The sequence below is a fragment of the Drosophila hydei genome, unplaced genomic scaffold (assembly GCF_003285905.1).
Source record: "Drosophila hydei strain 15085-1641.00,03,60 unplaced genomic scaffold, DhydRS2 tig00008119-arrow-pilon, whole genome shotgun sequence".
NCBI classification, from domain to species: Eukaryota; Metazoa; Arthropoda; class Insecta; order Diptera; family Drosophilidae; genus Drosophila; species Drosophila hydei.
The window spans coordinates 1,700,256-2,228,373 of NW_022045830.1; the positions used below are offsets into that span (position 1 = coordinate 1,700,256).

Consider the following 528,118-nt stretch of genomic DNA (forward strand, 5'->3'; position numbering starts at 1 on the left):
GCCGAATTTTAGACAATTTTTTTTTTTTTTAATTATTTTAAAAATATTTGTTAAAACGATGCAGACACCAATTTTATTTTCTTTTAAGAGGAATTAAACGGAGTTGAATAGAAATTAAATTGTAGAACAATAGCTATAATGATATAAAAAAATATTCAACATTAAGATGGAAGCTAAAGGCTGCGCTACCCCGATGATGCGCAGCGTATAGGTATATATGATAAATAATGAATATATAATCTAGATAATATAGATGTTAAATTTTGTATCTTCTATCCTCATTAAAATATATTTCTATAAATATTTGCCATATAAATGTTTTGGTAGGAATCAAATAAATTGAAGAACTCAGTTTAAAGCAACGAATCAGTGCTAAAATACTTATAAGCTTTATATAGCTTTATATATATATAAATATTTATATAAAATATAATACATATAGTAAATATCTTAAGCCTACTCCTAGCCAATTAAAAACTATTCGCTGACAAAGTTGCTTGAGTAACAATTAAATAACGTTAAGTATACGCCCCGGCTAACCAATGCGTATAGTGATTTCTTATTTGTCTTATTATTTTATTTGCTGACCCCGCCCAGCTAGTTGTTTATTAAGTGCTTTTCCTTATTCCTTTGCTTTCTCAGTGTGTTTTTTTTCGTTGTCCCCAGCTCCGATTCTATAAAATGTCAAATGTGAACGCGGCTTTCATATGAAATGACGCAAGAAATGAAAGCAAATTGCCAGCGGGCGCTTTGACTGCTGCTTTTACAGCTGCTGCTGCTGCTGCCTGCTGCCTGCCTGCTGCTCGTGCTGCTGACCAAAGGGCAGCCGTACAATGTCAAAGCGTGACCCAAGCTGTGACGTCACAGAACAGAGCACAGAACAAAAGGCGACTGTTGCTAAATTGAATGGATGCATGGAAGCTGTGCGTCCTTTCCAGTCCATAAAGCGCATACATTGGGTGGCGGCACTAATTAAAATGGAATTATCAGTAACAGCACATCAAGCATACGCCACGTGCCCCACAATGACTTGATGCATATTAATGCACTGTCGATATTACGCATCACTAGCTCGCAGCAACAACAAAGAACTATCATCATGATGTGGCTGCTGCCGATGTCGATGTCAATGCTGATGCCGATGCTGATGCTGATGATAATAATGATTTAATTATGTTCATTATAGCGTAAACACTTTTAATTGGGCTTCCTATTACAGCAATCAATGCGTTAAGGGCGAACCGGAGCGATACAGAGAGAGAGAGTTAGAGACTCTGTCAGCTGCCTCATGGAATTTCAGTGCGAGACAGATTATGGCCACAAGTGCGGGCATTTAAATGGAAATTTAATTGGCATCTGCTGCAATTATAGTGCACACAGATACACAAATACAGTGTGTGATTTGCAACAATAATTACAATTAGGTCCGCTATTATTTACATTTATTCTGCGCCTGTCAATTAGTCCCAAATCCGTGTAATTGCAAATCAACGAATTGCGAATTGCTTAATTAAAAAACTTAATTAATTTATATGCAAATAAATAAATAATTGCCCAGCAAATATAATTTCGTTATTCACTCATAACACATCTCGCTCCGTGGCAACTGCTCTTTAATCTGTGCGCCCAGCTTAAAGTTGGCCTGAAAGCAAAGTCGCGCATACGCCGCGTATTCCCATAGCAGCAAAAGCAGCTCAGCTTACTCCTTTATGCCTTTTTTTACTTTTATTTTACCCTTGGCTACGTTTTTTTATACCCAAGCAGCGTTTTAATCCCAGCACAGCAGAGCGCACACACACATACACACGTGTGTGTAAGTGATTATCTGTATGTAAAAAGCGCTCGGAAATGGCATACGACAGCGTTGAATATTTGCATAGATATATGACTGACTGTGAATAAGTTATGTTCTTTAACTCTTAAACTGAACCAAAGTGCTCATAAGAGTTGTGAAATTGTTTTATTATCTAATTATATTCATGTTTAATTAGTTTAACTCCACTTTTTCTGGTTTAAGATTTCAATTTTAAGGCTGATTTAAAGTAAGCTCATAAATCCCTTTAATTTTTAAGTTAAGCTGAAATATATATATATATATATATATATAGATACATAGATATATACTTAAGTGGGACTATAATAAATTTGTAATTTTACGAATAACGAATTGTCGGTGTGCTGCAATGGATGACAATTTCCATCTGTTCTGTCCGAGTGCCCTAAATACGCATCTCGCTCTCACTCAACAACATCCCGGACTGTAGCAATTTTTATATCTCTCTCTCTCTCTCTTCCTCATAGCAAGAGCATTACAGGATACTAGCCAGAAAGAACAACTGCGAGAGTTCTTGTAGACTAGAAGATGCTGCTGCGATCTGCGTTTTCTTGATATGCGCCTGAGATAGTTCATATATGTATATGGAGCGACGGACAAACAGAGCTAAATCGACTCATGTGGTCTGCCCCTTCTGCCCCAATTTTGTGCCAATTGCATACATTTTAGCAAGGCCAACAATGAATCAGAGCCAATCATGAATCGAGAAACTATGCAAGCAGAGAGAGATGTATCCAAATATGTATACATAAATTTCCATCCACAATCAAAGTTTGCCTAATGTCAGCCTTTTAACATACTTGATAAACAACTTTTAAAAGGAAATATTTCTAAAATAAAATTCCTTTTTGAAATAACTTCAAAGTAGTTTTCACAGTATGTTTAAAAGTTGATCAGGTCAAATAATCTGGGCGTACATCTTATATATGTTGTCTCCAATCGAATACTAGAAATCAAAGTCTACACTGAAACGCAACTCTCAAATCATATTGAGTGCAATACAAAAATTGCAATTAGAGTAGAAAGAGCATTGAGTACAATACTAAAACTTTAAAATTATTTCCTTCAAAAATATTTCGATTGTCGATAGATTTTTATTCATTGTTCATTAGGCCTCGAGTCGGCCTGATGCACCGATGCACTTGAGTCAATGGAATGTTCAGCAAGCGAGCCACATTCAACAATATTTTAAGCAATTTTAAACTTCGTAAAGTTTATCAATATATATATATATATATGTCGGAGAATGGGCGTGATTCTAATGCATACTCCATTTAACTTTCTGTTATTGAATCACACTTAAATGTTTCTTCTCTTTTCATATGTCGACTAAGCCTCTTGTCTCGCACAGCTTCTCTGCTATATATACTATATCATCTGAATACATGCTCTAAAATTGATTATTTTATTAAAATGAAAATGAATTCGAAGACAAGTAGAACTCGAACTCGCAGCAGTCTTAAAGTATTGGGCAAATCTAACCGAGTTTCAATAGGGAAAACCATAAAATCTAATGAGCCTGCAGTAGACAACAAATCGTATTATTATCGCCAGGCAATGGCCGCAGGGCAAACAGAGCTGAGAAATAATAAAAGTAGTCAGCGCAGAGACACATAAAAGAAAAGAGAAGGCAAAAACATAAAACTAATATTAAGCAATAGCAATGCGATAGTTGCCGCTCTCTCCCCATCTCTCTCTCTCTCTCTATATATAGCTTTCTCTCTCTCTGTATCTGTTGTTTGTTTCTCTATTGCTGTTTTTGTTAAGCTGTCGTCGTCCTTAAGACAATGATGGGCACACGCCATTCCAATGCCCCCCAAGGACATGCAATAAAATTGCGTTTTAATGCTACGCCAACTGTCGAAGGATCTGCCATTTGCCTCTTCTTCTTCTTGTTTTATACAACAGCAGAAGGTTTTAAAAGTTAGTCATGAAATGTACGTAATGTATCTAGATATATCTCATCTATCTAGAGTAGATATAGTGAAATCAACTGCATCGAACTATCATATATATATATAGATATTTTAGCTATATCATATGCTATATATGAAATATATATATATGTATATTTATCTTATAGCTTACATCGAGACATTACTCTTCATTAATTCATATCTTAGTATAAAATATATTACATAAAATTTTTAAGATATTTTCAACTTTACAGGAAACTGGAAACAGGAAAAACTGTTATGACAAGAGTGCGAAATATCAAAAGATTTTCCAACTTTAATGATACTTTTCATTACACTCTACTTTCTATAAGAGAGTTATAAATTAAGATCTAGATATACCTATAGAAGTACCGTTAAGCTTCGGCATTTGCTTCGTTTTCTCTTATTTATGATGTCCTTGCTGAACGACTCAAATATCAGCAATGAGCCGTATACGACTTTAGATACCCTACACATACGCTACATGCTCCATGGCCTTAGCTCAAGCAGCATGAACTTAAATTTTATATAAAAATTTTTTTATTTCTTTATTGTGTTTTGTTGTTGTTTTTCTTTTTGTTTGGTTCGCCTGCTCGTTTGTCCTTCGCATTGTTTAATGACATTTTATTTGCATATTTTTATGGCAAATATGAATTTTATGTGTTGCTCGATTTCAGAACACGCCAGCCAAATGGACAAATCCACCAGCTCCGCAGCTCAAATCGCAAGCCCCAAAGGAAAAGCGTGGCAAAGAAACTTTTCTGCTTCTTCTTATATATGCTTATAATATATAGAAATATATATATATATATATATATATATATATATATATATATATATATATGAAATAAATTCGAGCCGAACAAAATCTCGTGAAGTGAAGCAAGCGCAAATAATTTTTGCCAACAACAACAAAGAAAATTATGTGAAAAGCGAGTAGGAAATGGAAAAGCTCTGGCAAACAAACATAAAAGTGCAGAACAATTCTCAAGTGTTTCAGGCCATAAGCCTTGCGCCTTGTGCCTTTGTGCGCTTTACTTTTGCATTGGCATTGAGCAAAATACCTCAACTTTATCGCTGCTCGCTTATGAAAGAGAGGGAGAAAGAGAATGATCTTCTGAGGCAGAAATACTCCCACGCTTCAGCTCTCCATTGTTAGTTAATATTTTGACAATTGATTCAATTAAATATGTGAAGCGACATGCAATTCGGATAGTTGAGTTGAATGCATTTGGGGCGAGATGAGGCGCTTGTTATATATACCATATAAAGTGTCTGTATCTAGCTGAATGGCGGACACACGCACACACACTCAGAGAGAGTCCGGTGCAAATCTCCGCTTAATTTGTGCACAAATGATTTGTCTGTGTCCGCACGCATTTCCATGCACTGTGCTTGGGGCAGAGTCGGACTGTGGCATGTTGCAACAAATGAACGCAACTGCATTGTGCGCCCGGGGAAATTTCTGTGGTCACGAACTTCTCTGACTGACATGATGAGCCGCTGCCAAGCGGAAGTCGACTGCAATTCCAATTCCAATTCCAGCCTGAATTGTCACTTAACTCGTCGTATTCGAGGAAACTCGACTCGAAACGTTCTTGATTTACTTTAAATTAAATTAAACTGTAAACTACAATAGCGCATTTTAGCGTCTGCCCCAAAGGTATTTACCATATTTCGATGCATGAAATTTTAATAGAACTTTGTTTTGGTAAACGATTTGGATGCAACTGAAACAAAAGTAAATGTTCTTTGTCGTTGTTTAAGATATATAAATAAATATGCATTTATTTATATATATAACATGTTTATTTTTTTTTAAAGACATTTTACAGTTTTCCAAACTTGAAATTCTTCTTAAGAATCTAAGATTATAATAATTCTGAATTCTGAATTTTGAAAGCTATTTGAATATATGCAACAATATTTGATTTAAATTATTTATAAAAAGCTGTAAATAATTTTAAAAATGAATATCAATTTTGAAAGGTATTTGAATATATGCAACAATATTTGATTTAAATTATTTGTAAAAAGCTGTAAATAATTTTAAAAATGAATATCAAGTTTTCGCAAATTTCTCTATCGAATAATTTTTCGATGGCCGCAATATATTTTTTCTTTTTTTTTTATATTCAAATTTACATTTAATTGGCATATTTTATTAAAAATTCTATTGAACCGAAAAATGTTTTTATAGACAAACATATCCATCATATTTTGAAATCAAAATAAATTCATTTTGCTTTCTGAAAATTTGTATTTGTGCCACATAAATCAAAGCTTATGAAATTGCTGTTGCTTTGCTTGAAATGTTGAGTGCGTCTATAAACAAATCAAATTATTTTGAAATGCTCGTTGAGATTCCACGCCACAAAAATAAAAAAAGCGCAGCAAACAAAGCAAGCAGAAATTTATTTATTTAAGAAAATCCAATGTTTTTATTATTATTTTATTATTGTTTTTTATATATATTTAAATATTCTCTGCGCCTTGAAAGCGGGGTCATATTGGCTTTTACTTAAATTTGTTTAATGCAAACGAAACTATAAAGATATTTTGATTGAGGAGTAGCAGCTATGTCAGTCCGACGGACATAACTGTCTATCTGCCTGTCTGTCCACCCATCCGTCATTTCACCTGTCCTTACGTAGATGTTAGAACTATGACCTTTAATATCAGACACAGATCAAGTTTTTTTGCCATACCTCCCCAAATATACACTATTTTAAATAATAGAAAGGGTATCTTCTAGTCGAACATTGCACCGTACTTAAAATGTTGACTTTTGTTGCTGCATGCACATAAAAATCCATATAAATCTCAATCTAAAATGCAGTCTCCGCACAAAACGAATGACCACATCGACGACCATTGCGTTTGGCCAGATGTGTGCATCTGTGGACATTCTACGGACATGCCAAACCATATAAATAAACCCCTGATTGCAGTTGGAGAACCGCAGCCCAGAATACAATAGAATAGAATTGTGCGGAATAGAAGCTGAGTGGAAACAAATTCCAAATTCCACACGCAATCGCATGAAGTGGGTAACTAAGCAGCGATTATCATCATCGCCATCATCATCATCATTGTGCTGATCATGATGATATGACATTTTATAGTATGATGTGATATGCTACGGCTAGTTATACTTAGTTATAGTTACGCTTTTTGTTGCTTTAAGTGTGATAAATCGACAGTTGAATTAAGCAAAATTTGTGTGTGACATTTCATGTTTTGCCCCACTGACAAAATAAAACTGAAGAGCGGGCATATACGACCGATTATATACACTACTTGATTGGGGGCTCTTTTCGTACTCAAGTCTCTAAAACTTATAAAATTTATAAAACAACATTTATTTTGAGATCAGAAAGTTGCAATAATATGGAAAAAGGAATCTTTTTCGGATATATTCTAGATATATAGATATTTCCAAAAATATATCGTCTTTGAAAGAATGTTATCTTTTTTAAAATATAAGAGGAGATAAAGATGATGAAAGATGATTATTTGATATGTAGCTGCATTAAACGAGGAGTAATTGGATCACTTATTGTCTCTCTACCTCACTCTAGTTCTCTCCACGTCGCTCTTGCTGTCTGATTCTTTCTCAGTGTCTCAATCTCCTTCACTCTTGAGTTCGCTACGCTTTTCTCTGTATCTCTATCTTTTTGTCTGTCTGTCTCTTTGTATATCTTTCTTAGCCTCTCCTTCGCCGTCTCTGCCTTTATCGTTCTCCCTGTCTCTGACTCTCTCTCTCTCTCTCTTTCTTTCTTTATATATGTTTCTCGCGCTATACTTAAATTGTGGCAAAATGCGACACCAAATATCATATACCCTGCACAAGAGTATATAAACTACAAAAAATGTAAACAAATTTAGTAAAAAAACAAAATAAAATAAAATGATTTCCCGCTGATAAAAAGGTAAGCAGCAAAAGGAGAAGGAGAAGAAGAAGAAGCAGAGCAGCAGCTGCCTAATGTGTACTTTAGCCTAAATAAAAAAATGTCTTTTCATCAGAATTTCAAATGTTGCGCGCTGTCAAAGTGTGTGAGTGTGAGTGTGTCAATGTGTTTGTGTGTCTGAGTACAGGTGTGTGCGCGAGAGTCGCCCGAGCGGAAGTTATGGAGCCTACGTGCCAAAAAAAAAACACACACACATACACAGATGCAGGTATATATGTATGTATATAACTGTGTCTATATGAAATTTCACTTTCGCTACTGTGGATGGTTTTTCTCGTTTTTCCTGTATTTCTCGACAGGTAGCACAAGCGGGCAGACATTGAGGCAGCCATCGCGGCAGCCACTCGATAAACCACCAATACTTGCAGACTCCAATGTATGTGTATGTGTGTGTGCGCCTTACATATACATCAATGTGTATATAAACAGGCGAATTATGAATTTGTAGGGCACTTTCGCCTGACTCCCGTGTCCCTCTGTGTATGTGTGTGTGAATGTGTCTGCGTGTGTTTGCTGCAAATTGCTAAAGTCTTTACGGATCAAGGAACTCATCAAAAATCGTTAAATGCAAAAAATCGGCATCACAATAAGCCGCGCTCTCTCTCTCTCTCTCTTTCTCCCTCCCTCTCTCACTTTCTCTCTCTTATGGTATCTCCAGCGATTCCCCCACTTGTTAGGCAGCGGCAACAGAGCAGCTTTAAGTCGATAACATCCGTCCCATAGAAAGGATTTACTTACCTTGAGCTTTTGTGCGTTGCGTACTAACTTAGATCTCAAGGGTTTCTCTCTCACTCTTTCTCTGTATGTCTCTCTCTCACTCACTGCCGAACTACATGTCACTATTCAAGTATTTTTTTATTTGATTAATTTTGATTATTTTTATTATGCGTTTATTTGCTGTAAAAATTTATTTTTTTTAATGAATACACTTTTATTTGGTGACACCGAAACTTTTAATTCCACACAAAACACAAACTTGATGTCTTCGTGTGTTTGTCTGTGTGTGTGCGTGTGTTTTGATATACACTGCAATTTACTTGCGATTGTTTTATTTCTTTTTCTTATTATATTTTTTTTTTCTTTTTTGCGCACTGAAATCTGTCGTCGATTCGCCGCTGGGTTTGCAGTTGCTCGCAGAGCTTCTGTTCACTACACGACGATGTCTCTAGCTAAACTGAAGTGAAAAACCATCGCAATGCGTACTTTAAACTGTGCTACAAAACATACGGACTATGCGACCTGCGCTCGGGTTTTCTCTCCGTCGGTTCTCGTTCGCTTTCGCTCTCACACGGCTCGTGCAACTCGGGCAGCGAGCCCTGCATAGTGTGACTAAATCTATGTTTCTTCAGGCAAGTCAATTTTAATAATTTTTTTTGTAAAAATATTAAGACTTTAAAGTCTGTTAAAGAAAAGTTTTTATTAAACTACTTCAATTTAGATGTTGAATTTTTAAAATAAATACCTAAATACCTAAATAATATAAAAAAAATATATATATATATAATATAAAATATATAAATATATAATATACTTGCAATTAAGTTTCCTATATATTTTCAAAGAAATGAAAGTTGATTGAATTTATGTAAGAAGTATTTGGGTTTTTAAAAAATTTCTTAAATTTTGCTTGACAATTTGATCATTTTTCAATCATTACCCCACTGTAAATAGTGCCTCTGACTGACTGGGCATAATCATCGTTCACGCTTATTAGGAGCAACGGTCCCGTTCCTCTGACACTAGGTCTTGGTCTGCATGCTCTGCTCACAACTGTTATACGACAAGTCGGTGCGCTGTTTCCGTCTCCATCGCTACGCCTTTCTGTATTATGGCCAAGAAGCTTTTTTTCGCATGCTCTCTTTGTGTTTGTTGTTTGTTTTTGTTGGCAACTTTTGGCAGTCGTTGCCGCCGCTCGCTCTTTGCCCCTTAAATTTTGCGGCTTTTGCTGCTGTTGTTGTGGTTGTTGCTGTTGCTGTTGTTATTGCTATCTTCGTTGCTCGCGCTCTCTTTCACGTGTGTCTTTGTGCCTAACAAAATTTCATTATCTCTAGTGGCCGTTTGTTTATTTATTTGTCGAGCATTTTACGTTTGGCTCAAGTTGGGGGACGAGTGAAAAGGAACCATGCAATCGCATTATTTTTTGTTGTTGCCTGAGTAAATGTTGTCAAAGCTTTATGGCTAATATGCACACACATACGCATCCTTAAGTACTAGTATATATATGCTGATACATTCAGTGATACCTCAGTGCTGGCATCATTAACTATATTTCGAGTTTGTGCACATTTCGAGTGTGTTGTTACCACTGTAAGGCCCCCAAAAATCGATCGCACGTTGTCCGGTTTTAGTAGAAACACACGCACACACAAGTAACGACACTCAAACACACACAAACACACACATATGCAAGCACTCTCACAGCATTTGTAACCTTTTCTTTTACAAACACAAACACAAATGCAAACGTTTTCAGCTGTTTTATGCCGCTAATTTATGCTACATAATTTGGAATTTCGGTAATCAGCTGTTGATTTAAATGACACCAATTGAGTAGCTGATAAAACACATTGATTAAATAACAGTTATTGCAGCTCTTTGATATCTGCTTGTAGTTTTACTGGCCTGTTCCTTCGAGTATCGAATCAACAAAATATTTCTCTTACACAAATGCCGCACACACAACAAGAGACGTGGACGACGACTCACGACAGAATGACGAACGCTTAAATCGCAGTTGTCGGCGACTGCGACTGCGGCGCCAGTAACGGTCCAAAACAACAGCTGCAAATCGGCGTCGACATCCGCGGGATACGACCACAACAACAACAAGAACTACAACAGTTTCAAAAAATGCTCTGGGGACTCTGACGACAAAAAAGAGACGGAAAACAACTGTTATGAAAACATTAGATGCAAAGCTTTCGGCTTCAGCTGTGTGCAAAAGCTTAGCCTTCTTCTATTAATATAACGTATAACAGTCTTGCAGCTTGCAGCTGGTTGTGTGCTTTTGCCTGTGCACAAAGCTGAAAACATTTTGTAAGCTGTGTGACAAGTTCGCATAGAAAACCAAAATGCTCCGCGAAGTGTGTATTTTTTTTTTTTTTTTTTTTTTTTTTTTTTTTTTTTTTTTTCGTTTTTATTTCTTTATTTTGTTGCAGCTTATTGTCTTAGACTCTATAGCGCATTTAGCTCTAAACCTTAACTAATGGGAGGGCAGATATGCCAATTATTCTGCACTTGTAGCTACTATCTTAATTAGTTCTAATATTGTCTAGAGGATGCAATCTCTTCAGTCTTCGCCTATTGTTGTTTATAGCCAGGTTGCTTGCGAGATGGTTAGGATGCGCTGCAAGTCTGTCCGCGTATCTTGAACTGTGTCGCCCAATGAGTTCAGCAACTGTGGGAATTGCTAAATCCCTATGTAAGACTGAGTTTCTTACAAACCAGCTGGCTCCAGTCCATCTGCGTAGTGCTTTATTCTGCAGGGTCTGAATTTTGTTCCTTGTAGTCTTCGCCGAGGAGCCCCATAGAGAGATACCATATACGAAGGTTGGGACAACTATTGCCTTGTAGATGGCGGCCTTGCTGCTGTAAGACAACTTGCTTGAAGCTCTCAGCATCCAGTCGAGGGTTTTTAGCTTGCTTTTGCATTTTGAGGTTACTTGACTTATGTGCGCTTTAAAAGTCAGCCTTCTGTCAAGAGTGATACCAAGGTACTTTACTTTTGAGGCTTTGGGAATAGTGGGCCCCAATGCAACGCTTGGGCAATCTCCTCTTCTAGTGGCGAAGGTAGTATGTACAGACTTTTGTGCATTAATGGTGATACACCACCGTTTTGCCCAGCGTCCGAAAGAGTCCAGATATTTTTGTAGTGAGTCTGAAGCTTCTTGCGCAGATACGTGACGTGATAAGATGGCGGTGTCATCTGCATAGGTCGCTATGAGTACTGCATCTGTACTTCCTATATTTGGCTCGGGAGTTGGCATATCTCCTGTGAATAAAGTATAAAGTGTTGGGCCTAGAACACTACCCTGTGGTACTCCAGCCATAATTGGTCTAGTCAAGGATACTGTTTGCCCCCTTGACACTTGGAAGGTTCTTCCAATAAGGTATGAGGATAGCAACGCGAAAAATGGGGCTGGAAGGGTGGTCCTCACTTTCTGCAGCAGTCCCAGGTGCCAAACTCGATCAAACGCCTGTTTGATGTCTAAAAAGACGGCAGAGCAGTACATCTTTTCTTCAAAGGCTCCAAGGATATGGTGCACAACTCTGTGAACCTGTTCCGGTGTTCCATGCTGTCTCCTGAAGCCAAACTGATGGTTTGGAATGGCCTCCTGGCGTCCCAGATGTGTCAGTACTCGTTCCAGAAATATTCTTTCGAATATTTTGGAGAGTACTGGCAACAGGCTAATTGGTCTGTACGACTCAATTTCTCCCACGGGTTTGCCAGGCTTAGGAATCATCACAATCACGGCGCGCTTCCAGCAGGCTGGAAAGTGCCGGATGCGGAGCATGGCGTTGTACACCATAGTTATGTAGTCTATGGTGGAGTCAGGCAGTGCTCTAAGGACTCTGCCGTTTATTAGATCATATCCAGGGGATTTTTTTGCCTTCACTCTTCTGATGTGTTCAAGAACCTCTTCTTTTGTACATCCAGTTATCTGGTCTTCAGCTGGGAGGGGCGAGAGAACGATGTCTTCTGTTGCTTCGATTTCTGAGGCCTCTGCGGTAATCACCGGCGTGAATTGGTCTTGAAGGTGGTTTGCAAAAGCCTCAGCTTGAGCTTCGTCTCCAATGTGCCAGGAACCAGAAATGCTCCGAATGGGATGACGTCGTATTGGCTGCCGTTTGAGCTTTCTTGTAAATTTCCATAATTGAAACTCTGCGTCAGTGGGCGATTCAGCTCGTACCAGCGCATCGCTGATACACCTCTTTTGAAGCAGGGCGAGAGCAGCTTTAAGATGCCTCGTGGCTTCGTTGTACATGGATTTGGCATCAGGCGTGCGTAATCTTAACCAGCGTCTCCTGGCCCATCTTTTGTGTATTAGTAGGTGTTGGGCCTCCAAGGTGAGGGGGATGTTGTACGGAGACTGTTGTCTTGTTTGGCAAGATGGTGGGGCGGCTTGGTGCGCAGCTTTGACTATTTCTTCCTGCAGTTTGTTTGCTGCGTAGTCCACGTCTTCAGGAGTGTTAAGTTCCATTTCTATGTGCAAAGAGTAATGGAGCTCGCGCCTAAAGACTCCTAAATCTGATCCTGCTGGCAGTAGTTGTTTCCTAATGGGCAAGGGCTGTGGCTGCGCGTGGATTGTGACTATTAGTGGCAGGTGGTCAGAGGATAGGTCCAAGGATTCTTCAATGGTCAATTGCCGGTCACAGATGCCTTTGTAGACAGCGAAGTCGATTGCCGAGGGCCTGTGTCCATTAATTGGGTAACGGGTGGGGGCTCCAGTCGCCAATATGCTGAATTGTAAGTTTTGAATCGCCTCAAATATGACTTCTCCGCGACGATTCGCACTATTGCTTCCCCAAAATGGGTGCCATCCATTCCAGTCGCCGCCGATGAGGGTCTTATTCAACCTTTGGCCTAGAACCTGTTCCATGTGATGATCACACAGACCAGTGTTTGGCGGAAGATAAATTGACGCAACTTCGATCGCTCCAATAGACGTAGGCAGGGTGATGGCTGAGACCTGCATTGTTGCGTTGCAAATTGGCAGTAAAGGTGTATGCGGTATTGTTGCTCGTATGAGGATTGAGGATCCACCAAAGCAGTTTGCTCCTTCACCATGAGCCTGATAGTGTTCGTATCCGAAAATTTGTGTAGTGGGGCACTCATGAGTTTCTGTTATTAACATTATATCTATGTTTTCTTGTGAGAGAAACGCAGCCAGTTCCTGAGTCTTGTTTCTCAGGCCATTGGCGTTCCAGATACCCACACGTAAAGCCATTATTTGTAGGCAAGCTTGGTTATGATGGCCATTAAACTGTTTAGCATGGTTGCTTGTTGGGATTGTACTTCTCGCATCGCTTTGAGCTCGGCATTAATTGCGTCAAACTGACGTTGTTGTTGCTGAAGCATTTCAGTGAACAAAGTGTCACTTGTGGTATTCTTATTTGACGGTCCACCTCTAGCGGCCTGTGCGTAAGAAACACCACTAATAGGCGTTGCAAAGCTCGTGGCTTGGGTAATGCTCCGGGGCCTTGTAATTTCGGAAGCAGTACTCGGACCCGTAGACGGTGTTTGTGTGGGACTCCTTTTTTGTGCTGGGGATTGCAATTTGCGCAACCGCTTGTATACTTGGCAGCCCTTATAGTTGGCTGGGTGCTGTAACTCACAGTGCACACAAGTTGGTGCCTGGTCCTTTTCGCGGGTGCAGTCTTTGGATGCGTGTTTCCCGGCGCAACGCACACATCTGGGAGCTTTGTGGCAGTAGCGTTGTGTGTGTCCAAATTCTTGACAGCGATGGCATTGTGTCAGGTCGTTGTATCTTCTTGGCAGTTCCACTGTGCAGCGTTGCCTGCAGACAACTCGAATGTCCAAAATTTCTTTGTTGTTGGGGGCCTGAGCCACGTCAACAAAAAATATATTTAGCGGTGTTTTGTCCATACGGCTCAGTGGGTTGTGCACATTTGTAATTGTGTGGCCTTTGGTTTCCAATTCCTTTTTAATTAGTGTTGTATCAGTGCTGGAGTGAAGCCCTTTGAACACGACTCTATATGGTTTGTCCTCCTTAAGCTGGTAGCAGTGGAACTCCAATTCCAGCTTAGTAAAGTGGTCTATAACTCTGCGATAGTCCTCACTGCATTGGGTTAATACACCTATGTTATTCTTCTTTGGCTTAATTACGTATGATTTAGCATCAATTACTTTATCTATTATCTGTTGAAGTAGGGCCACAGACTTGATGTTTGGACACCATATGGGGGGCGGACGAGGTTTCGGTGTAGTTTGCTGGTCGGTCAATACTGGGGCTTCTGGAGCTACAGGTGATTCGCTGTAGTCTTCATCTTCTTCTACGAGCAGTGAAAATCGATTTTCTGATATTAATGCTGCATTGCTGGTGCTTGGTTCGTCGAAGATGAGCCTTTTCTTGATGGTTTTTGGTGAATTTGGCTGTTTACGTTTCGTGTTTTTGTTGTTAGTGATGCCTTGCACGGAGGCGATATCTATTTTTGAGTTTATTGGCATGATGGAGGCTTGCCTATTTGCCATCACAACGTTAAGCTGGGCTTGCATTTCTGCATTTACCTTTACAGCTGTAGCGAGGTTATTGACATTAGATGTCATCGCGGATTGTGCTTTTGAGTGCAGGCGCACTCGCGCCAAGCGACGAAATTTCGTAAATTGCAATTAAAGCAATTGAGTTACGCGGAAGCAAGCGATAAGAAAACGCTGCGTGTGCGGTTTTTGTTGCTGTTGCGTTGAAGAATGCACCGCAAAGTTCTATTTTTAGAACTCTGCAGCAGTAGAGCTTAAGCGAAGGCTGTTCGAATTCACGTCTTTACAGGTCGAACGACTGATCGCGATTGCGAAGTGTGTATACCCTGTAAAATGGTATTTTATTATGTTTAGATAACAAGCTATATCTCTTTGTTATCTAACAATGGGCATTAAATTAAATTAAGCATATTTACGCAAAATATACATATGATTACATTTTTGTTCGATAAATTATGGAATTATGGTCAAAGTTCTTCTTCTTCCCATCGAGTTGTCTCTAACTCAAGATACGCGGTATTTACTCTAAGTCTTTAGTCAGAAGCTTTTAGTGAGTTCTATGCATAAATAAAGCTCTGCATACTCTTAGGCAACGCGAAGCTTCTACATCTGCAAAGCCTGGCAACCCTGTCAACCACTTTCTTATAACTTGTTGCGCCAGTTTTGTTATTAGTTGTCGCTTGCATCTCGCATCACTCGCACGTCGCACCGGCCGCACACTCGCTCTCCGTCTCTCTCGCGCTCCATAAGGTGGGTCTGTTGTTTTTATTTACCTCCTTTGCATTACTTGGCGTAGGCGCGCATCAAAAGAAGAAAACAAAAAAAAAAGGAAATTAAATGTATTTATAAGCGCTACACGCATTCTAATTTTTCGTTCATTGAAATACAGTTAAGAGTTGAATTTAAATACAACAAAATTGTTTATTAGGAATTCGTTCACGCCTTAGCTAATTTGCATAATATTCAACGCAAGATCGTAAATATAAGCAGAAAAGAAAACCAAAACAAAACAAAGCTGAAAGAGAATCGTCAGACCCGAATCTTTACCTTGTAGTTGTTCTAAGACTACAAGAATTTCAATTACCAGTTCATTAAATAGGCTGAACATTTAAGTATTAGGAAATTTTTCTGGAATATTTTCAAGTAAATTGGTCTTGGGTCTAATAAGACTGTGTGGAACTTACTTGTACTTTATGTTAGATGAATTACGTTAAGTATGCGTCACACAGTAAATTGTGCATATTACACTAGCAGCCTTACCTCGGTTTACTTACTTAGCTATATAGGCAGATATATCGTCATATCTATTTACGTCAACAACACCAAATCTGTTATTCGAATGTTTGTCACGCAGTTTTCAAAGCCAAATTCTGTGGTGAAAAGTGAAATTTGTAATTAAATAACAGTTGAAATGCATATAAGCTAGATATATATGTATATATATAGATAGATAGATAGATAGATAGATATATATATATATATATATAGATATATATAGAGAGATATATAGATATTAATATAGATATATATATAAAAGGGACTTACCTGTAAAATTCCTTATCTAACTTTTGATGAAAGATTGAATCATTGAAATTGATCTATAAAAATGATGATACACATATTTTTTAATATATATATATTATATATTATATATTATATATTATATATAAAATATGTGTATCATCATTTTTATAGATCAATTTTAATGATTCATATATTATATATATATATATATATATATATTATATTATATATATATATTATATTTTATTATATATATTATATTATAACAAAAATGAAAGATAAGCTTTATAGTATAGATATAGTATAGAGCCACTCTGAACAATTTGCTAACATATATTTTGAAACTTCTACTTCTCTTATCTTATTCCTTCAAGCTTCTCTCGTTCTATCATTTCGCATTTCTTATCTTTCAGCTAAACAAATAAATCTTTTATAAACGCTTCAAGATGGGCAATCCAGTGTGGTTTGTTTTCTGGCTTTTGGTCTTCTGGATCATTGCCTTGGCTTTGGCCTGCATCTGTTCCTGCTGCTACATCGTCGTCTATACACTTGTTGTGTGCATTCCGGGCTTGTCGGTAAGGACATATCTACATAGACAGACGATGACATCACTTAACTATTCATTATATAAATTATATCACAGTCTGCCCATATTTATATATATATATATATATATATATAGTTTAGTTGCCGGGTGCGAATCGCTTATCGCGCTTTGTAGATTTTTGTTCCATTACTCATTACTCACAAGAACTAAGCCAACTAGTCTTATGATAAAAAACAAAAAAGAACCCGCAAAAATCATAGCAAACCCCTGTTTTATGGCCACCTCTAATCACGCCTTTTCTATGCTTCATACAGGGTGTAGCCGAGGTACTGCTGCAAGGCCTACAATTCCCGCATTATTGTGCAAAGGCCATGATGGAGTGCAAGCCCCCATTCTAAGCAACTTCCCCATTTGTTATTATTACTGCTGTAATCTAAGTATAAATTGTTCACTTTATCAGACTTGTTTTATTATGATAAATAATAATTATTTAATATATTTGTAAATGGTCTTTTCTTTTTTTCTATTATGTTTTTTAATAATCAATCTCTAAGCGATAACGTAGAGATAAGATAGAATGCTCATGAATGGAGTAAGGTCTTATGCTAAAACTCGTTTTTACATGTAAGAACGCTGCAGTCGGATACAGCCGACTGGCTAATGCTCGTTCACGATCCAAAAAATGTTAAGTGTGCATTTCAAATAGAATTAAAGTTTTACGATTTTCCATATAGTTTATGGATCTTAGCTCTAAAATTGCCAAGGAGGGGAGATTATATACGAATATATATTGTACACGAACAGACGTACAGACATTGAACACAACTAATAGACTCTCTTTTGAGTTCGTGAACGAGCATAAAGAATTTTCGCTACAGAATCTCTTGCTAATGATAGAGAGGAGTATGAACTTTGAACTGTTATCATTGAATGCGCCTCACTTGGTGGTCGAGGCAACTGTTGCATTCTGTTGACTGCCACCAGGTGCATCCAACGAGGGTGTCGCTGCTCCAACTGCCGTTGCTGCCGGATCGATCATTGAGCCTGTGGGCAATGCATCGCGTTCGTTTAGCGCGCGCAGCTCGAGTTCACCAATTAGCTGCATGACGCGTATTTTGCCCTCGGTGGCCAATTTGGGCGGCAGCCCTTTGACAGTGGCGCAAATGCTGTCAAAGAAGAGATCCAGCGAATCACGCGGCGGCGACTCAATTGAGGTGAGATGCTGCAGTTGATAGGACTGCAGCTGCCGTGAGGCATACGATTGCATCTGCGGCTGCCGCAACGCACTGTAGCACCCACCAGCAATGGGCGTTATGGTTGCCTTCGAGGTAATCTCATGATTGCTAATGGGCGTGCTCGTGCTGCTGGTCATCTTCGCCAGTGCCGGTGCTGTCACCTTTTTAATTGTGATGCGACACGGCTGGGGCGTGGTTGTTGCCGGCTGGGCGGCTGGCATTAACTGTCCATGCGGCATTTCGTTGATGGTTACCTGCAGTGGCAAGTAGTCCAACAGGCCGGAGTGCTGGGAATCCGTTTCCGAAGCGCGACGTTTGCTGGTCGGCTCGTATACACCATCAGCATCGGCATCAGCGTCCCCATTTGCATCTGGCTGCGGTACTTCATTATCTGCTGTCTCGTCTTCGTCCTCGTCTTCTTCCTCTCCCTCCTCCTCGCCCTCACCCGCCACGTCGTCATCTTCGTTGCCTGGCTCTGCCTTGCACAGAACACTGCCTGTGGCAAACTGCATGGGCAAGAGGCTCTCGTCGTTGCTCTCATCATTGTATTCCCACTTGATGCCATTCGATGATTTCTGCGTTTTCGATGTGAACGATTTGCGTTGAGCATTTTCCGAGTGTTTTATGCTGCCCTCGTGCTTGCCCAGATCTGACCGTTTGGCGCTCAAGCGACATTCGCAAAGGGCGCAGAATACAAAATGAGGATCCGTTTCATCGAGTATTATCCACGGATATAAAGATTGATATTCGGGCTTTGTTTTCGGTCGTGGATACTTGAGCAATGCGCATGGCCTGCGTGGTCTGTACTCTGAGCGCAATGCATCGCTGCGATAAAATCGATCCAATATATATATCTCTATATGTAATGAATCGTCTAATTTTATTATTTACTTACAGTCTTTCCTGTGTTAATTGTAAATTAGACATTTATTTCTGTTTTCCACATATATAAACAAAATCCATGCAGTGTGGTCGCGTCTGTAAAATAGAAAATTTCTTAAAAAATACCAACATACCTATACCAAATAATGCTATAAAGATGGCGCTACTAGTGACGTAAGCTTCATTTGTTCTACTTCATTTGTTCATTCATCCCCTAACCATAGAGAACAACTTTTCGTTTAATCACTTAGAATTTAATTTTGAAAATAATGACTCAAATTACAATATACTGTTGTTTGTTGTTTTTTAAGGCGCATTTGATCACATCAATATTTATCTGTAGCATTAACTTATTTTGTATTGCTCCCTGTTTTGTTACTTATAGGTAGTTCATTTTGTTCAATTTCTCTTTTTTCAGTCCCTATCCTCTCGCTGCTGTCATATACCGGTTCGATAACATATGGATAACTGATATTTGATTTGATATCGGGATTTGCTTTTTCATCTTCGCAATCGCAACGATTATCAACGACTGCCTTACCGCAATCACATGTCCTTTGAAAATTGCATAAATTAATAATATAAATCAGTTTCTCGACATACGTACAATTTACTTTCTTGATCCTTTTGGGAAGATTTATTACCATTTATCTTATCCATAATATTATTGCCCCAAACGGCTTTCTCTTTTTGAATACTGGTAATCTAAAATGACAAAATTTGCTATCGATAGTTTTTGAAAATTATTTTTTTGACTGCGATCTCACCTGCTCTTCGTTTCGTGCCTCGACCTTCGGTATTGCCGTGAAGACCGCTGGTATCGAAACGACCATGGGCTCCACTGGAATGTGGCAAGGGTCCTTGCGAGAAATGACGCAATCTGCGCATCATATTGTCCCGTGAACCATATCTATAACGTTCCGGCATCTCGCTGGATACATATCGCTTATGTGAGGTTGACTTGTCTGAGGTTCTTCGGTTTTTGGACTGCTTATCGTCGGCAGTGCTCTGTGTGCCAATTCGCTTCATTTTCGTCTCATCGTTAGGATACTGATGTCGGTGATGATTCAGATTTTCAGTTGCTGTGCCTGGTCGATAAGCACGATATTCGCTTGCAATCATCCTGCGAAACACTTGCGGATCGTTTGCTCGTTCACTGCGTCGCAAATATCGGTATTCATCGATTTGATTGTATGGTCGTCGATGGGATCGTAGATCACTGACTGAGCCTCTGTGGCCAACAGGGGTCATATGACCCGATAGGTAAGATCTTCTCTGCGGACGCATACGATCTCGGCTAGGAGGTGCAGCTGCCCCACGATCCCTAAGAAACTCCATTTTCTCATCCTGATAGCCTGAGGGATCGCCTAAAAGCAAAATTATAATTTATGGGTTTTTTGCATATTCATTTAGATTTTGGATCACCGTGCAACTGATCTTCATCGGTAGCGTTGAATGGTGGGAATAAGGCGGACGTGCGAGCGTCTTGAGCGGCAGCCTGGAAATTTAGATAGGGCGTGCTAGTGCCAACGGCCCGATCGTTGGCATAGCGAGGACCATAGCCAGCGCCATAAGTATCGGGCCCATTGATGAATCGTTTTTGATAGTAGTCATCTGTCAGATCAGGAAAGAGTGTGTCCCACTGTTGATTGCAGGATGCTTTAGTACATTACCATTTTTCTATACACACAGATACAGGTATGCTTACCATATAGAAGATTGTAAATGCTATAAGGCAGGCAAGCAATAGTACAGCGGTGAATTTGGTGAACTGCAGTGCCAGGAAGACCAATACGCCTACGACAACCTCAACCTGATGTGCGCCAATGAATTCCATGGATTGGCGTATTTCAGCAATGTTTATGGATTGTAAATATTTAACGAGCTTGTCAGCTGTATCGCGCATCACCTGGTATGCATCACCCATTCTGCATGTACGAATTAGCTAAGGGAACTGTTTTATGTGTCAACTACATGAAAACATTTTTTTTGTTAAGTCTACGGAATATCAAATTAAAAAAAAGAGCCTGTCGTAATTTATTTTTGAATTTCTTTCCAAAAGACTAATGTTCTATAACTATAAAATACCAAAATACGAATACTAAATGAAACACTGAAATTAAAATACACAAATGCCCATGCCGACTTATCGAACTCCTACCATTGTTATCGATAATTTGCCAAAACATGTTTTGTAAAATTAGCAAATATTATAACAACAGCTTACATTTAAACTGGAATCAAAAATTAGATGCTACGTCGCACAATGGCCGAATTTGACATTAACGCCGGCCTACAGCATGTATTAAAACGTATCGAGTCGGTGTTGCAAAATCGTCCAAAGGTACAATTACAATTGATAATACCAGTAAACAAACGAAGGTCAAAAATGATTTTTCTTATCAGGAAATTAATACACCGAAACCTCTACTGGTGGCTGTAAGCAAAACAAAGCCCGTTGAGTGTGTTATCGAGGCATATAATGCCGGTCAGCGTCATTTTGGGGAGAACTATGTACAGGAGCTAGTGGAGAAAAGTCAACATCCAGATATTTTGACACATTGTCCAGATATCAAATGGCATCTGATTGGACATCTGCAGAGTAACAAAATCAACAAGGTGCCTTAGCTAGTCACTCAATGTCGTCATATCTCTAATGTGCGTAACATCTCCCTAACAGGTACTTAAGCTACCGAATCTGTACATGATTCAAACGGTGGACAGCGAGAAGCTCGCCAATGGAATCGATGCCGCCTGGGCTAAGCGACAGCCCGAGCCCACAGAGCCGCTGCGCGTGCTTGTGCAAATCAACACCAGCGGGGAAGATGGTAAAAGCTTTACGAGGAAATAGTAACACCCTTGATTAACAAACACTTTTATCTTAATCCATGCAGTTAAGAGCGGCATTGAGGTCAGCGCTGCGCCTTCTCTTTATCAGTATATCAGCAGAAATCTGAAGCATCTGCAGCCCGTAGGAATTATGACAATTGGCGCGTATGGCTTTGATTATAGCAGTGGACCTAATCCGGACTTTGTGGCTCTGATGCAGGCGCAACACGACATTTGTAAAGCCAATTCATTGCCAGCTGATGCGGTGCAAGTGTCAATGGGCATGTCCAATGACTATGACCGAGCGGTACGTAGTAAGCCAAGCAGTGGCTTTGTTCGACTTGCTGTCATATATAAATATATATGTATGTATGGTTTTTGTTGTTATTCTTTCTCTGCAGATCGAAATGGGCAGCACTATAGTGCGCGTTGGCACAGCTATTTTTGGACATAGGCCCAAGGCAAGCGAGTGAATAGCTAAAGGAATGTGGTACATAGAGAGCTGACGCTCTCTTTCACTCGCCATGTAGAATTTTAATGGCTACGTTTAATACAGCTGCTTCCCAATGACGTCCATGTCGACCAGGCTAGCAAGGCATAGAAAAAAGTTCGTTTATTTACCATATATTGATATAGACGCCATATACTTAAGCATACAGAAATGTTAAGAATTGTGTATATACAAGTTTAATTTGCCTTGTAAATATGTATATTTAGAGTATCTTGAGATAAACAAATATTATGCGTAGGTTGCGCCTTTCCTGTTACCTTTAGTGTTGTTATTCTAGTTGTAATTTTGCTATTTTCATATTTCAGATTGTAAAATGCAAATGTGCGTCAAATGTTTGCCTTCAGAAATTGTATACTAGAGCGCGATGGATTTCAATCTTCTTTTCGGTATCTCTTGAATTTCTGCACTATTCTGCATTATTTTTAATTTGGCATAGAAGAAAGGCATTCATCTTTTTCATTCGCTTGGCTTGCAGCCAATGCGTCGCCTGGTTACATGCCAAATGTTGAAACACTTTAAGATTTTGTTCAGAATCACTTTCAAAATGGCAACAACAACTAAATACAATTTCAATTATGTCTACGTGATGATTTATCAATGCATTTTTGGACAGACAGCCGTCTTGGCTGGTCTTGAGAATTCAAAATTCTAATCGTTGCCTTCTGTTTGGGAATTTGATATCCATCAAATAGTTTTGTTAAATTTTTTCATTTAATGGGGCATATTTATTAAAGGAATCGTTATTGAATATAAATAATAAGAACATTTTTAAAGAATTTTTTTATTATTTTTTCTTGCAGCAAATTATTTGTATATTTTCGAAAACTGTACAAAAACCTTTAGCCAATCATAACATATTTTGTTGTTATTTTTTTTTATGTTGAAAACTTACTGAAGTAAATTCATTTAGAATCAATCGTTAAACTGGCCATAGCTGATAGATGGGGGCTTGAACTCTAAATAGGTTTTTCTCTAAATGAAAGATTTTTGAACTTTACGTTTGTGGAATAGGTAAAAATGTATTAATGTTTTGTTTATTTAATAATAAAAATAAATGATAACCAAACACTCAAAAGAATCTTAGATCTAAGCTAAATCTTATTAAAAACTATATCAAATTGTAAACCAACCAGACAATAATTAAGGAATAGAAATTATGTATCAAAAATATAGTATATTTAAACATATATTAAAATAAAATATTAATAATTCTTAATTTTTTTAATTTTTCATATAGTTTATCAATTTAAAACTGGAAGAAATAGCCAATATTCTATGCAAAAATGTCAAAAATTTAGTTTTATATTATATATTTATATTTAATTATTTTATATATGATAAATCTTAAAGAACAGTGGGTTCTAAAATTGAACCAAATTAACTGCAAAAAGTTCTTGGGTTTACGAATATAAAATTCTAAACATGGAACCCTAAAATAAAAACTAAAGTAATAAAATTATTAAAGAAAATTAAATTAAAAATAAATATTAAAAAGAAAGTTAAAATAATATTGGTTAATAAATTTTGACAAAAAGGGATTATATTAAAAGAAATAAATTTAAAAAATTTGGTTTATAAGAAAATTCTAATTTTTAAAAAATATTAAATAAAATAATAAATAAAATAAAAACATAATTTTATAAATAAATAAACTGGTGTATATTTAAATGAAAAATTAAATTTTAATAAATACTTATTTTATTTAACAATATTAATTAAAAAAAGAAAGTTTGTTTCAAATACTTGATTTATAGTAAATACTTAAATTTATAATATTAATTAATATTTAAAAAAAATTTAATGCATGTATGCAGTTAAGATTCAGGTTCCTCTTGGTGATACCAAAAAATATAAGCGTAGATATTTATTACAAAACTATAATAAATATATGCAATAAATCTATAAGAATTTAATTCACCTAATTTTCATTAAAAAATTCTTTAATTATTATCCAGCAGAATTTTAATATATATATATCATAGTGAAGTTCATTTAACTTGTTGATAATTCATGTATCTAAGGATATTATGCAATATCAATGGAAAACTTATATGCAGAAAAGACAAAGATGATGTTGGAAAATCCGATTTCCTTTGTTATGTACGAGACATGAAATAAAGTATCGAGATGTTTTTGTGGCTTTGGAATTCTCAGCGCTCTTCTCTCTTTTATATTGCACAATATGCAAACACACGAAATGCCAGCTCGTTGAAAATAGACAAGGTAAGATGCGAAGATCGTGTATATACAGCCGATCTATACTATATAGAATGCTGGTATTTGCGGACATATACGATGTATGGGGATGTGTGGGCAAGGGACGAAATGTAGGTGATTGCAGAGCAAGAGGACACCTTCGACAAACGCCTCAAGAGCAAAGATGAATAATACAAAACAAGTTTTGCGTTGGCCATTGGGAATGTATATAGACAGCATAATAGGCCGACGCATAGAGAATACATATCTGTTCATAATACACGAAAATAAATTTCAAAATTCAACAACTGATGTATATACCAAATGCTAAGATATATACATATATCTATTCAAGCAGAGAAACAACCGTTAAAATTAGATTTTTGATTAGAGCAGCGACACGATGAGTAAACATTTCGAACCACCGAGCCAGCAGCCAGCCGCCAGCAGCCAACGGCCAACGGCCACCGAGCCACCACCCGCAACCCACTCGGCGCCTGGGCGCACCTCGCCTTGCAGATACTAAAAAAGGCAGCACGATACAGATACAGCAATATGGCTATAGCTATAGCTACAGCGAGACGATCGTTGCCGAAGTTCATTTTCGTCGCTCGGGCGAACGTTCGGCGTCGGGTTAGGAAGAAGAAACGGCCAGAAAAAAGTTCTTAAAACATCATTGTCTTGGCGATAAAATCAGCCAGAGTTTCAGTGTGCTCTGACCGCTCGACTCGATTAGACAACACATCAAAGTTCAGCACCATGGTAAGGAGACTCGGGATCTAGCACCAGTAAAGGACTCGCGATCTATCCATATCTATATCTAAAGATCAATAAGTTGTGCAGTGTTTGAGTTTTGCTATGATTTGAGAATATTATTAAAGTAAAGAAAGTGAATATCGTTAAATGACCTCAATGACTCACCCGTTTGTGGATTATTGTGCCAACGGCCGATGGATATGCCTATATCTATTTCTATTTAGTTCAAGAATGGAAAATCACAAATGAAAAACTATTTTTATCGTGTGTGAAAAGTTTACTTTAAGCACACGCACGCGCGCACACACACACACACACACTTACGTGAAATTCTATAAATGGATCGGTCGGAACAGTAATATGATCTAGCCGAGGCGAGCGGCATATAGCCAACGAGCTTACGTAATGCGCGTCGAATATTTTTAGATTGAAGAAGTTTGAGGAGAACTTATGAAATCTTTTCGAAATGCTTAATGGAAATCTTTGTTTCTTCTATCAACTTTCAGGCGGATGAGAAGAAGAAGGTTAAGAAGAAGAAGACCAAGGAAGAGGGTGGTACTTCAGAAACCGCTTCTGAGGCAGTGTCGGAGGCAGCAACCCCCGCACCAGTTGCAACTCCTGCCCCAGCTTCTGCTACTGGTTCGAAGAGAGCGTCGGGCGGCTCGCGTGGCTCAAAGAAATCGAAGCGCGCCGGCTCCTCGGTGTTCTCTGTCTTCTCCCAGAAGCAGATTGCCGAATTCAAGGAAGTGAGTATTTAGCTAGAGACCCACTCAGCCAGAGCTACCCCGACCTAGCCATGTCGCATCCATGATACCATCAACAAGACCAAATCACCAACCACCTCTCTTTCTCTTTCTCTCTCTCTCTCTCTCTCTCTCTCTCTCTCTCGCTCTGTGTGTCGCTCGCGCGCTATTCCATTCTAAACTGCGTTGTGAATCAGGCCTTCCAACTAATGGATGCCGACAAGGACGGTATTATTGGCAAGAACGATTTGCGCGCTGCCTTCGATTCCGTTGGCAAGATCGCCAACGACAAGGAGTTGGACGCCATGCTGGGCGAAGCCTCCGGTCCAATTAACTTCACCCAATTGCTGACCCTGTTCGCCAACCGTATGGCCACCTCTGGTGCCAACGATGAAGACGATGTTGTTATTGCTGCCTTCAAAACATTCGATAACGATGGTCTCATCGATGGTGATAAATTCCGCGAAATGCTCATGGGCTTCGGTGACAAATTCACCATGAAGGAGGTCGATGATGCCTTCGATCAGATGGTCATTGATGACAAGAATCAAATCGATACCGCATCCCTGATCGAAATGCTCACCGGCAAGGGTGATGAGGAGGAAGAGGAAGCCGCCTAAGCAGCAGCCGACCCACAGAAACAACACACATCCTAACTCTTAACTCAGCATCCATATTACAACCAACAACAACAACAACAACAAAAACAAAACAAAACTTTTAAAAATCGTCAAAAAAAATAATAAACGTAATTAAAAGAAATGCTCGTTTTACATATGTAAATCTCAGATATATTTATATATAATCTCTTTTTGTTAAACAACAACAATAACAACAAGAACAAGAACAAGCACAAGAACAAACACCAAAAATAATACTCTTAACTTCTTCTACCAAGAACCACGCCTCATTTTTAGGGATAGTTCAAAATCCAATTGTCGAAGCGCCAACTTGTTTCAGCTAGTTTTCTAGTTGATTTTATTATTAAATTTTACACGTAAAATTTATAAATAACTGCAAAGTCTATATATTTTATTTAAAAACAACAAAAAAAGCAAAAAATGTTTTCATTCGCTATTCACCGAGAAAATAGAAAAGTTTTGACAAAGGAAAGCGCAAAAGATGAGCAGGCCAAGTGGGCAGCCAAACCCAGCAATAGATATATATAGACATATATATATATATATGCGTGTATATTTCGATATATATATATCTATATATGAAAGTATACATAGTTCTTTGTAGGCCTTGGCCCACATCTGTTAGTTAGTTTGTTTTACAGGTTAAGGAGAGAGAGACAAAACAATTCGTTATCGTTAGGTTACTTTCATCTGAGAGCCAAATATTCTATATATATATATATATTTATTTATATATATATACATCTATAACTAAACATTTGAATACATTATAATACGCATATATCTCTGTCGTTCGTTAAACAATATTTATATACTCTATATATATATATATATTTTTTTTATTTTGAAAATATGAGAGTTAGCTTTATGAAAAGAACGAAACATTTTCTATTTCATTCACTCAAATTGTTTTATTTTTCTTTCTTATTTTTATGCCAGTTTACATAACTTAACCAAAAGAGAAAATAAAAACAATTTTTTTCAAGTTTATGCGTTCACAGAATAGAACAAAAACAAAAACAAAAACAAAAGTATCGAAAAGTTATTCAAATGCAAAAGTTGCTTTAATTTTTGAAGAGTTCACGTTTTCATGTTTTCTGAACAAGCCACATATATATCAGTCTATATATGAGCAGACTATACATATATAACTATATATATATGTACATATGATACCACATGAGGATTTACTTAATGGGCGTGCTCGAATTTCAGTTCGATCCGCATTAGCCCGATTCTATAAGCGCATGTTTGGCGACTATTTGTCGCCCATATCCAGTATAGTGTATATACCATATACATTTTTCGAGAGCAAAAGATACCCAACTCACCCCCGATCCCGCTAGGACAGAGGCAACAGCAAGTAGCCTCCGAGGCATTGCCGGCTGCATCAGTACCAGAAAAGTGGAAAATAGCAAGGAAATAGGCAGAAGAACTTTTATAGATGACACGAGTGTCATAAGCAGTACACAATCCCAAGTACTATAAGGTCTCATTCAACACAACCTAAGTACCAAAACAACAACAACAACAACACAAAACAATCTATAAAGAAACACTAAAGTAATCAATTCTATATGCAACAAGTTGTTAAGTGCGAAATCTTTACTTCAGTATAAACTTAAGTTATATGGCAAAGGAAAAAATCTAAAAAAAATTTATAACAAAAACTTTTTTAACCCGGTCAGAAATATTAACAAAAACATAAAAAAAATTGAGAACTGTTTTTATATAACATTGATGATGATGATGTCGATGACTTTATGGAATAAAACAAAAGCGAGTCGTCTAAAAAAGGAAAAACATTTGGCTTTCATTTTTTAGTGGCTGCTATGAACTAATTATAGCGGGGTAAAGTGGGCTGCACATTTTGCTTATTAATATAAATATTATTTATATATAATAAAAAAAATGTTACACAAATTTTAAATTTTATCTATGTTATTTAAGAAATAGCTAGATTTAGCGGAAAACTTCTGCGGCTGTCAGCACTGGTACGCATACGTTCTGTATACGAGTAAAATAAATGCAGCATTGTATAAGACAACTATGTGTAAGAAAGGCTATACGAAAGTAAAAGGCTTTAGCTTTGGTTAAGTCTTGTATAAGAGCAGCAACAGCTGATTGAAGCCGATTCATTGAGTTGAGTGCAGTATAACAAAATATCAAGTAGTATAAGACAAACTCCAGCTGTACGCAGGGAGTCAAAGCGATTTAACTTATAGCAAATATAACAATTCACTCATATGAGCAACAACAGCTGATTGCAGTCGGTTCGTAGTTGAGCTTAAAAGTTGAGTGTAGCATAACAAAATATGAAGCATTATGAGACAAGCTACTGCTGCTCGCAGGGATTTTTCTTATACAAATATAACAGTGCTCTATTTCATTTTCAGCTGGTGCTCTCAGTACCTAGTATAAGTCCTGTATAAGAGCAGCAACAGCTGACTGCAGTCGGCTCGTAGCTCAGTTGAGCGTAGCAAAACAAAATCTCAACAAAAGCCAAGTTTAAAGCGAAACGCGTAAACAAACTCAAAAGCCGAACTCAACACAGTTGGGCCGAAAACAAGAAACGGTTTAAGCCAACAATCGTGTTGTTTTCGACCAGTTTTCTGTTGAATTGCGACGTGTACGGTTTTTCACTGCCTCCTCAGTGCGCACGCATGCGCTGTAAGCTATGAAAGTGCAGAGCGCAACAGTAAAAACAACTATTTAGCAATTGCTTTAAGCCTCCTAAAATAGAGAAACAAAATAGTCAAAAAAGTGTCTAAAAAAGCTGCTGAAGAACATGCCGCATGGCGGTCAGCGAGTGGGCTCAATAACCCAGCTTTTATGCGTCATTGTGGCCCATGGAATTGCAACACAAAGCGGCGGTAAGTCCACACATATATATATATATATATATATGTATATATGTGTGTGTGTGTTTATATATATAACAAGCTATTACAAGATATGCGGAACAGCCTTGTCCAATCACCTTCGATTCCCACGCATTGTATGCAAATGCACTGAAAGAAAATTGACTGAGATTCCAGCGTATGCTGCATTGAGGCGAAAATGAAAGTAAGAAAAGAGCTCTAATTGCGTGCTACCGACTGTGAAATACCCTGGGCTTTACTTGGCTTAAACCGAGTATTATGCAACGATTAATTTTATTCAAATATGAAATATTTTCAGTCTTTAATCGATATATAGAAATAATTTTTTTGGTGTATAACTAACTAAATTCTATATTTATGTATTGATAGACTAGAAAATATCTTTAAACTAAATTTAAGTTGTTAATTTGCTGCTAACACAAGGAACCTTCGCACTATGCGTAGAGTGAAAGCCGATACTTATCGATTTAGTGGGTTATCGACATAAGAAGACAAAGCTGCTATATATAATATACCGGGCAGAGTATTTAAGGAACCTTAGCAAAACATCAACATTCAGCAATGGAAGCTTGTTCTAAACGAAGTCTTGGCAAAAATTCGATAGTTATCGATTTTGATTAATATAAAGAAAGAGTATATATCACACCAAGCTTGCAGTTGCATTAGTAAGACCAATTCGAGTATACCCTAGGTCAACTCGTTGATTGATTACAGGGTATACGACTCTGCAAACGCGTTTGATTCACACTCGTTTTTTTTCTTGACTCATCCGCATGAATTTTGTTTTGGTCTCCTGCTTCGTAAGCAGCCGGGGCACAGCATCTGATTGCCTACATCTCGCAGCATGGACTGCACGGAGAGATCACGTTTCGACAGAGCAGTCCAGAGCTGGTGGAGATCCAAGCCAATCTGGAGGCGACATTGCAGTATCCGGAACAGGTGTGGAGCTGGGCTGTGCGAGGCTTTCCCGTGGATTACACGAACATAGAGCCCGATGAGCGCTGTCAGCTGGAGCGTCTGGGCGCCCAAGTGCTCAGCTTTGATGAGGAGCTCGACTATTTGGTGCTGCCGGGCAACGAGACGGCTCGATGGGAGCACAAGATGCAGCTGATCGGTGATCACGGCATTTGGGGAAAGTCGCTGGTGCTGACGGAAATCAACTCGAACGCACGGATCTGCGCTACGATTACCACGGTGCAGAACTCCATGGAGCACATGGCGGAGGCGCGCTTCAATACGCCCGTGGCGGGCTCTGTGTACTTCCGCTGGCTGGCGCCGACAGATGGCGCCATCGGCGACACGCTGATCTACTCGGATCTGTATCACATACAGGCACAGCCCGAGGACGAGAAAGCGTTCACGCAGCATCACTGGAAGATCTTTGTGACGGACATCTTCAAGCTCGACCATCATCGCAGCGAGGACAACTGCAATTTCCTGCAGCTGGTCTTCGATCCGCAGGGCCAGGGTCCAGGTCGAGGCATTGGCGACTTGGATTCGCGTCTTGGCCGAATTGGCGTGGCCAAGAACGCGTTGCGTCGGCCGCAACGCAGCGTCTTTCGGGATGCACAGCTGGCGCTGCTGCCCTCAGATCTGACCATACCGCATCGCACGCTCTACCTGATGCTCTACGACAATCAGCATCCGGACAACTATCTGGCCTGCACCAAGATACGACACGTTCAAGCTTTAAACTACAAGTGAGTCCCAGCCTAATACGACTTTGATTGGGTAACTGAATATTTCGATTTGTTCGCCAGAACCTTCATCAACTCGGGCGGTGTTAAGGGCGAGGTCACCTTTAGCCAGCGCTCCAAGTTCGATCCCACGTTCCTCAACTTCACCCTGTCCACTCCACATGCTCCGCATGTGAGTCACAAGTTTGCCGCAGATGTAGCCGCCTTTCGCATTCACAACCTGCCGCCCGCGCCGCAAAGAATCGGCCAGCCGGACTACTGCGAGACGACGGGCGAGCTGCTCAATCCTCGCGAGCTGAGCCTGGAGCATGCGCCACCACCCGGCTACGGCACCCAGGAGCAATATGCTCTGGGAGATCTCAGCGGCAAGCTGCAAGGGCGCAACAAGCAGTACTTTCATCAGTACGTCCTGCCCGGCACCAGCTCCGAGCTGAGCGGCCTCTACTGGGATCTCTATCTGCCGCTGCAGGGTCGTCACAGCATCGCCCATCGCAGTCTGGTCATCTACACCTATAACCGCAACGATGTCCACAACATAACCAAGAATATTTGGGGCTGCTCAACGCTGAATCAATACCAGCGGAATGGCATCTACCAGCAGCCCATGTTTACGGCGCAGGTAAAGCCTTTTGGGGATTATTCTGTGATTGATCTAATCATTCACTTCCTTTTAGGTACTGTTCCGCTATCCGATTGTTGGTCGCGTCATCTTTCGCCAGGCCGCCGAGCAGCCCTGGCAGGATACGACGGTGCTCTTTGAGTATCTGATACAGGCGGATGGCTCCACGCAGAACAGCACCTACGAGCACCGCTGGGCAATGCATAGCAATCCGCCGGGCAAGGATTTCTATGACTGGCAGCAGCGCTGCCTCTCCACTGGCGCTGTCTTCAATCCGTTCAAGGTGGACTGGGGCAATCGCAGCGTTGACGACTACTGCCAACCCCAGCTGCCAGCCATGTGCCGCTTGGGCGCGTTGGATGCGCGTCTGGGCAAGCTGACAATAGCTGGCGGCAAGCGCAGCGCGCGGCAGCTGAGCCGTCGCATGTTCATCGATGGGAATCTACCGCTGTCGGGCAGTCACAGCATACTGGGCAAATCCCTGGTCATCTACGACGACAATGGGCCAAAGGCAAGAGGCGAGCGACTGGCCTGCTCCAGTCTGATCGGTCACTATCGTCGCAAGGTGGTGGCCAAGGACTGGTATGCCAACGGCGATGCACTCACAGTCGCCGGCAAGCTGGAAATAACGCAGCAGTCGGAGTACGACATCAGCAACGTGGAGGTGCAGCTCAAAGGACTGCAGGACAACAGCGGCTATCACATACACATGGTAGATCATCATCTGTCTTACCTTGGGCTTAAGTTACTCATTAATGCGATCTTCTGCAGACACCCGTCGAGGCCAACCTGGCCTTTCCTTGCGAGGCTTCCACGCTGTACGGCCATTGGAATCCCTTTGCTGTCAACCCAAAGTCCTCGCCACCGCCCAAGCAGGGCACCAGCGATCAGTATGAGATGGGCGACCTGAGCGGCAAGTTTGGACGACTTAACGGGCTCAGTCAATACGAGGATGCCTACAATGACACGTATCTTCCCCTATTCGGCTACACCAGCATCATCGGACGCTCTGTGATCATTCACAAGCAGCAGAAAAATGCTCGCTGGGCTTGCAGGTAATTGTGTGAGAGCTATCAGATTGACTGAGTCATGGGTTGACAAAGTGACAAATTGAGTGGGTGGCCTGTGGGCACATTAATTGAGTGTAGGTCTAGTTGGACAGCCCATTGACTAAGTGACAAGCTGATTTGCTATAAGTAGCATCAAGTATTGTATATAAATATATAATATTTTATGTCAGCACGCTGGAACGAGGCTATAGTCCAAGTGAAGCGCGTGAGCTGCGTGCCATCGCCTCATTCCATCATCCCACGGGCTATGCCTATGGCTACATAAAGATGACACAGCTCATTCACAACGATGGCAGTCAATCGGAGACTGTGATTGAGGTCAAGCTGCGTCATCCGGGCAAAAACGATCGCAACTCCACGCGCAATCACAACTGGCAGATCTTTGTCAATCCGGTGGGCGTTGATGCTGCCGTCAAGCCAACCATAACACGTTGCGTAGCTGGTGGCTATGTCTGGAATCCGTTCTACACACAGCTGGCCGATCCCTTGAATGTAGGTTAACAGTGTGAATAGGCAGAAGAACTTATCGAAGACTAACTTATGCCTTGCTTACAGCTCGATCTCTATGAGCAAGAGTGCGGACCGGATAATCCGCTGCGTTGTTATGTGGGCGATGTGGGCGCCCGCTTGGGCACCATAGGTGAGTAGCTGCAAGTGCCTGAAATATTATAGATTATTTCAATGCCCATTAGATCTTGGTGGCGAGCGCGTGGTGCTCACCGATTCCAACTTCCCGCTGGAAGCGCCCGTTGGCGCCATTGGCCGTTCGATTGTGATCTTTGGACCGGATCATTCGCACGAGCGTTTCGCCTGCGCCAACATCGAACCGGATCATAATGTCATCAAGTACATCAATCTGCAAAAGCCGCCACGTTTTGTTGTGTAAGTTCAATCATTCAATCATTCAATCAATGTTGCCATACATGACTGACATCTGCTCTATTTACAGCGCTCAATTTCTGGAGGAGCTACGCTCGGTGATGGGCATTCCGGAGTGGATGCTGGATGTGGATGCACGACGCACAAAGGAGCTGCATGGCGGCGCCTGCATACAGATGATCATACACTTTAAGGGACCTCTGGCACATCGCCTCGAGCTGGATATGTCGCGTCTGATAGCCGCCGGCCGCCTCGATGCTCCGACTCTCTTCATACCGGGCTATGTGAATACCAAACGCAAGGCCACCATCTCCTATCGCACCTGCGGTGTTAGGGATATCAAAGAGAAGCGTGAGTACCGCATGTCTTAAGATTAAAGATATTAAATATAACTCTCTCTGTGTTACAGGCACCAAAACCTTCAGGGGCAGCTTCTCGTCTAGTTTAGCGCCAACCCAGCCAAAGTTTTATGTATTAGCTGTGACAGTCATCAATTTAGTTGTTATTCAACTTTTGTAAATATTTTCTATAGCTTAAGGAAAAGGTTAATAATATCATCTTTGTATTCCAAAATTTTATATATTATTATATAAATATATATTTTTATATTTAACTTGAAAAGGAACTAAAGTTTGAGCCGCTTGGCTTTACGGGTTTAATATCGATAAGATATGCCTCTCTCTATGTATAAGTAGATGTAGACTCTATGGGAAACATCGGAGTTTTCAACTGATTAAAAGTCTTGAGCTGATTGTAGATATCCTGTACGTCCTTTAGTCCTAAGACATCTTTAAAAGAACTATCAACAGGTTGCCATCATGATAAGCCACCCTCTAGAAAACAGTTGCTCGCTTGGCCAGCAACCCCCAAAAAGTGAGCTGAATTCGATGTGTAAACCTTTTCTGCGCCTGCGCCGTGCCCAAGTCAGACTCATCGATTTTTCCGCTCAAGATTTTTCACAGTCAGTTTTCGGGGCAAAGTGCAGTCGAACGTGTTGTCAGCTTAGCAGGAGTTAAGATCGAATAATGCAGCTAATTGCAATTGGGGTATTCATAAGTCTGGTGCTCGGCTGCAGTGCAGCTATAAGTGGACCGTATCTGTTTTGGGGTCACGAGAAGGTATTCAATTTGCAACCCCAAGCGTTAGTCGATGCCAGTAGCAGGGAGCAGCCGCTGACGCAACTGTTCAAGGATGTCAAGGCGATAATAATTTGCAGCGCAGCTGGCCGTGGAGCCCTACAGCTACAACGCCAACATTGAGGTGTGTATCTATGCATAGCTTGCATGACTTTTATGTAGAGCAGCAACCGATCTGCCTCCTTTGCGCAGGTCGCATGTCTTAAGATTAAAGATATTAAATATAACTCTCTCTGTGTTACAGGCACCAAAACCTTCAGGGGCAGCTTCTCGTCTAGTTTAGCGCCAACCCAGCCAAAGTTTTATGTATTAGCTGTGACAGTCATCAATTTAGTTGTTATTCAACTTTTGTAAATATTTTCTATAGCTTAAGGAAAAGGTTAATAATATCATCTTTGTATTCCAAAATTTTATATATTATTATATAAATATATATTTTTATATTTAACTTGAAAAGGAACTAAAGTTTGAGCCGCTTGGCTTTACGGGTTTAATATCGATAAGATATGCCTCTCTCTATGTATAAGTAGATGTAGACTCTATGGGAAACATCGGAGTTTTCAACTGATTAAAAGTCTTGAGCTGATTGTAGATATCCTGTACGTCCTTTAGTCCTAAGACATCTTTAAAAGAACTATCAACAGGTTGCCATCATGATAAGCCACCCTCTAGAAAACAGTTGCTCGCTTGGCCAGCAACCCCCAAAAAGTGAGCTGAATTCGATGTGTAAACCTTTTCTGCGCCTGCGCCGTGCCCAAGTCAGACTCATCGATTTTTCCGCTCAAGATTTTTCACAGTCAGTTTTCGGGGCAAAGTGCAGTCGAACGTGTTGTCAGCTTAGCAGGAGTTAAGATCGAATAATGCAGCTAATTGCAATTGGGGTATTCATAAGTCTGGTGCTCGGCTGCAGTGCAGCTATAAGTGGACCGTATCTGTTTTGGGGTCACGAGAAGGTATTCAATTTGCAACCCCAAGCGTTAGTCGATGCCAGTAGCAGGGAGCAGCCGCTGACGCAACTGTTCAAGGATGTCAAGGCGATAATAATTTTTGTGCGCAACGCTACAAGCCGCCTGGAGGGCACTAAATATCCCAAGTTTGAAAATCTGGTGAAGAGCAACGCGTGGACATATCTGCCGCAGCGCAGCCTGGCCGTGGAGCCCTACAGCTACAACGCCAACATTGAGGTGTGTATCTATGCATAGCTTGCATGACTTTTATGTAGAGCAGCAACCGCTTGCCTCCTTTGCGCAGGTCATCAACCTCAGCGGACTGAGTGAAGAAGACGACGCTGAGCTGCTGACGGGTTACAATGATGCTATAACCATTTATGGCCATGGAGAAGTGCTGGGTATCTTAGCCAGTCGCGAGGAAGAAGCACACTATCTGGCCAAGCGCGAGGCCAAGGACGAGGCGAAGGAGGAGGACACAAATCGTGCCACCACCACACAGTCGACGCTCACTGAGACCGAAGTGACCCAAGTCTATATTGCTGAGGGAAATAAGGCTGTGCTGATCTTAACCGGACCGCCCGAACTACGTCTGAGCAACGAGACACTGCTGCTGGAGGAGCACAACAAGCACATCACCTTCGATGATCAGCGCTCCAAGGGCTACGGTCGTCTGAGCATCACCTTCATGTACAACAGTGAGAAGTGCACGCTGCGCTTCAAGTTCTCGCTGCTGCGTGGCACCTGGCATATGCGCAACGTCGAGGTGGAGTACAGGGACTACAAGGCTGTGCTGCCGGCTATTGGCAATGAATATACGCTGCCATCGGCGCCGCTGGGATTCTCCTTCCGCTGCTCTTCCGAGGAGCTGCTTTTTAGCAACAGGAACACCAATGAGACACAGATGAACCTGGTGTTGTCCGACTACCAAGTGCAGCCCTGGCTAAATGGACGCAAAGAGTTTGGCGATGTCTATGACTGCGTTGGCTTCATCACGACACCTATTTTGGCTGGCCTGCTAGTTGCCGCCTTCCTGCTGGGCATCCTCTCATTGGGCATCACGGCCATGCTCAGCATTCATACGCCTAATCGATTCGAAAGCTCCCGCAACAAGCAGCTAACCTTCACTGTGCAAGAGTAAAGCTGCAATCCGCCTGAGTTCGTGAACTCCAAGCTGCTGCAATATGTTTGCCCTGATTACATTTACGCCTGTTAATCCGCTGGCTTTGTTCACGTTGGCCATCGAATTGTTTCTCATACATTTGCTCTTCGTGCTAATTGTGCTCTATATTTATGTGCTCTGGTATTATTAATGCAGAGCCATTCAAATTAAACACAAATATATACAATATGAATACTCCAAGCACGTAATTTGTTAATTTAAATGCAAATCTATAAACATTTAAAAGCTTGAGCTTGACTGATTTTATTTGATATCGATAATATACTGCATTTTAGTATTAAAGCGCGTTAATCTACTAAAAAATGCCAAATATATCGATATATCGATATTTTTCAGCCCTATCAATTTAGCGCCTTTAATGCTTTTGGTTTTTAAACAAAGTATCAAAATGCTTTAGATATTTGTTTTTAATATTTATTATATTTGCTTATTTTAAAAATGTACTTAAATATTTTATGAGTCATGACTTAAAACCAGAACCATCTGAACCATAAATAAATTAATGACAAACATATTGTACGTCTAATTGTAGTTTTCACTGTAGTCAAACAACTGCTTGGGCTCCTCCTGCACAAAGTTCTTCTTGGAATCACGAAAAAAACACTTGGATCTATGGAAGTGATGCCGCAGAGTGTCGCAATGTCCATGTTGACGATTCCATAGAAATCCACTGAAGGAGCTAGGGTGGTGGTGGTGGTAGTGGTGGTGGTGGTGATGGTGGTGTCCATGATGATGATGTGATGGCGCAGACCTCTCCTCATGGCAATGATGGCTCACCGGGCCAGAATGTGGCGAGTTTTCCCTCCAACAGAACATTTCTGAACTAGTAATTGATATTTTCTTTTCGTTTTGCTCTAAACGTTTCGACGAGAGAACTCGAACTGAGGCATAAACAAACGAAAAAGCTTTTAAATACGAATTTGTTGGCTGATATCATTTCACAGGTTCTGATGTAATGCAAAGTATTAGGTATGTAAGAGCTTGTTTATTATATCAACTGTGTGATAAGGTTGACTGATCAAAGACTTCATAAGTGTTGGAATTTGTTTATTTATTCACTACTGTAGACTAATAATAGTTGCCTTGTCTAGTACTATTTCGTATGAATCCATAACTTTTTACTTAAAAGTAAATTTTAAAAAAATATTTCAAATTAAGTTTAATTTAAAATTAATTTTACTTAAACTTAAATTTAATACAAATATTTAAGTATTTTTTCTTCCGTTTTCTTTCTTTTGCCTGAAATTGACTTTAAGTTGTTTCGACCTGGTTTACTCACTGACTATATTTCTTCATTTGTTTACCTGCCTTACCTTTATTTTAGCTAATGCGCCGCCGAGTGTTGGAGATTGTGAAATTGGCAAATGTTTGTTTGCTAATGAAAAAAAGTGAAATGCATTGCGGCTAAAAACTGAAATGAAGAAAACAGAAAAAAAAAAGAATTTGAGATCTGGTTGCCTTAAAAGGATTGCGCTTAGCTGGAAATTCTGGTTGGCCACTTTATCAGTTTTCCTTGACTCTTATTTTACTTTTCTCGTCGTCTCGAGGCAACTTACTTTCATTGGCATTGGCATTGGCAACTGCAAAGCACGCAATTAAAGCCGCATAAATGTTTTTGCCCACATACGCGACTCATCTGGCAATTGGTTTGTTGCAGATGCCTCAGCTGCGTGCGGCACTTGCCCCATTGGGGCAGCTGCCCAATCCGTACTGGCCCCGCTTTGATTTATGCATCATTAAGTCACGCCAATTGCTCGTTTGATGCGCGATTTTGTTTGCAAAAATCTTTACTTCTATACACTGTTTATTAGGTGACATGGGGTATATACGCGTAGGTTACATATGAGTTTTGCCAAGGAATATGGGTTAGCTTTAAAAGTTTGCTGAAATTTATATATTTTACTATATATATAGATATATAAAATGCCATTTTTCAACTTTTGTTTCTAAAAATATTAGTTTGGGTTATAAAAATTTTAGCTTTTTTTAAAGCAGTTTTTAGAATAATTTAAGCTATCTTTAGATTGGACAAATAGATGCTGCAATTCAGTTCAATTTTAAGACTTCATACTTTTAATTTTTTGCTTAAAATATTTTATATATAAGTATTGCGTAAATTTATAATTTCTTTATTTATTTTAAATATTTTACCATATATAAAATAAATAAAATGTTATCCATAAAAAATGTACTTTAAGTTTTTAATTTTATGATTTATGAGAACATACATGATTTATGTAATTAAAAAATATTTAACATTTGGTTTCAAGTTTGTTTTTTATTAATTTTTTTATTTAATTTTTTTTTTGGTATATTATATTAAAATTCTTTTTTAAGCTAACACACTTTCCCATATATATATATATTAATATCGAAACCTACGTTTTAAGTTTACTAAGTTATTTATTTCGCATAAATTTGGGTAAAGGTATATACTTTAATTTAAGAAGTTTTTACATAAAATATTTATTTTTATATAAAAAAATATTTTTGTAATATTCCAGTAAAATGGCAAAAATTGTCAAAAATGTAATTCCCAATGAGAGCCGTCAAAAAGGAACTAAATTTGTGGCATAGTTTAATTCGCACTATTTCTAGTTACACGCTACAAACAGAGCGTGTTGCAGTCGGTGACTTTGTGGCTGCGTCGATTTTTATATTGATTGCGAGCTGGTGGCCGGTTTTCGTATTTAATTTCTACGACTGACATACGACACTAGCCGCTGGCTTTGGGCCACCCGATTTTATTTTCATTTTATTTCACAAACTGACCATTCGAGATTTTCCCAAAAATTGCTGGCCCCCAGCTGCGTTCGCGATGCGTTTAAAAAGCTTGAAAAAGAAAGAAAAAGAAGAGGAAGACAATGTGATGTGATTGGTTTTTGTGCAGCATCCGTTGCGCGTTGAAGCCACTGCCTGAAGTTGGAGTTGAAGTTGCAAGTGAGAATCGTTTTTGGGGCCGAGTCAAAGTGTGTCAAAGTGGGTCGACTTCGAATGCGTTCACTTTTCTCGCTTACTTTTACTGTCAACCGAACGTGCGGCCCGATGCAGTCGGTTCAGTGACATAAACAACAACGTGCGGAGGCTTGCCACAAAAGCAAAAGTTGCACCTGATTCTGTAATAAGAATTGCGAATCGGCTCGTACTGCAGCCAGGCTGACAGTCGGCCGCACTAGCAAAATCTCACCTGGCAACTGGGCAAAAGTTTTGTGAAAGTTGTTGTTGCCTGCAAAGGAGACGCCACAACAGCAGCAGCAGCAGCAGCCGTCGCGCTACTTTAGCCACATATCAGCCAGATGATATGCCTGTCGAGCTGCGATTGGGAATAGGATAGCAATGGATTTTCTCCATCAATCGAAATGGCTTGAATTGCCGCGAAATGGCCAGAAAGCGCGTGTCTCTTGGCCAGTGCCAAGTGCGTCGCTTCGCCAGTTCATTTTCACCTCTCGCTTTAGGCATTGCCAGCTTTTACAACAGCAATTGCTTATTATATAAGAATATCTCTTGAGTACCCATAGCTATGAATATTTTATCAATCATTAATAATCTTTTGGCTATAAGACAACAACAGCTTCAATCAATTGCAGAATTGCGAAATAATATTCATCAATCAATCAAAATGCCAGCTGTTAGAATCTCTCTTATAAAATGATACTGTCTTTTCTAGTAGCAGAAGGTAAGCCATATTGTTCAACAGCAATGAAGTATTAATGATGAATCAATCAAGCATCAATCAACAGATGATTGAAGTAGCCGAGCAGCAAAAATCTCTAAGCTAAGTATATAAGAAACTAAGCTAAGTTATTAACTCAATCAGTTTTAAAGTAGAAAAAATCCAACCAATCAATCATGCTTCAATCAAACTGGCTTGCAAAAGGCCAAAGGCTAGTACATTGTAGCTATTTTTAAGCAGCGTTTTCAATTATTGCATTACCCGAGAATCTTATAGATTAACAAGCATCAATCGCCTATCAAACCATAGACAAACTTCCAGCCAGAAAACAAATGTTTTTGGCCATTTCGCTTGCCACTTTATTTTTCAGCTCTCGCAACATTTATTTACTATTTCAATAATCATCCGCATGTTATATAAGAATCTGATCTACATCGAGCATAGCCACGAATTGATTATAATGCGGCATGAAATTGCATTATTATTACGCAGCATCCGACAATTTGAGCTTTGTATCTGTATCTCCATCTGTAGCTGTTGCTGTTGCTGCGGAAGCGCATCGTGAGATATGAGGCACAATTCACTCTAGATTACAATTAACAAGACACCTTAATCAATGCAAAGGGCATGCAACGAGGCAGCTTGCAGCAGCGGAAATGTATTTCGTATTCCAAAACTCGTGAACGTCTGTCTATAGGATTTTCAGCTCTTGTCAGCTCACGAATCAGTTATGGAAGAAACTTACTAACTTTTGTGTGTGGGAAGAAAAGTTGCATTGAGTCAAATGATTTTGGACTTAACCCACTGCAAAGTCAAGATCTTCATATCATCATCACAGTTAATCGTTAAGTATATACACCGAGCAGTAACCGAATAACCAGCTTGGCATATATTCTTCATTAATAATATATATTTATGCTAATGTGATATTCGGAAATTCTAATTTATTTATTGAGTATGCATCTATAAGTAGAGTGCAGGCGTATATTATTATAGGCCTCAAGAAGAGACTTAGAAAGGGGCAAATAAAATAAAAGAGTGTGAGAGAGTGGATATAGAAGAGAAAGCATAGAAAGAGATACTAAAGGTAAGGTGACAGCGAGAGTAAAGAAAGAGAGAGATCGGGGAAGAGAGAAAACTTAGTTTGGCAGAGAAAGAAACAATGAGCGGGAAAGAGCATGAAAAGAGACGATGACAAATAGAAAGAAAAATAAGAGATATTGAGAGTGAGAGAGATAAGAGGAAAGAGAGGGACAGACAGAGACAGAGAAAGAGAGAGAGAGAGAGAGAGAGAAGAGAAAAGAAACGAAATAATGGCAGTGAGAGTGAAAGAGAAAAAAGAGAGAGAGACATACAGAAGATGTAGATATAGATATAAATATATATAGGAAGATGTAGAGGAAGATATCGAGCAAGGCTGAGAGTATGAGAAATAAATATAGCAAAAGAGAAGAGACAGGAAACAGACAGAGAAAGAGGGACGAGAAGAGTGGCACTGATGCGAAGAGTCAGAGGGAAGAGCTAGAGCGAGAAAGCAAAAAGAAACAGAGAACTTTTCTCTAGACAGACAAAGAGGGAGGGAGCGGAGAAAAAGAGAAATAGAGCGAAAAAGATAGATAGCTTGACATGTATAAAGAAAGGAGAACGAGAGACAGAGATAAATTGATGTAATGAGATATATGAAGAGACATGTAGGCAATAGAGTAAGCTAGAGAGAGAGCATTAGTGAAAAATGTGTGTAAAAATATAGATGAGATGCTTTTGATAAACCCCAGAAGAGAGTAAGAGTAACAGAGCAAGTCTTGATACCACGAGTATTGTATATGCAAAGCAGACATACGAAGCGTCTTGTTGAGTAATGCGAAGACAAATAAAGCAATTGTCGTGGGATATTTAAATATCAATTAAATGTTCACTTGCCGTTAATAACACTGATCGTCACAATGTGCGTTGCTTGATGAGAGTGATCCGACTCTGAACTTTTCTTCGAGTCTGACAACAATTTCGTTGTATATCTGAAGTCGAGTTTAAGCTATTACTTGACTAAATAAGCTTTACATGTTTCAATTTCGATCAGATACTGAGTTCATTTTTTATAAAGTTTCAAAAAAAGTATAAAATTTTGTTGCATGAGTAAAAAACTTGTTTCAAATACAGAAACAACAGAATAATTTTAAATATAACCATTTCACTTTAGACCAGTACCAAATTCCTTGTTGTGCAGTGTAATATGTTTTGTTTTTTTTTTTTTTTGATATAATGTCTATAAATAGATAAATTTGTCTAGCCATAAAATTACGATTGAGTCTGTTGTTATTGTGAAATACGTAAATGTTAATCGGCACGATTTAGAGCTTAACGTAGACATAGAACATATATAAATATAGATATATATAGATTAAACGTAACGATTAGATAATACTTAGTTTAACTGTGACTGTAGACTACTATGTTGTAGATCAAAATTAGTGAATGAAAAAATACTTTGTTTATATATTAAATATACTCGAAACGTGTCACACAAACCTTATCAAATTAGGTTTCTGTGCTCCTTACCTATTCTCTCTCTCTCTCTCTCTTTCTTTCTTTTTAATGAACTTTATTATTATCAATTGGTAATTAGTCAATATGATTATGATGAAAGCTATTGAAAACCTATTAAAGCTCATCGTTGCTGTTGCCTTATCATGGCCTTATACGTGTGATGGACAAACACTTTGCAATTATTTATAATAATTAGTTTGCTCAATATTTGTGTTAACATTTTATGATTATTGCAAAACTTTTCCGAGAAAGAGAAATCGCCAACTGGCGCTTGCCTCTCCAACGGGGGGAAATGCAACGAAAACACAAGAAAAACAAAACATCAAATGCCACGCGTTTGGGCGAGTGGCTTATAGAAATTTCGATGTCGCCGTTGATGCCACTAACTAACTAAGTCAACTGGTTGCATGTGTGGTTGCTGTTGTTGTTGCCGCTCTGACGCGCCGGTGAAATGTGCGCAGGCGCAGTTGATATAAAATTCGCAGAGCTTGAGCAAAACACGCGAGTTGACAATTTTATGCGTTTAGTAAATCAAAATCGCTAATTACTTGATTTGGTAAGCGATTTCGAAATGCGAAAACAAGCACTAACACATAACAGTCACATTCGCTGGGAAAAGCGAACGACTAGCCTATACCCTGTACACTAAGCTGAGCTGTTGTACTAAGCAAGGTATTTGACTAACAAATATATGTTGTGTGTATCCTTAGAATATGAGCTGGAAACAGTTTTTAAAAATGAAATATGTATTTTTGATTTTTATTTTATTTTTTTTCAATTTTTTAACTGTATTTTAAATAGATTTTAATTTAAAACCAAAATGAATTGACTAATAAGAAGGTTAATGACACAAATATTAGATCAGATTCCATTGAGAATCATAGAGAAGTTGTGCTTTGCTGATGCTGTGACCACCAGTTTAAAGTCGAGTTAAGCCCATAGCAATGATGGCTCATTGGCTCAAAGCGTGGCGTCTTTAACGTGGAACAGAACAGAATAGAACATATTTCAGCTTCTAATAGAAATTATCAATAATTTGAGAACATGAGCGAGAGAAATTACACTCAGGTATAAAGAAATGCAAAAGCTTTTAAGCACGAATTGATGTGATCATTATTCATAGTGCGAAGTCGCTGCTATGTGAAAGCTCATCTTAGTCCAATAAGATAAGATAAACAGAGTTGTTGTTGCGTCAGGAGCATGGTATAGACGGCCACCTCTGTAGTGGACTGCGGGAGAGCCTTGAGGATCGTCAAGATGATCGATTCACACTTGCAGTCTATGCTCATAAGAATTTTAAATAAAAGGCGTGGTTCTTGACAGTGGCATGCAGTACATGCATCAGAAGATGTAGCTCACACACTTGAGTGCAGCACAGATTGCTGTCACCTAAACTCAGAGAGCGTAGTTCTTAGTAATATATAGAGAACTATAGTAATCAAGCAGCTCATAGTTCAACTTTATTTGGCTGTAATATCGAAGAAGTGCAGATTAAAACTTATTACATTAAACAACATTATCCAATATATATTAAAATTTGAGCTGGGCCAAGTCCTATATACCCCACTCGACACGCATTCAGTGAGCATGCGGGACACACACCAAACAAATAGAAATAATAAAAAATAAAAAAGAGACAATTAAATAAATATCGAATGCACATAGTTGCTCTGCTTTAGCGTTGTTAAACAGTTTCACATAAATATTTGCACTGTCTGCAGCCTAGTGAAATGCGTTGGCGAAAAGTGAAATGCGTTTTAGAAAGGAAAAGGAGCATGCTGGGAAAACTCTCAACTTCAGCTGCTGAGCCGCTGAGTGGAGCTGTTCGCGCAATTAACGCGCAACCTTGACTCGGTAATAGCTTCATTATGTAGGGTATGCATGTGCATGTGTGTGTGCATGCGTGTGTGTGGCATACCCCATTGAACCGCTGCTCCACTGACTCTGCCCCCTTTGGTCTGTTTGCCAAGATGTGCGTCTGTTTGTTATTTTCATTTATTTTGTACCATTTTTATGGCTATATCAGTGACGAAACTTAACGCCCTGTTAATCCGACTAAATGTAAATGGCGCTGCGGCAACCCTGGCGCAAATAAATACCTATCGGAGGGCACCCCACTCAGCTGCCCGCTCACCTAGCTTCACCTGCTTCAAATCTATTTCAGTTCGTTTAATTGTTTTTGTTTCTTTCTGTTTTTTTTTCTTGGTAGTTCGCTGGGTCTTTCAATTGCGCACGATTAACGCGTAAATAAGACGTGAAAATTTTGCAATTTTCCCGGCAAGGCTGATGTGGTTTTCCAGAGCTTTTCGTGCCTGTGGCCATGTGCGACTGGCATTGAGCGTTAATCAGTTGAGCTAAATCTCGCTGCCGATGGGAGTTAACCAACAACTTCTGTTCGGTCTACTCTCTAGCCAGCAGCCTCCATTCGCACATGTCTCGTTTGGCTAAAATGAAGTTGGCTGCCCAAATGGCAATTAAGACTAATTGGCCGTCCGCTGATCGAGTCTGAAAGTGCAGCCCACCACAGTCGCTGTTTTGCATAAGCTTCAACTTAATGAAAGGTTTCTCAAAGTTGCATCATAACTAGAAAATCGACTACTTGAATAGATGCTTGGATCACGTGTGCCGTTTAATAAGATTTTTGACTTCAAGTCTTAAGTCAGCTTAAGAAATTAATAAAGTGTTTTGCATTTGCGACTATGGCTAAGACCGCGAACATCAACCTAAATACCAAATGCCTTAGCACACATAACTTTGGCCACTGCTTCAACTCTGTCCATCATCGTATCGCATCGCATCGCATCGCATTGCATTTAAGATTAAAGTTAGCGAGAGTCGATGGAGTCAAGCAGCTGCGCAAATCTTCAAGTGTAAAGCGAAAATCAAGGCATGAAAAATTTTAAATTATGCTAGAGAAATACCCTGGGATTCTAGATATTTGTTAATCAGAAAACAAAATTAAAATGAAATAAAAAAATATATTATATATATATATTTAATTTAATAATATTTTTTTTAATACATTTTTTTTAATTTTCGTTCGTTTAAATTTAATTTAATTAATTTCCCTGCTTTTTTTATTATTTTATTAGCTGTGTAATTACCCTAGAAAATACCTCAAAAGCTTTGCTAAATAAATTAAAGTCTCTTCGTTAAGTTTGCATATTATCAATATGCCCCGTTAATTCCTTTTCTATGCTGCATTAAAGCAAACAAACAACGGTCATTAGCAGTTGCTTGTATTTAAGGCGCGCTCAATTCAAATTGGCCACAGCTGCTGCTAAGAGCAACAATAACAACAACAGCAATAGCAAACACACAGCTGTGCGCCTGCGCTCACACTCACTCTACACTGCGCCGGCACTCACTCTGCGCTGTGCACTCTCTCTCTCTCTCCCTCTCTCTCTCACTTCGACTTGAGCGCTGTTTAGCTGTTGGCACTATTTCGGTCATGACATTCGTTCAGTCTGCATTTGACTTGTGCTACGTTCGGTTGGTTAAGCTGCGCTCTGCTGACATTCTCTCTGCGACTGCGACGGCGCCTGCGCAAAACGTCAAGTGAAAGATTCGTCTACGCTGACAGTCGTTGTTGTTGCTTTCATTGTGAGTGCGGGTGCATCTTAACGGTAAATCGTGTAGCGAACGCTTGCGCGGCCGTGACAAGAATTTTGCTGTGGCATTTGCCACAAATGCTCGAAGAGTTAATGAAGTGCAAAAATGTTTGTTGTCCCCGACATTGTTGTTGTAGTTGTTGGTGTCTCCAAATTGGTGTAGTTGCCGTTGTAAAGAGGCTGCCGCTGCTGCTGCTGCTGCAGCAGGCGCTGTGAACAATTTGATTTGCGGTTTGCAACGCCTGACCCAGGCCTTGGCCCTAACCCTAATCCTAACTAATCAACTGTCAAGTGAAAATTGTGAAGAAAACTTCAAGTCGAGTGGGACTGTAAAAGATCAGTCTGCCTGCCCTTTTAAAACCAGCGAAAATTCACCGTAAACAACGTAAGTTTTATATGAAATTTTTCAAATTCCAAACTCAAAATTTCACTTAAAGTTTTGTGACTTTTTGTGATTTTTTGTTTGTTTTGGATAACGCTTTTGTTAAATTGTGAAGCTTGGTTTTCAGTTCCCAAAGCCAACTTGATTAGCGCTAAGGGCGCGCCCAATTAGCGGGCCAACCTGGCCAGGTAATAAAAGACAAAAAGGCAGACGCTTCGTCTATTCTAATTGAATGAAATTAACCCACTTTTTGGACGCTGTTGAAAAACTTTTTTATAAAATTGTAGCGCTCTTTGTGCTTCTTTTAAAATAATTTCCGCGGGCCCAAAAAAAATGAGATTATAATATATCTAGAAGCTGCTAGTGGGTAGTGACTGACTAGCGGCTACCCTGCTTTCCGATTTAAACAAGATTAGGTAACTTGGTTATGGAACGGTACTTATCCATTTTCGAGGAGATTTTGAACTCATTTATATACATATAATTATGCATATATATTATTTGCCTTTTGCCTTCCTCCATTATACCCTGTTTTAGGTAACTTTCAATGTTTAGAGCGCATGTTTAATGAACACCTTTTTTTTGTTTGTTAGCCGCAAGCAAACACGCCAGACAGCTGCCAAATTATGATGAGCTGTAACCCAGTCTGGCTAGTAAATAGGTAGAACGTAGCCTCAAGCCATGGTCTAGCTTTGCCGCTTGACCCATCTGGCTGAATGGCTGACAACACCTCTTGGCTAAAAAGAAAGACAGCAGCAACAACAGCATTTACCTTTGTCCCATGCTTCTCAATGTAATCAATCAATAAAGCTTGTAAGCCACGCTTACAACGCAACACTTTTGGGCCAAATTCTAAGGTCGGCTTAAATGGCCGGGCTCAACAGTTAGTTTTTGGCTTTTGTATCCAAATTTGGAGCGTGGCAAGAATTTCCTTTTGCTATGCTAAATTTCTGCGTTCTTTCTTACAACAAATAAATCTGCGTTACCTGCGCATTGTTTGGACGTTTGTTTTGGGGTCAATTTGATGTTGGGCTTGATCTCTGCTTGCCAATTGATTCACAACTTAGCGGTAGTTCCTCTATTGAAGTGCATTGTTTCAGAGAACTTTGTGGAAGCTTGAATATTTATATGTCTTGCTGAGCAGCAAAAGTCGTTACAGCCAAATCAGTTTGTTTAACTTTCCATGAAGACTTCTTTTTGCTACTATCATGATAAGATCATATACAGCTCTCTTGTAATCTATGCTTGACACACACAGATTTTGTACTTAGATCTAGATAGTATGATTTCTAACTACTAACTTTGGCTTACTCCTAATTTAGACAACCAGTTAAAGTCTCTAAAGTTATAACTTATTTAGTATATGGATCTTATTGTACCAGTTGAGATAACAATGAAAATCATTTCTTTGCTTATCAAAAAATCACAATTTTATATAAAGTCAAATTCCTCGAGAAGTTCAACTATTAACTCTAGTATAAAGATACACTAAAAAAAATCTTTAAAAATATATTGATTTTAATTATTTTTCTTTTATATTATCATCATGTATATATACAAATAAAAGCCTCGTTTGACTACTATAACATAAAACTATGATTTGAAAAATTATAGAGCAAACTAATTTTTTTTTTAATTTTTATTTTAGAATTTTAAAATATTTTTTGGTATGTTTTAGCTTTTTATATTACGAATTTAGCCAGTACGAATCTAGGCAACGGCTTACGCTTTATTTTCATTTCTTAATAAATTAATAAATTCTTTATTTATTAAACATGCTAGAGAATATTTTTTTTAGGGTTTTAATTTTTATTATAGACTTTAAAGTTATTTTTTTTGGAATATTATTTTTATTTATTTTAAGAATCTTGACAATATTGACATTGATGAGTAAAACTTTGAAGGAAAAAATTATTTTTTTATTTTTACTATATAATATTATATAATTATAATTATAAATATAATTATTTTTACTATATCAATTCTAAATTTTAGTAAAAATATATTTTTAATTTTTAGTTTTATTTAGCTTAATTGAGCCAATCCCTTGTAAAATGTATTACTAATTATTATTTTTATTAATAAAATTTTTCATTTATTTATTATTATGATAGGTTCAAATGTCAAGCACCTTATAGCTTCAATTCAGTACAATTATTAAGCAAATACTTTTTTAGGAATTATTTTTTTATTATATTTTATATTATTAATTTTCGAAAATATTTTGAGACACGCACAGCACTCGCAGTTGAACTAGGCAAGTGTATTAAATGTAATTTAACTGTACTTCTACTTTTTTGGCATTGTTGCCTGGTAATTGCAGCAGGTGCTCTGCTCAGCCAATTGCCAGATATTCTGTATGGGAGTAGAAAAAGTTAGTTAATAGCCGGCGCACGGGAGCGCCAATTGCTGCTCGCAGCTCGTTATGGACAGCAGAAAAAATAGAAAGAAAAAATGGATATATAAAGGTGGCTCGATTGCATGCAAGCGCCTTTGGTCGGGGCAATTAGAAGTTTGTTGGCCTGCGAAAATCACATAGAAAGGCAGCAACAGCAGTGAAAACAATAAAAGCAAACATAACAAATTGTTGTAATAATAGTCGTAAAAAAGTAAAAAGAAAAAAAGTTATGTTTGTTTCTTTTTGCTTGAACAACAAATCATTTCACATTTCCACTTGGGCTCAACTCTGGCTTAGACGCCGTCTGCGGGCCGGGTTCATTAAACCGTCGCCAGCTAAGCCGCCTGGTGTGGCCAGCTCTAGCAGCTAAAATGGACCGCAAAGTTCTACAGCTTTGGCTTCCGTTCTCAGCTGCGGCACTGTCACCAACAGCAGCTGCATGTGCGCTTACATAACACACCCCCCGCCCCCTGCCACGCCTCCTCTGCCTAGCTCAGCCGAGCGTGTCGCGATCTCAGGTGTCATAGGCTTTGGCTTTTTGTGGGTTTTTCTCGCCCATCTCTCAATTTGTCGCCCATTGTGGCATAATTGTATTGCAATCGTCGCGCAGCCCTTTCTCTGGGCCCATCCATCTGTCTTAGCCCTAGAGCTGCGTGCGTGTGTATCTGGAAATCTGTTTGCTTAGCCGCGCTTTGTGCCGGCTCATGTTGGCCTCAGCTTGTTGTTCTGGCCAGGTAGCGAGGAAGTCATCTGCATGAGCTCAGCAACAATCGCACACAGTCTGTGGCTTCATCTATGGGATTTGCGGGCAAACATGTAGCGGAAAATCAGCAGTCACAGAGATAGAGAGAGGGAGTGAGAAGGGGCGAACATCATAGCGAGATAGACAGCTAGAGAGTCTAAGAGGCAGGCGCCCAGTGAAGTTGACAAATCCTGTGCAACGTTTTGGCCACACGTTGCGGCATTGGTTCCCACACTGTGCCCACTGCTGCTGCCTGGCAATTTGTCAGAATAATTTCTATTAAAAATTAAATATAATTAAAGTATTTCTCATACTGGGTGTAATCGTCGTGTGACAGGCATGTGCATGCAATTCACTTAGCTATATAGAAATATATCTGAGTTCGCTTAGGCGCATCTTAGAGATCTAGCATCATGTGCTATGTAGAACTGCATTATGTTTGATCGATAAATATCGACATCTAACTTAACTTAACTAACATCTAACTACATAACTTATCTGTTTTGAAAAATATGATTAGTACATATTGATTGATTGTTATCGATTGTTATCGACTGTAGTCCTACTATCAGAAATTCTGATCTTTATGACTAGCACAATCACTATACCATAATCTTTAATGTCTGTGCTCGATTTGGTCTGGCTTTAAGAAAACATCGATTTTTCATATACTCAGTTCGATTCTTTAGTCTTGCCTTCTCTGCTCTTTAGCTCTCTTCTCATCGCTGACCTTCCGTTCCCATCGCTTCTCTTCTTCTTCTCTTCTCTTTTTATCTAACACTTCTCTTCTCTTCTCTTCTCTTTACTTCTTTACACTATGCTCATCTTGTTTTTTAACGCTTCTCCTCTTCCCATATTTAACTACAGCTCGCCAAGACATGGTATCTTTTAGTCGGTCAACGCGAGACTCTAACATGTTTATTAATACATAAATCTTTGGCAGATTTCAACTTGTCCATAAAATAATTTTCTCACCGAAACACACCTAGTTTAGGCGCTAGTCGGAGCCGAAGTAACGGCAAAGCGCATTTAGAACGAAACCGAACAACAGAGGAAAAAACAACATCAACAACAACTGACAACAACAACAACAGCTGACAACAAGTGCCCCCTCGGGCTGTGAAAATGTGTTGTGTAGGGGATAGGTGGGGAGTTTCAATTAAGGCGTCTACCTGGCCGTTAAGCGGGACCAGGTAATGCACAAGTCTTGAACTCTTTTGGGTGGGTCACTTCCAGCCTTGGCTGGAGGCGCTGCGCTTGGCTGCCTCTCATATGCAGAGGCCACAAACAACAATTGTTGCTAAGCATAAAATGTTTAATTCTTGGGAACACACAGCCACAGCCACAGCCACAGACGTATTACCCCAGCCCAGCTGCCCAAACCTCATCTGCAACTCTCTGTTGGTTCGGCTTCAGCGCGCTTTGGCGCTCGAATTCCATGTAAATATGCGAGTTGCATTCAACAAAACAGGTGAAATATGCTTGGGGGCGGGGAAAGATTTAACAAGAACTTGTTGTACTTAAAATATGAAACTTTCCTAAATACTATGCTAAAGCATGGCTAAAGTCTTCTTTACCTGGCCTAATGGGTGGCAACAAGATGAAGCAAGCTGTTGTTGTTGTTGCTGTTTCTACTTCTCATGATCATGCAAATGTTTTGCTATTGCCTGCATTGAAAGCAGTTTGGAGTCTAGTTTTCTTTTAAATTATGCAGAATGATTTTATAAAATATAAAAAAAATTTTAAAAAAAGAAATGTTACGAACATAAGCGCATGATATATATATTTTATTTATCTGATGTAGTTATTTAGAAAAAGTAGTTAATGATCAAGGAGACAAGGAGATTCAATATTAAGTTCGTATACTCAGCTCTACTTAGGAGTTAGCTTAAAAGTGCTTAAAGTGATAGAAAAAGTCAGCCTGAGCTTATTAAATGCATAAATACATACGAGGTCGGTTCAAGAAGTATGCCGAAATTATATATTTATTTATGAACATTTATTTTGTCAGCTTTATAGTAATCCCCACCAGACACTTGCACCTAAGCAGTTCTAGCAATTATTCAGTACAAAAATCTTGCTCAGCTGCTACTGCAATGCCATCGGCATCTTCTTAATCTTAACGAAGTCCTTCGATCTGCCTTTTCAGTTTTGGGTATAAGAAAAATTGGCAAGGGGCCAGAGGCCAGATAAGAGAAATGCGTTAAGTGCGACATCATTGAATTGTTTGGGCTGTACCGATGCATGTCTGTACAGGCTGACTATAGTTAATGCTTTTAGAGAGAGAGAGAGAGAGAGAGAGAGAGGGAAAAAGGAAAAGAGACAGAGAGAGATAGAGGGATATATATACAGAGAGAGTGACAGACCAAGATAGAGAGATAGATAGATAGATGTCTGTACAGGCTGATTATATTTAATGCTTTTAGAGAGAAAGAGAGAGAGAAAGAGGAAGAGATAAATAGATAGATAGAGGGATATATATACAGAGGCACAGACAAAAATAGAGAGATAGATAGATAGATAAAGAGAGAGAGAGAGAGGGCTTCGAGGAACTCTATAGCTTTATATCTTAGATTTTGGTGAATCTTAAAATATATACGAGTAAATGAAAATTGAAGAAAAAAACTATTAAATTCTATTTTTTATAATTAGCTTCAAATGTAGAAAATTGAGCGAGTAAAATTCACATAAGATAATTTTTTGTAATTGAAGTTTCAATGTGTTCTGCATAATCAGCAAATGCTTCTTTCAGTTTAAGTTTTTTTGTATTTCTGCTCTTGATTAGGCCTGATGAGCAGCAAATTGTGATTTATGATAGATAGACACAGTAGAGTAACATATTTAAGCCTTGGAAATGGCCAATTCGCATAGCTTAAGGCAGAGAGAGACAGAGAAGAGAATGCAGCTGAGTAGAGGGTGTCTCTTAGTCAGGCACTTGCTGTTAGACTTACATAAGAATTCATTGATCCATTGAAGAAAGTGGCAGCTGCAGTTCAATCAGGCTATATCAACTGATAATGATCTCTGGTATAAACAAGCCCAGTTCATACCAATCTCCCTCGTACCGGAGTGCGGCTTAGGTATTTGCACATGAAATATGTCCAATGGGTTAAATGCATTATTTAGCATTATTTATGGCTGGCTACACATTTGAATAGCTGTTGAAAATGTGAAAAGTTTTCAGCTCCTTTGATAGTTGTTAAGGTTTTCTTTCTGTTTTTTTTTTTTTTAGTGGCTCATTGTCTGCGCCTTGTTTTCCTAGTTGTCATTTGAGCAGTGGAAAAACTCCCACAGCTGCAATCAAAGATATGATACGATATGTTGGCTATATACATACATATATGTATGTATTTGCTGAACAATTGCTGCGACTCGTTAGCTTGTGTGTGCGTAAGGCCTTAAGTTATGATAAATTATGTGGCCACGCCCCCGTTGGTGAAAGTGGCAATTGTTGTGCCTAAGCGAATTCTTACCCAGACAGATTTCCTATTTATTAACAATTGTATACACACACACACACACACACACACACACACACATGTGTATATATATTTATTAATGTTTTCTTTCTGTTTACAGCAGCAACAACGCACAGATTCGCGCTTGAGCCAGAGTTCAGTTTGGCAGTTTGCCCACGCCATGTCCATGGAGCCGAAGTTGTTGTAAGACGCAGTTGCTCTCGATTCTCATTCACATTTGTAAAAAATCACGCGCATTCGAGCATATCATATTAATCAGTTAGTTAGTTGCATAGCCAGTAATTAGAGCCGGCCTCGTCGACAGGAAACAGCTGCTGCTGAAGAACCATCAGGACGCCATCTACCAGAACCAGTGCCAGTCTCTGTGCCTGCCCATGGCGGACAGTCGGGAGCGCATTCGAGGACCGTCGCGCGATGGCCGCGAGTTTCTGACCAGCCCGCGTCAGGTGCTGCGCCGTCTGATGCTGCTGTCGGAGGGGCGCCAATATCGCGAGGCGGCGGGCGTGGTGGGTCGCTTGGGTCCCTCGGTGCTGCACTCGGTGATCGCGGAGCTGCCCATTGACTTGCTGCTGGAGCATCTGCCACACAGCGCCTATTTGCTGGAGTCTTTCTACACGAGGTAAGACGCAGCGTCTCGGGCTGTCCATGCAACTGCCCTCTACCTCTCTCCCTCTCTCTCGTTCTCTTCCATAGGCTGACCACGCTGAACAGCACGCCCAAGCCGGACGTGCCCAGCGAGACCGTGGTGTGGCAGCTCGTGCGTCTCTTTGCCAATCCACATGAGTCTGGGCTGCGGCAGCGCTGCTCCAAGCTGATGCAGGCCTTGGCCCAGTATGAGCCCGCCCTGCGGCAGGCGCTGCGCGAACGTCGACGCAGCTTCGACAATGCCGTGCAGGGCTTGGGCGTGCATGGACTGACCACAGATGCCTCCGGGCAGCTGATATCGTTGCACGTGGCGCTGAAGACGGAGCTGCAGCGGCACGTGGACACCTACAAGATGGCCATACACAAGCTGGAGGAGCTGAGCATGGTCACGATCAATCAGGATCCGGCACACTCCTCCCATCAGCGCCTGCTGGCCATCAACTATGGCGACATCCAGCAGCGACTGATCGACAACAAGACCCTGCTGACCATGCTGGACAAGCCGGCGCTGAAGCAGCTCTACACGCTCGTCGAGAATCTGAGCACGCGCGTCGAGAACGACAAGGAAGTGTTGTCCTGTGTGGGTCAGGTGAAGCGCCTGGATGCCCAGGCGCACATCGAGAAGCGCCCTGCCGCCGGCCTGCTGATGAACTTCTCGCGCGGCTGCGAGGTGGTGCTCCACATGATGGGCCCAGAGAGTGTGCCGCCCAGTCCGCTGGCGGCCAACAAAACCACAGCCGCTGGCAGCGCCGGCGGCAGCAGCTGCAGCGATGGCTACCACTCGGACGACTCGGCCAGCGAGGATGGCAGGTAAGTCGCCCAGCTCAGCCCAGCTCAGCTGGCGCACCTGCTTAAGCTTGTTGCTGTTTTCTCTGCTCGAAATGGTTCTTGACATAATTTCTTTGTGCGCGCACCCACGCGCACTCATCTGCCTGCTGCCTGCTGCCTACGCTCTCATCTGAAACTTCTTTCCACAGCGAATTGGTGTCACACTATCGAAATCTCTACATCGAGAATCGAGCAGACGCCCTGGAGGCGTTGGATAGCTTGCCCCAGCTCAAGCACGTGCACAGTCTGAAGGCCAAGATACTCTTCTCCATGATTGTGGTAAGTGAAGAATTTAATCAGAAATTTCATTTCTCAACATTTTTGCTGTCTCTGAACAGCTGAAGCCAGTTAAATGTATTATTTAGCAGAAGTTCAAGCTTAGTATGAGTTGGAAAGTGATATTATTAGAACTTTAAAAGTTTCTTTTTTTAACGAAAAAAGATTTTTTTTAAAATTATTTTTTAGCTCTAAATAAAACAAAATCTAAAGAGTTTAAAGAGTTTTTTGCTTAAATAATAAAGTTTTTCATATATGCAAATTTTTAAAATAATTATAAATATTTATATATTTTATTATAATGCTAAATATATTCTTAATATAATTAAGAGCTTCAAGAACTGAATAACTAATCAATTTGTATATGGCAAAGAAAAGTGGTTAAAGAGGAATCTGTTGGCTAATGCTTTGCTAGACTCTTAGCAAAAAACGTTTTATTTATAATAAAATTATACAATTTATTTTATATATCTTTTTCTATAAAAAAGATATTTATATTTATAATAAAATATTTATTATTATTTATAATAAAATTATACATTTTTTTTTTAAATTTTTCTATAAAAAAGATATATAAAAATGTTTTATTTATAATAAAATTATACAATTTATTTTATATATCTTTTTCTTTAAAAAAAAATATATAAAATAAATTGTATAAATTTATTATTTCTATAAAAAAGATATATAAAATAAATTGTATAATTTTATTGTAAATAAAACGTTCTTGGCTTAGATCAATATATCAGAGAAATGATTTATGTGAAATGTAAATAAGCAACGACTGAGAACTAAGCAGATTTGGAGCCGTAAGAAATTGAAAATAGAAATCGTTAATCAAATTTGAATGGTCGAAGAAATACTTCATTAAGTGCGAGTAAATTAAGAAATATTTAATATTTGAAATATTTACAGTTTTTAAAAGCTAAAATGCAGTTTTTTTATCAGTTAATTTTAATTAAATTAAATTGTAAAATAGTTTGAAGAGTTTTAGGAGCTGAAAAGTTAGTTCAAGATTGAGTTAGAGATATAAAAAAGTGGCTGCAAATTGTTATTGCAAAATATCAATTTGCAACGCAACGCTGCAAGCTTGGCGTGGCAGCTGCTCGAGTTTGGTGGCACTGATTAAGTGTTATAGAAGAAAGTAAAGCGCCGCGGGGCTGAGAAATTACGTTGCCGATTGAGCTTGCTTTTGGCGGCTGTCGATAAATAACTTTCGATCTTCGGCGCTGAATAGAGACAAGTGGTTAGATGGATGAATGACACCGGCAATTGGCCGGATCAGCTGGTCTGGGCCGGTCTTTGGCCGTGGGCAGCTATTGAACCATCGGTAATGATTGGCATATTTTGAAACCTTCTTTTTCTTCTTGTCTTTCTTTCGTTTTCTCATATTTTGTGCAGCTTTCTTTTCGCCTGTGCCACGGCATGCGGGAGCGCAAGGTGCTAGAGGTGCGCCGCGTGCTCAACTGCCCGCTGGATAGCAGCAGCGAGACGACCCTGGCCCTGGACCGCTCGGTGCGCCATCATCTGCACGAGACAACCGACAGCTTTCCGCTGGGCGAGATCGAACGCTCCGTTTTCAACCAGGTGCTGTCCACGCTGCACGAGTATCCCTGCCTGGAATCCTGTCCGCCGCTGACGCACTTCGTCAGCGCCTGTGTGCGACTGGCCTGGCGCATGATCAACCAGAAGGCGCCCTACTATCTGGACACTGATTTCAATCTGGGTAAGCTATATATATCTCAGCAGATTTATTGATGATATTTATTAATGCTCGCCTGGCTCTTTAGGCTTTCTGCGCCCCGAGAAGCACGAGCGTCATCCGCAGTCGGATCGTCGCTCGGACCTGATCAAGGCCTTCCTCTGGCCCGCTCTGATGCAGAACAACCAGTGCGCCTTCAAAGCAGTCGTGGCCACCTAGTTGCCCACTTAGCTGCTTAACTAGCTTAAGTTACGCAATTTGTACATAATTTATCTTACTCATAATTCCAATAAACATAACCTAAACTCTAAGCATTAGATGTAGATCTTTAGGCTAGGCGTAGCTGATGGGCTTCAGGCGCACGCTGTGACTGCGCTCCTTGTTGGTGCAGAGGAGCGCGTGCTCCGCATAGAACTCGATGATCTCGCAGGGCGAGCTGAAGTGCCGCTCATGCTGCTTCCACTGGCCAATGGCGAAACGCTGGCGTCCATCAATCTGGCGCACGAACAGATGGTAATACTGACCGGCCGCCCAGATGCTAACTATGTACTTGATGCACACGTCCGTCGCCTTGAAGGGACGCACCAAACAGGCGCCATCCTCACGCTCGCAGAGCATGCGCTCAGCCATGCTGCGATCCACGGTAAAGTAATACAGCTCCGTCTCGATCTGACGCTGCTCGATCTCCACATAGTTGGCATCAGCATCATCTGTGTTTGTATAGATGTGTGAGTGGCAGCAGCAAACAGCTTTGCGTTTAAATTTATAATATTCTAAATCTGTTTAAGCAGTTGAGTCTATGCAATGGCAATTGCAAAAGAATTTTTTAATGAGAATTCTTTTTCTTTTATGGTATGGTGAACAGTAGCAGCATTTGCCGGCTTTAAATAGATCTTTCCCCAATATTATATACCTATTCGGCGACATCAGTCCAAAGTTGCTTAGCTTTCTTAACTGCATTAACTTTACCCTTTTAGCTACAGCCAAGCAAAGCTTAAGCTTGCATAACTCCAAAGAAAAGCCGAAAATTGTTTGTTTTTTATCTCTAGTCTAAATTCAACCATTTCTACTCTTACTATTGCTTCTTCAACTCTAGAAGCAACAAATATTTAATCTTCAGCTTGTCCATAAATTTAGCTAAACCAAGAACTCTTCCACTTTTCTTAGCTACCAAAGTTCGAGTCAACTGTTATAATCATTCTACAGAAAATAGTTAATATGGAACAAAGAAAGTTCTAACTATAATCACATATGTAGGTTTAATCTGCAAGTGTCTTAACAGCTCGACATGCCGAAGATAACAAACTTTATTATCAAAATATTGCGCTCAGAACTCACCCACTATGACATAATCGTGTGGTGCTCGCCGTGGATCGTCATCGACGATCGATTCTGAAACTTGTTTGTCCGCAGCGCTGTCGACGTCAGCGTCGCCGTCGTCGTCGCCGGGCTGGCGCCTGTAGCCGCCACAGCAGACACAGCAGCTCCGTGGATAGCCAGCGGCGCAGCTGCGATCCGTGAGGCTGTTGTAGAAGCGCGCGAACAGATTCTGCAGAACCGTCCAATAGACACGTGCGCACCAGCACATGGCGAACTCAACGGCTGAATGGAAAGGCGCCAATCTCTGCTTAGCTCAATTTGATTTCTGGTTCTACGCCGCTGCCGTTGCCGCTGCGCCACATCTTCGCGAAGTCTGAGCAAAGACTGAACCACAGTGCCTGCGCCCAGAGCGGCAGTGTCTGGACTACTGCCAGAGTGCCTATTAATTAATATGTGCTTAATGCGCAGCTCAGCAGACGGAACTATGTGTGTGTGTGAGAGTGTGTGTGTGTGATGTATGTATATATAAAATGACTATATAGATATGATATATTAACAACAATATTTATTTACCCTATAAAGTGTTTAATCAAAGAAAGTGTTTTAAGTGTTAAGCAAAATCAATCAAATATTATTTTAAAAATCTTAGATCTGAGCGGACCTATTGAACTCAAACAAATCTTGACAAACTTAATATATATACTAGAAAACAAGTAGAATCTTCAAATTTAATAAATCTGCTAATTTCTTTGAAGGCCTTTATCTAGGGTAACTGCTAGTCCGTCAACACAGTCTATGTCATGCTCGCATTTTCTGTTGAGGGAAGCATTAAAGTTGGGCTCTCGTCGTTGCTATTTTTTATTGCTGGTAACCCGATATGACAGTTGTCACAGTGTTTGCCAGCGCAGCCAAGTGCAGATCGTGTCACTTGGTTCGACTCGGTCGCAGCGCATTCCCACAACCAAACACAATTTGTAAACAATCTCGCCATGTGTGCTTAAAGGCAGCTCCCGAAACAACACATGCGCCATGCTCCCCAGCCCCAACCTAAGCCGCACCCCAACTATTGCCCACAACGAGTTACTCATGGCAATTTTCTGTTTGGTTCTGCTACTCAATGGCATTCATTGAACGTGCAGCTCTCCTAGTAGTGCCAGATCCCAAGTGATATTGTTTCCGTTTACATGTTCAGGTTTCTGCAGAGTGCAGACATGCTGGAGCCAAGTGGCTGGCATGTGGCGCACAATTAAAAACTCAGTGAATATGTCAACAAAATTGTTTAATTTATATATTTAAAGGATACAATTAAATAAGAACCACAAATAAGCTTATCTTTTTAATACATGTTACTGAATATGTGAAAAAGAAACTTACTTAAAAAATGATTATTTATTACTTATCAATATTAATATTTTTATAATTTTAACACTACACAAACAATTTAGCTTGCAACTCTTATACTGCTTATAATATATTTTTAGCAGAGCCACGAACCTGCTGCTACAAGGTTGTCGTTTAACGACGAGTGCACAAGCTTAACGAATGCAAAGCACAATCAAGGGCAAGAACCTTAAGCACGTTTAGCAGAGCTTATGCTTATACAAGTATAAGAGTAACACAAATACAGCATGGACACACACCTTTAGTGCAGCCCTGTACGGCTGTGTAAATAGCTAATAAAATTTAAAATAGTTGACGTTCAAAATTAAAAATTCTTAAAAAATATTTGAAATTTATAAAAAGTTTAATTTGGGGATTACATATATAAGTAAAGCAAGTTTCCTCTTTAGCAAACATAAAGTTTAGGCTAAGGTATTATCAACAAAACAACAACAACCTGCGTGAAGGCACATCACGTGCGTCAAATGTCAATTAAATGATTTATCAATGTAGTATTAATAACAATGCGATATAATATGATCGCGAACAGTAGCAGTTGCGACGCTGTCAATTAATATGCGACCAACAATTTTGATTGAACCGCTAACAAGCTGGGGCCATCGACTGCCGCGGTCAACGCCGGCGTCGACAGCGATCATAAAGCAACAAAATCGCACAAATTGATTTTGGCCATTTGCAGAGTCGTTTGATTGAGCTACGTACCGGGCTAGGCGTTGCGTGGCGGCCAGCCCCAGGGTCTGCCCGGCATGAGGGCAATGTCAGTCAAGGTGGCGCCGCAGTTCAAATCGATCTGAGGCAACACTTATATTGTGGTGCGGCAGCAGGCGGCTCCCGTTGGATCTGAATGGGTTGCCCATTAATTTCAATCAGTCAACCAAGTGTCGATGCTGATTGAAAACGCCGACAGACTTATTTATGTACGCATCTCGATGTCAAAGAACTGTCACAAAATAAACGCATTTATGGCTCAATTATGCGACAGTTCTCAATGTCCCCAAAATTTACAGTGGCTCGCAAGTCAAAAATAAACACGGCGTATGCTTAATATTAGCACACACAATAAACATTAACATGCACAGATTTGTTATTGTGCTCGTCGCTTCTGCTTGTCTTCTATGCCGTATGCAAACTACAAATGACAGCAGCTCGCAACGAGGCAGCCATAGAAATGAACGTCCAGAACTCACCACGCGCACACACACACATGCACACATACATTTACATTTACTGAGTGCACTATTCAACATGCATCGAAGGTAACGACTGCGACTGGATTCGGGTTCGGGTTCGTGTTCGCTTGCGGGATTGTTATGGGCTCTGCTCGCCTGCTGCCGAATCCAGTCGATTACGCGTCGTGTCGCAGTCGCTGGCAGCGTTATCGCATTTGCTATCCGGCAGTGGCAGCGGCAGCGACAGCGACAGCGACTGCGACGTCGTATCCCAGCAAATTGTTTGCGCATTTTGCCAGCGAGCGTTGGGCAGCGCGGATGAATTTCGCACCAGGCGCGAATAAATCATAATAAAAAAACCCAATAAAAATATAAAATAACAAAATAATATTAGCTCAACTTCAAGCAGCGGCTCATCATAAAAATTCAGATCCCGATTGCGAATCAGACAAAATTCACAACAATAATTTGTCAATGAAACGCGATCCGAAAAGTTTTCCATCAAATCTTATAGCCGTATCAATCGCCGAGTGTCAATTAAATTAGCGCGCCAATATCGAGCGAGCTTCGAAGCCAAAGCCAAAGCCAGGCGCAACAGGTGCCGCTCTCCCGCTCTGCGTGTGCGTGCGTGCGTGAGTGCGTGAGTGTGTGTGCAGGTGTGTGAAACGCCATTTTTTAAGTCAAGTGAAAACCAGCTCTAAATTGTTTTTCATATAAAAAAGTGAAAGGTGGGCAAAAAGTGCATCAAATTGTTCGTTGATCATTTATGAATGAGCAAGGAAAATAAAGTTAGAAAACTTTAAGCAGGTAAAAATTCTGAAATTTACAAACAGTTACAAATACGAATAAGAAAATGAAGAATGAGAATGTTTTGAAATGTGAAATTTTGCAGTCGAAAATGTTGTGCACTTCAAAGTGTAGTATAAAGTGTGTAGCTATAACTGTTTATATATATAATTAATAAATATATTACATATATATTTTATACATGCACTCATACAATCCAATGACCCAAAGTTATTTTACTTTACAAAACTTTATTCAGTCAAATGTTTGTCGTTTATTTGAACAAATAATTTGAGCGTTTTTATGACTGAATATAATATATATATAATAAATATACACACACATATATATATATGAATTTCTTGGAAAACACTTGAGACTTTTAGCTGGCTTCAGCCAGCTTCATCTCAATTCTCGGCAGGCAATTCCAATTATAATTAATACATTTAAGACTTTAAACAAATTTAAGCTTGAGCTTGATTTTAGTCTAGCTCTCGCTTCCACTGTTTGCCAGCTCAATGACTTTGAGTTTGGCCAATAAAAGCGAAAATCCATATGAAATTTTGTATGCTGAGCAGGGTGTTAATATTTGAATACATGGAACATATGCGCTGTCCAAAAACAGTGAGAAAATCAATAAAACTCGTACAACTTGGCTGTAGAATGTGTTTTATGCTCACAGTTTATATAAATACACACACAGGTGTATGTGGCTATGTGTGTATATAGGTATATTCTAATATAAATATTTATATGGCTCTCGGTTCGCTTTTCGCTGACCTGTTGCATGACGAGGTGTGCGTGTGGCTGCCCTTATGGTTAGCTGATATTTTATAAATTAATTATGTTGCCCGCTAATTGGCTCTTCCGTCCGGGGCACTCAGCGCGTGCTGTTGTTGTTTTAGCATTCGAAAAGAAAACAACTGAAAACTAAATCTACTCACGAGCCGCTCATCTGAACGAATCGATGTTCACCTGTTGCAGCCAAGGCCAAGTGGCAGCAGCTGCACGTGGCGCATGCAGCACAACAACAAAATGGGAAAATTAGGAAAAGCTAGGCAAATTGAGACATGCCATTGGCAAAACGAATTGCCGCCCGCTGCTCATGAATTATGGCAAAAGCATTCGCATTACTCGGAACAAATCGGGCATTACATTGTCGGGCCACAAAATCATCTTGAAAGCGGCTGCCGTTCAGTTTATCTATCCATATATCTGATCAACAGATGCACTCGCTGCCCTCTAACCGCAATTCGCATGAATTCGCAAATGCATGGCGCAGGGGTGGGAGGTGTGGCAGGCAGATTGGCTCTCAGGAGGTAGGACGGGCGCGACGATTGGTGGGAATCGTTGCAATCGTCTTTTGTTGATTGCGCCTTTGTGTATAAATTAATTAAATTAAAAGTTTCCGGTTAAGCCTCCAAATGCCTCAATGCGAGCTGCACATGCAGCCGAGCACATGCAGCACGGGGACAGCGCGCGCGAGTGAGAGAGAGAAGGAAAGAGAGTGAGAGAGGGAGAGGGTTAAGTAGCCAAGCTGCTTTGCAGATACAATTTAACATTTTGCATTTGCTGCAGGGCGCATAAACTATATATGCATATATTATTCATATTTACAGATATATAAATTAATATATATATCTTAAAAATTTCATTTATCTGTTTATAAGCAATAAATATATAAATATGTTTATAGATAATTTAAATTAGATTTTTATGTTTAAGAAAACTTTGATATTCTTTTATACAGTTCTCTACAGACTTCGATAGTTCAATTCGATTGCTTTATGAATGCATAGACCTTGATTTGCCAGGATTCACTTCACAACTTGCTCAGAGTTGCCTGAAGAAAATGTTGGCTAAGTATAATTTTATCAGCAATGATTTTGCGCTTTATTAATTTATCGAATAAGTATGCTAAAAATAATGATGTAATTGTGAGTAACTTTTGAGTCAAAACATTTGTTTATTTTATCTTAAAGTCGCTTATGTTCACTGAATACAAATGAAATTTATTATTAATTATGTACGGAAATGCGAATGATCTGTTTGATTGCACGCCATCAACATCAAAGGCTTGACTTGGAATATATAATATGTATTTAAAGTCAATTAAGATTTTGCCATGCTGCTCGCTTGATTTGTTTGCCAAGGCAAAGCAATAAAATCGTTTTAAGATATTTATTTGGGCACGCATTGCCTGCCTCTCCGCCTTCCTTTTCCACTCTTTGCCAATGGCTTCTTCTTCAAATGCTCAGCTGATTTTCAGTGATTTAAAGCCCTTCAGCGTGCGCAACGGTGCGAATGCGCAACGTTGAATATGTTACACATACGCCGCGTAAATATCAATGTTTTTGGCAAAAGGCGAATCGATTGCGTACAAGTTGGAAAATGTGATTTTGCGATTTGTTTGCACTTTGTGAGTGGCTGCCAAAAGCAAAGCAAGCGAAGTGGACAAATCTGATTTGTGTGCGATTATTTGAATTAAAAGTAAGTCACGAATGCGTAAACAGTCGACGCTTTTAGCATCTTCACCCCTACGCAAACAACAGGAAGCCGAAAAAAAATGATTATGAACGAAATATATATAATATATAAATATATATATATATATATATAATTATGTATATGTCGTCAGGTTGAGCGCCAAGTTTAATTAACATTCAATTAGAAAATAAACACGACGCTAATTACTACTGCAAATTGGAGCGCGGCTATGAATCAACGAGCGTCTGAAATTGTCGCAGATTTATCTGTGAGCGAGCCACGCCCCAACTATGCAGCATAAAGCTGCCCTCGCCAGAGCCGCCCCCACCCCAAACACATTCCTGCACATGCAATTAATGTGCAGTTGACCTTGATGTTAACTAAAGAGCCAGTGTCAATATTTTGACAGGCCGCACAGTTGACCCCTGGGATGGAGGCGGGAGATGGGAGATGGGAGTGAGAGTGAGAGTGGGCGTTATGATGGATATGCGAGCGACGCGTCGCAAATCCCCATGGATCACATTTTACTGTCCATCGCGCAATTCGTATTGTTGTTGCGTGGGCGTTAGCGAGCGCGTGGGCGTGGCTCAGCTAATGTTGACATCACTTGGCCATTTAATGGCACCCTTTATGGGCACTTTAACAGTGCCTGCAACACGGCTCGCATGTGGCCTGTGGCCGAGACATCAAGTCGCATCGCGGCCCTGTTAAATGCCACTCTTAAGCTGACCCCAGACACACACTTGCACGCACACCCACACACACACACACTCACTCAGAGTTGCGACCTTTGCACTGCTCTTAAAGGAAATGCTCTAAAAGCTGGAACTGAAACTGAAATTAGTTTTATTTAACAGCTCCTCAGAGGGTGGCAGAAACCTTTGAGTGCACTTTAAGGTGTTACTTAAATGTTTATTTGTTTTGTTTATTTGCTTATTATTGCTTTGAATATGGATGAAACGAGCCAATATGGCAGACACTGCTAATTCGATTCGATAAAAACTCCGAAGTGCTAACAGAGGAGTATATAGAGTGTAAACGTTCAGCCTTTTATGAGCTCATGTGCGATATTTATGTACGAAAACTGAGTTAAGAGAAGTCAAGTGATATGCGAATGGGTTAAAAGTTGAAGAATTTGTTAAGAATATCTTCTATGTCAAATTAAGTAGCTGACATAAGCTAAGAACCCTGCTCATAAATGTGGCTAGAAATCTGTCTGTGAGACTAACTATAAACAGGAGTGCAAAGGCCACTTTATGGATGCTATAACAAACAAAGCTTGCTCCATTTGCCAGTTGAAACTATTCACATTTTTATTGTTATTTACAATTTATGCCTGCTCATAGTCCCTGAAGTATTCCCAGACACTTTATGAGCTGCGGTCAAAGAGCCTGTTGCACGAAATCTCAATAAACAAAGAACATAGAGAAAGAGAGAACATATCATGACATATGTGAGCCTCTGTTGACTGAACTCTGAGAAATTGAAACATATTTTTACTATGTTATGAGCAGGCATTTATGATTCATTTAAAATTTATGCAATGTCAACTTATATTGATATATATATATATATGGCAAACAGAAGTTATCGTTGCTCATCAAAAGTAAGGCCAATTACATTTGTGCTCGCAGCAGCTGCTGTTTCTAGGGGCGCATTCCCTATTGGCACGCGCAATTGCATTAAATTTGCATTGATCACAAGTGGAATAGGAGCAGGCACCAGCAAACACCAAGCACCACACACCACATAGCAACCACCCACACGATACACTCATAACTTTCCATTTGCCTGAGCCTGTTATAAACTTTCATAATATGCAATAGACGGCGATGCAGCAAAGCGAATGGGATTAGAGTCTCCACATGAATGAAAGAGTCTCTCTCTCTCTCTCTCTCTCTCTCTCTCTCTCTCTCTCTGTGTGTGTGTCTGTGCTAGCTAAAGTGGATTAGTTTGTATGGCAAATTGTGTCTGCAGTTCCCATGCTAAGTTCTTATTAAGATATTACAAAAATAAACAGCGGGCAGAGGCGAGAGGCTTGAACTTTGAGGGACCTTGAGGCATGTCAACGGCGCATCATCGTCGGGCAGCCAGTTTTTGGCAGCTGCCCCACCGCTGCACGTGGTGCCTCGGGCTCGGACTCAATGTGCTGTGGCAAATGTGACATTAAGCGAGCTCAGTGCACACGTTGCACATTAATTTTATTCGAGATAATTGCTGTCACACGGTCACTCGCTCAAACGGCCAATCGCTCAATCTGCCAATCAGTCAAGCTGTCAATCAGTCAATCATGCTCAACTGATTCACTCTGTCTGCTGGCATAATTAATGAGCGCGCTCATAATTATGTGCGTTTGATTGATGCCAGACGAAGCAGCGCCCCACCGGGTAGCTATGGCTACAGGTAGCGCTCGATATGACAGCCACACATGTGTTAATTTTGCTTTTCACATAGCGCAATCTATCACATTATTGATTTATTCAATTAAAGCCACTTGCAGCTAATCGATGACTCAGCCCAGCCCCAGCCCCAGCCCAAGCACCAGCACACGCACACAATTGCTTGGCAAACAGTTCTAAAAATTCAGAATAACCGGCGAGAACAGCTGACGAGCCACCCAGCTACCGTGGCGTACCTGAACAGGTGCACGTCGTCTCTCGGGGCAATCCTTGGATCGCACGTTAGAGCTGCCATATTGAGACTGAAAAAAATTAATAAATAAATTCATACTTAAACGAAATGCCATTAAAATTATAATTTGGTCCGGCTCTATGGGCAGGGCATTTGTCTTTTGGCGTGTGTGCTGTTATAAAAATAAATAAAAACAATAAAAATATATGATATTCCAATCGAAACGCGGCTCGTTTAAATGCAAATGCCTCGCAAATTGTGCCCGGCTGCCTGGCAATAAAATGTATTTAATGGCACTGCGTCCGTTAAAGCGCAACGCAAAGCTGAGATTAGCCGACCAGGTGGGCCGCCTCCCGCGCACACACCTGTCGCTCGACACGCTGCCTGCATTAATTTTGTGTGCAACTTTGTGGCAGAGTGTGAGCATTCTATGCGAATCACATCCGCAGGAAATGAGCAACTTCGGCGGCGACACAAACTTATTAAGTTTCAACTAAGTGCGGCACTTGCCGCAATGACACTTTTTTAACTACGGCGAGTGCCAAAGGATGCCAAAGCATGACGACGGCTCCACTCGCAGGAGGTCACGTAGTTCTCAAGCCGTTAATGAACAACGGCAACAGGCCACACATCATTAGCTGTCACTCAGTCCCCAAACGTTCCCATTCCCATACCCATTCCCGCCTGCGTATCCGGCTTCAGCTGCGGCTCCAGTTACAGCCATTGGCTCGAGCCCACTTTTGGGCATTGTAATTAAATTTAACTGCCGCCAATGCCAAGGCATTGACTTATGTCGTCACTAAATTGACAACGGCCAGTGTTGACAAACATTTTAAGAGGCTTCACATGTCGCATTCAAGTGTTGGCAAATATTTAAAGAGAGTTTACACGATGAAAGTCTTTTACTCATCTTAAAGATATCACCAGAAAGGCAAGTCAAATAGCAATTCAGAAATGAAGTTTAATTTAGCTTCCATTTAGCTCCAAGCCAAACTATTGCAGCTTATAGAACGCTTAGTATTTATAATCCAAATCTTTTTGGTGTTATCCCAGGGTCGAAGCTCTTTGCCACATTATTTAGACGTGAGGTTGACAAAGTCGGACAAAGCTGTAACAAATGCGTATTGTCAAGCAGAAAGACATCACATTAACTGCCAGGACATACGCGTAAGCTGACTTGTCAGCACAAGGATAACAAGAGCTTTGGCTGCGGCTGCGACTCTGACTCTGACTCTGACTCTGGCATGCCCATACACATTTTCACGTATGTGGACACGGCCAGGACCAGCTGCTGCGTAAATGGCACCGCCCTTGGGTTGACAGTGAGCCGCAGAAGTTGGGAAGAGGCCGAGCAGGGACAGTCGACAGTCGACAGTCGACAGTCGCCTGGCAAATGTAACGAGATGCGTGTCATTGCGCCAAAATCAACAAAAATGCAAACGATGTGTGCGCTGTCAACGAGGTGTGTATGTGTGTGTGTGTGTGTGTGTGTGCGTGCCCCCAGGCCAGCTGCCAGTTGGCAGTTGCCATTCTGACCATGTGTAAGGGCAAGTCGATGGAGCGCTGTACATGTCAATGAAAGGCCAATTCGCAGTTACAATGTGGGCGCCGTTGTAAAACAAGGCAAACATCAATAGAATCTTTATTGGTTTTATAAATATTTGTTTGGTTTGCCGCTGTTGTTGCTGTTGCGCTTAAGCAGCCCTTCAAGCCAAGTTCCGCCATCAAAAAGCGCCTTAGCTGCGCTGCTTATGCAAAGTTACGACTTCGTTCGGGCATTGTCCTTGACAGCGGACATTTTAAGCGGCTTTAAAGCCAGTTCGAGAGTTTGACATTCGGGGGTCATGAACGATGATGGATTTACCCCGTGACTTTTGCACTCCTCTCAAGCGTAAGCCAAATTCAATCACAGATCCTTTTAATATGCCGCCAACTTTTACCCCTGGCCGCTGCCGTTGAGTCTTTTTTCTTTCGAGTAGTTGAAGCATAGAATATTACTCATACGCACTCGAGTACGGCGACCTGCCCCTGGGAGCAGCAAAATATTGCCGAATATTGTGAAATATATGTGTAGCCGCATGTGGGCAGCGCAGCTACTGTTTGAGGCATGCGGCTTGATTGATTTGAGTCCCCTGTCAAGGCTGGCTGCACTAAGAACTAATCAATTTGCTGGACAGCAGTTCCTTACAGATTCACAGATTCGCATCTGAATTGCAAATGAGAGCAGCCTCCCCAAGCCCCGACCCGGTCCAGGGCAGCCAAATGCAAAATAGCTGACAAAATAACTTGCGGTAGATAAAAAATTCATAACATTTAATTACGTGCAATTTACGAATATGTTAACACCGCAGTCGATAAGCATTTTGCTGTTGGCACTTTGTCGCTCTATTAAACTGGCGATTGATACATCTGAGCGATTGATGAGCGACTGCTGATAGCAGACAAAAGGCGAGGCGAGAGTGCGGAGGGACGGACGGGCGGACGGGCGGACGGGCGGACAGCTGGCAGCTAGCCGCAGCAATTGCCGAAATGGTAATGGCCAAATGCCTTGCTTGACTCTACCCAACTGGCGTTCACTTACTCACTGTTCGACACAATGTGGCGCATATTTATCTACGGCCAGCCGACGGCTCGTTTATTTGCCCAACAGCCTGCATGACATGGGAAGCGCGTCACATGTGCCCAGCACATGTCGCCACCTCAGCGAATTGTGGAGGTGGAGCGAATGCGAGCTGCTTTGATACCTAAATGATGGGATTGTCCGAAGCGACATCGTGATGTCAATGCGCACAGCTTACAGCTGCGGCTGCGGCTGCAGTTGCATGTCCACACGTGCTATACACATGCCCCAATGGGGAGCTCTGTAAATGCGTACTTCCGACATTGATAAATACCAAATGCAGCTCTGATTCAGCGGCGATAACAACTTCGCCCGCACGCACGCACTTGGCCTGCCGAATACTTTATACACTCGCCAGCAATAAAAGCCAAATATTGCCTCTGCCCCAGAAGCCAAACAGTTGCTGGTGTTTTATCTATCCGTTTGCCGAGAGGACAAATTTTCGCAGCTGATGTAACAATATATGCGAAATAAATCTAATAATAATTCTAAATATAAGTTTATTGCAATTTTTGAAACCGTTTCTCTACACGTTGCATATCTCATGGCATGGCCCAAGCACCCTCTGCCTGGGCCTGTCAAGACTAGCAAATAGTGTTTCGCCACTACTTTGTGCTGCTTTTTATAGATTATTGAAACACTATATGTAAATACATATGCTTGCATTACAGCCGCAATGCCACTTCTGATAACAATAAATGCATGCATGAGAATGCAACCAAAGCGTCATAGTCTGCATATATAGACTTAAACGAGTCAGCATTAGTAAACACTAAAACAGACGACTTTTATGACTACAACTCGTAAGCGACTAGAACTTTCATTTATCAACTGAGCAATCGATTTTAAAGATATTTCAAAATAAAAAAAATCGATTAATCCAAGATAAATGCGAGTTCCCGCTCGACGAAGGCAAAGAAAACAATTTGCCGTCTTTCAATTTGCCACTTCTCTTGGCAACGCGTGGGGCAAGTCCTTGCGAAAAAATGTGCTTGAACAAAGCTAGAGTTTCACTTCTGCTTTCCTTTGCGTCATTTTCCTGTAATTAAACGGTAATAAATGACGTCGTCGAATGACTGTGCACAAGGCGAAGTCGACCGACTTCCTTATACCCAGTTGAACTGGGCAATAAACTTGACACTTCAATCTGCACTCAAGCTGCAAGCTACATACTCACTATAAATCACTTTCCTTGATATCCTAGAGATTTCCTGAACTGATTTTCATTTAAGGCTTCTCGACTTTTGAGCTGTAGTCTAAATGCTCTGCTCTGTCATCGACATACTACTTACGTTACACTCTAGAATCTTTTACAAAATCTACACTTTAGTCTATATCTTTTGTATATTCTGTTACTATATGGTTATATGCTATATATACTAAAGGCTGTTTTGATTTAAGTCCTCAGTCTACTACTACTACACTTGCCGGAGTTATGCTCTACTCTTTTCTAGACTCGGTCTCAGCCTTACTTTTGTCCATTAACTGTTTTTTCTCTTCTAGACTGATATATACTCTCTATTCTACATCTTTTGAATACTCTTAGATTAGTCTACTTTCAGCTCTCAGCAGCACTCTACTATTCACTTATTCATTGTAGTAAAATCTCTACTTTGTAGTTTACTATCTACTTTCTCTCTTGGAAAATCTCTTCCAATTTCTTATCCATATGTTTTCTATATTATGTGGTTCTTATAACTTCATTCCTTATTAATTTATGTCTACAAAATATACGAGCTCCTTTATAGATTCACCCTTACACTCTATATACTGTTATCTCTCTACTCGTCTAGTCTAATTCTTTTCCTCCAATCATTGCTTAGCTACATCTAATCTCTAAGCATCACTCAGCTATTGAGTTACTCTCCTTACAGTCTCCACTCTCTACTTTTTAGTCTCCACATTGCTTACGCTCTACTCTCCGCTCAATTCTCCACTTTGCCTACATCTTTTCTCTGCTCTACCATCTTAGCTACGTTTTACTACACCCCCCACTCCAAGTTCTACTCTCCAACGCTCGATAGTCCATTTAAGCATTCTCGCTTTCTTTCACTTACGCACTTCTATATATTTGCTCCGCTCTTCTTACGTGTTTTCTATGTGCTTCCACCAAGCAATTGTGCGGAAGATAAATGATCAACTAATTGTCAAGTTGACAGAGCAGGTGATAAATGTAAATGCCGAGCAGAAAAAACAATGAGGAGCTGAGAGTTTCTCAAGCAAGCAATTGATATTGAAATCAATTTTCTGCTAAATTAGCATTTTGATTACTTTGAATGGCATTTGTTATTGTAAACTGCATGACAGTTATTTATATATGCTTATTAAAGAGAAACAGAGATTTGTTATTTTTGCAACCATTCGGTTTTGCATAACTGGAGCCTTATCGCAGCAGTTGAATCACGAAAGCGCGACAACTGTGTTTACCAAGAAGGCGCTGTCGCTATCGCTACGCACAGTGATTCAGGCAAAGAGCTGCAGTGGAGGTTAGTAGGTCGTGGGGCTGCTGAAAAGGGCAGCCAAGCGGAGCCCATTTAGATAAGTGCAGTCAGCTGGCTGTAATATTTGGCAAAAAGAAACGATGGCGATAATAAGACAGGGTCAAACAGCGCCACTCGAGCGTCCTTGAGAGACATTTGCAGCTGATTTGGACAGCGTTTACACTTGAAATTGAATAGCTTACAGATGGGGCAGAACCCTTTCGATTATGTTCGTCGTGTTCCAGGGAAAGGGCGTGACATTGTCGTCTGCCTTAAAAAGTTTTCGCAGTGTCTGCTGCTGGCCTGCTGCATGGGGGCGTATGATTTATGCGCGTTACACATACGCAGCGTGTGCCACATGCAACCATAATAGCTACACGAGGCACTGGCAACGGCGCAGCAGCTGCCTTGAGCTGGCCCAGCACAATGTCCACTGGGACAAGAAATTGATTTGCCGCTCACGTATGGCAATCACATGTAGCTCTTGTGTCCTAGACGACGATTTTAATTATGCTTGTCATTCAGAGCTGGCCCTGGCCCTGGCCCTGGCCCTGGCATATCAAATGACTTCAAAGAAATCATAGCTGCACAAACTCTTTGAAATTTCTCGCACGCAATTTATTAAAGTCAAGTCGATGCGGCCACAAGGCGCTAATTGTATTAGCCAAATTATAATTAAATCAATACCAGACGCCCAGCCGAAAGTCAAGAACTAAGTCCATTTGCTGATTGTACGTAGAGTGGAGTGCAAATACACCAAGTGCCATTTTACAATTGAACTAAATCGATGACCCATGCCCCGTTACAGTCAGCCCTATTCCCGCGTGGCTGGCCGCCCATTCGATGTGAATTAATTAGCCGAAAGCCAATTACGCAAAACGTTGACTTACGCAAAATGTTGGCCAACAGCACGCAATCAAGCGGCCCAGTGGGAGCTGGCGTGCAGGACGCGTCACGATTTGCCCAGGACCCCTAAAACAAAAAAACCAACGAACGAACGAACGAACTGAGCTGAACGCGAGACGCCTTTATGACAACATGTCCGATAACCAAAAGAGTCGCGTTAATTTGACAAGCCGCTCGCTCAACGTATGCTCGGGGCATACACTTAAAGTGTCGCTTTGCCAAGATGATGAAGTGCGTCGCTGTGGCGGGTGGAGCGACGAGTCAGCGCGACCACAGTTTGCACTTAGCTGCAAGTGGCACACGTGCGCGGCAAGGAGCAGCCAATTAAATGGAAAATGTTCTCATCGTTGTCATAGCTTGATTGATGCCGCAGCAGTTGGCTAAGTGGCAAGCGCCAAGTGGCAAGTGCCTAGTGGCATGTTGCAAGCTGCAAGCTGCGAGCTGTCCGTGCTTAAACCCTAAACGCTTGCCACTCGCCTGGCCATTCGTTTGGCGCGAGTTGCTGTAAACAAGCCGCACGCGAAATAGATACAGAAACCAGATACCGAACCCACAACAATAACGGTAAAGATAGCGCCAACAGCTTAATTGTTGTACTATATCTTCTTTTTTTTATTGATACCCTGTAACTAAGGGCACGAGTGCAGAGAGGATTAGAGGCATGCATATTTGATATGCCGAGCATGCATAGAGCTTACCAAGGCAGATCAAGCTGGCGTTGTTTCAGCTCATTATCGATATATATCGATTTAAAATGTAAGTGAAAAATGCATTTCATTTCTAGGCATACTCAGTTAAACAGTCTTACTTGAAACACAGCCGCACTGCTATGCATAGGGTATCCTTCAGTCGTGCCTATTTGCTTTGACTGCTCCTAGCAGCTAGTTGCTGGCGCTGCAGCCTTATCGAGTTTGAACATCGAGCGTATTTTTGGCAAATATTTATCAATTTATTGTACTAAAAAATTGCTACAATTACTCACGTATAACGCCATGCAATAGTGTGTGTGTGTAAGCGTGTTTACATGTGTGTAAACGTGCCGAACGATGATTAATTTTGCTCTCTTGTCTTCCACAGCTACAGAGAATGGCTCGTGTGTGAGCGGTCACAAGGGGCAGCAGCAGCAACAGTAGCAGCCGCCGCAGAGGAAGGACAATTTGTGGCGCGCACACACACAGAGAGCAACACAGCTGCAGACATGGCAAACATGGCGTATGCGCAACGTGCAACTGCAACTGCAACAACATGTGTTATTTCAGTTTATTTACTGAGCAAATCGTGTCAATTGAGCCATACACGCTCCAAGGCACAGCATAATTGAAACTCTCTGCAATTGCCAATATTCAAAAGAGAAAAAAAAAGGAAACAAAAAAGAAATCAGAAATTAAATCAAATTTATTTAACGCCCCAATTCGCCTCTGCAAACATGTCCGAGTTTCGGTTCTTTTCGTACACCGACTTTGCTTTTCGAACGAATCACTCGCAGAACCTGATCAATCTGCCCTTTACCCAATACCATGCGGCTGACAGCACGCAGGAGACGGAGCAGCCCGATATCGAGCTGAACGTGCCCTACACCGTCTTCGAGGTGCTCGTGGCCATCATCAGCATCATTGGCAACCTGATGGTGATCATTGTCTTCCGGCGCGAGCGCAAGCTGCGCCGTCGCACCAACTACTACATCGTCTCTTTGGCCATGGCGGACTTCCTCGTTGGCTCGCTGGGCGTGCCCTTTGCCATATTGGCCTCGATTGGTTTGCCCAAGAACCTGTACGCCTGCCTCTTCACCGTATCGCTGCTGGTGGTGCTCTGCACCACATCCATCTTCTGCCTGGTGGCAGTCTCCGTGGATCGCTACTGGGCCATACTCTACCCGATGGCCTACTCCCGCAATGTGCGCACCCGCACAGCCATTGGTAAGTCAGCCTTCGGCTAATGCACTTTCCTGTGTGGGCAACAATGCCACAGCTAATAGCCAACAAATGAGCATATTGCATATTGTGTTGGCCATGTTTGAGTTGCAGCTTTCATAAAAACAAAAGACTGAAATGAGAGCAAAGCAAGGATATTCAGATGAATTGACGCAAAAACTTGTCTGACAATAGCTTGCGGCTAATCAACTAGAAATTTAAATTTGCAATAGGAAAAACCTGACATGATAAAGAAAAGCAACAGCAACTTTAGTGAATGGAGGGCAAAGTAATAGGAGAAAATAATTTAAAAGGATATTTAGTTATTGAAGTGGCCAGGCACAAAATGTGTGTATGTCGAACTCAGCTGTTTAAGTTAATTTTAGATATGTTACTATATATAGCTAGCAAGCTGTAGAGATAAAGGTCGAGTAGGCAAGTGAATTTGAGCATGAAGCTTTAAAGTGAGCACAGAGGCATGCCAGTTTAGGCTGGCAGAAATATAGAGCATGGGTTAGGATCTATAGACAGTGGACAGGTTTACAAGTCAGAAAGTAGCAGCAAAACAAGTGACAATGAAGAACACTAAGTACTTACTCTATAGTCACTATAGGCGTTACTTTTGTATATGAAACTTACTTGGCGAGGACTTCAAGGAATCAAATTTAGATTTAGAATAAAGCTGACTGGTTTGTGAGAAACTCAGTTCTACATAGGGACTCAACAATATTTACAGAGCTCATTAGGCGACACAGCTCAACTCTAACCAACTCGCAAGCAACAATAGGCGAAGGCTGAATCAAATACGCACTTTAGACAATTGCAGAATTAGTTAAATTAGTAGCAATAGGTGCAGGTAGATTATGGGGCCTCTCAGTCTAAGACAATAAGCTGCAATAAGCAAATATAAATTTAAAAAAAATTATTATTAGCAAAGTTACATCCTATAGAATAAAGAACATCTTTGATTGTCAAAAATGGTAGTAAAAATAAATAAATAATCAAGTGAGCAGGTAGCACACGTGGGTTAGCAGCTGCACGTTGTGGCAAGTGGCATTCGAGTGGGCACACATCGCACACGAGTTCAAGCCGTGGAGCAGCATGCATTGAGACACGAGGAATTAATGAGAAATCGATTTAAACGAATATGGAGGACATGTGGCTTAATTAAAATGACATGCCACAAAGCTGGTGCTGGGCGCAAAGCAATTATGAATTTGTTTGGCATAACATCTTGCATGGTGCGGATGGTGCTGGCACCTATTAAAGAGCTCCGGCTCTGGACTGAGGCAAACAAAGGCAGAAAGGAAAAGAAACAAAAACTTTTCTATTGACATAATGGAAAAAGAATTAATTGCTTTTAATTACATATCTAGAGCTGTGCGAAGTTGGTTTATTTTTCGGGTGACATGGCGTGTGCGTCATTTGGCTAAATGCATGTGGTTCAATGTACTGTTAGGAGTGGAAGGACTGCACCACAGACAGACAATGAGCAGAGTGGACGCAGCGATGGCTGGCATCAGTGCACCACAGTTGAGCTGCGTAGTTCTCATTAGCATTTTGTCAGCTGGCAGTTGAGTCATGATTGGCTCGGTGACGTCAGCGGGGCCAAGGACTTGTGTGGGGCTTCTCTGGCTGTGTCTGCTATGCTAATCCAGTGCATCCCTTTTACAGTCATCATATCCGTGTGCTGGCTGGCTGGCGCTATTGTGGGCTTTCTGCCGCTCTTCGGCTGGCACGCGGATGTGCCCCACAATCAGACATGCCTGTTCGTTGAGGTTATGGACTACAACTATCTGGTCTTTCTGTACTTTGCCACCATCATCACGCCGGCACTGCTCATGCTGGCCTTCTACACGCACATCTATCGGGTGATTATCAAGCAGGTGAGTCCAGCTTCTGCTTCTTCTTGTTGAGTGCCGTAACACGCTGCTCTGCTGATCGCCGCAGGTGCGCCAGATTGTGACCATGAATCCCGCATCGGATCTAAGCCGACGCTCCTCCACCGCCCAGATGCAGGTGACCACGCAAGGGCGCGGCGGCCACACAGGCACCATGCTCCGCGTGCTGGGCGCAGCACGTAAACGGGACGTCAAGGCCACGCAGAATCTGTCGATCATTGTGCTCTTCTTTATGATCTGCTGGATACCGCTGTACACGATCAACTGCATCAAGGCCTTCTGTCCGAACTGCTATGTGCATCCCAAGCTGACGCTGTTCTGCATCATACTCTCCCACCTCAATTCGGCTGTCAATCCCGTGCTCTACGCCTACCACCTGAAGGACTTTCGCATGGCACTGAAGAACCTCATGCTGAGGCTGATGGGCGTCGACATCGATCAGCAGGCGGAGGCCATACATCGCTTCTCGCTGGCCAGCCAGCACCGCTTACAGTCGATGGACTCCACCATGCGCACCACGCAACCGCGCATGTATGTGGGTGAGTGTGAGTGCGCGTCGTCTGCTTTAAAGCTTATCGAATGGCTGGCTAATGATCCTCTGCTTTATTCCAGACTCCCCCATCTGGCTGCGCCAGCAGCAGGAGGCGCTCAAGAACTCTCAGCTGCTGCCCAAGTGCGGCGTGCTCACGCCCTGTGTGAACAACATCAATCAGACGGTGGCCGCTGCCGTGGCCGTCACCACGGACATTGAGCGAGACATGTGGAACATTGTGGAGGCCTCCAGCGGCGCCGAGCTGGGCGAGATTAGCTACGAGTTTCCCAGTGCCAAGCGGGAGAGCGATCATGAGAGCAGCGCCTCTGTCTCAGTGCCGGCGACTGCGCAGCCAGCAGCGCAGCCAGCGTCGCAGCAGCAGCGCTGCGACAGCGCCTTCTCGTACGACAACCAGAACTACTCGACGGGACCTGAAGACGGCATCAGCCTGCCCGATGATCTGGACGACTATGAGGATGTGTTTGTGCCGCCGAGCGGCAATAGCAACTACCAGGGCGTCGATCCCGTCGAGCTGCGTCGATCGTTGGCCTGTGTCATGCGCGAGAAGTTGCGCAGCGACGACACCGACTACTACAGCCAACAGTGCGCACTGCAGGATGCCCCCAGCGGTGATCAGGAGCAGCCGTCGACGTTGGAACGAATAAGACCCTGCTCCACGCGCACTTCCCCTAGCAACGGCGCACTGCCGCAGCAGCTGCGCGCCAAGCTGCTCGCCGGCAACTCAAACAGCGATCACTGCCTGACCCTGCCCAGCACAGGTGCCAATAGCGCCGGCATCTATGTCATCGATGGCGCCACGAATCCGCTGTCGCCTGGCCACAAGCCGAAGTATCGCAAGTCCACGGCACTGACGCGAAACTCGCGCAAGAAGAGTCGCTCCTGCAACTGCACCAACGAACAGAAGCAAGCCAGTCCCAGTGAAGTAAACAACTCAACAGCCGCCCAGCCCAATCATAATCTCAGCACTAGACATTCGGAGGAGTCGCCGGCAGTGCAGCCGAGTCACGAGCACTTCTTCAGTCCGCTAAAGTCGGTGGGCAGCTTCATGCAGCATTCCAATCTCTTCAATCTCTTCCAGCCGCACACAACGGCGGCCACAGCCTCAACGACGTTGAGCATTGCGCCTGGCCCAGGCTCAGGGACAGGAGCAGGGGAAAGCGCTGTAGCTGGATCCGGTGCTCCGGTGTTAACTGTGCCCAATTCACGACTGACCGTTGGGCCATTGACCTCCACGTCGGCCTCTTCGTCCTCGTCCCTAGTCGCTGCCAGCGTTGAGAGTTGACCAACGGTCAATGCTCCTCCAGTGGCAGGCAAAGACTAGGCAAATACTCGCAAGACAAAAGCTTTTAGCATAAGTACCTAGTTTTCGAGTTTCAAACGACTCCATCATAGATCAATGCCTGGAACAGCCGGAAGCGGAAACGGAAACGGAAACGAAAGCATTTCCAGCTCCAGATGTTCCTACAGTTTCAGTTCGATTTAGTGAATCATGAGCATTTATTTTCCAATGTAATTATCTTTATTTCTTTTGTTTAATTAGTTAATTGTTTGGAACTAAGCTTAAAGTCAATTTTAAGTAAATTACCATATTGTGCATACTCGTATTTTTTCTACATATATAAGTTTTAAGCTGCTTAGAAATCTATTGATGTTATCTAAACCAATGTATCCTATATATATACATATATATGCATGTGTGTTTAACTAAGTATACTTGGAACGTCTGTGAAAATCCATATATATAAATATATATAAATGTACATTTATTACTATGTGTATATTCAATGTATAGTTGATGATCAAATAAAATATGAAAAATACCACAATACGCGAATAAAGCATATTGACCAATTTTATGTTTTGGTATTTTTTAAGGTATTACGTCTGGAAAGCTGGGGATTGTTACCTGCAACAGCTGTGGCATTCCAATAAGCTTGCTAAAGCTTTATGCCTTGTCGTTGGCATTGTGTCTCGGCTAAGCTTTGTTCCTCAACTTGTATAAGATGACCAGAGATCAAGTATTTTAATAAGCACATATAGTCAAAAATTCAAATGCAAATTACATTTGGCATTCAAAGCATTTACCTGTCTGCCTCTTTACCTATGGCAGCAGACTGAATCCAATCAGCATAGATTTGCGTCGGTTTGTGTCTCTGCTAAATGATTGTTCACTTATATAAGAATAGTTCAGAGCAAGCATCGCTCAAACTGCTCTTCAAATTTTATGATAAACAAAATGATCATTACAGCTGAGAAATACAAATTTTTACAATGTTGAAAGGAATATACAGAATTTCACCCACGAAGCTAATTCAAAGCAGAATAATTGAGTCTAACGACAAGTCTGGAGCTATTTCACTTTCAATCATGGACATGAACCATTCAGCGACTAACTTGACGCTGGACGCACTTAAGAGTGTCGTGTCGCAAGCTCTGCTGGGCAAGTTCACAGCTGTTTTTCCAAAGCTTTTCAAGTGCCAATGGAAGACATATGAAGGTCAGAAGAAGGTTAGTTAGTACATCATTTGATTACATTCGAGGTGGGTATGTGTCGTCCGCTTAAAGACAAGGAAAAGTAAAAGTAAACTTTTCCCGGCGATTTATCAATCAAAACTTTAACATTTACTTAGCATAATTCTAAATTTTTCCTATCTAATATTTTAATGTTTGATTTTTATTGATTTCCGGCGTGCAGCTATACGCGAACTTCTCAACAGACTCCGACAGAAACATGAGCAGCCGTAAGTTTTGCGTGGGTGGCAACTGGAAGATGAACGGCGACCAAAAGTCAATTGCCGAAATCTGCAAGGTGCTCTCCGATGCACCCCTCGATGCCAACACCGAGGTGGTCATCGGCTGCCCGGCAATTTATCTGATGTTCGCCCGTAATCTGCTGCCCTGCAGCATCGGCGTGGCCGGCCAGAATTCCTACAAGGTGGCCAAGGGTGCCTTCACCGGTGAGATTTCCCCAGCCATGCTGAAGGACATTGGAGCCGATTGGGTTATCCTGGGCCATTCGGAGCGTCGTGCCATCTTCAATGAATCGGACGAACTCATTGCCGAAAAGGCAGAACATGCTCTGTCCGAGGGCCTTAAGGTAATTGCCTGCATTGGCGAGTCCCTGGAAGAGCGTGAGGCTGGCAAGACCAACGATGTGGTCGCCCGCCAGATGTGCGCCTATGCCAAGAAGATCAAGGACTGGACCAACGTGGTGGTTGCCTACGAGCCCGTGTGGGCCATTGGCACCGGCAAGACAGCCACGCCCGATCAGGTAAGTCACTGGCTGGAAATTACTGCATGTGATAAGATTCTAACGACGCCCTCATCTTGCAGGCCCAAGAGGTGCACGCCTATCTGAGGCAGTGGCTGGCGGAAAACATCTCGAAGGAGGTGTCCAGCAGTCTGCGCATCCAGTACGGCGGCTCCGTGACCGCCGCCAATGCCCGGGACCTGGCCAAGAAGCCCGACATCGATGGCTTCCTTGTGGGCGGCGCCTCACTCAAGCCAGAGTTCGTGGACATCATCAATGCCCGCAAGTAAATGCATCTCACGCCGCATTTGCAGCAGCTCGTCAATTGCCCGCACAAGAAATCTGTTGATCGCATAGGAAATATATCGCATTACGCAAAATGTTGTTGTTGGCGCTGGATTGTTGAAATCGAATGTAATTCAAAATTCCTTGTTCTCAAATGATATTCATAACTTATTCACATTTTGGCATTCATAATATATTTCGAATTGCTACCATAGAAAGATTTGAATTACACTTATTATATATTTTAAAATTTGGACGCTAAGACCTCAAAATAAATGTTAAAAATACATATATAATATATAAACTTACGTGTATGAAGATAAGTGCCAGTGAGCTATACATATATGAGACTCGGAATCGTCAACAGATTAGTTTTATAGTCGTTTGCACTTTGATACATGTGTATGGACAAAATACCTCTGACTCCATAAAAAATATTTATTTTAGTTAACATGAAAGGCGTAGATCTAACTGCTTTCGTCTATAGATTACTTATTATTTAAAAAGCTACAGTAACATATGTACAATTAGAGGTAGTCCGCTGGACTGCTACCACATAGAAGGCAGATAGAAGGTTGATCAGGTTATGTCCCAGTCGAGGTTTGTCGACTTGGCTACTCAGTAGGCTGTTTGGGTCACAGTTGTGATGATGTCCGATTGATGTTGCTCTTACTCTATATTTGTATTCGTAATTAATTGGGCTTTTCTAGCCAGAAAATTTTGTATTTTTATTAAAATAAAGCACACAGATTGTCAAATTATATAGAAAAATTAACGGTAGTAAGAACCCCAATCCTTAAGAAGCCATACGACTGAAACGCATTGTAATGGAAGAACATACGCAAACATACGACTTCGACTGTATTTTGAAGAAGTCTACTCTCAAGCGCATTGCTGGGCAGCCAAGTCCTTTTAGTTATATGATTTCGCCGTATAAGGATTACTTCGAACTGAGAGAAGATCGTATCCAGAGCGCTGATTTTCCTCCAACCCCGCTGACCAGATTCGTGGCGAATCCTTACGAACTAGCTGCCTCCCTGACCTCCAGAGGTATTCGCGTAGCGATCTATGAAAGTGGACATATTTTGGGTTGCGGCTGCTTGAGACCAAACGATGATATCCTGCGCCCGCTGACAGAGCCTACATTCTCGGCAAACGGCTCATACACCGTCGATGTAGAGCAAGATCAGACACGAGTAGCTCGCATTGATCTTGATATTAAGTTTAGCTCTGCCGATCCCAAACTGAAGTGAGTAGCTCATGTCAATGCACAATTTTTCACAGTTTCTAAATTAAGATTTCGTTTAGCGAACAAGCGCTTCCCTTTGGCTGTTATGACATCTGCCGTACGTATGACAAGTCCATCAATCCACGTGACCTCATCTTCCTGCTGGGCCGTTCCAAAACTAGCGCTGTAGCTACGGCCGTTACAGACACGCGTCTGATGTCATTTCCTGAAGATCCCTTCAGCTGCCTTCACAAAGCGCCTTCGTTGACTGGCTGTGGATGCGTGGTGCGCGGCACGCAGCCATTTTTGCCTTCAGAACTGGATCGGAGCAAGCAGTGCGAGCGTGCCTTGCTCGACAAGCTACTGATCGAGTTGGAATACGATAAGATGATCGTGCCCTCACCACCACCTGAACACGAGCTGTCCAGGCAGTTCAATTCTTCCAGGAAGTTCAACTACCCGAGTTACGTTAAGTGCAGGCCTTGCAAAAGACCGTGAGCAGAGATCCACTGCCAGTTCGATGCAACTTCGCGGTGATCACCGGATGATCAGCTGTTGTCCTATAAATTTGATGACCAGCTTTGTCTCCACGGCTGGCTACTTGACAATGGCAATGCCAACGCTCTGGCTGTGTCTCTCTTAACATACATCGCCAACATAAAGAATGCCTGCAAGGAATATAATGATCGAGTGTATAAATCTAAATTTATTATTTATAAAATGCTTTCAGCATTTTAAGTAAAATTAAATTTCGAGCATTCACTCAGCGTAGTTTTTATTTTAGGAATTTATAATAAAGCTCAAAATAAATATGTGTAAAAATAATTTTAAAAAATATTTAAAAAAATCTAATTTTAATTTACTTGACCTATGTAAATAGCTTATATGGTATATAGTAGTCACAAGAGTCTTCAACTACATTTTAGGACTTGATAATATAGATTAAGTCCCCATCTATATACAAAGGTTATAATCTGAAAAGAAAGTTTCAAGAACCCAAAGTCTCTTTGAAATACATCAATGCTTAGCTGAAAAAAAAGTTTTCTACAGATCCATATTTCTATAAGTACCTTCACATAGCTATACATGTTTATATAGACACACTTCACAGATAACATATTCTCTCAAATAGATTTGAACTGAGCAAGCTATTTAGCTGATATATGTAAAATATTATTATCTCATATTATTTCAATTCATATCAGATCAGTTTTTCTAAACAGCAAATTTTATATGAATGGAAAAAATTCTTTTTTATTTATATATAAATTACCATAAGTCGTATGTGCTTTTGAGGAATCGCAAAATTCAGGAGCATTATTATGGATGTAGTTAAGCAGCAGTACTCCTACGACATTATCTTGCTACAATCAAGTCTGACAGTTCCTCAGGAAGAGGAGAATCCGTATACGTATAGAATTCGCCTATATAATGACTTTGTAGAACTGACCGAGGATCGGTTGTTTGTCGACCAGTTTAATCGCAATCCGATAGGTAGCTTCGTGGCCAGTCCCTGCAACTTGGTTGGTTCCCTAACCACCAAAGGTATCAGCGTGAATGTCTACGCAGATGGTACGCTGTTCGGCTGCGGCAACTGCAAGCCGTCAGATGATCTTCTGCGCAACCTGGCTGATCCCACCTTTTCGAGCAAAGAGGCCATGACCGTCGTCCTGCGGAAGGGCAAAAAAATTGTGGGTCAGCTTGGGATTAAATTATTTATCGGATCTGTCGATCCGGATCTGGAGTGAGTAGCGCCTCTCAATTGTGCTGCGATCAATTAACGCTTATTTTTCTTTTCGTTTTTGTTTCTTGCAGCACTCGTCTGCTTCCCGTTGGCTGTTATGATATTTGCATGCCGCAGGACAAGTCTGTCAATCCGCGTGATGTCCTATTCACGCTGGGCCGGTCCGGCAGATGCGCGGCCAACGCCTGCATAACGGACGAGCGCCTGATGACCCATGCCGGAGCACCCCTTGGCTGCAAGCACAAGCAGAGCGAGCCAACTTCCAACGAATGTGGCTGTGCGGTGCGTGGTGCAAAGCCGCCGCCAGCCCAGGATGCAGCCAAGGACTGTGAGCGCAACATGCTGAGGAAACTGCTAGTGGAGCTGGACGTGGACAAGGAGCGTGTGCCCACGCCGCCGTCAGCCCACGCTCGATCCAGAGAGTGCCAGTGCGCGCGTTACGATTCGAGTACTGACAGCAGTTCGTGTGACTCCAGCGGAGAAAGTCTGTATGCAGATGCCGTGTTGCCGCCACAAGGACAATTAGAATTTGATTCGGAGCTCACTCCACAGCAGCTGGACGAGATACAGGAAATGCGCAAACGCGCCCTAGGTGTCGGCGTGGGCTTCCAAGCACCTCAGCTAACCACCGCCAAGTACACGCCGCCGCTGCTGTGCACCATGTGTCATGCCAACATCACGTGGCTACCGAAATTTTCACCCTGCCCGTACTGCGGATACAAGCGCTGCGACCTGGACCTACCCAGCGAGGAGCCGTTCGACGAGACGGCCACCGCAGCGGACGTGCTGCGCAATCATAGGCTCCACACTCGGGTGAGCAGCGAGGCCAATCAAAAAAAACGCTCCGCTTGCAGCAAAGACGATGCCACGTCGCGCAGCACTTCGAAGACCACGAAGGCCTGCAGCTGCAATGCGGGACGCGTCTGCACTCGCTGCCGCATCCAGCAGCTGTGCGATAATGTAGTCGTGCCGAAAATCAAGACGCCGGAGCGGGGGCAAAGCCAACCGCCGCCTAAGAAGACCCCATTGACGCCGTCGCAACACCGAAAGCAGCTGCTTAAGATATTTTCCGATATGCATAAGATGTACGGCGGCAAGCCGTCTGCCAAAGAGGCTGCCAAAGAAGTGGAAAGGGACTGTGAGGCGATTATACGCAAGGCTAAGAAAGGTCGCCGCCGATCAGCCGTTAAAAAGGGGCTCAGGGATATGGACCAAGGTGTACCGATCGCCAGGAAGAAGAAAACTAAATGTATGAAGCGAATGAACAAGCGTCGCAAGTCCAAGCGGTAAGTCACTTCGTTCGATCCAGAGAGTTGGAGCTACTGATCACAATCCCTCGCATTTAGCTATACGTTCTTGGTGCGTAAGGATCCGACTCGGACCTTGAACGCACATAAAAGCTGCTCACATGGCACCGGCAGAGTACCCTGCCATATGGGCTGGATGTGGACAAAGAGCGAGCTGGCCACCCAGCACAAATGCTGGAAGCCGGGCGCAATCAAGAAGCCAATACGCGAGCTAATGGCCTATTTTCTGAAGGACTACCCCGCGGACAGAATTGTAAACTCACGCTTTCATTATCAGACGCGCAAGGAACTCGAGAAGTACGAAGAGGACGAGCCTCTCATACAGTATCCGACGCTTCACATAGTCAAGAAGCACGACGAGTACACCATCACGCTGCGGCCGCTAAAGGATCCCAAAACCCTGATGGTGGCCGCCAATCCATATGCGAATATGAAGCCAGTTGTCTTTCGCATTATCAAGGACCCGATCGCGACGGGCAGGCGCAACATCAAGCTCAGTCTCAACGAGAAGGGCTATCAGCCGTGCAGCTGCCATCTACCGGTGTCTCAGTGCTTCTGCCGCAGCTATGTGGATCAGAAGATTCTCGCCCATGAGGTAAAGCTATTGAGCGAGGAGCTCGGCTGGCAGGACATAAGCGACAACTTCGTCTACTCCGATCTCAGCGAGAGCGACAGCGATAACGAATTGGAGTTCGGGGTTACCCCGCCGGCGGGCGTAGTGAAGCCGGAACGTTGTAGAAGACCCGATCGGGTTAACTGTGAGACGCAGTACAATGAGAACGACTGGGCCGCGGCCACCATGTATCCCCATCCGCAGAGCGCTCTGGTGCAGTACGGCGGCTGTGTGATGGGCGAGCGTAAGGACAGATTCCCTTGGATACTGGGCAAGGGCTTTGTGCATCAGGAGCCAAAGCCACCGAAAATGATTAACAGACGCAAGAAAGAGCGCAAATCCAAGAAAGATAAGTCCAAGAGCCGACTAAAAGGTGGCTCCGAGGCTGTAATTTACAAAGGCGGATTCGACCCATACAGCGGCAAGCCCACCTGGCGCAAGTCAAACATACCTGGCTACAGTGAACTGTCCAATTACAAGGATGGACTAGCAAGCATGCGTTAAGCAGAAAAAAAAGAACTGAAATTTTAAGTAAACTGAGAAATTCAAGAATCTGTTGTATTCATGATCTAAACAAAAATAATATGAACTTATCTGATCAGCGATGCGGAGCACGAGCAGTGCGCAGATTTTAAGTTAAATATTATATTTTTTATGTAATTTATGAACTCTTCCAAATTAAAATCATAAATCAATCTTTATTTAAAACGAAGTTGTGTGCGACTTTCCAAAGCCAGCGAAAATTCACAATTTGCACAGCGATATCTGATTTTGGCACGCATTTCTCTGAACTATAGCCAGGTTAACTAGCGGAATAATATAATTTGAGAGAAGTTGGGTAGGAGAAGCGATAAGCAAGACATGAAATGATTAAATTATTAAAGTTGTCAGCAGGTGCGAAATGGTTATGACTCGAAGCTCAGCGGGAATATTCCGAAGAGACTCAACTTTGTCAGCTAAGATTAGTTTAGATTAGATCTTTAAATATTGATTGGGTACGGTCAATCCTCCATTCCATTCCTTTTCACATTTATTGAATGGATCAGGGTGTGCCATGGATATTTGTATGTGACCTTTTTGGAGCAGCTCGGAACTTTGGACATACCCTATTGAAATTTCGACGCGTTGGCTTCCAGGCTTGAGCGAATAAAAATTTATAGCGTAGAAATTATATTTCGTTATTTTGAATTGAAATTAACTGTGCCCAAAATAGGTCCAAATTATAATTTATATAACTTCAGTTGAACTTATTTCATAGGTAAGGCGTAGCTTTCATCATGTCGAAGGCGCCATGCTGTTGGGCATCAAATGAACCGGATAGGGACAAGGAGAACTATATGCGCTGTTCGACCAGGCAGTTGCCACAAACTAGCGATAAAGATAAGAAGGGTAAGCCGGACAAGAACATGTGCTGCGGCCCGGCGTTTCGTTTGCAAATGGCCAAGGAGGCCGAGAGGGACATCGGCGCTGAGATCGATCAAATGTGCGGCCCGAAGGTCAAAGGCAAGAAGACGGCCAGGCCCAAAAAGGACAAACTACGCTGCTTTACGGCCAATATGATCTGTATGAAGCTCGATATGCCCGGCCGCGACTTCGAGGACTTCGATAGCCTGCAAATGAACGTTCAGATATGCAAGGGCTGCAATCCGGTCTTGTGCTCGAACCGCATAAATGTCAACTGTTTGCCAAGTGAGCCGAGCGCTCGATTCACCATGCTGGCGGAGTGTCTGGATAAGGCCTTAACCGAGGGCATCAATCTGTCAGTCAAGTACAAGAAGAAGGAAATCGGTAAGTCCTTGAGGTAAACGTCCTGGTGAATAAGCTTTAGCTTGGCATTGTGCGATTCACAGGTCGCGGTTGCTTTGTCCCGCCGGACAGTGTCATTCTACGGATGATAAACTCTTTTAATGAGGTTGTCTACACCACCGAAGTGGAGCTGACATGCAAGGGCTGTACGGTGGGCATATGTACGGTGCGCCTCTCGATGCTCATGCAGTGTCAGATCATCGATGAGTAAGTAAGCTCCAAGGCTGGAGCCTGGAAGCCAACATAAACGCCGATAGCGCGATTTCATAGAGTAATGGACACGGACATGGACCTTTGCAGCGATGACGAAGCCGATGATAGCGGCGACGACGACGACGACGACGACGACGCCGACGGCACTGGCGATGGCGGCAATGACGACTGTTTTGGCGATCTAACGGAGGGTAACAACGACAGCTCCGCCAGCTCCTCCGACCCATGCCAGGGCTATGTCAGCATTAAGCGATCAGACGATACAAATGACTTCTGTGAAACGTCCAATAGAAACAGTAGAATTATCGGTGGCGGGGTGAGTAACTGCATTCGTTTCAGGTCACAGCTGATCGTTTCGGTCGGTTCTAGTTGCAAGCGGAAAGGCTGATTGACGTGGCTGGCCCCTACAATATCTACAGTGTCGACAAAGAAGATGATAGCTGCTTGAAGATTACGGCTTCGCCGGGACCTGGCGGCCAGTTCTCGTTCCCGAGTCAATCCTATTTGGGGAACGGCAATATAAATCGCATGTGTCCGCAAATTGCGCCGCCAGACTTGAAGCAGATGGGCGTGAAGCCGGAGCGCACGTGCCTCATGTGCCAAGCGGATGTGTCCTGGCTACCACAGTTAGCGGCGTGTCCACAATGCGGCTACAAGCCGATGCCCACGCACATTGAGAAGGAGTATGACGAAAAAGCCACCGCCGAGGACATTATCGTTGACTTTTTCCAGAACAAAGGCAGCGAGAAGAAAAGCACAGACTCCAATTTAAACTGCTACAACGAAAAGTTATCCGACTCGAAGACGACGGAGGAGGCATTCGATGCGATTGTCGGTGAATACAAGTCCCTGAAGCGTAGCATCAAGAGATGCAAGAGTATACAGCCGTGTCCAAGTGCATTGAAGAAGCTGCCCCCAGATCTGGTTAGTATTTTTACGGAGATGAAGAAGCTCTTCGAAGTTGGCAGCGACAGTGCGGACAAGAAGCTAAAGATACAGCAGATCTGCGACGAGGCTTGCAAGTTGGCTAAAGCCTCGAAGAAACATCGCAAGAAAAACTCCACGCGCAAAGCCTCGGGTTCCTGCAGCGAGATCAAAAAGTCAACGAAGCGCAAGACGGCGCTTAAAGTGAATGTTAAGTCCAGGGTGTATGCGCCCATGGATACTTTGACCCATCCGCGGCAGGGTCATGCAAATTGTCACCAAGACGGCCATATGGTGCCCGGCCACATGGGCTGGCTCTGGACGGACAATCCGTTGGCGAAACGCCCCGGCTGGCGCCCTGGCGCGATAAAGCGGTCTATACGCCAGCTGATGGGCTACTTTCTCAAGGACTTTCCCGTCGACAGTGTGCCCATTTCGAAGTATATGTCGTATCAGAAACACAAGCCACAGCCCTGCAATGAGGTGGAGGAAAGGCCTGACGATTTGGTGCAATTTCCCACGCTGCACATTGAGAAGAAGAACGATGAATATCTCATCACGCTGCGACCGCTCAAGGATGCAGAGACGCTGAAGCGGGCCGCCAATCCGTATGCGAACATGAGGCCAGTACAGTTTCGGATCGTAAAGGATCCGGTGCTGAGGCAGGTGCGCGATATGAAGCGCTGCCTCAAGAAAATGGGCTACAGCAAGTGCAAGTGCCACAGGCCCGTGATGAGGTGCTACTGCCGCAGTTTCATCAACAAGAAGCAACTGGTCGAAGAGGTGCAGCGGCAGTGCGCGAAGCGCAATTTGCCCAACTGCGAATACGATCTGGTCCTCTCCGATACCACGGACAGCGAAGCCGAATTCGACTTTGGCGTAACGCCGCCAGCGGGTCTAGTGCACCCAGAGAGACTGAAGACCACCCATGTGGTGAACGTGGAGACGCAGTACAATGAGAATGACTGGGCCATGCCCACGATGTATCCGCATCCGCCCAACGCCCAGGTGCAGTACGGTGGCTGCGTTTTAGGCGAGCGCAAAGACCGATTCCCATGGATCTATGGCAAGGGCTATGTGCATCAGGAGCCTAAGCCTCCCAGGACGCGCAGTCCGCTCAGGAAAACAGACAAGAAACCAGCCAAGCCTCGCCAGAAGGGCGGACAGAATAGCGACACGCGACCAATGCCGACCCCAGAGAAGAATCGCAAAGATGACGAGCTTCGCGACGACCGACAAAGGCGCCTGAATCAGGCTGCTTATCCGCCGACAGCCAAACAGTTCAAGCCGATCACATCGAAAGCTTCCCTCAGCTCGAGAAAAATTATGTTCTCAACAAGTAAAACAGAAAGGTTCAGTACGTAGTCGTATAGAAATTTTTATTGGATATTTCTTTTAAGTTTTAGTAGTTAAACATTCAGAAAATATTGAATTTCGCATTAAAAAACTGCACAATTTTTTATCCAGTCCACAAAAGTTGGTTTTACTTATTTTATTTAAATAAATTGTCGAATATGCTAGAAGCAATGGCAAGAGGTGAGAATCGCAGAGTAGAGCAGAACCATGCAGAGAATTTTCACTAGACCAGGTTCTAGCTCTACCTTAGGCTCGCTCTATGTGCTGCAAGCAGAGGTCTAGTAAGCGGTAAGTAGAAATGGTTATTAAATTGCAAGGAATCGCAGAGCGTGGTCTGATAAGAGGTAAGTAGAGTCCATGCTCCATGCTCCACGTTCCAGAACAATCGCTCTTTGTATGCTACAAGCATTGTCTATGAAGAGGCAAGTAGAAATGGTAATTGAATCGATGAGAGTCACAGAGCATGGTTTAGGAAGATGTGAGTAAAAATAGTTAAATATGAGAATAGCAGACAGCAGAGAGTTTTCTAGCTCTAGCTTAGGCTCGCTTCATATATGCCACATATGCTAGATCATGCATCATAGAGTAGAGCCAGAGCATGGTCTACAAAGAGGTAGGTAGAAAAAGTGATTGGTTTGCTGAGAGTCGCAGAGAGCACAGAATTTTCACTAGCTCTACCCTAGGCTCTATATATACGTATATATACTTCAAGCATAGTAAAAACAGTTGGTTTGATGAGAATCGCATAGGAGAGCCAGAGGATGGCCTAGAAGGAGTGATTGGTTTGCTGAGAGTCGCAGAGAGCACAGAATTTTCACTAGCTCTACCTTAGGCGCTATATATTCTACAAGCATAGTCAAAAAAACCGTTGATTTGATGAGAATCGCAGAGTAGAGCAGAACCATGCAGAGAATTTTCACTAGACCAGGTTCCAGCTCTACCTTAGGCGCTATATATGCTACAAGCATAGTCAAAAAAAAAGTTGATTTGATGAGAATCGCAGAGTAGAGCAGAGCAGAGCACGATACAGCCAAAAATTCTTGCCACAAGCTCTACATCAGGTATATGCTACACACCGACTCTCATGCACGCACAAATAAATACATTAAGCTGAAATTGGGTTCATCTGCATGTTGACCTTGCGCACAGCCCAAATCGGGGCAGGTAAATAAAGCGTTCTTGCAACTTGAGTGTTACCCAACTGTCATTGGTTGCATAAAATGTTTATCTAACCTTTGTGGGGCGCATGATATAACAGTAAAGTGTGCGCACACAAATTGCAATCACACACACACACGCAAATACCAAATTAATAATCTGTGCTGCCGTTCGTTGCGCTCTGTTGCTGCCACCAATTGTTGCCAGCGATTTGACAGTCAGTTCCTTAGGCCATCGACAAAGCAAGCGCAGTCGCAATCGCCTGGTCTTTGAGATCAATTTGCATGTCATCAGCCAGCTGATCCCATATAAATCCAACAAATTCCCAACTCTCCGCTTGAAGCGCAACTCTGCGCCTTGGACGCATTCCATTTAATTGGTGCGCTTTAGTTTTAATGAATTTGTCGCACGGTATCTTGATGACAGACGCATGAGCCATGAAATTCGCTTGGCACTTACATGACATTACATACCACATGGCAGTGGCACTGCTGAGAGACGGCCGAGACATCGAGACTCGCTACAAAGACCTGGCTGGCGGCTAGGCCTGCGCTCAGTGGCAATTGGAGCTCGGAGCGAGCAGCACGTGCAGAGCCGTTCAGAATGCGTCAACAGTTGGCCTTAAGTCTGGGTCTGTGGGGCGTCGTCTTTCAGCTGCTGGGCCATGAGGCCACGCCCAACGCCTACCATTACTACAACAATGCGAGTGTCAGGCAGCTGCGCTTCCGCGACTTCGAGCCGCGCGAGGAGAGCGTGGCCGGTGCGCGGCGTCAGGCGCGCGGCTTTCACTTCAATGCCAGCGGCGAGGATGTTAGCGTCGAAATGGAGTTCATCGTGCCCTTCGTCCAGGTGCCCGTGAGGCGCAGCATGCAGCTGGCCCGTGATGCTGTTCAGGGCCTGCTCAATCTGCGCACCGGAGCGCTGCTCAACACGGCGCTCATTGTGGCCGCCGGCGCCCTGATAGCCGGAATTGTGCGTTTGGTGCTGGCGCCCCTGGTCTTTACCTCTATTAGCAATGCGAATGGCTATGGCTACAGCGCCAAGCAACACGACAGCCGACGTGGCAGTGAGTAGCCCCCAGCTAATGAACGTGTTCAGCTCTAATTGAGTTCTGTCTCTTCCTCCCCCTCTCTCTCTGTTATTCCTCCCTTCAGTGCGTAGTCTGACGCATTTGCTGGAATCGCAACTGGACGAGCACAGCATCGATGTCTCCGTCTGTGCCCAACGCGCCATTTGTCACTACTTGCAACAAAATGCGGCACAGCCCAGTCGCAGCGGGCCAACTGCCTCCAGGCTCATCGACGTCCTGGCCAAGTGAGCACTGACTCTAGTTACCAGTCTTCCATTTAGCTAATCCTCTTATGCCCACAGCTCTCGCTGGCTGGACACCTATCTGAAAGGCACAGCTGTCTACAGCGCCATTAATGCGGCGCGCAGCAGCCGCAGCTGTGCCCACGCCTATCGCAGCTGCAGCTGGCCCCAACTCTCGGGCAGCATCTGGCACAGATCTTGGCCAACTATGCTGCAGTACTTGAATGGATATCATTTTGCCTAGTTCCTAAGTTGTTAATTATTTATTTTCTTAACTTATGGCAGACTAATAAAACCAATTTCTATTTATGGAAACTATTTGCTGTAGTTTTAATGGATTGTAGAGAATAAATTGAAAATATAAATATTTAAAAAAATAAATATTAAAATTATATTATATCCAATTTATTTGTTATACTTTTGTTAAGCTACAGCAAGAAATTCAGAAGAAATTTTAAAGCACTACTTAGAAATTTATTTATTAAAAAATGAAATTGATTTTAAGAATAAAGAAATTTATTTATTAAAAAATGAAATTGATTTTAAGATTAAAGAAATTTAATTATTAAAAAAGAAAATTGATTTTAAGATTAAAGAAATTTTTTTATTAAAAAATGAAATTGATTTTAAGATTAAAGAAATTTATTCATTAAAAAAAGAAATTGATTTTAAGATTAAAGTAATTTATTTATTAAAAAATGAAATTGATTTTAAGATTAAAGAAAACTCTACTAAACATGTTGATATCTTTAATATCTGTAGGAATTATTAAAGGCAAAAATAAAAGCTTAATTAGTATTATTATTATTTATCAAGAAAATGTATCGAGTTTCGAATTCAACAGAATTTTTTAGAGTAGAAATTTAAAAATGTGATCTCTTTATTTGTCTAGATTATATGCAATCTGGAACAGGTTCAGCAGTCAAGCATGCTGCGAAATCATATCGTAGGCAAACCTACTTTGTTCGTTAACAAAATCTTTAAAGTCTATCTTGATGCCCAAAAACATGCCACTCTTTCAAATATTCATTCTACATATTCCAAGCTTTTATTAGCTGCTTTCAAAACCACTTCTAAATCAATCTCTTGAGCCATATCCAAACTCTTGTTAGCGGAAATGCTCCGTCTACTTATAATGATGGGAACTTACGCCAGTCTGTGTTTCATGTTTACCTTAGTAACGGCTGCTTCCTCAAAACAAAACGTTGTCGCACCTCGGCTCAGTTGAAGCTTATGTCACGCCTGCGCAACAGCAGCAAGTGGAGCAGTTGCGCGCCCCAAATTATCACAGCCAAGAGGCAACCAAGCGGCGACTGGCACGTAACTAACCAAGACGCCGCTAACAAAATGGATTTCAAATCTGCGACAGCAACACAACGGTGCAGATCGCAAGACGGAAGCATGCAGTTCCTATGCCTGGTTATATCATGCCTCGTCCTGTCCAGCAGCGCGGCGGGCGAGTCCGAAGAGTCGCAGCAGGAAAGTCAAAGCGCCACAACTTCAGGCAGCCACAAGCAGCAGAAAGCCAATCAAGGCTTTCGTCTCATATCCTTCGAAAGCGTTGAAAAGGACATTGCGCTGGGTCTCAACTATCTGATGCCATTCGTGGAGGTGCCGGTCAAACGCAAACGCAATGCGCCGCCCCGAGTAAGTAGCTCCACGCAATTGTTTAGCTTACAGAAAATACAAAGTATTTTTTACGAATGCCTGAAGTTGACTTGACTTGGCTTGCGTCTGTTTAAAGTCTGAAACAATTTGTGAAAAATATTTCTTTGAGTATTTTAAGTAGTTTCCTCATCGTTTCTCTGTGTGTATTCGCCTCCATCTCTCCATTCTCTCTTCTCAGCCACTGGTTATCGTGAACTCCGCTGCCATCCTCAGCTGTGGCCTGATGGCCGCCGGCGGCTTAGCAGTTGGTCATCTGATACGCAGCATGGGTCTGGAAACAATAGTGCCCGATGGCAAGAGTGAGGCCTCAGCTGAGCACGCAGCGCGCCGCCTGATCGCTGACGAAGAGAGTTTTCTGCAGCTCTTCGAGAACTTTAAGCTGATTTATCGCAATGCTAGCGGAGAGCGAGTGGGTAAGTCGAATAGCTGCCACCAAATAGAAGTGTCTTACTGATGCCAACCTCGTGCACAGAGACCGGATTGCCCAGCCTGATAAACACCATCGAACGCACCTTTCTGGAGAACGACATCAATCTGCCCATGTGCCTGCTCAAGTCCATCTGCACGCTGACCCACCAGGCGGGCGAAAGTGTGCGCACTGGCCAGGCCTCCGACATGGAGCTGATTCTGGATGGCGTCGCCAGCTGGTCCTGGCTGCTCTCCTGGCTGGAGCAATCGGCGCTGCGCCAAGCCATCGAAGCGGGCCGCATAGCCAACTCGCATTACTGCCAGCACAAATATCCGCTGTGCAAGTGGACGGCGCCCGAGCAGCAGCTGCTCGAGCTGCTACACAGCAATGTGCGGTTCAAATGAGTTGCGGAATGTCTAAGAGTTGCTTCAAGCGATTCAAGTGAAGGCTGCCCCAAAATCCATTTTGCAATTGAAATTGAAATTTGTTGTACGGCATCTTGAAACGAATTCTTAATTTATTTAATCAATATTATTAGCAAGATATAAATGTGAAAGAACATAAAACAAAATCGAGTTTGAATAACATACAGTATTGGATAGCGAATTTCTAACTATATAGACGCTGCTTTGTGATCGATAATGGACATCCTTTTAAAACTAAAAGCTAAGCACATTCAAAGAACAAACGAGAGACGAATTGAAAAGCATTTAAATTGACATCAAAAATAATTGAACTATTGGCAAAAGTTAGTATAATTTTTTTGTTTTGGTTTTTTTTAACAGAAATGCACAAAAATTGGAGATTGAAAATCAAAAATAACTGAACTGACGAAATCTGCACGACTTAATTGTGTAATCATGTATTTTAACATTTGAACTTAATTCTTGAACTTAAGACTAAAAATTATTTGAAAAGGATTTTGCAACTTTTCATTATTTCTTTATTTTTTTTTTTGCTGGGGTTTGTTTTAAAAATGTTCAAAAAAGTTTTTCTGGTTTTTTATATTTTTTTTTGTTTTTTTTTTTTTTCGTTTATTTCACAGCTTTTGCATGGTCTTCGCATTGCAACCTTCACCAAAAATTTCTTTGTTTTTTCTTGAGCAAAATCTATGAAGTTCACTTTTTTTTATCTTTTTCTTTTTGTATTAACTTATTGTAATAAAATTTTAATTATTGTTTTTTTTTCTGATTTTTCTTTTGGGTTTTTCTCAACTTCTTTGTTACATGTAGAAACATTTGGACTAAATTACATACATGTATTATATATTCATCTGTTCTTGGCAGTTAAAGTTGCTACAAAACTATTCAAAATATGTTGAACCATTCCTGTTTTTTTTTTCTATTTTTATTTGTCAGTGTATATATTTGTATGTGTGTGTGTGTGGGCGTGGTCGTTGGCTTTTTAATTTCTAATTTTACGTAAGGCTCAAAAATCAATCTTTTGTTTATATTTTGATTTCACTTCTCTTCGGAAAACACTTTAAATGCCAAACTAAACGAAACCCAAAAAGAAAAAAAAGAAAAGCCTACGTAAAAAACAAATGCAATGCCTCCCCTGTCTGCCTGCCTACCTCACCTAATGCTACATGCGCTTAGGGTATCTCCAGGTCGTCAAAACCGTCAAGCTCAAAGCCGCCCTCGGTCATGTTGTAGTCATCGTTGCACAGGTCCATCAGGTAGGGTGTGCGCAGCAGCGGATTGCTGCTGTCTATGAAGGATATGGATGACTTGCGACTGGTCGCATTGCTGCCCACTTGCTCCAGCTGCTGGCTGCTCTCCTCCTGCTGCTGTGGCGGCGGTGCCGCTGGCACAGAGGCCACGTCCATATGCTCATGGCGCAGCTGCTTTTGCGGCGAGCCTGACTCGCTGTTGACCAGGCTGTTGTCATCGATGCCGCTGTCACTGCAGGCATCCGTGTCGCAGGCGGTCAAGGCCGGCGGCATGGAGTCCTCTAAAGAGGCCACGGAGCTGGCATCGCCATCGCCCACAGTGCTGGCCAGCGGCGATGCTGCCATCAAGACTGGCGATAGCTGTAAATTGCTGCCACTAATCAGCGGATTGTGGCGATAGTTGCGCAGCACCGAGGCAGTTGCCGTGTGGCAGTGTAGCGGCATGGCGTACTTGAAGGCGTTGTCCAACACGAGAGCGGGCGGCACCACCTGGTCAAGAGAGTTGTCGTCGATGATCATGGGCACTGCGGCGTCTTCATTGATATTTGCCTGCATAGCGAGGGGAAGGAGAAGAAAGGAAAACCAAAAAAAAAGTATTAGTTCAATATATGTTTCATAAGTTGCCCCAAATGATGATTATAAATTTATCGATAAGTCTGAAGTGTGCTCTATGGAGCAGAAATCGATAAATTTTTAATTCAAAATTAAGGGAATAGCAGCAGAAGAAAAGGAATAGAGCTGGATGCCTAAAGCCATTTGAGATAAATTTTTATTAAGTGTTATCGATAATAATCGATTAAAGTTCTAGGCTGTTATCGCTTAGCAACGAAAAAGAAAATAAATATAGTGTGTAAAGCAGACAAATGAGCTGCATTGTCTTAAAGAACGTTAAGTAATCGATATTTATCGAATCTTAAGATACTAAAATATATACAAATATTTTGTGCTTTACATTTGATGCCCTTCTTCTTATTTTTGTAGTTGTAAATGGAACGATTTGTGGTTATTTCTTACTATAAATTAGAGCTAACTAAGTGCGAGTACAATCTATGCAAATTGAACTTAAATTAAACGCTTAACTTAATGACAGTTGGGGAATCTTAAGCTTATTAAATGCCTAATTCATATTCAGAGCAAAGAGCGTTGTGCTTAAGGAAACCAGTCGAGAAATCAAGCCTAAATGGTGCAAGCACAATTTGACGTCTAAGCCACAGACGCAACACAAATATTTAAAGTCACGAGACAGGACAATGGTATATACCCTCCCCTCCCCTCGCCTCTTTCTCCACGCCCAGGGGAGCACAAAGGGATAAGGGCAGCTCCCAGCAGCCAGCAGCACTTGAGTCCATCAAGAAGTCGAGCACGAAAAGGAGGTCGCCTCAGCAGCTACTCGCTATAAATCATATTTTAATGATGGCCCAGCCGGAATTCGTTACAGTAATAGAAGACGACAAAATGGGGGTTCTGAGGGAATATGATTATGCTGTATTCTGGTTACAAAAAAAGCGAAAGCAAGACCACACACAAAAGCAGCGTCAAATGCCACAGGAAATCAAGCACATATCAATCTTCGAGTGCGGAAGGGGCGCGTTTTCAATAATGAGCGCAAATGATGAAGATAAAATTGCCAAAAAAAAAAAAAATAAATAAATAAAATAAAATATAATAATAAGAGAAAGTGAGTGGTTGGTGGTGCAGCTAAAGCTGACAGTGTCTATGGTCAAAGTTCAAGTGCAGTTTATTGAACCAAGCGCTATTTGCACTGCTTTCACAGCGCTAATTGCAGCGCAGCAGCAAGGCAACAAAAAGCGAAAGTGCTGTAAGTTGATCGATGGGCAAACATGGCCCAGACAAAGGGCCATATCGATGATGAGCTCCGAGGGGGCTGGCCAGCTGTCAGCAGCAAGCAAAATCACAAATCTGCGCCTTTTGGCGACACATTAACAGCTGCCTAGTCACAGCACTGCACCGCTACAGATACAGATACAATAGATAAGGCAACAGATACCGATACGTATCTATAGATACAGACACAGTTGCCTCTATTGTCACCTCCCACAGCGCACAACGAATTTATATAGAGAATAAAGCGTTGGAAAAATGTGCTCGGCACGCGCCTACAGCACAGCGAGGGGCGTGGCTAGGTGCCCCACACTCGATGCCACCCGCCAAAGCCGTAATAAATGCCAAGCGCATTGTAATAGGTTTATTGTATGATATATTGTTTGGCGTGCGTCCACGTTGGGCTTAGAGCCGAAAGCATCAAGCCATCGACATCGACATCGACATCGACCTAATATGCCACAATAATAAATTATTAAAGCCCAAACAAAAAGCAGGTTTAAGCCGAACAGGCACATTACAATAATTGTTTAGTTATCCTTAGGGAGCTGCGCAGCAAGTCAAAACGAAGGAAATGGAATAATGCTGCGAAGCGTGAACGACTATTAGGTACTGCTCAAAGAGTAGAGAGAGAGGGAGAGAGATGGAAAGAGAGAAAGCTAGAGAGAGAGAGAGAAATTAAGAGAAAAATGGAAATATAGGGAGAGATATAGAGATAGATAGAGAGAGATGGAGAGAGGGATAAGAGAGATAGAGGAGAGAGACATAGTTATAGAGAAAGGGATAGATATAGAGAGAGATGGCGAATTTTCGAATACTTTTGGATGTATTTCTCATATTTTTAGATTAGATTGTTGAAAAGAATGAATCGCATATCAGTTCTGCTTGTTCTATAGTTTCCAGAGCCAAGCTATTTACAAAAATTATATACAAAATTTATAAAAATCGATTATTATCGATTAGGCTTTCAGCATTGTCTATTAAACAATATTAATTATAAAATTAATTTGTATTATGTATGAAAATTGATCTGCATCTCTGTTCTCAGCCTCGTCAAAAGCCTTGGCAATCGATTTTTATCGATTTATTTTATTAAACTTCAACACTATTAGAGTATGGCTAAACTGCAAATAAATGATGGCAGAGTCTTAAGAAGTTGATAGTGAATATCTCTTAAGCACTTGCTAAATAATTTGACGAAATTCCAAAAGCCTTTGATAAGCCCAAAATTCTCATAATAAAACCCGTCATTGCATAACTTTCTCAGAGAACTCGTAAACAGCTAGGCAGCCGAGTTCCTCTTTGAGTTCTTCGCAGCTCTGCTTGTCACATATTAACACACCTTTGCTGGTACTTAACACCTTCGAATCTTTGCCCATTATATCCATTATATTTGCTCAACAGATTTATTGCCTACAGGGTATATAAAAATATATCTGCTGAGCTTGGCAGCGCTTTAAAGCCACATTTAATTGGTTTTGCCAATTTCATTTTCATTTCGGGAAGCCCTTCTTTTATTATCAGCGCCCTTGGTTCATTGACATTACGTGCCCAAATGAAATGAGTCACTTGGGCGCCTCTTTAAATGCACAGCCGAGCGCAAAGTAATTAAAGCTAAAAGTTTTCTGCTACGCCTACTTCGGCCCTCTTGAAGCAGCAGCTGAAAGGAAACGAGAACAAGGCAAAAGTTGGGGCTCGCTCGCCTGCTGTGGTGTGTCACAATTTTGATGTTTAAATTTTGCAAAAGTGGGCGTCCGACATTTGCCGCTCACGTTGCAAGTTGCGTAATTCGTGTGGCAGTCACCAAGCTACAGTGCTACAGCTTGAAGCGCACTTATCGAGTCACTCACTGGGCACACGAAATTGATTTCTACAGTGGGACTCTCGCCTCGCTCTCTCGCGATTTGGTGCCACGCACGAAAGGCTTGCTTAGCGAGTTGAAGGGGTAGCAAATTCAAATATTGTTTATCAAAATCAATAAGCAGTCAAGCCGAAAGCGTGCAACAATGCGTCGTATACGTAATGACACTTTGTTCAAGCTTCGCTTTGAGAAATGTCTGCAAAAATTTGTGAAATTAAATTTTGTCTTTCCCACACATATCACAATCTATAAAGATTTAAATGCGCTACACATACACAAATGAGCACACGCACACACACACACAGAGACGTGCTATCTATGGCGTGTGTGTGGGTGCATGGATGTGTGTGCTAAGCATACTTAAGTGCGCAGCTTGTGGCTGAGAGCTGAAAGCTGAAAGCTGACGCCCTTTGGGAAGACAGAGAATGTTTTTTATGTTGAAGCCGCTGCTGAAATACCTTAACAAAAATGAAGCAAGTAAATAAATATTCGAATTATGTTATGATAAGATTGAAAGAAAGAAGAAAGTGCTTAGAATCGCCGAAAGATATGTTCAGAGAAGCGTATAGAACTTTTCAGCATATCTGCATGAAAGCCTCACCTCCTGGCATCCATATAATATCTAATGTATCAAAAACTAATAGACTAACTGTCTGACTAATATGTTCAAATTTCTCTCTCTCTCCCACCCTCTTTCATCTATCTATTTCCATTTGCTTATCAAAATACAACTGCTTCACTGCAGAGTATATAAAAAAATGCTAGCTACAGCTAATAAATGGCCAGATGAAGTTGTGCGATTGGCTTTGATAAGCGAAAGTTGGGCCACTTGATTAGGCACAGAATAATAGACAGGCAGGAGTCTGGGAGGATGGCTGGCAGCATCATTTATACCAATCAGAAGATTTCTCAGCAGGGCGTAGCATTGGCAGATTAATCAAGTTTGAGCCATCAATAAATATGTATGCTGGCAGCCAAATACAATAATATTTATGCACATAAATAAGCTCAAAGTCAGCGAAGCGTTGAAGCCCGCCAAAAACCGACCCAATTCGAAAAAAACACAAAGTATTTCTTTTTCTTTCCTTCTTTTTGTTGTTGTTGTGTTTAGCTGATTTCGTGTTGTAGTTTTATTTTTGCTAAAATATTTATTAAAAGTTTATTAAAATACTTTCATATTCATACATCATACACATATATCGATCGTATCATATTGTTGTTGACGTTGCTCCTGTCCCTCGCTTTTAGTTACTAAAAGCTGCGACGGCACACAGATGCATGTGCACATGTATATGTATATGTATATGTATATGTATACGCTTATTTAATATAATATTGCATACTTTGCGGCATTTAAATACTAGATTTTCTTTTCTTATCCTTTGTTTTACATTTGCTTTTGTTTTTGCATTCATATAAAGTATATATTCCATTTATTGGAGTCAAATTCAAGGCTAGTTAAATTTATGCTACATTTTCTTTTTACTATTCACGTGTAAAATTTGACTTAGTTGGAGGTATTTTCCGGTTAGTGTTTCACAACAAATAAAAAGGCAGAAAAACAAAAATGAAAATGTGTTAAAATTGTCTTGTTGCGGGAGTTTTGTATAAGCTGCTTATCAGAGAAGGCCCAAGAGCAAAACAGAAAAAACGAAAATCTCCTCAATTTATGCTCTGTTCAGACAGCAAAGGAGAGTATATAAGGTTGGGCAGAACTGGAATCTAGCTGAATATATATATATATATAGAGACCATCATGCTCTATAGGAAACTGTGAGCTTGTGAACAGAGTGGCGTGCAGCCGGCTAGACTCTATTTTCTGTTTTTTTTTTTTGGTTGGCACAACAAATTTGGTTGCCTCGGGCAAATAAAAACTAATGCCGCATAAAAATTGCTGCTCATTTGCTTATGCGACGCGTCGACACTTTGACAAATGAGACAAAGCGGGCGGCGGGCGGCGGCCGAGGGCAGTCCAAAAAGGTTCTAATACTATTTTAAACAGCTGTGGCTGGCTCACAACTTTCGGCTTCAGTTTTGCTCATTGCCACATAATTTGCAGCAAATTAATCAAGTGTGGACAACGTGGCGTATGAGCAACACAAGAACTACTCAATTGAACTGAAGCGCTTAATGAAGGAGTTTAAGCAGGACTATATATACTCTATATATATATAGTTAAACTGAATTTCATGTCGAGGGCCATTAATCAAAAAATTGAGCTCAAAATCAATTGCAGGGCGAGCAGTTGAGGAGGAGTCGGAAAATGTGCTTTGTCAGCCTGTCGCGACTTGAGTTATGATGAGTCAACAAATTGGCCAAAACGGATATGTAGCGAGCATGTTGTAACATGTCTGTATTATAGTGTATATAGTATATATATGTATGTATATGTGTTGTATATATATGTATATTTATCAATTGGCTAGCCTGTTCTATATTGTTTGGATTCTCATAAAATTTTGCTAAAATTTATTTTCGTTTTCAATTTGAGTTTCGCTTTGATTTAGTTTGGTGCTCTCCATATACATATTTATATATATATATATATATTTGATCTGATCTGAAACATTCTGAGGTATTTCTGCTGTTTATTCGGCTACGGCTGGACAATACACACACATATACTAGAGGCGCATGTATGTGAGTTTATATGTATATATAGCTATAAAAATTACACAACATTTAGTTTAAGTTTACTTTGCGCTAGTTGTTTAGTTTAGTTAAGTTTAGTTAAGATTGCTATGCTTGAGTTTTTTCTTAGTTCAATTTTCAATTTTCAATTTAATTTATAATTTTTATTTTGCTTTACTATAAATGCGAGTCACATACAACAAGATTGGGAGGTAGTAAAAAACATTTCTTTCAATATTTCAATATTTCATTATTTCAATTATTTGCGGTTATTATTACAACATTTACTAAAGGTGTATTCAACTATCCAAAGTTTGCTTTGTAGATTTTAGTTAAATAATTCGTTATTGGAATAGTTAGTATATGTACTTTTCGACTTCATTTAGTATATAGGTATTAGTATATGTATGTATTTGTTATACACGAGGTATATAATTGCCGCATGAGCGAGTGTTGGCTCGCTCACACGCACACGTACTTATGCATGTACTGAGGTATATGTGGTATATTTGTTGTAATTGTATGTACTTTCTGTTTGATACTCGATCTCTCATCGCTCACTCATTGCCAGTTGCAATCGCTCGAAGGCTACCCGTCGCCAGTTGCTTGCGTTCGTCAGAAACTGTACTCGTTACATTTTACAAACGAATTTCATTCAAGTTTAACTCAATGCAAGTTTTACTAGTTCATTCTTGTACTCGTTACATTTCTACTCAGAGTAACTTGTGATCGCTATTCGTTACAAGCTTCACTCGTTACATGTACTGTACTTGTTCGAGTCGAAATCGTTATAAACTCAACTCTTTACAAGTTCTACCATTTCAAGTAACAAGTTGTACTCGTTACAAGTTAAGTTCATTTGAGCTGAACTCGTTACATTCGTTACAAGTTCTCGTTACAAGTTGTATTCGTTACATGTTATACTCGTTCGAGCTGAACTCTCTGGAGCTTTTCTTTTCCTAGAGTTTCACTCGTTACAAATTGTATTCGTTACATGTTATACTCGTTCGAATTGTACTCATTATAATTTGCTTATTATAGATCTCGTTACGAGCTGTACTCGTTCGTCATGTACTCGTTATACATTGAAATCGTTACAAACTTTACTCGTTACACGTTGTACTCGTTACATGTTAAACTTGTGCGAGCTGAACTCTTGACAATTTGTCTTTCTCTAGAGCTGCACTCGTTTCATATTGTACTCTTTACAAATTGCACTCGCTTGAGTTGCACTCGTTGCACTTTCAACGCGACACAATACAATTTCTATTCGCAGCACTCGCTCGAGTTGCACTCGCTTCAAGTGGCGATCGTTCGGATTGCACTCCGTTTCGATAAAGCTATATCGTTCCTGCCCCCTACTATATCGTTCCGTTCCCATTGCCGTTCATTCTCTCATACGTAACGCGAAAAATTTCAACTAAATCTTATATGAATAGATTTGTATATAGTTATGCAAGTATGTAGGTAAGTATGTATGAATGTATATATGCAGCATATGTTTATGAGTAGTCGCTATATATATATATGTGTCGTCTATATGTATATTAATGCTAAACAAATTTGACTTGATCTTGAGGGTTTACTTATATGAGGTTTAGTCGTATGTTGTCTGTGCTTAAATATAGTTTAGTTAAAGCCACATCGATTAATATTTAAGAGCCTCTCAATATTCTCTTTCTGCTAGGCAAATAGCTATTGCAAAAGGTATGCCTGGTGTTTGCTTTGCACTCGCCTCACCTTCCACTCGCTCGCTCGCTATGTACAAGCAACTCGTTTCATAGAACTATGTATTGTAGTTGTAGTATTTTAGGCTTTTTATTAGCCGTCTTCAAATCGGTTGCGTTTTGTATATTTATATATATATTTATAAATATATATGTAATATAATAATAATTTTGAGAGTTTTTGGCTCGCAGTCTTTTCGGGCTATAATTATTTAATATTTTCAACTTGCACCATTTTGCAATCAGTTGGGATCTCTGACATTCTAAATGATTATCAAGGAAATACTCTTTTAATTGTCCTGGTATTTGTCTAGTTACGATTAATAGTTAGTTTCGCTTAACATCTACGTCTAACACACCATCCTATATAGAATTTACTTTTATCTATTTCATTTCTTTTATCGGGATTGCTTATCAATTTTCGTAATTTTGCTATCGATTGAGTCGATTTCTTTTTCAACTAATTTTACTTAACTAACATCTAAATTTCCTATGCAGCTGAGAACACACTTTGTTGTTTTTTTTTTTTTTTTAAATTTTCAATTTTTCGATCTTTGACAGTTTCGGTTCGGGAGGTAGTTACGGTTCTCTGACGCGAGGTAGCTTCGGTTTAGTTTCGACGTGTTTCTACATTTTTCTAGCTGCTATAGAAAGCTTTTTGTAAATAAAGCAAAGAGCATGAATGAAATTAAAGCAAATAAAAAATAATTTTATTCTGCGCACAAAAGTAGGCAACAGCATATTTTAGACAGCAGCTAAGTGCCACACACGCACACGCCCACACAGTCATACACAGCCAATGCAAATTGGGTAACAGCCGGGCCTAAATATGTTGCAGCAGTCGTTGACATTTACAGGAAGAGGGCAGCTGAAACAAAAAGACAACAGCAAGGGCCGGCAGCAGGCGTGGGAGTATAAAGTGGGCCTACAAAATGAGCGTAGCTCGTGTCGGCCATAAAAACGGGGCCATGAAAGACAAGAAGCGGCAGCAGGAGCGCAAATATAGGGAAAAGGGAAACACTCAGAGAACGATACACAAAGAGAGAAAAGAGAGAGAGGGAAGAGAGTGAAAGAAAGAGAGAAGAGCGCACTGAGTCAGAAAGCCACAGTCAAAGTGAGAGCACATCAGCTGTGCTGTGTGCTCTGGCCAAAGAACAAAAGTGAAACTGAAAGTGAAAGTGAAAAGGCGCAAAGCACAAGGAAAGCTAAAGAACTAAGGCCTAAACTGCCATTAAAGGATAGACACAGATAGGCACAGTGGGTAAATGCGTATTGGCCCTGGCACCAGCAGCTGTAAAATCAATACGCGCGCACTCATCTGCTGGGGCCTTTTCATGCCTCCTCGGTTAGCCAATAAAATATGTTAATTTTATGAATGTGTAATCGAAACTCAATAGAAACAGGTGGGTAGGTGTCAATGGCTACGCCCACAACAGGCGTAGGGGCACGAACACGCGCTAGCAATCTTTTTTTATTTAAAACTGAAGTATTTTTTGGTCATATACACTGTTCGTTAGCTGATTGAGGGTATATTTGGCTGACTGTATGTGCAAGGGTATTTGAAGTGATGTAAGGAAAGACTCCGACTCGGAAAGACAGCTAACAGCATAGTAATCAATAAGAGTCTTAGACACGTGTGAACAGAGTATAGTGAAGTCGGCACAGTTTTTGAGTGTTTTTTGTTTTCTTTATATCGAAATTGAAATATTACGCAGTTCGATGTAGCTCTATAAAGACTTTGCGTGTAAACTGTTCTCGTCTAGGATATTTATGATTACGATTTGAAGGCTGCCAGCGGCTTTGTTTAGGCTGTTTAGCAATACACACCCACACACACGCACACACACACACTCACAAATGTTGGGCTGGCACGCGACACATACGGAAAACAAAGCTTAATTAAAGTCACAATGAATAATATGTTGGGCACGCACCACGCACCACACAATGAGCCACCGCGCCACTCCGGCAAAGTGGGTCAGCGTGTGGTCAGTATTTATGAAAAATCAATAAAGCCTTTTAAATCAACACTTTAAAAAGCCAAAATAAATTAAAGACAATCAACGAAACCAAATAAAATAAATAAAATAATAAACTTTTTTTTGGTTTCTTTTGTTTTTTTTTTTTTTTACTTTTAATCTAAAAAGTGCCTTAAAACTTAAAGAACTTATTAAATTAGGTGCTTCAAATTGTGCTACGTCTTTGTTTGGTTTATTTGCTGAGACTAGACCATGTTGCAATGCTCGAGAGTTGAATGATATAGCCAAAGGGGACGGCTACAGCTTATAGCAACTGCTGCGCTTAGAATTCTCAACTGCTTCAAGCACTGAGCTTTCAGCTAACAACTTAAGGAATTGATTTTTCTGCTCTCCAAAACATGATCTAGACTCAAAATGTTCCCTGTTCCCGATTTCAATTTTAATGCAATTTCTCAAAAAAATTCCTTTTCTAAAATAATTTCAAAAATTTTCAAAATTAAAAAACTATTTTCTTCGCACCGAAAAGTATGCCATATATGTGATATTTCGTGATTTCGCAACGAAATGGAAATTCGGAACAGAGTTCTATTGGATTTATGGCTTAGCTACGCTGCACTAGGAAATGCCTTAGGAATCTAAATTTCTTATTTTCAAATTTAATTGCTAATAGTTTTCTCTTCTCTAGTTGCTTAGTTCGATAGGTATATGTTTAGTTTCGTAGAGCTATAGCTAGGTAAATCTGCCTACAGCCTGATTTTGTTGACTTTTTAATTAATTTAAGCTAGTTAATTTATTAATTTAAATTTAATTTTATTAATTCTTGTTTTTATTTTTGTACCATCCAGCGCTCGAATTTCAATTTTTTTACTACATCATTTTCACAATGTTTACAATTTACAGGGTATATATATATATATGCCACTCCCAGCACTTTTCGTCTTTTTTTTTTAACACAAAGTGATTTGAGGTAGAAAAAACTGAATTCGAATCAAAACGCTGTCGACGTAAGTTTTTCCAATTTTCCTTGAGTTTCCTGCTCTTTTACTTTTAACAGTTATTTAAAGCTGGCGCTGGCTCTGTTTCTGCTGCCTGTCAGTCCAAAAATGCTTACACATTTAACAAATTTCGAATCGAAATATTATTTAATAATATTTAATAAAAAGAGAACAAAAAACGCAATATGGCTATCACAGTAAACAAATGAAGGGGCTAAGAAAAAAAAACAAATTCAATTTAATTTATGCCATTTTTCTTATTTTTTTTTATACTTGCAAATATTGAGTTTTTTATTTTTTGTTTTTTTTTTTTTTTGCTTTCAAAATTGTTTTTAATTTGCTTTGCTATTTGCTGGTGTTGTGATGCTGCTGGTAGTCACTGTAGCCCAAAACGCTTCGACTTATGCAAAAACTAGGCGCTAGCTTTATTAAATGTAAATATGTCTGTGTGTGTGTGGGGGTGTGTGGGTGTGTGTGTGTGTGTATCTGGTAGTTATATGTACAATAAAAATATATATAGCATATAGTTAATATGCTCAACAAAATATATATAACAACATGGCCTTAAAATGAAATCAACAAATAAAGCAAATTAAAGGGAAAAGGTTTCTAAATAAAATCGGGCAAATATATATATATATATATATATATAAACATATATATGTGTGTGGGAAATTAAAAATTAAAACTGAGGCTTAACAATTAGTTCAATGATGCATTAAAAATGACTATTTTAAATAGTCTACTAAAATATATATATATATATATATATATATATATATATATATATAATTTTAAAGTCCACACGGCTGCTGCTGCTGCTTAAACTAGACTAAACATTAAGCAATAACTCTATAAGGTAGACACTATGACTATAGCTAGACTATATGTATACATATATATTGATTAACACCTACATATATATACATATATATATATATATATATATATATATATATATGTAAGTATTTATTTATGTTACGACTATGGCTAAGCTTGGACGCACGCCAACTGCTGCACGTTGCATGCAACATTTGGTGCGTTAGCTCGGCTTTAGGTTCTGGGTAAGTTGGTGGGGTCGGGTCGGGCCGGGGTGGGGATGGAGGTTGCAGTAGAATTAGGTATTTTCTTATGTTTTTCTGTGGGCTTAGCGGGAGGGTTTCATTTCTTGTCTATAAAATCGTTCCATTTACAAAAGCACAAATTGTAGAAATGGGCTTGTCCGTTCGCATTGTACACTAACACACACACGATATTTCAGTTTGTGGCTGTGGCACGCATCCAGCTCTAGACCTTCGCCAGCTGCTTCTTGGGCCGCATCGGCACAATGCAATAGCCGGCACTTACATCACATCCGCTAACCAACAGATTCTTTAGCACAGAATTCGACTGTTGTTGTTGCTGTTGATGCTGTTGTTGTTGTTGTTGTTGCTGTTGCTGCTTCTGTTGCTTGGCATCAGCTGCTGTAGACCAGCGTTCGCTTGCGTGTCGCTTGTTAGCCTGCTGCTGCTGCTGCTGCTGCTGCTGCTGCTCCTTGCCCATTAGCTGCTGCAGCAGCTGTGGCGATTGCACCTCCAGAGTCAGCGTGCCGCTCTTCAGGCGCTTCGACTCCACAACATTGCCTGCTGCTGATTGGCTGTTCAAATGACGCTTATTGCCATGTTGCTGCTGTTGTTGCTGCTGCTGCTGCTGCTGTTGCTGTGGCGACAGCGTTTGCAGCAGCGTTGCCTTTGTTGCTTGTTTGCTTTCCACCAGGCGTATGGTTGCCTTGGTGCCATTCAATAGCCTCTTGGCAGGCAGCTTGCCTGGCAGCAACAGCTCCTGCAGCTCCTCCTCCGATTGCTGCTGCTGTTGCTGTTGCTGTTGCTGCAGCTGCTGCTGCAACATTGTCGCATTGCTTTGTATTGTTATCAATGGCACTGCATTCAATATGATATTCTGCTGCTGCTGCTGCTGCTGTTGTTGTTGTTGTTGTTGTGGCAACTGTTGCTGCTGCTGCTGTAGCAGCGGCAACGTTGTCACCTTGCTGGGCGCTGGAGAAACCGCGGGACTGCTGTTGGCCATAGCCACATTCATTTGCAACAAATCGCTCCAGTAATCCAAATTGTTGGCTGAAGAATTGTAATCAAATGAAATAAGTTAAAAAATTTAAGAAATACAAGAGTCGTCGAGGCATTCAGTTAAGGTTCAGATACCCAACAGTTGCAGCGGCGGATGACATCTTCCATCGAATTCATTCACAATATACGTTAGATAACTGTTCACAATAACAAAAGCTGAGTCAATTTGTAAAGGGATCAAGAATGGGCAACTTTTTGTATGACTTTTTACTCACAATAATAACTTTTGTGCTAAAAATCGATAAATATCGAGTAGTTATAAAATTAATATGCAGTATATCGATTCTCTGCCAAGGTTTATTGGCCTTTGTTGGCTGGCACTAAAAGCTAAAAACTTCAGGCTAAATATAAATACCTGCGCGTATAGCAAACAAATCGATAATTATCGATTATCAATTTTATTTTTCATTTTGTGAATCTAAATTGATCTAAATTATTTCAAGTTAGTTTGAAGATTTTTTGGAGTTAAAAGCATGAAATGTCTGAGCTTCTTAGAAATCTTAAGGCACAATCAGAAGGAAGAATCACTTTTAAATACATATAGATTCATAGATGATATGCATGTATAGACTCTGGTCGTAGGGTATTCGCTGATTAACCACTATTAACTAAATCGCTCCCCATTTCTACTTAATCTTCTTTTCTCACCCGGAATTTATTGGATGATTGTGCGATCTGCTGCTTCGCCTGCTGGCAAACAGACGAGCAATTAATTCCTCTTGCCCATGACATTGATGCTAATTTAAAACAATAATAATCTTCTATAAATTTTTATTTTTATTTTTTATTCGTGAAAACTTGCATGTGTGCCAAAAAGTGAAAAATATCTGTTTATAAGACACGGAGGTAAGGGTATCTATCTCTATGCAAATATATCTATATATATATATATAGGTATTTGGAAAATATATGCTGAGATATGGCCACTTTATGCTAGGCATAGCAGAAAAGAACACTCCGCAGACATCTGTCTAGATGCCAAAACAAAGCGGCCAAATCATCTAAACAAACGACAGGCAGCGTCTGCCCTGACAGGGCCAGGCCTTAGACCCAGTCAAATCAATCACGGCTACCTCGTGCAGCCGCTGCGTGACATGTGTCAAAGGTAAAAGGCGTGTCGCCCGCCCATGGCATGTGTAAAAATTACACAGTGCTAACTAAAGAACAACAACAACAACTGCCTGACAGTGGTAATTGTGGCAACAGTTTGGGCCCGAAGACCCCAACATCAATTAGCTCTCACCTTGAAGCGGAGGAGAGAAGAGCTATATAGCAAAGCATATAGCCATAAGAAAATGAACTGCCCTGACATATGTCTATCTGTTACGAAGACTCAATTGAAGAGTCATTATGAAACTTAGCAAAGGGGCTTGGGCAGCTACGATTATTAGGCAATCCAAGAGCTATATATAAAATAGTTTTGTATAGGGAACATAGTTGATATATGGCTATATAAATGTTAAGTTTGCTATATATATATATACTTGATAACTCTATGCATCCTAGTCTCTAGTGTCACAAATCGCTTGACAAAATCGAAATGCCCGCGAAAGTTGTCCAAAGAAAAACTAAATGCCAAATAAATGTGGAAATTTGTGGCAATGTTTTCATCTATTTTTACACACACGCACACACATGTATACATATAAATATACATCATATACTCTACTATATATATACTTAGATATATATATTAATGTATAAGGTATATGTCTCAAGCATAGCAGTGTTTTAAGTCTATTAATAAACACGCATAGCTACAATTTAGGCCTCTCCAAATGCAGTAAATGTTGGAAACAAAAAAAAAAAAAAACAAAAACAAAAATTGTCAAATGTGTGAAAAATGTTCGTGTGCGTGGAAAATTGTTGAGGGAAAATCTTGAGCTACATAATTAGCCGGCAGCAGGCTGTCTATTGTCGCCGCGTAGGTGTCTTTGGCTGCCATAAAAAAAAACTATTCGACTCGACGTGAGGCGCTTTAATTGTGATCTTTAGACATATTTATGAGTTCGTTCGATATTCGATTTTTAGCCTTCCGCTGCCTGCTGCATATTTCTGTTGCCTCTCTCGCGCACTCGATACTTACAATCTTTGCTGTAATCATTGTGAAATGCATCCTCACTGGGGGAATATAAGCTGGCGGACACTGAGACGTCGAACTTCTCCTTTTTGCACTGCCTGCCAATGCTCAGCAACATTTGCTGCTGGAAAAATGTTGGCTGCTCGCGCTCCAGTTGCTCCTCCTCCTCCAGCTGCAGCGCCGGCTGCATTTGCTGGAAGCTGCGCAAGTCCTGCTCATTCTGCTGCAGGCGATCCTCGCCAGAGGCATTGCCCAAAATTGAGAGCGTGCCATTGCCGGTGCCGCAGAGCAAAGCTGCCAACTCGCTGGAGCCAGTGCTGTAGACATTTGAGTGTTGCTGCTGTTGCTGCTGCTGCTGCTGCTGCTGTTGCTGCTGCTGTTGGTGTTGTTGCTGCTGCACGGGCGATGGCGACAGCGACGACACTGTGGAGGCAGGCGAGGAGCACAGCGAACTGGAAAAATGTTGCTGCTGCTGCGATTGCTGTTGCAGCGGTTGCTGATAGCTGTTATATTGCTGCTGCTGCTGCTGTTGTTGCTGCTGCTGGTGCAATTGTTGCAAATGTTGCTGCACGCTATCCAAATCCTTGGGCACCATGGGCGGCAAATCATCCGCCGGACACCACATGAGATCGCTGCTCTCGGTCAGCAACGGCATGTCATCGCCCATGGGTATGTAAGGCGCGCGCATGCCAAAGTCAACAAACGTGAAGTCGTCCTCCTGGGCCAACGAGTTCGGGCTGCACAGCGACGGCAGGCTGCTGTCCTCGGGCGTCTGTAATCAGAGAGAGAAGAGTCGAGATTAAGATGCTGTTAGAAGCTGTTGCTGTAGCAGCCGCTGCTTACCTTAGGCGAGTGCAGATGCTGCGAGCAGCTGGTGTCGTTCGATTCATCGCGATAGTTGAACAACGGATCAATGTGGCTGCTGTTGCTGTTGCTGTTGCTATTATCCTGCTGCTGGCTGTTGCTGCCGTTGCAGCTACTACTGCTGCTGCTGTTGCTGTTGCTGTTGTGGCTGTTAGTTCTGCTGCTGGTTGTGCCTGCGGCGATTGCTGCTGTGTTTAAGCTCTGACGATTGCTGTTGTAACTGTTGTTATTGCTGCTGCTGTGGCTGCTGCTGCCGCTGCCGCTGCCGCTGTTGTTGCTGCTGCTGTGATTGTGATTGTGGTTGTTGTTATTGCTGCTGCTGTTGCTGCTATTGCTGTTGCTGTTGTTGTGATAGTGCGTCGCACTGCCCGTGGTCGAGCAGGTGGTCGAGTCCAGCGAACTGATGTCATCGGGCAGCAAACAGGAGTTCATCAAGCCCACCAGAATCTCGCCAAAGGGCTCATCCAACGCATTGTTGACAAACTGTTGCGACAAGTCATCCGGTTCCTCTTTCAGCACTACACAAAAGAATCAAGAAGCAGAAGCAGAAGGCAAAGTACGTCAGTTAGATTTAGTTTGCTTTTAATACATATATTTGATTTAGGGCATGTGTGCAGTTGTCAAAGAGGTGTCAAAACTTGGTGCTAAGTGCAGACGTCTCCGAAAACAAAAGTTGCTGTTAATTAAAGCCACAAGACGGCAGACACCCGGCCAGACTGTACTGGCGCCGCGCACTACAACTGACAGCCCCCCAAAAAAAAAAAAACAACAAAATTTCATTTCTTCCAATTGACAGCTTCCAATTGAGTCTAATAAAAGTTGTTCTCTTCTCTATTTTTTTTTTTTTTTTTGGCTGCTTGAATTAGTTGATTTATGCGCTACAATTGCTAGGCTAGGGCAAAGATTTTAATGGCCTTTTTGACAGGCACTTTTTTCGTTGCTCGGTTTGTTTGTTTGTTTGCCTTATTAATCAGCATCGGAAAAGTTTTGCAACTGATTAAGGTGTAGCGTTGACGTACGACCCATGGAATTGCAACAGTGGCAAACATTGCTTCGAATGCACTTAGCCTAGTGAGGCCTAACCCCAACTGGAAGTCAAGGCCCCAGAACCGCAAGATCTGAGATGCGAGCGGCTTATCGGCATTTGCAATCAAGCAGAGATTTGGATGCGCGTCACGACAAAACTTCAGTCAACAATCATAATACCATATATATATATATAAAAATTTATATATATATATATATATATATTTAAATATATGCTATGTACGACGCTAGTGGGAGCGGTTAACCGGTATAAACAGCTCACACGTTTTAATTACAATATATACCTAGAGCTATATATTCGCATGTATATATTTGTATTTTTATTTAGTATAACTAGTTGGGGTTGCCATATTTACGACATTGTTTATCAGGCTACGAGAGTTTTCAGATATATAAATAGCGCTATTCAAGCGACTTTTTCATGTCTATTGATATACACAGTTGTGTTCATTAAAATAGTAGTAGTGCTGCACTACACTGAACATAAACTAAATAAAATCAACTTTTTCAGAACAGAATGCATATATATATTGGTAAATTTACAGACATATATATATAAATACTTCTACAAATTACGGCTGAATTTTCACTCTACTGTTCAGTTGTTTGTGCACTTGTTTTGCCGGCAACTGCGAAAAGCAACAACAAAACGTATCTTATCTGTGGCTCAAGTTCTAAGCAAACAATATTCTAGTTTTTCCAATAACTTTTAAGCACCAATTGATAATTTATACTATATTTATTTTATTTTACAATGACCAACGACAACAAACGCCAGGCATTACAACAGAGTTTAAATACTCTTCAAGAAGTGCCTTAAAAATCAATTTCAAGCTTATTTTGAATAGAGAAAGCTAAAGAAAGGCTGACAAGTCGAAAAAATCTTAGTAAAAATAAAAATAACAATTTTAGCTAACTGTAAGGCTAAAGCTAGTAAATGGAAATTGAATGAGTTTAATAAACAAGAAACTTCTTATAAGTGGCTACGATTATACTGTGCTCAATAACTGATTAAGAAAGTCTATAAAAAGATTAAAAAAACTTAAGCTCGAAAGACTTTCCAATGATTTACTTATCTGTGTAGACTTTCAGATAAGTTGCATACGAAATATGTTCAAGTATATATCGATCTCTTGAAAATCAAAAAATATATCGATAATTGGAAATCAAATTTAATTTTGCACGATCTAAACATGAAACTATAAAGTTTTAAGTTTGCAAGTTCAAAAGACTCACTCAAGTATTGATACTCTGCAAAAAAAAATATATATATATATCTTATGATATGATATATATTAGTACTGCCTCTGACATACACTGTAACAAACTCACTAAACTCAAATGCCCACTTTTAATATAAAACGAATCAAAACAGCTAAGGGCTCAACAAAGCTTTGGCACACGATTTGCTGCAGTTTATATATAACATATATAGCTATATACATATATATACACATATATATATATTGTATAAAATATGCACTCGACTTGCCATATAGGGACTATCTCACACACACACGCTGTTGACAAATTAATTAACAATGCAAACACTTAGCCAGAGGGGCGTCTAGTTGGGGAGGTGGGGATCTACACCTGACCCCCTACAGTGCGACTTATAATTATGGCACACAAGTGCTACTCGACGACGACGACGATGGACTATGCGGAAAAGCAAAAACAGAAGAAAAAACAAAAATATGAAAAACTACAAAATAACAACAACAACAATAAATTAACAAGTGAAATTATGGCACACGATAATACAAGTTGGCCAAGTGGGTGCCATAGAGCCCATTTGTTAATATTAGCAAAGTGTTTTTTTATGATCTTTTTATTTTTCGTAATTGTTAGTGTAAAGTGCAAGGTCGAAGACCGAAAAAAAATAAAAATGAGAGGGAAAAACTACAGCGTTCAATGCAACAAATTTTAGCAGCTGAGCGAAGGGGCTGAGGCTTTTACTAAAGCACCAGCTAATTAGTTGATCTGTGGCAATAAAAAACAAAACGTCGACCAAAAAAAAAAGCACCAAAAAATAAGTGACTGTCATCGCATCTCGTGACGTGCCCCAAGCTGCAGTAGCTGCACTTGAGCCACATTCGATGCACTTGAAAATCTGAATTCGAAAGTTTTCTAGAATAACCATTCAATGAATAACGAGTACTTGTTAGACTAGCACACATATATACATGCATACATATACATATACACATACACAGACACACACACACACACACACAACACACAACACACGCGAGCTATGTCTAACGCGTGACTTGGCCCAGCCAACACTCACTCAACAACTCGACACAGTTTCAATTTAAATAAATCATCATAATGATGAATGTTGATGATGACGATAGTGATGCGGATGATAATAATGTTGTTGATCAACATAATAATGACGTAGTTCAGTCGCATCCCAAACAGGGAATACGGATTAATGTAAATCAAAAGAAAAGCTCAGAATAAGAACGGACGCAAGCACTTAACGTGAAGCAAAGATGAGGAAAACGAAAATAAAAAATAAATATGAGCAATGTTAGCCGACTACCCAATACTCTACAAGCAACTTACAATTGAAATGACTCAGCACTTGGTATTATGAGCTCAAAGATATAGGCGTAATGCATCAAATATGTGCAAATCGTTGTCTATCGATCGATATCTATATTTAGAACTGTATTTATATATACATAAATATATTTATCTATATCATTAACTGTTACGTATCCATATTCATATCTAAGTAAATATATATGTATGTTATATTTACCTACTTCGAGAACCCATTCAATATCTGTATTGATATCTTTTATCTATGCATATCTATGCCATATTCAAATACTGATCGCCATCCACTTATGATGTATGTATATCTACGATATATATGTATATATATATATCGATATCTATATTTTTAACTGTGTCGTTATTTTTGTCTGTATCTTTATCTATCTCTGTGTCTATTCTATATTTATATATCATTATTCATAGCCATATCTTAATCTCTATCTTTCTACACATTTCTCTTTCTACGTTTCTTTATCTTGTTCTATGATTTTATTTACCTTTATGCTTTTATTTATCTATTCTATATTTATATTATATTCCTATCCATATCCATACATTTATCCATATCCATATCTATCTTAATCTCTATCTTTCTGAATATCTGGAAACGCATTACTCTTTCTACGATTTTATTTATCTCTATGCTTTTATCTATTCTATATTTATATTCATATTCCTATCCATATCCATATATTTATCCAGATCCATATTTATCTTAATCTCTTTCTGAATATCTGGAAACGTTTCTTTAAATTTATCTATGCTTTTATTTATCTCTTTGGCTATTCTATATTTAAATCTATATATATCCCTATCCATATCTATCTCTATATCCATATCCATATATTTACCCATATCTTGATCTCTAACTATTTATATAGCTAGAAACATATCCCTCTTCTAGGTTTTTTATCTTTATCAATATCTTTGTCTATATTTATAGGTACATCTTTATCTCAAACTATATTAATATATCTTTTACTCTCCACATTTTTATCTTCACATGATAAACATCTGCATCTTTATCCATATTGAAATATTCTTTTATATTTCTATTTCCTATATTTCGCTATCTATAGGCTTATCAATATATAACCATAACCTATACAAATAAGAAACATTAGGTTCGCAAACCTATAAGCTCTCTTCTCACACTGTGAACAGTGTATGGGAACTTTGATAGCATCTTTATGTAAGCGTCGCTGTGTTCGCCTCCCCTCCCCATTTAAGAGCTTGAGTGCGCTAGAGGTCGCGATTAGGCACCTACTTGTGCGTCTGTTTATAGCGTATCAGCGCGTGTTCTGGATGCGGAATTAGATGCCTACGCATAGCCGTAGAAACGTAGACTCGTAGACAGAAAACAACGGAAAATAAACTTTGATTAGACCTAGCCATGAGGCAATAATTGGAAGATAGTTCGATGGACAAACGTAAACGAAATGTAAGAATTACGAGATTTAGACACGTCTATTGATTGTCTGCGCAATGAAATAAGAAATGTGTTATACAACAATTGCTCGAGTCATCAAGCGATCAGCCGGGAATCAAATTGTTATAACTGGCAAATTCTTTTGGTTATCTACAACGAAAATAAATATAATAAGTGCTTCCCTGTTTATTTACGTTCCACGTTAAACCAAAATAAATATAGACGCTTCGAACAGAAAACAAAAACAAAAACAAAAAGAGAGAAAAAAATGGAAAAAAGTCGAAGCAATAGAAATAAAAAACTGAAGTATTTGCGGCGTCTGCAGCCAGCACAAAATGTCAACAGAAAGCAAGAAAAATCTGTGTGGAAAAAAATAGAAGGAAAAGTCCGGGGAATGCACAGATGGTAGACTAACAGATGCCCTGTAAAAGGGCTGAGTGAAAGACTTTTCAATATAGTAATACGAAAAGGCTGGACAAACAGTTATCGAACTGAGCATCGATATTTATCGTTATAAAAGTGCAACGCAATGAGTTAGTCGAGTGACTACTGTGGGGCTTCCCGATCATAAATCAATGTTTATCGCTATTGATTTGCAACGCAAAGTTTTAACAATTTCTATGAAATCTTATCAAGCTTTCAAATCGGATATTTATCGTTATTGAACTGCAGCACAAATTGTGAACATTCATTATTATATGGAATCTAGACTATAAGTGCACATAGTTATTCCAATCTAATCAAAATCATGAATCGATATTTATCGATATTCAACTGCAGCAGATTCATCACACTCAACACTTGAGTTTCATCTCCACAAATTTCAGCTCAAAATCGATATATATCGATTTATAAAACTAGACTTGGGCGATTTTCACAGAGCTGACACGCAACGTACTAAAATTCTATTAAAATCACTATTCTATAATGCTCCCTATATATTGATATGCTGCAGGGTATAGAAAATATAACCAATTACTTATTTGAAGACAGTTTCCAAGTGAACTGCAGCAGCACCAAAGAAAAAAAAAAGCACGCGCTAACCGAAAAAGAAAAAGAGAAAAAAAATGAAAATAGAAAAATCGAAATCCGATGGCAGCGCACAGAAAGGTAGCCGCAGGCTGCTCCACAAGTGTGGGCGATCATTGCCGCTGACAGATGTCAGAGGCGACACACAAGCTTGGGAATCTACGGCCATAGAGGCAGCTGGGCAACACGCGCCAGCAAACTGGACGACAGACACCAAATCGCTTAACCATATTAATTGGCTCAAGTGAGCGAGCGAACGTACGAGCGAAATGTATTTGCGGCTTTTGCGGGTTAAACGCGGCGTATGCGTAATATTTAAAATGATTATGACAAGCAGCAAAAAAGCAAAAACAATGTGCATACTAATAGTAATAATAATAACAACAAATGCACGTAATACGAAAGAACAACAACAACAACGAGAACGACGAAAAATGCCAACCGGCAAATGTTGATGCACATTTATGCACATAACATTCATATATATATATATATATATATATATATATATATATATAAATATATATATATATATATATATGTGTACACTATGTGGCATAGCTGAGTGTATATATGTGGCTAGTTTTGCTGCATTTTGTTTACAAATTTGTTGCTGTTGTTGTCGTTGTTGTTGCTGTGCATTTGCTGCTGTTGTCTTTACAAATAAATCGTTTGATTTGCGCAAATTGCAAGCACAAAACGTCGATAAGCACTCGACTAACTGACAAACTGAACGAGCAGCTGACTGACTGACTGACTGATTGACTGATTGACATTTTAACCAATTAAAATTGCCGCATAACGTAACGACAATGCGTCAAATCGCATCAAATAGCGCACGTCAAGCGCTTGCCCAACTTTTCTATATACAAACAACTTAGAAACGGGCGCGACTCGATGAATATGCATACTTAATATATATATACATATATTTATATATATATATTTATATATATATATATATATACATATATACGCACACATACATATGCATACACACACGACAGACGCCTGACTTCAGCCTTGGTCTTTGGCAAATGCACATTTTGGATTTTTTCTGTACCGGGAAATTGGACTCGGGGGGTTATCAACTTAACATCAATTCAATAACAACAAAAACAACAACAAGAAGAACAAGAACAAGCAGCAAACAGGAATCAAAAATATTTACGCACTTTAGTGCCTGCGTTTTCTAGTATTCTTTAATCAACTACTCATAAATTTAATGATTTGTTATTTGATATTGCAACTATAAATACATATCTCTATATCTTTATATATATATATATATATGTATATATATATTATCAAAGATCTGCTTCTAATCAAGAAATTTGCCGTGCAATACGGTCACACTTGTCTGTGTATTTAGAGCTAATTACTTGACTGCAAATGCATTTCTTTTGCCACAGAAACGAGCTCATTTTAAGACTGGCTCTGGCTCTTACAGTTTGCGACTATCTGGGCACACTTTAAATTAGGTATATTTGCAGGCAATCTGGCCACACTTAAAACTGTAGTTTGAGTTCTTTAATTTACTGTTTCGAATAGGTAGGTCACAGTTTTAACTAGTAATTCACATATTTTAGTCACACTTGAAAGTTTAATTCTCAAAAATCATATTTTTTTATAGCTTGAGTAACATTTGAGTGCGTATAGAACGGTTTAATTATATTCTCAGACAATCTGGTCACACTTCAAGCTGCAATTTTATTATCAATTAAATTTTTAAGTTACAAAAAAGTAACTTGGCGGAAGCATCTATATTTAAATAAAGCAATTTGAGATTTGCTTGTTTTATGCTGGATGACAACACTAGATAAGCTGGTCACACTTAAAGTGTACTTTGCATATGAATATATAAGTATGTTATTTTTAATTATTTATATATATTTATATAATATATATTTTTATATATTTATATAAAATTTTTATATATTTTTATATTATTATATATATATATATACAATAAGCAGTAAATTTTATTTGATAACTATATAAAATAAATCAATTAATCGTTTTTTTCTAAACAAGCTACGGTCACACTTATAAGCTTGTAAGCTGCAAACAGCTCTACATTCTATCAACTTATGTGTGTAATATGCAATACATATAAGCTATATAGTTTATACAGCACATCTTGTGGGCCTTGTATAGCTCTAAATTCTATGTAAATAATACTTATTATATTTTTATATGGAAACCTAAATGATTATTTGCGGTCACTGCATTGCAATATTTCTTAAGAACACAGCTTGAGTTGTCGAATTCTAACATTTGGTAAAACGAAATTTGTAATCAATACTCCCTTTCTCTCTCTCTTCATATTCTTATATATATAAATTATGGCAAAAACATTGACCTATTGCTAACAAGCGAGCATTACGTATTGCTTCTAGAACTAAATGATAATGCATTCGACTGATAATGCAGATTGCAGCGCAACTAACGTTGGCTTATCACAATGCACTGAGCACCCAGGGGGAGTTATCTATTTTAGGTATATATATACTGTTATATAGTTGTATATATAGCTTTTTATAGCTCTAGTTAGGCTTTCGAGGGGGGTTATCTACTTGCATAATGGCAACTTGTTAACTTTATGATTGTTTATTGTTATTGTTGCTGTTGTTGTTGTTGTTGCTGTTGTTGTTGCTGTGTGTTAAGCATGTTAGTTTGTTCTACTTACTTGTTAAACCTCGGCCTTCATCAGCGAACGATAAGAATCCTTTATTCATATCTTGTGTTTGTTGCTGTTGCTGCTGCAGTTGTTGCTGTTGCTGTTGCAAGTTGCTTGAGCTTAATATGGCAGCTGTTGCTGTTGTTGTCGGCGGCAACGTTTGAGCAGCAATTGAACTTTTCTTTGCTGCAGCAATTGTTGGTGTGCTGCGTATGAGTGAGGCAGTCACCGATTTGGGACGTTTCTCTTCGATGCGCAGCAAATTGTTGCTGTTGTTGTTGTTGCTAGTGATGTTGTTGTTGTTGTTGTTGTTGTTGTTGTTGCTGAAGAGCTGTGCTGTGATGGTGCGCGGTCCGGGCGAGTTATTTTCACGTTTGATAAGCAACTCGGTTTGGAGTTGTTTCGATTTGTTAACTAAAGCTGAGGTTGTTGTGTTGTTGTTGTTGTTGTTGTTAATAGTTGCTGATGGTGGGTTAGTTGCAGCAGCAGTTGGTGTTGTTGTTGTTGTTGCTGTTGTGTTTGTTATTATTGTTGTTGTTTCGTTTGCAGTCTCAATCACTTTGGGTTTGTCCACCAGTTCTAAAGTTGTTGCGGCTGTTGCTGTTGTTGCAGTTGTTGCTTTAGTTGTTTCGGCAACTTGTTGTTTAGCAATTGTTGTTTTGTTGTTAGTTTCAGGTAGTTCTTGTTGTTGTTGCTTTGCCTGTTCCTCACTTGCCGCCGTTTGTTGCGCAAGTGAATAAATCTCATGTTTGTTCTCAAGATTACTGCAAAAGGCGATGGATGCACAACGATATCGTAATGATAATCATATCAAATGGGTTTAAATTTTTTCATTTTTGTTTCTTTGTTGTTTTTTTTTTTAAGTTGCACTCGTTTGTTACAAAACACAGCCCGATTAAGAAAGCGAAAAACGCGCGAAGTTTCGTAATATATTTTTTTTAATTTTATATAACAGATAATTTATATATAACAGTTTTTTATATATGATGAAAGTTTTTATATAAAATAAAATTGTTTCTTTTAAATTTTGTTAGTATTATATATAAATTATAAATATATTTATAAATAATTGTTTGCTATTAATGAGCCTGTGTTTTGTGAGTTGCTTTCGGAAAATTTTTGTTTTACTTTTTTATTTATAAACGATAAGCCCTTAGCGGAAATGGACATGTCTTACAATCCGCTAGCCAAAAAAACCTCTTTCCTGCCCCTGTGCTACCCTCTCTAAGCGCTTATCTATAAACGGGGCCAAGACGAGACGACGTCGTCACGCGATAAGCCCCAGTTGGTGGGTGTGTCTGGCAGGCTAATTAAAGCGTTACACTGCTATTGATAACAGCACAGATCATGGCAACAGAGCAATATATACATATTTTATATATAATCTCCCCCTCTATATATATATATGTATGCTCAGCAGATTGTTGCAACAAGCATACGCTGCGCCCGTGACTAAAGCATGAAAATTCTGTGACTTTTGAGTGTATCTGGCATTCGACTTCGAATTCGCGCTCGCTCTTTGCCGGCAAATGCTTGTTGATAAGATAAGTAACGTACAATCGGCTTCTACTCAGCTGTTGGCTTGTGCATGCGCACAGCGTATGAGCCTTATAGCGTTAGACACGTGAAAACGTCGTGAATTTCGGACGTGGAATCACCCCCATCCCCCCCACCGCGAACAGCTAAAGATAAACGTAAAACCTAGAACTTGAAGTGCAAATAATATACGATTCCAAGCAACAAAAAAAAACTTAATTATTAACTTTGAAAGTCAAAGTCAACAAGTGTATAGAATATTCCGCTTTTTTGGGGGCTCGTCTCTTTCTGGTGAAATAGTGAAATAGGTACTACGCAGTATGGGAGATACATTGGGTTTTCGACGGGTACGTGAGGGTCTGATTATTGGCATTGACAAAGTGTGGCGTGGGCATACAGATGATTCAATGTCAAGTTGCGTTTTGTTGACAATGGAAAATTATGGAAACTTAACTGTACACCAAATGATGCAGCAATCCATACATTCACACACACACCTGCATTCATACACACAAAAACAGTGAGAGAGAGAAAGGGAGCGAGCTATGCCGGAAGGCAATCAATGGTACAAAAGCGCTTGCTACAATAGCCGCAAAGCTAACAAGCAAAACGAACACAGCAGAACACACTTAAATAATTGCTTCATCTATATTCCTCTTCTTCTTCTGGCTTTTTTTAATGTACTTTCTGCCGGTTGCAGCCGGTTTGAACCCACGTTTTCGGCTTACATCATTTTCATTCAAATTGCCAAAAATTGGTGAGAGAGAAGAAACAAAGCTTAAAATCAATTAAGTCTAAGCCTTTGAGCTTTTAATTGAAGCTTTGTCGGCCTGTTAAAATGTTCTGTGACGAAAGCAAACACCTCAAGCAATGCTGATAAGAGCAACAAAGAGTGAGAGAGGGCATCTAAACTCTTGAACTCTGTGTAACACACTCAACGTACACACACACACGCACATGCACTCACATACACTCACACAGGTCCAAGTCAAAGTCGAGTCAGTGTAGCAATTGATCGCGTGATGTTAGTGCGTCTCTCTCGCTCACTCTCTCTTTGCTGACACACACATGCACGTGTACAAACAAATGCACTCACAGAACTGCAAACACTCACCGGCACACTTTCCTGCTTGCGCACAATACAAGTTGAATGACAAAGAGAGAATGTGTGTGTAAGAGAGGGGCAGATCGCAAGAGCGCGACTAAACAAGATGGGGGTAAAGTGTAAATAACCGCAACAACAATAATCACTTAGAAGTGCATTAGTAATGCATTTAATGTCAATTGGTAATGGCAAATTGAAAATTAAATAAATATATATATGTAAATATACATTTAAGGTATGCTCATAGCACTAGCGGCAACTAGATGAATGAAGTATTGTAGTTGATTCAACTAAATTAAAGCAACAATTTTATTGTGTAACAAACTGAGTCGAAACGCTCAGATACAAGGAGACACATACGGTGTCACAGAGAAAGAGTGAGGGAGAGAGCAGCAGCAGAAGAACAAAAAGAAAAGAATATATATGTATAAAACAAATGAATTCTGCCTGACTGAAGCTGCGGCGATGTTGTATAGCTGTCTCTGCCGTTGCCTCTGCCACTGTCACTGTCGCTGTCGCTGCCTCTGTCGCTGCTGTTGATTTCAATTGCAGAGCAATAACGGAGCAGCATCATGTGAAACTCAACTCAACGTAAAATGTCAGTAATTGCTTTTGACGAACATGTTTTTTTTTTCTGGTGTGTATGTATGTGTGTGCGAGAAATGCGTGCATGTGTGCGCGCACATAAAAGGCAATGTGTATTAAATTGAATGAAAATAAAAAGCAGTAGGCAAAAGAGGCAGCTACAAAAACACACGTACATACATATATACATATATGTATATGTAGGTAGGTATGTATTTAATAGAAGCTGAATTAACTAGACTATAAACAGCGGACAGACATGACACGCGAATTTTGGCCATAACACACACACACTCACATACTAATGCATGTTGTGTAATCAGCATATAAGCGGACTTGTATATGCATAAGCATGCACACACAACCACACATTGTATGCTGCTATGTGTATGTGTGTGGGTCTATTGACAAGTCGATGCTAAATGCTAATTAAGCTGCAATTCAATTAAATTTCATCAACAAATTAACTCGCTCAGCATTTTTATGTAATTGCAAATGCAAACGCAAATGCAGCTAGGTTCCCAGCTAACCCCCTCAGCCGAAAGCGAAACAAAAATACAAAAAAAAAAAAACAAAATGAAATGCCAAATAGCCAAAATAAATAAAACAAACGCGAAACAAAATGAAACGCCGCCGCCGCCGTGGACATTACAGAGAGCCACAGTGCACGCAAAAGAGAGTAGGAGAGAAAGAAAACGAAACAGAGAGCGACAGATCGTGCGTTTCGTTGTGGGGGTCGCGCGACGTCAACGGCAGCGCCAGCGCCAACGCCGACTAGAACGCAGATTGCAATAAAAATTGTCGTCGTTATTGTTGTTGTTGTTTTGCGCTTGCAACTGCCGCTGCAGCAGCGCCGACCGCAGCAGCATTCGCTTTGTAGGTTAGGTGCGAGTGTTGTGTAAAAGTTTTTTTGCAAACTTTTTTGGCTTGATTTTTGTAATTGTTTATTAATTAATATGCATTGCTTTATGAACCGTTTTTCTTGTTGTTTTTGCTTTTCGCTTTCGCTGCCGCGTGTAACAAACGTGCGCACTTGTTTTTTTTTTCTCTTTAAATCGAAAAAAATGTTGAACATTTTCTTTATTTTTATTTATTTTTTGATAATCTTTTTGACACACACACATACACACATACATATAATTGCTGTATATATTTTCATGTGTATGATTGTGTTTTATTTTTTTTGTCGTTGTCAAATTCACGCATAATAAAAACAGTTTATTTTTGTCAAAAATAAAAATATAAAAATTTTGTTCAACTAGTTTATATATAAACATATATATACATATATACATATATATATATGTATATATATACACACCTATATATATAATATATATATATATATATATATATATATATATATATATATATATATTATTTTTTTATTGCTTAATTGCAGTTGAATTTGTTGTTTATTTTTACAGCCACAAATTACTTTTTTTTTATATAATTTTTGTGTTTTAAACAATTTTTTTACCTTTTTCTATTTAAAACATTTATTGTATAGAATTTTTTTGATATATATAAATATATATTATTATTGTTTTAATTATTTATTTTTTTTATTGACAACGGAAATGCAATTGAGTTTTATTTACAGCGAAAGTTGAAAAATAGATGGCGTTTATTTGGTTTATTGCTTTTTACTTTTGTTGAAATTCTGTTTTGTATTTATTTGCACAATTTGACGTTGTTAAACAAAAAACAATTTATTAACGTTTATTCTGTGCGTATTTTAGTCGTTTTGTTTAATTCGATTTGGCCAAGTTCGCCGAGTCCAGTTATTTTAATTTTATTATTATTCTTTCTTGATTTTTTTCTTTTTGGTGAGAATTAAAGTTTAGAAGTGCACACGGAAAAACTCAAGCGCCTGACTGCGCCGCTTGCCTGCACAGACGACAACGTACCAAAGACGAATAAGTGGAATGCCAGCGCAGCTGAAAGCTTGTAGCCGTCACCGCTGTGTGTGTAGCGGCGCTGCTAGCAGCGAAAGAGCGCAGCGTAGAGCTGCTGTTCTAAGTACTCGCGAAACAACAACAACGCACTCAAAAGAGCACAGCGCCGACGCAGTGCCATTGAGTGCTTTCACGCTGACTAGTTTCACTCATTGCGTGCGCGCAATTGAGCGCAAAATATTTGCCATTTACGTTCTATTTTGCTTTTTTTTTCTGTTTTAGTTTTTTTTTTGCACATGCTCTCGCGCTCTCTCATACTCTCACTCGTTTATTATTGTTTGCATGTCAAACAAACGCTGCTTCTGTTGTGGTTCTTGTTGTTGGTGTTGTGGATGCTGCCTGGTTTGCAATTTCGCATGCGGCTGCTCAATTTGCATGTCTCAGCAATTGAGAGCTTTACGCTAATTGTTCGCTGTTTTTGGACAAACCTGACGATAAAGCTGACTGACCGACTAAATAACGCAAATACAAACACCCACAAACACACAAGCAGACACAAACGCGTACATACACATACTACACTCAAGTATTTTTGTGCGCTGCGCGTTTAATCTAACTGTAAACCTGAACTATGCAACGCGCTGATAACATGATAAGACGCCCAAATGTCAATTAACATGTTTTTTCATTTATATTATTTATACATTTTGCTGTTTGTATATTCGAAGTCGCAACGCCAAAAATTATGCCACAAAAACAGCTCGTTAAACCATTTGAAATTTACACAAAAAACACATAAATACGAAATTTACAACCAACTTCCACAATTTACCGTTTATATTGATACGTGCGTACGTGCGTGTGAGAGAGAAAGAGAAGGAGACTGCGGAATTGTCGAAGCTGTGGCATTTTCTAAACAGACATTCGCTAATTTCGTCATAAAACTAAAGCCATTGCGTGTTGGCCCTTAAAGCGAAAAACACACGCACACACCCACACCCAGCCACACATACTTTCACACGCACACGAACACACACTCGTACATAGCGCCAGCTCAACAGCCCAGCAGTAAAATTGTGCGTGCGAAACGCACTGAATTTCAACACTTTTTCGCATGCAGCTGGAATTAATTGAGTTTTGTCGTTGATAACAAAATGATTAAAAACTTTATTTTATTCAAATAAACATCTGCTGCGAGCAATAACTTAATTAAACACTAATTGCTTTCATTAACATTCAATATTCCATAGAATTTCGCATTTCACACATTTCGCAATTCATTCAGTATATGCATTGAGTTTTTTCTTTGATTTCTGCTTATGTCAGACAAATCCATTCATTCATTGGAGCAGATCGACGAATGTTTTCAACTCTAGAGCCTATAGCTCACGTGTGGGTAGGCGGTGGGTGTGGCGCGTAGAAAGACAGAGAGCGAGAAAGGGAAAGGCATGAGAACCATTTAGAGGCATTTTATGTGCTGCCTTGAAAATGTAATAAACTGTCGACTGTGTGCGTGAGTATCTGTGTATCGCGACCTTATGTATCTGAGTATTTGTATCTAAGTATCTGTATTGCGAGTGTATGTATCTGTATGTGTATGAATATCTGTATCTCGAGCATCTTAAGTGTCGAATGTGTGCGTGGGTATCTTGACTATCTGAGTATGTGTATCTAAGTATCTGTATTACGAGTGAATATATTTGTATCTAAGTTAAAGTTTGTAAATATCTGAGTATTTGTATCTGAATTTCTGTTTATCTAGCCATTGTATTTGTTTCTGTTTGTGAGCGTGTGAGTATCTGTACCTCATGTATCTGTATCTGTTTGTCTCCTACTGTATCTGAGTATCTGTGTGTAAAGTATCTCCATGTGTATCTGAGTATTTAAAGTATATGTATCTGTATCTCTAACTAGAGTATCTGTGTCTCGAATCTACTTGCATCTAGGCATCTGTGTGAGGCATTTGAGGCCCACACACATGCCCATAGCACATGCATGTAAATATGTATGCGCACTTTTCACTTTCCACTGCAATTTCGCCAGCCCACTATTTTTACGTAATGCTGATGAAAATTTTATGGTCCTGTGCAAAAATATGTTTGCAGAGTTAGTAAAGGAAAATGTTGCTGCTTGTAGGCATATGAAAAGGGCAAATGTGGCAAGCAATAGCATGAATACTCTTGAAGTTATTGGCATGATAATGTTTATATCATAAATTATTTCTATTGGGATTAGCCTAGCTCGTAATAGCAGCATTTGCACCAGATACTTGGAGAAACTGTTAAATATAGCAAATAAAAACCTATTTTTGGCAACAGTTTTGTTAAAGAATTCGGCATCAGAATTCGGTAATCAGATGTCATATAGATGCATAGTCCATGGCTAACTTTTTGTTGTGATGCTTCAGCTCTACTATGGATATATAGTAGTTGACTCAATCAGCAAAGTTCCAATTGGTTATGAGATTTCTCAGGCATACAAAATATCTATATTAACTCAGCTCTGGTCACGTATATATTACTATATATATGGCAAATGTAGTATATAATTTGTAAACTCAGATACATCCTTAGCTATGTGGAACACACGTTTAAGCAAATTGTTTCAAATTTCTCGCTGCAGCCAATGGAAAAAGTTTTAAGAAAGACAAGCGAAATAAAATAAAATAGATAAATAAATAAACAAAAAGCAGCAAAAACTGAAATAAATTTGAAATGTTTATGCAGTTTCCCCTGACGGAGACAAAAATAAATGAGCTGCAAAAGGCGACGAGCAAACATATTCCAATTAATTCACAAATTTATAGAACAAACAACAAACAAATGTGAAAGAAACAAAAATTTCATTTAAATATCAGAAATGACAAAAAGCCAAAGCTGCATTTTGACTAGATTCATAATATAAATATGTATACAAAATATTTATAAATATATGAGTGTGTTTATAAGTTATAAAACACTAAACAAGTGTGGCTTAAACACGTTTATCAACTTGTTCGGGGATAGAAACAATTCTCGAGTGTTAAAAATAAATCCAAACTGTGCCAACAAATCGAAAGGCAGCGAAAACCATTCGCAGCATCTGCTGGAATTTTCATGCAGCAGACAAATCATTTTCTTTTTGTATGCCCATTGTAGGTGCTCAAATGGGGTATATTGTTATATATTAATTCATACAGTTAAAACTCTTTCTCTGTCTTGCTGTCCGATTGAGCTCAGCTGCTACAAAATCTATCTATCAGCTCATAGTAATAGTATACACCACAAATAGATCACCATTTCATTATTTCAGCTATTTTTCTTACTATCGATAAATATCGATTAGTGAATTATGATGCAAACCAGTAAAGTTAGAGCTACCAAATTTAGTCTGTACATTATTTATTATGAATACAATATTTTGTAATATTTTGGAATATTTTCGACATATATATCTCCGTTATAAATTGAAAAAAAAAAACTTTTAAATAGTTGATCTTTGGGCTTAGATATATAGACACACTACGACAACATATTTATGATCTGAACATATCACTAAGATCGCATATATAAAATCCAAGTTATTTAGAAGAGCATAGAGCCTGAAAGCAGTAATAGGAGCTAAAGTTGTCTTTTTTGAATATGTGTGTGAATATATATACGTATATATAAATATGCATATGTATAGAAGATGTATAGGGTATCATCTAGTCCAGCACTGCCGCCTGCAGCTCGCTTACTCTTTTCAGCTTGTTCGCCCCATGTGAACATTTCGCATCTTTCAGTTTATTTTTGGCCACTGCAACAGCAGCAGCAGCGCACTTAGCACCATTTATAAGAGCATCTATATAGAGCATATATATATATATATGTTTATATAAATTGGATCCAGCAGACAATGTAAATCAACTGTCCGACTTCAATCAGCTTAAAAGCTATGCAAAAGCAACCGAGCGACAGTTGCACAGAAATTCCGCAAAGGGAAAATATGAGAATTATTAAAAATAAATCAACATCGCTGATAAAGCAATCTATAAACATATAAATAAACACACATGCAGCTGTCTGGCTGTATGTGTGTGTGTGTGCTTTTGAAATTATCATGCCTCATGTTACACGCCGCTCCTCAAGTGTAGCCTCCCCCAGCTTCTACTTTTTGCCTAATCATGCAACGTCAGCGACGAGCCCCCGAAATTATAAAAGTTAAACAGCCAGTCAATCTGTCAGTCACTCAGTCAATCAAACAGTCAAGCAGTCAAGCAGTCTATTAAGTGTGATTCGTAATACAATTCAAAGTCAACAAGAAGCCTTGACAAATGTTAGATAAGGCAAATTGAGCGCATTACGAGAAACCTTTTCAGAATCTTAAACAAAGGAAATTTAATCGTTTTATTAAAAAAGAAATATCATTTAAGTTTCATCTAATAATAACTAATCTCTTGGCAAATTAATGAATCATGTAGAAATTGAAACACAGTTCAGATTGAGCTAAAACTATAATATAGCTTCTACAATTATCAAGAAAGTTGTTAAGGAACTAGAAAATATGTGTACTACACTGGCAGATAAGATCTGAGATAGTGACTGATCCAAAAATAGTCAACATTGAACCATTTCAAGTATGAAATATATCAGACAAATTTCCTTCAAATTCCCCTTTCTCTTTTCCCCCTTCTCGCTCTCGCTCTAACTCTGGCTATAAATTTATTTTCATCTCTTTCTATCTCGTGCTCTCTCTGCCTCGCTGTCTCTATTTCTCTTACTAGCTCTTTATCGCTCTCACTCTCGTCTCTTTCTCTTTCTCTTTCTCAATCTATAAACCTATCAATTTCTATTTCCCTTTTTCTTTCTCTCTCGTTGTCTCTGTTTCGCTCTCTTTGTTTAGCTCTCTCTCTCTCTTTTTCTCTTTGTCTTGCTTTCACTCATTCTATTTTTCACGTTATTTCACTTTATCTCTCTCTATCTCGATCTCTGTCTTCTCACTCTCTCCCTTTCTGTTCCCCTAACTCTCTCGCTTTATCTCGCTGTTACTTGCTGTCTACATCTCTTTCCTTATCTTAAGCTCTCTTTCTCTCTCAGTCTCTCCCTCTGTGTCGATCACTCAATCTCTATCTCTCTGTCTGTTTATTTCTCTCTCCTTTCTTTCCCGTCATCGCTCTATTTTTAAGACCTTTCAGACACTGAGGAAATAGAAACTTTGCAAACAAATTGTTGGCGTAATTTGAACCTTTGAAGTTAAATGAACTTTGTGGAGTAAAAACAGAAGAAAAAGAGGGTTCTTAAAGCTGGTACCTAATGAGTCACAGATTGCTTTAAGATCTAGTGGATTTAGAATCTCAAAAAATATATATCTAACTATATAAAGGAAATGGAAAACTGAAAAGTGATTCATAAGAAAAATATTTTACAATATAATAAATAATTTATATATTTAAGTAAATCTCGAGAGAAATGCAATTGTGGCTGAGCGTGGTCAATGAAGGGGGCGGGGCACATCGCACTGCCCACTCGAAAGACACGCGAGCTTAGTTGTTCTGACTTATATTGCTTGGATTTTGTCTAGACTATAAGGTCAGAATCTTTGCCGATCTCACACCTTGTATGGCTCGCTATTGGCATGGAAATGGACGCCCACAAATGGCTCAGCTTATTGAGGCGTGGGGAAGAGCGACACGAGCAGGGCGCAAGGAAGCAAGGCAAAACGAAAAACAATTTGCGCAGTTGCACATTCGACTCAATATCCGCTTGAGTTGCACTCGAGTCGTTATGGCGCAACATTTCCTAAGTTCCGCTCACAATTGCACGACGCATTTTATTTGAAACCATTTGCTTTGGTTTGTAATTTTGCAAATAATTTGCGAAATGTGTGCGTTGATTCATGGGGGTAAACGTTGTCAAAATCACGTCATCAATTCAATGTCGGGGCACGCACACATACAGCGGACCAGAGCCAAGCAGACACCTGGCAACACGCGAGCACTTGGCCAGTTGTAAGACGCGGAACGCGGAATTCCACATAAAAAGCTGGCGTCGACGCGCGCGTCGCTGCTTTGGTCTACGTGCGTGCTGACCAGGCCTACAAAAACGGGAGCTGCAACTCACATTAAAAGCTGCAACAGGCGCTGCCACGGCGTACAAAAACTCAGCGTCAGCAAAAAGCACTCAAAGAGAGTGCGCTAAAGAGAGAGTGAGAGCGAGCGGGAGAGAGCACAACATGTTTTAAGCTCTTAGCACACCAGACTTTCGATCAGATGATCGACTGACAGACCTGAATGCCCAAAATGTATGCCGGCCGGCATCTGCCGCTGCCGCCGTCGCTGCTCTTCCCGCTGCAGCGGCGCTGCCGCTGTCGCAGCTGCTGGAACTGGTTTTCACTTGGCAAAAAAAAAAGTAGCAAGACAGCAAAAAGAGCACGAAAAGCAGCCCGTCAGTGATTTGGCAATATACAAAAGACAACGCACAGCTGTATATATGCAAGTGTGTGTGTATTTTTTTTCTTAACTGGGTGTGCGTGCGTGTGCAGTGCAAAATACGATAGGCTAAACAAAGACGCAGGGCAGACGCTTAAAATTGCAGAACATATGTAAATGTGTAAGCAACACCTAGACACTGTTAAATACCCTGTAGAGCAGCAGTTAATATAGCACATTCCATACTATTAAACTATAGAAAAAGTTTGAAAGTTGTACACTATGAATTAATTGATATTTAATTGTGCTACAATAATGCGAAATTAATGAGATGTTGTTAACGATAAGCTTAGCCAATGAATTACAGCGCACAAACCATATACGCTTTTGTAGGGTATACTTAGAGCGATGCACAAAAATCAAGTTTCTCAATACAAACGGCAAACGAAAACAGAGACAAAAAGCGACAACAACAACACAGATGATGAGATATTGGGTCTCATATAACAGGCAGGGCTGAGCGTTGTTGTAGTTGTTGTTCTTATTTGCGATACATATGTATGTATGTCAATCGGTAGGGCTGGCAGACAGCTTTTAGGCAAGCCGGATAAAACGGGTGTAACGGGTGTTTGTATATAATCTATACGATTTCTGGTACGCTTCCGCAGCTACTGTTTGTTTATGTGTGTATGTTAAAAGTGTGTGCGCGTGTGTTTGTGTTTTGTGTTTTGTGTGTGTGTGTGTTTGTAATTCCAGCTACTCAGGCAGGACTTGAACCACTTATTTGCGTTTAGATATTGTATCTCAACATGAGCATAACACTTAATTTGACGCCTCGCAATGATAAATGATCAGAGCAGGCAAAAGCTGCATCCAGACATACATATATCAAATATCTGAATATGTTCTCGGCCAAGCGAACAGGTGAATCGCCGGCGCGTGCTGCTTGGCTTGTTATAATGCGATTGATGTCAGGCGAATCATAATGAAATTTGATTGATTGATTGACTAACAAATTGTTGGCAATTCGCGTATGGCTTCGACACTTGGTATTAAAATACTAAACAAAAGTCACTTGAGCTTTGACAATTTGGAAACTGATTGATAACACTTGATTGATTCACTCGCTTCCAAGTTGCGAGCTTTACTTCAATTGAATTCTGAAGATAATAAATCGACTCTTAAGAAACTGTTCAAGATACATATATTTAGAAACTGCTTCGCTTAGATATTGAAATATTTCTTTTTATGTGACATTACATTGAACCAAGCCTACTACAACAACTGTTAAAACTGGGCCAGCTACTAAGCCCGTCTAAATGTATCTTGTATTTGTATCTTTGTATCTTTTGCGGAGTATCTCTCAATGGTTGCTCGATGCACACCCTCAGCTCTAACTGTGTTGACATTTCGCTCAAAGCAATAAAAGCCCACAAAAGCCAAAGGCAAACAGGAGTCGAGCACTGCTCAGAAATCATGATGATGTTGATGATAGCGATTAATTTATTGTACGAGCAGCCCAAACACAATGTTCAGATAGTTGGCAATGTTTGCACAGAGAAATGTATCTAGAAATGGGTGTAGCTGCTGAATGTTTTAGCAAATCTGTTGACAAGAGTGAAAACAGGGCTGAAACAAGCAGCAAGTGTTGGCGTTGACTGGAAGACCTAAACATGCAAGTACCCTGGAAATTGGACGGAAGTATGAAGTATGGAAGTAGATTACACAAGGTAATTATTAGCAGTATATAAAAGTGAGTTACTCCTTATCTTTATATACCTTTAGCTAATCTATATTCCAAATTTGTTGCTTAAAGTGCCTTTAATACACGAGATATACTCAAATACATGAAGTTTGCTATAGCTTAGAATCAATTTTAAGACAATGATTACATAATTTTTGAGTGATTTGATAGGACTGTGTTATGGGAGCTACTAAATATATAAATATAAATGTTCAGGGAAATAAATCAAGATAAATAGCCGTAGCATGGATTCTACGAAGATTAGATATGGAGTCCAAATATATAAACCAAATGTCTTTCAGTCATCAACTTCCAGTTTCAATGTTTATAGGGTATTAGGATACCATAAATACATATTAATGAAATAAAATCTAGGATCTAAAGCAACTAAGGGAATCAGCGTCAAACATAAAAATTCTGGACCTCATCTAGATGTGTTAAGCATGACTCTTAGTGTATCTACCTTTTACGCATTCAGTTACACTGTATGTTAAGTCGAGTCGGTGTATAAATATATATATATTTCATATAAATTTCAATAATTACAACGAGAACTGAAATTAATTTTGAAGCCGTATAATTGGCTTTATTATTTTTGTTTTGTTAAAAAAGCTACAAAATACAACAAATTAGTAACATAATGAAACGGTTAATTAATATAACGAGCTTGTCTACGACGACGACGACAACAATAATAATAACAACAGCGGACAGCTGACACGCAACAAGAACAACAACAATAAATAAAGTCGCTTCAATTTTAGAATAAAAAATTTGTCGAGTTCGTGTTATGATTGATGATGTCGCTAATGTCTCGCTGCGAAGTACTCACAAATATTATTAATAATAATAATAAAAAAAATATGTCGGAAAATGTAACGAAACGCAGGAAATTAACATCATCATTGCGGCCAAAAAAAGTCAAAGTCAAATACCCTGCAATGCCCCTGCCGCGCTCGTCTATTCGAAAGCAACAAAGTCATCAAATGAATGAAACTGTTGGTTAGATACACTGTGAGAAATTTGGGTATGTATGTATGCAATTATTAAGAGTTGTATATGTTTTTAGTTTTCGATTTGCTCAAATATTGATTTATAATTAAATATTAAATAGCTGAAACTCTTTCAAGTTTTTTCTAAACAAATAAATTTATATCGATAGCAAATTGTTTGACCGATTACGTATCGATCTATATCGATCAAAATAATGTTGGATCGATTTATTAAGCATAGGAAATCATATTTACATATTAAAAGAATAATTCTTCTTAGCTCACAAACTATTTGCAGTGTAATCGCTGTTGGATTGTCCGAATGTTTTTCAGTTTATAGCATTTTCATTCATTTCACTCCGAATGTGAATTAATATAATATTTGTGTTACTTACACAGGGCAAAAACAATAACAAGGCCAGTAGAAACAATAAGAACGCTAGCTCCCAGCCAGAATAGAGCTCGAATAACGACCCGGCGGCACGCAATGGCCAACAAACAGGCGAGAAGAAGAAGCAGAAGCAGAAGACTTCTGGCTTACTGCTTGGCTCATCAGTCGGAAATGGGGTGTGGCACAAGCAGCTGGCAGCTCGAATTGGCCAGCTCCAATGACTTATCATTTAAGCCATCTAGTGAGTAAGCGACACAGCGGCAGACAGACAGCGAAGCGGCCTGGCCGCGAGGGCTTCTACAATGTTTCTTAGCCTACTTATTGGCGTATTGACACGCAATTCGAGCATCTTCTGCACAGACATAAACATTTAATGCGCTCAAATAAATAACAAGTGAAGCTAATCGAATGTCAGCTGTTTGACTAACAGATACTCTGTAAAAGCAGACAGAAGGAGAGAGGGAGAGAGAGGGAAAAGGGGCTTTAATATGAAGAAAAAGCTGCACTAAACGTGAAGCTTTTCAAGTTTATTAAATAAGCAAAAGCTACAAGGCAAGCCAAAGTTTATTTGTTGTATTACAAGATTAAACAATTTGTTAATTAATTGAATTCATATTATTCCAGAAGAGATTACAGTATTTGCCTATGGCATGACCTGAATAAACAATCAGTAAAAGCTAATTTGTTTTATATATCATGTATATATATCATCTTTGAATCAAAAAGCTCCGATTAAGCTTTCATTTAAAGTCCATTAAAGCTTAGTATATACATTCCAACCGCAACAAATATAAAATTTGTTTTTAAGATCGACAAAGTTTATTAAGGAACGCTTTATATCAAGCTTTAATCGCATAGGCCAAAAGCACATTTAAGCTTTAGTATGTATTAAACTATACTAGCCTATTGGGATTTACAATCCAAAACCTAAGCTATAGTTATTAAATGCTTTACTATCTTTAGTGGAGCTTTTACAAAAAGCTCATTAAAGCTTCTATACATATATTTCCTTCTTAAAAGCTGCTGAGCTTAAGTGTCATACAATTCATGCCATTTGCCATTTGCCACTTACCATTTACTAATGGGTATCAAGTATACGACCCATTGGGCAATTCAATTGCCCTTTTAATAGCTCTAGCCATAAAGCTAGAGACAAAACCGTGTGCTTTGTTGTACTTGAAGCTCACGCACGTGTGTAAAAAGAGAAGGAAGAGGGAAAACAAATGCCAAAGCCATTTTGATTTATGCCCGCATGTGCAAAAAATAAATATGTAGTGCGCCAAAATATTAATAAATTGAAGAGATAATAAGGTCAAAGCTTGCAAAAAAAAGCAGCGAAATGAGTTCAGGAGTTAAACAACCGAGCCCATGTCCTGCAAATGACAGCGACATGTGGTGGGCCTCCATACTAAAGGCTGTCCACTTATTGTTGGTCGATTTGATTTTGGCCAAGTCCATCAAGCACATGTGCCTCCATCAAAGTGTGGTCCTTAAGGAAACGCCTGTCCCAAGGATCAAACTGTCTTTCCTACATACAACACACTCTCGCTCTCTATCCCTGTCTACGCCTCTCTCTCTCTCTCTCTCTGTCCATTTGTTCGATTTCCAAATCAAATAACGCCCACACAATGCTCTAGCATATAAAAGTAGCCCACGTGCTCGTCTGTTATTCTGGCTGCATGTGACTTCATGTCACAAATTATGAGCATCTTTTTCTAGTTTTCTGTTTTGTTTTGTTTTGTGCGTTTTTTTTTATTTTCGGACAACTGGAAAATTTTCGTGTCACGCGCAAGTGATTCGCCCTATAGCTATAGCTACTTACATACATGAGCCGCCAGCTCACTTTGCTCTCGGTTTCATCATCAGCACAGCAATAAAATCAATCTGCATACACACATTGACAGAATTCATGTGACTTAAATAACAAACAGCTGGCGTGTGCCAGTGTATGTTCGACTGGAGATATACCCAGTAATTTGTTGAAAATTATTCAAAGTAAACTTTTAAGAAATTTCAAAAAAAAGATTGAAGTTTTCACATATAAGTTTATGTGCAAGTCTACCCCTACTTTTGTTTCGATATATTCACTCCTCTTTTTCGATAACTAAATTGTTAGCTCAGTCTGTGATTAGCTTAGCTAATTAGTATTATTATTGTTTTAGCTTTATTTGAATTTAATATGTAAAAAAAAATATGTTATCGATATGTCGAAGAATTTATATTACCATTATTTATTTGTATTAACTATGGAATAATTTAAATTTAGAAACACAAATGATGCTAATCTTATTTGAAGCAAATTATCAAACTATTTAAAGTTGCATTTTTGGATAAAAATTATATATTCAAACAGCAGAAAGTTATCGATTGTCAATTTAGCTACCGTTTTTAGTGCATTTGATTGTTCTGAAGGTTTAATTTAGCTACAGTATTATATAGCATATATATATCTATATTATTTGACAACAAATGCTAGTTGCAGTTCTAAAGAAAAGTATCGATAACAAAAGTTTATAATAACTAAAAGTACATATGTATCGATGCAATATTAGATTATGTGAACATGAAATATATTTGCATAGATAGTTTAAGCTGTTAGCGATAATTTTATCGATACTATTGAATAATAAACATTAGCTATTACTTATTCTTATTCTTATTCTTACTTTTCTATCTCTAGATATATTTATATAATGTGTCTTCTTATATTATTAGCTCTCATATCAACACATACTTCAAATAGTTCTTAGAAAACAATTCTAACAAAATTATAGCCCATTCAATATTTTATAGGGTATGCATAATAAATTTCAAATAAACCACATACAAAATTCGTTTAATTTTTCAGGCTTTTCGGCTTTGTGTAAACAAGTTTTATTGAATTGCGCGAAAAAAATACGAAAAAAATAAAGAATTTCCTAGTTGGGTTAGAGCGGAGTGGACTATAGTCAGTCCATATAGTCTATATAGACGAATTATTAGTAAAAACTAAATATATGCGAATGAATTTTTGTCACATGTTGCAAGCCAAACGTGAAAACGAACGTAGAAAATGGAAAACGGAAAATAGAAAATTGAAAATGGAAAAAGGGAACAACAACAATCAAGATTTATGTTTAGATTTTTTTATACGAACAGCTCTTTTTTTGTCGCCCAATGCTAAGTGCCAAATTATCATTAATAAAAATAGCTTAATCGTGCGGAATTTGTTTATATTTTATTTTTCATACTCGCTTAAGACATTAAGAACAAGTCTATCGGCTTTAGGCCAGCTGCAAATTTCTATATAAATTTATAAAATTTTGATATTTCGACCAGCTCTACAGATATATCAACAAAGTTTGTATCCAACAATTTTTTAAATATTTAAATATTTTTCAACTTTTGAACGAGAATCGTGCAGTCGGTTGTACTCGACTGCAAGGTTCTTCCTTGTTTTTACTTTCGTTTTGTAAATTTGCTTAGAAAAGCATTTTTTTTATATATATTTTTATTATTAGGATAAATATTCTTTGCTGCTCTTGAACAGTTGCTAAAGCCTTGGCATTGCTCCAGCTCACGTAGTCCGGCCCGGCTGTCCTTCAGTCCGTGACGAACCCTAAGCGATTTGTAAGTTTGAAATGACCAAAGCCAAATGTTTTCGTTCTTTACAAAGTAAATGTGCGTTTCCTAATTGGCTTGAGTTAAATCTTTCGGCCAGTTTTCATTAGGGGTATTCCAGCGTGACATATAAAGTAGCTTAGCACTTGAATAAAAGATAATCTTATCTTGTGATACTTTAAAACAGTTTTCTATGCATTTGATATATATAGAATAGAATATATATATCTGTTTTATATATAGATTAGATGGAAAATCTATATATATATTTTTTTTCTTATATATATTATGAAATATATATATAAATTAATTATTTGGGATTTTTAAGCAAAATTTTTTAGAAAATATAATGAAGTATATTGAATGGCATATGCCTTGAATTTTTATATAATATAAAAAGTTTATCCGAATTTCTAAAAAGATTTTTTAATTAATATTTTTTATAGATTTATAAAGTTTTTGAATTATTTTCTTCGATTTTGCTCACACTTAAACTTAATATAAAAATTAATAAACAGTACCTATAATTTCTAGTATATACATATATTATAGATTCTAAACTAATTGGACTTTTAGACAAATACTTCTTATTTTCTAAATATATACCAAATATTCTGTTAATATATATTTCTAGTTAATCTGTCAGACAAATTTTCCAAATTATGAAAATGCAAATGGAAAAAAATTTCTAAGTCTTTGCAAACATATTTAATAGGAATTTAAAAAGTTTATTTATGACCCATGTTATGATATTCCGAATATTTAAAAGAAATATCAATTGCTTAGTCGCTTGACATGGAGACATGCATAGATATATACAGTCTATATATATTTTAATTTTTATAGAGCGAAAATAGAGAAAATATAAATTTTCAAGATATTTTGTAACCCTGAGCAGCTTAGGTCTAAATTTAGGGACAGTTCCTAAGGCTTTAATGTTAGGCATAGTTTGCGTGCTTTCTGCGTCCGCTTTACACTGCCTACCAACAGTTCGCGACCCCTACCCCACCTGATAGACGTTAGACATCCTGTAGTCCTGCTGGAGCCACGCACATTTTCATTTTAATAACTTTCGATGTGCAGAGCGAGCAATGTGTATGCGGGCCGGAGTACAGTTAGGGTTCCGGGTACGGATATGGCTTCCGTCCCACTTTTTGTCTTGCGTAATTTGCAATTACGTAGAAAACTTTGCTACGACAGCAGCCTAGGACAACAACACAACAACAACAACAAGTTGCGAGTTGCTTGTGTGCGATAAGATAAGGCAATCGACAGGACCCACGACCGCAAGGCTAGGCAAAAAAAAAGGATAATGCGAGAGAATTGTAAATGAAATAAAAGAAATAGACGAGCACATAAACAATTGACACAGCAAATCAGAGCCTGGCGGCCCAATGAAAAACTTCACAAGAAAGCAAAAGAAACTGAGGGAAAGTGCAAAGAGATGGGCTGCAAAATGTGTGTTCCGGCCAGAGGCAACGCCTTCAAGCGAAATTGACGTAATTCTCGTGCAGCTGGCAGTGCCGCAGGAAGTGGGCAGCGAAAAGATAACTGCAATTGCTAACATAAAATAACTGTAATGCGTACACGTGCCCAGCGCTCAATCAGTTTCCTATCTCGCTCTCTCTCACTCACTCTATTGCTACAACAAGAGCACACACACACCCAAAGCAACTCACACACACACACAGGTGTGCGGCTGGCGTCGGCGTCAGCTGTTCGGCTGCAGCGCTGCGACAAGGCAAACATTGTGTTACCCAGGCTCCAAGCCCGGGCACAACGACAACAAATTTCACTCAATTGCACAAAACTTGCTCAGCCTGCAGCCTACTTTTAGGCTCGACCAAGAGAGAGAGAGAGCGGGAGAGCGGGTGAGCAGCAGAGAGCGCTTGTTATGGCGCTCTCTGCTGTGGCAGAGCATGCGGCCTATGCGAGACCTTGAACTCGAATTTTTTTCCACTTTTTTTTATTATTATTTTCCTTCTTTTTTTCTGTCAGCTCTGGCTTTCGCTTTCGTTGTGCGTTCGGCTGGTGTTATGTAACACGCGACAGAGAGCATTTAGGCTGTGCAAAGGCCATGAAAAATGAGCGCAAGCAAAACTTTCACTTTCAGCAGTCAACGACACGCGAGAGCAACAACAAAAAGAGAGTGCGAGAGCGACTGTGTGTGTGTGCGCTTGAGAGGGAGAGGAGAACACCGTTATAGTACACAAGAAAAGGGAATATGTACGAAAATGTGCGACGCAATAATTCGATGGGCAGCAAAACATATGATTCCGTGTTTGTTGACGTTGTTGCTGTTGTTGCTGGTGTCGTTCACTGAAGACGTCATAAAAAGCGCTGGACAAACAAAATAATTTGCTTTGTAATCCAGCGTGTCAGAGGGCAAGGTAAATTTGATCACTTGTGACTAGCCCAATGAAAATTTTGTTTGTCAATTGAGCTGACACATTCCATGAAAATCAAAATAATTACCAAAACAACTTTAATTTAAGAAACAAATTGTACACACAGCAACACACACAATCATATTTATATAGGAAGAGAAACGAGAGAGAGCGCCATAAAAGGGCAAACAGGCGTCTAAAAATAGCCCAAAAACGAATTGAGCCATAAAATCATAAGCGTGGGCGCTTATGTATGTAATAAAGCCGCTACTGTTGTTGTTGTTGCTGCTGCTGTAATTATTTCTGTTGGCGCCGCAACTTTAAAAAATATTTATGTAAACAGAATTCACAATTCCTTGGAGCTGCGACAAAATGTGCCGTAATATTATATATATATATATATATATATATATATAGATATATATATATATATATATATATAGATATATATATATATATATATATATATGTCCTGCGGCGCTCAACGTGGGCTCCCACCAGGTATACACACACGCACTCACACACACTCTTATAAAAGCACACACCTACATCAACAAACACACACATTTAGAGTGTCAAGCACCGCCTGACTTCTGTCTACTTTTCTTGCTTTTCCTTTTACGAAAGAAAAATAAACAAAATAAGAGTTTTTCTTTGGCATGAGGAAGTTCCCATACCCTCAGACTTGGCACTCACTTCTGACCAATTGTATGTGTGGCAGATATATATATATAGCTAGATATGTATAGCAGATATTGATATATCTATATATATGAAGGGCATATCAAGTAAATAAACATGAAAAGTATATAAAGAATATAGAAACTATATAAACAGATATTAAATATTTATTCTGCTGTTTGAAAGCTTTTATAAGTTATCATAAAAAAAACTTCAAGTTAATAACAAAAAGCGTTTTATACAACAAGAAATTTATTGAATGATATTAAGATTTTAAAGGTTTAGTCGCAAAATTTATATTCGTCTTGATTTTTTTTTTTTTTGCTTTATATTGCATTATTTTTTTTTTTTTAAGTATTGTATTTTATTATGTAATCATTTATTCATTTTAAAATATTTTTGTATTTTATTATTAGTATAAAATAATTTTTTTTATTTTTCTTATTGTTTTTATTTAGTGATTAATTATTTTTTAAAATATTTTTTTAATTGTTTTTTTTTTCTTAGATATTGATTTTATTACTATTTTACTATTTTATGATTTTATTATTTATTCATAAGTTATGTATTAATTTTTTAATTATTTTTGTTTATTTTGTTATTTATTGATTTTAAATATTTTTTATTTATTCAGTTAATAAATTTTTTTAATATATATTTTTTTACATTTAATATTTATTTGTTTTTTACTTCTATTCATTCAAATTAAATAATACAATATGATACATAACATATATATAGTATGTCTACCTTAAAATAGTATAGAATATGTATATATAACTTATATAATCGTAACTTATATACCTCCTACAACGGCACAAATTACCTCAACAAAGATAACCAACTCTTTTTTACATGCTTTTTCAGTAATATATATATTATATATATTATATATATTATATATACACTTGATGAGCTCAACACTGGCTACGCCTCAGCGCTACATATTTCATTACAAATTCATAGTACTCTCTAGAGTATTGAAAGCACCCCATGCTTTACCTGCGGCTGGCTACGTTGCCTCGATTTCAGTTTCTTTTCAGCTTTTAAGTGTCAATTACATTGACGTTTATTCAAATATGCGTTGCCAGGATATATTGTGGCACTGCCATTGGCATTTGAATATGGAAAGGAGGCAGAGATCCAAGGCAGCCGCAGCTGAGCACGTGCGTGCCACGGCCCGTGGCCTCCACCGCCCCCCTACCCGTCCTGCATCGTTGCGTGTGAAGAAGTCCTCAAGTTGTGATTTTGTGCGGATTTATCGGGTTTTATTGTGCGTATCCCAAAGACCTTGGCATTTCCAGCGCAGATATGTTAATATGTACGAGCAACAACAACAAGAAAAACATAAACTTTTAAAGCCGTCGCCCAACAGAGAGCGAAAACAATCTAAATGCCGAATTGGCTTTCAACATGGCCGTAGATTGTAATTTTTTTTTTTTGCGTACATCTTTTTTAATATCCGAATTTTAGTATTTCAGAATGAAGCATGCTTGAGCTTATTTATTTTGCATTACAGCGCATAAATTGCGAATTCTCTGCCCTTTTTTGCAGTCATCAAAAATCTGCGCTACGTTTTATGGCCAGTGGCAAGGGAAAATACCATTTTGGGACACGCTGCGCTATCAGCGTCAGCAACAGGCCAATCAAAATGCAATTTCCTAACACATGTGTCTGTGTGTGTGTGTACACATCATCTTTTGATGTCCACGCAGAACAGGTGGATCCTATGTAAATGTTGGTCACATTTGCAAAGATTTTGACTGATTCGCCGAGCCACGAATTTTTCCCTTCCATTTCACCCTGATTTCTCAGTTGGTTATTCACATATAATCAAAATGCAAACAAGCTGATTTCGCTCTCAGCTGCTGCCACACGGCGTCTATGAATTTGTCATTTGCTTTTGACTGCTAAACGAATAACGCACAATTCCTGCCACTGGCTCTACCTCCGCATTACGCATCACGCATACGCACCGTTGGCCCGTCGGCTGTCACAATGTTGTTGTCGCTGTTGTTCAACTTCATCAAAATAGAATCAGCTGCGTTGCTGATAAGCAAACATTTAAGTACACACATAAATACTCGCACCACGAGCCCCATTGTCGCCTAAAAGGCTACTACATTATGAATGCCGCGACAACTCAGCCGCATTCGGCTGAGCGCGTGAGTGCGTGCTCACGCACGTGAGTGCGTCAGCCTTGCGGAAAGCAAGTGAAAATCAAATATTAGCAAAAAAATTAACATACAAAATTTTGCTGATATTTTTTAGTATATATTTTATATATAAAAAAAGTTAAAATTGCCTTTTTCGTGCCTCGTGCGCGTACTTAAAATATTTTTTTTTTTTTGATTGAAAACATTTTATTTATTTTCATTTATTTTAAATTGTGTTAATGAATTCAGTTTGCACATCTCATGCATATTAAAAATCATCAAACAGTAAAAGTCTCTTGTGATTCGTGCGTGGGCGTGAGTCGTGAGCAAAGCAAATTTATGAGGGCAAATATTTTTTAGATTTATGAACATCAGATGCTTGTTTTTCGCTACAGTATCTAATAAAGTTTTCAAGTGAATCACTTTTAACATGCAAAATCTACAACAGCTATCGATAATCAATATCGATAGGCATTGAATGGATCTACAATAGTTAATATGTGCATATCACTGGGAAATATAAACTCTATAACTATGTTCTGGCACAGCATAGCAATAAATTGTAGAATTTTTGAATATAAATTGAAAAATATTTCGACTTACATTATTTTTATAAATAGTTATCGATAGTATTTAATGTACCTAGCAACTAATGCCTGCACAACTCTACTAGGCTGCCTCGCATCTCTAACCTGAAATCAAGCCAGGTTTGGGCACAAAAACACGTAGCCCAAATGAAAGACCAAATAGAAGGCAAAAGTTTTGGGCACACAGCGCACAGGCAACTCGCAAGAGTGTGAAGAGAAAGCGGCAATGCCTGACTAGAAGATACCTAGCCTCCAACTCCTGCTGTTTATTTAACACTAATTTTAAGCGACTCAGCTATACACCTGTTACATAAATGTAAAGCAAAGCATTATAGCCGCATCATGCAACTTCCAATGGGTATTAAAAGGAGAGCGAAAGTGAGAGAAAGACATAAAAGAGAATGAAAGCCTGTTAAAGTTGAGCTGTGCTGTAAGGCGTAAACAGGCGCACGTGTGTTCAATGTCACTGTGTGTGTGTGTGTGTATGTGTGTATGTGTGTGCGTGCTTGCCTGCTTTGGTAAATAAACCAAAATGGCAGCCACGGGCGGTATTTATATGAGCACACAAACACACTCACACCCACACACACACACACACCGACACAGTTTTGTTAAAGAGTTGACTGTATATTTACTGTTAATTAACCTGACGTCAGTTGCTGCCTTTGGTCAGCCGCTTGTTAACCAATTCGAACGGAAATCCTGTGCTCCTCCATCGAGCTGAAGTTGATTCGAAGGCTTGAGCCTTGAGCACTTGGCTATTTGCATATGTACATAATAGATTGTTTGGCTTCTTCTCTCTTTGTTAAATAACTTATTCACTTAGCCGTATTAATGCCACGGCATTAGAAGCGGTCTCGATTGCCCAGCCACACAGACACACATATTGCGCATACGCCACGTGGCTTACGTGATAGACGAGTAAAAGCAAAGGCATTTCATCATCAGACAAACTACAGCGAAAGTTCATTGATTTAACTTTTATTTTTATATAAGACACCAGAATAAGGAATTTGTCATATAAACTAATGCGAGAGCGGCCTCAAAACTTCACTTTTCTAATTATTTAATAAAATTTTTTTTTTTTTGTTTCATGTGTAGCAAAAGTTACACGAAATTTAATGGCCAAGCGCAAAGCTGGTTAATTTTTGGTTGTTATCTAAAAAGCCACTTTAGATTTTCATTGATAACATATCGATAACTTTAGATAAGCACTAATGCTAATATCATGCTGATATTCGTGCGGACTATTTGTCGAGTCTAGTTGAAATTTGTTTCATTGACCAAAAGATAAACTGACTGATAAGCAAATAACTTTAAGGTTTATGAACTGGATACCTTCTCCATAAAGCCTCTAAATAATATTTTAATGCTGAGACAACAGCCTAGGCATGCTTAGACAGCTAGAAAGCTCAATTTTCTAGTTTGCCATATCTTTATGGCAGAAATTTTAAAAAATATATTTTTTTAATTTTTTTATTCCACTCAAAGCTTTGAAAAGTGCGTGAAAACTATATTCAAAGGCCAATTTTACTGAATTTTGTATTTTAACTCAACTATTAAAAGATCTATGAGTTTTTAATACATATGCCTAATATTATTATATGTGCCTATATTTCTAGATTTAATCATATCTGCAATTCACTTGCTAAAGTAGAATATAAAACTATTAATAAATAAAAAAAAAATAATGTAAATAATAAAAATATAAAATAATTATTAAACAATATAATATAATAATAAAATAAAAATAATGATTATAAATAATAATAACAATAATAAAATTATAAATAAAAATATATAAAAATTATAAATAAAAAATATAAACATTATAATAAATTTAATAATATATCATAAAATATTTAAGTAATAAATTTATAATATAATAATTATAATTAATGTAATAATAACAATAATTAGTTATTAAACAGCCCTCGCAGTTAGCTTAATACGTGCTGCTGCGCTGACTACGTGACTAGATAAGCCTATTAAGAGACATTCTTTGCCAGGCAGTGAGCAAAAGTCCAAAAATCCGTAAAACATGCAATTCGAAAGCAAAAAAAGGAGAGAGAGAGAAGGAGCATGAGTGTGAGAGAGAGGCAGGGAGTAAGCACGCATGTGCCTTTTGGGGGTAATTGTGTGGCCATAAATCTTAAGTCCGCGCCTATATTGGCTTATTGCACAGATCCCCAAGCATTTGCCATTTAGTAGACATCAAATTAAAGCGCAAGAGAGTCAGGAAATAAAAAAACTCAATGCGTTAATTCCTGTTCAAAAAGTAAGGCCCTCACTCTGTGTGTGTAAAAAATCGATTGATTTGAAAGAGAGAAAAAAAAGCAATTAAGGTCAATGCTGGGCTGCGCTGTGTATCGGTGTTGTCCTGCTTGGCTGGGTCGTAACTACCTCAACTTTTTCAATTTGCCTTTGTTGAGCGCCCGCATCGAACAACTGACCGAAGTTATCGCTCGGAAGAAATCGAAATTAGCCCCAAAGAAAAAATAAAGTTAAGGGCAGGCCAGGTTAAACACAGAAAGAGAGGGCGGACGAGGCTCAATAAAAATTCAAATAGCACAAACAAAAATCAACCCAAAGTAAAAATAAAAAGTGCCAAACAGCAAAAGGACACAAAGTTTTTCCCTTTGCTGCGAGCGAACATTGTGCAATGAAGGATGTGAAAGATACGGCAAAAAAAAAAACAAGGAAAGAAAGGATAAACTAAGCAGCAAACCCACAACTCGATAAAAGCCCACAACAATTTTGACCAGCAAACAAAAATGTTGCTTGATTGAATTTGGCTTGGGTTCGTCAGGTTGCGCATACGACATGTTGTACAAAATATAGCTACATATATATTAAATATATATATTTATATATATATACATATTTACCACAAAGCTTCGATGCGAGTCTAATTAAGAGTCGCGACGCACTTTAAATTAATTGAATGGTCGCTTAATAGGATTTCGCAGTGGCTTTTATGGCAACTGTAAAAGGACACGTTTATTGCTCCTAAAATTATGCAATGATTTTTTTTTGGCTTTTTGTTTTTGTTGCTGCTTAATTTATTGTTTTAATTTTTAGCCGCAATATTGCCGCCCGCTGTTGCCAGCCGAGCAGGCAAAAGGCTCTTTAGCCCTAGCTTACAAAACTTTCGCTCTTTTATTTGGCCAAAGTGTTAAGAACTCGTGTAAATTCCATTAATACCACAGCAAAATGAAGTAAGGGGAAGCAGGCAGAGTTAAGCCCAAGCCACATTCGATAAATCAACAACGAACAACGAACAAGGAACAAGGAACAACGACAACAACAGCTACGACAACAGACCCTAAAGGCAGCTCGCTCGCACGCTTAGCTTAGCCGTCGAAAATTATGCAACACGCGCTATAAATATGCAAATTTTTTTGGTGCCTCACCAAACTTATCAATGTTAATTACGGCGCCTGACAATTTCTGACTAGCTCCGAATACCCTGTAGTCGTCTTAGTATGCTGAAGTCTTTATAAAAGATATAGTGATGTAACTACTTTAACTGAAGAGTATCTAGCAGTCTAATATGCCTCTTTTCAGCATTTAACTTTTTCTTGTGTTACACTCTGCTATACTCCTATGCCTCATAGCTTTAGATCTTTCTCCAATCCACATCCTTACGCCAGAAATTGTGTATATAACAGTCAGCTATACTCCTGCATGTCTACTGCTAGAGATATTAATAGATATCTCTCTTTGGCTCTTTTTTCTAGCAACAGAGTATCCTTTAGTGTGCTATACTCATCCACACATTGTCCTCTCCTCTACTATCTTCTAGCTTTTATCTCTGCTTTAACAGCCTGTTAGACTCATATCTCCCTCTCTCTCTCTCTATATCTTTGCTAACAGTGTATCTAGCAGTCAAGTATACTCTTACATATCCAATACTGTACTCCACAAGCAACTAGCTTTCATCTTTTTCTATGCTTGACTTCCTTATGTTGTATCAAGTCATCTAGAACACAATAATTCTAGACTCCTAGGGCTGTCTATGTATCTCTCTTTCACTCAACTAAGACTATTTTTGTTACAAACAGAGTATCCATTAGTCTGCTATGCTCAACCTCACATTGTTCTCTATACTCTCTTCTAGTTTTTATCTGCTTTACAACTGCTCATTCTTAGGCAGCTTCTCTCTGTCTCCCTCTCTCTCTCTCTGCTAACAGTGTATCTATCCGTCTAATATGCCCCTACCAACTTTCACTTATCTCCCTTTCTCAATTTGCATAATTTTTGAATTTTTATGAAATTTGAATTGCGCTAATCGAGTAGAAATTGCAAGGGCTAAATGTGGCGACAATTACAACTGCGACATATCAGCCATAAATAGCTTTGTAGAAGCCATGGTCATTACGCATACTCATTGAATGTGTTTGATTTGCAGTTGCCACGGCCTTGAGGCGCTGCCAAAACTCATTAGCCAAGAAATGTTGCTCATTAGCAGCAGGTAAAAGTAATATGTGGCACGCACACATAGCCAGCTCAATGTTTGTATGACCAGAACGTGTACTACCTTATAGATAGTATACCCAAGGCAGAGGGCCTCAAGTAAGAACAGGAAAATCAACTAGAAAATTGCGCTGTCAATGTTTTTCGCGTTTCATTCGTTTCTGTTTGCATTTTGGCAGTGCCACAGACCAAGAGAATTGGTCTCTTGTCTCTTCCGTTTTGCGCTGTCGCAATTTTATTTTTCAATTAGGCAAACAACAACAGCAACAACGAGTAGAACAATAGCTGCCAATAAAATTTAACATCACTCAAATGCACACACGACTGAATTGTTTAGAATTAAAGCTGTTCCCAAATTGTTGAAAAGACAATGATGTTTCCATTAAACAAAATCAAAAAGTTATCGATCATTCAATTTATCAATTAAGTCGAAAAGATATCAGGGGTATTCCCATAATCATTTCATAAGTATCTTTTTCTTTTAGTCTAGCTCAGAGAAGACGTCAAAGCACAGAACAAATATCGATTGGCAGCAACGATAAGAAACGAATTAAGGGTATTCCCTAACTTGTAAAAGCAATACTCCAAACTGAAATATTTGTTGAATTTCAAAAAAGTATTTGTTTTTTAACCTAATTGAACTTCATCAAGTGATTAGCCAGGAAATTTGATAATGAGCTTAGATAACTATAAAGTATGGGGTATTCCCTATCATATCAACTGACCAGTAAATAAATATATAAAATATGCTATTGAAAAATATACAAGATATCAGATTTTCAGCAACTGATATTAAGAATTACAGATAAGATTAAGTAAGGTATTCCCACACTTGTAGCATTTACTTCCGATATGCAACGCCCGCATCAACTGTTTAGTAAGACATTATAATTCAAATTTTAGCAATAAATGTAACACGTATTCCCGTAACTCTATCTAAATAATTAACTTCAATTAACAAGAGTTATTCAAAGGCTAAGGTAGAACAAAGTTGACTGTATTCTCTAATGATGATGACCATGCTGAGCCCAATAATTATATAAATAATTTAAACAACCGAAAAAACAACTGACAAACGATGACGGCACGTGGTCATCAGTTTTTTGTTTGGTTTTTTTTTTTTTTTTGTTTTCGGTTTCTTTTTTTTGGGTGGGTGGGCAAACAAAATACAAATATAATAACCCCCGTCACAACATTCAACTGAAATGGCAATTAAAAGCACATTTTCATGTTGCGACTCTCTCACAGAGCAACACGAGAACCGGAAATCGGCCAAAACAAAACAATGCACAAATATTTGCTCATTAACGCTTAATTTTAAGAGAAATAAATACTTAATGATTGAATACTTACCCGCTAGCTGAAACAGAATGGGAAATGCGAGGGAAACCAGATATAGACAATGGGAAAAGCGTGATAAGGGTCATGTAACGACAGCCACAACAGCTAAGCAGACTTTCGATTCATTAAAACTGGTTTATATAATCAGAAGCAGTCGATAATATGTATCGATCGTGTGTCGATTAATATTTAACTTTATATAATTCTGCATAAATTATATATCAATTAAAGAAGATATTTTCAAGATTGATATTTTTTTCTAAAGCTGCCTATCGATTATTACAGCTATCGATTTTGACTATTTTATGAATATAATTCGACTTTTTCGTTGTTAACTTTTCAGCAAATTTTGGTAATTATCGATTGAAATTTTATTTCGATCATAAAACTATCGATTTATATATTTTTTTATATTGATAAGTTTGAATTTTTGAAATTTTCTAGTCCATACTTTTAGTAAAATGGTATCGATAGTTAACTTTTCAGCATATGCAACTTATCGATAAATAAGGCAATAGATTCTGACTCGCTATCGATTATGAAATTATCGTTCTATAACTTTTTAACGTACTGATGCATATTTTTCACTATTTATCATCATTTTCTGCTGAATAAATGCAAATTCTTTTGTCATATGTCAGTTATCGATTAACTATCGAGTTTTAACAGCCTTTTAAAATTTAAATGCAATGCAAACTGATTTTAATTGAAATTTTAAAAGCATTGCATAGTAATGGAAAATTTCTGAGATACTTGCGGTTTATGTCGCTCGACACGTTGAACGCATTAACAATCTCCATAATACAGGCACACATTAACAGATACGAAAAACAAGCTTTCCATATATACGTAAATACATATATATGTATATATTATTCATAAATGCGTGCGGCATGTCGAAAAGGGTATATTAAAAATAAAAAGACGAATTTTAAGTGAGGCTATCACATAAATATGCATAAAGGCGAAACGGGTGGGCTGAAGCTTGGGGCTATGCTTTGCCGAAAATATTTTGTAAGCCGCAGTAAAAATGTTAATTTTCTTTTCTGATTGAGTATACGCCACGTTGTCAAGCGCGAATTCAATCAATTGACGGAAATTTTAAGCAGTCGAACCTAAATATTCTAGGAAATAAAATATGAAAGCTTGATTGACTGGAAGATACTCTGTACTGAAGTGGAAGTAAGTGCAGGAATACGCAGATACCCTGCTTCTCCTTTTGAATGCGATGGCAGGCTATTACATCTTAATACTTGGCCTAATAATAATTGAAAAATATATAAAAATAAATTCGAAATTTTATGGCTCAATCAATTTAAAAGCTATACGCTTAACAGCTGCAGCCTTACCTTCCGTCTTTATGAGTACAGGGTATCAATAAAGACAGATTAGCAAATCAAATCAAATCAATTCCGATGACTGCGGCCTGCCGCTGACTGACACAATTATTTGAAAGGAAATACAAAAAGAAAAATAAGAAGAAGAAAAAAAGCTGAGTTGGAAAAATGTTGTGTGCGTCTTTATGGAAATCTTTGTCCCTGTGCCGTTTGCAGTTCAATGAAGCGACTGCGGAAGCTGTGTGGATGTTCGTTAGCTGTGGCAATGGCATGCCAGGACAAGGCGTGCTTCAAATTGTGAGTGTGTGCGGGTGTGTGTGTGTGCTTAAATATTTTGGCAACGGGAAATTAAATACGCTTGATTAATTATAAATTTGAGGCAACACAAATTACCATCATTTAATTAAAACATACAAAATTTGAGACTCCCTCCCGCCCTGAGTAATGAGCAAATATTTGGCATTGTTCTACAGGCAGCTCAAATTCAGGCTCATTAATAGTCTTACATTTTATATATATACGTATATAACGGTTTGGTTAGTTAAGGGAAAAAACTGTTTAACGAATCGACTCACCTGATGACATAATTAACGCAGACAACACTCTGCGGCCTTAGCTTATCGTAAACAATCGTTGCCTGAGTCACGATCCAGCAGTAGCCGCCATATTTGCCCAGCAAACGATAGCGACACGTCTCGCCCTGTCCCTTGTTCATAACTGTAAGATATAGATGGAGAGCGATATGCATTAGTTAAATATATACGTTTTATATAAATCAAATTACATTAGACCCAATTGCGGCTGACACCGAGCACCATAAAAGCAATAAGAATTTTTTACTTTCAAATTGTTTTGCGGCTGAACATTTCAAATGCTGAGACACACTTAACTTGATGCTTTTGTGTATATAGTGAAAAAACCAGGGCTGGTTGACTCAAGTAAACTAAAGCCGGGCTTCAAGCGTGTTTAAAATATATATTTTTGGAATATGTGTAACTCAGCTTTCAGGCTAAAATGTTTTATGATTTAGCTTAAAGTAAACAAAATACTAAGACAAATTTAATTCATTATCGATAAATATCGATTTTTGTCTTTAACTGATTTATCAGTTTTTTTTTTATTGCTTGAAGATACTCACAAAAATATCTGAGCAACTTTAATTATTTTTAAAATGCGTGCTAAAATCTATAACTACAGAAACTAGCTGATATTTTTATATAAGCAAAATGTATTTACTTCTATGAGTTAGTCGTAAAAACCTTTCTCGAATTATCTTGCACACTTACAGACCCTCATTAGCTTTACCCAGCCCTGGTTTTGGTTTACAGATTTAGTTTAAAGCAAATAGACGCAGGTTTCAAATGACGCGTTTTTGGTTTGTTTTCTTTTTTGGCCAAAAGGCAGCCAAGCATAGAAATAAAATAATTGCTGGGCCCACATAAAAACCACTCGAGTTGGTTGTACTACATGCGACATCAGAGAGTTGCTAAGTAATGTCAATTTATATATATATATATATATATATATATATATATATATATATATATATATATATATATATATATATATATACCTACATTTAATGCTCCGCTTAGGTGTCAAACAGTCATGCTTATGGGGCATATAAGCTCAACAATAAAGACGCTTTTAATTAAAAGCGAAGAAAAATTAAATCAAATCAAATAAATATGTGTGTGCGCGACATTAAAGCTTAGAATGTGGGTGTGTTGGTGTAGGTGTGTCTAGCGCTGTGTAGGTGTATGTGTCGGTGTGTGTGTGTGGCTGATGTGACAAAGACACTTGCTGCTCTAAGCTCAATAAAAATTTAATTCGCCTGCCAAGCAGCGCACAAGTCAGGATATAACATGAGAGCAAGGAGTGCACGACTAGAAAATACCGCGAAGAACTCAAAGAGGTGGGGAAACGAAGAAAGTGTCCAGCTAATGGAACATGCTTTTAAAGCATCTATTATCTAATCAAATTTTAAAGATGGTTTTTTATTAATCTGGGTCGACTTCAAGTTAATAATAAGAATGTTTGTTCTGAGTTTTATAGACGACTTTCACGTCTCTAATTTATGATCGTTTGAGCTGCAATTCCTGATCAAAAGGTTCAGTAACGCCTCCTTCTGTCTTTTACATACATAACAAAGCGCATATACCCCATTTGCCCGTTTGTAATGGATACAAGGCATACAAATATACGTGGCCGCTGTGCTGATGAAAATTCATAAGCCAAAGGCAGGTACAAACAGCACCTGGGCGGATGGCGATGGGGCGCGTGCACATAGCAATTGAAATTCATGGCCTTTAATGCGTTTTGGTAGAAAAGTTGTGCGTTTTTATTAGTCCAACTTTCAATGATGGCCCACGGACAGGCCAGGTAATTGCCGTTGCCTAATTACAGGCGCAGCTGCTGCTGCCGAATAGAGACATCAACTTCCTGAATGGCCATACATATAGCATAGATATAAACGCAAATAGCTGTACTTAAATTGAATTCGTAAACATAATGTAAAAGCCGCCGCCACAAATCCCAATGAAAGATGAGCGAAAACTAAGGCGTCGCTAGCTTTTTGCCATCATTATGGCATTTAACTAGATACAGCACTATATATGTGTGTATGTATGTGTATATATAGAGAGATATATGCGTGTGTTTATCTCAGTCGCGCATTCACTCAGTCATTCATTCAGTTAATTTGAAATCAGCAGCAGAAAATTAGTTTTTCTTTTGTGCCAGCGCTTGCGGCTTAGTGGCCTCGTGTTAATTTCAGTCAAAAGCAAGCGCCGCGCACAGCACAGTGGTGCCAAGTCTATGTATCTGTGGTGCAAAAGCAAACGTTAAATATATCTTGAATAAATTACACAGATTATATTAGTCAGTAAGTTAGGTAGTCGCTGTCGCAGGACTGAAAAAACTCGGGACTCTAGTCGGGAGTGCCTGACTTGGAGTTACCCTGACTACTTCCTAAAGCTGGAGCTGTATCAAGCATTATAAGCTGGATACAGACATTATGTCAGTTGAAATGAAGTAAGTTAGGCCTAAACGACTGTATACGATTGCTCTTATCGGGAGCGCCTGACCTGGAGTTACCCTGAACACTGCCTTGAGCTACTCTATGATTAATTGCTTTATCTGTGGAGGTAATCAACAGTTTGTTAGCTGCCATACTTAGAGCTCATAGAATTAATATTTTTACCGAAGTGGCAAGCCAATTATGGGCATAAATATATACTTGAAATTATAATCTAAATTTTAGAACTCAATTCAAGGCTCTTTAGCTAAGCGCAAGCCAAAGTTTCACTAACAACATTGGCACTAATTCCATATATATACATGTGTTGTTAAGTTACTAAATTTGATTGTACAGGTTCTACACTTAATACTAAAAATAAAAAATTAATAAAAAAAAAAATAAAATAAAATAGTAACAAAAGATATATGAGAATGTTGATTACAGCTTATGAATGAAATTCTCATATAATTAAATATATTTTTTTAAATAATTAAAAAAGAAATAAAAACTAAATACCAAGAACTTTTTTGCCTTAAGCAAAAATTGATCAATACTCTCGAGCCACTGTGGCTCTACTCTCAGCCACAACTCCGCATAATTATGCCAGGTCATTAATAAGGCAACATCGAAGAGGCTTGTTAGCAAAGTCATGCCCTGAATGTGAACCATATGTGTGAGCAGTGTAAGCCCGGCGAGGCAGGAGATAACTCTAGCTGCTGCTCGCCTGGATTAGGATGCGCACAAAAGTATGCAACATGAAATTGTGTGCAACATTCCAGGCACGCGGCGTCTGCTTGGCCAGAGCCAGAGCCAGAGCCAGAGCCATAGAGCTCAGACGCTTTGGCAGTGTTTATGGAATTAGCAAAGTGCAGCTGCTGGCTGCTGGCTGCTGGCTGCTGGTTGCATTCGCCATGAACTTGATTTGCCCTTAGTCAAGGACTTTTGCGCTGCTAGACAAGTTTCAAGGCAAAAATATTAAAATATCTACGCGCGCACAGCGACAAAAGATCATTTATCTAGAATTTTTAGCAACACATTCCAAAGACGGCAGCAGTCACAGAATTTATGAACACACACAGATAGAGAGAGACTGGAGGAAGAGGTGGAGGTGGAGGTGGAGCAAAGAGACGATTGCAGACAGACAACGAGCAGCCATTTGTACAAATAAGCAAACAGTAGTTGCACTGCAGCAGGACGAACTCAACTGAACTGAACTAAACTTCATTCCGCATTGAGATTGAGATGAATGCAAGACAAACATTCAAACCACATTCGAACCGCATTCAAGGTTATGCATCAAAGTTGAGCAAATAGCAGGTTGCAGCCAGCGCTGCTTAAGCTGCAGCTGCTTTTCAAGCTAAATCTAGCCGTTTTAGAGCGTTGTTATGGACATCATTAAAAAGAAAAGGCAAATTTAGCTTTGATCCTTTTTTAAAGGAATGTTAAGTATGCCTTTTTCTGCGTGTTAAATTTATAATAACTTCACTGAGGCTACAGAAATTTGAATTTCAAGTCTAGAAAATATATTTTCGATATATAAAAATATTTTCTATCTATAGCTAAACACATTTTAGACATGCCAATGTCATTCCTAAAGCCAAAGTAATGAGCAGTCGAATGGCAAATCTTATTGAATATTTCAACACTTATCGCTGTTATCGATAACTCAAATAGCTGCTGATATATATCGAAAATACTATGAAACTTTTGGATTCAGCTCAACACTGAGCGCAGGTTGCATAAGGACAGGATGCACAGGATGCGGCCAGTGGGAAGCTGAGCAGACATGCTCGAATACACGACTAAATCCTTGCAGCAACATAATACTAAATCATCGTCAACACGCGCTGACCAGAAGCCGCAACAGCAACAGCAGCAACACCAACAACAATTGACAATGGCAGTTAGAGCAGGCGCTAGTTTGCTTTCATTTGATTGCCCTCCAGCATGTGTGAGTGTGTGTGTGTGTGTCGATTTCAATGTCTGCTAGCAGCAGGTTTTACTGCTGGCCTGGGCCAAGACGTTGGCTGGCCAAATCGCATTGGCACAAGTGGATAAGGAAATAAATGTTTGGCTTGTGCGCAAGGATGTGCGCATAAATCAAGGATTTGTTTGCGGATTGTTTCTGCCCAAGCAGCCCTGACGCCCCCAGCTGCAGCCGTAGCTGCCACAAAAGGTAGTTGACTTGACTGCCAGAAAAGGAAAGCAACAAAAAAAAAGCAAAACAGAAAAGAACTTGCGTAGCCATTGACCTTTGGGCCGTACGTGGCGTATGCGTAATCTAATTTAATTGAATTAAGCCGTGACATAAGCTGAAGGCAGCGCTGCTTTAAAGCTCTAAACAACTTTAAAGTTATGACACTCGAGCGTAAATATATATTTATATATATATATATAAATATTTTAGCCAACTTATGCAAATTGTCGCACAGCGACTCGATTGCAGCTTATTGAAAAGCATCTTCAGCGCTGTCATCGTGCTGCTGCTACTTCATAAACGCCCGCTGAAGCGTTAAATTGCATTCGCTACCTTTATTGTTGCTGTTGCTGTTGTTGTTGCTTTTGGCCTGGCCAAAGAGCAAGCCGTGCAAATCCGTGCAGCTCAGCGTGTGGCAAATGACATGAAAGGGTTTTTCTTTTCTTTTCTTTTCTTTTTTCGCCGTTCTTTGTAAAGCCAAAGAGCGCCTGGATTTGTGGCAGCCTTAAGGGCGCTCGTCCTTTGCGGCCATAACTCAAAATGTGGTCAATACATAAAAGTTTTTTAAAGGCTTCAACTAATGTGTATTCTAACTCTTTTTTATAGCCAGCTTCCAAGCAGGCATAAACCTTCATTGTCTGAGTGTCTCAATGCAATAAACGTTTATTTATTAACGTATTTCTATCAAATATGATTTATATTTATAGTTCGATTAGATTTTAAATGTTTAAGGACAGGCGTGCATATATATATATGTATATATTTTTATTGAAATCCGAAATATTTAATGTAGCTTTAAATTGAAACTGAAGTTTGATAGCTGCTCAGCATTTGTAGCCCAATATTAGGCAAATAAATAGCCAAATAGATAAGCAGAAAGTTTTTTATTATATATCATAAATATATATATATATATATATATATATATATATATATATATATATATATATATATATATATATATATATATATTGGATTATAGTTGCATCTAAAACAGATCTTATGTTTCAGCAGACTGTCGCTTAAGATATTGCCCATCTCATTTAACTACTTTCAGACCAAGAATTTTCTACTTTAGACGAGTGTTATGCAGTCGTTGATGCTCGACTTATTCTTATTCTTTTCTAACCTATTCTACAGAATTTATTTAAAATTTCTTAGACCAAAAAGCTCTGCATCTCTTTTGCTTTGCCCGTCAAATTTTCTCCAGAAACTCCAGCCATAAATTCAAATTAGCTAAATATGATTAAGCTTTAATCCCATTAGAAATAATCTAATTAAATTAAGAAGCAAAATAGTCTGCAGTTGCTTATCAATTTTATGTTTGATATCAGTTGCCATTTGACATATTGAATTGAATTCGTGAGGCGTAATAAAAAGATGCGTTTTATCAAATGTGTTTCATCACTTTAGAGCGGGTCGTAAAATGCGCTCAAGCAAACAGCTATTGAGAGCCGTCAACTAACTACGAACTTTTGTGGCTTTTCGGAGCTGGCATATTTTATGAGCCTGGGCGGGCGAATGTAAAGAGCCAGAAATTAATGGCAAAACAGCGCAGCGGGCGGCCAATGCCTAGAGACGAACAGAAAGCGTCAGGATATGCGGTCTGTGCTTGACTGCGGTTGCTGCGGCTCTAGCGCTGGCATTTGGCCACGCATGTTTTGCGGCGCATTTGGCCTGGTTTCCTTGCCAACCGAACCGAACTGGATTGGACTAAGAGAAACTAATAACGGTATGTCCTTGTCGAGTGGGACCGCCTAGTGGGTTAGGCTTTGGATGTGCGACAAGTCACAAAGTTTACGTCCTGCGGTGAAGCCATTAAAAACTACTCAAAATATAAGCTGGACGGCCATAAAGCTGCATAACTATAGCCCAAGATGAAAGCCAAGGCACATTTGTGGCCAGGTTCAATATGAATTAACACAAAATTGTTTCATTTAAACAAGTTCAAAATGGGATTCATCAGAAGCTGAAGCAGCAGAGAGCGAGAAAGAGAGTTTAGCTCTTTAAATTGATTTGCTTCCATAGATGATTTCATTGAACAAAATTTAAAATTTGTTCGAATCCAGAGCAAGAATAACAACATGAATCATTTGGCATTCCCCACAATTTCACACACACACACATAGAGAAAATCTGTTCACACCAAGCGGAAAATTGTCTATAACTGAGAATTAAGCATTCAGCCATTGTCGCGCATTCACTGAAAAGAAAAACACGCCGAGCAAGGAAGAAAAGTTAATTGAAAACAAAAGTCAAAGAATTTGCATATTTATTTGAGTTTTTCTTCCTCTCGACAGGGCGACGTGCCACAGTCAATATTTATTTATTCGCGAGTCACATTTAAATCATTTAAAAGAAAGCCAAATAAATAAGAATACAAAAGCATGTTGAATATAATATGCTAAGAAGCTGTACTAGGGAATACCCTGTAAATGGAAAATTAAATCAAAATCGATTGTCATCGATTCTAATCGATTTTTATTGATTGTTATCGATTTCAATAGATTATTATCGATTGTTGTTAATTCTTAATCAATTTTTATCGATTCTAAACGATTGTTCTCCACTCTAAACGATTGTTATCGATTATACTAGATTTCTATCGATTCTATTCGATTGTTATTGAAGTATTAAGTATCTATTTAACTGGTGTTTAGCGTTCGTGTACGCATTTTTTATCGGAAAAATTACAATTAAAGCAACTGAGCCACAAATCCAATATGACTTTGCAATATATATCGATAGTTGAAGATATTTATGATTAACTGATTTTATGGCACAAATAAAATTATTATTTATGATTAACTGATTAATAGTATTATTAGTTTGTATAAGACTAGCCGTAGAATCTCACTAGTTTCAATCGAATCCACATTTTAAGCTGACTTTAAGGTTGACAGTTTTTTCCAAAAAAAAAAAAATATCGATAATTGCATAAATTTAATATGTTTTCTGACTATTCAAATTACCAATTATTTGCCACACAATTTCGACAAGTAAATACAGTTTTAATTGACTTTTGTCGCATGACCTTTTACTTTCGAGCTTAATTACGATAATTGGATGGTCCAACTGCAGTTGGCTATTTGGGGCCCAGCTTATATCTTGATATAGCTAAATCTTTAGTAAACTTCAACTTCGTTTGTGCTTGTGCTTACTAATTAAAATTTAACAAAAAACAAATGCGGGGTAATTGAAAACTTTTTGCCAGCGTCTGCGAGAAATCGGCAACTTAATCATTTTGGCCAAACGCCGCTAACGCTTCCCGTTCAAATAAGACAAAATGTTCGCAATGCTGGCAGAACGAGTATTTAAATTTCATTACATTCATTCACTGCCAGCCCCAACCTGCCTGCCCTGTCCGTTTCTATGCGCAGGGCTCATTAATTCGGTTTGTCGGCGACACTCAGCGCATAGCACGCACCTGTCGAAAATTGTAGGTGTCGGTTCTTTTCTATCTCTCAGCTGCACCCACAATTTTAATTAACTCAATTTGAGCGTGAAAAGACATCATCAACGCGTCTATGCCAGTCCAACAACAGAGAGAGTGAGAGAGAGAGAGAGATAGAAGGAGAGTGAGCGAAAAGGCCAACTAAAACAAATCTCATCTCCATGGAGATAAGTACGCGCACAAGCACTTTTAAAGGGTATCTTTATAATCAAATATATTAACTTGATTTATACCAAACTTTTGTGTAAAAGTTAGACAAATTGTCAACTTTTTAACAAGTGCAATTAGAAAAGACCAAAACTCTTGCCTGTTAACTTAACAGCTTTTTTTATGTTAGTTTATAATTATATTACAAACTTTGTGCTATGTTATGTCGGTACTGCTATTTACATTGATCTCATATGAAGTAAACAAAACATAACAATATCGCATGTTAATCTAACAGAGTCTGTTGTATGTTGTATGCAGAATTAATTGCAGCAATAAAGGCTTAAGCTTTACAGAGCTGGGTTTAATGTTAACATGTGTGAATGTCAAAACTTGAGCAGTTGCTGGTAACTTATACTTCATATGTTAAGTTAACAGTGATATTTAGTACTTTTTGCCTTCTACTGTTAACATAGCTCTGTAATGCAAACGCAACTTGACTAACATTTCTTTAATTATACACGACTTAAACTGCAAACGCAGCTCAAGCCAGCTCTGTCTGTTAACTTAACAGTGCTTGCATATTCATGTTAAATTATTGACTGCAAAATTCTTTTAAGATATTCTCTCTAGTTACATTTTATAGACACAAAATCTATGTCGAGTTCCATTAGCAAGCAGTAAGCAGCTGTTTTCTTTATAAATAGTCAGCCAATCGCTCTTCCTGTTTACATGGGCCGTCAATCAGCGCGAATATGTTAAGTTTCGGCACGTAGCGTGCCACGATTTCTTTTCCTTTTTTCTTCTTCATTTTTTTTTTTTGCAGTCACTGTTAGTCACGCTCGCAGTCACAGCCCAGTCACTCCACCAAGCCAGGCAAACAATTAAGTGTTGATGTTTGGTCATTTTTTTCCTGGCTGCTATTATTTTATTTTTTTTCTTCGTTCGCCTGCTCCTCGCCAGCTGCAACTTTATTAAGCAAAATTTAATGGCAGCCCGCACCCGTCCCTGCCGCATCCGGTGCTGCCGTTTTTCATTAGCGGCGCCAACTGACTTGCAACAATTGTTGCATGAAGAAGAAAGCGTGCAAAGTTTTACAGCCATATTCTGTGCTGTTTCTCTTCTTTCCTTGCGTTTTTTTTGCTGCTTCATGTTGTTCAATTAGTTTGGTTCGGTCATGTTCTTGTCCTGTTCCTTGTTTCTGCTTCTGCTTATGCCTTGATGTTTATTTGTCCATTTGCCAAACGTCTAATTGGACTTGCTTAAGATTTCTACAGAGATTTCCAACTAGTTTTCAACTTCTCATTTACTTGACTTTTTCTGTAGCTTCTTACTCTAATAATTCCCCGACCAAGTTGGATGACTCTGCCATATCATCGTCATACCAAAAAAGCTACTTGGCTTGATTTATTAATTTTCAATTATCCTGTTAGCTGACACGCGAAGGCTAAAATATATATTTTTATAACTATTTACTTAATAATGTACAGCTGTGCCACGACAGACCGTCACAATATTGATTTGTGCGACAGAAATAGTTATTCATTACGTGGCAGATCACATCAGGTCAACTTCTAATGGAATAAAGCATATTATTTACTGAATTATGCATCTTAATTTCAATTATCATATTAACTTCATTATCGATAAATCATATTTGAAATAGATTTTTTTTATATTTAATTTTCAAGTTTACTTTATCCTTTGCTAAATTTGATATTTACTTTTAAATATGACCTTCCTATGTGATTCTCATGTATTAAACTAAGACTTTTAGTGGACCATTTTTTAAATACTTAAAAATGTATATCATAAATTCTTTTAAGCTGTATCTCTCTTGTCTCTTTTTCTCATAATTTTTTTCTCTGAGAGAGTGAATATTTTGTCTCACCATTTATCTACTTGGTTTTCTCTTCTATTCTTTTCAATTTTGCTCTGTTCTGCTTTATTTTGCTTTGATGTGTACTGTACTCTTCTCCTCACTTCTCTCTTTTTTTGTTCTCTTTTCTCTCCTGTTCGCTTCCATGTTCCCTTCTTTATTTACATCTCTGCTCACTTTTCTCTTCTATTATTTCTGCCTTCTCTTATATTTACTCTTCTATATGCATTTCACTTTGCCTTTCTTTTCCTCTTGTGATCTTTTCTCTCCCCGCTTCTCTCTTCTGTTCTTTCTATCATATAATTACTCTTCTCTGTTTTGTTCTATTCTTTCTATTTTTCACTATGCTCTATAGCCTTCTCTTATTTAATTCTGCCTCTTACTCAACCTCTACCTCTTCCTCTTCTCCTCTTTACTTTTTCCCTTCTCTTTATTCTAATTCTCTTCTTTTCTTTTTATTCCTTACCTTCTTCTCACTTTTGCCTCCTATTTTCTAAATCTTTTCGTTTTAGCTGCTCAGTTTTTCGTGACATTCCTAAAACCCAAATTCAAATAAAACTTTAAAGCTCTGCACAGAAGTTTTCTTTATTTCGTTCTTTTTTTTGTATATCAAAAAAATCTAAAATTGTTAAGCTGCTCAGCTAATTTAATAATGCAAGAGTCTTTTACTAAAAGAAAAGGGATCAATGCCATAATTTATGCATGGAAAACTTTTTCTCTTTTGTAAGCAGCGTATGAATAGAAGTAAATAAATAGAAATAGGTATATATGCTTGTCACTTTGGTAAATAGCAATAATTGCCAGCTGAAGAAGCCAAAAAGTATGCAATAGTTGTCGGCAGTCGAGGACCGAAGTGCTGAGGCGCATAAAAAATGGAGAGCACAAAATTTTATGATGCGTCTAAATGCGTTCAATGCAAAAGTGTTGCTTAAATGTCAATCTATCTGTCTGACTGTCAATTTCAGCAATTGAAGGCAGCAGCAGCAGCAGCAGCGGCAGCGGCAACAACTCTAAGAGACGACAGCGTCTAAATGCGTTGAAGGAAAATTTCATTTGCAGATATCGTGCTGTCATTTAATAAACGAAATGTGAGCGGTTGCACAGACAAATGCAGCGATGCAGTAACAGATACTGGCAACACTTTTCACAGACACACACACTCGTGCACAGTCTTGCTTTTGGGGCCATGTCATGTTAAGGAAACGCGACAGACAAACAGCCAGCAGCAGCGTTCAGAGCCACAGCCGGTGGCGAAGCCATCGTGTGGCATCCACAGCGGGGTGGCGGCATCGCGTAGGTGAATGCACCCATTGTGTAACTAAACCATAGCGAGACAGCCAAACGAAGGCAGCTCAATCTAGATGGGTGTGCGAGTGTGTGTGTGTGCGTGTAAATCCCGCTCGTCGCACACTAAATGCCAATTTCAGAAAATGACGCGGAAAAAAAAACGACGAGAGCTGAATGAAAACGCAACGCAGCTGACACGCAACATGTGCAGCAGGCTACAGAGTCCACAAAAGTCCACGGAGGTCCACATAGACAGGCCAATACAGCTCGAGGCGGCTTTTTTCTGGCTGTTTTGGTACAGGCAAGAATAAAGCGAAATATATAATTGACAATGACAGAGCGCGGACAGCGCCAAAAAATAAGAAAAGAAAAATAATAAAGCAAAGTAAGAAAAAACAACAATTTAAAACGATTTTCGTGTAAGCACATTAACGCCCTCTAAAAGGAAACCAAAGTAAATAAACAAGCCAGGCAAAAAGTAGAAAACTTAAGTGTGCTCGACCACATGTTACCCTCTAATGAGCTAAAATGAGCTAAGAAAAAGATCGATTTGTGCAGCAATGAGGAGAGAGCTGACAGGATGAGGTTTAGCACGAAGCTAGAGCTGGGATAGAGGGCCACTAAGTTGCCAAATGTAAGCAGTAATGCATCAAAATAACAGGGTATATATCTAGAATATTCTGAACAAATAGTTTGCAAAGCAACTTAAACATTTAGTTATCTAAAAACTAAAACTTGAGCTGAAACTCAGCTTAAGGAACTAATTTATCATAATAATTATACATAATTTACAGGGTATTTCAACACAAATTTGAGCAGTGTAAGTGCAAGTTCAAGTCTAAGTCTATACAATATCAAAATTAAGATTATTAATGTCTGCTCATTTGCCACATTTGCCATAGCCCTACTACAGCCTTATGATTACAGGGTATTGAAAGCCAAACACAAGCAGATAAGCAGCTAAAATGAGAAATTGATATAGATGGCGGCGCACGCCGAGCAAAACAGATTATATATATACTATATAAATATTTATATATTGTCATAATTTGTCTGGCACAACGCTGCGTATGCGCAATGCGCAACAGCTCAACAGCTCATTAAAGCAATCAAACTTTTTCACAAATTGGCGCCCACAATAAAGGGGCGTGCCAGGGCGGGAGGTGTCACAAATATTTCGACAGCTTACACGCTTGTTTAAGGCAGGCGAAAGCAGCAAGCAGAAGCAGCAGCAAAAGAAAAGCCACAAGCGGCTTTTGATTGATTGAGCAGCAGCCATCAGAGTGCCGCCTCCATTGGGACAAGGACCTGCTGCTGCTGCTGCTGCTTGACAGAGTCAAAAGGCTTTTTGTTAAACAAATTGTGGGCAAAAAGGTTTCTTCAGAGCTGGGACAAATGGTCTGTTGCTGCGGCTCAGCAGATTATTATATTTCGTTTTTTTTCTGCCTTCTCTTTTGTGTATTTGATTATAAAGGGATTGTATGGCTTGGTGTGTGACGCTCTCTGTATGTGTGTGTGTGAATTGAGAGTCAATTAGGTGTCAATAGGGGAACGAAGTCCGAGAGCGACAAAAAAACTGTTGCATAGTTTAAGGCGCATCGCTTTTGACAACTTCTTTTCGCTCAGTTGTCACACCCTTTTCGCTTGCCTAAGCACATTTATACGTTTTGTCTGGCAAAAGCAATACACACCAATACACACACACAGAGCACAACCTCCACAGAAAATAAATGCACAAAAAAAATAATAGCAAGAAAATCTCCGCCCGGCAGCCAAAAACATAAAACTTTGCGCATTCATTGGGATTTTTTTTCCCACTCCCCCACACAAACACACACTGTAGTCCCCTCCCACTGCCCTACGCACCCCACCCTTTGCCATTTTTTCTTTACTGTTGCGTTTGTTCTGTGCTCGACAATTTTCGGTTTGTGTGTGTGTGAAAAGTGTGCGCTTTTTTAATTTAATGAAAATTTTCCACTTCGCCGATTGACATTTTGTGTCTTTTGGCGCTATCTCTATACACCCAACCCTCTCTCCAGCGCCCCAACCACCGCTCAGTAACTGCTTTAGTTTTGGCGCTTGCGGTGCAAAATGTGCAAAGTTGAGCCACACACAGCAGCGCGAGTGGAGATCCACACGCCGTGGGGTTTGCAAATAAACACACAAATTTACTTTGCTTGGCTGTCGTCTTAAATGCCGCCCGCCAGCGACGGCAGCAAAAAGTCATTCCGCACGCTGCGGCGTCGGCGGCTCTAACAGTTACGCACAGTGCTGCAGCTGCACACAAAAAGTTGATGAAAAGCGAAGAGATTACAAAGAAGAGATCAAAAGAGAAACTTAGTTAAACTATCATGACTTAAATTAGCCTTAGAAAATATAAAAATAAAAATTAAAAATAATAAAAATTAAAAATAATAAAAATGAAAAATAATAAGAATTAAAAATAATAAAAATAAAAAATAATAAGAATTAAAATATTAAAAAAAAAATTAAAATAATAAAAATAAAAAAAAAATAAAAATTATATAGAAAATATTCAGATATTTACAGTTTTTTCAAAATTATTTTAAAGAATCTTATTTCAATTTTAAATTTCTAGTTAAAAATCTGAGGACATATATAAATCTTCCGGACAACTTTGTTAGTTCTTGATTTAGTTAAGCAAAATTTTGCTACATGAAGCAAAACTGAGACAGTTTAAGATATTATATTGTTTTAATAAATTTTACTTTACTGTCACACAAATGATGATTCATGACTAAAAAACAAATGTTATTGAATATGTAAAAAACTAGATGTTATCGATAACTATAAAAGCTGCTGAAATATAGTTATCGAAAATATTATTACTCTTGTTTGGTCAGCCTTTACTATTAAAATTGATAGAATTGATTTCGATGTTCTCTCATCCCAATGCACAAACAATACTTTTCGAGATTATTAGTCGAACTTAGATCATAAAGAGACGCATACATTATGATGGCATACAAATCGATAAGTTATTAATTTTGTGCGTTCACAAAAATAGTAGTGCAACTGAGTACCAAATTTTGAGATATATATATATAGCATATATAGTATTCGATAGTATTATTCATAAATAAATAAGTATAAACAAAACTGTAGATATTTTCTTCAAAATTTCCTTCAACTTTGCTCCACTGTGCGCACAGCTACTGTCACAAGTTTGGGCATTGCCTTTGTTTGGCTGCAAGTTTTTGGCGTGTAATCAAATGCATATTTGCATGCAGCAGCTTATGCACCACCCAGCACCACAACACGTTTGCCTTTTGTATAATTTTCTGCAAGACTTGCGAAAAACTTGCAAAACGGCAAACTTTCAACTGGCAGGGCAGCAAAGTATGCAAAGAAGCTGATAGCAAAGCAGCAGCGCAGAGGAGTTGAGGCAACAAATCTGAGAGTGATGCAAGTAACCAAAATCGTTAAGAGATGCAACTATATCTAAATATATAGAGAGAGCTAGGATGGAGCAACGTCATTGAACGCTGTCCGGCGAGTAAAGTCAATTAGCCAAGAGTCATAAAAGCGTAGAAGAATCGAAATTAAGTTAAGCAAATCACATTAGGCGAGCGAGCGAGGGAAGAGCTCTGAGTTAATAAGAGCGCGCGATGTAAGGGGTATCTAATGGCCTGGCATGCCATGCAGTGCACGCACATTAAATGTTATTAACGCCATTTAGAGCGTCAAAATGCAGTCAACGCATTTCTCTTGCAGTTCAATAGAATCGTTATTTAATTTTAAATGCCAAGAGGGTCGAGGCGCAGTCGGAGCTGGTCTTGCCACATTTGTTAGTTGCACAATGTAATTGTGACGTGACAATTGCAAACAGCACGTATCGCCTTGTCCAGGCTGCAAAAGCTGGCAAAGCCTTTGCGCTCTTTAAAGCGCATCAAAATTTGCCAAAGTTTACAGTTAGAGCAGGAGGTGCATAAGGTGGGGGCGCGGCTGCGAGTCTCCTTCTCGGGTACTTGCCATTTACATTCATCATCATAAGTCACTGCCCGACCAACTAGATGCAGCTAAACGAAATGAAATGAAATATTTGCCCAGCCAAGGATTAAGCAGCTACTGCAGCTGTAAATAGAGCTGTAAAGGTAAGCTAAAGCAACAGCAAGCAGCAGCAGCAGCTGAACAACTAAGAGTTGCCACGCAAAGCTGAATATAAGAAAAAAGAATTTTTACAAATATTTGATCAAATAACAGTTAATCGATAATCGATATTTATCGATTTGGTAGTTAACAAGAAAAGTTTTTAAAAATAAAGAACTTACAGATAAAGTAATATAACTAAAGCTCCTTACACTATTTACTCTATTTATTATAAATCATATAGAAAGTGTATAAATCGATATTTTAATCGATTATTGTATAATGTTATAACTTACATAAATTGCGTTTTTAAATTTGAATTCTGAGTGTTAAGGAAAAACCAAAGTGAACGCATTGAAGGCATATATATTAAAAATCTTAAAAAGTCATTAAAACGAAGAAAGTTTTAAGATCGATATATATGAATTTTGTAAAAATCAAATAAACAAGCATACATGTTATATATAAAATCTACAAGAGTTACTAGCTCTCGTCTAGTCTAACTAGACATATGATTAATGAACCTCAAGTTAACTTCCTCTCCAAGTTACGCACATTTCAACAACTATTATTGTGTACAGGGTATACAAAGCACTGGAGAATTGCTGGGAACAACAAGCTTTTCCACTTGCCAAGTCCAAAACTGTGTTGTTCTTGCTTATTTTTATGAACTTAATGAAATAAACAGCGCAACTGCGCTATTGCGCCACGTTTTGGTGGATGCAGCCGAAATGTGGTGCATAAGTCAAGGCGCTGGCGCTGTTGCTGTTGCTATTGCTATTGCTGTAGCTGTGTGGCAGGCCACCATTAACATTTGCCCCACGTACCGGCAACGCAAATGCCAACAAATGCCAGGAAATTGCCGGCATATTTAATAAACACTGGCAAAATGAAGTGAATGCTGCCTGGCATTTCGAGTCAGAGCTGAAATAAAGCGCCCAGGGACCAGTGCGACCCGCCACCCCGCACATAAATCAACAGGTTAACAGATAAGACGTTCGCTCTGTGCTCCTTCTGAGCGGCAGACGTACATTCATTAACATTAGCCAAATTACTTTGAGGCAGCACAAAATGTAGTTCCCTATTTATAGTCTACCATTTGGCAATTACATAAATAATAGCTGAAAATAAATACTCCGCCAACCTACGTGAAACGTGAATGCATACAAAGCAGCTAGCAAATAATTTAATAAGTATCTAGCTTTAGAATCCAGTTTCTCCTAATCTGGTTGAAACGTGGGAAGGTGTTGAAAATGTGGATCTACTCTTTATCTGCTTAGGTAGCTTCTTAAATAATCATATATTATGTGAGTTTAAGTCTTAAGACTTAAGTCATAAATAATCGAAACTTCATATCGATTTTAATCGATTTCAGGGTTATCGATGATTTTATATAAACACTGTAGTATCTATATCCTATATCGACTAGTGGCTAGGAATATGTAGGTGAACTGTAGGTGAATTGAGTTAGCTGACTCGGTCTGTTATCTACATTGAAATAAAAATATTTACTCTGTTTATAGAATTTCAGTATTCAATTTAAATTATAAACTCAAAGACATGTAAGCCAAGTCAAATACATTATATATATATATATATAAACATAAGAAAAAATATATTTATCGATTTTCTAGAGATATAAAAAGCTTCCATTATATATATATATTAATATATATTTTAAATAAGCAATATCAATAAAAATATATAAAACTCTGTTTGAAAAATAATTATCAATTTATAGAAAATAAAAAATATTATATTAAATCAATTTCGGATGAATCTGAATGCATGAACTATACACAAATTTAATTTCTTTGATTTTCCTAGTCAAATATATCACTTTTTAAATAAAACGAAACCCATCAAACAAAATCATAAACTTTGCATAACTCAATAAATAGAATAAAAGTGACCACAGCAACAAATAAATTTGGGCAAACGAGTTTTTGGCCAGCATCAAAGTCGGTGGCTTTTATCGAATCCCTGCAGACGAATGTCTTATTTTTGGATTTACGACTGGCGCAACTGATTGACCGCATAAGACAGACAACTATTTGATTTGTCTGAAATTGAAACTGACATTTGATAGCACGGATGACGAGAGAAGGGGCGACACTAGAATTATGGGGCTCAAATACGGATGAGAGATGGAGATGAAATGGAGTGGACAAATGGTGTTAGGGAGATTTTTGAAGGATCTGGTAATAAATGGATGCATTTGATGGCTTTCTATTAGCCTTGAACTTGTGTGGCTTACAGAGCCCGCAGCTGCGCTCAGCTGGAAAGTAATCTTGTTTGTGGCTCCGCTCGCACAGGAAATTCCGCATCCGGCAAAACTTTAAGCCGCCTTTCCGCTCATGCAATTTTAATTTGTCAAATGCAACGAGCTTGGCTAAAATTAACTGGCTGAAATTTTACAATCCACACGAGTAAGGATTAGAAGCCGGCGACATCATCAACAGCATCATCATCATCATCATCAACAGCCAAGGCAAAGGACACCGCTGGCAAGCCAGCAACGTCGAGCCACTCGAATTGGACCATTAGTTTTGACGGCATTAGTTGGCGCTCTCCATGGCCCAGACGAACAGCCAGACAAACCAGCTACCTATATAAATAAAACAGCAGCAGCGAGCCCAAGCTGAACTCGGCCCAGGACGCGACGGTCTACTACGCTCGACGCTATTCTGCCTTGGTCTGGTCTGGTTAGCTCGATCCCACGGCGAAATTATGCATGTAATAAAATGCGGCGACGCATCAGCAACTGCAACAGCCACGCCCACTGGTGCAATGTCACGCCCACTCTTGGCGCGTTCGCCCCCAAATTTTAAGTGCATTAACATAAACTGACGGCCAAGCGCAACCTCCCCTCTGAAAGCCACTAAACCAACAAGCAAAAACAAGTAAAACCGCTGCAGTGAGCTCAATCGACTGCATAATACTCGTTCGCTACAAAAAGAGCTGAGTATGAAATGGATAAGCCGCGTCTCAATTGGCCAAGTATATTAAGTAGAAATCTTTATCTGCTCAGCTTTAAACATATATAATCAGACTATATATATCATCTAACTATATATATGTATATATATATCAAAGTTGAACTCTTTAGTCGCTAAACAAACAGATAGACAAAACCAATATACTCTCTTTTTACTTTTTAACGCGCATAAAAAGATAAATAAACTTTTGTGGGCGGCTGAGCGCGGGCGTTCAACGTGGATGGGGCTTGCAGCTGTAGGGCTGATGAGTGCAACGACTTGACAGCGTCAACAGCATCGACAACTGACTTCGAGAAGTGTGCGTGAGCAGCGTGAGTCGTGAACGATATAAGTAGAAAAATATGGCAAGAATAAAAAGTCAACTAAAAAATAATTATTATTTAAAAAGGATTAAAATTGCATAAACCTTTCAAAAACTTAAGATATATTAAGGAATTTGTAGGGTATTCAAAAAGTATTCCATATGAAAGCCTTTCGAATACAATGCGCTTAGTATATAATACAGATATATAGCATTTTTGAAGGAAATAAAAAAACAGTTAATTAAAATGTAATTTAATTTAAATTATTTATATTGAAAAAAAAAACAAATATTCCCTATTTCTAATATAATATATTCCCTATTTATTAATATAAGTTCCCAGATTCTTTTTAAACTCGCTTTCACATATTATATTTGTTTAAACTCAGCTTTTGTATAATGTTTCTCTGTTTATCTTCCACAATTTATTTTATGCATTTTAAAATTCTAGCTTTGAATCTTTGATTATCAATAATTTCAGTTAAAATGTTCATTTTTTAATAAAAAATTTAATTTTGGACTCTAGAAAAGTGGACTTCAGTGAAGCTTAAACCTAATCATACTTTACTTCAATTTGTCGTGTCACGCTGTCATCTCTAATCGATACAATTTGACAGGAAGCGTTTTGCCCGCACAGACATGACGGCGTTTTAGACAGGAAGCGCGTCTAGGTGCTGTCTGTGTGAGTGCGTGTGTGTGTGTGTGTGAAAGGCATTAACAGACTCGTAAACTGCCAAGTCGCTTGTTATGTTGATTACATCAACCAACCGCGCGCGAACTACCAAAAAATAAACTGAAGACTCAAGAGTTGCACTTGAAAATGCAGCACTAAAGCGAGCAGCTAAAAGGGGCAAGTAACAAAATGTTGTCCAGCTTTTTTTTTCATTTTTTTGGCAGCATTTAAAGTTGCTGCTGCGCCGCATTGCATGCAACATTTGGCGCTCTTAGCTGCTGTTGCGTACGTGTCTGTTGAGAGTGCTAAAAAATAAACACATACGTATACAAATGCCAAATAGTTGGCAGTTTCTGGTGCTGCAGCAGCAGCAGCAGCTATTGCCAATTGCGTCCACCCTAACAGCTGCAGCAACTTTAGCTGCAAGAGTTGAAAGTTGAATGCCTGACAAATGCCGCGGCAATGCACCCGCTGCAGCAAATGCCACAGCTGCCACGCCCATCTGACCCCCTAGCTAAATAAAAAGTTTTGCTCACGCAACAGTCGATCTCTCTCTCTCCCTCTCTGTCTATCTCTTTGTGGCAAAATCTGCTTTTGTTGGTATTGTTTTTTGGTTGCAAATTTATTGGAACATTTGCCACGCGCGCCACTTTTATCTTTCATCTTTATCTGGGCGGGTTTCTTTATTTATCTGCCACGTTAAATTTACTTTTCGCATCTCTAGCTGCTGCTGCTGCCGTTGCTGCTTTTCATAATTTTTCGCCTCGAGGCCAAATTGTCGTCTTTATTTGCAGCATGGAAATGCTTGCAGTTCCTTCTTCATTTTCATTTCCATTTTCTGTTCTTTTTTGCGCTCATTCAAACCATTTCGCATTTCCATTTCAATGCACATCAGCAGCAGCAGCAGCAGCACCAGTCGCAGTTGCAGCTAAACGTGGCAAACGTTTTGAGATTTCCAATTGCTCGCCCTTTTGCCATGACATTTGCGATTTTCCGCACATTTTGTATTTTATTGAACTGTTTGTCACAGCCAGCGCAAGTGCTTTAAGCCAGAGCCACGAACCACGAACCACGAATCTCGCAGCCATTCGTTCATATGTTATCATATAAGCATGTCAACTTTATGAAAATCAAATGGAAATAAAAGCGAACAGCGCCCATAAACAATCATATGGCAAGTAAGCTTTCAAGCCAACCATAACAGAGAGCAAGTAAGCAAAGCATTTCCAGCTCTAAATACTCTAACTTATATAAATAAAGAATTATTTCTACAGAATATATATAGAACAATTTCTATATATATTCTTTTAATTATATAAATAATTTAAAATATTTATATAGAGATTGCTTGCGTTATTAGCAGATCTATATAAATGTATTCGATTTTTTAGATATTTAGATAGTTTCTTGAAGATGCTATATCTGACTATTTGAAGAAGTAAATCTATAAGAATAAGATTATCATTACAAATTTCTTAAATTACATGAATACAAAATTACTTCAAAATATTTAGAGAAAATAACAATATTTTTTTAATTTAATTAGTGAAGTAAATTTATAAGAAAACTATACGAAATAATGATTCTATTATATCCAGTCCTATATATTATATATAATTAATATTGAAATATCACAGAAACAGAAATCTGTGTTAAAAAGCTCTGAAGCTGAGAGAATTTGCAGTCTTAATGCTCTTCAAAAACAAAGAGAATGATCTGATACCTGATCTTCACATGAAGATAAAACAAGTAAAAGATTTATCAACACTATATCTTAATATATCTATATATCAGTCGGAAATTCTCATATAAAAGTGATCTAGCAGCAAAGCTATTAACACATTTGATGACAAAAATATAATGCCCTCAACAAGACGCATAACTAGCATAAAGCTTCAAAAATGTGGGCGCATATGGTTGGGTGGCTGGGCGTGTCAGCTGCTTAGCCAAGAAGCCGAAATGGCTAACTGTGCGACTGCAGTGGAACTTCATAAAAAGAAGAGCAGAGAAAAAAAAAAGCATCAGAAGAAACACACAAAAATGTATGAAATACTTTTACGACTTTCGAAGACATTTTTACAGCTCGCTGGCAAGTTTTCTGCTAACGATATGCGATATGCACGGCAAAAGCCGGATGCGGAGCAACTGCAGCTGGAGTTGGAGTTGAAGCTGTAGCCGCATTCCAAAGCTAAACGACAGTCCAGTTGTGTCCAAGCTTGAATGCATGTCGCATCATAAAACCGAAAGTCATTTCGCACAGAACGTGCCTCCAAGAAGCCAAACTCATTGCAGCCAATAATAATTCCAATTGTAGTGCAGTGACAATTTCTTTTCTCTCTCTATATTTATATATATATATATATATATCTATGCTCGCTTATAGAGTGAAAAGAGTATATTGACTTAAAAGCATCTGCAAGCTAGCTCGGGTATAGCTTCATTTGCTAAAGTATTTGCAACTTTTGGATACGCCCGCTAAAGGCGTGGCAAATTGGTATTAGACTATAGCTTCTACAACTATATATAGCTCTATATAGTACCGCAATGACAACATCTGTTAAAGTTCCATATTTCGCCTGTCTACTCTCTAGATAGACCAACAAATTTTATGCCTAATCAGATCTAGCTATCTAACCACTTCACAGTATATACAAGTATTATGCAGTTGGTTATGCCCGACAGCTGCATTCCACCTTGTTGTCTTCTACAACTTTTGCAAGCAGGATGCGCCCGCTTACTAGGGTACAATGTACCCAACAATGGTCAGCAGCAGCAGTAGCAGCGCTTTTATTGCCCAGCGTTTGGGATTTTAAGTGCAGCGGCAGCAGCGTACCAAAAACATTATTTGGTCAATGTAGACGACATGACGCGGCCATTAAACGCAACAAATAAGCAAACAATGGCTAAAACTTGCAGCGGGCAGCAGCGGCAGCAGCAGCAGTTGTGGGTTCAACTCCACGCCTCCACGCCAAAAATTAGTAAAGTGCTTAAGCGACAGCGGGAGACCGAAAATGTTGTAAAAGTCCAAAAGTTTCTTAAAGCTGATGCTTCATATTTAAAGAAGAAATACAACCCACATGTCTGCACTGTTTAGGGAGCGCAAACAGTTGAGTGCACTGCTTGCAGCACTGCTTGAAATGAACTGAGTTGCGTTTATAATCGATTGTTATCGATCAAACCAAATAACTCTTCGAATAAGATTAAGGAAACATATTAATAATACATAATTCTAGACTCGAATGATTCAATGCGAAAATTAAGTCGTATTTAGCGAGATATTGTGGTTCCCAATGGCCGCAAGTTTCTAGACATTGGATTTGAATTGATCGAAGTAACACAAAAAGCTAGTGAAATGTATAGATTATTTAAAATGTACTTGCAGCTGAGAAGTTTTGCTGCCCACACAGATCGTATGATTACTGATATAATAGTGATGTGATCGATAACGATAACAATTTTTAAGACATATTTAAATTATGTTGTTTAAGAAACCATACAATAAAACATGTGCGTAAGAAGTGCCGTATTTTTATAAGCTGAACTCACTGCAAGCTTCGTTTCCGGGTATCTCTTAGTCGAACACACCCAACTCTAGCACTTTTGCTTTGTTCTACCAGAATTTAATCAAAACTTCGCGATTTATTAATGACAAATTGCATTATGATTATTATTACTGTCAAGCAAACGTTTATTATGTCAATTATGGCGCTTGGCCAAGACACAAAGAAGCCTGAATTGCAAACCCGTTCCACAATCTGCTAAATGACCATTCAGCTAACTATGGCGCACGATAAATTATATATAATTTGGATACCTTATTTCTGTGGTCCATGTAAATTAATGACGTATAAATTAGCGAAGCATTAGCAGTAAGAATTAATATTAATTCAAATAGAAATTCACAAGCTCAAAATATATTTTATTTGCCAAGACAAATATGCAAAGAATTGATAAATCAATATATAGTAAACATTATTGGCAAATTAAAAGAAATTGTTGTTTAATTAGTCAAATAATTAGCTTCATAATTATTTTCTTCTACAAACTTGTTTTCTACAAATTTGTTTTAATTACTTTTTAATTGTACTTTAATTGAATCTTATTTGAATGAATTTTTTTTATAATTGGCTCCTACATACTGATTAGATTAGACTTGACTAATTAGCTTCAATAATATATGTAAACTAATACACTAATTTAATGATGACGGAATAACGAAATATAAAAAAAAATATAGATAAAGTTGAGCTGCGAAAGTTTTTGGGCGCTGAAGCAGAAACCGCCTAGAGACACAGCCAAAGCTGTCCGTAACAATTTATTTATTTAGTTTTTGCAGAAAGCTAATTAGCAACTAAAGTGAAATTAAAGCAAAGCCAGGCAACGACAATGGACTTATGCAGCAGGACACGCAGCAAGTGGACGAGTTGGAGTTGGGGTTGGGGTTGGCTAACGGTGTGCTACAACTAATTAAATGCAATAAGCAAGCTGGCAGCAGGACACGCCAGGATATGGCAGAACACGGGCGTGACAGAAAGCGTTGGAGGATATACAGTAAGAAAGTATTGAAGATTGAATACTCTTGCAGACATCTATAAGATTTGCTATTTATATTTATCATAATATAGATATGATGAGGAGATTTTACAGCTTTGTTGTGAGGTGCTATGGATATTGCAAGAAATTTTGCTGTTTTTTTGTAAGAAAAAATATTTCATATCTCAGTTCTTGAGAGTTGATATTGCAAAAGCCTGATATTTATTATTTGATCAATAAAATAGTAGTTTGATGATATAGAAGATTGCTTGCTTTGTAGTTAAGCTGAGTGTTCATGGACTCTAGTTTTACTGGCTATAAAGTTATTTTCTATCGATAGCGAAGACGAATAGTAACAAAAATAATGAATGGCTGAGTTCTTAAAATAACTCTACGAACAAGCTGTGCACATTTTGGATTGTTTATACTTTTTGTAGATTAATAATAATCAACAAAGTCATGACTTGCTAAAAAAATATGATTTTAATTAGTCAGATTGGAGCGGATTGGAGATCTCTAAGCATGAATATTGCTTATAGAACAATTTTCTTTGTAAGATATGAATATCCTATAGTTATGCAATGCTTAGAAGAAGCTTGTTTACTAGGTCGGAAGAGAATATCAAAGATTCATTTCATTTTTGACATACATCAAATCTGCTTTCTATAGTAAAGTTAGCCTTATAAAGAGTTTCATATAAGAGTTCAGCTAAACTTATAGCTCTCTACTTCATAGATAACAAATTTCACAGCAAAACTCTGATACCCCGTTGCAAGAGTATACAAAGCGTAGCGAGTGACAACTTTATTTTGATGCGGAAGGACATTAACAGGACGCGGTAGTTGAGAGACGGAAATGGAAGTACGCCCGTACGCTTATGCTACGAGGCACAAACTAACGACGAGAACGCGTTTTAATTTGTACATTAAAGTAATTAGTTTAATATTAGTTAGCTGCAGTTAGTTTTAATGAACAAGCGACTAAAATAAAAAGAAACTAATGCCGTTAGTCGTGCACTTACCGCTCTTAAAGGTGGCCATCAGACGCTCAGAGTCGGCGCCATGCTGGCATTCGAACAGTGAAGTCTCGAGCAGATCGTCAGGCCGATAGCCAAGCAAGGCGAGCATTCTAAAGATAAAATATTGGAAAATTAGCTAGAGTATACGGCAAGGTATTCATATAACTCGGCTCACTTGTCATCCACATAGGTGAACTTCATGTCCAGACTGTGCTTGGTCAGAAATGTGCTGGTGCCCAGCGGTATTTCAATGTTTGAAGGATGCGGTATGGGCCGACCAATCGCAATAAACACGAGCTCTCCTTTGCCATTCACGCGCAAATGTCCGGTTATGTGAATAACCTGCAACCGAATGGAAAACGTTTATTAGAAATCAATTATCGTAAGCGATTTATTGTTCCAGCGATCACCTTGTAGGAGGCGCTTTTGATGTTGATGCTGCGCCCACGACTGGTCAGAGTGCACTTCATGCGCACGAACAGATCACGATGATGTGTGCTAATGCCCGATTCCACTAGCTGCTCATCCTTGATCTTACCAACAATGCCTTTGCGTTTGAGATTAAGAGCCTCTTTAATCTCAGCGTGATCGCACTGATGCGTATACTCCCAAATCTGTTGACCCAGCGTATCAATCTGTGAAAAAACAACTTTGAATTAATAACAAGTCGATTTGACTATATCGCTTACTTTACCTTAGTTATGCCCAGATAGTCTATTATGTTTTCCGAGACATAGATGACGTCGCCCTCATTGGATAGCACCAGCAGAAAGCCATCCATGGTTTGCTTCAAGAGTTCACTGGCCTCGGCACACTTTAGCCAATCCTCTTCAAAAAACTCCACTTTGGGCTTCACCGCATTGCCTTCGGGCACTGTAAGATATTGATTTATATATATATATCAATGTATAGTATATATATGATAATGTATACATGCAAATGAAGCTTACAAAACTTTAGCATCTGACGTATCTTGAGTTGGGCAATTGTAATTCGCATTACAGATGCCTTGTCCAGCTGATTGACGTCTTCGGACTTCAGCGGCAATGCCATGGATAGATCCATAAATATTTCCGTCTCCTTGGAGCGACGGCAGCGTGCCGCATCCCGTGACTTTTCCTTGCGCTTTTCATTATTCCTGCAACGATTAAGTATGCGAAAAATGTTAAATGGAAAACGCCAGATCTGAACCGAATCACGTAGACCACTCTTGACGTCGTTACATTCAGTTCGCAAAAAATTTACATGGCACTCGGTAACTATTGGATCGGAGAGGTGCGTCGCGAGGAGCAAAGCAAAATGCGTATATTTCAATTGTTGCGATTTGTTGCGTTTTTATTAGATTTGATTCAATTGGCGCGGCCAGCGAGCGAACATAATTTTTCAATTGAGCAAAGCATTCGCTAAAAATTTATTGGCAAGGCGAAGGTGGCAAAGTTCATGGCAGCAGCGCCAAGCACTCGACCGAGCGGAGCGAACAAACCCTATAAAAATTGGTATAAATCGACTTTAAATTGATTCGAAAATATTTCATATATGTTTCATAAATGTTTGCCATTCCTTATATATAAACCAAATGCTTTATTCACAAATAGAACCAATTCTAATATTGTTTTTGAAAAATGAAATAAAAATTATAATAAAAACTATTTTTATTTTCATTTACATTACTTCAAGAAAAAATGGTGATACATAAGATTCCATTTAAGTAATAACAGAAAAAATGAATATGCAACATTTAGGCGTAGAATCGATATAGTTAAAAAGCTTCAGATATCGTGAAAATAATAACAGAAGAAAATAATAATATAAAACATATTTTGGATAATGAATTTTTAAAATAATGAAGATTAACTAAATAAAACCACAGAGAACTTGGAACTTATAATTTTTTACAATTTCTGGCAAATTTATATAAAATTTTAACGTCTCGCAACCAGTTTTTAATTAATTTTTTATAAAATATTTAACATCCACAAATGATGAAAAATCAAATTAGAAATTAGAAATAAAAAGACAAAAAAGCCAATCAAGTATAAAGTATTATAAAAAAGGTTTTTGATTTAAAAAAATATTGAATGCAAATTTAATAAGGACACGGAAACATTAAAACAACAAACAAAGGAGAAATATAGAATCTTATAGTTGAAGTTCTATAATAAGAACTTTTTTTGCCTGCTGAACATTCATTAGCTTTGCCTTACACACAAAGGTTGCCCTTTTCATTGACGTAGCGCATTATAAAATATTATCAGAGACTACAAAGTACGACAAACACAATATGTGCTTAAGAACCTTTCACTTTTAGCTGCCCTCCAACGCTGTGGGCCTGCATCAGCGCCGGCCAAGTGGGTGTGCTTAGTGGCTTAAGATAACCAAGAGCCAGGCTGACAGGGCATTAAGTAATTAGATAATAATGAGACAAAACCTTGGCACCATTGAGGCGAAATAATACCCACAAACAGCAACAGCAACAGCAACAACATCAACTGCAACAAAAATCACATAAAATGGAAATTTTTATTACTGATCTTTAATACGCGCGTTAAGTGGGGGAGTTCATCACTGCAAAGTGAACGAACCAAGCAGGTTTTTTTTCAAGGGTATTAATCAGCCTTAAACAGTATTAAGTATTATGCAGATAAGAAAGTATGATGTTTATAAGAAAACTAAGCTAAACAAACAAATAAGTATGCCCAATGTCTTATCAATTGGGCCACGAAAATAGACAAAGAATAATAGTTCACATGACAAATTGAAATGGTGTGGCAGTATATGCGCTTTATACTATATATATATTTGATATATGTATACTATAATCATTTTAGAGTACACTGACCTCACACAAACAACAATTTTGATTATAGCCAATTTCTGACTAAAATATACTATATATTTCATATGGTTTGCCAAGAAAAACTCGTGAGCTGTCGCTAAAAACTAAAACATTCAATTAATTACTAGCTAATGATCGTCATAATGTTCATTATGCTCATAAGCATGCGAAATAGGGTCAAACGAAATAAAACTATTTTAATGATTATATAATGATTTTTGCGGGCATTATGGCACGTAGCTAAGCGCGAAATATTCACGGAAATTTGCTGAACATTTTGTGAAATTCTAAAAGAAATTAAAAAAAATGTTTGTCATAAAACATAGAAAAAGAATTAATTATCAGCCTGCGCGGCAGAATAAAGAAAATATCAGTATTCGGCTATAGTCGACTACACAATGCTCGCTCAACAACTAAATATCTTAGGACTTGCCGCATCTACTCATAGCTCTCTCTAGAACTCTGGAGAGTCTTACACGAGCTTAACAATCCAAACTTGTGACAGCTGGCATTCTAGCTATTCAACAGTGAAGTATATATAGCTTTCCCTCTTTTCGAACAGTGCCAACTATATAACCTAGTTTTATTTATTGTGAGTTACTATATTCGAGTGTGTATTTGAAACTTCAAGTCTCTGCCATTAGCAACAACCCTAAAGAGCGTATCTAATACAATTTTCAACACTTAATCAAATGAGGCATCAACGAGTTGACTTTACTCAACTCATGAACAGACGAACGTAAAGCAGTCTTAATATTGCTTGAAATCAATATACCTGCTCTTCACGTCATGAACGAGTGTAAAGAGAAGAAAGCAAAACAAAACAACGCCGGCGACGAGCTCTTGACAACAAGCGTTACATGTCACAGATGTGCGAGCTACTTGCCACGCCCACAGCCCTATTCTATATTTCTTTTGTATAGAGCTTTACGTGTCAGCCAATGCCTCGATATCAGTTAGACAGACAGAAAGAACGAAAAAAAAGAAAGACAAGTTATTTCATCGCATTACGCATACGTCGTGTAGCCAAACAAAATGACAGACTAAAACTGTTTGTAAGACTCTTCAGCTATTTGTAATTCCTTGTTCCAAAATGGCAATTGGCAACAAATACATGAGTTTCGAAAGGTTTCTCGAAAACTCTGACAAACAAATGCGAATGCGAATGTGAATGCTCTGCACATTTATTGATAAAACATTCCTTTACGTTGCCGACTGCTTATAGAAAGACAACTAGCAGATACCCCGTGCTTAGAAAGCACTCATAACTTAAACCATATTAATATAATGGAATCTAATCAGACTAAACTACACACAGGAAGTGAATGCTTCGGCTTTGACTTTAGTTAATCTTCATTGGGTTGCGACTCTTTTTAAACTGAACTACTGAAAGGAGTAATAATTATATTTTAACTATATATAACTATAACTAAAGATTAACAAAGCAATGAGTAATCGGCATACGTCAGAAAAGTTAGCTATTCGAAGTTCGAGAGACTCTGGAAAGTTGACTTTTTTATATCTTGTTTTATTGTTGATTAGCAATAATTAACAAAGTCTTGACCTCGAGACTGCTAATTTAATGTATATATAAAACTTTATGGAATACAATAGTATTTATTATAAACAATACTTTATTGAATTTTTTTATAATATATACTATAAATCAATGTTATGCCTCACAAACTGAAGGCTCTTCATCAATGAATAAATCGGAAGAGTATATAAAATGTGTAGTAATACAATTTTGTATCTCAATTTGAATTTTATAAGATATTCATAGTATAACATAATAATATTGTTATACTATTAATAAGCGCAATTAAATTCTAGAAATATTTTGAGTTAAAAAATCTTTTGATGCTGATAGAGCGAAAAGAATTTTAAATATTTGTAAGCTAAAGTATATATATATATATATATATATATATACACGTCGTGTCGTAATACTGCGAAATTAAAGTAGAGTCCGTTTTCTTAGTTTTCCAATGTCTAGAGTTGTTGTAAAAATATTGTCCAAGTAAATTCGAGTCTTAGCAACGCGCTTTTTATTTTTGAATTGTAGCCTCAAATGACAAAGAGAGAGAGAGAGAGAGAGGGACAATGATAGCTGTTGCTGAATGTACTCCCGCGTGTTGCTAAGTGAGACTGAGATGGCTAACGAAGCCTTTCAGAGAAGTGACTAGAAATTTTCTTTCTAACAAGTAAGAAAGCTCTAGTCGGGGTGCTCGACTAAGAGGTACCCTGATCCCAGTCCTATCTGCGTTTATTAATATTTTCCGTAGTTAGTATCGAGTATTCAAAAAAAAAAAAGAAAACAAATAAAAAACGGCATTACGAGACCAGGATTCTCACCTGGATTGTTTGCGCAACATGCACCAACTCTACCAACACCGCCACTTCATAATTAAACAAATAAATAACAATAAAAAACGTCACATCACCGCGCGAGGCTTGAACCCTGGACCTACCGCTAATGGGCGCCGTCTCTACCAACGCAGCCACTTCACTGCTTATATGTTGCAAACTTAAACTTCGAATAGCAGCTAATAATTCAGCACAATTCAATCGCAATTTGACTTGACCTGCGCGTGCTATACACCTACAAAAAAGTTTCAAGTCTCTAGCTCTTATAGATGCTGAGATCCACGCGTTCACACATACGGACAGACGGACGGACAGACAGGCGGACAGGGCTCAATCGACTCGGCTTGTCGTCCTGATCAAGAATATGTATACTTTATGGGTTCAGCCACGCCTCCTTCTGCCTGTTGCATACATTTGCACAAAACCATTATTTCCCACTTTCAATGGGATCAAGGTACAAAAATGTTCATTGCGAAAGACAAAACTCAAAATTACAATAGAAAATAATCAATTTACCACAAACCCGTCATATACATTATATACATATATCTATAGATGCATGCACAATCGTTGAGTATATGCAGAATTCGTGTCTTATTTAGCCCCTATATTAAACAGAATAACGTGAATATAATAAAACTAGTTTCCACATAAGACAATGGCTGGTTCCATTAAAACTATACTCCATAATAAAACGCAATCAACATAAAGCTTTAGTATGCACTTTAAACATCATTGTACAATCCATCTGTCTACATATATATTTATATTTAATCTTCGAAATTTTCCAAATTATTATTCCAACTTAACATTTCATGAATTATTATAATAAATTGCATTTTAAAGAGCTTCGCACAATCGCAAAAAATCAACAATAAATAAATGCTTTTGTTATAAACATTTCGACAATTCAAGTTCATAAAAAGCAAGCAGTTCGAACGTATTGGATCGTAACACCTTATCGCCATGCCCCGCCCCACAAGCGAGCGACTTTGATTATGCATGCTAATAGCCTGCTTAAGCGACTGGCAGGGTAAATGCGGGACGCATGCGGTTGGGGTATTCATTAAAACAGAAGTGAATTGCTTTTAAATATTCACAAAGCGACTGCAGTTGCTTGTTGTTGTTTTATTATTATTTTCTGTCTTTTTGCTTTTGTTATTTAATTGTTGTTGTTGCTTTGAGCGTTTCCGGCTGCGCTCAATGGCAATAGCAGCAGACTTAGGGCATGAACTGAGCACGTGCGCTATTATATGGAACATATATTTATACATATGTAAGTATTTATATATATACAAAATAATGTAACGAAATCTTTGTATATGCATAGTTCCAGACGATATATATAAATATACACATTTATAGAGCAAACTTATTTGCATATACCCATAAAACGTTCTATCAACGGCATCTTAAATAGTTCAAAGCTTTTAAAAGAGCTCTACACGTATTAACAATCAAAGCTTTTACTGCAAATAGAGTGCATAAGTGTTTAAAAATTAAATTTATTCATTTAATTTAGTTTAAAAAAAAATGAATTAAATTTAAGTTTTCTATAAGCTTCTATAAAATTATCAAATCAAGCAACAAAAATAAATATGCATTAAAATAAACACAAAATAAAATTTTAATACACAAATTTGTTTATGAATAAATATATGCCTTAGGGTCAGCAATTAAAACAAAAAAAAATAATAAATCGTATTTGAGCACAGCTCTAAGCCTCAGTTTCAGAGCCAAAAGTCTGAGTACAGCTTACGTTAAGTAATTGCAAATATATAAAAACATATATATATATATATATATATATATATGTTTATGTACATTAATGGAGCTTGGGGATATTGCAATAGATAAGCAAATATTATGGCTAAACGTGCGGCTCGTTTGCGGTTTGCTAAACGTAAATAAATTCTGTGCAAAACACGCGCAAATGAGAGGCTCAACTAGGCACACAAACAGAGCGAGGTGTGTGTGTGTGTGTGTGTGTTAGATACGAAAGACTCGCACGCCGACGGCATGTGAAATGAGAATTGTAAGCAACTACGTCAATCGCAAAGCAATTAATGATACTTTCTTTTTGTTTTTTTTTTATACAAAAAAAATATATATATAATAAAAAAATTTTAATTTTTAATAAACTTTGAAAGTGAATTTAAATTTCAAAATATACATTTATATTACATATGCTGCAAACAGAACCAACTTGATCAATAGCTCAGACGACACAACAATGTTGGTCGAAAACTATTTGCACAAAAATTTAGTGTAGTATTTGAGTTAAGAATCCATGATTAAATCCATATTTAGCTCAACTGCAGGGTATTTCGTCGTCATGCGCCACATAAGAATCATTAAATCATTTCATGCTTTAACAATAGCCATCAATATATGCAGGCAGCTATCTAATTTGCTACCAAACAATTTGTTATGCCTTTGTTTTTTACTGTGGATCATAATTCTTATCAACGAGCGATAAAAATGGCTTTGATTTCCATTTATTCTACATAGATAATTAATTAATATATCGCAATATATTTAAAAAAAAATTTTAGAGCTTAGCAAAGGCTTTTTTAATATCACAAATAAATGTTTTTACTAAGATTAAGCTGAGTCAATAACAAAATTATGTAGAAATATGCCTTTATATGCATATATAGAATATATATATATGTATATATAGAAAGAAAATATATATTATATATCGTAGAATTATTTGAGCCAATTATTATTATTTATAGAATGTGTAAATAGAAACTAAGCCAGCTACATTTTATGGCCCATTTATTATAGTATGAATTTGGTCTTTACCATTCAATCTTCGATAAATTCCCATGTAGAACCAAACATATGTTCCAAGTTTCTCAACTTTGGTTACTATAGCTTTCGAGCGAAAGCAAACAGCACATGGGTCACATGTTCTTCCAAGATAAAAAATATATTTTGAAGTTCCGTTTTCAATTGGTTCAAGAGAACATAAATGAATCTATAAAAAATAGTCTCAAAGTTATTTTCATTTGTCTTTGCTCTAAGTCAATGTGAAGTATACGACTAGAAGATGCTCTGGATTTAAGTTAAATTTTTACCATATGTACATTAGTCTCTAGCTCATGGCTAGATTGATCAACTGTTGATTCTAATTATACATAATATATAATGTTTAAACATACATTTTAAACATACATTTTCAGATATATATTTTCAGCCTTTGTTCTTCTATTAAATATTTTGTTGGCCTACATAAGTCTCAAGCTCTAATTGGTTCTGAGATTGACACATTCATACATACGGGCGGATTAGCTCTTGATTCTCATCAAGACAATATACACTTTATACATTTTAGCAATTTGCCATCATATTTGAGATATACCCACTAGCCAGCTGCAGTTATTGCAGGGTATGAATATGTTTGTGCAGGCACATAAATATGCGCATACATATGTCTAAATGTGTATAATAATAGTACATTGAGCGCGATAAGAGGTGCGCCCACTCTGGCTACTTAGCTCTTCGTGTGTGATAAGCGGCCAATGCTGTCGCTTACCGCTTCGTTATGGAGTCTAGAACCTAGCGGACTATCAGATAGTCTAAAATATATATAGATATATATATATAATATATGAACAACCGACCAATACATTTGTATATATTTTTAGGTGCATTTAAGACTCTCCTTAGGGTAGCATAAAAATTCTTAGAATTTTTGAAAAAATTATATATGTTCCGTTTGTGGCTATTCGAATGATAAATACCCTGTAGACAACTGAACACCAATTGTGCTAACCTCGCGCAACATCTTCTCTCCTCACTCACTTTATATTTTGTACTGTGATGAAATTTGGCAGATCAACCTTATATAACAAAGTATGGTTAGGTCTATGAACTGCTCTAATTTCTGCACTTACATAAAATCCTCGATATCCACAAACTGCGTAAATTGACATGGCTCCGGTTGGCTCGCACCGTAGCCATAACACTGCTCATAGCCCCACGGCTGATTGCCGCGACAGGGCACAGAAATGTTAAGCAGTTGAAGACCTGGACGTGCATAGGGCAGGCTCGACTGCTGACCGTAGGCCGGCGGATATGGACAATAATCGGAGGTATTTCGCTGGTAGGGATGAAAGCGCGTCGCAGACGAAGATGAAGTCATTTCCAGGCTCGAGCAGTCGTTGTACAAGCCAGCACCACCAGCATAGGCGACCGTTGATGGTGCTGTTGTCGGGTTGTTATAGAACCCACCATTATTGAAATTTACGGCGGGCTCATTGATGAGCCTACGGCCGTAAATCAGACCATCAACCGAATTTTGTTGCTGTTGTTGTGGTTTAATGTCTGGCTCGTAGAAACAGTTGGCATCGTCGCCATAAAAATTATTTTCAGTGCACGAAAAATCACAGTTTTCCCACGAGTTGCATGAATTAAACATTTTAATTTTCAATAACAAATGGCCCAAGCCATGACACACGAAACGCACAGAGATACCAACTTAGGCACGATTAAATCAAATTTCTGAAGAACTAAAGAACCGTTTGAAAAGCACAATTAAAATGAACAGAAAATTCTAATAGCATGAAATTCATATTTATAGGAGTTCGCAGCGCAAATAGCAATATCAAGACTGATAGCAAAAGCACCCCCACACTCACACACTCATATGTGCACTGCGAGAAATATCATAGCAATTTTTGCACTTTCGTAAGGTGTAAATATTGTTAGAGTTATGTAAAAAATTATACTTAAAATTATGTAAAAGAAAAGCATAATACTTTCTTCTCCTATTTTTCTTTTAAATTTAAAAAAACAAATTTTTTTATTTTTTAATTTTTTTTTATTTAAAAAAAATTTTTTAAATTTTTTTTTATTAATTTAAAAAAAATTTTAATTTTTGTTTGGAAATTTTTGTGCTTTATTCAGGTGTTTTTTTACTTTTTCAGTTAAGCCAGTCAATTGAGTTGATTATTGGGGAGCTTAGTTCAAAATTACTTCAATAAACTCCAAATACTACACCTTTTCTGCCAGTGTATGTCATGAAAATCCCTAACAACAACACAGCAATTGGAAAGAGTGAGTCGCTTTCGATGAACTTCACAAAAGTTGGTACAAAAAACACCGTACTAAATGCTAGACATTAACATCACTTATCAGTCGCTATCAGCACAACAGATAGCTGGCCGAAAGAAAGAGACACAGATAGAAAGCGAGTGAGATAGCGTTAGCTGTTGATAAGATAAAAGACAAAACAACAAGATACACGATGCCCGCTTCCAGCCAGGCCAATTATTCATGTGCGAATTGACCAGAGATAAGGCAAAACTGGCTATAAACAAATCAAAAAAACAAAAAGCAAAGAGTAGAAAAAATAATAAAACAAATTAAAAGTGGGCACATATGAATTATATACTTTTGCTTGATTAACTTGGCCAAAAGCGTTGCATACTCTACAGCGCAGTGAACCTTTTGCTATCTCTGTCTATCTAGCTAATTAACTCACTCGCCATCACCCTCCTTCTCTCCCTCTCTCTCTTCCGGTCTCCCTCCCATTCTATTTCATTCTGATAATTCGCTTTGCTTATCTATGAAGGACTCTGTTCTAACAAAATATTTGCATACGCAGCCAAACTGCAGCAGCTTTCTAGTATACTCGCTCACGAAGTAAAAGGAGTATATGGGTTTTGTGATATATTCATATGACTGTCTTTATGTACAGATCAGCCTTAGATTAGGCATCCACTTTCTGGTATCATCTACCAGATAATCCAAAAAACTGTATGGCGAGCGAGTATTCTGCGGTCGGTGGCGCCCTACTGTACTGTCTCTACTTGTCTCATATGCTTCATAAATTAAATAAAGCTAACAGTTTACAAATCAAAAAAAAAGGGCTCTTAACTTTAGTTGCGCGAAATCCGACTCGTCTTTTATGCCAACCACCGTTGCCAGCTCAGATAACATAATAAAACATAATATTGTCAAATATTTGCATTGTTTTTGGCTGAAAGTGAAACGTGATAAGAAACAAACAATAGAAAAAGCACTCGGTAGCAATTAAGTAATGGCAAATGTACCTTTACCTTTGTGATCCGCTTGACAAGCTGATTACTAAGCGACGGTGGTGAATAACCGCTAACTAACTTTGATAGAAGCGCGTACATTACATAATTACCAAACAGCTGGCAATGTCTAGACTAGTCTATGCCTTAACTATCGTCTTATTATTGAACGAGATCTAGGTCAATAGTTAAATGACATTTTAACAATCAAGGAAATAAGGAAGTGAGGCAAAGAAAATTCCGAAGTCTAAATTAAAATACGATTTTCGGAATAGTTACGAAAATATGAAATTTAGAAAACATACTAAAAATACTGAATGTGATATATAAAAATGGCAAATGGTATAGAATATTTAACGGAATATCAATATGTCATGAAGCATACGGAATACAGAATAAGGAATCTGAATAGAAATAGCACAACGAGCTACGGAACACGAATAGGAAAGCGGAACAGAATACGGATACTGAATGCGAATGAGAATGAAATACGGAATGCCGAATACTTATACGAAATATGGAATACCAGAATACGGATCATGGAATACCAGAATACAGAATATGGAATATGGCAAGCAGAATGAAAAATGTGGAATATGAAATACGGAACATGGAATACGGAACATGGAATACGGAATAAGAAATACGAAATAAGAATAGCCGTATGAAATAAAGCGTACCAACTATGAAATAGATAATTGACATACGCAATTCAGTGATTGAAATCAAAAAGCCTTTCTAATAACATAAACAAGTTATTGGACTAATACAGCAATCGATAAATATTTCATTTGTTCAAAACCTGTAAACAGTTTATCAACTCTAATTAAATCTGAACAAATACAATTGTAGTAGATCTACAACTATTACACTATATTATTTAAGAAAGGTGCCCATAATTAAGCAAGCTATTTAATATAATTAATGACTTAATTGCTAACGCCAAAACAACAACTAGTTAAGCATTAAAATTCCTTTAGGGTCAATGAGTTAATTCTAGCAACAAGCTCTTCACAGCTGAGCCTTACAAAAGTTGGCGATCGTTGAATTTTTTGTCGAATGAGGTCACGCATGGTTCGCTCGCTGTAAGATCGCGTGTTGTTTGACGCGCAAAACCCGGCATCATCAGACGATGCACACAACAGCAACAAGTACAACAACAAGTTCAACGGCAACCAAAACAAATTGTATTTGCAAGCCAGCTGCGCTTTAGCGAAACCTGAAAGAATTATGAGTATATTTCTGCTATATTAAATACGTGCGCCTGACAAGCGCAAAGGCTCAATAAATTTACTTTCCCTGTGATACACAGTATCACAATACAAAAAGAGAACCAAAAATAAAAGTTATTATATAGTAAAAATAAATCGGCAGCCCAAAAATCCAAAACAAAGAGCAGCAACACATTCCGAGACAGCTGCACATACAGATACAAATGGCAGAGACACAGAAGCACAGATACAATCAGTGAGTTTGCCCAACTAGGAAATACTCCATAGGTACATTCGAATTTATATTTATTCAGCCGTTAGTTTTTAAAAATTTTCAAATTATACAATGTTATCCAAAGAATAATATAGAAATATATTTATTTTTTTAGAAGAAACTATATCTATTTTTAAGACATTTAAAATCAATTTAAATATAGATTTGAATAAGCTTGTTCAAAATCTTTATGAATGAAATGAATCAACTATAGCTAAAATTTCATATATCTAGTTCTAGTATGCTTCAAGTTCAACGAACTCATACAATGGACGGAAAGGTAATTATATGTGCTTAGCCACACTTCCTTTTGCCTGTTACATACTTATCAACAAAAACAATATACCCAGCTTAAGCATTTTCAATGAGTTCAGTGTGAAGGAAATATCGCGTGAAGCTGCTGCAGTTTTTGTGGTGCGACTGCTGCATAGCAACAGCAGTGTATTAGTTGAGTGTCTCGCAGACCTTAAGATTATGACAATAACAACAACAGCAGCAGTAGCGGCATCAACTATATGTTTTTATACGAATAAAAAGAAAATACAACAGCCGAAGCATACAGACACACACACACAAACACATCATATGCATGCAAAACAAATACATACACACACACACACTTACAGTTACCCACCCCGTTCGCCCGTTGCCCCCTGCCGTTAATGTCGTCACAGTTTAGTTCGATTGCGCAAAAAAGTAGGTCGTCGTGGCCAGACAGAGGCTGCCGCGGCCAGCAACAACATATAAACAACAGCAAAGAAACAACAACAACAATATCTGCCTTAACAACAACAATAAAGCATATCATTTTAAATATTTAACATATTGTGCTGCTCGCAAGCTTGTGTTAATTTTATGCGTTTGCCTTGCATTGCTATTGAAATACACAAAAGTTTCTATTTCTATTTATTGTTTTCCACAATTTTGATATCAGTAAAAAGCAACAAAATTAGAGGGTAGCATAGGGTATATGCTACGTGTGAAGAATGCATAAGAATTGTGTTTATTATAAACAACAACAAGAGGTAAGCAGATATTTCAGTTAATTCTAAGATTTTTTTCAAAACAATTTAAATTAATTTTAATTTCCAACTTGAATACTTCTGGAACATTTTTGAATAATATATAAATAAATATATAAATAAAGAAAAAGAACCATATCTCTTAATTATGACATTTATAGCCACATTCAATTAATCATGTCAATTGAAAAATAATTATTCTTCAGTAAAAAATAATTTTAATGATATTCGTAGCATATATTTTTTCGATTGTCTGTTAAGTTGAATAGCTTGAAAATCCGATACGTGAGTTTAAATATTCTATAATCTATGTCGACTTAGCAATATTTTTAAATAATTCTTTTCCATTTTTATACAATTTTAATCGAGGCTGAGATGTCTAGCAAAGTGAAGTAAATCAATTCGAGCGAACAGACAAGTGCGCAACGAGGTCGTGACTAGTGATGACAGCGTGAGAGGCATGATAATGTTTATAAAACATATATATGTGTAATATTTATAAATATATATACATATATATATTAAGACATTTATATATTAAAACATTTTCGAAATCTCTAGCAGGCAGCATTTCACAAGTTTTGTTTTAAGTACATGTTAAATATTATATATTAAGTATTTGTATATATAATCTATATACTCTGCTGATTAAATTTCAATAGGAACTTTACAGCATTACTTTAAGTACATAAGAAAAAATTAAATAAGTCAAAAAAATTTGTAACTTAGCAAACAACAGTTTTGTGTCAATACTTTTGATATTCCAAAACGTTTTCGATATCAATAAATGAATAATATACACACGTGATCTTCGTTTTTAGCTCAGTATGAGATGTCAGGCTCTCAGAGTTATCTAAAGCAGCCAAAAATTGATAACAGAGCATTAAACAAATTGAATACAAACTTAATCAATGCCAGAAACTAGTTTAGCATGGAAAACTGGCTGCCGATTGAGCTCAGCATTTGTTTTTCTTTACCGCTTGGAACTGTTACAGAACCGCTTTTCAGCTAACTGAAGTCACGTAGGCCAAAATAAAATCGTTCAATTTAATGCAAATCTTGCATATTATTATACTATTTAAAATATAAGTAAAAAAAATTTGATAAATTTTACATTTTATGCGGTGAATACAATGTAAATGATTTAAGCAAATGCGTGGCCGTTACTTGAGGGGCAGGTCGCAGACACGCCTCAGGAAAATGCCGAAAGAGGGCAGGCAAACAAAAATAAACTTAAAAATAAAATTAAAAACAAAAACTGAACAACAAGTTGAGGGGAGAACTCGCAGCGAAGATACTTAGTAACTAAGTACACAAATCAGTCTAGCAAATCTCAAGTACTAGCGCTTTCTATGCGCTTTTCACATATATCAAATGCAATATATAGAAAACAATTTATGGAATATACGTAGTCTTTTGCTAGAGTCTAGATAAATATACAGGGTATATGTTTGTCGCACAATTACAATTGCAGGGTATCACAACTGTATAGAAAACCAAAACAAACTGATAAAACAAAACTGACAACAACAGCAAAACAATAAAACTGGTTACACGTTTACGTGGCTGCCGACAACAGGTTTTTCTTTCTTCTTCTTCTGCATCTTTTGTTTAATTTTTAAAAATAAACCAAACGCCAAAAGGAATGCGTAGCCCGAGCTGTAAAGAGGAAATCCAAAGTGCAATGAGGCGGACCAAGAGAGAATATGTCTAAATATAGAATAAACGTATCCGACGAAGCCAATCAAGGATAATTAAATAAACTTGTTATTAACCGATAAGATTTCCATTGAAGTATGGGCGATTCGTCACTCGACCAATAGCAATAACTATGAACCAGAAAAAAAAAGAAACGTGCCGAAAGAAGGAAGGCATGGCTAAATCCTTGACAATAAGAATGGAAATTAATTCGAAACATCAAAAAACAACTTACGGAAAAGTTTAGTCCGTTTGTTTGGACCACCAAATCCTATTGACCCGCGCAATTATAATTTGGCAATTTTGTTGCTTGTTGCTTTTGGGTTTTAAGTATTTCTTTTATTTGCATTTGGGTTTTATTTGTTGCCACATTCAAGGTAAGGTCTCGGTCAACGCGTTCTCTTTTACAGTCTACCTTCGCTAAAGTTGTATAATTATCGCAAATGCAAAAGTCAAGCGTGATTAATGATTACGATTTAGATTTCTTAAATGTATAGGAATATTTGCCCCCACCCTCTGTCAATCTCTTGTTTGCTGAATCATCAACACGTGTCAAAAATGCAAGTATTATATAAATGAATATTATTTACCCATGTGTGATAAGCGTATGTACTATGCAAGTAAAAGAGCATTTTTATTTCATCACAAAAAGTTGTTGAAAACGTGTGTATGTATGTGTATATATACTGGTATTTATCGATTAAGAAAGCATTCTACTATGCCATTTTGAAGCCCTGTAGCCGTCATGGGCATATGTGAGAAGCGAGGCAAACTCTGTAAACTATATATATTATTGATCAAGACGACAAGCTGTGGCGATCTAACTATCCATCTGTCCGTCTATCCGTCCAACGAAAGTTATTCAACACTGAAGTTCTCATAGTAGAGCCCATGAAGCCCAAGCGCAACAAGTGCTTATGCGTGTGGGTGTGTGTCTGTTGTTGGTTATATATGTAAAAAAGAATATCACTTCTTCACAGGGTTCAGGATAACTACTAGTCTGACAATCCTTAGTAGTTTATTACTATAATAACTTAATTTGGTAAGCGAGATCTAATAGGAAATCAAACTCTTCCAAGCATATTAAATATCTACGAAGTAACAAATACTTTATCGGATTGATTGATTGAAAAAGAAAAGAAGAAAAGAAAATTATGAATTGAAAGCTAATTCAGTGTGTTGTTGGAAATTCTCTGAAATCGATTACAAAACAATTCAGACCTTTGCTTATATTTTATAGCATGTTTGATCAATTTTGGTATATAAAATTGTATTCAGCTAAAGTTAATAGACCCGTTTTTTTGGGTATCCCAAATTTTCCTCTTAACTGCAATACGATCAACAATTTCCAATGGTGTTTGGGAAGAACAAGAACAAAAGAAAAACTTTAATTCAGCACGTTATTTAAGGTATCCCCTAGGAAAGTACTTCCGAATATCAAAGCAACCTTGTTGCCTTTTTTCTTATATACTTGTGCATAGACTATGAAAATATTAAGATATGATCTTCGTATATATTTTTTATACTTTTGACATATAAAAAAAGCTTTCACTATAAGTAAGTGAAGGAACGGTTTTTGGATCTGAGAATCCCAAAAGGTCTTACAGCAATATCAGCCCTATATGGAATCGATAGCATTAAAGCTTAAAATTCAACTAGGGTGCGAATTAGGGTGTGCAATTGCTGTAAATAGTTAAATCCCTCAACCCTATTGAGCGTATCCGCAGCTAACGTCATTGACGTTAGCGTCGATAGCAACAACAGCGGCGCTGACGCTAACGACAACGCAGCTAACGGCAGCAGCAACAACAACGTAAGCAACAGCAGCAGCAGCAGCAGCTGAAGAAAAAAGAAAGCAAAACTGCTTATGCAATAGGCAACAGCCCATCAGACAGGCAGATCACATGGCAGGAGCTTAGATTATTTATTTGTCTGTCTGCTAGAAAAGGGTGAGGGTCGACAAAGTGGGACTAAGCATTAGGGTGACCATAACTCACCTTCGTTTCTCCTTAGGCTTGCCGCTTGCGGTCAAGGCAACACCTGCTGCTGAAGCAGCAGCAGCAGCCCCACCGCCAGCTGCAGCAGCGGTCGGTAACTTGGCTCCAGCGTTGACAGTCAACGTCGCAGCGGCAGCGGCAGCGGCGCTCCGTTGTTTTTGAGCCTCCGCTGCCGCATCAATTGTATCAATTATCGAGACCATTTTCTACGAAATCTTTAAGCCGAAGCAGCATTCAAATATGTAAATCTGATGTTCGTTGTTAACTACTTCTAATTTTCCTCTTTTTTATTGTTGCAAATCACTGATAATATGGTATTTGTTGTTGCTTTTCCTGTTAATTGTATTCCTACAGTTGAGACTCTTCGTTATTGCTTTTGTATTTTTTATTTTATTTATTTTTTTAATTTTTAAATAAAAACACTATTCAAATGGAAGTACACTGTATATTTTCGAATTCTTCTCCGCACGTCTTTCATATGCACACCAATACGTAACTGCGTATATACGTATTTGATTGTGTGTGTGCGTCTGTGTGTGTGGCGTATATTTTTGTCAGTGTGCAGCACAAAATTTTTTAACGCACTGAAAATGACATTAACAAAAAGCACTATTGTGAAATTTAGGAAGCTATAGCTTGTGGTTGAGAATATACAGATTTAACTATTTATGCGAAAGCAAAATGCACAACACTCACTTCACTGGCGGCTGTTGGTTATTTGACTTTCTATTTTGTTACTGATTTCGAAGCGCGCTCGAACTGCAAGACACAAGGTTATTTACTTGTTTTGATTTATATTTTTGGCCTGTAGCTCAAACTAATTGCACTGCAATCGTAATAACTATTGCACTTTAAAATTTTGCACAGATTTGATATTAAATTCACGTTTTAAAGTTTCACATCTGAGATTTATTAGCACATTATGCATTTTACAATACGCTTAATAACATTTTCGTCACGGTTTTCATAAGTTTTCTTATTTTTCTTATGGTGGTCGGCCGATTGTGTGTGGTGGTCTGTCGATTACTAGACGACAAAAATTACCAGTAACAATGTCACAGTTGTTTTTGTTAAATATTTTGGAAAATACCAGAAAAATACTGTATGTTAAACAAATAAAGCGCCCCCTTAACAATTAAAATAAGTAAAATATAACTTAACTTCCAATTGTAAGCATAAATATAGAACTAAGTTTTAATTTTAATAATTTCTTGAAGATAAATTTCAAATCTTAACCAAAACTTAAACAAATGTTTATATTGAACTTGGTCCCCGAGGAGCTAAATCAGCTGTTATGGAAAGAAACAAAATATTAACAGCTGATTCAATGTTATGTTATTTAACGGAAACAATTCGAACAGTAAATGAAATAAAAATATATATAAATATGAGGTTTAACTATTTTGATGATTTATTTTATTCCACTTTGGACACGGCATTTGTGGTTGTTATGTGTGTATCAGTTGCTGCTGCAGCTGCAGCGGCTCCAGCACCTCCAGTAAGTTCATCAACGTCTTTGATATTGGTGTTGCTGTCCGAATTCATAACATCACCAAGGGCATCATCATCATCATCGCCGCCATTTGACTTGTTATAGACAGTAGGGTATTGCTGAAAGCAGTCCTGCATCTTACGGAATGCTTCGTAGCAATCGGAACCCTTCGGTTCCGCCTCGCTATAATGAAAACACGAGAACGCATCTCGAAAATCTACGCCGCATGGTCCAGTAGCCATGCCACCCAGACATGGGCAGCTCCAGTTAATATTTCCATCTTTTGTGATGAGACCCTGCGGAGGTTCTGGTGCTGGCAGTTCGATAGTACTAGGCGTCGAGTGATCTTCTTTGGTGGCAAAGATTACTTTATCCTTGCCAAATACTTTACAATAAGAGAACGCCATGCTTTAAGTATATTGTAGTCTAACTAATCTTCTTCACAATAATCTTCTCCGATTAAATGCTTTTTGAAGTCCAATGGGGTTCGAGATGTTTTCAACACTTGAAAATGACAGGGTACTTCCTGGTAGTGGCCAATTAATGTGATTACCGTATGGATGCGCTTGTAGAACTCCTCGGGAACGCGGAAAACAACGCGTCGCTGTTCAACGCTAAATTTCACAATATCCAAACTTGTCTTGCCGCCTATTTCACCAAAGAATTTCTCCAAAGAGTTCAAAACGCAGCCCCGAAAATAAATAGGCGTAAGTTCAACGTTATCAAAATCCCGAAATTTCCTACAAAATAAAAAAATATATACAACGTTAAGTAACACTGGCACAACCAACATGCACGTGTGCTGTTAACTGTGACAATTTACTTTGCCGCATTCAACTTACAGTTGTACATCGAAGTAATGATATCCAATCATACTTCTATTAAATATACCGTTAACAGAAGAACCTCCGCAATTGTTCCGCTTTTTATTGATTTAAAAGCTGCTGAACGAGTTGTAAATGCCGGATTTGTATTTATATAAGTGCTATCGTTACAGTACAGCGTGTTTCTTTCTGAGCGTTCCTTGCTTCTTCTTTAACTTTTTGTATGCTTCTTCTTTTGATTAAATAAACAAGTAAACAGCTGATGAATGCGACGGTATTGTGAATGGTAAAAAAATATCTATAACATTTCACAACAAAGCGCGCGTATTTTTAATAAATGTGGCAGTAAACATTTTAAAATTTAGAAATTCATCTATTAAAGCAGACAGGTTTGACGTATTGCTCATCTGTAAGAAAAACGAATAAAAATGGAGCAAAAGCAACGCACAGCACAGAAACAAGCTGATCTAGCCTCAGCCACAACGGCCGCTGTTTCGGATGAAGAAGAGGAAGATGGAGGACCACTGGACGTCCTTAAACTACAAGTAAGCGTGTAAATTTTTGTTAATATAGTAACATATATAAACTAATCTTATCTTGAAGGGTAGCAACATTAATCCCAGGGACATAAAACTACTGCAGCAGGCCAGTTTACATACAGTGGAGTCGGTGACATATGCGACGCGTCGTCAGTTGCTGAATATCAAAGGTCTGGGCGAATCCAAAGTGGATCACATTATGAAGGAGGCGGCGAAGTTGATACCTTTAAGCTTTACCAGCGCACGCACCTTTCATCAGATGCGCTCCGAAGTGGTAATGCTCACAACGGGCTCCAAAGAGTTGGACAAACTGCTTGGCGGTGGCATTGAGACGGGTTCAATTACGGAAATCTTTGGGGAATTTCGTTGTGGCAAGACCCAAATCTGCCATACGCTGGCCGTAACCTGCCAGCTGCCTATCAGTCAGAATGGTGGCGAAGGCAAAGCCTTGTACATTGATACCGAGGGCACATTTCGGCCGGAACGCTTGTCGGCAATTGCACAAAGATACAATATGGAGGAGGCGGATGTCTTGGACAATGTGGCCTGTGCACGTGCCCACAATACGGATCAGCAGACGCAACTGGTTCAAATGGCAGCAGGCATGATGTTTGAATCGAGGTGAAATCAAACATATAAGCTTTATATATAACTCCTTTTGATATATATTTACTTTTAGATACGCCCTAATCATTGTGGACAGTGCGATGGCGCTATATCGCTCCGAGTATATTGGACGCGGAGAATTGGCAGCGCGTCAAAATCATTTAGGCCTGTTTTTGCGCATGTTGCAGCGCTTGGCGGACGAATTTGGCGTTGCGGTGGTCATAACGAATCAAGTAACCGCGCAAGTAGATGGAGGTGCAGCATTGTTTGTGGCCGATGCAAAAAAGCCAATTGGTGGTCATATCATGGCACATGCATCGACGACACGGCTATATCTGCGTAAGGGCAAAGGAGACGCGCGAATCTGTAAGATCTATGATTCGCCCTGTTTGCCCGAGTCAGAGGCCATGTTTGCTATATTACCCGAGGGAATTGGCGATGTTAAGGAAAAGGATTGATAGGGTTTGACTCGAAAGCAATTAAATGTTTTTGATATAAATTTATGAAGAGGAAGCTAAGCTAAGGTTAATTGTAAAGACTTTAAGTTAACATTTTTTGTATGGGATAGGCATTTAATAAATATTTTACAGGCAAATATAATTGGTTCGATTATTTATAGCTCTCTCTAAAACTAATTCACGCAGCTGTATCGCCTGCCCACTGATACTTAAGTGGGTCTATTAACAGTATTATTATTTCATTAACAGCAATGCGAGCAGCATACTGGCCACTGTTAAAATACCAATTTCATGCGTTTCAGTTCACAGCTGCTCTAATTGTGCAAGTTCCGCGCTATGTAGACAATAATACAATAATCAAATTGTAAACGAATGGACAACAATTTGAATGAGAACAATGCTGACCCTTTAGCATTGGAAACGGAAACAGAAAATAGTATAGAATATGATTTTACTAGCTTCATTGAACCAGAAATCATTATTGAAGATTGCGCGGAACTGCGACGCATTAAGCAATCTACTCTGCCGGCCGAGAATGAACAGCTTACTTTAAGCAGAGTTCAAGCTGAATCCGATGTCGAACCACTCTTTCGGATTACACCCAAAATGCAACAGCGCATAAAGCGCATGAAGCAACGTATGTTGGCCACAACGCCGAAGCAACTGGCCGAGCGTAAAGCTAAAAAGCATGAAGAAGATCGTCGATATCAGACGAAACGCAGATCTAATGACACCACAGAGCAAAAGTCAAACCGACGCGAATATCAGCGTATCTACGGCAAGAATCGTAAACCCATCAGCTTTACCTAAATATATATAAACATCTAATAATAGTATTAAAAATACTAGCTTTAATAACCAAAATCTTTTATTCAATATACATTTTACTGGATAAACCAAGAAACTGGAATAGATTAAGAAACTTTTGAAAATGTTTTTCAATATTCCTTAATTTGTATAGAAAATCTTTAAGAATTAAGTTTAAGTGCGATCCTTTGATACTGAACTTCTATTCATATAAATTTAATCCGTTTTACAACTTAGTTTTATGTTCACAAAAAACATTTTGATACAGCTTATGGAATATATAAGTTTTTTTTGTATCTAAACTTCTCATATAATCCTACATTTATTATTGACATTTCGAAAACTTTTCAGATATCCGTGTCAATATTTAAAAAACCTATGGCTTATGTATTTGTCGGCCAGTTCTTGTACATCGTTCTTCAATCATTCCACTAATCACCAAATGAGCCTCGATCTACAGCTATTTAATGCAATTTTAGCCCTGAACTCATGATCTCTCTGCTCTGCTCTGTACCGCTATTTGGCTTTGTACACCACTAATCACGATACATGATCATCAATCAATCAATCAGTAAGGTGTTTTCATAAATTCACTCTTGTCTAGTTGAACTATTTTATCCTTGAATACAATGTGTACTTTGTTTGTGGACATCAATCATTCATTCAATCGGGAAATTAGGTTTACTTCCACATATACACTTTTAATAGTATACACATACATACACATATAAATATAATTTACAGCTTGCATGGATGATCGACTTCTGTACCGCTGCTTGAGCTCATACATCGTTGGTCAATCCGTCAATCACTTAGGCCAGACAAGACACAGCAAATAGATATCGTCAAGTGTTTATTTATTAATACACATATTTTCATAGCTGTGTATTTAAACATAATAATCTATGCAATTGTATTTAAAGATTGTGTGTGTGTGTGTTTTATAAATTTGTTTGCGGATTGCTGATGCAGCTCTCTTAGACGTGGTTGTTCATACTGTTACAGATAGCGCCCGATGATGTAATTATAATTAAAAAACTAATTGCAACCAGTTCAATTGATTCAAATTTCAATTTCAACGGCTCTAATGAAAGTTTAGAATAGTAATCGGTGCTTCACATTAAGCTGTTCGCTTAGGCGTGAATTTTGTTTTTTTTTTTTTTATGCTTAAAATTAACTGAAAGCAGAAAGGGAAAATATGAAAATATTAAATAATTAAGGCAATTGGATTATTGGGCTGTACCTTAAGTAATTGTTAGCTGGAAACAGTTGATGCTTTCAGTTTTTGACCACCTCCGTGGATGCAGGGGCGTTTTGCTCCTTGGTCTTAACCAAATTCTGATAGCTATTCTCGCTCATTGAGACGCGCAGATTATCGTTAATATTTTTCGTATAGTTTTTGTAGATCTTGACCTTTTCGCAAAAGTCTACCCAGAAGTTCTCCTCCGGCTCGGTTTCTGGATTGAAGAGCGCCTTAAACCCATCGTATATGCCCGTAGAAACTTTTCGTATGATTTGCGCCTTCTCCTTGAACTCCAATTCATCCGATATATCCATTTTCCATAATTCCAAATTGCCAACATAGCGACGTAACCGGCGCATTATATCCACACATTCCGGATTTCGCAAGAGCATCAATTTATTCAATTCAATGTCCTTCAGCTGCTCCAAGATTTCCAGACATCTGCCCACATTGGCGCGTCGTAGTCCAAGGCATTCCCGCAGTTGCTGCGATAATTGTATAAAATCACGTTCCATAAACAAGGCATCCTCCTGCTCGATGAGCTCTTCAATGAAACGCACGGCCTCCTGCTTGGGTATTTCATTGCGTACCGGCTCAATGATAATACGTTCCGGCATTGATTCCGCATCGATTTGTCCAGACTCCAATTTCAATTTCAACTCTATCGCCTCCTTACGCGACTTTTCCATCCAAGCTTGCTCCGCAGCCGGACTATCGAAGCTGGCGGGCTTTTTATAGTTCATATTGATGCCCAGACATTTCGCCGTAGGCATATATACCATCAGTAGATTGTTCTGTATGACCTGCAAGAGAACATATTCCATAAATATTTAACACATATAGACAGACATATTATATTGTATATACTCACATTTGAGTGCCGCGCACGCTTCTGCATGGGCGTCACCGCAGCCGTCGGCTTCGCTTTCTTTACGGACTTTTTGCTGGCTATGCCTTCTGGGGGAACACGTTTCTTTTGCGGCGGTGGCGTATCCACTGTATCAGTGCTAGCATCCTCTGTGTCGCCATCCACATGCCTTGGTGGCGCCTTCGTTTTACGGCCAGTTGCAGTTGTCACCCCTCCGCCAGCTGCTGCGGCTCCGCGCGCTTTTGGCAGCGGCTGTGGTTGTTGAGGCTGCTCGCTGCCCTCCGCAGCTGTTACTGACTCCGCTGATGTAGCCGTAGTGCTGGCAGCAGATTCTGCTGTTGCATCTGGCGCCGATTCCATTGTGCTCTCATTGCCCTCATCGTTGGCGCTGGCTGGCAAATCGATTGGCGCCGAATCCTCGCCACGCAACGCGCTCTCAATTTGATCGATCGCATCGCTAAATTTAGCACGTTTCATGTTCTTGGGATTGGCGAACTTCTCCTTGTTGTCCGCATAGATGAAAAGATCTTCGATTTTTATATTGGCGGTCTCTCCGGTGCCATAAAAGTAAACATTATACTTTTTGTTGTGGTACTTTGTTATTTTTGCCGGCCACGCTGGATAGCCCTTCACTTTTGCGAATACCAAATCGCCGATGTTAAACATTTTGCCCGCTTTTTCCTTACCCATTCTAATAGTTGAATATATATTCTGATAAAAGATAATTTGTGCAAATTAACAGTTTTGTTTGCGGCCTCTTCCTGGCGTCTGCTGCTATTTCTCTCATGCGCTTTGCTCTTCTTCTTACGCAGCAATATTCTCTATCTCGTTCACAATTTCTTGTGGCTGTACACGAACATCGAACAGCTGTTTTCTCCACGTTAACAGCAGTGTTAACAGTAATATAAACAACCTAACATTTGCTTAACTGTTATTAACAGTAGGCGCTATAAAATTTGTAGGAAACAAACGTTTGTTTTTTGACTTGCTAAATTTTGTGTTACTTCATAAATTGAGCTAATCAATTTGAATAAAAAATTAACATGGATCTTAAATAAAAATACTGATTAGTGATTAACAGAATGCACAAGCACAAGCATGTGGCAACGTCCAAACAAATAACCGTTAAAATGAAATTTTGGTAATCAAACTGCAAATATTTTAAATCTTTAGACCACAAATAATTGAACTAAATAACTGAATTTTATATGGCAAAGTTATTTTCAGAGTGTATGAACCAAAAAACTGAAGTTTTGGCATAAAATTCTAACAATTTATATAATAAAAACATATAGAAGATTGAAATGTGAGGTTCAGCAGTAAAATGTATATTTATATAGTATACATATCCACAGGTAGAAATTGGCGTACACGCTAATACACCTTACGCACTCACAAATCCACCACGACAACAACTGAAAATATTTCGAATTGTCTTTCGTATTTAGCGCCCAATGAGTCAGTCGACTTTTGCTCGTCGTCAGAGAAAATACGGCTAAAGTGAGCGCTATAAAAAACCATATAAACTTACACACTGCTATATATACAAATATATATATTTATAAAAAAATTGTGTTTACGCTACTACGAGAACAAATTCAAAAGATACGAAATAGTTTTGTTTTTGTCTACGCTCGTTCTGGAATTTGTGGAATTTTTATATATTGTGGCGTCCGATCGGGCAACGGACTCGTAAACATGCAAGAGTTAATTACGGTTCCCAATTTGACGGGGAGCCTGGCAACAGATACTCAAAAGAAATTGCGAAGCATAGTGGACGACATTAACAGCATCTCGAAATCGGTATTCAATGATAATGACACTAGGGAAAAGGAGTGCCAAAGGTGAGTCATGCAACATTACCTGCGCTGCACTCAATTTAAAGCGAAAATGTAAATAAAATTCAATTCGATGCGAATCGAGTCAAGGTCGCGCTTATGTCATGGCAACACAAAGTTCTCAGTTCTAAAATGGATAACTGGGCTTGATATAGGTGCAAATATATTATATATATATTAATATATACATATATGTAGTTATGCCAGGCATTGGCTTTGGGCTTGCGTGACTAAATACCATTTATGGCTTATTGCCATAAATTGTTGGACATAACTTTAGGCCACATTTTTAAGCAGTTAAATATATTTTATATTTTCTATAAAATATATCAAATTATATAAAAATATATAAAATTAAAATAAAATAATGGTTCAACTATTTTAGAGCGTTAAGTACTTAATATATTTTTATGATTTTCATAAATTTCAAAAATATTATATTGCTATGAGCCAATATTTATCTAAGCTTTTACTATTTGTGCTATTACTTCAAAATATTATATTGAAATAATTCGTCACATTTAATTTTTTTTTTACCTAAACTAATTTATATTTTATTTTTCTATAATTATTAAAAGTATTCTTTCTTAATTTTTTATTCAAATCTTCAATTTTGTTTATTTACTTTATTATATTTCAATATTATTTTAAAAAATTTTCAAAATATAAATTTATGTAGCTTTGATTTTTAGATATTTTGTATATTTATTTATTTCTCTATAGTCATTTAATATTTAATTTTTTTATTTCTCTATCGGCATTTAATATATTATTTTTTAAATATTTGAAGCCATTTATCCCTTTGTATATGATTTTAAATTTCACGATTGTTATATTTTTATATATATTATAAGTAAGCGGTCGCTTGAAAAATCTTAATATGTGTAACAAACAAAAAAATTGAAATTAGAAAATCATATATAAAATGTGAGAAACTTAAAAGCAAACACCTCCATCTGCATGAATGGTTTAATGTGTGTGTAATGAAGCATATGGTCAGGTTTTCAGCTGCATTCGAATTGTGCCAAATTTTTATTTCTATACTTTGTGCCAAATTCCATGCCGAATACTTTTACAGATGTGCCCTATCTATACGAAACGCATTTCATGAATATATTTCAATATAGAAAGCCGATAAAAAAAACTGCCAGCTATAAAAAGATGTAGATAGAGGGTATGTTAAAAGAACCCACAGCTTAAGGTTCTTTCAAAATTATAAGATAGATATACAGATAAGAGCTATAAGATATATATAAAGCAACTGCAAACATTATATACAGATTGTTATATATTTGATGATTTATTGCTTTATGTTTAATATGAAAATTGAATACTGTTAAAATTATCCTTAAAAGTGGTAGAGTTGCCAGATTTCTTATATAACTGCCCAAACATATTTTGTATGAAACAGTATACACTTTCAGAGTTACCAGACTTCAAATATACCAGCCCAAAGCGTGTCTTAAAAACAGCAAGAGCGTTTAGAGTTGCCACACATCAAATATATTTCAAATGTAACTGCCAATGGAAGTGCTGCCAGACTAAAAACTTGAAATTCAGTTAACTGAGCTGGCCAGGCTCTAAAATATATTCAAATATATTTAACTGACAAGTGGAGAAAAATTGTTGGCAAATATTTTACAAAATGTGGTCTTCTGCACACGTTAATTATTGACAGCCCTGACTCTGACAATCGAATTCAAGGACAAAATAATTGCTTAAATATTTGAGAGGAATCATCATTTTTCATATCGAGGCAGACGAAGGTCTATTCTATTCTGTCTGCTGCCTGTCAAATGAAAAACAAAAAACAACGCAAAAATTGGCAAACAAAATTGGCAATTTTTGCAACCTTGAAGTGCATAGAAGACGAAATGCCTAAATGAATTTATGCACTCAGATATATCCGCATTGTATCCACGTATAATTGTGCACTATAAAAATGTGAAATTCCTTTGTGGTCCACATATTTTATAGAGCTTGTCTAGGAAATGGCCTGACTACAAGGCTGCACTCATTTGAGATTATAACATTAACCCATTTCCCTTTGTCATCACATGATTTCACTTATATATATATATATGTATATATATATATTATTAGAGTGTCAACAACAATAAATGTTGTATTTTTTTTCTTTTGGCTCGCCATAAACATAAATTTTCTTTTAATTATAGATAAAATCACAAATTGTTATTTGCCAGCGCTGCATTTGTTTTTTTGGGCACGAAAAAAAGCATAAAATATTTGTGGTACTTTTCACACGGCAAAAAAGCAAGTATAAGAATGTGTTTGAATGTGATCGACTAGTATATGCCCAGTCAGAGTATATTTGAGTTTAAATAGTATATTTTATTATTCAAATGTTACATTAGTTTTGCAAAAATTTGAAGATGTGTAAAACTTGAGCTGCTCGTGGCGTATACTTGGTGGATTTCATATACAAAAATTTGATGGCTTAATATTTGAAACTGAAGCTCGAAATGGAATTTAGTCCACTACATGCATACTAAAACCTATCGGTTATTTTCTAAAAAATCAAATTCGTATATTGTTGACTCAAATTTCTTACACTCCTTGAGCTCAAACAACATACGAACACTGAAACAGACACACCCACGCATAGTGCTAACTCCACTAGTCTATTGAACCCAATCAAATCAGTTGAGTCTTCCACTGCACTTAACATAGATGTGTATCATTGCCTGTTTACACATTCCACTGAGTTCAGGGTATAAACAATATTTTTAAATATTTTTGCCGATCTATATATACATATATATGAACATAATTTGGCGCGGTCAAAGTGAAAGTGTCCGATGATTAATTTTGGCAAAGTTCCAGCGGAATTTGTGATTATTATTTAATGACGACGAAATGTCGCCAGGCAAAAATATATCCATTGCAACTATAAATAAGTTCGTCTGTTGTTGTTGTTGTATTTTACATTAACATTCCGCAACGCCTGAGTTTTGCATTTTTTTTTTTTGTTTTTGTTGGTTGCGAATGAATCTGTCAAGTCAAAGCTGTCATCACTTAAGGTAAAAGCGAATTGGCCAAGTTAATGCCAAGTGCTTGAACAAAACGAAACGATTTTTTACATTAACCATATATAGAACTTTTAAGAGGTATATATAAGATAAGATTCTGTAGCCACTTAACTGTCAAATGTTCCAAAACATTGGAAGATATAGTTGCTTCCACTTATCACGCCCTGCAAGAGCATAGATATATCTACTATATCTTTTTTGGTTTTGGGTTAACTATATATATATATATAGTCCAAACTTCAACTCTAACACCCTTACCACGGTTTTAGTGGGCGTTTCTTTTTTCATTTATTTATTAAAAACTAAATAAAATAAAATAAAACAAAAAATAAATCTAACTATATTTAAAATTCAGAAATATATATAAAAAAAATATGTTTTCCTATAAAAAAAAATATTTGGCATAATAAATAAAAAACTATGTATTATTATATTATTAATAATATAAATAAAATTAAATAAAAAATAAATCTAACTATATTAAAAGTTCAGAAATATATTGAAAGCTTGTTCAAGTCTTAGAAATGATTTTATTTTGGGGTTCGACTCACAACTTTACTTTAGTTAAAACTATTGCATTTTATACACGTAATTCTTGATAATATTTATTTAATTTCCCTTCGAATAGGTGTTCAACACATTTTTTGATATGTCTAAATTATCCTCTCTCTCTTTTTCACCTATTGAACACCTTTATAAATCAATTCTATTTATATATGGCGCATTATCAAACCAAGAAAAATAAAAAATAAACTCATTCAGTGAACTAATTATAAACAAAATTCTTATAAATATATACCGTTAAATATAAAGATATGCAGAAGAGAGAAAGGGAGAGAGAGATAGAGAGACGACATCTGTTTAATGTCTTCATATGTTTATTATTTTGTAGTATTCGACGTAGGTGCTGAAAAAACAATGACGTGCATAGATACAGATACAGTAGATCAACCAGATAAATACAGCAACAACAATGCCAAGAGAGACGTTAATGCCCATTCATAAAAGCTTGCCAGGGGGCAGGGAACTGCGCTGAGATTCTATTTGTTTTTCATTTTTAAGCAACTCAAATATGTATATATTTATATATATTTTATTTACGTCTTAAGTTTGCTGAAATTTGATTTTTTATTTTGCCGAACGACAAAAAGATGAAATATGTTTTTACTGTTGACAGCTTGTTTGATATTTAGGCTTTAAATGCTTAGCAATTAGTTGCTAAACATAAAATAGCGGTATATTTAGGGTATGCATATAGCATATCCGGTGACTAATTGTTATTAAAGATATTATGTAGGTTTTGTTTTAAGTAATATATATATTTTGTGGTCAGGTGGGATGCATTAATTAAGGAATTGAAATTGGATTCTGAAACTAAAAAGTTTTTGACCAAAGCAGAGAAAATTTTTTAATCAAAAATATAATAACATAAAATTATTATAATAATTTAATTTAATGTTTTCAATTTTAAGATCTATAAAATATATAAAATATTATTTTTTCCAAAATGAATGCATTTAAAACTTTTAATTCATTTTATTTGATTGCAGTCAAACAAAGCTCGAGGATCACACTCCCTATCCGGGCATCTCAAAGCTGACGCCGGCGCTCTATTTGTGCGGCGCGGCAGCTGTAGTGCCCGCCCACCTGGACAAGCTGGGCGTCAGCTGTGTTGTCAACGTGGCGCCCGAACTGCCAGATACGCCGCTCTCCAGCTTAAGCAATCCGCTGTATTTGAGAATCAATGCACAGGATCGAGCCGGCGTCAATTTGGCAGCCCATTTCGACGAAGTGGCCGATTTGATCGAGGAGGTGCGGCTCAGTGGCGGCAGCTCCCTGGTGCACTGCGTGGCCGGCGTGAGTCGCTCCGCCTCACTGTGCTTGGCCTACCTCATGAAATACGCTGGCATGAGCCTTCGCGAGGCCTACACGCACGTCCAATCCATACGACCACAAGTCAGACCCAATTCCGGGTTCTTCCAGCAGCTGCGACAATACGAACAGGAATTGCGTGGCAGCTGCTCAGTTGAAATGATCTACTTTGCCTCATTGGACAAAGAAATTCCCGATATCCTGGAGCCCGAATACAGAGCTATGGAGGATTTCTATCAAAGATATCGAAGCTCGCTCAAGAAACGTTAGCTCGCCTATAACTAAGAGTTCAATTTAATGATTTTTGTGATATGTGTAGTAATTTTTTTTCAATTCTATGTAAATAATTTATATATATAAACATATATTTTTATTAGTTATAGAACTTAACTCTATCCGTATTGCATTAAGAATGTCCAGATAAATATATGAAAATGCTGAAATATTTTAGAGAAATATAAAAGATTTTTGTTTGTTGTTTTACTATCTAGTTGGGAAAGTGAAGATATAGATATGAATAGGTAAACGAGATGTATATATATGATATGACTAAAGAAAAACTAAACTCAAAAGCTAAAAAAAAATTTTAATTATCTGAAATTTTTTGTTAGTTAAAATAATTATAAAAAAATTTAAGAATTTTTAAATATTAATATTCAAGCTTTAGGAATAGTACTATATTTTGTAAACTTATATGTTAATAAATATAATATATCCCACTTAATGCGAATGCTCTCCAAGACAAGTTTCCTATATAAGCCTAAATAACTCAGCTTCAATAGTCAAAGCCAGCTTTCAGCAATTAAGAAAAAGTTAATAAGTATACATATACATATATAATATAAAATATATATAAATAATAGTTGTATGAGTACACAAATTAAATGCATAGCTTAATTTCAAATATCACCCAATACATATTTAAAGACAAAAAATCTTTGCAAATACATTGAATAAATTTATTAATTTCGTAAACATCACGCAAGTCGTATATACATTAACAGACATAATTCGGTTACATCGTAAAATGTTTTGTATATACAGTTATTTAATTTAACTAGTTAAATATGTTTTCTTTTGGGCTTATTAAATGCTCACATTTATTGTACTCGCGCCTAGCCAGACAAATTTTTGACAAATTATTGGCCATTGCCGTTGCAATTTCGTTGGTTTTCAAAGCCAAAGTCAAAGTTCAGCTTTTACAGTCTATCATGCAATTACCAAAACGAAAAAAATACATTTATGTGTGGATATGGTATATGAAAGGTCTAACTTTTATCGGTCTGCGGGCTGAATCCATATATTGACGGGCCAAAAAAACTTGGCTCTCGCAATGCTAAGGAACAACCACTTAAATATGACTTAAAAACGAAAAATTTGCTAGTTAAGGGCAGAAGGAAACATTTGTGTACGTATACATTAAGCTTATTCAACTAGATTAGTTATAGTTGTAGTTTACGTAATACGTAAGACATAGTTCAGCGTTGCATTGCCGTCAACTGTGGCTGCAGCTCGCGCTGGCTCATCAACTTTTTGAGGTTCTCGTATGCCGTATTCATGATGCCCCAGCTGATGAAGGAGCGACCCGTATTGAATGCACAGCCCCGATAAAAGTTGCCAATTCGACTCTCTCGCTCCCGATAAATCCTCTTGCAGGCATGCCAACTGCCCTCAGTTATTTGACCCATCTCGCTCTGCAGCGACACCTTAATCACATTTAGAGGATAAAATAATGTGCTAATACTAGCACCGATCACGGCACCAGCTATAAATTCTTGTGCAGTTCTGCTCGACACCGATTTCTGTAAGACATAACAATATCGATTAAAGTAAATTCTTTAATAGACAATGTAAAAGCTAAAGCAAAGCTGCAAAATTGAATCTTAGCTCAGTGGAAAAATTTTTATGAATTTTACATGAAGTTCCAAGGTAATTGGCTAGATAACATATGATTAACTCGAATTGTTGCACATTTATCTTCAATTTTGCAGCTTTCCATTGATATATCTCAAACTACTTACCCTCTTCGGTAGGCGAACGCTAGCCTCCTCACGCAGCATGAAAAACAATGCGTTCGATAAGCCGTTGCGCCAAAATACTGGTTCAATGCCTCTGTATAGTTCCCGAAAACCATAATTCGTGACAACATATCTGCAAAAAAATAGAATAATTAATGTGAGCACCAAAAAAAAAAGAATTTCTTTTGCACTCACCTAAACGCATTCGGCGTATTGGAGAAGTAGCGATGGAACTTCGAGTCGGCCAACAACGTCTGCACGCGTTCGAATGGCAATAAAATTGATTCGGCGCTGCCCGCGACAACGCCGGCAATTACCTTGGCGCCGTAATCATTGAAGCGATAATCCTCGACTAGATATCGTCGTGTACCATCAAAAACGCCAAACATTATGGACAAAGATATGGTCTTTTGTGCCAATGGTGGCAGCATGCCGCGATAGAGAAATCCGAGACCCTCGTGACGTAGCTGCAACATCGCCGAGCTGACTGGTACGCCATGCAGCATTTGTCGAAAAATTAGTTTGTATATGGGGTATGTGACGCAGATGTTGACAAAAGCCGAACCACAACCGCATGCAAACTCCTCCCATTGGAAGGCGCCAAAGAATCGATCCAGAAAGATGTTTTCATGGCTGGCAGAACGAACATCATATGCTGCTTTTACTGACGTTACTGCTGTTGTTGTTGGTGCTGCCGCTGCTGCTGTTGCTTTTGTTGCTGCTGCTGTTATCGTCAGCTCCGAATTAGCTATCTCGCTGTCGTCCTTATCCAGAACGCCATCGACTTTCATGTTGCTGCAGTTGATGCCGTTTCTGTTGCCTGCGTCGCGTACGCATATGCTACCTTGTTACCATTGTTTATGGTAGTAGCCCTCAATTACACACACTTCCTGTAGAGTTTGATCTCTTTGTTTTGGTCTTTTCATTCACATTGAATTCGTTTAATTATATAATGAATTGAAAGTTATAGTACGGCGAACATGCAGTGTGGTCGAGACTTGCGCATAATTATATTGGTGACATCATCGTTGACACACCGTACTTATAAGCCGTTCTAACAGTTTCTGATGTGATTCTTAATTACGAAAGATTTATTTTTTGGCTCCTATTCCTGTGTATTTATAAATAGTTCTCAGACACTTCCGATCGCAGGTAACGCGACAACACTGTTTTTTACTTCTAATTCTTATCGATAACTCGATAACATATGCATGTGCTGATTGGCTTAATAGTTAGGAGTACAAGCAACTATACGATTTCTTATCTTTTATAGACAATGCTTGAAACTATATTAATTTTGAAAATATTTTAAAACTTAATGATTAAATGAAATAAAAAAGCACAAAATCGCATTAAACCTAGTATATATTTCATGTGTATCTAAGCTATTTATAACATACAATCATAAGCCTACGTTTTATGTTACATAAAAATGTATATATATATTTTTATTTACTATGTAGATGTTATAGTCAAATTAAAATTCAATAATCAGAATATCAAGTCTGAATGATGGGTTGTGAATGTCAAACGGAAACATCAGTTGGCAGCTCTAATGACAGTGTCAGCGCTGACAACTGTCAAGCGCGGCCAACTTCGCGTCTTTTTTCTCTCTTTTTGACGTGCTCTTAGCATATAAGCGGTTCGTACAATTCTTAAAATCTATAATTTTCTTAAACATCACTTTAAAGTGTTGATTTAATTTAGATTAAATCGTTTACTCAATAATTCCAAATGTGAAAGACGCTAAAATTTCAATTGAACAAAGTGATCTTAGTGTTTACTTCAGTCAAAGTTTGTTGACATTCAATAAGAATCGAATGCTAATAAGGATTTGTTTTTTAATTACAGCTCCAAAATGACCATTCGCCCAGCATACCGGCCCAAGATCGTTAAGAAGCGCAGCAAGCACTTCATCCGTCACCAGTCGGATCGATATGCCAAGTTGTCGGTAAGTTCAATATGAAATATAAGCAAAGGATTTCAATTATTAACTTTTATGTATTTGCATTGTAGCACAAATGGCGCAAGCCCAAGGGTATTGACAACAGAGTACGTCGTCGCTTCAAGGGCCAATATCTGATGCCTAACATTGGTTACGGTTCCAACAAGCGCACCCGCCACATGCTACCCACTGGCTTCAAGAAATTCCTCGTACACAATGTGCGTGAGTTGGAGGTGCTGCTGATGCAGAATCGCGTCTACTGCGGTGAGATTGCCCATGGTGTCTCCTCAAAGAAACGCAAGGAAATCGTTGAGCGTGCCAAGCAGCTGTCTGTGCGTCTAACAAACCCCAACGGCCGCCTGCGCTCCCAGGAGAACGAATAAGCTTAAGATTGGAGTTCACTTACCAGAGTTTTTTATAAACGTAGTCGGAATACAACTATTTGAAACGTTACAAGTGAATATTTCTAATAATTGTTTATTTGTGTCTGGGTTACAGTAGATTTATACATGCTCAAAGGTTCCCTTGTTATAATCAATTATTTACTGGGTTTTCCTTTCCCGTTTAAAAATTTGAATATGATTTGTTTTAATCGAACTATTTTTTATTTGAAATATGCAATATTTATACATAGAAGCTTTTCATTTGAAAAATAAGTCATGTCAAGAATTTATTCCAGCCTATAAAAACTAGGATTATTATGCTTCAGTTTCTTAAATTTTTAAAATTGAAAGTTGAATATGCGTTAGATTAGGGTGTTTAAATGCTATTTATTTTAATACGACATCATGATCGATTTGTAAATGATGCTCCAGTTCCTTCTTGTTCTCATAATTCGTGCTGCATATAAGACAGAATCCGGCGGAATTGTCGTCATTGTCAGACATTATAACTGTGACAGCCTGCTCGGATTCATCAACATCGACCTGTAGCTCCTCAACCACCTGATCATCCACGGGCACCTCCTCCCGAACGCCATAGACCACATCGCCTTCGTGTGTCTTCATATGCATCTTAAGTGTATAACGTTCCGTAAACGATTTTGGACAGACGGTACAGTAATGCCGTGGCCTATTCTCCTTGTGGATGAGCGTATGATGATTGAAAGTTTTTCGCGATTTGAATGAGACATTGCATATACTACATATAATTGGGTTCTCCTCCGCCTCGTGGCGCAGGCGATGATTGTAGAGGAGATTGTCCTGTGAGAATCGCAATCCGCACTTTTCGCATTGATATTTTTTCTTGTCCCAGTGCATACGCATGTGTCGCAGCGTATTAACTGGCCGTGAGAAACTCTTGGGGCAGTAGCGGCACTGTTTCTCTGTTTTCCCCTCGTGAACATTCATATGCAATTCCAGATACTCTTCGTCGCGGCGTATAATTCCACAGATTGGGCAGACGTGAGCCTGTGTTTTGTTATGCTCCTCGCTGATGTGCTTTTGCAATTGATAGCGAGCATTGAAGATTTTACCACAGGTGCTGCATTCCTGTTTGACGCGCTTTGGCATAAATTTACCTTGGTCTTCGGACTCATCCTCCATTTTGACGGAGACAGCATCGGATTTACTTTCGCACAGGAACTCTTCGTCGTCATCATCATCATCGTCGTATTCCTCCTTTATTTCCATATCCATATCTTCCTCATCTTTAACTAGCTCCTCAAATAATGCTTCCGCTTCAGCATCATCTTGTGCGGTTTTATCCAATTCCTCGACCAGTCCATCGTCTTCGTATTCCGATTTTAATGCCGCTTTCAATTGAGTTGTTAGCTTCTTTTGTGTAACCATTAAATTAACCATTATGGTATCATATTCGGCCAATTCACTAAAACACCGCGGGCAAAGTTTTGTATTTGTGCTAAGTTTGATTTCGGTTTTCATACAGTTAGCGAGGTGAGTGAGCACTAACGACACCGATTTGTGTGACGAAGGCACCTTGGCTGTGAGCAGTTCATAATTTGCAGTGCCGTGTATGTCAACGGCACCGCAAAAGAAGCATGTATTCATGGTTTTTAAATAATTGCCTTCGTTTGTTTTTTTGTGTGTGGCAAATGTTTACAAAAATCGCCGTTTGGATTTAGGGATGTAAGTATTTTAGGGATGGACCGATATGATAATATTTTAGCGGGTGCGAACACTTTTAGAGATTTCTTAACTTTATTAATCAACCTTTTCTAGATACCTAATTGTGCTTGGGTGCAGCGTTGCAAAATAATCGATGACGTGCCGATACTTTGTAGATCTCATAACGATAGCCATTACCCAACATTGGCCTAACAATACTATTGTAGGGCTGCCACGCTGCGGCAAAAAATCTTATTTATAATTTTCCATATAATTGACATAAATGCAGATAAATTTTCCTATTTCTTTATTGTTAGTGACATTAAATTTAAATCGTAAGTCAGTTAGCATACACTTTGTGTAAAATTGTTTGGATTATGGTCATCGGTTTTAAGTGGGCACAACCCTGAACCATTTTTAAATAAAGCAAAATACGTTAATTTCACACTAGAATTATTTTATTTAACGTTTACAATTAATCAATTACATTTTTCGTATTTTTAACCTGCAGCTTAGCTAATACGCAAAATTTCAGTCAAGTGAAAACTTAAAAGATCACTTTCATGATTTAATGAATTCAACGATTTGTTTACAATAGTATTTTCCCTTTCCAGATTATGGAATGAATGAGAGAAATTTTTTAATTTCGTTGATGTCGTCATGGGCTTCTCATTGTTGCAGACAGATCTCTGGTACACTAGTCTATCACAGAGATCGCGTAGTTTTGCTAAAACCGAATAAAAAATTTTTAAACGTTTTACAATACGTTTGAGATCCACTCGAATGGATACATCAAGGACGGCCTGACATTCGCGTAAAATGGCAATAAAATCCTGATGCAAACGCTGGCCTTCGGCACTGTCTTTGAGCTCTTGACAGTTCACCTTAAGCTGAAAGTGTTCGAATAATACATTTCCCATTTGGGTTACTTTCAGTAAATGGCCTTTGGGATAGAGTTTCGCTGCATTGTCAATACTCTCGTCCAATATATCCAAATAGTTGTTGAGTAAGGCTCGACTATCAATTATTTCATGAACTACATTACGAAACGTCACAAGCTCCTCTTTGAAATGATTTTCCAGAATATCTGCATGATAAGACGCAGCGGACGTCGCTTGGAATTGAAATGCGGGCACAATGCACGCATCCAAAGATTCCAACGAGGCCAAGCAGCTTCTGATGATTGTCTTCGTTTTCACATCCTGTGTAAAGGCTATGGCAAAGACGCCAATCTGTTGTATGCGATCCACATTGATGTCAAAATCGCAAATCAGTTTGTCCAAATCAATCGAAGAATCGCTCTGCTGAAAAGCATTCTTCAATTCACTCACATATGTGGCCTCCCCCAGGCTGCTGAAGATCAAGCGCAATAAAGCTTCATTAAGATATGTTTCCACGGAGTAGAGAGCTCTTTGCAGAGACAAGGCTTCCAATTTGCGTTCATTTCGATTATATTTCTCAAAGTTCTTCTCAAAGGCGGCACTTTCATCCACAACCGTTTCACAAATGGCAATCAAAGCCTTTTTGTCCGACTCGAGTGCGACATTGGCAAAGGCTAAGGCATGCCTGACAATATGATTCACTTGACCAACTAGCTGAAGGTGATCTTCAGCATTAAAATTGTCATCCTGCTCGACTATGTCGCTATAGCTCTCCAATTTATCGAGCGCCAAGTCCAATAGCTCCACAAACGACAAATCCTCCAGTTTAACTGAAGTGCTGGCTATAGCCTCCTCATTGAGCTGATAGATCGAAGCTTGCAGCCGACGCAAACACCACTCGATGCGATCCCGGAAATGTGTTCGAGTTAACAACAGATGGGTGCCACCTGTCGCTCCTAGCGACTCCTCCAGATTAATGGTCCGCTCCAATTGAGTAATACATGTGATGATTTGCGTGAAACATAGATAAATTGTCTCTACGTGTATTTTACTATATCCATCCACCTCCGTTTTGGGCAAAAAGTTTTTCAATTTAGTCGCAAACTCGTGAAATGTGGCACAAAACTTATTTAACGACTCAAGGTTTGTTAACTTTTCAATCAACTCCGTGCACACATTCAGTTGCAGAAATAATTTATCCATAGCCGTTGAACACTCGAAACTCAACTGAAGCCGAATATCGTATCTGCTTTGGCTATATATAGAATATATGACCGATATTGGAATGTATAGGCAGGTAAGCTACTGCCCGACCTGCAGCTGGTTGAAACATCTGCCATTTTATGGCAGTCTACCTATTGCTACCTGTTTCACGTATGGATTATACGCTGGTAAATCCATTCATTGCCAATTTAAGCTAGCTAGAACTACATATATATACAACTTAACCATTCTTTTTCAGGATCAACTTGAAATTTCGGCTTAAACAATGAAACATTCCGACCAACTTGAAACAGTTGGTTAAACATTCTCATTTACTACTATTTTTATGAACACAAATGTATGTTTCAGCCAATCACATATTTTTTGGCATAAATAATTTTGAAAAATTATGCAATTTTAAACAGTTTTAGATGATACATTTTTATTATTAACTTACTTTCATCATAAATAAATCTAGCGTTTTATTAAAATGTATTTTTTGTTTTTGCAGTTCTTTCATTAATTTACTTTCTAAACTGATTTAATTTATAACATAAATTATGGAACAAACTTTATTTTACTTTGTAGAAAATCAATTTGAAAAGAATGTTTTTGCTTTAGTAGATTCGATAATATAAGAAAAGCCACAGCTTGATCTCAATGGCAGCTCAAATCAGTTACTTAAACAGTCTTTAAAACCCTAAATATATTTCAAATATATTAAATAATACACACAAATTGTCTTCATATGCATGCACTAAAATTGAAATGAAAGTAGAAGGTGTTTAGAGATTAATCGCATGACTTTCTGTGGCAGATTTTGTTGACTCAGCTGGCAGATGGACACGTTTGTGCACCTTTAAGGTATATTTGTCTACGAAAGACTTTTCGCAGTCTGAGCATTGATAGCGTGGGCGATCGGTTTGATGGGTGCGCAGGTGATGCTTGTAGGTGCGTTTCGTTTTGAATTGCTGATGGCAAACATCACAGATCAGGGCATGCTCCTCGGCGTCGTGCCTCATTAGATGATTGTACATAAGCCAGGATAATGAGAAACGCTCGCCACATTTTTCGCATTGATATTTCTTTTTATCCCAATGCACTTCCATGTGGCGCAAGACGTTTCGTTTATGCGAGAACTTTTTCGAACAGTAGCGACATTCCAGCTCCGTTTTGCCCTCATGCAGATTCATATGCAGATCGAGAACCTCATCGTTCTTCACCTTAATGCCGCATATGTTGCAGGTGGCAAATTCATTCTTCTGGCAATTGTCCGTTTTAATGTGCTTTTCGAGACAATCCTGATTTGAAAACAATTCACCGCATATGTGACATGGTATATCTAAATTATCATCGCCATCCGAATCGTCCATGCTCTCCTCGCTCTCGCTAAATGGAGATTCTTGGTGTGGCTCTTCGAAATCCTGAAAATCTTCATCTGGCTCCTGCTTAACGACCTTCTGCGGAGATTCATTTTCTACGATTCTTGAGCGTATTTCCTGCGGTTTAGGTTTAACGGCATCTTTCTTGGGCTGCAAACATGGCGCTTTCTTTTTGCGACAACTTAGCAAAGAATTTGCAATCTGTCGCTGCACTTGACTCAGGTTCCGAACGAGCCGGTCGTAATTGAAGAGATATTCGAGGCAATCATTGCAAGCAGCCGATGTGGGTGTTAGATCCAAGCGTTGATTAATTACCTTTTCAAAGTATTTCAGTATGTCTTTAATGGGCTTAAATGTGCCCGGGACTATGCAACCTAAAATAATTAGTATTTATATTGCAACTCTTTCATTTGTGGTTCCTCAAACTTGCCTTCGATGAGCTGAAAGACGCCAACAGACTTGACCTTGCCACAAACAAAACAGAACGGACGTGTTGTGCTCATTTTATATGTATGTAATTAAATTTAATTATCCAGTGGTTCTTTACTTGGCATCTATGTATTTGCTTTTTAATAACAAAAAACTTTTTCTTGTTCCCGAGTTCTGTACACAGAGGATTGCCGTCAGCTGTTTTATTTTTAACAGCGATAAGCAACTGCATTAACATTTCCACCACCTAACAGCGTGCAATACTATGGCGAAAAAGTTATCGATACTTGACTGAAAGGATCAGTAAAGAACAGAATACTATCGTTAGCTGAGACAAGAATTATTAATACATCCAAGTACTATCTCCTTTTTTAACTTCTAAATGGTGATTATAGTCACTGTTAAGGTAGAATCAAGCGTCAAATATGAATTTGGTTCTTTGTCACTTTTCGAAAGTCACAGTTACTAATTTTGTCTGCGATATTTAAAGGTATTCGGATCACAATATTTGTCATTTCTAGAGAAAATGCTAAGTGTCTTAAATAAATTGCGAAAATCAGCTGTTTTACGTCCTAGCGGTAAGATATAAAAAGTATGAAGTTGGCCAATCGGTTGTACTAACAAGGACTTTTTTCATTTTCTGAAGGAATACGTTTACTTAAAATGACTGAAAAAGCTCTTGAGTCAATACCTTTGGTAGATGTAGACAAAAAAGGTATTTTTAAATATGTTCTAATTAAAGTTATTGGCCACGAGGATTGCGTCGAAAAGAACGAAAAACTTGTAGTTCGTGGATATGCTGATTGCGAATTTCATTGTAAGCCTTCTTATTTTGTTATTTTTTGCTATTAGAATATAATTTGTTCTTATTCTATATGTGCCTTTTAGCTGATATCTATGAACGCACAATGGCGGTTTGCAAGAAGACCGGCTTGGACTCCATATGCTTGGGCGGGGGGCGCATTGAACATAACCCCGACAAGAAGTATATGAAAGTTTACGGATTTTCTCAGGTAAATTCATATAGTAATTTGCTTTTTATAAATATATAATTATATTTATTTTTATGACAGGGTTTTGGCAAAGCTGATCATGTGGAATCAAAACGAATTTTGCAAACGAAATATAAGGACTATGAGATCGAAACGACCGATGAGGGATATTAATTATTTTGGTTTTTTTTTGTGTGCAAATTCGAATAATTTATAAATTAAAATTGTATTTCTTTTGAGCAAAAGCTACCCTACATTAAACTGTGTAATGCTTAGGGATTGTTTATTATGCAGATTTAAGAATGAAACTTTAAGTTTAGCCTTGCGCCTGATTTATTCGCGTCTGTACGAAATATATAGTATAAGGGATTTGAAAATACCTTTATCCTATCAAATACTGTCTATATTTGAATATAAAGATAAACAGGTGTCCATTTTTTTTCAAACAAAGTAACATAAGAAAAATGTTTGAGTAAACTTGGTATCGTTGAAATTATAAAAATCAGTCGAGCTAAACAATTTCTACTATTTAGACACAGATTTGAAAACCACCAAAATTGTGCTCACACCTTAATTTGGAAAATAAAATAATAAAAAATGAAAATGCCACAGTTAATACTTCCAATTCGTAATGTTTTAAATAATCTTTGTAAGTTATGTATATAAGTGTATCTTGCTTTTCGTATTTTTAAATTGCTTTCAATGTTTAGCGAGGAATCATGCAACTAAGACGACAACGCAGAATCTTATTAACTATCCAAAAGTGAAATTATTAAGTAATGGTAAAATTCTTTATCTGCTGATTTCAATTTATATGCACGGTGAAACTCTGTTTTCCCGGACAATTGTTCACGGAGCGCGTGCCAAAAAGCATAGTAAGTTTGTTTTTTATATAGGTGTATTTCAAAATCTAATTGCAATTCAATTCTTAGTATACGTTTATGACAATGTAAGAGATGAACTGGAAAGCCTTGGTTTGTGCTCTAGAGCTTTAGGTGGTGGTATTATGGATTTCGACCCGCAGGCACGCACGATGACAATTCAGGGAAAATGCGAAGTAAGTGTTTTAATAAATGTATATATACATATATGTATATGTATAACATCATATTAATTTATAGACCTTTGGAAGAGCTGATCATACCGTTACAAAACAAATATTGTTGGGCACACCCAAATATAAGGACTATAAAATTACTGTTGGTCGGTAAAAATGAAAATTTTAGTAAATATCTTTTCAAATATTGTTTAAAATTTGAATTAGCATGAAAATAAGTAAACAAACATACTGTGCTAAGCGCAATTCTGTCTTTTATTCAATTGTATATGATTTCAGTGGAGATGACAAAAATTTCGCTTCAACACGTTTCGAGAAACAGTGGAAACGCGACAAAACTCAATTGTTTCGTGCGCTTACAACACTGCTTGATAGTATTGAACAATTATGTTTTTCGGCAAGCAGAATTTAATGCTTTGATATTTGTTATAAAAATATTCATTATTCAATTAAATAAAATTCCGAAAATGAATTGTTGCATTTGCCAGTTCTCTGTGCGCAACCCAAAAAACATATACGAGGAGACGATTGGAAAGCCGCCCATTTTAATCAGCGACTTGGTCGTGCAATGCACGAAGGGCACGAACTATGTGCTCGGCGAGGTGGGCTCGACAATATGCAAGAAATGCTGCGAGAAGTTGTCTCGCTATCACAAATCCCTACAAATCGCGCGGAAACTGCGTCAGGAAATTCTCGAACTAATACAAAGTCCATTTATAATCAAGGATTTCAAATCGGCGATCTCACGAAGTGAACACAAAAGCGATGACCCTGAAAAATTTGATGGCAGCATCAGCGTCGAAATGGTCGAGACTGTGGATGCAGCTGATTTGGATGACGGAACAGATGCGATGCCAGTTGTTAAGCCGACAATTGTGGATCCAACGGTGGTGACGGAGGAGGAGGAGGAAGAGGAGGAGGTGGAAGAGGAGCATGATTTTATAGAGAAGAATTCCGATTGTGAGGAAGAGGAATTCCAAGCGGTTGACTTGGAATTAGATATTGAGAATGAGATAATTATAAATGAAGAGGTGCCTGAAGCAGACTTGGACGATGATGAGACGAAGCAAACAGCCGATGAAATGGAAATGTTTAGAGAGGACAAGGATATGTTAAGTGAGTTCGAGGATCAAATGGATGGCACTATCGAATACCTAATCTCAGATGCAGAGGATCAGGACAGTTCGGGCGACTATACGGTAAACATACAATGTCCAAACTGTCCCGAACAGTTCAGCAGTCGTCGAGCATACAATGCGCACACGAAACGTGAACATTTCCCTGGCTATGTGTGCGATCAGTGCGGCAAGACGTTGCAATCCTATTCAGGATTCATTGGTCACTTGCAGAACCATGAGCCAGTCAAACAGTTTGAGTGCCCCCATTGTGGCGAGCGTTTTAGTCGCAAATTTCGACTGAAACATCATATGGCATGGCATACAGGCGAAACGCCGTATCAGTGCGAGGTCTGTTCGAAACGTTTCGTTCATAAGGTGGCGCTGTATAAGCACAAAATGATCCACGACAGCGAATCGAAGCGGCTGGAGTGCCAGGTCTGCGGCTTCAAGACGCGCACCAAAGCCCATCTGGAGCGGCATACACGCTCCCACACGGGAGCCAAACCGTTCGCCTGTCCTGTATGCAATAAGCGTTTCTCCCAAATGTACAATATGAAGGCGCATCTTCGAGAGCACGAGAATCCGGGCAGCAATCGACACAGACGCTTCCACTGCCCCAAATGCACGCACACGTTCATCAATGAACAGAACTATTTAAGTCATTGCCAGCGGGACGATTGTACGCCAGTCTAGCGTTTCACATGATTTTGTTTACAAATTGTACATATGCACTATGTTTACTATGTGCTGGGACGGCTTTCACAATTCATACAGCTAAATAAAAATAAATTCGATTCAAATGTCAATTTCAAGTACTTGATTTGTTTGTTTTTTTATTAGATCTACATGCAGTTTGCTCACAAATAAAATATGCTTTTTGTTTACTATTATAAATGTATGCATTAATTTCATATTTCTGCGATATTATGTTCGGTTTCTTAAAAAAATATTTATTGTATTGTTTATTTTATTATTTTGTATTTTGTTTTTTGTTTTTTTTTTTGCTTTTGTTTTTGTTTTCGGTTTTCTGATAACTTATACAAGTATAACTAATCAATTAATATTTTAAGCAATTATGCAACTATTGGAGCAATTAGCACTCATCGTTTATCAAAAGAAATTTGTGTCCAATGGTATATATATATATATATATATATATATATATATATATATAAATATATAATATAGACGAAAGCACAATATGCATATAGATATATGCATAGATGTGTATGTGTGTGTGTGTTTGTTTGTGTATATATATAAATACATAAATTCAAATTTACATACATTCTAATATGTAGTACAATAGATTATACAAAAATAAAACAGATTATATTTTGATTTTTCGTCAAGTTGAATAGAACTTTGTTAATATCATCATATCATAAAATGCACATTATAAAAATATTAACAAAATTTATTGCAGGCAGTCCATAGTTAGTAAAAAGTAACAAACAAATCCAAATTCAGGAATACCCATCAAATTGTTTTCTTAATTTTTTCCATCTATCAATTATTTAATTTGCATTTTTGTGCTGTGCTCAATAATTTCTATTGTTTGTGTGTATGTGTGTGTGTTTGGTACGTGGGATATACAAAGTTTTTGACTTAATTTTCAGGATCTTCGTTGAGTTTATGTGTTAACATATACAAAATATCATAAATACATATATACGTAAATGTACGATTCGCGTTGTTCGACTTATAACAAATACATATACATATACATATACATATACATCAAATTGATTTCGGTGTTAATTCATTATCGTTAATCATATGTTTATTTAGAAAAATACCTCCAGATGTTAAGGACGAAATGATGAAACACATTGCTCCTCCCCACCACTACCCCATAAGCCCGCTTCCCCCTTTCCCGTTCCCGTCCCAGTCCCAGTCCCAGTCTTCCTCCCCCACAGATCCCCCACGTACAATAGTTTGTGATGCTTGCAAAAGCCTATTGAATGTACAGTTAGTTCTATTTAAGTTTTGATTTCTGGGAATAGCTTCTCGAGTTTGTATCTCTAAGATGCACGTACAAGCCATACATCATTCTTAACTCCCCTCCCTCCCTCACATTTCATAATTTAGCTTAAATACAAAATCTATTCTTAATGCTTAATGTTTAATCGGATGGTTTGACAAGACCCATCGCTTTGTCTCCGAACAACGGCAGTATATCGGAGTCATTAACAATCTCTTCCTGAATCACTGGACTATCAGGGTCTTCACAATGCGTCTTAAAAAAGAATCTGCAAATACCATACAAAAAATAAGTAAATTGTTAAGCTTGGAAACCCCTCAGTCAATGTATACCTAAAGTGTCCCCTTCTGGGCAGAAAGTCCTTGAATTGGCGCAGGGTCGGCTGAGTACCGGGTATTTTAATTCTGTAAGGAACTGGCTCTTCGCAGAATGAGAACACAACAACCGTCTCCGGTGGCTTGATAGGCAGCGGCGGTGGACATGTTGCAACAGTTGCAGGCTGATGATGATGCATTGTACTGCTGCCACTGCTACTACTGCTGAAGGAAGATAATGGCTGTTGTTGCTGCTGCTGCTGCATGGCCACCATATGGGATTGTAGCTGCGGTTGGGCATAACGACGAGAGCGACGCGGCTCGTCTTCCAGTCTTCGTTTTCCTTCCTCCAATTTTGATGCCGAACTTGAACCAGACCGGGAGCTGCACAAAATATCAAATACAACAAAAATTAAATATATACAATTGTTTATCAATCTGATTCTTTTAATCTACCTTGACTCCTTGTATTTCATGACTGTGTCAGCAGAGTACATGCTTATGCCGCTGTCTGTGTTCATCGAAGGCCATTTATTTGTTAGCTTCCTAGAGCAGGAACTGGAATCGGGCATGGATTTTGAGTGCTTCATTGAGTGTCCACCTGTAGACAAGAACACCAATTAGATCAACTTTATGAATCGATAAGATGTTTGAACAGAACTCACTCAGACTCATGGCACCATCACTGACCATGCCGGAGTCATGTGTTGCCGTGCGTCTTCTCGATGGTATAGGCGGGCAGGGTGACATTGTGCCGGGCGAGCGATGTGGCGTCTGGTCTTTCCACACACGCGACACATGCTGGTCCAAAATGTCTTGGTCGTTGTCTTCATCGAGTGCAAACTTTTCGCGTATCGCCTCAGCAAAAGCGCGATCGCTGGCACTCGATGAGGTGCCGGGCATGCGCTGCAAACATAAACAGATTTTAGTCATAAATATATTTTCAATATATATATATGCATTCAACTATTAACCTCTAAGCGTGCACGTTCCTCTAAATCGCGTTTGCGTTTCACCTCCTCCAGCTTGGGTATCAGCAGAGCCAATAGTTCATTTTCCGTCAGCGGTCTATGCTCGTTTGAATGTAATCGTTGCGTGCGGGGTATAACCTGTAAAAGTTATTGCTAGTTAATATATATAGGCATAATGATTCAAGGTTTAGCTACTTGAAAGCTGTTCGTTTCCTTGTTCGCCATGGCGCTTTGCCGTATGGCTTTGCTCTCCGTCGAGCTGTGTCTGCGCTCTATGTAAGGGCGGCCATCCCTGCAAGCAAATGAAATAATAATGCGATGCTCAATATTAGTTTATAATTGGAATACAAATGTAAATCACTCTTCTTAGTCTTCTGAAGCTGAAGTCGCTCGCTCTCTCTCTTTCTCCCTGTTACTATTTCTAAACTCACATTGAACAGCTGGACAGCGACATGGTATCGGAGTCGGTGCGGCCGCCGGAGCTAACGCTCGCCCTCTCCGAATCGACGCGAGAGTTTGGTACAAAGGATGTATTGGTGCTCGCAGTATACACATAACCATGAGCTCTATTATCATGCAGAACACATTCATAAGGAAATGGGGAAGGAGCAAATGATGGATCCATGCAATGCGGCGAAAAATTTTTTGGTTTTTTTTTTATGTACAATTTAAGTTCCATAATTTAAATAAATGTTTATACAAAAAATTAAGTAGAGAAATAATCCGTGTTGTTGTTGTTGTGTGTGTAGATGGGTGTCGCATTTCATGGTTGTGTAGTTGTTGTTGTTTTTTAAGTGGGTTCGTGGGTTTGTGATCGTACAAAAATGTTTTTGGTTTATGAAAATAAAAAGAAAGCATTTAAAAAAATTAACAGAATTAATAAAAGAATATAAATGAATATAGGCATGTATATTAGAAACAAACAAAAAACTATTTAAAACTTAAGTTCAGCTAAAGTAAACACTAAAAAATTGATATAAACTCAACTTAAGACTAAATTGCTTATAATTTTATGCAAATATACAAATATAATTATATATTGATTATTAGTTTGAAGTTATTTACTCCCTTCTTACAACGCCTTTCTACGCAATTCTCAAAGAATATAATTCTTGAGTTCCAAATATTTTATACTTGTGGGAAACGAGAGACTGTATTGAAGAACTAGCTAACAGAGAACATTTAATGCGTGGACACACTTAAGAGTATTAACTTAAATGCCTTAATTTGCTATACAATTCAAGAATATAATATTCTAACACTAACTCATGCTTAAAATATTATTAAATATTCTTATTTGAAATTCCCTTATGCTTTAGCTGCCTTTTAAATAATCGAGCTGTATATAATTTAAAATTTCTATCTTAAAAGTTACAGTTCTTTTTTTTCGATTACCCAAGCTAACTGAGCCATTAAGCTTAACAATAAATCTAAGCTCGCTAGAAGACAACAAGTCTTTAATCCAAATGCCTTGAGTTCATGCAGACGGATCTGGTCTAACACCAATATATACCTTTCGTTTCATGAAGGAATAGATTTTGGAAATGCCTTTTTCTTGTTTCCACTTTAAACATCACGATTTCAGCCATTTTGAATAGCCATTGTTAAAAGCTACCCTTAAAATGAAACGTCATTTACACAGAGCAGTAGATTGTTAACAAAATATAAGGAAATACAAACTGAATGATGAAAGACCTATGGAAATGTTGTGCATATAAATTTGCATGCTTTTAGTTTGATTATTGACTTAAGCTAAATGGGCTTTAATAATACTCTATGCTATAATATACATATTAAATTCTACGAACAAGCATAGATAGATATTATGTGGAGGGGGTTTAGTTTCTATGGTATCAAATTACATACCCGGGAGGTCTAATTTCCAGTCTTCTTTTCTGAGTTGCTATCAGAAGATCGCGCGTGAGACGCATAGGTAAATCGATATGGGCACGACCACCTCCGCCCTCGACGTGCACCTTCTCGAAATCATCGCATAGCGACAGCACCGAATCCTCATGCAGCGTGGGCAACGTGGAGCTGCGCGGCAGTGTGTCGGTGGCACTGATCGAACCACTGGAGCTAGCCGACGTTGATGGACCATAGACACTGCCACTGGCGCTGCAAGTGCCAGCTGGAAGCGCTGCACCGCTGCTCATCGGCAAATTGATGAAGACGCCTGGTGGAATTGATGCACCAACTGCTCCGCCGCTAGCCCCACCAGCGCCCAATAGTTGTTTGCTTGCTGCCGTCGGCAGAGCACAGGCGCCGGCAGTGCTGCCATTGTTGCTGCCACAGCTGCCGCCGCTGCCACTGCTGCCCGCACTGCCTGTCGCTGTGGCGCCACTGCTGCTGCAGCGCTCCTGCACAGCGGACATGAGCTGTATGTACTGAATGTATAGCTCAGAGCAGAGGAAGCTCGGATAGATGTTGTCCCGTATGGTCGCCTCCACATGCTGCTGCATGGGATCATAAATGTGCGGACTGAGCGGAATCTCATTCGATTTGATGGCCTTGATTTGCGTGCGCAATTCATCAGATATAGACAGTTGGCTCTTGCGCAAGAATCTGGGAAAATGAAGAGATTATAGTTTATATTATACTATATTATATTACGCAAGAGCTAAGGCAGGAATGAAATGGGATTATTATTATTATTATTAATTAATTATAAGTTTTATTATTATTATTAATTTTAATGTTATTTTTATTATTATTATTATTATTATTATATTATTAATTTATAAAATCTAATTAAATGTAGCTTAATGCTCTCACCTATATATGGCTCCGATTATTTGCTTAACCTTCTCGGGATCTGTTTGCTGCTTCAGACCTTCGCAGGCAAAGTAGAAATTGAGATGATCATTGTAGGCGGGCGCCTCCTCCTCCACATATTTCTTGAACAACTCCACCCCATCGCGATCCTCGAGCAGATGATTTAGCGTGCGGGCCCAGTTTAGATAAGATGGAGGTGAGTTCTTAGAGGTGTCTATTACCCCTTCGGTCATCTGTACGGATCACATAATAAACATCACTTGTTTAGTTGCGCTTAGCGTGGCACTTACCTTTTTAACTCGGCTCTCTTCTCCGGGTACAGGTGGTCGTGGCCCACTACACTCATTATCACCATGTTTCCGGAGTCCCAATTGATGGCTCATGCCACTCTAATCTTTCCTTTCCTTTCTTTTGCCGTGGATCCACACTGGACTGTTGCTGTGCTGTGTGTTAATATTTTATCTAGTCCTAAGTTCTAAGTCCTAATACAATCAAACGTGTTTTAACAAATCACAAACGCCAGATATTTTAGAAATATTTGGGATATGGAAGATGCTCTTGGTGTATGTATATCGTTTGCGAATTTGGAAGGCAGTTAGACAAGGCCTGAAAGAGAAACCAAATCAAAACATTCAAATTTAATTGATTTTTCAAATAGATTTAATTAAATATATATAGAGTTTGAGGTGCTTGGAAATCACATTATTGATATGATTATATCAAGGAGAAAATATCTGGGTAATATATTTTCCAAAACTTGGCCTATTTTTTTATGGGCAACATTTTTAGTATAATATTTGTCTCGCCTATATAAACTCTATATTCCAATTTAGTTTTAATTTTATAAAAATGTTTTATATATATATATTTTTTTTAGTAAAAATTTAAAAACCAAAATTTATCGATTCTGAATGATGAAATAAGTATAAATAGTTATACTTTTAATGCCTTAAATCGATAAAGTTTAAGCTTCTAATTTCATATTTAATATTATTGTTAAAAAAATTTTTTATTGTCTAGTATAAGACAGATTGCAAATAAAAACAGCAATTAAAAAAAATATATATATATATTTGATATTTCCAGTGCTTCGATATAAATAAAATATATTTTTTTATTACTTATTATAATTTTATGATTCAGTTTCAAGATGATTTCATCTTTATTTTCTATTTTATTTTTACGAAAAATACTTTTTTTTTTTGGTTTTATTTTACTAAACTTAGTCGCATGATAATATTATATCAAATATTATTAAGACTAAGGTTGCGAGATTTACTTAAAGAACAGTATAAATAAGAAAGGTAGCTCGTTAACTTTGATAATTTTGTATATTATTATAATATATTTAATAAAAAAACTTTCGATTAGCGAATACTGCATTCAAGCAGAAAAATAGGGTCAAATGCGTGTTAAAGGACAATGCAATTTGCAGAAATGTGAAACTTTTAATTGACTGCCTTCATTAAGCTATGTGCTGAATAACTAGTCAAACTTATGTGTATATAAAGGGAAAACTTAATAATAAGAAGAAGAGATGCAGACTATAGAAAGGCTCAGAGGAAAGCGGCTGCATTGCCCTCGAGCCATATGGCTCGAAGCAATTCCCATTTAGTTGTATATAATTTGATATATCGAAGAAAATTGAATGGCGGCCATTTTGAGAGCGTTTTTGATTGGTTCACGTTATCGACCAATACAATATAGCAGTCAGGGCAGGGCAGGGCAGGGCATGGCACATGGGCCATGCCAAAGGGAAGGACAATAATCCGTGATGTACGAAATTTGAAAATGGAACGCACACACACACACACACACACATACATATATATAGCAGGATTTGGCGGTGGTGGTTGCTCTGCTTCTGTCTGACGCGCATGAAAATCAACAAAATTTTTTTTCATCTTCCGTTCGGCAGTCAAAGCAACAACAACAACAACAACGACGACGACATAAGAGCGCTCTGTCGTCGCCAACAACAGAGCAACGACAACAGCGGCAACAACAATCACAAATAACGAAAACAGCAGCGGCAGCAACAGCAGCATCAGCAGCAGCAGCCCTTCCCTCCACACACACACACACACGTAGTGATAAAAGCGTAATAAAGGGGGATGAACGTCTGCTGGGACAACAAAGAGAGCGCCAGAGCCAAGGAAACTCATCAAAACGCCATTTGCATAGCACTCCATTACAGCCAAAAGGACAAAGCAAAAGGCACAATTAAAAACGCTCAACACGAGGCACACGCACACATACATACACAAAGCGCGCCGACAGAGACAGCGCGAGATAGGCACACACACACACATAGACACATCTATAGCTAGATATCCATAGCATGCGCCAAGCTCTTGCTGGCCACTTGAAGCCCACTACTACTACCCTGCCCCACTCACACACTCTCTCCCTCTATCACACTTTTTCTCTGTCTCTCTCTCTCTCTCTCCGCACCTTGTGGTCTCTTGTGGCCAAGTCCCCTGCAGCCAAAACTATTGAAAATGCGCGTCGCCTCCTTGAAAACGCGCAAAAGATAAGTTGATGATGGCACAGCAAGCAAAGCCCAAATCCTCAGCCACGCGAAATGCCAACATCAAAGGACATCCAACTGGCTTTTAAGCACATAATAGCTGCCTGCAGTGCTCTAATGCAACAAAGATGCCCGTGCAACGTCTAAGGCAGATCTACTAACTAAGCCAGCCTTTTTTCTTCCCAAGAAGTTGCTTAAAATAAGATTTTGCTTAACTAATTTCCTAGCCTAGAGTTAGGTTTCATTAAGAAATTGAGATATTATAAGAGTATAATCTCTGATAGATATATTTGATCTAAACTCAGCAGCATCATCATAACTTTCTCTATTTAGTTCGTTGTTAATTTGCGTAGACTTAGCCTATACTTATAAGAATATCTCAGAGGCCTTTGAATTAAGTTACGAAAGCTTTGCTAAAGATAGATTCCATAACTCTACTATATAATTTGGTCTACATTTATTATATGCATATCATATACGCTTGAGAATATGCCTTTACAGTCAAATCTGCTGGCTGGTATAACTAGTAGACCGAAAGGCATACTTTCTAGTTAACTTAAGTAAGAAATTGAGTTTTTATGTGTATATTGAAAGATTTTATATGATATAATAATCTGCTGCTAATGATTGGGCATAGTATTATATAGTTAAGAAAACATTTCTGAGGACAGATTCCATATTTCTTTTTAGTATTATATTTAGTCTAGGTTTTACTAGTAAACTTAATCGAATAGTTTGTGTTTAACTTAATTAAACTTCTTAATGTCTGTCATATATTTTTTAAGATTTTTTATGATATTGTTAAAGAGGTTTTCCTCATATGAAGTTTACTTCAGATATCTTAGAAACACTACAGTTTACAAACTTTAACAGTCTCTTTCTAAATTCATTTAAAGTTATGTCAAGATATCGTCAACATGCTTCACGTGAACAGAACTCTATGAGCGTAGCTATAAATTTAATAGATCTTTATCTTACAACAAAATACCTTATTTATTATGAAAATTAAGAAAAGTTTTTCAATTGAAGTTGTCTTGATATAGTTCTTTAAGCTATATCAGTTTTTTGATTACTTATATATAGATCTAATGAGCTTAATGGTTTTCTCTGTCATCAGTCTTAGGCTTGCTTTTATATAACTTCTAATCCAAACAATAACAATCTACAAATTAACAAACCAAAACATAATTCGCTACCTTCAACTTGATATAAAAGAAATTAAAATATATATAAGACTAACAATTGGTATATAAACTTTATTCGCAATACAAAATAAATTAAAATTGAATGAATTGCCCAATGGCTGCAATTGAAAAGGAAATCAGTTTATTAAATTGTTCTTACGATATAATGATGATGTGAAACTTATTGTGGGCAACGAATTCTTTTGTATCTTAGTTCCAGCCGGTTGAATGGCCGAGAGATTAACAATAAACCTCAAGGCGGAGCCGGAGGCAAGGCACGGAAATTCCCCTCGCTGCCAGACAACAGCAGAACAATATTTTATTATCCCTATTAAATTATGTACGCTTCACAGGACCAAATATATATATATATATTATGTGTGCACTTATTATGATTTCATAATGATTGACAGGGGTTTCGAGTTGGTAAAACGATGCGCCGCTGCAGCAGCAGCAGGATGCGGCAGGATAACGATTGCCGCAACGATCCCATCGCTGCTGACTACTTACAATGTGCCCGAGCAACATGTGCTGTATGCAAGGTGTCTTCGCCAAGGATCTGTTAGCGATACAATGTCAATTGGAAGGTGCCGGCGTTTAGGGTATTCACAACTGAGCCCAACTGTTGACAAAACCACACACAAAACACGAGCCACGAGATGTCCTGACAAACGGCACAAAGCTAAAGAGTCAAACTGAATCCTGTTGCCGTTGACAGCAGCAGCTCAGCAGCTCGCAAAACTCGGTTCACAACTACAAATGCATCCTGTTTGACACTGCATGTATGTGTGTGTGTGTGTATATATAAATGGCAGTGTATATAAACACTTTTTTTTTGTATTTTGGGGGTTGCCCATGTAGCTGCCTGTCAGTTGGTTAGGAGGGTGGCATTTCGCAGAGGGTGGCACGCAGCCGATTGCGTCTTTTTCGGGCACAATTGTTGCATGCGCGCATTAATGTCCTTCCAAAGGGTATCTTAGCTATAATACACAATATGTAAAATAAGGAAGAACTATTTGTAAACAACAACAGAAACTGAGTAAAATTCACTCACATTAAAAGTGAAAGCTTGGGGCATAAATCTTTTCGGCAAATATATGATATTAAAGGTGAGGCAATCCAGCCATATGCAAATTATAATTATTTATATTATCTTATTGCATTTTCTTAATATTCCTAGAAATAAATATTTATACTCGACATAATTTGAATAGATGTACAGCAAATTTAGTGCCTATATCTTAATATTATGTCCATGACTTATGAGAAGTCTATCAAAACTATGGCAGCCATTTGTATCGCTCAAAGAATCTAAAAAATCCAATTTCGTAAATCCAGCTTTAAACATGTTTGAAATATGTTTCTATAATTTCAATATGATATCGATTTTAATCGATTTTATGAAAGAAAGAAGTTATCGATTACTTATCAAATCATTTATCGAAAATTCGCAAATGAAAAATCTTTAAAATATGTTTCTACAATTTCAATATATCAATTTTGATCGATTTTATGAAATTTAAAGAAGTTATCGATCATTTATCAAAATGAACTTGGGCTTGCCTGTGTATAGGAGACTGTACGTATAATCGACTTGACTGTTGATTTCAATGAAGATTATAAGCAGAATATAGACAGACGGACATACACATAGATAGAAGAATAAGATTAAATCGATTTGGCTGCTGATTTGATTCTGATCAAGACCCCATATTGTAATATGTGGTTGACTACGCATCCTGCATTTCCATCTCAAAATCTAGAGTCTTGCATCTTGAAATTACTTAAGTCACTAATATAGTGGTAAGTGTTATAAATATTTTCCTTTATTTATAACACTTAGGTCTCATCTTATGTCTATATCATATGGCAATTTCCTTGTCATAGGCAAAGGGTATTTCAACTTCGAATGCAAGTCTTTTTCAATTGGTTTTCAATATCGAAATGGTATATTTTAATGCGGCATTAGATGATTGAGTCTAAGAACTTGGAGTACTTGATGCTCCAATCAGTGTGGCTGAGTCATGCAGAAGCTGCGCCACTTGACCAGCTGCCCCACACGCCGTTACGCCCACACGCCCACACGCCCACAAGCGCCGACCAGCTCAACTGAGTGCCCGAGCGACCAACATAATGATGCTTCATGTACAACAAACACAAAGGATGTTCATTTCAAAGTGTCAGTGGTTGCGGCCTGGCTCGCCGATGTGAGCAAAAGAGACGCCACTACGGAATAGAAAGTCGCTCTGTGGGCCTGTGTGGGTGTGTGTGTGTGTGTCTTTGTGTGTGTGCACAACCAATATGCGCAGGTCCAGTGGCTATGTGTTCGTACATACAAAGAAAGAATGAAGAGAACAAGAAAACCAAATCCAAACAATTCGAACAGAGTTCCATGTAAAAGCTGTGAGGGTTGCATTTAGTGCACCCCAAACCACAACTATGAAGCCACCCTCGTCACTAATAGTAAAACTCTCCTTTTTATTAAACAAAACATTTATTTCCAATAACTTTTGCAAACAGGGCGGAGCAGATGAGAGGGGCCCTGGGCGGCATTGGCGCCGTTTTGTTTCTAATGAGGTTAAAGGCAAATTGCCGACAAGCGCCATTCGCTTTGAGCTTTGAATGTTGAATGTTGAATGTTAAGTCTGATTCGAGTCTAGACTGCAAAACTAAAGGGGGCCAACAAAAACAAACAACCACACACACACACACAACAACTTGCATATTCTGAGTGCTGCAATTGACCTTCGTGCGTTTGGCTTGTTTTAAACAAACTTTGTTTTCAGCTCTGATCAAAGGCAATTGCAATCCTTTCATATACAAACAAATATATATAAATAAATAAAAGAATATTTAAAAATAAAGTTGTTCTGTTTGAAAAGGTAGTTTATCATATGAAAAGTTGTTAATAATTTAATATCTCATTATATTACTTCTATGATATACTCTTAATATATTAAAGTGAAATGAAATAATTAAATTCCTATTTAGAAACATATATGCATATTCCTTTTACAGATATGTAAAATGTATATATATATATATATATATATATATATATAAATATATATATAATATAACTTTGTCTAATCAGCATAGTAAGCTACAATCATACAATTCTCAAATGGTTATAGATTAGCAAAGGCCTAGACGAGCCTGCGATGATAGAAGCGGGAGGTTCTCGCAATAGCCAAATAAAAAACCTGCTCAAATTTTGTATACTAAAATTTTGTAATCAATCGTAATCAATCAAGTTAAAAATGTACCACAAATGATCTTGTGACTTTCTTGTTCCCGAAACTGAGGAGAGCCCTTATAAGGACGACACTACGCTATTGAGGATATAAACAAAGAGGAGCTGAACACTCAAAGAAAATTATTTATGAACTGTTCAAGGCTTAAAAAAACACATTTGCTCAAGTCAGTCTAATATTTGATGAATATTACTTTGAGGGCGACAAAATAAATATGTTAAATAAATTAAAAATTTTGGAAAAAGCCTATACATCTTATCCGTTATAAGTAAAGTTACACGCTCAGTTGAAAATATTTTAACATTATTTTATTATTTATTTATTATTATTTATTATATTATTTTCTTATATCACAACATAAACAAAATTTTGGGATTGGTTTTTTCTTAAAAAAAACTTATTCATTTTGAATTGCTTCTACTAAGTTCTCAAAATCTTCTTAAGATCATACCATATCGCTCAAAATTGATCGAAATCCTATTCTAGCCATATTTTATTAGTATTTATATAATATATTTTCTATTCATATACTTTAAAACTTGGCAAACGAAGTCATTATAAAGAACATTTTATTTTTAATCAGCATAAATGTTTATTTAAATTTGTTTATTTAAATTTGATATTAAATATGTATTATTATTTACATCTATACTCACATGTGTAATTTGCATTTAATTTTGTGTGGATAAAAGGAGATTTTGGGATTCTAAAAACTGCAATTTCTACAAAGAAAATAAGAAAATATTGGTTTTGAAATTAAATTCAAATTATTAATTTTTTTTCTATTAATTTGTAACTTTAAATTACTTTATTAGGAAAATTTCTTCATTTTAAAAGCATTTATAGCATAGGAAAAAGCTACAAGAGCATCAAACCTAGGAGACACCCTAATCCTTGTGCAGAGTTGCTAACTAAGTTTTACTATGGGGAATGAATTATTTAATACATTTTGTTCTAGTTGCACTTTCTCAATCATCCATTAATCATTCTACTATTTAAAATATGTTTTTTGCACATTTTTAGTGTCGCGAGGGATGTATAAAAGTCACAAACATTTAAATTATATGTATTTATTAAAGGACCTTATACCTTAAATTTGCAATAGATATTTTTTTGAAACTATTTCTGCGTATGGAATACAGGAAACATTCAAAATTTCAAGTCAACGGACAGACGACCAATCGGACATGGCTATATCGACTCAGCTCGTCCTCCAGATCATACCTTAAAAGTTGTTTAAAATATTCCGTTTACATTCTACTCGTTTAAAACTAGATGCAAAATAATTTTTTAGTAATTTCCGATCCACTTTCTGTACTGTATAAGATTGAAGAATGGAAAAACCAAATTTGGTGACTTCAAATATGCATATTCCAAAATAAAGTAAATTTCATATTGATTTCATAATCAGAAACATAATATTTAAAACATCCTAAGAGTGCTTTAGTGATAGATTTAAGAGTTCTATCGCTTGTAGGTTGACACGTTTGTAATTATGAATATAAGATAAACAAAATAAATAATAAATGATACTTTAACTAGCTCTAAATTATTAACAAGCCACAGAGGGTTACATGTTTTATAGTCCCTCATAGTTTGTATATGTACATGAATCTGAATTGATTTAGAAACGTGTAACAATCAAAGAAAGCAATAAAATTCCTCTTGAAGCTGCATTCTTTTTCTTCACTGCACATCAAATTGAATAACCCTTGAAAATATGGTTTGATTTGGGTTTGAGTTTGAGTTGTGTTGTAGCATATTTGCCAAAGGGTGAAATTACAAATATTTCTCGCACGACTTCGTATGGCTAATGCGCAAATCAAATAATTCAAAATATATTTTATTGAATTTTCTCACTCAGAAATTCAATTTAAATGCCAACACGAGAATACATTTTTGTGGTAGTTTGAAATAAGCTAAAATCGAATATTTTGAACAAAAAATGTATTGGTAGGACTAAATAACTGGCTATAAATCTTGAGCCTTTTTAGCCAAAAGACTTTAGTTGTGGAAAATATAAATGCCCAGAAGACATACGATTACTAAGCTAGATTGTTTTTTTTGCCAAAGACAATAAAGTTGGGATGCTCCAGCTACCAGACATGGCTCTGCGTGACTTTTTCATTGACCAAATAGAAAGAGAGCCTTAAAGTAAATAACTAAAGCCCAATTTCATTTTTCCGACATTTCTTTTCCATCAACTGAATAAACGCAAAATGTCATTAAACTGTCTATCTATAAAATTTCAGCATGCAAACATAAATTCAAGTTTAGCTATAAAGGATAGAAATAAAATTTATCTGTTTATTAGTTTACGATTTGAAACAACTTCCAGCATTGGAAAGCGGTTTATGAGCATATATTTGATCCATACATTTTCAACATAATCTTTCTATTTATTCTATAATTGCAGACTGGTTCTACTGATTATACGGGAAATTCCAAATGTTTTTATTTATAAAATTCGATAAATCAAATTTTTAAAAAAATATTATTCTAGATAGATGCAGATTTTGATGTTGATGTTGATCTAGCTCAAAGTTTTGTATTTTATGTTGAATTAATTTTAACAAACTTTTAAGTTTTAAGGATCTTTAATTTGGTCTGGGTTCATTATTCATGTTCATTACATTACACAACTCAAACTAAAAATTAAAAAATTTCGCTGCGGGCGAGCTTTAAGAAGTCAGTTAGGTTCAGCTATCATTTCGACTTATCTCTATTTGTATGAACATAATTTAACTGTCTTTACATATTTAGCTAAGCTCCCAACATATAAACACACATCTATACATACTGCATAGAGACAATTAAGTGCTTCTTGCTAAATTATAAATTATTAAATGTAAATTGAAATATTGGATACGTACATTCGGATTCCTTTTAAGCCATTTGTTTTGCTTGATAGCGAAGGGTCCTCGTCGAGCGTAGCAAATGCATTGATGATGGTAACGAGAAGTTGGAATTGGACGGGTTTATTATTGTTGTTGCTGTTGATGTTGCTCTTGCTGTGGCTGTAGCGGCTGGACGTGATATCGATGGCAAATGCGACAAGGAAGATTTCATTTTGATATAAATGCTCAACAAGGGATTTGTTTTCTAACTATAAACCGTTATCACTCGGAAATTGCACAATTTAATGTTAAATGTAAAATGGGCTAAGAATGTTCAACAAATGTGCCAATAAACGTAAACAATGAAAAGCAATTATAACAAGAGTGTTTTGGAGAGGCACGACAATGGCAAACAATCAAATTAAATGCTAAAAACAAGGCAAAGGACGAGCAACAGCTTCTGTTTCAGTCGCACTCGCCGGTTATATGTGGTAAGGTATTAGTGATGGGTGTCTTTGCAGTCACCAGCACCGATGGACGCGGACTCTGATTTCGTTAGGTGTTGTTGTTGCTGTTTTTGTTGTTATTTGTTGCGATTGTCTTTAAGTGCATTTTTCGTTGCACGACGGACGTATATTTTGTATTTAAATCACTGTGGTGTTGGCAGGAGTAGAAAAAGTCTCGACCAACTCCTCTGGCAACTCGCGGCCAGAGAGAACGTAATGAAAATCGTAATTTAAAGCATTTTTCATTTTCAGCTTCACATCCAAAGTTTTAGAAATATAGGTTGAAATTAACTAAAACATTGCTCAGCACTTAACACTTGCTTTATGCATATGCCTTTCAGTTGCTGCGTTTTGTATTTTCTATTTATTTATTTGCGTGTTCGTCTCTATTTTGTGTATTTGTATTTATGTTGCCTCGGTCCTGCTGCTGCTGCTGGTTGTGCTGCTGCTGCTTTTGTTGTTTGATTTCAATGGACGTTTAGTTGCTTGTGGGTAGTTTTATATTTGTAAATGTTTCAAACGCGTGCACATCATAGTCGGTTCACTGTTATTAACAATTTGCATTTAATGGCAAAAACAAAATATATATTTATTATTGAGGCAACTTTTGTTTGTTAGCCACTTTGAGGTTAGAACAACAGAGTTGTGTTGCGTCTGGGTATGTTGTATTATATCGATGTATCGATACGCACAAGCAAACATTCCGAAAGTATAGCAGCGCATTTTGTGCAACAGCAGTTTAAATTAACGATACTTTATATATTTTGCAACACTGCCCAGCAACTTTATTACTAAAAAAATGGTAGGATTGAACGTTTTTTGTACAAAAAATAAGCACTAGGCAAAAATGTAAAACAGTCCGGCTAATTGCAGCACTGTCTGCAAATACATACAACTCTTAAAATAATTTTATTATACTCGATACTAATAAATGTGTGTTACAGAAAATGTTAGTGTTTTACTTTCTGTTAACTAGCAGCTGTCAAAGCCCACGCAAAAAGTAGGAAAATAAACAACACCTCGAATAACCAAAGAAATACAGCTCTATTCAACTTAACTCAATTAATTAATTTGAACGCTGCAAAATGTCAGCTCATGATATAAAGTTGGAGGTATGTGTGGATTCAATAAAATCAGCATTTGCAGCTGAAGAAGGCGGCGCTGCTCGCATTGAACTTTGCGCTGCCCTACAGGAGGGTGGCTTAACGCCCACCATTGGAACGCTGAAGACCCTCAGAGAGCTGCCATTTACTTTGCCCATACATTGCATGCTGCGTCCACGTCGTGGCACTGATTTTGTCTACAGCGAGGAAGAGATGCGAGCTGTACTAACCGATATGGAATTGCTGCGTACTCATGGCGCTGACGGTTTTGTCTTTGGCGCACTTACTCCAGACCGAACAATCGATGTGGACAAGTGTCGGCGCGTAATGGAGCGTTCGTATGGTCTGCCCGTGACCTTTCATCGTGCTTTCGATCTCACAGATCATAAATATATGCACGAGAATGTTGAATTGCTAAAGGAACTGGGCTTCAAGCGTGTGCTAAGCAGTGGCTTTCGTGCATCCGCCGCCGAAGGCGTTGAAGCCTTGGCACAATTAATAGCAAAGCATCATCGTGACATGATTATAATGCCAGGCGCCGGCATAAAGGTGTCCAATGTAGAAGAGATTCTAACATTCAGTCGGTGCTTAGAGTTTCATGCATCTGCCCTAGACACGGCTAGCGAAGATTACAGTGCACCGACGACTACGCGTATGGAATGCGACGTAACCATGGGGAAACAGGACATCGATCCGTACTATGGCACAAATGTCTATGTAGTACGCAAAATGGTGGTAATCGCCAATGCCATGAGCTGCAGATAAAGGACAATCACATATCATTTCAATTAGTTTATGCTAGGCGTATTTAGAATGTACATACAGACATGTCCAGTAGTGTATTAAATAATCATAAGTTGCCACAAACGTTTTATTCTATATAGCATACAGATGTATGGATATATATTTTTGAATATTTTCGAATGCTAGTCATAGAAGGCTATCGATATATATTATATTTATCGATATTTATTTATATATTTGTAAAATATCTATCGATTTGTTTACATTAACATTTAAAAATGTTTAGAACATAATATTTGGTAAACTTACAAACATTTAAATTATTAACGTGTCAGATTAGATTCTATTGAACCTATGGATACGGTAGACGATTGTAAAAAACTTGTTGGCTTTGACCAGCAATTGGATTACGTGGAGCACATATTGCAAAAGGCTGACAAGTATAATAACGAACTTGCGGCCCAGATCGACAATTTGAAGACTCTCGTGCAAAGTAATCAAAGTCTACTTGACAATTTGCAAGCGAATGAAATGCACATGAGAACTTTACTGGAAGACAAGCAGACAGCCGACCTGCATGCTGAAATGATTAGGCATGTTAAACGCTTAAAAAAAAAGGTATAAAGATATGACGGCTTGCATGGCTGTATGTAGCAGGAAATCTGTATATCCTACATAAGAAATCAAGCTCTTAGTTCCATGGATATACATATGCAAGGGCTATTCGTCATTCAAACTAATCTAAAATTCTTTGATATATTCAATTCAATACAGTTTTTAAGCATACCTGGAGTACAATATTTCTGGCCGTTTTTCTACTCTTCTTTCCCATCTATCTATTACAATTTTTTGGCCTTTTCATCATCCAGTTTCATCTCTTTTACTTTCATCGCATCTCTTCTCTTTTCTTTTTTTCTCGTCTTATATAGCCAATATTTTCTGTACTCTGCACAACTAAAACTCCTTTTTTATTTATCTATTATTCGATGATTTGGTCAACAGATTTTCATCTCTTTATCCTTGTTTGATGAGCTTGAGTCTGAGGAAAGTTCTAATGACTGTGGGGAGGGTCTGGATTCAGAGTCTAGTCTGTCACAGGAAATAAATGAATTGGGCGCATCTCTCGTTTCCATTGGAAATGAGATAACTTCACTTAGTGTGGATAAACTGAATGAGATACGAGAAGCAAGTTTTCTGTCACAGTCGTCTTGTAAGGGGTCCAACAAAGAACTTCGTTGTTGGACCCATTGCAGGACATCGATGAAGTATGATTTGCAGGCACAGGAGCTGATTGAGTTACGTAATGCAACTGAATTGTTATTCCAAGGCTTTAACCAATCAGACTCGTTAACAGTGGAGCTAATATATGAAAACCATATATTGGAAAGAGGTATTATTGCTATGATACAATTGCTATTTTAAATATTATTGTATAACATTTATATAGTTAAAAGCATCCTGTATAAAGTTCAGCGACTAGAGTTAAAATCCAAAACACTCATGAAAATCAAAATTCTTTTAAAAAAACTTCTAAGATCCTTGATTAAACGAAAACAATTACATCTTTCAAATGGTCTAATCAAATTTGCCAATAATATTTCACCAAATACTGAATTGAAAAATTGTTACTGTGTGCCAACTCGGAGAAATTTTTCTTATTATCCATAATCAAAGCTATTGAATTTCATTATCCATAATTATGAATATATACATTTCTCTTAAATATAATAAATTATATATGTATCTACATAATATAGAATGCAAAAGAAGCATTTTTTCTACGCTTTTAAATGACGCTAACTAAATTCGCCCAAAATAAAAAGTACTAACGGAATAGTTTTAATCGATTTATAGTGAAAGGTATCGCCTTTAATAATCGTGCAGCAAGCTATCGAAATAAAACCAAACCCAATTTAATTGAACCGACTATAAATTTCGTTTGCTCAAACTATGTACATTTTCTGAAATTGATATGGAAATCAATAAAATAGTTGATAGTTTTTTTTATACAAGTCTTAAACAGTTTATTTCATAATTTGTGAATATTACCGCTCATATTTCTATACAAATGGTAAAGAAAATAAATTTGTACATTGAATTCTTTTTACAAATCGTCCTATTTCTTATCCTTAGCTTGCAGTTTTGAGTGAATCATGTCCTTGAATTGTGTTAATATTTTATTCTCGCGCTTCTGTCGTTCCTCCTTGCTAAACATGGCCAGGGCGCGCTTTTCATCCGCTGAATAAAGTTGATTTTCCTTACGTATACGCACAGCTTCCATGCGGCGATGCCGGCTGCCGCTCATCACATAACCCACCGATTCAAAATTGGCAATCTCATCCGATGTGAGGCCGATTTCTCCACGTCGGGGTATGCGTTTGCCCTCTGCGATGTAGGCAGCCATTGCAGCACCTTCACCCGGCAGCAGAGCGCGTCCAAAGTCCTTTTGATTCAGGCTGCCGCCAGTGCGTAGGGACGGACCCACATCTTCCTCGTTCTTGGATCCACTCGCCCTCGACTTGGACTTTGTTGAACTGGATGAGTACTTTTTCTCGGAATCCGATTTGCGCTTCTTTTTCTTCTTGTTTTTTTTACTTTTGCTCTTTTTGACCTTCTTCTTTGGTGGCTTCTTAATCCCATCCGCTGTCTTTTCTAGCCAAAGCTCCTGCTCATCCTCATTCTCAGAGCTACTGTCGTCATCGCTTGAGCTCTCTTCGCTACTGGAGCTTGATGATGATGAGCTTGAGGAAGATGTGTCGGATGAGCTGCTGGAAACGCCTTTGCTCTTTTTCTTCTTTTTGATTTTCTTTGCTTTCTTTTTCGACTTTTTAATTGATTTCTTACTTTTCTTTTTCTTTTTTTTGGGGCCCACATAGGAACCCTTTACGAATTCTACGTCATGGTTATTAGTCCTCGTCGGACTTGTGCCCCAAACTTCTGGTACGCCTTCCTCGCCAATGCGCACACGTTGTGCCCGCCTTGCACTCAAGGCCTTTGAATCTCTGGGATGACCGCCGCCTCGGTGTGAGTGGTGGCTACGACTAGGCCGTTCAGCCGGATCATTAATGAAGCTACGTTCAGGAGCACGTCCTCGAAATGGATTGTTTTGTCTATCGTTGTTTTCGTGGTAGCGATCGTTGGGCCAGCGCTCAACAGATTCTTTTCTCTGTTTCACTGGACTTCGACTACGGCCGCGATCTCGACTCCGACTACGTGAAGTGGAACTGCTTGTACCGCTACTGCTACTATTCCTGCTTCCTGTGCTGCTGCTGCTGTCAGTACTTGATGAGCGGGAGCGCGCACGCTGACGTCGTTGAGGAGACTCTCGTTTCTTTGAACTACGTCGCTCTTGCCGCATAGCCGATTTCTCATATCCATTTTTGTGCGGTCGGTCTTTTTCTCGCTCTCTATCTTTAGATTTTGCCGGTGGCTTGTGTGTTTCCCGCCTGTTGGTACGTATATGGGACCTGTCGTCGCGCCGATCTCTTCGTGGGCTCCGCGAACGGCTTCTGCTACGTGAACGCATTTTCTCCAAATATATTTAATATTTGTTTTGCTTGCACATGAAAATAAACTTCTGCAAAACGTTTGGCTTTCTATGTTGATATGGTAATAATCATCGATGTTTACAATCGAATATCGATATTTAGACATGCAATATGATAAGTAAATATATAAATTCACATTGCTTTCCGTGGTAGACTCTAAATAACTATAAAAAAAATAACCAGTAATACAAGGTATGAAGCATAAATGTACAATGTTTATTCAGCTTAAAAAAACAAATTCGAATATTTACCATTTCGATGTAGATATATATCATTTTCAATAATATCGAACGCCATATATCGATAGTGCAACACATCCGAACAGTATGGCTGTTAGACAAATATTAAAGTGGGCAGCAACGTTTACAGCTGAATGATGAATACTGAACTTCTTCTTGCTGTGTAGTGTGACGTGTACGCGTAGCGAAAAATCAGTGATTTTTCTTTATACAATTTCACAATTATATTTGTTTTTTAACTCGTTTCTAAAGTAAGCAGCACAAAAAATGGGTTCATTTCGTCGCGAGAAGGATGAGGAGGAGGACGGTAAGTAACTGGCAAACATCGAAATAGTACTAACAGTGCCGCCGGAGCGCCAACAAAACATCAACTGCAAACTAATAACTGAAGAAGGTGCTCTGCTGGCAGCTAAAAAGAGCATAAAACCGGAGCACAATAATATTAACACACTCATATACACACACACAAACAGAATAAACTCGAACAACACACTCCACAAAAATTGCTTTCAAGTTCTAATGATATTTATTGCCTACTGCCGGTTCAACAAAAACACAAAATGAAATATTTTATTTCGAACTTGCAAAACAAACGGAAAACAGGTCCAACGAATGCGTACCAAAATCTGGAGAAGACCTCAGTGCTGCAGGAGACGCGTACATTCAATGAGACGCCAGTAAATGCACGCAAATGCATCCACATACTCACCAAGATCCTCTACCTGATAAATCAGGGCGAGCAGCTGGTAGCCAGAGAGGCAACCGACTGTTTCTTTGCCATGACCAAGCTGTTCCAGTCCAAGGATGTTGTGCTGCGCCGCATGGTCTATTTAGGTATCAAGGAGCTGAGCTCCATTGCCGAGGATGTGATCATTGTCACCAGCTCGCTGACAAAGGACATGACCGGCAAAGAGGATCTATATCGTGCCGCTGCCATACGTGCCCTCTGCAGCATCACAGATCACACAATGCTCCAGGCCGTCGAACGTTACATGAAGCAATGCATTGTGGACAAAAATGCGGCTGTCTCTTGTGCCGCATTGGTCAGCTCGCTGCGTCTGGCCAATACCGCCGGTGATGTTGTCAAGCGCTGGGCAAACGAAGCTCAGGAAGCCCTGAACAGCGATAACATAATGGTGCAGTATCATGCTCTAGGCTTGCTCTATCATATACGTAAAGCGGATCGCCTAGCCGTCTCCAAGTTGGTTAACAAATTGACGCGTGGATCGCTCAAGAGTCCCTACGCAGTGTGCATGCTGGTAAGTTAGACAGCGTTTTTATTGGATTAGCCATATTAAAGTACTTCTTTGAAACAGATACGCATTGCCTGTAAACTTATCGAGGAGGAGGACATACCTGCAGAAGAGCTTGCAGATTCGCCTTTGTACACCTTCATCGAATCCTGTCTGCGTCACAAAAGCGAAATGGTCATCTATGAGGCGGCCCATGCCATTGTCAATATGAAGAACGTAAATCCACGCCTGCTCTCGCCGGCGTTTTCCATATTGCAACTGTTTTGCAGTTCAGTTAAGGCAACGCTTCGCTTTGCTGCCGTTCGTACCCTAAACAAGGTGGCCATGACGCATCCAGCCGCTGTTACCACATGTAATTTGGATTTGGAGGGTCTGATTACCGATACGAATCGCTCGGTTGCTACGCTGGCCATTACTACACTCTTGAAAACTGGCGCTGAATCCTCAGTGGAGCGTCTGATGAAGCAAATCTCCACATTTGTAGCAGAAATCTCCGATGAGTTCAAAGTGGTGGTGGTACATGCAATTTGTGCCCTGTGCGCCAAATATCCACGTAAGCATACAGTACTGATGAACTTCCTAAGTGGCATGCTGCGCGAGGAGGGCGGTCTAGAATACAAGACATCCATCGTGGACACCATTATAACAATAATTGAGGAGAATGTCGATGCCAAGGAGTCGGGTCTGTCGCATTTGTGTGAGTTCATTGAGGATTGCGAGCACGTCTCGCTGGCCGTACGTATTCTCCATTTGCTTGGAAAGGAGGGACCATTTGCAGCCACGCCGTCTAAATACATACGATTTATATACAATCGCGTTATTCTGGAGAGTCCAATTGTGCGCGCCGCTGCAGTGACTGCCCTGGCTCAGTTTGGTGCCTCATGCCCCGCCTTGCTGGCCAATATTTTGGTGCTGCTCGGACGCTGTCAAATGGATTTAGATGATGAAGTACGTGATCGTGCCACGTACTATCTAACTATACTTAACTCGGCCAAGCCGGAACTGTACAAGAACTACATAATTGAGCGGGAGAACTGTTCGCTGGCGCTGCTCGAGAAGGCGCTGACAGATCACCTGAATGGTGATCTGCAAAATCACTTTGACATTTCCATTGTGCCCAAGGCAGCGATCGTTAAGCCTGAGATCACCAATGATGTGATGATGGTAACAAGTGCACCGCGGGCACCAAAAATTACGCGGGAGGAGGAGAGTGCCGCACGTTTGGCTCAGCTGCCGGGCATACAAGTGCTGGGACCCATTCATCGAAGCACAGCGCCTATACAATTAACCGAAAGCGAAACGGAGTATACCGTGCAGTGCATCAAGCATATCTTTGCTCAACATGTTGTATTCCAATTTGATTGCCTTAACACACTCGCCGAGCAGTTTCTGGAGAATGTGCGTGTAGAACTGACGCTGCCCGAGGGCTATACAGCACGTGCCGTAATACCCTGTCCCAAATTAGCCTACAACGAATTGCAGACAACATTCGTAATTGTCGAATTTCCGCCAGATGCGAGCAGTTCTATAGGTAAGAATAACTTGCTTTCTACAGTACATAAATCTGTTTCAATTTCTATTCTATTTTTGTAGCTACATTTGGCGCAACTTTGCGCTTTGTGGTAAAGGACTGTGATCCTAATACCGGCGAACCCGACTCGGATGAGGGCTACGACGATGAGTACATGCTGGAGGATTTAGACATCACAGTCGCCGACCAAATACAGAAAACGAAAAAGAATAACTTCCAAGTGGCATGGGATGCTGCCGATAGTGAAGGTCTGTTTAAATATATATATTCTCATTACTAAGAAACTTAATTTCGTATGCAACATTCATGTTTCCATTTACAGAATGGCTGCAAGCCGAGGACACATTTGTACTATCTGCTGTCAACAATTTGCAGGATGCCGTAAACACTATTATTAAATTACTGGGTCTGGGCGCTGCAAATCTTTCCGAAAAAGTGCATGAGGGCACGCATCTGCACACCGTACTCTGCTCGGGTATGCGGTAGTCAACATTGAGCATTGCCATTTTATACTGACCTTAATCTATTTTCTGCAGGAACCTTCCGTGGCGGGGTCGAGGTGCTCGTGCGTGCCAAATTAGCTCTGTCTGAGGGCGTGACGCTGAATCTGACTGTGCGTAGCACAGATCAGGACGTGGCCGAGCTAATAACGGCAGCTATCGGATAAAATTGCGCACCATGCAGAGACCTAATCGTACAGCTGCGTACTCTGCATATAATATGATTATGAAAAGTATATTAAAAGCAAAAAGTTTAATGTAATCAAAAAATATATAATGTTATAGCTTTAAGCGAGCGCCGCCCTAAAACAATGTCAACTTTTTCAATATTTGCTTGAACGAGCGAAAATTGGCCACAGTTCGAAGTTGTTTGAAAGCCACAAAACAATTTCATCACTTCTTTTGGGTATTTGTTGTGCGAGTTTCCAAAAACATAAACTCATCCAAATCAATTTATATTTGTATTTGTTTATAATGTTTTAACCTGTGCGTTTTTAGCTTAAGTATTCCAAAACCTAAATACATTACAATATATGCAATAATAACTAAGAAATGGAGTCTATAAACGAACTAAAAATTGTTGAAATTTACTTAATGTAATCAATATACCTTAGAGATTTGCATGGATAATACTTTAGGAGATGTATGTTAAAATGTATATATAGAACCACTCCACTAAAGACTAAATGACTTGAAGGGATTAAGAGGAATATATATAAATATAGTGGAAATATATCTTAACTGAAGCTTCAATTGTATGTTTGAAAGATTGTAGCTATATAAATTGGTGATCGATGATATTACGGGCAGAACAATCAGTTTGGTTAGGTTAACTACGTTGACCAGGAAAATTCTAGGTAACTTAAAACCGATAGAAATTTGATCTGGAATCATATTTTGAAACAACGTATCCCACAAGTTGATGCTTTGATTATCATGGCATATTCTCCTCATAGTGAAAAGCATTTAAGTTTTCAACTTATTTTGTATGTATTTTTTTGTTTTTTTATTTAATTATAAATAACTTAAGTTGCAATTTATACAATGTTTCCATTCTGAATTCACGCGTTAACTTTTAATGCTTAAATTAGTTCTGTTTTGCTGCATTCATTTAATAATTTCTTGTGCTTTCCTATTTTTTTATTTGTTTTCCTTTTTTTATTTTTTATTTTTTGTTCTCAATCGATTTCACTCGCATTTCTGTGTTCAGTTTCTCTATCTCGATCTTTAATAATTTGTAAATACATTTTCTCATCAGTTCAATCGATACGTCAATACTCTTTCGCTTAGCACACATGTTTAATATTTTTGTTTTATTTTTTCTTCTGCTTTTTGTTTTAAAATTTTATGCAAAATTGACGCAAGAGTAAAAAAAACTCCACACGAAAGACTTTTCTCAGACACTTCGAAATTTGCTGTACGTTACAATTTGCATGCTCATTGTCAGATCGGTAATTAGTTTTAAAGATATCTTATGCATATATATAGAAATATATATATAAATATATATATACATATATATATAAATATATTTGTATCGCACATGCATGCAGTTCACACACTTACAACTCTAATAATTCGAAAACAAATTGTAAAATTAACGTTTTGTGTTCGCTGCTTCTAAGCTGCCTGGTCTTATCTTCCCTTTTTCTTTTGCTTAACACATTAACGTAATTTCTCTTTTTCCTTCTTGGAATTGCCGTTTTTTTTTTATAATTTTACTTTTTTTTTAAATACACACCAGAGTAGATTGATATTTGCTTTCGTTATCATCTTTACAAATTTCGACGGTATCATTCAGTGTGTATTTCATTTCATTTCTTATTTTTTGTATTTCATTTTTGTTTTTTTTTTCATTTCCGTTACGCTTGCTTATCTCGCTTTCTAGGCAGACAACAACGTATCGTCTCACATGCCATACAGATATAGATTTATATATATATATATATATATATTTATACATATATATATACTATGCTATACTATATTACAAATTAGCATACATATTTTTGTTTCTTCTTCTTAAGGTTTGATTTATCTTTTCGGTTTTTTGTTTTTGTTAAGGATGCGCACGTTGAGCCTGGCCGAAGCGAAAATTCACAACACGGCTCCGGCCATATATATAGATATACATATATATATATAGTGAGTCGTCGCACTTAAATTGATGGTTTCGTTGGGGACCTTTGACTATTGTGAGCGCATATTGTGTATGATGTATGTGGGTAGCCTAAACTGCTTAAAATCTACAATTAAAATAGTTAATGCTTGGATATATTTATACAGAGTGAATGAGTGCTAGCTGGTGGTTGTTGTTTTTGTGGTAATCATCGTTGTTGTAGTTGATTGGTGGTTCTTCAGCACTTGAACTTGACCATGGGTATATGCTTGGAAGACACACATTTGTCACAGCACCACTCGGCAAACACCTCCTTATTGAGCATTTGAAAGGCCGCCTCGGTTAGACCCACGCAGGTTCTACAAAGTCCCAAATATATTAGAGGTGAACCGATTTACTGATTGGATGAGGATTAAATCTCTACTTACCTATGAAAAAAGAAATTACAACCGGATTCACAGAAAACTGCCTCGTCGTTGTCGTTGACCTCCTTATGGCACATGCCACATGGATAAATGGGCGGCGCATTAGGATTCTGCGGATTGAAGACCATTGGCTGACCCGGTGGATACATTTTGCCACCGCTCATTGTCATGGGTTTACCCATAGGGCCTCCCATGTTTCCCATGGGACCGCCCATTGGGCCGGGACCCATGTTGCCCATGGGGCCCGGACCCATAGGACCACCGCCGCCGCCGCCAAACATGTTTGGCCCGCCCATCGGACTGTGTCCGTGACCGTGATGATGTGGATGTGTATGTGCATGGTGAGGTGGCATTCCGTGGTGCGGTGGTGGTCCATTCATGCCGCCTGGTCCCGGACCCGGACCCGGTACACCGCCCATATGACCGTGACCCATATGCGGACCAGCATTGCCGTGTGGTCCCATCATGTGCGGATTACCGCCACCGCCGCCACCCATATGAGGTGGCATACCACCTGGACCACCTGGACCATGCATGCCCGGTCCTGGTCCCATCATATGATGAGGCGGCGGACCGCCTGGATGTGAGTGATGCGGGTGCGGATGATTCATAAGCTGCGGGTGCGGTGGTCCTCCAAGATGAGGTGGTTGTTGTGGGGGCAGCATTTGATTCATGCCCATGCCCATAGGGCCGCCAGGCCCATGAGCACCTGGTCCGCCTGGCTGGCCAACCATATGGACGCCCATGGGACCATGCTGCTGCTGCTGCTGCTGCTGCTGCTGTTGTTGCTGCTGTTGTTGTTGCTGCTGTTGTTGTTGTTGCTGCTGTTGTTGTTGTTGTTGCTGCTGTTGTTGCTGCTGCATAGGAACATTTGGGTTCATTTGCTGGCCCATCATGGGTCCATTATTGTTGTTCATATTGTTGTTGTTGCCCGCTGGCGATTGCAACGGACTGGGCCCCGCATTTGGCATACCCGGACTGGGACCGGCACTATTTAAAGAATGATGCGGTGACATGGCGGGCGGCGCTGGTGAGGACGTAGGCACTGATGTGGTCGCTGCTACCACTGTGGACGTCGTCGTCGATGTGGATGCTGATGATGCAGATGACGATGACGCCGCTGGTATTGGACCGTTCGATTGCATTGTATTGGGCACACCACCCAAACGTCCACCTGCCGCCGCTGGCGACAGATGTGGATGAGGATTTTGATTGTTGTTGCTATTGTTGTTGGGATTGTTGCTGCCATTGTTGTTGTTGTTATTACTATTGCTATTGTTGTTCGCCGCATTGCCGCCCATCATGTTGCTGCTGTTGTTGCTGTTATTGTTGCTGTTGTTGCTATTCGCTGGCGACATGCCACCGGGTCCAACTAAGCCGCCCGGCCCAGGACCTGGCCCTGGCCCTGGTCCACCGGACATGTGACTGTGATTCGTTGGTCCATTACCCAGCGGACTGTGCAGAGGCGGCGGACCCATTTGTCCATTGTTCATGTGCGTCTGTTGCGGGTTTTGTGGCTGTTGCTGCTGTTGTTGTTGTCCGGGTTGCTGCTGGCCACCCGGCCCGGGCCCAGGACCAGGTCCAGGTCCCGGACCCAACGGACTCCCAATTTGATTACCCATAGGCGAACCCATTGGCAACGAGTTCATAGGTGAGTTTTGTCCGGGCATCGGACCACCAGCGCCGCCCATAGGAGAGCCTTGCATTGCACGCGGATTGGGCCCATTGGGTCCGCCCATGGGCGACAATCCACCCATGCCCATATGATGTGGGGATATGCTAGGTCCTCCCATGCTACCCATTGGACTCATTCCGCCCATGCCAGCCATTGCACCCATTGGACTGCCCATGGGAACTCCACCGGCTCGCCCGTGATTCATATGCGGCGGTAGTCCAACGCCGGGTCCCATACCATGCGGATGCGGATGCACGCCAGGTCCTAAGGGGCTCATGCCACGCATAGGTGGTGGCCCACCCATATGATGCGGTCCGTGTGGCCCATGACCCATGGGGCCGCCTCCAGCACCTGGATGATGCGGATGCATATGAGGATGCATGCCCATGCCCATGCGCTCCTCCCAGTGCGGATGCGGTCCAAAGTGCCCACCAGGACCGCCGGCACCGCCCATTTGATTCATAGCCGCCATGGCAGCAGCTGCCGAACTAGACATAGCTGATACCTGGGGGCTATCATCGAACGGATTGGACGCGACGATCGTATCACCAAAGCCACCCATTGGTGGCGGTGGTAACAGATCTTGAGGAGTGGGCGGCGCCGATTGCTGCTGTTGCATGGAATTGGCAGCGGCAGCCGCCGCAGCTGCTGCCGCTGCAGCAGCGGCTGCCGCAGAATTAGCCGCATTCGATGTTTTCCGCCGTTTCTTCGGATTACTCGGCGCCGAGATGATATCCGTCGGTGGCGGGGGTTTAAAATCAGGCGGACAGAGACCGCCCGCTGGACCCGGCAAACGATATGGCGCCATACCGATATTGTGGGTCATATTCGAAGTGTTTTTCTTCCGAATGGTGGCAGCTTTTCCTTAACAACGGGGCGAACGAAATATTTATTTAATGGCGTCGTTGATCCGTGGGATCACGACGCGTCTATTAAAAGAAAGATTGCCTGGAAAATGTTGTCCTCGATGCTTGCCGAACTGGGCTGCCAACCTGTGTGCCAAAAAAATATAAGGGCCTCGTTGAATGTCGTGTTGTTATTTACTTAAAATAATGCACTAATTTACCAACGAAAAGGGTCCCAAAGAATGTTGATCCGTGTTGATGATAGAAGCCGCCAGAAATGCGACTACCTTGGCTATTTCAGAGCTGGCAACTCTACGCGCGCATGTCGTCAGCGTTGGCAGCGTCTGAGCAGCGAAGCGCCAAGCAGCCGTAGCAGCAGCAGCACCTGCAGCACAAATAACACAATGGACTGCACGTTGCAATAATTAAGCGTTTCTTGATTTTAATGTGATATGATTAATTGATTTTGATCGGCGCACTCCGTAGTGGATGATTATCTTTACTATTATTTGCTTGCTTTTTTAATTTCAATTTTCTCACTTGGCGGCTCTTCTTCTTGCCACCGATTTTATGTTCTTTTTGCACCACCACCGCAAAGCAGCGGCAGCAAATTTGCTGCAATTTTTTTTTATTAATTACACTACAAATGGTGAGCGCATTTTTAAAGGGTTTGCACGTTTCAAATTTTCTAACATGCAGTATTGCCGTTTGCGCACGCAAATTTCTATCGTAGTTTTTGGTTTTTTGTTGATGGCCGCGGTGCCTGGCTATATTTTTATAGGTAAATTGGTTGCTGCGTAACCATTTAAAAACAAATAACACATATTTTTGGCCCTTTGAATGCCACACTTTGTCATTTGTGCATGAATGCGTTCAAAATTTCTGCGTAACTATAATATTTTGATAATTTTCGTATGCAAAGCGTCGTGGATTCTAAAATATAAATAATTTTCCTCGCCTGTCAGCCAAGGTGACCGTATTTTGACAACATGCAAATACCAAAATTCCATTCTTTGCTTTGTACCTAAGGTGACCATTAGTCTGCGCGTGTATAGCTCATCGATAGTCCATCTATATTATATCGATAATTAGATATTTACCTTAATTCAAACATTTATATTGCTGTCTGAGTTGTAATCAGTATGAAATAAAAATGAGGGTTGGGTAGTCTTTAGCTAAGTATTAGGCATATATAACAGAGATAAATAACACACTTTCGAATTCCCAATAGAACTATCGATATTGAGATAATTAACAGATATTGACTCTCATCACTATTAGCAGAAGAGTGACGCGTAAAATTTTGGCGCTGGTGGGTTTAAATTTTTTTAGCGACCAAAACATTTAGTGTAACAAGATGTGGAGCAATTTTGAGGCATCTGCAGTGGAGGATGAAACCATTTCAAATGCCTTCTCTTCGCGCAGTGTATTCAAAATAAGCAGTGAAGATGAGGTAAAATTAATTTGTAATTAAATAAAAATAGTAATAAATACAGTTGTTTCTTTGGTTAGGTTGCAAATTATCCTGCGATTCAGGCTGCTGTGCAAAGTGGCAAAATGGTGATATCCATCGATAAGAGCCTTCTATTGCTTGAAGATGAGCTGATAGCCAAGTGCAGCTTTCTAAGTTTTGGCGCAAACATCGATGCAATTGCCATATCCAACAGCGGAAATCTTATTGTGTGTGGACTAACTGATGGGGAAGTGCATGGCGTATATATAAAGGGCTTGCTACTGTTTAGTGTATGCATTAAAGTGGAAGATGCTAGTCTCAGCAGCGGCACCTTTACGAGCATTCAGCAATTGGGATCGCACTTTTACTTCACATGTAAAAATGGCAGTGTCTACTGGTGAGTGGAACCCCAATCACTCCTAAATACCACTTCACTTAACCAGATTTTCTATTCCAGTCTGAGCGAGATCAATGAAGCTCATTTAGAATCACTAGCCAATGTCATGTTGAATGATAATGAGAATATGACAGCACTTCTAGATGATGTCACCATTGAGCGCACATCCTCTGGTCGAGCTGCTAGCTGCGTGGATAGTGCGCTGCTGCTCAAGCTGCCAACTACACATGCCTATGCGGTCAACAATCAGGAAACACCGCGTGCTGATCATGATTTGATTTTAACTGGCACGCAAGACACTTTCAATTTTAAAACCGTTTCCAATGATGTGACACGCATCAATTTACCCAAGCACTTGGGCAGCATCAAGAACATTTACAATGTGGACATCTATGTGTAGGTTCAAGTTAGGCTTATTATATATAATACTTATGGCATGTTCATCTGCTTACAGAATTGCACTGACGGAATCGGGTCATCTGTTGGAGATTTGTCCATTTACACGCACCTTCAGCTTCACTCAATCGGCCTTGAGTCGTGCGCTGCTCATAGAGGATTTATTGGTTATGGAGTCCAGCGACGAGCATGTGGAATTCTTGATACTTACCAAGCCCACAGCTGACGGTGAACGTTTCATAAAATTTATCGAATATCCTTGTAAGTTTTGAATCATTAATTAATTCTAATTATGACTGATTGTTTTTTTATTGTTTAAGCGTTTAAATGCAAAAACGAGGTCGAAGTTCCACTGCATGCCTGGCTTATAAGGCAACCCAAAAGTGCCGTCAATTTGTATTATCTAGCGGCTAGAGCAGGTAAAGAATGTGAAATCCCTTCAGAGGTGGAGATGATGATGGTATCCGAGACAGATCCCAGTGATCGCTTTAAAAAACTGATAGCCAAGGGGCGCCTGGATGAGGCGGAGGTACACCATTTAATTTAATTATATTGATATAGATAATAATTAATCATGTTTCCATTTAGGACTTTGGCATACAATTTGAGCTATGCCTGCAACCCATCTATGAGGCCAGAGCCAAGCGTATTCTTGTCGAACTCTGCAATGCCAACGCCCACAGCACACAGCCCAATGAGTTGGAAGAAAAGTTTCAATTGCTGCTCAACCTGCTGGGTCAGATTGAAAGCAAAGCCTTTATTAAAAATAATCGCATGATTAACTTAAGCTCGCGTCAAATTTTGGAGCGTTACCTAAAAGAAATTCGCAAGAGATTGGATTTTGAGGTGAGAAATCACAAAATATACTGATAAATATATTTATATAATATTTGCATACAGGACGATGAGCAGCATATGCTGGAAATAGATGAGCAGCTGCATCGTCTCAAGACGCTTGATATCATCGATCCCTACGAGTGCAACACTGAGTGGCAAAAGTTTGTATACAACACGAATCTGGTGAGGGTGATCAAGGGAATGTTTAGCACCGATATGCCCACTGCTTGCCTGATTTGGCGTCGTCATTCGAGCTGCGTTTTACCGCATCTAAGCGAGGATGAATTGCGCACATTGTTGGGCTTCATACCTAGCACAACAGAGCCACTAAACGTGGTACTGTGGTTGCGTCAATTTGTGCCAATGGTCAGCAATACTCATCCCAAAATTATGCCATTTATAACGGACTGGAGCATTGAGATGACACGCAAGCTGCAATATAGCGAACACTGGCCCGATATTGGCTTAGAATTTGCTAGCAATATCTTGGAAATATTCGAAGAAGTTAAATTCATCTACTCGTGGGTTTATTATAGTTATTGACATAACTATTATTACCATTTTTAACTTATATATACATTATTTTGTAGTGATGTGGAGCGGCAACACGAGCGTAATATTGGCAAGCTGCGTGATTTGGTCAATGCGCTGCAAGACTTATCAGTATTAAAGAAGATCTATAAGCTTGGTTTTACGCTGGATAACTATATGGAGGACTCACTAGATGGCATTGCATTGCGCATATTGCAGCGCGTGCATTTAGATAATATACAGAGTCTAGTTAAGGATTTTCTCTATCCCATTTATCAGGAGAAAGGCCGCCAGCCATTAAATGCCATCAAGCAGTATATAGGCCAATTGGTGTCCAATCGCCAATCGCTTAGCAATTGGCTTGAGCGTGCTATGGCTTGCGTCGAGCTCCTGCATAATGAGGATAGTCGTCTAGAAAGCGCTCTGTCGATACTACAGAATGCACCAGTGCCTTGGCCCGAAACGCTAGCTCCTCTCATAAAACTGCGCAATTCCACTCATCCACTTAGCATTAAGATCAATGCCGAATATGAGATTCAAGTGATAAAGATCATGAAAGTGAAGTATGGCTGGCCAGCGGATAGTGCTGTTGACATCAATCTCGAGCTATTTATGATGCGCATTGTCAAACTTAATTTGCCGGACATGTTGCAGGATATACGCACGTTGACCAGAGCTGCACCAGAGATTTCGACGAGTGCTAATTTTAATTGTTGCTATCAGATGGCTCGGCGTGGTCAAATTGAAATGGCCTACGAGTTCTTCAAGTCGTTAAACAGTAAAAATAATGATAATCAATGCAAAGATGTTGTTGACATCCTGACCAATATGCTCGAGATGAGCTCCGGTTCATTTGTGAATGAAGCCAAGATACAGGAGCATATTAATCTGTTAGAGTTGTTCAAGCTTACGCTGCCCCATGTGGACCCAATTTATATGCATCGGTATTTTCTCATTAAGCATTGTTTCCAACTGCGCCAAAAGTTCAATTTGCAGTTGCAGAGCAGCAGTGAGTTGATACCATTGCAAAAGCGTATAGAGCTGCTCCATAAGGGTATCGAGTTGATCATGTCACGTGCCCAGGCAACTCTGAATGTATGCGCTTTTATAGTCAACGAAATGGGTGAGCTATGTGCTGCTCTCAATTTGGAAAAAGTGCAAGGACTTTTGTGCATTAGCCAGCGCATGAACTGTCTGCAACTCAGCTGTGCCCTGGCACACCATATTCTGGAGTTCATCGACTGTGTGCCAGCAAATAGCAACGAATTTATAAACTTTGCCATTGAGTTGCTGGCGCAGCAAATCAGTGAGGCCAAAACTAATGGCCATGGTAAGTTAACTTACACTGAAAGTCGGGGTAATTGAATTGATTTATATATTGCCTTTTTTTTTTATCAGATACCTATACATCGCTGCAGCAGCTCAATGATACTGATCCTTTGTGCTTTCCGCTGGCGTACGAGCTGCTTACCGAAGCTATGTTGCATGAGCATCGTCGCCAACGCGATCTTAACGAGCTGATTAAGTATGTGCGTGTTGCTGTCATACACTATCCAATGGATGCTATAGAGACGCACTATTTGGGCAAAGAGCAGAGTATTAATGATCAAATCTGCCGTGCATTAGATGGGTCTCCGATTGCCTTGGGAGAGACAACGCTTAATTTCTCCATGGCGCTCAACAACTCCATTGAAATTAAACCTGTTGTAGAGCCAACATCAAAGAAACGTTACTCGGTCTCCATGTTCGAGGAGATCGATGTGCAGCCACAGCAACAACCGCAACAGAAGGTAACATCAGCCCAACAAAATTTTAACATAATTTCACAATATGTATACTTTATAGAAACGGATTAGTGGCAGCTTGCCGATTGTGAAGTTTATGGCTCGTACGCTGCTGCTCATGATAATTGAGACGGATTCAAATAACTCGTTGCTGCAGCAACTGAAACAGCTACTACCAGAAAATGTTAAGAACGATGTTGATGGTGCACGCACTGATTTCTTCTTATCGTTGGAGCATTTGACCAAAGCGAAGGAGCATGATGTGTGGTACATTATGTCCCAATATCTGCTAGAATATCAGAAACAGAATCAAAGCAAAAAGATCATAAATGAAGGCTTCATTACCCTCCAATTGCGACGCATTCTACGCAATGCAATGAACAACAAGGATGCCAACCTGATTGGTAAAACTCTTTAACTACCTAATAACTTAATTATGTTTAATAATAACTTAATTGTATTTAGAGCTTTTCACCATGCTAACCGCGGACTCCGAGTCGCGTGCCCTGCTAGATAAGCTATCCATGGATATAAAAACGGATCAGCAGAAAATACACTTCCTGACACTTTCCGCCATGTACCATGAGCACATTGATGAAATGAATAATGTGGAAATATTGCGTGCCAAGTATGTAATATAATATGAATTTTGTCTGCTTAAGTTTTATGCCTTTACCTGCTTCTCAACAGACGAAACAAACTGTATTACTATTTGGAGTTCTGCCAGCAAGATCCTAGTATTAAAGGCAAATTCAATGCTGAAATGGACAACATTGATCAATTGCTAAAGGAATTCCATAATAAGCGACTTAATGTGCAGCTGCTGGAGCGAATGAGCGCTGATTTTGGTTTGGACTATCAAAAGATGCTCATCACACAAATATTAAGTATTTTGAATGCCCAGGAGCTAAGCTATGAAATCAAGATCAATGCGTTTGGCGACGAAGAGCTGGTCATATTGAGCAGCGTGCAAGAGATACGTGATATGTGTCAGCCGTACATAAACGAGATCAAGAATGTGGATCTCTTTACAGCCAAACTGAAACAATTCATTGAAGAGATCAACATCTATTTTTATGAACTGTATCTATGTGTTATTGAGATACTCATATTTTTTGATGCGGCGCCCAAGCAGATGGAAACTTGGATAAATATATTGCACTTTCTGCGACACAAGATGAACACACGTCGTCGTAATCGACCAGGTCAACTAGAGACGGACATGTGGTTGCAGTCTCAGAAGGAGAACGGTGTGCTCCCCAAGATTGCGCGCTATCGCCTGCCTTTTAAGCCGATTGTGGAGAAGCCTTTGAAAGACATACTTGGTGGGTGCTTATGGCACAGCTATCCATAAAAATATATATTAATTTTATATCTATAATATTCCTGGTACAGATAGTGAGCTTAATGTGGACAACTGTCAGAGCTGGTTTCCTCTTATACTTATGTGCATTGCCCTGAAGAACTCCAAGGAAATATCACAGAATTGTGATTACTTTTGTATGGCAGCCGTAAAAAATTCCATAGCCGAGTACAAATCGAAAAACGATTCGGAAACTTGGAGCTTACATCCAACCAATAATGCATTCCTGAAGTCGGTAAGATCTTTAACTAAATTTTGTTTATTTACAGTTTGTCCTAATCGCTTCTCAATTGCAGATCCTTCGCTTGGTCAAGAATGTACACAGTCCGAGCAAGGTGTTCCTAATCTTGTATTTCGTTGCTGGCTATGCGCCAGAGGGTGCAGATCAGGTGGAGGCATCTTACGAGTGCTGGAAATATGCCATGGAACACGATTCGCTGACAAATGATCCCAAATGTCAAGATCAGCTGGTGAAGATAAAACGCAGATATCCCATGCAAAAGACACAGCACTTGCTCCACGTTTATGGTATGACCGATGAGAAATTGTTGCGTCTTGTCGAACATCCCACAGAACTCATACACTGCCTCTACCATCATGAACTGATACTCAAGTCTAGCAAGGTGGATATCAACGGCCTAGTCAAGGAGATTTGTGCGCTGCACGATCTCATCCTAGATGCCATACAGTTTAAGTTGCTCCAGAAATGGTTGTCCGTCACAATGGAGACCAGCGATGGCACCATTATGGAGGAGACCTTCCTCGATGATCAGAACTGGACAGAGAATGGCACCAACGGAAATGGCGGCGATGAAACAGGCACTGCCAGCGAGAATGTTGTACGAGCATTTTACATACTCAGTAGCTGGCCGAAATCGGAGGCGGTGCATTTCCTGGTGGGGCTCATCTTTAAGGGCGGGTAAGCTTGAAATTAAGTATAACTATATCATTTATTTATTATTGTTCTTCCATTCCAGCTCTGTCAACACCTCGACACAGTTGCAGATGTACGAATGCTACTCCAAGCTTAATGATGGCAGTAATTCCTTTAGCAACACCATCAGCCAGCGACAGTTTATAACGATCAAGTGTGTTCATGAATTGAAGGCGCTCGGCTACAATTCGAATATAGAGAAGTTTGCGGATAACAATTGCGATAAGATTAGTATCTTAAAGATGCTTTGGCAACGCAATGCACAGAATCCACTTTCGCTTGAGGTAATGGCTGACATTTGCCTGGGCTTCGATATACATTTGCCCAAAATCTGGAATGGCATACTGAAGCGCATGGTTATATTTAATATGGTTCGTGAGCTAAATGCATTGGTCGATGTGCTCAGTTGTAAACGACAGCTGTTGCATCTCGATGGACTCGCCCTGGCCTGGGACTGTGTGTTGTCGCATCCGTTCAAGAATGCAGTGCAAACACGCTCCAATGCACTGGAGGAGCGATTGCAAAAGATGCTGCTACGTCTGCAGGGCTGTCCGGTTGTACATGCTCTGAATCTCTATCAATTTGCCGAGCTCTGCATGCTCATCCAGCGTCCACATATGGCAGCTGTTGTACTTATTTTCTGCCAAAGTGCTGAGCCTCGCGAGAAGATTAAGAACGTAAGTCGGAATCCTGAACTAGTTTTATTTTTCCTAATCTCTAAACTAATTGCCTTAACATTACAGCTAATCACGTCTAAGCCTATGGATAATTTACGCCAGCAGATTCTGGACTTGGAGGATGCAGGCTTGCTGCCCATGGTTCTTAACTTCGCGCTTAAGGAATTGAATCTCTAGAATATCTTAATTTATTCAGAATATTATATATTAAATGTATTCTTGTTTACTCGAATATTGAAAATAATATCGAATATGAAACAATGTTAAATATATATTAAATATTAAACAATATTAAAATATTTAATACCTTCACATTTTGTAAAATCTATATAGAATATAATAATATTGAGTATATTGTTTATTTGAATATTAAATAATATTGAAATATTGAATACTTTCACTTTTTTTAATATATATTTTACTATATACATGTACATCATACTGTATATATATATATAATATATAGGCTATATATAGATATAGATATAGATAAATATACATTTATTGATTACATTCAATTAGTTTTAATAAAGTTCACTTATTTTATTATAGATTATTTTAGCAATCATAATCAGATTTAATTTATTGTTAACGAGCATCGACGGAATCGATGACGTCACCAGGCGTTGCTAATAAACCGTGGTACAAATATGACAGATAAGCCGCTGAACGCACTAATTAAATGTATGTGTATGCAAATATTGTATTTACTAAATTGTACATGCTTGTTCGCTTATAATTTAGATTAGATAACAAAAAAACAGACAGCTAATCGACATTATCACGCTCACTTAAATTTCCACGAGCAGCGCTTTCGATACATTTTGTACGAATAGCATCGAACCACTGTGCGAAAATCAGCTGTTCGTCAGTTGAGTATGTACACACATAACGGAAACTAGTTTATATCATCAAAAACTGAATTTTTTTTGGATTTAAATTTAAATTAAATAAAAATGCTGCGCACTTTAGCAGGGACAAAAAGATGCCTAAGCCTTGCCAGTGGGACACTTATGAAAACGACTTCTAATCAGCTGTGGGCTCCAAACAATGTACCGTCCATTACATCTACCTTAAGATTGTAGGTAAACAATTTTATTAAATGATAGCTTTTAAAGAAAAGAAAATTTTGTAGCCGTCATTATACTACGCCCACGCACATCAGTCAATCGGTTCCTGACAATTCGGGCACCATGTCGGAAAGTATGTGAATCTTAGAAGTCCACAATAAATGCTTGCGTTACTCTGCTAATCTCTTTTTTTCTTATCTCAGTTAAGGAAGAGATGATGAAACGTCTGGGTCTGGACCACGGTTATCAGCCCCTGCCAAAGTCGCGCAGTCATCTCCTCAAGTATCATCCCAAGTTGGAGGAGTTACCACCACGTTCAATGCAAGACTCATTTACCTCGGCCATCATACCACTCAGCAAGAATCTAGCGCTGCAGGATAAATATGTGACATATCTGGGCAACGTGCGCATGGGTCGACTTCTGGAGGATATGGATATGTTTGCTGGTTTGAATTCAATGCTCTGCTTGAATCTGATAGGATAATCAATGCTCTCCTTTTCAGCCTGGTGCTGTCACAAACATGTGCTCATACCCCAGCTGCCGGCGGATATACCTTTGCCGTACACTTTTGTGACGATTCTAGTGGATCGCATTGATTTCACTAATACGCTTGCCTCCGGCACCCAAGATGTACGTCTGTCCGGGCATGTTTCGTGGGTGGGCACCAGTTCCATCGAGGTAGTCGTTTGGCTGGAGCAGTTGCAAAACGGCTCCTATGTTAAATTGACGCGTGCCCTCTTCCTAATGGCCGCACGAAATGCAACTAATACAGGAGCGGCACCGGTCAATCCCATTAAGCCGGCCACCGATGAGGAGTCGACCATTTTGGCTGGCGGCAAGGAACGGAAAAATCAACGTCAATTGCTTCGCGCCCAGTCCATTTTCAAGGTAGAACCCAACGATTCGGAACAAACACTCATGTATGAGCTGTACAAGCGCACAACGCCCAGCGACACTATGGAACTGAACAAACGTATCTTGCCGCCAAACTGTCGCTGGATGTCGCATTCGTATCAGATGAGCACCATACCCTCGTTTCCCGAACATCGTAACCATCATAATCGCGTCTTTGGTGGCTTTCTCATGCGTTGTGCTTTAGAGATTAGCTGGGCAGCTGCAGTGCTTTACTGCCGGACACGTCCCAAACTAGAGCACATTTCGGACATTAGCTTCGAGAAACCCGTGAGCGTGGATTCGTTTATTAAGATGACGGCCTATGTTGTGTACACGAACATGAACTATTTACAAATCATGACAGTGGCTGAAGTGCTGGAGCCGCACTCGGGCAAGCAGGTAACGACCAACACCTTTTATTACACCTTCTTGGCCCCGGACAAGGTGACCGAGGTGTTGCCGCTGTCCTATCACGAGACCATGTGGTACATTCAAGGACGTCGAAAGTTCGAAAACAACATGGGACTCAATGGGAAAAAGGATAAGGATAATGCAATATGAGGAGGCTATGCTGACGAGGCAATACAAAATATATAGAGGGAAACTCGTGAGCGTTGATTAGCTTTGGAGCAACCAAAGAAACATTTGGACTCAAAATTAATTTTAAAAGTAATATAACGTTTTTGAAACTATATTCTATTCAATTATTATTTAATGCTTTAATTACAATTGTATAATACTTATAAACAAACAGTGAAGAAATGAAAATCACTTAATAAATAAATCCCGATTTATAATCGATTCTGTTTTCAAATAAAATGTGCGAGGTTCAAAACGTTAACTACCCATCAGATATTATAGAGTTTTACCAGTAATTACAATAAGACCATAAAAATGTCTTCAGCTTCCTTAATCGTATATCCAAATATATATATATATGTAAACTCTTGTTATCAAAAACTAAATGTTTATATTTAAGCTATAATGTAGCATTTTCATTGTCAGATTTTCTTTTTAACATTTCAAATTTAAAATTCCGTATGACGCGTCTAAGTCTGTGGACTCCTAGAAGATGGCACTATCTGATCAGGTGAGTCATAGGTTGCGGTCACTGTAAGCTTTTTCATACATAAGAAAAAAACCAAGTAGGACTCCAACGCGATGGTCCCTGCACTGTGATCTAAGGCATTATTACATGGATGAATATTTAAAGCAGAAATCAAATCATTCTTCTGGCACCATCGATGACAGTAAGCAGCGAAAGCTATTAACACAAACTATATCCATGCCATGATCTATCTCCCACGCAGTAGTGATAAAGTTAAGAGAGAGCACAGGCGTCGAGATTGGATATAATCTTGTGCCCAAGTCGCGGGAGAACCTGCTCAAGTACCACCCCAAACAGGAAGAGTTGCCTACGCGCAGCATGAATGATTCCTATACGATAGCTACGGTGCCGCTAGACTCAAATGAGCTGATACGGGAGCGCTACGTTAATCATCTGGGTCTAGTGCGTTTGGGACGTCTGATGGAGGATATGGATATGTTTGCAGGTGAGCAGCCTAACTACTATATATAGATGTTTCGTTTTTAACATGTCCAACCCAATTGACAGTTTGGATATGTCATCGACATATCAAGCTACCGAACCTGCCGAAGAATGTGTTTCTGCCCTACACTTTTGTCACAGTACTCGTGGATCGCGTCGATTTTAAAAACACAGAGAATTTAGAGCTGGACAAGCGCTTAGAGCTGAGTGGGTTTGTTTCCTGGACCGGCAGCAGTTCCATGGAGATAACCATCTACGTGCGTCAGCCGCGCAAAGGTCAATATGTGAACGTTACCAAAGCTCTCTTCATAATGGTCGCCCACAACGCCACCAATACGGGCTCCGCTCCAGCGAATAGCCTTGCTCCAGCCGACGAAATGGAGCAAAAATATTGGGAGGCGGCGAACGAGCGACAAATGGAACGCAAACGGGCTAGAGGTGAAAGTGTGTTCATCACACCCCCGCTGGAACATGAGCAAGCCATCATGTATCATGTGCTCAAGCGAACCACGCCGCACAATACCTTCGAACTGAACAAACGAATATTGCCTCATCGCTGCCGTTGGATGGCAGATAGCCTGTGCTCGACACTGTTGAAGCCATACCCGCAGAATCGTAATGCACAGAACACGATCTTCGGCGGTTATCTGATGCGTAAGGCCGTCGAGCTGTCCGTCGTTATGGCCAGTGTCTATGTAGGGCACGCGCCTAGATTGAAATGCGTTTCGGACATCAGCTTCCTTAAGCCTGTTATGGTCACCGATTTTTTGCAGATGAACGCCCATGTGGTATATACGTCGCACAATTATCTACAGCTGATGACCATTGCACAGAACTTCAATACGGATCGGCGAGAGCATACAACGACCAACATATTTTACATCACCTTCAAGGCGGACACCATTGTGGATGAGGTACTGCCGGGCTCGTATCGTGAAATGCTCTGGTATATACATGGACGACGCAAGTTCTTGAGCGCACTCCATCTTCAGATGCAGTACCCTCTGGCCAATAATAATGAAGGCGAACTCAAGGATTCACCGGCTAAGGCGCCTGCAAAATAATTAAGGCAACACTTAGATTGTTCTTTTCCTCATACCTCGACACTTAGTTCCGGTTCTGTAATTTTTTATTTTCTTTTTACAAAATTGTTTGTAATCAGCGGGGCTTGTACAAAGTATTTAAAAAGTCCTTAAAGTGAAGTTTTGCTTGGGCAACGTCGCTTAGAAGCGCAGACGATGTGGGTATTGGGACGAGTGCAAAGCAAACATGTTCTGCAAGTACTTCGTGAAGTATTTACCCTCTGGATGAGCCTTGATCACCTTCAAGAGGGCGCTGTCTACCTCCTTTTGGTCCTTCTTGCGCTGCTCGTTGGGCACAAAGCGCTCCTTCTTGGCTGCGAAGATATCGGCCTCGCCCGACTTCTTTTGCTTCTTAGCCTTCAGACGACGGAAGTAAGCGTCGTTCAAATGCTCTGGTACCTTGTAGGTGCTCAAATCCACACGCGTTGAGGTGCCAATAACGAAGCGCTGCGACACACGACGCAGTGGGCACGAGTTGATAGCGAAGGGACCAGTGACCAACAAAAGCCCGGAGGTCAGAGTCTTCAGCAGGACAACACGTTTGCCCTGGTGACGACCAGCCAACAGAATGAGGATAGTGCCGGGCTGCAGGTTGCGGCGCGTATTGCGCTTATGCTCACTGAAGTTGGCCTTGCTGGGACGCTTCTTAACGAACGTCTTGGTTGGGAAGTTGGCCTTGGGCTTGCGCAGATAGACGGTACGCTCACCACCGTTCTTGGGGCCACCGATCTTCTTAACCTTCTTGATGGGCACCTTCTCCTTCTGGACGACGGGGCTCTTCTTACCTTTCAGGCGGTACAGCGCACGGCGCTTGTACATCTATACAACAAAACAGAGAAATGTATCAAATACTAGCTAAACGCATTGTTCACACATGATGTTGCTGTCGACGAAGAGGCGGCGCGTCATAGCAAATGCCAAACTTTGTGAGCACATTTTCTGAATGTGTTTTAGAATGTTTTTACCTGGGCTTTGGAGTAACGCAGAATACCACCCTTGAGGTATGAGTTCAGGGGATGCTTCTTGCCTTTTTTGGCCGATTTGGCGACCTTTTTAGCTTTTTCGACGGGTGCCATTGTGGAGAACACGTGTACACAGCACAAAAATTATTTAGAAAAGGAAGGTTATGTGTCACGGCATTGCCAGCACCAAGCAAAAACACTGCATGCGTGCTATCGATAAGATTCTGTGCAGCTGTGAGCTTATACGTTTTCCAACACTTGTTACGATGCCTATCGATAATGAATCGAAATAGCGTAACATCGATTTACACAACAATTGCTTTTTGATCAATGCAAATGCAAATGAAATTCAAATTTTTTTTTACCATTTAATAATACTTTTTTCCATTTATTTGTTGTCATGTGTATATAATGATTTCAATCACGGTTTTTGTTGTTCTTTTACAGCTCCTTAAACATTTATACACAATCTTCAATTAACTTAATTGTTCTTTTTTGCCTGCCACGAATCGTTTAAAACTAAATACAAACTTGAAATTTAGAATAATTTAAATAAATGGATGATAGATAATTTACAAAATGAATTGATTTTTTAGAACTACAAAACCTGTCTAGAGATAATGAAATGTACAATTAAAGATCTCTTTGTCAAAACTATAACTAAAAGTCTAAAAATTAATTTAAAATATAATGCGGAAGATAATTTAGTACATGCTTTGCTCGTGTTTTTGTACTACTAAGTGAAATAATTATACAATACTAATATAGTTTCCTCTTCTTTAGTTAAAATGATTCGTTATTTGTTTTTGTTTTTCTTTTTCAACTTTGCTTGCAAATATTTAACTAACTCCGCGCTAAAAATGTGTAAAATTTGCTAGTTTTAAAATACATTTACAATTAATGTCAGAATAACCGACTGGCGGCATATTTGTAGAAAGTCTTATGTCTATACTTCCATTTTGTTGTTGTTGTTGTTTGTCTTATTTGTCACTTTGCCATTATTTAAAGTTAGACTAAGATTAAAAAATATATGTATAAAAACAAACAATGTTTTCTTTTTTCATGCAGCCTGGCAATGAACACACAATTTTCTCTTCCAGCTTCGTCGCTTAAATTTTAAAAATCATTTACACTCGTTTCATTCGTGTATAATTTTTTGTCTTTAGCTTAAAAAATATGAGTATTGCCATGAACGATTTAGAAATTGTTTGCCAAAAACAGTTAAAACTATTGCACATTGATTTAAAAGTTAAAAGTTTTGTACAACTATCAATGTTTTATTTACATTTGCAGAGTGTGCAGAGTGCGGCTTGTCAAGTATCTTTTCGTTACTCTTCTAATTGTACTCACATTTCATCAGAGGAGAGTTCGTGAGAGCGTGAGTTGAGTCCAAGTGGCAGTTGGAGCTTCTGCTAGTCTGGTTATAGCTACACACACACGCACGCACACACACTAGCTCACTCATACAAAGGTAAATAAAACATTTGGATTTGTTGCAAATATTTCAATCAGAAATTTGTATGCCACTGTGCACAGTGACACGCGCATTTTATTAAAATGTACAGGAAATGTTAAAATCGAATTTGAATTTTTTCGATTTGGCATTTTCGTTAAAATTGTTGTTTTCTTTTGTTTAAAATGTAGAGAATTTTTAGAAAAATGTTTAAAACCTTTTGTTTTTCTTGTTTTTGTTTTTGTCATTCTGCGGATAGTTTTTGCCAGCTCAAGTTAAGAGCTTTCGGGTTCTTCATAGTTGTTGTTCTGCCGTGTATATATATATACCTTTATAATGCATCATAATTTTTTCTATTAAACAGAGCGCGGCGCTTCATTTGAATGGAAAACAAAAAAGACAACATATTGTAAGATATAGTTGCTTAATTTTTGATTTGTTTTTTTTTTTTCTTCCTTGCTGGTTTGCTATAATAATATCTATAGTATAATATTTAGTACATGGTTTTTTGTTTTTTTTTTACAAGTTTTGTTTTGGTTTTTAATAAATTAAATAGGCATTAAATTATATAACAAAAAAGAAAGTGAAATGTGTGTATAGATAAAGATATATATATATATATGTATATATAGAGTGCATATTTTAAAAGTTATATGCATCTATATACACACACATATTTATAGACAAAATTGATCACTGTTATTATTTTTTTGTTTTGCATTGTTCTAAATACATTTCATTTCAGAAAGATCTTGTGTGTTGTTAAATAAATAATAACAAATTCCACTTAGCTCAAAGTAATTATGAATGTTTTTATATAGATTTTTCTTTCGTTTCGATTTGTTACATATATATATTTATAGAGCAGAAAATGATCGACTACACACTCAACTACATATTTTGGGTTATTTTATATATCTGTTACGATTTGCTTAGTCATAGTTTTGCTTGAATTCTCAGCGCGGCCGAATTTGATGTTGTTAGGGGTAAAGTTTGAACAATTAACTTATATTTTAATAGTCTGTCTATATTTAATGATTTTTTGTACTTTTTTAGATTTTTTGTTGATTTTTTTTCTCGTTTTCTTTCTTTTTTTAGGGTCCAGTGTAATGTTTTTTTTTTCTCTTAAAGTGTTTTACAAAACAAACATGGAAAACAAAAAGTTACTTTTAACTTATTTGAAATTGGGTTGATGATACTTTTTTGTTTTTTTTTTTTAGTTTTTATAGTTTTGTTTCACAAAAAATTGGTGTTCCATTCCGTTAGCCTGTCAATTTTGCAATTTTGTGGGCGTGTTTCTTTATCAATTTGCATTTATATCGTTTTCCTTTATCGATCTCAATTGGTCCGGAACGACATCAATCTTTTGTATGATGGTCCGCATCATTTCTATATTTATGTATATATTTTTTTTTTGATTTTTTTTTGCTTTTGTGTTTTGAACGTATTTTTTTTGTCTTGTCGCAAAATTAAATCGAAAAATTATATATTCGTGCCGTGTCCTATGCCTGGCTTTTGGCTGACCTCTCGCATTTTTCAATATTTTCTTAAATGGTAGAACCAGCGTTAATTATATATATATATACATATATATACATGTATATATAGAGAAGTATACATATATATATATATATATATGCATATGCTAAACAAATTATGATGCATCATTTCTTTCTTTTAGCATTATATACACACACGCACACCCATTGCTAACACACAAGCACACACAATAGAAGCTCACAAAAATGTGGAGCAGTTACTCAGTTGTTGTTTTTGCTGTTGTTGTAGCTGTAGATATGTCTAATACACTGCTACCACAATTCGTGGCACCTGTTGCTGCTGCTGCTGTGTTGCCTAGATGATTCCTGCCTGCCTGCCTGCTTGCTGCTGCTGCTGCTACTTCAATCCGGCTCCCCAAATCTTGCCTGTTGTTGTTTGTTGACTTTTGGGTGCTGCTTTGCTTCGTTGCTGCTAAAATTTGCTGCTGCTGCTGGGGGTAAGTAGATGCTACTAACATTGTTCGAAAATTGGAATAATGGGTGAAGTGGGCCAGTCCTCTTCCTCCTCGGAGCTAATACTCTCGGTTCTACAACAAGAAGAAAAACAAACAAAATATTATATTAATTGTGTTATTAGTAAAATAACTTAAATAACTTATTATTTAGTATACTTCAACCAATTTCCATTGTGACTATCTTATAATCGAAAAAAAAAACCATTATATCATTATTTTTTATTACTAAACTCTGCCAACTCAAGTTGAAGGTCATTCCATTCGTTTCAACTGATCAGCTGATTCAAACCTTTGCACAAGTGCAATCAGTTGCTTTGAAGCAGTGCGAAAGTCAAATAGTGCATTGAACTCAGAGTTTATGACTAAGTGGACTATATATATTATATGTGTATGCGTGTGTCTGTATACAAATATATATATAAAAACACCTCATCAGATAAGAAAACAACACAGCTGAAGGCCCACAAATTAAAATTTAAAAAATGTTAAGTATAGCATTGAATCTTTAATACCCTTGCCAAAGAAAAAAATCAGCCAAAAAATATATCTACATAATTCATATATATAGAGATTATTTTTTCGGAACATGACAATGTGAAGGTCTCAATGTCAAGTACAAATGGATTTTTTTTTTTTAAAAAATATAAACTTTTTGACATTTTGTTTGATTTTTAAAAACGAATTCTATACCAATTTTAACTATTCAATATTAGAAATGTGATCAAAATCATATTAAATAAATATTTAAATACTTAATGTATATATATTATTTAAGTTATTGTCCTATTTTATACGTTCAATATGCTTCAATTAGTGCTTGAAATGTCAAGGTCTTCAAATGTTATTGAGAAACTTATTTAAGGCAAAATAAATCGATGGTCTGACACCCACGCCGCCCCACTATTGACGCACATAACGGCGAATTCCACACTCGAAGCGAATTCTACATTTGTGTGGCGAATTTCATAATTTCACTAAAGTAATTTTAACAGCGACCCTCGTGCAATTCCCTCTCTCTCCCTCACACGCTTTACGCCCCCTTTCCTCGCTCTGCCTCTTGCCGTGCCTCTCTGATAAGATTGTTGTCGAAAAAACCAGCACGCACACAGTCTCATGAATGGTCATATAACTATGTGTGTATGTATGTAGCTATATGTACATGTATATAGTATATATGTATATATATACATATATATACATATAAGCTGTCTAGCTGTAGGTGTTGCTGCTGTCGCTGTCGTTGTTTTTGTTGTTGTTGCTCCTTCTGCTGTTGTCGAACCACTTTTGCCAAATGCGACGAGTTGGGCAGGCAAAACCAGCCAATGGGTCTCATGATTTTTCTATGCGTATTGTTGTTGTTTGTTGTTTTGCTGTTTGGTGTTTGTTGTTGTGATAATAAAATCGCGTCAATTCTAAAAACTTGTTTACGCGAAAAAAAAAGCAAAAACAAAAACTCAACACATACTCACTCGCTTACATACAAATTAGTCCAAAGACTACAAATAATAGTGCTAAAAATAAATAACGGACCTTTTCAGCTACTAGACTAACAGAAATGTTCTAGAAGAAACCTCGTCGCTTATCGAAGCAAAACTGGAAACTCTATAAACTCTTCTTAGTTGATGACATAGCAAACTTTCTATATCCTACTATAATATTGATAAGATGCATATATTCATATCTATCTTGATTTCACTTACCTTGAACGCAGGCCTTCGTCGAGGGCATTCGATATGCCCTCCTCAATGGTGGGCAAATCGGATGAGAAGCGATTGATCGGGCGCAGGACGCGCAGCGTGCGACTGGATAATTTCCAGACAAGCCGCTGCTTGTAGGGCGCCTTATTCTGTCCATTGTAATGGGACAGAATGCCCGAGACAATGCTAAAGCCGCAGGTAAAAACGCGATCGGGTATCTGTAAACGTAAGCAATATATATTTTATTACTCTCCATTTTCATTCGGAACCTTAATCGAACATACCCTCATGTACTCCTGCAAATAGAGTATATACTCAAAGACATGCTTCAGTTCGGGACTGCCGCGTGTGTACGACTCCTTAATATGGAAATCCAGATGCAGGCAGATGAGCACAAGAGCTAATGTCGCTGGCGTTATCACCGTCGTCTTGACATCGCACAGCAAGATCTCCAAGCGATTCTCCAGTTCCTCCAATTTAATGAGTTGCTGATAGAATTTGAAGAAATCACCGCCAATTTGCTTAGCCAAATTGCGGAAGAGTGCGTAATAGATGCGCAGGTAGCTAACGGATGTGATCGGGGCATGCCCCATCTGTACGCCCAGTTTGTTGGCAATGACCCCAGCCATGCGTTCCAGATCGCCAGCGGTACAACCACACTGTAAAAATAACAATGTTAGACAATTGCGTTTACCTGATGTGTGTGTGACATACCTGAGATATTGTAACCAAATCGTCGGCAGGTATGGGCTTCAAGTCCAGCTGCTTAATGGCCAAATGGAAGGAGGCAACACTCATACAGGCCATATGCTTCGGCTTGACAGCCATGCGATCGAGAAAACGATCCACCAGGCTCATCGCCGAGAACAGTACATCCGATGGCAGCTCGTACCACATCTTCAAACAACGCAGCACGTATGCCGATCCATCACGTCCGCCGGCAGTTACCTCGCGCTGTAGACAGATATATTTAGATATTACATATTTGATATTGATATTAAAACTGTTCCACATATTCTTTATAAGATTAGATTGACAATTGGCAAATTCATCAGATCACTTAAGTAGTTAGTCGGTTTATCAGTGAGAGAGCTTTATTAATTTGCAAAGAACTCAATCAATTCTTATCGTTCAAGCAAGTCAGATTTCCCAATCAATCAGTTAGTCAGTTAGTCAACGTTGATATTGACATAAACTTACCCTCGACTCCTTGGGCAGCAATAGTACTGTATGATATTTATCCTGCAGTACATCGTACTCCTTCAAAGTCTCGTACAGCTCATCCGAGCTAAGCGCATGTAATTGATCCTCTAGCTTTTTGAGCGCTGTTGGCTCAGCTCCTGCTGACCATCCTCTTTGTCCAGCTGCTGCTTCTGCTTCCAGTGGTTGTTGTTGTTGTTGTTCGTACTTTTGATATTCCAAGCCAGCAGCACCCGGTGTCCCATACCGACCCTCGTCCGCAATCCTCATCCAATCAGTTGGCATCTCTGCATTATGATCCACCAATTCGATGCCACCACCGTTCATTGATTTGCCCCGTAAAATAGCCGCCGCTGCCTGTGCCGATGTGGATGGTTGTTCATCATCGACCAGGATTGCATTGATGCTAATTGCATCCATGTTGTTGTTGGCGTTGTTGTTAATGTGGTTGCTATTATTGTTGGAGTTGTTGTTGTTGTTGTGGGGCAAATCAAGTGATGGCATACCCGTTGAGGACATCAACATCGATGACCGCTGCTGCATCAACTGCTCCTGCTGCTGCCGCAACGCCTGCGTATGCTGCTCCGCCTCCAGCTGCTGCTGCAATTGGCAATACAATAGAGCCTCCTCTTCCTCCTGCTGTTGCTGCTGTTGATATTGCGCGTATTGCAGTTGCTGGTGCTCGAGTTGTTGCTGGTGCAGTTGCTGTTGTTGTTGGTGGTATTGCTCTTCTTGGGTTAGAGTATTATCCAAACCACTATCAACGACGGCGTATTCGGCGGCAGCAGAGTAGCGTACAGGGACAGACATTGTGAGGGCTGGCCTAGTACCTGTATATGGCAAGGTTTGTTGTTGTTGTTTTGTATAATAAAACAGCAAAAAGATACAAAAATCTCTTTGCGTTAAGGCCAGATATATGTATATATAAATGTGTCCCTTGATCAACTTGTTTGATATATGATTTTATTTTCAGCAAAAAGCCCACAAAGTAAAATTTCAAGCCAAGTTCAATATTTTTTTTTGCAGTATATCAGCGAGTGCACTTAGAAAAAAAACTAAATGCTCTCTCAATCTGCAGCTCGAAATTCAAGACTAAAAATGCAGCGCTTCAGGGACTATATAGATATCTATAACTTCTATATATAGTAACTATATTGTTATAATCCACTGCTGGCGCGAATGCAACCGAAAATAAAATAAACTGTTTGCTACTTGTGCTGCACACACCGGTTCGAGTAGCCCAGAGCCGAAATACAAATATATATATAGTATATATCGATAGCTCTGTTAATAGCCGAACAAAAACCTTAATGCAATTCTTTCAACAATTTGCAAACAGTTAACAAACAAAACGCCCTCAACAATGCAATATATACATATATTGAAAAAAATATATATGAATATGTATATATCGTGACAATTGTGCTCTGTGTACAAACGACAATAACGATGACAATTATATTTCTTGTCTATCAATCAGTCAAAGCGTACAAATTGTCTTTATCTTTTTTGAAACAATATTTAGTGAAATAATATATATGTATATATAAATTATATAATTTCTAGCATCAATGTGGTTTATTATGTGTTCGCTCAATGCTTGGTACGATAATAAACGCTAGATGCTGAAATTGTTTACAGTATATTCAGTTCGTAGTGGAACTGTTTTTGGTTCTTTGAATTTTTTGGAAAATTCTCTCTTTTTAGCTAAAATATATAAAAACTTACACGCTGCAAAATTATGCAAGCATATTTATTAATTGTTAAGTTAAATAAATAAATAAATATATAAATAATAAAAAATATATTTTTTACTGTGTAAATGCTAAATGTCAAATGAAGTTCATTAGTGTCAAATTATGCAAAAACTGAATTGAAATGTTATTGTTATTTTGGCAAAGAACATTGCTCTTTGTTTGGCTTGTTTTTTTTTTTTTTTGTTTCTATATATTGAACTGTTTACAATGCGTTGAACGAACTTTGAGCGTGAAAATCTGAGCATAACAGTCGAGTGCACAGTGTGGCAAGCAGTTTTGACATTGGAATATATTTTATTTATTTCTGACCTCAAACACATCAAATTGCTTACATTTTATTCAAATCACGAAACGTAACATGGCTGCAAGTAGGCGGGAGGTTGGGGTTGGGGTGGGGATGGGCTGATCGCTGTCTCAAGGCGAACCACATATAAATAACCTGGGCAATATCACTAATTTATTCAAATTGCCTAAGAATTTGAGACAATATAATATATTGACTTCCCTGAGTCCTCTACATTGATTGATTTCCGATTGAAAATGAAGAAAACAAAAATAAAGAACACAATACAAAAGCTCACTGCGCACACTTGAGTAAACAAAGTGGCCGCCATCTTGTTCCAATTCAGCGTTCACCTTACAGCTAATAATATGAAACATACACACACACGCATAAGAGCAACACACAGAATCGGATACGCTGGGATTGAGAGATAACAGCAACAGCAAATGTGCCAGGGCTGGGTAAGCTTTCTCTAATGCTTGACGGCTATCAATTGCGATAGAGGAAGCGAAAACAAAACATTAAATAATCCAAACACAGAAGTAAATGATAAATGACAGACTAACAGAGTTTCGAAATTTGAAGCTGTGCAGACGAGAGCTGCTTGAAAGTGTGAGATAAATGTTTATGGCATTGTGGAAAATAGCTGCTGTTGCTGCCGTTGCCACTGCCACTGTTGCTGCAATTGACTCATGAAATATTGTAAGTAGCAGCGGGATATGGTGTCGAAGAAAATGTTCAATTGCTTGCTATTTATAGTTGAAAGGGAAATTTTAATTGTAAACATACATCCCTGACGAAAAAAAAAATAAAATAAAAAACAAGTGTTAACAATGTGTTTCAAAACAGTTGTCATTAACCTGGCCCATTGCTAGCAGCTCAAGACCCCGTTTCACAAGGCTGAACATAACTGAGTTAAAAATACCCTAATGAGCCATAATTCAAGTTCGAATTAATTTTAACTTGTTTCAAAATGTTGTGTGTGAATCAGGTATATACTATACTAATCAGAATGTGTTGATCAATGCGACTGAACTTTCGCTAAGAAACTGACCAAGCCTTAATCATATTTTGAATGTGAATCAGACAAGCCATACCAATGAGGGCACAATCAACATATCTGACGCATTTGTAGATCTTATAAAACAGGGCAACCAAAAATATGACCAGTTTACGAAAACAAACATATCACGCTCTTTTTTTACTTCCGTTCAAGAAACGAAATAGTAAACCCACTTGCTGTCGATCCATCCACAAGTGTTTCAATTCAAGGTCGACCAGCTAAGAAACTAGTTTTCGATAGTCATAAGCATGACGCTGCAGCCCTGCACTGATGCCCAAAGCTTAAAAAGCAACAAGCTAACGGCACCAAGTCAAAGTTCAACTTAACGCTCTGATGAGCATAAAGCTGCACACAATGCGTAACAGTGCAAAAGAGACAACAGATCAGAGAACTAAAGCTTGAGTTGTCTGTCATCTTATCAAATTTGTGTGCATGTGTGTATATTGGTGGATGTGCTTACTTGGATTAAGCTGACCAGCCTACAATTAGTGCGAGTGAGAAAGAACAAATGTTCTCCACTGATCGCATTCAAGGCTCAATCATATTTGTATAAAAACTATTTACACATATACACATATGTAAATATCTGTTTATACCATATTTCCCAATTCGATTCGACATTTTCAATTGATTTTTTTTTTAGTTTTTGCTTTTTAGTTTCTCGCTTATATATGTGTATTTTGTTGTTGATCTTTTGGGCAACGAAAAACAAAATATATTACGCGTGCCGCTGACGCAAAGCACGTACACACACATACACATGCTTACACGGATACTTTGATATGGTCGCTCATTTGTACGTATGCATATTTATGTGTCTGTATGTACAGGTATGTGTGTAGTTGTTTTTATTTTTATATGAGCTTTACCTAGGCTGCTGGTGCTGTCAGTTGTTATTGTTATTAACTGCTCGAACAACTTGGCCAACATTTGCGAGTTTGTAAAAAATTTCACTTTTTGCCTATTTTCGTAACTACAAAACGCGAGTTAAGCGAAGACGAATGCCAGTTAGGGGGTGTGGTTGGGTCTGCTCAGGTGTAAAATATGAAAATATATCGGAATGTGTGCATGTACATAAATACGTTTATTGTTGTTGTTCAGTGAGCACAGACAATAAACTTTAACTAAAAGAAAATGAAAAAAGTAATCAACGGAGAGAGAGCGAGAGACAGGCAGAGCAGGGAGAGACGTTGCTGATCTGATACATATTTATGTATATGTATCTAGAAAACACATATTACAACTGTTTGAAAACGAAAGTAAATTATGCCTGTGTGTGTGTGTGTGTGTTTATTTGTCTATTCTCTATTTGCTTAGCTAAAGTGCATGAAATCAAAACAAAGGCAAGTTAAAAGCTTGCAAAATATTTTTCATCATTTTTTTTGTGACGCTGTTTAATTAACAGACGCTAACGCAGACGCACAAACGCAAGTGCGACAGGGACGTGAATAGTGTCAAATAACACCTGCACGAGCGAGACAGTATATGTTATTCAGCAGTTTTTTGCTTTTATATGCTTTTCGTTTTGTGCTGGCGAACGGTTATTCATTTATCAGCGCTTAATTGATGTTGGGCTGCGTATTTAAAATTGCCGAAGGTCAACAAATGACAAGAGACTTGAAGCTACTGTTTAAAAAGCACACACTAATAAATAAAAAAAAAAGCCGTAAAAAGAGTGCAAGCAGACAGACCGCTGTAGCAGCAGTTGCATCAGCCGCTCGGGAAATTTCTGCGTTGCTTCTCTCACGCAGCATGCAGAGCTGCTGCTACGAGTCAAACGTGACGCCAAACAGGTACACAACAGCTGGAGTTGCCACCCTGCGTGAATTGGTTTGATTAACGGCATGTGCCAATGCCACTATTCCTTGTGTCTTAAATAAGTTGCCAACCCCTTTTCTTAAAAAGCTTAAAATAAATAACCAACACGTTTGTAAGCGACTTTAATTTTGATGAAATTAACAAGCAAAATTGTGCACCGAACTGTTAAGGGCTGTCAACCAGGGTGTAAGCAACCCCAACCACCACAAAAGCTGCCCGACCAGGAAGCCACATAGACGTCGCGACGTCCAAATTTGGTTTTCAACCCCACTAACAGCACAAAGCACACACACATCCAAACTAACAGCTGTATACACATACATGCGCATACTCACACTCACACATATGTTTGTAAATATTAATAGAGTACAGTGCGAAACGCAGACAAAGCGGAAACATCAAATGTTGCCCGATGACAGGGCGCAGGCGCAGCAGCTGTCCTGTGGCATGCGTTGCGAGATAAATTATTGCATTTCCGAGGAATGAAGTGGAAACAGTTTGGTTTCTATTTAATGTAGCCAATGCTCAAAGCACTGTTCCGTTTTTGTATAAACAAAATTTAAAGAAAAACTAAACAAATAAGGAAGAAATGGGATTTCATTTTATTCTCTCTCATTCTCTCTCCCGCTCACTGCATGCATTTGAACTAAATTTGTGGCTCCAAATCACGCGTTCAGTTTCGTGTTCCGTTCGCAAGTTCAGGCATCGAACTTTGTTTCACACTAGCTCAATCCCAATGGAACTATGTTCACTATCTACGTATGAATGTATTTCAGCTGCATGTCTGCTGCCTGTCTCGACAATCTGTCAATGGACTCGACTCACTTAAATAGAACGGACGTATACGAATACATATATTTGCATTTCTATTATCGCACGACATCAATGCTTTAAATTAGTTTTCATTATCGACGACCGAAACGAGAAATGCATTGAGGAATTTTTGTTCATGGCAATTGTCATTACAATCGCGAACTGTGTTCAAATTTAGAGGTAAATTGGTTTAGTGCTATTTTATGGACTGGGCTAGATAAGCCCGTAATGAACCAACTTGTCCGCACTTTGTACCCGAAATGAAATGGAAACAAAGAGGGAAAACTATAGGAACAGATAAGTGGGCTTTGAATATATATGTATGCATATCTATCAGGTTTTCAGTGTAATCTAAATTGTTAATTCCATTAGATGGAGGAAAACGTACAGCGGATGTAGCAATAACATAAATTCATATTATCGCATATTGTAAATTGTTATTGCAGACATATTGGAATGATGTCCAGCGAAACAATGACAAATGGACAAATGACATAGGCCGTTGAACTAGGAATGCCATTAAAGATGGCGTACGTTTTAAAGACATTCCATTGAGTCTCATATCAATGCGATTCTTGTAGCATTCCATAAAACAATTCGATCTTATCGACCGCCCACAGTATTGACTCATACTCATACGTAGAACCAGTATCAGTTCCAATTGCAGTTCCATACGCAGAACCAGACAATTGGCAAGCAGCTGCCAGGGCTGAAACCTTGCAGCTGCCCTGGAATGCCTCGGCGCCTTTCAATTGAATTAGAAAAGCAACATCAATAGAAAACCCAAAAAAGAAACAAAAAAAAATTGAACTAAGAACCAGCAACATTCAAAAAGGGGTGGACCGAACAAAGTCGTTCCTAGCTTGGCACGAGTTGACACTCATTGTTGCCAGAGGCAACTCGAGTTACCTATATGTTGTACGTGAATATAACGGAGGGGTTGTAAAGCCTATTTCAACTGGGGCCTTTATAAATTAACTTTCGCTGTGTGCATTCTAAAATGCTTATTGAGTTCATTTACGCTGCACAGTGGTGCTGCATAGATAAGAAGCAATGGTCAGCTATTTTATTTTTGACTATGCGTCACTTTGGACTTGGTATTCGGACAAGTGACAACAGCTGTCAAATATAGTTTTTTCAATATTTTTTTTTGGCGGTAGAGTCCGGTTTCACTTGAGACTGTCGCGACGGCAGTTGCTTTAAAATTTGCCAAGTAACGAGATATTTTCGAAAAACAAAAAAATATCTTGATTAGTAACCGAAGATACATAAACATAACTGTGCAGCAGTACAAGTGAAATTTTTTTTTATTTCACAGATACGGAATTACGGGCTATTTAAGGGGCGGTTGACCGCAGTCAAGATCAAGATGGTAACTCTCTCTCTTTCTCTCGCTCGGAGCCTCTATCTAACAACAGTTATATACTTACACATAAACACATACACAACCGAGGAAGCTACAAATCAAACAGTGTAAAGACGCAACAATAAAAAAAGAAACGAAATGCGCGCCAACGCCTCAGAGTCAACAAAAAAGACGCTAAAGATGTTGGGCAAAGCAAAAGTATGTTGAAAAAATGTAAAAAGATGAGCGTAGGTAAATGAAGGGATGAGCAAAGCAACGGTATGCACAGCCAAGCATCTCCCACACAAGCACACACACATACACTCTCTGACCAATATAAATCATTTGTGTGGGAGCCCTTATGAAGGTTATTTGTTCATGGCTCAAAATGAAAAATAAAATATAAAATATACCATAAAACAACAGAATATGTTTGCTGCGACGACATCAACAAATTGAAATCAACAAATATGACCCAGAAAGTAAAATATACAAAAAAAAAATGCTGAAGGTGAAATCAAGCAGAGAGAGCCAGAGCAAGACAGAAATCAATACAAACAAAAAAAATCCAAAACCACAGTCGCAGACTTACTGAGCTTAATTATTTCTATAAGTTAAGCATAGCTTTAAAATAAAGAGTTAAAAGCCTAGCTAACATTTTGGGGCTTGTAAATATGCGCAAGTATAAATAAATTTTTCAATTGGCTGACGCAATTTTCGAGCTTCCACCAATACATTCAAAGCTTAAGCATTGGTATTGGTATAAGAATACAAAGCGAAAACCAAATGGGAACACGAACATAGCTCACACACAACAAACTCTTTGTTTGCGCACTGCGAGTGTATATGTTGAGAGAGCTGGAGAGAAGCTAACGATACACTTTGGAATTGAAACACTTCCACTGGTTGGATCTCTCTCGCTCAGTGCTTCGCTAACATTAAACGACAATAAAACTACTATTGCACTTACTACGCACTATATAAGGTTAATTCGAAATGCATAGAATGGTGTATTGCATTAATTAAATTATTCGATATAATTATTGTGCGTAAATCTTTGGACAACTGTACTAGTGGGATACCAGCAGTTTCTCTTTGTCTCTCTCACAACCAACCTATGAATAGCAGCTCCACTGTACCACTCACACATGCACACACAGTCATATATGTATAACACTTATGCTCGAACAGCTGGGAGACGAATTGAGAGTTGAAACAAACACGTAAATTGTTTCTACAATTTTTTTCATATCTGCTTTGCATTTAAGTATGTGCGAACACAGATGTAACTGTGTATGTATATATACACTTACAATAAAACACAATTGACAAGGAACACACAAATTAGGCCGTTTTCTGATTTAACGCAATGAAATTGTTGCAATTTTTTTTAATAATAGTTATGCTTACGTTTTTACAGCCATTTTGTTGTTTTTATGTTGCGCAGGAATGTTTCGAGATGAGTTAGTTACTTGAGAATCTTGGCGAAAATTTGATTATTGCACTCAAAAAATAAGTGTACAGTTTGAAGTTGGTTCTTTTTAACTATACTAAGTTCTTTGTTGTTAACTAATTTGTACTGCAAACATGTATCACAGTGAACTTGTTGTTTTTGTCATAGTCTCTCGGTTAAGCCAACATTTTTCATATTCTTTGCAAACAGTTTGTGGATCGATTTTTCCCACGCACTAATTTAAAAGTGGTAGGTTTTTCCCATCAGCTGCACATCTTTACTCTGTTATTGTTTTCTTAGTTACGATACTTAAGTAAAGTTAAATATACATTTGATCTTGCATGTATTTAAATGAAAATCCAAAATATAACACAATTTGTTAATGCAAAATCTCACACACACATTCAAATACAAACACACGCGCACTCGCTCAATTACAGTCCAAACGGTACTTTACTTTGTTGCTTCCAAATGTAAACTGACGTTTCAAACAGAGGCGAAAAACATACATTGGCAACCCAATGAATATGTTGCCTCACTCGTTCAAATGTTGCCTCACTCGTGTTGCTACGAAATGAACGCAATGGAAAGAGTAAGCAGATGTTGCTCAGTCGTTCTGAACTGCTTTGGCCCGAGTTGAATATGTTGAGAAACATTCAGTGCAGTATTTAAATACTGGAAATTTGACTAAAATATGTACTTTTTAAGAAAATTGAATTGCCACTTGTTAGAGGTTGACTTTCTTTGGTACACTGGCAATATTGCAATAGTCAAGGTGGCAGCCTCTTAAAGCGCGGCTCGTTTAAAATTGATAGTAAAATTACATCAAAACATTGAAAATGAAATCAGATTAGTATAAATTGAACAAGCATATTTCAATTCATTATCTTTCATACTCTATTTTATCAACTTTTTAAATTATGAAATATATAATATTTTTCAAATTTTATTATGAATTTTTCCGATAACAATTACAGAATCATATTTACACGGTATATTTATGTTTATCTCACATAGTTTGTATACATTTTCACAAACTATTGAAAATAATTTTCTATTTTTTATCTGTTGCTAAGCAGTTTAGTGAATGAACCAGTGGGGGCGGGGAGAAGAGAATTTTGCTATTTCACATACACTCATTCACACATACACGTAAATATGCTTCAGTATATGTGCTTCCAGAAACTTGCAGCAACAAGCTTCACACATAACTACTCGCTAGATTACCAGGTTTATTGAACGTAAATCTGTAATGTGAGTCTCCATTGACTACTTAAATTGTAATATAAATAATATTCAATGAAATTAAGAATTGCAAAGTAAAAAAAGCAATAACCTTCGGTTTAAAATTTCGTCACAGGCACACACACACATAAACACACGCACACTAGTAATCTTATTGGAAGAAACGCGTGGCGTAAGGCACTCGGCAAACTCAGTTAATTTAACGCTAACAAAGTCGTTTTTGCATTATTACACAGTTTTTAATTAGTAATATTAATAATTTTTTTAAATAACTTACCCGGATGCCTCTGCGTTTTAATCAGTATTTGTCTTCTTTTTTCTGAACTGCGACACGACCAAATATATGTAAATATCTAAATGAAATGAGCTGTCGAAGGGCTGGCAAGCAGCCTGCCGGACGATTCAGTTCTTTTGAACCAGTTGCGAATGAACCTCAAATTGCTGTTCCAAGAAAGGCTTGCGAGTTTAAATAGGGGTTTTTTGAGTGTTCGTTAATTTTATATATTTTGAAAATTGAGATTTTGCTAAGTTTAATAATCGACTTCAGATTAAAAAAAATTCCGACAGTAAAATTTCAGAAATCGTAATGTTAAGAGGGGCTGTTAGTATTATTTATGGTATTTTTTAGACTATAAATAGATAAAGGCAAGATAATCTTACGATGCAGTTGTCATTGACAAATTGAAAGTCAAGGTGCGTTGCCTGCATTTTACTGTATCTTTAATCAAAATGAGTTTTAAAGCACAACCGAAAGGTTTCGCCACAAAGTCCATACACGCTGGCCAGGATCCAGAGCAGTGGAACAGCGCCTGTGTTATACCGCCCATCACATTGAGCACGAATTTTAAACAGGATGCACCAGGAGAGCATCGGGGCTATGTTTATTCGCGAGGTGGCAACCCCACGCGCAATGTCCTGCAGCAGTGCCTGGCAGCGCTGGATAATGCCAACTATGGTTTGACCTTCTCCTCCGGCCTGGGCGCCACGACCGCTGTCCTGGCCATGCTGAGCCATGGCGATCACATAGTGATGGGCGATGATGTATATGGCGGAACAAGTCGTCTGGTCCGCCAGGTGGCAACGCGTTTTGGTCTAACGGCCACATTTGTGGATGCCACCCAGTTGGAAAGTTTCCGTGCAGCTTTCAAGCCGGAAACGAAGCTCGTTTGGCTGGAATCGCCAACAAATCCGTTGATTAAAGTCGGCGATATTAAGGCTCTGGTGCAGATCAGTCGGCAAATGGGCAAGGATGTGATTGTTGCCGTGGACAACACTTTTCTCACCTCCTATTTCCAACGGCCCCTCGAACTGGGCGCCGATCTGGTTTGCTATTCCCTGACCAAATACATGAACGGCCACACGGACGTCGTCATGGGCGGCATCACAATGAACTGCGATAAGCTCCATGGCAGATTGAAATTTTTGCAAAACTCAATGGGCATTATACCGTCGCCCTTCGATTGCTATCAGGTGAATCGCAGTCTGAAGACCTTATCGCTGCGCATGCAGCAGCACCAAGCGAATGCACTGCAAGTGGCAAAGTTTCTGGAATCACATGATTTCGTGGAGAAGGTTCTACATCCCGGTTTGCCCTCGCATCCACAGCACCAATTGGCACTGACTCAAACGTATGGCTATAGCGGCGTCTTCTCCTTCTATATCAAGGGCGATCTGAAGCAATCGCGAGCCTTTCTGAAAGCTCTGAAAGTCTTTACCCTGGCCGAGAGCCTGGGTGGCTATGAGAGCCTAGCGGAGCTGCCCTCTATTATGACCCATGCCTCGGTGCCCGCCGAGGATCGCAAAACCTTGGGCATTACGGATGCCCTGATACGCCTCTCAGTGGGTCTGGAAGATGCCGACGATTTGATCGCTGATATTAAAAATGCCTTGGATGTCGCAGCTAAAGCTTGACTTCAATAACCTTAAGATTATAGTATTTCATATATGTTACACTCCTTTTTGTTTATTAAATGAAGCTATATATTTTCTATGATCAAGGTATCTATTCAATATTATAAACTATTCAATTGTAGTCAATAAAAGAGATATTTTTGAAATTTTTTAAAATCTGCAAGCTCAGATCTGAACTTCATAATATTAAGTCTTGTGATTGGGTACATTAATATCAATTTTTATATAAAAAGCAGGTTTTTTTGACAGGTGTTTCTATAATATATGATATTCTATACCATAAACACAGACATATATTTATTTCAAGAAAAAACTTAATTTTTATCTAGTGTATTCTATGCTTTATAAACTATAAGATATATTTAGCATATTTAGTCTTTAGGTTGGTTTAAAGAAGCTCAAAAGTGTAGCTTTTGTTAAATATCTCTTTAAAATATACGATTTCTTATTAAACAAAAGAAAATCAGATTTAATCAAATGGAAGATACTTATATGATATATAATATAGCAAATTATCTTAAGCGAAACTTTGATCTAAATATTTATATAATTTTTAAATGAAAATATGAAAGATAATCTGATAATATTATAGCAATTAAAATATAAATATGATATTTAGCTGACAAATGATGTAATCAGAATAGCTCTAGATATATATATATATATTTAGATTATATGATCTATAGACAAAAAAAACTCTAAAGGCTACGATAGCTGATCGAATTGCTCTATAAACTAAACAAATTATTTTGAGACTACGTATACGATTGTATACATACATACATATATATAAATATATATATGTGTATATAGTATATGATATACATGTAGACAAGACTAGCTTGGAGCTTAGTAACTATGTATATGTATGATTTATGCTCTACGTAAATAGTTTATTGTGCGCTATAATGTGGTCCTGGCGTGGGCACGCTTTTTAAAGGCGAATCGAAATCAGCGGGCGGCTGATCCAGTATGGTGGGTGTGGCGGCGTCTGGTGTTACAGGTGTGCCAATGCGCTCCTGCAGCGTCTCGTATAATTTGTGTATGTGCTCATTGTGCGCCGTCGTTGGCTGCATGGCCTTCATCAATGTCGCCAAGCGACCAGCGGGCAACTTGTTGTAGATGTACCAAAGCAGCTTCAGCATGTGTCTGGAGGTGACATTCTCGCGGGTCAAGCCGGCGAAAATGAACTCATCGAAGAGTGTGGTGCAAAAGTCTTCGGTGGCAAACTCCTCGCTCATGGGTATGAGTAGAGCGATCAACGAATGCAGGAAAGGATCCTCATAGGCACGATCATCCTTGCAGGCAGACAATATGGCCAGCACTCGCAGTACGCCGACGCGATCCTTGACCCTAGCCGTGTGTAGCGTATAGTACATGGCCAAAATACTGGCAACCGAGCTCTCTTGAATGTAGGCCTCTACGGCGTCCGGCGCCGGACCCGAATGTTCAATGGTCGTCAATGCGGATTCACGCTCATCGGGCGGTAGCTTGCCATGCAGACTCCGGCACTGATCGTCCACCATGAGCGACATAAGCGCAGGCAGAAACTTGGTCACCACCTGGTTATCAAGCTTCGGCTCCTTAAAGTCCTGTGTATCGATCATGAACCAGGCGCTTAACCCCAATGCCAACATGCGTAGTAATAGAATCAAAATTTGATTATCTCGCGGCATGCCCTCATTGTTGATCAGATGATTCAGAATCTTGATGGCCGAGGTGGCCAGAAAATTGATGGCATACGGATCGCACAGAGTCATCGAGAGATCGCCCAACACCTGCTCCTGGCCCCGCTTGATGTTATCCAGAAATCCTTGAAGTTCCCTCGACCGTTTGATATCCACATTCTTCTCCCGAATGCAAGCGTCCAGACACCACGTAAACTTGTGACACGGATCAATCGAGATGATCTCCTGAACCTCCAGATCGTGAAGCGCCATCAACAGTTCCGCCCGCAGTGTACAATAATGAACATTGCGTGTGCGCAAGAAGAGAGTGCGCAGAAACTGGAGCACCATATCATAAAGCTTCACGCTATTGCCAATCATGTTGGCTAGCTTTTGGACAACTTCGCCCTGCCGACGCACTTTCGGCGTGGGCTGGAAGAACAAGTTATTCAGATTGGTATGATCAAATAAAATGTGCTCCTTTTCACGAATATATTGCGAGAGTAGCGGAGACACCTCATCACCAAACAGCGATTGGTTATCGCGCCATATTTGCCGCTTGACTTCGGTGTCCGTGTCCGCATAGAGTTCGCGATCGCGCATCAAAACACGCAAGTACTTGTCATCGATGTGCTGGGTATTCCGGAGTATGGCCATCACAACAGGACGTAAATACTTGACACGTACCACGGGAAAACTCTTGACCAACAGATCTTTGAGTTTCTTTTCACGTTCACGTGGATCCTTCTGGCCTAATTCGTTAATGTGCGCGATTAGCTTGTCGCGCAGTTCCTCCATAAGAGATGTATGAAAATCCAGACGTCGCACGCCGTGCAAATCCAATAAAGGCAACATCGGTCGCAGGGAGGGTAACAAAACACCATTTTCCAGTTGGAAACTTTCGATAGCTTTCAGTGGATCCGTGCATGAGGTGAGTGCTTCGCGTAGAAATGCCTGACCCGGTATATTAACATCCTCCAGTCCGGTGCCAGTGCTTTTTGCAGGCGTGCTCATTTTTTTACCAACAAAACAAATTATTGTCTGTTTCAGTCAAATAGCAAATGGCAGATTGTGAAACCAGGGCTGCTCTAACTACCAAGTGTTAGGAATGTGCATTATTCCCGGTTGAACACTTGGATGGGTGCGTGTCCTATCGCTAACTTGTTTGACAATGATTTATGATCCAAGTTTTTAAAACTACATACAATTTCTTTAATATATAAATATTTATATACACTTTAATAATTTTATATTATTATCAGTCAAATTTTTCTATATTCATCTTATTTAAATATATATTTTTTTTTTCGTTATGTTTGCGATTTGTGCGGTGTCTCAATTTCCAATCAACAGTGACTCTGACGGGTACCCGTTACACATAGAAATAGCACCCATCTCTAAAAAGAGCATAAGAACAGAAAAGCAAATTGGGTGGAAAACTGGCTATAGATGTGCGGAAAATTATTTAGTGCAATTTAGCAGTCGAGTATTAAAAACGCTGTAATTAAGATAAATTATAAACAGTGCAAGGCAATAGAAACAAATTTATAAGTTAAAAAACACCACTCGCTAAGTGCGTGTGAGTGTATATGTCTGCGTCTGTTGCTGCTGCCGGACGTTCAGTCATAGAAGAAGTGGCAAGAGCAGAGGAGAGCAGAACGAATGAGTGAGGAAGAAGAACTTCTAGCTGCAAAGAAAAGCCTTGCTGTTGCCATAATTACGGTAGCTTTGTGGGAGTTCAAGTTTAACAGCGCGCGCCTCTAAGTGTGTGCGTGCGTGTGTGTGTGTAATCAATTTCGATGTGTGCGTAACACCCCCAAAGGCGCTCTCTTTAGCACAAGTTGTAAAGTTACAACAACAGCGAGAACAACAATAACAATAACTGCTTGTCAGCAGGAACAAGGGGAAAAGAGAGGAGAGACTGCCGTTCGCTGACTTGTCGTTTGTTTTGTGCGCACATTCGCGTGCTTCTCTTTGTTTCGGCTGGGGCGCTGCGCTTTATTATTTTTTATTTTTTGTGAGTGCAACGCTAGCGGCGAACAGCTTCGCTTTGTGGCCATCAGCTGGATACGGATTTTGTGACGGCGGCGAGACCAACAACGCCGAAGTGGATGCACATGCACGCGGTGGCCTGGGCATTGCCCAGGACTTTGGCATGGCCGGACCGGCCGCTGGTCCGCCGGCACATATGTATGGCGCCATAGCGCAACAGGACAGTAAGCGCAAACCTATTATTATATGTGCCTCTATTATATGATACGATCTCTCCCTTTCTCTTTCGCTCCCAAAGTAATTGTTCGGGATATGGTGCAAATGCCACCGCCGCCGCCGTCGAATGCGCCCACATCAGCGGATGCTTGCCTGAGCATCGTCCATTCGCTAATGTGCCATCGGCAGGGTGGGGAGAGCGAGGGCTTTGCCAAGCGCGCCATCGAGTCGCTCGTTAAGAAGCTGAAGGAGAAGCGCGACGAATTGGATTCGCTGATAACAGCAATTACCACGAACGGCGCCCATCCAAGCAAATGCGTCACCATACAGCGCACGCTCGACGGCCGACTGCAGGTGAGCGTCAGCGTCAGCGCCAACAACAACGTCGGCGTCAGCGTTAGCTTCAGCTTTAGTTTCAGTGCCGCCTCTTATCGCCCGGCGATGTGTGGGGTCTATATGTTTTTATACCCTGCACCCATTCATTATGTGTAAAAGAGGTATATTGCAGTTGTAGCCATTTATGTAACAGGGAGACTAATTGAGGACTAAGTTTCGTTTTCCTTAAGCAGAGAGTCTATAATATTAAGTGCGCAGTAAAGATATAAATTATAATAGCCCAAAACATGCTCATATATCAAAAGTATATCAAGTGATAGCTTATGATCGATCGATAAATATCAAGTTGACCCAATAACGATTAATTTTGAGTCTAGTTATAGATCATATCTGAATTTTAACTAATATTTCATTGCATTTGTTCCCAACCATAGATCGAATTGATTGCCCTTTTGCTGAAGAGCAGGGTATTTTAAAGTCATGCACCCTGTTTAAATGTACTTTATGTGTTTTGTTTGTTTACGTTGTGGCATTTCCGGTTGCGATATGCGACGCGTATACGTGTTTACTATTTCATTCGATTCGAATTGATTTTAATTTAATTTTCTTTCGTTTTACGTTTTCCCGACTCTTCGCGGACTACAGGTGGCCGGCCGTAAGGGCTTCCCGCATGTGATCTATGCACGTATCTGGCGCTGGCCAGATCTTCACAAGAACGAGCTGAAGCATGTTAAATACTGCGCCTTTGCGTTCGATCTCAAGTGCGATTCGGTCTGTGTGAATCCCTACCACTACGAGCGCGTCGTCTCGCCGGGCATCGATCTGTCCGGCTTGAGCCTGCAGTCGGGACCCAGTCGATTGGTCAAAGATGAATACTCAGCCGGCTCTCTCGTTGGCAGCATGGACATCGATGGCAACGATATTGGCACAATACAGCATCATCCCACGCAAATGGTTGGTCCGGGCGGCTATGGCTATCCGCCACAGGGTCCCGGACCCGGTGAATACGGTACGGCCAGGCATTATAGTAGACAAACTATATGCATTCATATTTCTGAAACTATAGCCATGTAGAGATTGTTGCTACATTTGGTTTATGTTGCTTATGTTGCTTATTTTCCATTTCATTTGCTATATTTTGGTTTTATTTTCATTTTCGTTTTCTGTTGATTTCGTAGTCACCGACGCTAATCAAATGAGTGCAATGTTTGCTGCCGGTCGTGCAATACCAAAAATTGAGCCAACGGATAGCGGCGGGCCTGTGCGCAGTTCGTGGATGTTGCGGCATCCGCCACCGCCGCAGCAGCAACAGCAGCAGCAGCAGGCGGCTCCACAGCAGCAGCCACAAACCCAATCCCAGCCAGCGCCGCACGCACTTTGTAAGAATTTTTCGTTGCTGAAATTTGGGTTTCTTTTTTTGTTACATATTTTGCTCCTTAAGTTTTAAGATTGATTGACATTGGAATTTTTGCATTACAGCCGTACCTCATGGCATGCCGGGCATGGGTGCCATGAATCCTGGCTCCGGTCCCGTTATGGCGCCCCCACCCCCGCCCACACAAGCACAGAGCGCACAAGGTAACGGCGTACATCATGCCCAGGCCAGCTCACCCACAGATCCTGGCACGATGGCCATGCAGCAACAGCAACCGCCGCCGGGTGGCGGACCCAACGGACCAAATGTGGCCAACAATTCAAGTGGAGGAGCTGCTGGCAGCGCTGGTCAGTACTATGGTGCGCCGCCTGCGGGCGCACAAATGCAAAACGTGGGCAACGATGTTAGCAAATTTAGCAACAGCGGTAACAGTGGCTCCGGACCAACCCCCGTGCACGCCCAGCAACAGAATGGCTATGTACCGCAGCCAAGCAGCCAGGGAGCTGGCGCGAATAGCTACGGCGCCTCCCAGCCTCCATCCGCACAACAACAGGCTTCAGCTGGCAATCAGCCAAATGCGGGTGGTGCTGCACAGGCCAGCGGTGGCGCTGGTGGCGGTGGAGCAGCTGGCACCTGGACGGGACCCAATACACTCACCTACACACAGTCCATGCAGCCGCCTGATCCGCGCTCCTTACCTGCCAGCTACTGTACGTGCAAAGAGCAGTGTTTAAAGATTATTACCTTTGCTAATTATTTATTCTTTTTTTAGGGAGTACGTCGATGCCTGGCGATCTGGCCTCGCCGCAACAGGCGCCTCCCCAGCAACAGCAGCAGCAACAACAGCAACAGCCACGTTTGTTGTCCCGCCAGCCGGCGCCAGAGTACTGGTGTTCCATTGCCTACTTCGAGCTGGATACGCAGGTCGGCGAGACTTTCAAGGTGCCCTCAGCCAAGCCCAATGTAATCATCGACGGCTATGTAGATCCCTCGGGAGGTAATCGTTTCTGTCTCGGCGCGCTCAGCAATGTCCATCGCACTGAACAGTCGGAGCGTGCTAGGTAAATAGTTGGCCTTCATAGTACCTCAAATTGTTATTAATATGTATAATAAATTGTCAGGCTACACATTGGCAAGGGCGTGCAGTTGGATCTGCGCGGCGAGGGCGATGTCTGGTTGCGCTGTCTTAGCGATAATTCTGTGTTCGTACAAAGCTATTATTTGGATCGCGAGGCGGGTCGAACGCCGGGCGATGCAGTGCACAAGATCTATCCAGCTGCCTGCATCAAAGTAAATGCTGTTACTAATCAAAGGAAACTTGAATTTATAACTTTTTAATTGTTAACAGGTTTTCGACTTGCGTCAATGTCATCAGCAGATGCACTCGCTGGCCACCAATGCACAGGCCGCTGCAGCAGCCCAAGCGGCCGCCGTGGCGGGCGTTTCCAATCAGCAAATGGGCGGCGGCGGCAGAAGTGAGCGGGACATGTCTCAAAGCTTAGTTAACAGTTAGCTAATATATATTTATTTCTGTTGCAGGTATTACTGCTGCCGCTGGCATCGGTGTGGATGATCTGCGTCGTTTGTGCATATTACGGCTGAGCTTTGTGAAAGGCTGGGGACCTGATTATCCGCGCCAATCTATTAAGGAGACACCCTGCTGGATCGAAGTGCATTTGCATCGCGCACTGCAGTTGCTCGATGAGGTGTTGCATGCTATGCCCATCGATGGAGCCGCTGCTTAAAGTCGGACCACACACAAACAAACACACCCATACACACAAGCATATTTATTATTCATAGCAAGCAGCACACCACGTCTAAATGTTAGTTTTAAGCATAAAGTTTGAGCAGCTATCGATAAGTTCAAGTTAAGCAAAAGCAAAACAAAGAAAAAAATGGGTATGAAATATTTAGTTTTGATTTGCAATTACGATTTATGAATTATGTTTGCCTTTAATTATTTAATAATAATTTTTATAAAAAATTGAAACAAAACAAAGCGCTGTCAAACATTAAGCCAACTAGTTTTATGTATCATACATACACCCACACAAACACATATATATATGCATATATGTATACATATAAACATTTGATAACTGACTTGGGCAATGCCTTTCCTGCCACATACACTTCGTAAACCCACCCTACCGTATACACACACCCACACACACAGCATTACTTACGCAACGACTACAGCCAGAGCAAAGATAGTGTGCAACATCTTGAAGGCAAGTAAGGCAAAAAAGTAGTTGTAATATAAATGTAATAAACAGCATAAACTTAATTTAATTATTAATGGTGTCAAGAATTTAGATATTTCTCGGCTCTTAGCTGCACCTGTGCATCTAGCCAGGATAGCCAGTCATCCGTTATGAGACGCTCGAGTGTCACTTCGTGGAAGACCTCCACGCGACGCACCTCGTTAAACTGAAAGCTTTTGAATAAACGCAGCGACACGGCATTGTCCATGTCTATCTTGGCTTCGAATTTGCCTAGGGGAAGCTGCTGTTGGGCATATTTCAGCATTAGCAGCATTGCCTCGCGACCATATCCTTTACCACGCGCCTCGGGCGAAGCTATCATTATCTCAGCCTCGGCCACATATTGCTGCGGCTCATCGTCATCTTGGCGCACAAATAGATTTGTATCGCCCAGCATGGCGGCAATCTCATCGTTTGTCTTCGCATAGGTCTCGGCGCACAGCACAATGAATGTAAGCTTGTCAGTGTCCTCGCGCCAACTCCTTTGCATTTCGTACTCCTCCTCTAGCGTCAGCTCTTCGGATGCTGTCAGGCTGCGCAGTGTGGGACTGCTCATCCATTCGTGATATTTAGGAACGTGTCGGGCCTCGTAGGGCACCAGCACGACGCGTTGACCAATTAGTTTCGTGTGCTCATTTAAGCGCATTGTAAATTAGAGAAATGCGAGAATCCAATGCAGCATCCCGTACTTTTTGTAAATATTTAACAATAAGCAATAACAACAACAATAGCAATTGAAACAGCTGAGCTTTAATCGAATCATCGAAGCAATATATCGATATTTACAATAGTCGCAGCGTTGCCAGATAACCACAAGACAGCTGATTCCCGCGAACGACGCGAATCGTTGAGAAAAATAAGTAAACAACTCGTTTAATTTGGAAAATGATTTGAAAAATGTCGACACGCTGTCGTACCTGTGGCAAGATTATTTACTGTGTGAACGCAAAAAATTTATTCCAACAGCCCGATAACATTATGCTACATCAAATTGCTGCATTAACTGGAATTTTTGTACGCATGCAATTCAACTCAATATCGAGTGAACAAATTTATATTTTGTTTATATTTTTTTATAGCTAACCGAAAATATGGAATTTCCTGCACATATTTGTGGTCCCTGCGAAGTGGCATTACGAGAAGCGATCGTGTTTCGCGAGCGCATTATAAAAACCCAAAAGGTGCTTTTAAGCAGCAGCAGCAACATTGTGGAAGCGTATCAGAAACTCGACTTGGATGAGGTGGATAATCTAGAGTTGGAGGAAGACACCGAAGACACTGAGCTACCGACGTCGTACGAGGAACCTACGGAATATGACGTCTATGGAGAAAATGACAATCTGCAGCAGCTAAATGAGGCAAATGATGATGGACATTCGGAAGAGTCTGGACAGCATGTCGAGATTGATGAGGAACCGACTGCAATTGCTCCAGATCCAATGCCCAGTATACCACGCAAACCAGGCAAGCCACCCTCTAAGCTCTATGCAACTGTGAACTTTGCAACGAACGCAAGGAATACACCTCGCATCAACTGGAGCAAGCTGTCGGAGGAGGAAATCGTCGCACTCAAGCGCGAGCGGCGTAAAAGGGATTGCATCTGCGAGCTGTGCGGCCGACACTTCACCTGCCCCAGCAATTTCAAGGTTCATCTGCTGCGGCACACAGGCGTAAAGAATTTCAACTGCAAACAGTGTCCCCTGAAGTTCTACACACCGCACTTGCTGCGGCGCCATGAGCTGGCACATCTTTGCGAGAAGCCCTATCCATGTCAGTACTGTGGCCAAACGTTTGCCGATCACAGCGGAAGGATTCAGCATGAACGCAAGTAAGGGCAAACAGTGTGTTTCCTTTATGAATCTCAATTGATTTTGTTGAAATATTTCACAGCCGTCATACAAATTATCGCCCATACAAGTGCACCAAATGCGAAAAGGAATTCGCGGTTAGCAACAAGCTGAAGAGGCACATGCTTAGCCATTCTGGCGTACGAAGTTTTCCGTAAGTAAATCAGCTGGGCTGCAAGGCAAAAATAATCAATACATAGTGAACTAAGCAAAGCGACTGCCAATGATCGCAGTTACAAGTGATCCCATGATGCGTAAAGTAGCTCCCATTCTGATATCCTAAGCTTCATATACCTGTGTATGCAAGTATGGGTGTATAAAGTACGCGAATCCCAGCTTGCATTGATGTTTTAATCCTTTATCCTTCCGAACATGTTAATTAAAAAAGTATTTTCTTAACTTTTCTATAGCTGCGACATATGCAAAGTATCCTTCATGCGACGACCGCACTTAAATGCTCATTATCGCTCCAAAGGACATGAGCAGAATGCACAAAACTTCACAGACCTGGCTAATGCTGTGGATATCGATATAGAAAGTGTCTTGCAGTGAAAGCTATTCCTAATGGAACTTAGTTTGTAAGTTCAGTTGAAGAATAACTAAGCTTAACTAGACTTAGTTTTAGTACAATTTATTAAGAGGAATTTATTATTGGCATGTAATTTAAAGCATTGATTAAATATACTAACCAAGAAGTCTTTATATGAAATAAGTATACCTTTAATATTAATAAAATTATGAACAAAAAATTGTAAAGTCTCGAATAGTTCGAATTTCCCGCCCTCTGTTCTATCAGGTAGAGATTAATTCAAGTCTAGATTAAAAAGCATAGTACACATAGTTTTCAAGTCGAAGATATTTATAGCATAGTATGCATATACATATATATTCGTGTAGATTGTAACATAAGGAAATCGTAACAGCTCAAAATGAATTCTATGCACATCTTGGACATGCCCGACGACTGCTTGCTCATGGTATTTCACAATCTGGATTTGATGAGTCAGTGTAACTTTGCGTTCACCTGTGCGCGATTTAGAGTGATCTACGACATGGTTTATAAGCAGCATTTCCGTTGTTTCACGTGGTACGAGCCCACGAACCATTGGACTACGCTGGAAGTAGAGGAGTTCTTTCAGCTGAACGGTCATAAGATGCGCATGCTGGCCGTATCGGATTTGCAAGAGAAATACTTTGAGCTGCCGCTGATTAGCAAGGCCAATCATATGATCAATGTGTGTGTATATCTCAAAAATCTGCAATCCCTGATATTATCCATAGATCATAAGCTTGTCGATATTATTATTGAAGTATGTAAGCATTTGCACAAGTTGGAGAATCTTGTGGTCGACTGTGCCTCCCATCCCAATTATGAGTTTCTCGTTCTGTTGCCATGTCTGAAGAGCTTGGATATTAATTATTTTGTCAACCCCCATGACAAGGTATTCCAGAGATTCGCTGAGCTACGTCCAGATGCCTTAGAACATGTGCGCATTGGCTCGGAAATCACGATGAAGCAGGGCAAGTATATTGCACATCTGCGTCGCCTTACACTGTTGAACGTCTACAATCCCTGCTATCATTTCTTCAACGGAGTTGTCCTTCAGTTGCTCAATTTGCGAGTCCTTAGCATAACGTCTGCCCAAGAATTGCGATGGCATGATTTCAGGCATTTGGTCATGCATCTTACGTTCCTTTCTACTTTATACATTATTCAATGCTCAGATATAGGCAACGAGTTTATATTATTTGTTATTCAACATTTAAATGCGGAAATGGAGCGATCAGTCAATTCCCGTCGCTTGCCTTTTCATTTGGAACTGTCCGAAACTAGCGTAACGGATGATATAAACGAGGTAATGTTTCTGTTTATTCTTGTTAGACTATTAGAGCTCAACTGAATTTTGCAGATTGAACCCATTAAGTCATCACATTCGCTACTCAAAGTTGTTCTGGTTGGTAATCTTCACTTAATTATTATCTGTTACACTAATTTAAAATAAAATGTTTCGCGCCTTAGAAAAACATGGAAAATTATGCTAATTAGAATTGTTGGCGGCTAAGCGATATACGATTAACTTTTAAAAGTTGGAAAAGGGAAATATGAACAAGGTATCAAAACTCAAAGTCAGACTCCTAATTGAAATCAACTTATATCGGAGCATGATTAACACGTAACACAATATATTTTTTAAAACATATAATTATATATTTTGTACGTTGTATTACTTATTAATAAAAAACATAGAAATTCTATGTTTACATTCCAATTGGTAGTACAGGGAAATTTTAACAACTTGGCAGCACTGGCAAACATTTTAAACAGCTGCTTGTTGGCAGAGTCTCAGCGTGGCCAATAACTCGAGTTTCACTTAAAATCTGTGGTTCATTATTTAATTAATTAAAATACAAATTAATAATTTAAAATATTGTATTGCAGTAAGCTGGAAGTAGTTTAGTAAGCTTTGAATTGGTTACCTTTGAATATGAAGCGCCTTTATGATAATTTAATGAATTAGCAGGGAAATCTTAGCAATACGGCAACGCCGTTACCGATCAGCTGTCTTCTTTAACAAAATGTCTGAGCGTGTCCATCGTGTCGGCATTTAATACATTTTTGTAACTTATTTTTATAAAACTAGTACACGCATATATAAACATAATTTATTATTAAAATAAACAGTGAGTCAGTCAGGCTAAGCAACTTTTGCCTTGGTGTTTTGTTCAGTACAGAATCCATTGCGAAAGCAGCTTCTAGATCGAAGCCGGCTACCGAAAATTGCAACAACAAAAATATATACTGCAAGAAAGAAAAAAAATAATGAAAACGTGTTATGCTGATGCATGCTCTAAATATGATGTGAAGTGCGTTTGAAATACGAGCAGAGAGGAGCGAACCCTCGGCGACAAAGCGAACGATTGAGTTTTCTAGCTTAACCAATGTGGCACCTCCAATGAAAAATCAATTCGAAATCGTTGGATGTTCTCAGTATTGGTTATTGGCCAGAAGAGCTCAAACACAGCTATAAGAAACCAAACAATAAAACCCATGATATAAACTCTTAAATTAAATAACATAGATTTTAAGCACATACATATATCAAATGGCAGAGACTAAATCAAAGCAAGCTGAAGAGCCAGGACTTATGGCGCCACAGACCCCATGCAAGCGTTTGCGTTTGGACGAGGAGGAGCAGGCATTGAAGGTGGCTGGTTTCTCGCTCAGCGCCATTGAGGAAATGCGTCAGACCCGTGATGCTGAGCTACTCTCCGAGCCAATGGATCAGCAGCTTAGACAATTTCAGGTGTTGGACGAAGTGGGCACTGCCAGCGATGATGATGAATCAGGTAAGCGATAAGAATACACCGAGAGATTTACTATATGTAGAAGAGCAGGCCTGTGTGTTGACTATCCAGGGCACATTTTGTTTATTCATAAAATTGAAAGAAACAGCTTCTACATGTCTTATCTGTATCATTGTCATCATTTATCATTGTGTAAACAATATGCCATGGAATCTGATAAAATCCATGTACAGTGTAAATCTGTCATAATGAACACATGCCGCACCCTAAGCAGTCTAATTCAAAATTGTCCGCTTGAGTATGCCTTCACTGTAGTTGCCAACCAGATTCACTTTGTGGATGTTTATCGTTAACATTCTTAGCCTGCTCGCAACTGCAGCTCAATGTGAAACTTGTATAAGCTCTTAGCTTAAAAAGATGCGCATGATACCCATTTTGCGCCTGGAGCATCACCAAAGACTAGCGCTTGGATCAGGTTTAATTTATACACTTAAGTCAACTCCTTAAAAACTAATGGTAATTTACATTCCGCAGATGATAACTGCGGCAAGCGACGCGGTGATGATGATGAAGATGGGGAAGACTATGATTCTTCGGACTTTAATGATGAAGAAATTGAAAATCTATTGGACGAAAAGCTGCCCGAAGATCTACGTGAGTCCAAGCGTCCAAAATACGAGCAGCGTTTTAAGACTGTGCTAGAAGGTAAGTGGAATTTGATAGATTATAAATATAAAGCTTGGGTTAATTCCATTTTTATATATTCTATTAGAGAAGCGCCATAATCACTTTGAGGTGCTTCCAGAGGGCTGGGTACAAGTGACTCATAATAGCGGCATGCCCCTCTTTCTGCATCGGAAGACTCGTGTCTGCTCAGCGTCGCGACCATATTTTTTGGGCACTGGCAGTGCGCGCAAGCATGCCGTGCCACTGGGCGCCATACCGTGTCTGAACTATCGACGTGCACTAGACGATGAAGCGGAGGCGGAGCACAAGGGTAACTCGGAGAACACGGCACAGCCTTCTGCAGAGAGTAGCGATCAAGATTCGCCCCCTGGCGTTTGTCCCGTGGCCCATGCCAGCGCACCTGTCGTGCAGCCTATGGAAGAAGACGACAGCGAGAAAAAAGACGAACCTTCTATGGAGCCCAAAGCTGACCAAGCAGCCACTGAAGCACTGCAGGCACTTATACCAGCTGCCAAAATCGTAACCGTCAATGAGAACACACAAAAGGAGTCGGTGACACCGGAGGAGCTGAATACCTACTGCCAGAAACTCTTCCGATTCAAGGAAATACGCGTGCTACGTTTTCGCAGTTGGAATGCACGGCGCAAGTTCACGAAGAATCGGAAGCATATAAAGAATATTCAACGACCAACGCTACCTGATGGCACCAAGCTCATCAAGTTCCCCATTTTGGCGGCCAGCGGTTCGGAGGGTAGTACAAATCCGCGAGGACGCAAAGAGTGGATCATGAATCCCAATGGCAAAAGCTTTGTGTGCATATTGCATGAGTATGTGCAGCATGCGCTAAAGACGCAGCCCACTTATGAGTTCAAAGAGCTACAAAATGCTGCTACGCCTTATTCAGCAACCGTCTCGGTAAATAATCTGAAGTATGGTACAGGATATGGCACCAGTAAAAAGCAGGCCAAGTCGGAGGCAGCACGCGAAACACTGGAGATACTCATACCAGATGTTAAGGATAAAATAACGGGAAACAATAAGGATTCGAAGACAGGCACTGCAAAGAAACCCCAAAGTGATCTATCTGTAAGAGCCTACTGCCAAAACAGTACATATATACAACTAAGAGCTATTTCTCTTTGTCATAGGTCTTCGATGACATTCGCATTGAGGATCCACGCGTCACCGAGTTTTGCAATAAGACTACAGAGCCCTCGCCCAATGCCATTTTGTTGACGTGTCTGCAGCGTAATTACGGTAGCGATGTCCAGATCACCCAGGAGATTAATCGCACGGCTAATAATAAAAACGAATTCACCATGACTGTGGGCAAGCATACGGCCAAGGTGGTCTGCAAGAACAAACGCGAGGGCAAGCAGTTGGCATCGCAGGCCATACTACAGGTAAAAACGTGGCGGCTTACCTGTGTACTTTAATGCAATGCGTAAAAGGGATATCAAGAGTACATAAAGTGATCTATAATTATCCTTAGTTAACATTTAAGAAGGGCTTAGTTTATAAACATTTTCTATAATACTTTATATTTCTAATACTATATATTCTAAAAATCTATAAAAATTTATTGATTGTTTAAATATTTCATAGATAATGCATCCGCACATTCAGACATGGGGCTCGCTATTGCGCCTTTATGGCAACAATTCGATCAAAACGTTCAAGGAAAAGAAGCTGGAGGAACAGGAGATTACTGTGCTGCAGAGCAAGGCAGCTGTTAATCAACCCAACTATGCTATTCTCGATAAACTCAAATCGGAGATGCTAAAACTTAGCGCCAAGCACGAAGGCATCCAAACCAAAGGCACCTTTGTGCCGCCCAGTGATGTGGACCTGCCTTCATCCTCCGGTTCAAATTTGAACAATGTTGAACTATAGTTATATTAAGGCCAATGCATCAACATAATCATCATTGTCGTCATTAAGCTTATTCGATTATCTAACTTGCATGACAAACTTTTCTCAATGTGATCCATCATAATATGACAAAAACAAAAGAAACTGAAAATTTTTGTGTTTAGCTGCAAGACGAGCTACGTATACTCTTTCATGGTTACGACTCTAATTAATTCCACATAATATATTTATATATAATATGCCAAAAACTGAATAAACAAATGTGCGTGTGTCACTTATGCATTAAACGTATTTTATATAGATGCATATACATATATGTAGAAATTTATTTCTATATTTTGTTTTTGAATACAATTATAAATTCTAAAAAGTTTCATTCGATTCAAAATTATTGTTTACATATGAGCGATGTTCACTTGATATTAAGATTATCTAAATTTTACAAAATAAAACATATAGATTAAAATGGAGGGTTTACAGATTCATTTGGAATATTTGAAGCTTTTTATTTGAAGTTAAAAAAGACTGACTTCTCTTAAACTCTAAAAAAATGCCAATAAATTACATTGAAGAGCTAAGAAAATATATATATTTAAAAAATGATATATGTTAACGGCCTTATAAAGATGAGACGACGTTTTGCAGGTGGGTTGCCCAGCAAATTCAAATCCATTTAAAAAATAACAAATTTTCCTTTAAGTGTTTGTTGGTATATGTATGTATGTCTGTATGTATGTGTGTCGGTGTATTAATGTGTGCGTGCAATTATTTAAAAGACAATGCAGCCATAAATTATGCTACATTTTCATTTCATTCTAACGTTTCGTTTTTTATCGCATTCCTCGGACACACGTACACACATACACTCACACACATGCACACACGGCACGCGGCGAGCTGAGACACGCGGAAGCGAATTCGCCGCGCTGGGCAGCACTTTTCACTGCGCAGCCAAAGAGCGCGCAGCATCAACGAAATACGAAAGAAATTTACCGTTTCTCCTTATGCCATCCATCGCCAGTTTCTTCAGTATTTGTTCGTTGCGCGTCGAGTGCTAAACTAGGCAGCTGACCGCTCCAGTGTGCAGTGCCGCCGCCGATTTCCGTATTAATTAAATCACATTTAATTGAAAACAACACACATACACATACACACACACGCATAGTGCGTTGCATCAGGTGCCAAAGACAAAAATTGCGTCTTAATTGTCACACCGTATCTCATATAAATTGCCGTCAATCGTGTGAGTGAGACTTAAGTGTTGCCAGATTTTATGGGCAAAGCGGCATAATAGCTAGCGTTACACGCGTTCGCTACAAATTTGCCAAAAAAAAGTGGGTCTCCCTTAGGCGAGAAGGAAAAAAAATATAAACGGGTATACATTTCGTTGCGGCTGCCGCTGCCCCCAGCCTATATTGTGTTGTTCCATGTATCATCGTGCACACATACACACACGCACACACACATATATATATGTATATAGCATAGCTTTGTGCTTATTGTAGAGTGGTCGCTGCTCGGCCTGCACTATTCCAAAAACAAAAAACATGTAAATTATGTAAAGACGCGTTTTGGAATTTCAGTCAGCCCAAACGTCCGCATCTAAATCACCAATGACTACAATAACAACGCTAGGCTACAACAACAAGGACAACAACGTGAAAGGTAAGCGAAGCGCATCAGGCGCCAAGTGTCAGTCAAATGTTGGAAAATTCAATAATCCGCCAGAGGGCGCCAATACAGTTCCCTCACCCGTTGCTCGCCTCTAACCAACAGCCACACACAAACACACACACACACACCCTTTGCAGCCAATAGCATATCAAATGTATTCGCTTTGCATTCGTTGTCGTCTGTTGCGTCGGCCAAAAACTAGGTTGACTTTGGTTTTCGCCTTGTTGCCAATCCGCGCATTTTCTGTTTTCTGGTTTCGATTTCACTTTCCAGTTAATTTAATCTAAATGCAAGTTCAACAATATGCCATGCTGACACATTTTGCGGCTATTCTTTTAGCTAATTATTCGTGTATTTCATTAACCAATCGATGGTCCGAATCGCAAAGATCGCATTTACTGAACTAGACAAACGGTAGAATATATTAGAATAAATACTGTAGTTAATTGAAAATGAAAGTAAAATGAAATTTCTTATAGGTGTCTTTCCAAACTTCCTTTGAATTGGCTATTTGTCATAGGTTTTCCCCGAAATGTAATTAACGGTCGTTGAACTTTGATCATCGTTTTGTGTTTTTCTAAATCGAAATATTATCAGTCCAGTCAGCTTTACTATAACAGATAGATTATATATCTTTCAGTACAAATCTACATTTTTGATAGCTCACGAGTGCAAAAAATAAGTGGTTGACATTAAAGAAGCTGATAAGATTTGTAAAATAATTTTAGTTTTATAAATAGAAATCTATTTTTAACTAAATAGTCAGGAGAGTGTTTAGGTTTGACTGCTGGAAGGCTGTTCTCTTTTAGAGTTCAACTCTGCTCCGGCTCAGCTTTGTTGTTATTAGCAGTTTGCTCTATTGGTGGCTCTGGCTTCGATTTGGGCTTCTTTCCGGAGATAAACATGCTCTCTAGCACACCGAAAGGTGCCTCCATCATGATGTAGACCACGTAAGACAACAGTAAGACAAAGCCAAAGCCGCTCCAGAAAAGTAGCATCTAACAAGCCGAAATATAAAGTAAATTCTTTATAAGTTAAGATACAACTTACCACATCGTAGTTGGAGAAAAATGTGCCCGTTCGCATGCGTCGACCATTGAGTTGTTGTATGAAAATGTGAAAAACATAGGCAGAGTAGGAGATCCTTGACAGCGGCTGCCACAGCGGACAGGACAGAAAACTATTGGCCAAGCCACCGTAGCCTCTCATGCAGGCAAAGACCACCCAGCACAAGCTGAGCGGCCAAGCTATGCGGGCTAGCGTATAGTAAAGAGCCTCTTCCAGCATATTCAATGGCGGATTTCGATAATTGGCAAATGGATATAGCACAAATATGCACGTGAATATCAAAGCCAAACTGATGATCCAACCCAACCAGACCTTAATGCGATTCAGCTGAAAGTTCTGGCTGCGACTCACATGCAGGAAATATCCAAAGAGTACGCCGATCAGCCAGGGAGCTGCATGTATGTGGGTGGCATAGTAGAGCTTACGTTGAGCGAGGTCTGGAGTGAGGCCAATTCTGTGGAGATAACATTCATTTTAATGTAATTATACATCTTATCATATATTTACTCCATATGAATGGGATATTTCTTAATCATCATTGTGCTGAAGAGGCAAGCGGAGAGCATAAGCATAAAAACAAAGATTCCAGCAGCAGCTTTCTTGCCCCATTTGTACAAGGATATCAGAAATATGGGAGAGAGTATATATAGCTGCATATCCACACCCAAATACCAGCTGTGATTGATGCACTGCAAATGGGGGTTAGGTCAACAGTTGGTTAAGGAAAAGTTAACATATGACGAACTTACCAGATCTGGCGTCGCATAGTTTTGTAGGAACAGTAAAGTCCAGAACCAAGTCTTCTTACAATGATTATAGTCATCGAACTTAATGCTGTTGAATAGAGGGCCATCACCCATAAATGGTAATAGGGTCATATAGACCAGTATGGCCAGAGCCACGACGGGAGTCAGGCGCAAATAGCGATGGAGATACATCATAGGAATATTCAGGTTACCCTTTGTTCTACGATAAAAAACAAATTGGTAATTGATTGATGGCTTTACTTCATACTCACTTTTCGAGAGAACGCATCGAAATCACAACCAGCAGCAGGCCACTGAGGAAAAAGAATGTGTCCACAGAGAAGGCTGCATGTAGCACAAAGCTTGAGAAGGGCTTCTCGAACCACTAAAGAGCCGAAAGCAGAATATTTGAATGGCATCAACTACATTATTTAAGCAATCGTTAACCTTACCCATTTCAATTGATATTGGTTGATATTCGGCGCCATCAAGGCGAAGAGGTATTGGTGGCCAAACAGTACCCAGATGAGGGACATGCAGCGCATGCCATTGAGACAATCGATAACATTTGGATTCGACCTGGGCTGAACGAGGCGAAACAGCACCCGGGAATTGGCGCGTGCTGAAAAGATCTTAATCAAGGCCGGCAGTTGCTCTGCAAGAGATTAAGTGGATTGCAAATAAATATACATGTTCTAATCGAGTTTGATTCACTAGCAAATACTTATATCTAATATTGATTTGAGCTGCTAAACTTGCTTCTGCATGCTTACTCACAGTTTTTAGAACTTCTGAGACTTCATATACTGAACAATTCAGATTTGATACGGCAGCATATCATTTGCATGATTACGAATATTATGATAGTTAGATAAGATAGATAATTAGATAAGCTGTTGTCTATTTCGGGACCATATATTTAGCCTCTCTAAACGAAATGTATGCAGGGTATTTGTAGAATATCGTGATGGCTTTTGCACTTACTTTCATCTTCACAGAAGAAATAATCGTAGATTGTTGTCAAAACGACGGCAGCAAGCAGCAGTGAGAGTATAACACTGTTGAAGCCAAAAAAGTATTTTTTGAATTGAATTTGTAAATATTTGATTGACATACTCACATAGTAAATATAGTTAGACCATCGAGCTCTACCCGCTCGTTTGTTCTGCACGTGGCTTCTGTGACCAAGGGCTTAGTGACTTTGATATTTAATAGTTTCTCCAGCAGTGGCTGTAGAAATTTATTCATATCCGTTGCGGTACAGGAGGCGGGAAAGCAAACAGCGGTCCTTAGACTAATGCCTAGCTTGGCTATGGGCAAGCCAGCAAAACAATATTTGCCCTTAATAGTGTGACCATCACTAATAGCCTTGTTAATCCCAATGCACTCATCGTAGTTGCCAAAGTCTATTTGGTTGCCATAAAGTACACCCTTGGGGAATGTGCCCCATGCATCTAACACTACAAAACTAAAGAAGTCAATTTGAATACTTTGAAGTCCATGTGATATACATACTCTTTAAGGCCCACATGCTTCTCGAGCTAAGCCCACTCATCAGCTGAATCATATCAGCCAAACAGTTGAAATCCTGCTGGCTGGGCTCACGCGTGCTAGGCATATTTAAGTCTGCTGTAGTTATATTCCTGAAGTAATGTGAGAACTCCATGGCAAGCGGACGCAGTTCCATAAATTGTTCATAGCTGTCTAGGGAATCGATTTCATCGAATTCCAGCTCCAAAGAACTGACCATAGCCAGTCCAACTAGCAGCAGCGCTGCTATTATTTTGACCATGTTAATGATTAAATTGATTTCTGAGTATTGGGCCGTTTTGCTAGTAAACAAGTATTATATATGCCCACAAATCCTAACGCCATTCTGATAAGAGTTCAGCTTCGCAGAAAATAAGCGTCTACCTAAAATGTGGCTGATAAGTTTGAAGTACTTGGTTGCTGGCTTATCAACGCGTGCAACCAGTTTCATCCATTTAAAAGTGTCATTGCGATACCCCGTATTAAGAGTGAGGGAAAATGGTCTAATCTACTTATACATAGATGTGATGCAATTCGATAAATATCGATTTTCAGCTGATTTACTTATATTGATGACAGTAAATGTTAAAAATGTTGCTTCGTAACTTAAGAAAATGTATAGCTCTATGCATTTCATTTCGATAAATATCGATTTTCAACTTTCCTTTACTGTGCAAACGTCGAGAAGGAGAAGTGAAAATAGATTCTATAAAACTTAATAATATTATAAAAATATATGGAATTTTTTAAAGTTGATTTATATCGATATATCGAGGAGTATCCTCACAATACAATCACGAAATTGAGAATATTTGAATCTTCGCGTATAACTCTATAAAATGTTACTTACCATTTTGAGCCAAGTACAAGTCATCTATTAGTCGTTCATCCTCGACTCGAGTTCCCTAATTTTCATATCAATTAATGCGTAATCAGAAACAGAGTAAAGTTTATCTAATCTGAACTTGTCGTCATAACTAATCTCTGCATTTGACACTATATAAGTAGTAGGAACTTTGTTATATCAGCGAGCGTCTCGATAGATCAATTGTCTAAGTGGGTTGACTCACTATGCCAAGCGCGTGTTGATTGCGATTTATCTTGGGAAAGTCGAAAGATAACTTTAATCGACAATATTGCTTTTCCATTTGCAAAAATATAAGTCATGTATTTGATGTATTATAACAATAAATCTAATAATATAATAATAATCTAATCTAATAATAAATAATAATAATAGAATATCAGATCAGATTATCAATATAGCCATATCATTCAAGTCCTCGGCAAATCTGCTTTGATTGCTTCTTACTTTTAATAAGGCTAATCAGCAAATCTTTGGTTTGTGATAATCAGACAACTCTTAGTAAACCTGATTACTTTCTATGCAGAAATCAAAGTTCTTCAACTCTTTTTTTTTGGTTAGCTTCTGACTGTTCTTCTAAGTTTTCTATCTCTGGAATTGTTTCTGTTTCTGCAACTTTATTTAGCTGTGGAATTGATTCTGTCTTCGTTTCTTCTGGGACCGTTGATTTTGGAGTAGTTTTGCGTTTTGGCATAAGCATTCCCAGTAGCAGAGCGATGGGCGCTTCCGTTGTGCAGTATATCGCATAACACAACAGCAAGGTGAAGCCAAAAGTCCCCCAAAACCTCAACATCTGCCAAAGAATTATATATTTGAAGGATTGGAAATCAGCTTATTTGAAAAATTCCACTTACCATATCGTAGTCGGAAAAATATGTATTTGTTCGCGCTCGTCTACCATTAATTTGTACAATGAATACGTGAAAGATGTAGGCGGAGTAAGAGATCTTTGACAACGGCTGCCAAATTGGGGCAGACAGGAAACTGTTGGCCAAGCTACCATAGCCTTTCATGCAGGCAAAGACCACCCAGCACAAGCTCAGGGGCCAAGCGATGCGGGTAAACGTATAGTATGAAGACTGTTTTAGTATCGATAAAGACGGACTCGTCAACTTGGCATATGGATACAAGGCAAAAATACATGTGAACATCAGAGCCAGAGACACAATCCACCCTAGGCAGATCTTTATGCGATTCAGCTGAAAGTTCTTGTTACGATTGACATGCAGGAAATAGCCAAAGAGTACGCCGATCAGCCAAGGAGCAGCATGTGTATGCGTGGCATAGTAGATCTTACGTTGGACGTTATTGGAAATAATTCCATACCTGTAAAAAAGTAAACTAGATATAGTACAAAAAAGTAGTTATTCAATAGACATAGACCTACTCCAGATGAATAAAGTACTTATCCGTCATCATAGTGCTGAAGAGGCAAGCGGATAGCAGAAGCATAAAAACAAAGATTCCTGCTGCAGCTTTCTTGCCCCATCTGTACAAAGATAGCAGAAATATGGGAGAGAGTATATACAGCTGCATATCGACAGCTAAATACCAGGTATGATTCAAACACTAAAAGTGGAGAAAACTAATTAGAATTTGATTTCCAATTGAAATGAGATTTTCTCACCAAATCCTTGGTTGCATAGACAGTGGCTCTGTAAATTATAAATTATAATTTAGCCAGCCCAAATCTAAACTCACTATGGAGATAATGCACTATGGAGATAAATGATTATGTGAAAAGATATGGTTAGACCATCAAAGGGTTTACGATCGGAAGTTCTGAAGGTATTTTCTTTAATTAGTTCTGCATTGATATTGAGTCCTACAAGCTCTTGTAGCAATTGTTTCAGAAGCTTATTCATATTAACGGCCGAGCAGGAGACGGGTAGACAGGTAGCCACACTCAGCTACACTGAAGTACTGAACACGGGTATCTTTGCACGGCAGTATTTGTTAGTATCAGTATTTGCCTTGAATAACATAGTTAACCGATATTGCTTTATTAATGGCAAAGCACTCGTCGTAATTGCCCAAGTCCACAAAGTTGTCAGTAAGTATGCCCTTGGGCAAATTGCACCATGCATCGAACACTAGTATCATTAGAAGTCAATTGAAGTTCTCTCTCCTGTTAAGTGCGGACTTACTTTTTATCGACCACAGTTTACCAAAGTCCAGCCCAGCTGTTATCGGACTCATATCGGCGAGACACTGCAAATCCTGCTTGTTGGGCAATCGGCTGTTTGATAAATTCAAGTCGGTGGCTGTTATATTTCTAAAATGCTGTGAGAATTCGTAGGAAAGCGAATGTATTTCCATAATCCTTCGATAAGCCTCAATGGGAATCAAATTAACTGCTTCCAGCTGCAAACAACCGACCAGCCCAAAGTGCAAAAGTATGCCAATGGGTTTGACCATGTCAAATGCGTTGCGAATTTGTGATTGATAAAGTTTTGACAGTTGTAAGCGTTCTTATACATAATAAAGCGATAAGCATGTTGTAATGCAGCTTTAATCAAGAGACGGAAGCAATCGAGCTGATACCATATCAATAATTTAGTTATTTTTCCATATTATTCAATATGAAACTCTTGCTACTCCTTACACACCTATCAGTTAACTGTCTAACTACTATTCTAGTATAAAAGGTCTGTATACTGCTTACAGTCTATCAGCTAGTTGAGCACTCTAAATTAATCGTTTTCCAGTTATTTGCTAATCGCTTATGATTAACTAGCAACGGCTTTTGCGAGTACTTTCCGAAAAACAATTATTAACAATTATTAACAAAAATAACGTCATTTTGACTGGCAGCTTAATAAAAGTATTTCCACGGAGCCAATTAGCAATCTCTTATATTTCAAAAGAAATTATCAAGTGTGCGAAAATTCCCATGTTTCTGTTTATAGTATCAATTGCAATGCTAACTTCGATTAATGAGTTATTTATAGGAAGATAAGTGTATGATGTTTAAGTGTTATATTTATTTATAGTAGGCTTCTTCTACTACGTTCATTTGTATACTCTATAAAATCAATTTATTTAAGAAGGGTGGAATACTTTTCTGCAAGCTTATGTGTTAAACAGAAGAAGGCGTGGCCAAGCATAGAAAGTGTATTTATTTTTTACCTCTATCATTAGATTAGATTACATCCGTTTGTCAGTCCGTTTGTAAGTTGTCACCTTGTTAACAATTACAGGGCACAAGGTACTGGGTACTTGGTACTTGGTACATGGTATAGGGTACAGGGTACAGGGTGCAGGGTACAGGGTACAGGGTACAGGGTACAGGGTACAGAGTACAGAGTACAGAGTACAGCGTACAGGGTACAGGGTACTGGGTACTTGGTACTTGGTACTTGGTACTTGGTACTTGGTACATGGTATAGGGTACAGGGTACAGGGTACAATGGAACAGGGTACAGAGTGCAGGGTACAATGGAACAGGATAGAGTGTACACCGCTAGTGTGTCACTTGCTACTGTATGTCTTTGTCGCAAGGTCTCTTGACTCAATTAGTCGCCTACCCAATAGTAAAACACATACCTTATCTGCTTATGATTATTAGTAATCAAATGTTACGTTTTCCTTGGTGAGTCTATGACTGATTGATTGAATGAATTGAATTCTATAAAAGTACATATACATACATACATACATATTGCGAATGAAAAGCAAATAAATTTGTCAGAGACAATGAGTATATTGATAAATTAAATCTAAATATATTTATATCTATCTATACATAGCAGAATTGGAAGTGTGTATGGAAATGTCGTAGTTAATTAATACTTTTCTTAACTGTTATTAAATCCCCAAATACCTTCAAACACTTTTGTTGCCTGGAAACGTCGTCAGACTTTAAACAAAACGAAAACACAAAACAGTAAAGCCCAGACTCAAAACCAAAACCAAAACCAATATCAAAAGATGCTTTCAATAGAAATTGTGAAAATGTAAATAGAAACGAAAGTCTGCAAAGCAGAAGACAAATTTGAAATAGGCTTTGCATATCCTTCGTTGACTAAGCCGATGTGAAAAGGCGCCCCTTCGATTGGTACTGGCTGGGCTCAAGCGTAATATTATCACAGGCCGCGAAAATCAATAAACATTAATCTTGACGTGATTTCGCCTTTATCCAGCGCCATTTGCGTATTTGCCCGCCGCTGCTGCTGCTGCTCCTGCCAGCTCGATGAAAGATTGAAGTTTAATGGAGGCTGGCGGAGCACAGCGTCAGTTGCCGCCTTGTCAATTATCAGTGTCAATCGAGCCCGATGCCACGTTGTCATTGGGTACACAATCTCAGGCAATTTCAACAGTTGAAAGATGAGCCATAACTAATCTGGCCTACAATTACCAAGCTGCTGCGTGATGCGGCAGCGGCAAAGGATTTCGCCGTCCCTGTTGACTTTCAATCCTGAGATCCATTTGTACAAGGCCGCAAAGTGCTCGCCAACTCAACCGGCTTAGGAGTTGAATTTTGGCCAACGTGTGCAGATAGCAAAGCGCCGAGCTCAACATTTGAAAAATGAAGTTGTTTAAGTTTTGGTTGGAATTGTGAAAACAATTATAGAATTTGAGCTCTTTAGCTCTTCCAAACTAACTCAGCTAATGCCTGTACAGAGTCTTAGAGAGTAGCTGAGATTAGATAAAATTCTAATTTCCATACCACATTTTAATATCTTTTGCCTCTCGTTTAAATGTTCATTAAGTTTCCGTTTTTCTAATGATTGTTTTGACCTTTAGTCAAACTATTTACGTTACTTTAATTGTTAACTTTTTAATGCCCTTTGATGATGGGAATTCATTAAGGCATTCATCAAACGTTGTTTATCATTAACATTTCATATAAACACATCGGCTAAGTGTCTTGGGCTAATTCACCGCAAAAGCTTGAGGTAATTTGAGATGGCTCCCATGTGGAGCAGACGGCGTATCTAGGCGCTTTGTTGTGTCACCTTCAACAATTTCATAATTAAACTTTTGCACAAAGGACGTGGATATTTACCTTAAAGAATTCTAATTAAATCATTGAAGAACTTTCTCAGGACTTTCTGCTGATTCATGTGTCCTGGCAGCTGCTACTTTTCCAAGCTGTGCCAAAGTTTTCTGCCTCGAGTCGCAGAGCCTAAGGAATTTGCTTGATTTGTATACCCTATAAAATGTCTGCAAGGGTAAGCCACACACATGTATAACTCACATGTGCTGGCATCTCAATCCCTGACATTGATATTGGGCTTCAGTTCAAAATCTTTGCATTGGTTTGAATGTATCTTCAGTGCCTTAGGCACGGGTTCGAACCGTGAACAGTTTGCACTGGCTTCGAGTTGAGCTGAGTTGAAATTTGAATCTATACTCTTGGTAAGAGTTCGAATTACACCTTTTCGCATGCATTTGAGTTCAAGCAAAAAGCTGGGCAATAGTTGGAACACAATAGCCGACTTTTTAAATGCCCTTTCATTGCCATTAGGGTAACTGCGAGTTTAGCAATTGAATTCTACGTCTTTTGCCTTTTCTCTTTTTAGGTAAGAGAGAGAGAGTGAGTTTTTTCTGTGTCGACTAATTTGTGGTGTTTGCTTTGGACTTTCGGCTTCGGCCGACGCTCTTTTAGCTTATGCAAAGCCCTACATGTGCCGCAGCTCGAGCCTGAGCCGCTGGGCGGCCGCCAGTGCGTCGGACTTTGGCTTGGAACGGATTGCGGGGCCTACAGTGAGGCAGCCAACAGGCGTATCAGTATTTCACGTCGCCACGCCACGCACGCACACACAGATACCATGCAAGATTCATAGAGTCATAAATCTTTAAGTATTGAATACCATTTTTGCATATACTACATAAGTAAGAACTCACGCCGAAAACTTTATCCGGTCGAGCCTCCACTTCTCAATGGCTCCACCCCCTTCCACATTTCAACTCTCTGCTTGAGGTGAAAGCAAACAACATGGCGCCGGAATACCAACGCAACGGCGGCGGTGGCGGCAGCGGCAGCGGCAGCCTATGTACACTCGGTCAAGCACATTGGCTGCCAATTTAGCGTAGGGTCGTCGTCAAGTAGGGTTGTCGCTCGTTTGCTGGCCAGCCAGCACGAGCCCGAAGCTGCCCAAAAATCCACCAAAATAATGTTGTAACTATACACACACATAAGTCGAGGCCCGCATATAGGCACACATATGCTTGCACACACACACACACACGCACACTCGGCGGCGCAGTCATTGAAGCATTCGAATTCGAGGGCCATACTCGCATTCATGAAATGGAATAACTAATGACTTTATGCTAGAAGCGTGTTTTGTTAATTGCATTTGCTAAAAACGAGCCACAGCTGTAATCGTGGTGGGTTAAGTTTGGTGGGCCAAGTCCGAGTCGGTAGCTGGCTATATACATATACATATATATATATAATTCGAGCTCTGGGCAACTTGGTAGCGCGTTTGCTCTTCTGGCATCGTGAGTTCAACTTGTTATGGTTATGGAGCATTAAATGCGAAAAAAATTTCAATAGACGCTGCTGCGGCCACCAAACTTAACGAAATGAAAGGAAGCCAAGCGGCAAAGCCCATAGATACAGCAACCACAACCGCAGTTAGAGCGACAACAGCAGCAACAACAACAAGTCGAAGACCGCGGCTAATGAAACCGCAGTCGAATCGGAAATGGGAATGGGCAACTGTGAGTGGGAATGGGGTAAGCCAGCTGGAGAATAAGATGAAGAGAAAATCGCTTCTCAAGTAGCTGCCAACCTAAGCGTTGCGCTGCGTTGCACAGTGGGCAAAAACCATGAATTTGTTATGAGAATCGATAGCACGAAAGCAACGTCGACAAGCTCATCGCAAACCATAAGTAATTGTATACTATATTTACTTATTTATAATCATATCAATTAATTAACTTTTTTCGATGAGAAAATCGATAAGCGATAACTCTAATATGTAGAGCAATTAAAATTTTCGATAATTTTTATAATTAATTATCATATATAAGTTCATAACACCCACTAGTTAAGCAAACACTATTAAACGACATTGATTATCGATAACAAAATATATCGATTTCAGTTGATTTCATGCAAATATTTCTAATCGATTTATTTATGAAGCCTCAGTTGTTAAGCTTACAACTAATATCACGCAAAGTAGTAGCAATCGATTTATTTCTTATCGATAACCGATAAGACTAAGAGATTTTAATACACTTACACAAAGTGAGATATAATTCTGAGAAAACAAAATTCAAAGAGCTTAAAAAATATATGAAAATTAATTTCAGTTGAATATTTAATCTATGAAATGTATTTTGAGCCACTGTGCATCACTAACGGCTAACTGAGTATCTTTTTGGCCGCCAATAATGGCGACAATTTGCCAATGCATGCGATAAGTCGTAAGGAAGTCGGAGTGTGTTAACGGTTGTGTGTGTATTCGTGTGTGTGTGTGCAGAAAAAGTATCGACAGCAAAAAGTGTTAGCAGCTTGTTAGGAACTGTGTGTATTTTGGTCTGTTTTGCTTGGTCACATTTCGAGTGGCTGAGCCCAAGTCTTGAGTTTTTGTTATTTTAGTAAAGCGTCTATAAGAGGCATACATCAAGCTACCGTCATATAAGTATTTTCCTTTTCCCTCCATCTCCATCTCTACCTCCCTCTCTTTCTATCTCATATTCGTTGTTTGTCAAGATTATTCAAACAGAATTTAATCAAGCATATGATTGCTCATCGAGCTCCTCGTATTTGCATATAGCACATTCATCTCACATGGGGACTTTTATTGGAACTTATGTTTATGCGTCAACAAGTCCAATTAGACTGTTGAGAGCATTAGCTAAGCCATTTCTAACTAAACACATATACATCACATACATATGTATACATATATATGTTATGTGCACTAAATACACTCTGCTGCTCAATAGTTTGAAATGCTAATTGGCAGGAGTCTGGTTAATTTTAAATACACTGCTTGCATAACTACAGGTGGGTTGTATCGGTTGCTTAACTTAGCTACGATTAAATGATATATGATATATGATATATGATATATGATATATGATATATGATATATGATGTATGATATATGATATATGATATATGATATATGATATATGATATATGATATAGGATATATGATATATGATATATGATATATGATATATGATATATGATATATGATATATGATATATGATATATGATATATGATATATGATATATGATATATGATATATGATATATGATATATGATATATGATATATGATATATGATATATGATATATGATATATGATATATGATATATGATATATGATATATGATATATGATATATGATATATGATATATGATATATGATATATGATATATGATATATGATATATGATATATGATATATGATATATGATATATGATATATGATATATGATATATGATATATGATATATGATATATGATATATGATATATGATATATGATATATGATATATGATATATGATATATGATATATGATATATGATATATGATATATGATATATGATATATGATATATGATATATGATATATGATATATGATATATGATATATGATATATGATATATGATATATGATATATGATATATGATATATGATATATGATATATGATATATGATATATGATATATGATATATGATATATGATATATGATATATGATATATGATATATGATATATGATATATGATATATGATATATGATATATGATATATGATATATGATATATGATATATGATATATGATATATGATATATGATATATGATATATGATATATGATATATGATATATGATATATGATATATGATATATGATATATGATATATGATATATGATATATGATATATGATATATGATATATGATATATGATATATGATATATGATATATGATATATGATATATGATATATGATATATGATATATGATATATGATATATGATATATGATATGATATATGATATATGATATATGATATATGATATGATATATGATATATGATATATGATATATGATATATGATATATGATATATGATATATGATATATGATATATGATATATGATATATGATATATGATATAGGATATATGATATATGATATAGGATATATGATATATTACTTCAAACATAGAGCTAATGCTAATTCTTTCACAGAGCTAGAGAATTTGCCAGTTGGACGTTTGCTGAGCTCTTCTAAAGGCACAGCTAAGGCGATTTTTAGGCAGAGTTGTAAAGTTACTGTCTAACAATAAACCAAACCTTAAGCAGAAGTTGTTCTATTATTAGAAAACTCATCAATCATCTTCCTTACTTTTAGCACTAGAATCTCGTTAAGCCTTTCAAAAGCTAAAGGCAATATGAAAGCACTTATAAACTCCTTCACTCCCGGTCTAAGGAGTAAGCAGACTCAATCAAACTTATGTTTTCTTTAGCTATTAATAGATTACTTCAGAGCATTTTGCAGTCGCCTGGACTCGATTAAGGTTTGCTTGCACTTGATATAATTCAAGAACTTATTTGAAGCCACAAATTAAACATTTAAATAACCATTTAATAAAGCTTAAAACGCGCCAGAGCAACAATATTTTGATTGGTCAAGTCAAATGAAGCATCCAGCGGGAGCTCCTTTGCCTGATGCTCCTTTGCCTGATGCTGGGACACGTTGGCCACAATCACGTCGCTGTTGGTTGTGTCACTGTGTGTGTTTCTGTTTGTGTTTGTTTGCTGTGCAGCTTTACACGAGTGCTTGGAACAGACAAACATCCGTATATCCGTAGACGTGTGTCTGTGTGTGTGTGTGCGGAACAGTCACGTCCACGTACCAAGTACCCGTGCCAGGACGTATGCTGTGGCAGCAACAGTGCCTGGCGGGGCACTTGTGTCAGCGCACGGCTCACTTGCTCACTCGACGTTCAATTTGTGTGCTTAAATTCATTTCACTTTAATTACGTAGGTATTCCATTTAATATTTGATGGCCAGGCGTTGCCAACTGCTCAATGTCTATCATGTCAACGTTATCCTTGTTGTAGTCTTTGCTGCTGCTGCTGTTGTTGTTGGGGACACGTTATACGCTTCATGTTACTTAGCATCCTGTTTTATTTCATTTTGTTTGGCATGTAAACATTTTTACAGTAAACTGAATTAGGGTATTCATAAATTGTTGCGCATGTCGAACATTTAGCATGTAGCCTCACACCTTTGCCTTGAATTGATACCCCACGGGCGTAGTTCGATACTTAACGGTTATTAAAAGGATACGTATGTACACTCAGCGAAAAACATGTGCTTTCAACTGTTATAGAAGGGGATTTGGGATTTTTCTTCTTGTCTAAAAACTTTTGTATTGATGGGAAGCTTGAAAAGGTTTTGAAACTTAAATCTATTTTAGAATTCTTTATTGTTCATTTCTTATGATCTTAATATTATTTTTTGTACAAATACTAAATAGAATATTTAATTTAATACCCAAATAGCTTCTTTATTAATCTTACTTTTCATACTACATTTTTTAGTCTTTTACAATTTTGGTTTTACAAAATGCAATAAAATAATTAAATTTATCAAAAAAATTTCATACATATTATAAAATTGGCTATACTAAGGAAATTCCCAAGATATTTCCTTTCTAACTACTTAATTCAATATATTTTTAGCTTAAATGCAAGTTTTTTTTTCATTTTAAAAAATTTCTCTTAGTCTAAAGTAGTTAGTTATTTTTCCAAGTGTGGCACATGACCAGCTTTATCCACACACACATACACACATATACACATGTATGTATATATATATCCGAGAGCTTAGTCGTGTGAAAAGTTTGTTGTGCTTGCAATTAATTTTTAGCTGTTGCCATCTAGAATCCTCCGCTCGCCTCGCCCCTTCTGTGTGCCTGGTACGCCCCTGGCTTGTTTGCTAATGATGTCGGCGGGGTAAACCTTTTAATTTTGTCATTCTGAGGGTTTTGCAAATTGAGCTGCCTGCACGAAAATCCAAATGGCATATTGGAAATTTTGTAAACGCATCCGATGACATAAAAATACCTTAAAGGCGCCTCTAAATAGGCAGCAACAATCGGGGACTGGGCGGTCAAAAAGGATGGGAGACTCACATTGACAAAGTGGCACGAGATGCTCATCAAATGCCAAGCAAATGGTGTAAAATGCCTCATTGAATGCTTTCCCGACGTCTCCAAGCACTACTTACCTTCTATATATAAACATATATAGATGAATATATATATGTTTGTGTGTATGTATGTAAGTATATAAATTACTTTTGAAGACCCAATGAAAACCGCGCTCTGTCTGTTTGTCTGTCTGCCTCGTATTGGGTGCAAAGTGGGGGCGTTCTGATGAGCAACGTTTTTTTTTACCAACGCTTTTCTTCTTCTTCTTTGTTAAGAGCGACCTACGTTGGCCTCGATGGCAGCGCAATTGCTTTTTCGGCAACGTGGCTAAACAGAGATGCCAAAATTTTTGTGTGCACAAAAATGGCTAAAGAAACAAAATAAGCTGAAAATAAGAAAAAAAAATATAATTATAAAAATATATAAAATAAGAAATAAAATCAATAAATAATATATTAAAAACAGTAATTATAATTAATAATTATTTTTATAATAAAAAATACATAATTAAAGGCTGAATAAGTAAGTTTATTTTGTTTCACAATTTACAATTTATTCCATATACAAAAATTGCAAGCACAACCAAAACACCTATGAGATAACTAAAGCAATTTTTTCTCATATAAGTAAAAAAGAAGCCAACTTTTGGCCGAAAGTCAGCTGCTTTAGCAGCTCTGGCTGTCAATGAGGCTACCAAAAACACAGCCGCTGGTCGCTAGGTGGCGCTGCCGCGGAGAACGTGCGTTTTGCTGAGATTTGTTATGCGCTGCGTTTGAAGCAGGCACCACCCAGCCTAATGTGCGGCATGTATATATATAAAGCGGTATGTGTGTGTGTGTGTGGGTATTTGTTTTACAACCACAGCTAGTGGGGCGTATAAGGGCAGGTGGAGAAGGCGGACTGCTGGTTGCTTCGGCGGGTCACAACCTTGCAAGCAGCGTCGCTTTTTATGTGACCATTTCCACTGTGCTGCGACTGCTGCGTTCGTGTTCATTAACGTTGCTATTACATTTTAACACACCGAATCGGAATGTGTCCCGTTGTCGTTCCAGTCCTGCCCCCTTTAACGCTACTCCGCCTTGCGCCGTGCGCCTTGCGCGTTCGCCTTCGCCTTTTACTTTCATTTGTCGTTGCGTTCATTTGTTGAGTTTTTGTGTTCTTGAATGTTGAAATATCCTGTTTAACTTTATTTCATTTTTCCACAGCATCCGACACGTGCCTGCCACACGCACGCACATGTATGTGTGTGTGTATTTGTACGTTTGTGTGTGTTTTAGTTGGTATGCATAAATTTTTACGTTTGTTGTTGTCTTATCAGATCATTTATGGCGACTGGGGTGCGGGCAGCCAGAGGGGCCTTGTTTTTGCTTCTATGGCTGCTGGAAGGTCGCCACGCATTACTCTTGTTATTTGCATGTTGTAGAAAAATATCAATTTGCGCACCTCCGACGCCTACGTCGTCGGCAACGACGCTGGCAGCGACGCCAGCGGCAAGCGTTTAACATTTTCCGCTATTTGCAGGCCTTTTGTGTTGTTGTTTTCGAGCAACATTTATCAATGGCCCGCACACTCAAGCAAAACTCTCATATACGGGTATCTAAATGTTGTGCAAATGCTTGCCAAGTGCTTCCATTTGAATACATAGAAAATTTATAGCGTATGCCGGCGACGCTGCGTATACGCAATTTATGTAATTCACAACGCTATTTACATAACTATGAGCACTTTACGCGCTATGTCCTTGCCTGTTTACTGTCCTCCAGCTGCATAAGCAAGACAAAAACCAGATTCGAGCCTCCGCTGCAAGCTTCTGCTCTGTGCCGCTATAGATTTGTTATGAGCTGGAATATCGTCCAGCTTGCTATCATTAAGTGGTCAACTAGCTTCAGTTCAGCTCTGAAATTTCTATGTAAATATGAATTTACTCAAAATTGTACAAGCGTGCAATTTTTTAACTTCCCATATAAGCAACAGGAACTAACTTTATATATATATATATATATATATATATATATATATTGTGTGTGTTCACACACATCACGCTAATTGAAATATATGGTAGAGGAAAAGGATATGAGAAAAAAGGGTAGAAAGTGATAGAAAGAGACATATAGCGTCATAAAGTTAAAATTAGTGCGAGACTTTGAGCAGAGATAAGGTTAATTAAATTGCCAGCTTCAGCTAGATAGACAGAATACGTTAATCAAAGTAAGTTTTTAACTTGCTGGCTTCATTAATGAGAATCTCATAGTAGGGCATTATTAAAATATATTATACCTCATGTCCACTTGCGAGTGCAGTTGTTAATAAACTTAATTATACACACACCCACACCCACATACGAACACACACACGCACACACACACATATGCACACTCATACATATATAAGAATGCTCTTATACATTTTTCTGTATCTGCAATTGAATGCATTTTGCATGCAGACATGCATAATACGCATCCATGCAGTAATTTGCATATTTCTGTAATTGGTAAATAGCATTTTAAATAGCATTTTACATAAATGTTTGAAAATGAATTGGCATTCAATCAGCTGGAAGATGTTCTCCAGCAAGCAGATCCATTTATGAAATCATTTATAAAATGTTTTTAAAGGAAATGTTATCTAAGTAAGACTTTACCAAATATTGGTATTTGTGTGTGAGATTTTCTCAAATAAAGTTAGTTAAGATATCGATACTTATCGATTTGAGTAATGTGTTAAAAGCTGACTCATGTGAGCATATAACATACGATAGGTACATATCTAGAGCTCATATGTTTATATTTAATCTAATAGACGAGCTTAGCAACATCGTCACAGCGAGTCAGCCTAATCTGATTAACTTTATGCCTGTTACAAAGACACTCAGCAAACTGGATATACCCTCATTACCAAGAGCAGCGACTATTCAGTGCGGAGGCATTCCATATTACGTGGAAAAGCTTCCTTATTTTCATTTTATGCCCTTGCTAGTTGGGCAGAGCATTATGATGATATGTTCTGGCCAAACTGGCCGCTATACATAAAATCCATTGGCCGAGCACTTTTGGCTACTTCATTTTTATTTGAGCTTCCTCTTGCCGGGATTTATCACAGTCGGTCTTTTGTTGCCGCATTAGTGCAGATGCTGAATATGAAGCAGCCGCAGCAGCTGAAGCAGCAGCTCTGACTGAAGCTAAGGTAAAGTGCAATTTCGTTTGTTGGTGGCATCTATTTTAGCTGTTGTTGTTGCCATTTGCTTGGTGCGGTTTATTCCCACGAGTCACGTAACTTCCGTTAGCGTCTACGTGGCTGGACCAAAAGCACCAAAACAGCTAACAACAACACGAAGAAGCGGCAGAAGAACCGCTGCTCGTTTGGGGCATTAATAAATTTTATGCTTAGCAGCAGCCACCAATAACTTTGCCGATAATATCTAACAATCAGCCTGGCTAGGCGAGCAGCCAGTGCTTTAAGCCCACCCAGCAGTCATTCAGTCATTCGGTCAGCCAGTCGCCCGCCGGTCAGACGTTCAGTTAGCCCAGTTTGTACCCCTTGATGCCACATCAACTCGCTAAGCAGTTACTGGCCAAAACATTTTCGCCCTCATTTTCCTGTTTCCTGCAGTTTCATGGCCGAGTCGCGTTGCATGCCACACACACACACATACATAATTTGGTAAGGGGAGTCCAAGCGACTCTAATGAACACCAGCAGCTACAAACACAGCTTTCAGGCACACACACATATGCATAAAAGCGAATTTATGTCGGCTTAGCCGAATTTCAAATACCTTTGCTTGGATCTAGCTTGGCTGAGCTGAATGTACTGAGACCTTAGATAGCATATTTTTATAAGAAAGCAGAAAATTTTGATATTTATTATATATAATTTTTTAATATAATTTAATAATAATTTAATATAGATTTAGCAAAGTTGAAGTATATTTTAAATATAATTTTAGTATTTTTGTAGTATATTTTCAGTATATTGTCGGTATATTTTCAGTATAAGTTTAGCAAATTTTCAATATATTTTCAGCATATTTTCAATATATGTGTACTATATTTTTATTATTTTTTTGGTATTTTTCGGTATTTTTTCGGTATTTTTTATGAAATTAAGTAGAAACTATGATAAGCTTATAAATAAATCCTTAAAAAACTCACCAGAGTAGATTATATGTATTATTATTATTATTCAAGCCATATATTGATGTCTATCGCATTGGGGTTTATGAAAATGCTTTACAAATATTGTGACAAGAGCATAATACCTTCTTCAGTAGAGTAACATTAAACCACTGCCATCGTAAACTAAGCCAACTATTCATGGGTCGTATACGTAATGTGTCTGCTTGGTATTTGTCGGGGCGACAGCAAAGTGGGCGTGGCAGCAGTGGTTGGCTGCCTGGCGCTTGGCAATTTGGCTGAGCAGAATTTTCTTATGTTTCTCTTTAGTTTTTTTTTATTTTGTATCGATTTAATTAATTTTAATTAAGCCACAATAAATAAAATTAAATTGTATTTATTTTATTTATGTACAATTTGAATAGATTTTGTAAAGACGCGTATGAAGCGAAGGTCGAGTGTATGCGGTTAATTGTTGTGGGTATTACGTATTGTCATAGCCATGGATTGACTATGCGTCCAGCAATTGAATACACTTGAGCTCATTATGTATACGCAGCGTGTGTTCTGTTCTGTTCTTGTTGACCTAATTAAATATGTATATATAGACATGTGTCTGTGTCTGTGTGTGTGTATGCATATATAAATAAAATTCATTAAAAATGCCTTTTGACATTGATGCTTATTTGCATATATAATATATAATATATATCAGAATTTTTACGCTACGTTTTATGCCCAAGACTTTTATCCTGTTGGCTGAAGCACATGTCGTTTAAGCAATACGCTCTTATAAATGTATGTGGCCGCGTTAAGGGGATGAGCTGGGTACGCGCTTACGTATTTACTGAGCATATTTAGTCAACATTGAGGCAAAGATACAGCTGCAGACAAAGCGCTCTGCCGCGCAGTTCTCTTATCGATATTTGCCAAATAATAAAAACGCAAGACAACAGCGAAAGCAAGTATGTGTATTTATATAGGCAAAAGTAACAAAAAAGAAAGCAATCTGCGGGTTGACGAATGCCAAATACTCTAATGACAAAAGTCTATTTGAATTGACGCAATTCGTATCGCTTAGGCCAAGTTTTCTATTGCCATAAATCATTCCAGCTTTGCATCTACTTTCGCACTTCATTCCTTACTATGGAGACCTGATTCCATCTAGAGTCAAATTAGTTGGCCAATAGCATGACAAAGCTGCTGTAGCCTTTTGTGGCAAAGTGTATGCCAAAGACAAACACAAACACAACTGATAAGGCAGACTTAGAGCCCAGCTACATGACATATTCCACTTGCTGCTGGCGCGGCTCAACAGAGCACCCATCTGCTGCTGCTGCTGCTGTCTTTGCCTCTGCTTCGATTGTGATTTGTGCAAGGAGCACAAGGAGCTGTTGCTCCTGGCCTGGTCCTCAGCTGGGCCAAAACACTTTTGATAACGTTTTCTTTTCTCGGGTGAGAAATTGCCTGTCGCCAATGCTCGTCTTCTGATATACCGCATACCAATTTTTAAAGTGTCAAAAAATATCCGCTTAAGTATGTAAAACATAAGCATGTATATATACATATATATATGAGTATATGAAAGATATATGTAAGTGTATTTGTGGGACGCATGAATATGTAAACAGATGATGGCCGTCGTTTAGTTTCCTTCGCTCTCTTACATCTTATTTGCCCGATTTTGGCAGCCCTAACAAAACAAATGCGTAAGAAAAAAAATATATAAATACTTTTATATATATATGTATATATGTATATATATTTGTTGCCTTTCTTTTTGTCATCTCTTTTATTTTGTGTTTGGTACGCAAAAAGTTGAAATCAACATATTGATTTTTGTTCTTTTGTGGGGCGTGCCTGCAGCTGGATCACAGCATGTAGATACTAACCCACACACATAACCACATGACGTGTGTATCTTGTATCTTGTATCTTTTGGCTGGTTTGAACAAATTTGCCAATTGCACAGATACAGCTCGTTGCCTAGATCTAACAGCCATTTTTTACGCTCTCAAAAGCAAAATTTATTAAATTTGTTCATGGCGGCAAATAGAAACCGAACCAATCGACCAGCCTTTGCCTTCAAATTGTCAATATATTCCATTTTGTGTGAAGTGAATGAAATATAGTTAACTAGCTATATTTGACTTACCTTCGATTGTTGCCTATAGATCAAACAACAAAGTTATTGGAGTTGCGTTTCTGAACTATATTTTTTATTTGCAACTTTGTTGTTGACTTGTGACTCTTAGCCAAGAGGTAGCTGAACAAGCTGATACTAGACTTCTCATAGAACTTCTATTAACAACAATGTACAGGGTATCTAGCCGTTATCTGCTCGCCAGCAACAAAGTTTCTAAGAGCCCCACTCACTACACAAAAGTTTCTCTACCTTTAAATACACAGATATATTCACACATTACTTTCCTATCTGTTGCCTACCAAAGTTTTTAAGCTCTGCTTTAAGTAGTCTTAAAGTACAGGGTATTTAGCTGTCTTCCGTTGGCCGGCAAACAAAGTTCTTGTTTGTTGTGTGTGCTGGAGCCTAGTTTCTAGTTTCGCCCACAGTCTTGAGGCTCTGCTTTAAGTAATCTTAAAGTACAGAGTATTTAGCTGTCTTCAATTGGTTCTTGTTTGTTGTGTGTGCTGTAGCCTCTATCCCTATATTCATAGATATATTTAGACATTGCTTTCCCACCTATTTCGCACCAAAGTTTTAAAGCTCTAACTTGTCTTAAAGTACAGGGTATCTGGCTATCGTCAACAAAGTTCTTACTTGTTGTATGTGCTGTAGTTCGTTACATTGACTCAAAGTGAAAAGTTGTTCAAAAATGTATTTGCTAATGGTCAATTTTGTGCTGCACGGCAGAGAAGTACCTAACATACATGTGTACTCGCATCGCTCTGTCTGTGCTGTAGCCGTATTTGGCTTAAACTGTGCGGCCATGTCAGCTGGCTATACAATTTCATTAGCCATTGAAAGGCTTTTACAAAGGCAAACCTTTTTCTTTTTTTCTCTTTCTGTTTTCAACTGTGGTGCAATGTGGTGCGGCAATTCGCTTTATCCTCATGCTCTCCGTTTTGTCGCGCATCCTTTGCACACACAGACACACAGCCAGTTATAGGCAAATAGCAGATAAACGGCAATTTAACAATGAAAAATTAAAGGAAAATACAAAAGTATTTTCTTCGTTCTTTTTTTCGTTTTTCATTTGCCCTTTGCCTAAAAGAAGCTTATTTCTCATTGAGCAGCGGGCGGGTAATGGACCTGCCAAGTAATTACAGTTGAATTGTGACTTAAAACAAAAAAATAGAGCGACAAACAGAGCGACAGAAGGAGAGAGAGAGAGAGAGAGGGAGAGAGATAGCTTGTGCACAAATATGTTTTCTATTTTTTGTCTCATTTTGTGCATATTTGCGCTCTGCCCGACGCTCTATAACAAATATTCCAGGCTGACCATTTGTCATTGCTGCTGCAAATTTCTCGTTTTGTTTTTTTTTTGCTTTTTCCATTGTATTTTAAGTACTTTTTTTGTTCTTTCGATTTTTTCCTTATGCTCGGCTACGTAATGTTTAATTAATGAGCGAACCATTAAATATTGCAATTGCTGCACATTAAATATGTATAAATGAATAAAGAGAAAGCGGCGGAGCAACAGTGACACAAACAACAGCATTCGGATTGCGACTGATCGACTATCAGATACGCTGTAAAAAAACGACATCTACAACTTAGATAGACTAGACAGATTGATATTTAACAGTATTATAGATCGATATTTCAGTTTTGGAATGATTTCTCACTATAGATTACTATTGATATCTGTTGATGAATTATGAACGTAGTTTAAATATCGATACATTGGTATATCATTGCTATTGATATATACTCTGCAGTATTATTGATTTTTTATCGGTTGAAAGTGATAATAATATTCTATATAATTGATATACGATTGCATTAGTTTTTCCTACCAAATCATTCTTTTGATGTATAATTAATATAATTGTTATCGATTATTATGGATTCATTATATTGTTCTATAACAATATGCGTTTATGAAAATCGATTGCATTAGTGTTTTGTTATCGTATAAATATTATGTGTAGTTATTATATGCTATCATCGATAAATAAGATCGATTTCACCATTTATTATTGATTGTCGATTATGCAAAATTATATATATGGATCAATTATAAATATTCATCGTGCTTGATATTTGCCAAACATTGTTATCGATTATAGTTATGATCGACAATATCAACTGATGTCGACTGATCGATATTCATAATTTTGTATCGAATATTTGTTGAGATTGACTCTTAATGTGCCTCTGTGCCTGCTACACGCTTAACTGTTATACCCATTCCGCACGCCACTTACAGGATATAACATATTAATAACTTAAAAATGCGCTCAAGAAATGCAAAACAAATTTACAACGCAAAGAAGTATGCTAAAAGCCTGGCGAATCACATTACAAAGCGATTGCTGGGGGAGCAGCGGAAACAGATGCCCCCATATGACCAGCATATATGATACATATATATATCTATACATATATATATAGATATACATATATATATATATATTTATGTGAAAGAGAAGGAGAAGCAAAAAATATTAATGGAAAGCCCGAAGGAGACACTTTTAAAATGTCATTAACATGCACGTGGCCCACAACTGAGACTTTACTGCTGACTTCTTACCATAAATCATTGCATATTTCACGGCTTAAATGTGGTTGCTGTTGTTGTTCGAATGCCACTTGGCTGGTTGTGTCAACTGGGTATAGCTAATACATACACACACACACACATAACTATATACATATAAATGTGAATAGGTTTAGCGCACACGATTGCGAAAATGTTGTGCGTGTGTGCCTGTGTGTGTGCTCTCACAATTTACAACGGAACCGAAAAGTTATGAAACTCATTAAAACACGAAACTAATTCAAACGCCCCGGGCCTAATTGCCGTCACATAGCCAACGTAGCTCGGCTCGGCTCGGCTCGGCTGGGCTTGGCTGCGGTGCCGCTTTAGCCCGTGGGGCAACAACAGAAATGATTCCCAAAAATTATTTAGCGTTAATTTCCATAGAAAAATATTCCGCGTCAACAGAAATTAAGTGTCCCAGCTAATTTAGCAATGCCGTCCAGCGTGAGCGCCAAGCTCCAACTGCGCGGCTCAGCTCCAGCTGCTCCAACAGTTCCAGCAGCTCCGGCAGCTCCCAACTGCTGACGCAGTCCAACGCATTGGAATACTTACAATTTTAATTTGAATAATTTTGCAGGCTTTAAACGTAAATTACCCTCACATTTCGCTGTAGTATATACAGATATATTATATACACTGTTCCGAAGGTGTTAGGTGAGCATATTTGCCCCGGCACTCGACAGAATTCAGAGACTGAACGAAGAGCTTTAAGAAGAGTTAAGCTTGTTATTCGGGCAGGACTAATACTAGATACTACTAATTACATGCTAGTCACGCCCACTTTTGGCGAACTTAAAAGGGCGTGGCATGGCATGCCGTAGGGCCTTGTGTTTTGGAAGTTCGCACATCAAATGTTTTTTTTGTTAACTCTTTTTAGCGCTGGCTTAACTGCAAACAGCGCATTAGACAGTCGCTTAAACTCGACCGCGCTGCTCTTGATTTTTTGCTCTTGCCCTTTTTTTTCACATTTTTTTTTTCATTTTTTTTTTGCATAAGCATTTTGAGAGATTAAACTTGGCGTACTTGAATGTTATTATACGTGGCAGCAGCGGCGGCCCTGCGCCAACACTTTCATTTATTATTATTTTTTTTTTATGCCCGGGTTCGCGACACCCAAAAGTAACCTCCCAACACGCCGTCCCCTGCTCACCACACCCGCAACAGCAGCGCCCAATTGTTGCCCCACAAAAAAAAACCCCCAAACCATGCAGAAAAAAATCACACATCGTTAGCTCAGCATTTTTTTTGTATGTATGTGTGTGTTGGTGTGTGCCCTTGTGCCCGGCTTGGAGTCTCATAATGTGGAATTTTCGTAGCATTTTCCATAAAAATTGCTTTGCTTGGCAGTTACAGCGGCCGAGGCAGAGGCAGAGGCAGCCGTTCGACGAAGACTCAGTTGAAGGCATAACTGTAGCTCCGGCCCAGGGCTTGTCTTCTGTTAACTGTCCCATTTGAGTTTGTGGATACATTTGAGAGAGCTTGTACACACACACACGCACATAATATACGCGCGCGTGTGTGTGTGTGTATGCTCAAAGTTTCTTTATTTAATTCAGTGAACTGTAAAATGTGCTGAAATGTTAGATTATTGCTTTCCAGCAACAGCCAGCGCTCTTCTAGTCTAGTAGAGCGCCCAACTAGCGGCCAGAAAGAGAATGAGTGAGAGAGAGAGAGAGATGCTTTTGCTCACAGTTGTCACACACTTTACTTGGCTTCGGCCCGCTCCTAGCCCGTTTCTAAGCGTTCCTTTTGTCGAATTTCGTTATTGTTGTTGGCGCGTCTGTTTCTCTTTCTACTATAACAATTTCGAACTGCACTCCTTTGACAAGATAATACGTTGATAGCCCCAAACCCAGCCCAACAAACTGCCCCCTTTCCAGCTTTCAAGGGGGCCAAAAAATTGGGCAATTTGCTTACACAACCAACAACAAGCACGGCAACAGGAATAAGCATACAAGCAAAATGCTCCAGGATAACCAGAAGGAGAGAAAACCAAACAAGTAAACAGAAACTAGTCGGGTATGCCTGACTAGCAGTTACTCTAAGCCAGCTGAAGTGGAAGCTGCAATATGTGATTTTCTTCTTCATTCAATTTCACTCTCCATTTTTGATGACTTTTGAAATTTTCTATTTGGAAATTTGAGCATCTGTTTCTGATTTCAATTGGAAAGCTGTGAGGGAGGCATGTTATAAAACATATATTTAGAATCTTTATAGACTTAACCAATACTTCTATACCAAATGCATACACATCCATACGAACCGACAGGCAGGCAGTCAGGATATGATTTCTTTAGCCTGTTTGCGTACACAAGCCCCGTTGTAGACATTTTAAATGGATACAGGGTATATGAGGGAAAAAAAAACAACAAGAAAATAGAGAAACCCAAAAAAAAAAACGTTAAAGAAACAAAAAGTAGCAACAGTCCAAGTTGAGTTGGGTGTTGGATACCGATTTTGGTTCGGCAAAAGGTTTGTGGCACGTGTTGACGCTCGCTGCCCCGCTCGCTGGCACGAGAAAAGAAAAGAGGAAAAACTCAAAGAAAATGCGTAGCTTTTCAATTCAGTTCGTAAGTAGCATAGACGTGCGTCTCTAGAGAAGTCAAAGCAGGCAGCAGAGAGAGAGAGAGAGAGGAAGAGGGGAGAGGGAGACAGAGATAGAGTGAGATTGGCGTTTGCCTTCATCAATAAAGTTAATTTAAAATTTATTTAATAACATTTTTGATAAGGCTGAGAATATCCTTAGTGCAATTTTCAATTGCTGCGATAACTAAAAGGATAATACTCGGAATTATTAAATAGGGACAAGTAGAATAGATAGATTGATAGATTCAACAAGTTAACTGATATTATAAGGAATAAAAATGATGTGGGAGTATCCCTGATAAAAGTTTTAATAAACTACTAAAGTCAGGCATTAGAGCACTCAGGCTGCTTAGTAGTAACACTGAAATACACAAATAATATGTGGGAGTATCCCTACTGCTGCTAAGTGATTTAATAAATTAGTAAATCTGTTAACGTTTCGTTCAAGACCAAGGCTTAAATGTAGAAGCAATACAATTTCATTAATGGGTATATTAAAATGTGTAATATTTAAGACTAGGGAATAGCCCTAATGCATATATTTTCGATAGTCACATGACTACATAATAAGAAATATGATAAAAAATCAATAATAATAGATCAATTTTTCAAGTTATGCTATAGAAACTGACCTGACTATCAGTTTTGTTACTATCGATAACTTTTGGCTCAGCTTAAATATTATATCGATCATTTTAATTGCCCACGAAATATTAAGATTTCTAATTTGCACAAGCATTTTCTGTTTTGAATCGAACTTCATAAATACGAGAAACTGGACAGAAATCGAAGGGAATATCCCCAACGATACAAAATCCTTTAAATGGATACATTTTGCCATGGAATGCACTACAACGCAATGCTTTCACCTTCTAAGCTGCTTATGTACTTAGTTTGCGGAATAAACTGTAAAGTAGAATATATAGAGAGGAAGAGAGGGGGCGCAGCATAGGAAATGCTACATTTTAAGTAATTTGTGTGGCTATTTGTTCCACTGTGCACGCTCTGTAGCTTTTAGCTCTTTGGCCATTCGTTCGTTAAACGAGTTTATGAAAAATTCTGTGCAGGCTCTGGCGAAATATTCGTTAGTCCCCATAATCTTAATGACGAAACTTAAAAAATTTACGTGAGCTGCCTTGAATAATGGCGGGGCGTGGCCGCGTTCCCTGGGTGGGGATTACCTGTTAACAGCTGCCAATGCGATGTGACGGCGTGTGGTGGGTGGCTCATGACTTGGCTGTCAGCGATATTTGCCACAGTCCAAAAAATATTGCTAGCTGCCGGGCATCTCCGAAGCCAGACAAAAAGCATTGTGAATTGGGGTTGACAGGAGCAGCAGCAGCAGCGGCAGCGGAGGGTGTGGCACCGGAGACGAGGCGACAGATAAAGTGGCAAGCAGATTGGCTCCTGACCGGACAGACGCCACGAATGGGCATGGGCATGGGAATGGGCATTGGCTTTGGCTTTCGAGTGGCAAATGCAGCGCTTCGCATTGACGTTTAAGTTGAAACCGGCGACGGCAGCCAGCAACACGCGCGCGAGGTTCGACACTCACTCGATTCTTCTTCTTCTGCTCCGTCTTCTTCTTGTTGTTGGTGTAGGTGTCGCCACGCCTCCTTTCGACGTGGCAGCCATTGCTGTTTATGTCCTTGCCACGCTGTCTACTCGTCTGTCTGCTCGTTCGTGCCTAACGAGCTGCACTCCACAAAAAAAAACCAAAGAAAATACACAAAATAAATAACAAAATACAAAAACAATTTTATAGAGACGACGAAGACTAAATACACTGAAAAAAATGATATGAATGAATATATTATAAATAATGAATATATTATATATATTTCAATTTTTGAAGTTTGAGGAAAGCGGACACTTATGCCTGAATAAATTTATTTTTAACTAGTAATTAATCATTTTTTAGACATATAATTTGGGTATGATAATAACAAATAATAAATCTTATAAAAATATAAAATTTTATAAACAAAATTTATTTTTGTTTAAAAAGCTAGTTAATCTTGTTAACATAGCTCTAAAAGTCTTCAGCTCTTAAGCTATTTAACTTTTGTAAGCTAACTCATATAAACAGCAGCTTCCATTGAGATGAAGACTAAGATTCCATACAATAAAAATATTTAGAGAAGGTTTTGTTATTTTATTCACAACTGGCACGAACTGCCAGCTTCAAGCTTCGATGAAAGCTGCATGCAACTGTTCAGCTTTTCGATTCAGACTTTGAATATATATGCAATTCAAATATATATTTCATATATATAAGTTTCATATAAATATTTCACATATCCATGTTCCATTGAAAGCTCCATCAATTTTAAAATAAAACTCAGCCGCGACTCGTTTGGGATGTGGTTTACAGAATATGATTGAAAATGAATCGTTGGAAATTGCATTCGAATCGAATCTGTTTGCAGCGCTGATTGCTGTCGAACCCCTTTATATATAAGTGCAGCGTTGTGTTCTGCTAAGATTCACGTAATTCGTAACAAATTGTAAATATCCTGAGCATAGTGTATAGCAAACGCTGCTGGCGCTGCGCAGCGTAGACGTTGGCGACGGTGACGGCGATGGCAATGGAATGGATAACCAAGTTGCTGGATGCCTCGTTGATTTCGCTTGATTCCTTTGGCCCCGGTGCGTTGCTGCGAGGCTGTCGCCGTATTCGTTGCCGTCGCCATCGATGTCAGTGCCTGCGACCCAGCCCAGCACAGATCCAGGCCATGTGGTCGTGATGGTTGCCTTTGCGTGGCTTGCCCGGCTGATTGCTCGCAATGTAAAGTTGTTGCCGGGCTTGTTGTGCTCGCCACAGATTGTTGATGTTCGATTTAATTTTAGCTGTGCTGAATTTTGCGTTATTTATTTTATTATAATACCCTTTACATTTAACGGCACGATAAGGCATATTGACTTTGACATTAATTGCTTGGCCGTGTTTTGCCATTGTTGTGCGAGCCCCCCAAAGGCATGTCCCGTTACTGCCACTTGAGCACGGCTTTTATTGGCGGTCATTAACGTCGCCCACAGCTCCACAGCCAATCGAGCCGCAGCCTTGTTGCTCGTGCTGTCAAGTCTCAAAAACAATTGAAGTTTAGTTTTATAATAGTCGAGCTCTGGCAAGTGAAGAGAACTTTCATTCTGCACAATTCGATTGCTGTTGCTGTCATATAAATATTAATTATAATGTTAATTTAACAAAGTAATTTCTTCGATATTTTAGTGAGCAAACAGGCCGATTGGCATAGAAAATACATTTCTTTTATGCTCGAATTGAAACTGATTTAAATTAATTTATATGTGAGTCTAATGTCTGTGAGTTTGGGCATAATATATAGCCTCAATAGACAAGACTCAATAAATCACAATGTGCCAGAGAATATATTACGTATACGTTAATTTGCTCAGTGTAATATATTGAAATCAGATACATTTCTCATATAGTAGTTAAGTTTGGCTGAATGAATTTTCTGCTAGATAAATTGATAAACAAAAGACACAGCCTCGTTGACGTCGCAAGCAGAGGGCATCGATAGTTAAATCACATTAAAACTTAACAAAGAAAAATAAGCTTGAAGCAAAGACCACTGGCATAACTTGAAGTATGTGTAACCTTAAGGTTATTTACATATAAAATGAATTTAAAATATTAAAAGGAAGCATTAAGGCACTTGTGCGCCTGTGTGATTGACAGCCTTAAGCTCGACCATCAGAGCAATTGCTTGAGGCAAAAAGCTGAAAGCTGCAATCTGGTGTTGCTACCAAAAGGGCCAAATCGATCAGTTGCACTCGCCAAATTTAGTTTACTTAAGCTGTCAACTGTTGAAACTTTAAGTGCGGAAAAAATGGAAAAATAAATTAAAACAATTCACGGGAGAAAAACTGAAATCCAATTAAACAAGTGAAACTCTTTAGTTTTCAATTTAAAACACTTTTAACTGGAAGTCTTTCTTCCTCTCTTCCTCTGTCTCTCTCTCTCTCTCTCGCTCTGTATATATCAATTTACATATACCCATTTCACTTTTTAGTTTACGTCTTCTTCCTTTCTCACAGCAATTTTACTGTTCAAATTTAAATTCGTCAATCAAAGTCTTTTAATGAACTAACTTTTCAGCATGCGCTGAAAAGTATGCTATAAAATATTTAATTTCTGTAATGAATATCTTTGCCTATTTTCTACTGGTGGTAAAATATATTTTATATATATAAATATATATTTATAATAAATCAGACTTTCCCTAAGATATTAAGTTGCCCTATCATAAGCATCATCACACAGCAGAGCTTAGAAAACTTTTTCAGTCTTTGCATAAACGAATGCTACGATACATATAGCCTTCTACTCGTACATATATATATCTTATATATATGCTTAAAGGCAAGTTGAGGTCTATATTGGTTCATTTGGTGTGCGTTAATCTTTAAACATGACATTGAAGCTGGTCAGAGGCGACTGGCAGGACCAGAGCCACAGGCTCGTGTTTCACTGAGGCGCACGAGTAACTTGAGTTGTCACACATACACAAATAAACACACGCACACAGTCATGAATATTCATGGCATTTGTAGTTGTATTTGCCTGCCTGCCTACCTGCGTGTATTTGTATTTGTATTTGCAATTGCTTTGCTTTGCTTTACTTCGCCTTGTAAGTAAATACATGGGGCAACCTGTGCACACACACGTGCGAATAAGACACACGTGCCTAATCACAATGCTGCATTGGAATAATCTTTAATCGACTCGACTATTTTTAGCTGGAAATGATTAACAGGCAAAATAATATTAAGGCGATTAGAGCAGCGCGCACCATGACAACCTTTTCGATGCGCCATGGAATCTGTGGCCAAATCTGATCAACTTCCTGGGATTAGCCTCGACAATGCGAATGCCAAAACTGCTTTTATTCGACTGTATGCGTGTGTGCTGGTGTGTGTTAGCATGTGGCATTTACAGGGTCTTTACAATTTAACGCACTGCCAAGTTCAAATACACAAAAGCTCTGCCATCGACTTGTCCCACAACATAAAAACAATTGCAAACGGCTATGATCGGCGCAGCAATGCGCTGCTTATAGTTTGCAGCAAAGCTAGAGAAACTCAACCACCTACGAGTGTATACGGTATCAATCAGCTCATCGGCTCATTAGCTGTGTTTGACAGATTCAATTGTGACGCGGCCAGCCTCTAGTAGCGCATGACTTAAGATAAACACATGTGAGCTAATGTAGATATCAAGTTTCGAGTTTTTAAGTGCACAAAACCTATATACTCTGAATGCCAGAGACAAGCAGAACAGCACAAGCAACGGCACCGAGCTAAGCTGCCGAGCGCCGGCAAGGTGGGACGCTAGGCAGGATTCAATGCACACGCCTCCGTTAACAATAATTTACGCAACTTTGCGCCTCTTTTGTAAAAAGAAATAACTTACAAAAGCGCCCCAGCAGCATGCGCATCCAAGGGGCAAACAAAATGCCGCCCAAGCGGACCACGCAAAAACTCATAGTAAAAGACCATTAAATTATCCAACTGTGGCTGGTGTTTTCGGGGGGTTTTCACAGAACAACACTAAATGCGTGTGTGTGTGTGTGTATGTGTGTGAGTGGAACATTTGTCAAATTGGCGAACCACAAGTTGGCAGCTTTAAGAAGCCGTCAACAACAAAAACAGCAGCAACAACAAAAACAATCGCTCAATATTTTATTAGTCTAATTTAATATTTGTTTCATTTGGATTTTTTTTTTGCCTTTTTTGCTTTCGACAGCCACATTTTTTTCCGTCTTTAATATTTATTAAAAGTCATGTGCGTGCCGCCACGCTGGGGAATTACACGAAGCTCTCTTCTTCTTTCTTTTTGCTGAAGCGTGCAAAGTCCACAGCTAAGCAGCGTCTTAGTCTGAGGTTTTACTGACTTTTGGAACAGCCGCCTCAGTGATATGACGTGAAACCATTCGCCATCAACTGTCCAGCAGCTGTCTAAATGTCCGTCTATCTGCTGTCTGCTGTCTGATGACTGCGGCGGCTGCGGCGGCTGCTGCTGCTGCTTCGACGTAATTTCGTTTTTCTGCGTCACAAAGAATATTTTGCATTTATTACATCGAACGCCTTCATTACATCCACAAAGAACTGACAAGTGACGAGCGCGTTTTAGCGTGGGCGTTGCACAGTGGCACAAGCTAGCGCAAACGTTGGATGAAAATGTTTAAGGGTAAGGGAGGTATTGTTAAAATGGTCTTGGTCTATGAAATTAAAATGTTAATGGTGCAACAGCTTTGTATAACAGTTGTATATATTAGTTTTCTATAAATTTTTTGTATAACAGTTCTATATAATAGCTTTATTTGAAAGTTCTGTATAATAGCTTTATATAACATTGTTGTATAACAGATCTGTATACCACTTTATAACAGTTCTGTATAATAGTTGTATAAATGTGTAGATCAACTGTTGGTAAAACTTGTGTATAAAAGCTACGTATAACAGTTGCATATAACAGTTGTATAACAGTTGCGTATAACAGTTGTATAACAGTTGCGTATAACAGTTGTATAACAGTTGCGTATAACAGCCAAAGTTTTTAATAGTTTTGTATAAGAATCAGTGTCGTATAACAGTAACGACAGTAGACGAGATTTGTGTATGAAGGATGCTGTAGCACAGCATATACATACATATACATACATTGACTTGCATGGATGAATAACATATCTGATGCCACAATTTTAATTTGAATACCAAAGTGTTAATTCATTCAGATCCTTGTGAGGCGAACTCTTCCGTTTGCAATGCGCATTTCGATAATGATTAAATCATAAGATTGTAATTAACAGATTTTCGCCTTTATGTGACACGCGAAATGGGTTTAATGAATCTTATTTACCTTAAAATTGAAATCAATACATGGCCTTATTTAATAAACGTCGACACAGGCTGCTTGTTGAAGGACGAAATTGCACTGCAAGAAACGCAACTACAACAGCTATGTGAAATTTATCCACTGTGGCGACGTCTTCCAATCCTTTCCCCTCGGCGCCCACAACCCTCCCCTCGCCCCAACCGCTATCAAAAGCAAAGGCACATTCCAAAAGCCTGCCTCTGCCTGTCATTTAGTATGTAAATTGAGATAAATCGTTTCTTGTGTCTGCCACACACACCCACACACATACAACAATAATATGTACAGCCAAACAGCCAGGCATATACATATTATATAGCAGCTTATATATGCATGTCGATACATGGGTGAGTGTTCGTGTGTGTGTATTTGTATGGCCAATGTAATATATAAGACTGTTGTAAGTAAGTAACACGTCCTTATGCCAACAACAATGCCAGCAACAACAACAACAACAATAGCAGCAGCGGCAGCAGCAGCGGCAACAGCAACTGTCGCTGATGTATGGCGAGTGCGGCATACGGCGCGTATGAGTTATTTCCTGTACCAAGCCATTTTATTATTAAAAAACCAGAAGCGGCCGTCAGCAGGCATAAGAAAGAGAAAGAGAGGGAGAGACAGAGAGAGAGAGAGAGAGAGAGAGCGAGAGGAAGAGTCAGCGCGCTAGCGTGCGAGCGTGACTAACTTTGATGTTTGACTGAAAGGCAGGCACCATTTGGGGCGTGGCGGCAGCTGCTGTTGCTGCAACTTGTGCTGCTGCTGCTGATGCTGCTGCACGCCACTTGAAGCTTTAAGTGCATAATTGACTTAATTAGCCACCAAAACGACGTTTGCTGCTGTGCTGTTTGGTTGCTCGCGCGAACTGCTAGTGCTAGCAGCTCCTTCGGGGCGCTGCCTCAAGGACTTAACTCACATACACACAAACAAACAAATATATATTTGTTTATGTATATATAATACAGATTTACACTTGACAAAAAGTTAGTCTTCAATATTATTGACCAAAGAAGAGCAATACTATTTTGGATGACTCTATTTCGGCAAATCTTTCAGGAGGAGCTGCTGATATTTTCCATAACTTTTGCCATTTTAAGTCTAATTGGCAAAGCTTAGTATTTGCCTTTATAATATTAAAAAAGTTATTATTTAAAGCAGTTTATTTTTTCACAGCATTTTTCTTGGCAGCTTATCAATATTGTCAAAAATAAAATAAATTAAGAAATACAAAAAAAAAGCAAAAATTCCTAAACTAAACAGAAAATAACAAATATTTTCCATAGAAAATAAAATATAAGCAAAAACTTAACGGATTTTAATTGATGCGGCTTACAGCTTACAGCATAGCCAGCCTTAAGCTTGCAATTGCCAATTTAGTTTTCCTTCTATTTCCTATACAACTCCAGCTATTCTTCCATAATCATCGTAAGCTCTTCGTACATATTTTCACTTTCCACTTGCATTGAATTTGATTTGAAGTTTTTTTATTCGATAATAAAAGCAATTACGACCTTGAGCTGCTTAGGCTTAAAAGCAGCTTACATGCCAGATTGGCTTATAAAAAGCTTCTTGGGCTTCTGTATATTGCATTGTTTTTCTTAATAAAAGATTTAAGAAATTTGTTTGCCAGCTTAAATAGTTTTAAGCTGCAACCGCAATCCGAAAAACGTTCATAATTGAATTATTGAAAACAATTGTGTTATTTTTCGCAGTGTATCTATATATATGTGTGTGTGTATGTAGGTATAATAGCTTTAGTCGTTGGCTTCCATCAGTGCATTATGGCGCTGCTCTTGCTGCCGAACTGATTAATCGCCCAAACGCTTTGTAAGCACTTTGTATATGCCGTTTGCCACCATCATCGACCCCATTTAACAGTCCGGCGACCGGAGACCTCGCAACAAATCACAAAAACTACACGAGCTCTTGTAATGCGCTTATAAATTTTGTCTGCACAAATTTTGCCCCTACACACACACACACACACAGACAGTGTGTGTGTGTGTGCCCCAATCAAAGGCCGCCCACACCCCACCTCCTCCATTATCGTGCCCCAATGCTGGGGGAGTTGCGTAAAAGCTATCGATTATTTGTATAGTGCTCGTAATGCAACAAATGCAAAACCTGCAAAATTTTCCCATTTTCCGTCGACTTCTTCATTTTATTTTTACGTTTTCTTTTCACTTTTTGCGTCGTTTGGTTGCTGCTGCCACGTGCCGCACTGTGTCAGCAGCCCGAACTGTATAAAAAGGCTCGACTCTTCAGCTTTTTTGTTGCCAATTTCAAATTCTTGCCCAAGTTTAAGTTTAATTAATTATTTTTACAATTTAACTTTTATGTCAGCTTTTTGTGTGTGGCGCCGATGAAAGGAAAAAATTATTAAAGCTCTTGCGACAGTCAGCGACATGCCATATTAATTGGCATAATTGAACAAAGTCTAAAGTAGCCATTATAGAATAATATATAGAATATATATGTATATTGGCTAACTTGCTAATTATTCTCGATGTTGATATCAGAAGCAACAGGCGAATAAATGTATAATTAGTCCCCACAGACTGGAGTCATTGACATTCTGCAGCAGAGCTAGCTGAGGCAGCGAGTGCCTCCCCCCCGAATAATCTACTTCGTATGCAAAAGCTAGCACAGCTGAGCACAACATAACTAAAGGACTCAACTGATTAGCTGCTACACACATTATTGTTTCAAAAGGTAACTTAAGCTGGCAAGCTTAGAACACAGCTAACAGCTCCAGCTGCTATTTTATGGAAAAAGCTAGCATACTTATTGCAGCAAAGCTAGACAGCCAGCAGCGAGTTTATTTCTATTTCTATTTCTTTTTATATTTCTCTCTATATTTCTTACTCTTTCTCTCGCCCTTCTTTCTATATATATTCCTCTCTCTCTCTATCTCCCCATAACTCTCTCTTTCTCTTTCTCTCCCTCTATCTATCTCCATCTCTCTATATCTCTCACTCACTCTCTTTCTCTCACCATCTGCCTCCTTGAATCTCTCGTTATATCTCCCAATTTCTCTTTCATATTCTCTCACTCTTTCAGTTTCCATCTCTTACTCTTTGTTCCACTCACTCCATCTAAACTATTTGTTTATCTCTCTTACTATTTGTCTCTCTTTTTCTCTTCCCTTGCCTCTCTTACTATCTCTTGCTTTTCATCCCGTCGTCTATTACTATATTTATTTTTAAAATACGATCTTTCTCTGTCTTTATATATATCTCAATTTTTTTTCTGATAACTTATTAAATTTCAATCTATTCTCACTTTCTTGACTCAAACTCTCTCTCTCCCAATCCTCTCTCCCTTACCTCTAATCTAATTCTATGCAACTCGCTCTCACACTGGCGCACTTCCTCATACTTTCTCACAGATTCTACATCTCTCTCTCTCACTCAATTTCCTTCTAATATTCACTCTCTGCTTTTTCATCTCCATCCCTCAGTTCCCATAAAACAAAAGAAAATCTAGATTTAATTTAAAAATTCACCAACTATGACTTTCTCTTTCAGTTTATTCACTCTGCCTATCTCACTCTCTGTCTTCTGTTTTCACTTTACAGCTTACACTCGTGTCTGATTGCTTTGGTTTCACTGTGCTACAGGTAAAGGTAAATATATTTATACCAATTTAATTTTCACAGCCGCTTCCGTTGCCGCTGTGCTCGTGTCTGTATGTGGACGTGTATGGGCTGTAAAACTTTACACACACACAGAAATAAATTTACAGGACTGAGTTCATAGAAGGCGCTCATCTGCATATGTGCGCGTGTGTGTGTATTTTTTTGTTTAGACAGCGGTATATGTGGGTCGGTAATTGCTTTGCTACGAAATAGAGCATAACAAATTTCACGTGGCGCAAGTTTATGCGGCGGACCCAGCTCGCTTTACAGCCGCACGGGCCGCAGCTTGAGCCGCTGCAAAATCCGGCCCGAAAAATTAAAGCTAACAAGTAGAAATATTCCCAACGGGTATACATGGCGCCGGCATACTCTGGTAATATTTTAATTCAAGCTGAGCTCAATTGAAAATCATTTTCTGTGGTTCCTAAGCTTGCGGAGTAGGTCGGAGTAGTCAGTCTTAGATCGTTGAAGAGCCTCGCCTGAACATAGTACATTGATTAGTATATTAAAAAGTGATTTCAATCTTAAATCGAATATGCCCGCTTCCACATTTTTCAAGCGGTATATTTTCTGTGGACCTCGTCAACAGTTTGTTAGCGCGTTTGTGTGTCTATGCGCCGCCTAATCGAAGTTTCACTTAGCAAATCAACAAAGTTGTTGCCAGTTGGTGTTGTTGCTGGCGGCTGTTGTTGTTGTTGTTGTTGTTGTGCACACCTAGGCATGATTAGCATTCCGTGCGAAAGCCACAACGACGCAACAATTTGCAAAGTGAATTAACATGCCAACGTCCACGTAGTTAGCCAAAATCCAACATTCCCACCGGCCCGGCCCGGCCCGACCCATCCCGACCCGCCCACTCACAGTCAGCCCAGTTGGCGACAGTCGACCAAAAAAGGGACACCAAAAGCGGCGACATGTTCAACTTTTAATACAACATTGACGTCAGAAACGCAGCCAGTGTTGGGCAACGAGCTGGGGAATTGCGCGCATTATCTCGGCCTGCCAGCTGAGGGCGGTTGGCTGACTGGTTGCTTTCGGTTTGGTTTGAGTGGGCGGGCACTGACTGGCTAATTGGCCAACGGCAGCACAAAATTATAATTTGCATTTATAATTTTATTGACAATAAAAAGTATTTAATTTTTGGCCCAAAAATCTGATGGCCTCGTGCTGTGTGAGCTCTGAGCTCAGAGCTCAGAGCTCGTTTGCCATGCTGCGGGCGTCAAACCAGTTGCCAACAAGTCAACGCTGTAACTAATGCTCTGCCTTACAACAATAACAACAACAAAAATAGCAACAACAAAAATAGCAACAGCAACAATAACAACAACAAGGACAACAAGCTCGCATTGCGCCAGAATTTGTCATGAAAAATTAAAAAACAAACTGAAAATTGCATATTTCGACAGCTTTTCAGGCGTTTGCTGACGAGCATAAAAGTGGACACTGTATGGGCGGGTCTGTGCGGGGGCGGCTCTGGCAACTGAAAGGCTAGCGGAAAACTCGAAAATCCTCTTAATAATTCATAAAACTTTAGAAAACTACTTAACTCTCTCAAACTACTAACTGAATCAAACTAAACTAAAGCAACTGCTGGCGCTGATGCGATTGGTCCACGGCAGCTAGCTGCTAGCTGCCCTATGGAGGCCAAGTGCCTGACGGGGGACAACTGAAGGAAGAACAAGATTGAAAAGCTAGACGAGGCATGACGAACATATAATACTCTATTCTTGCCACAGACGCTGCAGCATAGGGGAATAACAATTTGATGTGTCTTATTATGTTAACGCTAACTGAGGCTCATTCAATGAATTTTTGAGAAATTTACTGAGGTTCAACTCATAGGCTATTCTATATATAGACCTGATATAGTCATCACATGCAAGGCTAAAGTGTTTGAGCTCTTTATAAGCTATTCTATGCCTCTATCAGTCAGGTAGTCAGGTACATGGCAAACTTTCTTTATTCAATTCGACACATTTGCTCGAGGATTTCAAGTTTCAAGTTTTATGACAAACTGATATGGGATCCAGATGATATCACTTTGGTAATGTCCGAAATTTAAGATATGTTTGCAGATAAAGTGAAATGGATATAGAGTAGGTAAGCGAGATAGAGGGAGGTAGGATATATGTGGAGAGAGTGAAAGAGATGTAGAGATAGGGATAAATATATATATATATATATATAGAGAGAGAGAAATATGAAGATATAGGCACATAGATAGAGAGTGAGGCAGAGAGACACAGAGAGAGAGCGAGATAGAAATAGAGAGGCAGATTGAAAGAACGTATAACTGATACAGAGAGAAAGAAAGAAACAAAAAGACAGCGACATACAGATAGAATGCTAGAGATGAGCATGTTACCTACATCAGTAGATATATAAGCGTTACACGCTGTTTAACATAATTCCTATGCCCATAGCAAGTGTATAAAAAAAAAGTAGGCAAATAAAGTGGGCGTGGCACTGGCAGTACAGTTACAATTATAGTTGCATCCTCTACATCCTCAGCTTTTCAACTGCTGCGCTGCTAAGAGAGCTGCCCGCCGCTGGGCAGTCGTAAACTTGGCCAAGTTTGTCGCCTTCAGAGTCGCAACTGGGCTCAGAATGATGAGGCCCAGCCCGGCAACAGTTCATCATATTTACAGCTTTGTTAAGTTATTTTAGCTTGAATCTTACCCGTTGCATGAAAAATGCATGAATGCTGCCAGCGAGCAGAAGCCCAAACAAATTTAGTTGGATCTATTGTTCGGATTGCCTATTTATAAGCTAATCTAAAACGTGCCAAAATACGTGTATATATATGTGTGTATATATATATATATATGAGAAAAGTTGTCGTTCGCCAAGTTTTGTGCTTTTCAATTCCTGGAAAATGCTTTTAGCTTGTCAGCGTAGCTTAGCTCGCTGCTGCTGCTTCTTCCTTTGTAATTGAAAAGCCAAAAGCCTTGTCTTCAACTTTATGCACTACACTCAAATGTTGTTGCTTTGCAACAAGACTGAAGAGAATACAAATATAGATAGCTGATATACTCTGGCAGAAATGTGCAGTATTTGTGATCAACTCATAAATCTATAGAATTCGTCTTTAGATATTTATATTTGGGATTATAATGTAGAATACAAAACAAATTCTTTTATAGTAAATTTATATATATATATATATATATATATATATATATATATATATATATATATATATATATATATATATATATATATATATATATATATATATATATATATATATATATATATATATATATATATATATATATATATATATAGTTAATACAAGTTAATTTCAATAAGTTATAGCTCTAGCATTAAGTGAGATAGTGAAGCTTGTTAGATGAATGAGGGGAAAGATGGCTGATGCCTTGCTGGATAGAGTCGTCTCAATTCGTTGTCGACTAATATAGATATCTTATAAAATTTGCTTAAAATTGACTTGCAATTATCTTAGAAGCAGAGTGAAGCTCGTCGCAGATAAATATATCTTTAAAAACAAAATATGCCAAGAACATTATTCTAGACTAAATCAGTAGATCAAGCTGTGGGCTTGCCGCTGAAACCTTTTAAAAGACTTCACAAATTGAGTGTCTAATTAGCATAAGAAAATTCAAAACATATTTGTCTTTCTCGATTAGGCAATATTAATCAAAGCCAAGCCTTATCAACTTTGATAAACTTTTCTTGCTCCTTCTGTTAGGGTATATAACAAGTTTGGTAGTGAAAAATGTGAAACCACTTTACTAAAACTCCATAAACAGAATTTGAAATGAATGCCACTTGTACATAGATGGCTTTGGCTATGCTCTATCCTGCTGCGTCCTGTTGCCCTTTTCGGCGGCAGCTGCTGCTGCTGCTGCTCCTTGGGCTCTTTCATTGAGCTGCTTCAACTAATTGGGTCAGCGGCTGTTGGTCATTGACCATTGCAGTTGCCAGCAATTTAAGTTGTAATTAACTCAAGTCTCCCATGCACACACAAAACCCCAAAGAAATTCCAATGAATCAAGAGAACAGTTGCCAATTAAAAAAATATTCTCTCCTCTGGCTGTAAGAGTTAATAAATAAATCTGAAAGTTATCAAAGAAAGCTTTTCATTAGAGCTTAGTCAGCGCAGAGCAATTACACTGTTGCTTAGATATGATGCGATAATGATTTAATTGACAATTGTTTGCTTAATAACAATGAACAATTATAGTTTCTATGAAATATATATTTTATATTCAATTCAGAATTAACTGTGTTAAGACAACGAAAGTGTTGTTAGTGCCAAATTTATTGGCAAGATTTATTTGAATTTAATTTATATAAAACTGAAATTAAACATATCAATTATTTATATATAATTCTTGAAACCTTAGTTAGTAATATTTATTACAAATTAATTTGTAGGATACATGGCGCAGGAATACATGGCGTATACGTAAAGTGTTATTTCGCAAAATTCATTAAAATTGAATTAACATATTAATTTTATAATTATTCAACAAATATATGTATCATTTTAAGTATTATTTAGAAATATTTATTAAAAATTTACTTATATACATACATACACTTTAAATAAATAGCAGAAATACATGGCGTATACCTACTTTAAGTCTGATTTTGTGAATGTGATTAAAAATTCATTTTTATACAAATTAATTCAAATTTAAAAACCTTTTAACATTAAATAAACAACTGCACTACATGGCGTATGCGTGTTTAAAATCATTATTAGACACAGCTTCATTGAAGTTAATCTATTTCATTTTAATACTGCATTTTCTTCGCTTTTAATGTAATTTTTAATTAACTAGAAAATCAACCTTTTCAACGCCGTCGACTGCTCTGTAATTATTTGACACATTAAACGTTTTGTGATTTATCCGATGTGAATTAATGAATGCGAACGAGCGCAGAGATGGCAAAATGGCAGAGGCGAAAGGTGCGCCAGGACAATGAATATAAAAAAAAGGTTTTCAGAAATTTTAAGCGCTTGCAATCCCAGTTCCCAGGGGACACATTAGAGAGACATAAAAATGAACAAAACAAAAATAAAAACAAACCAAAAAAGTGAGAAAAAAAAAAACAAAGAAAGACAAAGCAAATAAAAGTTAAATAAGAAATGCTTGAAAAGTTTTCACACTCTCCTCGGATGGTGGATGAATGTTATCAGAGTCTGAGTCGAAGTTGATGTTGCAGCAAACATGCCATGCCACATTTCTCTACTCAGTACCTAAGTTGCAAACGGGGTATATTAGATCAGCAGTTCATGCTGCTTCGGTTGCAAATATCTCTCCAATCTCGACACAGTCCCCACTGGGGCGTATGAAGATATTACAGAGCAACATCGCAGAGTATCTTGCAGTTGTTCATTAAGCACCATTTGCACCTTTTTACTTCTTTGTCTGAGTGTTTTGGACTCAATTTGCAAATTTCGAAATGTTCCAACTTTGTGACCAGCAAACGGAGAGTGCTTTTGGGTCTTGACCTGAGCTGTAAATGCTGTTTGGCATTCCATGTTGTTTTATATTATTTTTTTGTTAATCTTTTAGCCTGCCCTCAGTGAGAGAGAAGGGCTATAATGCTTTTGTTCAAATATGTTTTGCAGGTAAAGGTTGATCTTGTAATGCCATAGACTAATGCCCAGTAAACTTAAATGGGCTTAACTTTATACTATATACTATATATTATTATATTTATACTATATATTAAAAATCGATAAATATCGATAATAAAGCAATAAACTAAAAGCATAGCTCCGAAATTAAGTGATCAAGGAACGCAAGATTTCTGAATATTATTATAATATATTATAATATTAAAGTATCGATAGCAGCTGAAGGCTGGGCATCTGCTCGTTGAGCACTCCCCACTGCCGCACTCACACTTGACCGTTGTGTTGTGTTTTCTTTAATAGGCAGCACTTAAAAGCCGTTTAATATTCTTCCGCATTGCTTTGGCCGCATTCAGGGGCTGCACCACAGTGCCCAGCGGTTAGGGTTATGAACCCAATGGGTGTCTAAGGAAATGCAACTAATTTTTGGGATAGACTGCATATGAAATTTGCACAAAAACAGCACCAGCTGCTGCTGCTGCTGCTGCTGCTGCTGTTGGGAGTGGAGTGGACTGAAATCCTGTGGGCTCGACCATGTCAAGTAAATGAATATATGAGTATGCTATACGAATAACTGCAGTTCCTCAAAACCGAGTCAACATCCTTTTTGGTTAGCAGCATAACGGAGGCAGCATTATTATTGCTGCTGCTGCTTGTCGTTGTTGTTGTTGTTGCAGCTGCTGCAGCTGCTGTTTGCTTAACACACTTCCACTTTACTCAATGGCCGCTGCAGTGCACCACACTTACACACACACACTGTCACACACACTCATATACATACATATTCATACGTATGAATGAGCTATGTAAATTCGAGGTATTTCATTAGACTTTGCATTACGCCATATTTCAAGTCACTTTTTCAAAAAGCAATTTCTTGAAAATAATGGAATTTGACTTCAATTAATTATACAAATTAAATTTCATGACTTTCTGGAAAAGGAAAATATAATTTCAATTGCTGAAAGTAAAAATATATATAATTTATACATCATATATAAGTCATATATATTTATACTCTGCAAGATGAGCGATAAAATTATCGATTGCCATAACTTTCAACACACGAAGTTTTATATATATTTATAATCATATATGATCTAGACAATATACTCAAAACATTTTAAAAAACTCTCGTTTATCGATATACGCCGTCGATTAACCTATCGTTTAAATGACAATAGACTATCGATATATCAACTGATACCGCAAAACAATCGCTATCGCTAGCCTTAGCAACATTTGAGGCGCACCTCGCTTAGCCAAATGTACTTACGCATGAAGTATGGATGCATACATATATACTCATGGAGGTGTATGTATCTCTGTGTATGTATGATAACTGTGTGTACTGTTGTAATAGACGGCTAGCCGTTTCCTTTTGGCCGCACGTTTGTCCAAGTTCTTATCTTTGTCGAGCAGCGCTCGACATAGCTGCGCTCAACATTAGCCTTAGCCTTAGTCCTGGTCCTGGTCCTGGTCCTGGCCCTGTTGTAGCATGCTTCACCTTCTTCTTCAACCATCACAACTACTTCTTCTTCTTCTTGAACATTGTCGCCATCTTATGCCACAGTCGCTGTTGCATCTACCACTTCCGGTTGCGGTATTTCACATTCTGTCGCACGTTTGTTTGTATTGTAATTGTTCGTCCCGACGAAATATATTCGTGTGTGTGTGTGTGTGTGTCTATATATGCATACAAATAACCGTCGTGTATGCACTATCAGTGTGTGTGTGCGTTGTGCTTGTGTGCACAGTTGTTGTGCTTATTGTCATTTGCCTCGCGTTGTTGTTATTGTCGCTGGCTCAACTGCTCCAGCTCGTCATCCAGCTGCAACGTTGTGGTTATTATTTATACCCTGTAAGTACATAAAATCTCCCAAAAACGAGAGTCTGATGAAAGTGCCCAAAATTATGTTACATATAGAGGAAGCAAGACACTTGACTATCATTTTGTAGACCTAAAGCACATTTTGGTCTTTAATCGATAATTATCGTTCCCTTCTATTACATCTTATCAGCGTTGCTCGGATAAAACCTGAACTGGAAGCACGAGAAATGTTTCAAGCTAAGAGCTGCATACCATCAAAACTTGCCAAATTATTTATAATCGATAAATATCGATATTTAATATGTTTTCCTAAACATATTATATAGATTGTAAAAAAAAAGTTTTTCTATTTAACCAAGTCTACTAATATATCGATATCAATTTCGATATTCATGTTTCATACACAATCGATAAATATCGATAGCTTTATTTTTATTTTTTCATAAGTCAAAATATAGAAAGAACTAGAAAAACAAAGCAAACTGTTGGCTTTGTGAGATAATAATTTACAGGGTATTAATAATCGTTCATACTTGACCCAAGCACAGTTGCTTATTGTGTTTGTTGTGCGTTTTTGCGGTTGCACACAAATATACTGTTGGCTGGCTGGCCGGCTGGTCGTCTGGCTGGCTGCTTGGTTGCTTGGCAAACCCAAAGCTAGTGTAGCCAGTGCTGTGTACACAGAAGAAGCTGCCGCCCGCTGCCCTGCTGCTGCAGCTGCCTTTTGGCTACCAAATTGTGCCATGTCGCTGAGGTCATGTTCATGTCGCTGGCGTCGCCGTTGACGTCGATGATTTCTGTGAAGCAGCAGCAGCAGCAGCAGTTGCAGCTGTAGCTGGAGATAGAGATGGTGCTGGAGATGGAGATGAAGATGAAGCTGGAGACGGCGTCAACTCAAATGGTTTTCAGTTGTATAGCTGCCAAGAGCAGCGCAGCTGCAGCGTCAGCTCAGAACGGAATTGCAGTGTGGCAATCCACGAGGAGTGCGAGTCGGAGCCAGGCCAGCCAACACAATGGCAAACAATTGTAAGCGGTGACAAGGCAACAACTGTAACCAGCTGGGCGGAGTGTGCTTAAAGCGTTTTTCTTCCTGCTGGCCTGGCCTTCCAAAGGCGAATGTCCTGTCACAGTTGCTGTTGCTGCTGCTCCTCCTCACGTACAGTGCGCACACTTTGCTGACAGATAATTGCATTGTGCTGTCCATGTGTGTGCGTGTGTATGTGTATTTATGAAACCATTTCCATTTCCGTAGAGCAATAAAACTCGCAACACGGTCACTAATCTGCGCCCGAGGCGGCCAAGTGTCATTAATTTTATTTTTCTGTGACATTTTCCGATTATATGCGGATTTGCTTGACTGCCAACTTGCTGATGCGTCTGGTCTATACACCCACACGCACACACAGACTCACACCAGTCGCCAGCCCAGTTTTGTGCACAAGTTTTGCAGTTTACACTTGGCTTGTTGTCCTTGAAAGATTGAGGCGCCTTAATGTTCACAAACAAATAGGCGTGCGATAAGAGCAGCTTGCTCCACTTTTTCATCATCTTATTTTTTCTATAGTTACCCTGTGCTTAGTTGATTTCGGGTATGCTAAGCTAATGCATATTGTAGTGAAAGTTTATAATCTAAGCCGGCTGTTGATTCATTCATGTTTCCCTTTTACTTTTGGATAGAATCTTTCGAGAATTCTATCCATCTGCACCCCTTGAACTCAGAACCTATGTGAGCTACAAGCTTTCAATTTTAAATGTAGTTTGCACATGACTTGCTTACATTATGTATACTAAAATCTATCAATAACTCTGCTTATTTAACTTAGTAATCGATAACTAGATATTATATGTTTGATCTTATCTCCAAGATATAGAGATGTCATCAGTGTCTGCAGTCATAATTATTGCTCAGATAATGTATATTAAAAACTATCGATAACTTTAATAATTTGCCATACTTATCGATAACTAACGAATATAAATTTTGATGCTATCTCTAAGATATCGTCAGTGTCTGCATCAATAATTGTTGCTCACTTAATTTCTGTTAAAAACTATCGATAACTGAACTAATTTGACATACTTATCGATAACTAGTTACCATATACACCATCTGGGTATGTAATTCTGTGTATACCCCAGCTCAGCTCCGGAGCTAGGGTAACTGCACAAGGTGCACGCTCGAGATATCTAAAGATAAAGCTTCAATATACGCATTGAAAATGATCGACTTATAAAGAAAGTATATGCAGGCGTATACCCGGCTCGTCACTAGTTACAGGGTAACTGTGCGCAGTGCAGGCTCTACTCTCTAGTGCTCTTTTATTTGCGTTTTTTTCTGTTAGCGCTTGTTTTGCCTTTTCGTTAATGTTTGCTCAATTTAAAAAGTTTTCTATCGCCATTTGCATTTGCACGCACTTTCGCACGTGCCTCTGCCTCTGCCTCTGTCTCTTAGTTGGCACAGCGGCGGCAGCAACAATGCGAATGGGAGGTGTTGCCATGTGGCACTGGCAGTGGCAGCAGCAGAAGCTAAAGCATTTGCATACGCACCGTGGTACGAGCTGGACGTTGTCAAAGTAAAACTTTTCTTATATAAATAAATAAACTTTTTTGTTGTTGTTGCCAAAAACTTTGTTTAGTTTTTTTTCTCATTTTTTGTTATTTATTTTTTGCACTTTGTCAGTTTTAATTTGGTAATGCAGCGCAGCCTCCGTACATAAGCTTGGCGCTCGAACAATATGTAAATATATATAGAGATACATATAGAGATATGTATATATATATTTATATATCTTCTTTTTTTTTTAGCTTGTTTTGAGTTTTTTCAGGTCCGCCCCTCTAGAATTTCAATTTCATTAGTTTAACAAATGAGCGGGGCGTGACAAGTTTTAATTTACATGCCGGACCGCAGCTGAAATTGCATGTCAATTGAATTGCGGACGGTGGAAGTTTTGGGGCGGTCGGATCCATGTAGTGCCAAGCTTGGGTTCAAAGTGGGTCATATTGTGGTGTAGTTAGTGTTAGTATTTCATGCGACACATGTGTATTTAAATATTAACAGCTCTTAAAATTGATGATGGTTAGGGCCCGCCAGCCAACCAGCCAGAGCCAACCAACCAACTGTTTTATGCCTCTGTCTACTATTTACAACTTTACCTGTGCATTATTTACGAATATACTGCAGTTGAGCATACCAAATGCGGTCTCCAGAGAGTAAATGTGAAGAGAGAGAGAGAGGGGAGCAAGAGATAGAGAGGCAGAGAGTATTGAAGAAATATTGAAATTGATAAATGCTGTGGGATTTGAGCCGCCCACTTGAGGCTTATATATGTATGATGAATCGAACTAAAGCGTGAGCTTTTAGCTTTGAACTTTGCTATGACATATCTGTAAACATATATATTATTAAATATATATATTATATAAAATAAAAGCTAGACATGTTTTCGAAATTCATTCTGAATATCAGCAAATCTGGTCTCTAAAATTATATTTATTTTTTCTTATGCTTCCCTATGGTCCTACAAATTTCAAATTGAAATAAATAGTTGTCAATATTCCAAGAACATACACTCAAGCAAAGCTCATCAAGAACTCGAATATAGTAGCTTGATTGTTTTCTTTAGAGTCACAGCGATTAACATGTAAATAATATTTAAAAAAGGGCTGGTCTTTGAACTTTGTTTTAGACAAACTGACTGAAAAATACGAACTCTCCAAGGGCAACAGCTTTCAGCACTCGGAGGCGAGACAGGTTCATTCAATTGAATTTTACGATTTGTTTTGTTTATCAGCAAAAAAACGTGCAACTCGGATGGCCACTTACCCCAACACATCAAAGATACCCTTGATATTCTAAGAATTATTTCCCACGCGCTCGTCGCTCTCAACTTAACCTGACCAACAGATGCCTCAGCGTTGGGTGACTTTAAGCAATTGTCATTGGTTGAGATGTGAGAAACGAGTATATTGGGTTTCTTGCACAGTTCATTGTGCTGTCTGTCTGCATGTCTATATAAGCCAAAGACCAGAAATTTGGCTATAATTTTGAGTAGCCTTCTCCTTTAAAGACACACCTATTTGAAGCTACTTGAAACTAAAATAAATAAAATAAATAAATAAAATAAAGAACCTACGCGTATTGGAGGCGGGACAAGTGTGTAAAAAACTAAACAACGTTTGTGTTAGAAAACTAGATTTTAGCAAGTAAATTTAATTAAACTAATTAATAAATAATAAATAAAATAAAATAAAAATAACTTTCTTAGTTTTAGCACCAGAATCAGCTAGGATCTTGCATGCGTTGAGATAACTCTTGAGCTGCTGTGCATAGAAACGTTTTAGGCTTATGGCACGCCTATTAACTCGTGGCGTGAACGAGTATAATAAAGTCAGCTATGCCCAAGAGCTCAGTTGCCATAGAAGCCAATCCGCATTTAGGTTCATTTCGACAAGTCAATGTTAAAAAGAGTATTTATCCTTCAGCAAGAATATTGTTTATACATTATTATAAATTAATATATTTGTGTCAGAAACTTGACTTAGGCAACCAAAATTTTATTTGCACTTTAAATTCATTCAGCCATTGTTTCAAATTAAATATTTCGACAAACTGTGCAGAAAATCATGTTTACACTTCAGTTGCAGCTCATGAGCTGGAGTTAATGATGCGTGAGGTTTGCGCAAAGTCTAGACAGAAGAGTAAAAGTCAAAATTTATGTATACATATATAATTGCAATAAATGCAGCATACAAATTAATTGTATATGAATTAATTAAGTTAAGTATACGCCCCGTTGCCTGCATGCATTTAATTGAAAGCATCTCGAGCGTCTGCTTTGAAGAACAGTCTCAAATGCCAATTAATATTTCATCTTCCGCTCATGTCAATATTAATTTCAAACGTCTTTCATAAATGCTTATCCATCGATTCACGTATATATAGCTGTGGAGCTTTAGCAGAGCGCACACAAGTTTCTATGATTTTGCTGAAATCTCTGTGGATTTCATTTCACGCATAACTGAGAAAATCATAAATGAATGGCTTTGTTTTTAGTAGATGCTTTTGTGTTCTATAGAAATAGCATGAAGCTGTCTGGCTTGCCATATATATGTGTGTGTATATACCCTGTAAAGGTGTTGCAAAGGTCTCAATAGTATAAAAAAAACTGATGACAGTAAAAGGATTTTAAGCATAACTCCATATGAGTTAATTTTATTTTTTAATTCAAGTAATACTATTTAAGCCCTTTTGAAATCATTCATATAAATGCAGCTGGAAAGCGATTTATACATTCAGAAAAAAAATAAAGTCAAAACATTTCTTTAAATGTTTTTCCTTGCAGAAAAAATACATTAACACAAATCTCATGTAGTTTCAGCTCGCTTATATAAAAAATTTTTCCAATTTACTTTAAATTTATTTAAAATAAAAACTGAATTCAGTAAAGTGAAAGTTGTTAACGAAATTCAATTATTTTAATCAGCTTTTCAGTTTGTTTTTTTAAGTTTTGAGCTGGACTCACAGTTATATTGACATTCTGTTTACGGGGTATAGTCCAAGTTGAATACTTTTAGTTGAAAAGTTTTCAATATATTTCCAACATATTTGTTAGCTTTATGAATTTTAGCAAAATTAATTACTTTGGCACAATGGCAGCCATGAAAATTGTTGTTGGCCGCACAAGGAAATCCAATTACCAAATACAATGCGAGGTATATGCAATTTGCCCATTCGCCCATTGGCCCATCGGCCCAGCTGACCCGGTCAACTGCCAAATGCCAAAAGCCGAACGAAAAGTGATTTTAGTTTAAGAATTTCCGGTTAGCAACTATCTATCGATGTATATGCCTGCACTTGGCATGTTCGATTCCGAATACTTATAGAGCATAGCTGTCTTATTGATCTGTATCAGTTAATTGATTTGCTTTACGAGTTGCTGCGGCTGCAGCACTCTTTCCACATATCAACTGAGATCCTATCATAATATTTTTTTAATATTCTGCAACCATTTTGTCGAATTCGTTTCATTTTGTTTCTTATACTTCTTCTTCTCTTTTTTTGTCAATTGGCCATTGAATTAGCTTTTTGGCTTTTGCGGCCCACTGTGCTACATTTATGAATATATCAACGAGGCGAGGAGAGGCCAGGCGAGAGCGAGGCGAGGCGAGTCGAGTCGAGTCGAGTGTCTGCCGTTGCGGATCTGTTCAAGTGTGTATGTGTGTGTGAGTGCTCATAAAGCTGCACAAATAAAACTGTCGACGATTGTAAGGCTCACACAAACACACACACATACATACAGACAGACAGTGTGGCATGTGGCAGCCACAAAAGGCAGCGGGTAAAAAATCAGTTTGAATTGCCAGAGCAGAGGCGGCAACGGCGGCGGCAAGGCTGGCTATGGGCAGGGCTTGGGCTGAAGAGTTGCCGTTGCAATTGCGCTGCCAACTGCTGCACTGGCACAGGAAATATTATCCGCATTGCCAGAGCATCTTAGCCAAGTCAGAGCGAGACAGCTGCATAGAGTGAGAGATGCGCCATGAATGAGACGGAGGCTGAGACTGGGGCCAGAACAAAGCGCAAAAGCGGCCAAGTGAATTTCTCAAATACAAATTCAAATGGCAAATTGACAAATGAACCTTCAGAGCATTTTTCGTTTTCATTGTATGTGTGCAGGTATGTGTGTGTGTGTGTGTGTGAATGTAGGTGGGTAATTCAGCAGTTTTTGCAGCATTTGCCTGCTGCTGCATGAAGCAAATTTTTACTTGTGCCTCATTTTCAAGCTGCCGCTACCGCTGCTGCTGCTGCTGCCGTTGCTGTTGCTGCGTCTCTTTGCAGCGAAAATAAAAAAAAATTTATGAAAAAAAGAAAAGAGAATGAAAAAAACCATTCGACAGGCTTTTGATGCTGATTTTGTGAAGATGTCGAGTGGGTAGCAGCAGCGGCGGCAGCGTCGACGGCGAGGGCGGAGCAGAGCGTGGGCTCAGAGCTGTTGCGCCGCATTGTTGCTCTGTGAAACACCCAGCAAACAGCTCAAACCGCCCGCCATTCTTAACGTGAACAACGAACTACAAATTGTTGTTGATAGGCCATTTTAAAGCTTTGGCTAAAGGCCGATCCCATTGGCCCATTGTTTGGCATTTCCATTTACTGGCCGAGCTTCGGTAAATTGAGATTACCAATGAGCCAACTACAATTACAATCAACAACAACAACAACACAATGCACATTGTTCCTGAAAATGATGCTCTAAGTAAAGTCCATTTTGTTTTGCTCTTTGTCTCCCTTTGCAACGGTCTCGCATTCTTTAAAAGTTTAAACGGAAGCATCTGAATCAGCTTTGTGCCTGGCCAACACTGAAAACTAATCCGAATGCCGAACACTGCTGCAAATGACGTTTCTTTTTTCATCCTGCTCAAGGTTTTTGTTGCTGAAATAAAAGGCGCCCGATGGCCGAGAAAATGTTGAATGAATGTAAAAGAAAGATTCTGTACTTAATTTTATTGCAAGAGCAAAAGAAACGATACGTAGATTGTTGCAGTCAAATCAAGCTCAAACCTCAAATGATTTTAACCAAAGCCATTCAAGGGGAAATCAGCCAAGTCCAGGAAATTCAGGGTTCGAATCACAGTGAGGTGTGTGAATTTTGTATTGCTTTAGTTGAAGGTCAGAGTAGCTAATAACAAGGTTAATATCTTGTTCTATAAGTGTAAGAAATATAATCTCAAACGCAATGAGAATAATAATGATATTGCTCTATCTTTAACTAAGTCATTATCTTAGCTGCATTTGCTATTGCTGCTAAAAAAACTTAAGCGTTCTTTCTCTAGCTATCTCCCACCTGGGAACTGGGCGTTATTCCGCCTTCTTTTTCAGCTTGAAGCACTTCTATAAGCTCTAACTGAGCATTGTCCTCAGAGCTCTAGCATCCAGCTCCCACCTTTTCCGTCGCAATAGCGAAACTCATTTCCCATCAACTTTGTCTTTGCTCATTCGCTCCACTCTTATCTCTACTTTGACTTCCCCTAAAAGGTTTCTGACAGGTTGGTTCTTTCTTCGCTCCACAGTAAATTTAGCTTTATTCCACACCTTTCCCTATCTTATGTATTTAGCTTTTCGATAGATTCATAACCAAAGAGTATTCGTCCTTAAGTAAGACTTCTCATCATGCTTTCTGTATTTAAAATATTTGCTCACATTTGACAATTTTTACTTATAATGAAATAATAATAAAAGCTATAAAAATAGAAATAGTCTTAGTCTGAAATAAAATAAATAAATAATAAATTATGTTCTCTTTCGAGTAATTTGTTTTATAATAGCCTCAAGCTAACTCCAAGCAGTTGCAAAATGCTTTTACAATCGATAGCATTAGGGGTGTTCCTTAAGTCTCAACTGTTTTTTTTTGCCTACTCTAGTCAATACGAAACTTATTCGAACTACAAATATTAACTCTTAGATTTTGTTTCTTTTCTTCCTTTAAGCTGGTCAACATTTGCTTGAGCGCACTGAGGCTAACTAAAAGGAGACATAAAGAGCGGCTCTGCGCGTGTAGTGAAGCGAGAAAGAGAACTCAATAAAAAACAAAAAGGAACAAGAGCTGAAAACTAAATTCGATAAGAAACTGTCGCAGTCGAGTGCAGCGGCAAAAATTTGCCTTCTGTGTGCCAGAAAAGTGGCCAAAGTGCCGAGTAATATGTAATGGAGCCCCCTTTCGCCAGCGACGGCAACATGATGTGAAACATGGCAATCGAATCAGCCAAAGCCATTTAGAGTCATCAATTGGCGAGGTCGCGACCGAGACTGGGGTCCAGGTCCAGGTCCAGCGGGCAGAGGGTCAGACGCAGCAACAAATACGCAGCGGGACAAATGCACAGCATGGCAGCGAAATGGAGAACCAAAAGCAGTGGCAGCAGCTGCAGAGAGAGGAGCAGAGGGAGCAGCAGCAGCAGCAGCATCCGGCTGCCAGGTAAGTGGCACATAAAACAAAAGCTTGAACCAAAGGTCGTCAATCATTGGATTTTTTGTTCAAAGTAAGAAAGAGAAAGAGAGAGAACAGGAGAGTATTATAATTTTGTCATGAACTGTGTAACCTTTAGATGTGATGTACATTTAAATCTATAGATTTATATGCCTAATTGATATTGCATTCAAAATATTTGAGACTAGGCTGTCTGCCTCTCATTCAGACTAAGCCCTCCGCTTTCACACAAGTCCGCTTTTACAAGTCTTTTCTGGTTTTTTCTTTTTAAGTTCTAATTATTCTGCGTAGTTCGAACCAACAGCCCACTAATGCAAGCAATATATTTGCCATATATATAATATATATTTTAAAATATATTTTTTTCAAAAGTTCAGTCCGCGTCTCGTCAAGCTAATTGTTTAGTTAATAAAAATTAATTTTATTTAAAAAGTAATACAAATATGAAGTTTGAGCCACAGACTCGAAACATCTAAGCAATAATTCATATTAAATCAGTATACTATATAAAACCGTATGTTGTCTAAAAGGAATATTTTATTTTCAAACTTATTAAGAACAATCTTTATGCTAATGAACTTCTTATATGAAAACCCAATTAGCTCTACACAAGATCACTTAATCAGGCTAGCCACCTGTAAGCCTTACGGCAAATATATCCACAATATAACCTTTTTGTGCAGGGTATTCCATCTTCGACTAGTCGAAGCTAACATTTTATTTCTTTAGTGTATTTATTTCGCTTTAACTTTATCTTTGCCATTTAAATTGTGCCCTCACTCAAACACTTTTTTTGCAGCCTGGCAACAGCTGCTTTGGCTCGTGTGCCTCACCAGCTTGGTTGGTTGGGTGTGGGCGGAGGACTGGTCGCTGAGCTGCGCCTCCAACTGCACCTGCAAATGGACCAATGGCAAAAAGTCAGCCATATGCAGCTCGCTTCAGCTGACGAGCATACCGAACACACTGAGCACCGAGCTGCAGGTGCTGGTGCTCAATGATAATCATATACCATATCTAAATCGGGAGGAGTTCTCTGCCTTGGGTCTGCTCAACCTACAGCGCATTTATCTGAAGAAATCCGAGGTCCAATATATACACAAGGAAAGTTTTCGCAATTTGAAAATACTCGTGGAAATCGATCTGTCGGACAACAAGCTCGAGATGCTCGACAAGGATACGTTTATGGGCAATGACAGACTACGCATACTCTACTTGAATGGAAATCCTCTCAAGCGCTTGTCCGCCTACCAGTTTCCCATATTGCCGCACTTGCGGACTCTCGACATGCACGACTGCTTGATCTCCTACATAGATCCTATGTCGCTGGCAAATCTCAATTTGCTGGAGTTTCTCAATCTGAAGAACAATCTGCTGGAGAGCCTCAGCGAATACGTGTTCCAGCACATGGGAAATTTGAAGACCCTCTCCTTGGAGGAGAACCCCTGGCAATGCAATTGCAAGCTGCGTAAATTTCGCAATTGGTACGTGGGCAGCCGGCTGAGCTCCGTCAGCCTGGTGTGCAAAGGACCGCCGGTGCAAAAGGATCGTACCTGGGACAGTGTCGATGATGAGCTGTTTGGCTGTCCGCCACGCGTGGAGATCTTCAACAATGAGGAGGCAACTAACATTGACATTGGGAGCAATACGACATTCAGCTGCCTGGTCTACGGTGATCCACTGCCTGAGGTCAGTTGGGAGTTGAATGGCAAGATTTTGGACAATGACAACGTCCTGTTCGACACGGAGAGCATCACGTCCGATAAGCTCTGGAGCAATCTGACCGTGTTCAATGTAAGCAGCCTCGATGCGGGCACCTATGCCTGCACGGGTAGCAATCTGATTGGATCGATGACCCAAAATATTAGCATCTATCTAAGCGAGATTGTGCAGCATGTGCTTGTTAAGACACCGGAGACATTCTGGTATTTTGGCCTGATCATGGGCATCTTTGGCACCGTCTTCCTGCTCATCGCCATCTCGTTTGTGGTCTGTCTGTGCAAGCGTACGACGCGTCAGCATCGACATGCCAACAAGGCGGGCGTCAAGTCGAGCGTTAGCTTCAATGATCAGGAGAAGAAGCTGCTGGACTCGAGTGTGACCACCACCACGAATGATCGCGGCGATAGCTATGGCATTGACAACAATCCCAGCTCGATCAACAAGACGGACTCCACGCTGGGCTTCAATCAGATCGAGATACACGCTGTGGAGAGTCATCGCTCGGGCTTGGCCCAACAGCAACAGCAGCAGCAGCAGCAAGTGCACGCCGCTGGCCAGGGTCAGGCTGGTCAGCATATGCGACAGCAGCTGATGACCGTCAAGGATCCCACCTGTGGACTGATCAGTGTGCCCACCTCTATGGCCAGCTATCAGCATCAGCATCAGCTGCACTCGCATTCGCATTCGCATGGCCACGGCCAGATGTCGGAGGAGTTTCCACTGAATGTGGGCGTCTTTCCACCACCGCCGGAGTTTTGCTCCAATATTGTGCCGAACCCCACATTTGGCAATATATTCATACGCGTCTCTGTCACCCAGGATATGCTCGACGGCGCCGACATCAACATGTATCCAGATCTGCTCAACATACCCAAGCGTTTGCAGGATGTCCAGTGCACGGCGGATGCCAATGCTGCGGGCAGCAGCAGCAGCACCACCAGCGATGGTCAAACTGTGGCACAATTTGCTACGCTGCCACGGCACACGACCCGCCGCGGCATACTGAAGAAGGACTCGTCGTTGCAGCCGGGGGCAGGAGCTGCAACAGCTGCCACGAATCTCTATCCCCATGACGAGATCGTTACGTACAATCTGGAGACGGGCGGCTATCATTGCGGCGGTGGGGGCAATAGTGACATGGAGCTGCCACTGCCACCGCCACCACCGCCGCCGGCTGTCACCGCCGTGGTGCAGTGCCATCATCCGACAACAGCAGCGCCAACCATGTCCGCTGCGAATTGCGCCAGCTGTATCAACAATGCGCCCACATCCGCCTGCAGCACGCCGCCAATTGTGGAGGCGACTCCGTTGCGTGACAGCTCCGCCTATCCCAAATACGATAATATGGGACGCCGCATCACTGCCAGTGGCGGCTTGGGTAACTCGACGCTGTCGCTGCCAGACGAGAACGAGACGCTGTTCAGCGAAACGACGGCCGATTCCAACATGACAGAGGCGGAGACTACGGCACAGGATCATCAGCATCAGCTGCAGCACCAGCATCAGCATCATCATCATCAGCAGATGCTGCAAACGACGGAGCCGGCGCCGGGCATGGAGAAGGGCAATGCTGGTACTGGTGCTGGTGCCGGTGCAGGCGAATTTGTTTCGCTCTAGTATTATGGCACACAGGTGTAAAGCGCGCCACCTGTCGGCCAATAGTTTCGTTGTTGCCCGCTAGCACCAGTAGCCAGCGCCATCTGTCGGTCAATAGATTGTGCTCCCAAACCCAAAACAATCAGCTCACAGCGCAAACAAAAATTCAAAAAGAAAAACTCCACTGTGGCAATCGTTTTGTTTCATATCAGCAAAATTCTTCTCAAGTAACATTTTAATATATATAAAAAATACACCAAAAAAAAAAAGAAAAAAAAACCAAACAATACAAAAATTAACAGAAAACTTAACGATCTATTGACTGTCGCAGTTGCAATTTGAAACAGAATGCGCGAATGCGAATCCAAGAGCAATTTATGTAGAATCAAAAAAGTCTTTCGAGAATATGAGAGTGTTATGTTAGCAGCGTGCAGAAATTAATAATGATTTTTAAAAACCATAAAAAGCCAAAAAATGTAGTGTAACTAGATGTAAAAACGAAATACATATAGAATCCATGGTAACCCATTCCTAAATTTTAGATGCAATCCACTGAACAGCGTTGACATTCGCCCCGCATGCCAATTACCAAATCAAAATTTGTCATTCACAGCTGATTGGCCAACGGGGCGAATGCCAAATGACGATTCGAAATGGTTCCAGTGGCAATTGCCATTAAAAGCGTAGTTTGTCTTATTTGGTAAATGTTTAACGAAAAGAAAAAATGAGAAAAAACAAAGCTAGACCAAAAACTTAGTTCCATAAGTTGTACAAAATTGGTATGTATAAAGCATATATATATATAGTTATACATGGATATAGTCAATATAAACAGTTAGAAATTTGTTTGCTCATTGTATAATCCACTATAGCCACATGAATATATATATATATATATATATATATATATATATATATATATATATATATATATATATATATATATATATATATATATATATATATATATATATATATATATATATATATATATATATATATATATATATATATATATAAATACATGTATATATATATACTAGATATATTAGATTTTAGAGTTCCCCTACCCCAAATATTATACCTGATATATATAATCAACTGTTTTCTAAATATACGTACATATACATATATAGTTTTTAGCCATGCCATAGCATACTTATAAATATATACTGTACATTTTAATTTTCATTTATTTATATTATGTACATAGTAGAAGAATTTTTAGAGATTTTTTAAAATCAAAAATATATATAAATTGATTTTAAATGCGCCCCGCTCAATAAGAACACGAAAGTTGCCAAAAAGAAAATGTTTTAAAGCTCAGTTTTAAATGTTAATGCTTTTAACAATGCATCATCAGCACATTTAGATAAAAAACATACACATACACACATACATACATTAACTTAGTTTCTAGCTCTTCCAAAAAAAAAAAAAAAAAAAACAAATAAACCAAAATTGAAAAATAAAAAAGCCAAAAACAATTGCGTACCTCTATCTAGTGGAACTTGTTAAGTTTTGTTTTTTTTTTTTTTTTCAAATAACATTTTGAAATAACATTTTATATTTTTATCACCAAACAGTTTTAAGCTGTGCGGATTACACTATGCAACAAACATTTGTTTATGCTTTCACACATTTTTTAAAAATGTATATAGTTTTCTAACATGTTTTAGAGCTGCAAAAGCTAAACGATTTTAAATTATTATTTCTCATTCATAAATATTTACTTAATTCATTATAAAATAATAAAAATTGTATTTTCATAAATATTTTCTTGAAATTGACTTCCAAATTAAGTAAAATTAGCTAAAAGGTTGCCAAACTGCTGAACTAAAACAAAGAACTATAAATGCCAATAAATCAAAGAGCTCATATATATAGCTATAAAAAAGCTAAAGGCTAATTGCTAAAGGCAAAATTAAAAGGCCAAAAATATGTATGGCAAATGTTGAGCTATAAAAAAAATGATTTCGTTATTTGCAGACTCCAAGAAGTGAGTTTTTATACAATCTGAATGCATTTTGACTGTTGCATAATAATTTCAAATTAATTTTATCTGTTTTTAAACAATATTTAAGAACATATATTGTATATAGATAAATGTATAAAATAAAAAAGCATAAAAATTGAACTCCCAAAACTAGTTGAAAACTAAAAAATTTTACTATCTCTAATGGAATATGCATGGGTGTAAATCATATTATATATGTATGTATATCCTTTATATATACGTATGTATATATATTATATCGCATATATATTCGTATAGAGTAGGAATCGAAAACGAAAGCAAAGGCAGCAGAATAATTTTTGTGTAGAATGTTTACAACTCGAGCTTGGTAATGTAAATGTAAATTATTAATTTAATAACTAAATCTAAGAGCATAGAAAAAAATTTCCAAAAAAAAAAACAAACAGCTGAATGCCAGATACACATATATAATTATATATATCTATATATGTATGTATATATATATAGCACAACTGTTGTTTAAATATGTAAAGGTAATTGTAAGGCGGATTTACTTACTGCATCAAGGCAAATACAAATAAAAACAAAATGGAACACTGCAGTCGGGCTAACCGACTACATAATACTCGTTCACGCTGAGCTAGATATGTTAGAAAATTAATGTTTTTTCGATTTTCGACTAATGAATGTCTATGTTTAGAGGCGCTCCACATTGATCTAATTGAACAGCTTCATGCTCGTAGCTCTCAAACTGTGCATGATATGGTTGATTCGTAATTTCCATTTACCCATCTATATATATAAATAGAGTGAGAACCAGAGCTCAACAGTAACTCACTTTAGCAAAGAACTATACAAGACTTACTTAGTGTTTTTTCCTGGTAAAGATATAATGAATGTAAATTTCAAATTTCAATCAGAGCGCCAGTATACCCCTTTTCGGCTTCGTAAGCGAGTATTGAAACTGAAATATAAATGATTTATTAAATAATAGAAGGCAATACACATACTATGCAAGCAAATATTTACACAGCTCCAAAAACCACACACACAACGGCGCCCCCCATTTTTTTGGTATTTTGTGGGCCAAATGCTCAAAGGGATTTTTGATTTTTGATTTCTGATGAGAAAAACAAATGATTGCACATTAAACAAAAATGAAAAATGAAAGAAAAAAAAAACATGAACATATAATAATAAGAATAATAGGAATTATATATTATATAATGAATGAGTAAAAATCAATAGCGATAAATGTCAGTAAATAGCGAATTTTTTCCCTTCAGATCTCATAGATGCTCCAAAAAGTTTTAATATATAAATGCATATATATTTATATATACATATATATATATATATATATATATATATATATATAGCTGCTGCACGTATTAATATAAGCTCTGTGTATAGTTGAGAGATTTTTGATTTTACTATATATATATATATATATATATATATATATATATATATAGTATTTTATTTTTGCTTACTATTGTTGTTGTGGCTCTATAAGACATGGAACTGATATTTAGCTTTTGGTTCACATCACACTCAAACTCATTTATTTACCATTTCTACTTGCATGACTATGTCTATATATATACAGATATATACATACATATATATATAAGCAAAGATTTGTATTGCCCCCCGTTCTTTGAAATCGTTTCAACTAATTAAAAAGTGTTGCTAACCACCAGAATGCAAACAGCACAGTCAAACACAACTAAACTCCGTAAACGTCAACATTCAAATACACACACACACACACTCACACACACCCGCAGAGAGGCATTGCGTATGCTACAAATATAGTTTTAATTACGTTCTTAGTTCGCTCAGCATACATACATATATACATATATAGCAAAATACCCTTCTATATAGTCAAATGGAATCAGCTCAACAACACAATGCGTATGCGAACACATTGAAGGCCAATGAGCTGCACACTAGAGATGAGCGCGTGTCGTGTGCACAGCTAACACGAGCACGAGAAGCAAGCTCAGAGCAGAGCAGCATAGAATACGAGCTTCAACAATATTGAGATATAGCAGTTTAAAATCATATATTATTTAAAATCATGATTATTTAAGACTTATGCTTAAATAAAGCAAATATTAAATATTTATAAATATTATAAATAATTGAATAGGAAAATGATTTTCTTAAAATCTTTTCAAATACTTTTGTATTTTCGTTTTACTTTTGTATATTTATTTATTTAATGTATAAGCTAAATTGCTTTTAGAACTGACTTTCTATGCTCTCTAGCTATATTAATATATTTTTGAGTATATATACATATATTTTAACTCTTGCATTTATGGTAATTCCACAAATTTCTATATACAAGCATTTGTTTTTATAACAGTATTTGATATATATTTTTTAATATTACATATATCACTTCATACTTTCACCTAATCTATGATTTACATTAGAAATATTCCAAACCGTATTGACCATTGAGTCGTGAGTCGTGTCACGATGCTCATCTCTAGTGTACACTCTGAACTCCCACGTTGCATGCAATTACACAAACAAAACGCAAACATGCAGCATGCAACATGCAGAATGCAACAGAAAGGAAAATGAATTACAAAAAAAAGGAAATTCAGCTTGCAGCAAATAAATAAATTCAAATGCAAAATTGTAGTACAATATTTTTACCTTTTGCCAATGTCGCTCGATATTACGTAAATGAAAGAGGGAAAAATTAAAAAAATAGTTTTGTATTTCAACTTCAAATTCTAACAAAATTACAAAATATGAATGCATTTAAACATTTGACACGACTTCAAATATTATGATCACATTTCAAAAATATGAAAAGTAAAATAAATTAAAAAAAACATGATTCACACACATAGAGAGAAGAACATGACAAAATATTGCCAAAAAAAAAAAAGAAAAAAGGAAAGAAACATATAAATAAATAAATAAATATATATAAATAAATATATGTATGTATATGTATGTATGTATAACTCACATACATGAAGATAGCATTATCCTTTGGTATAGATTGTCAAGCTTTACTACACACTATATTAACATAGATGGAATAAATATAATAATAATATAATAACAATGAACACGAACGGAAATATGAAATAAATTGAATAAAAACTAAATTACATGTGTGTTCGCTTTTATTCACATTTGATTGCCGATTGTTGCTGGCGCAGTCGGCAGTGTTCGACTGACGGACGCCCTGTAAAATAATGTAAAATAAATTATTGTATCAATTTACAATGTTTTACAATGTTTAGCTCTCTCTTAACTCTTATCCTTATCAATATCATTATCATTATCGCTTTCATTATCATTATCATTATCATTATCATTATCATTATCATTATCATTATCATTATCATTATCATTATCATTATCATTATCATTATCATTATCATTATCATCATTATCATTATCATTATCATTATCATTATCATTATCATTATCATTATCATTATCATTATCATTATCATTATCATTATCATTATCATTATCATTATCATTATCATTATCATTATCATTATCATTGTCATTGTCATTATTATTGGTATTACCTTCAGATGGATTTATGACAAAATTCATTATTCCCTTAGCTGACCCTCGTCTACAGCTCTATCATACAGCTCGATCATCAATTTTAATGAGTATATGACATACCTGAATAGCTGTAACAATTTATTGTCTCTGTGGAGTATGTTCTGGTAATGAATCTAGATAACCCGCCCCGCCGAAATTCTCGTAATCAAAGCAGCTCCTAACAATGCGCACATGGCGTATACGCAATAAATTTGAGTTAAATTTAAATTTAAAGCATATTTTATGGCTTTAGAATATAAAACCAGTCTGAAATTAAGCAGTAAAGAACTTAAAATTATGATTAAATTATGATATATGTCTGTTGCATAGGCGTTAGGTAGCTGCGCTCTTATTTATGTCGTGCTTTATTAGAGTACTTAGCGAAGGTTATTCTGGTAATTCGATGCGGACTTTATGCTTTATGTAATTACGGCTGCGGCGCGCTGTTTAGCTCGACCTCGACTGACTTTTGGCAGTACTCGAACGGTATTTGAATAGTTAAAGGTCCGTAATTGCCTACCTGTTTAATATCCTGGCAGGAAAACGCACGCATTTGCACAAATCTTCCGTTTGCATATGCATGTGCTGCTCATCACTTGATTTGGTAAACAGGAGCTGCTGAGTGGGCAAATCAATTTTAGTTTCTGTCGCTTCTGTTAGTCTTTCAAATGGTGCTTGCAACTGGCGACTTCCTGTGCTGCATATCCTTGCATAGCCATGCATATCCTTAGGCTAATCTGCATAATTTGGCTGAGCAAAGCGCATCCTTTTTCCGACTGTCCTCACTTGTTGATCAAACTCAAACAGCAGCAAGTGTGTAGAAATTTCCGTTCGATTCGTATTTGGACAACGATTTCAAGGATTTCGAGGATTGCGCCCAGCCCGCCCAATCAAAGCGGCCCATGCAGCCCCCTTTGGATGCTTAATCTCCGCCGTTTCCATGTGGCGCAGACATCAAATGTGGCAATAATGAGACAGCTGAGAGAACGCGCCACTGAGAAGCGCATAGAGAGGCGAGAGAAGCGAACGAGTAATAACATTTTCATTTTAATGCACTCAAAACACATTTAGTCAAAGTTGCCAGCAGCTGCCTCCAAATGCCGCCAGCATCCGGTGCTGCTGCTGCAGGAGCTGCTGCTGGCGCTGTGGCGACTGCGGTAAAGTCAAACCACGAAGTCAGTCAGAGCAGGATACACCTACACCCCATCATTCCGACACCCTCAGCCACCAGCCACCCGCCACCCGCACAGAGGAGGCCCATCAATGCCTTGGCTTCATTTGCGCTAGCTAGCGCTTCCTCTAGAGATTGTCGACGCATTGAGCACGTACCGTTTGCAACCGCAAAAACCTATATGCGCACGCCCACATAGGCAAGCCCACCCGCACACGGAGCGGCAGCCAGCATCTTCTTCTGCACCTTTCTTTTTCGCCGCCCACCCGTTTTCCATTTACATTACGAATGTAACATTCATTTTTGACAAGCATAATTTGCGGTTGGAGCCGCAACAGGAGCAGTCACTGGCAACTCTGGGACTTGGAGTTGGGCTCGGATTCAGGCACACTGAGAGGCATAGGGACAGGGACAGCGAACGGGCAATCGTAACGTTTGGCTTATTTACAGCTAGCAGCGAGCGGGCACTTTTCTAATGCAAAAATGATGCACTGCACCACATGGAGCAGCCAGCAGCCAGCAGCCAGCAGCCAACAGCCAGCAGCCAGCGAATGTGGCCAAAACATACACTCGCTGCATCTGCAACAGTCAGAACCTGCGCCTGTGCCTGGCCTGGCCTGGCCTGGCCGCAATGGCAATGAAAATTTAGAAACCAATATTTGAAAGAGCGGGCGGCGCAGGAGCTGCAGCTCGAGGCGCCTGCCAAGAGCAGGCAGCAATCAGGAGCAGCAGACGCAGGAGGCCGGCAACAATGAAGAGCCTGCAAAATAAATCTGTTTGCCAAACAGTTATTGCTCCTGTTACATTGCGCCGCCCCAAAGCAGCAGCAGCAGTGATAGAAGAGGAAGAAGCAGCTTCTCGTTCTGGCTATATAGTATGCCCCTATACTTGGCAGGCGCTCAATAATTGGCAATGGCTACACTAGGCAAAAAGTAACGTAGCATTTGCTTAGCCTTGAAAAGGTTATTTAAATGAAAGATTCAAATTTCTGATTTGAAGAACTTTTGCCTTATATAAAATATTTAAAAGCCTAAAAGCATTTAAGAACTTAGCACATAAGATACTCTACGTCTTTTTTTAACTTACATTTATTTTTTAATTTTTTCTTATTAATTTAATTCCTTCCTGAACTCGAATGCATATAATCATACCATATATATATATTTTTACTTATAGATCTACTCAAAGGACCACCTACTTTTGTTCTAGTAACGATTCATAGTTAAATGCAAATAGCAAGTTGTAATAACCGTTTAAATTACCCGTTTCGAATCGGTTCAACTGCTAAGAGGCCTAACGCCTTGACATATTCGCAAGATTAAAGTGTTCATGTCGCCCAGCTGAGATGCCTGACAGCGGCTTACCCTCACCATAAAGCCATATTGCATAAAAATTGCATTCAATAGGGCAATTTTCGCTGAGTGTAGAGTGTCAGCAGCGTGGCCTTTGTATCTAACTCCCTTTCTCTGTCGCTTCGTCTCACTCTTTCTAGTTGTGCGTCACTCTTTTGCCTGCTCAGGTGCAGCTAGGATTTCTATAAATTCCATTTAAGCGATTATGCAAGTCGTTACGAGCCGAAAGCTGCCTGCAGCTCGAAGATCAACAAAATGAAATGCAATACGTTATAACTGACAGTCCCTACGCCTCCCTCCCTCTCTATCTCTCTCCTTTCGGTATCTCTCTCCTACTCTGAGCACGTGGATAGCTGCATGCCTGAGGCTTAGTTTTGTTTTTCGATTCGGTATGCCCTTAGCTTATGCTTAAAGGTGCATTCAGAACTCATCCCCGATTGAGCATTGATTAAAGTGTTTCGCTTGCAAATTTATGTGGCAAATATTAACCCAATTGCTCCCCAAGGAACACTCCAGCAGCAGGGCCAAAAAAACCAAAATACAAAACTTTGCCCATGCACAAAAAACACAAAACAAACACAAATTCAACGTTAGAAAATTGCAATCGGGCATAGCCGACGGTGACAATGCCTTAGCCGTTGAAACGAGCTCAGTTGGCTGTAGACTAGACGGAGCTAAAAGGTAGATATAAAGCTATCAATATGAAAATTAGAATATGGCAGTAGGGTATGCTCGACTGTAAAATACCTTATACGAGCTTTTGTTTTGCAACTAAAACGACTTTCAATAGTTGGCAGTAAGTGTGCTAGCGTAGCTATATAGATAGATATCTGTCAATATCAGAGCTGAAATATAGTGCAATCAGGCATAGCCGACTGCGATAATACCTTATGCCATAAGCTGAAAAGAGCTCCGAAGACTTTAGATATAACTTAGATTGTAAATAAAGATATATAACTAACAATATCAAAGTATAGCCAACGGGTGTAACCGACTATAAAATACCTTACTCGAGAGTTTTTATTGTCATTTTTGTTTAGCTAAATGAAACCAAATAGATAAATACTCCATTGGTAACACTCAGCTAATACACATTATCCAATAAACTAGCCTTTATTCTGCAATGCTAAATAATATATAATTCATATTCCAATCCCTAGTTTTATGCAATCCGAATATGCTTTCTTTCACTTTCTGTGCACACCAATAAAAATGGCGCGTCGAGTAAGTTTTTTTTGTGTTTGTTTTGGAACAGTTTTCGGTATTTTTTGGAATACAAATTGTGTTCGTAATCTCCATTCATTGACATGTTGGCCCGTGCAACAGCAGGTACGCTCACATCTTGTATAACAACATCGTCTCGCATGTATTTATGCCAGAAATAGGGGTCGACTGAGAGTGGGAGACTGACTTAGTTCGACCTTTATGCATGGGTTTATGTGTGGCAACTTTCCTTTTTGGGCTCGGCCCATCGCTTGCCATGAATATATGAGAGTTGTTCTATTTATTTGATTTTTCATGACGCTAAAAGTTCTTCGGAACTGTCAAAATCTAGTCGATTGTTTACGGCGACAACTTAACCGAGAAAGTAACAACAAAAATAACAATAATTGAGCTGGGTTTGAGAGCTCTCGCAATTTGCTAAAGCTCTAGATGAGTAATACCATAGAGGTAGAGATCTTAAGATATGTTTTAGGGTAAATATGTAACGATAATAACTTAGAACGTTGATGAAGCCAAAAAAAAATACTTTTGACTTTCAAAGAATTTATCTATAGAAAAACCGAAAAGTTATTAGACTTCAACTTTTATTAGCATATGTATGTATGCATACATACATATACATATGTATGTTTATGTACATACTTACGGTATATATATATCATAAAATATTTTATCAGACTTCTTTGCTAATTGCAATAAATAAATCACATCATAAAGACTCATATACATATAAATAAATATATGTACATATATATGTACATCTGTTAAGTCATGCAAACATCTGTTAATAAAAACTAATTTGCCTTAATATGTAAAAGCATATAAAACATATATGAGTTTATACACACACTTTACAATTGATATATGTATATCAGCATGCACAAACATATATGTGTGTATGTCCGTATGTCTGTATGTCTGTATGTATATGTACTTTTAATATATTATCATAATCAATGATGAGCAAACCAAATGACACCGCATTGACACACAATTGCGTTTAAGAGAGCCGCCTAAGAGCTGTGGCCGCAGCACGCAGCGAAGAGCGTGAGAGCGAGCGGGATGGAGAAATGAAATGAGCGTAAGCAGCGTCAACATCTGACTGACACGGGCGAAGTGTGGCGATTGCGGCGAATTCGTTTTCAGTCACTTTGCCGACGACGCATCGAGTTTGGTGTTTTTTTAGTGCGGCTAAAACTATAATAAAATATTCAACAATATTGTAAGAAAATTTAATAAAAACACCATATTATTGAGTAAGCATCGATAAGGCAAACGTAGCAACAACAGTTGAAATGCGTGCTCTGAAAAGCAGCTAAAAACAATAAAGCAAAGATTGGTAAGGCAAATTATAATCGCTTCGTCTGCATATGTACATATGTATGTATGTAGGTAAGTGTACGCACATACAAAATGTGCAGAGCTTACGTAGAAGCGCATATAAGAGTATGTAAAAATGACCATGCATAAGAGATGTACGTATTTTTTATATCTTGTGTACATTTTGCAGTTGCACGTATCACAACAACAAGAGCAACAGCAACAGAGTGGCAACCACAAGCACAACAACAGCAACAACAGAAGAAAAAACCAACTGAGAAAACACAATGCAGAACGAGCCACAAGCGTGAAAGCAAAGCGGAAACAACAACAAACAATAATAAAAGAAGATTTTTCTACCAATTAAAAATACATACACAGTCCGAGACTGTCATATATATATATATATACCTGCATGTGTATTGACATGCAGCGATATTAAATACAAAGTCCTGGTATGTACCATTCACTATTACCTTTAACCATTACCCCTTCCACTCCCCTCCTTTTATGCTCTCTTCGCTTTGCTGGCAGCCTAGCAGAGCAGCGAATTGACGAACTCGTTGCACAAGTTTAGCGAGTACCAGCTGCAAAAACGATGACTGGGATTTTGCTCGAATGTTGGAGATTATTTCCCTACATTTATAACTAGGCATTTATTGTTATTTGAATATGTACATATTAAGCCAGCTGACAGCTATAAAATCTCACAAAATAATGGCAATGTAAAATTGAACGTTTAAAGGAAATTTTTATATATTTACTATTTAAATTAAGTACTATTATTATTATAATTAGCGTCATTACTAAAATCGAACGATCCCTTATATTAATATACTGTTGAAAGTCCGTGCCTATAGTTATTTGTGTGATGCAATTTGTTATTTTGCATGAAAGATGATATATTCTTGAACACTATCAGCTTTCCAGTTGTACTTTTAGGGTTTCAATATATCTTCAATTATAAAGATATAGAAGTATATATTATATATAAAAACGTTTCCAGCCTTAACGTAATGATAAATGAAGTTAGTAAGATTTTGAGATATTTTCGAACCCATGCCTCTTCTATATCATAAATGTATTCATGTTCATATTGTTATATATAAATATACCCCATTATGTAATGCATCTATTTATACGCATCTATTTAATTGACAGTCAATCACAAATCGCAGATGGACAGCAGCGACGACGACGACAGCACCACGTCGATACCGCGGCCCATCTATGAGGCGACCTCGGCAATTGATAGCCCGCCTCCAACTTTGTGGACAGGTTCAGCTGCCCAGGAGCGGGAATCGTTGCCTAATAAGCGATTAAAGTATGTAGTTAGCTCTCCTCCGGGCTCGGCCAATGGCAGCAGCTCTTCCAACTCGAGCGCCTGGAAAGACACAGCCGCAGCAGCTGGCGGCCACGCGTCGCTCACGATGAAGCTGACCAAGGTGGCGACACATCAAGGCGAAGCGAAGCCCGCAAGCACATCGACGCCCAAGCAGGAGGTGAAGGTGCGCGTGCCAAAGGAAATGCTTGCACTACAGCGCTCCCACAACGAATCCCAGGTGCTGACGGGTTACGTCTCCGACAGCGCTAAGATGAAGCGGCGCAAATCGCGTGCCGTTGCAGAGCATCTAATCAAGCAATCTTCGACTAGTAGCAGCAACATGTCCACCACGCTGCCCAGCTCGACAAGCAGCGGAAGAGGCGGCGTTAGGGCAACGCTGAAGCGCAGCAAGAGCATACACGCACCTATGTGGGATTCTGTTGAGGAATGGCAACAGGCGACACAGCTGCCCAGTAAACAGTCGAAGAAGAGACGCAACTTTTCGGTGGCCTGCGATCCTGGCGAAGAGCCGTTGACGGAACTGAGCACCAACGAGGAAACAGAAGAAGAGAGCAACAGCAGCAGCACGAGACGCTTTCGTTCCCGCAGCAAGACCGTCTCGTTGAGCAGCGGTAATCAGCGATCGGAACCTCAACGAGTCGATCAGCTGGAACAGGAAAAGGCAGATGCGGAAGCGGAAGCCGAGACGGATGCGGATGCGGATGGTGGAGAGTGGCGTGCCAGCTCCACAGCCGATACGGATCCCAATCTATCCATGTATTCGGATGCTACGGATGAGACAAAGATTACGGGGTCTGGCAGTGCAGGAAGCGGTGATGCACGAGAAGAACTGCAGAAAAGACTCGACGAGATCTGGCAACCAGCACCAAGGGTAATTTATCGCTTATATCTAATATGTACAAATATCACGCAATGATATCCCTCAATTGCAGAACGGATGGGATCCATTCTGTTGGAAGTGTCGAGCATGTGGCGCACTGATGCCCTGCTCCAAATGCCTACGCTCCTTCCACGCCTACTGCGTGCGACCTGCATCCACAAAGTTTGACAGCACCTGGAAATGTCCCGAATGCCAGCTCATTGAAAGCGCGCCTAAACGGTAAATGTTTTGGTACATTTTGAAGCTGACACCAATTGTTTAATATCCCCTTATTTGTATGCCATTTAAAGGCCACGTCGCAATGATGTATCCGTGGATCTGCTCAGTCAGCTGTTAACCTATGCACTGGAGCGCATGAAACTTGTGCGCGGGGTGAGTGAATATACACACGCACATCACACACATACTTATACATCTTACATTCATGTATAAATATGAACATATATTACTCGCTTTCCGTAACTGATCGCAATTTTCATTATCTCTGCCTTCGTTTCGCATTCGTTCGTTTTGTCGTTTGAAAACAACACGCGAAATATTTACGCGCACACAACAACAATTACATAAAGAGCCGTTCACTTACACACACTTACACATGCATTTGCGTGTATGTAGGTCTTCAGTTGCGCGCTCTCTTTGCTGCCATCTCCGGTGCTGGCTTTCTCTCTCTCCCTCTCCCTCTCTCTCATAAAGAAAACGTGTAGACACCTGAACTGTCTCGTTCTCGTTGCTTTCGCTGGGTTTTTATATAGTTTTAACTTCCCCTCTGCTGCTGGGGTTCTGTCCATATAAAATATATTCGTAAGTACATCGTGATGATAAATAAACACATGGATTTATTCTTAATGACAACAATAATTACAAAATGTAGTCAAATAATATAATATAAAATGTATTGCAAGGAAATATGTGAACACTCTTTAGGAAGTCACGTACATTTCGAATTAGATTTCGATTGGTTTTGCAATCTTTGTAAATTCCGTTAACATTCCAATCATCAGACAGAAACCGTTCCTATTATATTTTGTATTACGAGTATAAAAATACGTTTTTAATGTAAAAATAGTAATTAAAATCAAAATCATTTGTTAATTATTTCACTTTTCTAATTAAACCTCAAATGTAAATCCCAATTAAAATTAGAATTTGAAGTCGAATTATGTACTGTAAGAATTTCATGTCTATGTTAACATTTTGCACATTTCTAAGCAACTTTATTAAGTCTTAAGATTATAATTTGGGGCATTTCTAGTTGTTGATGGGCGCAATATTATGCTTGAACATGAAACAGAGACTCGAACAAAAACACTCCATAAACTTGCAAATTAATGCCCCACCCACTGGGCTTTCGTGGCATAAAATGTGCGAGAAATGAATTAATTAATTTAATGTTTGAGCCTTTAGCTAGCAATGAGCGTTAAAAACAATTACAAAGTGTAAACCGCAGACAAATTAACTTACATTCGTACATACTTACAGACATATATACATACATATTAGCTGATGTAATGTACGAGCATAAATGTACATGTATATGGGTGAATGGCAGCAGGAAGCAAACAAAAAAAAGGCAAATCAAAGAAGCAGAGAAATAAGCACAAAAGAATTCAGCAATAGCAGCGACGACAGCAGCAGAGGTGGTGGTGCGGCGACGCCAATGGCGCAATATTTTATTGCCTGGGATTGCCGCCTCAGCTACGTTTGCTGTGTAATTTGAGGTTAGTTACGCTCACACACGCACACGCACACTAACGCATAAGTGAGTGGAGTGAGCGTACATACTGGCATTTGGCTGGCTCTGCTCTGGTTTGCTTGTGGTTGTTGCTGTTCTTGTTGCTTTTGCTGCTCTTCGCTTGTCAAACTTGTTTGTTTACAATAGAAATTGCGCCACTCTCTTCGCCGCGACTCTCTTAGGCGGCGAATTGCTGCACAGCTGTCTAGCTGCTGCTGCACCAATACCGCTTTTTTTTTACCGCTTTAATACTCTGTTCACTGCAACAGAATGGGGTAGAATGGTACATCTGCACTCAAGTAAATTAACTAATAGTTTTCAAAACGGAGTCTCTAATTGGTTTTATTTTTTCAGATACACAAATTGCGTGCACCACAGGAAGTGCTGCCGGATTGCTATAGCAAATACTTTGCAAATCCGGTGAGCTTTAATAGTTTAGCGGAACGCATAAAAAATCACGTGTTTAACAGCGCCGACGAGTTTCTCAGCGAGGTGAAGTGGATGCAGCACAATGCGCTCATTTTAGACTCTGGAGGTGGGTGGCATGAATTTCTGTATTTTCTTGAAAGGATAATTCGTTGCATTCATTGGCAGATGTCAAAGTGGAGCAAGCTTCTAAGGCAGTAGTCAAGGTGTGCCGACAGGAGGCCAATGAGATAGATACCTGCGCCGAGTGCTATTTGAATGCCAACTCCAGTGACGAGTGGTTCATTAAGGTGTGCACCCAGCCACATTTGCTGCTGTGGGCCAAGCTGAAAGGTTTTCCCTACTGGCCAGCCAAGGCCATGGGTTGCGGTCCAAATGCAGGTGTTAATGTACGCTTCTTTGGCAAACACGATCGCGCCAATGTGCCCGTCAAGGATTGTTTTTTATATTCCGCACAAGATCCCAATACGCAGACGAGTCGACGATCCGCACGCGATCTAGCCGAATGCATACGCGAAGTGGAGGTGCACATTGAGCATATAAAGAATAAAATTGGCACCTTTAACTATGCGCCGTATCGCTCGCCCTACGATCCGCAAGAGGAGCAACAGCAGCTTGAGCAAATGATGCCGGGCGTCAGTGATGTCATCAACAGGCAATTGGCGCCGGCCAACAAGGCCCCACTGCAGTTCCTCATACGCAAAACCTCAGGCGACAAATTGTCCATTGTAAAAAAAACAAAGGCCACCGAATCGGGCAACGAATCAGATCAGTCAGCAAGCCCAACCAAGAAACCAATCCACGATGCTGAATCGTCGTCGTCGCAATTGAGTAACGAACACTCGAAGCCGAAGAGCAGCAACTACGAAGTGATACCCAGAGCTGGCGATGATTTAAGGGAATCTCGCAGCTGCACAGTTGTTCTCAAGCGCAAATCCCTGGAGTCCTGCAAGGCATTAGTAAAGATTTCGTCAACTCTGCCTGGAGACCCATCGCCCACAATTAAGCGCAAACATTCACAGAGTGATGCCAGCAGCGAGACGAGCCAACAGGGCACCAGTTCGGAGCAGAGGCGACGCGGAAAACACGCGCGCAAGGCGGCGGCAGCAGAGTGCCAGGATAATGATGAGGAGACACAACAGCCAACTGAACAAGAAACGGAACTGCCTAAAGTGGACAACGAGACGGCAGCTCCAGCGGCGGGCTCATCTGAAGCAAGTCCAGGTGTTGAGTCGGTGGTGGAACTGGTGCGCAGACGACACGGTGTAACTATAACCAAGATTTCCCGGGATCAACAACAACAGCAACAGCAACAGCTGCAGATTCAACCACAGCAATTACAGCAGCAGCAGATCCAGCAACAACAGCAGCCGCAGCAACAACAGCAGCCGCAGCAACAACAACAGCAGCCGCAGCAACAACAACAGCAGCCGCAGCAGCAAATACAACAGCAACCACAGCCGACTCCAACCATAGCTGCAGTCCAGCCGAATGAGACTGTAACTGTTAATGAGGCGGTAGCCAGGCAGCGTGCAATGGAGCGACAGCAGCAACAGCTTATTAGCAAGGTGGTGCCCTTTGTGGAAATCAAGAAAGAAGTGCTCTCTGAGCCAGAGGAAAACGAAGAAATTCCCGATGCAAGTGCAACACAGCCAATGGCAGTCGAGGAGGAACCGCAGCAGGTGGAAAATGCACAACCAGCGCCTGAGATCAACCTGCCCGCTGCAGTACCACCGGAGCAACCCGAACCACCACCAGCCGCTGCAACCACTGAGACAGTTAACATCAAGCAAGAGGTGCTCAGCGAGGAGGAAATGGAAACGGATCAGAATAAGCCACCCGAACTACCCAGTAGAGAAGCTCAACCTGTCTCAATGAACTCAGTGGAAGCCACGCCACAACCAAACGTAGTTGCAGCCGCGCCTGAAGCCTTTGTGCGCTTTGTAGGCGATACCACAATACAGAGATTGAGTCAAAAGCAGACGCCCAAATTGCCCGATACGACGACGACTACGCCGACGGCAACAGCTAAGCGAGGCTCGTTGCGAGGTGTGCCTCATGGCCCGTTGCCCGCCTCAGCGCACTCACCAACCTCGACACCACCACCGGCGCCGTCATCGCCCACACCGTCGACCGCGTCCATGCCAGGCAACAGCCAACGAACAGCTGCCCAAGCCTCACCCAAGATGCAACAGCCAGTGGGTCAACCTTTGCGCGTGAAGAGCGACAAATCGTTGAACGAGACAACACCACAGCCCGTTCTACCATTACCAGCTGCAACGCCCACCTCAAGTCTGCTCAAGTCCAACATGGTGGTCATACCCATGGAACCGCGCAACACTAATGGTGGTGGCGGCAGCATTGGCAACAGCAGCAGCAGCAGTGGCTGCAATATCAGCAATTCCAGTCTGATGAGCATACCAGTGCCACCACTGCGAGCCGTTTCTAAGAATACGTTGCAAAACACGAATGCGATTACATCTATCACGGCTGTCCCAATTCCAGCGTCTGCGTCTACATTTCCCAGTAGCTCGGTGCCCCCACCGCCACTGGCGGGGCTAACCACAGCGGCAACGGCAACTATTCGGCCAGTGACCAGCGGCACAGAGTCTGGTGGCTTGCTGGCCAGCGCTCTGAACGGTCTGCCTAGTGATACCCTGGTTAGTGAATCGACTCCATCGGAACCAATCACACCCGGCTTGGCGACTGCACTAAGTGAGCTGCTGCTGCGCCCTGGGCCACCCAAGCTGACGATGCGTCCATGCGGTCCACTGCAGTCGGATGGCTCCAACATATATCCAGCACATGCTGGACCACTCTCCACCAGGCTAAAAGAGAATGCGCACAAGGTGAGCTGCGGGATGTTGTATGTAAAGATATTTCAATCACAAGATCACAGAATCAATCAAAAGTCTAGCAATCAATCAAATTGTAATGTAAAAGTTGCAAGTTAGCTAATCTGATTTAATTTCATGCAGATTACGGACTACTTCATCTCAGTCATTGAGGACACGCTTAGCGATCTGGCAGGAGGCGAGCCCAGTGTGCTGCAGGCCCGAATTGCTGGACTGACGCTGGAAAACGAGCGTATGAAGCAGCACTACGAACGGCAGTTGGCGGACTTGCAACGGTCTACAGATCTGATGATCTCCGAAATGCGCAAGACCATGGAGCAGGAGAACAAGCGAGTGATTAGCGAGCTCCGACAGCATAGTACGGTGGAGCGGATGAGAGCCGTGGATGAAGCGAAGAAGAAGCAATGGTGCGCGAATTGTATGCGCGAGGCACAACTCTATTGTTGCTGGAACACCTCATACTGTGACTATCCCTGTCAGCAGATGCATTGGCAACGACACTCCTCCAGTTGCGGCCAAGCAGCCACGGTGCAGACGCAGGCGCAAGCGCAGGTACAGGTGCAGCCTCAAGTACAGGTGCAGGCGCAGCCTGAGGTCACAGGTCGTGGCAAGCATAAGCAAATGGCCAACACGACACCAAGTCCCAACCCGCAATTGAATAGAGCTACCGCCGTGGGAGCACCTAACAAAAAGTGGACACATCAGCCAATGATATCACTAGTGAATCCCGTGCCGCCCGCCGCCCCCGAAATGCTCAAATTGCCTAACAACACATTTCTGCGGCCTGTCTCGCTGCCCTCCACAATGCCCGCGCCGAACAACAGCACCATTGTCACTCCAGTCACCCTCATCACACCCGCCACAACCACTCATCTGGGCAATACCACCATGACGAATCAGCGCAACACTCAAATCAACTATGGCGCCAAGCAGACGCAGCCAATTCCCGTGCAGCATTACAATATACACGTAAATTAAATTTATTACACTTGCAATTCATTATCTTATCAGTTGCTTCTACTTTTCCAGTTGCCCATCACCGTCAGCAACAATGCGCAGTTTGGACACATTACGGAGCAGCACCAAAAGCATGTGGCCAAGTCTACGAGTCGAGGCTCTCTCAAGGGCAGCAGCCGCGCCCGCAATTCTAACAATCCCATCAACAGCAACAACAATGCCCAGGCTATGCGCCACAGCCAAATAAATAAGGGCTATCAACAGTGAGTAACAGCGCTATCGATCATAAAGTCAAGGCCATAAAAATATATAGTTATGGTGCGACTTAGAGTTCGAATCCACATCTAAACTTTCTTTACTGTTCGTGAAACAGGTTTTAGACACGTACGACGCCCAATTGATTTGTTTAGGTTTTTTTTGGCAAAGGCTTACATATAGCAATCAGGCAGTGTAATGCATTTAAAGATAGGTATCCAACTCTCTGAATTTCCAAATCATATTTTTAGCTGGTTCTTTCCAAGTCTCCATCACATTATTTTTGTATAGCTTCTCAATTGCAGGCAGTAGCTATGTGTTGCAGAACGGATTACTATATCATGAAGATAGCTTAGAAAATTATTATATATTGACCAAGCCTAGAGTCTAGCTCAAATCTACACACATTATTGTTTACAGCACTATTTTTCAATATATAACTATTTTTATTCTGTTTTTCTTTCAGGTAACAATTACTTCAAGTGCAATTGTTGGATCCAATTGCAACGAACCGTAACACAAGCTAAAACTGGCGCAACTGTATAAATATTGTTTAAACAATTACAATTATATTCAATTAGCTAACTAGGATTATGGAACGCAAGTTTTATTTTATTGACATATATATACACACATATATATATATATATTTACATATTTACATATTTACAAATTTGAATAGTTTTAAATTTGAGCTCACATAGTAATATAAATTATGTATAACCATGAGATGGACTTATCTAATACTTATGTCACCCAACGGGCAACTATTTTATAGCTCTTAATAGTTTATAATAGTATAAGATCATATATCGTGAGTCAACGCCAATCGAAGGCATCTGTACATTCATCTTATGTTTCGACTCGTTAAAAACCTTGAAATCTATATTGCATAAGTAACTAGAATATAGCTCTAAGCTGAATAAAATGAAGACATGTTCCAACGGTCATTTGACAACTGTAAAATAACTTTATTTTTATCAAAACACCAAAAATCGGAGCACTCAAATATTCTTAAGGAATTTATATTAATCTATATCCAATTTCTTAAAGTTGCCCGCAATGCCAAACAGATCGGAAGCGTTCTTTGGCTTGCCCGGTCTCAACTTTTCGTTGACTTGATGACGCGTCTCGTATTCCAGTATTTGCTTTCGATTGTCTATCATTTTGCTGTAGTATATATCTGTTTAGGAATATGTAGAAAAACTATAGATGTATATATATTAATACAGTATGTATTGTATGCAATGCTACCCCTTGACACTTTGGTCTCTTCGAGTGGTCCACCATAGTCCTTTGGCAGCATCTCACGCGGCACAAATTTAAAGAACTCATTGATATCGTTGTGCAAATAGAGGATGCTGGTCAACTCCTTTTTCATGAATGGATTCATTAGCGCCAATATCTTATCCATGAAGGGCACAATGTTGATGAAATGGAAGCCGATGAGACGTATGGCAGCCGCTTCCTAAAGATACAGGCAGATATAGATAAAGATACACATAATTTTGTACTACAGCAATCAGATACGTCATACAATAGAATTGAGTATATTTAAGGTCTTTGAAGAATTTAATACAAGCTTAAAAGTATGCAACACTTTTTGCAGCTCACTATTCACAAGCCGAAGGCTCTTCGCTTAAAATAATCAAATAATTATATTCTTAGCAGAAGAACGCCTGTTGTGCCTTAATCACTCTTGTAACTAATGCTAGATCTTTATATACTATAAGCATTACGTCTCATGGAATCTCTTACCTGCAAATAGAAAAGAAACTTCTTCATCTGCAGCAAACCAATGCGTGCCACGTGGCCCAAGGAGCAGCCCTTCAGATCTATGACGATCACGTGACCCGGCTGTATGCCATCCTCGTACATCCAATAATCAAAAACCATGCAGTAGCTGCCAATGACAGTTAATCATGCATGACAATATATGATTCGTTTGTTTTTTAACTATAAATTTTTTAATTGACAATCATTAAACAGCAAATTGTTGCTTCGCATGTATCTGCAACAGTAACTGCTTGTGTAACTGTAACTATGTCTGTAAATGTATCTGTATCTATGCCTGTGTTTGTATCCATCGAATGTATCTATATCTAAGCCAATGCCTCTCTATTTATCTGCATCAGAATTAATATCTGTATCTAATTCTGCAATGTGTTTCGCTGTAAATTTATCAGCCCCTAGGCCTATATGTTTATCTAAGTGTAAAGGTATCTTCATTTGTGCCAGCAAATGTATCTGTATCTGTATTGTATCTGTATCTATGACTGCATACCTGTGGCTGCATATGTATCTGTATCTATGCCTATGTTTGTATCTATATCTGTTTTAGCAATTGTATCTGTATATATATGTGTGCCAAAAATGTATCTGCTTGTATCTATAACTGCATATATAGCTGAGACTGCATATGTATATATATCTATGTCCAATTTTGTATCTGCGGCCTGCAAATGTATCTGTCTCAGTCTCTGATCATGCCATGTTGCGTGCATGTTTTTTATAGTTTCAGTAGTTGCTCTGACGTTTTCACTAGCTTCTGACTTGAGGCACTTTGAGCTTTGACTCTCAGATTAAACCTATTTTGCACCTGTCATAATTATGACTGACAATATTCGAAGCTGACTTTTCAAGTGCACGTGGCCCACTAATTGCTACTATTAGCACTCATAATTGTTTTTGGACATTTCAAATATCACTAATATCGCAGAATATACTACAACTAATACAAAATTGAAATTTATGACAGTGCAATAAATAAATTAAAATTTCCTATTTGCTTTTAGGCAATATAGCAATATATAGTACCCCTCGATTCATTATCATTTGGAAGCCCAAAAGAAAAGAAATACTTAAACATTTTTAATCTTATCTCTGTCAGTTTTAGGGTATATTAGTATCGTCTATTCCTATGAACACTTGGTAAGCTATTCTGAAACCTTTTTTGATGATGATGAGTCAAAGTTGACTAAGCATTTATCATCTATATACTATATATATGCACAGTACGTCGATATCAATGTCTGTTAGGGTATTTAGGATTCGATAAAACTATTTTTCTTGCACTTACAGTTTCATGACATCGGCATAATTGAAATTGGATGCATTCAGATCCTCCAGCTTACCCACTATAACACGATAACCCTCCGGAGTGGCGCCTGGCAATGGAACGATGGAACTGCAGATGATATAAGTCTATTGCAGGTAACAACATATAGGTGAAGTTAATATTTCGTACACCGTTTTCATGGCTCTTTTTAGTTGACTAGACTCGATATCCAAATTCACAAAGAAGTCGTCCAGGTGGGTGCGTGCCGTGAGATTTGTATCCAGCACCTGCTTGGCCATTTCCATGCTGTATTTGCAGGCGTGGAAAAAGTGCAGTGCCTCCCCCTCGGAAAAGTGGGGGGAAATGTGTGGCTGGGCATGTATCCAATCGACAAATTTCTGCATCTCCTCTCGCTTGATCTGCGGAAAGCGCGCGTACTGTTCATCCAGGTCGGCCAGTTTCATCGTTCAGTAAATTTTGTATATTCTCTGGATAATGGAAAATTGAATTGAAGCTGCGTTTTTCGCCCGCAACGTTCGGCACTCGAATGAAATTGAAATTAAAATTGAAACTGTTTTTGCTTTCGCAAAGTGAAACTGGTTGCGCGTTCCCCCTTGCAGTCGCTGCCTCTGTCGACGTCGCTGCCGCTGCCTGGCAAATTTGATTTTCCTCTGTTGCTGTTGTTGCCGTTGCCGTTTGAGAAAAGTGCAACTGGCTTTAGCAAGTTGCCCGCTCATTTCACTTGCATGAAAATTCAAGTTTTCCTCGGCAACTATTATTACTTTTATTCAGTTACGTAATACGTACAAACATGCTCGTATGTGCGCTGCTGCCGTCTGTTATTATTATTCATCACAAACCATTAAAATTAAGAAGCGCGTGCCATTTACTATTTTAGCTGCTTGCAATCGGCCCATTCGATTTTCAAAACTTAACGCCTGAGTGAGTTAGGCAAGACGTGTCCCTGTGTCAGTAAATAACAACTAGTATTTTGCTCCTTCTTAAATAATAACTATTAAGTTTGCTTTTTAGTGTATATATAGAGTATATCAATATCGATATTACGTTCAATATACATATATCGGATGGGACATTGACTCTATCAGTCATACATATATCATATAAAAGCCTAAGGCAATTATCAATAATAAAATTTTTATTTTTTTTTTTATATAAACACATTTTATATATATAAATGAACTGATTTAATATATAGGTATTATGTGCATATATATATTTATATATATATATATATATATATAAACTTACATTTAATTTCTATTACATTTAACAGAATCCAAGTGCCACATGATCCTGGTTTTAAAATTTAAAAAAATATATTTTTTATGGAGCTCTTCTTTGCAATTCGCATAGATTCTAGCAGGACTGTCCATACGGAAGGCAGAGTCTTTGTTCATTTCTAGATATATACAACATATGTAAGTGTGTTATAGATAAATGTATGTATAAATAAATGTATGTATGCTTGATAAGTCTGTATGTATGTATGCATCAATGTATGAATGTAATCTGTATTAATGTAATGTATAATAAGCATGTCTATTGATATGTATAGAAGTACGTATGTATTTATGTATAATGCCAGAAATAGTTTCTGCAATTTTATAGCCCACCTATGCGATTCTCATTAACATAGACAAGCAGTCATTGGTAGATGAGGTATTTTAGTAGATCAAATTTTAAGGAAACTGAACAATAAAAATGTGAGTATGATTTACATGATAGATAATTAGTGTTGAGTTAAGTCTAATCCAAGACTATGATAATACAGAAAATATCTACTATATCCCTATATATATCTAATATAGCCACACAGAGTTATCAGTGTAAACAAGCAGCAGAAAATAGAAACAAGTCAAAGCCCAGTTAACTTACACTTATATACATATGTTCACCAAAAATAAAAGCCAACTCCTTAGGCCAAGCTATTGAGCTGAGCTGAGCTGAGCTGACTCCAGAGCTAGACTCACCTCATTTGTTAAATAGACAAAAGGCAATAATCCGCTGGCTGGGGCACTCTTCATGCATAGCTGTTCCCAGTTGTAGACAAACTCTTGACATTTTGGCAGCAGCCAATGCCATCGAGATGCCGTGCCACCTAACTGCCATGCCACTCGGTTGCTCGGTTGCTCGGTTGCTGCAGCGGCAGCTGAACCTGTCTCGATGTCTGCAAACAGTGTCTAACGTCAGTCTGTGTGCCAGTTTGGCGTGTCTGAAATTCCAACGGATTAGAAGTTGCGCGTAAAGAGCAAACGGCATTTGCAACCAACGGGGGCAGCAGCAACAGCAAAAACTTCAACTGCAACTGCAACCAGTTTGCAGTTTGCCAACGGATGAGGCCTTGCAGATTCTGGGATCGAGTCGCAGGTGCCAGCCACGGTGTCAGCTACATTATGTAGATGCCTCGCCAAAAATTAATTACCACAATTCAAGAGGGGGCAGCAACAGAGATAGAGAGAGAGGAAGATAGAGAGCGGGTCTTAGAGGTAAGCCCCCTTTTGACTTGTGACTGACATGAGTCACTTTTGCTACCAGCCAAACTCGACTGACCCCAAAAACCAATTGCAGGAATGCGCGCAGACCACGATGATGACAACATCACTTGTTATACCCTGCATTCAATCGTGAATGTACTGAAAAGAGGGCATGCTCGTTTCATGTGTGTGTATGTAACACATTGACTGTTGGGCCATTACTTGACTGTGTATCTTACATCTATTTTTGATTATTTGCCAAGTCCATAGTCTAGTCTTTCATACTCAGTGTCTGGAGCTTATCTTAAAGCAATTATCTGTGATATAGATGAATCTATATCGATAACTTCTCTATTCTAGATATAGTGTATTGCCTTTAGTTTATAGAAAGATCATAAGTATCAGTCAAGAGTTGGAAACTAAAGAATTTTTCTTTATATAAAGAAAAAGTGGCGAAGCAGAAGCGAAACTTGAAATCTTTTTACAAACATAGCCCAAAATGCTTGTGATTCGGTTCACTATTATACATCAAGGATACCAGGATTTAAAATCCTGCTCATCTACTCTACTCATACTCAACAACTGAACTCATCATTAAGACTTCAAGAATTCAATCTTAAAATTGGTTTAATCGACTTGGTTTTTAGGAGTCTCTGAAATTGCAGTGTTTACAGGGTAGCTCGCAGTCTAGCACTCACAAACTAAGCTCACTCTATGGTTGTTGCTGTTGTTGTTGGCAACGTGTCTCGTTTCAAGTCGCCGTCACGCAGCGGATCCTACATGCGGCTCCTTATTTTGGGGCTTGGCTTTTGGGCTGCGCGCATGAGCGAACGCTCTTGCCCTCCTTTTAAGGCCCTGCCCCTGCCCCTGCCACTACGCTGCCCCCGCCCCACCACCTACCACTCCCCATTGCTAATGCCAGTTGCTGTTCTTCATTTTCTTTTGCTTTTGCTTTTGCTCTTCTTGCCATTTTTCACGCATTTGACTGCATTACTTAACCTCAATTTGCCTGGCGACGTGCCGCAAGTTGCTTGCCTGCCCCCACACTCTGCACCGCCCCCTGTTGCTGCTGCTGCTGCTGTTGTTGTTTCCGTTGTATGCCCCAGCACTGGCATTGGCGACAAATGAAGTTGTCGCGCCGACCACGCCTACCCCGCCGCACCACCTCCCACAGCCGCCCACTTGTAAGTGTTGTCCAGTTACTTTGGCCACTGGTTTTGCATTTCTCAACAATTGTTGCCGATTGCAACGGATCCTGTTCCCCTGCCGCTGCCCCTGTCCCTGTCCCTGTCCCTGCCCTGCCCCCTCCGCTCCTCTGCTCGTCCATTTCAATTGGCGCGGCGACCTGTCTGACTCATTTGTATGGGTTGCCCTACGTGTGCCTGGGCTGGCTCCACTGCTGCCGTTGCACTTGTGTATTGTGCTGCTGCTGTTGCCGCTGCTGCCACGCGTTTGCCGCAAGCCCGCTCTATATTAGGCAATGCTCGAACAAGCTATACCCTGCACTAAGCTACGCTGCACTGATCGTGATGATCTTGAAAACTTAATTTTAGGCAAGCTTTCTTTACTTTTTATATAATGATTATTTTTAATAATATATATATTTAAATTAAAAATATTATTAGAGTATTATCAATTCATCTTTAATATATTAATCAATGCATTTATCAATCTATATATATTTCTATTAACCTATATATCTATATATCCCTATATCTATCCATCTCTCTTTCTATTATATATATTTCTATAATCTACCATATTTTAAAATATAAATAAAAATATATTAATATAACATATTTTGATCAATATATATATAACATATCTATCTATCTATATATACATATATACATATTTCTATCCCTATTTGTTTATATTTATCCATTAGTCTATATTGTATCTATCTATCTATCTATATTTATTTTTCTATATCTCTCCTTCTTTATAGCCATAAATCTATTAGCTATAGCTAGAAAGCATCTACATGATAGTATCCGTTTTTTATATTATTATGTTATATGTATCCATATATTCATATTCATTCATATCTTTCCATTAGCATTCATCTTTAGATCGTCTCAACTATTATCCTGACTCGATCTGCCTTGCCTTACTTTGCTCTCAATGTCTACAGGGTATTCAAGTTTCGTATCTGATGCCGATTTACCGCTTAGCCCCTTTGCGCCACGTTGATAAGCAAAACTCGTTTTGCGCCACATTTCTTGGGACTTTTTCTGTTATTTTAGCGGTTTTTGTTTTGATTTCTGATTGCCGTTCGAACGTCTTTTCAATACGCTCTTCTCTTCGCTTCTCTTATCTGCTCATTGTTGCTTTTCTGTTCATTGTTGTTGTTGTGGTGGCAAGTGCCGCTTGACAAATTGATTTTGATTTGTTCGGCTTTTTATTTGGATTTTGTTGTTGTCTTTTGCTTGCCACTTCCTTTGGCTTGAGGTTAAATTTTTATCCTCTAGCTAGTATAAGGATTGTGTATAAAAAGAACTTTATTCATAGTATAGTTACAGTTCTAATTGACTTACTTTCGACACTCAATTGGCCATTAATGTTGCTTTATATCCTGCCTTTAGCTTCTTTATACAAAATAACTCTACATAATTGAGCTCGCTAAAGTCAATTAGTTTTAATGCCAAGCGGAAGTTGAGCGCTTGCCACGCCCTGTAAAATGAGCAACAGCAAGAACAACAACAACAACAACAGTTAAACAATTTAATAAGCATTTAAATTAGAAACCAAACAAAACTATCAACAATTCAACTTTCTCTATCTGTTTCCCTCTGCCGCGCTGAGGGCTAAAGCCAATTCCAAAAAGCAGAAAATTTTAAATGAAAACAAATAAGAACGTTATAGACCGTCGCTACTGACTGCATAATACTCGTTAGCTTATTTAAAATGCATAATTTTCGATTCATCACATTTCATGATTTTATGCGTAAACCAAGGCAGCCAACAAAAGTGGATAGATTCAGCTCTAAGACTGTGGCAAATATAGCAAATGTAGCAAATATATATATATAACAGCTTCAGCTTCAAATGGGGGATATACCACAAATACTTAAATATTATTTAAAAACAATTTACATATTTAAAACTTCAAGTCTTCAAATAAAACTTATATACTCTTATCGTTTTATGAACGCGCATTAAAAATAAAGCCCGTGCATTTACACGGTCATTGGCATCCTGTTTTCATGCAAGACCAAGCAACAGGATGCTCACGAAATTAATGCCCAACACTCAAAAAAAAAAGAAGAGAAAAACTGAAAAAAAGCAACAGCAAAGAACGTGCAGCGAGGGTCGCTCAGGAGCAACAAAAGCGGCAAATGCCACTCTGATTGACAACAGGAAAATAATTATGAAAATATACAGGAGAGAACGACTTGAATATACCCGCACCTGACTGAGAGGTGGCTAAGTAGCTGTGGCTATAAAGTAGCAATATAGCAAAAGTATCTAGATGGATATAGATAATAGTTATATACATATATGTGGGTTGAAGAAAAATTAAAATAATCAGTATTTTATTGCAGCTTATTGTGTAGACTAAATGATATTCAGCAAAAGATTTGATTTAAGTATTTAAGTTAATATCAAATAAGCCGAAAAATATAATATAATACATCCGATCTAAGCAATAAAGTCAACTATCTATAGCTATATATAAATACACACAGCTAAACTGCTTCTACAGCCTAAGCTACCCCATAGACTATTCCGGAGCAGGTACAACAAGTCAACAAAGCGACGCATTGGCTCAGCTTTTGCCCCGCCGATTCGACTGTGACGTACCGGGAATGAGAATTGCGGGCATTGAGGCTCAGACAAAAGGGCAGGGCCCAAGTGATAAAGCGACCTTTTAGGGGAGCCAACGAGGATCACAAAAGGAGAGAGAGAGAGAGGGCAAAAGGCAGAGGCAAAAAGCATTAACGCATTTTGAAATAATTGACGGCAGTCAGGACGAAGACGAAGTCGAAGTCGAAGTCAGAGTCAGAGTCAGGGTCTGGGTCTGCTGTGGCTGGCGAACAAAGAGCTGGCTGAGCGTTTGTTTGTGCGCAGCGATGCGTTCCCGAAATCCTTGAGACGAGCAGCACTTACACCTGATGATGAACACTGCGCCGACACCTGAGCCACCACCTGAGCCAGCGAACCTCAGCGCTCGAGACGAACGTTAAAAGATACAAAAAGAAAAAAATGTTAATTAGATAGTCTAGCAACCCTCCAGCTAGGCAGCTGGATGAACAGGTAAGAAGCAGTTGATGTGGTGGTGCATGGTGGCTCTACGTGGCTCTTGCTGCCTCTTTTTTTTTTGGTGGTGGAATCTCAGTGTCTTTGCGAGTGTGAAGCGATCGTTTGAATATTTAAATGCTGTCGTCAGGGGTGGCTAGACTGCAACCGTCAACAGGAAGCAGCCAGGAGGAAGATGCAACACGCTACATCGCGACGCGGCACGTCAAGTGGCAAGTCCTAAGCGGACGCGCTTCAGCAGATCTTACGACCGTTAGCCAAGGTCTGCAAGGAGCAGTAATTAGTGGCAAGCACAGTTGCTCTTTGAGTATAGCAATTGCATATATATATATATATACATATATATCTACATAAATACACTTGAAGAAAAACTGCTTAGCCTAATACTTTAGTCTGTCTTAAAAGCAGCGAAGCTGAACTAATTTTACAGTAAACCCCTTTTAGTGCATTTACTGTAATTTTTCTTTTCAAATATGGAATAAAAAACTCTCTAACAAAATTAATGCAGGCCCTGAAATTGGTTAAATTTTTGGACACAGATATTAAAGTTTGAATTTTAATAGATCCGTTTGAATCTGGAAATCTAATAAACTTATTTCTCATTTTTATTATATTTTACAAACCAAAATTTGAGCTCTTCAAAAATTCAAACATTAAGATTTAATGAAAAAACTATTAAAATAAAAATTAAATATATTAAAATAAATATAAAAAATGTTTAAGAAATTTAATTTAATTTGAAAAATAAGTCAAATCAGGTTCATATCATGCTCCCTAACGCGTAACTGATGGAAGTTTGAACAGTGATAGTAAAGATTCTCTCAGCGGAGTTTGACCAAATTTGGGATCTCTCAAAATTTACTTTTGAATGATAATTTTTTTATTAAAACGTTTTGAACTGAAAAATAATTTGAAGTAAGTATTTAAGATCTGGAACGTATATAGTAGTATATAGTATGCCTCCAACATTTATATTACGCAATCTACGCTTAAAAAAAAAAACGAAAAAAAATTAGCGATTTTTATCGATATAAGGACATGGAAAATTAATCGAAAAATATAAACTTTTAAACATTTCAAAAAACTCTAGCTTCTGTGTTCATGCGGGCGGATTGTGCTGCCACGCCTCCTTCTGCCTGCTATATACATTTTCACAAAACTTGAGTTATAATTATAAAACTGACAAAAAAAAGAATAAAAAGTAAAGTTCAAATTAAAAGGAAATTAAAATCACGTGCCAAAAGTTCTTAGAACTGAAACTAGCTTCAATTATGCTCCGAAAGTTTTAAAAATTTTCCTATTATGAGTCCATTATATACCCAATTAATTCTTATTTTCAGTATTAATCCAGCTATTAAATCTCAAAGAAATTGTGCTTCAATTAAGTTCTCGTGTGATTTCTCTATGTGCACATTGATCTACAATCTAGCTGCATATCAACATAGTTATAAATTCAATATTTCCTGCACTTTTGCCTTACTTTTTATCCTATCTCCCTCTCTGTCTGTCTACCTCTTTCTCTGTGTGTTGTAAAGGGAGGGGAAACAAACACTTGACAGCGCCGAATGAAGGACCAGAAAACCAGAACCAGAAAACCAATTGCAGCACTCCCTAGCGCAGGGCGGGGCATGGGGCATGTGGCATGGCAATTATGAGATCCCATTGCCCGGATGGTGAAATTATATTGTACAAAAATTGGGAGCAGAAGAGAAAGCATTAAGGAAACAAAGCGCACAGCGAGAGACACGCTCGAGACCCGCTCGAGACTTAAGTGGAGCCGCAGTCAGGAGGAGCCCGTCGCCCAAGTGTTGAAGGCGAGTGAGTGGCATGCATAAAGGAAACTGACAATTGATACATTCATAACAGCAAATATCCACAGTCACATCTCTCTATATGTGCACACACACACACATATGGATATGTATATTAATTTAAATGAAGAAAAAGTAGAAATTATGCGCTTGATAGATGCCAGCCAATTATAAAGGGGATCAGAACGCGCCGAGAGAATGTGGCCATCAATTAACTTTCCCATTTCAAGGATCTGCAAAATTAATACATTAATCACAAAGCCAGCCGAATTGGAATATCAAGGAAACTAGGGAATTATGAGTAAATTAAGCTGAGGCTGATTATGTTATAGAAATATCTTTCGTATGATATTATAGAACAGCTCTTTAAACTTGCCTTAAAATATTATAAAAATATATTTTAAGCTCATGTTCTTCTAGATCTTTTAGTCAGTCTCCTATGAGACTTTTTGCAACTTCTCTGACCTTCACTCAACAATGTATATTGAAGCTTACTATGAAATGTTTTCTTCACACTCATTTCGTATTAAATTGTTAAGTCCATAAATTCCAACAGAGGAGACTAAGACTAAGCCTTCCCTTAGTCTTACTTTATCTAATCTTATATAATATTACAATATATTATAAATAAATTCCACCTTCTCCTAGCGTGAATTTATCTAGTCTTATATAATATTTAAATTTATTTTATTATTTCAGTTCAGATCAGTGAGATCGATCTATAAGCTTTTCCCTCCTCGTTGCTCATATATTTTAGAAATCTTATAAACTTAAACAGGCCAAACAGACTTCTTTAAAGCAGCCTGAACTATGTGAAGTTCAGGGTATTTCCTAGTTGGGTACTCTCGACTAGAACTCTTACTTGATCTTACTCTTTCTTTCTTCTGTCATGCTTCCAATTTAATATAATATTAAAATAAGTCTTATATATGTTTTATCTCGGCTCCCAGGAATCTCGCATATTTCAAATAATATATAAAATTAAATAAGATTGGAAACAATATCTTGAGATTAAGCAGAAGGGGCAACAGTTCAGTTGAAGTTTGGATCGATTCGAGTATTATTTCTAAATGCCCTCTCCATGCACAGCTGGCAAGCTTTCCATAGAATTCACTAGGCACAAAGAATGCGCGCTCTCTGCTGGAGCTAGAGCTGAGCCAGGCAGCCGGGCAGTCGGGCAGCGCCTCGGGCTGAGTATCCATATCCATTAACATTAACATTGTAACGCTTTGTGCTTTCGTTTCGTCCGTGATGCGTCGCTGCCCCTGCCCCAGCCCCTTTTGTAGTTGCGCTTGGACACAATCTAGGCGCTAGCTCACACACACACACACACAAATGGAGAGAAACAGAGAGCAAGAGGAGAAGGCAGGAGAACGCGGTTCGTTGAACTTCTCGGCTGTTGATTTGCGCCTAGTTTCTGGACGCAATTGCCGCTCCGTCCAAATCGGGGGTTAGATTCTTATTTTCCTGTTGCTGAGGATGATAAATAATGAGACGATCTTCTTCAACTTCTTCCTCCCATACAAACACACGCACACACTCTCTCTCTCTCTCTGTCTCTTTGTCTGCCTCTGTGAAATTGTATACAATGAAAAATCTGTTAATCACATTATTTCACACTCCCTCCAGACTCTGCGCCTGTCTCAGTTCCAGTCTCGGCTCCAGTCTCGATCTTTTGTGATGTTCGGTTGTTGCAATCTCTTCTAGAGCTCATCTGTTTGCACTTATTGCAAGCATTCGTTTGACCCAAATCAGCTCAAAAATATGTTCCCAATAAGAGTTTCACAATCTGGATCTAATCTAGGCGGCGGTTCAGCAAAAGCTTTCGAAATTGTCTTCAAATATTTCATTTCTTGAATAGGTAACTTGAACTGAACTGCTTATTTCTAACGGTTTCTTATTAAGACATTATGACAATACTTCACATAGATATAGATTGATCTAAATCTACTCATATTGAAGCAGCTTTAGAGTAGTTTTGGTAAAGATCTTAAAGATAATAAAATGTGATATATTATTTAACAGTTCTTAAAACTGTTTCATAAATCTAAGATCTGAAATAATATATATAAATATTTTGTGATATTACATCAGAAATTCTATACTAGTTTAATCTGATCTTTTTTTTTAAGGTTTTACAAAAAAATTAAGAAATTCTTAAAACAAATCTAAAAATGTTTAAAATGTTAGCCATATAATTCTGCATACTTTCAAGATGCGATTGAAAATTCGTGTTTGATTGAAGACTGAGAATAACAGCTATAATAATAAAAGAGATCTTATGATGCATACATTTCCATCTATCTTTTATCTGTATAAATTATAAGATACAATATGCTTACATTAAGCTATATAATTTTAAGATTCGAGAAATAATAACATCAGAGTACTTCAAAGTAGACGGGTAAAGAAATTGTCCAATTTCTCAGGATCAGAAAGAGAAGTCATGAAAAGGTTTGCATAATTTTCAACAATAACAAAATATTGTCATAACTTTTCGGTTAGATGTTATCATAGGAGCCTCGCGGTCGTTGAGTAAATTACGTAGCATAAAACCAGTGAAGCAAGCAAATTTTCACATTTGCTACGAGGAAAATGCACGTTAAGACAATTTTCTTAGAGGGCGTGGACGATCTCAGCTATAAGTATATATACATATATATATATATATGTAGAACAGGGTAAATAGATGAGCTCATTTATAAATTTCAATAACGCGAGGAGGCGCATGTGGCATGAGGCATGAGGCAACCCTCAGTGGCAAAGTCAGCGGCGCATGCACCGTTTTAATTGTTGCTGTCCAGGGGCAAGAAATTTTTTCTCTTTTTTTTCGTTTTTTTTTTTGTCGGGGTGTGTTCTACGGATGTTAGTGCTGTTGTTGCTGTGAGCTTCACAAGGACATGGTCATGAATCCCACATAATATTTGCATCTCATTTCCGGACACTTGGGCGCAGTCGAACGGCGAGGGTCCGGCCCACGAACCAAACTGCGGGCATTCAACATACCCTAGACGTGAAAGCGAAACGGAAATGCCCACACACAAGAGCGAGGGGTGAATAATTACATTGATTCCTTCTTGCCCCTAGCACGGCGCATTAGTTGACTATTTTTACAAATTTTTTCTATATAAACTGCGCTTGTTGCAGTTGCTGAAAAGCGTCGAAATAAATTTCTGATCTCTCTAAACTTAAAGCTGACCAAAATCAAATTCATTTCTAATGCTCTAACTTTTTGTGATTTTAGGGTTATTACTAGCTATATATACTATTGATCACTGATCAAGAGAATAGTTCAATATAGTCTAATTCATCTAACTAACTAACTAACTAACTGTAATCATCAGCTTGAAAGGCAAAGTCTTAAAAGTTTGTCTCAGCATATTTTGTATAAGTTCCATCCATGTTATATTCCGTATAGCTTTCAATGATATCCTATATCATCAACTGTATCAAAAATTTCATAAATTATCACTCTTATATGTAGAACGAGTATAAAGCAGTCGACTAACTTTAACATTTCTAAGAAATTCCACATTAGAAGCATGGGACAACTCATAATGAATCTTACCTCTGAAAAGATCTACTAATATTACTATATCATATCAGATTTATACGACATATTTCGGCAAGTGTATTTCAACTTCGTTTAATTGAAATAAAAAATAAAAAAACTTTTCTAGTTCTCATTAAATTTGAATGCATTCGTTACGCTTGCGAGTTTTACACATAATATGTACTGGGATTTTGGATGTGGTGCGCTATGCGTGAACCTGTTACAGTTGCAGAGAGTAGAGGGTGGGGACAGTTGGTGGCATTTGGTGTAGGTGGTCCGGCTGACAGTTTCCCATGACTGCGACAATAGCAGGTCAGCATATTGTGCAGTTAAATCATTTGCCTGTTTGGCATTTCGAACCTGTTGCGTAATGCTTTACTTGATTTTATTGGGGTAGCGCGTTATTTTAATAGCCCTCTGCACTTGCTACATGCTAATGAGTTGGCCAAGGGACTTGCTCGACATACACTTTCCCATAGCAGGTTCAAGTTTTGACTTCAACATCGAATGTACATAAAACCGAAGTGCATAATAATTGTAAAGCCAAACAAGTTGATTTTTAGCTTGCATAGAGTAACGCCATCTATTGTAGGATTAATTTACTGATAGCTTGCAAATGAAATTCACTCATTTTTCTGCCTTTGCAGTGACCAAATTAAATTTTTGGTGGCGCCATCTATTGACTAGCAGTTGCAAAGCTATTAGCATAAAAAGCCTGAGACTGGGTTTTCTGGCTGGCAAGTGGATACAGCACACTTCCTCTTCTTCTTTTTTGTTATCAGCCAGCAGATCTATTGAAATCTTGTTTTGCTCAAATTCATTGATTTCGGAACGGAATTTAAAGTCGAAAAAAAAATACATTAAGGTAAGTGATATACGCACATGGCAGACAAACTTGAAGCAGGCTTAAATGCAATTTAAAATCAAAACAAATTATATGTATATATATATATATATACATATACATATCTAGTGTGTTCAGCTCTAGGCTAACATAGGCATATATTTCTCACTCTCGTTTTGATTTTGAATAAATGATAGATTGCATTTAACTGGAGTTTTGTAAACGTTTCAACGATTGCCAGGCTATACAGAAAACCAAATTTAATTTCATGGATGGTGCAAAAGAAACCCATTAATCATAGAGTACCCTGTGGGGCCCACACACTCACCTTAAGGTATACAAGCTGATAAAGTCCCTGGTAAAAGTCAATGAACCATGCGTACAGAACAAAATACAAAATCTCTGGACTTTTTCGGCAACAGCTCGTCAATAGATCAAATGCCCACTCGCATTATTAATCCTCAGCGCAGAACAACATGATGCGAGAAATAGAGAGAGAGAGAGAGAGAAAGAAACCAGCACACACACACATACACACACTCTGGCACCACAGGTTGGAATGTGGATGTGGGCAGCGCGCTAGCTTCCCATTCCCCCACACTCAATTCTCCATTCCCAATTTCAATTCCCATTCCCATTGTAGGGTTAAAACCCACAAGCGTTTCTTTTTCTCTGCTTCTTCTTCTGCTTCTACGACTTCTTTTTTTTGGAAATCATCAAACAATAGAAAGCTAGACGAAGCAGCAGGCGAAGAAGGCAGTCAGGAAGAACCGCGAAAGAAGCGACAACAACAAAAGAGGGACCGGCCGTCCGTTTACGGTCATTGAACTGGGCCAACTGAGGAGAGAGTGGACTGCGGATAGCGGGGAGAGTACCAGAGTAGAGAGGAGCAAGATCTCTACTTTCAAGACATTGTAACAGTAAAATATAAAAGAAAACGCCTCGCACAATGCGTTGCAACCTGTACCAGTTCGGGGCATAAGGCCTGGCCCCAAATCAAACTCGAGCTTAGGACTCCGCCCGCAAACGCTTTCAAATATTTTCCAATTTGTCGCCTGGCATAAAGCCCAGCGCCATAAATGAAGACACGCCCACAACAAGCCAACTGACTCACATTGGTACTTCATACCGCAAATATTCGAAATGCATGAAAATATCTAAAAATAGAAGGGAATGAATTTAAGATTGAAGAGAATCTCAGAAGTTAAGTCCCTGAAGATAGTCAGAGTAGTTCTCTTAGCTTATATATATACAAATATTGTAGGCTTTAATTAATCAGCTTTTCAATCAATTATAAATCAGCTTGTATTAAGGAATAAAAAGCCCACAATAAAAATATAAAAAAAATTCAACTTTAAATAATAATATTTCAATATTTTTTTAAAGATTTATAATAATAATATTTTAGTGTTGAATATTTTGTTAATTTAATTTTCATATTAATACTAATTTTCATTACTATTATAATTAAATTAATACTGAAAACATTAAAATTAAATAACAATTATTTGTTAAAATTATTTTTAATATTTATTATTATTTTTTAATTTGAGCTATTTTTGTAATATTAATAAATACTTATTTTAATGTTATTTTTTAATTTAACTCCAAATTTATTAAAACATTATTAAATTTATTGAAATATGAATATGAAAAATATTCATCGATAATTTGATCAATTTGTTCAAATTTGTACACTGCGCGAAATTTCTATATGCTTCAGAAAAAAGCTAACTGTAGTGAATCCAAAATTCAATTTACCAATCAAAGCTTTCGAGCAATTAACTAAGTCGTTTGCTTCACTGTGCTTAGTCCGTTTGGCGAGGGGCCACCTGACTTGTCGTCGCCAGCCCAAAAGTGGAAAGTAACTTCTGCTCTTCTGCTGCTTCTTCTTCTTCTTCGTTGGGTTTTCTTCTTTAGCATGGGACCGCCAATTTACATGCGTTCGCGCCCGTCCACGTCTTTCATTCATACTGTATTTGTAACTGTATTTGTCTCACACACATATATGCCTGCGTATGTATGTGTGTATTTTTATGTTAAAAGCGTCGCCCATTTCTTTATTATTTTGTATTTTTATGATTCGACGTTCGAGCTAAAAAGAAAGAAACCCTTTCTCTCCCTTTTGCCATGGCCGCTTTCGTCTTCGTCGTTGTGGACGTTGCATTCTTCTGATATTTTTGGGGATTGCGTAAAAATATACCGTTAGCTGGAGCTTGATATGTAAATTAACGCGTGGGACATGTGGCCCAATGCCCAATGCCCAACGCGAGTGGCCACCAGCAGCCATAAATACAAGGCCTTCGAGAACCTGCCGCGAGCAGACCTGAAGACAGGCAGTTACCCAGTTGAGCACTTACTCGTGATTACTCTATATAAAATGCGTCGTAAGGGTATATTGGCTTTGCCTTGCAATGAATGCACGCTTGCGAAAAGACTTATAATGCATATTCGAGCTACGTTACCTTATAGTGCTTGCCGCACACACTGGTGGGCGCAACAGAAATCCACAAATGTGGATAGTGTATCGTGCGGTCGGCTAAGCTCCACTGCAACATTCCTAGTTTTTTTTTTGGCCCAGTTGAAGCTCAAAGCTTTGGCATAGCATCCGCTACAGCTCACGGCGGCTGCTGCTGCTGCTGCTCCTCTTCCTCATTTGGTTTGTAGGTGCGCATCCGCCTTCAATGCTAGCTAGACGAGATAGCAGCAGCAGCAGCGACAGCATCTCTGACTTGGACTTGTTTTCGAGTTGCTCTTTGTTGATGTTGTTCGTTGTTAGTTTTGTTTTTCCTTTGTCGCGTCTGTGTTCCCACTCATTTGCTTAATTTCAATTTCGTTTCGTTGCCATTTATGGCACAATGACCATGAACGGCTTTTTCAGCTGTTGATTTCGTGTTGCGGAGGATGTAACTGTTCATTAGAAACACGATAGACACGATGGGCTGCGCCCGCAGATAAAAGGCTTTATATGTGATGATGATATCAACAGTCGCAGCAGCAGCGGCAGGAGAGCTTTTCAACTAGTAAAGCACCCTTTTATCTTGATTGAAATCAAGCTTTTTCCTGCCAATTCAGCTCGCGTCACATGTCATCAGTGAAAAGCTTTCAACAACTGTCTCAACCTGAATTAAATGAAGCCACAAGCTTTGTCTTGACACATTTCATTTCATTATCCAATTAACATAATTAGTTATCATCAATCAATTAATAATTCGAAGCAGAATCGCAGCAGCAAGCGCATAAATCAGAAGAAAAAAATAAAATAAAAGAGAAACAAAAACGAAATACACTTGTTGCGCCCATTATTGAAAACGAAGCTGAAATAAATGTGACTTGGCATTCTACAACACCCCAAAAACCAACAGCAAAAACAACAACGGCAACGAACATGGAGAGCAACTGCCAAAACAATAACAAGCCACAGACAGAGGCGGCGCTCTCCAACTCTACACAAACTCACACAGCGCAGGGCTAAGCTGCGCTGAGCTAAGCTTTGCGCAGTGGAGACTTGCTCTCAAGGCTTGGCAGCGACTGCGCAGCGGCAGAGCTGCTGAAATTGTATTCGTGTGGCCCGCATAATGTAAAGAGTGTGGCGACGCCGTGAGGCTTGGCTGGCTGTTGGCTGTTGGCGTACGTAGCTGCATTATAAATCTCTAACGAGTCGCTCGCGCGCGCTCAGTTGACGCTCAAGAGCTGTGAGTGAGCGTGTATGCTGTGCTGCCCCGACTGCGCGCACAATTGTGTGAGTGTGAGTGTGTGTGTGGTTATGTGTGTGCGAGGTTGTGAGGAAAAGGGTTCTTGAACTTAAAAGGGGTCAAAACATAAAATGAAACTCGAAATGCCTTTGCAGATAGACAAACTTAGTTGCGTGTAAGTATGTGTGTGTGTGTATGTGTGCGCTTGCTTGTGTGTGTGTATGCGTGGCTACGTGCCGGTGGTTTGGTGCTGATGGTGTCCGTTGTTTATGCTGCCGCTGCCGCTGCCGCGCTGTCGCTGCCAGCTAGCTCTGCCACTTCCTCCATTTGCCTTTTGTCTATTCCATTTTCTATTTGATTTCTACCTGTTGTATTTGTTGTTTTTGTTGTTGTTAGTTTTTTATGTGAACTGAGTAGCTGAAAGCCTGTTGCTCCCCTTTTACACCGCCAGCACCTCCCTCGCTTGTAACACACGCACAGCGCTGTCTCATTTTATAGGGTTAGCTGGAAATCATGCTTGAGCCTGAAACTTTATAACTTTTCTCGTAATCAACAAAACTTGAGCTCATCTTTATTTTTAGCTGGCCCCATACACTTGCGCGCATGAGTGTGCGTGTGTGTGAGTGCGTGTGTGCGTGGAGGATCTACAGCCATTGACCCAAAAATAAAAACCCAAAACAAGACAATTTTTTCGGGAGTTTCAGGAGTTACGAACCTGGCCGCCGCCTACGTGAACCATTTGTGTAAACAATATTATTTATGACTTTATGTTTACTCTCCCTCTGCCTCTTCCACTCTCTCTCTCTCTCTCGCTGTTCTTCTTCGTTCTGCTTCTTTGGTATTTTGTTTTCCATTTGTGGCTGGTTTGTCTATCGCAGGCTCCTCTAGGCTCACCCTGCCTCGTCTCTGTCCTTAACTTTACGCTTCGCTGCTTTCCCTTACCTTCTGCACTGCTGCTGCTGCTGCTGCCGCCGCTGTTACATCTTCTTCTTCCTCTTCTTCTGCTATGCGATCGCTTTGAATCTCGTTTGTCAATCTGGGTTGCTGCCTAGGGCGACGTCGACTGCGGTCAGCGACCTGACGTCTGCTTGCACGTGTTGTAAATTAGTTGAGGATTCCATTTAGAGGGTTTCCATGGCCAGGAATATTGATGTTTTGTTTACCTTTGCTGCCCAACTAAGGTTCTAATTTGTTTAGGCTAGACTCCAATGTTCCTTTATTATTCAGCTGGTTCTCTCTATTTATCAAAGATATTCGAAATAACTGAGATGTTTGTAGCTATTCTGTCCTTGAATGTCGGCAAATTCAACAGGTTTTATTTTAATTTACCTATTATATATTATATATATTACAATAATCTAAGCAAATTTAACTTTGCCGAATATTTAATGCAATTTGGGGCTTATTATATATAGTTTTGATGGTTTAGCTAGGCATCTATAGGCATATCATAAGAAAAAACACTTTTCACACCAGCTGAATTGTACAAATGGCACAAAAACCCAAGAAGAAAGGTAGAGAAACTCGAGAATGCCACAGATAAAAGACACAAAGTTCAAGATATATGAGAATATCCCAGTTGGGCGAAGGGTTTTCGCTGTTAGCTTTGGCCTGTGGTGAGACCTTCTCTCTCTCTCTCTCCCACCCTCTCTCGCCCTATCAATCTTTGAGCTGAAAATTATATTGTAAAGATTTCTAAATTATCGACTCAGGTGTGTGTCTACTTCATTTTTTGGCAGGGGGAGGATCTGAGTTATTGTGTGCGCACGACGTCAAGCAGCGCCTCAGCTGAAGCAGACGGCACCTGATTCAATACCAGCAGTAGAAGTTGAAGCACAACAAGAAGAAGCTGCACAACAGCAACAGATATTTCACACCTTGCGACCCGTTAGAGACAACACGAAAAAACAAACCGACGAGACGACATGGGGATGGCGGGCAGTGGGGGTCGGACGAGCGACAAAGATCTTCTAGTTTTTGAGGATCTAACAACCGGTTGGAGACTGGAGACTGCGCCACGGACTGTGACTTGTGATTACTAAATTAGCACTCTCCTGATTGGTGTAACTGCCGTGCCACACCTGCCCCCGCCCCACAAAAACCTACCTCGACATGTCTAATTGCTTGTAAAAAAGAAAAGAGAAAGAGCTGAAAATGAAGCTAAGCAACTGAGAGCAAACCAACTGTGGCATACTCTGTACAGAGCAGTTAAAAGAGGGAGAGAGAGAGATAGCTAAAATTAGCTCCCATATTGAATTCTGAATCTATATACCCACTTCAACTAAAGGCAAACAGTGTATAAACAGACCTAAAATCCTAAAAATATTCATATAACAATATAAAATCCAAGAAATTCAAAGTGTTTAGCTGAAGCATAAAGCCCAGACTGCCTGTTAGGCAAGCTAATATACCCTGTTTGCCAACCGGGTATAAACAATATAAACTGTCTTTGCATCTTAACAATAAAAATATGATAAATTTGAAGACTTTGGCTTGATTAGAATGAGCAACTGAGCGACGCACTAATATGCCCCTTACAGAGTTAGCAAACAGTGTATAAAACAGAGGCAGAAATTCCTTTTTAATTAGCAGTTGCTGCGCAGCCGCCAGGCCTTTTGGTTTTGTCATCACAGCGGATCATTTCCATCAGCCCAAGACTTGACCAAAAATTATGTTGCGTCATAATTGCCGTCTTGTGGGAACTTCCGATGCGCTGCACACACACGCACACACACACTCGCCAGGCAATCTCTAATGTTTTTCAACTTCTTTTCTAACTTTGCTAATGACGTTTTTCGGGCTTTAAATCCGGAAGCATTGTGTGCTGTGGCCCCTTTTTTTTGATCATCGGATATGACGGAGCACTATGAGAGCCAGGCTGAGACTGTACCTGCACCTGTACCTGCTACGGGGCGTGTGAACCAAATGCATTAAGCACTGACCAGTAGCCGGATCTTAAGGACCATTTAATTACCATAAAATGCTCAAGCTGGTTGCCTAGGTGAGCTGCTTCCAATTACGCAGCGTGCATAATTTTCACGCGCCTTGACCTGGGCTCACCCCTGCGATTATCCTGTGAAAATTGAAATGAAAATATCAAAGGCACCTGCGCATGCAGCTCGTTATCCTGTTTGCTCCCCGCCCGTCACGCTGTCACAATTAGGGCCAACAAGTAGCGACTTTCACCCCTCAACAGGCAAATCAAGACACAGTCAACTGGTTTCGTTAGCCAGCTTCGAGAGACCAAACAACAAAGTTTCCCATGATCTCCTTTTTGGCTACTCAATTGGCCCGAAAAAATAACCAGGAGCCGCGCATGTGAACGTAATTTTAAGATTTCGTTTTAGTGTGATTCAACTTGTTATACCCTTGACCCGTTCAAACTGGCTTAATAGGGGGGTATGCTCAAGTTGAGGCAGTTGCGAATCGATAAATTATATATTGCTAATCGGCATGATCAACAGATAGCTAAATTAATATGCTCAACTCTTTGGCTCTGCAGGCTACATCTGTTTTTCAATAAAGTAGATGGGTCATGCTGACATCGATATATGTTAATGAACATGTGTATGTTATCGATCAATGTTGTGCTGATGAAACCGATATCTGCAGCTGTTAAGTTGGTCAGTTTTTCTTAATGACTTCATGATTATTGGTAGGCAAGCTTACTGCTTATTTTTGGCAATATCGATTAGTCCAGTCCAAATCGATAACTATCGATTTGCTAACACAAGATATTTATGTATTTCTCATCTGGCTCTGTAACTAATGACTGCAATTTCAATTACATTTCTAACTACTTAAGCGATAACAGTCAGCCTTTATAAGAAATCGATATTTATCGTTATTTAACTCAATGCATATCTCTCAGATTTGAACAGCATCTAAACAGTTTTCCTTATATATGAGTATATAACTCTAAAATTTCAGCCTAAGCCAAAATCGATAACTACCGATCAGCAAAGCAGACTGAAATCGATAACTATTGCTATGCAAAACTAACTCCTTATAATGTCTTAGATGGTTTAGCTTATTGTAAGTACTCTTGCTATTCCGATTACAGGGCATTAGCAAGTCGAGCCCACTCTACTGTTTAGTTTCTGATTTTTCAATTTTAAGTGCCTTGGAGCTGCTTAATGTACCTTGACGTCGCATATCCTTTAGCTTCGCTTCAGTTCGACACAACTCTTTGCTCTTTTCAGGCCTGTCAAACATCGATACACACACACACGCACAACATTAGCCTCGGGTCCACTTTTCGTTATTTCTTTTGCTTCAATCATTCTCCCACGTTGCGATCCTTGTGGCAGGATTTAGATACAATTTGATATTTATGTATCTCGCAGTGGCTGCTCAATATTTCCTACCCCCTACGCTGCTTTATCCCTCGTTCGCAGCGCTATTTACACGCAATCAGTTTCTTAAGTCTGCTGGGAACGTGGATCCTCGACTTCTCCCCGATCCTCTTCAAATAGGCTGCCATATTGACACAAACACCTGGCCATCATTACAAGCAAATATTTGAACGGGTTTGTTACGCTCGAAGAAACGACGTTCGTTCGTCATGTCTCGTCATATTTGTTGCTTGATTTTTCAGAACGATCCTCAATCATTTTCGTTTTTGTCCTTTCTCATGTGACCTAAATGCTTTGCGTAATTACAGAGTCCACAATTGTTGCTCTTCAAGCTGAGTGTCTCAAATTCGGAATGGTATTTTGGAACTGGTTTCGAATCGAACCGGTTCAAACTAGCTACTGCACATCTAAGATCAGCCAAAGTCTAGTCTCATAGCATGATTCGAACCCTGAACCGAACCACAGACAATTTCTCTCTCTCCTGACAGCCCTCTCAAGGCTGCGCTTATGAGAAACAATTACTTGAGAAAGATAAACTGAATTGCCCGATTGCCCGATCGCCCCCCAAAAAAAAAAAACTGTGTTCCCTTCCCTGGCTGTCTTCCCTTTTATTTCAGAGGAACGAGGCGGAGCACTTGAAAACAAAGAGCTCGCACTGTGTAGAGATGTTTGTCCGTGGAACCAGGCAAACAAGCAAAAGAAGAAGTCAATGTGTATATACTTGGCATACAGCATATCCTGTACCCTTGCACAGACATTGACTTTCATTATCTTTTGCGCCACTCACAGGGACAGGCACAGGCTTGGGCATGGGGACCAGGCAGGGACAGGCGCAGGAGCCGAAGGGGTCGCCAGTTGCCTGGCAAATATGAGGCTGGGGCGGCTTGGGGCTGGGGCTGCGCTCATATGAAATCTCAAGCACCAAGCAGCGATCAAATATTCGATATATATACACTTTGGAGTGGTATGTGTGTGTGTGTGTGTGAAGCACCTACCGTAGCGAGGACGTGCTGCAAACAATTGGCTCGCCGCCACAGGGTGCAGCTCGAGGAAGGCCGCAGAGTCAGCCGAGTGTGGCCGAACACAGATACAGATACAGATACAGATACACACGCAAGACTGCAGATACTGAGTGAAAAATAAAGAGCTACAGATACAAATGCACACATATAGATACATATTTAAAGCTGCAGATACATTAAGTGAAATAGAGATACAAAAAGATTCACCCACAAGTACACAGATTAAGATACAATGCTCAGCTTTATGTAAATGTAGATACTTATACTGTATTTTTACAGATGAAAATACACAGTTACAGATACATTTCTGCGTATTCAGTTACAAATTGATCTAGAGCCACAGATACTGATCAAAATGCGTAACAGTTGCAGATACAAATATACAGCTACAGATACAGATACAGATTCATCTATACATTGTAATCACCACACAGATACAGATACATTTACAGTTACAAAAGATAGACATGCTTATATGAATATTCAGATACAGATACAAATGCACAGCTGCAGATACATCAACATATACAAAAGTCCAGATACAAGCACAGATACAGATACAAATCCGCAGCCACAGATACAGATATGAAGGCACAGCTATAGCTTTTGCCATCGCTTTTGTTAGGGGGATCTGCAGAAGTTATTTATTTTTCATGCCAGCCTCGAAAGTCAGAGGATACTTTTATCGCCTTCGCCTTCGCCTTCGTCTTCGCCTTCGCAGTTGCCTTTGCCTGTGCTTGTGCCTGGAACACAGTCGGGGCTGGGGCCATTGATTTGCATTCCAAAGTGTGTAGCAAGGCGAAGCCCAACCCAAAAAGCAAGCCCTACAATTCTTCTGCGCCCTCTCCTCTTCTTTCTCTGTCTCTCTCTCTCGCTCTCTCGCTCTCTCCATTGCTGCTTGAAGGGTAGGCGACAGACGACTCGCCGTAATTGTAACGTGCGAACTGCACAGCCCGTAAAACTTTTTTATGCATACCCTGTGCACATTGAATGTTGGCTTAAAGAGGGTATATTGGCTTTGTGCTATTATGTATTTATATTAATATAAAAAAATATATATAATATATATTGTATATACAAAACATATGGAGGTAAAGGCTATGAGAAGCTTATTGTAGTAAAGCGATAAATATCGATTTATATGTATAGCTTACTACTTGTTTGAAGCAGCGGAGCAGTATGATCCAATTCTAAACAAATCTTTGTTGCTTCTCAAATTAATTACAGTCGATCATACTGTACTGCAGCTGTTGTTTCCCCAATACTAAAAGCTTTTTTATTATCGATAAATATCGTTTTTGTTTAGCGGAATGAAAGCCCAAGAGAGAGTCAAGTTCTCTGTTTCCCTAAAAGCTTTTTTATTATCGATAATTTTCATTTTTGTTTATAGGAATGAAAGCCTAAGAGTTAAGTCTTTTCTTTTTCATAGATTTTCTGCTACATTAATTAGATTAATTTTAATTAGATTCAATCAAATTTAGTTTAAGAAAAGCTTAAGAAACTGAAATAAGATAAAAGATAAAAGATATAAGATATTATTTTTTTTGCTATTCTTATTTGCAATCTGTCTTATACTAGACAATAAACAAAGATATAAGATATAAGTATATGTGTATATAAATTGGTATAAGGATAAAATATAAATAAACATAGTATGTTTAGATAGAAGTTGATACATATATATTTTAGGCTTATATAAAGTAAATTATACATATGTATGTATATAATTCAGATGTAATTGTCTTGCATATGTAAATGTATTCATTTGCACAGCGCGTGGCTACAGGGTATGCAAGAGTTGGCCCCTCAGAAACAAAGCTCTTTCAGTTGTTTCTCTTTTTGCGCCTTTTCAATTTGCTAAATAATATGTCATTCGAGGAGGCGATCAATCCTTGCAAGCGCATGTATATATATATATATATACAATATATATATATATATATTTATGTATGTATATGTGTGTGCACGTTGAAACGGGAGTTGAATTTTTTATTGCAATTCGTTTTAATTTATATATGTTTACACATAAATATATATATATATATATATATATATATATATATATATATATATATATACATCATATATACATATATGAGGCCTTGCGCGATATTTGAATATTTTATGGTCTCTGGCCAAGTTTTGTGCCGAGTCAAGAATTAATGAAATTTCAGCCAAAATTTATATCAATTTTGTATTTTAGCTGCTGCCTGTTGCTGCAGCAAGAGTTGCTACTGCTGCTGCCGTTGCTTATCGCTTGCATCAACTTGCATTTCGACATTTTCCTTTGAAATTTTCTCAGCGAAAGGTTGAGGTCCAGCTAATTAACCCGACGCAGTTTCCTGCACATAAAACATTTGTGGGAAACGCAATAAAAAAATGTATTTTGATTGCGTTTTATATACGCATTTATCTCTCATGCTCTCTCTCCCTCTCTCTCTCTCGTTCAGGAGTCGCAGGAGCAGGAGAGCCAAAAGAAGCAGAAGCGGTAGCAGTTCTGTTAACAGTTTTTATGACTTTGACAATTGACCCGATGTTAAGCTGACCACCAAGGTAGAGGTTGGCAGCGGCAGGATCGGTTCAGTTCGGTTCGGTATGGATCGGCTCGGATTGGTTGCTGCCGCAACTTGTGGCAGCTACCAAATAAGCTGAGGCCAAGCTGCACGCTTCCTGAGCCGCATTTGTGCATTTGAATGTTTCATGTTTACGACGCGCTCTTTTTTGTTGTATTTAAGGCCAGACATGGCCATGACAAGCCAAGCAGAGTAATCCTTTCCAAGAAACATAACGCACTGAACATGAAATCCATTTGTAAAACATGCTGTTGCCGCAACGGCAGCAACTGTTGCTGTTGCTGTTGCAATTTGAGTTGCTGCCATGGCAAAACCGGGCCAATGCACCGCTTTCAATTGACAGCAACTGCTGCAATCCCGGCCATCCTTCTAGTTCTTGATCGTGCCCGTCTCGGTGTGGCCATACCTCCCAGTTGGCAACAGCTACCAGCTGCTGACTAAGGCATTAGACCTCGCTAGACCAACTGCGCAGCCAGCTGCAGTCAGCCAAGCAGCTAGCGCCTAAACAGCCAACCAACCAACCATCCATCCAGTCATCCATCCATCCAAGCAGCTATCCAGCTAGGCTAGGCAGCCACGCTGACTACACTGCGCGAAAGTGCATACAAAGTCTCAATTGATTTTTTTCTGCTGAAATATTGAATTTTAATTTATTTCTTTTTGGGCACAAAAATTTTTGAAACTAAGATTTTATATCTTTTTTTAACAGATATTGGCTTGCTATATGAAACTAATTCAATTTCTTATTTGTTATATAGAAATATATTAAAAATTAACAAAAATAATTTATTATTTATATATGTATTATATAAGTGCTTATAGAGAAAAAAAATTTTTTATTATATAATATATTTTTGGCTTTAAACGAAACCTGAATGGTAACTAGAAATTGTGTAAAATAAAAATAAAATTTTATTTTTAAATTTTTTATATATTTAAATGTATTTTAAGTTAGTTGAGTTATAAATTCCTTAATAATATATATCATATATTATGTATAAATATATATAATCGTGTGAACCTATTGCAAAAAGCAGTTAAGAGTAAGTAGTTACAGATATTAGATAAGGATAAAGTGCATATGGAGGACTAGAAAATAAGCAAGTTTATTTTTTAGGATTAAAGGGAATATTTTTGAAAATTTATAATTATTACAAAAATTTAATCTAATAACATATATATAAAAATATATAAAAAAAAAAAAAAATATATATATATATATATATATATATATATATATATATATATATATATATTAAAAATAATATAAACAATATAAATAGGAGATATATTTAAGAGAGCTTCATACTAAGAATATATTTTTTATTAAGTAATAAAAACACTGAGTAGATAACCTAATCTTCTCAGGTCAATTACTATTTTGTATAAAAATGAGAGCTAGAAACCTGTTGCTATATTAAAATGCAGCTGAACTATCCCTAGTATAAGCTAATGTCTATAAAGTCTTATTTTGCCTAGCCAAACAATCATGCAATTTCTCGCTGTGTAATAGTAAAGCTTGGAGCGGCGACTGCAGCCCGTTTGCTGTTTAGCTGCTCGAAGTTGAATGAACCAAAAGAGAGTAGGGCACAGACAAATGCGGCTGCAGCGGCAGTCGCCGCTCTCTCCTGTGCCACTCGTGCGTTTCCTTCAGCAATTTTGCAGCCGATTTACCAGATGCCAGTGTGGATCGCAAATGGGGCTTGGATCGCGGCCTAGGCGCTTGTGGTTGCGATTCCTTCTTGGCCGCCGCAAAATTACGTATACGGTGGTGGTTGTGGCTTCCTGCGGTGCAGCACACACCACCAACGGTCCCGCAAGCGCACAATTGGCAACTCTTCGAGTGCCCAACTGAAATAGCCAAGAGCTAGACAATTTCCTTGGGAAAGCTGGGGTTAGCATGAAAAACCTTTTAAGTGCTTTCCCAGGCGCTGAACCGCCAGCCAATTGCGGCATCCTGAGAACCAGCAACAGGTGAACATTTGCCTGCACCACCAACAGCCCACCTACGCCCGCCCTCCCTGCTGGGTCTGTGTCACTTGGCTGCGCAGGCGAGGAGCTTGCAGAACCCTTCATTACTCGAGCAATTGCTGCGGCAAAACTGGGGCTACAGACGCTAGCACAGGCATAAGCAGGGCATTCAACTTGTTACCCACACACACACACACCACAAACACACACACACACACACACTCACACTGACTTTTCACACAATATTTTCCAGCATTTTTGTTCGCCCTTTTTCTGCTGCTTTCCTGCGCTGTTGCTCGTTATTGTTGTTGCTGCTGCTGCTGCTGCTGCTCTCTTTGTGCATGTGGATTTTCTTTTGCCCTGCTGTTGCCTTTTTGCTGCCTCGCATTTGCGTTTGCGCACTATTTTCCATAACAATAAAAAACAACCAGTTGAAATCCAGCAACAAAACTTTGCTCGAACTGCAGTTACCCTGTAACTAAGCAGCTCTTAGAGCAATTTAGATATTGTAGTACTAAATACTGTTTTATGTTAGACTTAACCAACTCAGTTTTTTGTACAGGGTATAAACACACACACACCTAGACACACACAGCAAGCGGTAGAAGTTCAGCTCAAGTGCCTTTCTCTAAGCAAACGCCGTTTGAGGGCTTTGCTTTGTGGGCTGTGGATCCACAGCTGGACCCACTGCCATTTGCTTGGCTTAGCAAACAACAGCAGCAGCAACAACAGCGCATTATCTGCAGAGCAGAAGCCATTTGAGGTAGCTTCACACACACTAAGAGACATCAACTTAATATGCACAACATAAAGTTGAGCTCAGGCAAACAAAGTTGACAAATTTCTTCACTTATGCACTTAAGAGCTAATCTATCCTGACAGAGATAAAACGGAACCCACTAAAAGGCTTCAGGTAATATATGTAATATATACATATATATAAATATATATATATATGTATATTATACAATCATTTTTATAAGAATTTTCTACTCAACAAATTTTTTGAGGTCAGAATTTTGTTTGGCAAATATAAATATTTTTCACTTTAAAAATGCATTAATTAATTTATAAATTAATTATATTATATAATGACTTTTATTTGCTATTATAAATACATTTATTTATATATAATTTTCTAATTAAAAAAAAAAATATATATATATATATTTAGAGTGAAACATATTTTTATGTATAAACAAAATTTTTACCTAAAAAATCCATTGACTCGAAAATGCTTATAAAAAATATCTATAAAAAAATGAATATATAAAAAAATTCTAAGTTAAAAAAATATATTTTATATAAAATTGGTTATTTTATAAGATGCAAAAATTTATTTTAAAACTGTTTACTTATTTAAAAATACATAAATAATATAATTATATAAAACGTTTCCAGTTTATAGGTAAAATCAATTAATTAATAAAATGTAAGCTACATCAATTTATTAAACAAGTTATAGTGCATATTTGTTTATGGATTTTAATGCATATATATACACATATATTTTTCTTATATATATATAAAATTATATAAATTTCTTCGGCATTTTTAAGCTGATCTGATTTCTTAACTTGAGATACCCTTAAAAATATCTTTCAAACTTTATCAAAAGATCTTTCATATAAATATTAAACTAAAGATTTTACAGACAACAAAATCGGTACCAAATATAAAGTGATCCAGCAGGGGAAGCCAAGTTCCTAATACATAGTTTCTCTAGTTAAAGGATTCCATATGCAATGCCAAAACTTAGATTAAGTTTTTTGTTGAAAAAAAAGGCAAATTTCGTATGTTAAAAATACATTTCTCAGACCTGTTTGCTACACCCCAAGTTGTTTAGTTCTTTATTTTTGGAAGTCCACAAATGCAGTCAAGTATTTCTCAGGCCACATTGAGACTGTACGCAAGACCAAGTCCAGAAAGGAGATCACGAAAACGAAACGAAGAAAAGTAACGTATAAAAAGTGAAGTAAAGCAATCAGGAGATGGTGGCGAGGACGAAAGGATTGCGCAAAGGTAAACACACATAAGAATTGGATAAACAAGGCTTCGTCATGCTATGCAGGTGTGTGTGAGTGTGTGCATGGCTGTGTTTGCTCACAAGTATCCCTTTTTTCGTGGGAGCCGCGCTGCAGCAGGCAACGACCAGGCAACAGGTAGAGGAGACCACAAAACTGGTTTCGCCAGATTCCAAGTCCCAAGGAGCGGCCCCTGACTTTCTGACTGTGACTCTGACTCTGGCTCTGACTGGAACTGGCGACTGTGTGAGTGGCATACAAAGCAGAACCAGTTTGATCCTCTGGCCCAGCGAATGAGTTGGCGTAAAAACAATTTTAATGTCCTTCTACCCAAGTCCATAAAGTCATGAATAATCGCCCAAGACATGTACGTGCGTGGAGGATATGCGCAGCAGAGTCCCAAAGTGTTTCAGGCTCTCTTAAGCCAGTCGGCCAGGCAGTCAGCGCTTCAAGGTCCAGGCCCCCACGCGGCCAGCAACTGCTGCCCCTACCCCACTGCCCAGCTTATCTACCCCTGACGCTGCATTTGCCCCCGCCTCTGTGCCTCATTTGTTTGCTGTGCCGTGCACTTGGTCTGCCTTGCTTTGTTTACTAGACTCTGTCTTCCTCTTCATCTCCCCCTGCCATGGCTTCTCTCTCTCCCTGCTTCTTTCTGTTGAGCTACATCTGAGACTCGTTGTTGGCGTCGATCCTTTATACTTTTAGCATTTGCAGTGTAGACTGTACCTACACTGAGCACAACTGATCATGATCTGACATTTTGAATATAATTGAATATTTACTAAGGACATGCATTGCATACATGATCAAATCAGTTGAAATTAAAGCTATTCATAGTTTCAATTCAGTGATCTTGAAGGCTCTGTTCAATTGCTCATTCATATAGATCATACAGATGATATGATCATATGATCTTAAGCTTATATTCAAATGTAATTAATGATCAAAGAATAAGTATGAACTCATGCTTAGCATGATATCGGTTCAGCGAACATTCGAGATCATTTTTCTTAGCTCAAATATCATACATCAAATTATTATTAAGCTATATAAATATAAAAAACTATTCCAACTGTCTTACTCAACTCAGATATAGTCACATATGAACATTTTTAGAACACGATCAGTAAGTTGCTTTCGATTCCTTGGAAATCCTTTAGGATAAACACAAATGCAAAGCGATCAAGAATAACTACAAAAAAAGAGAGAAGGAAAACAAAAATCAACAGTGACAAAAAACTGAACAGAAGATCAAATACTTATTTGAGTAAACAATCAGCGCATTCCAGCGAAAAAAAGGGATACGCGAGCCGAGTCAGCAGAGAAGGCAATGGAAAGGGGGGGTAAACAGGAGTGGGAGCAGGGGCAAGCAAAGAGCAAAGGCAAAGATACAAACACACACAAGAAAATAAACCAGCCTGGCGAGCAGCGAGCAGCGAGCTGCGATTATGATGACGACGATGAAATGTTTACATTTCCCCACACGAAGCCAACGCCAAGTGAAATCCAAAGCCCCCAGACTACAACAACAACAACAACAGCAACGGCAACATCTCGAAATAAACTGAAACCCTTGAAACCAACTCCTGCACAGCTCCTTAGCAGCAAGCGGCAGGAGAAGTCACAAGAGATCAAGTGAAGGGTGAACCAAGAAAAATCCGAAGAAAAACAAGAAAACGTTTTTCGATTCAGCTCGCCGAACAACTAATACCCTTATAAGGCATCCGCATTTCTTATCACTATGATGTCTACTTATAACATTAATTTATTATCATTATCATTATCATTATCATTATCATTATCATTATCATTATCATTATCATTATCATTATCATTATCATTATCATTATCATTATCCTGCCTAGTCGAATCTGAGTCGTCCTCACTGTATGACAAATTCATAATACCCTATGTAAAGGGTATAAAGAAAAAGGATTGTGCGCGGCGCAGTTGCAGCGCAGCGTCCAGAGGTGACGGCAGTTCATTGAACCAGGCAACAGGCCGGCAGGCAGCAGGCACCAGGCTAGGCACACACACACACACACTTACAGAGGTAGGCAACGATCTGTGGCAGCCACATGCAATAGGAGGAGGACACAACTAGCTGAAACTGCAACTGCAACTGCAGCTGAGGCTGTTGCTGTGGCTGTGGTTGCAACTTGGACTGGGGCCTGCCCGCGTTGATTGTGTGTGGCCAAGGAGTTTTTCCTGCTTTTCTTATGGCATCCTCCTCAGCAGCAGCAGCAGCAGCAGCATCAGCTTGGTCGTCGGGCCATAAACAGGCGCAGGCATCGAGAGATCTGTTTTTTTTTTTATTATTACAGCTATTTGCGGCAGCAGGAAGGAAATTGCTCTCCATGCATTTTCTCTATAATCCTCCGCACGCTCAGTTGGCGTCGACGTCAGCGCCGGCATTTTCCCCTATGTAAAAATAGATAAAAATGCAATTTAGCTGCGCGTATCTTTTGTGGATGCAACAGCAGCCGCAGACGCAGCTCTTGGCGGCAATTTGTGCATAGACAAAGGAACAGGAATTTGCCTCTAATAGCTTTTCTTTCAGCTGCACCAACCGAATGGCTATGTATCTATGTAGCTACGTATCTGTATCTGTGAATGTAAAAGTATCTTTTTTAGCTGCCTCCTCTCTCTCTCTTTCTCTCTCTCGCTCGCCGCTCTCCTTGCTTGATTAATTTGCATATAAATAGAATAAGTTTTTTTTTTTTGGTTGCGATTGAACTAATTTTAGGCATTCCAAGTGGCCCAATCGCCGCATCCGATTCGTATCCCAATTGCGGCTCGCATATGTCGGAGAAATCAACAAGAAACACATCATATGGCCAAAAGGGGAATTGCTTAAAAGGCCCTTCAAACTGAAATGGCCATCAATTAAAGATCCATTTACATTTCCATGTGGATCGATCCTTGAGTTAGCTACTTGAAGTTCAAATAATGAAGTATTAATATCAGATGGATATATTTTAATGGATAATCAGCTACAGCATTATGTTATGATTCAGTCATAAAATAGAGGAAAGTTAAGCAGCTAAACTAATTCCGATGACATTTACTTACCAAGAATAAGATTCGATTTTGCAGAATAGCTCTTTAACCACAGCGCTCATAGATATAGAAATTTATGAGAATATTTTAAAGTGCTGATATGACAGGACTCTTCTAGTTGAAGATTCTGAATCAGCACGTATAAATCCTTTGGGAAGGAAATATATTTCTGATTTTAATTAGTAAATTCTGCCGACGTTTCCTTTCATCAATTAATCGTAGTATCTCAAGTAATATATATAACTCACATTTATTTTATATGACTAGACGATCAAAGTGATCATATCATTTTTTAATTTGACAATAAAATTCAATTAGTCCAACCAAAATACCTGTTGAAACTTTCATGAACATAATCATTATAAACATGAATATTTTTTAATAGAGTAAATTAGATGGACTGATCAGTAAATGTCAATTGAATAATCAAGATCAAAGCCAACAGTTTTTTTTCCGACTAAATCTAAGGAAAGGAAGCATGCTAAAGACAAGGAGAGAGACAATAGCTAGCCTAGATCTATGAGGCTCACAGCTGCCTGGTGATTCCACACGATCTATGATCTTCCATATGAATTGCATTTGCTTAACTTATTGAAACTTAAATTCCAATAATTTATCACTCGAGCATCATTAGTCCGGGCTGCATTAAGAAGTTGAGAAACAAACAAAGCTAAATGTGGGAACTTTGAATAGAAATCGAATTCCGATTTCAATTTCAATTGCAAACGCATTACTTATCCTGGCCAAGGAGAATTGCCTCAATGGCAACTGCGGGTACTTGTATTTATGTAAATGTATAAAAGGAAATCATTATTAAGATTGACAAGCCCACACAATGTATAAATAACAATTTCGCCTCAACCCCTAGACGCGCAGAGTGCGGCCCACATCGCGGGTCTCAAGTGGACGCAACCCTCGGAGAAGGCAAACTGCGCCGACTCGTTACAGAAATAGCGCACCAGCATATGATCAGCCGTTGTTCGGTAGTTCTCCAGCTCCTTTTCTCACTCCCGCCCTTCCTCAGCAGCGCGCTAGGGGTTAATTCAACCCCTAGAAGAACCTGAGACTATTTTTTTTGTGTTTGTGTTTTTGTTAACCGCTTAACAGATTTTCTGAGCGTGGCACACAAATTACTCAACACCCAAAACAATTTAAAGACAAGAGGGTTCTAAGAAAGAGTGCTCGACTAGCATATACCCTGTCATGTTGGGGAAACTATTGAAATTTAAATTTTCAATAAATGGAATTTGCATATGGAATCTGAAGCTGAATTAGAAGTATCTATTTACTATAATTTTGATCTATCCTAAGCTAAGCTAGCTATAACTAAGCATATCTAGTCTTAAGTGACACATGCTTGAACTGCAAATACCTAAACTATAAGAGCATTTAGACGAATGATTATAATACGAAAACTTTCGCAATAAAAATTATATATTATTATCGATATTTATCGATTTTTATCGACAGATATCAAAGTCAAAACATTTACTCAAGCAATCAGTTACATACTCACACAAAACACCAATATACCCACTTGAATTCACATTCAAATTGTGCAGGGTACAACTGTTTGTTAAGTCCTGTGGGCTCGAGTTTCAGTTTGAGCGTGGGCGTGTTCGCTGTGCGCTATTCGTGGAACACACGCGTATCGCAGCACGCACATCTCGAAACAAAGCAGATCCTTTCACTTTTTAACCTTTTGCCTTCTGCCTTCTGTTTTGTGGCTATTCATGCCGCATTGCTGATTAACTTTTGCTGATCTTTTGATTTCTCACAGCCTGCGTTTACACCTTAATCCTCACAGCAGGACCAAACGCTTTGTTTGTCGTCGCAGTTTTGGGCCTTTGTTATCGGCTTAAGATCTTTCTTAAGATCGTTCATTCAACTTTGCGGTCGATTTGGTAGGATCACGCTGACTGTCTCATAGTGCTGATGATATTTATATACAAAACTATTTTCCGCTTATCTGCAGCTCAGTTAATTCTCTTTTGTTTGTAAATATGTTGATCGTTGAGTAGTTAGAGACTGATAGGCATGAGTGTAGTAAGGTCAAGACTGCGTTTAAGCTAACACATCTTTAGCTGTAGATTAAAATACCAGAGTTTTGATTGAGTTTATTTAGGGCAAGCATAAATTGCCTACATTTTTGCTTCTAAGATACTTTTATGTATAAGCTCTGAGATCATCTGAACTCAATGGAAATGATCATTTGTGTGGGATGATGGAAGCCAAGTAGCTCTCCTCTAAATATATTTAAATGGTATAGGGCTTAGCTATAGTTAGGTATAGATAGTGGACTATATGATATTTATTTATAAAAGCAAATTATTATTATTATTTTATTATATATTATATATATTATTATATTATTATATATTTTGCTTAGCAGATTTTTTGTATATTAATATTACATAGTATTCATGTTAAGCTATCTAATTTAATTAGTTAATGAATCAACCCTTACAGAGCACGAAGTATAGAGTATATATTGATAGATCTACACTTTATAGAGCTCATTAACAGCTGCAAATATGCCTTCCTTATGGCTAATATATTGACTGAAATGCTTACTGAATGCCTTCAATTCAGTTCCCATCCATATCGATCCTGCCCACATCTTTGCCAATCTTTTCGACTACCGTTTTCGCTATTGCTGCCCACTTCCCTGCTCGCACCTCCCTTATCCTGCATGATGTTGCTGCATTAACAGCCGTTGAGCAGGCGGCGCGTGTTGGACGATGATTTCGTTGACGAATAATTTACACAGAGGCAACCTCTCATTGACCTCAATTAAGGCCAATCAAATGCGACTATCCTTCAGTGGGCCCGCAGAATTTTCATCTTTTTAACTCAGGGCTGCGCGCGCGACTTTTTATTTTTGAATTGTTTGGCAATTAACAAATTGTATGCGAGCCGCCGGGGGTTGCAATCAAATTGATCCTGCTTCGCAGCGTCACATTCCCAGTTGCAATATTTATTAGTTTTTCATTTGCCAGCGCCGCATTTTCCCATGGCAACAGCAACAGCAACAGCTTGAGCGGCTGGGAAAAATAAAGAAATCGTGCATTGAACCCTTTCCACACACACGCACACAAACACACACACACACACACACACTCATACGCAGGGAGCAGTAACACTTGGTGGCACGTTGAGCAGCCTGGGCAGCCACTTGGCAGCTCCACATGCACCCATTTCCATTTGCACACACTCTTTTTTTCGATACCCTGTAAATATGCAGAATGGAGTATAATAGTTTAATGAAAAAACAAAGCAACATTTGCAAATGGCCAGTTGAATTATATACATAATGCAGAATAGCTTATTGATCGATATATATCGATTACCAAAACATAAATAAAATAAATATAAATAATTAATAATTTTATTTATATAATTTTTATATAATTTATTATTTCCAAATTTGTAACTTTGTTTACATCAGTCGCAGCTTTGTATTCGATTGCTTAGTAGCCCATTTCAGCATTTTCGATATCTATCGATATACAATTTTATATTATCTAACTACTCTTTCATATATAATAGTTAAAGCTCTAAAAAAAAGTTGGGTTAGGCTTTTGTTTGCCTCGAACAAATTTATGTTAGACACTAGTTACTTACTTGGTTGCCAAAAATCGATAAGCATCGATATACAACATTGCCATTTAAAGCTTATCTTTGAACATAAATCGAAATGAATATTTTTATATATGACTCGCAGTATGAGCTTATAATCTATTTTGTTAACAATGTTTTCCACTTTCCAAAAAAATCGATATACAGTCCAGACTCGAATATGAGTCTATTTTATATATTGTCCTATGTGAACAATAAATTTAGCACGTGATTTGTTGTTAGTCAAAAGCAAAACAATTTTATCTTACGTATTTGCCAGTGCCTATCATTTGGTGAAAATCGATAAATATCGATAGAGAATTCCTGCTTTTTACGCTCATTGAAGAATATTTAAAGATTCTTCCTTAGCTACACAAAACAAAGTCATCTAATTCTAGACTTTATTCTGTGTTCTTTACTTGTATCAATTATAATTACAATCGATAAATATCGATATTGCATTGTAAATCTTATCTTAGCCCTTTAGTTATTTAAACTTGTTAGCCTAATCCGATATTCTATTTGTATCCGATTACAGGGTATCTACTAGCTCTCACTCCTGGCCAAGCACCTATTGACTTCTCTTTTTTCTGCTGGCTCATAGGCGCAAAAAGGGGGCCATTGTCCCCGTACCTATTGGCTTTGCCACCTCTACTCGTTCTTGGCCCCCTTCCCAACGACTGCTAATGGATTCTTAGCGGCCTCTGGCATTATCATTGTCCAGCTCCTGGGCGAATGCACTTTGGCTGCCTGGCCAAAGGTTTTCCTGCTTGCCTATCGCTTTTTCCATTTTCCCTATGTTCGCTTTGGAAAAACTCAGCATTTTCACAATTTCCACAGTTTTCCTGCCTCTTCTATTTACCCATCGTTTCATGTGTGTGTTTGTTGCTTGATTTTGATAAGCCGCTGCGGGTCTTCCGCCACGCCAGAGGATTTCCAAGGGGCAATGCTCGAATTCGTATTGCACGTATTTCTCATATTCCAGAATTCGTTTCTTTCCGTTGCTCGATAACAGCATTTGTTTGTTTGCCTATTGGTCAACGCCCCCGTTACGCCTCCCTCTGGCCTTATCAGATAATTGCCAGGAGAAACCTCAAAGCTGGACAAGGCTCTCCGCTGTCAGCCACAAACATCATTTTATTGAGCAAATATTTTTATAGCAGTCGGATTCATATAAGAGATAGCAAAAAAAAAAAACAAGAGGAAGAGTGAAAATAAAAAGTTTATCGCGTTCAGTTTATTGATTTTTTGTTGCTTTTTATTTTTGGGAATTCAGACAGTTCCAGGATACAGAGAGAGAGAGAGAGAGAGAGAGAGAGAGATTTATGGGCGTCTTTGTATGTAGATGACTTCTATATAATGATACCCAGTAGGAAGTGTCTAAATTTAGTAACTACTAAAAGTATGTTGGGCTTACTAGTTAATAAGGCACACATGCTGAAATACGTGACAAAAGAATGCGTGTGGAATGTGTGTGGAATGCATGTGGAATGCAAGCTACTGCAGCACCTCTGCTATTTTCATGCTCTTTTTGCTGGATTTTCATGTAGAATACGAAATACGTTTCATATTTAAAGAAGAGAATACTTAAGTTTGCCTGACAAAAACACCTGAGAAAAGATTGTCGAGGCAGCTCAAAAAACAGCTGTCTATAAATATAAAAATTCTTTGCTTCAGTAGTTAAATAATCTACAATTTAGAAATGTTCATATTTTTTTAGGCTCTATAAGCCTTGCCTGGGCTTATCAGCAGTGCAGCCAGCATGGACATAGCAAATCAGAAAATTGTATATAATTTATAGAAACAAGAAACATGAATCACAAGCCATGAATCATCTCAACTAATTTTCTACCATTTCAACATTCAGCTTTAAGCCTTTTAGTTAAGTTGAATTTGTAGGTTCTTCAGCGACATTTTTGTCAAAGCAACGCTTGCTACATGAAGTCCAGCTGGGTTTATCGCACACACACACATTTATGTTATAGGCCGAAGTAGTCAGCAGCAGCAGCAACAACAACTGCAACTATGAGGCGCAGGAGTTAATCATCAAGCTGATAAGCGTTCTGTGTGCGTGTGTGTTCGTGTGTGTGTGTGTGTGTGTGTGCGTGAGTATTTACCAGGACGCCTGCATTGTGTTTGCGGCTTATCATTTATGTTTCATTGCTGATTTGACTTTTATCAGCACGTGTGGCTTATCAGCAACGGCAACAGTAACAGGACTTATCAGGACAACAGCGGCCCTCAGCGCTGATAAGCCTGTATGCCCTGACTAACCATAATATAAATGTGTTATAAAACATGTGAGTCACATACGAAAATATAGTCAAATTATTACACTCTTGCCAACATGGGCTCACTGTACTACTGTCTACATTCAAGGTTTTCAGCTAGTTTTGATAGCAATTTTTATAAATAAAAAATACAAAATCTTAAGTTTAAATCTCATATGAAAAATCTACTATTTTATATATTTTATATTTTATATATTTAAGATCTTGTATTGAAAATTTCCTTTTTAATGTAAATATATAGAAGAAATTTTTTTTAGAACTGAATATCATTTAAAAAGTATTTTTGAATGTAAAGTTTTTTTTTTAAGATCTTAAAAAATTACATATCTGCAAGCTTCACTGTGCTCCTAACCCAGATGCACACTGCCATCCCAGCTGATAGCTCTATTATATATAAATTTTTCTTATAGATTCACTTTAGACAGTGTGTTTAGTCTTCGACTTGCCCCACTGAGCCACTTGCAATGCCTTCTATTCATGCAAATCTATTGATTTTCGATATTTTGGCTCTGTGTGAGGTCAGACATATGGCCGACATCGTTGTCAACGCCAACGCTTACCTTGTCGACGGCTTCCTATAGCCGAAGAAGATCCCCAAAAAAAACAATATGAAAAGCCAAAAAAGAAGAAGATGAAAACGTGCTGCGCACTTGGCTGAGTGCTCCAATTATTCACGATATGCAGTTGCAACATTTGCGGCATTTCTTGCTAACTCAGTAAACCCAAGCCGCTGCTAGCCAAGCCCGCTCTGACCCCTGCGACCCCTTGCACTGGCCAGCCCCCTTGCCGCTGTGGAAAATTTGGGTCATTTGGCGTCAACATTGGGGCAAAAAGAACTGCGACAGCAAAAAAATGCGCTGCCAGCCAGAAAATCGCCCCAAAAAAAACTAAAGCTAGGCGTGAAGCGCACGACACCATCCCCCACCCTCTGCTTCTGCCCCTGCACTGCTGTGCTTTACCTTCAGCTGAGCTTTTTGTAGCTGGCCCCCTTCCAGTGCCCCTCCCATCGGCCGACCTTCGAGGCAGCGAGGCTACAACTTCTGCTTAAGCAACAAATATCGAATAATGCGAACAACTTTTGTCCCCTTCTGACTTCGTCTTCTTCTTCTAAAGCTTCTTCTTGTTTATCTGCTTCTACTTCTTCTTCTTGTTTGTTTGCCTTGGCACTCCGCACATTCTGGTCTGCAACTACAGCGAATTTCTTTGCAACATTTTCGTTTTCCTAAACCAAGTCTTAAATCACGTAGTTATTGTCGATTTTTAGCTAGCTACAACTTAACCCTAAAAACCCTAGTAAAAACTTTATATAAAAAAATAGCATATGTCAGAGTATGTAATAGTTATATAAAATATGAAAAGTGTTTATGCTCCTGTAATTATTGTTATTTATTTATACAGTCGAATAAATGAATATTTTGACTCAAACCTAAAATAAATGCAATATTGAAATCACATTAAGATTGCAGAAAACCAATATACTCGCTTTTACATTATCAATAGAGTTTACAAAATAAAGATTTGCTTGAGCTTTAGCGCGCTTTTTAGCTCTAATTCAATAGCAGCCAACTTAACCAGCGCAGCTAACTTAACAGCTCAGCTTTACCCCTCCTTTCGCCCTCTCTCTCTCTCCCTCTTTAGCTATGTCTTATGCATGCAAAATTGGATTTCATAATGAATTTAATTTGACTGTAATTCATTTGAATGCATAATAGCTAAATGTATAAATACATATATATGTATATATATGTGCATCGTTTATGATTTCACTTGCATATTACTCATACGTCGCTTGTGACGCCACTTGGTGCACATTGTTCCGAGTATTCATGAATGAATGTGTCAAGCAAAAGAAAAAAACGGCAAAAAATTTAAAACCAAAACACAATGAAAACAAAAACAATTACAAAAGCTCTCGATGTAACTGTCAGGTGTAGAATTTTGTGTAATTTGCCAGCATTGAGTTCGTCACAGTTAGAAATCTAAGAAATCTCCAAGCCTTGAGAGTGGAGAATTCCAGCTAATGACAACAACAGCAATAACAGCAACTGGTCAACACTTTAGCCTGTCACCCGAAGTGGTCACAAAATCGATGAATGAATGGGCAAAAGAGATGACAGCAAAAAAGCAAAAATATAAAACCTGAAGCGCAAAGCAAATGCAAATGAAAACAAAAACAAAAATAAAAACAAATACAAAACTCAAAAAAAAAAGAAATAGTTGCGATCGCTATTGAGTGTCTGGGCAAGCAGATAAAAGCGAGCAGAGCTCAACAAGATGCCAAAAGTAACTGGGACTGGCTAACACACATACACACACACACATACAGTCACACGCATTAGCTGTACAAAGCCACTTGGTTAAAATGAGCGGCTCAAGGTCATCACGCTTGCAATACCACACAAAAACAAACACCAACAACAGTAACATGCAGACTACAGAGCTTTGGCATCTAACTGCAGCGACAACAACAACAATAAGCAGCAGCAGCAGCAGCAGCAGCAGCAGCCACAGCAGCAAACTATTCACAGTCGCACTTGCTGTCGACGCCAACGTCAGCGTCGCTGTCTAAAATGGCCTCGAATCAGCTGCAGCTCCCAAGTAACTGAAAAACAGGCTTACGAAATCACGAGTTATTTGAATTGAATGAGCCGAAGTTGTAGTTGAAGTCGCAGTCGAAGTCGTAGTCGAATTCGAAGACAAAGGCAAGCTTCAGCACTTGTAATAGTTAGACACACACATACATATACTCATACACATGCACATGCGCATACATATTATCCTCAGGCGCTGGTAAATTCACACAGTTTTTCAATGAAGCTGCAGTTAAACAGCGCAGCCAAAAACCGCAGCGGTTGTCGGCAGAGCTGCTGCACTTTACACTAGGCTTCAACGTATATGTGTCTGTGAGTAGAGTCAAAAGCGAAGATGAGAAGGCAATTACAAAATTCATAAACACAATACGCTCGCTCTCAGCGCAGTAGTTATTTTCGCTCTCTCTCTGTTTCTCTCTCCAAGTCCTACACACAGTGCTGTATGGAATGCTAGCTGAGAAAAAATATATAAAGCTTCCATCAAATGAACCGCAACTGCTTCGCATCATTGTGGGCGTCATCAAAGTTGCCGTTCACTTGCAATGTGGGCGGCTGAGACTGTGACAGCGACCGCGACTGCGACAGCGGCAGCGGCAACGATAGCAGCAGCCACTGCGGCAGAGGCGGGTGGCTGCTTAGTGGCGTGCCTTAGTGGCATTTGTGTCATTTGAAGTTAATTGCTGGGAACGAACGAGAGGCCGCACAACGTGGCTGTGACCGGATTTGTGTCACTCTTAAGGTTAACTTGTAATTATGATTATTGCATTGCCATTTGTCTAGCTGAAGCTGGTTCTTGGTTTCTTCTCTTCTTCTGTCCATGAATATCGAAACTTCCAGCAATTAAGCAGCCAAGGAAGTCAAAAGCTTTTACACAATACCAAACTCACTCTGTCCGTTAGATGTTAACCTTATTATTTTTCAACAAATTAATCAATGTGGGCAACAAAGAAGGCAGCTTACTTGACCCTAACTGGAGAGTGCGAAGAGTTGAGCGCACCAGGTTTTCCGTTTTGTGGTTGTTTTCGTCAAAAAAAGAAAAAAAATTTAGCGTCAGCTTTTTTTCCAACAGCAGCGCAGAAGCTTCCAGGGCAGCCCAGGCCAAAGCCAAGCTTCAGCCGAAGCATAGCCATAATGGAGTGTGAGAAAACTGACTGAGAGAGTCGTTCAGCGCTTACCGTTAGCTGTTAGGCGAGCGCTGCATTAAAAAGGGCGCGCTCATTACGTGTAGAAAAAAAAGCACAAAAACAAAAACAAAAATGGCTGCCAGTTAATAGCAACAACAATAGGAAACGGGAATGTGCTATGCAGCTGGCCCAATGCATTCCAGTTGGAATAGCTTTTGGGAATCGAGCGATCCACAACTAGCAGGAAAATCTCGCGCACACACAAATAGACAGAAAACTCCGTTAAGGAAAACCAACTTAGTCTCACTTTTTGGGCTTCACATCTTTGGCTAGTTTCACTGAGCCACGTTGGGCCTGGAATTCAGGTCAAGCATTTTAATGCGTTGCAGCTTAGGGAGCCCTCTCATATTTTTTTAGTATTTATGTTGGCAACAAAGTTTGCTGTGGCCATTCCCTTTACAGTTAGGCACAGATACATAATTTACACAATCATCTGCATATTTTTTAGGTGTAACATAGAAATGGGGGTTATCTAACAACCCAAAGTTGATAGATCTGAGTTATATTAAAGATAAAAAGTATTGCTAACCTGAAATTATATTTAATGTTTTAAATAATTCATAATTTACTGTTTTTATTTCGAAAATAATCGGCAGAAAATCAAATGACAATTGCTCCACTGTATGGACTAGCAGCAAACATAGCAAGAAGGAAATTTAAGTTTGGAAAATGGGAATAAATATATATCCCACCTTACAATAAAATTCCTGTGGCCTGCATGCATTTACCCAATTACTGGGAATTATCGAATGGCTGACTAAAAGACCAGACGTATGCTAATTATAACTCTCCAAATGATCCAATGAGGTGCGTCATTCCACAGGCGAAGCCATTTAATTTAATTCAAATCTTATGCGTTTCATATGTTTTAGCATCCATTCGAAATCGAAAATAACAATAAACAAATTGGGTCTAGAGATTCCTTGATGGGCAAGTTGACCAATGGGGAAACCAGTTTAGCCAAGCTTCAGCAAAAAATCCGTATTATAAACAAGCCAAAACGAAAAGCATATAGACTGCTCGTCTAGCAAATACCCTATGTAAATATATATTATATAACAGCTTTACGCTTTCAAATAAGGCCAATGAAAATTAGACTACAACAAATATTTCGATAAAATATTAAATATAAATATTAAAATATATAAATAACAGGGTATCAAACATGTCTATGCAAACAGCAATACATTGGAGAATCCCACGCAGAATACCTATTCTTTGTTTTTTTCTTGCTTTTGAAAACGGATTCGATTCAACGTTGACGAAGTGCACGATTTTGGTCTAATAAATAATGGGACGAGGGACGAGTGGGGCAGAGCTAGAAGGGGAGGGACGACTGGATAAATAATTGAGAGACAAACGCAAAACCCCTACGCACAGGCAACGAAGGTTGATCTACACACGAAGCAATCGATAGGGAGGTGGAGACTAAGAGAGACAGAGAGAGAAAGAAAGAGAAAAACGCCTTCATACGACACACTGTGGAGACTTTTTTTAATTAAAAGCAAATTTGGATGCCGCTAACCCACAGCAACAACAACAATAATTAAACAATTAATTTATATCAGTTGTGGGGAAAAAACAGCTCGCGCAGCCCACAAACCTGTTGATCAACGTTAGCCCAGTTATAGAGGCCATTATTTGGCTGGGCAGTACCCAGGGACTTTATCGCCAATAGAACCAATTGGAAATGTTTAAAGATACATTATTTTAAGACTGGGCTATACCCAAGTATATGAGAGTTATGCAATGCAGCTGCAGAAGCTATGAAAACTATCGAATTATCTAATTAATACTACAGGACATTGTAACAAATCCCAGTTTATATATGTGAAACAAGAGCCTGTATTTTTATAAATTATTTAGACTCATCCAATGTACTTCTATAATTTATAGAAGTTTTACGAAACCAAATGATCAACAACTAAAATATTTACCTGTTTTTATATAATTTTTCTAATAATTTTTACTTCAAATAAAATTTTTTCAACATTTCCTTTAAAGCATAAGAATCCAATGTGAAATCCCTACCTTCTTATTAACGTGCTTTTAAAAGCTACCATAATCCAATTGGACAGCGAGTCTTTAATCAGATGAAAGCTTTCATATCAGCTTTCAATTGAACGCTAATTACAGGGTGTCTATCAAATATACTATGCACACCCTTTGACGACGACAAGTTGATTCATCGTTTAGCTTGCATAATGACAGACTCTGACGAAATAAAGCTATAAAGCAATTAATTTTAATTTATATTGCAATTGTTTAGCTCTTTTAACTAGAAAGTTAAATTCCATGAAGTAAAGCCAAGTCAATAGTATTTATAATATATATATATAAATATATATCGTATTCAGTTTATATCTTTAAACTTGAATTCGTCGAATTACTTCTAGATTCCAGAATATATAATACAGTCAATTTCTTCAATTAGAGTTACGTCTAAATTGGTTTTTGATATAATATCATTTCTATCAAAGGGTAATTTGGACTAGTAGAGCAATATGATCACATTATAAGATACCCTGTTTTTATTTTTAAACTTTTTATAAATATTTTTGATTTTATTCCCAAAGTTTAAATATGCTGGAACTGTGTTCATTCAATATATAAATTATTGATTCTCTTGATCTTATAGTTCTGGAGACTTTTCTTTCTTTCTTTGTATACATACTTCTCCGACTCCCTATTACAAAAAACTGTATACCCGCCTGTTACACAATTCGTAATGCGTACAGGGTATAGAGCGAGAATGCCCAAAGGAATTTGCTGGGCATTTTGATTAACGATTCGTTAATGATCCTTGCGTTATCTAAGTCTTTGCTCGCTGTGGGTAACGCCCCAGTATTTAAATATTGAAATACCATTATAATAAATAGCATTAATTGTGGACTCCGACAGAAATGGGACGTAGGGTTCCCCCGTTTGTAAAATTTGTATGCACATAAAATTAAGCTCAAGTGTGAAGCGGGGAAAAGTCAATTTGATTTCAGTTTCAGTGAGACGCGCGCCAGCGAGCGGGGCACGCGTTCTGATCTAAAACCCGTTTTTTTTATAATGGGATGGCATTTATAAAATAGAAGTAGCGGAATGCGCCGCGTTAGAAAATTTCCCTGTTACTATTTATAGCGTAGATTGCTTAGCAAAAAAAAATCAAATTGAAAAAAAGAAAAAAAACAACAACAAAACTTCTTCGAGATGCAATCAATTTGCAAGTGATGCGAGAAGAAATAAACAAACAGAGCAGTAAGCTAAGAGCCACCCACTTGTGAAAAGAGCGAGCGGGAGAGCAGCGTGAGAGCGCAGTGTGGAGAGCGCAGCTTTATGCTGAGCATGCAATAACTGCTAGCCCAAGTAGAAGAAGCAATGCCGACGGCGGCAGAGCGAAACGAGGACGAGCAGACGCGCTGCCACGAAAACTGCATTGTTGTCATATTTCGTAATACGCTGAAGCAACGACAGCACGAAAGTGATGGGGCCAGGGCGTGGGGGGCCAGGGGCGGTTTTAGAGGCAGCGGCAGGTCACAGCGAACAACCAAAAGGAAGCCAAATTGGAGAGCGTGAGCTGCTGCGGACCAGCGCTCACTTGATTTCGACATGCGCTTATCAGGCCAGCAAGAGAGAGAGTCCAGAGCGTAAAGGGCGAACAACTAGAAGAGCGCCAACGCAGCGGCGACTGTTGCTGCTGCTGCTCGCCGCACTGTGCTTGTATTAGTGAGCACCAAGTCAAAATGTCAAGTTGCTGCCGTTCGCTTGCTCTCGCTCTTTCTCTCTCTCTGTTTCAGTATTTATCTGCTCTGGGCCGACTGCGGCGTTTTAGCACTTTGGTTGGTTTTGCTGGCCGCCAAGCCAATTCAAACGCTCATTCCATTTCATCCGCTCGTCCGCGTCCGTCAACATCCCACTTAACGTTTTTTTTTTCATTTCGGTTTCTAGCGCACACGAAGGCTGCGACTCGGCTTTACACAAACACACAGACACAGTATTCACTCACACACACACACACACACAGAGCCATTTATCACATTTGAAAGCCGCCATTACAAAAACACGAAACGGGAGCAGAGCGTAGACGACGATATTATTATCCACCCAGCGGCGACGACATCGATACCAACACCAGCAAACGTCGTAAAACAGGCGCGCGTGTTCGTCGTCGTGGCAGCCCCTCGAAACCCACAAACAGACAAACACACACACGCTCATTTCTACTGTACACACACACGCATACTAAGGCCCAGTACCATCGGCTCCAACCAACTCTTCCGCCCAACCGTCGCTTCTCTCCTAACCGACAGCCCAATTCTGCCGCCCTGTCCGCTCACAGTTCGGTTTTTCGTGATCGTGCTCTCGTTCGTGCCCGACGTCGCGACGCTGGCAGCGGCAGCGACAGCAACAGCAACAAATATTAACATTCAGGGACAACGACAACACGGCGACGGCGTCTGCGTCGACATCCCTACGTTTCAGTTCTGATTGGAGATTCGTGCGCCGCCGTTGCTTGCACGCGGCAATTGCTCAGCTCAGCTGTGAACTGTGTATTGAGTTATTTTCAATTCCGTTTTCAACCTATTCACACTGTTGCAACTCTTGCTTGACTCTGCCTTTTTGCAATAACAAAAGAATAACGAAGAATAATACGATAAAGAATAACGGCGAATAGAAGAAAACCAAAATCTGAAACAGTGCCTCAAGTGTTTGTGCTTACAGTTATTTTAGCAAAAAAAAAAAAAACAAAATAAACTTTCCAACCCAACAACAAATAAGAGACAGTCAGGAGCGGATAACAAAAGCTGTCAAGAAACGGTAAGTTCACAGATGAAAAATGCAACAAACATTTACATATATATAGACATAAATTACACATGTATTTATGTATGTATGCAGGTTGGTGTGTTTGTTTGTATTTGTATTTGCAAATGAATGAATATGTTACAGTAAAAACGTCAGCAACATGTTGCGACCTAACGAAATTTTTCGCCCTCTCTCCACTGCTCCCTCCACTTTTTTCCTTTTCATGCGATCTAGCTAGGAACAGGTCACCAACTTGTGGATCGCTGACTTATTTTGTGTTTCCTAGAATTTCTACAGGCACTCGCCTACTTGCATTTCGAATTGAACTTATAAAAACGAAATCTTTGTGTGATATTGTGAACATATGATATTTGATATATGATATGTAACTTCAATTATCTATAAACTTTTCGCAACTTTTTGAAAAACAAATTTATGAATTACAACAAGAGAAAAGTAAACAAATAGAAAGGAAAGTAAAAAATAAATTATTTATAGTGTAAATAGTTTAACTTTATGTTAATGACACTTGAGATAATTCTGGCTAATAAATATTGCCTACTATATATTTAAATTCTAGGGAACTTTTTGAATTTCAGTTTATCACCTATAGTTTAAAAATATATGGTCTTTTATTAATATTAAACTATATATTTATGAATACATGAGTTTTTTAGTAATATAATGAATTTTGGATACTTTCATACATATTTAAAACGTTTTTAATATTTTAATACATTTTTGTATTCCACCTATACCTTATTACATTTTCCTTAAAATTAAAATAAAGCTAAAATCTAATATATTTATCATTTATTTACCAAAATCAGATTTCTATCGTAGTTCAAATTTTTCAATTAGAAATACATTTATATATATATATATATTCATAAAGTTGCTCAGTTGTCTCATAAAATGGAACATTAATATTATTATCCAAGCCTCATTTTATGCATCCATTTCAATGCACAGTGAAGGCAGTCGGGCATATTGTATCTCATACTGCTAAACAAGTATCCGTACATACAATATGGATAGAAAGATACATAGATATATAGATACAAATTGGATTGTTGTTGTTGCTATTCGGTTTTGCTTCAGTGATCTTTGTCATTTTCCGTCTCCCATTTCCTTTTTGTTTTCCAATTCGCCACTGCACAAAAAACCCAAACAACGATCAAAATCGGATCCGAATCGGATCGCATCGGATCGCAATTCCCAGCCCCATTCGTCAATCGTCAACAGTCAGCTAGGCCGCACCCCTTTGTGCTACAAAAAAACAGAAGTGGAGCAGGGGGAAGGGGGCCTCTATTAGTAGATCCCCAATCCGCGTGCAGTAGCTGGCTGACACATTCCATTGCCTGGGCCTGTGAGTCCATGTTTATAGGCAATAGCAGAAACAATTAGATCAGACAAGTGACTGGCTATGCAATACCCTGTACGTAGCTGCTGTGTACTAAGCACAACTGTAGTAATCTCTTCAGTTCAACAGACATAAGCTCTGAGATATATTTAAGCTATGCTACAAATTTCATTAAAAATTATTAACCTGTTCACTAGCAGTGCTGGCATACTTCAAATATATACAGGGTATACAAGCAACAGAAACGCGTAATTTCTGAATGAACTAAGCGAATGTATGCGAGTGTGTGTGTGACTGAGCGAGCAGGCGAACTATGCGTTGAGCAGCATAAATATATGCATGCGTATATGCATAGATCTACAGCTCTCTCACTCTCTCCTTCTACCTCTCGCACGCGCGCTCACTGTGCAATGAAAGCTCCTATTGCAGTTCCCAGCAGCAGCAGCAGCGACGCCGTTGTCACTTCCGCTGCGGCGTCATGGCAACCCTGGCGCACGACTAGATACAACACCTGTGCGGACCACACACACACATGCAGCGGCACCAAATACAAATTATGCAAATCACATTAAAGTTGTAGAAAAAAATACAAATCCCAATCTCCAATCTCCAGTTGCTTTTTGTCAGCTTAACCCACTTCACACCAACAGGCACACACACAATCACATAATGTTTCAATGTGTGTATGCAGTGTGCGCTAAGGAAACCAACTCAAACAACAACAATAACCGCACAACTAATCACACATAAATATTGCTGTTGTTTTGTTAATGAAACAGAGCAGCAGTAGCAGCAAAAACAATAATAGCGTCGTATGCTCTCTTTTCCGCTCTCAGTGTCTCTTACAGAGCTTTTTAGTAGCGCACACTTTGCGCTCAGCACACGCGCAACAAAAAAATTGTTCTCAAATTATAACTGTTGTTCAGCCGGCGATCGCGAGCAATTAAAAAGAGCGCATAGCACAGACGCGCCAAGATGACTAACACTTTTTAACGTTTGAGACTGCTTTGCTGCCTATTGCACAAAAAAAAAAAAAAACAAAAACAGAATAAAAACAAAAACATGAATGGCAAGTGTAAACTAACACAAAAGCCGCCCACACATACAATGACAGTTGTTCTATTCTCCTGAAAACTGCTCTACTCTTGCGCTCTTGGTCCTTTTGCTACCACAGGGACTTTTTATTGAGTACGATTTCCTGTACATACACGCACACACACACAGATTTTTCTCTCCTGGCAAATCCTACTCTTGTGCTCTGGTACATTTTCTTTTCTTTCTAGTTACTGCAGCCACTTTTTTGTTTGACTATAATTTCCTGTATTTATTTATATATAAAATATATATGTATATTATTCATGTGTCACACATCACGGCTCCCAATTTCTGTTTTTCCTTTAGTTATTGTTTTTTTTTTATTTCAGGCGACGCAGCTGTAAAGCTCCTACCTAAAGAAATTCACTCAAAAGAGCAAAAAATTCCCAAAAATAAGAACAACAAATTATTGACAATGCGCTTTGCCATTCGCTGCTGCTCGTTTCTTCTTCTTTTTCTTTTTTCTTTTGCCTTCGGCTGAATTCTTTAGTTACTTTAGCATTGTTGTTGCTGAATGCGCTTCTGATTTTTATCACTTGACGTGCTGCGCTTTTATCTCAGGCAGCGCATCATACGCAGTCACACACAGGCATAAGTATGATTTTTTAAAGGTTTTATGCAATTGTTTCAGCGCGATATTAGCCCTCAAACTTAACTGTTGCTCAACAGCAGCTCGCAACAAGGAAAAGCAACAACAACAAGTTCAGCAGCAACAGCAGCAGCAGCGGAATTTAAAAAGTGGAACACAAAAAAAAAATACAGTCCAAAAGCAGGCAAAATAAAAGAAAAGGTCAGTGACCAAAATATGTTTTGCAATTGAGCAAAAACAACAACACCACAAGTAAAGCTTACAGCTGAAAAGAATGTAGCAAAAAGCAAGCGAAGTGATAGCAACATTTTCGAATTTCTAAAAATTTTTCGCTGCCTCTTCGCTTTTTCTCTTTTTGGGCAAAGGAAGTGGGCCAAAAGTTATCAGAAAAAAATGTGCAACGTCTGCCGAAAGGATTTCGACATGCTAGTGTCCAAAGCTTAAGCTCACAGCAAACAAAAGCGACAAAGACAGAGAGAGAGTGTGAGGGAGAGAGAGAGAAAGTGCATGAGTTTCGCACATCCGTCTGCAGCCTATTTGTTTTGTAAGCGCTTTAATTCAATTAACGCCGCCGACGTCGCAGCCAGCGCAGCTCAATGTCCAATGTCCGCGTCAAGTATTCGCCCAGTTGTGGCCAGGCGAAAAATCGTTTCCTATTTTGCATGCGATTGGTTAAAGCAACGGCGAAAAACACTGAGGACTTATGCATGTGTGTGCCTGAGCAGAAAAAGGCAACATCAGCAAAAATAAACATTCACACAGACACACACACGTATAAAAATAAGCAGCTACGAAATGCAAATGAAATGTAATTGAAAGCGTCGCTGTCGCTGTCGCTGCCGCTGCCGATGCTACCCTTAAGCTCTGGCCAGGGGACATTGTCCGTTTATGGAACACTGACAGCTGAGTAGGTGGAGGTAGGGGGCGAGCCGTTCACAGTGGTTGACAAACGTAATGTCAATTAGGATGCTTGACTATTTTGGTATTCATGCCGAGCAAAGCATATGTGTGACACTGTGCAACACGCACAAAGCAAAGAGCACATGACAATAAGCAAAAGCTGTTTGTTGTATATTTAATCCTCTCAAAGAGGATTTTTAACGCTGCGTCGCTGCCTCGCTGCCTTTTGCACACGACACCAATACACATGCCTACACACACTCACACGCAGAGACTGCCAGGTAGACAAACTGAATAGCAACTGAAAGCAAATATATTTTTCCTCGGTCATCAAGGAGCGCGCACAAGAGGAAAGTACCTCAAAAGCACTCAGCGCAAATATCCCAACACAGGCGCAGGCACCAATACAAACATATACACATGTACACACTCATATGCACGCACAGTGCGCGATAAGCTTAATTGAGTGCGCAACTGTTGCTCCGCCTGTGGCTGCAGCTAAGGTGGAGCAGAGCAGCGAACAGCAGGCATACACAATTTTATCAAGGGGCCAAACGTCGACAGCACACAAACATACAACATACAAGCATAGTGCACACACACTTAAGCAATCGCGCCAGGAGAGCAATAAGGAGAATACAAAAATATATGCACGCAGGCAGCGAGAACGCAGCGACACGACGTCGTCAATTCGCCCCCAGCGCCAACCCCAGCGCACGAAGAGAAAGCAGCGAACGCTGCGGCGGTGCTGGTGCTGCGTGCTTTTATTTCAATAGTCGCTGTCTCTGCTGTTTCTTTTGTTTGCTGTTGTTGTTGTTGCCGCCGTGCCGTACGATCCTCATGTTCGCCGCGTTCGCTTCGTTCACAGATGGGCGGTGCGGGTGGATATGCAGGCGGCATATATTAAAATTCTTTGTGTGTATGTGTGTCTTTGCAGTTACACATCTGTTTGCTTTCCCGAGGATTTCTTGCTGGACGCAGTATTTGGGTCAGATTTTTTAAAAATATACATTTCTAATTGCCATGCATAACGCAAGGAAGCAACACACACATACAGTCATTAAATATTATGTGTGGGCAGCTTTGCGTCATTGGCAATCCCAAAAATATATGTACATACATGTAGGTATGTATGTAATTAAATATGTCGTCTTCCGGTGTGCTCTCACGCTCTCCAAAAACGTTGTTTCACTTTCGCTCTGGCCAGTTGCTATCAATGCTAATCGCAGTGCATAGAAGCTTTGATGACCACACACTCTTCTGCTCCTAGCAAAAAATAATGTTCTTGCTCTTTTTCAATTCGAAAATTCGTTGCAATTGGCGAGCAGCACTTTTATCTTGGATGTCCATATCACTCGTGCATGAATGTAAACAATACATGTGCACGCCGCTCTCTCACTCTGTCCTCCCCTCTTTCTACATATCTCTCTCTCTCCCTCTCTCTCTATGTGTGCATGTGTGTATGAGTGATTCCTTGAAGCGCGCGTTATCAGCGTTTTGGTTTAAGAAAACCACAAAAATATGATTTCACTAAATACGCACATACTCACATATACACACACGCACGCATACACACTCACATATCCCTCTCCTACAATGGAATGCGTATGAATAGCAAATGTTATTTAACAGCCAATGTTATTCAAGAGCAGCGTATAACAGCTTTCAAAGTTTAACATTTCATAGCCTGTTATTTGCCATAATAATTACATTAATGATAACATTAATCAGCCACGATCTTTCTCGAAGACTTAACGCTTGTTTGTTGTGCTGTGTTTGCTGAACTATGTCAAACTTGTTGCCTGCTATTTCTGCTTGCCCCTTCTCCCTGTCTCTCTGTCATTCTCTGTGATAAACGCATAGCGAATGGTTGACCCGCATTTCCATGTCTAAATTAAGGACAACACCATAAAAAAGAAGAGAAAATAAAAGCTCTCAAGGCAGAAGATCAGGGCGGAGGGAGTGGGAGGGGTAGGTGGCTGCAGCTGTGTGGGCCGAGGCGTGAAGCTGGCACAAAAACAACTCATAGATCAATAAACCTGACAGGCCACATGGAGTTCAAGAAGAAGAGCTGTTGGGGCAACTGCCTGCAAGAAGAAGCGCCCTTCTCTTAGCTGTATGCACGCGCGTATGTGTGTGTGTTTGTCTACAACATTTTATGGTTGACAAAATGTCAGCGAAACTACAGTCATAAAATGCAGACACTGAACAAAATTTGGACCTTAAATTGTTATATTAATTGTACCCAAATATGAAAATTTGAAATCTTGTATATAAAACTAAATTTAAATATTTTCTTTTCTATATATATTTTTTTACATCAAATCAAAACAAAAAAAAAAAGAATTTCGAACAAAATTGTTTACAGTGCATCTATGTGCATATATCATGCATGTTGTAATCGAGCCTCGCTATTGGCATAGCTCAGGCAAAGTTGGCCACCAGCCATCGATAGTTGGCCAACAACAGCTAACAAATCAGTCAACAGCTTCAGTCAACGATCCAGTTGCCGATCGTCGTGTGGAGACCCACTCAACCGACAGCCTCTCCTCTAGTGTAACGAGTTTTTTTTGTTTACAAAACTCTAAGCTCAAGTCGGTTCATCCCATGTGCCACGCCCCCTTGTTACGGCCGCAGCCCTAGGCGAGCGCCAGTTCAGGCCCTACAGTTAGTGTTGTCTGCGCAACTCCTCCGCAAATGGCACCAGCATAAAAAACACCTTAACATGAATACATTACATACTAAAGCCAATACAATGGGTCCGAAATGTAAAATATTTGACAACAAAATGTATAATGTATATAAATTGAATTTGCACAGATAAGACTAAAGATAACAATCAATGCAATTAGTTTAAAGATAAATATAGATAACATAAAATATATGTATAGAGAGAAAGAGACCGTGAGAAATAGAAAAAAGCAAAATTAATATTTCTCAAATATTATCAAATATTGATCTAAATATATGAATTGAGTATTTGCATGCAGGGTAATTGCTTGTCGTCCATGCTCAGCTGGTTTATGTGCTTTGCGGTAAACACAAAAATTTCCCCCGAAGGAACTTACATATTGTGCCCACCTTTTTGTTGTTCCCTTTATTGGGAGAGTGACCACTGTGCGACATCGTGGCTGATCTCTGCTAGGTTTTGGTGTCTATTATTAAATTTCTCCAATTCATACAGCTATAAACATGTGTGTATGCGTGTGTATGTTTGTGTGTGTTTGTGCCCACGCATACGGAGGCTCAGTTACATTTCAATGACAGTTGCGGCCCATCGGACAGCGCTTAGAGCTCTACAGTGCGAGCTTAGGACTTTGTTATGTATGTATGTATGTAAGTCTACACTAAATATGTTTGTATGTATTTATTTATATGTGTGCCTGTCTACATGTGTTTTCTTATGTGTTGTGGCATTGGGCAGCCCACATGTCCATACACACATGCACATGTGAGTCTGTGTGTGTGTCTGTATGTAAATGGGGGCTGTTGCTGCTGCTGTTTACGTGGCGACCTTTTTTGTTATTGTTGTTTTGAGCCAAGCTTTTTTTGTTATGGCACTGTTGTTGTTTCTTCCACTTTGCCTACGTGCAAAGGAATTTCTACACTTGCGCACCAGCGTCAACACGAGTGAGGTAAAAACCGACGACGCCAACAACAACAACGGGACTTTATGACGAACGTCGACGTTAGAAAACGAAACGAAGACGAGAAAAAAAATTAACGTCTGTGCTTGTGTGAGTGTGTGTATGTGCGCTTAAGAGCCAAACGGCTCACACAATCAGTCAACAAATTGTCGCTGGAGGAGCGCTGGGTGGAGGAAGCATTAGAAAATCATAGAGCAACAGAGGAACCAGAGCCAGAAACAGTTGGCGGTTAGCGGGCCACAACGACAGCGACGGTGACGGTGACGGCGACAGCGACGTCGACGTCGACGTCGAGACGAGACGAAACGATCGTCGTAGCTTGAAGCAGTTGTTGGCTGGGCCAAAATGAAGGGGAGGAGAGGGCGCTGCTGGCTGGCTGGCGGTACACGTGTTTGGTGCCAACCTGCGATACCTGTTCCGCGTGACGGCAGCAGCGCCAACGGCAGCGGCAGCAGCAGCAGAACCCTGCCAGTTAGTCAGTTGCCGCAGTCATCAACAGTTGGCTGCCACACACACAAACTCAAATAGAAATACCCACACACACACACTTATATATCTATGTACATATATTCATCTATATATGTATATGGATATGGACATGTTCGTCTAACGCTTTTGTCGCGCGCAGCCAACTCATTCACTCGTTTTTTCGATACCCTGTTCCCAAAGAAAACTTTAAATAAAGGGGTATATTGGTTTTATTATATGCTTATGCTTTTTTTTAACAATTAACAATAAACAGCCAACGTCATTAAAAAAAATTAATATAATTATTAAACAGGGTAACTCCTAGTCGCACGTGAAGCTAGAGCATTCTTCTATTTTTTTTGTTTACACAGCCAACGGCACTGTAGGAAATCAAATAGACCCTGAGAGCTTCCAACGCAGCGCGCGCTCTCTCGTACACACGCACACACACATTCACGGATACACAGATATATTAAGAGAGCAGCGCAAGTTCCATGACGGTGCGGTCACAATCGCAGGCTGGGCTGCCGCACGACAACACTGATCGGCTTTTGATTGTGGGGGCGATGCGAGGCTGTGTGGGCCATGTGTGTCCCAAGTGTCACGCAGCAGCAGCCCCCACATGAAAAAAGACCAATAGACAACAACAACAGCAACAGCAGCAGCAGCAGTGGAAGCTAGAGCATCAACCTACTTTTCGGCTTAAGATATTGAGTAACACGTTGCGAGCCTAACCACATAGAACCAACTGTTGTCGTTGGCTGCGGGGAAATAGATTTGGAAGGGAAATTAATTAAACTCATATATGGGCATTTTGCTCTTAAAGGCCGAACCCAACTCTTATACACAAAGAAAGGCTTTAGTGTATGAAACAAGAACATTTAATGGGGAAGTTACAGCGCTTACATTTACATACACACATAAACAGACATTAGATCAGCGACTAAGTAGAACAACAATAAAAATAGTAACAATGGGCTGCGATCGTTCATGGTAAAGCTCCACCATAAAAACAACAACTCACAAGTAGAAAAAAAATTAAACAGACTGCAAAAAAAAAACAACAACAAAAACCAACCGACAACACGCAATAGGGCAAGGCAAACAACAACAGCACTAGCGGCAGCGGCAGCGACGTCGGCAGAGAGCTGAGCTGAGCCAGCAACAGGAATTTACGATTCAGTGGCTACCTTGTTGTTGTTGGTGTTCGTTTGTATACATACACGCATACTTAAACATGCATTTAGCTGTATTTGTTGCTATTTCACCTGGGTTGGGGCGCTGCGTATGTGTGTGTGTGTTTGTGTGCATGGATCTTCGCCTAGGTGTGCCTGTGTGTGAGAGAGAGCCTATTAGGCAAAGCATTCGCTTCCGTTGTAAGAGCATTAAGCAAGGGCAGCGGCGGGTTCCGTTACGCCTAAAGAGTGTAGAATAGACAAAAACAATAACAACAGCGACCAGCAGCAGCACGTATATAGGTGTGTAGGATAAGCAAAGAGAAAGAGAGAGGTAAAACATTTGGCAGCTTAAAAGTTGCTAGCAAGAAAAATAAACTAAGTACAAATAAAAACAATCCAATTGCGCAGCGCTTATAGGATTCCAATTTGAAAATTCGTCATTCGCCTGTACGCTTCACTTGTAGAATTTACAGTTGCTTACGTAATGCCGCACCAATACACACGCCTGCCTACACACAAACGCTCCTTCAAATGCACACATACATGAACGCACACATACAGAGACAACTTAATTTTTTGTTGTTTGAGGCCTGCGTCGCTGGCTCAAGTTTCCACATGTTTTTCCAATTGCCGCAAAAGCCAAGCCAAGCCAACCACACACACACATACAGTTGGAAAAACCAAAGGCATTGGCAGCGACTGCAGCCCAACCCCAATGCAGCCCGACAGCCGCCCAACCCAAGTGCCGCCTATTGCCCTTACAATTACAACCACACAGAGTGAGAGAGAGATAGCGATAGCGAGAGAGGGAAAGATAGAGCGACATAAGCGGCTGCTGCGGTGCGGCACCCAATGTTTCTAGCTTTTTCTTTTTCCATCATGTTTTTCTTTATAACCCCGTTTCGTCAACGTTGTTGGCACGTCCGTTCGTCCGTCCCCTCTTCCTCCTCCACCTCCCTCTCGCAGGCCCCATCGCGTGCAAGGGAAATTAAAAATTCAAAAAGTCAAAGGCGCAAGCAGCGAACCGACGTCCGACTGCGCGAGTGAGCGAACGCAGCGAAAACAACACAAGTGTAGAGATATAGACAGAAAGAGCGCAAGAGAGCGTCGATTGACGATTGGAGACTTGGGGACTCGGCCATTAACTGTTCGTTCCTTTTGTGAGAGCGTAACGTTGACTGCGCCGCTAGCAGTGCAGCTGGCGTACAACGACGACTGTGGCCGACGGATGTAGGATTGCTGTCCATGTGTGTTTGCGTGTATCTCTGTGTGCGTGCGTGTGTAGCAAGAAGCTAATAAGCGGGCAAGTATAAGAAGAAGAAGAAGCAGCAACAGCGGCAGCAGCAGCAGAGGCCTCGGCCGTCGCTTGGCTCGTCGTTTAGGAGCCGAGGATCGTTCAGTCAGTGTATTGGTGTCAAACGAGACGGACGAATTTGGCGGCAAAGAGATTTTCATTGCGTTTCGCTCGTTCGTTCGTTCGGTCGACGCGCCCCTTCTCCCACTCTATCTATCTCACTCGCACTGAATTGTGAAAATTTCCATTTGAAAATTTCGGGCAACGACAAGAAAAACAAGCGATTGTTGCAAAGTTAAAATTAAACAAAACGTGCAAAAACAAAAAGTAAAAGTTAAGCAAAAGGAAAACAGCAGGCGTCAGCAGTTAACGGAAAACAGCAAAGAAAGGTGCATACACGAAGAAGATAATTGTGAAACATGTGAAAATGATTTTGCCAACCGCCCCCCATTGAAATTGTTTCAAAAGTCGCGCATGTCCCAAAAGTGCCTTAAAATACACATGCATACATATATGTACATAAATGTTGTCATGATTGTGTATGTGTGTGCGTGTGTGTGTGTGCTGCCATCGCAAGGGGGTGTAAAAATAAGCGCATGTAAAGTGATCTCAACCCCGCCTCCCACCCCTTAGCAACGAACGCTTATCATGCTCCCTATCCGTATGCGCCTGCGTTTGTGTGTGTGTTTGTGTGTCTGATTGTGTGTATGTGAGTGTAACTGTGTGCGTGCGTGCGTGTCGGGGCTGCGCAGTCGGCTTCCTGCGCGAGGACTTTGACTTGTTCACTTTATTCGTTTTGACTTCGCTCATTCGCTCGTGAGGCCTGCACAAGTGAGGACGTGTCAGCGGCAAACATAACTGAAACCTAGCTCGTCAAAAGAAACTAAATAAATACCATTGTGCATAAAGTAAGCAGCTCGAGTGTTTTTGTTCTTTATAAATATTACAACTAAATCAACACAATTTCAAAAATTAAAGAAATAAAATAAAAACTATGCAAGTATGTGAGTGCACAAACAAAAACTATTTATTAATGCCACTGCGCTAGATCAGCAGAGCAATTTTTTTTTACTGCTGCAAAAGCTACTATGGAACTTTAAAAGCTCTCTGCTGTCGTTCGTTTAAGTGTTTGTGTGCATGTGTTTGAGTGTGTAAGAGAGAGCGGCAATGTTTTTATGTAGAAATATGCGGCAAGTGTCTAACATTTACTCTCGCGCTCTCTAAGAGAGACTTCGGTTTGAGTGACGTACGGCCCATTCAATTAATTTGGACAAGTGCACTACGAAACAATAACAATTACTACGAAAATTGCACTAACAAAAACGAAATAAAAAAGAAAAAGAGCAAGAGCAAAAGCATAAACAAAATCGAAAAACGAAAGGCATGTGTAATAATTAGACAGCAAGTGAAATTGTAAAATTAATGATTTTAAATTAAGTGTACAAAGCAGAGTCGTGCGATAAGATAAGAGCGAACGTTGGCAAACATAAGCAACAAGTGCAAGAGGGAAGGAAATCAGCTAGACTCTATGAATGTGTGTGAGCATGCTAAGGAGTTCCAATGATAGCAAAGAAAAAAGAAGAAAAAAGGCAAAATGAATCAAGTGATAAGTGCTATGAACAATATTTTTCAATGTGTGTGTGTGTGTGTCTCCATATACTTGGATTTGCTGGATCTGGAGCGTTCTACCAAGATTTTCTTATGCCAGTTCAGCTATTCGAAAATTTAATGACTTTTGCTGCTGTGTAAACTTTTGCTCATTCTCCTTTACACAATTTACGTGCCTGTTGCTAAAGCTGTGTACGTGTACGTGTATTTATTTGAGTGTGCTAGTGTGTGTGTGTTTCTCTGGCTGTGTTCGTTTTAATTTGTTTCTCTAAGCTTCCACACCCTTTGGCAAGTTTTCAAGTCTACAGACACTCATACATATGGACGCGTCGTCTATAACAGTTGTCGTCCCACATAAGCAAAATAGCCTAAATAAAAATAAGACCCCGAAGCATTTATTGACTATGTATCAATATTAGGGGGAAATTCAATGCAAATATCCTTGCTGAGTAGACAATAATGGTAAATAAATTGAAGTGTTTGCGTTTGGCGGAATATATTAATGGTAAATATATCACACCACTTAAACAAAGGTGGCCAAGACCCATGTTTTGGTCAAATTTGACACTACTCAAATATGACAAGTTATATTACATTAGCAATTTGTATGGTCTGTAACATTTAGATTAAAAGAAAACTTAACTATTACATACAATTTTCCTGTGTATGTATTCATATGAATTTTCCTGTGCCTTTTGCATGCACGTCGGTTCTACTGGGTAGAGTAGGCACTCATTGAGAGGCTTTCGCTCCGCGCTGTGATCGGTGCGTGCGTATGTATGTGTGCATCTGTGTGGGTGTGTTACTGTTGTTGCTGCTTTTGTCGCTGCTGTTCTTATTGTTATTGTTGTAATTTGCCCATTTGAAACATTTGAAATTTCCATTTAGATTTCCTCATTTAGTTTTTTTTCCTGCCTGCTTGCCTGCTTGCCTGCCTTACAGTCGCTGCCTGCATAATATTCGGACCTTTGCCGTCTATTTGACCTGGCGGGTCGTCTGTTAAATTAAATTTGGTTTGCATTTAATTTATGAGCGACGAATGACGAAGCGTCAAGCGCTGAGCTAGAGCTCATTGTGACCAACCCCTACCCCCACGCCGCCCTTTCCCACTCTCTCAAACTTATTTCCATTTTCCAATCCTTTTGTCATGACATATTTAGGCTTGAGACATATGAAGTACAGTGAACGCTTGCTTGAGCGAATAAATCTTTTTAAATAATTACTTCAAACTTTCAAAGTGTTTAATGAAAAAAAGTTAAAAATAGAGCTTATTGTTGAATTGATAACTAATTGGTTTGCATTTAACTCGGTTCGTTTTGCAGAATTCTTTGATAATATCACCAAAATGTTAAGCAACTGTTGAACTAAAAAGAACTTCAAGGATATTTGTTAAAGTAAAATTGCATGCAATATATGAACGAACGGCATAGAGGAATTTATAAGCCGATCCTCGACCAAAACTTAAACGCCCAATTGACGAAACTGTTAAATTAAAACCCACACAAAACGGCTTCCAAATGAAGATGGCATCTCAACGATTTTGTTTGCGCTGGAATAATCATCAGAGCAATCTGTTATCCGTCTTCGATCAGCTGCTGCACGCTGAGACCTTCACAGATGTGACGCTGGCCGTCGAGGGTCAATACCTAAAGGCACACAAGGTATGTACGATAAATAACTTTACTTATATCAAAGCTAAAACTTACTGTGTTTTCTCTCCCTCTCTCTTTCTTTTACTCTCTAATTGAACAAATGACAGATGGTGCTATCCGCCTGCAGTCCATATTTCAATGCACTGTTTGTCAATCATCCGGAAAAGCATCCGATTGTCATATTGAAAGATGTGCCCTATTCGGATATGAAATCCCTGCTGGACTTTATGTATCGGGGCGAGGTGTCTGTCGATCAGGAACGCCTAACCGCCTTTTTGCGTGTCGCCGAAAGTCTACGCATCAAGGGCCTTACCGAGGTCAACGATGACAAGCCCACCTCAGCGGAAAGTGCACCAGCGCCGCCCCAACTGCAGCGCATACAGCCGTACCTGGTGCCGCAGCAGCGCAAGCAACAGTCCAACGTCTTGGCTGCCAATGCTGCAGCGGCCGCCCTGCAGGCTGCCACGCAGCAGCAGCAGCAACAGCAGCAGCAGCAACAACAACAGCAGCTACAGCAAACATCGCTGCTCAGCTCAGCGCTGATGCCCAAACGCAAACGAGGCAGACCTCGCAAGCTGTCGGGCAGCTCGAATGGCACAGGCAATGACTACGATGAATACGAACGTGAGGGTATTATGAATGTAAGTATCCAAAAAGGAAAAGCTATGAATAGAAATCTATATTATATTATATTATATAGGCTTAAAGTTAAGTTGAAATATAACACATATTTTTATAAGTTTAATTTAATACTTAGTAATTTGCCAGATTTACCTATTTTTATAAATTTTAGATTTTTATTGGCTTAGTAACAGAGTCTAACTTGTAGTGCATACACTATTTTATATAAGCTTTACTAATTTGCAACTTTAATTTGTCAATAGGACTCGGATATGGGCAATGGCAAACTGTGCACCGACTCGTATTCCGGCAATGATGAAGGCTCCGATGACAACCAACAAGAATCTGCCCACCATGATGAACTGAATGTAAGTGTGACCTCTGTGTGCTTCACTCTCGCTGAAGATTGCTTAAATTAATCTTTGACCACTTGAAACAATTTGCAGGAAAGCCGCGACTCGTTGCCAACAAAGAGATCAAAGAGCGGGAAAGATCAGCGCATGGCACAGCAAGACGACAACAGCACTTCCGGTGAGTGGAAAACATTTTCAGTTTTTCATTTGCATTTCATCTTTATGAAAAACAAAAAAAAATCATTTAAATGTAGTCTAAGCTAAACATATCCTTTGCTAGCACTAAGAATCAAACTCCATCATTCAATCAATCAATCAAACAGTCAATCAAACAATCAATCAATCAATTTATAGTCTTTACGAACAGTTTATTAAGTTTTAACTGAGGTAACAATAATCACAATAAACCAGGAAACACAGCACAAGAAATTAATACAAAACAACAAAATAGACAGAACAACAAAAGTAACATTTCGAAAAACATTCGAAAACATTTCGAAAAACATTCGAAAAACTCATTTGCATACATTTCGAATTGTGTTATCGGAAAAGCTAAAAGGGATTTACGCATTTCAAATAGAAAAGGATAAGAAAAACAAAAACGAAAAACGAAGAAAATAAATTCGCGTCGGTTTTACTTTTGTGTACCAAAAAAGTGAGAAATTTTTATTTAAAATAAACAAAAAAAAATTGAAAATATTTAACTGCAATTGTAGTGTGTTTACGAATTCGTTTTGACGCGCATTTGCTGAGTTTCGCATTTCGCCAGGTGAGTGTATCCAATGCAACAACAACCACAACAACAACGATGCCAAAGAAATGCAAATCCACAAATGCTGAAAACAAAAAGAAGAAGAAGAATTTAGTCAAGTTGAAAAATCGGGTTGAAGCTCACAGGGATTTAAGGCCGACGCTTGAAATAAATATTTAAAAAAATCAGAAAAAAAAAACGAATTGAAAAACTCATGAAAATCCGCGTTAAAACCAAAAGCGAAAAATCACAAAAAGAAAAACGTTTTTAAAGAAATCCAAAACTAAAGAAGAGCGAAAAAAATGCTGAAAAATTTTATGGAAAATATTTGAAGAGAAAATTGCTGAAAAGTCTTTTTCGTTTTTTTCGTCGAGCGTAACGCGTTGCTAGTGCTTTGAAATATGGCTTGAAAATCCCTATAGCTTTTCCGAACCGATTTGAAACTTGTTCATTTGTGTTTTTGCCTTTCTTTTGCATACTGTACACACACACTACACACACACCACACACACGCACACTCATACACGCTCAACAGCTTATTTAATAACTAAAACATTTCAACAATTTTTTAGATGGAAATGATAGTGATGGAGATGGCATGGATACCTCATATATGGAGCCACAACTAATGCTGGATGAATACGATGAACCTGTTGAATTCAAATATAATCCTTTGACGGAAAACTCGCCCACGCAGGACCAGAACACATCCACGGACAACCAGCATCTCAACGAGCAAGCGAGACAGCAGGCATTCCTCATAGCAGCACAGCGCAAACATCAGGCGGAATCGGCAGCATTGGCAGCCACAGCCGCTGCTGGTGGCGGCGGTCTGAAGCTCAACATTGTGGGCATTGCCAGCGGTGGCAAGTCCATGGTTAGCATTCCGAAGCTAACGCCCATTGGCAAGGTGAATGCTGCATCTACTCCGCTGGTATCGCCCGCCTCGTCGTCCTCCTCCAAGCCGCGTGCACAGAAGCGACCCAAGCTCAAGCAGCAACAGAATGGAGATGTCGTTAAGAATGCATATGCTGGCGGGCAGGATTATCTGGATCTGTACAATAGCAACGATGGCTTCAAGCCCAAATCGGAGCTACTCGGTGGCAGTACGCCGAATCTGAGCAGCGGCAGCGGCGTGGGCGTTACTCCCGCTGTAAAAACCAAACTCAATCTCAGCAGCAATGTGGGCGAGGGCGAAGCGGAGGGTTCGGTGCGCGACTATTGTACCAAAGAGGGCGAGCATACGTATCGCTGTAAAGTCTGCTCTCGGGTCTATACGCACATAAGCAACTTTTGCCGGCACTACGTGACATCGCACAAGCGCAATGTCAAGGTCTATCCGTGTCCGTTCTGCTTCAAGGAGTTCACGCGCAAGGACAATATGACGGCGCATGTGAAGATCATACATAAAATTGAGAATCCATCGACGGCGATAGCCACTGTGGCTGCAGCCAGTTTGGCTCATCAGTCGCTGGGCGCGGCAGCGGGCAGTACGCCCGCGCCGCCAGATTTGAATGCACAGAATTCGAATCAATCGCTGACAGCGACAAACAATGCGTTATCCACCTCATCATCGTCATCGACGTCATCGTCGAGCGGTTCATTGGGGCCGCTGGCGACCGCAGCAGCGGCAGCGGCTGCTGCAGCGGCGCAGTAATCTCCCACACACACAAACACATACATATAGAGAGCCGCATATTCCAAAATCTAAAAAAAAATAAAGAAAAAGAAAATATATAGAAAAGTCGAAGGCAGGCAGGCGCCAGGCGCTAAATGTGCCTTATGTGCTTTATCACAGCGGAATCAGAGAGGGGAAATATCTATATATGCTATATATATAGTGTATATATATATATATATGTGTACAGACAGAGAGGCCTTTCAACATTTCAAATTTGTTAATTTTTGTTTTTTAGTTATTTAAACTTGACAGCATGAAGTTTCCTCTGTTGAAATGTTTTCATTTTTCACACTCTCTACATATATATATAATATATATATATATATATAAAACTTTTCTTTTATAATTTTTTATACGAACTTTTGTTGTGCAATTATTTTCAATTTAGTTTAAAAAAATCTTTAAAAAAAATAGCACTTAATCAAAAAATAAAAATATATATTATATGTAATATTATTAATCTAACTAATGTAAAAAATATATATATTTATATATATAATTTTTAATGAATGCAGCACCGCAGCGGCCTTATAAAGCATATAAAAATTAAAAAAAAAAAATATTTTCTAAATTAACTAAATTTTAGTTAATGAGAAAAGCTAAACATATTTAACTAAACAACTTTGGTATGCGTAGCTATAGCTCTATTAATTAATTTATATATACCATATGCATATATATATATGTATATATATATATATATATATACATACTAAACATAATGTTCTACGTTTAAATGTTAATATAAATATGTGTGAATCGTGCGAGCTGTAAGGCTTAGCACAGATCTACCTTGTTGCCTTCAAATGAAGCTAGTTGAAAGAAAAAAAACTATAGATTGGTAACGCTATATAGCAGCCCAATCCAAATCGGAAAGAAATTTGTAAAATCAGCCACATGAACTCGAAGCGAAGGATTGCAAATGTTTCGCTTGAGTTTGCTGTGAGCTGCATTAAATGTTTACAAACAGAAACAAAATAAAAAAATATATATTATGTAACAAAATAATTATTGATTAAATATGATTATGTTTACGTTTATGTTCATTATAAAAGAAGCAAAAACAATATATAACTAACGTAGTCTAAAGACCAACTATGCAAATAATTTATCTATCTATTATTACTTTAAAAACCAACAAAAAACAAAAACAATTAAAATTTATGTTGTATATCTCGGAGGCTTAAATTATCGCCAAAGAAATGAAGCAAAACAAAAGCAGAAAATAAAATAAAAATAAAAGTTAAAAAACAAATGAGAATTGAATGCAAAAACAAATAAAAAATCAAGTTAATTCAACAAAACAGCAGCAAAATATGAACACGATCTCCAAAATAAAAAAATAACAAAAAAAGCTTGAAAAAGTTGACAAAGCAAAGAGAAAAATTAAATTTGATTTGAATTTGTTGCATTGCAAAACATTAAATGAAAATACAGCTCCAATTTTTGTTAGCATCAAAATAAAAAAATTAAAAAAAAAATGTAATAAATAATTTAAAAAAAAAAACATTATAATTTATTAAATAATAATTTGTTTTTAATTCTTTATTTAGTGTTAGCTAGTGCAATTTAGTTAAGTTAACGTAAAGCTCTATCCACCAATTCAATAACTCTATGGCTAACCCAACAATAAAACACATAAATATATATACCTATATATCTTTTGGCATTAAAACAGTTATATATGCATACACATAATTATGTATATTGTATGTATTTATATTTTAACTTTTAATTTAAGCTTACGTTTTATATACAAATATGTGCTTTTTTTTTGGCCCACATCAAAACAATTAATGAGGGACTATCCCTAATGATTCTAACACAGCAAATCAATTTCCAACTCGAAAACTCTTATTTTTATTATTATTATTAATTATTATCAGACCTTCCATAATATTATTATTATATTATAATTAAACAGTCATGCTTTTGATGCCCAAAGAAAACAAAAGAAAAATAAAAAATAAACAAATAAAAATAAATAATTAAATTAAAAACAACTTGTTTAAAGGCTAAAGAATAGCTGAACTATATATATATATATATATATATATATATATATATATATATATATATATATGGAGCAAAAATGCATAAGTAAATGAATTAATTAAACAACAATTAAGCTTGTAAAATTAATCAATATTAGTAAATCACGCAATATTATTCATTTAAAAACAAAACAAAAAAAAACATATTTTGTTATATTTTATTACGAAATACGATAAATGATTATTATTATTATATATCGATTAACTGACAAATGTGAAGAGAAATAAAATACACACACACAACAACAACAACAAAAACAGTTCTGTAAAAGAAACAAATTGTTTGAGTTTTATTTTTATTTTTTAAATAAATTAGTTTTTTATTAATTTATAAAACTGAACTAATAATTAATATGAAGAAATATTAAAATATATATATTTGATATATAGTAGTTCGATCAAAAGTTGTAGCAAAAGCTGATCAAATTATTTATATTTTATATTTAAATTATTTTTTATGGCTGACTGCAGATCGAATTTTCAATTGCTTAAAATTTGATTAAATAATTTCTTTCACATTTTTAATGTACAGCAAATGCTTTATCTAGCTAGATCCAAACTTGATTTAAAGTTCACAAATTTCAAAATTTCTTGCATGCAGCTACATTAGTTAGGCGAATATATAGTACTAGCCCAGCTGCATGATAAGTCTATAATAATAAATTCATAATAATATTTGTTTGGATTACATAAGATGAGGCCGATCTATGCTAAAATCGCTAACAGTTATCAGACAAGTAATAAAGTCTCGTGATTTTTTTTCAATTTTTGTGAATATCTATTATGTTCTCAAAATAATCCCTATCAGAAATTAGATACACACTCGAAGCACTTTAAACAATTTTATGTTGCTGCCTCTTCGATGCCGTCTTTCGTGGACATCTTCAGATTCAAGGATTACGGATTAATCCGTGACAATTAAAAATCAAAATTTGAACAAATCTCGTATTACTATATAATATTTTTAATATACATAATATTTCAAGTCCTTAGCTGTGCTCAGGTTTTTGTACCTTTAAGCTTTATTTAATTTGCTTTTGATTTTTTTTATATACAATTATCTACCCTACATTTTATAGATCAAGCAAGACCTAAGTGAGTTTATACATGTGATCAGGTTTTATAGTCAGACTATATTAAATTTGTTCATAAACATAAATAAATATATACATACTTAAAGACAATATGGAATAGCCCAGCTTAATATAATTTGAATCAGTTGAATATATATATTTTATAAAAATTGCATATCCTGTTTCAATTTATAGCCACGCCCGAGCTCTCGCAGCGACTGTTCGGCTCGGCATCCACGCATATCTCGACTGCTGCCACGGCAATAGAGACGTCGTCATCGCCACGGGAAGCTTGCGACATTGGCGTCACGGCACCTTTGCACCTGCCCACCATATTGGGCCTGAAGATACGTGCGATTAATGCCGGCAATCAGTCACAGACGCAATCACAATCCCAGTCGCAGTCACAGTCAAAGGCTGTGCACAACAACAACAATAGCAATAGCAACAGCAATAGCAATAGTAATTCGCTGCTGAAGCAGCAGCTGCGTGGCGGTGCCAAGGATCCGGATACGTTGGTGTCGCTAGCGGCGCCAGCAGTGGCCACTGAGGAGGCCAACGAGCAGGAGAGCAGCTGCAGCGCGCTGCAGTCACTGGCCAATGCAGCAGAACGGCAAGCGCAGCAGGCAGCCAGCAGCAGCAGCAATAGCAACAACAACAGCAACAGCAGCAACAACAACAGCAGCAACAACAATAACAATTCCAGTCTGCATCAGCAGCTGCTGCTGCACATGGCTGCCACGGGTAATCCGTTGCGCAAGTCGGACTTTTACCAGGCACAGCAATCGCAGGCGCCACAGCCGCCAGCCTCGCAATCACCGCCCACCGCCGAGACCAGCTTCGCGGATGAAGATCTGGAATTGCTCTGTGTGGTGGACAAGAGCGATGAAACGGATCATGAGCTGTTGACGCTGGCCGATGAGAATGCTGGCCTGCCCGGCTATACGGCGACGCATGAATCGTTTGAGGAGCCGCTGCCCAACATTGAACGCAGTCCAGCCCGCCCACGCACCTCCGGCACGGCCAAGCGGCCCATACAGCGACGGCGTGTGCGACGCAAGGCCCAGTCAACGCTCGACGATCAGGCCGAGCATCTGACGGAGATGTCGGTGCGGGGCTTGGATCTGTTTCGCTATGCGAGCGTCGTGGAAGGCGTCTATCGGTGCACCGAGTGCGCCAAGGAGAACATGCAGAAGACCTTCAAGAATAAGTATAGCTTTCAGCGCCACGCCTTCCTCTATCATGAAGGCAAGCATCGCAAGGTGTTTCCCTGTCCGGTGTGCTGCAAGGAGTTCTCCCGGCCGGACAAGATGAAGAATCATCTGAAGATGACACACGAGAATTTCACGCCGCCCAAGGACATCAGCGGCTTTAGTCCGCTCAAGTATCTGATCTCTGCGGCAGCAGCGGGTGATATGCACACAACAATCTACCAGCAACAGCAGCAGCAGCAACAACAGCAACAGCAGCTTGAGCAGCAGCAACAATTGGAGCAGCAGCAACAGTTGGAGCAGCAGCAGCAGCAACAACTGGAGCAGGAGCAGCTGCTGTTGCTGCCTGATGTGAAGCAGGAGCAGCAGGAGCAGCAGGAAACGGAACAACAGCTAGCCGGCTATCCAGCACCTGCCACGCCCACAACAGCAGCAGCCGCAATGCTCAGCTTGCAGCATGACGTCATCATCAAGAACGAGATACAAATCTCGCCATCGCCATCGCCCTCACCGCCAGCCATGTACGGAGTGGGAGGCGAGGGCAAGAGCCTGCCGCCAGTGCCAACAGGTGTCAACTGACGTGGGAGAAACGGAGTGAAAGGGGAAAAGGAGTGAGAGCAGGAGACAGTAAGAGAGGGCTAGCGAGAGTGAGATAGAGGGCAATGGATAAAGAAAGACGACAAAAGGGAGCGATAAAGAGAATGAGGACAGATGAGAGAGGGAGAGAGAAAGAGAATAAGAGAGTGTAATACAGAGAGAGAGAGAGAGAGAGAGTAAGAGAGAAAGAAAGAAGGAAAGTGAGAGAGAGAGTGAGAGTGAGAGAGAGCGTGCCTTAAACAAAACACACAAAACTGTAAAATACTAAAATACTGAAATATTAAAATACTTATAGCTAAGCAATTGTCAGAAGCAGGGGCGTAGAGGCAAAGTGTTGGCAGAAAGGGGGTCAAATGAATACTGCAAAACTGACTATCTAAAAGTGAATCAAGCATTCAAGAACTGCATATACGATATGCGATATTATATTTATGCATTTACCTGGGCGAGCTCTTCTTAAACGACATTCAGCACACGCCCCTGGTCAGAACTCAAAACGAACTCAAACGCATACAATCTATATACATATAGATATAGTTAATAGTTACTAGATAATAGTTAATACCAATCCTTAAGGACCTTTAATGCACATCAGATAGCGAAATTCGTTAGTTAAGCAATAAATATTTACAGTAATAGCAATAAGTTCAACAAGGTTCCGTCCATAAAAAGCCTTACGTTTTAGTTCTATAGACATTATGTACTTAATAATTAATTAGTCTTAAGTCCAAATGCAACTGATTAACTAGTAGAAAATTTCTTAAAACCCACTGCCTTCAAAACTTTTAGAATTTTGATTTAGGTCTGATTTAAATTATAAATTGGCATTGCTGTGTCATAAGGCAATTGTCAAGTGACGAGTGAATTTACTCGTTAATGTGAAGCAACGAGTAAGTTAACTTGAAATGAATTGATTGCGGTGCAGTAACAAGTTAATTTACCCGCTACATTAAAGCAACGAGTGAATTTACTGGCCATAAAGGAGCAACGTGTGGGCTAACTCAATGTCTGTAAGGAATAAATTGATTAATGTGTAGTAACAAGAAAAGCAACGAGTAAACTTTCTTGCTATAATGAAGCTGCGAGGTAATTCTTGACAGTTACTATCTATTTTACTCCCGACTGACATAGAATCAATGAGTGAAATCACTCGATATAATGAAGCAACGAATTACTTCACTTATTGCACTCGCTACATAGAAGCAATCAGTTATTTATTTTGCATATGAATGCAACGAGTCAACCCACTCGAGCGATCTTACCACGCCTTACGCAGACAACTGTGTGCTTAAGAAACCAACGAGTAGGCGCCGTCCAACTAAATTAACTCGCTACTTTCTCCTCGTTACGTTATTTTTTTTATTTTTGTTTATTTCTTGTGTGATTTTGTTGAACTGTATTTTGTTTAGTCTTTTATTTTTATATTGTTGTACATAGTATTACGTTGAAATACTCAAAGACCGTAGATTAATGGGTGTGTGGTCTATTGGTCATACAAGAAACCGAAACCCCGCTGAATTGGCTAATTGTGCAATTATCAAAAAAGAAATCATAATGAAAATTATAACTATGTGGCGTCTGGCCTGCCCGACCCATGTAAATGTTGTAAACTTAATTAACGACTACTTAATTATGCTCTAGCAGACTTTTTAGATCTTAAGTATAGTATATACATTTATATATATCTTCGATCTAGTTACTATATAGTATATATAATGTATAACTCGTTTCTAAGGCATTGTCGAAATGCGCAACGGACTTCCAGTGAATAATAACTGATATTCTTACTTAAGCTCAATAATGGATACTATCATCAACAAGCTGTTACTCAATTGATTGCCTTAGTGTCTTACAAATAACACAAATCGTACGCACAAAAAAAAACAAAGTACTCAGCATTTCATATTATGTATTTTTTCGATACATATATATATATAATTATAATTATATATATTTACTTAAAGCAATCATTACGACTTAAGCTATCAATGCGCTCAATAAATAGATTTTATACACTTTTATGGGAGTAATGATTTTTCTTATTTCAATTTTGGATCTTTCAACTACAACTTTTTGTCCTTAAACTAAAATATATAGAAAAACCATAAAAAAACATATGCTCTTACATATATTCTAAATATTGGACTTTAAAAGTTAGGCTGCATCAATTTAGAGGACAAATTGAAATGGTTTAGTTTAAAAATACTAAAGTGGCGCCATCTATTGTGAGGTATAAACATCTTTTGAAATTTGAAGCATACTTATGGGCGGCGCAATTGTTACAATAGGTAATGTAATGATAAAAAAACAAATGAAATTATTTTTATCAGTTTTTTATTTTATTAAAATCCTAGTCTAACACTTATTGATTATTGGCACGACGATACCAAAAACGTGCACGGAAATCATCGGAGCAGGTGAGAAAAGCTGGCGCATTAGGTGAATGGGTTATGTAGCGCACAGGTCCGTTGTGACCCAGAGAGTTTAGTGTGAGGCGACAGCCATTACGTGAGTTCCACGAACACAAGGATGTGGTTGCCTCATCAGGGAATAGAACATAGTCTTCAGTGTGGTTGAAAACAGCTTCCGCTTGATGCTCCTGCTTGCCCGTGGTGCCTGCGCCAGTATAGGTTTGTATGGGTCGACTTGTGCAGAGCTCCCACAGATATACAATCGAATCCATGCCAGATGAAAGCAAGTACTACAAGAAAGATGGTATGCTTATGATACTAAACTATTTATGGTCTGGTAATTTACTAACCTTTCCGTTTCGAGTAAATTGCAAGGAGCAAATGGCTGCTCCACTGTGTGCCTCAGCAATGGTGTTGATGCAACGTCCACTGATACCGTCCCAGATTTTGATGTCACCGTCGAAGCTGCCGGTTGCATAGAGCTTTGCTGTGGGCGAATATTTGACACAGGTTACGCCGGCTTTGTGCTGTTGCGATGGAATGGCGCTAACGAAACACTGCGTTGTTTGCACATCATAAACACGCAGCACATTGTGCTCCGTTCCAATGGCTATGTAGTCGCCAGTGGGGTGAAAGGATACACATAGCACTGGTTCACAATCGGTGAGAACTTTGTGCGCCTTCTTCACCGACGGCTTGGCAATGTCAAAGAGTTTGACGGTGCCATCGCGCGATGCTGACGCCAGAATATGCTCCTTAGGATGAAACTCTAGGTACGATACTTCATCCGTGTGATCATAAAGCGTGCGTATAACTGGATGACCCTGTTGCTCGCGCCCCGGCTCGATATCCTCTGGCGCGGATTTGGCCAACATGCGCTCCACATCCAATATTTTAATACTGGCATCCACACTGCCCGTGGCGACCAAAGACCCATCGAAGCTGAAGGCACCAGCACGACAAGCCTGCTTGTGCGATGTCACATAAGCGGTTTCATAAGAATGCGGCTCAGGAGCCAGTGCTGATGCTTCTGGCTCAAATTCTAGATCAATACCCGGCAGCACATCATCCGTATTAGTTTTATCCTTCTCGGACATTGTTTGCATTCCGGAAATCATAACATGCAGCAGACGCTCGCTTGGAGCGCACTGATCCGCTTTGACAAGCATGGACAGCTCCATGGCAAATTTTTCCAAGCCATCGTACATCAACTGGCTGCACATGGAGAATATTAATAAGAAAGAAGCCTTACAAGCAATCAGTTTAAGCATACCTTATCATTAACCGGTACAATATCTCCCGGTTTTTAACCAAATTATGTGGATCTAAAATTTCGTCGCGCATCTTTCTTTACAAATATATAATTAGTGATGTACGAAAACATCAAAACATCGCTGTATCGATATTTGCCGGCGTTTGTTCGCAGTGCCTTTCAATTGTCTGTCGATATTTATTTAAATGAAAGTCGTGCAGCAATCCTAATATCGATAGCGAACTATTTCGATAGCACACAGCTGCAACACGTGCAACTGTTTTGTTTTCATTGCTATCATTTTTAACAATTTAACAGACAGACAATGAAAATTCGTAAGAATCATGTGCGTAAGCGTTACCGCTACAATGTCAATCGGAAAACGATGAATAAAACACGAAAATCCACTGGCAAAATTAAGGAGTAAGTATCCTGGCATGCAACTGTTGACATTCAAAACTATATGCGCGCTTTACAGTCCAGAGATGAAAAAATTGTGGCTGGAAGGAAAGCGCGTGGGCACCAATTTCAGTGAAATGGGCTTGGCCAGTGATCCAAACAAGTCGGTGGGCGTACCAAATTATAAACGCGAAAGGCTTGAGGCTGTAAAAATTGTAAATGGCTTAGCCGAGGAGGCGCTCGACGAGGACGAGCTGGCAGCTCTGGGTTCTAAAAGCGACAAAACAGAGACGCAAAAACCAAAACGGGGGCACGTCGTCCAAGAGCTTGAGCAGATGGCAATCGATCGAAGATCTGATCCCGAGTTCAGGTAAGCATTCAAAAATATCTTATATGCTGTATTATTTACCCTTTACACTGAAATTACAGATTACCGAAGGGCGTGGTAAAGGAACTCTCATATTTCATTAATAAGCACAAATTCAACTATAAAGCCATGGTGGCAGATCGTCGTAATCATGGCCAATGGACCTGGAGGCAATTCCGTCTGAAAATACGTAGATTTATGTCTATACCAGAACAGTTTAATGAATACCTGGAGCAGAAAAAACTTCCCATAGATGTTAAACCAGATTGGCCAGAATACGAGTCGGACAGTGAATGGAAATAACTGCTAATGTATAGAATATAGAAGATATAATATATAATATATAGAAAAGAAAACATGCAAAAGTGTATAATTCATAGATCAATTTTAGTTTAGTATATTTTAAAGGCAATTACGAAAATTAATAATTCGAAATCACAAATTTCTCTGTCTTAGGAATGCCTTCGAATTATTCAAGGCATAAATATAATTTTTAGCTTAAAAGTTATTCAAACCCCCTAATTAAAAAATAATGTAGATTGAGCTTGCACTGCAATCAAGTCTATCCACCATCGCACTGCATATGAAAAATCGAAGAGCTGACAGCAACGTATAGCTAACGGTAATGTCGCCTCTCATAATTTCTTCTTCTTGAAGTGCTAATCAAAAATACATTGTGCTGTCAATTAGCGTCGACTGTTTAAAATTGCCCGCAATTTTCAATTTGCCATCCCATGTCTATCCCTTGCCCCAGTTGGTTGGCTACTCTGTCTGTCATTCGGCGTTGCATCATCGTGCATCGGCTGTCGGGCTTCGGTCTCTTCGTCAACCGACTGCCTGTTTCTGACGATTTCGGTCTTTCCGTTTTCTGGTTTCGAGGTAAGTGCACGTACAGAGTACAGAGTACAGAGAGTCCGTGCAGCTTTCTTAAAATCCTTAAATAACGCTATCACTAATAACCATCGATTAATTATTTGTGTTTTAAATGCCAAAAAAGTGATTGTGCTTATTCAAATGTTTATTATTGCTGCTTATTTCAAACCGTATCAAGGGTGAAAGGAGGCTTCAATTTCGTGCGTTTACCGGCCGGTGCCTCGATTGGAGGTTTTGCATAATACGTGTGTGCATGCATGCATGCTTATGTATGTAACGGTATCCGTGTGCATACGTATAATGTTTATTATTACCAAAATAACAAATATTCATATTATTGAATTACATATGTATGCACATATCTGTGAAAATAGAATATACTCTACATAACGTATTTGCATACATACATACGTACATTGATACACAAATATATGTACATATGCCCAGCTCTCTGGTAAATTCCAAAATGGCGGCCGTGGCTGCAGAAGTCTGCAGTTTCGCATGTGCTTGTGTGTGAGTGTGGGTCTGTGAGCTTCCCTATGCTTGCTGCACAGTTATGTTGCCAAATTTAAAGTGAGTCAACATAATACATGTTCCATACATATCTCTGTACATGTATGTACGTGTATTGCCTCAGATTTGCGGGCAATTCAATTACAGAGCTGCAGGGAGAGAGAGACTGCATGGCAAAGTATTTTTATATTTCCCTTTAAGGTTCTTCCTCTTTATAATTTGCACTTGTGTGCAAATGCACACACACACACACATGTACAAATGTTGTTAAAAATAACTAAAGAAAAAGCGCAAGTAAAAATTGTTTCTAGGCTAGAAAATAAATCACGCTAAAGAGGCAATGCACACACACACACATAGGGGTACACATATGCATCACATCTGCATGTATGCACGTTTGTCTCCTTGTTGTTTTTGCAAGTTTATCCAAGACGACGTCGACCAACGGAAACGATGAGCAAGTGCAACCCGAAGCAGCGGCATTTATGGCTCTGCATACCAGTGTGCGTATGAGTGTGCTAGTTTTGTATGTGTGTGTGTGTGTGTTTGCAGTTTTTCACCCTTTCGAATCGTGAACAGAGAAAAGAGCACACGAATGCCGCAAATGCCGGCGATGAGCAAAAGCTACAAATACCGTTGCAGTCGCTCTTTACCACCAACATTGATTTTCATCACCTTCTCCTTCGCTGTGCCCCTTGAAATAAATTGAGTTATAATTGTTGTTAAATTATTGTTGTACTACAACAAAGCTATTGTCTGTAGAGGTATTCATAGCTTGCCACCTGTTCTTTTTTTCTTTGACTAAGCCCGTCCTGAAATGCTACAGACCGGACATTGTTGAAATACTGCAGATGGGTCGGTGAGGGCGACATGTCGGTGGGGACTTGGGGAGTGCATTCGGCAACGTAGCCATTCGGCTCAGTCTCGCTTTTCAGCTCCAGAAGCTCTCGTCGTTTGTCTGGGTTCATTATTGATTTTTCGTTTCAACTATTGAGACTCTTTGCTTGCATACTTATTGTCCAGATTTTCCGCGATTGACTAACGTACAGACGTGTGTCGGCCGCAATTGGTAATTTCTAAATGTGAAACTTTAATAAAAATATTACAAATATTCATTTCCCTTCTGTGTTTAGCGTATAAAACTACGAATTTTCCATTATTGCGAAATAGCTAATACTTTGATGTGAACTTTTTTTTTTTCAGTGCATCGCCAATTGAAGCGTCTGTAAGCAGCAAGTTACATTTTAACCTATTTCCGGGTGAGTTTTATTTAAATTTTTGATAAAAAAATTTGTTAATATATAATTCTATATACACATTTACAAGTATGTACGTATGTATGATGTACATAAATACATATATTATACATATATGTATTATACAAATACATATATTATTGGACCGACTTAAAGCCGGTTGATACCGGTTAGGGTACTTTTCTTTTGTGAAATCTAAATTGGACAATTCAAAATGAGTATATTAAGTGAAAAGTGAGAGCTCTTGCAGGAAATTGCAAAAGTATGTTAGATTTCCAATGCATCCTTTAAGTGCATAAGTTACATAGAAATGTATATACATATCAGCATAGCTGCAGCTGCAGCTGCGGCAGCATTTAAGTCTCTACACCGCGAACAGAGTCGCGCCCACTTCCACGCCCACACCTTAGCCATACATATAAATACATACATACATAGATACATACATACATATGTATGTACATAGGTATGTACATGTGCAAGTCCTGGCTACGCTCATTCGTGGTCTTACAGCACACGCCTAGTTCTCTCTCCTTCATTCTCTCTCTATGACACCCACTCTCCAAATTTGATATATATGTACATGAATCTACGTATTTATATATGTGTATGTCATTTGCCCTGCAGGTTGTATCAAAAACTACTAAACTAAAAAAGGAAAAAAAAATAGATTGTTAGAGCTCAGAGACTTCAAAGATTCGTCGCGTCGTTGATAACATAGCAGAACCATGGGCAAGGAGAAGATTCATATTAACATCGTTGTTATTGGCCACGTTGATTCGGGCAAATCGACTACCACTGGCCATTTGATTTACAAATGCGGCGGAATCGATAAGCGTACGATTGAGAAGTTCGAGAAGGAAGCCCAGGAGATGGGCAAGGGATCGTTCAAGTATGCCTGGGTGCTCGACAAACTGAAGGCTGAGCGCGAGCGCGGTATCACTATTGATATTGCATTGTGGAAATTCGAGACGGCCAAGTATTATGTGACTATCATCGATGCGCCCGGCCATAGGGATTTCATTAAGAACATGATTACCGGCACTTCGCAAGCCGATTGTGCTGTTCTGATTGTAGCTGCCGGCACGGGTGAGTTTGAGGCTGGCATCTCGAAGAATGGTCAGACTCGTGAGCATGCGCTGTTGGCCTTTACGTTGGGCGTTAAGCAACTGATTGTGGGCGTCAACAAGATGGATTCGACAGAGCCGCCGTACAGCGAGGCACGCTACGAGGAAATCAAGAAGGAGGTATCCTCGTACATCAAGAAGATTGGCTATAACCCAGCCTCGGTCGCATTTGTGCCCATTTCGGGCTGGCATGGCGACAACATGCTCGAGGCATCTGAGAAGATGCCCTGGTTCAAGGGCTGGACCGTCGAACGGAAGGAGGGCAAAACGGAAGGTAAATGCTTGATTGACGCGCTGGACGCGATTATGCCGCCCCAGCGTCCTACTGACAAACCGCTGCGCCTGCCTCTGCAGGATGTCTACAAGATCGGTGGCATAGGGACAGTACCAGTTGGTCGTGTGGAGACGGGTGTTCTCAAACCAGGTGAGAAATTCATCTGTTAAATTAGCTTTTCTCCGACTTATACATACGTTCTCTGTTTTCAGGCATGGTGGTAAACTTTGCTCCCGTTAACCTGGTCACTGAGGTGAAATCCGTGGAGATGCATCACGAGGCATTGACCGAGGCTATGCCAGGCGATAATGTTGGATTTAATGTAAAGAACGTTTCGGTTAAGGAGTTGCGTCGTGGCTATGTAGCTGGCGATTCGAAGAACAATCCACCACGAGGCGCAGCCGACTTTACTGCTCAGGTGAGTGGCTTTGATGGCAATCGAAAGGGTTTTGATTTGATTTATAATGTTACATGTTTATTCTCTTCAGGTAATTGTGCTCAATCATCCTGGGCAGATTGCCAATGGGTATACCCCTGTATTGGATTGCCATACGGCACATATTGCATGCAAGTTTGCCGAGATCAAGGAGAAGTGCGATCGCCGTACGGGCAAGACCACCGAGACCGAACCGAAGGCCATCAAATCTGGCGATGCAGCCATCATAATGCTGGTACCCACTAAGCCATTGTGCGTTGAAAGCTTCCAAGAATTTCCGCCGCTGGGACGGTTCGCAGTTCGCGATATGCGTCAAACTGTGGCGGTCGGTGTCATCAAATCGGTGAACTTTAAAGAAACGACCTCGGGCAAAGTAACAAAAGCCGCTGAGAAGGCACAGAAGAAGAAATAACTAGGGTGTCAGCAGACTTGTAATTCAAATAACAACAACAACAACAACAACAACACTCAAACACTTAAACAGCAAACGGCAAAAGCAACAACACACTTAAAATTTATAGTATCTACTCATCATAGACGAGCAAAACTGATGCAAGGGCTTAACACAGAGTTCGTGGCGTATAAAACTTCATCACCTACAACTATTAACTGCTGCATTCATATAATATATAAACTTGAAGAACTATTGCAATTTATTATAAACACACATACAATTAGTAGCGAGGGTATGCCAACAACACTGGTTCGAGCACCCCTCGCTGTACGTGACGAGATCGAAACGAATGGACGCATTGTTCACTTAGAATCTTTCCCGTCTGCGTACACAAAATCCATCACCATCATATTCATAATCATCATATACTCTAGCTATTTAAACTTGTTTCGCCACCGCAAATCGTTTCGCAGGAAACAGTCTTGCATTGAGCATTACAATGATCAGAATGTAATCGCCACTGGAGTTTGCTGCTAGCCCGGCACACACCCTCCATACACCCACTACTTGCCCCTCATTTATCACATCCGCCATTATTTCAATCAATGGATTTTAAACACTTTTTATACTTTTGATAAGTCAGTCGGAGGCATTCGATTTAAAATCTATATATTATATAAAGTAATTTTCAGAATATAGTTTTAAAACACTCTACATCTTACAAACCTTAAACCTAAAACAAAAAAACAAACAAAAACAAAAATCAAGACTACATTCGCAATGAATTCAAAATTTTTCCCAGAAAAAAAAAAGACAAATGCTTAAGAAGTATTACAAAAATAATATTCATAAATACATAATCATGTGCGGTTTTGTAAACATTCTAAATGTTCTATTGAGCCTCATTGGCATTTGCATAATTTAATCAAATGTTTCTCATAAACGCGATTAACCACATAACAAGCATATGCGTACATACAAACATACATAATGCATTCATTGTCGTTACTATGAAACTTATTATTGTAACCCACAACAGAAAACAATTCATGGATACAGAAAATGTTGCTTAATAAACAGAAAATGATCTTTTAATGTATTAATTGAGAAAATAAAAATAAAGAATGCTTAACCGTAAAATACAACAAATACATGCTAATTGATTTAATTTAATTTTAATATTTTAATCGTTAACTAGAGGAAATTGGAGAATATTCGTAATCAGGTTCATTGTGCACAGGGTATTGTGCGGTCGGTGCTGAATTTAAATTTACTCCGCGTACTGAGCTTATTTCATGCCCAACTGATTTTCGGAACTGGAACTATTATGAATTTAGTGAAAGGTGTGGCAACTCTGCAAGCTGACTCACAGGCGGCATTTATAAACAACAAAGCAACATAAGCTCAGCCGGCCGTGCTGAAATTTCCGATAAATTAAATAAATAACTTGAAAGCAACAACTTATTTTGATAATTGAATAAAATTTATAACTGTGCGAGTACTTATAAATCAATATAATCACAGATATGGCAGATCCACGCATAAGGCAGTTAGTTATAAAAACGGGTGTTGTCAAGCGCCTGGCAAAGGAGAAGACCGTTTACGAGAAGGAAGTTAAGACAGAGTTTGTTCGTCTCGAGAAATTCAAAACCGACGGCGCTGACGAACATGTAATACGCAAACAGGAAGAGGTGATACAGGAATGCCAGATGATGATACCAGACTCAAAGCGAAGGTGACTCATATAATTACACCACTCAGTTTTAAGCAATATTAAAAAAGCTGTAATTTTTCACAGACTGCAAAAGGAGTTCGAAGTGTTGCAAAAATATTTGCAGGATGAGCAGGATCTCAAAGAAACCGAAGCATACACAAAGGCAGCCGAGATGCTAAGCGAAGCAGAAGCTGTTCTGAAATCATAGGACAACAGCTGGTACAATGCAGTCAACCATATTCTTCCCTGTATTTTATTTTTACTGAGCAACCCACTCTCAATATATTTATGTATTTTCCAACGTTAACCAACACTGATAACTAATATGCCGCAAGGTCTCAAACTAAGCGAAATAAAGGCAAATATTAGTAATGTTATTGAGAATTTAAAATTTTTGGAAGCTGCAAGCAATGCGTCAGCAAACGATTTCGACTTGGAGCAATCTGCCCAGTTGGAAAGACACACTACAAATTTATTAGCGAAACTGACGGAAATGCCATGTGAAAAACTTGCACGGACTCAGCTAAAGCGTAAACAAAGACGCCAAAAGGCTAAACAGAAAGCTAAGTTACAAATGAAACTCAATAGGTCTACTCCGATATCTGTCAAAGTTGCCATATCATCACCCCCAACGACTTTAACATGCGAGGCACGTCTGAAAGCTCCTAAGCAAGCTGAACATATAACACTCAAGAAACATCATGATGCCTCTAATATGCTGCACACATTGGACTTGCTGGAAAGATTGTACCGGGCTCGTGGTGGCAAAGGGGAGTTGAGTGAAAAACTCACAAGAATGCGAACAGTTTGGCGGCGTGTGCAGCAGGAGAGCATTAATGTAATCAATCAAGAAGTGCCCACCAACTGTGAGGCGCAATGGTCCAAAACTATTTTTGGAAGTTCTGCGATGCCTTCCAGACAAGAATATTTGAAGGGACGTAATACACAGGAATTTGTGGAGCGGCGGTAATCTCCGTTTATAGCTTTAAATGGTCATCGTAATAAATATATCTATTTTACAGAGCCATTTGGGATTCGTATATAAGTTCCGGCAAAGTCGGCAGCAGCATACCCCACGGCTGGGTATTGCCAAGGGAAATGCCATCAGCAGAGTGGGCCAAATATAAATGTGAATAAAACACGTACAGATATAAATAAGTAAATATTGTGGAATTTTTATTCTTTCAAAAAGAACTGCATTTAGACTTAGTGAGTACCGAACAGATCAACGCATTGCATTTTGAATCTATTCGTAAATCCAGTCCTTGGCAGCTGGTGCCCAAGTGACCAGTTCCTTCTCGTTGAACCAGAGACCGATCTCCTTTTCGGCAGACTCAACAGCGTCGGAGCCGTGAATAATATTGCGGCCAACCTGAATGCAGAAATCACCACGAATGGTGCCGGGCAAGGAGTCAGCTGGGTTGGTAGCGCCCAACATTTGACGGCCAGTCTTAACCACATTAAGACCCTCCCACACCATGGGAACCACTGGACCGGAGTTCATGTAGTTGACCAAACCGGGGAAGAAGGGGCGGGCAGAAAGATCAGCATAATGCTTCTCCAACAAGTCCTTATCGGCCTGCAATTGAATGTAATTAACGTGTTAATGTTACGCTAATGTAAAGCTAACATCTTCGTGACCTCTAAAATTAGATGCATATGTAGAATATAACCTCAACCGGCCATTTGCAATATCAGCAAGGGCAACCCCTTGCGTGTTGAGGTTAAACACGACAACTCAACACGCGTACTTATTGATTTCTTAATTCAATTATGCGGCCGGCTTTACTTACCCACATGAACTTCATTGCTACCAATTTGAAGCCCTTCTGCTCAAAACGCTCGATGATTTTGCCAACAAGTCCTCTTTGGACTCCATCGGGCTTCACCATGATGAAAGTGCGTTCCTTGTTGGCGGCCATTGCGTATGAGAATAGGGAATAAAATGCCAAGAGCGAAGCAATCATCAGTGTTGAGTTTTTCATTGAAGAAGTGTGCCCATATTCGGAAAGCATGAAAACACCAAATATTTACAGTAAAAACAAGTAAATAATATTTTATTTAATTAATAATATAATTAACAACATTTATTATTAAAACATAAATTATGTTTTGCTTAATTCATTATTACCATTTTTATTAATACATACTTTTACATCCGAAAATTTTTTGACTACAGTAAACATATGATTTTAAGCGCTTGGAACTTGTTCACCGGAGTCTCTTATCGGTTCTTACTTATTGTGAACGATTTCACCCATCTCTATCGTAAACTGAATTTGCCAAAAAATAATTTTAAGCGGTCGCATTCATAATGGTAAATAATATAAATATCAGTTTTAATATTAAATAAAAATACATTTTCTTTAGTTTTCATTATTACACAAAGAGGAAAATGCACATGACAATGCACTCTGGGCATGCGCCTGGGGACGCGACCCAGAGCCGGCAACTGACGAAGCGAGCGCTGTAGAAGAGGAAGAGAATCCATTTGATTTTGACAAAAAAGAGAAGAAACCAACGGATTTCATAGTGACCGGTGGTCTAGACGATTTGGTCAAGGTATGGGATGTACGTGAAGATAATACCCTGAAACTTCGACACAAGCTAAAAGGCCATGCCCTTGGTGTCGTCTCTGTTGCCGTTAGCTCCGATGGCCAAAGTATGAAGCGCTAGTTCATTAATTAATTATTTAAGCTATAATTCAGAAAATATGATTTGACAGCAATTGCTAGCAGTTCGCTGGACTCTAGCATGTGCCTGTGGAATGCCAAAACTGGCGATAAGAAACATATGCTAACTTTCGGGCCAGTAGATTTGTGGACAGTGGGCTTTTCGCCGTGCAACAAGTATGTCATATCTGGCCTAAACGATGGTAAAATTTCAATGTACAGCGTGGAGACTGGCAAAGCAGAACAGGTGCTAGACGCTCAAAATGGCAAATACACGCTTAGCATTGCATATGTGAGTAAACAAACTATTTTATAATAGCATAACAGCTAAAGTATTCAATTGTAGAGTCCTGATGGCAAGTACATTGCTAATGGCGCAATTGATGGCATTATTACCATCTTCGATGTGGCTGCTGGAAAAGTGGCCCAAACGCTGGAGGGTCATGCCATGCCTGTGCGCAGTCTCTGCTTCTCGCCAAACTCCCAAATGCTGCTCACTGGGTCTGATGATGGACACATGAAGCTCTACGATGTGTAAGTTCACTTCATCTGTTGATTTTTAGTGAATGAAGCTTCAAATGTCGAAAATCTATTCAAATTATAGTGCACATTCTGATGTAGTTGGCACATTGTCTGGCCACGCCTCCTGGGTGCTGTGTGTCTCCTTTTCGGAAGATGGCAAACATTTTGCCAGCTCGTCCAGTGATCGGAGTGTTAAAGTCTGGGATACAGCGGAACGCAAATGTTTGCACACCTTTAACGAACACACAGATCAGGTGTGGGGTGTACGTTATAGCCCCAGCAACGATAAAGTAATATCTGCTTCAGAAGATAAGTCTTTGAACGTTTACAACTGTCCACCGAACGCCATTGTGTGATACAAAATATGCATCAATGCAGTTTGTAAAATAAAAGATAGGTTTAAATTAATAACAAGCATTTTAACTAAGATGACTTTCGATTCAATTCATAACTAATTTGGCTATTCTGTACTTGGATTTTCTTGGATCAGCTTTTGCTTAGTTTGTGTCAGCAATTTGTCCTTATATTTTTGATCAGGTATATAGATGTTAAACGTCTTGAAGTAGTACAGAATATTTGCTGTAAGTAAAATCAGTTAGCTCATATTTAAGATTGACATTTTTTAACCTACCAACATGCGCCTCTTTTAGTTTGTACTGATCAGCTATTTTCATAGCTGTCCACTCTTCGGGTGCTATCTGATGGTCGTTGATAAATTGCATTGCCTGTCGCAGTGTGCAATGCCCGCTCGATGTTTTTGTTGGCTCCATGTAGCCATACTCAAAGTCATCCGGAGTGGTTCGCTCTAAGGGCAGCGGTCTGTCAGTTTCTTGGCGTTGCAATACTCGTTGAATCTAAATATAGTAATTATTTATAATTAATATAGATTCCTGGAGATATGCCTGTTGTTTAACCCACAAATTGATCCTTTGATGTTACATAAACGTCTTTTAGTCGTGTATCCAAGCTGGCGTCCTTTGTATTTAGCTTGTCCACGAAGTTGGGATCCACTATAGTTTCAAATAATAAAGGAATATGCTAAATATTTATTTATTACAGATGTATAATGTGCTTACACTCCAAAGTTCTTTCCATGTCGCGCAGATTGGATTCGTATTTTGGTGCCGGTGTTGGCTTTTCGCGTTCCAGCACACGATGTGCACGGTTCTCCACATTGAAACGATTGGCCTTGCGAGCCACCATAGACATGGCCTTGCCCATTTTGTATTTGTTTTTATTTTAATTAACAATTAAATTAAACTCATCTGCCCAGCAAATTAAGCAATTGGTTACAATTTGTAAACATAACCAACAAAATCAGTGTTGGAAAAGAAAGCAGTACAGTGCTGCACAATACATTCGGGTAGTGAGTGCCGTAAACAAAAACAAACCGTTTGAACAACGGAGACAAGACTTACTTTTTTATGTAATTTAAAACAAAAAAGATTTAGGAAATGATATCACTGCGTTGCAGCTTCACGCTGTGCAGCGCGCGAACTATTCAAAGACTGAGCAGCTGCTATCAAAGCACGAAGTCCAAGCGGGCTGTGCAAGCAGAGCGGGTGGCTCGTTATAGCGGTGAATTTCCAGAGAAATTGCTCACCAAGAAGCAAAAGGGTGTTTCTCACATGTATGTGGCCAATGCGCAGATAGCAGAACAGGTTAATAATTATCTGGAGCCACATCTACGGCAATCCAAATGTGACACTGTGATGGAGCTCAATCCCGGACCGGGTCATTTCACGCGGCATTTGCTGGATCGCGAAACACAATTTCGTAAGATCATTCTGGTTGAATCTATGGAATACTTTATGCCACGACTACAGGAGTTGCATGCATTGTATCCGGAACGCGTGAAGGTGCGTTACGGCGATTTTGTTTCTCTATGGAAGTTGGCATTCATGGATAAAATGGATAGTGGAACGCGCCTGATCGATATGCTAGGCGATGTGCCCCGAACCGCATTCAATGAAGGCAAGAGATTTTTATTGCACTAATGTATCCTAAAACAGTGTATTTCAAATCTTTCTCGCCCTGTGCAGATATCAACATGCTGGTTTTTGGTGCCGTTGGATCTTATCCGTTCTTCAAGCATCTTATCAACTCGCTGATATTCCAGACCAGCCTGTACAACTTGGGTCGGTGTGAGATGATTCTAGCGCTGCCGCCGCCTATTTATATTGTGCGTACCTATCCGAGAACGTTATTTTGTCTTTATATACTTATTAACCCTTGATCTTGCAGCATTTGACGTGCTCGAATAAGATCGGTTACTTAATCTATCGCTCCGCATCGGTGCTATTTCAAATACTGTTTGAGCATCGTTTTATAGCCAAGGTGCCGCGCGAAAGTTTCCTGCCCGTGCAAGCTGACTATAATCTGACTAAAAGCAGCAAGTTGGGAAAGGTCAAGTCCATCAATCCGGAGTATTTGTATTTGGTTAAGTTTGTGCCACGTCGTAATCTGCATGAAATATGCCCAGTTCAAGATCTGCCTGCCCTCTGGTTCTTTATAAAGCAAAATTTTGTCAGTCGCCGCAATCGTATCATACCCAATCTAGAGTAAGTAAGCTGAAAAGCTAAGGCAATCTGTTTACTGCTTACTAACTAATAGAATGTCTTGTAGAAAGTGGGTACCTGGCTGTGGTCCAAGGCTAATTATCAATCAAAATGCCCCAGAAAGAGTAACACCCATCTACGCAGATGAATCGACCCAGCACTTGCCTCCGTACACGGTGCAGAGTACCAGCATGAGCACACGAGATTATTATCCCGGCATTAATATATATACACAGTTTGGCGATCTGACACCAAGTCAAATGTTCACGTTATTCGCACAGTTTCGTCAATGGCCAGAATATAGCGAGAGCTCATTTCTTGCTTCCATGGAGAATACATTGCTTAAACTGGAATCGGTAAACGATGAGCAAGGCTTGGAGGATGGTGTCAATCTAGTCGAAGAGGATGACATTAACAGCGAAAGTGTGGATGAAATACTTGAGGTCACCGAGGAGCCTGTTCCGGAGCCACCAAAAAGTCGTAGGAAAATTAAATTAAAACCTTAAATTCGAGAACAGCTCGATTTGCACATATACATAAGTAATTGTTATTGTTGCTTTAAGCCAAATGGTTTTAAAATCGTTTTGAGTATTTTATTGACTTGGCCCGCTTTTACGGCGCTGCCGGGCATCGCCCTTGAGCAACTAGGCGGCTTCCACGCCCACATTTCTGTGCCAAGTCAATGTGGTATTCTGGCGGAGCAACTGAATCTAAAGAGATGCGCGTTTCCAGCTGAGTGGAAAGCTGCACACAATCAACCATAAGAGTCTTTGGATTGACGCCCAGTACAAAGGTATATTCCTTGTTGGGGCAGGGATTGTTATTGTTATTGGTGCTGCCAAACTGAAAGCACTTGTCGCGTATCAGGAAATGGCCATCCTGCCGACAGGGGTTGTTAACGCACTCGGGTATAACTTTCTCTTTGTACAATACTAGCATTTGAGTGTCGTTGCAGGGCCCTTGTCTATATGCTGGATAACAAGCATCGCTTTCTGGGTGATAAAGTGCCGCTGGTCATGTAAAGTACACGCGAATTTAACACGTTATGAATAATTATTATTGATATTATGTCATCGCCATATTAATGGTCTCATACCTGGTGCGCAATCGCATATCCAGTCATTAGGCTGATCTCCAGGGTAAAGCAGTTGGTAGCGGGCGCAGCGAGCGGGTGAGTACAACGGCTTGCGACCCTAGAGTGAGAGTAAGACAGAGAGATATAGAGAGCGTGTTATTGATGCTGTTGTGTTTGTCTTATCAGCTGTTGAGGTCTTGTTGGATCGCCTACCTCCAGATTACTTTTCTGCTTATCGATGTCAGCGTCCTCCACATAGGCAACTTGTGCACAGCCTAAGCCAATAATAACAATAAACAATCCACAAAATAACACAAAAGCCATTTGAAACATGTTTGTTTTTGTTTTAAAGGCTTATGCTCCAATTTGGCGGGCACGTTTAATTATATCTCAAACTTTGTTTGATGAAAATGTCTTTGGCAGTTTCGACATCCAGTCGCTACAGCGCAATGTATAAAACTGAGATGTGGCTGGGGAGCATTAAGTATCAGCTCCCAAGCTGAGCTCCATTCATATGTTAGTATTTACTCAGTACATATGTTAAAGATCATGTTAAAGGGTCAGTGTACATGGCACCAATGTTATTGCTTCCTAGAGTTGCCAGCCTACTGTATAAATTTATGCATCACTAGCAAAGGCATTTTATGAACATGTTCAATTTTGTAAAAATACCATATTATTTTAAATTATTCGCTGAAAATTTCGATTTTTGATTTTTCTAAAATACCATTAAGTAATTCAAATAATAATGTGGTGAGCCTAAGAAATTACAACAAAAATGTTAAATTCAGTGTTGCGGCGTACTTGGCAACCCTGTTAATGAACCTTCAGCTGTATCTTTGTATACATATCAATAACACAGAAAACAGCAGAAAAATCAAAAAGTTTAAGTTTTCCCAACGAACAATATATACACAAACTAAACTGAATTTCCGAAAAAATGGATGACGAAGAGACTGCAGGTAGGTGTAGGGACTCTGTAATTAATTGAAGAAAAACTTAAAAATGAATACACTAATGCGCAGAAATCGATGAGACCAGCTCATCCAGCACAAACACAACTACAAATACAAATACAAATGCAGCTGCAACTGTAGCTGAAATGCAGGTTGAATTAGGGATAGACGAGGAAATTACACAAAGCAGCGGAAACGATGCTGGAGCTGAAGATGGAGCCAGATCTGAAGCTGGAGCTAGTGCAATAGCTGCCGTGACTACGGCGCATGTGAACAGTCGTGCGAGGCTTGAGAATATGATCGAGGAGGTGGACAATATGTTCGAGGAGGTGAGTGAGCTGATGGTAGATGTCACAGAGCTGATGCGCCGCGCCAACCAACTGAGAGAAGACACAGGCACGGTTGCACCGCCGCAAAATCCAAATGTGGCCACAAACGCAACACCTCCTGTTGAGATCGAGGAGGAGGCGGAGACCCCAGATCAACAGGCGGAGCAGGCCGTGGTGACCAACGACAGTCCAAGTCGGGCGAGCGTCAGCTCTAGGCACAGCGGCAGTGACATGTCGCTGGACAGTCCAGGCAGTGAAGGTTAGTCCCATCGCATTGCAAAACAAAATCTAATCGTATTTCTCATTAAATGTTGATGCAGATGATTCGGATGCGGAGGCAGTGCCACGTTGGATGATACCGGCAAATCGTGTGCGTTCGGCTGTGGACATGTTGGTCTCGCAGGCTCGTAATCGGGATGGAGGTATTGCAACACTGTTGCGACGTGAAAACTTTTTACAGCGCGTGCGTAGCATGGTTTTTAGCCAGGATCGCATTCGTGGCAGGGCGAGCGATGATGTTAACAACGCTGATGTGATCAATACTGTTCCAGATGATACATCTGAATCATCGCCGCCACCACCGTTGGATGTTGACATGGAAGAGGGCGTACGGTTCGACACAAATCTTCCAGCAGAGCATTCTTATTTCGGTACAAATCTGAATCGTGTACCCGGTGTGGATTACTTGGAAGTGGGCAGCACACATCGTATGCTTATATTCATGCATCAACATATACTCTTTCCTGGTGAGGTGTTGCCTTTTATGATTGACGGAAGCATTATCGATGAAGAAATCGAAGATGCGGGACGTGATGGTGTCATCTTCGGCGTTGGCTTTCCACTGATGCAGCCGCCGGACGATAACCCACACAAGCTTTACGGCGTCACCTGCCAGATCTATGAGAAAGGTGAAAGTGGACGCCAGCATGTGTTTTACAAGTCCCGCGCCCTGCAACGCATCGTCATCAACTGTGACGATATACAAGGGTGAGTATGATAGGATATGGCGCAACTGCTCAAGCTATATTTTGTTGTTAATCCTCATGTGTCTATTATAGACCGCCCCAGTACATAGCAAGGAATCCGACCATGAAGTGTTACAGCAAGGTTAAAATATTGCCAGAATACTTTCTGCCCGAGCCGCTCAAATGCATTGATATGGGCTCATTGAATCGTTTTCGTGATATACCTTCCATGCAGGATAAATTTCGGCGCTTTCAACTGACTACAACACCCTGGCCTGTCGAGGCTTGTGGGGAATACTCTTTTGAGCATATTGTGGAGAAAGCACGCCAAAAGCTAGAAATACATAAAATAGATACCATGCCAAAGTGTCCCATACAATTGTCATTTTGGCTTGTGCGCAATTTGCATCTGACAGAGAAAATGATGCGTTTGACATTTCTCACAGATTCTGTGAATATAAGACTGCAGATTATTGGCACCACCTTGAAGCAGGAGTCACTCTTCTATTGTCGTTACTGCAATAGCAGTCTGGCCTATTGTTCCGATCTATTTGCCATGTCCAAGCATGGCGTTCAAACGCAATATTGCAATTCAGGTTAGTTAACATATTTATGGAGTATTCCCATAACTGATCTTTTTTTTCATTTCAGCTGGCTATATACATGAGACAAATACGGTGTATAGGGTCATTGCGCATGCCATAGGCTATAGTGGGGAGCCATCCACCGAGTTTAGTTGGTTTCCCGGCTACCAGTGGCATATTATTATATGCAAGTTTTGCGCACAACATGTGGGCTGGGAATTTAAGGCAGTCGAGCCGAATCTGGCCCCCAAGGTGTTCTTTGGTCTAGCTGGATCTAGCGTTCGCATTGGTAAAACCAGCGAGCGTACACCGACGCATGGCAGCACATTTGTTGTACGGAATCTGTTGCGTCTCGTTTCCAGAGAACTTGAATGAGGTTGGCAACTGGTGAAACGTATTGGCAGTTACTGTTGTTGTCGTCACCGTCGTCGTCATCGTCGACCATCTGATGGACCTGCATAATCTCTAAAGCTAAAATGTAGAAGATTTAAATTCGTTTCACTAAATCGTTTAAATATTTTTACATTAAAAATGCAAAAGACATTGTCGTCAGTTATGGACAGGCTTGTACGCGTGCAAACATTAAGATTGATTTACCAACTTATATTAAAACTAATTCATATTTAAGATATCGGCGTGATTAATATATTACTCTTTATTTTTTTAAATCTAACTGATTGTTGTTGTATGCAACGTAAATACATATATGCAGCAAAATCCCAATACATATGGCAATTCCTGTACAATGGATTTTATTTAGTTCTTTAGCAGCACTGCAAAGGAAGTGGACAGCTTCTGAAAAGTTTAGCAGAGTGTATTTCTTTATATATATCTATATTATTCATAAGTACTTACCGCTTTGCAAAACGGACACAGGCCAAAAGATACTTCCAGAAAAGTTTTACCTTCGACCAGCGTATCGAACCATTCCTTTAGACAAGCTGCATGACATTTAAGCACACATCTGGAATTATCACAGGAGACAAGAGGCACCTCGCCGTTGTCTAGGCGATAGTCGAAACATATATTGCATCGCTGCTCTTCGTCCTCATTTTTCTTCAACTGCATCTCTGCCGGCATTGGAAAGTAACACAAATCGAATATATGTAAGAGATTCTTGTGCATGTCCAGCTCAATATCCCAATTTGCGAGTCCTTCGCTCAACACATGTCGTAGATGTGCAACCTCCTCGGTGGGTCCTATTATCTGTACGGTCATGGATGCATAGCTGGCAAAGGGATCGGCTATGGTTAGCTTGAGATATACACGATCTTTAAGTGGAAAGACGCGTGTGTTATGCTTAGTGGTAATTGGACAGGGCTGCAGCACATCGCACAGCTCATCAATACTAGAGAAACTCTCATAGAACGGGCGTAATTCCTCCAACAGTTTGAGATATAGATGTAAGATGCTGGTGAGCGAGTGGGAGCTATTTTCTAATATATCTTCTAGTTGAATGCAGTCGGGCAGACTGTGAGCTATCAATTGCAATGACGGCAGCTTCAGTTCCAGGTAATGTGCCTCATGCTCGGCAAAACCACAGAAGCGAATCCGCGTGCATCTGTCATTCAATTGCAGGCGATAGTCTTGCGGTTTGTGCAACTCCAGAATCTCCGTATATATATTACTTTTCTGTTGACTTGAATAAACATCGGGCATCGGTTCTTCGGGTAACAGCTGAATAATATGCAATAGAAGATCTTCAAGTTGCCAATTCGCTTGGATCTGCGTATTTTCAGTGCTGTACCGTTTATATTCCAAGTGCTCCTGTACGCACAATCGAAAGTCACACAGTTCTGGAAAATGTGGTAAATAGAGTTTTAAACGTATCCATTTAGCATTCATGTAAACAACTCCTCTGAGAACAACGGCGTTGTTTTTGCTTCGCTCAAAATATAATCCGGGATATTTCAATGCCAACTGCCGCTTTAAATGAACTTCGTCCATATTTATTTGAAACTGAATTTAAAATATTTGTTGTAAGAGATAATTCTGTCATAAAAGTATGACCACGTTTAGGCGCCAAGGCAAGTGATACTATTGCTTCGATGTGGTGGCTGTTCGATAGTCGGCTACCTGCTTCGATAGATTTGCCTCGTAATTTCAAATCTTAGGGTATATTGTCGCAAATGATTCACGCAATATACGTTAGAATTTGCTCACGCATTTGATCAGCTATGCCGGCTGTATTTACAAAGCACTTAATCCTAATCAAACACGTTTCCCAACTATCTCAACGTCCCATTGATTGTTGCCCATTGCCATTAAATAGTTGTTTACCCAGACTTATCAGTCAAATTGTACGTTATATACTGATTTTGATGAAATCCGGCGTACACCTGCAGACTACATTGTATGGTCATTATTATTATTATCATTGTGCCTATGGTTTTTTTTCACCATCTAATTTTTAAACACCTGGCCATAGATTGCAATCTGTGCCGCGTTTGATAAACTTGAAACTTGGCCATCAGTCGCAAACAATTGCTATTTAATGTTCGTCCATTGAGCCACAAGTTTCATTTACTGCAACCAACTGCTCGTGATTTAGTGTTGTGCTACCTGTAGAAGCTTTCTCACAATGTTTCGTTTTGTTTTGCTGACACTAGCCTACCTGTGCATCACCTGTGGCGCTACCCCAGTCAAAGAATGTAAGTCCATTAAAGAAAAAGAGGAACAATTAAGTTTTAAGTAGGATTTGATAAAAAAAACTAATAATTGTTTAAATTAAAACAATTTTTTATTAGGTTGTAGTTGCCTCAGACTATACTCGTAATTAAATGTATATAAATACAAAAAGACTTCAAAACATTGTCTATCAATTAAAGTTTCTTGAGTTCTTATGTGCTTGGGGTGTGAAAAGGCATTACTCATTCGTCATCAGCCGGTTTCTCCCTTAGAGCGGTACTTATTGTTGTTTTTCTAGTCTTTTATTTATTTCCTTCTCATCAGCTATCTAGTAGGCGGTATATTTTTAATTGCTGATAAGAAAATACGTTAATCATGCAATGAAAGCAATTTAAATCGGAATGTATATAATAATACAAGTATGTGCATATATATGCACATAAGTATCAATTCAAATGTCACCTAGCCTTAGATAAGGCTTATCTCAACGCTGCTCAATAATGAAGGAAAGAAAAGCTTTCTGCACGCTGACAAACTATAGCATACTTTTAAGAGATGCACTGACACTTCTCGCTTTTTAGGTAAAAATATACCATTGCCCCTAAGCGTTGACATCGCAGACTGCGAAGTCCCGCCCTGTGTAGTCTACAAAGGTCAATTTGCTGTTATGGATGTCCAATTCCTGGGTGGTAAGTCAGATTTCCTCATACACACTATATAAATTAATACCGTTACTTTTCGTTGCACACAGATAAAAACAATATTGCGACCATTACGACAAAAGTGACAGCAAAAGTCTTTGGCATGAATTTGCCATACGATCTGCCCGAGGAGATATCCAATGTGTGCCAAAATCTCCTGTACGGAGCCATGTGCCCCATTGACAAAGGCGAGGATGTTACGTACAGATTTAATTTTTATGTGGAGCCCGTATTTCCCGAAATTACGGCCGACGTTACCGTCTCACTTAACGATGCCGATGACAATACAATTAGCTGTTTTATGGTCAGCTGTAAGATCCGCAAGGGCGCATCATCGCGACTCGAGCTAGAACCGATCGTAGCAGATACATCGATTGTGTAGAGCAGCTGTACTATACTACTCGGCGCTTCTGGGCTAACTGATTTGACCATTTGGTCGTCTGTTCACATTCTTGTCAAATAAATATCGAATGCTTTACTTTGTTTACCGAAATCGACGTCATTGTTCTGTTTCGCCTTCCAGTGCACCGCCTTATCAGCTCGCTTGATAAGCAATTTTTGTGTGTTTGATGACGTTGTGATTTGCACTCGAATTATAAATTAATATTAATTGCCTGGGTAGCTCAAATGCTAATAAAATCAGCATTGATAATCATTTATAGACCGGCAGCAGGCTTCATGAATTGGCCATATGGCACTGCTCGAATTGGCTTGATACGATTGCTACGATTTGATTGAGTGCAAAACGACACTGAGCGAAATTAAAGATGGTTTCAATTAAATGCATAATTTTCCCAAAATTGTTTACGAAATTAATTAAATTATAAGTACAAAAATTAGCACTTGTTTCGGAGCTTATTTTATGAGAACATTTAAAGCCGTTAATAACCAAATGCTTATTTATTAATATTCAAATACTTAAGTATTAGAATTTTGCGATTAATTTATAGCTCAATCATCATAAACTTGTAAGCCCGAACTCTCCGAACTGGGAAACTTTTAAATTTTTTTTTTTGCAATTTACATTTATCTTTAGAGGTCAATGAAAAATCAGATGTTAAGCTTCTTTACCACTTAAAGTGTTTAAAGTATACGAAAGCTTTCAGTTTTCTATCAAATTTAGCTTAGATCTATAAATAATAAACAATAGAACTAACAAAGATACAAAATTGAACAGTTTTTTGACAATAATATAAATTATTTATTTAGTTTCATTTATAGTATATATATATATATATAAGTGTCTTTATATTGATATATATGCATATATCAAATTAAATTGTAATATATATATTTATATTTAAATAAAATAAATAATAAATAAATATTAATTATTATATTAATTATTTATTTATTAATTTTCCATCAAATTGAAATATATTTAAATTATTTATTTGCATCAATTAATAAGTTACAATTGCCATTTGGTCTTGTTATGTATAAATTTTGTACAGTGTATGGTGATTCTTACTCTTGAAATGTACCTTGATAAGTTCGACCGTTAATCATTGTCTTGTTGTTATTGTTAGCCTCCGGGTACATTTCTCTACGCGGCCTTAACGTTTCTGTTCCAGTAGATGGGAAGCAATGGGCGAACAGGTGTGCTAGAACCATATACACTTACCTGCACTAACTTATCAATGTGGAGTATTACGTTTATGAAGACTTAAGACACTTGAATTCACTGATGGAGTACGACGAACCTTTATGATCGATTGCACTTAATGCTTCAGTGATTACTTTTATGGCCATTTGATGAGGTGTAAATTAATATTGCTTTTGTGATGCAGTAAACTATTTAGGAAATTCGTGCCTCTTTCATTTATTTACTTAGTTTTTATTTAAGTTTCTTTATTAAGTTATACATTTAAAAAAAAAAGCAAAAAAAACATATCACAGTATTAATATGTCAATATATAAATGAGTTTAATATGGAGCATTTCTTCAGTCCAGATAGTTGAGCTCATAGAGAGTGCTGCTTGCGCCCTTCTTCACTTTGATGTCGCAGACAAAGCAGGTGGCTATATCTTTATCCTGATCCACCAAGTAGATTTCAATTTTGACACCAACTTCGGGGTATTCACCAATTGGAAACTTAAACAAATAAGTCACATCCTCTGTTGGATATAGCGGACAGTAAGCGCCATACATAAGATTTGGACAGACGGCGGCCACATCTGGAGGCAGTTCGTAGGGCACCGTTATAATGCCCAGTGTAGTAGCCTTCACCAGGGCTGTCAGTTTCGTTATATACTTGTCGACAGCAAAGTCTATTTCAAATATTTGCATTGTGCCTTTGACAACTATGCAAGGCGGCACCACACAGCCAGGGATACGCACCTCTAGCGGAAAGGGTTTATTACCCGAGCCTAAAAATCAAATAGATTATTTATATATATATAAATACATATATATATTTATAGATTTGCATTTAGTTTATATAGAAAATGTGAATAGAAACTTACAGCGTTTGACTTGTGTGGGTTCCAGTTTGTCGTCGGCCTGGCTCCCATTCAGAAAAAAAATTATAAGCAAAATGCTTAGACTGATTAGCAGATTCTGTTGCATTTCGTCTTTTGTTTGTTTTTATTATTAATTTTCTAGAACTTCTGTTGAGCAGTTGCTAAATTAATGTTTACCAATTAGTTTGAACCACTTCGTTTTTATAGCCAAAACTCATGAGCTCGATTTGAGTGAGTGAATCGCAGTTTTTATCTTATCAATTGAAGGCGTTTTCTAATTTGTTAACGCAACAATTTGGTTTGCCAGCTATTGAGCGCTTTTCCTCAAAGAAACACCAATCATGGTCTGGCTAAAATGACTTTATTTGAGTATATTAAGTCCCCTTCCAGATACAAACATAGCGTATATTTAGTATATCTCTCTATAGAAACTTGACTTCTGTCTGTGTATTACCAAAGAACATATACACACATATGAATGTCATTTAAATGTCCTATGACTGCCATGAAGCACTCGGACCACATAAATTATTTAGAAGTTGAATTTTTGAAATATGTGACTCAGATTAGAATAGCTTTTTGTATGTTTTGCTGTGTGCATGGAATGAAGATGGAGACCCTGAGTAAAACATATTATATATATATATATATATATACATGTGAAAAAACTCTGCTCAGCTTTAGCGACCCATTTAAAAATACTTGTAAGTGCATTGCGAATGACACGAAACATTGTTGTCCAAAGAACTGCGTGGCATCACAAAGCCGGTGTGAAATAAATCCCTGAACAGAAAAAAATCAGACAACCAAGCTTACTCAGAAAAGTACAAAGCAGCTCTATATATATATATATAAAGCAGCTATGTATATATATATATATGTGAAATGAAACCCAGAAACAGAGACATTTGTACTTCAGTCAAAGCCATTGTCAATAAAACTTCAAATGAAAATAAAAAATTACAAGAAACCGACTAAAAGTAAGCTGAAAAATATAATTTGCCCGCAATACAGTGAAAAATTCGCCAGCGGTAAGTGCGCGAGGTGCTCTCATAAAGTTTGTCAAATTAATAAAAAACTTGTCAATTGACAAATTTTATATAGTAATGGAACTATATAGATAAATATATATAGCTAAACTTTTAATTTTAAGTTTACTTCTTATCTCTGTTTTTGGAAGCTGGAAAATTCAACCGAGTCAGCAGCCTTGCTGCAGACTAGCCTCCATTCTGATTTAGCCTTCGTTCACCCTGACTCAATGTATCCCCTTAATTCAAAACTGAATCAACCTTAACTCAAGCGCTTTTCAGTCTACATTCAGTCCAAACACGGAAATTTATTTGACAGCCCTCGCAAAAAACATTTTTCCGCAAACAGAAAAAAAGGTAGAAAAATCTCGTAATGCTACGGCGGGTGGTGGTTGGGTATGTGGGTTGACATGTGGCCAGCGCAGCATGAGATTTTCGCAAACATGCTGCTGAAATCTGTATGTCTTGGCCCAGCTCTGGCTCGGCCGTATCTTCTGCCCTGCCACCTGGACGCCTTCAGCTTGATGTCACATGCTGCACAGTTGTAATTGTTGTGGCATTATTTAATATGTCAAAGCAATGGCAAAATCCTATACAAAATGTCCTCATGCTGTACTCTCCTTAGTGTGTGTGTGTGTATGTGTTAAGGCTTTTAGCTTCTTATTTTGCGAATGGAACCGCAATATTTGATTAGCATCAAGCGAATGGCATTGATTTCTGTCGTACTTAAATACATATATATATATATTATGTATCTATAAATGTATGTGAGATTTTCTATTTTCAGTTCCATCTAATGCAATTATCTGAACCGGAAAATCTGAGCCGGGAGACCAAGCGACATACTTTCACAGTCACAGCATTACTTACCCCATTTGCCATTTCCGTTTGCACTTTTCTGTGCGTTTATTTTCGGATGGCTTCCCTTCTTGTTCTACCTCCTGTTTTTTGGTTTTTTTTTTGCATATTCCCCAAAGTATTACCTGGCTCTTTTCACTGTCCGCTGCCTTCTAGCTTAGCTGATGTTCTCCCTTTTGAAATCGATAATGCGTCTCGTCTCTTTATTTTCAGTTTTTTATGTCATTTGGATTAATGATTCAGCGAATGCAACGAGGAAAATCTTTGAGAATTTGTTGCATACTTTTAAGCGCCATAAATAAAGTGGAGCAAAAGTTTATATATATATATATATATATATGTATATATATGAAATGGGTATTATGGGGTTAACGTTATAGATAAAGATACAGATACAGATACAGATACAGATACAGATACAGATACAGATACAGATACAGATACAGATACAGATACAGATACAGATACAGATACAGATACAGATACAGATACAGATACAGATACAGATACAGATACAGATACAGATACAGATACAGATACAGATACAGATACAGACAAAGATACAGATACAGATACAGATACAGATACAGATACAGATACAGATACAGATACAGATACAGATACAGATACAGATACAGATACAGATACAGATACAGATACAGATACAGATACAGATACAGATACAGATACAGATACAGATACAGATACAGATACAGATACAGATACAGATACAGATACAGATACAGATACAGATACAGATACAGATACAGATACAGATACAGATACAGATACAGATACAGATACAGATACAGATACAAGATACAGATACAGATACAGATACAGATACAGATACAGATACAGATACAGATACAGATACAGATACAGATACAGATACAGATACAGATACAGATACAGATACAGATACAGATACAGATACAGATACAGATACAGGATACAGATACAGATACAGATACAGATACAGATACAGATACAGATACAGATTACAAGTACAGATACAGATACAGATACAGATACAGAATACAGATACAGATACAGATACAGATACAGATACAGATACAGATACAGATACAGATACAGATACAGATATACAGATACAGATACAGATACAGATACAGATACAGATACAGATACAGATACAGATACAGATACAGATAAGATAACAGATACAGATACAGATACAGATACAGATACAGATACAGATACAGATACAGATACAGATACAGATACAGATACGAATACAGATACGATCAGATACAGATACAGATACAGATACAGATACAGATACAGATACAGATACAGATACAGATACAGATACAGATACAGATACAGATACAGATACAGATACAGATACAGATACAGATACAGATACAGATACAGATACAGATACAGATACAGATACAGATACAGATACAGATACAGATACAGATACAGATACAGATACAGATACAGATACAGATACAGATACAGATACAGATACAGATACAGATACAGATACAGATACAGATACAGATACAGATACAGATACAGATACAGATACAGATACAGATACAGATACAGATACAGATACAGATACAGATACAGATACAGATACAGATACAGATACAGATACAGATACAGATACAGATACAGATACAGATACAGATACAGATACAGATACAGATACAGATACAGATACAGATACAGATACAGATACAGATACAGATACAGATACAGATACAGATACAGATACAGATACAGATACAGATACAGATACAGATACAGATACAGATACAGATACAGATACAGATACAGATACAGATACAGATACAGATACAGATACAGATACAGATACAGATACAGATACAGATACAGATACAGATACAGATACAGATACAGAACAGATACAGATACAGATACAGATACAGATAAACAGATACAGATACAGATACAGATACAGATACAGATACAGATACAGATACAGATACAGATACAGATACAGATACAGATACAGATACAGATACAGATACAGATACAGATACAGATACAGATACAGATACAGATACAGATACAGATACAGATACAGATACAGATAACAGATACAGATACAGATACAGATACGATACAGATACAGATACAGATACAGATACAGATACAGATACAGATACAGATACAGATACAGATACAGATACAGATACAGATACAGATAACAGATACAGATACAGATACAGATACAGATAACAGATACAGATACAGTAAGTACAGAATACAGATCCAGATACAGATACAGATACAGATACAGATACAGATACAGATACAGATACAGATACAGATACAGATACAGATACAGATACAGATACAGATACAGATACAGATACAGATACAGATACAGATACAGATACAGATACAGATACAGATACAGATACAGATACAGATACAGATACAGATACAGATACAGATACAGATACAGATACAGATACAGATACAGATACAGATACAGATACAGATACAGATACAGATACAGATACAGATACAGATACAGATACAGATACAGATACAGATACAGATACAGATACAGATACGATACAGATACAGATACAGATACAGATACAGATACAGATACAGATACAGATACAGATACAGATACAGATACAGATACAGATACAGATACAGATACAGATACAGATAAGATACAGATACAGATACAGATAAGATACCAGATACAGATACAGATACAGATACAGATACAGATACAGATACAGATACAGATACAGATACAGATACAGATACAGATACAGATACAGATACAGATACAGATACAGATACAGATACAGATACAGATACAGATACAGATTACAGATACAGATACAGATACAGATACAGATACAGATACAGATACAGATCAGATACAGATACAGATACAGATACAGATACAGATACAGATACAGATACAGATACAGATACAGATACAGATACAGATACAGATACAGATACAGATACAGATACAGATACAGATACAGATACAGATACAGATACAGATACAGATACAGATACAGATACAGATACAGATACAGATACAGATACAGATACAGATACAGATACAGATACAGATACAGATACAGATACAGATACAGATACAGATACAGATACAGATACAGATACAGATACAGATACAGATACAGATACAGATACAGATACAGATACAGATACAGATACAGATACAGATACAGATACAGATACAGATACAGATACAGATACAGATACAGATACATATACAGATACAGATACAGATACAGATACAGATACAGATACAGATACAGATACAGACAAAGATACAGATACAGTTACATATATGTCAGACTCTATTCAGTACATTTTGGTAAAATTTGATTTAAGCTGACATGTTTCACTCTACCTGCAGCAGGAACTCAATTAATTTGTCAAATCAAAGCTGACAGCGTCGAATGCCAACGTTCGAGGCCGGCAATTTGTCACGCCAAGCGCCTGGCTGGGGCGCAGCCCGTCCGCAGTTGAGCCTCACCTCACCTGGTTGTGACCTCTTGGGCTTCAATCAGGACATTCCCAATGTGTCTTTTGTTTGCACGTAATTTAATAGCTGCAAGTTGGTTGCATTGTGTCTCAATTAGGCGACAATTTCATTTCTGTCGCTGTTAATTTTTCATTAAATTTTACGGACATATTTGATGGGTCGGTCGTGTGCTGTCAATTAATAGAGGAATGCTTCCTCAGACACGCCCAGTTGTCACTGCACGGTCACCCTGTCAACAGGTGTGCTAATTGAGGACCGAACAACCCTTCTTATGCAATCAAACTACCCTCAGGTGGACTCTGTGTTTCTCCATGATAGTTGGTCATAGTTTGCCACAGCTGACGAGTGCATTCAACTGTTTGTATTTTAACAATGTAACAAAACCATTTTTTGAGGTTTTCATTTCCATATACACTGTATGTTGAAAGAACACACACCCTGTGTTGTGGGTAAGCATAGCATATATATAAGCAGATATATATTAAAATAAATATTTGCCTTCTACCTTTTCGAAATTGATATAATTACTTTTTGCATATCGATAACTATCGATTTTGCTACACAACAGAGCTATATTCTATGTAATCTAAGTCTATTACTTTATACAGGCTATCTCTAAGTCGAGCACTCTCCAACCACTCTATTGCCATTCTGGTCAGCTGACCAACTGCCCTTGAGCAGCATTTTCTTTTCACTTGCAATTTTCAGCTGCGTCCCTTTGCATAGTTTTCCGCCCTGGCGCGCACTTTGATATATTCAGTAGCAATTTGCATAGGCTGTCATGCAAAAATTATTAAATATTTTTTCGTTTTTTTTTTTTTTGCCAAGAGCTCTAATTAATTTGGCCAGCTACCAAGCTACCTGGCTACGTGGCTTGTGTTTGGGGCGCTATAATTAAATGAATGCAAAATTCATGTTTCCCGAAATCAAGAGAACATGCGTTTCGACAACTTTGCTGTCGAGCAATTTACCTTCGGCACAAGGCTTACGTGTTGGCATTTAATGTAGACCTCCATTTGACTTACCCTCCATTACCTTCTCCATTTTGTTGGACTCAAATACGTAGAAACATTTGCTGAAGAAAAATATTACTCTATTTGCATAAATATGCGGAACTCTCACTCCCTCTCTCTCTCTCTCTGTATTTAAAGTGCACTCATGCATAATTAACAACTAAGAGCGTTACAGCTGTATACCTGACTGACTGCTTAATACTCGTTCAACCTATTTGTTACTGAAAACTGCAGCTCTGAAGCTCTTAAGTATTTGGAGTACTCTTGGCTTAGCAGACCACCAGATCAAAAAGCTATAAAGCTTGAATAAATTTTCTTTCGATCACATATATGTATATTCAATATATATATTCAAAATATATAATATATATTCAAAATCTTCAGTTTATACTAACACACAACCCATATACCCCTTTTACTTTTCATGAATGAGTAGAAAATTGCAGTTTCAGACTTTTGCACATAATTCAAGTGGTTGGGAGCTTTTCTGCTCTATAATTTTAGTTAAAACTTAGCTCAATTTTTAGATTTTTTTTGAAATTTCAATGCTAAAATATTTGCGATTTGACATGCAATTCTGTTGAATACGCATTTCAATTGGCTGAACTGAATAATTTGTAAGAGCAAAATGATAAAGTTTTAAATTCAAAATTTGAAATTTTATAAAAAATGTCTAAACTCTTGTCAATGCGATTTTAGTTAATAAATTTGAAGTTTAATTTAAGTTTCATAATTTCTTATTTATAATACAGTTGAGAGATATGCACATAACCTCACAAATCAATAGCAGCTATAGCTATATTATTATAAAATAATGTAAATGCAAATTAAAATAATTGTTTGAGCACTTGAATGTGCAACGAAAGTCTGCAGCTCAAGCCAATCATTTAGGCATTTTAATAAGCACGACGTAAACATTTAAAAATCAATTTTCACAAAAAAAACAACAACAACAACAACAACGATAACGACAAGCACAAAATCAAGTTACTCGCAATCTGTGGAAAATCGCTCAGCTAATTTGCATATAAAACAGTTGAAATTTAAAACAGAAAATATGAGAATATTGATGAAATTTGGATAACAAGTGCTTGGCTGAGTTCACCCCTTGACATTCTGGTAATCCAGTTGCTCCTGTTGCTTCCGCTGCTTCTGGCGGTGGTGCTACTTGCAAAGTCAAGTGGGTGTAAGAAATTGTATAAAACTTGCTTCAAATTGCCTATGCATATAAATTGATGTTAATGTGACGGGCAAATACAAATATATATAAATATATTTACATATATACAAACACATAGCTAAGCAGGCCAATCTTTCCCTCTCTCTCTCTCTTTCTCTAAGCAAGGGTAGATTTCTTGTTGCCTGAAAATATGCAATGAAAACTGCTTTTTTACTGTTTGCTATTTTTACTAATCGCTGGCTAATTTTATTAACGCCATCGATTGATAACCGCGAATAACGCGTTTAGCTGTACCAGCAGCAGTTGAACACCAACAGGTGTTCGGTTCAGCATCTTATCTAACTCACCTGGTTGTTTAGTTCGCCTGCACTGGTCGTATCTCTACAAGTACTTGAGCGTGTTTTGGAGGTGTAAGTGCACTCGGTAAAGCACGCGCAAACAATCAACAAATTGAGAGGTAACTGCTCTGAGTCACGGCTGAGTCTATGGAGTCTCTCAACAGCTACATTATGAATCAAAGCTATCAGAATACCCCCAAAGTAGTTCTTTAACATTTGAAGTACATAAATCTCTTTAAAGATACCATAAAAATAATGAAAACATAATAATTAACGTTAGCTTTTTCGTCTTAAGGTGACTGCCTTATTTAACAAGAATTTTATTTCAGGTAAACTTCGTTGAAAAGTGCCAAGCACTTGAGATTTCTCGGTAAGCCAAATATTAAAATAGTATTTCATTAAGTTGTAAAGCTAAGCTGAACAGGTGAATCTAATTAAAAAAATTAAAATTTCAAGCTTTCAATAACATATGACAATGGGCTTAGATGTATAGTATAAGACTCAAATCTCGATCTTATATAAGCCAATAGTCTAGGCAAATATATTCATTTTTGGTATAGAACTCCATGTTCTTTGAGTCCAGTCTAAGTGCGCAGTTTCAATAAAAACATTGACCGCAGTGTCAAACTGTGTCACTGTAAATATATCAATCTGTAAATATATCAATCAATACAAGCTGTTTCAATCTGTTAGTAGATAAAACATGAGTTCTTATGCATATCTATATATGAGTTCGTAACAAGAACAGATTTTTAAATATATAATAATATAATAATAATAATAAAATAATATATATAAATATATTATTGAGAACATTTAAATTCCTCAAAATTCCCCATCTTAAGCTAAGCAACAATTAATTATACGGAAAACTTTCAATTTCTTTGAATGCCTATTTAAATCGCAGACAAGCAATTAAACGAATTTCGCTACTAGATTAGCCAGACCCAATTCTGATAGCTACCTATATTGGGAATAACATATAATAAAATCGTATATTAACTGTGTCGATTAGATAAGGCAGCAAGTGCAACTGAACCAAGGTAGTCGCAGTTGATATAAAAGGCAGCAATTGCTGTACAATGGACATAACAAGCTCAAACATCTTTCGATTAAGACAGTTCATATACCCTCAAGGAAATCTCTATAAAAAGGAAATCCAAAATGTTTGCCAATCAAGTTTTTCTATATGCATGCCTGATCTTTGGACTCATCCTGTCATATGCCAGCGCCGATACGCCCATCAGAGAATGTGAGTAAACTACAAAAAATTCTGTTTATATCATATATTTATTAGGGGTATTCCTTTATAGGCGTCAATACAAAAGGTCCGTTGCCTCTGATGGTGCAAATTAATGACTGCAATGCGCTGCCCTGTGATTTGCTCAAGGGCCAAGAGTCCACCATAGCCATACAGTTTGTAGCCAGTGAGTAGTGCAGAACTATATATGAATATATAGGCGCAGATATCTAATCGCTGATTTTTCTATAGCCCGCAATACCATGTATCAGCTGACGGCCAAGGTTCACCTGACCTCCCTAGGCGTTACCATACCCTTTGAACTGGACTCGCAGCGCAGTAATGTGTGCCAGAATCTGTTGCACGGTGCCTACTGTCCTCTGGACGCTGACGAGGATGTCACCTATCGCCTGTTGCTGCCCGTACCCAGCAACCAGCCAGAGGTGCCAACCCGCCTGCAGGTAACCCTGTACGATTCAGAGCGCAAGGACGAGGTGGTTGCCTGCTTTCTGGCCGATACACGTGTCCGCAAACCGTAGGCTAATAAACTTATGCTTTCGTTGTTAATGTTAATCGTATTGTTTATGAAACATTGTATCAATGTTTGCTATTAATCGCAACTAAGCTGCTAAATTATAAGCTGCTCTTGCTGGCGGCACTATTAGAGATTATGAATAAATAATTAAGCCAAAACATTATCAATTATTTAACTGAACATGTTAGTTAATTATAACACATATGGGTCAGACAGGCAGGCAGGCGGACAGACAGGCGGGCACACTATAAGCTGCCTAAGTCCAATCGACAGTTACGCAACATGAACTACCTAATGCCACACCTCTGCCATCCTCCTGCTCCTCTCCCACTCTCAACTCACTCATTGAATCGGCTTAATTAAATGACGCACAAAATTACACAACACCTGCTCAGAGTTCGGCATGTGGCAATGCCTACGTGCGTGACACGAACATGCACGATTGATTAGAAATTGAAATTTAACAAATTAAATATACTTGATTTGCCCTGACTATATAGTCTGCTTAAGTCTAGCTATGTTCACCTTGCCTTATTGAACTCTTTTTTTGAAAAAAGAAGCCATTACTATATGCCTTACGTCCTAAGAAGTGGCACAGAAATCACTGCTACATATATTACTAGTATAAAATATATGGTCATATTGAAAGTAGTTAAGATTTGAAGGTTAAGAGGTTTTATAGTTGTACCCACGAGGTCTCTCTACATATATTGAACTAGGGTTACCAAGCTCTACAATTCGATCACTGTTGATCTCCTTCACTGATTAAAATTATATAATTAATCGCTTTTCAGGCTATGTACGATTTACTGTTCATAGTTATATGATCTATATATAGTTAATTCTCGCTGGACTTGTTTCACATATGCCAGCAGCCTTAGTATAATTAAAACTCGCAAGTTTGCTACAGATGCGTTAGAAAACCTTAAAGTATCTAAAAATGTTGAAGCCTGTTTCATTTAGTGTTGGAAAATGACAAAAGCTCATCACTAGAGTTGCCACAAGTGACAGCACTACCTGACTGATTGACTGACTGACTGATTGACTAAGTGAGTGTTTACACTCGCACTGGCTTATTGAGGTGTTGACGCTGCGTGCGGTTTTTCATAAATTTGCAACTTTTCATTCCAAACAGTTGCCATTTCCACATTTACACGCACATCCGCATCCACATCCACATCCACATCCACATCCCCAGTCACATCAACACATCCACATCCAGCCACTGTGGCTGCAGTCGCTGCTGTGGTTATGGCTTCCTTCCTGTCATTTGGCAAAAGCAACGCTAATTGGCTTTTCAACACTTTGCACTTCCTGACTGACTATATATACATACTATATATAGTATATAAAGTATATATATACACACATATATATATTTATGAACTATGTCCCAGAGTCGTTTGTTGCTTGTTTCGCTTAATGAATGAGCCCTGATTGCACACATATCCGTCGGTTAGCTAATTGAGACGTCGACTAAGTGGTGACATATAAGTACGCACTATATATATAGAAACTGTATATATATGTATATATATACTTGACAAATTGCCTACAAACTATGTTAGAAACCTGCCGCAACAAATATGACACGATAAACATGTCGCAGGGGTAGTTTAATTAGCTTTAAATTCTTCTTAGCTATAAGAACTATAAAGAAGAAGAAAATGAATTAGGAAATAATTTGAAAACAATTTGAATTTGAAAATGCAAAAGAATTGGGCTTAGGCTCAAGTTTATTAAAGCATTCCAAGACCAAATTAACTTCATTTTGAGCATAGTTAAATTACTTTAAGTTTATAGATTAAATGTCTAATAGTAAATAAATATTCGTATAGATTAGTTCGTAGAGCCTCATTGAAAGTTTACTTTAGAGGCGATCTGTGTGAGTGTTAAGCATATATAGATGATCGAATATAGTGGAGCAATGGTTGGATGGGACTCTTAAGATTATAAAAAGAAAAAATTTGAGATTTTTAGCTTTAAGAGGAGATACATTTTACAGTCTGAAAACAACTAAAAAGAGTATTTGACAATTAAAATACATTTTTAATATATTTATCAGCAATATTCCTAGTAATAAAACACGATTTAGCACAGTAAATTTTGACTATGAATTCAATTTTTTAGTCACCGTTCTGCTTAGCTTATCTCTGGTACATATTACACAGGGCAACTTTAGTTGAGCCCAGCTTCAACTAAGTTTAATTACAAATTAAATTAGCTACATTAAGTCATGTATTTGTTTATAAATTCATGCAGACTGAGTATGATATCATTTCGTTATGAAACGTCTGCTCGTTCTGTTGTGGCTTTGCGTTTTAGCCCATATGCAAAATGTCAGTAATTCATCTGAGGAAGAAGAGGAAGAGCCACAGCCCAAGGTAAAAGTGTATCAAATAATAAAATACTCTGCTATAAAACTAGATTTCAGGTTAGTCTGTTTTTTGAACGCGTTCGAATTCATGGCGATCATCACTTCATGAAGACCTACGCCTATATACACGAGGATCGCAAATTCTTCGATGTGTTTATCAAGCTCGATCGGAAGCTAGGCAGCAACTATCTCATTATGAATATAAATATGCGTGCGAAGTTCGCAGGTAGCAATGATTTTATGAAGTTGTTCGAGTTGCGACACATGGACTTTTGTGCATTCGCCAATAATCCGAGCTTCCGTCAATTCTTTATGAGCACCACACACATTAGCAAAGTGCTCGAGTGCCCCATACAGGAGGGAAACTACAGCATTGAAAATATAGGTGTGATGAATATAGTCAGCGCAGGCAGCTTGAGCAAAGGCACTTACAAGTTCTTCACCGAAATTGTCGAGGTAACCGGCGATATACCCAAAATATTTGCTATGCAAGTGACCACGCTGATAATATAAAATCGGCTAATACAACTTGATGCCTATCCAAAATGCTAAACACATGCAGATAATCTTGACGAGTACAAGATATGTAGGTATCAATATATAAAAAAGTGTATTCAGTAAACCTCTTATGTACTATTTACAGAATATGTTTTGTTTTTTTTTTTCTTGCGATATCCACTTCAATTTATCAAAGTCATATCGATATACGTTTTTTTTTAATTTTGAAAATCAAGAATCTTTATATTTTATTAGAAAAGATGTTTCACTATCTATACGATAAGGATATACCAAAATTGCATACCCTACATCATGTTTTTTGATTTCGATAAATATCGATTTTAAAAGGGAAAATAAAATAAAATATATTTATAAAATGACGCAAACCCGATAAAACAAATATTTCCATTTGACCTGTCATATACTATATATATATCTTATATTTTCGATAAATATCGATCATACATTGATAGATGTATAAATATCGATGTTAAAGCTAACTTTTCTATGCCTACTTTTGCGCTTACGACATATTGCTCACGTATCAAACTCAGTCACTCACGCTTTTGGATACCTTGCCTCCCTTCGATGCCCTGCACATGTGAGGCAGCGAACAAAGGATACGTAATTACAGCAAGGACACGGTCACCCTCGAGGCTGGGCTGCCGTAGGTCAACCCCCCACAGCGTGCACTCTAAGCCGATTGTTGGCTTCGACTACCTTCGATTTTGTTTGCCCATCGAATTTTCCATTGTGCGTCATACGAGAAACGCTTTTCCCTTGACATATTGAAAATCGTTTAAAGCGACCGAGTGCAGCGTCCGATTATTGTGATTATCTTTCGACTATCGCGTGTTATGCCAGCCACAGTTGCTGCTGCTGCTGCTACTTTTTGCATTTCCCGAGGGACATTTGCGGTTTTCCCTCGCTAAGTAGAGTGGAAGCCATATGTGCGCATTGTTGCTGCAATTTTCTTATGTCATTTGTCTATAATTAATAGAAAAACAATATGCTCAATGCCCAATCAATGGGGGAGGAAGTCCGCCCTGAACGAGCTACTTTTTAGGTAATTTAATATAGAGCATAGGTTTTGTGATCAAATCAATATTATTTGTTTCCATTACAAATAATATAAAATGACGATTTTCCATTTTTATTTATATAAGCTTTAAGGAATGGCACAAAATGTAAATATATAATTCTGTAAAGAAAGTCAATTATATTACGACGCGTGCAAGCATTTATAGATTTCAGAATTCAGTGGAGTAACTGCTTCATAGACTATGTGGATCTGTATGAAAATGTATGAAAATCACAGTACAGAGAAAGTGCATGTCTAAGTTGAGAGAGTGCGACGAGGAGATACCCTGACCCCTGCAAGGTCCTGATATTCCTCTACTCTCTACTAACACCATGATACCCTAAATTCCGATTTTCATAAAAAATCGAATATATTTTCCACAATTTGAATTTTAATGCATTACCTACAAATATTTCAAATTATAGACAACTAAATTAAGGAATTCAATTTGTAGTTCAAATATCCCTTACCAATAATTTCCTAGTCAATCTTGTAAAAAATTAACGTATAAAAGACATGATAATAACATATCAAAGTCCCTTGCTGACCCGTTGGGCTTAAGTCACTAAAGTCTTTCCAACCCATTAAGCTGCGGCAGTTGGGCGTAAAAAACGTTTTTCGTTTTTAGTTTGGGTAATATGATATTTTAATGGATGTATATAGATATAGCTATATGTATATGGAACCATTTTGGCAGTTAATTAAAATCCCTAATGCGGTTTACCTTGGTCTCTTTCATAATAGATATCAGAGTATGAAAAGGGGTGGCGGCTCGGGTCGCACCCTGTTCTGAAGGCTTTTCAATGCACAATCAAATCATTTCGCAAATTCAATTTGCCAAAAAGAAAAAGAAAAATGTTTATAATGTGAATATATGGCAAATGGAAATTCAAATGGAATTCCGGCAAGGACCTGCGTGTCCTGCGTGAAGTGCGAATGCCTGCTATCAAGTGTCACACTTATGTCTGACCTTTGCAAATTCAATTTGTCGCCTTTTTATCTATAAACATTTTTTTATTAGCCTCAATGTGGGGCGCGTGCGTTTAAGCGCTTTCTTTTCAATTTACTTTAACCTAAACCTTGGAATAGCTTAGTAGACGGGGAAGGAGATGAGCCAACAATTTGAGAGCCATTAACTAGTCGAATCTTTTTTAAGAGGGTGGTCAAAAGCTGAAAGCAAAGTATACAAGTTTTCGGCTAACTTAGTGACATGCATTCAGCTGTGTCTTGCAACATATTCTAGAGCTTCGAACTGGAACATTTATGAAATATATATTGTACAAGAACTAGCTTGGTATTTAATGTATGTTTTGTATCAGTATAGGACTCCTTGATCACGATCCACAGTCAAATGGCTTTATCAAAGATCATTTAATTACTCCGTCTATCTATCTGTGCAAACACATATATGAATGCCTTGATCTGGAGAAAAGATTTAAAATCTATTATATGATTTGCTAGAATGCGCAGATTAAGTACAAAGTATCGATACTTATATTCAGTTTCATGAAATTGTGTATTTGATATCAAAATTCAGATATTTTCAATTTTCTTAAAGAGCTTAATTTAACAAATTCAGCTAAGATATATATGTAATAATTTTAAACATTTATGTATTGTTATAAACTAAAGGTTTCGTAATAGCATATGGTTAGGGTAGCTTCTAGTCGTTCAATGCCGATTAGAGTAATTTTTTTTATAATCTTTGAGCTAGAGATAGTGCAACTTAGCTATCATGTTAGTCAGAGAGTTCAGATATATTGATCGTTGATACTCTTTTTTCCTGTTATCATCTGCTTTAAATAAAGTAAGTTTATATATTTGAATATGTATTCGCTATTTGACTTTCATTTCAGAGTAACTTTTATGGCACTGTTCCCACTGTAACACACTCCATAGTGCGGAACACTGATGTATATATACTTCGTCTCTGTGACATGCTATCACACGCCGCGCAAATTGAATCAATCAAAATCGATTTTGCTGGCTACAAAGTCGACTTGAAATTCAATTTTGAGCAGCATAAAAATAAGAATTCAAATGGAAATTTGTCAGCCTGGCTAAGACTGAGTGCTGAGTGCTGAGTGCCTGGCTGGTTGGCTGACTGGCTGACTGGCGTCAGTTGGCAATTTGAAGTTTGTTGGTTTGTTGGCGCCTTGGCCTCAAGAGGGATTTGCAATTAAAAAGGCGTTGAGTTGGGCAATTAAAGACACGAACTCCACTCGAAAGTAATTCACTAAAATAACGCAATGTTGCGTAATTCAGTTTCACAGTTTTGTAATTAAACGCATTTGCATAAGAATTGCACCAGCCTCGGGCATACTTCCATGCGACTCTAATTAAAACTAACCCAACCAACTAACAAAAAAACTCTGCGACAATTAAGTTTGAGCCTTTCATTCGGCGCTGGGGCGGCCTGGCCATCCATTAAAGGTCATCAAACGTTGCCCAACTGGCAAAATGCCAGCGATTCTACTGCGTCTGGCAATATCGTTTTGTATGCCACCTGCCCCACAGGAAGTCTCTAATGTCCGGCAGAGCCAACAACAACAACTTGAGCTGGTCGAATAGAATCGAAATTGTAAAGAACAGAGTTGAATAGGTTTTTCTGATAATAATTGCATTGGTAGATATTATAAATTAGTTAATAATATAATTTACAAAATATGATAATATTTTCTTTAACAATGTAAAGTTTCAAGTTGTTACTAAAGTAAACTGAGATGTTTTTTACTGTCAGTTCATATGAAACTTTATGTTGTCACTTATGTTTGTAGAACTTATCTGCAAAATCTTGAAATTTATAGCTTAGCTTTTTTGAGCAATAACGAAATTTTATTCGTTTCACGAAGTAAACAGAAAAAATTATTTTAATACAATTCCCATTTCTTATTTAGTTTTAAAAAAATCAAATTTTAATTCCCCAGAAATTTTACTCGAGTGTCACGAAATGAAATTCATTCTGTCAAAACATTACAAAACATTTTACATATTCTTAACATATTTCAGCAAGTGTTGCTTATAATCTATATAGCCATAATATGTTTCAGGTCAAAGTTTGTGTTCTTATAGCCCTACATTAAATAATTTAAGCTTTTCGCTCAATTGCAATACACTGATGGACAAAATTTGATTTTATTTCATTTCATTGCATTGCCCTATTTTATTTCATTGTGTATACGTTTAATTAAAAATATAATTTTGGTTTATATTTTATTTTCTTATTAATCTTTTTACTATTAAACACTTCCTTGCTACTGCTAACCAGGCAATGTAGGGGATTTCAAATGGCTTATTCAATATTTATAACATAATTGACTATAATATAATATACAATATAAGGTTAAGACCAAAGTCTCGAACGTGTGTCATGGTTGCGGTTGCCGTTGCAGAGCCCATTATGGGGAAGGTGCACATGGTGCAGCGTTAGCTAAGCCTATGAATGCGTTTAAGGTGTAAGACAGCAAATTTGAGCAACTGCGTAGAATGTGTGGGGACAGCAGTTGACCATTTGTATGCTACAACAAAGTTGCATGCCACGCACGGCCAATTAATAAGTGCGTAGTCGGCATACTTGGCATGCCGTTATGTGGAAGGGGCACAATGGCTCAGTGCTCTTATAGCTGGACGTGTTAACTTGTATAACATTTCCCTTCCTGCCTCTAGCTGTCCTATTGAAACTAATCTATCTGTGAAGAAATCTTGATGAAAATTGGTACATTGCTACTAAGTTTCATCAAGATTCCTTCAGATATATATATATATATATATATGAAACTTATTGCTAACACATCATTATCATTCTATGATATTACGCTTAAACAGCACGTGAACGAGAACTTGATCCTCTCATCGGATTACAAAATTCGCAAGAAATCGAATTGTGAATAATCCTCTTTGTAAACAAATTTGCAAACTATCGCTCATAGATGTCAAATACAATAATACTTCAATGATATACTCAATTTGATTAGTAATAAAAAAAGCAAATCATTCTCGATCAGATATGCAATCCAATGAACCATGGAAGACCCCAGCACTTGTCCACGCATGCTTAGCTAATCCTTGAATCTGAACGATCTGCCGCAAATAAACATATCGTAAATATCCTATATGAGCCTAATTAAGAGCCCATTACCCACCCTCACGCCGTGTAAATAGATATTTAATAAAAAGTGAGAGAGAGAGAGAGAGAGAGAGGCAGGCAGAAACCGCAACCATCCCCTGAGCTAAGGGTGGCGCATAATACCGTGTGCCAAGGGCCTGGAACAGAGCTTTAGTTGTGGTTTTGATAGCTGTGCGGTGTAATTTGACACCTTGAGCCATGCGAGCAGTGCGCGACGCCAACCTGTGCAATTAGCCTTACAAAATCAACGCCGCTGACGGCATGCAAATGAGTGAAAAATGTTGTGCTACCAAGGCTAATTAGAGCGCAGCATCCCGCTGTCAAGTCAAGGCAAGGTAAGCCAAGAGTCTGCAGCATCTTACAAAGGCCGCAGATATTTTAATGAGACAACGCGACCGGGTTCCTTCATTGAGCAACTCACAACTTGCCGTTGCCAAAGGAAACCACAAAGTGTAGCTCGTTGTTGACCTGGCTAAGAAGTCAAAAAAAATTATTTTAATAATGCTGCGAGGTGAAAAAATGTTAAAAGAGCTGAAAAGTTATTAGCCAACTTTTCTTAAGATTTTTTTCATGTACTTTGTATATGGAGCATCATGCAAAGTGGGTATATTAGATTTAAGATTTATTGCGGAAATAATATCATAAGCTAAAATAATTTTGATAAGAGAAACTGCCTTAGATCTACATAGGATCAATATATTATTTTAATTTCGTATATGTAATCGATCTGTATGTGTTATAGATCTGATCGATCACAAAAGAGAACTGGATACATTTTTATTAAAAAAATATCTTAACTCTACGGGTTTTGATATGTTCCCTATAGATGAGCATTAGTCATTAAAGAAAAGGCAACTGAGGAATGGATATTGCAATGGATATAAATATATTTATTAAAATTTATATAATTTTTTTTTTTAAATCAGAATAATTTTTTTAGAAAGGAATTTTTGGTGTATTAGATTATATCTTAACTTATCCCTTGTATGAGCAACTTTGTTGCTTTTGAAGCATGTCTATAGAGCTGTATCGGATCACAGCACTATATCATATAGTTGCCTTAAAAGAAAGTATTAAAATGTTAGTTTAGTAATTGTTGAAATATATATATTAATGAATGGATATTCGTGCTTATGTGCACAGACTATGCAGGCTGAAAGCATTTCGTAATCAAAAATTACAATTTGAATTTGAATTTGAATTTAAATCAGAAACTAGAATAGACGTCAAGAAAAATGCAAAGAATCTTTTCAGTTTTTAATGAATAATTATTGACTGATTGATTGTAACAATATAAGCAAGCGACTTTTGAAATCCTGTACAAATCCGAGTAAATATTTTGCCAGAAGAGAAGTTAAAGTAGCAATGAGCGAGGGGGAAAAGTAGGCGTGTAGGGTAGGTCATCTATCAACTATATCCAGAATCAACTCGAGTCTGTATTTCTTGCTGTTTAATAATTAATAATTTAAAAACTATTTGAATATTTCACATGTCTCATACAGGATATCTGCTAGTCGTACTTAGCCAACTTGATTGCTTTAGCTTGCTATTTTTTTCAGGCAACGCGACCTCTTAATTTGGTTATGAGCTGACACAAAATGTTCATAATTACATTCCTGTTCATTAGACGTCCTTGTTTTCGAGCAGCAGAGAACTGCGTTTAATTAGGTTTTGTTGATTTTTCCATTTGCCTGTCAAATTTAAAGCAGCTTTAAAGGACAGCGGGACTGACGCCATTTTGGAATTGCATTGCCCACATGCGCAGGAAGTGGCATTAAAAAGACAACAACAAAAAGGCATAACAAAATCATAAAAAACGAGACCCACCAAAATAATCCTTTGGCTCTTAAAATGTCTGCACAAGCCTGACGGTCAGAGTAAGGAAAATGTGGGCAACAACAAAATCCAGTTTCCGCCTGGGACAGTAGCTGCTGCTGCTGCTGCTACTGCTGCTTCTCCACATTCAATGCTGTCCTCTCCTAGCCTCCCCATGCCAGACGTTCGAAACTCCAATGCATTGCATTGAAATTCTTCATTTGCAATTCAATGAAATTCCGTTCATGCTGTGCGACAAATCCTTTGGCTGTTAGTGGGCGTGGCCGCTGTGCGCATTGTCCAATGAGCGCTGCGGCGCAACAGATGCCCAGCGGCTGTGGCGCCCTCTGGCGTGCACAATAAAACCCAAACGCAAATGCAAATATTCGCATTGCTCTCGCAGCTGGTGCGTGGGGGCGTGGCGGCGCATGCGCATCTCTGCGCAATCGGGTAGAGCAAGTGCGGGCCGAGGTGGTTGGAACAGTCCCGTTATGCGCTGCGAGCGAATCCAATGCCAGCTTGCGGGCATTCCATAGCTGTGTGCGAGCGAGAGAGGCTCAAGATGGGCATATTGCAGCTGGCTGCTGGCAGGGTGTTCAGCTGTGTGGGTGGGTGGTTGGTTGGGTGGTGCGATGTTTCCTTCGCTTGTTCTGGCTTGCGTGGGCTTTCATTGGCTTCGCGACGCAAACCCAATTTTCGTCGCTGGCATTGCGACAGGTGAGCCAACAAGGCACTCACATATCCTCGCAGCGCAAACGAAGCTTCAGTTGAGCTCGACGGGTGCGACGAGCAGGTTGCGTGCAACGGTAAATTTCAATCCGTGTGCAATTTCCAAGTGCAGATTTCCATATAATATATATGCTATATATATATAGTATATATATATATAAGTGCGAGCAGTGTTTCTTTGAAAGTAATTAAATGTTAATTCGAAATAAATTAACTTTAGGTGTGACAAAAATAAATAAAAATAAAATTATAATTATACAAATTTAAAAAAAAAAACAGTTTTGCTAAGTATATATATTATTTTCTAATAAGAAACATCAAAACTTTAATTGAAATATTAAAAAGTTTGTTGGAATTATTATTATATTTAATGAATAAATTTCTAATTTTTTTAAAAGTTTTCTGCGTTAGTTAGAGTTAGTTTTTGAAGAGAATTTCTTGAACTTGTGACATTTAAAGACTACAAAGAACTTTAAAATATAATAAAAAAACGTGTTCAAGAATTGTGTGTAACAATTTAATCAGTGATTCGGTGCAAATTAAGGCAGGCGCTGGGAGATTCTTGGCATGAATTTTCAATATTCTTGAACTCAGGTTTCCATCAAGTTCATTTGGCTTAAACTTGGTACAAAGTCAAAAATTAAATAAGCAATCTTCATTTTATTATTCTAATAGATTAATCAAAGGTTTGAAAGCGCCTTTTATAAACGCTTATAATTTTTTTTTTCGAATTTTTGAGATTTTTTAAAGCTTTTCAGCTTAAACTGGATGTTTTATTGTAATTTTCCATACATATATTTTATGAGAAATTTAAACGTGTTGTTTGTTATTTTTATAACACTTAAAAGGACCAATCCTGGTTCCTAATAGGCTTTTAGTCTGAAGTACTCATCGTCTAAGACTTTTACCTTTTTCAAAAAATGACATAAAAAATGTCTTGAAATATTTTCTAAATATATTGCAAAATTCAAAAAAAAAAGTTAGTGTATATTGTTTACTTTTCTGGAATAAAAGTAAACTAAAATGATTAAAAAAAAAATATTAAAAAATATTTACTCAATAATTATATTTATATGAAAAAGTCTAAAAAAATATGTTAAAAAATATTTATTGTTTACTTTTCGAGAAAGAATACAAAAGTAAAAAATAAATATACTTGTAGGTTTATAGTTATTAGAAATTTATTATTTTAGAAATTAAAAAAAAAGAATAGCAAATGTTTTATTTTTGAAAAACATAATTTAGAAAATTTAGAAAGGGATTTGTAGATTGCTGTAAATTATTTATGAAAAAAAATAATTATTATTTAAATTTACAGCTAAATGATATAAATTAAAATAAAATATAATAAATTCAAATCTAAATATAAAACAAAAATAAATAAATTAAATATTAATAAATATTAATTGAAATTCAAGTCAAGAAAGGAAAGAATATAAAGCAAAAGCTGAGACAAGTGTGAAAACATGTTGAACATGAACCAATTGAGCCAGACGTCGCTGGTGCCACACCCACAAGTCCATTACGCCGACTGCCGCCCATTGCCGGCAATCAACGAGACATTTGCGCAATTTAGTCAGCATAGCAGGTCGGCTATATCGCTATCGCTGCTCTCCCCATTGGATCTGTCGCTGCGCGCTGCGACGAATATGGTGCCAATTACGCCGCCATCGACGCCCTCGCCGCCTCGCAAGCGTCAAAGATTAATGTCCGAGGAGAATTACCTGTGGCGGCCACATGCGGCGCTCGTGATGCAGCCACCAGCAACAGCAACAGCAACAGCAACAGCGACAGCAGCGGCAGCAGCAGCAGCAGCTGCCACAAGCTACTTCCATCATCAGCAACAGCATCAACTGGGTGGCTATGGCTTTGAGGGTGCGGCGTATGATAAAAGTAATTTTCACGGCAAAAGTAACTTTGCGCAAATTCCGGCAAGTCAATCGAGCGTGACTAGGACGGCAGCCAGCAGCAGCAGCAGCTGCCAGGAGGATGAGACAATTGTGTTGACCGAGGACGAGGACGAAACAGTTGTCAGTTCCCATGACTACAATGACTATGCCACGGACACCGAGGCCGATGCTGATGGCGACGGCGATGGCGATGCCGAAGCCGATGAGGAGGATACAATACAAGTTCACGACGTTGATGACACAGAGGAGCAGCAGCATGAGGAAGACGACGATGAGGAGGTATTTGTGGACATACTGGGCGATGATGATGATGATGATGATAATGCGGAGTTGATGCCGCAACAGCGCAAGCAGGCGCTCAAAAGGAATGAACTGATCTATGAGGATGAGGAGCTGCACAATCAGGCCATCAACGGTCTGGACAAACTCTTCAGGCGGGACTTTGCCCAATCGGCCAAGGAGTGTCTCGAGCTGGAGGCAGAGGCCGCAGCCGCTGCCATTGAAGAGCAGCCGGAAAAAGTCTACATGGACTTGAGTGAAACCACTAATCCAACCCACGACCAAGGACAAGCACCAACACAGACACAGCAACAGGCACAGCCGCAGCCGCAGCCACAGCCACAGCCTGAGGCACATTCTTCGCTGTTGCGCAAACACAAGCCGGAACGTAGACGCACCAAGTTGCGCAAACACGCAGCAAACGTTGACGAGGAGACTATCAGTCCCGTATCCGGCACCATAATACGCAAACTGCGTGACGATGAGGAGCTGGTGGTGCGTAAAGGCGACATTGATCCCGCTTTCAATGTGGTCGAAATCACCGAGGAGGCCAAAGCCATCTTGGCCAGCATCGAGAACAAAATTGGCGACTATCTCTGCCAGCTCTGTCGCACCGTCTACGACGACGCCTTCATGCTCGCCCAGCATCGCTGTCCACGCATCGTTCACATCGAATACAAGTGCTCCGAGTGCGAAAAGGTAATGTCTGAATAACCTTTAGTAATAGAAACTTTCTTAGACTTGAGCTTTCGCTTGGTCTTAACAAATATTGAAGGTTAAGAAACTTTAATATGATTATCTGTAGCTTTAGAGGGGGTAAGTAGAGCTTTAAGTATAGCAACTTTGAGTTTTGAGAAAAGTTTTTTGAGCTAAAGCAATAGCCTGCTTATACTTAAGCAAGAAAAGTTTAAGTTTAAGTCTTAGAACTTGCAAGCTTTGATCTTTTCATGACAATTCTTGAGTTAAAGAAGTAGAAGCTTTTTAAGGTTCACTTGAAAAAAGTTAAAATCAAAGCTGCTTAATATAATAAATAGCTTTGATTTTCAACAGCTTAAATTAAAATGGCTTTACAGCTAGATTCTCAAAATGCTGCGTGCTTCAAGTAAGACTTCATTCAAGCTGAAAAGTAAAAGCTAGTATTAATTCAGCAACTTTGAGCTTTCTATCAGATTTATCGCATTGCAGCAAAAGCTTTCTAAAATGCATTCTTAGAAATTCTGCAAGTTGAGTATTATATAAAGCTGCTTTGAGCTGTTACTAAGATATCCTATGCGTATAGTTCCGCCCTACGAAAGCTGGTTAAAGTTTGTTTTTAAATTACATTAAAAAAAAGTCTTAAGCTTTAATTTGTCTTGATAGAATTTGTAAAAATTTGCATATTCAGAAGCCTTAGCCTTAGCAGCTTAAGCTACTTAACCCGTGGTCAAGCCAGCGTGATACTATTTTCGATAACTATATTCCAGCAGCTGTTCAAGTGATCGATAGCAATTAACTGTTTATAAATTCAAAGAAACTTGCCATTTATTTAACAATTATTAGTAGAGGCAGTAAGTCCTCTCTCAGCACAAAGCTCGAGCTGCAACAATTATCTCTGGCAACTTTCAGCTAATAGAAACCGTTGCATTTGCAGGTTTTCAACTGTCCGGCGAACTTGGCTTCGCATCGCCGCTGGCACAAGCCCAAGTCGGAGATGCAGTCCGGCAAGAAGCGTGCAGCGATTGGTGCCAGCGACGGCACCAACAGCAGCAGCAACAGCAGCAGCAACGGCAGCGGCGCCGCAGAAGCTGGCCACAAGGCTGGAGGTGGATGCGATGTGGTGGATGTCGGCGATGGCATTTATCCATGTCCACAATGTGGCAAAACCTTTCGCCGGTAAGCAGGTAAATGAGACTTATTGATTTCTAGACTAAAGCCACGCACCTTGCAGCTATGCCTATCTGAAGAAGCATCAGGCCTCGCATCAGATGCTGGATAATCTGAAGAGCATGGAGTTCTTTCAGCAGCAGCAACACCAACAACAGCAACAGCAACATCAGCAGCACCAGCAGCAGCAGCAGCAGCAGCAACAGCAACAACAGCAGCAACAGTTGCCAGCGCAGAGCTATGTGTTGCCACGCCCACCGCCACACTGCAGCGGCCTATATCCCACTGTGACGGGCACGCCCAAGAGCTATGGCAACCCGACGCCACGCTTTGGTGGCTTCCCCTTTCAGCCACGTTTCTACTCGCTGGGCGAGCTCTATCTGAGCCAGCAGCTGGAGCGCTCCTCGGCCTTCCAGTACGTCCATGCGAATCACTTGCGGCAGCTGTCGAATGTGGCACACAACATGCTGCCGCCGCTGCCCGTCAAATGACCCAGCTCTCACGTGCTGCGCCCGGTGCCGCGCATTGCTGCCACAGCGACAACAACAGCGACGGCAGCAGCAGCGGCCACTGTCAATCGGCAATTGGAGCTGCCAGCAACAGTTGCCGCTGCCACGCCCCCATTCAATTGGATGCTGCCCCCGGAGCCCACTGGCAATGTTGTTGTTTAATTTCAGATTCAATTTATAGCATTATAGAAATAAAACGTTTACTAGTTAAAGTTTCAAATATCCATCAAATATTATCAAAAAGAAAAAGCTGAAAGAAAAGTTTCATTTCAAGGGAGTTGCGGGCTAGGGTAAATTAATAATATTATTATATAATATAATATATAATAATAATAATAGTATTTAAATTTATTTAAAATTTAAGTTTCTTCTAGAGTTGAACTGGTAACGACTGCACAATACTCGCTCACAAAGCAATGAAAGCTTTTTTTGAGCATAAGAAAGAAAACATAATAAACAAAAAAAATAAATGAAATATAAAATATAAAAAAATAATTTAATAAAAGCATTTTAAATAAATAACTATAGCAAGAGCTTTTTAAATTTTTTAATAATTTATTTTGATTTAAAATGTCAATCTTAAACTGAAATATATATAGATTTTATATATATATAGACTATATATATAAACATCATAGTCCCAATTAGCCTTCACAATTCTAATCAAAAATATAGTAGAATAATACGCATATGCATTTTACACAAAACCAATATACCCTTTAGACATCTTAAGCGAGCAGCTGATTAACAGTTAGATTAGCTAAACGACTAAATAGTTAGAACAACTGAAAGGGGTAATCGTAGTACGAATTTGAGAGTAGTGAATGAATATAGTATATATATATATATATAATATATATATATATATATTATATATCTAAGCATCTGATAGTTTCTAATAATTTAAAACACAAAAGTATTATTAAAGAACAAAGCAATAAACTCTTAAACTCCCGCCGAGGTTTCTACTTTATTGACATAAAATAAAGATACTACGCAGTCGCAGTCAGTTCTAAAAAATGAATGAGAAATAAAAATAATATCAACAACTTAATTAACTGCTAATCACTTCTCTATATACCACTCTATATAAATACACATATAACCTGCCCGAAACTGTAGGGAAGATGTAGGGAAAACATTTGTGCTCTATGCTCACATTAACGCAGCGAGAAACTGTGGCTGAAGACACAAGTTATTAGATAAGAGAGGGAGATAAGTGCATTGCTCTTGAGAGCGACGATCACTTCAGCATAGATCGCTGTAGACTTACACAGCCTTCTCCTTGATAGTTCATGTCATTCATATTTAGCGAGTATAAAAACAAACATTTATTTAGTTGATTGGCAAACTTGAACGAGTATTAAGCAGCTGCTTAAGCCTTACTTATTTATTGCTTACAATTTCACTTATCTTCTATAAGCTGCCTGCCAAATACATCAATGCCCAGAGCATAGGACAATGCCTGGGCCAAATAGGTTTCGTCGTGCACGCCATAGAAGAGCAACGATTTGGGCCCTGCACATAGAGAAGAGTTAGGCAAATTGATACGCCCTGTGCACGCTTGACTCACCCTGTGCAAAGAGCAAACTCTCCGATGGCATCTGCTGCAGTCTGCGCTGCAGCTCCAACTCTGGCTCCTGGAAGAGCTCGTCCAGCGTGCTCACCAGCTGCGTCTCCTCGCTCACATCTCGACTGGCGCTGAGGTAGTTGCCATTGGTCAGCAGCACCAAGGTGAGCAGCTCCTTGTGGCCCAACAAGTCCGTGAGTGTTGCATTGAGCAACTGCAGCTGCTCACTGGCCAACATGGGCTGTTTGACATGATGCTCCACGACCAGCAGATGGCCAACGCCTGGTCGCTGCAGCACCTGCAACGTTTTATTCAGCATCAGCTGCAGCGTGGGTGCCTGGGCGCTGCCACTCAAATCTCCATTGGCCAGCACGCCCAGCAGGTAGTCCACGCTGCTGCCATTGATGGAGCTCAGCTCATGGGCCTGCTGCAGCAGCTCGAAACGCTTGCTGGGCTTGAGCTTCAGCTTCTGATTTTGCCAGTCGCGCAAGAGATTGCGTCCAGCTCTGGCGCGGCACAGCGACTCATCCACTGGATCCCACTCGAAGCTGGGCACCTTGGCATTGAAGAGCTGTCGTCCGCCGCCGAGCAGCACATTCAGAGATTGCCCTGTTGCGCTTGAGATGAGCTGTTGGGCCACATCCTGGCAGCCCGCCTCGATGGCACCCACTGGCATCAAGCCGTCGCACTCCCAGCTGCTGGATGTCACCTGCGCATAGAGCGCAGCGCCCAAGGCGCCTGTCAAACGTTGATTGGTCACAAAACCCGTACGAAAACCCGCGAGCTGCGCCTGCTGTAGCACGCTAAACAACTCCGATTCGTTGCTGCTGCTGCTGCAGTTGCTCCGCAGTCGCTGCACAGCAGCCAGAGGCACGCCCGACCAGAGTGCGCGAAAGGCAGCCGCCGCATCACAGGGCGAGCTGTAGCTGCAGCTGTTCTTCAACCTGGCTGCGTGCGGAAACCGATCCCAGATGTAGTTGGCGTGGGAGCTGATATCGGCGGTAGTGAAGCGAGCTGCAGCCAGAGCGGGTGCATCGATGCCATGAACCATCAGCAGCAGCACCTGCCTGGGCTGTCGCTGCTTCGAGTGCACGCGCATGGCACGCTTCAGCTCCTCGATGCCCTTGTCGTACCAGAGCTTCTGCTCGATGGCCACCCAATCCTTCCAGTAGTCCACGTCGGCCACATTGGCCACCGCGTGCTCCACCTCGAAGCGAAGGGTAAATCCAATGCACAGCAGTGACACCAGCAGCGCCAACAACACAGCTCCGGCCACGATGAACAACTGCGTCGACTTGAAACGCAGCTGCAGGCAGAAACTTTTCATACGCTGCGACTTGGTCATATCGCGGCATGGCCCAAGATTCGACTGGCTGCGTCGAGGCTCTCCATTGCGCTTTATCTCTCTGTCTATCTTCGAGTTTCAGATAACATTCGTTTAGCCTATTTGAAGCTTTTATGCCCCGCAATCTGCATTTACGGCTCTAATTAGATGGAAAAGGTATGAATAATTCACACATTAATTGACACACAAACAATAACGCAGAGTACACTGAGAGAAATGCAAAAGAACTTCATTTCAGAGATAGAAAATAGTGTCAGATGCCTGATTGTTAGTTCAGGCTTGAGGTCAATCAGCTAGTCATTTACTCAAACAGTCAATCAATCACTTCGACAGTCAAGCAATCAATCAGTCTGTCTGTTATTCAATTAGCCAGTCAGTCAGTCAATCAGTTAAAGACCCATTAGTATTTCAATCAATCAATCAGCCGCTCAAGTTGCGAGTCAATTATTTGGTAGTATCAATCAGCCAATCAATCATCTGTTCATCTATAACTCTGTTAGTCAATCAATGATCTGTTTTTCTATCAATCACTCAGTTAAACAATCAAGCAGTATATCAGTCAGTCAATAAGTCCAGTCAATCAGTTATTCAGTTAGTTAGTTAAGAAGTCAGTCATTCAATCTGTCCATTAATCAGTCAGCAAATACTTAATTGGTCTGTCAATCTGCTAGTAAATCAATTAATCTAATTATTAATCTATCAATCTATCAGACAGTCTACCAGCCAGTCAGTCAGTCAATAAATCAAAAACTGTCAATCAAGGAGTCAGTCAACGACTCAGTCAATCAGTCCATCAATCTGTCAGTCAATGACTCATTCCATTTTTCTTTATATAAGGCAATGAGTCAAATACTATCAATCAGTCAATAATTAACTCAGTCAATCAGTCCATCAATCAGTCAGTCAATAACTCACTCCATTAGGCAATATATCGGTCAGTCAAGGCTATCAAATACTGTGAATCAGTCAGTCAACAAGTCAGTCAATCACTTGGTCAATCACTGTCAACCACAGTCAGGCGAATGTGTGGCTCCCTTAAGTGGTTTATCCACTTTTAATGAGTCCATGATTTAAGTAAATCAAATGATTGATGGACTGATTAATGAATAGCTCTAACTTTAGCTAACAATTTGCAGAATAGAATCCATGCACTACAAAGACATACAAAATCTAGTTTCACTTGTTGCTAGGAACTTCGCTCAGTGTATTTGTGCAGTTATTGAAATTCCAATTGGAGTTTTAGGTAAACCCTTTGCATGGGTCAACGACGCGACGTCTCTGTTTCGGTAATTAAATGTTGCACACATTCTCTGCCATTGTTTGTGGGACGCCGCAACTGTTTTATTGCGTAGGCGTGGCACACACACACACACAGAGACAGACAGACAAAGACACCAACACACACGCACAGCTAATTGTTATTTGAATATTGCAAAACCTTTGACCAACTATTCGCTTATGAATTTTCAATTAAACGCATCGAACGGCGTTTCGCATTCGCCACATTTGTCATGTTATGCGAACTGCGAATGCAAATGCAAAATTATTGTCGCAATTACAAGTTGTTAACCTGCTGTCACGCCCCATTGCCCCTAAGCGGCTAACCCTAGTTACCCCAGCTACACTGAGCCAAACCTAAAACTGAGAGTTTCCCACACAAATTAAATGCAAAAATAAACTTTGACTACAGTTTCTTAAGCTGAGACTAATAAACTTATGAAAAAATAATACATAATACTCCCTGAAAGAGAGTAGGCTTCTGGACTCTCTTTCCACACTTAACCCAAAAAATACTAAGCAAACTTAGCAACAGCGTCTCAAACTGCATTTGGCCAACATGTCTCACCTTAAGCCTATGAGCAACAAAACAAAAATAAAATATAAGCCAAAATTTCAAATATAAAACCAAAATTTGTAGCTGGAAAATTTAAGCTTGAAAATTACAAATCTACAGTTAGCTAAAGAAAATTTAGCTAGAAGCAAAAACTAATTCAAATACCAATGAAAATACAACAAAACAATAAAAATAAAAAATTAAAATAAAAAATAAAATTTCAGTTGTTTCAGTTTTGCTCAACTTAAAAAACTAATTAAAATTTATTTAAAAATAAAATCATAAAAAATTTAAAAATTATTAAAACTAAAGTTTATTAAATTAAATATTTTAAAAAGTGAAAAGATTTTCTAATTTATTTTATTTACCAAAATCTTATTACAATTTTTAATTTAATAAATTATTTAATAAATATTACTGTTATTCAAATATAATTATAATTTCTATATACTTAAGAACTTAGTTGTAAAAAATTAACTTTTTAGTTCAACATCTGCTTTTCGCCGAGTGTAGCTGGGTAGCCGTCATTTCGACGCTTTGAAGTTGCGTTGCATTGACATGTGGTCAGTTTTCCCTGTCACACATGCAACAGCAGCTGCCACTTGCCACTTGCTACTATGCTTTATCAATTTGTCATTTTATCTATTTGTCTGTTGGCTTTGACAGTTGGGCTCAGGACATCAAATACGCCCACACCGCATTCACAGACTATTCTGTCTAAATTATATCCGATGGCTATTTTCCAATCACGCTGTGAATTGTGCCCTACGCATTGCGTGCGGCCCACATTTAACTCCTATAGCCATTTTACCTTCTCACGCTACATAGCCGTAAGATTTACCTGCAAATAGTTTAGCTATCTTACTTAACATTCACATGGGACATAGGCCCTGTTAAGGCAAAAGCTTTAGCACGTACACCGTACGCATGCCTGGTTCGTGTATTAGCTAATGCTTTCACTGACGCCCTCTATTGGAGCTTTAATAAGTGCGCATAGCTTGCACGGGCGCCATGAATCTAAATTTGTATGCACATAGTTACATACACATCCATAGAATGTTTGAATTTGCACACACACATGCACACTGCATGTATGTGCATGCAGATGCAACTGTGCGTATATACTTGTTTATATAACTGTTGTGACGGCCGACTTCCTGTCAAGTGGAACATGGAAAGAGAGCGAAAACATGTCTGGAAGGACAGTGGCTCAGCGAATATTAAATCCTAAAATTAACTGCGAAATGGAACAAGTTTTAGTAATTTTTACATTTGTATTAAACTGAAATTGTTCTTAAATCAAGATAAACCATTTTAAATTTAAAGATACAGATATTTATATTGATAAGAGTATTTACATAAAATAAGATATATACATATATGAAGAATAGCTTGAGGTTTGAGCTGGATATGTATCCATATACATACATATGTATACATATCTGAAACGCAGACAAACAAAGACTTAGATAGAAAATTATCTAAAGAAAGATGAAGATACATTTATGACTGTAGACACACATAGATGCATAAGTATCTACGTGTACAGATAAACAAATAGATATGATTGGGCAGAAAGCTATAAATAAAGATACGAAAGTATCTACAAATGATATATACAAATGTATATAGATGTAGATATAGATATAGATACATATAGAGTTCAATAAAGACGCATGAGTAGCTATAGACAAATATGGAAAAAGATACTTATAAGGCTGTAGACAGATATAGATACATTTGTATCTATAGGTAAACATACCTTGAGATACGCGTGTATCTGCAAGCAGAGTATAATAAAGAATGTATCTTATCCGTAGAAACATAGATAAAGATACATGTGCATCTATAAGCCGATATACGAATGTATCTGGACATAGATATGTAGGCAGACACAGATAGAGATACATGTGCAGCTTTAGCTAAATCTAAATATAGATACAAATGTATCTATGGTTAGATGCATGCACATATTCCTGGTTGCAATTAGTGTCGAGTGGTTATCAAATTGCAGTCAATATGGAATTGGGCCGAGCTTTTTGACCATTCCGGGCTATGTGAACGGGGCTGTGCTGTGGGCATGTGGCGTGTGGTATGTGGCATGTGGCACGCAGCTGGTCCCGTCAAGTAATTGAAGGACGCGGCAGGAGCTTGAGGGACAGCCGCAGGAGCAGCAAAAGCAACAAAAACAGGTTATGCAGTTCAACAGCTGCTGACGCCCACGCAGCCAAAGTAACTGAAATGCCAAGGCGTAGGCGAAGCCAAAGCAACCAGGGAGAGAGAGAGAGAGAGAGAGAGTGAGATGGAGACTGAGACTGAGAGTAGGAGAAGTTTCGAGCTATGTGCAATTGGGCTCTGCTCTGCTCAGCTGAGCTCTGCTCTGCTCAGCTGAGCGCTGCTCAGCTCTGCTCTGGGCCGCAAGTTGACCTTGTCCTCTCTAACAGCGAAAATGCCAGAGACTTGCCCATTTTCCATGTTCCAATGCATTTCCAATTTTCACATTTCCATATGGCTGGACAGTGCTGGAAAATGAGCTCACGTTGAAGTCAATCAATCAATCAATCAATCAATCAATCAATCAATCGATCAATGGAAAAAGCAATCTTTTCTCAGTAAAAAAACGTTTTCCAATAGGCGCAACGTAATTTATTGCTGTTGACTACGTTTCGAAAGAGACAGAGAGAAAGAGAGAGAGAGAGGGAGATAAAGATCTATCTAAGAAACATTTCAATTTTAATGTAAGCAAAAGCAAATGCAAAGACATAGCTAAGAAGGGCTCATTAACAAAGAGAGAGTTAATCAAGCGCAAATTTTTTGGTATTAGTTCTAGTAAATCAATATGGGAACTAGTTCATTTTGCAAATGTAACGTTTCTCGCCGTCGGACTCACTTTTTTGCATAAGTTATTCATATGATTTTAAATCATCTTTTACTAGTTCATTTATTGTTGTTCAGTAGTTCATTTGAGGAGTCTTTGGTAGTTCATTGAACTTCCATCATTAAACTGCATGTTTTAACTATTTTGTCGTTCTTTTATGCTAACTAAAAGTTAATTTCGTAGTTCACTAGTTAATTTGAGCCCTATTTTGCTTCGTCGCTCATTTGAACCAAAGCTTTTATTCTGAGATAGGGCACAATATTTGTGTCTTTTCACTGTGCAGCTCATTTAGTTCACCTATGTTGCCTTTAGTGTAACATATGATACACTGGTTCATACCAGTGGTTCATACACTGGTTCATACCATATATTTATATATTTATAACAAATAGTAGATGTACTCGAAAGAAAGATAATAGCAATTTGCTATTAGAAAAAATAGTTCCTTTCCATATTAGACACACACACACTCACACAAACACAAGCTCGTACACATGTATACATAGAAATTTGACAGGCACTGTAATTTTCATGCCTGATTGCATACCAATCTCATTCGACAGTTTGAGAGCGATTGCATATAAAAAAAATATGGAAAATTCGTAAGATGACATAAGATGAGGTATATAAAAATACATATATGCAAATACATACATGCATACTTTTTACTCCATATATATATTCCATGTAATTCAATTGAACTTAATTGTAATTTTATAAATGTCGTTTCCATCGAATTCATGCAAAGCCTTTAGATTAGATAACAATTTAAAATGATTAGATAAGCCCGAAGTTGAATATAATTCTATGAGTTCAACTAAATTTAATCACACTTGATGTATATACAGTAGTCACTCAAATTAAGCAATTTACCCAAAATTGTTTAATAAAAAAATTTCTATAATTTTATTATTTCAATAATTTTGAATTTAAAAGTTTTTGCCATTAGCGTGACCACTGTACTTTTCGCATTAGCTTACTATCTATGATTTGGCAAGCACGAATCAAGATCATAAAAGAAAATAGAAAATTTGTGGCCATCGCAGGAACAAATCGAGTCAAGAAGTTGCGAGTTATTGATTATAAGTACAACTATGTACACATATAGACATATATGTACATGCATGCATATGTACATATATAAAGTAGTTTTCTCATCTGTTTTTATCTGTACGACTTACGGCCAAAGCAAATACAGTTGACAACTGACGACAGCAGCGAACCACTACACACCCTCTCTAGCGCACACTCACACAGCCATCGTATGCATCGTAAGTGTGTGTGTGCACTCTTATACTAATGCATTTTGATACTGGCCTTGAACGTGAGTTGCATTTCGTCGCAAGCAAAAAAAGCACTAAATCTGATGTGATAGAGACAGGCAGTGTGCGAGTGAGCACAAAGAAGATAGAGTGTGACAGCAGGGCATCGTAAGAAATTTGTACCAAAGCGAAAAGCTTAAAGTATATACAAACACACAACACATACATATAAACCAAAGGCAAAAGCAGAGAGAAAACTGCAAAAGTTGCTTGCCTGCATTTCTCTCTCGCTAGTGCGCTCACTCTCTTATTCTGATGTGCCAACGAAATTCAAAGCAGTCTCAAGGTTATTGCATACACACACACACACGCGTGTATTGGTACTTGCATATGTACATATGCATACATAAGCTTGTTCTCTCTTGCACTCAGCTGCGCAACGTCTAGCTGTGCGCTTTTTATTTGCAGTTTTTGTTTTATTTGTTGCCTGTTTTTTTTTTTTGGTAATTTTATAAGCTCAAAACTTTCCAATTGCACTGCCCATCTGGGCCGACATATTAAAAACATAAATTCTCAGCTTAATTTACCGATAACTAAGTTTTTCTTTTTCGCAGCTTGCATACGTATGCATCCCTTTAACAGCTGCTCTGTATAAAAATCGAACAGTTTTTATACGTTTACCATTTACAAGGGTTGGCTATGCTTATGTTGATGTTATAAAACGGTGCATTTATAAATAGACATTAGCTACTGGATAGTGTCCGTTTTTTTTTTTCAATTTGCAACTTGATTGGCCAATTTTGAGCTGATTTCATATGAATGACAACTACTGTAATTAGAGCGAAATTTCATTAATGTGTCGTTACGTCTAACGAAAGTGTAACGGCTTTGCTGCCTTTAAGCCATGTTACTGAACTTGCAACGCCCTCTGCAACTGCTGACGTTGTCAATTGACGTAAGTGACAGGAAACTGCAGTCCGTTAGCAATGGGTGGCGGGTGTGTATATACACCAGCCCACCTACACACTTACACAAACACCCACACAGTGGCATGTGAAATGGTAAAGTTGAGAGGGAACAAAACTCGATAAATTCCAAGTGCCAAGTGCGGCAAGGGTCGAATGAAATCGAAATTTTTATTCCATTATCCAGAGCGGCACACTACACACACAGATATGTATGTACATACATACGCACATATATAGGCGTACAAATGCAATACAAAAACATACAATATGTTTGCCGTTAGCTTTGGCAGCATTGCATAAATAGCGTCCTCCGCTTGCCATATGCGAAAGTGAAACATGAAAGGGAAATTTCTGGCACGAATTCCAAGTGTCGACTGCAGACAATAGGTCTCACTCGCCGCGGCATGTTTCGATGATTCATCGTGAGAGCGTAAATGAGCGGAGAGCAAATGAGAGTCCGCGTTTCAGTTTATAGTCATTTAAGGCACAAACACAAGCGCACAGTGGTGGCCCGCCCCCATGCTTCACAGCTGCAGCTGCAACGTAAAAGCTTTCGTATATTCAGGTTGTTGTTTGTGTTTGCCATTTCGCTTGCTCGCTTTTTGATGGTTTTCGCTGCGTTTCAATTTCAGTGCGCTTCGCGTTCCATTCCAACTGTTTCACACAACATACTTACATATGTATGTACACGAGTATATACAGACAACAGCACAATCCTTGTAGCATTTGTTTCAAGTTCACTGTCAAGGTCACCTACTCTTGACATGCGCTGCGACGGCAAAGGGCGATTTTGCAGCAACGGCAACAGCAGCCCACACTGCTTGCAAAATGTATGCAGCCAGCGGCCCCTCTCGCTGCACATCGAATGTTCCTCCGCTGCCCAAGTTACTATTTCATCACGTTCGCAATTGCGCTTGCTTTTATTTCACTTCAATTTCAACGAATACACAATTTATAATAGATATGAGAATAGTCAATATGGACTTACTGTATACGTATATATGTATGTATGTATATGTGTATAGTTTATATATATATATATATATATATATATATATATGTATGTATCGCCGAGCTGAGCCAAGTTTCCCGCTTCTAGCAATCATTTGTGCTCTCTTTGTGTACTAAGTAAAAGACATTTTTATGCCGATTCTTTAATAGTAAACAAAATATATTTTGTTTAAACTCTTAAAAGGAAATTGCACGATCTGGCGCAAACTTAACTTTCTAGTAAAAATAATAATTATTATGAAATAATGCTGTTTGAAATTGAGAATTTGCTAATTATTATATCTGGGGAACTAAAACAGAAAAGAATAACACTTAAATACATTTAAATAGATGAAATTAAAAGCTCTTTCGTTTCGTTCTGTACAAAAATGCATGAAAATGGATGTAGATATTTCAGGATGGCAAATATTTGCTTTCGAATGATTGATTGACTGATTGGACTGGAGCAATGCCGCTTAGCGCATACCAAAACTTTTGCATTTCACTATAGAAATGCGGATGAATTTGTTTATACCAAACAGAGAAGTGCAGCTGGGCTACTCAAGCGCACATCTGCGGCTGTAGTTCTGGCAGTAGCTATAAATGGACATATATGAGAGTATATAAGTGTGAGTGTGTGTATCTAGGTACCCTTAATAAGACTGCGCTGAACATGACATAAGAAAGCAGCGCAGCGACAGATGGGGAAATTTATAAAACGGAAGGCTTGCAAATATCATCTGTTGCACAAACAGGTACACATGTAGATACATAGATATAGGTAAGTATATGTACGTAGATAAAGAGACACAGACGAAGATACAGACAGAGATGTATGTACGATACAGAGAGTGCTAATGATACAGATGCACATGCATATAGAAATACAGATGCAGATAGAGACACAGATACAAATGTCTATATCTCATATAGATATACATTTAGATATATATATATATTGCTAGAGATGTAGATACAGATACGTATAAAGGTTTATAGAGACATATAGATGCAGATACAAATACACACCCATGTTCAGATTCAGATACAGATACAGATACAGATACAGATATATATGCAAATACAGACGTACCAACAGATACAGATACAAATACATACCCAGATTCAGATACAGATACAAAGACAGATACAGATACAGGTTCAGATACTCTGCTTTCCGATACAAATACAAATACATACCCAGATTCAGATACAGATACAAAGACAGATACAGATACAGATGCAGATTCAGATACAGATGCAGATTCAGATACTCTGCTTTCCGATGCAAACAGTGCAGTTGAAGCATTTAATTAAATTAAACAATTAAACAAACAAGTCAAAGAGCGTGGCGCACTTAAATACATACACCTACGTGCATTCGTATACATACATGCATACATTCACAACAAATTCAATTAAGCAATTCAAAGGGGATGTAGGTGGTAGGGGTCAAAGAGTAAAGACGCTCGCAAATTGCAACACACGCACATTTATCTATAGGATAAATATGTGTACACATACATACATACATACAGACATTGATTTGTGTATGTGTTTGCTAATTGTTGTTGCTGTTGCAGTTAGTCAGTAAATGCGCTAATTATATACTATTTGCAACCCGGTTAGCCCAGGCACAGGGCGCAGTCTGTGTGCGTATACATATATACAGTACCTATTATACGTATGTGCATGTACATACACATGAACACACATGCACATACATACATATGTGTATAACAGTAACTAAGGCGCGGTCAGGGTAGACTGCACAAGCTAACAGCAGCCACAGCGGCGGTGTGTGTGTGTGTGTGTGAGATCAGCGGCGAATTGAATACGTGCGAGCAACCGCAGCAGCACCAGCTTCCTTTATATGCACCCGCCTTCGTGTATATTCACTTGTGTGTGCTTGTGTGTGTGCGTGCATGTGTGTGTACATATGAATACCCCATACTTCTACGGTCTTGCATGCGCTTTATTGCATAACATCCTTGAACTTGAACCGCTCGTGAGCTGAGCTTTGGGTCGCTTTGGCACTAGCTGCGCTCTGGCTGACTCAGCGACACACATACACCATACACCACTAACGCACTCGTACACAAATGTTGAGCGCGCTTCCACAGCTGAGAGTTGAATTCGCCTCAAAAGCGTTCGGATAATCGACGAAGACAGAACCAAACATCGGAGGCAAAAACGAAAGCTGCAGCAACAACGATGGCTGCGTCCACAGCGACGACAACGTCGGCGAAGGCCTGTGTCGCTGGCAATCTGTGCTGCGCTTGGCATTGAAAGCGCGACAGGCAAACAGCGAACAACGTACCATTTCCAAACAGTATCACACAAAAATCACTGCACAATGGCAACAGGAGTCAAATACTATATAAAAAACAAACAATATATAAAAAATATATTTCAATTCATCATAAATAATTATAATTAGACACGGAAATTACATCAATTTAAATTGTCAAAAAAAAAGAATGTAATAGAAAAGACAAACAATAAGAATAAAAGTTAAAAATGACAAATAAGAAACTATAACAAATTAATTGTGCAAACACAAAAAAAAAAAAAACAAAATAAAAGTTATAGAACTGAGCAAAAGTAAAGAACTAAAAATTCCAACAGTATTTAAATGTAGGCTGAAACTAAATATAAAAAAAAAATTAAATATATAATAGTGCAATAAAATGTCTACATAAATATTTCCTCCTGAATCTCCTGCGAATATTACGTGTCAAACATGTGATTCCGTTCTGCTTAACTATACAAACAAAATTCTTAATTATGCATGCAAAAAAAAATGTCAGTGAAAATAAAATGAAAAAAAAAAAACAGAAAAACGTTGCATCATCCAAAGAAGTGAAAAACTAGGTGTAAAACCCACGAAGGGAAGGCAACCGCTGTACGCCATATGGCTGATGGCTTGCAACGAGGTATTTATTAAAAATACAATAAAAAGTTATGAAAACATGTATCTTTTCATAAACATATATTCCATAATCTGTAAATTTTAAACGCAACGGGCGAACAAATTTTACTATAATACCTATAAGGCTTATTCAAAAATACATAAAATATGATTTGTTTCAGAATAACATTATTAAAGGTATACGTAATGTCAATTTTCAAATTACATTTTAATTAGAGAAAAATGGGTATCCCTAGAGGTCCTTTTACATTAAATTAAAAAAAATGTTTATATCATTCCAAATTTTGAAATTTTATTAGATTATATTAATAATTAATAATATTAAAATTTAATTAAATAAATCAAATGTTTTGAAAAATTAAAATTGAATATGCCAGTTTTTTTAGATAAGACCCACTGTACTTTAAATTCGCTGCATTTCCTGCGCTTGGCGTATGAAATTGTTTGAGTGTGCTTGTTGTGTGTGTGTGACTGCGTGTACCTAGTTCTTATTCTGGAACGAAAGCGAATCGAAACAAAAGCTAGTTACAGTCAGGCATGCTATATGTCCATCCATATGTATATATACATGTATGTATGTATTATTTAAAGACTAGTAGATTCTGTTCTATTGCGTGTAAGCCTCGTGCAGAGAGGGCAATATAAAACGTGCAGCGCAACAGCAACCGAAACTCGGAAGCGGCCACTAAAAGCAAAAGTAAAGCTTATAGCAAACACAGTCATAGATAAATCGCTATTGCCGAAAAGTAAAATACAACTATTTTTTCAATGTAGAGCGGAAAAAGCACACCAAAAAGTTTGAACACCAACAAAAACTCGGTAGCGCGCACACGCACACGGATAAAAATACACAAACACACACACACATGCGGACAATAATGAGCAAAGACTCGCAAACATTTGACAAGGGCAAGTAGAATATATGAATGAAAGAATGACAATGGCAGAGAGCAGTACATAGAGGCAGAGCCAGAAGAGAAAGAGAGAGATAGAGATAGCTAGAGGGAGAGAAAACCCGAGAGAGAGCGTGGATGAGAAAAAGAAATGCGGCTGAAGGCCACGACGTGTTGTGTGTTGAGAACGATGGCGGCTATGGCAGCATCGGTGTGTGGGGCAGTAGGGCAACCATGGTGGTGTGAAAGAACAACAGGAACAGGAAGAAACGTCAAAAACTTAACGAAACTTAGCTGCAAGTGTGAGTGAACGTGTGGTGAGAGCGAATAAAAGAAGCTAGAAGCGACGACGTCGCAGCTAACTCACACACGCAAATATCGCGGCTTCCATGCGGCCTGCGTCTAACGGCGACGACATTGAGCGGCGGCACCTTTAACCGATCGCAGCACAGCGCAGTTCCTGTTCGAGTGTCCGCGTGTCCATTGCGCAGTTCGTGTACGGAATGCGGAAATAAAAGCCAGTCAAAATTCGGTATAAATATATACATGTATGCGTATTGCGTCGTTACTGTGGTCCTGCCACGCAAAATGCCGCAAGCAACCCTCGTTTAAGCCGTTAGCGACAAAAGCCCAAAAACAAAAACAAAAAACAACACAAAAATCTGTGCTGAGAGATGCAAAGAATGTGCCAAAGAGTGTGAGTAAACTGAATTGCGTCGTAGTTACGTTTTTTCTTTCTATTTATACATTTTGTTTTTGTTTTCGTTGCGATAACTGTTTTGGCTGTTGTTGTGTGAGAGAGACAATTGTTAAAAGAAAAGCTTGCAAACATTTCATATTGCACACACACATATACATACATACAAATACGTACATATTTAGACAAACGCTTGCATACGTGCGCCCCGGCACTTTTTCAATAACAGTTTTTATTTAATTCTGCGTTTTGCCGCCGCTCTGCTGAAATATAAAAATATATATTTATAACATAAACAAAAAAGACAAAACGAAGCATAGAAAATCAAATTGAAAACAAAATTCGCAATAACGAAATAGCGGAGAAAAACGTATGTATATACATACATGTATGTATGTATGTATGTATGCGCATATATATATATATATATATATATATATATATATATATATAAAATGTGTGCGTGCGTGTATGTGTATATAAAGAGTGCAAAGCGTAAAAAAGGAGAGTAAACAACATGTTAAATGAAAAAACAATAAAATTAATTTTCTTGGAAGTCAAGCATTGTGTTTGTATTTGCATGTGTGTGTGTGTCCTGTCAGATTGCAATTGTTTATTAGGAATTCGTGTTTGATAGCCAAATGGACAACATGGCTTGCATAAAAAAAATAGACAATAAACGTTCAGCTTATGCGTAAAGAAAAGTCATGACTCTTAGGGCCAGTACGCAGCTCGTACGCAAAATTTTGAGTTATAAATTTCATATAATCAATTTCTTCGAATGAATTTTATAGCAAAATGAAATTAGATAATACTATAATATTGTATCTATAAACAAATTAATTTTAATGTGTACATGAGTAAATATTTAGATATTGTAATGGAATGATGTGAATGACGGCTATACATTTTAGTTGTTGTTGGGTCTGTTAGTTTTGTAAAATCATTCTAATTGTCTTTCTCTAAATGGTAGCAACTAGTGTTGTAAAGCAGTCAAACCCGCTTACGATGTATTTGTTGTTGATGATTATCAATTATTGCAACATTTAAACAGCTTTGTAAAACGTTTTGCAACACTTGAAGAATCATCCAACCCATATAAAAGACATTGAAAGTGTGAAATTTAGAAAACTAATTTTATAACAATTACAGGGTGAGATCAAGAGAATCTTCATATTAATTTGTGTTTGAATATACTTAAATCAAACTGTTTATATTTTATAAAAATAACGATACAAATATAGATTTCATAGTTTCTTGCCTATTTCTTTCATATATACTCGTAATATCTTTGCTCTACGGAGCTTTTACTGTATTATGCAATAAATAATTCAAGAACTTGAACACATTTCGTTAATATATAAATATATATATGTATACGTATACGAAAATTGTTACGCATATTTAAACGCTGTTATTTGGACTGCATTTTTCCAGTTCCACAAAGAGGCATCACGTGACTTAACCTCAAAGTGTAGCCGCCATCTAATTGGCGAACTGTTTTTTTTTTAGCTGTTGTCTAACACTCGCGCTTATTATATAAATGCGAGTTGTTGATTGTTAAACAATTCTGTGAAATTGTAAACCACACTATATAACGTATATAAGTACATATATAGATAGATATATATATAGTATATGTGCGATATATGAATAATACAATGGCATACAATGTGCCTTGATGCAATCGCTAACTGCCCACTCATCTATAGATACTTCCACTACCACATACACACACACACACACACACACACACACACACACACACACACACACACACACATATATATATATATATATATATATATATATATATATATATTATAATTATATACATATACATTTATTTATATATAGGTATTTGTATCTCGTAGGTTTGCAATCAAGAACTGAGCCACGTATCATCCCGCCTATTCATCATCCCTTTCTTCTGCCGTCGCATTGACAAACCGCAAAATCAACAAAGTACACAGTACTCTGTATCTGTATGCCTGTTTGTGTATATATGTATATTTATATCTATACTTTGAGTCAAGTTGTGCTTGCGTGCTTTGTTTTGGTCTTGTTTGTGCAAGCTGTGAGATTTGAAAAACTTTTACGTAACAGTTCGGCATGCGAATATTGTGAGCAACAGGAGATGTAAGAGAGATAACGACAGAGAGGGAGTGAGTGAGGGCAAAGTCATCTTTATAGTATTGCGATAATTGCAAAATAATGACGTCATCAAAAGGTACATATCGCTTGTTATTGACAATAACGCATTCAAAGTGTACACAAGGATATGTACCAAAAATTAATGCAATTTAATTTGTAGAAATAAATAATTTCGTATGATCAAATGTTTGCTTGCCTTTGCATTCTTAATTTTGCTCAAAATGAGCCAACTGAGAGCAAATTAGCAATTTAGGTACATTTATACTTGCTATATTAAGTAAAAAGTACCCATGCTTTTTCTTTTATCGCAAATTCACTTGAGATAATTCGCGCCAATTAACATCGAATTTTAATCAATAGCGCAGTTAACAAATTCGAGTGTAAAAATGTTCTGCTAAAGAAACATGGAAAATACTAAGGAAAACACACACACACGCTTACACCGAGAGCATATTAAAGCGCAAACACATGGCACGAGTGAAAAGAGGAACACAAAAGAAAAAAACCTAAATACTTGTGCTGAGATGGCGGCGTTGCTGCTGGCGTCAGCGTCAGCGTCGTCGCTGTCTTCATTGCTGTTTTTATTTAGCAGTGTGTCGAGGTGGTGGCGGTGGCGGGCTGTATGTGTTTCAAGTTCAAGGTTAAGATACTAGTTGTTCATGCGACCAGCGGGTGCGAGCGAATAGGCAATAGTTGCCACAGCTTGTGCTTGTATGTGTGTGTGGAAATGTGTGATAAACCAGTTTGGCACGTTTCGCTGCGCAAGCGAGAGACGAGACAGCAGGTCAGAGCGAGAGGGTGCAGTCAAAGCGAAATAGCGTCAAACAAAGAGGAAGAGGAAGCCAACGAAAAGCACAACCAAAAAGCATTGCGCATCAAACACAAAATTTAACGAAAGATTACAAAAAAAAAAGAAAAAAGAATATTTTAAATCAACGATACGCACGCATGAATAACTACAGTGGTGCAGTCGCTGGTCTGGCTGCGTGTGCTTTCGCTCGCCATCTACTTCTCTCTTTCCCTCTCCAAATTTCGCATTTGCTCAAAGTAGTTATTAGCTTTAAATTTGCCGACGGCATTACTCATGACTTTTTAACTTTTATTCACAGTTCTATTGCTTTATGCCACTTCCATTTACATTTCCATTTGATTATCTATCTTACTCGCTCTCGCTTCAATTAGTATTCTATTCCTGATTGTCTCTACTGCTTGCACGCCTGCAATCGCAATCGCATTCTTTCGTCTTAGCCCCTCCTCCTCGCGCCGAACACTGTTATGACAATAACAAAATGGAAAAAAGAACTGTTAGCTCTTCATTTAATTAAACGCCTGGCGCCGAGTCGGCTTAATGGATTTTTAGCTTAAAAAATTTGACACAAAAACAAAAACAAAAGCAAAATCAATTTGATACCCGAACCCCCGCATTACAAAAATGCACTGAACGAAATTACCAAGGTCAATTTATAAAAAAAAAAATTAAGTTTTGTTTTGTGAATTCCAAGCATTTGAAATAAATTTTCCTGAGCAGTTTGCATAATATCCGAGTTCGTTGCACCGCAACAATTTTAATATTCACAAAGACCTTGGAACAAGGCGTGGCACTAAAATGCAATTCAAAATGAAATGTGCACAATTTACAGTTTCAAAGTTCATAAAGTATCATATTTTAAGCATAAAATGAACAGATTTCTATAAAAATAAAAAAGCAGCTTTAGCTTAAGCAAGTTCGAATTTATTAAATAAAATTATATATAATGGAAAAAATATGAAAACTTTTTACTCCTGTAATTCGACAGTTTTAAAGCAAACTATAATTAAGTAATTCTTATTCATAATTTATTAATATATTTCACATCTCATACAAAATAATTTATGTGTCGATATTATGTATAAAAATGTACAAATATATAATTTTCTTTATAATTTAGTATAGTATTTAAAATTTGTTTTCGCCGTTGAACAAGAATGTGCAATCCACTGAGAGTGACCTTCATTTTGTGTACTGTAACACATTCACATACCCTATAGACATATGCTTACATATGTATTCACACCTATATACATACCCCATATATACATATGGACACACGGTCGAATAGACGGTTGCCAAGTGTGAAATTTGCACGTGTGCCGCCACATAAATAAAATGCAAATATTTTTGGGTCTTCAAACGAAATAAACAAATTTAAACTTTTTCGAATAATCGAATATTGAATGCCCTCACAAATGAAATATATGTATGAATGAGTGAACGACTACGCATGTGCTATCGATTTATTATGAATTGACAAATGCTTGTACTAAAGCGAAGTGCATTATAAGACGTTTAGAAGAGTCTGTAGAAGAGTATGTAAACTAAAGATAAATTCAGAACTCACATAACTAAAGTTTCGATCTTTTTCGTTTGCCTCCTGCACTTTTCGTTAAGTTAATATTTGCCTATGGAATTTCAAACAAATTCTCATCTTGTATATTTATTTTTAGTGTGCCAGCGTCAGCATGGAAATTTAATTAGCGACAGCCGAGTGAACCAGCTACAACAAATACAACAACATCATAAGCAACAGCAATGAGAGCAAACGCCGCACACACACAGACGCCTACACACCGTGGAACACAAAAAGGGCCTGCGAAATAAAAGTAAACACGAATAATAAAAAAAAATTTAGAAAAATAAATCATGCGAGCAAAAGAGGAAGAGCACAAAATGTGTTCAGCACTCGCATGACGACAGCAAAAAGCACCAACAGCGGCAGAGGCTAAGGCAGAGCCAACAAATGGTAAACAGCAACAGCAAGAACAACGAAAGTGCAGTAGAGTTGTCGACAAGCCCTCCCTAACCCACTGTTGCTGCTGCAACTGACGTTTGAGAGTGTGTGTGTGTGCGAGCGAGCGGGCAAACAAAAATGGCGCATGACATGCGCAATGAGAGGCAGCTAACTTGAACTTGAAAATGTTTTTATTGTTGCGCTTGTCGTCATCGAAGGCTGTGTGTGTTCCATTTAATATAACGCGGCAGCGACGCTGGCAGAGAGCACAGCTAAGCCGGCAAACTAACAGAGAGTGGAAAGCATACGAAGAGAGAGGGAGAGAGAGAGACAGAGGGACGCAGACCGTGAGAGAGACGCAACGAAGGCGTAAGCAAGAGAGAGCACGCTGCTAGGCTAAGCTTGCTAGCAGCAGGTATGTATTTATATGTATGTATGTATGTATGTATGTATGTGTATGTGTGTGTGCACATGTGAGATGTAAATAAGTCAATGTGGCAAGAAAAACAAAAACAAACAAGCATGTGAGAGCAGGCGAAAGCTTTTCGCGTAGCTTTTGCGTGGGTGACTTAAGGCAGCGCAGTTGCGTCGCTGCCGACGTCTGCCAACTGTTTGCTTTTGTTGTATGCCCAATAGCCAGCTGCCCGAGACTTTCTCTTTCGCTGCGCCAATGAGTGTGTGTGTGTGAGTGAATAATGCTGTTGCATATTTACTGGGATACAATGACGCGCACCTGTGCGAACACAGCTGCAGCCAACAGGATGCTGCTGTTGCGGCTGCGGCGCTAGCTGCCAGCCTTTCGCACAGTTGTTCAGTTGTTCAGTGTCGAGCGCACTCCCGTCGAGGTCAGGCAGCTCCAAAACGAACCAGCGTTACCATACATACATACATATATATAAATAACTATCTATATAGATGTATATGTATGCGTGTCTCTGTGTGTGTGGAGTTGCCATATGAGTGCGTTAATTGTGTGACGCGTTGCCCGAAGGAAAAGAAGAAAGACAAAAATGAAAAACAAAAATAACATAATCAGGTGCGGAAAAATTGATTAGCAGCTAAAAATACAAATGTGTGTGTGTGTAAAATTTTCTGTACTGTGTCATGTGACTTTGCTTTATATTTTTTAATGTTTGTCTAACATATGGACAGCAAATTTTGAATAATGTATGCAGTGCACACACCCATACACAGTATACACAAGCGTAGTCTTAGCTCATGCTGCGCCTTGCCATATGCAATACATTTTTGTCTTGTTTTTACTACGCTTTGACCTTTTCACACACACATATACCCATAGCACAAGATGCGATGCGATGCGTAAGCAAAGCAGCTTTTGTATTATTTACATATGTTCCCCTGCATATACAGTTAAATATATATGTGTGCACATAAATGTATGTTTGTGACATTAATCGATGCGTCTCAGTAGCTCAGGGCAGCTGGGAAGTTGTGAAATATTCAGTTGAAATCTTTAAAGGAAATTGTTTATATTTTGAAATACAGTAAAAGCTCTTTAAGATGGACACCTGAGGAATATTGAGGAATACATATGATAGTCACAAAAAAAGAAAGTAAATCAACAGCTAATATTGAAAAATACAAAACAAAAAAGATTTTTTAAAGTTAGAGAATGTATTTCGTGAATTTTCAACAAACATATTTTTAAAAAATATTCAAAGAATTTTTAAATAAAAATAGAATGATAAAAGATTATATAGAGGAAATTATGTAGATAGATAGTAAAATAGAGCTTTTAAGAATGAACATTTCATTAATTAACACAAAAAAAAAATCAATGTTAGGCAGAGCTTCAACAAAGAACGAAAATATAATTTTTAATCATGGATCATGATATTTAAATATAAATACCACAAAATGTATATATTAAAAACATTATTATTTGCATAGTGTTTCTTAAACTTATGTTGCTTAATGTAAAGTGCATTGTGAAAATCGAATTGGTTTGACGAACTTAATGAAAAATGCAGTGCAAATCAAGTGAAAAGTATGTAGTGAAAATAACAATAGCAACAACAACTACAGCTACCACAACAGCAGCAGCGCCTGCAGTTGAATTGAACAGCGACGGCGGGATTGTGTCTTCGCTAAGCTTTTTTGCTAAAAAGCTTTCTATCTGTGCAATTGCCGCTGGGATACACCCTGTGCTCGCTTTGAATATGTTGCAAGTGAACACAGCTGGTGGTATCCAGAGGCCGTTGACAGCCAATGCAACAGAAGCAGCAACAACGACATCAACAACGCCAGACGCAATAACTGTAACCACAACATTCACAGGGTGAGTAGCGTCTCAAGTTGATCGAAAGTCTTGGGTTTTCTTTGCAAGTCTCCAAAGTTTTATCTTTGTTTTTGGTTAAATGTTTTTTTTTTCTAATTACCTTTTGATTTAACTTTGTTTCAAATTCATTTGACCATACTAAATATTTCTTAGTCATAAGCTTTTTTTAACGAATTTTCATTTATCTACCCCACGGAAAAACCAAATGAAAAATTATGTAAAGAAAATTAAATCAAACGTTGCCCAAATTCAGCCATTGCGAAAATTTGTGCAAATAATTTTAAGAAATTGATTAAGAAAGAAATTAACGAAAACAAAAATTGCATATTATATTATATTATTCAGCATTTACTTCTTGTTCGTACACATCTCGATCTTCGATAAACAATTTGAATTTTAATTTTTAGTTTTCAATTTTTAAATTGTAGCAAACGAAACGAATGAAACATGAAAATACGACTTGTTCACTAATTCACACTCATTAAGCTTCTCGTTGGGGCGCAATAGGGGCGTGGGATAGAGAAGTGCGCTTGAATGCGCCGAAACCCGAAAGAAACGCTCTGAAAAATATTCGATGAAAATTTAATTATGCCAGTCAAAGAGTTTGTGGTATAAATGCGAGTGAAATTGTGGTACCCTGTAACAAACAGAGTGATAGGGTGTAAGGGACTTGTACAGTAAATATTGAAACAAAACTAGTCAAATCGATAAAAATCGATTTTCAGCGTAGTGAAACCCACGAGATTCTGAAAGCTATAAATAACAATTGAATAACTGCTTAAGTAATAATATCAAAATCAATAACTATCGATATACGGCTCATTTTGTTTACCATATCTCGAGTATTATAAGAGTTACAAAGTTCGAATTTGATATAGATCACAATGAGTACTACTACTTTTGTTGGGTACCTCGCTATAAGATGGGCGTACCCTTCATTACCTTGGATACAATTGATATAATAGAAGAACAAAGTAAACTCGGCTTGCAGTTTGATTAAAGAGCATCTGTTAGCTGATTAAACCCTATTTAAGCAATGCTTAACTTATTTTTTGAAGTTGGCCAAAACAATTAAAAGAGATTTTCATGCTGCAATTCGAATTGGTTTCAAAGAAAATCTCGCGTGCAACGCAAAAATTTTCTATTTTCGTTTCGCTTTGGCTGCTGTTTGTGCCGCTTTTTCGACTTTTTGGCTCATTGACAACGCAGACAGAGGAGGCAAGCTATAGCGAGGGGCCCCTTGAAGGGCGGGAGGGAGCTCAGAAGAGGCGCTGCTGCAAAGTGTGGCAAAATCGTTTGACATTATTTCGACATTTATTTGCATTTAGCTGCATTTTTGTCACTTCTGCATTTCAAATGACCCTCAATTATCCTTTGTTGACTGACTTTGTAGACGGCTCGCGTCATTGTTGTTGGCCAAGAGGTCAAGGAAAGTGAAATTGATTTCAGCTGCACATGTTACCCTTTTCTATATATATATAGACATTTATAGAGAGCATTTCTTTGGGCTTATGTAAGCGAAAAAGACTCGCAATGCATCACCTGACTGTCTGCATAGCTAAGACACATTAGTACATATATACATACACACACACACACATACTTATGAATATGCATGTATATGTATTTTATATAATTGATATAGCTCTTATGCGCTGCTAATTCATCAAAGTTCGAGCTGTTAAATGAGCTCATCGGGGCAATGATTTTTTTTATGATGAAATCAACTGCGACTTGATAAATTGCAATGTTTTTTTTGTTAAAACAGAAAAAATGTAGAATATTTAACATGGATATATAGACGTGCATACCTATATATATATAGTTGACACTTGAAATTGTATTGAAACCAGTTTCATTTTCAGATAGAAATCAGGCTTACGAAATAGTTATTAGGTAAGCCTCATCAATTCTGATTTGTGCTTCATTCGTAAACTTTGCACTGACCAAGTTATGGAACAGTTGAACATAAGAAAATGGAAAAATTACTAGATTTCAAATAGAAATACGCCCTATAAGAGTTAAACTTCCGTTTGTTATTTACGATTCTTGAGGCACAGATATCATAGCTCTATACTCACAAGTTGATAAGTCTTATATACATAGAATTCAGTCCGGGGATAAGATATGATAGATAATCTATATAAAATTTAATATTCTATATATATTGAAATATTAGTAATGGAGAGCTACACAATATGTATAAAATGTCATTAAATTATACTATATAAAAATCTGCCACATATATATATATATATATATATATATATATTTATATATATTGTTGTTAAAAGTAACTCTAAATAATGACACGAAATGGTTTTAGTCATGCACGACGAGATTTACGACGATAGCAGCTAGCCTCTGTGTATATATAGTACATGCATATATATTTGTATATACTATATAGTATATAACGCTTAATTTTCAATTTAAGTTGACCTTAGAACAAAATTTGATCGATAATTTCGCATAATTGCGGAATGTGCGCGTGCACAGGGCGACTCGTGTAGCAAGTGTGACACATGGTAAGCCGCATTCACAAACACACATACACGGACACGCACACACACAGGTAAATCACCTTGAACATTAACGCCCAATGCAAAATGCAACTGACATGAGACATTTTTGGTGTGCGACCGAGATAGCGCTATTTATATATCTATCTACTATGTAGAGGGCGTAAAGGCAGCGACGTCGGCGTCAACTCAAACGTGAGAGACAGCTTGTTATACACGCACACACATACATACAAATAGTTTTGTGTGGCATGAGCAGTAGCCCGTACCTACTACATTTGCGTCATGCGAACCAAGTTGTTAAAAAAAACTTAAAAGCAAAATAAAAAAATAGTTAAAGCAGCAACAACCACAGCAAATTCAACTGCAGGCGACGATAGAGCTGCAAAGCGAAAGCTTCAGCTGTGCTGTTTCCTGCTCTTACAAGTGTGTGTGCGTGTTTGGTAAAAGCTCTCTGACGCGTGCTCTCTTTATTTGGCGCTGCTCAGTTAGCTTTTGTTCGCGAGTGCTGAGCAGCTGACAGTTGCGCTTCAGCATTAGAGCAGCGTAGTTTGCAGTTTACTTTGCGCCGAACGAAATGAAAAGTTTTGCGGGTCTGTGCTTAAGTGTGTTTCTGTGTGCTGTGTGCTGTTGTATGTGTGTTGGATGTTGGGGTGTTGTGCCACCTTGCTGCAGTTGCAGCGAGAGAGAGCGAGCGAGGCTCGTACAGAAATAAATGCCACAGCGTTTAGTATATTTCACCTTTGCGCGTCTTTGTGGCTGCCCGCGCGCCAACTCACTCCACTCGCACATGCAAACTCATACTTATGCATACACACACACTAACGGTTTTATACATGTATGAGTATTGCTACATTTGCTGCAAGATTCATTCACGCCGCGTGGCCATCGAAATTTTTGTCGTCGCGTCGCGGTACACAAAGAAATTGGCCTAAAATTGTAACAGTTTATTTTACTACAACAACACGATGAAAAAGACGAAGAAGAACACAACAATAACAGCAACAACAACGGCATTGCAGTCGCTGTCGCTGTCGCTACCGCAGTTGCAGTCAACGTTGGCAGCGCTGCCCGTGTTGGCTGCCAGCTGCCGTATGCTTTCAGCTGCAACGGCCAACGTCGTCAGTCGTCAGTTTTAATTTCCACATCGAGTTAACAACATCACGAAGCGGCGGCAGTAGCAGCTGCTGTCAGTTGGCTGTGCTTTTGGACTTGGATTAGGCGACCAGCAGCAGCAGCAACAGCAGCAACCGCAGCAGCAGCGCTACTTGCAACGTATTGTTATTCTGTTATAACCAAAAACAGCTGTTTTACCTAACATGTGTGCCTGTCTACATCTGTGTGTTTGTGTTTCTCTGAGTCCATTGCATAAACTGTATTTTTTTTTGCACACGTAACGCGTGTCAGCGCATCTGCCCGTAAAATTCATTTTCATTTTAGATTTCGTGTTTCTATTTGCATTTCGCTTGCATTATGCAACAATGAAAATGAAACAAAGCAAATGCCATGTGAAACAGTTGCAATTGCACAGCGATTGTTGTGCCGTTAGATTCAAGCTTTAAGTTCGCATCTGTGTGTATGCGTGCGTGCTGTGTGCGATTGAAGTGTAGGTTGAAAACAATCATCCACGGCTCATCCACGCCAGTTCCCTCTCTCCCACGCACGCACGCCAACCAACCAACCAACCAACCAATGCCTACGTTTGCCCCTCATTCCTCTCTCACAGTTTCGTTTACTTTTGCTGGTAGTCTTTCGTTGAGTTTAAATATAGATTTGCCTGCATTTGGCTTGTTGTTATTGCACTCGCGCTTGCCTTGCTTTATGTAATGCAAATAGCTTTCTTTTAACGAATCCTTTTTCATTATATTGTCATTCGCCGCAGCGAAATCCCAATTAAAGCGTCGCTTTAATGAGCGGCCTACTTGAAACGAATTTCGTGCATTGACAATTAAATAAGACGCGCACAAATATACGATCATACTGTGACACATGCGGCGTATGCGCGATTTCACTGTAACAGTCACCGTAACACATACACACTCGCTGCATAACGTAACCACTTGACCTTGCACACATGCAGCTTGTATTACACACACACACAGCACATTTTATTGGCTTATATAGCTATCTATCTATCTATATATA

The 528,118-nt window shown here is 38.9% G+C and overlaps 70 protein-coding genes across 96 annotated transcripts; 42 read left to right on the forward strand and 28 right to left on the reverse strand.

The window, feature by feature from the left end:
• The first annotated feature begins 15,638 nt into the window (after nucleotides 1-15,638).
• Nucleotides 15,639-17,478, forward strand: LOC111594591. The gene is made up of 3 exons (XM_023307952.2): nucleotides 15,639-15,711; nucleotides 16,899-17,060; nucleotides 17,347-17,478. Exons 2-3 carry the CDS (start codon nucleotides 16,932-16,934, stop codon nucleotides 17,428-17,430), a joined length of 213 nt encoding a protein of 70 aa, XP_023163720.2. The 5' UTR covers nucleotides 15,639-15,711; nucleotides 16,899-16,931; the 3' UTR covers nucleotides 17,431-17,478.
• Nucleotides 17,479-17,544: 66 nt separating this feature from the next.
• Nucleotides 17,545-19,398, reverse strand: LOC111594592. 2 transcript variants are annotated; one of them, XM_023307953.2, is made up of 3 exons: nucleotides 19,317-19,398; nucleotides 19,163-19,245; nucleotides 17,545-19,092 (listed from the first exon to the last, which is right to left on the reverse strand). In XM_023307953.2, exons 2-3 carry the CDS (start codon nucleotides 19,192-19,194, stop codon nucleotides 17,970-17,972), a joined length of 1,155 nt encoding a protein of 384 aa, XP_023163721.1. In that variant the 5' UTR covers nucleotides 19,195-19,245; nucleotides 19,317-19,398; the 3' UTR covers nucleotides 17,545-17,969. The 2 variants fall into 2 exon arrangements, with proteins under 2 accessions (XP_023163721.1, XP_030080690.1); XM_030224830.1 differs by lacking the exon at nucleotides 19,317-19,398 and having other exon boundaries at nucleotides 19,163-19,298.
• A 30-nt stretch (nucleotides 19,399-19,428) lies between these two features.
• On the reverse strand, nucleotides 19,429-21,163 carry LOC111594593. 2 transcript variants are annotated; one of them, XM_023307956.2, is made up of 5 exons: nucleotides 20,858-21,163; nucleotides 20,575-20,791; nucleotides 19,917-20,504; nucleotides 19,757-19,854; nucleotides 19,429-19,704 (listed from the first exon to the last, which is right to left on the reverse strand). In XM_023307956.2, the coding sequence occupies exons 1-4, from the start codon at nucleotides 21,074-21,076 to the stop codon at nucleotides 19,814-19,816; spliced, it is 1,065 nt and encodes a 354-aa protein (XP_023163724.1). In that variant the 5' UTR covers nucleotides 21,077-21,163; the 3' UTR covers nucleotides 19,429-19,704; nucleotides 19,757-19,813. The 2 variants fall into 2 exon arrangements, with proteins under 2 accessions (XP_023163724.1, XP_023163722.1); XM_023307954.2 differs by having other exon boundaries at nucleotides 19,430-19,704; nucleotides 19,917-20,516; nucleotides 20,858-21,162.
• A 172-nt stretch (nucleotides 21,164-21,335) lies between these two features.
• On the forward strand, nucleotides 21,336-22,755 carry LOC111594541 (pyridoxal phosphate homeostasis protein). Its single transcript, XM_023307891.2, has 5 exons — nucleotides 21,336-21,493; nucleotides 21,556-21,768; nucleotides 21,830-21,977; nucleotides 22,044-22,285; nucleotides 22,380-22,755. The coding sequence occupies exons 1-5, from the start codon at nucleotides 21,401-21,403 to the stop codon at nucleotides 22,449-22,451; spliced, it is 768 nt and encodes a 255-aa protein (XP_023163659.2). The 5' UTR covers nucleotides 21,336-21,400; the 3' UTR covers nucleotides 22,452-22,755.
• A 2,605-nt stretch (nucleotides 22,756-25,360) lies between these two features.
• Nucleotides 25,361-26,902, forward strand: LOC111594490 (myosin regulatory light chain 2). Its single transcript, XM_023307799.2, has 3 exons — nucleotides 25,361-25,447; nucleotides 25,948-26,187; nucleotides 26,382-26,902. Exons 1-3 carry the CDS (start codon nucleotides 25,445-25,447, stop codon nucleotides 26,802-26,804), a joined length of 666 nt encoding a protein of 221 aa, XP_023163567.1. The 5' UTR covers nucleotides 25,361-25,444; the 3' UTR covers nucleotides 26,805-26,902.
• Nucleotides 26,903-29,613: 2,711 nt separating this feature from the next.
• LOC111594424 lies at nucleotides 29,614-34,491 on the forward strand. The gene is made up of 10 exons (XM_030224791.1): nucleotides 29,614-29,698; nucleotides 30,513-31,407; nucleotides 31,468-32,023; nucleotides 32,079-32,735; nucleotides 32,795-33,078; nucleotides 33,264-33,585; nucleotides 33,649-33,733; nucleotides 33,786-33,975; nucleotides 34,043-34,323; nucleotides 34,382-34,491. Exons 1-10 carry the CDS (start codon nucleotides 29,614-29,616, stop codon nucleotides 34,489-34,491), a joined length of 3,465 nt encoding a protein of 1,154 aa, XP_030080651.1.
• A 388-nt stretch (nucleotides 34,492-34,879) lies between these two features.
• Nucleotides 34,880-37,442, forward strand: LOC111594528. 3 transcript variants are annotated; one of them, XM_030224784.1, is made up of 3 exons: nucleotides 34,880-35,171; nucleotides 36,143-36,292; nucleotides 36,360-37,442. In XM_030224784.1, exons 1-3 carry the CDS (start codon nucleotides 34,998-35,000, stop codon nucleotides 37,194-37,196), a joined length of 1,161 nt encoding a protein of 386 aa, XP_030080644.1. In that variant the 5' UTR covers nucleotides 34,880-34,997; the 3' UTR covers nucleotides 37,197-37,442. The 3 variants fall into 3 exon arrangements, with proteins under 3 accessions (XP_030080644.1, XP_023163630.2, XP_023163629.2); XM_023307862.2 differs by lacking the exon at nucleotides 34,880-35,171 and having other exon boundaries at nucleotides 35,616-36,292; nucleotides 36,360-37,171; nucleotides 37,227-37,442; XM_023307861.2 differs by lacking the exon at nucleotides 34,880-35,171 and having other exon boundaries at nucleotides 35,854-36,292.
• Nucleotides 37,443-54,212: 16,770 nt separating this feature from the next.
• Nucleotides 54,213-57,741, forward strand: LOC111594481. Its single transcript, XM_023307786.2, has 6 exons — nucleotides 54,213-54,250; nucleotides 54,372-54,686; nucleotides 54,761-55,522; nucleotides 55,690-55,819; nucleotides 57,218-57,542; nucleotides 57,607-57,741. The coding sequence occupies exons 1-6, from the start codon at nucleotides 54,228-54,230 to the stop codon at nucleotides 57,735-57,737; spliced, it is 1,686 nt and encodes a 561-aa protein (XP_023163554.2). The 5' UTR covers nucleotides 54,213-54,227; the 3' UTR covers nucleotides 57,738-57,741.
• A 91-nt stretch (nucleotides 57,742-57,832) lies between these two features.
• Nucleotides 57,833-59,255, reverse strand: LOC111594480. Its single transcript, XM_023307785.2, has 2 exons — nucleotides 58,857-59,255; nucleotides 57,833-58,228 (listed from the first exon to the last, which is right to left on the reverse strand). The coding sequence occupies exons 1-2, from the start codon at nucleotides 59,104-59,106 to the stop codon at nucleotides 57,852-57,854; spliced, it is 627 nt and encodes a 208-aa protein (XP_023163553.1). The 5' UTR covers nucleotides 59,107-59,255; the 3' UTR covers nucleotides 57,833-57,851.
• Nucleotides 59,256-61,778: 2,523 nt separating this feature from the next.
• LOC111594513 lies at nucleotides 61,779-79,263 on the forward strand. 4 transcript variants are annotated; one of them, XM_023307834.2, is made up of 5 exons: nucleotides 61,779-62,215; nucleotides 74,396-75,234; nucleotides 76,903-77,114; nucleotides 77,179-77,674; nucleotides 77,742-79,263. In XM_023307834.2, the coding sequence occupies exons 2-5, from the start codon at nucleotides 74,745-74,747 to the stop codon at nucleotides 78,962-78,964; spliced, it is 2,421 nt and encodes an 806-aa protein (XP_023163602.2). In that variant the 5' UTR covers nucleotides 61,779-62,215; nucleotides 74,396-74,744; the 3' UTR covers nucleotides 78,965-79,263. The 4 variants fall into 4 exon arrangements, with proteins under 4 accessions (XP_023163602.2, XP_023163605.2, XP_023163604.2 ...); XM_023307837.2 differs by having other exon boundaries at nucleotides 77,179-77,668; XM_023307836.2 differs by having other exon boundaries at nucleotides 62,049-62,064.
• A 691-nt stretch (nucleotides 79,264-79,954) lies between these two features.
• Nucleotides 79,955-81,431, forward strand: LOC111594478 (triosephosphate isomerase). 2 transcript variants are annotated; one of them, XM_023307781.2, is made up of 3 exons: nucleotides 79,955-80,190; nucleotides 80,378-80,953; nucleotides 81,016-81,431. In XM_023307781.2, exons 1-3 carry the CDS (start codon nucleotides 80,050-80,052, stop codon nucleotides 81,220-81,222), a joined length of 924 nt encoding a protein of 307 aa, XP_023163549.2. In that variant the 5' UTR covers nucleotides 79,955-80,049; the 3' UTR covers nucleotides 81,223-81,431. The 2 variants fall into 2 exon arrangements, with proteins under 2 accessions (XP_023163549.2, XP_023163550.1); XM_023307782.2 differs by having other exon boundaries at nucleotides 80,151-80,222.
• A 376-nt stretch (nucleotides 81,432-81,807) lies between these two features.
• On the forward strand, nucleotides 81,808-83,137 carry LOC111594479. The gene is made up of 2 exons (XM_023307784.2): nucleotides 81,808-82,466; nucleotides 82,526-83,137. The coding sequence occupies exons 1-2, from the start codon at nucleotides 82,045-82,047 to the stop codon at nucleotides 82,941-82,943; spliced, it is 840 nt and encodes a 279-aa protein (XP_023163552.2). The 5' UTR covers nucleotides 81,808-82,044; the 3' UTR covers nucleotides 82,944-83,137.
• A 502-nt stretch (nucleotides 83,138-83,639) lies between these two features.
• LOC111594594 lies at nucleotides 83,640-86,748 on the forward strand. The gene is made up of 3 exons (XM_023307957.2): nucleotides 83,640-84,189; nucleotides 84,261-85,475; nucleotides 85,536-86,748. The coding sequence occupies exons 1-3, from the start codon at nucleotides 83,768-83,770 to the stop codon at nucleotides 86,611-86,613; spliced, it is 2,715 nt and encodes a 904-aa protein (XP_023163725.2). The 5' UTR covers nucleotides 83,640-83,767; the 3' UTR covers nucleotides 86,614-86,748.
• A 451-nt stretch (nucleotides 86,749-87,199) lies between these two features.
• LOC111594576 lies at nucleotides 87,200-90,521 on the forward strand. The gene is made up of 4 exons (XM_023307934.2): nucleotides 87,200-87,897; nucleotides 87,960-88,122; nucleotides 88,216-88,444; nucleotides 88,498-90,521. Exons 1-4 carry the CDS (start codon nucleotides 87,387-87,389, stop codon nucleotides 90,415-90,417), a joined length of 2,823 nt encoding a protein of 940 aa, XP_023163702.2. The 5' UTR covers nucleotides 87,200-87,386; the 3' UTR covers nucleotides 90,418-90,521.
• Nucleotides 90,522-92,169: 1,648 nt separating this feature from the next.
• On the forward strand, nucleotides 92,170-95,358 carry LOC111594425. Its single transcript, XM_023307714.2, has 6 exons — nucleotides 92,170-92,632; nucleotides 92,721-92,880; nucleotides 92,938-93,093; nucleotides 93,990-94,524; nucleotides 94,724-94,958; nucleotides 95,018-95,358. Exons 1-6 carry the CDS (start codon nucleotides 92,170-92,172, stop codon nucleotides 95,356-95,358), a joined length of 1,890 nt encoding a protein of 629 aa, XP_023163482.2.
• A 576-nt stretch (nucleotides 95,359-95,934) lies between these two features.
• LOC111594630 (protein similar) lies at nucleotides 95,935-196,775 on the reverse strand. Of its 4 annotated transcripts, none has more exons than XM_023308024.2 (13): nucleotides 196,454-196,775; nucleotides 195,758-196,105; nucleotides 179,253-179,440; nucleotides 178,997-179,175; nucleotides 178,713-178,937; nucleotides 178,478-178,644; nucleotides 178,306-178,412; nucleotides 153,261-153,402; nucleotides 121,491-122,245; nucleotides 112,705-113,243; nucleotides 111,868-112,633; nucleotides 109,009-109,772; nucleotides 95,936-97,175 (listed from the first exon to the last, which is right to left on the reverse strand). In XM_023308024.2, the coding sequence occupies exons 2-13, from the start codon at nucleotides 195,958-195,960 to the stop codon at nucleotides 96,549-96,551; spliced, it is 4,662 nt and encodes a 1,553-aa protein (XP_023163792.2). In that variant the 5' UTR covers nucleotides 195,961-196,105; nucleotides 196,454-196,775; the 3' UTR covers nucleotides 95,936-96,548. The 4 variants fall into 4 exon arrangements, with proteins under 4 accessions (XP_023163789.2, XP_023163792.2, XP_023163791.2 ...); XM_023308023.2 differs by having other exon boundaries at nucleotides 195,758-196,341; XM_023308021.2 differs by lacking the exons at nucleotides 195,758-196,105; nucleotides 196,454-196,775 and adding an exon at nucleotides 187,411-188,036 and having other exon boundaries at nucleotides 95,935-97,175.
• Nucleotides 196,776-197,129: 354 nt separating this feature from the next.
• LOC111594463 (mitochondrial intermembrane space import and assembly protein 40-B) lies at nucleotides 197,130-197,665 on the reverse strand. The gene has a single exon (XM_023307763.2). The coding sequence runs from the start codon at nucleotides 197,654-197,656 to the stop codon at nucleotides 197,174-197,176; it is 483 nt and encodes a 160-aa protein (XP_023163531.1). The 5' UTR covers nucleotides 197,657-197,665; the 3' UTR covers nucleotides 197,130-197,173.
• On the reverse strand, nucleotides 197,657-198,178 carry LOC111594464. The gene is made up of 2 exons (XM_023307764.2): nucleotides 198,092-198,178; nucleotides 197,657-197,989 (listed from the first exon to the last, which is right to left on the reverse strand). Exons 1-2 carry the CDS (start codon nucleotides 198,121-198,123, stop codon nucleotides 197,680-197,682), a joined length of 342 nt encoding a protein of 113 aa, XP_023163532.2. The 5' UTR covers nucleotides 198,124-198,178; the 3' UTR covers nucleotides 197,657-197,679.
• Nucleotides 198,121-199,807, forward strand: LOC111594462 (DNA repair protein Rad51 homolog). 3 transcript variants are annotated; one of them, XM_023307760.2, is made up of 4 exons: nucleotides 198,121-198,359; nucleotides 198,439-198,618; nucleotides 198,677-199,233; nucleotides 199,292-199,807. In XM_023307760.2, exons 2-4 carry the CDS (start codon nucleotides 198,502-198,504, stop codon nucleotides 199,674-199,676), a joined length of 1,059 nt encoding a protein of 352 aa, XP_023163528.2. In that variant the 5' UTR covers nucleotides 198,121-198,359; nucleotides 198,439-198,501; the 3' UTR covers nucleotides 199,677-199,807. The 3 variants fall into 3 exon arrangements, with proteins under 3 accessions (XP_023163528.2, XP_023163529.2, XP_023163530.2); XM_023307761.2 differs by having other exon boundaries at nucleotides 198,456-198,618; XM_023307762.2 differs by having other exon boundaries at nucleotides 198,459-198,618.
• Nucleotides 199,808-200,847: 1,040 nt separating this feature from the next.
• On the reverse strand, nucleotides 200,848-203,305 carry LOC111594574 (PC4 and SFRS1-interacting protein). Its single transcript, XM_023307932.2, has 3 exons — nucleotides 202,598-203,305; nucleotides 201,727-202,529; nucleotides 200,848-201,660 (listed from the first exon to the last, which is right to left on the reverse strand). Exons 1-2 carry the CDS (start codon nucleotides 203,282-203,284, stop codon nucleotides 201,762-201,764), a joined length of 1,455 nt encoding a protein of 484 aa, XP_023163700.1. The 5' UTR covers nucleotides 203,285-203,305; the 3' UTR covers nucleotides 200,848-201,660; nucleotides 201,727-201,761.
• Nucleotides 203,306-203,669: 364 nt separating this feature from the next.
• On the forward strand, nucleotides 203,670-209,636 carry LOC111594575 (dual specificity protein phosphatase 18). Of its 2 annotated transcripts, XM_023307933.2 has the most exons (3): nucleotides 203,670-203,735; nucleotides 203,950-204,438; nucleotides 209,033-209,636. In XM_023307933.2, the coding sequence occupies exons 2-3, from the start codon at nucleotides 204,293-204,295 to the stop codon at nucleotides 209,622-209,624; spliced, it is 738 nt and encodes a 245-aa protein (XP_023163701.2). In that variant the 5' UTR covers nucleotides 203,670-203,735; nucleotides 203,950-204,292; the 3' UTR covers nucleotides 209,625-209,636. The 2 variants fall into 2 exon arrangements, with proteins under 2 accessions (XP_023163701.2, XP_030080702.1); XM_030224842.1 differs by lacking the exon at nucleotides 203,670-203,735 and having other exon boundaries at nucleotides 203,812-204,438.
• A 663-nt stretch (nucleotides 209,637-210,299) lies between these two features.
• LOC111594505 (solute carrier family 25 member 51) lies at nucleotides 210,300-212,694 on the reverse strand. The gene is made up of 3 exons (XM_023307818.2): nucleotides 211,568-212,694; nucleotides 211,376-211,505; nucleotides 210,300-211,156 (listed from the first exon to the last, which is right to left on the reverse strand). The coding sequence occupies exons 1-3, from the start codon at nucleotides 212,161-212,163 to the stop codon at nucleotides 210,833-210,835; spliced, it is 1,050 nt and encodes a 349-aa protein (XP_023163586.2). The 5' UTR covers nucleotides 212,164-212,694; the 3' UTR covers nucleotides 210,300-210,832.
• Nucleotides 212,695-212,917: 223 nt separating this feature from the next.
• LOC111594461 (60S ribosomal protein L32) lies at nucleotides 212,918-213,778 on the forward strand. Its single transcript, XM_023307758.1, has 3 exons — nucleotides 212,918-213,014; nucleotides 213,224-213,323; nucleotides 213,389-213,778. Exons 2-3 carry the CDS (start codon nucleotides 213,231-213,233, stop codon nucleotides 213,698-213,700), a joined length of 405 nt encoding a protein of 134 aa, XP_023163526.1. The 5' UTR covers nucleotides 212,918-213,014; nucleotides 213,224-213,230; the 3' UTR covers nucleotides 213,701-213,778.
• A 149-nt stretch (nucleotides 213,779-213,927) lies between these two features.
• On the reverse strand, nucleotides 213,928-215,545 carry LOC115483338 (serendipity locus protein delta). The gene has a single exon (XM_030224818.1). The coding sequence runs from the start codon at nucleotides 215,324-215,326 to the stop codon at nucleotides 214,088-214,090; it is 1,239 nt and encodes a 412-aa protein (XP_030080678.1). The 5' UTR covers nucleotides 215,327-215,545; the 3' UTR covers nucleotides 213,928-214,087.
• A 336-nt stretch (nucleotides 215,546-215,881) lies between these two features.
• Nucleotides 215,882-217,535, reverse strand: LOC111594460 (serendipity locus protein alpha). The gene has a single exon (XM_023307757.2). It carries the CDS (start codon nucleotides 217,465-217,467, stop codon nucleotides 215,896-215,898), a length of 1,572 nt encoding a protein of 523 aa, XP_023163525.2. The 5' UTR covers nucleotides 217,468-217,535; the 3' UTR covers nucleotides 215,882-215,895.
• Nucleotides 217,536-218,081: 546 nt separating this feature from the next.
• On the reverse strand, nucleotides 218,082-219,503 carry LOC111594426 (serendipity locus protein beta). Its single transcript, XM_030224829.1, has 2 exons — nucleotides 219,280-219,503; nucleotides 218,082-219,223 (listed from the first exon to the last, which is right to left on the reverse strand). Exons 1-2 carry the CDS (start codon nucleotides 219,350-219,352, stop codon nucleotides 218,253-218,255), a joined length of 1,044 nt encoding a protein of 347 aa, XP_030080689.1. The 5' UTR covers nucleotides 219,353-219,503; the 3' UTR covers nucleotides 218,082-218,252.
• A 256-nt stretch (nucleotides 219,504-219,759) lies between these two features.
• Nucleotides 219,760-221,558, forward strand: LOC111594466 (sex-regulated protein janus-A-like). 2 transcript variants are annotated; one of them, XM_023307766.2, is made up of 5 exons: nucleotides 219,760-219,856; nucleotides 219,925-220,095; nucleotides 220,167-220,291; nucleotides 220,352-220,919; nucleotides 220,981-220,995. In XM_023307766.2, exons 1-4 carry the CDS (start codon nucleotides 219,805-219,807, stop codon nucleotides 220,442-220,444), a joined length of 441 nt encoding a protein of 146 aa, XP_023163534.1. In that variant the 5' UTR covers nucleotides 219,760-219,804; the 3' UTR covers nucleotides 220,445-220,919; nucleotides 220,981-220,995. The 2 variants fall into 2 exon arrangements, with proteins under 2 accessions (XP_023163534.1, XP_023163535.2); XM_023307767.2 differs by lacking the exons at nucleotides 219,760-219,856; nucleotides 219,925-220,095; nucleotides 220,167-220,291 and adding exons at nucleotides 221,203-221,327; nucleotides 221,392-221,558 and having other exon boundaries at nucleotides 220,750-220,919; nucleotides 220,981-221,145.
• Nucleotides 221,559-221,669: 111 nt separating this feature from the next.
• On the forward strand, nucleotides 221,670-223,239 carry LOC111594465 (zinc finger and SCAN domain-containing protein 31). The gene has a single exon (XM_023307765.2). It carries the CDS (start codon nucleotides 221,795-221,797, stop codon nucleotides 223,136-223,138), a length of 1,344 nt encoding a protein of 447 aa, XP_023163533.1. The 5' UTR covers nucleotides 221,670-221,794; the 3' UTR covers nucleotides 223,139-223,239.
• Nucleotides 223,240-223,851: 612 nt separating this feature from the next.
• On the reverse strand, nucleotides 223,852-239,467 carry LOC111594530 (axin). 3 transcript variants are annotated; one of them, XM_023307865.2, is made up of 12 exons: nucleotides 238,331-239,467; nucleotides 236,114-236,179; nucleotides 228,780-229,095; nucleotides 228,490-228,722; nucleotides 227,581-228,279; nucleotides 226,146-226,280; nucleotides 225,910-226,006; nucleotides 225,718-225,852; nucleotides 225,409-225,649; nucleotides 225,200-225,344; nucleotides 224,762-225,127; nucleotides 223,852-224,697 (listed from the first exon to the last, which is right to left on the reverse strand). In XM_023307865.2, the coding sequence occupies exons 3-12, from the start codon at nucleotides 228,870-228,872 to the stop codon at nucleotides 224,571-224,573; spliced, it is 2,271 nt and encodes a 756-aa protein (XP_023163633.2). In that variant the 5' UTR covers nucleotides 228,873-229,095; nucleotides 236,114-236,179; nucleotides 238,331-239,467; the 3' UTR covers nucleotides 223,852-224,570. The 3 variants fall into 3 exon arrangements, with proteins under 3 accessions (XP_023163633.2, XP_023163634.2, XP_023163635.2); XM_023307866.2 differs by lacking the exon at nucleotides 236,114-236,179; XM_023307867.2 differs by lacking the exon at nucleotides 226,146-226,280.
• A 322-nt stretch (nucleotides 239,468-239,789) lies between these two features.
• On the forward strand, nucleotides 239,790-240,788 carry LOC111594551 (copper homeostasis protein cutC homolog). The gene has a single exon (XM_023307904.2). It carries the CDS (start codon nucleotides 239,886-239,888, stop codon nucleotides 240,666-240,668), a length of 783 nt encoding a protein of 260 aa, XP_023163672.1. The 5' UTR covers nucleotides 239,790-239,885; the 3' UTR covers nucleotides 240,669-240,788.
• A 150-nt stretch (nucleotides 240,789-240,938) lies between these two features.
• On the forward strand, nucleotides 240,939-242,286 carry LOC111594562. The gene is made up of 2 exons (XM_023307919.2): nucleotides 240,939-241,265; nucleotides 241,650-242,286. The coding sequence occupies exons 1-2, from the start codon at nucleotides 241,002-241,004 to the stop codon at nucleotides 242,067-242,069; spliced, it is 684 nt and encodes a 227-aa protein (XP_023163687.2). The 5' UTR covers nucleotides 240,939-241,001; the 3' UTR covers nucleotides 242,070-242,286.
• Nucleotides 242,287-242,676: 390 nt separating this feature from the next.
• On the reverse strand, nucleotides 242,677-244,317 carry LOC111594502 (NKAP family protein CG6066). Its single transcript, XM_023307814.2, has one exon. The coding sequence runs from the start codon at nucleotides 244,171-244,173 to the stop codon at nucleotides 242,764-242,766; it is 1,410 nt and encodes a 469-aa protein (XP_023163582.2). The 5' UTR covers nucleotides 244,174-244,317; the 3' UTR covers nucleotides 242,677-242,763.
• Nucleotides 244,318-244,580: 263 nt separating this feature from the next.
• Nucleotides 244,581-247,976, forward strand: LOC111594501 (coatomer subunit gamma). Its single transcript, XM_023307813.2, has 6 exons — nucleotides 244,581-244,741; nucleotides 245,038-245,693; nucleotides 245,751-247,218; nucleotides 247,281-247,466; nucleotides 247,541-247,693; nucleotides 247,755-247,976. Exons 1-6 carry the CDS (start codon nucleotides 244,702-244,704, stop codon nucleotides 247,883-247,885), a joined length of 2,634 nt encoding a protein of 877 aa, XP_023163581.1. The 5' UTR covers nucleotides 244,581-244,701; the 3' UTR covers nucleotides 247,886-247,976.
• A 1,789-nt stretch (nucleotides 247,977-249,765) lies between these two features.
• LOC111594637 (protein pygopus) lies at nucleotides 249,766-253,785 on the reverse strand. The gene is made up of 3 exons (XM_023308032.2): nucleotides 253,004-253,785; nucleotides 250,266-252,929; nucleotides 249,766-250,196 (listed from the first exon to the last, which is right to left on the reverse strand). The coding sequence occupies exons 2-3, from the start codon at nucleotides 252,761-252,763 to the stop codon at nucleotides 250,076-250,078; spliced, it is 2,619 nt and encodes an 872-aa protein (XP_023163800.2). The 5' UTR covers nucleotides 252,764-252,929; nucleotides 253,004-253,785; the 3' UTR covers nucleotides 249,766-250,075.
• Nucleotides 253,786-254,139: 354 nt separating this feature from the next.
• Nucleotides 254,140-261,346, forward strand: LOC111594636. Its single transcript, XM_023308031.2, has 16 exons — nucleotides 254,140-254,235; nucleotides 254,295-254,632; nucleotides 254,693-255,028; nucleotides 255,087-255,289; nucleotides 255,349-255,557; nucleotides 255,617-255,874; nucleotides 255,929-256,386; nucleotides 256,456-257,726; nucleotides 257,795-258,186; nucleotides 258,242-258,584; nucleotides 258,646-258,808; nucleotides 258,871-259,505; nucleotides 259,576-259,778; nucleotides 259,840-260,462; nucleotides 260,521-261,154; nucleotides 261,221-261,346. The coding sequence occupies exons 1-16, from the start codon at nucleotides 254,140-254,142 to the stop codon at nucleotides 261,329-261,331; spliced, it is 6,273 nt and encodes a 2,090-aa protein (XP_023163799.2). The 3' UTR covers nucleotides 261,332-261,346.
• Nucleotides 261,347-262,016: 670 nt separating this feature from the next.
• Nucleotides 262,017-263,904, forward strand: LOC111594524 (acyl-coenzyme A thioesterase 9, mitochondrial). The gene is made up of 4 exons (XM_023307854.2): nucleotides 262,017-262,235; nucleotides 262,290-262,357; nucleotides 262,428-262,670; nucleotides 262,728-263,904. The coding sequence occupies exons 1-4, from the start codon at nucleotides 262,111-262,113 to the stop codon at nucleotides 263,678-263,680; spliced, it is 1,389 nt and encodes a 462-aa protein (XP_023163622.1). The 5' UTR covers nucleotides 262,017-262,110; the 3' UTR covers nucleotides 263,681-263,904.
• Nucleotides 263,905-264,104: 200 nt separating this feature from the next.
• Nucleotides 264,105-265,865, forward strand: LOC111594571 (acyl-coenzyme A thioesterase 9, mitochondrial). The gene is made up of 4 exons (XM_023307929.2): nucleotides 264,105-264,209; nucleotides 264,269-264,369; nucleotides 264,430-264,672; nucleotides 264,735-265,865. The coding sequence occupies exons 1-4, from the start codon at nucleotides 264,160-264,162 to the stop codon at nucleotides 265,730-265,732; spliced, it is 1,392 nt and encodes a 463-aa protein (XP_023163697.2). The 5' UTR covers nucleotides 264,105-264,159; the 3' UTR covers nucleotides 265,733-265,865.
• LOC111594572 (60S ribosomal protein L6) lies at nucleotides 265,750-266,881 on the reverse strand. The gene is made up of 2 exons (XM_023307930.2): nucleotides 266,716-266,881; nucleotides 265,750-266,569 (listed from the first exon to the last, which is right to left on the reverse strand). Exons 1-2 carry the CDS (start codon nucleotides 266,824-266,826, stop codon nucleotides 265,892-265,894), a joined length of 789 nt encoding a protein of 262 aa, XP_023163698.1. The 5' UTR covers nucleotides 266,827-266,881; the 3' UTR covers nucleotides 265,750-265,891.
• A 3,061-nt stretch (nucleotides 266,882-269,942) lies between these two features.
• On the reverse strand, nucleotides 269,943-283,225 carry LOC111594617 (cyclin G). Of its 3 annotated transcripts, XM_023308007.2 has the most exons (7): nucleotides 283,131-283,196; nucleotides 274,805-274,807; nucleotides 273,077-273,906; nucleotides 272,591-272,830; nucleotides 272,161-272,535; nucleotides 271,880-272,094; nucleotides 269,943-270,251 (listed from the first exon to the last, which is right to left on the reverse strand). In XM_023308007.2, exons 3-7 carry the CDS (start codon nucleotides 273,884-273,886, stop codon nucleotides 270,176-270,178), a joined length of 1,716 nt encoding a protein of 571 aa, XP_023163775.2. In that variant the 5' UTR covers nucleotides 273,887-273,906; nucleotides 274,805-274,807; nucleotides 283,131-283,196; the 3' UTR covers nucleotides 269,943-270,175. The 3 variants fall into 3 exon arrangements, with proteins under 3 accessions (XP_023163775.2, XP_023163773.2, XP_023163774.2); XM_023308005.2 differs by lacking the exon at nucleotides 274,805-274,807 and having other exon boundaries at nucleotides 283,131-283,225; XM_023308006.2 differs by lacking the exons at nucleotides 274,805-274,807; nucleotides 283,131-283,196 and adding an exon at nucleotides 281,566-282,086.
• A 177-nt stretch (nucleotides 283,226-283,402) lies between these two features.
• Nucleotides 283,403-284,802, forward strand: LOC111594618 (cystathionine gamma-lyase). The gene has a single exon (XM_023308008.2). It carries the CDS (start codon nucleotides 283,583-283,585, stop codon nucleotides 284,762-284,764), a length of 1,182 nt encoding a protein of 393 aa, XP_023163776.2. The 5' UTR covers nucleotides 283,403-283,582; the 3' UTR covers nucleotides 284,765-284,802.
• A 773-nt stretch (nucleotides 284,803-285,575) lies between these two features.
• LOC111594508 (negative elongation factor B) lies at nucleotides 285,576-287,633 on the reverse strand. The gene has a single exon (XM_023307825.2). It carries the CDS (start codon nucleotides 287,443-287,445, stop codon nucleotides 285,658-285,660), a length of 1,788 nt encoding a protein of 595 aa, XP_023163593.2. The 5' UTR covers nucleotides 287,446-287,633; the 3' UTR covers nucleotides 285,576-285,657.
• A 123-nt stretch (nucleotides 287,634-287,756) lies between these two features.
• LOC111594485 (mothers against decapentaplegic homolog 4) lies at nucleotides 287,757-292,267 on the forward strand. Of its 2 annotated transcripts, XM_023307792.2 has the most exons (9): nucleotides 287,757-288,647; nucleotides 288,722-288,993; nucleotides 289,621-289,984; nucleotides 290,154-290,354; nucleotides 290,455-291,060; nucleotides 291,123-291,411; nucleotides 291,472-291,640; nucleotides 291,699-291,825; nucleotides 291,890-292,267. In XM_023307792.2, exons 1-9 carry the CDS (start codon nucleotides 288,587-288,589, stop codon nucleotides 292,093-292,095), a joined length of 2,295 nt encoding a protein of 764 aa, XP_023163560.2. In that variant the 5' UTR covers nucleotides 287,757-288,586; the 3' UTR covers nucleotides 292,096-292,267. The 2 variants fall into 2 exon arrangements, with proteins under 2 accessions (XP_023163560.2, XP_023163561.2); XM_023307793.2 differs by lacking the exon at nucleotides 290,154-290,354.
• A 40-nt stretch (nucleotides 292,268-292,307) lies between these two features.
• Nucleotides 292,308-293,366, reverse strand: LOC111594487 (N-acetyltransferase 9-like protein). Its single transcript, XM_023307795.2, has one exon. The coding sequence runs from the start codon at nucleotides 293,261-293,263 to the stop codon at nucleotides 292,658-292,660; it is 606 nt and encodes a 201-aa protein (XP_023163563.1). The 5' UTR covers nucleotides 293,264-293,366; the 3' UTR covers nucleotides 292,308-292,657.
• A 124-nt stretch (nucleotides 293,367-293,490) lies between these two features.
• On the forward strand, nucleotides 293,491-295,117 carry LOC111594486 (transcription factor Ouib). The gene is made up of 4 exons (XM_023307794.2): nucleotides 293,491-293,631; nucleotides 293,697-294,445; nucleotides 294,508-294,618; nucleotides 294,875-295,117. Exons 1-4 carry the CDS (start codon nucleotides 293,515-293,517, stop codon nucleotides 295,014-295,016), a joined length of 1,119 nt encoding a protein of 372 aa, XP_023163562.2. The 5' UTR covers nucleotides 293,491-293,514; the 3' UTR covers nucleotides 295,017-295,117.
• Nucleotides 295,118-295,308: 191 nt separating this feature from the next.
• On the forward strand, nucleotides 295,309-296,640 carry LOC111594563. Its single transcript, XM_023307920.2, has 3 exons — nucleotides 295,309-296,320; nucleotides 296,375-296,419; nucleotides 296,485-296,640. Exons 1-3 carry the CDS (start codon nucleotides 295,394-295,396, stop codon nucleotides 296,509-296,511), a joined length of 999 nt encoding a protein of 332 aa, XP_023163688.2. The 5' UTR covers nucleotides 295,309-295,393; the 3' UTR covers nucleotides 296,512-296,640.
• Nucleotides 296,641-297,037: 397 nt separating this feature from the next.
• LOC111594488 (microprocessor complex subunit DGCR8) lies at nucleotides 297,038-300,581 on the forward strand. 2 transcript variants are annotated; one of them, XM_023307796.2, is made up of 5 exons: nucleotides 297,038-297,812; nucleotides 298,305-298,475; nucleotides 298,543-299,543; nucleotides 299,606-299,860; nucleotides 300,063-300,580. In XM_023307796.2, the coding sequence occupies exons 1-5, from the start codon at nucleotides 297,569-297,571 to the stop codon at nucleotides 300,348-300,350; spliced, it is 1,959 nt and encodes a 652-aa protein (XP_023163564.2). In that variant the 5' UTR covers nucleotides 297,038-297,568; the 3' UTR covers nucleotides 300,351-300,580. The 2 variants fall into 2 exon arrangements, with proteins under 2 accessions (XP_023163564.2, XP_030080610.1); XM_030224750.1 differs by lacking the exon at nucleotides 297,038-297,812 and adding an exon at nucleotides 298,151-298,245 and having other exon boundaries at nucleotides 300,063-300,581.
• A 719-nt stretch (nucleotides 300,582-301,300) lies between these two features.
• Nucleotides 301,301-359,781, forward strand: LOC111594458. Of its 2 annotated transcripts, none has more exons than XM_023307754.2 (4): nucleotides 301,301-301,994; nucleotides 339,247-339,294; nucleotides 355,230-355,714; nucleotides 356,526-359,781. In XM_023307754.2, exons 3-4 carry the CDS (start codon nucleotides 355,615-355,617, stop codon nucleotides 359,060-359,062), a joined length of 2,637 nt encoding a protein of 878 aa, XP_023163522.2. In that variant the 5' UTR covers nucleotides 301,301-301,994; nucleotides 339,247-339,294; nucleotides 355,230-355,614; the 3' UTR covers nucleotides 359,063-359,781. The 2 variants fall into 2 exon arrangements, with proteins under 2 accessions (XP_023163522.2, XP_023163523.2); XM_023307755.2 differs by having other exon boundaries at nucleotides 339,247-339,288.
• Nucleotides 302,816-305,622, reverse strand: LOC111594427 (nose resistant to fluoxetine protein 6-like). Its single transcript, XM_023307716.2, has 9 exons — nucleotides 305,333-305,622; nucleotides 304,938-305,277; nucleotides 304,802-304,875; nucleotides 304,270-304,472; nucleotides 304,090-304,202; nucleotides 303,821-304,037; nucleotides 303,579-303,760; nucleotides 303,054-303,525; nucleotides 302,816-303,001 (listed from the first exon to the last, which is right to left on the reverse strand). Exons 1-9 carry the CDS (start codon nucleotides 305,607-305,609, stop codon nucleotides 302,816-302,818), a joined length of 2,064 nt encoding a protein of 687 aa, XP_023163484.2. The 5' UTR covers nucleotides 305,610-305,622.
• LOC111594428 (nose resistant to fluoxetine protein 6-like) lies at nucleotides 306,594-308,555 on the reverse strand. The gene is made up of 7 exons (XM_030224792.1): nucleotides 308,360-308,555; nucleotides 308,205-308,305; nucleotides 308,127-308,149; nucleotides 307,840-307,867; nucleotides 307,600-307,781; nucleotides 307,067-307,538; nucleotides 306,594-307,005 (listed from the first exon to the last, which is right to left on the reverse strand). Exons 1-7 carry the CDS (start codon nucleotides 308,529-308,531, stop codon nucleotides 306,742-306,744), a joined length of 1,242 nt encoding a protein of 413 aa, XP_030080652.1. The 5' UTR covers nucleotides 308,532-308,555; the 3' UTR covers nucleotides 306,594-306,741.
• Nucleotides 359,782-369,905: 10,124 nt separating the features above from the next.
• Nucleotides 369,906-378,752, forward strand: LOC111594430 (protein kinase C-binding protein 1). The gene is made up of 10 exons (XM_023307719.2): nucleotides 369,906-370,138; nucleotides 370,845-371,899; nucleotides 371,961-372,127; nucleotides 372,199-372,280; nucleotides 373,995-374,175; nucleotides 374,235-375,418; nucleotides 375,464-376,915; nucleotides 377,045-377,890; nucleotides 377,951-378,141; nucleotides 378,600-378,752. Exons 2-10 carry the CDS (start codon nucleotides 370,862-370,864, stop codon nucleotides 378,601-378,603), a joined length of 5,145 nt encoding a protein of 1,714 aa, XP_023163487.2. The 5' UTR covers nucleotides 369,906-370,138; nucleotides 370,845-370,861; the 3' UTR covers nucleotides 378,604-378,752.
• A 409-nt stretch (nucleotides 378,753-379,161) lies between these two features.
• LOC111594539 (alpha-tocopherol transfer protein-like) lies at nucleotides 379,162-381,731 on the reverse strand. The gene is made up of 5 exons (XM_023307880.2): nucleotides 381,381-381,731; nucleotides 381,213-381,320; nucleotides 379,892-380,036; nucleotides 379,388-379,601; nucleotides 379,162-379,316 (listed from the first exon to the last, which is right to left on the reverse strand). The coding sequence occupies exons 1-5, from the start codon at nucleotides 381,653-381,655 to the stop codon at nucleotides 379,162-379,164; spliced, it is 897 nt and encodes a 298-aa protein (XP_023163648.1). The 5' UTR covers nucleotides 381,656-381,731.
• A 44,662-nt stretch (nucleotides 381,732-426,393) lies between these two features.
• LOC111594415 (protein tramtrack, beta isoform) lies at nucleotides 426,394-449,633 on the forward strand. Of its 4 annotated transcripts, none has more exons than XM_023307700.2 (6): nucleotides 426,394-427,344; nucleotides 440,797-441,135; nucleotides 441,234-441,767; nucleotides 442,011-442,115; nucleotides 442,194-442,278; nucleotides 447,855-449,633. In XM_023307700.2, exons 2-6 carry the CDS (start codon nucleotides 440,992-440,994, stop codon nucleotides 449,447-449,449), a joined length of 2,463 nt encoding a protein of 820 aa, XP_023163468.2. In that variant the 5' UTR covers nucleotides 426,394-427,344; nucleotides 440,797-440,991; the 3' UTR covers nucleotides 449,450-449,633. The 4 variants fall into 4 exon arrangements, with proteins under 4 accessions (XP_023163468.2, XP_023163467.2, XP_030080577.1 ...); XM_023307699.2 differs by lacking the exon at nucleotides 426,394-427,344 and adding an exon at nucleotides 437,963-438,255; XM_030224717.1 differs by lacking the exons at nucleotides 426,394-427,344; nucleotides 447,855-449,633 and adding exons at nucleotides 437,968-438,255; nucleotides 443,424-444,537.
• Nucleotides 449,634-451,799: 2,166 nt separating this feature from the next.
• On the reverse strand, nucleotides 451,800-453,256 carry LOC111594497 (cleavage stimulation factor subunit 1). The gene is made up of 3 exons (XM_023307808.2): nucleotides 453,152-453,256; nucleotides 452,229-453,093; nucleotides 451,800-452,168 (listed from the first exon to the last, which is right to left on the reverse strand). Exons 1-3 carry the CDS (start codon nucleotides 453,220-453,222, stop codon nucleotides 451,830-451,832), a joined length of 1,275 nt encoding a protein of 424 aa, XP_023163576.2. The 5' UTR covers nucleotides 453,223-453,256; the 3' UTR covers nucleotides 451,800-451,829.
• A 102-nt stretch (nucleotides 453,257-453,358) lies between these two features.
• On the forward strand, nucleotides 453,359-454,252 carry LOC111594498 (nucleolar protein 16). Its single transcript, XM_023307809.2, has 3 exons — nucleotides 453,359-453,553; nucleotides 453,609-453,899; nucleotides 453,959-454,252. Exons 1-3 carry the CDS (start codon nucleotides 453,456-453,458, stop codon nucleotides 454,197-454,199), a joined length of 630 nt encoding a protein of 209 aa, XP_023163577.2. The 5' UTR covers nucleotides 453,359-453,455; the 3' UTR covers nucleotides 454,200-454,252.
• A 480-nt stretch (nucleotides 454,253-454,732) lies between these two features.
• LOC111594544 (elongation factor 1-alpha 2) lies at nucleotides 454,733-459,541 on the forward strand. Its single transcript, XM_023307896.2, has 5 exons — nucleotides 454,733-454,775; nucleotides 456,486-456,541; nucleotides 457,166-458,089; nucleotides 458,152-458,357; nucleotides 458,428-459,541. Exons 3-5 carry the CDS (start codon nucleotides 457,267-457,269, stop codon nucleotides 458,785-458,787), a joined length of 1,389 nt encoding a protein of 462 aa, XP_023163664.1. The 5' UTR covers nucleotides 454,733-454,775; nucleotides 456,486-456,541; nucleotides 457,166-457,266; the 3' UTR covers nucleotides 458,788-459,541.
• A 595-nt stretch (nucleotides 459,542-460,136) lies between these two features.
• On the forward strand, nucleotides 460,137-460,710 carry LOC111594474 (tubulin-specific chaperone A). The gene is made up of 2 exons (XM_023307775.1): nucleotides 460,137-460,504; nucleotides 460,568-460,710. The coding sequence occupies exons 1-2, from the start codon at nucleotides 460,296-460,298 to the stop codon at nucleotides 460,689-460,691; spliced, it is 333 nt and encodes a 110-aa protein (XP_023163543.1). The 5' UTR covers nucleotides 460,137-460,295; the 3' UTR covers nucleotides 460,692-460,710.
• Nucleotides 460,711-460,789: 79 nt separating this feature from the next.
• LOC111594472 lies at nucleotides 460,790-461,646 on the forward strand. Its single transcript, XM_023307773.2, has 2 exons — nucleotides 460,790-461,449; nucleotides 461,506-461,646. The coding sequence occupies exons 1-2, from the start codon at nucleotides 460,809-460,811 to the stop codon at nucleotides 461,618-461,620; spliced, it is 756 nt and encodes a 251-aa protein (XP_023163541.2). The 5' UTR covers nucleotides 460,790-460,808; the 3' UTR covers nucleotides 461,621-461,646.
• LOC111594473 (nucleoside diphosphate kinase) lies at nucleotides 461,635-462,465 on the reverse strand. Its single transcript, XM_023307774.1, has 2 exons — nucleotides 462,277-462,465; nucleotides 461,635-462,062 (listed from the first exon to the last, which is right to left on the reverse strand). Exons 1-2 carry the CDS (start codon nucleotides 462,448-462,450, stop codon nucleotides 461,730-461,732), a joined length of 507 nt encoding a protein of 168 aa, XP_023163542.1. The 5' UTR covers nucleotides 462,451-462,465; the 3' UTR covers nucleotides 461,635-461,729.
• A 241-nt stretch (nucleotides 462,466-462,706) lies between these two features.
• On the forward strand, nucleotides 462,707-464,088 carry LOC111594623 (WD repeat-containing protein 61). Its single transcript, XM_023308013.1, has 5 exons — nucleotides 462,707-462,800; nucleotides 462,854-463,145; nucleotides 463,209-463,447; nucleotides 463,502-463,689; nucleotides 463,760-464,088. The coding sequence occupies exons 1-5, from the start codon at nucleotides 462,798-462,800 to the stop codon at nucleotides 464,031-464,033; spliced, it is 996 nt and encodes a 331-aa protein (XP_023163781.1). The 5' UTR covers nucleotides 462,707-462,797; the 3' UTR covers nucleotides 464,034-464,088.
• A 28-nt stretch (nucleotides 464,089-464,116) lies between these two features.
• LOC111594625 (protein NDUFAF4 homolog) lies at nucleotides 464,117-465,001 on the reverse strand. The gene is made up of 4 exons (XM_023308016.1): nucleotides 464,754-465,001; nucleotides 464,596-464,687; nucleotides 464,309-464,531; nucleotides 464,117-464,256 (listed from the first exon to the last, which is right to left on the reverse strand). Exons 1-4 carry the CDS (start codon nucleotides 464,896-464,898, stop codon nucleotides 464,138-464,140), a joined length of 579 nt encoding a protein of 192 aa, XP_023163784.1. The 5' UTR covers nucleotides 464,899-465,001; the 3' UTR covers nucleotides 464,117-464,137.
• A 25-nt stretch (nucleotides 465,002-465,026) lies between these two features.
• Nucleotides 465,027-466,850, forward strand: LOC111594620 (dimethyladenosine transferase 2, mitochondrial). The gene is made up of 4 exons (XM_023308011.2): nucleotides 465,027-465,651; nucleotides 465,720-465,859; nucleotides 465,922-466,238; nucleotides 466,303-466,850. The coding sequence occupies exons 1-4, from the start codon at nucleotides 465,132-465,134 to the stop codon at nucleotides 466,739-466,741; spliced, it is 1,416 nt and encodes a 471-aa protein (XP_023163779.1). The 5' UTR covers nucleotides 465,027-465,131; the 3' UTR covers nucleotides 466,742-466,850.
• LOC111594624 lies at nucleotides 466,765-467,774 on the reverse strand. Its single transcript, XM_023308014.2, has 3 exons — nucleotides 467,524-467,774; nucleotides 467,332-467,428; nucleotides 466,765-467,245 (listed from the first exon to the last, which is right to left on the reverse strand). Exons 1-3 carry the CDS (start codon nucleotides 467,641-467,643, stop codon nucleotides 466,848-466,850), a joined length of 615 nt encoding a protein of 204 aa, XP_023163782.2. The 5' UTR covers nucleotides 467,644-467,774; the 3' UTR covers nucleotides 466,765-466,847.
• A 258-nt stretch (nucleotides 467,775-468,032) lies between these two features.
• LOC111594619 (protein cereblon homolog) lies at nucleotides 468,033-470,875 on the forward strand. 2 transcript variants are annotated; one of them, XM_023308010.2, is made up of 6 exons: nucleotides 468,033-468,272; nucleotides 468,336-468,854; nucleotides 468,916-469,017; nucleotides 469,147-469,582; nucleotides 469,654-470,156; nucleotides 470,212-470,874. In XM_023308010.2, the coding sequence occupies exons 1-6, from the start codon at nucleotides 468,251-468,253 to the stop codon at nucleotides 470,517-470,519; spliced, it is 1,890 nt and encodes a 629-aa protein (XP_023163778.1). In that variant the 5' UTR covers nucleotides 468,033-468,250; the 3' UTR covers nucleotides 470,520-470,874. The 2 variants fall into 2 exon arrangements, with proteins under 2 accessions (XP_023163778.1, XP_023163777.1); XM_023308009.2 differs by having other exon boundaries at nucleotides 468,916-469,582; nucleotides 470,212-470,875.
• On the reverse strand, nucleotides 470,858-472,324 carry LOC111594622. The gene is made up of 2 exons (XM_023308012.2): nucleotides 471,000-472,324; nucleotides 470,858-470,939 (listed from the first exon to the last, which is right to left on the reverse strand). The coding sequence occupies exons 1-2, from the start codon at nucleotides 472,089-472,091 to the stop codon at nucleotides 470,901-470,903; spliced, it is 1,131 nt and encodes a 376-aa protein (XP_023163780.2). The 5' UTR covers nucleotides 472,092-472,324; the 3' UTR covers nucleotides 470,858-470,900.
• Nucleotides 472,325-472,614: 290 nt separating this feature from the next.
• LOC111594626 (mite group 2 allergen Gly d 2.02) lies at nucleotides 472,615-473,986 on the forward strand. The gene is made up of 3 exons (XM_023308017.2): nucleotides 472,615-472,795; nucleotides 473,354-473,461; nucleotides 473,524-473,986. Exons 1-3 carry the CDS (start codon nucleotides 472,726-472,728, stop codon nucleotides 473,853-473,855), a joined length of 510 nt encoding a protein of 169 aa, XP_023163785.1. The 5' UTR covers nucleotides 472,615-472,725; the 3' UTR covers nucleotides 473,856-473,986.
• Nucleotides 473,987-475,379: 1,393 nt separating this feature from the next.
• On the reverse strand, nucleotides 475,380-476,090 carry LOC111594582. The gene is made up of 2 exons (XM_023307940.2): nucleotides 475,939-476,090; nucleotides 475,380-475,842 (listed from the first exon to the last, which is right to left on the reverse strand). Exons 1-2 carry the CDS (start codon nucleotides 476,039-476,041, stop codon nucleotides 475,418-475,420), a joined length of 528 nt encoding a protein of 175 aa, XP_023163708.1. The 5' UTR covers nucleotides 476,042-476,090; the 3' UTR covers nucleotides 475,380-475,417.
• An 8,931-nt stretch (nucleotides 476,091-485,021) lies between these two features.
• Nucleotides 485,022-485,759, forward strand: LOC111594598 (NPC intracellular cholesterol transporter 2). Its single transcript, XM_023307963.2, has 3 exons — nucleotides 485,022-485,151; nucleotides 485,213-485,326; nucleotides 485,392-485,759. Exons 1-3 carry the CDS (start codon nucleotides 485,064-485,066, stop codon nucleotides 485,676-485,678), a joined length of 489 nt encoding a protein of 162 aa, XP_023163731.1. The 5' UTR covers nucleotides 485,022-485,063; the 3' UTR covers nucleotides 485,679-485,759.
• A 2,245-nt stretch (nucleotides 485,760-488,004) lies between these two features.
• Nucleotides 488,005-488,564, forward strand: LOC111594432. The gene is made up of 2 exons (XM_023307720.2): nucleotides 488,005-488,058; nucleotides 488,109-488,564. The coding sequence occupies exons 1-2, from the start codon at nucleotides 488,005-488,007 to the stop codon at nucleotides 488,562-488,564; spliced, it is 510 nt and encodes a 169-aa protein (XP_023163488.1).
• A 9,202-nt stretch (nucleotides 488,565-497,766) lies between these two features.
• Nucleotides 497,767-500,906, forward strand: LOC111594433 (zinc finger protein 841; the record flags this gene model as incomplete). The annotated part of the gene is given in 5 exon segments (XM_030224793.1): nucleotides 497,767-498,807; nucleotides 498,871-499,188; nucleotides 500,120-500,361; nucleotides 500,417-500,507; nucleotides 500,703-500,906. Coding segments are annotated over 5 exon segments (1,896 nt in total), but the record flags the coding sequence as incomplete, so codon positions are not given.
• A 1,311-nt stretch (nucleotides 500,907-502,217) lies between these two features.
• Nucleotides 502,218-503,785, reverse strand: LOC111594545 (alkaline phosphatase). The gene is made up of 2 exons (XM_023307897.2): nucleotides 502,435-503,785; nucleotides 502,218-502,379 (listed from the first exon to the last, which is right to left on the reverse strand). The coding sequence occupies exons 1-2, from the start codon at nucleotides 503,774-503,776 to the stop codon at nucleotides 502,267-502,269; spliced, it is 1,455 nt and encodes a 484-aa protein (XP_023163665.2). The 5' UTR covers nucleotides 503,777-503,785; the 3' UTR covers nucleotides 502,218-502,266.
• Between the last annotated feature and the right edge of the window lie 24,333 nt (nucleotides 503,786-528,118).

Coding starts and splice junctions, on each gene's coding strand:
- LOC111594591 (XM_023307952.2), top strand. CDS start 16,932: ATGGGCAATCCAGTGTGGTTTGTTTTCTGGCTTTTGGTCTTCTGGATC. Junction 17,061..17,346: donor TGTGCATTCCGGGCTTGTCG/GTAAGGACATAT, acceptor TGCTTCATACAG/GGTGTAGCCGAGGTACTGCT.
- LOC111594592 (XM_023307953.2), bottom strand. CDS start 19,194: ATGTCTAATTTACAATTAACACAGGAAAGACT. Junction 19,093..19,162: donor CAATTAACACAGGAAAGACT/GTAAGTAAATAA, acceptor ATTTTATCGCAG/CGATGCATTGCGCTCAGAGT.
- LOC111594593 (XM_023307954.2), bottom strand. CDS start 21,076: ATGGGTGATGCATACCAGGTGATGCGCGATACAGCTGACAAGCTCGTT. Junction 20,517..20,574: donor CGATGAAGATCAGTTGCACG/GTGATCCAAAAT, acceptor TTTTGCTTTTAG/GCGATCCCTCAGGCTATCAG. Junction 19,855..19,916: donor AGGCACGAAACGAAGAGCAG/GTGAGATCGCAG, acceptor TTGTCATTTTAG/ATTACCAGTATTCAAAAAGA.
- LOC111594541 (XM_023307891.2), top strand. CDS start 21,401: ATGCTACGTCGCACAATGGCCGAATTTGACATTAACGCCGGCCTACAG. Junction 21,494..21,555: donor TGTTGCAAAATCGTCCAAAG/GTACAATTACAA, acceptor TTTTCTTATCAG/GAAATTAATACACCGAAACC. Junction 22,286..22,379: donor CCAATGACTATGACCGAGCG/GTACGTAGTAAG, acceptor CTTTCTCTGCAG/ATCGAAATGGGCAGCACTAT.
- LOC111594490 (XM_023307799.2), top strand. Junction 26,188..26,381: donor AGATTGCCGAATTCAAGGAA/GTGAGTATTTAG, acceptor GTTGTGAATCAG/GCCTTCCAACTAATGGATGC.
- LOC111594424 (XM_030224791.1), top strand. CDS start 29,614: ATGCCGCATGGCGGTCAGCGAGTGGGCTCAATAACCCAGCTTTTATGC. Junction 32,024..32,078: donor AGCCCATGTTTACGGCGCAG/GTAAAGCCTTTT, acceptor ACTTCCTTTTAG/GTACTGTTCCGCTATCCGAT. Junction 33,586..33,648: donor AGCTGGCCGATCCCTTGAAT/GTAGGTTAACAG, acceptor CCTTGCTTACAG/CTCGATCTCTATGAGCAAGA.
- LOC111594528 (XM_023307862.2), top strand. CDS start 35,969: ATGCAGCTAATTGCAATTGGGGTATTCATAAGTCTGGTGCTCGGCTGC. Junction 36,293..36,359: donor GCTACAACGCCAACATTGAG/GTGTGTATCTAT, acceptor TCCTTTGCGCAG/GTCATCAACCTCAGCGGACT. Junction 37,172..37,226: donor GAAAGCTCCCGCAACAAGCA/GCTAACCTTCAC, acceptor TTCGTGAACTCC/AAGCTGCTGCAATATGTTTG.
- LOC111594481 (XM_023307786.2), top strand. CDS start 54,228: ATGTCCATGGAGCCGAAGTTGTT. Junction 54,687..54,760: donor CTGGAGTCTTTCTACACGAG/GTAAGACGCAGC, acceptor TCTCTTCCATAG/GCTGACCACGCTGAACAGCA. Junction 57,543..57,606: donor GGACACTGATTTCAATCTGG/GTAAGCTATATA, acceptor CTGGCTCTTTAG/GCTTTCTGCGCCCCGAGAAG.
- LOC111594480 (XM_023307785.2), bottom strand. CDS start 59,106: ATGTGCTGGTGCGCACGTGTCTATTGGACGGTTCTGCAGAATCTGTTC. Junction 58,229..58,856: donor ACACGATTATGTCATAGTGG/GTGAGTTCTGAG, acceptor ATACAAACACAG/ATGATGCTGATGCCAACTAT.
- LOC111594513 (XM_023307834.2), top strand. CDS start 74,745: ATGTCCGAGTTTCGGTTCTTTTCGTACACCGACTTTGCTTTTCGAACG. Junction 75,235..76,902: donor GCGCACCCGCACAGCCATTG/GTAAGTCAGCCT, acceptor TCCCTTTTACAG/TCATCATATCCGTGTGCTGG. Junction 77,675..77,741: donor GCGCATGTATGTGGGTGAGT/GTGAGTGCGCGT, acceptor GCTTTATTCCAG/ACTCCCCCATCTGGCTGCGC.
- LOC111594478 (XM_023307781.2), top strand. CDS start 80,050: ATGGACATGAACCATTCAGCGACTAACTTGACGCTGGACGCACTTAAG. Junction 80,191..80,377: donor CATATGAAGGTCAGAAGAAG/GTTAGTTAGTAC, acceptor TCCGGCGTGCAG/CTATACGCGAACTTCTCAAC. Junction 80,954..81,015: donor AGACAGCCACGCCCGATCAG/GTAAGTCACTGG, acceptor CTCATCTTGCAG/GCCCAAGAGGTGCACGCCTA.
- LOC111594479 (XM_023307784.2), top strand. CDS start 82,045: ATGGAAGAACATACGCAAACATACGACTTCGACTGTATTTTGAAGAAG. Junction 82,467..82,525: donor TCTGCCGATCCCAAACTGAA/GTGAGTAGCTCA, acceptor GATTTCGTTTAG/CGAACAAGCGCTTCCCTTTG.
- LOC111594594 (XM_023307957.2), top strand. CDS start 83,768: ATGGATGTAGTTAAGCAGCAGTACTCCTACGACATTATCTTGCTACAA. Junction 84,190..84,260: donor TCTGTCGATCCGGATCTGGA/GTGAGTAGCGCC, acceptor TGTTTCTTGCAG/CACTCGTCTGCTTCCCGTTG. Junction 85,476..85,535: donor AAGCGTCGCAAGTCCAAGCG/GTAAGTCACTTC, acceptor CCTCGCATTTAG/CTATACGTTCTTGGTGCGTA.
- LOC111594576 (XM_023307934.2), top strand. CDS start 87,387: ATGTCGAAGGCGCCATGCTGTTGGGCATCAAATGAACCGGATAGGGAC. Junction 87,898..87,959: donor GTACAAGAAGAAGGAAATCG/GTAAGTCCTTGA, acceptor TGCGATTCACAG/GTCGCGGTTGCTTTGTCCCG. Junction 88,445..88,497: donor GTAGAATTATCGGTGGCGGG/GTGAGTAACTGC, acceptor GGTCGGTTCTAG/TTGCAAGCGGAAAGGCTGAT.
- LOC111594425 (XM_023307714.2), top strand. CDS start 92,170: ATGCGTCAACAGTTGGCCTTAAGTCTGGGTCTGTGGGGCGTCGTCTTT. Junction 92,881..92,937: donor CTCATCGACGTCCTGGCCAA/GTGAGCACTGAC, acceptor TTATGCCCACAG/CTCTCGCTGGCTGGACACCT. Junction 93,094..93,989: donor TCTTGGCCAACTATGCTGCA/GTACTTGAATGG, acceptor AACTCTTGTTAG/CGGAAATGCTCCGTCTACTT.
- LOC111594630 (XM_023308021.2), bottom strand. CDS start 187,934: ATGTTTAATTCATGCAACTCGTGGGAAAACTGTGATTTTTCGTGCACT. Junction 113,244..121,490: donor TGAAGGCCGAGGTTTAACAA/GTAAGTAGAACA, acceptor TCTTTTGTGTAG/TGCTGAAAGAGGAACCGGAT. Junction 109,773..111,867: donor CAATGATTACAGCAAAGATT/GTAAGTATCGAG, acceptor ACAATTCTTCAG/CCAACAATTTGGATTACTGG.
- LOC111594463 (XM_023307763.2), bottom strand. CDS start 197,656: ATGGCGTTCTCTTATTGTAAAGTATTTGGCAAGGATAAAGTAATCTTT.
- LOC111594464 (XM_023307764.2), bottom strand. CDS start 198,123: ATGATTGGATATCATTACTTCGATGTACAACT. Junction 197,990..198,091: donor CATTACTTCGATGTACAACT/GTAAGTTGAATG, acceptor TTTATTTTGTAG/GAAATTTCGGGATTTTGATA.
- LOC111594462 (XM_023307760.2), top strand. CDS start 198,502: ATGGAGCAAAAGCAACGCACAGCACAGAAACAAGCTGATCTAGCCTCA. Junction 198,619..198,676: donor TGGACGTCCTTAAACTACAA/GTAAGCGTGTAA, acceptor CTTATCTTGAAG/GGTAGCAACATTAATCCCAG. Junction 199,234..199,291: donor GGCATGATGTTTGAATCGAG/GTGAAATCAAAC, acceptor ATTTACTTTTAG/ATACGCCCTAATCATTGTGG.
- LOC111594574 (XM_023307932.2), bottom strand. CDS start 203,284: ATGGGTAAGGAAAAAGCGGGCAAAATGTTTAACATCGGCGATTTGGTA. Junction 202,530..202,597: donor AGCGTGCGCGGCACTCAAAT/GTGAGTATATAC, acceptor GTTCTCTTGCAG/GTCATACAGAACAATCTACT.
- LOC111594575 (XM_023307933.2), top strand. CDS start 204,293: ATGCAAGAGTTAATTACGGTTCCCAATTTGACGGGGAGCCTGGCAACA. Junction 204,439..209,032: donor AGGGAAAAGGAGTGCCAAAG/GTGAGTCATGCA, acceptor ATTTGATTGCAG/TCAAACAAAGCTCGAGGATC.
- LOC111594505 (XM_023307818.2), bottom strand. CDS start 212,163: ATGAAAGTCGATGGCGTTCTGGATAAGGACGACAGCGAGATAGCTAAT. Junction 211,506..211,567: donor AATACGCCGAATGCGTTTAG/GTGAGTGCAAAA, acceptor ATTTTTTTGCAG/ATATGTTGTCACGAATTATG. Junction 211,157..211,375: donor GCGTTCGCCTACCGAAGAGG/GTAAGTAGTTTG, acceptor TATGTCTTACAG/AAATCGGTGTCGAGCAGAAC.
- LOC111594461 (XM_023307758.1), top strand. CDS start 213,231: ATGACCATTCGCCCAGCATACCGGCCCAAGATCGTTAAGAAGCGCAGC. Junction 213,324..213,388: donor ATCGATATGCCAAGTTGTCG/GTAAGTTCAATA, acceptor TTTGCATTGTAG/CACAAATGGCGCAAGCCCAA.
- LOC115483338 (XM_030224818.1), bottom strand. CDS start 215,326: ATGAATACATGCTTCTTTTGCGGTGCCGTTGACATACACGGCACTGCA.
- LOC111594460 (XM_023307757.2), bottom strand. CDS start 217,467: ATGGATAAATTATTTCTGCAACTGAATGTGTGCACGGAGTTGATTGAA.
- LOC111594426 (XM_030224829.1), bottom strand. CDS start 219,352: ATGAGCACAACACGTCCGTTCTGTTTTGTTTGTGGCAAGGTCAAGTCT. Junction 219,224..219,279: donor CGTCTTTCAGCTCATCGAAG/GCAAGTTTGAGG, acceptor TAATTATTTTAG/GTTGCATAGTCCCGGGCACA.
- LOC111594466 (XM_023307766.2), top strand. CDS start 219,805: ATGCTAAGTGTCTTAAATAAATTGCGAAAATCAGCTGTTTTACGTCCT. Junction 219,857..219,924: donor AGCTGTTTTACGTCCTAGCG/GTAAGATATAAA, acceptor CATTTTCTGAAG/GAATACGTTTACTTAAAATG. Junction 220,292..220,351: donor AAGTTTACGGATTTTCTCAG/GTAAATTCATAT, acceptor TTTTTATGACAG/GGTTTTGGCAAAGCTGATCA.
- LOC111594465 (XM_023307765.2), top strand. CDS start 221,795: ATGAATTGTTGCATTTGCCAGTTCTCTGTGCGCAACCCAAAAAACATA.
- LOC111594530 (XM_023307866.2), bottom strand. CDS start 228,872: ATGAGCCATCAATTGGGACTCCGGAAACATGGTGATAATGAGTGTAGT. Junction 226,281..227,580: donor CTGGAAATTAGACCTCCCGG/GTATGTAATTTG, acceptor GCATGATAATAG/AGCTCATGGTTATGTGTATA. Junction 224,698..224,761: donor CCCAGAAGGGGACACTTTAG/GTATACATTGAC, acceptor TGGTATTTGCAG/ATTCTTTTTTAAGACGCATT.
- LOC111594551 (XM_023307904.2), top strand. CDS start 239,886: ATGTCAGCTCATGATATAAAGTTGGAGGTATGTGTGGATTCAATAAAA.
- LOC111594562 (XM_023307919.2), top strand. CDS start 241,002: ATGGATACGGTAGACGATTGTAAAAAACTTGTTGGCTTTGACCAGCAA. Junction 241,266..241,649: donor TTAAACGCTTAAAAAAAAAG/GTATAAAGATAT, acceptor TTTGGTCAACAG/ATTTTCATCTCTTTATCCTT.
- LOC111594502 (XM_023307814.2), bottom strand. CDS start 244,173: ATGCGTTCACGTAGCAGAAGCCGTTCGCGGAGCCCACGAAGAGATCGG.
- LOC111594501 (XM_023307813.2), top strand. CDS start 244,702: ATGGGTTCATTTCGTCGCGAGAAGGATGAGGAGGAGGACG. Junction 247,219..247,280: donor AGATGCGAGCAGTTCTATAG/GTAAGAATAACT, acceptor CTATTTTTGTAG/CTACATTTGGCGCAACTTTG. Junction 247,467..247,540: donor GGATGCTGCCGATAGTGAAG/GTCTGTTTAAAT, acceptor TTCCATTTACAG/AATGGCTGCAAGCCGAGGAC.
- LOC111594637 (XM_023308032.2), bottom strand. CDS start 252,763: ATGACCCACAATATCGGTATGGCGCCATATCGTTTGCCGGGTCCAGCG. Junction 250,197..250,265: donor TGTAATTTCTTTTTTCATAG/GTAAGTAGAGAT, acceptor GGGACTTTGTAG/AACCTGCGTGGGTCTAACCG.
- LOC111594636 (XM_023308031.2), top strand. CDS start 254,140: ATGTGGAGCAATTTTGAGGCATCTGCAGTGGAGGATGAAACCATTTCA. Junction 258,585..258,645: donor CAAGGATGCCAACCTGATTG/GTAAAACTCTTT, acceptor AATTGTATTTAG/AGCTTTTCACCATGCTAACC. Junction 259,779..259,839: donor ATAATGCATTCCTGAAGTCG/GTAAGATCTTTA, acceptor TCTCAATTGCAG/ATCCTTCGCTTGGTCAAGAA.
- LOC111594524 (XM_023307854.2), top strand. CDS start 262,111: ATGCTGCGCACTTTAGCAGGGACAAAAAGATGCCTAAGCCTTGCCAGT. Junction 262,236..262,289: donor ATTACATCTACCTTAAGATT/GTAGGTAAACAA, acceptor AAAATTTTGTAG/CCGTCATTATACTACGCCCA. Junction 262,358..262,427: donor TTCGGGCACCATGTCGGAAA/GTATGTGAATCT, acceptor TTCTTATCTCAG/TTAAGGAAGAGATGATGAAA.
- LOC111594571 (XM_023307929.2), top strand. CDS start 264,160: ATGACGCGTCTAAGTCTGTGGACTCCTAGAAGATGGCACTATCTGATC. Junction 264,370..264,429: donor TTCTGGCACCATCGATGACA/GTAAGCAGCGAA, acceptor TCTCCCACGCAG/TAGTGATAAAGTTAAGAGAG. Junction 264,673..264,734: donor GGATATGGATATGTTTGCAG/GTGAGCAGCCTA, acceptor CCCAATTGACAG/TTTGGATATGTCATCGACAT.
- LOC111594572 (XM_023307930.2), bottom strand. CDS start 266,826: ATGGCACCCGTCGAAAAAGCTAAAAAGGTCGCCAAATCGGCCAAAAAA. Junction 266,570..266,715: donor TGCGTTACTCCAAAGCCCAG/GTAAAAACATTC, acceptor TTTGTTGTATAG/ATGTACAAGCGCCGTGCGCT.
- LOC111594617 (XM_023308005.2), bottom strand. CDS start 273,886: ATGTCTGTCCCTGTACGCTACTCTGCTGCCGCCGAATACGCCGTCGTT. Junction 272,831..273,076: donor TGCTGCCCAAGGAGTCGAGG/GTAAGTTTATGT, acceptor ATCTGTCTACAG/CGCGAGGTAACTGCCGGCGG. Junction 272,536..272,590: donor ATTTGGTTACAATATCTCAG/GTATGTCACACA, acceptor TTATTTTTACAG/TGTGGTTGTACCGCTGGCGA.
- LOC111594618 (XM_023308008.2), top strand. CDS start 283,583: ATGAGTTTTAAAGCACAACCGAAAGGTTTCGCCACAAAGTCCATACAC.
- LOC111594508 (XM_023307825.2), bottom strand. CDS start 287,445: ATGAGCACGCCTGCAAAAAGCACTGGCACCGGACTGGAGGATGTTAAT.
- LOC111594485 (XM_023307792.2), top strand. CDS start 288,587: ATGGCCGGACCGGCCGCTGGTCCGCCGGCACATATGTATGGCGCCATA. Junction 288,648..288,721: donor CGCCATAGCGCAACAGGACA/GTAAGCGCAAAC, acceptor TCGCTCCCAAAG/TAATTGTTCGGGATATGGTG. Junction 291,826..291,889: donor AATGGGCGGCGGCGGCAGAA/GTGAGCGGGACA, acceptor TTTCTGTTGCAG/GTATTACTGCTGCCGCTGGC.
- LOC111594487 (XM_023307795.2), bottom strand. CDS start 293,263: ATGCGCTTAAATGAGCACACGAAACTAATTGGTCAACGCGTCGTGCTG.
- LOC111594486 (XM_023307794.2), top strand. CDS start 293,515: ATGTCGACACGCTGTCGTACCTGTGGCAAGATTATTTACTGTGTGAAC. Junction 293,632..293,696: donor CTGCATTAACTGGAATTTTT/GTACGCATGCAA, acceptor ATTTTTTTATAG/CTAACCGAAAATATGGAATT. Junction 294,446..294,507: donor AGGATTCAGCATGAACGCAA/GTAAGGGCAAAC, acceptor AATATTTCACAG/CCGTCATACAAATTATCGCC.
- LOC111594563 (XM_023307920.2), top strand. CDS start 295,394: ATGAATTCTATGCACATCTTGGACATGCCCGACGACTGCTTGCTCATG. Junction 296,321..296,374: donor TAACGGATGATATAAACGAG/GTAATGTTTCTG, acceptor TGAATTTTGCAG/ATTGAACCCATTAAGTCATC. Junction 296,420..296,484: donor CGCTACTCAAAGTTGTTCTG/GTTGGTAATCTT, acceptor TTCGCGCCTTAG/AAAAACATGGAAAATTATGC.
- LOC111594488 (XM_023307796.2), top strand. CDS start 297,569: ATGGCAGAGACTAAATCAAAGCAAGCTGAAGAGCCAGGACTTATGGCG. Junction 298,476..298,542: donor TTTTAAGACTGTGCTAGAAG/GTAAGTGGAATT, acceptor ATATTCTATTAG/AGAAGCGCCATAATCACTTT. Junction 299,544..299,605: donor AACCCCAAAGTGATCTATCT/GTAAGAGCCTAC, acceptor TCTTTGTCATAG/GTCTTCGATGACATTCGCAT.
- LOC111594427 (XM_023307716.2), bottom strand. CDS start 305,609: ATGGTCAAAATAATAGCAGCGCTGCTGCTAGTTGGACTGGCTATGGTC. Junction 305,278..305,332: donor AAGCATGTGGGCCTTAAAGA/GTATGTATATCA, acceptor TTAGTTTTGTAG/TGTTAGATGCATGGGGCACA. Junction 303,526..303,578: donor AAATATCCCATTCATATGGA/GTAAATATATGA, acceptor TTATCTCCACAG/AATTGGCCTCACTCCAGACC.
- LOC111594428 (XM_030224792.1), bottom strand. CDS start 308,531: ATGGAAATACATTCGCTTTCCTACGAATTCTCACAGCATTTTAGAAAT. Junction 308,150..308,204: donor CCATTAATAAAGCAATATCG/GTTAACTATGTT, acceptor TGCCGTGCAAAG/ATACCCGTGTTCAGTACTTC. Junction 307,782..307,839: donor TCTATGCAACCAAGGATTTG/GTGAGAAAATCT, acceptor CTCCACTTTTAG/TGTTTGAATCATACCTGGTA.
- LOC111594458 (XM_023307754.2), top strand. CDS start 355,615: ATGCACAGCATGGCAGCGAAATGGAGAACCAAAAGCAGTGGCAGCAGC. Junction 355,715..356,525: donor CAGCAGCATCCGGCTGCCAG/GTAAGTGGCACA, acceptor CTTTTTTTGCAG/CCTGGCAACAGCTGCTTTGG.
- LOC111594430 (XM_023307719.2), top strand. CDS start 370,862: ATGGACAGCAGCGACGACGACGACAGCACCACGTCGATACCGCGGCCC. Junction 372,128..372,198: donor ATTGAAAGCGCGCCTAAACG/GTAAATGTTTTG, acceptor TGCCATTTAAAG/GCCACGTCGCAATGATGTAT. Junction 375,419..375,463: donor AGCAATTACAGCAGCAGCAG/ATCCAGCAACAA, acceptor CAGCCGCAGCAA/CAACAACAGCAGCCGCAGCA.
- LOC111594539 (XM_023307880.2), bottom strand. CDS start 381,655: ATGAAACTGGCCGACCTGGATGAACAGTACGCGCGCTTTCCGCAGATC. Junction 379,602..379,891: donor AGTTTCTTTTCTATTTGCAG/GTAAGAGATTCC, acceptor CTGTATCTTTAG/GAAGCGGCTGCCATACGTCT. Junction 379,317..379,387: donor AGAGACCAAAGTGTCAAGGG/GTAGCATTGCAT, acceptor ATTCCTAAACAG/ATATATACTACAGCAAAATG.
- LOC111594415 (XM_023307700.2), top strand. CDS start 440,992: ATGAAGATGGCATCTCAACGATTTTGTTTGCGCTGGAATAATCATCAG. Junction 441,136..441,233: donor AATACCTAAAGGCACACAAG/GTATGTACGATA, acceptor AACAAATGACAG/ATGGTGCTATCCGCCTGCAG. Junction 442,116..442,193: donor CCCACCATGATGAACTGAAT/GTAAGTGTGACC, acceptor AACAATTTGCAG/GAAAGCCGCGACTCGTTGCC.
- LOC111594497 (XM_023307808.2), bottom strand. CDS start 453,222: ATGCGCGACGAAATTTTAGATCCACATAATTTGGTTAAAAACCGGGAG. Junction 453,094..453,151: donor TTGTACCGGTTAATGATAAG/GTATGCTTAAAC, acceptor CTCCATGTGCAG/CCAGTTGATGTACGATGGCT. Junction 452,169..452,228: donor AATTTACTCGAAACGGAAAG/GTTAGTAAATTA, acceptor TCTTTCTTGTAG/TACTTGCTTTCATCTGGCAT.
- LOC111594498 (XM_023307809.2), top strand. CDS start 453,456: ATGAAAATTCGTAAGAATCATGTGCGTAAGCGTTACCGCTACAATGTC. Junction 453,554..453,608: donor TCCACTGGCAAAATTAAGGA/GTAAGTATCCTG, acceptor CGCGCTTTACAG/TCCAGAGATGAAAAAATTGT. Junction 453,900..453,958: donor AGATCTGATCCCGAGTTCAG/GTAAGCATTCAA, acceptor CTGAAATTACAG/ATTACCGAAGGGCGTGGTAA.
- LOC111594544 (XM_023307896.2), top strand. CDS start 457,267: ATGGGCAAGGAGAAGATTCATATTAACATCGTTGTTATTGGCCACGTT. Junction 458,090..458,151: donor GACGGGTGTTCTCAAACCAG/GTGAGAAATTCA, acceptor CTCTGTTTTCAG/GCATGGTGGTAAACTTTGCT. Junction 458,358..458,427: donor CAGCCGACTTTACTGCTCAG/GTGAGTGGCTTT, acceptor TATTCTCTTCAG/GTAATTGTGCTCAATCATCC.
- LOC111594474 (XM_023307775.1), top strand. CDS start 460,296: ATGGCAGATCCACGCATAAGGCAGTTAGTTATAAAAACGGGTGTTGTC. Junction 460,505..460,567: donor ATACCAGACTCAAAGCGAAG/GTGACTCATATA, acceptor AATTTTTCACAG/ACTGCAAAAGGAGTTCGAAG.
- LOC111594472 (XM_023307773.2), top strand. CDS start 460,809: ATGCCGCAAGGTCTCAAACTAAGCGAAATAAAGGCAAATATTAGTAAT. Junction 461,450..461,505: donor CAGGAATTTGTGGAGCGGCG/GTAATCTCCGTT, acceptor TCTATTTTACAG/AGCCATTTGGGATTCGTATA.
- LOC111594473 (XM_023307774.1), bottom strand. CDS start 462,450: ATGATTGCTTCGCTCTTGGCATTTTATTCCCTATTCTCATACGCAATG. Junction 462,063..462,276: donor TAGCAATGAAGTTCATGTGG/GTAAGTAAAGCC, acceptor ATTCAATTGCAG/GCCGATAAGGACTTGTTGGA.
- LOC111594623 (XM_023308013.1), top strand. Junction 463,146..463,208: donor CGTTAGCTCCGATGGCCAAA/GTATGAAGCGCT, acceptor ATGATTTGACAG/CAATTGCTAGCAGTTCGCTG. Junction 463,448..463,501: donor ACACGCTTAGCATTGCATAT/GTGAGTAAACAA, acceptor ATTCAATTGTAG/AGTCCTGATGGCAAGTACAT.
- LOC111594625 (XM_023308016.1), bottom strand. CDS start 464,898: ATGGGCAAGGCCATGTCTATGGTGGCTCGCAAGGCCAATCGTTTCAAT. Junction 464,688..464,753: donor CATGGAAAGAACTTTGGAGT/GTAAGCACATTA, acceptor TTGAAACTATAG/TGGATCCCAACTTCGTGGAC. Junction 464,257..464,308: donor ACTAAAAGAGGCGCATGTTG/GTAGGTTAAAAA, acceptor TTTTACTTACAG/CAAATATTCTGTACTACTTC.
- LOC111594620 (XM_023308011.2), top strand. CDS start 465,132: ATGATATCACTGCGTTGCAGCTTCACGCTGTGCAGCGCGCGAACTATT. Junction 465,652..465,719: donor CCGAACCGCATTCAATGAAG/GCAAGAGATTTT, acceptor CGCCCTGTGCAG/ATATCAACATGCTGGTTTTT. Junction 466,239..466,302: donor CGTATCATACCCAATCTAGA/GTAAGTAAGCTG, acceptor AATGTCTTGTAG/AAAGTGGGTACCTGGCTGTG.
- LOC111594624 (XM_023308014.2), bottom strand. CDS start 467,643: ATGTTTCAAATGGCTTTTGTGTTATTTTGTGGATTGTTTATTGTTATT. Junction 467,429..467,523: donor AGCAGAAAAGTAATCTGGAG/GTAGGCGATCCA, acceptor CTCTCACTCTAG/GGTCGCAAGCCGTTGTACTC. Junction 467,246..467,331: donor GATATGCGATTGCGCACCAG/GTATGAGACCAT, acceptor TTACATGACCAG/CGGCACTTTATCACCCAGAA.
- LOC111594619 (XM_023308009.2), top strand. CDS start 468,251: ATGGATGACGAAGAGACTGCAG. Junction 469,583..469,653: donor AACTGTGACGATATACAAGG/GTGAGTATGATA, acceptor TGTCTATTATAG/ACCGCCCCAGTACATAGCAA. Junction 470,157..470,211: donor AACGCAATATTGCAATTCAG/GTTAGTTAACAT, acceptor TTTTCATTTCAG/CTGGCTATATACATGAGACA.
- LOC111594622 (XM_023308012.2), bottom strand. CDS start 472,091: ATGGACGAAGTTCATTTAAAGCGGCAGTTGGCATTGAAATATCCCGGA. Junction 470,940..470,999: donor TGTGTCCGTTTTGCAAAGCG/GTAAGTACTTAT, acceptor TAAACTTTTCAG/AAGCTGTCCACTTCCTTTGC.
- LOC111594626 (XM_023308017.2), top strand. CDS start 472,726: ATGTTTCGTTTTGTTTTGCTGACACTAGCCTACCTGTGCATCACCTGT. Junction 472,796..473,353: donor CGCTACCCCAGTCAAAGAAT/GTAAGTCCATTA, acceptor CTCGCTTTTTAG/GTAAAAATATACCATTGCCC. Junction 473,462..473,523: donor GGATGTCCAATTCCTGGGTG/GTAAGTCAGATT, acceptor CGTTGCACACAG/ATAAAAACAATATTGCGACC.
- LOC111594582 (XM_023307940.2), bottom strand. CDS start 476,041: ATGCAACAGAATCTGCTAATCAGTCTAAGCATTTTGCTTATAATTTTT. Junction 475,843..475,938: donor ACCCACACAAGTCAAACGCT/GTAAGTTTCTAT, acceptor TTTGATTTTTAG/GCTCGGGTAATAAACCCTTT.
- LOC111594598 (XM_023307963.2), top strand. CDS start 485,064: ATGTTTGCCAATCAAGTTTTTCTATATGCATGCCTGATCTTTGGACTC. Junction 485,152..485,212: donor CGATACGCCCATCAGAGAAT/GTGAGTAAACTA, acceptor ATTCCTTTATAG/GCGTCAATACAAAAGGTCCG. Junction 485,327..485,391: donor AGCCATACAGTTTGTAGCCA/GTGAGTAGTGCA, acceptor ATTTTTCTATAG/CCCGCAATACCATGTATCAG.
- LOC111594432 (XM_023307720.2), top strand. CDS start 488,005: ATGCAAAATGTCAGTAATTCATCTGAGGAAGAAGAGGAAGAGCCACAG. Junction 488,059..488,108: donor AGGAAGAGCCACAGCCCAAG/GTAAAAGTGTAT, acceptor ACTAGATTTCAG/GTTAGTCTGTTTTTTGAACG.
- LOC111594545 (XM_023307897.2), bottom strand. CDS start 503,776: ATGACCAAGTCGCAGCGTATGAAAAGTTTCTGCCTGCAGCTGCGTTTC. Junction 502,380..502,434: donor GAGTTTGCTCTTTGCACAGG/GTGAGTCAAGCG, acceptor CTCTATGTGCAG/GGCCCAAATCGTTGCTCTTC.